Source organism: Ceratotherium simum, chromosome 11 (genome assembly GCF_057802395.1).
Source record: "Ceratotherium simum simum isolate JZ-2026a chromosome 11, ASM5780239v1, whole genome shotgun sequence".
NCBI lineage: Eukaryota > Metazoa > Chordata > Mammalia > Perissodactyla > Rhinocerotidae > Ceratotherium > Ceratotherium simum.
The window spans coordinates 48,838,630-49,415,345 of NC_141910.1; the positions used below are offsets into that span (position 1 = coordinate 48,838,630).

The following is a 576,716-nucleotide window of genomic DNA, read 5'->3' on the forward strand; positions in this document are numbered from 1 at the left end:
TCTGGAATAGACTGAGAGGCAAAGAGAGAACCAAACTGCTTTGCCTAAGGAATTCACAGCAATTTTGGGAGTGACACTAGAGGACAGGGGAGAAGGTCAAAGAGGAGACAAGTACTCAGCTACAAGGCTCTTTGTGGAGAGGCGGTCATGAGAAGGGAGTGGCTGAGGGACTTTTAAGAACCAGATCCAAGTTGAAGTTGTTTGTTGGGTCATAATGTGCTGCAATGTACGCCCTTGAGTAAAAGTGTGCTGCATGCAGCCTTGTGGTGGTGCTTTGGGATTTGAATGAATCAGGACGATGCACAGCTGTGACAGGATGGCAAAGGGACAACACCAAGTGGGAGGTAAAACAGCAGAGAAACAAGAGAAGTCAGCAGAAGCAAGAACTCAAAGACAGAGGCAACTAGGAAATATGTGGGCACCATAGGAATTTCCAGAGGTTTTGGAGGAATCGTGGGTTTCCCAGGATATTGTGCTTCTGGACTATTTTACTTAAAATTTATTTTATTTTACACTTTGTCTTTAAAAAATAATTTCTTCTCCCTCTCCCTCCCCCACCCTTTGTCTTCCATTTGCCTGGCTTTTCTCTCCCTCCACTAACAGTTAACCACTGTAGTTAGTTTTGTAAGTATAATTCTAGAAATTTTAAGCATTCATTTACAATCAAATATGAGTATATATTGTCCTTCTCTTTATTATTACATAATTAGAAGCACACTATACATAGTTATGTGCACTTTGCTTCTTTTGCTTAACAATGTTTCTAGATCTTTTCATATCAGTTTATGAAGAGCTTCCTCATTCTTTTACACAACTAACAGTAAGCCATTGACCCTATGTACCATAATGTTTTTTAACTAGACCCTATTGCTAGATATTATGGTGATTCTAGTGGAATTGCTGAGTGAAATGTACATGTATTATTTTTGCTGATAGATATTGCTATACTGTTCAACTAAGGGGAATTTTACTTACTTAATTTTGTTTAAATTTTAAAGTACAAATTGGTCATAGTAAATTGGAGCCTTTAGGGGCAAGCGGGCAAGTGAAACCTGGTCCTAATGAAAGGTTCACAAGGTCCTAATGAAAGTCCTAGAGGATCCACCATAGGGTGACCCAAATCTAAGCACTTTAGGATGACCTTCCTCTGCTGAACTATCTTAATGCTTCTGGGTCTTCCTCATCATTTCTAGTCCGTGTTTTTTTAAATAACGAAAATACCAGTAATTCCACATCTACGAATATCCTACGGATATGCCTGCAGACTTGTGAAATGGCATGTATACAAGATTACTTCTCAAAGCATTATTTGTAATAGCAAAAGAAGCAATGTAAACATTCATCAATAAGAGACTGGTTAAATAAATTGTGGTATATAATCATACAATGGAATACTATGCATCTATAAATAAGAATGGAGAGGCTCGGGCCGGCCCCGTGGCTTAGTGTTTAAGTGCGCGGGCTCCGCTACTGGCGGTCCGGGTTCGGATCCCAGGCGCACACCGACACACCGCTTCTCCGGCCATGCTGAGGCCGCGTCCCACATACAGCAACTAGAAGGATATACAACTACGACATACAAGTATCTACTGGGGCTTTGGGAAAGAAGAAAAGGAGGAGGATTGGCAGTAGATGTTAGCTCAGAGCTGGTGTTCCTCAGCAAAAAAAGGAGGATTAGCATGGATGCTAGCTCAGGGCTGATCTCCCTCATAAAAAAAAAAAAGAATGGAGAGGCTCTTTTGTGGTGATATGGACTAATCTCCAAGATCTATGGAAAGTAAAAAAGAAAATACAGTGCAGAGCAATGTGTATAAAAGCCATCATTGTGTAAAAATGGAGGGGAGAATATGATACACATATATACTTGTATATGCATAATATATCTCTGGAAGGATACATATAAAAAGATATGATTGTTTACTTCTAAAGAGAATAACTGAGTAGCTGAAGGACAGTTACTGTAAAGCCTTGTGAACATTTCAAATTTTGAACCATATGAATGCATTACCTATTCACAAAATAAGAGAAAATTGTCAAATAAGTTTTCTGAAAGGAGAAAAGATTGACCAACGAGGTACTAACTGTTAAAAGCAAATCAAGGCCATAGTGTCTGTAAACACCACAGAAAAATGTTTGATCTTGAATTCAGCACCCCTGCACAGCATCTAGCCTCTAGCTGACACCTCAGGTAGTCCTTCCTGTTCCCACTCTGTGTATTTATTTGCACTTTAAAATTAGTGTATCATTTTAGTGAATAATGTGGATTGGCTCACTCAACCTGCATTCTACCCTTCTCCAGGGTACCTTCCTTTGCTGGAGAGGCTAGAACACTAAAATCTATGGTTCTGGCTCCTTTGCAGGTACAGCTCTGGATATGAATTAGCTTCCACCAATTAGACACATTCGAGTGAGATTTGGAAGGCAGATGTGAGGTGGAAGCTATTTCCTGTTCCTCTTGCTTATTTTTCTGCTGCAGGTGAGGTCATGGAAATGTGAGGTTTTATTTTTTACAGCAGCACCATCAGTGTTCCTGCTACAGCTTCTGGGGAGTAGGGGTGCAGTTACTGTGGCAACAAGAGCCATGTTGGATTCCTGGAATGCATCCACAGTATTGTGGTCTTAAACTTAACCATTCCAAGCAGTGGCCTCAGAAGGGAGCCCCCCGGTGTGTCAGTTCCATATTGTTCTAGGAGTCATTCCTGAAGTACCATCCTAGAACCTGCTCCTTCAGCCCTGACAAAGATTTTCTAAGCACATAAAACTGTATCATAAATCCCTTCATGCTTAAAATACTTCCAGTGGTTTCTGTTTCCTTCACCAAACCCTGGCTGGTACAATCAGTAAGATTTCAGAGAATAATAATATACTGAAATGTTCCACCTGGACCTTCACATTCTAATCCAGGTTATTCTTTTTTTTTTTTTTTTAAGATTTTATTTATTTATTTTCACCCAAAGCCCCAGTAGATTGTTGTATGTCATAGCTGCACATCCTTCTAGTTGCTGTATGTGGGATGCGGCCTCAGCATGGCCAGAGAAGCGGTGCGTCAGTGCGCGCCCGGGATCCGAACCTAGGCTGCCAGCAGCGGAGCGCGCGCACTTAACCGCTAAGCCACGGGGCCGGCCCTAATCCAGGTTATTCTAATTATTCCCCTGCCACACACACAGTGGTCCTGGCCTGCCCTTCTCTGTGATTCCACCCCTGACCCCAGGCTGATAAGACATGCAGAGCTCAAATTCAGCAGCCCTCTGGCTTTGCTGCTTACCCTGACCTGACCTTTGTTCTAAGTTTCTCAGCATCTAGCATAAGCTCTCCTCTGGAGCTGATTTCTACATTTGTGACTCGGTTTCTGAAGAACTGGATTTTTGCCTAATACCTTGGAAGATGAGTTCCTGCATGGATGGTTAGAACATTATCTAGATCTCTGATCCCTGCAAGCGCTCCGGGCTGGAGACCAATTCAGAGAGCCAGAACTTACCAGCATGACCATATAGGTGGTTAAAATACTGAAACAGCCACTCTCGTGCACAACCCAGTGCTCCCTCATACTTTTCCTCCCACTCGGGGGCCACTGGAGCCTCCCTATAATGCATCCACTAAAAAGTTAATGCTCTGTCCAGCAGGGTCCTCCAGGCACCTGTTACAGAACCATGGTCAGCAGCAATTCTAATTAGTCCTTGACTGTTCTCTATTGGTTGTCAAATATTTTGAAAAGCAACTCTGCATACAAGCCTGTAGTGTCTTTGCTGGTTGGGTGATCCTCTTTACCTCTATTATTTGCAGCTGGGATATTTGCCTTCCATTTATTCCATGCATCTTCACCATTCAGCTGTGGGGACTATTATTATCCAACTCTTGGTTTTAGATTCTAATTTCTACTTATGTCCAAGACTTTTATATTACCTGTCACATGCTTCTGACAGATTTCTTAGGCTTGGTCAACCTCACTAGCTTGTGTCATATTGTAGAAAAGACTCCTGGGATTATGGATCCCTTTTCAAAGCCTCAATCTTTACCTGACTTTACCTCAACCTTTAGTCCCAGGCTCCCAAATCAATCCTATTCTAAAGTATATTTATAAGAAATAATTAACATTCTAAGAAACAGTATTTTAAAAACATGAAAATATGCACAAATTCTTCAGGCTAAATAAAAGCTTGTCTCATGTCCATTATTAAAAAAATAAAATTTGTGGTTATAATTTAGGTCTTCTCTTTGTATAGCTACAATGATTGTGTCTACACCCTTAAATTGAGTTAACTTATGTTATTGGAAAATACTGTTAAAATTAAGACAATTTGACAAAATCAGTAAAACTCACACTTCATCTCTATAAAAGCTGGCAAGTTTTATGCTGCAAAATATGTACTAGGTTTTTTCATATTATTTGGATTATTATTCCACCATACAGAGAACCAATAGTTGCTCCAAGTTGCAGAATTCATAATATGCCTACATTTTTTTGTGTGTGTGAGGAAGATTAGCCCTGAGCTAACGTCTGATGCCAATCCTCCTCTTTTTCGCTGAGGAAGATTGGCCCTGAGCTAACATCCATGCCCATCCTCCTCTACTTTATATGGGACGCCGCCACAGCATGGCTCAACAAGCAGTGCCTCGCTGCACGCCCGGGATCCGAACCGGCGAACCCCGGGCTGCCGCAGCAGAGTGCACGCACTTAACCGCTTGCGCCACTGGGCCAGCCCTATACCTACCTTTTAAAGAGGAATATTGGTGCTTCTCAGGCAAGGAATCTAAGAAGGAAGTTGGAGGATAAGTTCACAAGGGGAGAATACTTAGAGTAGAAGAAATTCAAATGTGTGCATACCACTTTTTTTTTTTCAGAAAGGAGAATCAAGGACATGTTCTAAACTAGAAAACAAGAAATCCTTGTGAAAATGTATTGATGTATGCCAGCAAAACAAGGGCAAAAATCAATAAAGATGATGGGGCCAGCCCAGTGGTACAGTGGTTAATTTCGCGCATGCCACTTCGGCGGCCCGGGGTTCACCAGTTCGGATCCTGGGCTGGACCTACTCACTGCGCATCAAGCCACATTGAGGCGGCATCCCACATAGAAGAGGTACAACTCTACAACTATGATACACAACTATGTACTGGGGCTTTGGAGAGAAAAAAGAAAAAAGAGGAAGATTGGCAACAGATGTTAGCGCAGGGCCAATCTTCCTCAAAAAAAAAAAAATTCAAGAAAGATGAAGACATGGGATACAAGAACACAGCAACCAACCAAATGTCCAGTGAAGAACAACGCCAAGATGCAGCAGAGCTGGGAGAAACCTGTCTCCCTAGGACATGAGTCAGTGGACTCCAAGGAGCGTGGATTCAAGAATAAGAAGGGAATGCATTTCATTACATGAATAGATGGATAAAGGAGGCACATATTTCTTCTTTTCAGTAGGGAAAAAGAAAGGCAATTGGAATGTGTAAGAAAAAAATCACAAAAAAGCTACGGTCCATATATGAAGCAAACTAAAATGTGGCTTGATCTTGAACAACCAACGGAATTTGAAGAAACGGACATTCACTCTTAGGTGGCAGAGGGGTCAAAAAGTGGACCCATCAAGGAGGAAATGTCCTGGCATAGCACCTTTCTCTGCACTGAATAATATTTACGTAATGATAATAAAGCAAATGTTGCACACTGCAGTTCAAAGTTCAGAATCAGTTATGGACAAAACATTGAATATCTATTTACAGTTACAGAACAGAGTGTATTTGTCATTAACCTTGGCGTTATAAAATTAATAGACAGAAAGCAAAAGTGAAGCTGACAGAGGTTGGGTGGAAGAGGAGGAGGAGGCAAGAGGATGTGGTAATGGCTTCATGTTACATATGGGAGAGACAAGAGCTACTGTAAAAAAAAAGCTGATGAACAAGAAACAGGAGTTTATCTTATTTTAAGTTATAAAGACTTCCAATAGAATAACTTAAGATAATATAACTACTAAAAATAGAGAGGAGGGAGAGTGGCTAAATTAAATCCTTACCTTTCCAAGGTAGGAGTAAATGTCTACGATTGATACATCAAGAAATATTAACAGAGGAATATTATTCAGAGTTATAAAGATGACTACCTGAAAAACAAAAAGGAAATGAGTTGCCCCACAGAAGCTGTACTAGGATGAGTGGGGAAGGAATGGCAGTGGGGGCTGGAGCATTTCATTATAAGTCCTTCAGACTGGCTAATTTTTTTTTTTTTTTTTTTTTACTAAATACTAATTTAATTTCTTTTTTGGGAGGAAAATCACCCCTGCACTAACATCTGCCAATCCTCCTCTGTTTTTGCTGAGGAAGACTCGCCCTGGGCTAACATCTGTGCCCATCTTCCTCCACTTTATATGGGATGCCACCACAGCATGGCCTGCCAAGCAGTGCGTTGGTGCGTGCCGGGGATCCAAACCGGTGAACCTAGGGCTGCCACAGCGGAGGGCGCACACTTAACCGCTTGCACCACCGGGCGGGCCCCTAATTTAATTTCTTAAAATAGCCAATAAAAATAAAAGAAATGGGCCGGCCCGTGGCTTAGCGGTTAAGTGCATGCACTCTGGTACTGGCGGCCTGGGTTCAGATCCCAGGCGCGCCCCAACGCACTGCTTCTCTGGCCATGCTGAGGCTGAGTCCCACATACAGCAACCAGAAGAATGTGCAACTATGACATACAACTATCTAGTGGGGCTTTGGGGGAAAAAAAAAAAAAAGGAGGAGGATTGGCAATAGATTTTAGCTCAGAGCCGGTCTTCCTCCGCAAAAAGAGGAGGATTAGCATGGATGTTAGCTCAGGGCTGATCTTCCTCACTAAAATAAAATAAAATAAAATAAAAGAACCAAGTTGGATTGAAAAGAGATATAATAATATTTGTCCTTAGCTTATCAAATGTGGGGAGAACTGCTGTTAGAGCTAGGATATTTTAGAATATAATAGACAATTAAAAATCATCTTAAATAAATACAAATAGATAAGAAATTTGATAATAGTTTCTAAAGAATATTAATACTTTTGTTTTTTCTCTAACCACTGTATTCCCTAAGTAATTATCACTTGTTTCTCACTTCAGAGATTTCTAGACACAAGAGGTAGTCATTGAATATAACACATTAACATGATTTTCAAACTAATCAGATGACCTGAGGTTTTGCCACAGATTGATGAAAGTTTTGTGGACAATTCCTTTCCTAGAGAGAAATAAAACCAAGCAATGTAGAGGAACTCTCAGCAGTTCATATCCTCTCCATTTTAACAGGGGCCACGGGTGCACCTTCAAGCTGACGCTCCCTGGGGAGTGGAGCCATGATAAGTAACTTCCTGCTACATGACTTTTCTCAAGCCCAAAATAAGCAAAGGAGGATGGGGCGAGATTTATCCTCCCTACAGTTTGTTTGACAAGTAGTTGTGGCCTGAATAGCTTTAGAGATTTGCACAGCATGCGAACTCTTGCAGGGCTGAATTCTTACCCATGTTTTGAATATCACTTGAATTTTTTGTTTTTAATGAGATTTCCTAATAAATGTCTTTATTACATTTAAAATTCTTTCATTATACTGGAAGCCACACAAATTGGTTCTCTTTCATATCCAATCGCTAATGAATATTGGCTTTTCTCCACTTTCCTGTGATCTAGTTCATCTATAATTTTGTATAAAAATCTCTCCCTTGCTATATTTTGAGATGAGGGTGGGATACTTAAGAGGCAGGTAGTAACGAAGTTCTGGTCCGGTTTCAGTGCATATATAAAAGAAGGGAAAACCATAAAAATACTCATAGAATAAGAGCAGCACACATTTTTGATTGATTAAACAAATATATATTTAGTACTTATTATGTGTCAGGCCCTAGGCTAGCTGATAATATTTTATATCATCTATATCTAAGATAGGACCGGAAGCATTATTCCATCCCTAGTAGCATTTTAACTGCTGGAAATTTTAGAAAATCTGTTCATTTAGTGCAGGATTTCTCAACTTTGGCACTATTGACATTTTGGACTAGATAATTCTTTGTTGTGGGGGGCTGTCCTGTGCATTGTAGGATACTTAGCAGCATCCCTGGTTTCTACCACTTATGCCAGCAACATGTCCCCCCCCCCCCGGCCCCGGAGTGACAACCAAACTCTGGCGGCAAAATTGTCCTTGATTGAGAATCATTGAGTGAGATCGTATTTTTATTTTAATTTTTTTTGTGAGGAAGACTAGCCCTGAGCTAACATCCGATGCCAGTCCTCCTCTTTTTGCTGAGGAAGATTGGCCCTGGGCTAACATCTGTGCCCATCCTCCTCTACTTCAAATGGGACGCCGCCACAGCATGGCTTGACAAGCAGCACGTCGGTGAGCACCCTGGATCCAAATGGGCGAATCACGGGCCGCCAAAGTGGAGCATGTGCACTTAACCGCTATGCCACCTGGCCGGCCCCTGAGAGATCGTATTTTTAAAGAACTAAAATTTATTTAATTTTATAGATACTAGTATTGTGCTAACCTTACCTATTTCTTATGTGACTAATTTGTCTTGCACACGGTTGAACATTTGAACTTGAGAAATATAAACCACAATGGACTCTGATTCTTAGATAAGATAGATGGGATCTTCAGCACTGCAGTTGAGTAGCATTTTCAACTAACTTTTGAGTAGTGGAACAAACATGATTTGATATTTTTAGCTTAGGGAGTTCTATCTTAAACCATACATGGCTGATAAAAATGTGAAATCTAAGCTCTTAGGCTTTCTCTTGAGTTAACCAGATGGTGTGCTTATGATCTGCCTACAAAATCTTTCCATTCTTTTCAAATAAAAAGCTATTTTTTACTTTCCACTTTAGATCATAAGCTTTTAGATTCTTTCCAAGTGAAAAAAAAATCCAGGCTACATTAGACACTAAAGTAAACTATCACAAGTCCTGAGATCCTGGAACTTGTGATAACCTAAGGAAAATGTCCCCTACCTTCATGTTCTTTACCCTAACCTTCTTATACCTTCATGTAACCTAGGCTCCTAATCTATCTCTATAGGAACAACCAACACACATACACTCCTTATTATGTGCCAGGCACCATTCTAAGCTCTTTTACATATATTTAAATTTAAAAATTTTTCCACTTTATTGAGGTATAATTAATATACAAAAAACTGCACATATTTAATGTATACAATTTGATGAGTTTGCATATATGCATACACCCATGAAACCATCACCACAATCAAGGAAATAAATATATCTATCAAAATAAAATTTTTATTTTGACTTAATTTCAGACAGAAAAGTTGCAAGAATAGTACAAAGAGCTCCTGGATACCTTTCACCCAGATCCACCAATTGTTAACATTTTCCTACATTTGCTTCTCCTCCCTCTTCTATATATGTGTATGTGTCTATAGTAAGTAATTTTTTTCTGAAGCATTTAAGTTCTGCTATGGCATTTTACTTCTAAATACCTCAGTAGTGTGTTTTTCCTTAAACCAAGGAAATTATCATTAATGTAATACTATTATCTAATCTACAGACATTCAGATTTCACCATTTGTCCCAAAAATGTCTTTTACATCAGAAGAAAAGCCAAAACTATGTGTGGATTCAATTGTCATGCCTCTTTAATGTCTTTTAGTCTGGCACAGTTTCTGAGTCTTTCTTTGTAGTAAATGACATGGACATTTTGGAAGAGTACAGGCCAGTTGTGTTGTAGACTATGTCTCAGTTCTGATGTGTCTGATAGCTCCTCATTAGATCCAGGCTATGCAATTTGGCAAGAATATCACAGATGTGATACTGAGTTCTTGTCAGTGCTTCAGGAGGCATATGATATTGGTTTGTCCCATTATTAGTGATATTATCTCTGACATCGATTGAAGTGGTATTAGCCAGATTTCTCCACTGTTAAGTTTTTAGTGTACCCTTTGTAGTTTGTACCCTTTTATCTTATAGAGAGATACTTTGAGACTCTGTAAATATTCTGTTATTCCTCAAACTTGCACTAGTTTTAGCAACCATAATTATTACTATGATGGTTGCTAAATGATGATTTTCTAATTCCATCATTTCTTCTACATGGCTTTCTACTTTAAAAATGAACTTTCGGGCCAGCCACATGGCGTTGCGGTTAAGTGCACGCGCTCCGCTGCTGGCAGCCCAGGTTCAGATGCGGGGCGCGCACTGACGCACCGCTTGTCAGGCCATGCTGTGGCGGTGTCCCATATAAAGTGGAGGAAGATGGGCACAGATGTTAGCCCAGGGCCAGTTTTCCTCAGCAAAAAAGAGGAGGATCGGCGTGGATGTTAGCTCAGGGCTGATCTTCCTCACACACACAGAAAAATAATTAAAAAAATAAAATAAAAAATAAAAATGAACTTCCTCTCTCTCTCTCTCTCATCTATCTATCTATTTCTGTAATTGTGGTCCTGTTCTTTACTCATAGGTTATATTCCTTTACTTCTGTTTTTTATTTTGATGTTCAAATTGTAACCGATTTGGTCAATGAGAGCTCCTTCAAACAGGTTCCGGTGACTTCCTGTGCACAAAAAGATGTCGTAGCCTCATCTTGTATTTTGCCTGCCCTAGTCCTGGAATCACCCATTTCTTCATAGAGGCTTGCTTCTTTTTAATGGAGAATGGGATTTGGAAGCCAACATCTGGATGCTGTGTGTGCTCACTGCTACTGGGTTCTATAAGCAAACAAATGCGAAATAGGTGTATTTATATACATTTATACCCACATTCTTGTGTGCATATACACATATGCATACATATACATATATTAACACAATCATTATTACAATTCTATGAAGTAGCTACTACTTTCATTATTTTCATTTTTACAGTTGAAGAAACTGAAGCACAAAAGAAGTTAAATAACTTGCCAAAGGTCTCCCAGTTAAGTGATATGGCTGAGATTGGAATCTAGGCTGTCTGGCTCCAGGCCCACCCTCTTAGCATAAAAATTTAAAGATAAAAGTATTTCCAAGGTTGAGAAGGAAGTTTATCCTATATGATCTAAAATTCATATTGAGTTCTTTGACTGTAAAGTCATATCCTGTTTTCTACCTGGGGAAGGGGGGCAGTAGGGAATGTACTGCAAACCTGGGAATCAAATCCAAGTAACAGACTTGACATAGAATTGCTTCTTCCTTCAGAGAACTAAAGGTTTGCAACTGCACCAAACTTGCTATGCCTAGTTCTGTCTTCCCTAAGGATGGGTCTAGTCCTTCAAGGACTTTCAGGCCCTCACTGAAATAGGCTTCTGGTGAACTTGCCCAGCAATCCAGTGGATGTGCTCAGGCTTCATCTCAGGCTAAGCTGAGGCTCCATCTGCTGCTTCTTATTCACAGTTCAAAGGACTTATGCAAAGCAAGAGAATTAGTATATTTTTTAAAGTAGAGGATGAAGAGGATTGTAGATTTTTAGACAAGGTCAAAGGAAATTTATTACTTTAAAATTAATCAAGAAATATTTCATGGTATTTGGAAAGTTGTTAATGCCTCTCCAGACAACACTTACTTGCCTTGCTCATGACTATGTTGCTCTGAATGGAGCAAAAATATTAAGAATGACTTATAAGCTAAATTTAATTCTTTTTTTTTGTTTTTATAATTCTATTTATTTATTTTTCCCCCAAAGCCCCAGTAGATAGCTGTATGTCATAGTTGCACATTCTTCTAGTTGCTGTATGTGGGACGCGGCCTCAGCGTGGCCGGAGAAGCAGTGCGTCAGTGTGCGCCCGGGATCCGAACCCGGGCCGCCAGCATCAGAGCGCACGCACTTAACTGCCAAGCCACGGGGCCGGCCCGCTAAATTTAATTCTGACCAGAAGGTAGAGTTATGGCATGACACCAGTGTGAATTTATCCTTGGAAGATTTCATAATAGAAAAAGAAGAATGTTGAACATAAAGTAGACATACAACCTTAACTTTGGGAGTGACATCATGAAAATAAAAAAATTCACGTGATAGCAAGGCCAGGGATTCTTAAAGGAAATACAAAGGGATAGGGGAGCTCCAAAATGATATTCTAACAATATGAATGCCAGTGATTCCATTGAGTAAGAAAGGGAGGTGTTCCAAGCAACCAGTGTGCTGTGAATGAAGCTCTCAGGTGAGCTCAGACAAACCCAAAAGGTCAAGGATGAACAAACAAATGTAACATACACTCCAAGGATAGTGTAATAGGGTCACTAGACTACAAATTATCTCTGTACACCCATACATAACTGGAAACTTGATACACTGCAGCTCATGGGGATATGTTGAATTATTTACTAAATGTTGCTTAGACAACTGTTTATCTATATGGAAAATAATAAAATTGGTTCCTATCTCACACCACAAACAAAAATAATTAACAGGAAGATTAAAGTCCTAAATATGAAAAGCAAAGATTTTAAACAAGGGAATGCTGAGGATAGGGAGAATATCCTTATCACTTAGGATAGAAAAAAGTTGTTTGTTGTTTTTTTTAAAACAAAATTAAAGCACACATGAAAGAAAATGATTGACATTTGACTATGTTAAAGTTTAAAAATTCTGTACATCCAAAAATACCATAAACAAAGTAAAAAGACAAGCTGCAGATTGGAAGAATATATTTGCAAATGCAAATGGATGACAAGAAATTAGTTTCTTGAGTACATAAAGAACTCCTATAAATCAATACAAAAAAGATAACCCAATATTGTAAAATAATAATAATAAGGACAGAGTGTATGAACGAGCACAAGAGCCCTTCACAGAAAAGGAAACTTGAGTAGCCAACAAACATATGAAGATGCTCCACTTCACTGGTAACCAGGGAGGTTAAAATCATGAGGTACAATTACATTGGCAAAAGTTAAGAATTCTAAGAAGGTGAAGCATTGGTAAAGATGTGAAGCAATGGGAAAGTTCTGGTAAGAGGCTATGTTGCTGTATCCACTTTGCAGAGCAATTTGGAAACTTAGATTGAGGTAGAAGATGTACATGCCCTAGGACCCAACAATTCTACTCCTAGGTAAATTTTCCCTTAGAGAAATGTTACTTGTGTGCACAAGGGCTATGAAAAAGAATGTTTATAGCTACATTGTATGTAACAGCAAATATTTTGTAACAATCTAAATGCCCCATCCACTGAAGAATGGATAAATAACGTGTGTATATATTAGTTCAAGGAAATCCTCTACAGCAGTGGAAATGAATAAATTTACAGCTATCTGTATCCCCACAGAAGAAGCAGGATGCAGAATAATGCATACATAAAGATAACACTGACATAAAATTTAAAACATACAAAACAATCCTACATATTTTGCTTAAGGCTATATACATATGTAGTAAAATTGTAACAAAATGGATGGAAATGAAAACCACCAAATTCAGGAGACTCATCTTTTTGGTTGGGGGGACAGCAAGAAAAATGTGATTATGGAGTACAAACTATTAATAACATTTTATTTCTTAACACAAGTGCTGGTTATATTAATCTGCATACTGAAATGTTTCATAGTATATTTAAAAGAAAAAGCACCTTGGTCTTATTTTCCTGACTGTAAGCTTATGATAGAAATGTATTTCCTTGTCATGATGGACAGTTATTACCCCTTTTCCAATCAAGCCTTTATGTTCTAGAATTTGGGTTCTTCTCCACCGGTGTGTGTGTAGGGAGGGTGGGGGGTGGGTTGTAGCTCCTTTGTACTTCAGTGGCTATCACAGAAAAAAATGCTTCCAAGCCTTTGTTGGAAAGGAATTAACCTGGTACTGAGGATGGAATAGTGATGTGGAAGATACCGGTGCTTGAGATTGAAAAAGGAGTAGCCTGATTAGGAAAAAAAGAGGGGTCCTGCGGACTGGGAAGGGAATTGGGTTGGGGGTTTTTCTTAAGAGGTTAAGATGTGTCTTTCTTATGTGGCTGTGTCCAAGGTGGTCAAGGCTGGCATAAGTGCAGAGGGCTTGAGAGCAAAGCAGAAGCCTCTGTGCTGTGCCAGCCTGTGGTCAGTGGGGAGATGGCAGTGAGGTCACCTTAGTGACCCTTACAGAGCCGCAGGGCCTACTAGATGGAGGAAAACCATCCCCCAGCAATAGCTTTCTCTAGAAGGAGCAATGGAAACAATGGAAAACTCAATGAACCATACCTCATCCTTGGCATCGAGTAAGGCCAGGTCTTCTCTTAGGATCCAATTTTCCATTTTTCTCTTAGAATTCGATTTTCCACCCATATTGGAAGTTCCTCGATTTCTCTTAGAATTCCATTTTCCACCCATATTGGAAGTTCCTTTAGCCAGGCCTGAAGCAGCTCAGGTTAGATTTAATTTACTTTAGAAAAACAGAGAAATGTGATGTTTCTTGCACCTGAATGATCATTCAATAAATTAAAGCTACCACACAGAATAAGCAAAGGCTCTAGAGACTATTAGGAATAGGTCCAAATCCAGAGGTGCTAGTACATTGTTAGCAGGTAACTGGAAGGAAACAGAGCTAGGAGTCTCTTTTTTCTATCTTCTCAAGGGAGGAAAATAACCTCCAAACTCAGGGGCCAGACCAATAGTAAAACAAGGAAACTTAGGTTCCCAAATAAGTGGCCTTGTACAAAAGGAGCATTAGATGAACCCATAAGGTGGGCCATCGGTGTGATTCAGCTTCCAAGAAAATAAACCTCATAGCAGACTGCAGTGACAGACTTACAGGGTCAGATCACCAGAGGGAGAGAAATCCCACTGTGTGCCAGTTAGACCACAGCCAGGTCTGAGGAATAGTGACAGCCAAAATGTACTCAGAAGTGAGTGAAGTTGAGCTTTCAGGTAACCATATTCTGTGACAAGCTGTTCAAGAGTATGCTGACTCACTTACAGAAAGCCTCGCATTCTCTGTGCTTTAAAAAGGTAAATATTATAACTCTAATTTCTCCTAGATTTCTGAAAATCAATGAGCACTAAGTATACTTAGAATAAAATTGTACAAAAGTTACTTATACAAAATGTCCATGTTTTAAGACTATGCATGGAAAAAAAGGATAGAAAATGTATTAGGGTTCTCCAGAGAAACAGAACCAATAGGGAGTATAGGTATGTATGTATATACTGTGTGTGTGTATGCAAAGAGATTTATTATAAGGAATTAGCTCACACAATTATAGAGGCTGACAAGTCCCAAGACGTGCAGGGTGAGTAGGCAAGCTGGAGACCCAGGAGAGCCAACGGTGTAGTTCCAGTCCAAAGGCCAGCTGGCTCAAGATCCAGGAAGAGTTTGAGTCAGAAGGCAGGAATAAACAGATGTCCTCCCAGCTCAAAGGCAGTTAGCCAAGAGGAATTCTCTCTTACTGCTGGGGAGAGGGGTGTAGGGGGTGGGGGAGTGGGGTCAACCTTTTTGTTCTTTCAGGCCTTCAGCTGATTGGTTGAGGTCCAGTCACCTTAGAGAGAGCAACCTGTTTTACTCAGTCTACCTATTTAAATTTTAATCTCATCCAACAACACTCCCAAAGAAACACCCAAAATAAGGTTTGGCCAAATATTTGGGCATCATGTGGCCCAGTCAAGTTTACACATAAAATTAACCATCACAGAAAGGAATATATCAAAATGTTATCAATTTATTAGATACTAATAGTTTCCCTTGAATTGGACCTATATTTTGTTTTATTTCAAATGGCATATTGTATTTCCACATTTTAAATAATTTCTGCTTCTTTTTTATGCTTTTAGTTTTATATGTTCAATCACTTTTAGTTCTTGTAAAATTAATTTATAAGGGCCGGCCCCCATGGCTTAGCGGTTAAGTGCACGTGCTCCGCCGCTGGCGGCCCGGGTTCGGATCCTGGGGGCGCACCAACGCACGGCTTCTCCGGCCATGCTGAGGCCGTGTCCCACATACAGCAACTAGAAGGATGTGCAGCTGTGACCTACAACTATCTGCTGGGGCTTTGGGGGAAAAAAGAAATAAATAAAATTAAAAAAAAAAAATCACGTTTGTCTTTAAAAAAAAAAAAATTAATTTATAAACCTTAATTACTAAAACATTGCTCTCTGGAAAACCTAAATAAAGAATTGACATCTTCACTAAATACTTTTAGTAAGGCCAAATTTCTAAAAATATTTTCATATTCTAAAGATTTTATTTATTTTATTTTTTCTCCCCAAAGCCCCAGTAGATAGTTGCATGTCATAGCTGCACACCCTTCTAGTTGCTGTATGTGGGACTCGGCCTCAGGATGGATGGAGAAGTGGTGCCTCGATGCGCACCCGGGATCCGAACCCGGGCCGCCAGCATTGCAGCGCGCGCACTTAACCACCAAGCCACAGGGCCGGCCTATTTTCATATTCTAAATGTTCGCTCTGATTTCAAAATTTCTAATGGGGAAAATATACAAGGCTTGATATGATTGCCAAATTACTTTTGTAGTTCCAGCACTATAGGCTGGAACTGAAATATAATTCCAAATATTATCACAATTCTGAGCTCTTCAGATACTATTTAATTTTCTCAGAAAATTTTTACCTTGATTTGCTATCACAAATTTATGGTAGCAAATATAGTTTATTGGGAAAACAGTTAAGTGATTCATTTATTTACATCTTTATTGCATCACTTGGAGATATTCTAATTTAGTGACTTTGTGCCAAATTAAAACATCTGGAAATCTAAAACTTCAGCTAAAATTCCAGATTTCTTCCCTAGCATTCCATAGTACTCTGTTCAAAACCCAATAAAGTTTCCATATAGTTTTTTGTGTGTGTGTGAGGAAGATCAGCCCTGAGCTAACATCCATGCTAATCCTCCTCTTTTTGCTGAGGAAGACCAGCTCTGAGCTAACATCTATTGCCAATCCTCCTTTTTTTCCCCCCAAAGCCCAAAGCCCCAGTAGATAGTTGTATGTCGTAGTTGCACATCCTTCTAGTTGTTGTATGTGGGACGCGGCCTCAGCATGGCTGGAGAAGCGGTGCGTCAGTGCGCGCCTGGGATCCGAACCCAGGCCGCCAGTGGCGGAGCACACGCACTTAACCGCTGAGCCATGGGGCTGGCCCCTTCCATATAGTTCTTATTGGAATTATTTTCCTTGACTGCCTGTAATAAAATTTACTATCTTCCCTCAGATGTTACTTTCAGCTCCACAGCATCAATGAAAGCCATTATTTTTAAAATTGTGATATTTTGCCTTTTAATTATTAAGATACTTTTATGTGTAACAATTGAAGTTTTCCAGTAATAACTGCATTTTTTTCTTGTTTTTATGAAATGTTTTATGAGACTATAAATCTAAATTGCAATAAGGCTGTATTAATTAGTTTTATTAAATATTTTATGCCTAAAAATCCTTGATTGTACTTAACATTGACAACACAGTAGATGGTGTTAACAATTTGAATATCCTCTTAAAATATTTCTTGTTTGATCAATGGAAATTCTTAGGTGAAATTTTTAGAAGTCATTATTTCACATTCTTCATTGTTATTTTTTAAAATTTTTTAAAATTTTATTTATTATTAGAGAACATACTTTTTTTTTTTTTTTGGTGAGGAAGATCAGCCCTAAGCTAACATCTGCCAATCCTCCTCTTTTTACTGAGGAAGACTGGCCCTGGGCTAACATCCGTGCCCATCTTCTTCCACTTTATACCGGACGCCACCACAGCATGGCTTGACAAGTGGTGCGTTGGTGTGCGCCCAGGATCCGAACTGGCAAACCCCAGGCCGCCGCAGCGGAGTGCACGCACTTAACCGCCTGCGCCACCGGGCAGGCCCTCAAATTCTTTATTGTTGAAAATGATTTATGATATCCTTTTAATTTTCTCACTGATGACCGCAAATCTGAATCATGAGTTTTAAGTGAACACGACTTCTTTTTGGGTGAAATGTGAGTTGAGCACTTTCAACACTAAAATTTTGATCACTGTTTGCACTCAACATTTACATCACTTGCAATAAGTCATGTTTTCATTTCAGAAATGAAAATCATTTATTTCATATTAATTCTTGTACAGTATCAAAAGACATTTCAGGATGTTTCAAGAAATGTTCCAAGTTATAGTTCATTATCATGTTCTTCCACAGTTTTAGAATATGAACATTTACGACATTTAAAAAGAATGTTAAGAAACCAATCAACACTTCGCTGACACTTCATTCTGGGTGGCTTTTTTTTTTCTTTTGGTGAGAAAGATTAGCCCTGTGCTAACATCCATTGCCAATCTTCCTCGTTTTTGCTGAGGAAGATTGACCCTGAGCTAACATCTGCGCCCATTTGTCTCTATTTTGTATATGGGATGTCGTCACAGCATGGCTTGATGAGTGGTGTGTAGTTCCACGTCCAGGATCCAAACCTGTGAACCCGGGGCCACTGAAGCAGAGTGCGAGAACTTAACCACTATGCCACCGGGCCAGCCCTAGGTGTTTTTTTTTTTTCTCTCCAATTTACAACTTTTAATTCAAACACAGTATCCTTACAGAATGTGTACTTGTTGCAAATGTACAGCTTGATAAATTTTCACAAACTGAACACACCCATATAATTGGCACTCAGATTAAGAAACAGAACACACCAGCATCCTAAAAGCCCCAATCCCTGTACCCTCTTTCAGGTACTTCCTTCCCAATCAAGCGTAACCAACATCCTGGTTTTGTACTTTACATATATAAAATCTTAAAGTATGTATTCTTTTGTGTCTGGCTTCTTATGCTCAACATTAGGTTCTTGAGGTCATCCATAATCTTATACGTAGTTATAGTCTTTCAATCTTATGTATTCTATTGTGTGACACCACCATAATTTGTCTATTTGGGTTGTTTCCAGTTTGGGATATTATTAATGGTGCTGTTAAGAACACTCACTGCTCTGACCAATACGGTAGCTACTAGCCGCATGTCGTTGAAAATCAGTTTCTCAGTTGCACAAATCACATTTCAAGCGCTCAATAGCCACAAGGCTAGTAGCTACTGTATGGACAGCACAGAATATAGAGTACTTCCACCATTGCAGAAAGTTCCATTGCACAGTGCTGAATTCATGTGTTGGTGAACATATGGAATTGCTGGGTCATAGGGTATGCATATGTCCTGCATTGATAGATAGCAGATAGTATCAAACAGTTTTTGGGTGTTCATCATTAATATTTTGCTATAAATGCTTCTATTTTAAAATATTAAAAAACTGTACTTACTTTTCACCTAAGAATTACAATGCACTATAAGTAAAACCAAATACAAAACTATTTAGAAGCAGTAACAAGTGTTAGAACATGGAATGCTTCATAGTTAATGCACAATGCAGACATTATTTACCATGACACAGGCCAAGCTAACAAGTTGCAAATGTTTCTCAGATGTCATTACAACAAAAGGTCCATTACTACCATATAATTTTTCACAATAGAACTAATGAATCTATATTAGAATTTACAGAATTAATTTTAGTGCTATTGCAGTTTCAGTAATACTACTTACCACTGATACAGACACATTTCAATATTTTAATAATTAAGACAGCCATGCTGGTGTCTTATCAGCTAAATACCAGATCTGCTCATAACTCCAACCAACACTGAATATTATCAGTCTTCTAAAGTTCTGGCAATCTGAAGAGGCAATGGTTGTTGTTGTTTAAACCTTATTTAATCATGAATGCATTTGTGCATCTGTGTGTGTATATATATATACATTTGTTGGTCTTTTCAAAATCACTTCTCCCCTCTTGAACCGCTCATTTATATCCCTCACCCATTTTTAATTATTGACTTATATTCTTTTACTATTATACATTATATACTCTATGATTGCCCATGTCTATCCTTTGCCCATTTTAAATTACTGATTTATAAATGTTCTTTTTATATTAAGGAAGCTAGTCCTTTGTCTACATAAGTCTTACAAATATTTACCCCCAATTTTAGTTGATCTTTTTCCCATTGAATTGTTTTAAATGGTATGTAGTCAAGTTTCTTAACTCCTCCTTTTTGGCTTTTGTGTTTTATGCCATGCTTTGAAAGCCCCATCTTCTCAGAGTATATGAAAAATTAATTCCTGTTTTTTTCTGGGCTTTGTTTTTAAAATTGATATATCTCTAATTTACTTCGGCATATGAAGTGAGGTACCTCCAGCTTTATATTTTTCTAAATGGCCTATCATGTCTGCTAGACACTGCTGGTTACCTACCTGGCATCCATTATTCCTTACTAACAGAACGGTGACTTTGTTGAGGGCAGTAATGTACCCAGCTTAAAATACTTTCCCAGACTCTCGTGCAGCAAGGGGTGGCAAAACGATTTAGTTCTGTCCCAAGATATAGGAGGAAGTCACTGAGTGCAGCTTCCAGATAGATTTTAAATAAGGGCAACTTTGATGGACATGCTCCATTTGGCCTCTTAACCTTCACTTCTCTTCCTGCTTGGAATCTAGATGTAATACCTAGAGGTGAAGCAGTTACCTTGAGACAATAAGGATGAAAGCCACCCACCAAAAATGGCAGAGTAAGAAAAGGAGCCTGAGTCCTTGATGACATTAAGCTCCCATATTAGTTCTGGGATTATATGCCCTTGGATTTATTATGGGAGAAAAATTAACTCCTCTTTAGTGAAGCCATCGATCACAGGGTTATTTCTTGCAACCAAATATGTTCCCATCTGATGTAGAATCCCCATATATTTAATAATATATCTTTTTATACCAATTTGACATGCTATGTTTATCACATAACTTCCCATATATAATTCAGTATATTTCTGGAAACCCTTCAGTTTCATTGATCTAAATGACTTCAGTTTAATAGCTAATATAATAGCCAACGTTTACTGAATACTAGGACAATTCTATGTGCTTTATATTAACTAGCTGATTTAATCCTCACAACAGCCCTTTGAGCCTTAATTATTTAATATTAATGTGTACTACTTGTAAGCCTAAAACTAATAGTAGATTTTAAAAAGCGGAATAGAAAGGACTAAAAAGGAAAGAGAAGGAAAGATGTTTCAATTATCTATATGATGGATTATGGTAGGAGGCAACTACCTATGTTGCTTTCTAACTGGCAATACCGCTTTTCCATGTTGTAATGGAAAGAGCACTAACTTAGGGTTTGAAGACTTAAGCTCTTATTCCAACTTTGCAGGTCAACAGTGTTAACTTGAGATAACCCTTCCCTCAGGCCTTAGTTTCCTATCTGTATAATGACGTATGATTACACTCATTAGATGATCTCTAAGGTTCTGCTTAACACTCTATGATAAAGACTAGTGATCAAGGCTACTGGTTTTGAAATTCACTGGATCTGGATTTGAATTCAGGATTCAATAACCATGTATTCATTCAACAAAAGTACTGGGGGTACACTGACGAACATATCAGAAAATATCCTTGCCCCAATGGAGCTTACACTATTGTGGAGCAATTTAAAAAAAAAATCTAGACACTTAGAGAGTAGTAGTGCTATGAATGAAATAAGCAATAATGTAATAAGAGATTAACGGGGGCACATGGTTGAATAGTTAAGAGGATTCAGAGAACAGTTGTCTGAAGAGGCGGTATGAAGTTTGTATAATATGAAAAGATGGCTATGGAATAATACATGAAAAGAGTAAGATGCAAAGTGGTAATTTAACTATGTTAAATGTGCAACCTGTCTAAAACAATTCAAAAAAATCCTTCAGGATGCACTGTTAACACATACACAAAGGTACATAAGACATACAGCTTAATGAATTATTAAAAACCAAACACCCACAAAAGAAATCCTTCTCATGACTCTTTCCAAATATAATGCTCCCTCCCCATTAAGGATAACCACTAACCTGACTTTTATGGTGGCCACTTTCTAACTTTTTATAAAAATGACTTTGCCGGGGCCGGCCCTGTGGTATGGCAGGTAAGTGTGCGCGCTCTGCTGCTGGCAGCCCAGGTTCGGATCCCCGGCGTGCACTAATGCACTGCTTGTCAGGCCATGCTGTGGCGGCGTCCCATATAAAGTGGAGGAAGATGGGCACAGATGTTAGCCCAGGGCCAGTCTTCCTCAGCAAAAGAAAGAGGAGGATTGGCATGGATATTAGCTCAGGGCTGTTCTTTCTCTCTCTCACACACACACATACACACACACACATAAATGACTTTGCCAACTGGATTGTGGTGATGGTTGTACAACTGTACAAATTTACTAAAAATCAAACTATACACTTATGATGGATGAATTTTGTGGTGTGTAAATACTACCTCATTAAAGCTGTTTAAAAAAGACTTGGCACCTCAACACGAATCCCTAAACACTACAGCTTGATTTTGCCTGTGTTTGATCTTTATATAAATGGAGCAATACAGTACAGTTCTTTGGTGCCCGCTTCTTTCATTCAACATTATGCTTGTGAAATTCTCCATGTTCCTGCATGAGGCTCTAGTCATTCATTTTCATTGCAGAAGATTCCACTGTATAATTATATTTATTTATCTAGTCTATGTTGATGGACACGCTGTCTCCTATTTTTGGCTATTATGAATCATGTTACTATGCACACCATCTCTCTTATGGTATATGTACATGCATTTCTGTTGGGTATATATCAAGAGTAGAATTGCATTATCTTGGCCTTTAGTATTAAAAGCACATGTTTCTGACACCGTATTTCTAATCAAAAGCTCTGACAAAATATGGCTTAGAATGTCAGGTATAGTGTGGTGTCAACTTACCTGTTCAATTTCATAAACTACTAAACTTCAGCCAAAAGGGTTTTCTACTCATCTGCTATTCCCTCTGTCAGTAAGTCTTCCCTCCCCTCTCTGCCTAATTAACTTTTACTTATCCCTAAAATTTCAGCTTAAGCATCATTGCCTCAGGGAAGGCTTTTCTCATCTAATTCCTCCATTATACACTCGCCCGCCACCACAGACCTCTCTTTCTCCATTTGTTGTAATTGTTTTACAATCTGTGAAACTAATTGGCTATCTCTCCAACAATACTGGCTCATTAAGGTTAGGGTGTTGCATATCATTGTATCCCTGCACCCAGCACAGTACCTGGCACATAGAAAGGCGTCAATAAATATTTGATGAATATGTATTCTCTCTTCACATTCAGGGTATCCAACTCAAATACTGTTTCTTCTGAATGTTTTATTCTTGGGGCCACCACCAGTACTATTCTTTGAAAATAAATTTGTATTAGGCAAAAGATTTTCCTAAATCTCATTTGGCAAAAAAGATTGAATATGAGTGACTTAGCACTTAGTCCCATCATCATGAATAAGAATATTTATACTGTTTTCTGTGGAGAGACTATAATTAACATAGAAAGTAATTTTGCATAAGGATTACAAAACATATGGGTTGTTTCATTATCAAATGGTGTACACTATTTAAGTGATACTTTATATAGCAACTGATTATTTCCACAAAAGCAAGTAACATCATTATAAAATTGAGCAAAAATGTAGAATTTCAATCATTTACTTTCAACGATGAGTGCTTATTATGTGAATAGCAGCAAGCAATTCACTTAATATTATCTTTTTCTCTTTATCACTAAATGATAGATTTCTCCCACAACCAGTCATTCTGTGTAATTTCACTTGATCCTGTGTAAATAGTTTGGTAAGCTTTCTTTTGCTTGTTTGTTTTTTAATAAAAATTGCTCAGTGGCAACAATTATAGAAAAACCAGGTTTCTATTCTCTACAAATCTAATTTACTTATATTCTAAGCGTTAATTTAACAAAATTATTACAGGTAGGAAAGCTTACTTTTCCCCCCCATAATTATTCATAACCTTTATATGCTCTAATTACAAGTTGAATTCAAAATATTTTATTTTTTTATAAATTTATTTATTTATTTTTTCCCCCAAAGCCCCAGGAGATCGTTGTATGTCATAGCTGCACATCCTTCTAGTTGCTGTATGTGGGACGCAGCCTCAGCACGGCCAGAGAAGCGGTGCGTCGGTGCGCGCCCGGGATCCGAACCCGGGCCGCCAGCAGCAGAGCGAGCGCACTTAACCGCTAAGCCATGGGGCCGGCCCCGAAATATTTTATAATAAAACAACATTTTTTCATATTAATTTCTAAAAAAACAATCTCAGTGAGAGCATTAATATACCACTGAACTGTTCAGAAGGGAGGTTTGAGGAATTTTTTTCAAGGACTTGTAAACTATAAAGATCTTCTAAGTAAAAGCCTGTGGATACCTTGCTGAAAATTAGAAAAGTTGAAACCAGAGTTAATACCAAAACAAAATGTACAGTAGGAAATTAGTAAAACACCATCTTAATTATCCCAAGGTTTTTCCCTAAATTAGCCTCCAAATTGCAACCTCAGCATATCAAAAGAATTTCAAATGAGAAACTTAACCCTAAGCTTCTTGTTTAATATATATATACACGCCTTGTACAGGGAATATTCTCTTAACTATCTCCTTTCAGATCACTACATCCCATAACGACATGGTAGAGTCTAAAATGCACACCTCTTTTATAAAGAAAATGTATTCACAAGTGGAACTTCCCTCAGAAAACATCATGATGCCAAGTGTAAAGATACAAGAACATCTAGTCTTGACTCATGTCACAACCATATTTTGGATTTAAAAAGTGGCAACAGATTCTCAAACACACAAACCACTGCCAGGAAATTATACAGATGAGGATTAGAGCACTTGTAATTCAGTTTCTAAAGGGAAATTAAAACATAATACAAGGTAAGGTATAACACAAGGATTCAATAAAAAAAATTTATGAAAGAGGATAATAAAACACTATTATTCTGTATATGTTGCTAAAATATCAGAGCAGAGAATTGCTGAGGGTGATTTTTAGCTCTATTAAGACTTATTTCAGACTGCCATGCCATGAAATTGGCAAGAATTGTATTAACACAAGCCTAAATCCTATAATAGGTCCTTTTTAAGATTCTGAGACACCCTATGGTTCCTCATGATGTGTGTTGTTCTCCTTTGTTGCAAAGAACAAAACGATAAACCAAATTTGTTCAACTACAAAAAAAAAAAAAAGAATTGTATGTAAGATATTTTAACAAAACTTAACAAACATGTCACAATTTCCTAAAGCCTAAAACTGGCTAAAATATGCACTAATAAAAATGTAAAAGATAAATAAATAACAATCATCTTAAAATATGCAGTTAGTTTTGCTGAATATGAAAAATATTCTGTTTTTATTAGTTTGTAGAAGCATTATTTTATTCAATGTTTTATTACATCAGAATTTTAAAAAATAAGCTGACTGAATTTTAAACAATACTTAAAAATATCTAACTCATATTTTAAGTCAATGCAAGTTTTCACTAATACTCTATATTAGTATCTTAATATTTGGGGAATTTTTGGAAACAGACACATTGTTTATAAAACTGTCTTATAGACCTTAGAAAGAAGCAAGTTTAATAATGGTTCATAAAACTTTACAAATCTTTCTAAACTGTTTTTTAATACAACGAAAATTATATATAGACTGATTTTTAATCAAAATTTCAATTATTTTACAATTTGAAACAGAAGTAAATATGTCTCATTCTTTTTCTGAGGATTAACATTCATCAGGATTACTACAACTGATAACACTTAAAACACATACACACACAGACACAATTAGAAGGGACTATCCGGCTAGTTCTGCTTTAAAAATACTAATGAACTAATAATTAGGTTGGAATCATGACAAAATCAATATTACTTAGAAAATATTATATAAAAATTCAAGGAGAGGACATTGTTAGGGTCAGCTTAACATTATTAGCTGTAGCAGTACTGTATCTTGTACACACTTACAAATCACGTTTTCAAACTGACAATCTGTTTTAACTGCTTTGCTCATTAGCACATGAAGATGTTGGTTGAGTCTGAAACATTATAAACTGTATTTATATATACCATAAACAGGGCAGTTCCCAAGATCAAATGCTATTATTTTTAAATATCTTCTTAGAATATAAATACTTCATTTTATCTTACATCATTAGGCATAAAAATGATCCATGTAAGTGAACTTTTCCTTCACATCTTAAAAAAAATGATAGCTTAAAAAAATGAAACCAGGGGCTGCCCTGGTGGCACAAGTGGTTGAGTGCGCATGCTCTGCTTTGGCGGCCCAGGGTTCACAGGTTTGGATCCCGGGCGCGCACCAATGCACTGCTTGTCAAGCCACGTTCTGGCAGTGTCCCCTATAACGTGGAGGGAGATGGGCACGGATGTTAGCTGAGGACCAATCTTCCTCAGCAAAAAAAAAAAAAAAAAAAGAAAAGAAAAAAAAGAGGAGGATTGGCATCGGATGTTAGCTCAGGGCTGATCTTCCTCACAAGAAAAAAAAAAAAGAAACCATTTTTTGATAGAGTTGGTTCTAAAATGCCTTGACTTACTGCTTAGTAAAATTCTACTCCCTGGTACGGACCCCTAAGCTTTCTGGGGAAAATTCCAGGGTCAACACTATGAACATCAAATACAACAATCCATTTTAACAAAGTATTGACATCAGGAACTCCTGAAATATGACAAATGTCTATTTTACAGTTGCTGCTTCTGTAGCTATAGATCCTTCCTGATTACTTCATATTATTTTAGGTTCTAGAAGTTCTATCCCTCTTGTGCTTCTAATCTGTTTTCCTAAGCCTGTTTAAAAAGTCAGCATATGTAATTTTCCATATTATTCTGGCTCAAAGGTAGCTCCACACTCTTCCTGCAGCTTAAAATAAGTTTTTTCTTTCTTTTTTTCGGGGGAAGAGGGAAAATGGAAGAGAGATGGGCTTGATATCTTGCTAATTTGTAGGCTGGCTTTAGAGTTGCTGGTTATTTCCTGATGGATAAGGTTGCTAAAGGAATACATACCAAGTGACGCCATGTTATCCTATTGAGGACAGCAGTTAACTCTCCAGCTGAGACCAAAAAGGATAATACAATAATTTGCTAATAGTTATTAGGCATTTGCTAGTTTACGGACATAAATAAAATATTTTATCTACTTTACAAAGTAATATTAATTAAAGGTACACCTAGAGTCTATGAAATCATTTGCAACAAAAATTTCACTAGTTAAAATTTCTTAATATTTCTCTTAGCCGATTTGTACACTTGTTAAAGAGTACCTGATACTTGTTTAAATATCAAGTAATATAGGACAGGATGTTATAAAACAAAACACAGAGCTGGGATGCATTTTATTTTTTTCTACTTCATATAACATTGTTCAGGACCACAAGATTTTAAAGGTGTCTTTCCAGCAACTTTTATGACTTAGGAGTACCACTTAAAAATATTTACTGATGCTATAAATATTACTGTTTTTCTACATACTGACAATTTTAATGAATGCTATATCCATTATACCTCTTGTTCCTTTGGTCAGAAAGATAAACAGAAACTTTAAATCAGATGTTTAGACACTCAAAAATGGTTTTTAAAAGCACACTCAGAGAAACAAAATCTACATCAGCAACTGTTAAAATTAGTTTTCGTTATTAAGAATTCTTAATAAGGACATACTGAAGCACGTATGCGATTTTAAAAATTATATACGATTTATAAAACAAATTTAAATTTATAAATAAAAAGATTAATGGCCAAATTAAAGAAAGTTTAAGCATCAGATTTAAAATATCTTAATTTTTAGGCTATTCAGAAATATATTTTATGAATAAGAATTATTTCATAAATATATATGTATAAATATAAATATATATCTACAGGATCTGTGATGCAGGAGAAAACCCTTTAAAGAAAAAAATTGCACTTTTAGATTATCAGGATGTTGTCATATTTACCCTTCAAGTGAAATATAATTACCATTCCAGGTGCTTTTGGCACAAGTTTTTAGGTGAATATTGACAGAATCTTAAAAAACACAATGCTTTTATATTTTATTCACTGGAATATGAAGAATCAAACAGAATTTAGAATTCTGACCAAAAAAAAATCCAGATAACTGCGATTGCTTAATTAAATACAAAAAATATTGTTTTAAAAAGACCTTAAACCTGCCTTTACATCTGGAGCATGTAAAATTTTACCAGCAACAGGTTTTCTTCAATCCCCTCAGCAAGAATTCCCAGCCTACACACAAATATAACATCGTCTTTTTCTACTCATATATGACTTAGATCACACCCCAGTATATAAGGACAAAAAATAAATGTATAATAAAAAGATTGGATAAATCAGGAGAGGCTTTTTGGTCTTGAATTCTTCACCCACTAACAATGAAGCAGCACTGTAGGCAGCCCAAAACACACCAAACAGCTTTAAAAAACAAACAAAAAAGACAAAAGGCAGCATATTAGCAAGTCAATTAATATTTTGGGTATCATAGAGTAAAAATAACATTTACAATATTTTTTTAAAACAAGCCTGACAACTAATTGCGGTAAACAAAAAAACTTATTGAGAATGTTTAAAACTTATGAAGAATGTTGGCCCTTACTCTGCTCCTTGACTTCTGCAACTGGTCTTTTGTTATCAAACTTGACTAATCATAAAAATCACCTCAGGGCCTATTAAAAAGAGAATCTGGAATTCACTCTAGATCTGTTGAATCAGAGTCTCTAAGGGAAGGATTTAGTTATCAGTCTTTAACAAGTGTCTCTGGTGACTTAAGATAAGGCAACTTTTAGAAAAACTATTATTGGGACAAATTGCTGAAAGAAATTTGATTGCTGAAAGAAAACTAACTGATTCTTACAAAGAAGAAATTTTTCTTTTTTTTTCTTCTAAGAAGTAGGAAAACAGATTAAGTAAAAACTTGACACAATGTTTATTAAGCATCACAGCACTTCCCCAGGGATAGGTAGAAGTATAGGATTAAATAAAAAGGAGGAAAAAATATAACATTTTGGTCAAGAGTTAAATAAAATATACTGTGGTTTTCTGATTATACACATAACTAATTTTAAATTATTTCCACTGGTAATTTATATAGTACCTATTGATGCAGTCACTGAAGGCATTTTATAGAATAAAATGAAAGGAAGAACTCGGAGGGTAGAAATAGGGAAAATATGATAGAAACAGACTTGACACAGAGCAGGGTTTCTCAACCTTGCACTATTGACATTTTTGGACTGGATAATTGTTGTAGGAAGCTGTCCTGTGCAGTGTAGGATGTTTAGCAGTAACCTTGGCCTCTACCCACTATATACTAGTAACATTCCACCTCCCACCCCATTTGTGACACCCAAAAATGCCTCCAGACACTGCCAAATGTGCTTGGGGGGCAAAATCATCCTCAGAAGTAAAAAATGGGTTAGGGTACAGAGGTGAAAAATTAATATTGGCAAACTGATTGAAAATGTATTTGAGATGGTCCAACTTTCCATTGTCCTTTTTAAACAAACAAAAAAACCCCCCAAAAACCTACTAAATATTTTAAACCTACAGAAAAGTATAGGGAAATATATGAAATAAAATTATGATCAAATTGCATTTGTATGTCATGATTAAATTTTTTGTTGTAAATAAATGGTTAAAGATTGGTAAGAGTTATAGAGATTTAATGTTAAAAAAAATTAGTGCTTGTAGATTAAACTGTATTCTAATGCTAGAGTTAAATGATGAGAGTTTTGAAACATATTTCTCAACAAACCTTGGACTGAAACCAGAAACGTACAACAGCTCACTACACACAGAAGATTAAGCAATTAGGAAAAAAAATTTGGCAAAGAAAAATCTGAAGTTTAAAAATAATTTTATCTTAAATTTTTAATGATAGAAAAAACTTTTCTGGGGCTGGCCCCATGGTGTAGCAGTTAAGTGTGCGTGCTCCGCTGCTGGCGGCCCGGGTTCGGATCCCGGGCACGCACCAAGGCACCACTTGTCAGGCCATGCTGTTGTGGCATCCCATATAAAAATCCCCCAGGCACAGATGTTAGCCTGGGGCCAGTCTTCCTCAGCGAAAAAGAGGAGGATTGGCATGGATGTTAGCTCAGGGCTGATCTTCCTCACAAAGAAAAAACTTTCCTGATTTATAAAAGTACATTCATATGTTGCATAAAGAATATTAAGGACCAATTTTCAGTTGAACTCGATGACTAAAATGACCAGAGGACACAGTTTAAGCAATTTTGGGAGTAGTCTCAGAAGGATTCCAACAAGCCTAAACCCAAGTAAAAACAACACAAAAGAAGGAAATGATCCTGAATGATTCAGTAAAGTGGTATGTTCACTAATGCTAGATAATTAAACGCCAGCATGGGGCTAGCTCCCACACTGCAAGACTTTTAAACTAAGTGCTAATAATACCAATTAAAAAAAAAAAAGATTTTAGGATTAGAATGTAGAGGAAGGAAAAGTCTTCTCTTTGGTCTCTAAATGTTCAAACAGTGCAAACATTCAAAGATGTTCTCAAAATATTCTTCTATAATATTTGTAATAATAACAGCTACCACTTGAGTGTCTACTCTGTGCCAAGCACCGTTCTAGGCATTATATAAACTTTAAAATTTTAATAACAAACTCTAAAAAGTAATTAAGATTCCCATTTTGCAGAGGAGGATAAGAAAAGATACCTCCCCCCAAGGCAGACAGCAAGTAAGTGGCAGAACCAGGATTTGAATTCAGAACTGACTGGTTCCAAAATCTATACTCTTCTCAATATGCAATGCTTATATAATGTCAGTATTAGCCTGTAGTTACCCAATTCTAAAAGGAATCATTTTTTTTATATTGGAATTAGTAATGAACTTTAAATAAAACCAAATGTCATAAAAATTAAGTGGCTCTACTTCAAAACGAATACTTTAGTGTGAAGGCTACATAATGGCAGCTCTGAAAGTGATGGTCTTAAAAAGCTATATTTTCCATACAGAAAAAAAAATTACATTCACTGTATAATATACACACATGTGCTAAAGCAGTCATTTATTTCCTAAAGTTGTTCACAATTTAAGTAAAATTTCTACTTATTATTAATACTTAATATTATCAGTGAATGTCTAAAATGGTTACACATGCTAATATAAATTTAACACAGCATAAAGAAGTCCTGATGTCTGCAATATAGAAAAGTCAACTTATTAAAACCATGTCTATCATATTTGATAAGGAAGTTACTATTCAAATAGAAGTAACAGTTATTAAATAAAATGTCCAGTGGAATTTTAAATAACTATCTCCCACAAAATCTAAGTCAGGTGAACTTGTATTACCAGCATAGAGAAGAAAAATTAAACATTAAAAAAATCCTCAGTGTACTATCCTGAGGCCTGATTTGTTCTTTGTTCTTTATTCCCCCCTAGACATACACTACAATACCTGGTCATTAAAAGTGGAAAATAAAAGAAATACAATTGGTAAAATCAGTGAGTAAGGTCCTTGTTCCAAAATATTGCCAATTGTTTGATAAACTGTTATAGATTACAATATTCTTAGCTATAGAACTAGTATAATTTTGTTATTGGAAAACAGTAAACTACTTTCTATAATACACACTACTTACTTTTATAAGTGTAGACACCACTTCAAATGATCCAACCACCAAAAGTATAGGGGCTATTACAATGAGAGGAAGTAATGAATACCCTATAACTCCAAGAACTTGGCCGTATGCAACCTGTGAATTTTCAAAATTTTAAATAAATATCATAGAAATCAAGATACTCATTTTAATCACCATTGATCATCATATAGTCTTTGTTGTACTTACATAAATGTGAGAATTAAGAAGAAATCATGAAGTATCACATGCATTATATTTCAAATTATCATATAGTCTCCTATGTTCCTGAATAGTCTCACCAACCCACCATGGTTTCAATTATCATCAATTTTCTGATGATATCCAAATCTACATTTACAGCCCTTCTCTCTCTTTTGAGCTTCAGACTTATATATACAATTATCTTCAGCATATCTCTATAGTATACTTTGTCAATACTTCCCTTAAGTTGTAGGAGGATTATTTAAAGGGACCACAACACCTTATTCAGATGAAAAATTCAAGGTCTAGAGAAGCTAGATGTGACAAATGTAGATTAGAAGGGAAGGGAGGGCAGACAGGAGAGACCGAAGAGAAAAATATTTTTTAGTGGCTACTGTGTGCCAAGCTCTGTGAGGAGGCTTCACATGTTGTGACGATCAAATGCAGGAACAACCCTGTGAAGTAGGTATTATCGTCCCCATTATGAAGAAACTGATTCTTAGAGAGACAAAGTGCTTTGTTCAGGAAAGCAAAGCTGGTAGGTGACAGAGATCAAATTAAGATCTAGGTCTCAACTCCTACATCAACAGTGCTAAATTACCAAAACATTTAATCTATAAGAATTATTTTAAACGTCCATGTGAAGAGTGAAAAAGTTTACACATAAACATTATTCTAAACTTATTCAAGAATTTTAGGTTAGGATGATGGATTAAGCACATATATCTAATATCACTGACTCTCCATTAAAAGGGAAGGGAAAAAAGAAACTCCTACTTATAAGAGGCATACTCAGGAGAAGAGAAGATGGGACAACAGCAACATAATTTTGGGATCTGGAAAGCAGAACAAGAGCTGGGGCCAAGTTAACAGACTTGACAGATCTTTCCACCAAGTGCGAGTAAAGCACTCAAGGTTTCTGCATTTAGCGTTAATGTTCATAGAGTCAGCCTGATAAGTCAGCACCCACATCATAACTCTCCCTGGCATCCCCTCTGCTTTACTCTCTCCACAGAATAAACTGCTAGAATTCCTAGGTTTATAGTAATTCATAAAGTCTTATTTAATGGAGTAGTGGTTATCAAGGTGTGGCCCATGGACCCCTGGGGGTCCCAGAGACTCTTCCAGAAGACTGGAAGGTCAAAACTATTTTTTATAATAGTAATAAAACATTATTTGCCTTTTTCATTGGGTTTATATTGGTACTAATAGGGCAAAAGCAATGGTGGCTAAAACATATCAAGATGGCATGAACTGTCCTGGTAGTTACTGTGTTCTCTACTACCACACACTCACAAAGAAAGAAGAAAAAAAGCCAGTTTCACTTAAGAACTTCCTTAATGAAGCAGTTAAAATGATTCATTTTATTAAACCTCAACCGTTGAGTATATGTCTTTTTAATATTCTGTATAACAAAATGCGAAGTACGCAGAAAGCATTTCTGCTGTATCCTGATTCAATGGTTATCTCAAGGAAGAGCACTTGTACAACTGTTTCAGTGAAGAGTTGAATTAGATGCTTTTTCCATGGAACATCATTTTTTATGTGAAAGAATAAATGAAAGACAAACTCTGGTTATTCAGAGTTGGGTACTGGCAGGCATGTTCTTGAAAATGAATGAAGTGAGCCTATTGCTTCAAAAAAACCAACAGACAGGGGCCGGCACCGTGGCGTAGCAGTTAAGTGTGCATGCTCTGTTGCTGGTGGCCCGGGTTCGGATCCCGGGAGCGCACCGACGCACTGCTCGTCAAGCCATGCTGTGGTGGCGTCCCATTTAAGTAGAGGAAGATGGGCACAGATGTTAGCCCAGGGCCAGTCTTCCTCAGCAAACAGAGGAGGATTGGCGTGGATGTTAGCTCAGAGCTGATCTTCCTCACAAAAAAAAAAAAAAAAAAAAATCCCGACAGTATTTGTTGCAAATGATAAAATCCTATCTTTCAAGCAAAAATTAGAATTTTGGAAAACTTGTACCCACCACTGTAAGCCTGACAGTTTTCCAATACATACAGGCTTTTCTGATGAGATGGGTGGTGACATTAATAAATGTTATTTTCTGATACTGTATATTAAAATGTGTCAACATTTGGAAGATCCACAAAACTCAGTAAACCAATGTTTTCCAAATGACCATGCATGGGTAAAAAGATCTGTCCAACGTAAATTTTAATGAAACAGAGAACGAAAAGTTCACTGATATGGTCTGAGATTCCTCATTGCAGCAAACCTTTAAGAAATGATTACTTGTTGAGTACTGGTGTAGTATCAGAGAAGAATATCCACAATCACCCAGAAAGGCTTTAAATACTCTCCCTTTTCCAATTACACATCTGTATGAGGGCTTATTGTTTTCATATACTTTAACCAAAACAATTTATCATAACAGACTGAATGCAGAAAGCAGATATTAGAATCCAGCTTCCAAGAAGCCAGAGGTTAAAGCTACTTGCAAAAATGCAAAATAATACAACGTCTCACTTACGTTTTTGTTTTGAAAGTTATTTTTCTTAAAAATGTATTATTTATGTTAAAATGTATTTGGTTTATTTTTAGATTAGTTTTTTTTGGTGAGGAAGATTCGCCCTGAGCTAACATCTGAGCCAACCTTCCTCTATTTTGTACATGGGTCACCACCACAGCAAGGCTGATGAGTGGTGTAGGTCTGTGCCCGGGATCCAAATCCACGAACCTGCGTCACCGAAGCAAAGCATGCCTAACTTGACCACCATGCCACAGGGTTGGCCCCTATTTTTAGTTTCAAATGAATAAATATATATTTAAAAAAATTTTTTTTTTTTTTTTTGAGGAAGATTAGCCCTGAGCTAACATCCGTTGCCAATCCTCCTCCTTTTGCTGAGGAAGATTGGCTCTGGGCTAACATCTGTCCCCGTCTTCCTCCACTTTATATGGGAGGCCGCCACAGCATGGCCTGACAAGTGGTGCATTGCTGTGCGCCCGGGATCCAAACCCGGGCCGCCAGCAGCGGAGCGTGCACTTAACCGCTACACCACGGTGCTGGGCCCTATATTTAAAATTTTTATTTTAATTTCTAACATGGTAAATATTGATGAATATAACCCACATGAAGAAATCTCTTTGGAGACCTGAGATCAAAAAATTTGAGAACTGTGTAACAGAGAATGAATTGTATGCTTCCCTAAAAAGCTGTAAATTACTTATGAGTGGGATAGAATCATTTCTTTCTTCTTCATTTTTTGTAATATTTATTGAATATGCACAATACTAATATGTTGATCATCTTAAAGGAAGTAGCATAACTTAAAAGCAATTCTGGGACAGGAAACTATTAGGATGAATATAGCTACTAATAGTATCTGCAGTATCAAAAATACAGCTTATCAAAAAGAAAAAGGCTATTTTCAAAATTAGCTACTTACTTCTCCACCAAGAACTCTGGCCAGTAAGAAAATTGTTAGTGAACCAAATATCCAAATGGTTATAATCCATGAAACCACCTTAAGGGAAAAAAAAATTGTGCAATTAATATCTTTGTACCAAACAAGCTGATAATTTCCCAGGAACTCAATTCTCTGCCATATAAGATAGTTTGGTAAACCCAACTTCAGGTCACAGACAGTTTGTTTGAGTTCCCAGTTAATTCTTTCCAAAACTTAATAAGAATACAATGTGTAATACAATTTTACATCCAAATTGAAAGTTTAGCAATGATCAATTTCCTAAGGAACCCTCAGTATTTCAAGATATGTGATTAATGATTACTGCAGAAAGAGAACAAAGTGTCTACTTCCAATCCCCTGGTTTACAGCATCTGCAAGGAAAATTTATCCCTGAAACAAGTTACCATCCTTCTCAGGAGGTCTTTAAAATTTACATTAATTACATATTTATCCAAGTAACAGAATACGGAAGACATTTCACACAATTTTAACTCCTGAGACTTAGTGTAATAATGATACATGCATATAATTCCAAGTTCTGTCTGCTTTGAGGGTCTAGAGATAATGACACCCCAGTAGGAACATAAGCACTCTTACTGTCCAAATCCTGGTTTCAAAATACCATTCTCCAATAAAAGGAACTGGGACTCCTTAGAGAAATGGTTGATTCCAGGGCTGGGGCAAGGAAAATAAAAGATAAGCCCAGAAAACTTTGTGGAGTCAGATGAAAGGAAGTGCTCAAAAAAGGATGGGAATATGTCAAAAGGAAACAGAAGCTACCCTGAAGGAGCTCCCAATGGCTAAAGCTAGACCAATCTAAGCAATGAAATAAGTGATGATAATATTGGATTAAAATCTAGAAAATAAAATAAATATCCATGAGTCCACACTAAAATAAATAAATAGCTTAATGATTAAGTAATAGCAAAGAAGAGGCAGCAGTTCCATAGAGAATACCAATTAATATATGTGGAAGGAATGAAGAAAATAGAAAATCACCATTCAGTAAACAATACAGAAATAACTGTTGCATGCAAGATCCATCAACAGATGCTAAAATTAGTGAGCTAAAGTTTGAGGAGAAACAGGATGTTTGCATTGTCACAAAGTATCTCCACAAGATATCTATTAATTAAAAAGAAAAAAATAGCAACTTTACAGTGGAGGAATTGGGCAGACACCACCCCATCACCTAACCAAATGATCAACGTTAACAGCACCAGTAATAAGACATATCAAAATCATGCACTCCCTGGGGCCGGCCCGGTTAAGTGTGCCAGCTCCACTTTGGCAGCCCAGGGTTTGCAGGTTCGGATCCCAGGTGCGCACCGATGCACCGCTTGTCAAGCCATGCTTTGGCGGTGTCCCATACAAAATAGAGGAAGATGGGCACAGATATTAGCCCAGGGCCAGTCTTCCTCACCAAAAAAAAAAAAGAGGAGCATTGGCATTGGATGTTAGCTCAGGGCTGATCTTCCTCACACACACACACACAAAAAAATCAGGTACTCCTCGATAGTATGCAGAGAAGGGCACAATGTCACTTCTGTGGTATTCTTGCCAAAAACGCATGAACTCAATCCAGTCACGAGAAAACACCAAGCAAAGCCAAATTGAGCGATATTCTATGGAGGTAATGATCATCTGTTTTTAGCCTTAGAACTTTTTGTTCAAATGAAAGATTATACAAAATAGATAAAATCAGAAATGTTCTGGATGAGGGATTGGTGGTGGGTAGGAGACCAGGGCCCCCATTCAACTTCTTCAATGGTCCTTAGACTTCCAACAGAATACTTTTTTTTTTTTTAAAGATTTTATTTATTTATTTATTTTCCCCCTAAAGCCCCAGTGGATAGTTGTATGTCATAGCTGCACATCCTTCTAGTTGCTGTACGTGGGACGTGGCCTCAGCATGGTCAGAGAAGCAGTGTGTTGGTGCGCGCCAGGGATCCGAACCCAGGCCGCCAGGAGCGGAGCGCGAGCACTTAACCGCTAAGCCACGGGGCCGACCCCCAACAGAATACTTGATATAAACTATTGATCTAAGGCAAATATTAATAGGACTAGTGTTATATTACGTTAAGGATCTTGTTACGGGGAGACAATTCTGGATTATCTGAGTGAGTACCAAACATAATCACAACTGTCCTTAAAAAAAAGGAGGCAGGGCCGGCCCCGTGGCTTAGGGGTTAAGTGCACGTGCTCCGCTACTGGTGGCCCGGGTTCGGATCCTGGGCACGTACCAACACACTGCTTCTCCGGCCATGCTGAGGCCGCATTCCCACATACAGCAACTAGAAGGATGTGCAACTACGACGTACAACTATCTACTGGGGCTTTGCGGGGGAAAAAAAAAGGAGGCAAAGAGAGATTTGACTACAGTAGAGAGGAAGGCAATGTAACCATGGAAACAGAGATTATAGCGATGCAGCCAGAAGCCAAGGAATGCTCGCAGCCTCTAGATGTGGGAAGAGGCAAGCAACAGATTCTGCTCTGGAGCCTCTAGAGGAACCAGCCCTGCTGATATTTTGATCTTAGCTCTTTAACACTGGTTTTGAATTTCCGACTTCCAGAACTGTAAAAGAATAAATTTGCATTGTTTTAAGGCACCAAACTTGTGGAAATTTGTTACAGCAGCAACGGGAAACTAATTCATTACCAAATCACTCTGTGGTAAAGAGTTATTTTTTCACTCCCCTCAAGCCTTAAACTAGGGATGAGGGAGTGATGTGTATCTGTTGTGTTCTGATGATAAAGACAAAGTGCCTGACAGTAGGAAAAAGTATTACATAAAAACAAATACTGATAGAATCCTTGTCACCATTTATTAAAATGTTTATTTTAAAAAACAGAACTAAAAATGAATAAAAGGTAAGAACACGATTACGAGTATTATGTTTCAAACTCTTCATCCCTTGGGGAAATCAGAAAGGGCATGGGCAGCCCTTTTGATCACTTCTAGTCATTGGGTCACTTCTGGTCAGTTCAGAGTAGTCCAATCCATTTATTCCAGTTGCCATACAAATATTAATACTTTCTACGTGAATGATGATGTGGAAAAGTTTAGAAAGCAATAATCTAACGTACTTCCCACTTATTTAATTGAGAAGAGTTCTAGAGATGAACAAGTGAGAAATAACAGGTAAAGGCAAAGCACTTCAACATAATGTAGCATTACAGTTAATATTTGGTTATTTTTAATTTTAAAACTCTTAAAATATTCAGAATTTGTATAAAGTTAAGATATACTTACCCTAAACTGTCCATATAATGATATCATGGAAAAGAACAGAACAACAGCCAGAGGACCCCAAAAGTCAGGATTGTCTCTCACCACTTGTCTATTAAAACCAAGCGATGGCAGTGGCATCAAAACACATCGAATTTTGTAGTAAATATCCTTTAGATCGATATCCAATTCCTCCCTATAATTTTGAAATAAAAATTCTTAAAAGGCAAACACTTCTGAATACTGAGACAGTTAAAGGACAATTTAAGAAAAGTTTAAATATGATGGTATAGTCTCCATAGGTCAACAAAACATTTGAAGTACCATATTTCACTGATTCCAAGGTGTACATTTTCTTTTATTTTAAAGATTTCATTTATTTATTTTTTCCCCCCAAAGCTCCAGTAGATAGCTGTGTGTCATAGCTGCACATCCTTCTAGTTGCTGTATGTGGGACGCAGCCTCAGCATGGCCGGAGAAGCAGCGCGTCGGTGCGCGCCCAGGATCTGAACCTGAGCCGCCAGCAGCGGAGCGCGCGCACTTAACCGCTAAGCCACGGGGCCGGCCCCAAGGTGTATATTTTCAACACCTCTAAAGTTGGGATGCATCTCACAATCAGTAGTGTCTTATAATTGTCAGTCTGGAGTGAAGTCAAGCGCTTCAAGGTCTGCCTTTCCTTTTGCCAGTCTCCTGGAGGCACTACCAATTTGGGACAGCTTTAAATAAAATTCTCTGCTTGAGACTTTTTTGGACCATACTGATAATTCAGACTGTAGTTCTAAATGTGAACTGGTGTAGGGTTTACATTCTTGGGGGAAATTTTTCTTCCAACACCCTACCCAGTGCCAAATTGAGACAAGCAAACTTCTTTGCTGTCTCTTTTTGTATGGTGGGTTATTTCTCATTTCTCCTTACACTAAAGAGATAGCTCTTTGATGTCCTAGCTTTAAGCTATCTTAGGCACTTTCTCTTTCTTACTGATAAATGTAAAATAACTGCATCTTATAATCCACAGCACCTTAGATCAGATAAAATATGGTATATTAACACCAAGAAAACAGGATGTTTTAGCACTTGATCTACCAATAATTACTACAAAGAATAACTTAGTAATGCCTCCATTTTACAAAGCTGTAGGTTCTTCTTTCCGAAATTGTTAAACTCTTTACTTTTGTTTCCAAGTGATACATAATTGCTCAAAAAATTTCAAGTACTATGAAGAAAGTGAAAGTCTCCCTATAGTCCTCCCAGTGGTATATGGGAGAGATTTGGGAGAGTAATCTTTTTGGAAGTCTTAATGTGTGAAACTAAATTTCCACAGTAAGCACCCTGCTTTTTTGGATTGCATGTTTACTTGACATAGCTATAGAACCAGGTAAGCTCTAACAATCTGGAGTATATTTGGGTGGGTATGATATAGGATTATGATTCTTTTAATTTTTGCTATTAAATAGGTTATAAATATTCTCTCATTATTTCAGTTCTTCTAATTACTAGTAAAACTGAAAATAGCTACAACTTTTGACCAAAAAGGTTAAAATTTTCCATACTTGTCTTTCAATAACATGAAAGAATATCATCATCCCTCAGACTAGCTCTAAAAACCCAAAAATACATATTACTATTTTTACATACAAGAGTGGCTTGTTATCTTCAGGATCATCATCTTCAACTTCCAAAAGCCAGCCATATCCTCTTTGTCTCAGAAATGTAGTAGCTGTAGATTCTTTGATAAAATCTCCACCAAGGTTTAATTTGACATCTGGGGATGCTATGGAACCACTGAGATCTTAGGAGAAAAGAAGAGAAAACTATAAACCAAGGTAAAATGTGTGCATCTTAACCAACATGAGCATATATGCAACAAAGATAATTACCATTTGAAGATCTCTAACTATGAACATCTGCTATTGCTGACAATCTTTACATTTTACAGTTGGTAGATATCTAAAAGCCATCTTTTATTTTACAAGAAAATGAAATATGAGAGAGGTGAAGACATATGAAAGCTTTCACAGGTAATCAGCTAGACTGGTACCAGAATCTAGACTTATAATAGTAACTGTAAAATTTAAATGGAAGATATATATAAAATATATTACATGATACCATTTTGGATTCCTTATGTGCTTCAGAACAAAGTGACTGTATAAATTCTTTTAAAAGTATTACACATGCATATATACAAATCATTAGACATAATTTATTTCCTAAGGGAAAACTGTAGATAATTTTTCTCTACTTTTTCATGTATTTATTCATACATTCTTTCATTTAAATCACCAAATAGTTATGCTAAGTATTTCATATATTAATGCTTAGTTCTGGACAAATCTGACTAGAAAGAGTTCCCTGCTATTTCAGCTAACTTTTTTTTTTCTTTATGTAAAACTGTATCAATCATCTTTAGTTTTGGCAAAAATGAAGGTTTTTTTTTTTTAGGTCAGCTCTAAAGGGATAGAGAAATTCAGTTATCCACATTACAAAATAAATTCCATTCACAGTCTGCACAGTACCTTAGAGGTTACAGATAATCACAATAGTACAAATGCTACATTTTCTGGTCAAAAAAAATTGGCAATAGTAAAGGACTTGCTTAAGGCCATACAGGAATTAAGAAGAAAAATCACATTTGTAGGACCAGACAGTATGCACCAGTAAACCACCACCAATATTGTTAACTAGCAGCCACATGATTGGAGTGGTACTTTAGAAAATAATTTTGGCAACAGCAAACCAGGACACTCTTAACACAGGCTCCTTCCCTGGAGATCATATACAGCATAAAGAAGAGCTTAATTTGCACATTACTCTAAATTCTAGGTTAGCTTTTGAGAAGCGCCATTAAAATTTTGGCTTAAACTTCAATCAGTGAGTGGCTCCATTATGAGTCACATCCCAGTGTGTTTGTGAGAACTCCTGCAATTAATTATAATAAAGTTTGCATTCTGAAGCTAAGTCCTAGCTTAGCTACTAATTAAGAGAGCAAATCATTTAATGTCTTCTGATCCCCAGTTTCCTATTCTAAGTTCTTTCCGGGTTTAACATTATATAATTCTAAAAAGATTTTATAAGGGAGTTTACTCAACTAGAGACAAAACACAAATACTTTTGAATTCACTGTCTTTTCCTACTTAAAGTTTAAAAATAGTTCCTGTAGATGCTGTTAAAGAATCCTATGATTAAAATATTCTCTCAAAATTACTTTTTGCTTCTTTGTCTTAATCTAAGTTGAAAATGAAGGAGTTGAAATTTAACTAAAATTCCATTTCCAATAGGTACAAAAATTGCTTTTCTTCCTTTTCTTACTTGTTTATTTACTTACTTTGTGAGGGAGATCAGCCCTGAGCTAACATCTGTGCTAATCCTCCTCTTTTTGCTGAGGAAGACCGGCTCTGAGCTAACATCTATTGCTAATCCTCCTCCTTTTTTTTCCCCCCAAAGTCCCAGTAGATAGTTGTTATGTCGTAGTTGCACATCCTTCTAGCTGCTGTATGTGGGACGCAGCCTCAGCACGGCCAGAGAAGCGGTGCATTGGTGTGCGCCTGGGATCTGAACCCGGGCCGCCAGTAGCGGAGCGCGCACACTTAACCGCTAAGCCACGGGGCCGGCCCTCTTCCTTTTGTTTTTTGTTCCCTGAGGAAGATTTGCCCTGACCTAACATCTGTTGCCAATCTTCCTCCTTTTGCTTGAGGAAGATTCACCCTGAGCTAACATCTGTGCCAATCTTCCTCTACTTTATATGTGGGTTGCCGACACAGCGTGGCCACCAATGAGTGGTCTAGGTTAGTGCCTGGGAATCAAACCCAGGCTGTGGAAGCGGAGCATGCCAAACTTAACCACTAGGCCACAGGGCCTGCCCCCCAAAATTGCTTTTCTTGATTTAACAAGAAGAAGATTTAGATCAAGAAGTCGTTAGTACAGCAATGACATTAAAGGTTTTGGAATTATGAGGCAGGAAGGGATCTTAACAACTGTTTCCTGGCTTCTAGAAAGGACTGCAGCTGAAGTCCTTAATCTAAACCAAAAAAGGATATATAAATTATGGTACTAAGCAATGCTGTGATAAAGAATTGTAAATGTTTAGCAGTTTGTCATAGCATGGATGCCAGAACCTCAAAAAGGCACGTTTAGCTTATGATTTCATAGTATTTTCCATTCCACACAAAGTAGGAAAGTATCCTGGACATATGTAGGAATGTCAGCAACAGCAGTTTGACACATCCGCCCAGTACGCTGAAGACACAATTAGGTGTGGGTAAGAAAATGCAATAGAAAAGTCCAAAAAACTGGTAGTTAGCTTAACACATTAGCAAGTTAACAAGTAAAGAATAACCTCAGAAAACAAGGAGAAACATTCCAAATCACTCTGGGAGCACAGCTGTCTTAAGTTAAACCACAGTAAACCAGCTAGCTTGGTTGTCAACTCTAGGATAGGTATCCAGAATTATGAAACACTAATTTTAAATTAATTCCTTCTTACTAAAATATTATTATTTTCTAAGTAAAAAACAATGTAAAGATAATAATAAAAATAAATGGATTTAAAAGGAAATAATCTATGGAAAAAATCTATTGTAAAAGGAAATCTTAAAAATGTTTCCACTGCTATTTGGGCTCAGAGTGAGGAAGAATACCAGTAAGTTTCAAGTTTTACTGAAAGCCACCTGTAAAAATTGCAGAACAAAATTTAACAATAATTTTTCCTCCATTTCAACTCAAGTGTACTATTGGGTGGGAAATCCCTTCTCTGAATCTTTTACTCAGCCTGAGAACTTCACTTTGAAACACAAGGAAGCACTCGGTCAGTGCAGTGTGATAGTATACTCAGGATGAGATTTACTGATCCGCCCCTAGACAAGTTCCAGATTTCTGTGAAAGAAGAGCATCCTGCAATGAACAATGAACATTTTGTTGGTATTTGCCAATTTCTTATATATGTGAAGAAGCTTTTTCTTATTTAACAAGCAACAAGAGGGGCTGGCCCAGTGGCGCAGCGGTTAAGTTCACGAGTTCTGCTTTAGCAGCCCGGGGTTTGCCAGTTCAGATCCCGGCTCGGACCTACTCACTGCTCATCAAGCCATGCTGAGGTGGCGTCCCACAAAGAAGAACTAGAAGGATCTACAACTAGGATATACAACTATGTCCTGGGGCTTTGGGGAGAAAAAGAAAAAGAGAAAGATTGGCAACAGATGTTAGCCTAGGGCCAATCTTCCTCAAAAAACAACAACAAAAAAAACAACCAACCAAGCAACAAGAGAAAGGACAAAAATCATCTCATTTGAAAATGAAATCCATATGTGCTTAATTCTAAACCAGAATTAAGTATCTGTGCAGCAAAACAAAACAAGCATGTCTCACAATGAAGTGATAAATCCCATTGTTCCATTTTAGTTATAAAAATATTTTAATGTAGGGGCCAGCCCGGTGGCGCAAGTGGTTAAGTGCACACGCTCTGCTGTGGTGGCCCGGGGTTCGTGGGTTCGTATCCCGGGCGTGCACTGACACACTGCTTGGCAAGCCGTGCTGTGGTGGCTCCCATATAAAGTGGAGGAAGATGGACACAGATGTTAGCCCAGGGCCAGTCTTCCTCAGCAGGAAAAAAAAAAAAAAAAGAGGAAGATTGGCAGATGTTGGCACAGGGCTGATCTTCCCCACAAAAAAAAAAAAGTTAATGCATATATAGACCAATGAAAGAGATCAAGAAACCAACCCAAGCACATAATGATTTTATAATTGCTAGACCTATACTGGAGCTTGATCATGTCATTCCATAAGAAAATATTTTTAAAAAGACTCCAGAGCTTCCTACTCCCTTCTGCCATATGAGGACACAAGGAGAAGTCTGCAGGCTGGAAGAGGGCCCTCACCTGGCCATGCTGGCACCCTAATCTTGGACTCTCAGCCTCCAGAAGTGTGAGGAATAAATTTTTATTGTTTATAAGCCACCCAGTCTATGGAATTTTGTTATAGCAGCCCAACAGACTAAGACGCTCCTATATAAAAATGATACTATCTACAATTCATAGTACATTATTGTGATCAGTAAGTTGAAGACATAATAATCTAATAATTACTGTCAATGCTCTTTTGAGTAAATGATAATTTTCTGTTAATTTGTTAAGGTGACCAAACATTTAGCCTACTCTTTCTGTGAAGTCTCTCCACAGAAAGGATATCACCTCTAATACAAGTTAGTAGTGTAGACAGAAGAATCTTCAGTTTTTCCTTTTTAAAAGTTTCCTACTTGATTTTTAAAAAATTGTATATCCATGTAGGTATTATCACAAATATCTTCTATACATTATACTAATTAAGTATGACATATGGTATAAAATAGGTGCAAGAATAGCTTTTCTTCCCTATTTGAAAATTGAAAATGACTTTTTAGCCAACCTTTCCGGGGGAGAAAAAAAGATAGTTAAGCAAGGTTTACCTTTTTAAAAAAATTAATCTATTTATTTCTTTTCATAAATTTTAAACTTATAAGGAATTACACAAATCTATAAATGTGATAAAGTTGCATAGAACTATACATACACACACAAATAAGTGCATGTAAAACTGGTAAAATCTGAATAAGGTCTGTGGACTGTACCAGTGTCAATGTCCTAGTTTTGATAGTTATGTAAGATGGTACCATTGGGGGAAACTGGGTGAAGTGTACATGTAACCTCTGTGTAGTATTTTTGCAACTTTCTGTGAATCCATAATTATTTCAAAATAAAAAGTTAAAAAACTCATAAGGTAAACAAAAGAAATTTCTGTTAAATAACTGGTTTATGCCAAAATGGAATTTAACTTTTTAAAGGTAGGCTCAGGAGATTTAACTGATTTTTTTTTTTTTTTTTTTTTTTTTTTTTGCTGAGGAAGATTTGCTCTGAGCTAACATCTGTGCCGATCATCCTCTACTTTGTATGTGGGTTGCTGCCACAGCATGGCTGACGAGTGGTATAGATCTGCACCCACGATCCAAACCTGGAAACCTGGGCCACCAAAGTGGAGAGTGCCACACTTAATCATGACGCCACAGGGCTGGCCCCAATTTAATTGATTTTTTTATGTACAATATGAAAATTTACTGACAGTGTTGAATAGTAAGGCTACTAAAACCATAAACCAAAACAATATAAATAAAAATATAACCTAAGACACAATTTTATACAAGTTGGCCAATCTTCCTCAAAAAAAAAAACCAAGCAATAAGAGAAAGGACAAAAATCATCTCATTTCATTTGAAAATGAAATCCATATGTGCTTAATTCTAAACCAGAATTAAGTATCTCTGCAGCAAAACAAAACAAACACGTCTCACACTGAAGGGATATAGTTCCTCTTGCCAGAGGCCAGAAACTAATCTCTAGTCTCTCTCATTCTCATATTCAGTTGGTCATCAGTTTATTTCAGAATAGCTATATAATCAATCTTTTCTTCCCTCTCTACTGACAATACCTTAGTTCGAGTCCTTACCATTCCTCAGCTATACTCTTTACTGTAGCCTCCTGACCATATTCTCTGCTCAGATCTCTTCCCTGTTGAATCAGTCCTCCATAGCGCAGCTAAGATTATGTTTCCAAAATACAGATCTAATTTTGTATATTTGCTTTTTAAAAGCCTTTAATGTCACTTCTTGATTTAAGGTATATGGAGCTATTTGCCCTTGCATTAATTCATTCGTGTAACCAACACACATTTGTTGCTTGCCTACTATGGGCCAGGCACTGTTATAAGTACTGGAGATTTATGTTAAAAACTAAACTATCGGGGCCGGCCCCGCTTAACTTAGTGGTTAAGTGCACACACTCCGCTTCTGGCGGCCCGGGTTTGGATCCCAGGCGTGCACCGATGCACCGCTTGTCCGGCCATGCTGGGGTGGCGTCCCACATACAGCAACTAGAAGGATGTGCAACTACGACATACAACTATCTACTGGGGCTTTGGGGAGAAAAAGGGAAAAAAAACAAAAAAGGAGGATTGGCAATAGATGTTAGCTCAGGGCCCATCTTCCTCAGCAAAAAGAGGAGGATTAGCATGGATGTTAGCTCAGGGCTTATCTTCCTCACGAAAAAAAAAAAAAACTAAACTGTCATGAAAACATTTAGTTCCTGCCATCAGAGAACTTATAGACTTTAACCAAATAATCACACAAATATGTTATTATAAACTGTGTAAATGCATGAAGGGAAAGTCCAGGGGACTATGGAAAAAACCTAATCTAGTCTGGGAGAGCAAGGAAAACTTCCTTAAGCAAGTATATCTGAGAACTGAAGAACAGGTGGCATTTAATTATCTGAAATTAGAAGAAACAGCCTGGTACAAAGTCCCTGAGGTAAAAGGGATCCTGGTTCATTCAAAGAATGGAGAGGCTTAGTGTGCCTACAGTATAGGGTCCAGATGGGGAGGGGGGACAGAAAATTGTTCTGGAGAAGTAGATAGGGCACATGGAGATTGTTGGACTTGAGCTGAAAAAGCAGTTGGAGGCCACTGAAGGATTTTAAGCTGGAAAGTGAAAAATTTGCATTTTAGACAGATTCTTTGGGCTGCAGTTATGAGTATGGAACAAGACAAGAATGACTAGGGAGAGAGCAGTTAGTAGACCATTATAGTCATGTGGACGGGAGATAATAGTTTGCACTAGCTTGATGCTGATGGTAGAAATGGAGAAAAGTGGACAGGTTAAAAAAATATTTAGAGGTAAAAGTGCCAGAATTTAGTGGTGGATTGGATGGAGCGGGAAGCATGCGAATGAAGGAAACTGTCACGGATAACCAGGCCTCTAGTCTGCTGGGTGGATAGTGCTACCATTCGCTGAAATAAGAAACTGGAGTAAGACCTTAGATATTAAGAATTGAAGTTTTGGAATACTGAGTTTTAGATGCTTTTGTCATAGCTACAAGGAAATGTTAAGCTGACAATTGACTATATAAGACCTTAGAAGAGGACTGGGCTCAATATATTGCTTTTTGAGCTCAGCCTTCCTCAATCTTCTTACCCCTTGTTATGGTCTGAATGTTTCTGTCTCCCCAAAATTCGTATGCTGAAATCTGAATGCCCCAAAGTGGTGTTATTAGGAGGTGGGGCCTTTGGGAGGTACTTAGATCATGAGGGTGGAAAATGGTTATTGGATGGCTTTGATCATCTTTCTTGTTTAGTGGTCTCTCCTCGTGCCCTTTCTAACTACGTGTTGAGTTTCTGTTGAATTAGGGTTAGCTTCAGTTCCAGCAGCACAACTTTATCTTAATAAAAAAAATATTATGGAGTCATTCATTCATCAAACATTCATTGAGTTCCTGCTATGTGCTAGGCTCTGTGCTAGGCAGTGAGTACAATACTGGCAGGCAGTAAAGCACAGCTTCTAACCCCAAGGAGCTCATGGTCCAAATCAGCACTGTTTTAGATTTTTGAAGATTGGGAAGTGTAAAATACAAGGACTGCCTCCACCAATTGTTATACTTGCATAGTTCTTAAGTGAATGCTCTTTCCCCTTTTCTGAAGAACTCTTATTTATCCTTCAAAATATACTTCATCTGTCACTGAAGACATCCTTGATCCCTTCCTGCACAGTTAACCACTTCCTCCTTTGAATCATACTTTTTATAGTATTTATTATGTACACTGAAATTTTTTTCTCTCTTTCTTATTAGACCATTTCTTGGTGTCAGGAACTTTCTCATATGCAGTCTCTTGCACATGGAGGTACTCCCTTCATCCTACATATATAAAACATTATCTATCCTCCAAAGTTTGCCAAAATATCACCTCCATTAAATTGTCCCTGATCTTCCAGATAGAAAAAATTTCCTCCTCTTCTGATCTTTCATAACATTCTAAATCAGTGCTTCTCAAGCTTTAAGGTGCATATGAATCATAGTGGAATTTTGCTAAAATGCAAATTATGCTCAAGGCAGATTCTGCACTACTATGCACCCAGCTAATGCCAATGCTGCTGATCTATGGACATAAACCAGGCCAAGAATTACTTATTTGTCTGACACAAAATAAAGCCAAAGGATTGCCCTAAAGACTTCTATACTACACTTTACATATATATAATGTGTATCACACCATAGACTTGAATCTCAGTCTAGATCTCACTATTCATTTATTTATTCATTTATTGGCTTATTCACACATTGCTCATATTCTTTTAACTTGTACTTATGGACCTTGCTTTTATACACATTATCTTAAATAATTCTCGCAATATTATTGTAAGTGTGCTTTTCATTTTATAGTTGACAAAATGGAAGCTTATAGAAGCTATACAACTTGCCCAATATCACATAGCTACCATAAGTGGAAGGACTTTAACTGAAGACTTCTGGCTCTAAATCCAGTAATTTTTTAGTTATACCATCCAAAATGTGCTAAGTTTTGTAGTCCCTAGTATCAATGTCACATAAGATAAAAGAAAGCAGAAACCATTTACTCCAACAAACAATTATTTTGTGATGTTTATATACTGGGTTCTGTGGTTGGTGCTGGGATATAGACAGGATTAAGGAAGTTTCTGGGGGCCATCCCCGTGGCTTAGCGGTTAAGCGCGCGCGCTCCGCTACTGGTGGCCTGGGTTCGGATCCTGGGCGCGCACCGATGCACCGCTTCTCCGGCCATGCTGAGGCTGCGTCCCACGTACAGCAACTAGAAGGATGTGCAACTATGACATACAACTATCTACTGGGGCTTTGGGGAAAAAAAAGGAGGAGGATTGGCAATAGATGTTAGCTCAGAGCCGGTCTTCCTCCGCAAAAAGAGGAGGATTAGCATGGATGTTAGCTCAGGGCTCAGGGCTGATCTTCCTCACAAAAAAAAAAAAGGAAGTTTCTGTTTCTGAGGCACAGTTAAGCAAGGTTTCACTAAGGAAGGAACATCTGAATTCAATCTTAAGTCTCAACTTGGGGTAAGGAGGAGAAAGGCTTTCTAAGCATGAGGACCAGGATATGCATAGATATGTGGAGATAAAACATCAAGGCACATTTTAGAATAAAGGATATGTGTGGCCCAATAGTAAGGATAGGTATCATTAAGAAAGAGAGACCTGAATAGAATCTAGAAGGAAGGTATACACTGAAAACATCTATAAGCCAAAAACATTCATGGTTAGAGAAACAACATAAAACAGGAGAAGTAAGAATTTATAATGACATGCTTAGGAACCAGAGAAAAGACGTGGAGTTGCAGAGCCAAATGTTCATGTTGGAGAACAATAAAAAATAAGCGTGGAGCCAAATAATACTGAAAGCCAAGGAGCATCATTGCTAACATGTATTGAGCACTTAACTCTGCCAGATATAGTACTAAGTACTTTGCATTTGCAAAATATTTGAGCAGTTTGGTATTATGATTCTGATTCTGTATAGAGGAAAACTCAAGTTAAGAGAGGCTAAGTAACTTGCCCAATATCACATAACCGTAACTGGTACAGCCAGGATCCAAACCTAGGACTCTTTTTGTTGTTGTTGTTGAGGAAGACTCACCCCAAGCTAACATGCGTTGCCAATCTTTCTCTTTTTGCTTGAAGAAGACTCTCCCTGAGCTAACATCCATGCCAATCTTCTATTTTGTATGCAGGTCACTGCCACAGCATGGCTGATGACTGGTGTAGGTCCGTGCCTGGGATCTGAACCAGTGAATGCCAGCTGCTAAAGCACAGTGTGCTGAACTTAACCACTACCCCACGGGGCCAGCCCCAAACCCAGGACTCTTAACACTACACTTCAGGTATGCTAGTCAATTTATAAAAATATAAGAAAGAGCCATCATGGTTTAGTGGAAAGAAACTTGAGGAGGCAGAACACTAGCTCTTAATTCCAGGTCCTTCACGTGTAGGTTACCGAACTTATGTTTAAGTATCAGTTTCATTATTAAATACTAAAGGAATAATAAAGCTCAGCAAGATTCTTATAAAGACCAAACAAGTCGTTTGCTTAAAATACTCCGTAAATTCCAACTATACAATGTTATACACATGAGGGTATTATTATACATAAATCTACTCTTGTGTATATATCCTTGGATATACAGGGAGTCTATATAGCCTTAGAGGCTATAGGGAGTAAGTCTGGATAAATCTTATGGATTTTACTTATTCCACGTTTCTTGGTTTAGCATATGGAGTCAATGGGTTACGTGTTATATCATTCTCTCAGATTTCTTAGGTGTATTTAAGAAAGGTAATTTCTGGGGGAAGGGAGGATATGAAAAATATATACATAGATAACATGAGTTTTGAACCAACATCAGGTTCTGATATTCAATGCTAAGTTTTTTTTTAAGTCTGCAAAATTAAAGTTGATATTCCTCCCTAAGCACCATGCTACCAAACGTAGATGAAACAGACTGAAATAGTCTGGGTTGCTCCATTTCATCAAATATTCATATTAAGCTTAAAAGAAATGTATCAGCTATGTTCTCTATGATAGATAAAAATCTCATTTTACATTTTAAATTATAACCAAAACTACAATACTATTTTTTTAAACAATGCTATTTTAAACTACTATTTTTTCAACACTCAAAAAGGAAAACAAAACAAAAAAAGAGAAAACAAACTATACTAACTGATGCACTATGAAACCAGACTTGAAAAAACGCAAGGTTATTCTTTAGACTGAAACTTCTGTAACTAAATATAATTTATTTTTTCATATCGGGCAGTGAGTCTGGTCACTGGAAAATAACTGGTGTACAAAGTCTTATAAAAGTAAAATTTGAAAATGACTAACAGAGAGAGATTCCGGTTACAAAGAGTCTGGTAAGGAACAGAGAAAAGGAGGAAAACAAATTTTTCCGTGCTGTAGAAAAGTCTCTCCAGCACAACTGCTTCCTCAAAACAGTACAAGGAAAATGGCAGAAGCTATTGGGAACACCGGCCGGATTACAAAAAGTTTCAAATACAACCCGGGTCCGTTTCTCTGAATGTTGAGGTCAAACTATAAAACAGGAGAAAAACTGGGACGTAGGCAAGATATCAGACTCCATAAAAAACCCGAACTCCTCGAGAGGAGTTTGTATTTGCAGCGCCAAATCGAATCTCAGCAAAAAGGTATCCTATTGATAAACAGCAGAGGAACACAGCGTCCTTTCTCGTTCTCGTCCTTTGACACCCACCCAGGCCAACTAACCATCCCTTTTCCGCGAAACGGCAAGTCATTTCAGCAATAAAACCTTAGGGTGCCGTGGGTCCATTTGGGTGGGCAAGTCACCCAGAACAAGCTGCCACCAGAAGGTGTGGGGAGAGCCAGCAGCTGACCGAGCTTGGAAAGCGCCCCACACCCCTCCCAGAAGGCCCGGCGGGCGCAGAGTGCTCGAGTCACCGGGCCGTCCCCACCCGGCCACAACCGGCCCGGCACCAGAAAGACTTCGCCGAGTCGGGCCCGGCGTCCTCGGGGGTGGCGGGCCCTCCGAGGACTCAGTCTCACCTTCCGCGTCTGCTGAGGAAACAAAGGTGAAGTCCCCGTTGGTGGGGGAATACGCCGGGGGCGGGCCCGGCGGCTGCATCTCGCGGGCCCTGCGAGCCGGCGGCGGGGGAGGAGGCTGCGGCTGGGCCCAGGCCCCAAGGCGGCCGCGGCGCCGACCCGCACGCGCGCCCTACGGTGCGGCGGGCGAGCCGGGAGGTGCAGGCTGGGAGCGAGGCCGGAGACGAGCGCAGGGATCCCCGCAACTGCCCCCGAGGGCGCCCCACCAAAGTCCGCTCGGTGGCGACCGCCCAAGCACCACGACGCCGGCGCCCTGACAGGACCATAATAGTGACAGCGCCGCTTGGATTGGCCCTTTGTAATGTGCTCTCCCATTGGCTCCCGGAGAAACGTCCTGATTGGATCTCCCCGTTGTTGATTCCGGAAGTTTACCCAGGACAGGAACTTCGCTTCCAATTCGTGGACCGCTCTGGTGTCTGCCTGCTTCTTGGTTGTTTTGTTTCCATTAAGTCTCATCTCTTCTGGCTTTTCTTTACTTATTTCCTGCCATTTTGGTAACTGGGTGGATGAGAGCATTTTAGAACTAGGAACGTTTCTGGAGGTCGGCTCCGGTCTAGGATCCCAAGATTCCGTTGCCTTTAGTCAGTAATTAATTGTATAGGATGTTGACTAAATAATCTTGTGTATCATCTCTGAGCCTCAGTTTTCTCATCTGCGAAATGAAGGGGGCTGGATTGGATAATAATAAAAAAGCAGATAAGCTGTAAATTACCACCCAGAGACTGGGGCTGTAGTCTAGCCACATTCCTTTAATGAGGGAGGCAATTGAGGCCAGAAAGGGTAAAAAGGAAACAGGATTAGGACAGTACCTAAATCTCCTGACTTCTATCTAGTCCAGTGCTGATATCACTACAAGATCTTGTCGGTTGATAAACTTACCAAAGTTTACAAACCCTCCTAGGTTTTTAAATGTTTACATAAATATACTTAAATTTAATATCCAAGCTACATAAATGTGGCTTCCAATTTGGAGAGAGAGAGTTTGAGAGTATATTATGAGACAGACTTGGAGAGATGCATGATGGATCAGCAGTACACCAATAGGAACTCATGACCATTAATATGTAAAAAGAAATATCGAAAATTTTCTCACAGGAGGTAACAAGTTGGTACTTAAAGGATGAGTAAAAATTTTGGGGCAAAGAAGTGTGGAGGGCTGGCAGCCTGGGTCATAACATTCCAGAGGTCATTCAATGGACTTGGGAAACTGAAAGTCATTTAGTTCACTTGGAGCTTAGGTTTCATGGGAGAGAATGGCTACAGATGGGATTGCATGAATAAGGAAAGGAGATCATGAACAATCTTGCATGCTATCCTAAGGATTAAAAAAAATTTTTTTCTGAAAATGTAGGGGGAACCATGAAAAGAATTAGAGCAAAGGAGTGACAAATCAAATACTCCTGTTAGAATTATTTCTTATTTGGATACTTAGTGGATATTTTGGCTTGGAGAGCAGAGACTTGTATGAGACTTTTACAGAAATATAAGTGAGTCTTGGACTAGGGTTGCAGCATTGGGGATGGGAAAGAGGAAACAGATATGAGATATATTAAGTTTAAGAATCCACAGGACTTACTGATCAATAGGAAGATACTGGGAGTGAAGAATAGGAAAGAGACTAGGGTGACTTCATGTTTGTTGCTTAAGTGGTTGGCAGTGTTATTCATCAAGTGAGTAAACAGAAGAGGAGCTGGTTTGGTGAGAGGGGAAGGTTTTAAGAACATGCAGCTTGAGCTGTCTAGGTATTCTTTGGGTAATAAGGACCCAGTGCACAGAGTAGAGGTCTGAACTGGAGGTATAACATTGTAGTCATCAGTACATGGTTGGTAATTGCATCTAGGAGTATGGGTGAGATTGCCCAGGAAGAGTGTGCTGAGTGAGAGAAGAGTGCCAAGAATGATACTCTCAGGAACACCGTCATTTAAGGGTCAATCTATGGAGGACTGGCCTGCAAAAGAGATGGGATGAGTTGCAATTTAAAAATAGGATGGTCTAGGGGCCGGCCTGGTGGCGCAAGCCCTTAAGTGCGCGCACTCCGCTGTGGCAGCCCGGGGTTCGTGGGTTCAGATCCCGGGCGTGCACCAACGCACTGCTTGGCAAGCCATGCTGTGGCGGCGTCCCATATAAAGTGGAGGAAGATGGGCATGGATGTTAGCCCAGGGCCAGTCTTCCTCAGCAAAAAAAGAGGAGGATTGACAGATGTTAGCACAGGGCTGATCTCCTCACACAAAATAAATAAAAATAGGATGATCAGGATAGGCAAAATTGAGGAGGTGACATTTGAGCAAAGACTCGAAGGATATGATCATTTATACTGGGTCAACTCAGTTAAGCTGGAACTATGATTCCTAGAATTCCTTTACCTGTATGCCTTCAGGTTAGAATTTCTCAAAAGAAGAGCCTGCACAAGATTTGTGAGGTGGAAGTGAAGCAGTTGCTATTATACTCTGAGCATCTTTTTAGTCAGATATAGTGATGGACACATGGTATGGATTCTTCGCTTATCCTAACACTCCTATGGTCTGCATTCAACTCTTCTTCCCAACTACAAATTGTGTTGAACAACAGATGCCACTAGACAGCTGTGGCCCCACAGAGGTGGTAGCTATGCAGATCAACTGATTTTCCTTGTCAGGCTCATCTCAGCAGTTGGATGTGCTTTGAAGGGGAGGAAAACTATCCTCTCCCCACTCTGGGTCCTTTCTGGTTGGGCTACAAATTAGATTGATGTGAGACTAAATAGCAGGAGAAAATCAACAAAGCTTTGTAACATGTATACATGGGAGAGACTAGGGAAACTCAGTTTCTTGACAAGACGGTGGAGGTTCCCACCTTAAATACTACCTTCAGCTAAAGACCAAGGAGGATTTTGGGGGTGGGCGGGAATCAGCTATAGGAGATTACAAGAAAGGCACAGTGAACAAGAGTATGCAGATTTAAGTCCTTGCTTTCTGCACTAAGAGTTTCTAGAGATACGGTCATCCCCCCTTCTTCCTGGCACAGAGAGGGAGATACCTTTACAAATGGGGATTTCCCTTATAAATGTAAATGTCTCTTACAAAGGATAACTTGTACTTTTACTTGGAACGGGCTTAGCAAGGACCCTCCCAGTCTATCCATACCCAGAGTTAAGTTCTTTTAAGCAGTTAGTGGTGTGGGGGGGAGGTCAAAGTTTCTTTCAGAGAAAATAATAAAGGTAAAGAGACATATTTTGAGGTGGCCAATTTTGATCTCCCACAGCTTAGCTTCTCAAATTGGTTGGTGACTACTTCTCTGGTCCTTCAACTCTGTCTTCCAGACCAGCACTTCCCCAGCCATTATTTCTTCAAATAATTTCTGTATCCCTTTCCCTCTCTCTTGTTTTTCTGGGATTTCCACAGTATATATATTGGTCCCCTTGATGGTATCCCACAGGTCCCTTAGGCTCTGGTCACCTTTCTTCATTCTTTTTTCCTTTCTGCTCCTCAGACTCAATAATTTCAATTGTCTTGTCTTCAAGTTCTCTGATTCTTTCTTCTGCCTGCTTAAATCTGCTGTTGAACCCTTCTAGTGAGTTTTTTTTTTAATAATTTTATTTATTTATTTTTTCCCCCAAAGCCCCAGTAGATAGTTGTATGTCATAGCTGCACATCCTTCTAGTTGCTGTATGTGGGACGCGGCCTCAGCATGGCTGGAGAAGCGGTGCGTTGGTGCACGCCCAGGATCCGAACCTGGGCCACCAGCAGCGGAGCGCATGCACTTAACCGCTAAGCCACGGGGCCGGCCCTGAATTTTTAAATTCAGTAATTATGTTTTTCAGCTCCAGAATTTTTGTGTGGGTCCTTTTTATAGTTTCTGTCTCTGTTGATATTCTCAGTTTGTTCATGTGTTGTTTTTATGATTTCCTTTCTTTGTGTTTTCCTTTAGCTCTTTGAACATATTTAAGACAGATGTTTTAAAGTCTTTGTCTAGTAAGTTCAATTTCTGTGCTTCTTCAGGGACTGCCAGCTTTTGTTGTTCTTTTAAATGGGCCATATTTCCTTTTCGTTGTATGCCTTATGATTTCTAGATAAAAATTAGGCATTTGAAAAAACACCCACCTCTCCCAGTCTATGAAGATTCACTCTGTGTCAGGGCAGTCCTTCACTTATTAGCTGGGTGTGCTCTGAGCCTAGGGATCAGCCCAAGGTGAAAGCTTAAGGTCTTTTCAGGTCATTTTTGAGCATGTGTCTTGTCTGGGCCTGCATGTGGCTTCTCCATTCTGCCTTATACATGGCTGCTTCTGAATGTCTTAATTTCCCATAAAGTCTCAGCTCAGCTTCTCTTTTGGGCCTTAGATGGTCTATTGTATATCTCCACCTCTGCTCTCTTGCTCCCAGTGTCTGCAGGTCTGCAGTCCCCCTGCAGGTTTCCCATGACCAGTGACTGCAGCTTTTCCCAGAGACTCAAATTAGGCCAGGCAGAGACCAGTCCTTCAGGTAGCCCCCAGACAGTTTAGAATGTTGCATGTGAGGTCTGCTCTGCTCCTTATAGTTCAAGGGAGGGAACTGGGAACTAGGCTGCCACCTTTTCCAGACCAAGCTGGCACCATGCCCAGGGAGGGGCTGGGGCAAAGGCAAGTGAAAATGCCACAAAATTTCCCACCATTTTGAAGGTGGCTTTTTCTTGATTGGGCGTTCACTTGGTTGCTGTAGACCTTTGACTTTCCCAGAGCTCCCATAAGGTTAGTTTGATCAGTTTCTGGTGGTTTTTTGCTGTTTCCTTGGAACAACAAGGGCTTGGAGCTTCCTAGTCTGCCATTTCGCTAACATGATTTTATTGTTAAACCTGGCTTCTTAGGAATTGCCACTGGGTCATAGTAGCTTATTGTTTAGTAAGGTTTTGGTCATAGCTTGTATTTAAGCCATTTATGCTAGGGAGGCTTCCATCCTGTGTAGATGGGTTTGTATATGGGTTGGGGACTGCTTTTGAGTCTGTTCCTTGTTCAGCTCTGATTGCACCTAAGTAGGTACAGACTAACATGTGTACATAGCTTTCCAGATCCCAGAAGGGCTCTTCTTGAATATCTCTTTCCCTAGTTTTTTCATTAAACTTCTGGCTCCTCTGCCTTGCTTATATCTTGATGGGAGTAGCCTCTTCTTATTGCTCTCCATCAAGATCTCTGTTGTTTCAACAATGGTCTTAGGCATTATTCTGAATAAAGTCAGTTCTTTCCCTGCAGAATTATAGAGCTCTTTGTCTTTATGGTCTGCCTTTCTGCCTAGGCAGAGTGTCTATGGGACTGCACCAGACCTGCAGGCAGAGACCTGCTCTTCCCAGAGTGACACCTCTGTTTTATGAGTGGGCACGGGGGGTGTGGCAGTCCCTGGTCTTTACAGCTTGCCCCCCTCAGCGTGGAATCTTCAGTATCACAATCTGTACCAAGATTTAATAGATTTTTCTCAAATGAATGTTTCTTCATTTGCTGTATGCCCTTAGAATAATTTTCAGAGACTTTAAATTATTGTTTTTTGGGGGCCGGCCCCATGGCGTAGTGGTTAAGTGCACGCGCTCCACTGCTGGTGGCCTGGGTTTGGATCCCGGGTGCACATCGATGCCCCACTTGTCAGGCCATGCTGTGGCGGCGTCCCATATAACGTAGAGGAAGATGGGCACAGATGTTAGCCCAGGGCCAGTCTTTCTCAGCAAAAAGAGGAGGATTGGCATGGATGTTAGCTCAGAGCTGATCTTCCTCTCACACACACAAAAATAATAAAATAAAACTAAAATTAATTAATTAATAATTGTTTTTTTAAAAAATAATTTTCACCAGTTAAATTATTGTTTTGTTGGGGAGAGTGTCTGCTGAGCTCCTTAATCCACTTTGCCAGAATCTGGTGCCCATCCTTTTGTTTTAACTTTTTTATATCATTACAGTCTAGACATACAGTCTAGAGATATTTGTCTTTTTGTGAATAGCATTTGTGTTCTAGTATAGCAACCTTTTAACTTGAGCATTGAGACCATTTACATGCATTGTAGTTGTTGGTACATTGGATTTATGTCTTTCATCTTATTTTGTACTTTCTATTTGTTCTGCCTTTTAAATTTAATTTTGTTTTATTTTGTTTTCTTTCTTTGCATTGATTATTTTCTCTCATTTTATATTTTTCCTTTTACTAGTTTAGAAGTTATACCCTCTATTTCTATTTTCTTATCAGTTACAATGAACTTCTAACATGTGTACTTGACTTATCACAGTCTAAAGTTAATAGATATCTTTACTGTCTGCCAGATGATACAAGAACCCTAGAGCCCTCTAACTTTGGTAAGCCCCCAAACAACTTAGAAACTATTGTTGTTATATATTTTAGTTCTGACTCTTGCTTCTTTTTTACCTGACAAAAATTGGTATTAGGTTTTATATAGTCCATATTTGTTTAGATTTTCCAAAAAATGTTAAACTCACATTGCTCATCATTTATTCTTTCATCTCCAGTTTTCTACTTCTTTCTGCTTGAAGCACAGACTTTAAGGTTTCCTTTAGTGAGGATATATTGGTAGAAATATTCTGTCAATTTTCTCTACAAATGTCTTTATTTTGATTCCATTTTAAAAAGATATTTGCGGGCTGGCCCCGTGGCATAAGCAGTTAAGTGCACATGCTCCGCTGCGGTGGCCCAGGGTTCACAGGTTCGGATCCCAGGTGTGCACCGACACACCGCTTGTCAAGCCATGCTGTGGCGGCATCCCATATAAAGTAGAGGAAGATGGGCACGGATGTTAGCCCTGGGCCAATCTTCCTCAACAACAAAAAAAAAAAAAAAGAGGAGGATTGGCATCAGATGTTAGCTCAGGGCTGATCTTCCTCACACACACACACACGCCAAAGATATGTGTACCAAGAATGTCATTATGAGTCAACAGTTACTATTTTCAGCACATTGAAGATATTCCACTGTCTTTTGTTTTCCAGTTGCTATTGAGAAATGAGCTTCATTTCTTTGAAGATAATTTCTCTATTTCATTAGGTTGCTTTTAATATGTCTTGGCCTTTCTATATGCAGAGAATGGATACTGAAATGAGTATGGTATGGATTTCTTTTTGTTTATACTGCTTGGAATTTATTAGGTAACTTGAACCTCAAGGTTGTTGTCTTTCTTCTGTTCTTGAAATTTTTAGTTATTATCTCTTCTAATATTACTGCTGCTCTATTCTCTCTCCTTTCCTTCTGAAACTCCAGTTAGATATATAACAGTAGTAGGTCACACCTACATTATTCTTATAGCTTACAGTTTCAAGGCATTTACTATGTGCCAGGTACTATTATAAATGCTTTACATTAAATCATTTAATCCTCTTTACAACCTCATGAAGTAGGTACTGTTATTTTCCCTACCTTACAAATAAGGAATATGAGGCAGAAACAAGTTAGTCACTTGCCAAAGATCACAGAGATACTAAGTGATAGAATCAGGACATGATCCCTAGTAATCTGACTCCAGAGTCCCAAGCACATTGTCCTGAAATCCCATTGTTTTTTGCAACACTTAAGAGTTCATTATTCCCCCTTTGATGCTTAAGTTTGTTGTTTTTTTGGCTTTGTCCAAGTTAATGGGTCACTTCATACAGTTTTGGTTGTCAACTGCATTTGACACCTTAGCAATTAACTTGCAGTAGTCAGAAAAAAATTTAAAAGAGCAGTTTTTGGTGTAGTTACACAGGTGCTCTGCACTCTCAGTAACCATTTTCTCCATGAGAATATAATCCTAATAAATTGTAGATATCCATTTTTCCAGTCCAGACATTGGGCAGCTGAGGTCAGGATATTTTCAGACTATGATTCTTGTTTCTGGAATCTTGTTTCAGAAATTCATGTCCTATTTTGGTTCTTTAAATAATGAGTTTGTTGACCTTCCAGGAGTGGTACAAATGATATGTTTAATTTACTAATCTGACTCTCATGTTTTAAATATTGTTTAAGAGGGCTAGTTTACTCAGACTAAGAGACTTCAACTATGATATTCATTGAAACTACCTCAAACCTAAGTGGGAAACCCATGGCTTGTTATTTTTTGTATGTTTTTAGGTTTTTTTCTTATCTTAAAATTAATGCATGCTTATCAGAGAAAATAGGAAAGAAAAATCACCCTATTATATTACCTATAGAAGTAACCACTGTTGGGGAAGAGAGAGAATCCCCCTCCGCCCTTTCTCTTAAGGTTCTTATGGCTGGCCAAATAATTAAAAGACAGGTTAGTAGGAAAAACTCAAAGTTTAATAGCAGATATACAAAGGGAGAAACCAGGGAAACTGAGTTTCTCTCCAAATGGTGGAGGTTTCTCACCTTAAATAGATTTAGATAAAGACAAAGGAGTATGTTGTGGGCGGGGGAGGAGACACCTTTGGGAGATTATCAAAAGCAAAGCAATCAAGGGTATGCAGATTTAAGTCCTCTCCTTCTGTACTGATAAGAGTTTCTAGGGTAAGGTCATCCTCCCTCTGCACAGTACAGAGAGGGAGATAACTTGACAAATGGAGATTTCCCTTATAAATGTAAATGTTTGGTAAACAGAACTTTGAAAAGAATGGGCTTAGCAAGAACCCTCCCAGTCTGTCACTTTTAGATGTAAGTTTGGGGGAAGTTAAAGTTTCTTTCAGAGAAAATAATCAAGGTAAAGAGATATATTTTCGGGTGGCCAAATTTTGATCTCCCACACAACTATTAACATCTTGGTGTAAATCCTTACAATCATTTTTCTAAGCATTTTATCTATAAAATATATTATTCCATACACATTGTTTTATAACATTAAGATTTTCCAATGATGGTGCTCAGGGCAGGCCACCCCAAGAAGCACAGCTCTGGTATGCGGATTATTTCGAGCTGAAGACAATAAAGACTCAGAAAACTCAGGAAGAACATTTGAGTTTCCCCTCTCAAACTGCCCAAAGAATTTAAAACAAAAGATCTCTTTCAGGAAGGAGTTATTGTCGTGATGGCTGTAATAATAATGTAAAATAGATGTTACAATAGGAAAGGCACCAAGCCCATCTTATCAAAAATTCTGTCTCTCCCTGTCCACATTCTCTATAGGTGGCCCTGAAAAGAGTTGTCTGACAAACATTTGCATTTCTATCTCCAAGTGAATTGTCTTCTTCCCCTCTGAAATCCCAAACCACTACCTACCCCCAACACCTTCCTTGCCTTTAGCTACAATACTTAAGCAAGCATCTTAGACAGAGGGACGAGCTGCTCATTTCTGAGTTTCTCCCATGTATACATGTTATTAAACTTGGTATTATTTTCTCCTGCTAACCTGTCTTGTTAATTATTTGGCCAGCCATAAGAACCTCAAGAGAAAGGGCAGAGGAGGATTCTCCCTCTCCCCCCACAGTTTTGGCATAGCCGGCGGGATCCCCACTGGCTGGCTAGTTGCCTTCTCTGGCTGGAAGAACTGCCTTCTCCCTGGACTACTGCAGATGATGAGATACAGGAACGCCTGATGAAAGCCAGCAAAAGGTAAGACTTCTTACCACGTCAGCCTCCTGGAATCTCTGTCTGCGGGGTACGGGGGAAGCAAGTGGTGAGAATTTTTTTCTCTTTCTAAATTTAGATTGGCAGGAGAAAATATTTGGGAAACTAGTTTCTTGTGCTTTTAGTGACTCTGGTAAATTTGGCAGAGTACTCTTAGTTTTGATCTTGATCCCTTTTCCTCCCAGAGATAGTCTCTGTTTTTCTCTTTTGTCTCTGTCTTTTGTGTCATGTGTCATCAGAAGGAAATACCATAGGGTAGGACGCAGGCATAGGCCCTATGAGCCTGCTGTGCGGGCTGGCCCCACAGACTGGTGAGTTTGCAGGTCTCACCAGACCGGCATCTCTTTAGACAAACTTTGCTGTGGGTTAATATGCACATGAAATGAAGGCCATTGCCAAGGGCATCTTGGAAGCCAAAAAGGCCACAAATTTGGTGGGCATGGGTTGAGCAGTTAAGAGCCATTAGAGCGCTCGCCACCTTCAGAAGACTTCCCATGAAAGGATAAGTTGGGTCACGGAGTGGGGTAGATGACACAGGGCCCCCACCAAGTGCAAGAAAATGTCCGTGCAATGATGAGGTACTCTGTAAAGCACACAGTCCCCAACCCCGCGGCACCTCCCCCCTAGGTATTATTCTGGCTCCAAGAGACCTAAGGCATGGCCAAAGCTGTCATTGTGCATATAAGAAAAAAACTGGATGAGGTTTTTCCTTCTGTCTTGTTCTGTGTCCTGAAAACTTGGCTTTGTGACCAGTGAGAATATTCTCCTTGGTCTCCACCATATGGAAGATGTATTTACCGGGGTGTACCTTGGTGGCCAAATAGACTGGGGTTCTGAACTGTCTCTTTGTCCTGCTGTGCCAAGCTCTCAGGGGAGTTTGTCATAAAGGGCCCAGCCCATAACAGCTTTTGTCGTCTTAACCTTTGTTGCTTGTTAGTGCTGGAAAAATCCCACTCCAGTAGCACCTGCCCGGTGTCACAGATTAGCGGATCTGTGATTGGAGGCATCCCACACTATTGTGGGAGACCGGAGACACCGTTTTCGCTACACCATCCTTACCGCCTGTGCAATGAAGGTCTTTACTTTCTCTGAATATCTTTGGGAGTGAATTCTGTGGATCATAGGGGCTACATCATCTGCATCCTCACCAGGGACGCCTCTTGCGTCCATGGTAAAGATTTATTCTAAGCGTGGAAAGTTACCTCCGAGTCTTTCCTTAAAAAGCCTTATTGGATTGAGTCACTATTGGAATAAATATACAAATGAAGATCTTATTTGTCAATGGCCAGACGATGGACCCTTTGAATTGGAAAAACTTCTATATTTGAAAAATATTTTAGAGAGCTCTCATCCCAAGCAGCTGCCTTATTGGTATTTATGGGAAGATCAAATTGAAAAGAAAACCCAGAAAAATATAACAGCTAGCCTTAGGGAAACTCTTAATAAAATGAAAGAACAAAAGTCGGATTTAGAACAAAGATTGAAAAGCAAATTTACTGAAAGTTCCCTTTCTCCTCCCTCCTATACTCCCTTGTATCCCCAACTCCCTGTCCCTGACTCCCCAGAAGATCCTTTAGATCTCTGGGCCCCTGGTCCAAACCCTCCGCCTCAAGACTTAGCTCTTCAGCCACCTCCTCAGCCAGTTCCCTTAGGTCCCAGAACTCCAACTTCTCCGAAGGGCATTCAGCTGCCTATTTTAACTTCTCTCACTGTTGAAGACTTACAGAGGGCGCTTAGGCCTGACATCCAAGCGAGGGGCATACAGGTTACTTGTGTAAATGCTGAAAACCAAGAAGTAAATTTAGTAGAAACACTCAGGAGGGGCAAGAAGGTTCGTTTTGCTGTGTCTTACAACTCCTTCTACTTTCCAGGGCTCTGTAATCAGGCTCTGTCAGCTTCAGACATTTCTATGCAGTGTCCGTTGTGGATGTATCCTGGACCTCCGCTGCAGAGAATTCATGTCCCCTTGACAGCAGCTGATCTATTAAATTATAAAACTCTCCTGCCTCCATTGTCAGAAGACCCTACTAAATTTAGAGAGGAATTAGAAAGATTAGTGGCTATTCATTACCCCACCCACAGAGAGCTTGACTGGCTGCTAAGGGGCGTTCTTCCAGCCCGTGACTACACTGTAGTTATCAGACAGGCCAGACGACCCCCTGGAGAAAACCCCCCTCATAGAGGAAATAGATGGCCAGACCCTCTCCGAGGCCCTCCTGCAAATGACCAGGAAGTGGCACAGCTAGAGGCTGATATTCAAGGTTTAATAGGAGCAATTCTAGAGGCGTTTCCTCCTAAAGTTAATTCGTCAAAAATTGAATTATGCACTCAGAACCAGGGGGAACATCCTAAAGCTTTTGTTGAGTGGTTTATTCAGACTTTCCAAAGACACACTGCATTGAATCCAGAAGCCCCAGAATATAAGAATCTCTTAATTTCTGCTTTACTTGGAAATTTTCTTCCTGATATAAAGAAACAAATTCAAAACAGGGTGGTTTGTTGGGCAGGGCAACCATTAAGTGTAATAATGGAGGCTGCTACACAATTCTTTGAAAATTGTCAGCAGGAAAGCAAAAGGAAAAGAGAATTAAAGACAACTCTTCTTGCTTTGCAAGTTGAATCTTTTGGAAAGCAAAAATTCAACCCTGAAAGTAAACTAAAGCCCACTCAGAGGTCTCCCTATTTGCCTTCGGACAGTTGCAGGTATTGCAAGAAACCAGGGCATTGGAAAAGGGGACGTCCCACTCTTAAGAGAAGAGAAAGTTTAAAAAATGTTCCCGCTTGGCGCCAGCACCCCCAAAAGGCTTGTTTTTCTCCACCTGAGGGGCACTTCTCCCTCAAATGATGGGGCCAGCCGATCCTCAGTCGCACCCCTGAGCCTATAGTTAAACTTAAAATAGAGGATCAGGAACTGGATTTCCTAATTGACACTGGTGTGACATTCTCTACTATCCGTTCAAAGGATTTATCTCTACCTGTTACCTCTGATTCTATTCAAGCTGTTGGAGTCTCTGGACAGCCTATTTCACTGCCCATCTCTAAGCCCACTCCAATATCTTTAGGCCCCCTTAACACTCATCATGCTTTTTTAGTCTCTGACTGTTCACCAGCAAACCTCTTTGGCAGAGATTTGTTATGTAAATTCGATGCCACTATAAATTGTAATGAAAAAGGTGTTTTTATCTCCTTGCCTTCTGACCAAGCCCCAAGTCTCCTACTTTCCATGATGGAAACTCGTCCTGATTTAAATCCTTCTGAGGAGGATGAGTCTTTAAAGGATGTCCCAAATAGTCTCTGGGCTGCACATGCAAATGAGGTAGGATTGTTGCTTAGTGCTGAACCCGTGCACGTTACTTGGAAAAAAAATAAACTGTTTCCATCAGTAGCCCAATACCCACTCTCCAGAGATGCCGAGCGAGGAATTGAACCTATAATAGACTCCCTTTTGCAACGGGGTGTACTAGTTTTTACTTCCTCACTCTGTAACACTCCAATCTTGCTGGTAAAATAGGAAGGCAAATTTGACTCAGACGGGAACCACATCTACAGATTTGTACAAGACCTCAGAGCCATAAACTCTTTTGTAATTCCTTGGCATCCTGTGGTCCCTAATCCAGCTGTCATCCTGACCTCAATACCTGCTGATGCAGTCTAGTTTACAGTAGTTGGCCTCTGCTCAGCTTTCTTTTCAATCCCTTTGCACCCTGACTCACAATTTCTTTTCGCATTTACATTTAAAGGGAGACAATTAACATGGACTTGCATACCTCGGGGATATAGTGAGTCCCCCTCAATATTTTCTCAAGTCCTTAAAGCTGACTTGGATTCTATAGTCTTTACTCAAGGCTCCACTCTTGTTCAATATGTTGATGAGCTTTTACTCTGTAATCCAACTAAGCAGGGGGCTCTTACAGATTCTCTCCTTCTCCCGAAAGCCCTAGCTGAACGAGGCCGTAAAGCCTCCAGATCTAAACTTCAGTGGGTGCAAATGACTGTTACCTACTTAGGGCATGAGATATCTCAAGGCATTCAAAAGCCAACCCCCAAACACCTTGAGTCAATTTTATCCATCCCTCTTCCCAAAACAAAGAAACAGCTACATAAATTTCTAGGAGCTGCTGGTTACTGCCGCCAATGGATTCCTAACTTTGCAGCCCTTGCTAAACCTCTGTATTCTCTTCTCCCAGATATCGCTCCAGAGCCTATTTCCTGGCCCTCAGAGGCATTAAACTCCTTTGAGCCCTTAAAAATGGCTTTGTCCACGCCTCCGGCTCTTGGCTTACCTAATTTTGACAAGCCTTTTCATCTATACTGTCATGAAAATAATGGAATTGCTACAGGCATTCTAGGACAATCTTTTGCCTCTCAAATACATCCTATAGCGTATTTCTCATGCCAACTAGACCCTGTGGCATAGGTATGCCCCCATGCTTACGTGTGGTGGCTGCAGCTGCCACCCTGATTGATAAAGCTAGTACTCTTACATTAGGCTCTCTCATTCACCTCTATGTTTCACATTCTGTGTCGGCTATTTTGCAAGTTCATAGGACACAACACCTCTCTACACGGCAACAGACCACCTATGAGCAGGCTCTTTTAACTAATCCTTCCATCATCTTACATGGTTGAAACACTTTAAATCCAGCTACTTTACTGCCCCTTCCTGATGATGGAGAGCCCCACTCCATTCCACATGATTGCCTTGCAACGATAGAAATGGTCTCGAAGCCATGAGAGGATCTCTCAGACATCCCTTTAGACAATTCAGACTTACTTCTGTTTTGTGACGGCTCCTGTAAACGACATTTTCAGGGAAGCATAATAACTGGTTATGCCATAGTTTCCCCACGTGAAACTCTTGAAGCTTATTCTTTGCCCACCATAAGATCAGCCCAAGCTGCTGAACTCATAGCTCTTACCAGGACCTGCACATTAGCAAAAGGAAAAACTGCCACTATTTACACAGACTCCAAATATGCTTTTGGAGTCTGCCAAGCTGCTGGCACAATTTGGAAATCTCGTGGATGCTTAACTTCTGCAGGAACTCCTATTGCTAATGGACACTTAATTGCAGCCTTATTACAAGCTATTCACCTTCCTTCTAAAATTGCCATTGTTCATTGTTCAGCCCATACTAAAGAGATCGATGTCATATCTTTAGGGAATGACAGGGCTGACAGAGCTGCTAAACATGCAGCTCACTATGGACCCCCTTATCTGTTTTCTACCGAATTTTTAAACCTGCCTTTATCCCTGACTGATATTATTAACTATCAGGCAAATGCCCCACAATCTGAAAAAGACAATTGGATACAAAATGGTGCCAAACAATTATCAGATGGATTATACATTGGGCCAAATGGACTTCCAGTAGCTCCCTTTCTTTTGACTTTTTGGCTGTCACTTATCTCCCACCAAATGGGACATACGTACAAACGGGGGATAGTTAAGGAACTAAAAGACAATTGGTTTTGCCCTGGCATCCATAAAATTTCTGACCAAATTACCTCCCAGTGCACAACTTGCAAATCTTACCAAGTTTCTAGGAGAAATCGGTGTGCCCCAGGAAGTCCTCCCAGGCCCAAGCTGCCCTTTGGGGCACTCCAAATGGATTTTATAGACTTGCTCTCAGCTTTAGGCTACTCTCACTATTTGGTTATTGTCTGCATGTTTAGTGGATGGACTGAATGCTATCCGACCAGACATGCAGATGCCACAACAGTGGTAAAGAAATTAATAACTGAAGTTATTCCTCGCTTTGGCATTCCTTTATGGATTGAATCAGACCAAGGAACTCATTTTACAGCAGAGATAAACCACTTGCTTGCAAAAACTCTGGGGTACTCATTAAAATATCATACCCCATATCACCCTCAGTCACCAGGGCAAGTGGAACATAAAAATCTAGATATAAAAAGAACTTCAGGAAAAGTGTGTCAATCAACTGGACTGAAATGGCCAGAAGCTCTGCCCTTAGCCCTTATAAAGATTGAAATACTCCAAATAGGAGACATGGAGTGACTCCTTTTGAAATAGTTTTTGGACGTCCGATGCCTACTGGTGTCTCTAAGCCTTCAATTCCTGGATTAAGTGAATATTATGGGAACTTAAGTGAACAATTTGATGCTATGACTAGTTATATACAAAAATTAACTGGTATACTTGAAGCATATCGTCAACAGGTAAAAGAGGCGTGGCCCCCACCTTCTGACAAGGCTTGCCATCCCTTTCGACCAGGAGATCGGGTGTACATCAAGGTCTTTAGAAGAAAACACGCCCTGTCACCTCGCTGGGAAGGACCCTATGAAGTCTCACCTGGACTGCCATCAAAATAAAGGAAAAATCTTCCTGGATCCATGCAAGCCACGCCAAAATAGACCCAGAACATTGCTCTCAAGACAACTGGGAGATAATCCCCACAGGTGACCTTAAACTAAGGATTTTGAGGGCCAAAACCCAGACCCCAGAAGCAGCCGACATCATGAAGTAGACAGCTTTTCCCAAGATCACAGATCAAGAAAACCTACTTTGACCCATTTTCTCCCCCTTGCTTTAAAACTCCCTGTACATACACACTCACACGCACACATAAACTATTAGTGGATATATATATATATATATATATATATATATATATATCTTTTTTTTTTTAAATCATATATTAGAAAGCTGACTGGAGAGTGCTGGTCTCTATCTGTCCCTCTTCCCCTCTCTAAGTCTCCGCTATGGGCTCTTTTCCAATCTGTGTCTTGCTTTTATTAACCCTCTCCTTTTCAACAGGTCGAGCACAAACCAAACACCCCCTTATGCCAGTTTAGCAAGCCCTGGCCACGCTAACTAATCAATCTGGCTGTTGGTTATGTCAACAGCTAGATAGCACAAAAGAACCTGAACTAGTCTTTGTTCCTACTGGTGTGAACACCTGGTAGACTAAGTACAGAAGATGGATGAATAACAGGGTCTGGTATCTGCAACAAGGTAAACTTCACTCTGCCTCTTCTCCTAGTGAGTCACTTGGGCCCCAGAAAGACTCCTTAGAAGCTCAAGGACTGTCCCTTGCCCAAGTACAGGCAATAGGTGAAAGTTTTTCCCTCTGCATTGAAAGTAAACACGGCACTGGACCTTTCCTGGGTGACATACTGGGACAATATTGCAATCAAACTCTGTGTTTTGATTCCACAGGTGGCGTCTTCAGACCTCTCAAGGGAATTGTAAGTGACTCTATCACTACTCCCTCTGGCACAAACATTTGCCAAATCACCAAGTGCTCTGGATGGCTTACGAGCCACCTGTGTACAACTTGGGGTATTGCAGCTGCCTGCATGGTTAAGCTGCCCAATGCCACAGACTATATATGGGTGGATCAAAAATCTGGACTCACCTGGTCAGGTGACAGGACCAGGCTTTATAGCTGCCAAAATCAGACTGCAGGCCTCCTGTACCAGCTATTCTGCAATCTGTTCTGTTCTCACAGACTGACAGGAGCTCATGGGAAATGGAGATGTTTAAGTACTAACAGTGCCAGTGGCAAAGATCATGAAATAGTCCAGATCCTGGGAACTACAGACTCAATTCTAACCTTGTCTTTAAACTACACTGGTGTTTTCATTTTATGTGGCAACAAAGTATATAAAGGATTCCCACCTAATTGGTCAGGATGATGTGGACTTGGATACCTGGCCCCTTCTGTCACCAAACACTTCACCTTAAATGCCAGCCAAGGGCCGGCCCTATGGCTTGGTGGTTAAGTGCGCGTGCTGCAATGCTGGTGGCCCGGGTTCGGATCCTGGGTGCACATCGAGGCACCACTTCTCCGTCCATCCTGAGGCCGAGTCCCACATACAGCAACTAGAAGGATGTGCAGCTATGACATACAACTATCTACTGGGGCTTTGGGGGGAAAAAATAAAAAATAAATAAAATCTTAAAAAAAAAAAAATGCCAGCCAAATTACAAACTTGGGTTCCTTTGTTCATAAGATTGTGCCACATAAACGTGCCAGTCGAGAAATCATGGAAAATCCACTTGTGTATCACAACTCCAAGTTCTTCTCAGCCTTGGGAGTCCTATTCCCCAGCTTTGGAGATTATGAGCTGGAAAAGGCGATCTTAAATCTCTCTATGGTAATGGAGCAAGAGTTCAACATCACCATGCAAACCTTGAGCATACTCTAGTCAGAAATTGACAGCCTAGCTCCAACGTGCTCTGGATGTACTCACTGCCCAGCAAGGAGGAGCGTGTGCAATCATTGGCAAAAAATGTTGCTTTTATGTGAATCAAACAGGGCAAACAGTATCTAACTTACATCTATTAGAAGATTGACATTTTCCATCAGATAAACGAAGCTCACACATTTTATTGGACTGACTTATTTGAAGGATTGGGGGACTGGTTTAATGGAGTGTGGGGAAATGTGCTCAGATTTGTTCTTTTCTGCCTGTTCATCCTCATTCTAATCTATGTTCTTTTCTCTCTTTGCAGATTTCTTTTCACTCGGATACTAACCCGATTTCTCTCTCCACAGTCACCAGCTCAGCTTTTAATATGTGGAGCTTTTAGGGATGTTTCAGAGGAGGGAACTGATGGTGCTCAGGGCAGGCCACCCCAAGAAGCACAGCTCTGGTATGTAGATTATTTCGAGCTGAAGACAATAAAGACTCAGAAAACTCGGGAAGAACATTTGAGTTTCCCCTCTCAAACTGCCCAAAGAATTTAAAACAAAAGATCTCTTTCAGGAAGGAGTTATTATCATGATGGCTGTAATAATAATGTAAAATAGATGTTACAATAGGAAAGGCACCAAGCCCATCTTATCAAAAATTCTGTCTCTCCCGGTCCACATTCTCTATAGGTGGCCCTGAAAAGAGTTGTCAGACAAACATTTGCATTTCTATCTCCATGTGAATTGTCTTCTTCCCCTCTGAAATCCCAAACCACTACCTACCCCCAGCACCTTCCTTGCCTTTAGCTACAATACTTAAGCAAGCATCTTAGACAGAGGGACGAGCTGCTCATTTCTGAGTTTCTCCCATGTATACATGTTATTAAACTTGGTATTATTTTCTCCTGCTAACCTGTCTTGTTAATTATTTGGCCAGCCATAAGAACCTTAAGGGAAAGGGCAGTTCTCCCTCTTCCCCCACACCAACATCACCATATGTTTTCTACAACATTTTTAATGTTGCCTTTTGATTCATTTAATGGATATATTATACTTTTTAGAGCTAACTCCCTATCTTTGGACATTGGATTTCTTTCCAAATTTTGATAATTATAAACAGTGCCATGATAAACAACCTTGTAGCTGTACCTTTGTACATATTCATGAATATTAGGATAAATTTTTAAAAGAAGAGTAACTGAGATCAAAGAGGGTACAAATGTCTAGAGTTTTTAAATACGTATTGCTAACTTGTCCTCCAAGAGGTAACAAGTTGTACCTCCACTGGCAAAGTGTAAGAGTACTTTTTTCCTACTCCTATCTCCATTATCAACACTGGATATAATCATTTTTTAAAACATTCCAATTTGATGGGTGATGCATGTTTTGTTGTTTCAATTTTCATTTCATTGATTTCAATTAATCCCGTCATTAAGGCCAGAAACTCGAATGAATGTCATTGTTGACTCCTACCTTTCACTCACCACTCAAGTCCCAGCCAGTCTTGCTTGTTCTACCTCTCAAATAGAGCTTGAAAGCACTTCTCTTCATCTTCACTGCTGCCACTCTTATTCAAGTTACTATTATCTCTCCTGTAAACACTGTAATCATTTCCTAGCTGGTTTAACAATGTAGTAGCTAAAGTGATCTTTTAAAACACAAACACCATCATGCCTCTTTCAATGTAGAAACTTTCAGTGGCTTCCTACTGTATTTAGGGTAAAATTCAATCTCCCTACCATCATCTCTTGCTTACCTACCCAGCCTGATCTTATTCCACTCTCCTGCTTGCAATCAATCATCGTGGCCTTTTTCAGTTCTTATAATTAGCCAAACTCTTTCTGACCTCTAAGCCTCTGTGCTTGCTCTTCTCTGACTAGAAAGTTCTTCCTTGGCACTTTCAGGGCTGGTTCCATCCATCCTTAGACCTCAGCTTAAATGTCACTTTCCTAGATTTTTTTTTTTTTAATTTTTTTTTATTTGTTTATTTATTTTTTCCCCCAAAGCCTCAGTAGATAGTTGTAGGTCATAGCTGCACATCCTTCTAGTTGCTGTATGTGGGATGCGGCCTCAGCATGGCTGGAGAAGCAGTGCCTCGGTGGGCACCTGGGATCCGAACCCGGGCCGCCAGTAGTGAGCGCACGCACTTAACCGCTAAGGCACGGGGCCGGCCCACTTCCTAGATTTCATAACTACCACATTAGTCTCTATTATGGTACCCTGGTTATTTCTTTCCTAACACTTATCATGAATATGTCATTATGCCATTTATCTGCTCACTTATTTATTTTTTGAAGGAGTGAATAAATGAAAGAATAAATCAATGCAGAAACCAAACGCGATACCACTTCACACCTACTAGGATGACTATAATAAAAAAGATGGGCCAGTCTGGTGGTGTAGTGGTTAAGTTCATGTGCTTCACTTCAGCAGCCCAGGGTTCGCAGGTTCAGATCCCAGGCACGGACCTACACACCACTCATCAAGCCATGCTGTCACGACATCACATACACAAAGCAGAGGAAGATGGGCACAGATGTTAGCTCAGGGCTAATCTTCCTCAGCAAAAAGAGTACGAGTGGCAACAGATTTTAGCTCAGGGCTGAGCTTCCTCACCAAAAAAGATAATAACAAGTGTTGGCAAGGATGTGGAGAAATTGGGACCATCGTACACTACTCTCATTAATGTAAAATGGTGCTAACACTTTGGAAAACAGTCTTTCAGTTCCTCAAATGGTTTTACTTCTAGATGTATACCCAAGAGAAATGAAAGCATATGTCCACACAAAAACTTGTACACTAATGTTCATAGCAGCATTATTCATAATAGCCAAAAAGTGGAAACAATCTAAATGTTTATCAACTGATGAATGGATAAATAAAATTTAGTATATCCATACAATAGATTATTATTTGGCAATAACACATAATGAAGTACTGATACGTACTACAACATGAATGAACCTTGAAAATAGCATGCTAAGTGATTATACTAATAATATGTGTAAAACACTTAGCAGAGGAGTGGGCACATAGTAGACACTCAGTATGTGTCATGATAAAAAACACTCAGCAAACTAGGAACAGGAGAGCGTTCTTCATTCTGATAATGGACATATGTGGTAGACAGAATAACGGTCCCCCAAAGATGTCCACATCCTAACACCCAGAACCTGTGAATATGCTATGTTACATGGCAAAGGAGAATTAAGATTGCAGAGGGAATCTTTGCTTCTTGGATTAACAAAAGTCTTAAATATGATACAAAAAATACAAATCATAAAAGATATGAATGCTGAATTGAACTTCATAAAAATTAAAACTGTTGAAGACATTAAGTCACTGAAAAGGCAAACCACAAACTGGGAGAAAATATTCACAATCCATATATCTGACAAATGATTTGACTCTAGAATACTTAAAGAATTCTTTTTTTTTTTGCTGAGGAAGATTTGCCCTGAGCTAACATCCTTTGCAAATCTTCCTCTTTTCTCGCTTGAGAAAGATTCGCCCTGAGCTAACATCGTTAGCCAATCTTCCTCTTTTTTTGCTTGAGGAAGATTAGCCCTGAACTAACATCTGTGCCAATCTTCCTCTATTTTATATGTGGGTCACCACCACAGCATGGCTGACAAGTGGTGTAGGTCTGCGTCTGGGATCCAAACCTGCAAACCTGGGCTGCTGAACCAGAGTGCACCAAACTTTAACCACTACTCCATGGGGCCAGCCCCACTTAGAGAATTCTTATCATTCATTATCATTAAAACATGGACAAAATATTTGAAAAGATATTTCACAAAAGAAGATATTCATTTGGCCAATAAGCACGTTAAAGTTGCCCAACATCATTAGTCACAATGGAAATGTAAATTATAACCACAATGAGATATTACTGCAAACTCATTAGAATAACTACAGTTAAAAAGACTGATAATACCAAGCATTGGAGAGGATGTGGACCAACTGGAACTCTATTACACAAAGACAACTGTTTGATAGTTTCTTATAAAGTTAAACATATATTTACCATGTGACCCATCAATGCCAATCCTAAGTATTTACCTAATGAAAACCTACATCTACACAAAGACTTATACAGAAATGTTTATAGCAGGTTTATTCATTACAGCCAAAAACTAGAAACAACCCAAATGTTTATCAACAGAATAATGGACAAATGAATAAATAAATTATGATATATCCATACAATGGAATAGTACTCAGCAATAAAAAGGAATGAACTATTGATATGTATAAGAACATGGGTGAATATCAAAAACCTTGTGCTGAGTGATAGAAGACAGCACAAAAAATATATATACTTTGTGATTCCATTCACGTATAATTCTAAAGAAGAGAAATTCTAATTTATAGTGACAAAAAGCAGATTAGTGGTTGTCTAGGACCAGAGCTGGTGGGCAGGGTAACTGCCTACTAGGAGGCTTGAAGGAACTTTTTAGGGTCATGGAAATGTTCTGTATTATGTTTATGGTGGTCTTTATCAAAACTCATCCAATTGTACAACATTAAATGGGTGCATTCTCATGTGTGGAAACTTCAATAATGTATGTATAATTCAATAAAGTTGGTTTATAAAAAAAGAAGAGGCAAAGGACTTGATCAGGCAATTCATAGAATAAGAACTCAGAATTGCCAGCAAAGAACTTAACTTGACTAATAATCTAAAGAAAAGCATATTCAAGTAACAGTGAGATATCATTTTATCTTTATTAGATTAGCAAAGATTTAAAAGAATAATAATACAAGTTTTGTTTCTCTTCAGATGGAATAATCATTTGGCTTTTAAAAGAATGATAACACAGTGCCCAAAGTTGCAAGGGTTTTTATCTTATGACACTGTTAATAGTAGTTTACATAGATATACCCTTATTCAAAAACAATTTGACAAATTATATAAATAATTTTTTAAAAGTACATTTTTGGGGTCTGCCTGGTGGCGTAGTGGTTAAGTTCACATGCTCCACTTTTGCGGCCTGGGGTTGGCAGGTTCGGATCCTGGGTGTGGACCTACGCACTGCTTATCAAGCCATGCTATGGCAGATGTCCCACATAAAATAGACGAAGATGGGCACAGATGTAAGCTCAGGGCCAATTTTCCTCAGCAAAAAGAGGAGGGTTGGTGACAGATGTTAGCTCAGGGCTAATCGTCCTCACACAAAAAAGTACATTTTCTTTGACACCAAATTTCCATTTTTTTAAAATTTCTTCTAAGGAAATATTCAGACAAGTGTGCACATATGTATGCATATGTGCATACCACAGAGTAAAAACTGGGTACAATTTAAATGTTCAGTAATAGGAGAATGGGTAAACAAATTGTGGTACATCCATTTAATGAAATGATGACCACAACTATTCATTAAGAATCATATTCTAGGGCCAGCCCCGTGGCTTAGCAGTTAAGTGCGTGCGCTCTGCTGCTGGCGGCCCAAGTTCGGATCCCGGGCGCACACCGACGCACCGCTTCTCCGGCCATGCTGAGGCCGCGTCCCACATACAGCAACTAGAAGGATGTGCAGCTATGACATACAACTATCTACTGGGGCTTTGGGGGAAAAAAATAAATAAATAAATAAAAATCTTTAAGAATCATATTCTAGAATATTTCATAATATGGAGAAAATATCAAAATTCTTTATGAAGTAAAGAAAATCTGTTTGTAAAACAGATTGTACTATGATCCCAATTTGCATATGATCCTAATATGCAATATATATCATATATAACTGAAAGAATAACATCTCAAAGTGTCAACAGAGATTTTTTTGGGGGTTGTGGTGTTACTGCACAAAGGGTGCAATCTGTTCCCCACAAGACAAAAGCCAATCTGTCAAGAGTCAAGATGGTGGCAGAGAAAGGGCATTTTATCAAGCGATGAGCTAGCTGATTGGAAGATGGTGGGCTAGCATTCTAAGGAACCGTCTTAAAGGGGTACAGAATCTTGAAGCAGTTATATAGGGTTAGTGGGCTACAGAGGAGAGGATCAGGAATGTTGACCCCCTGGCATTGCACACTGGGAGTTGCCACACCAGACCTTTCAGCAGTCATTGATAATCTCCATCCGGGGGGTCATTATATTCCTAGGGGACTTTAAAAATTATCATCTTATCACAGCTGGGAGGTACATATGCAAGCAGAAGCCATAAAATCTACAGAGCATGTATATCTCCTGGAGGGTGCAGATCCAGCTGGGTTAGTCAGGAGTCATTCAAATTTACAATATGGCTTCCTTTCTATACCATGGCCTCCCTTATGTCAACCTTATGTTGAGCCGGTATCAGTAGGATTGTGGGTGACTTTTATTTTCTGTATTAAGCTTTTCTGTGTTTTCCAAATTTTCTGAAATTAATATGTATTACTTTTTTAAATTAAAAAAAAACATTTTTAAAAGACAAATGCAGATTAATTTGTTTCCAATGGCATAGAAGTGCATCCCATCCAGTGCTTGCTATATTTTCTTCATTGCGCGAAGGTAATTATTTCATGAATTGCATACAAAAATGCTTTTGCAGAATCAGCTTTGTAGAGCCGGCCCCATGGCATAGTGGTTAAGTGTGCGCACTCCACTGCTGGCGGCCCAGGTTCAGATACCAGGCGCGCACCAACACACCGCTTGTCAGGCCATGCTGTGGAGGCGTCCCATATAAAGTGGAGGAAGATGGGCACAGATGTTAGCCCAGGGCCAGTCTTCCTCAGCAAAAAAAAAAGAGGAGGATTGGCGTGGATGTTAGCTCAGGGCTGATCTTCCTCACAAAAACAAAAGAATCCACTTTGTAAAAACTAGAAAACAGTATGTTTACTTTTCAAACATAAATTGGCTAATCCAGGACTATCCTCAATAAAATGTGGTTGATGAATTATTTTAGATATTAACTAGCAAGCCCTGCTCATTTTTTTCCCCCTCAAGATCATTCTCAATGGTCTTGCATCCAACGATCCAGAAACCTACAACATCAGTGGTTGGGAGGGGGAAGACCCACCTCCCTAGCTTCCAGAGGCTTCCTTGTAGCACTGAGGATGTCTGAAATTCCCAGGTCTTTATGTGGAAATGGGAGAAGCAGAGAGAGAGTCAGTGTGTCAGGCAGGGGTGGAAAACACATACCCAAAGGCTGAGACATAGACTGCTGACTTGGAACAGGAGGAGAAAATAGCCATATCTTAGCAGTCTGTGACATCAGGCAGCCAGATGGGATCCACATCAGGAAAGGGAACCTGAGCCCAGGGGAACACTCAGGTTGGGTACACCAGGGACAAGTTCCATCATAGGAACTAGGTTGAGAACAGGGTTCTGATCCTCCTCATTGCTGTTAGGGGCAGATCTCGCATAAGCCCCCAGAAACTTACAACACATCCAAGGAAGGAAAGACGAAAGAAAAAATATCGACAGGCGTTTTAAGTTGGAATGTGACTAAACTAGAGATCTGAATAGACTAAGGGGTCACTGAACTGGAGAAGTTTACCTCAAAATGAGTAGGTTAGTTTTCTACTATCAACTGAAATGGAGATTGTTTCAGAAAGCAACTTGATTTATAGAGAAATAAAGAAAGTTTGCATTTTTTCACACCTGAATTTGTTACCTTGAAATTCATACACTTAACCAAACAAAGGCAATAGAGCCGTCATAAGTTACTCTTTCCAAAATATTTGCATTGTAAGAAAGAACTGAGTGGATAGGGCTATGCTTTAGCTAAAGGAATTATTATGTAACTAATGGTGGAATATTAGTTAAGCCTTGGCCTAACCATCTCCTCTATACTCTTGCTTAAACTTTTAAATCACCCATAGTGGAAAAGTAATTGCAAATTGTTTGTAGGACACTAGTCAAATTTACTTACCCAGTTTCCTACATCCATCCCCATATCACTCTTACTCATAGAATCATAAATTCAAGAGAGACCTCAGAGCGAATTCCACTTCCCATATAAAGCAAACACTAACCTCCCAAAGAATGAATGCCAATTAGCTACTAAGGCAATACTTAACGTGACAAGGTACAACGAAACCCATACCAGCGAGTGTAAGCAGAAAAGAAATTTATCAAGGATATATCAGATAGCTCACAGAATCTTCAGGGAGGTCCAGAGAACCAGACTGGGGGACTATGCAGGCAAGAACAGGTCATTTCAGGGCTGGATCCCTCACTCGGAAACCCTACTGTTGCTACAGGCTCCGCAGGACACTAGGGCCAGAGCAGCTGTGCTGCTGCTTCCAAAAGTTGGATGTCTCCCTGATGTTTTCCCAGGATGGCTTTCACACTGGCACTCCCTTGGCTCCAAACTGCAGCCTCATGTCGGCTTCCAGTCAGCAGAACCCTGCGGAGATGTGCATACTAACTTCCAGGAAAGCTGTGAAAAAAGGTTTCTAGCTTCTACTTTGGAGCTGTGAGTTTCCAAATTTGGAAACTCCCCAGACATTGGAAGGGTGTTCAAAAAGGCAAACAAAGCAAAAAGCATGACTACCCTAAAGAAGCGCATGTTATCATTGGGCTTCTTTAGCATTTTGAATGAAATACTGGCTCCTTGTAAATGACATTTATTTGTCACAAACATCTGAAACATGCTTCCTCTTCCCTATGCCATACCTCTGGAAATATCCGAACACAGCTATCAAACTTTCTTAAAGTTTTTTCTTCTTCTTGTCAAATATCTCCAGTTCTTTCAAATGTTAATTTTAGGACAGGATTTCAGTCCCCTTGAAAATCAATAATCTGTCCTCCAGCCTTTAGTTTCTTCTACTGAAGCCTCTCTTAGATAGTGCATCTGAATTATTAGACAGTCCATTTGTAAGGGGTGAGCATGGGGAATTATAGATGTATTTATATATATTTTACATAAATATCATATATATGTAAAGCTGAGGATAAGGCGTACAATGTACCCCTACTTCCTAAAGGAATTAGTCAAGATGGTTTGACCCTCCTTTACGAAGGCATATTAGGAAGTTGCCAAGCATGACTTGGCCCAACAACCTTCCCTGTCACTGACTTAAGGGCAGAACACTAGCAAAATTCTAGAAAAATTATGAGAGTTATGAGTTACAGGCCTGCAGAGAGAAAAATATTATGACTTTTTCCCTCCTCCTCCGTTAAACTGGGAGTGAAAAGCATGAGTATCTATAAATGCTTAAAGCCACAGAATAGCACTCATGTGATGTTTTTGGATACAGTATCTAAGTTGATGTTCATAACAATCCTGAGTCAAGCCAGGTAGCCACCATTTTACTGCTCAGAAGCTTAAGTGACCTGTTTTAATTGCAAGATGAAATCACACTTGAACTCAGGTCTTTTGGCTCCAGAGCCCTGGCATTTCCACTATGCCACAGTCCCAGGATAAAAAGGGGTAGGAGAGACTGAGAGAAAGAGAAAAGGGCAAGGGACATGGCTCTTGGAACTTACTCAGGATGCCGAAATTTCTAGTAAATTACCTATTCTAAATGCATTGAAAACAGCTGACTGCAAATCCATTTGCAAAAGGAAGTGGCACAGTCACATGGAGGATGTGCTTGGATGAATGTGGATATAATTTTATTTATTTTTCCATGATAAACTATGGCATTAGTCTCCTATGACTGCTGTAACAAAACATCACACACTGGACAGCTTAAAACAACAGAAATTTATTACCTCACATTCTGGAGACCTAAAGTCCACAATCAGTATCACTGGGCTGATACCCAGTTGTCGGCAGCACTACACTCCCTCTGGAGGCTCTAGAAGAGAATCCAGTTTTTGCCTCTTCTAGCTTCAGGTGGCTACCTTGACTTATGGTCACATCAGTCCAATCTCTGCCTCCATGGTCACATTGTCTTCTATCTGTTTCAAATCTCCTTCTGCCTCTCTTTTATTGTGGACACTTTTGATTGCATTTAGGGTTTACCCAGATAATCCAGGATTATCGCCTCATCTCAAGATCCTTAATTTAATCCTATCTACAAAGATATAATATTTACAGTTTCCAAGGATTAACAGCTGATATATTTGGGTGGCCCACTATGAGCACATTTCTACATTTTCCCTTTCTATCCTGTGTTACGTCTTTTGTAATTACGAAAGTAATGGGTGTTGTTATAGAAAATCAGGATATACAGATATGCAAAAGAAGAAAACTTAAAATTAGCCATAATCTTACCCCCCTAGATACAAGCACTGTTAATATTTTGGTTCCTATCTTTACAGTTTTTTTTCCTGTGAATGTACATTTACACATAGGTTTCATTAAAATTTTAAAAATCCAGCTGATAGCACAGCCCTTGATCTCACTTCAGAAAAGCCTGCCTTACAAGTTGGGAAACATTGTTGTTACTCCCATAGAAAACCCAAAATGTAGAAATTTATTTAGGGGAAAACTTAGATATCCGTCTATGTAAAATAGGTTAATGTCACAATGCTCTTTTTGAAGGAAGTTAGGTAACATTAAAAGTTTGTGGTAGTTTGTGCAAAGATAGGGGAAACAGTATGCAAGAATGTCATTCTTAAGGGAAGTGTCAGAAGATTTCTCCATTCTCAGAGCTGAGAGTAAACTGACTTCCTGGAGTTGTGACCACAAGGTTTGAATGTGTGTGTGTCAGTGGGAGCCCGTGGCTATTTGTCTTCAGTGCCTCGTCAGTGGAGTGGACTGATAGTGATGATCCATTTGCTCTGTGTTAACCTCGCCCAGGACCCTGGTGACTGAGTGTACGCATTTGCTAGAAGTCTCCTGGGATCCAAGGTACAGATGGTAAGCATGACTTTGACTGCAGTAGCAATATAAGCTGGCTCATTTCATTTCTCTTTCTCTCTCTGTTAATCATAAAAATTAATATGTATTAAATGTTCAAAATACTTTGTTTCATTTTAAGCTACAGAATAAATAAACCAAAAGCAATAGGATTCATATGTTGTGAATAAACAGTGTCGATGCAAAATAACCAATAACCATTCTATAAATAAGAGAAATAAGGTGAGTTTTACTTGAGCCAGAGTGAGGATTATAACTGGGGAAGGCCTTTTCCAGAAAGGAAGAAAGCGTTCAAGAGAAGCATGGTTTTCAGTACAGTCTTATCTTTTTTTTTAGAGCAAAGAACATACATTAAACACACCAAGGATTCGTTTTTGTCAAAGTTTCAAAGAGGTATGTAGCTGCAAATTAGCAGAGCAACATGACTCTGATATTGGAGAAAAGGACTAATACGGATGTTACCAATAGGGTGTAGGGAGGGAATATGTATTCTTATCTTAAAGGAGTGCATTCTTTACTTTTAATGGTTAAAGCAGATGTACAATGTATGTTTTCTGGCCTTTTTTTTTTGGCGAGGAAGATTAGTCCTGAGCTAACATCTGTTGCTAATCCTCCTCTTTTTGCTGAGGAAGACTGGCCCTGGCCTAACGTCCGTGCCCATCTTCCTTTACTTTGTATGTGGGACACCTGCCGCAGCATGGCTTGATGAGCAGTGCATAGGTCCACACCTGGGATCCAAACCTGTGAACCCAGGCTGCCAAAGCAGAGTGTGTGAACTTAACCACTACTACGCCACCGGGCCAGCCCCTATAATGTGTGTTGGATAGGCCATAAGTCAGGCTTCTTTAGTTCAAGCCAAATCAGTTCTGAACCCGAATAGTTACCCTGTATACTTCAAAATGTGAAAATCTCTTGTCAGCAGGAAACAAATTAGTAATTTCTTTCCTGATGTGAATTTCCAGCTCTTGCATCTTTAAGCTGAAGTTTCACTTCTTTTCCTGGCTACTTCTACTTACACTAATCTTCTCTTTCTGAACTGGTAGTACTTGTGTCCAAACAATTCTCATTATGCTTTTAAAAAAAAAAAAGACCTTTTCTTACAATCCCCTGCCACATCTTCAGGAACAGCTAGGCTTCACTGTGAAATGGAAAGCAAATAAAAAGAAACTTTATTTCAAGAGTGTCTTTTGATCCAGCAAGAAGAGAGCAACTGGATTGTTCAACCAGGTACCACGGGGAAAGAGAATGGGATTTTTAAGTGGGTTTTGCAACCAAATATTAAAATTTGGATTTACATTCATTTAAACGTTTTGTCAGGTGGGTATAAAAGCCTTAACTCTGAAGATTGTGGTTTTACATGGCTGGCTGGATTTGTCTGCAGGGAAACTTTTAGGGGTGGTTAGTCTGATCTGCTGGGGTTTTATCAGTTCCTTGGAATTGATGTTTAAATGCTCATTAAGTCAGAGGGATGAATCTGTGTTTACTATGAGACAAAGTAAGGGGAAGGACTTTGAAAATACTTTTTGGCCTTATAGAAATGAAACCTACTCTAGTTCCTAAGAGTATTGTTAGAGTTGAAGAAGATCAGACCTGAAAAGACCTGGGGGTGTTACTGCACAAAGGGCACAATCAGCTAGCAGCAAGACAAAAGCCAGTTGTCAAGAGGCAAGATGGTGGCAGAGAAAGGGCAGTTTATTACACCTTGATAGCAAGGGGGAAGATGGCTGACTGATGTCTCAAAGAACCATCTCACAGAACAAAGACTACAGGCCAGTTATATAGAGGGCTGGTCTCTGGGTGGAAAAGGCATCTGGTCTCAGGGTGGGGGCATCCATTTTGTCTTAGTTCTTGACTGTCTTTTGTTTTACTTGATATGTATCAGAGATTGGAGCAACGCCCTATACCTGATCTTTCAGTTGTCTTTGATGATGGCTGTCAGCATAGATTCTCTGCCCCAGGGGGGTCATCACATCTCTAAGGAACTCAAAAGAACAAAGTTATGAACTTATAGCAGCTGGGAGGGGCCAGAAAATCCACAGAGTTAGTCAGAGATCATTCAAAGTTACAATATGGTTTCTTTTCTACAATATGTCTTCCCTCATGTCAACCTTGTGTTGAGCCGGTATCAGGCGGACTACTCAGTCCATCCATTCCCCTGAATTACTGATGAGAAACCTGATATCTGGGCAGAGAAGTAAAGGAAACTACTGTTTACAGGACACCTACTATTGATAGGATCTTTACATACTTTATTGCAGTGAATACTTACAACCCTGGTTTAGAGAGGTGGGAAATGTGGTGGAGAGAAGTTAAATGACTTGCTTCAGGTCACGCAGCTAATTTGTCTACAGAACTAGGATAGAACCCAGTCTCCTATTACTGTTCTCTTAACAGTTCAGGACACTTATGTAATACTAATTGTATTAGTCTGCCTGGGCTGCCATAACAAAATACCACAGACTGGGTGGCTTAAACAACAGGAAGTTATCTTCTCACAGTTCTAGAGACTAGAAGTCCAAGATCAAAGTGTCTACAGGTCTGATTTCTTCTGAGGCTGCACTCCTTGGCTTGCAGATGGTCTCTTTCTCCCTGTGTCATCACGTGGTCTCTCCTCTGGGCATGCATCCCTGGGGTCTCTCTTTGTGTGCCAAAATCTCCTCTTCTTATAAGGACACCAGTCTGGTTGGATTAAGGCCCACCCTAATGGCCTCAGTTTAACTTAATTACAGATCTTCCTTGACTTACGATGGGGGTTACATCCTGATAAACCCACTGTAAGTTGAAAATATCCTAAGTCAAAAATTCATTTAGTACACCTAATCTACCAAACACCATAGCTTAGCCTAGCCTACCTTAAACGTGCTCAGAACACTTCCATTAGTCTGCAGTTGGACAAAATCATCTAACACAAAGCCTATTTTACAGTAAAGTGTTGACTATCTCATGTAATTTATTGAATACTGTACTGAAAGTGGACAATAGAACGGTTGTGTGGGTATAGGATGGTTGTAAGTGTATCAGTTTACCCTCGTGATCGCATGGCTGACGGGGAGCTGTGGCTCCCTGCCACTGCCCAGCATCCTGAGAGAGTCCATACAGCATATCACTAGCCAGGGAAAAGATCAAAATTCAAAGTATGTTTTCTACTGAAGGCATATCGCTTTCACACCATCGTAAAGTCAAAAAATTCTAAGTCAAACATTGTGAGACAGGTACCATCTGTACATCTTTAAAGGCCTACCTTCAAATACAGTCACATTCTGAGGTACTGGGGGTTAGGACATCAACATATGGATTTTGAAGGAATGCAATTCAGCCCATAACACTAATGTTAATAATCATGTATGAGATTGCTGGAGTCTATTGGAGAACTAAGAACGTTCTATTCTAGAGCCTTTTTACTAGAAAGGAAGACAGATAATACCCACTGACTATCTCTGTTCCAACTGCTTTCCCATTTAATCTTCACAACGGTCCTAAGCAATGAGTTTTATTCATGTCAGTGTTTCAGATAAAGAAAGCAAGACTCAGTAAGGTAGGGGTACCCATCTAATAAACTGCAGAGTGAGGATTTGAATTCAGGACTGCAATGCCAAAGCTCACACACATTTTCCCCTTCTGTGTGCTGCCTCTCTGCTACTATTATAAATAACTTTTCTCTCATTTCATCCATATGTTGTGGGAATGACTCCGTAGATGTGGGTTATATGGGTCCTGAGGAACTTCAGTTCTCAAAGGAGCTCATGTAACCATTTGGAAGAAAATGTCCATTTTTAGAATTAGTTCTGAATATTATTTTCCAAAGCACAAATATAGGAAAAGGACTTCTTCCACGCAATTCAATTATTTACTGGACAGCTTGCTTGGGGTGGGAAGTGTTGGGAGCCATAGCCACCACCCAGGGGAGCAAACTGGTCATAGCCCTGTTTTTTATGCCAGTGGGTAACTGACAGTGGCCTATCTGACCTTCAGAGTATGGGTTGATTTTATTCTCGAGAGCAATTAATAACTAGTCAATTGTCACTGACTTGGTTACCTGATCTGGTCACAGACTTTCTCTCTGTGGGAAGGAAGAATACTTTCAGTATCCAGACTGAATGTGAATTTTTAACATCTTCAACATCAGCTGAGATTCCTGCCTGATGATCCAGACAGCAATTTTAATTAACTATTTTAGCAGACAAAGTGACTGGATGGTCAACTCTGGGACTAATTTAATCTGTTTACGTGTGACTATAAGGAACTTCTTGGCTCCTTCCTCTATCTTCTTCCTCTTTTCTCTGCTCTCACTTCAACTCTGACCAAGTCAGTGGAGGTCTGATTCCTTTCAAACCCACCCCTTGTTGACGGGGTAGAAAGGGAGGAAAGAAACTACAGTTGCTGCTACTTACTGAGTCCTTTCTGTGTGCCAGTCACTATTCCTTGATCAAGGACTCCCACCCTGTCAGTCGTAGAGCAGGAATTTGAACTCAATCCTGACGTCAAAATAGGCCCTTGCTCACACACATGTGCTGCCCAATCTTTGTTTTCAGGCTGTTTCCCCCATGGCTCTTTCCCTATACCACTTCCTCTGCCTAGAAATAGCCTTTCCCCTTTACTGCCTGGTGAACTTTGGTTTCCTTCAAGAACTACTCAAAAGTCACCTCTTCCAGGCAGAATTAAATATCCCTCTGCAGGAGTTCTCCTAGAACACTGACCTTCAAACTTTTATTGACCTCAACTCACAATGAGAAATACATCTTAACATCACTACCCAGTGCCAGGATACATAAATAATTGGAACAAAACTTTCATGAAAAAATACAATACATTCTGATTTCATTTTTAATTCTATTTCATTTTTAAAAATACACTAATTGTAACCCACTTGAACTGATATCATGGCCTGCTAATGAGTTGCCAGTTTGAAAAACTGCCCTAGAAGACACTCTTTCTTCCTTTGAGGGCTTTTCTTGCTTCTGTCATCTCTGAAAGCCTCAGATCCTCTGCCTCCTCACACAGATGCGCTGGGGCCCAGTTCTTTGGTGCCCTATCCATTAGCCGTCTAATATGAAGTTCCCTTTTGATCTTATTTGTTCAGTGATGGAAAGTTTGACCCTAAGAGTATGACTATTTGTATCTTGGCTGGGTGTACCTAGCATATTTGACAGTTAAGGAAATCATTTCGAACATCCTCCTCCTTCATGCAACATTATATTCAATAATAATCATATAAAAAATTAATGATAGTAATGGCCAGGAAAGAAACCCAGACAGTGACAATTTTCTTTTTTTTTTTTTCCCTTTGGTGAGGAAGGTCAGCCCTGAGCTAACATCTGATTCCAATCCTCCTCTTTTTTGCTGAGGAAGACTGGCCCTGGGCTAACATCCATGCCCATCTTCCTCCACTATATATGGGACACCGCCACAGCATGGCCTGACAAGCGGTGAATCAGTGAGCACCCGGATGCAAACCTGCGAACCTCAGGCCGCTGAAGCAGAGCACGTGCACTTAACCACGGCGCGACTGGCCAGCCCCTTCTCTTTTTTTTTGTGAGGAAGACTAGCCCTGAGCTAACATCCATGCCAATCCTCCTCTTTTTGCTGAGGAAGATTGGCCCTGGGCTAACATCCGTGCCCATCTCCCTCTACTTTATATGGGACGCCGCCACAGCATGGCTTGACAAGCGGTGCATCAGGTGCGCGCCTGGGATCCGAACCTGCGAACCCCGGGCCGCCGAAGCAGAGCGCGCGCACTTAACCGCTGCGCCACCAGGCCGGCGCCCCCCCCCCCTTTTTAATATTTAATTGTGGTAAAATATATGTAACATAAAACTTACCATCTTAACCATTTTTAAGAGGACAGTTCAGTAGTGTTACGCATATTCACATTGTTGTACAATCAATCTCCAGAACTTTTGCATCTTACAAAGTTGACACTCTGTATCCATTAAGCAACAACTCCCCATTTTTCCCTCCCCACAGCCCTTGACAACCACCATTCTACTTTTTGTTTCTATGAATTTGACTACTCAAGATATTTCTTATAAGTGGAAGCATACAGTATTCATCTTTTTGTGACTAGCTTATTTCATTTAGCATAATGTCCCCAAGTTTCATCCATATTTGTAGCTTGTGACAGGATTTACTTCCTTTTTAAGGCTGAATAATATCCCATTTTATGTATATACCACATTCTGTTTATTCATTCATCTGTCAATTAACACTTGGGTTGCTTCTACCCAGGTGGCTCTCATGAATAATGCTGCTACAAATATGGTTGTACAAATATCTCTTTGAGACTTTACTTTCAATTTTTTGGATATATACTCAGAAGTGGAATAGTTGGATCTTATGGAAATTCTATTTTTAATTTTTTGAAGAACTGCCATACTGTTTTCCATAATAGCGGCACCGTTTTACGTTCCTACCAAGAGTGTACAGGGTTCCAATTTCTCCACATCCTCGCCAATACTTGTTATTTTCTGTCTTTGTTTTGTTTTTAATAGTAGTCATTCTAATGGGTCTGAGGTGATATCTCATTGTGGTTTTGGTTTGCATTTCCCTTGTGATTCAGTGATGTTGAACATCTTTTCATATGCTTATTTGCCATTTGTTTATCTTCTTTGGAGAAATGCCTAAGTTCTTTGGCCATTTCTCAGTCTGGTTTTTCATTTGTTGTTGTTGTTTTGTAGTGACAATTTTCTCTTATTGAACTACATGTATACAATCATAGCAGTAAAAATAAATAAATAAACAAAGTAGAGTTTATAATGCAGTACAAAAAAAGGAAAAATTTATAGCTACATATTGGTCCAGCATAGTGATAAATAATAAAATCCCTTTTCACGCCTTACCTTCTGCAACTTTGTCAATGAATTTAGAAAACTGATCATCTTGCATATTTGTGTTCAATATAAAGTATTACCAGAATTGTCAATATATCTTTGTTCATAGTTGGATGAAGAACACTTTTTAAAAATTTTAATTTCAAAATATTTCTTTCAAATGAGGCAACAGATAAAAAAATAGTTATAAGGATAAGTTTAGCAGAAATCCATATTCTATTTCACATTATATTCCAGAACTTGAAATATTGTCCATGCCTTTGTTTCTTTGGAATTGATTGTAGTGACTTTTAAATGTCGCTATAGTAAAATTAATTAAAAATCCCCTGTATGTAAAGCTGAAGGAGGAGGCTGAAGCTGGGTATTTCCTTGTCCCCAGGTTGGGCTCTCATAAAATCCGAGTAGGTGAGGCTCTGGTAAAATTTCTCTTGAAAGCAGTCCTTGTTAAGAATAGAATGCTCTGAGTATATTTCAAAACGGCTACTTTTCCACTCCCCTTGCTGGAAGCACGAGAGGATTGTTCTCTGTTATGAAAATAACCAATAACCAATAACCATTCTACAGATAAGAGAGATAAGGTGAATTTTACTTGAGCCAGGCTGAGGACTATAATCTGGGAAGGCAGTCTCCACAAAGGAAGAACGTGTTCCAGAGAAGCATGGTTTTCAGTACAGTTTTATATCTTTTTAGAACAAAGATAAAGATTTTTTTTTAAACCTTTTTTAGAGGATACATATTCATCAAAGTTTCAAAGAGATATTTAGTTGCAGATTAGCAGGTCAACATCACCCTGATGTCCGGGAAAGGACACTTATCTTGAGGAGTACTGATACTGGCATTACTGATACTGGCACCGTAGGAAAGGAAGTATGCATCCTTATCTTCAAAGAGTGCATTCTTTTACTTGGAGATAATGTCTAATGAATTCTTTACTTTAATGTTTAAAGCAGATGTACAATGTGTGTTTGATGTACTTTAGTGGTTAAAGCAGATGTACAATGTAGGTCATAAGTCAGACTCTTTTAGTTCAGGCCAAATCAAGTTTAAACCAGAATAGCTACCCCACACACCTCAATGTTTGAAAATTCCTTACCACTCTGATCTTCACTGTGAGGACCTGGCAGGGCTCCTGGAGGTAAAACTCATAGAAGCCTGGGGTTCTTCCTAAGATTGGCCCCTTCTGCAGTTTTTAACTCTCAGACTTATCCACACTGAGCCTCTAGCAATTTGTCAATCACAGTTTAGGGTTTTCTACCAGGATACTGGTTCCTCAGAGGTTTCTGCTCCTGAGTTTCTGCTCCTAGTGGGTTTCTGCTCCAGTAAGTTGTGATTCTCTGTATCCACCTGACTGTCTCTCCAATTTTAGGGCAGCAATTTTCCCTGTGACTTCAATTCTCTGATATATCTAAAAAGAATTCTTGATCTTTCAGTTTATTCAGCTTTTTACTTGATGTTAGGTTGGAGTAACAACTTCCTTAAATGCCAGACCAGAGACCAGAAGTCAAAAAGGCTTCTTTCAAAAACAGAGATCAGGGGCCAGCTGGGTGGCATAGCAGTTAAGTTCGCGCGCTCCTCTTCAGCAGCCTGGGTTTCACAGGTTTGGATCCTGGGCATGGACTGACGCACCGCTTGTCGAGCCATGCTGTGGTGGCATCCCATATAAAGCAGAGGAAGATGGGCACGGGTGTTAGCCTGGGGCCAGTCTTCCTCAGTAAAAAGAGGAGGATTAGCAAAGCTTGTTAGCTCAGGGCTAATCTTCCTCACACACACACGAAAAATAGAAATCAGTAAACTAATTTTAAAATTTATATATTGGGGCCGGCCCGGTGGCGCAAGCGGTTAGGTGTGCGCGCTCTGCTGCAGCGGCCCGGGGTTCGCTGGTTCAGATCCCGGGCGCGCACTGACGCACTGCTTGGCAAGCCATGCTGTGGCGGCGTCCCATATAAAGTGGAGGAAGATGGGCACAGATGTTAGCCCAGGGCCGTCTTCCTCAGCAAAAAAAGAGGAGGATTGGCGGATGTTAGCACAGGGCTGATCTCCTCACAAAAAAAAATAAAAAAAAATAAAATAAAATAAAATTCATATAGAAATTCAAATGATTCTAAAAAAGAACAAAGGGGCTGGCCCGGTGGCGCAAGCGGTTAGGTGCGCGCACTCCGCTGCGGTGGCCCGGGGTTCGCTGGTTCGGATCCCGGGCACGCACCGACGCACTGCTTGGCAAGCCGTGCTGTGGCGGCGTCCCATATAAAGTGGAGGAAGATGGGCACAGATGTTAGCCCAGGGCCGTCTTCCTCAGCAAAAAAAGAGGAGGATTGTCGGATGTTAGCACAGGGCTGATCTCCTCACAAAAAAAAAAATAAATAAAATAAAATAAAATAAAATAAAATAAAATAAAATAAAAAAGAACAAAATTGAAAGATTTACACTACCTGATTTCAAGACTTATTTTAAGGATATAATAATCAAGACTGCGTGATATTGGCATAAGGACAGACATATAAATCAACAGAACAGAATAGAGTCAAGAAATAGCTTCACAAATTCAACGGGTAAAGGATATTCTTTTCAACCAATAATGCTGGAAAAACTGGATATCCCTATGGGAAAAAAAATGAACCCCAACTCTTTATCTCACCTCATAAACCAAAATTATCTCAAAATGGATCAATGACCTAAATGTAAAAGCTAAAATTATAAAACCTCTAGAAGAAAACTTACGTGAAAATCTTTGTGGCTCAGCTAATCATCAGGGAAATGCAAATTAAAACAGCACTAAGATACCACCTCACGCCTGTTAGAATGGCTATAATCACCAAGACAAAAAACAACAAATGTTGGAGAGGATGTGGAGAAACAGGAACCCTCATACACAGCTGGTGGGAATGCAAATTGGTGCAGCCTCTATGGAAAACGGTATGGAGATTCCTCAAAGAATTAAAAATAGAGATGGCCTATGATCCAGCCATCCCACTACTGGGAATCTATCCAACGCACCTGAAATCAACAATCCAAAGAGGCTAGGGCCGGCTCCGTGGCTTAGCGGTTAAGTGCGCGCGCTCTGATGCTGGCGGCCCGGGTTCGGATCCCGGGGGCGCCCCGAGGCACCACTTCTCCGTCCAACGCGAGGCCGAGTCCCACGTACAGCAACTAGAAGGATGTGAACCTATGACATACAACTCTCTACTGGGGCTTTGGGGGGAAAAAACTGAATAAATAAAATCTTTAAAAAAAAAAAAAAAAAAAAAAAAAAAAAACAAAGAGGCTTATGCACCCCTATGTTCATTGCAGCATTATTCACCATAGCCAAGAAGTGGAAGCAACCTAAGTGTCCCTCGATTGACGATTGGATTAAGAAAATGTGGTATATATATACAATGGAATACTACTCAGCCATAAAAAAAGACAAAATCGTCCCATTTGCAACAACATGGATGGGCCTGGAGCGTATTATGTTAAGTGAAATAAGCCAGAAAGAGAAAGACAAACACTGTATGATCTCACTCATATGTGGAATATAAACCAACACATGGACAGAGAAAACTGGACTGTGGTTACCAGGGCAGTGGGGGTGGGGAGTGGGCACAAGGGGTGAAGGGAGTCATATATGTGGTGACGGACAAACAAAAATGTACAACCCAAAATTTCACAATGCTAGAAACCATTAAAACATCAATAAAAAAAAAAAATCTTTGTGGCTCAGGATAACAATGATTTTGTAGCTAGAACACAAATAGCATAAGTCAAAGAAGAAAAAATTAGTAGTTGGACTTCATAAAAATGAAAATGTTTTGCTCTTCAAAAGATGTAAGAGAATGAAAGGCAAACCATTGTATTAATCATGTTTTTTATTTTCTATATTTTATGATGCTTTGCTATCCTGGGAGCTTTGCTGGCTGGGAGAGACTGCCCGGACCAGGGCTAGCAATTTCCTAGGGACAGCAAAAAAACTTGCCTGTGACTGTGCCTTTCAAATGCAAACCAAACAATCCAAAAACCATATCCCCAACCATCAACTTAACTAACTCTCGCACCCAAGCCAATATGTCCCCTGCCCTAAATTACTCCAGGGCTACCCTTAGAGCCCAGAGTCTGCTGAAATTATTCAAACTATCCAATCCTAAACTTGCTCAAACTTGCCTACCCTGCCTCACCCATTCTTTCCTGTGAAAACTGTGAGAGGCTCCGGGATAAGCTTTTTCCTTTGCTCCTTCTGCCTCCTGATCAACTCTGATACGTCCATGTGTGGCCCTGTGTGGCATGGCACGTCCTCCTTCTCTTGGGAATTGTAAGTAATAAAACTTCTCCCATTGGCATTGACTTTTCCATTCTGTCACTCAGTTACCTCTGTAAATTAAATCATGGGTACAATCAAAACAATGACAGATTGGAAGACAATATTCACAATACATATATTTGACAAAACCTTGTATCCGGAATCTGTGAAGAACTCTTAAAAGTCAATGATAAAAAGACAAACCACTTTGTAAAATGGGCAAAAGATTTGTACAGATACTTCACAAAAGATGTATGAATGAACAACAAAGTACATGTAAAGATGCTCAACATCATTAGTCATCGAGAAAATTAAAACTGGGGCTGGCCCAGTGGCGTAGTGGTTAAGTTCGTGCACTCCGCTTTGGTGGCCGGGGTTCTCAAGTTCGGATACTGGGCACAGACCTACGCACTGCTCATCAAGCCATGCTGTGGCGGTGTCCCACATATAAAATAGAGGAGGATGGACATGGATGTTAGCTCAGGGCCAATCTTCCTCAGCAAAAAAGAAAAGAAAAGAAAATTAAAACTACATAATGAGACACCACTACCTACTCATTAGAATGGCTAAAATTAAAAAGATGGATAATGGCAAGTGCTGGTAAGGATTTGGAACAGCTGGAACCATTGGTGTTACATGCTGGTGGGCATGTAAAATGATACAACCACTTTGAAAATGGTTTGAAAAACAGTTTGGCACCTCCTACAAAATTAACATACACTTACCACATGACCTAGAAATTCCACTTCTAGGTATTTACCCAAGAGAAATGAAAACGTATGTCCAAAAAGCTACTTGTACATGAATGTTCATAGTAGCTTGATTCATAAAAGTCAAAAACTAGAAATAAACCAAATGTCCATCCATAGGAGAATTGATAAGTAAACTAATCTGTTCATACAATGGAATACTGCTCAGCCAAAAAAAAGGACTGAACTACCAATACATGCAAACAATAAGGTGAATCTCAAAAACGTGATGGTAAGTAAAAGGAGCCAGACACAAGCATACATACTATGTTTTTTCATTTATATGAATTTCTAGAACAGGCAAAACTAATTTATAGTTAAAGGAATCAGATCAGTGGTTGCTTTGGTGGGGAATAGGAGGGATGGATTGTAAAGGGGCACAAGGGAACTTTCTGCAGTGATGGAAATATTCTAAATCTTGACTGGGGTATTACTGACTTAGGTGTATATGTTTGTGAAAGACTCTTTGCATTTTATTGCATGTAGATTACACCTCAATGAGGTTGATTTTAGAAATGAGGCAGTTTAATACTTAACTGTTATAGAAAGGTCTCAAAAAATATACTAAATGAAAAAAAAAAACGGATGTCAAACATTAAGTATATTGTCTCCTTATTTGGTGTGGGAAAAAAAAAGAATAAGTACAAAAGTGACAATGGTTGCTACCTGACAGTTTCTGGTTCTCTTGTGGTAGTTTTACAGAATGAGGAGCAGTTTTATAGAAAGAAGAGGACAATATTGGGATCATCTTTGACCTGTCCACTTGGAAATAATATCATCTACTGAGGTATAGAAAAGTGGAAAGCTTTTATTCAGAACAAGTAAGTGTACTAGAAATAAAATCTGCCTGATTATATAGTGTGCTACCAAATACTGATGATATTGAATAGAAAATCAATTCATGCCTTACCCTCACCAGTTATATGTGGAATTCCCAATAATATTCTTCTGTGGTTTTGAGAATTCAGTTACTAACACAGCAGCCCATGATAAAAGGCATAACCAAAAATAGGATAGGATTACACAAAAAGTGACTAGGTGTATATTTAAAAATATTGGTCCCCTGCCATCACAGCAGAAAGCTATACCTGTCAAGATCATTGTGAAGAAACATGGTGTATGTAGATCTAAGTGGCAACCAAAATGTAACACTTTGATGACTGGGTGTAGATCTGTATCATCCAACGTAATAGCCACTAGCCACATGTGTCTATTTAAATGTGGATTTAAATAAATAAAAATTAAATAAAATTTAAAATTCAGTTGCACAGTCACACTAGCCACATTTCAAGTGCTCAATAGCCACATGTGGCTAATAGCTACTCTATCAGACAGTGCAAATACAGAACATGTTCATCATCTCAGAAAATTCTACTGTACAGCGCTGGTCTAGACAGTGAGTCTTTTAAATAGTTAAAGTATCAGTGTCTTAATTTTACAGCTGAAGAAATGTAGCCTCAAAAAGGCTAGTTTTATGACCTTGTGGAGGTCTCTAGGACTTTCTGAGGCAACATTTCTTCAACTGTAAAATGAAGACTGTGACTAGACCCGGACTTAGAGGTCATGTCCACAGGGAGGATGTAGAAGCCAAGAGAACAGATGAGATCCCAGAGGGAGAGAGATGAGACTCGTTGATAAGGCATGTAGACGAGGATGTGGTAACATTCCAGCTGAGGTTAGTAGTAGAGATCTGTGACAGAGAGAAAGGGAAGCTGGGGTGGGATCCTGGGGGTCGGAGTGCCTGATGGTGCCTTTCAGACCAGAGAGGCCTTGGGGCCTTTGGGAGGAGCACATCTACTTAGATGAGTCAAGAAAGATTTGAAAACCAGCAGCAGCCTAGCCCAGCAAGAAAACTAGTACAGACAGCATCTGAGAGTGAAAAACCAGGGAGACATTTCCCGGAGCTGTCACAGACTGCCTGAGTACAGTGTGGTCTCTATTTGAGAGTTAGATCTTGGAGAGCCAGACACAGAAATGACACAGCCTCCCCAGGGACGATGAGAGGTGAGAGCTTACACAGGATACAAATAACTGTTTTGCAGTCATACTCTTCAGAAAAGACCAAATTCTATGGGCAATAAAAGGGGCTACTCCTTTTAGTGGTGACAGCAGAGTAATGGTTAAAAATAGTAGCTAACATGTATTGAACTATTACTTCGTATGAGATACTATACATGAATTCTCATAACAACTTCATAAGTTAAATACTGTTCTCAATCCCATTGTACAGATAAGCAACCAGTGGCATACTGGAGCTGCCTCTTACTGTTTTGTGAGACCTGATTGTTGATTTTTCATGATTTTTGCTAACCAGTAGTCATATGTTGTTAGCTTGAAATTGGCCATGGTGGCAATACTTATAACATGGAGATTGGTAAATGCTACGAATTAGGGCCTTTACCCACAGAGAGCCAGTGTGTTCAACATTTTGCAGCACAGCACTGAAATAGGCTCAAAGAGGTTTGGCAATTTGCCAAGGTTACACAGATAGAAGCAACGGAGACATCCTAAGCCAGTCTCATTACTCTAAAGCCCGCAGTCTTGACACCACGACCTCAATGGGGACCCTTTTATACTAGGGGACGAGATGGCTCTCTTACTTCATTACCAAAGAAAAACCATCTTGCTTACCAAGGACTCTGGGATTAGGGATGAGGGGCTTTGCAGAGCTTTTCTTGAGGGCCTGGAATTTAATCATTTGGTATCTCCATAACTCAAGATGGATCCAAAGGAAAAAAATGCGTGCTCCTAATGCTCTGGCAACATGATGCTGATATGCACAATTTATTTTTATTTATAAATAAATAAATATGTATATTTTTCTCCATCTCCTCAGTGAATTTCATAAAGGAGAATAGTCAAGCCCTCATTCAAAGGATGGGAATGACGGTTATAAAGCAAGTTGTGGATGAGCTATATGTATGGAATGTTGTGAATTACGAAGAAATAAACATCATTTGCTGCGAGAAGGTTGAGCAGGATGCTGCAAGACGGATCATTCACATGATTTTGAAGAAGGGTTCAGAAGCCTGTAACCTCTTTCTTAAAGCTCTTGAAAAGTGGAACTATCCTCTGTTTCAAGACTTGAATGGACAAAGTAAGTATCAATTTCCTTGTATCTGTTCTACAAACAGAATAAACCATGAAGATCCATAATCCCCATGATAGAGCCTCTGCTCTCCTCTCTCTTCATATCACTGGTAGTGAGCTTTGGTCATGCTAAGGAAAAGCTCAGACACTGTCAGAAAAAAGCTCCCATTAGATCATTTGATGGTGAAGCCAAATAAGTAACTCCAGGGTCCGGGAATAAATGATTTAGTATAGTCTCTTTTCAAAATCAAATTGGACAATGAAGGCACTTAGGAAGTCAAGGCAGTAGTGGTTCTCAACATCCCTTCCTCTGATGAGGACTATCTGCGAGTGCATGGCCCAGTTGACTACCTGCTCTACGATCCAAGCACTGTGGTAAAGAGAGCCTGACTGTCTAAAGGAGCATGATTCTGCATTTCATGAAATATTAATTTAGTTTTTATTCCTTTAAATTAGTAAATTATTTCATGACAGATTTTAATCAAGGTTAAGGCTTGATCTGGTGAAAGTTACCCCTAACCATCATTCTCAGCCATATCCCCACCATTCTCATGTACTTTCCTTAACCCAAACACAGGCTCTTCCCATTTCCAATCAGCTGCTATAGATTTGGTGGTGGAAAGGAGGAAACACAAGGCAAAAGAGGAAGAAGGGGTAAAAGGTGACAGGGAAAGGCAGGAGTAAATATTTGGAACCCTTTGTGCCAGCTCAGAACTGGGGAAGGTCAAGTCACCAAAGGAAGATTCTCAGCATTACTCACCCTTCAACCCGCTGAACTCTAGGTTCTGGGGAGACACAGAATTGGGTCCTCTTTAACCTCACCTCTTCTCTAACAGGTCTTTTTCATCAGATATCAGAAGATGACTTAGATGATTTGGCTCAGGATTTGAAAGATTTCTACCATACCCCATCTTTTCTGAACTTCTATCCCTTGGGTGAAGATATAGACATTATTTTTAATTTGAAAAGCACCTTCACAGAACCTGTTCTATGGAGGAAGGACCAACATCATCACCGTGTCGAGCAGTTGACCCTGAGTGGTCTGCTGGACACTCTTCAGAACCCCTGCATCATCGAAGGGGAATCAGGCAAAGGGAAGTCCACTCTGCTACAGCGAATCGCCATGCTCTGGGCCTCTGGAAAGTGCAGGGCTCTGACCAAGTTCAAATTAGTCTTCTTTCTCCGTCTGAGCAGGGCCCAAGGTGGACTCTTTGAAACCCTGTGTGATCAGCTCCTGGATATACCTGACACAATCAAGAAGCGGACTTTCATGGCCATGCTGCTGAAGCTACGGCAGAGGGTTCTTTTTCTCCTTGATGGCTACAATGAATTCAAGGCCCAGGAATGCCCAGAAATTGAAGCCCTGATAAAGGAAAACCACCACTTCAAGAATATGGTCATCGTCACGACCACCACAGAGTGTCTGAGGCACATCAGGCAGTTTGGTGCCCTGATTGCCGAGGTGGGGGATATGACGGAGGACAGTGCCCAAACTCTCATCCAGGAAGTGCTGATAAAGGAGCTCGCTGAAGGCTTGTCGCTCCAAATTCAGAAATCCAGGTCCTTGAGGAATCTGATGAAGACCCCTCTCTTTGTGGTCATAACTTGTGCAATCCAAATGGGGGAAAGTGAATTCCACTCTCATACACAAACAAAGCTGTTCAAGACCTTCTACAAACTGCTGATACAGAAAAATAAGCACAAATGTAAAGGGGTGACTGCAAGTGACTTCACTCGCAGCCTGGACCACTGTGGAGACCTAGCTCTGGAGGGTGTGTTCTCCCATAGGTTTGATTTCAAACCGGAGGACATGTCCAGCATGAACGAGGATGTCCTACTGACAGCTGGACTCCTCTGCAAATACACAGCTCAACGGTTCAAGCCACAGTATAAATTTTTTCATAAATCATTCCAGGAGTATGTAGCAGGACGCAGACTCAGCAGTTTATTGACTTCTCAAGAGCCAGAGGAGGTGACCAAGGGGAATGGTCATTTGCAAAAAATGGCTTTCATTTCAGACATTACATCCAAGTATAGCAACCTGCTCCTGTACACTTGTGGATCATCTGCCAAAGCCACCAGGACTGTTCTGAAGCACCTTGCAGCAGTGCATCAACACGGCAGCCTCCATGGGCTTTCCATCACCAAGAGGCCTCTCTGGAGGCAGGAATCTATGCAAAATGTGAAAAACTCCACTGTGCAAGAAACTCTGAAAGCCATAAACATCAATTCCTTTACAGAGTGTGGCATTAATTTATTCCATGAGAGTAGATTCGAATCAGCCCTGAGCGAAGAATTTGAAGACTTCTTTCGTGGTAAAAGCTTATATATCAACTCAGAGAACATTCCTGATTACTTATTTGACTTCTTTGAACTCTTGCCTAATTGTGCAAGTGCTCTGGACTTCATTAAACTGGACTTCTATGGGGGAGCTACAGCTTCACGGGGCAAGACCACAGAAGACGCAAGCAGGACCCACGTGGAAGAGTCCTCAGGCACCTACATTCCCAGCAGGGCTGTGTCTTTGTTGTTCAACTGGAAACAGGAATTCAAGACTCTAGAGGTCACACTCCGGGATTTCAGCAAGTTGAATAAGCAAGATATCAAATATCTGGGAAAGATATTCAGCTCTGCTACAAGCCTCAGATTGTACATTAAGAGATGTGCTGGCGTGGCTGGAAGTCTCAGTTCGATCCTCAGCACCTGTAAGAACATTCAATCCCTCATGTTGGAAGCCAATCCCCTCACCAAAGAAGACGAGCAGCACATCACATCTGTGACAAACCTGAAAACCTTGAGTATTCATGACCTACAGACTCAACGGCTGCCAGGTATTGTAAACATCAGCAGTTTAAGCTATAATCAAGCCTGGTTGGGTACTGTGGAAATATTAGATATCATATAGTTTTGCTTTAAATTTTCTATTAGTTTCTGCCAGGTGTCAGGACTTGGAAGGGAGGTGGGAGGGCTGGGAAGAGAGGTCCTTGTTGGCGGAAGGCTGTCAGATCCATCCTAGGGAGGATTCCCAGAGCTGAAGCTATATAGTCTGATTGAGTAGCTACAGAATTTGTATGGTAAAGTGTGTTTGTGTGTGTGTATAGCAGGTTAAGCTTGTCGTCAGCAAACCCTCCCCCTTGTTAGCATCTCCGTTTCCACCCAACACCCATTGCTTCCCTGCCAAGTGGCAGCCCTCCCCCTTCAAGTCTTGGAGGAAATCCAGCCTGTAAACTAATCACCCACAGGAGCTAGTTGCTACCTGTGTAACTAGATTCTCATCTAGGAAATTGCAGAACATACCCAGCCCCATTTCCACCCCAAGTATCGTTCATTTTGAAAGAAGATGTGGGGAACAGATTTTGTCTAGCACGAAGAAGTTTAAGGCTTCAGACAACAGACATGCTGGGGCGATCTTTCTGGGTTAAGGGGAGTTTTTCCCAAATTCAAAATAACACTAAAGGTGAGTGTCTCCCTTACCTGTGTAGACAGCCGTGTCGCCAGGAGCAGAAGCTACTATGTGGTGTGAAGCTATGGGCTGCAGGAGCCTTGCTCTACTTGACTGTAATCTGGGATTAATTTTCATCCACAAGCGATTCCCCATTCCGCTCTCTCTCACTTGTCACCCTGTAGAGGAAATTTTCTATCATTTTAAGAATCTAGAATCTTTTGCACAGATAATCTTTGCGACCTCCTACTCAATGCACGAATCCCTTCTAGAAGATTCTGGATAGTCACCCATCCTTTATTAGACTACCTTCTATGTCAGGAAGCTCACCATCTCCTCTTGATGTCTATTCCTTTGTGCTGATCTTGCAAACTGGACACCTATGTGCTGAATTTGGCCCACATACTGTTCAGAAGTTTTCTTTTTAATCTTTGCCAATATTTTGTTCTTAATTTTTTGAATCTAATTTATTTTTTGAGTCATATATTCACGTGGTCCAAATTATGAAACAATCCACAGTGAAAAGTCTCCTTCCCTTCCCCATTCCCTAGCCATGACTCTTCTCCCTGAAAGAGTTACCAGCTTTGAAATTGGAAGATATCGTGTGAAAATACAGGTTTCTCATTTCTCTTGAAAACTGCAGATTTGGCAACTGCGGGTCCACATCCTCACTTGGTAACAATTGGCTAGAGCTTCATGATCTGCTCCTATGACCTTTGGACAAGACACGTGATCTCCAGTTGAGCACAGAGCCCACCCGTTCTACGCCTTATAATCGCATTATCTCCCTGGTCCTTTCTGACATTTGAGTTTGAAATCAGTGCTTATTCTCTCTTATAGCTAAAATCCAGATCCCTGTCACGTATACCCAAGATTGTTTTCTATTTTTGCCCTCAGAATCCTCCTAGTTCATCCTTTTTTATTGCTGAATAGTATTCCATTGTATGGATGTACCACAGTTTATCTAAACACCATTGAAAGACATGTAGGTTATTTCTAGTTTGGGCAACTATGAGTAGAGCTACTATAAACATTCTTACACAGGTTTTTGTGTGAAAATAAGTTTTCAGTCCACTTGAGTAAATACCTAGGAGTGGGATTGCTGAGCCATATGACAAGTGCTTGTTTAACTTTTTAAGAAACTTCCAAGCTATTTTCCAGTTTGTACCATTTTACATTTCCAATAGTAATATATGAGAATTTTGGTTGCTCTGTATTCTCACTAGTGCTTAGTATTCTTTGTGTTTTTCTATTTTTGTCATTCTGCAATAAGAAAAAAAAAAGACAATACCAAGTGCTGACGAGGATGTAGAGCAACTAGAACTCTGTGTGTAGTGTTATCTCATCATAGTTGGCTGATAAAAGTTGAAAACTTTTCTTTTTTCTTGTTGGCTGGAGGAATATTCACCCTGAGCTAACATCTGTTGCCAATCTTCCTCTTTTTTTTTTTTTTGCTGGAGGAAGATTCACCCTGAGCTAATATCTGTGCCAATCTTCCTTTACTTTGTATGTGGGTTGCTGCCACAGCATGGCCACCAACTAGTGGTATAGGTCCATGCCTCGGAACCAAACCTGGGCCACTGAAGCAGAGAGCACTGAACTTAACCACTAAGCCATGGGGCCAGCCTGAAAACTTTACATGTATCTGTTTGCTAACTATATATCCTCTTTGGTGAATTGTCTGTTCACATTTTTACTCATTTTTAATTGGATTATTTGTTTTCTCAATGTTGAGTTTTGAGTGTTCTTTATATATTCTGGATACAAGCCCTTCAGATAAGTTATTTGAAAATATTTTCTCCCAATCTGTAGTTAGTCTTTTCATACTCTTAACAGTGTCTTTCATAGAACAAAAGTTTTAAATTTTGTTGCAGTTCATTTTTTCTTTTATAAACCATGCTTTTGGTGTCATGTCTAAGAACTTTTTGCCTAACTTCATGTCATAAAGATTTTTTCCTATTTTTTTCTTTTTAATGTTTTACATTTAGATATATGATCCATTTTGAATTAGCATTTGTATAAGGTGTGAACTTTAGATTAAAGTCAATTTTTCTTGCATATGGATATCCAGTTGTTCTATTTATTGAAATGGCTACTCTTTCATTTTTGAATTGCCTTTGTAGCTTTGTCAAAAAATCATTTGGCTAAAATTGTATGAGTGTATTTCTGGACTCTGTTTTCCTATTGATCTATCATTTGCCAATACCCTTGCCTATCCCTTGCCAATACCACGTTGTCTTAGTAACTGTAACTTTATGGTAAGTCATAAAATTGATTAGTATTATTTCTTCAACTTTACTCTTCTTTTTCAAATTTTTTTTATGTTCTAGTTTCTTTGTCTTTCCATATAAGTTTTAGATTCACATTGTTTATATTATCAAAAACTTCTGGGATCTTGGTTGGAATTACATTAAATCTATAGACCAATTTAGGGAGAATTGACATTTTTTTTTTTTTTTAAAGATTTTATTTATTCATTTTTTCCCCCCAAAGCCCCAGTAGATAGTTGTATGTCATAGGTTCACATCCTTCTAGTTGCTGTACGTGGGACTCGGCCTCGGGTTGGACGGAGAAGCGGTGCCTTGGGGCGCGCCCGGGATCCGAACCCGGGCCGCCAGCATCAGAGCGCACGCACTTAACCGCTAAGCCACGGAGCCGGCCCGGAATTGACATTTTTATCACGTTGAATCTGTCAATCCATGAGCATCGTTTCTCTTTCCATTTATTTAGATATTCTTTGATTTCTTTTATCACCATTTTGTAGTTTTTGTGTGTGTGTGTGAGGAAGACCAGCCATGAGCTGACATCCAATGCCAATCTTCCTTTTTTTTGCTGAGAAAGACTGGCCCTGGGCTAATATCCATGCCCATCTTCCTCTACTTTATATGGGACGCCACCACAGCATGGCTTGAAAAGCGTTGCATCCGTGCTTGCCTGGGATCCGAACCTGCAAATCCCAGGCCACCGCAGCAGAGAGAACGCACCTAACCGCTGCGCCACTGGGCTGGCCCCACCATTTTGTAGTTTTCATCATGTTGATCCAGTATATGTTTTATTAGATTTATATGTAACTTTGTAATTCTTTTGGAGCTGTTGTAAATGGTATTTTTTTAAAAAAGTTGTTGCCAATTATTTATTGCTACTATATAGAAATGCAATTGATTTTGGTGTGTTGATCTTGTGCTCTGCACCTTTGCTAAACTCCCTTTATTTCACCTCCAAAAAGAATAGTCTATTTCTCTCTTCCCAATTTATATTCCTTTTTCTTCATTTTCTTACCTTATTGCACTAATTACGACTTGCAGTACAATGTTGAATAGGAGAGGTGAGAGTGAACATCCTCCCTTGTTCCTGATCTTAGGGAGGAAGCATTCAGACTTTCACCATTAAGTATGATGTTTATAGTATTTTTGTATATACCTTTTATCAGGTTGAGGAAGTTTCCTTCTATTCCTAGGCTGCTGAGAATTTTTATCACGAATGGATGTTGGATTGTATCAAATGTTTTTTCTGCATCAATTTATACAGCTATGTAGTTTTTTTTCTTTAGACTTGTAATGTCGTGAATTACATGGATTGATTTCCAAATATCAAAACAGGCCTGCATTCCCTGTGTGAAGTACACTTGGTGATGTATAATATTCTTTTTATATATGGCTGGATTCCTTGATAATATTTTATTGAGGATTTTTGCTTCTATGGGCATGAGTGATATTGGTCTGAAGTTTTCATTTGTTTTATTCTCTTGGTCTAGGTTTCATATTGGTTAATTGTAGCTTCATAAAATGAGTTGGGAAGTGTTCCCACTACTTCTATTTTCTGGAAGTGATTGTGTAGAATTGATGCTATTTCTTCTTTGAATATTTGCTAGAATTTGCAAGTTAAATTATCTGTGTCTGCAGATTTCTTTTTTGGAAAATTTTAAACTACAAATTCAATTTCCTTAATAGTTATACAGGACTATTCAGGTTACTTATTTATGTCACGTTGGGTGAGTTTTAGTAGTTTGTGGCTTTCAAGGAATTGGGCAATTTTTTCTATGTTGTCAAATTTATGTGTGTAGATTTGTTCATATTATTCTTTAACCTTATATCATCCGTAGTTTCTGTAGTGATATCTTCTCTTTCATTTCTGACATTGGTAGTTTGTTTTTCCTCTTTTTTTCCTTCATCAGTCTTGCTAGAAATTTATGAATTTTATCAGTCTTTTCAAAGATACAGCTTTTTTAAAATTGATTTTTCCTATTGCTTATCTGTTTACAATTTTTTTTATTGATTTCTGCCCTTATCTTCATTATTTTCTTCCTTCTTCTTACATTGGGTTTATTTTACTCTTCTTTTTTTTTTTTCTTTTTGTGAGGAAGATCAGCCCTAAGCTAACATCCATGCCAATCCTCCTCTTTTTGCTGAGGAAGACCTGCCCTGAGCTAACATCTATTGCCAATCCTCCTCCTTTTTTTCCTTTTTCCTCCCCAAAGCCCAAGTAGATAGTTGTATGTCACAGTTGCACATCCTTCTAGTTGCTGTGTGTGGGACGCGGCCTCAGTATGGCCGGACAAGCGGTGTGTTGGTGCACGCCCAGGATCCAAACCTAGGCCACCAGTAGCGGAGCACGTGCACTTAACCGCTAAGCCACGGGGCCGGCCCCTACTCTTCTTTCTTTAGTTTCTTAAATAGTAAGCTTAGGTTATTGATTTGAGACTTTTCCTCATTTCTAATATAAGCATTCAATGCTATAAACTCCCTCTAAGCACTGTGTTAGCTGCAGATTTTGATATGTTTTATTTTTATTTCTGTATTTTTCAAAATATTGTCTAATTTTACTTGAGGCTTCCTATTTGATCTATGCTTATTTAGAAATTTGTTTAATTTCCAAGTGTTTGGAGATTTCCCTGTTATCTTTCTGTTAACATTTTCTAGTCTAATTCCATTATATTTGGAGAACATGCTTTTAGCTAAGGAAGATGCCCATCTCTGACCAAAAAATACATTTTTGTATCAATTTCATGAGCATTTCTTGCCTGTGGTGACAACTAAAATCTTTTGATTGGTAATAGAAATCTAGTAAACGACAACTGAACACAGTTTAATCTCTTTTCTTTTGGCAGGTGGTCTGACTGACAGCTTAGGTAATTTGAAGAACCTTATGAAGCTCGTACTGGATAACATTAAGATGAATGAGGAAGATGCTATACATCTAGGTCAGATTTTTGTTTTCTCTAACATTTTTATTAATACAAATATAACAATAAGAACAGTTAACTTAAGACTCTTTGACACTGGCTGTATCTATGCAAGGCAAAGATGCCTTTATGTACTTGTGACTATGCTGGTTTTCCTAGACATTTTTCTCCACTCCCATTCCAATCCTTCAGCACCATTTTATGTCAGTTGTACACCACTAGATTGTAATCCTTTTGCAGACAGAAGCCATGATACTTTTTTTATCTCCCTGGCTGATTGACTATGTTTGTATTTAAAGCATAGAAACAATGAAAAACTTTATAACGTGGTTTCATAATTAAATAAAACTTCATAAATGGAATGGAACACAAGAATGAATGTGGATCTAGAAAATTATAGGAACACAAGCACAACACATGGTTTATCACAGGGAGCCAGGTCCTCCAGGACAAGCTTCTTGTCGAAGCTATCTCCCCACCTCCCAATGTCCCTGTTTTTTTTTTTTTTTTTTTTGGCTTTTGTTTTCCCCTGTTTGAGCTCTCAGTTAAATGCTCCTCAGCTTTATTCTTTCCCTTCTGCTTCCTGCCTAAAGACAATGCTATCCTATAATTAAAACATGGCTGACCTTTTTTTTATTATATAGCTTACATGAGAATAATCAAATTAATTGAGTGTGCAATAAACAGTTATCGAATGCCTATGAGTTACACAGACTATCAGAGCTGGAAGGAGCCTGAGAGCATCTAATTTAACTCTCTCATTTTACTGCCGCTGGAACCTAGAACAGTTTGTTGACTTGCCCAAAGTCTCACCAATTGGTAGAAAGGGTTCAAAAATACCTATCTGAGACAGTCTGGTTCTACTATTAAGGAATCAAAGTCTGGGCTTGAATAAACCAGTGTAAATTTACTATTTATTAAAGAGTTACTGTGCAATAGGTTAGACACTATTCTAGGCACTTTTACATACTTCCTCTCATTGAATCCTCATAATAGTCCTAGTACATAGGTATAACTATCCCTAAAGCCATAATTAAAAGGTTGAATAACTTGCCCAAGTTTACACAGTTATTAAGTACGGGATCCAGGAATCAGAAAGACTGAAGCTTGTGTTCACAACCTTTAAGCTACGGGTACTCCCATAACAACAATTAATATTTGCTCACTATGTGCCAGGCACCATAATAAATACTTTACATACACTGCAACCTTCCCAAAGCTCTGCAAGGTAGGTATTATAAAGCAGTATATTCCCTTTTTATAGGTTAAAGTACCATAAAGATAAGGAAATATTTAAACAATACAAAAGTATGCCTGGGCCGGCCCTGTGGCTTGGTGGTTAAGTGCGCGCGCTGCGATGCTGGTGGCCCGGGTTCGGATCCCGGGTGCGCATCGAGGCACCACTTCTCCGTTCATCCTGAGGCCGAGTCCCACATACAGCAACTAGAAGGATGTGCAGCTACAACATACAACTACCCACTGGGGCTTTGGGGGGAAAAAATAAAATAAATAAAATCTTTAAAAAAAAAAAAAAAAGTATGCCTAATCAATCCTAAACTCCACATCAGCATTAGACCTAACAATGAGGGATGTTTTAGAATATTTTCAATTGTACTATTGATATAACATAAATCTTTCTCTTGGTTAAACACGCTGCATGGGATGCGGTCTTCATTGTAAAGCATCAGGCAGGCCCCACATCCTGCAGTCACAAGCAGGGCTTCTTCAAGGCTGGAAACAGTTATACTAGAAGCACACCCAGGAACTGAAGTCCCCAGGCTGCCCCTCTGAATTCAGCCTACACCCCTCCTAAGATTTTTGAGGGGATAAAAGGGAGAGTGCTCATTCAGAAAACTTCATTCTATGAGAAAAGTTATGGTAAAGGTACACGCCGATACTCATTAAAATACTACACATTTACTATAGTTTTTCTCATGCTATTAAGAGAATGACCTCCACATAAGTGACCTTTGTGTGGTCCAGGAGACTGGAAAGTGATAGTAGAAAGAAAAACAACTCTCTTTGGCTTTTTTTTAACTCAAGGTCTCTACAGAGAGAGCATGGCAAGCTCTCTGTGCAATTGTTCTTTGCCGTCTTTTCAGTCCATTAATCCATGGTTAAATCAAATTAACTTGGTGTCCTAATGCATTTCCTTCCCATCTTTTTGCAGCTGAAGGTCTGACAAACCTGAGGAAGATGTGTTTACTTCGTTTGACCCACTTGTCTGCCATTGGGGAGGGAATGGATTACATAGTCAAGTCTCTGTCAGCCGAACCCTGCGACCTTGAGGAAATCCAATTAGTCTCCTGCTGCCTGTCAGCAAATGCTGTGAAAACCCTAGGTAACTGTTGCCTGCATTAACTGAATGAGAACAGTGTAAGAGAACACGTGATACTTTTATACTAATGCATGCCAAGTCTCTCAAATGGAAATTTAATTTTTAGAGAAATTGGAAAAGGTAATAAAGACTTCTAGGTAATATCTCACCTGTTTTTAATGATTTTCTCCATAATTGGAATGAAAATTTATTATAGATAGATAAGAGGAGAGAATTTTAGAATAATTGAAGATGTTATAATTTTAAGAGAAGGTGAAGAGGAAGAAAATAAGAAATAGGTGATCAACAATGTAGTCTATACGGAAGTCGAAATATAATGATGTACATCTGAAATTTATATAATGTTATAAACCAATGTTACTTTAATAAAAAAAAGAAAAGAAATAGGTGACACTTGACACCTGACACTTGTCCTGTTAGATAATAACTGCCTAATAAATATTTGGATGAATGGATAAATAAATGATTGAGAAGCAGAGAGAAGGATTTCCTTAAATGTTCTCAGGCCTTCCAATTCTTACCCATTGCCGTGTTAAGATGGAGTTAATGTGCATTAATATGAGTTGAGTCCTTTGAGTTTCCAAAGGGTGTGCATGCCAAGTATGGAGAAACTTTTGCATATTTCTGAATGAACTGGATATGTTCAATTCAGATGTTTTTTAAATTTAGATTTTGGGAAAAAAGATGGTCTAGCCCTTTCAAAAACAAAATATAAAACTGCTGGGAGTCTGTAAAGATTACTAAGGAAACCATTTGTACGCTAAGGTAACCAAAAGCTAGAGAAATCCATGATTAGAAAAGGCTAGACAGGGCCGGCCCCGTGGCTTAGCCGTTAAGTGCTCACGCTCTGCTGCTGGTGGCCCGGGTTCGGATCCCGGGCGCGCACGAACACGCTGCTTCTCTGGCCATGCTGAGGCCGCGTCCCAGATACAGCAACTAGAAGGATGCCCAGCTATGACATACAGCTATCCACTGGGGCTTTGGGGGGAAAATAAATAAATAAATAAAATCTTTAAAAAAAAAAAAGAAAAGGCTAGACAAACACTAGGAGAATGAGAATGATGAACACACTCCTTCACTTCTCTATTTGCCATTGGGAAGAGACAGATTTAGAACTAACCTTCACTTCTCTATTTGCCATTGGGAAGAGACAGATTTAGAACTAACAATAGTAACCGTACCTTTTTTAAGAGGAGTTCCACAGGTTTTTTTTATTTTAAAACACCAAACCCCAGAAGATATTTTACTCTAAGAAAAGTGTTCATATGATTGATTAAAAATAATAATAACTAATATTATAGTGAGTATATATTCATGAAAAACTTGACTAATTTTTTTAAAGGAGATTTTTCTCATCAGTCTTTTTTTTTTTTTAAGATTTTATTTATTTATTTATTTATTTTCCCCCCAAAGCCCCAGTGGATAGTTGTATGTCATAGCTGCACATCCTTCCAGTTGCTGTATGTGGGATACGGCCTCAGCATGGCCGGAGAAGCAGTGCGTTGGGGCGCGCCTGGGATCCAAACCCAGGCCGCCAGCAGCGGAGCGCGAGCACCTAACTGCTAAGCCACGGGGCCAGCCCATCTAATCAGTCTTGATAGGAAAAACTTCCACTAGATTAAGTAACCATGATAAATATCTGAAGTGAAGAAAAGAACTTAGTTCTTAGCTAGAGTGATAGCATTTTATAATTAATGTTTGCACATAAAATAGTTTTCCATATTTTATACCTCAACATATTTTTGTCTTTGTCATTAAAATACATCTCTTGTAGCTAGCATAAAGTTGGGTATTACTTTTTTTTTTTTGTGAGGAAGATCAGCCCTGAGCTAACATCCATGCTAATCCTCCTCTTTTTGCTGAGGAAGACTGGCTCTGAGCTAATATCTATTGCCAATCCTACTCTTTTTTTTCGCCAAAGCCCCAGGAGATAGTTGTATGTCATAGTTGCACATCCTTCTAGTTGTTGTATGTGGGATGCGGCCTCAGCATGGCCGGAGAAGCAGTGCCTCAGTGCGCGCCCGGGATCCGAACCCGGGCCGCCAGTAGCGGAGTGCATGCATTTAACCACTAAGCCACGGGGCTGGCCCCGGGTATTACTTTAAAAAAAAAAAAAAATTCCAGTTTTTGGGGCCGGCCTGGTGGCGTAGTGGTTATTCGCACACTCTGCTTCGGCGCCCTGGGGTTCACAGGTTTGGATCCTGGGCACGGATCTACACACTGCTTATCAAGCCATGCTGTGGCAGGAGTCTCACACATAAAGTAGAGGAAGATGGGCACAGATGTTAGCCCAGGGCCAATCTTCCTCAGCAAAAAGAGGAGGATTGGCAACAGATGTTAGTTCTGGGTTAATCTTCCTCACCAAAAAAAAAAAAAAAAAAAAATTCCAGTTTTATGATCCCTGCCTTTTAATTGGAGTATTTAGTCCATTTACATTTAATGTAATTATTGATATGGCTAGATTTCCATCTGCCTTTTTGCTATTTGTTTTCTATTTTTCTCATCTCTCTTTTTTTTTTACTTTCTAAGTTTTTATTATTAACATCACAACTATGACATTAACAAAATCGACTAAACTGAGGTACACAAAGAACAGCTCAGCTCATCTGTTTTTTGTTCCTTTGTTTCTCCTGCATGATAAGGGCATTTTAGAATTGGCAGCAACCTCACAGTTTATCTAATTCAAATTCCTCATTCTAAAGATTAAAACGCTGAGGCTTAGAAAAATGGAGTGACTTTCCTATAGTGACATAACAACCATATTCCATGCTGCTTTAGGCTTTATGTGAATTGAAGTTTATGACCAGGAAATATCTGTCCATTTGGTCATAGTCATGGGAGTTGGGGGTTAAACCTATCCAAATACCTTTGAGAATAATTAAATTACTCAAACCAAATAATAGTTTGTATACTATCAACAAAGAAGATAAGCATTGACTCAGAATTCTTCTAAGGATATTTTTAAATGCATATATAGTTCCCTGAAAGTCTTTTTTACTTTGGATTAAAATTTTTTTCCAGCTCAGAATCTTCACAATTTGGCCAAACTGAGCATTCTTGATTTATCTGAAAATCACCTGGAAAAGGATGGAAATGAAGCTCTACATGAACTGAGTAAGAATGACAATCTAAAGCAGATACTCAGATATATGTACTGGATAGTCAGAAAAGCATGGCCTGAGCCCTGAGGTTTCTTTTACCCATGGTTGCCTTGCTAGATGTACCTTAAGGAAGTCATTTAGCCCTTTCTTAAACTGCCCTTGAGGAACACAGACCTATGACTTTTGAACCACAAGTTTTCATACGCTCATTGCATCTGAGGCTCCCATCTGCTTGCCTCCTTCTAGGGAGCTAGTGTCTGAGAGTAAGTGATGTTCAAGACAAATTTGCTTAAGGAGTTAGTGATAATATTTTTAAGGTGTGATAGTGATATTGTGATTATACTAAAACGAAAAAAAAAGAACTGATACTGTCTCAGATTTACTTCAAAATAATACAGAAGGGAAGGAATTCAGTGAGGATGAAGCAAGATTGTCCATGATTTGATGTTTGTTGAAAGTTGGCTTATTAGTACATACAGTTTCATTATACTATTCTGCATAATATTTGCATATTCTTGAACACTTTCCATAAAAATATTAACCAAAAAGCAAGTCGATTCTCATTGCACATTGAGTAGGCTGTAGAGATAAAGACCATTCCTTCTCCAACAATTTTGAGATGGATCCAATTCCTGAACTGCTCTCTGGTTCTTCAAGTTGACAGGCTGCATGTCCTGGAACAGCTAACTGTGCTGATGCTGCCCTGGTGGAGTGATGTACGAGTCAGCCTGGCCAGGCTGTTGGAGCAGCTGGAGAGGGCCCCACAACTCATCAAGCTTGGCCTGAAAAACTGGAGACTCACAGATGCAGAGATTAGGATTCTAGGTAGGTACACACACCCAGGGAGCCCAGGGAAAAGAAGTTGGCCCTAAAAAAGTTCTTAAGGTGGCTTTATTTATTTATTTAGTGCCTTCATTTATTTATTCATTTTGCCTCCTCTTTTTTTATACAAATATATTTAAAGAGAGTTCACACATGTTAAGGAGTAAAATGATTTCTTTTCTTTTCTTTTTTTTTTTTTTGTGAGGAAGATCAGCCCTGAGCTAACATCCACGCCAGTCCTCCTCTTTTTGCTGAGGAAGACCGGCCCTGAGCTAACATCTATTGCCAATCCTCCTCCTTTGTTTTTTTTTTTCCCCTTTTTCTCCCCAAAGCCCCAGTAGATAGTTGTCTGTCATAGTTGCACACCCTTCTAGTTGCTGTATGTGGGACGCCACCTCAGCATGGCTGGACAAGGCGTGCGTTGGTGCGCGCCCGGGATCCGAACCCAGGCCACCAGTAGCAGAGCGCGCACACTTAACTGCTAAGCCATGGGGCCGGCCCCTAAAATGATTTAGAACACTGGCCTGCCTTCAGGTTTTTAAGCATTTTACCTACACTATCAAAGGAAAAACATTCACATTATCTGACAAGGTATATTATGTTAGGAATTGCTCTTTGTAGCCTCAACTGTCTGAAATTCAGCAATGCCCCTCCAATCTTGGGAAATATTTTTAAGCCACCTGTTGGGTATTCAAAACATGTAAAGATAAGTGCAACTTTATCTAAATGAGGTCACAGAATATCTTTAAGTAGCTGTGATAAAATCTAGGAACAAACAGAGATACAGTCATGTGTCACTTAATGACGAGGATATGTTCTAAGAAACGTGTCATGAGGAGATTTCCTCCTTGTGTGAATATCATAGAGTGTACTTACACCAACCTAGATGGTATAGCCTACTACACACCTAGGCTACATACGGCAGTGATGATATGGGACCACCGTTGTATACGCAGTCCATCATTAACTGAAAGGTTGTTATGTGGCGCATGACTGTATATAAATGACTAAAGACACCACCAGCCTCAGGCAGTTGATGAAAGGGCCTCATGCTATCTGTATTAGTTATTAGTCCTGTGTAACAGATTACCCCAAAATTTTAGTGGCTTAAAACAACTATAAACGTTATCTCATTTTCTGTGGTCAGGAATTTGGGCGCACATTAGCTAGATAGTTCTGGCTTAGGCTCTGTCATGAGGTTGCAGTCCGGATGTCGACCAGGGCTGCTGAAGGATCTGTTTCCAAGGCAGCTCCTCACTTGGTTGGCAGGTTAATGCTGGCTGTTGGCTGGAGGCCTCAGTTTCTCATCCCTAGACCTCTCCATAGGCTGTTTAAGTGTCCTCACAACGTGGCAGCTCACTTGCCCTAGAGCAAGAGATCCAAGAAAGAACCAGTTGGAAGCTGCAATGTCTTTTACAACCTAGCCTTGGAAGATCATTCCTGGTCATTTCTGCTGTATCCTATTGGTTACCCAGGTCTGCCCTATCCAGTACGGGAGGGGACAATATAAAGGAGTGAATAGTAGGAAGTGCAGATTATTAGAGCCATCTTGAAGGCTGACTACCATACTATCCAAGGCAAAGGACTAACGGAAACAGCCTTGACTGCCTTCACTTCCCTCACAAATTGTCTAGAATATATTTGTAGTATACATATCATAAAACTTACCGTTTTAATCATTTTAAGTATACAGTTCTGTGGTATTAAGTACATTCATGCTCTTGCGCAACCACCATCACCATCTCTCTCCGGAACTTTTTCATTTTTCTCAACTGAAATTTTGTACGCATTAAACATTAACTCCCCACCTGCTCCTCTTTTTAAAACCTTCCTTCTTAGAGACACCTGTGTGTCTAAGGCCTTTGGCTGCCCTAATGGTTTTGTCTTCCCTAATGGTGCTTCAAGTTCTGGATCTTTCCTTCCCTTAATTCCTAACTCCATTTCCGTCTCCTCTACCCACTCCCTTAACACATCAGATCATATCATCCTGGGTGTTATTCTTTCAGGCCCCTCCTCTGTTCTGCGTGATATTGGAGGCAGGTGGCTTATGTGACAGACTAATTAGTTAGCTAATAAATAGTCTCTCTCAGGTAACCTCATACCTTAAGCGAGTTGGAAAGGATGTGTCTTTTCAAGGAGGCTGTTGGGGAGTGTGTAGAATTAGAATTGCATGTGGGGGAGGCATATTTAGGTAGAGACCTTTGAGCATCTTGCAAAACTTTAAGTCAGTAGCCACATAATTTGCCCACTTCTGAGGCTGGCCATTTAGACCAGAGAAGAAGATGGTGTGTTTAATGAAATAAGAACTGAGCTGGTAGTAATTTGCCATTTGACTTTAATTGCCTAGTGCCTTATAGCCTCCGTACATAAATGATAAAAATAAGCATAATAGAAGGCAACCGACTCTTGGAAATTTAGCTATAATGATGTACCCTAAGATGCAAGTAAAAAAAAAAGGACAAAATGAACAAATCAATATTAGTAACTAATTTATTCTCAAAGTCTTTTTTAAAAGAATTTGTGGGGGCTGGCCCCGTGGCTTAGCGCGCTCCGCTACTGGCGGCTGGAGTTCGGATCCCGGGTGCGCACCGACGCACCACTTCTCTGGCCATGCTGAGGCTGCGTCCCACATACAGCAACTAAGAAGGATATGCAACTATGACATACAACTATCTACTGGGGCTTTGGGGAAAAAAAAAAAAGGAGGAGGATTGGCAATAGATGTTAGCTCAGAGCCGGTCTTCCTCAGCAAAAAGAGGAGGATTAGCATGGATGTTAGCTCAGGGCTGATCTTCCTCACAAAAAAAAAAAAAATGAATTTGTGGAATTATCACTATGTCCCTAATAAAAGGTAACTATTATTATCCTTGTTTTATAAAGCAGCAGAGACATAAGGAGGTTGTCATACTAAAGCTGGGAAAAGGGTTGGAGTCAGAAAAGGAAGAGTTGATGAAAAAGGGGAGAGTGTAGGTGCTTTCACTGCTCCCCTCCAGCCACTTCCTCACCTCCCAGAGGCATAGAAGGCAGTCTGTTTGGGCTTGAGGCGAAAGCTGAAGAGTGAGAGCCAAGCGTTCTCTGCCCTTGCTCTCTAGCCAGGTGTAACGATTGCTTTCTGTCGGGCCCCTCTAGAGGCTCCAGCTTTAATGATATGGTTAGCTGCATTGGTGTGGAGTCAGACAGACATGCCCACCCCTTCCACTTGCTAGATGTATGACCTACAGCAACTTAGTTCAAGTCTCTGAGCCTCAGTTTGCTCATCTGTCAAATGAGGATAACTATCATACTTCCATATTAGTGGTTATTGTGCTAATCAGTAATTGAGCTAATGCATATAATGTAAGAAGTTCAACACTGACCCGTTGTATATGCTCAATAAATGATACTGTGATCATTATTCTCTGTAGGCTTCAAGGGGAGCCAGAAACTAGGGTTATCTTCCTTTTAAAAAAAAACTCCCTTAGCCTGCAAAATAAAGTACGACTTGCTCACTTGTGATGATAAGACCCTTTACAATGGGGCCTCAGTTCATCTTCCTCTCCACCTTCATCTTCTGCCACACTTCCCCACCTACGTAGATGCCATCCTCATGGACCTCTTGCGGGTCCATTTTGGAGAAATGCCTCCAAAAATGCCTTCGTACATGTACTCCTTCTAGAATGTCTTTCACCTTCTGCTACAGTTGCTTTAAGACCTACCTTGAATATCTCCTCCGTGGTGAAATATTCTCCTTATGCTCCCTCTTCTGCACCCCCACGTGGAAACTAGATGTTTGCTTTAAGCCTCTCGTCCAGAGTCTTTCAAACTGTTTTTGACTATGCCTCACAGTTAAAAACACATTTTATCTCATGACCTAATACACACATACATACACATTTAAAAAGTTTCACAAAAAGTAGTGATCTTTTGCTATGTGTGATACACTCTTATTTTCTATTCTTTCTATCCTATTGCACTTAAAACATGCTGATTGCACCCCATTAAATTTATTTTGTGTTCCTCTAAAGAAGGGGAGACCCTGAAACTTAGAAAAAAACACTGCCCTAATCCATATGCTGCCCAGGATGTCAACCTAGATCCAGGGCTTCTGTTTCCATGGTCACTTCTGGCTCTGAATTTCTGCTCCCATGTGTCTCTCGATCTGTCATCTTGCCTCCTGCAGTGGTTCCTTTGCCTATTCTCCAAGTGACTCAGATGGGGAGAAGAGTCACTTGTCTTTAATTCTTATAAGAAGGCCCCAGTACAATTATAGATGTAGCAGATTTACTGAGTGCTTACGAGTAATTGTGAGGGTGGGATTACATGATGGTTCTAAATAGCAGATTAATTAAATTTAATATTGGCACTTTCCAGTCTCAAAGATATGCTCAACCATTTCTGCCAATTCAGGAACCAGTTGCCTGTCAATTGCCTTGTCCTCTTCCCATTTCCCCAGGAATTCCAAAAAAATTCCTTCCATTTTATTATGAATAGTAATTAAATAATATCTAGTCCTCTGAACCCAAACTCAGCTCTGGACCTTCCTTTATATATCCAAAGAGTCATTAACGTGCTCTATAAATGGTGGGCTTCAGTTCCAGGTCTCACCTATTCCCCATCCACCACTGGGCTCTACAAACAGCAGGGAGAAAAATAGATTTATATCCTTCATTATGTGAATCACGTTAGAAGGCAGGAGCCAGAGTTAGGGTTCATTTTGTCTTTGTACTTTTTAATTGAAGTATAACATACTGACAGAAAAGTACACAAATCCCAAGTAGATAGTACAATGAATTTTCATAAGGCGAACATACCCGTGTAACTAGGACCCAGATCAAGAAACAGAAAATTAGCAGCTTTATAGCTCTCTTCTCTCCAAGGGTAACTGCTATCCTGACTTCTCACACCATAGATTAGTCTTGGCTGTTTTTGAATTTTACATAAATGGAATCATACAGTATGTATTCTTTTGTGTCTTCTTTTGCTCAGCATTATATGTGTGAGATTCATCCACATTATTGGGTGTAGTTGTGGTTGGTTTATTCTCATTGTAAAATCTTCTATCATGTGATGATACCTCAACTGATTTTCCCATTCTACTATTGATAGGCATTTGAGTAATTTTTAGTTTTGAGCACTATTTCTTTTTTTTTTTTTTTGGTGAGGAAGTTTTGCCCTGAGCTAACATTAATTGCCAATCTTCCTCTGGTTTTTTTTTTTTTTGGTTGAGGAAAATTAGCCCTGAGCTAACATCTGTGCCAGTCTTCCTCTATTTTGTATGTGGGATGCCTCCACAGCATGGCTGATGAGTGGAGTAGGTCCGCACCTGGGATCCACACCAGGGATCTGAACCTGGGCTGCCAGAGCAGAGTGCATGGAAATTTAACCACTTGGCCACGGGGCTGGCTCATAGTTTTGAATACTATTAATAGTGCTGCTATGAACATTTTTGTACATATCTTTTCGTGAACAAAGAGACACATTTTTGCTGGGTATATACCTAGGAGTGGATTTGGATTGTAGCTAAAGATAATAGGTAAGCATATGTTCAGCTTTAGTAGATATGCCAGTTTTCCAATGTTCTTGTATCCAATCCCAGTTTTAAAAAACAGTGGTTTTCTTTATTACACACAGACAGTGCTTTATTTTTATTAGAGCACTTACTACTTGAATTTAGAGAATGTGTTCATATGTCTATCTGCCCTACTAAACTGTGAGCTCTTTGAGGACAGGGCCCATGCCATTGGACATGGTATTGAGTGTATATCCCACAGTGGATGCTCAACAAATATTTGTTGTATGAATGAACAAATGAACTTACAGGAGTTCCACAATTTGCCCTGAGGTAAAAGCTAGCTTGTGTTCTTAGAACCTCAAGCTTTGTTATAGTAAGTTCTGTTTTGTTATAAATAAAATCATCCAAAAATTCTAAAATACACTTGTATGATTTCACAAGCTCTTTATAATATCCCAACCAACCAAATGTTCAAACTGAAATCCTCTAGCTTAAGTTTTCTGGCTGTGGTCCACAATACCTCTCCTGGATCAGACCTGGCTTTGGGATTCTCATCCCCATTTAGTGATGGTATACGTGATGGATGAGATGCAATATGCCTTGAGATGGGATAATAAAATGCAGACTGGTAATAAGAAATGCGGAGTCTAATGAAATAAAGGCTACAGAGGAAGAAGTAGGGAAGAAATATGTCATGAGATGTGCAGTGCATAATGAGATACAGGGTGGGTGAGATGCACTGGAGACATCGGGGGTATTTTGAGAAAAGTATCTTTTTACCAAAGGTTTTAGACACTTCCTGGCCCTAACTGAAACCTGGCTCTCCCCTACAGCTCTCTTAAATAGTCACCTTTTATTCTCCTAATTTTTATGCCTCTCAGAGTCAAAAAGCAAGGTCAGGTTCCCCTTGATTCTCACTGCCCTTCCAGGACACTCCTTCTCCAACCTCATTAAGCATTCCTACTAGCGCGAAGGTTAGGCCACTTGATTGGACTACATTCTGTGCCTTTTTGTTGCTGTGAACTATGAATTTCTTGTCACTTTTTCTTCTTCACTGAAGACTTTGGCAACTATCTTACAGAACTCCTTACCCTCTAACTCTGGTCATCAACCTAGAAGACTTCACTTATGTGAAACTACTGAACCAAAACACTGACCTTCCTCTTCAATGACCTTCCCTTCCACTCTCCTTCAGCCATGTGAGCATGGACTTATCAGATTATGATAATTCACTTAAAATTGTTCTACCTCCAAGATATTAAATTCAGATAATTCATTCTCAAGCTACAACCTTCTACATTTCCATCTCAGTTACTCAATGATTCCTTATCAGCAGTTCGTTTTACTTCATTGGGACTTCCAGTCCATTGAGCCCACTAGTATCTACTTATTCAATAGCCTCCATTTATCTTGACTTCCCTTCCTACCTAGTTTAGATCCCATCCTCCACACTTGCAAACATTCTTGTCACAATAGCTGAAACTCTCATGGCCCACAGTATCACCAGTCAATTTAGGCAATGACATTTAGTGATGGATATTTGTGATAGATGCAATAGTAAAATGAAGAAAGTGTAATGAGAAATGGAGTGTCTAATTAAAGAAAGACTACCTAATGAGATGCAGGGAGAAAATGAGATGTGGATGTGAGCTATGAAATTAGATACAGTGGTTGGGATGTACTTTCCTGGCAAAACTCCAAGCCTGGATTGTCCTTAACTTCCCACTTTTTCTGTACCTACACTCAGGCTACTGGAGAAAGTCACACAATTTGGCAGGTAAGTACCCTACAAGTTTATAGTGACAAATTTCAACAAAAATATTTAGAACCGAATGGTAAGAAAACATTATATATCAACGCTTGTGGCAAGTGGCAAAAGCGGGCCTTGAATAAAATTCTCATACCCTTAAATACTTACGTCAGAAAAGAAGAAAGGCTGAAAATGAATGTTTCTAATTTAAGAAGCCAGAAAAACAACAGAGTAAACCCCACGCTAATAAACATGAGTATAAATAAATGAAATAGAAAACAAAATATAATAAAAAGGATTAATAATGCTTAAAGTTGGTTCTTTAAAAAGAGTAACAAAACAGATAAAAGTCAAGCAAGACTGATCAAGAAAAAATAGAGTGACATAAATAATTTCATTAATCAAAATGGAGACAAACACACGAATGTTTGTGGTAGCTTTATTCATTATTGTCAAAAGCTGGAAGCAACTGAAATGTCCTTCAATAGGTGAACGGATAAACAAACTTTGGTAGAGCCATATAATAGTATAATATTCAGTGGCAAAAAGAAATGAGCTATCAAGCCATGAAAAGACATACAGGAAACTTAAATACATATTGCTAAGTGAAAAAAGCAAATCTGAAAAGGCTACATAATTTATGATTCCAATTATATAACATTCTGGAAAGGGCAAAACTATTGAGACATTAAAAAACTCAGTGGTTGGGGCTGGCCCCGTGGCGTAGCAGTTAAGAGCGCGCGCTCCGCTTCGGGGGCCCCGGGGTTCGGATCCCGAGTGCGCACCAACGCACCGCTTGTCAAGCCATGCTGTGGTGGCGTCCCATATAAAGTGGAGGAAGATGGGCACGGATGTTAGCCCAGAGCGAGTCTTCATCAGCAAAAAGAGGAAGATTGGCAAATGTTAGCTCAGGGCTGATCTGCCTCACAAAAAACAGAACCTCAGTGGTTGTCAGGGGCTCAGGAGGAGAGGAGGGAGGGGATTTTTTAGAGCAGTGGAACTATTCTGTATGATACTGTAATTGTGCATACATGACACTATGCATTTGTTGAAACCCATAGAATTTTACAGCACAAAGAGTGAACCTTAACGTATGCAAACTAAAAAATCATTTAGGAGGTCTAGGAAACCTGAGGATGGAATGCAGAATGCAAAACAATCTAACTGTATTACAAACAATAAAATAACCTCACTGAAGAGGATGAAGGGAAAAGTGTTGACCTAAATAACTTTGGAAATGAGTGGTCTATAAAACTAAAGGCAGAATAAACTACATTAGCACTGTACTGCAACTGATGAAGTTATATGCCAGGGGGGTACAGGTTAGCAATTCTGATACTGCTATACATATACACTGGAATTGAATAGTTCAGTAAATGGATGGCAGATGGTGGGAGCCAGGTTTCTCATTGTTGGGGTGGGAATTTAGAGCAAGATGAGGAGGCTAGAATGATCAATGTGGTAATGGATTAGAGTTGGAGACATCAGTATGAACTCATCTTATGTTTAGCTTAATAAAGATATAGATGGTTACATATAGAAATACGTACATATAGTATTTATACTTTTAAGTATATAAATATACAGTATATTTAAGTATATACTATATATAGTATACTATGTATACACTAATATATATGGAGATATACATGGATATACTAGTGTATACATAGTATACTATGAGATAATAGAAAATATATATTGGTCTCTACCCCCGGTTCCTGGAACAGAGTTCCTGAAACCCTTTTAATTTCCTAAGTGATAAGAGAATTAGGAGCATCTCTTGTTCTAATATTTGGTCTTTGACCCCATCCCTGACACAGGGCTCCTAACACCCTTGTAAATTCCTAAGTGATAAGAGCACTAGGAGCACATTTTGCTCTATTGAGACAACTCTGGGTGGGCTCCTAAATAGGAACTGGTCACCAGAAAGACCAAGACATGATTAGAAGCCTGGAAGTTTCAGCTCCACTCCCATCCTCCAGAGAAGGGAGGGGCTGGAAATGGAGTTAATAATTAATCATGCCTATGGAACGAAGCCTCCATAAAACCTCAATAGTAGGGGGTTCAGAGAGCTTCCAGGTTGGCAAACACATCCACAACAGGAGGGTGATGCACCCCAACTCCCCATGGACAGAAACTGCTGTGTTCAGGACCCTCCCAGACCTCACCCCATGTATCTCTTCATCTAGCTGTTCACCTATATCCATTATCATATCCTTTAATAAACTGGTAAACATAAGTAAGTGCTTCCCTGAGTTCTGTGAGATGCTCTAGCAAATTAACTGAGGAGGGGTCATGGGAACCTCTGATTTGTAGCCAAAGCAGACAGAAGTTGTGAGTAACCTTAGGACCTACTACTTGTGATTGGCATCTGAAGTAGGCTGGGAGCAGTCTTGTGGACCTGAGCCCTTTGTCTGTGCGATTTGACACTATCTTCAGTTAGTGTTAGAAATGAGTTCAATTGCATGACACCCCGCTGGTATTGCAGAGAATTGCTTGGTGTGGGGAAAAACCTCCACATATTTGGTGACCAGAAGTGTCTAAAGTGTTTTGTATGAGTAGTAAAGGAGACACACAGGAGACACACAGGAGAAACACAGGAGGTAGAATGAACTGAGTTTTTCTTACACATATACATACACATATTCTTTGCTCTGTCAGCTGAGAGGGCCTAGAAGCAATGACACCTCAGAAGCAATGAGCACTCATAGTACCCAGATCTTAGTTTCTAATACCATTCTCCAATAAATGGAACGAGAGTGCTTTGACAAAATGGATAATTCTAGGACTGGGGAAATATATAAGATAAGATAAGGCTATATAAAATATAAATATATAAGTAAATACAAATATAAGTAAAGATAAATATATAAGGTAAGCCTAGAGCATCTTGTAGTACCAGAAAAGTAAGGAAGTGCTCAAAACAAACAAAAGACAAACAAACAAAGAAACACCTACAATGATGGGAGTATGTCAAAATGACATAAGAGCCAACTGAAACAGCTCACAGTGGCTAGCTGGAACAATTTGAGCAACAAAATAAATAAAGTAGTATTAGGTTATATCCCAAAGCATAAAATAAATATCGATGAGTCCATACTGATATAAATAAATTATTGAATAAATAAATAAATGGTGAAGGAGACAAATCTCCTATGCGAAAAATTCCAAATAATTACATAGATACTTTGCCCACAAGGAATGGAGCATAATTCCTGCTACTTAAGTGTAGACTGCACATAGTGACTGCCTTAGTGGTAGTACAGAAAGGGGAGAAAAGAGCAGCTTTACAGTGGATAAACTTGACAAACACTACCTTAGCCAGGTGATTAAGGTTAACATTAGCAGTGATAAGTCGTGTTGATAGTATCTACCCTGGACATGATGTGATGAAAATGGTACTTTATCTCTGTGATCTTCCTCCCCCAAATCCATAATTCCAGTCTAATCATGAGAAGAACATCAGACAAGTTCTAAGTGAGGGGACTTCTACAAAATATCTGACCAATATACCTCAAAACTGTCAAGATAATAAAAAACAAGGAGAGTCTGAGAAACTGTCACAAGACAAGAGGTTCCATAAGGAGCCTAAGGAGACACGATGATTAAATGTAATATGATATCCTGGATGGGATCCTGGAACAGAAAAAGGACATTAGTAAAAACTAAGGAAATATTAATAAATTAGGGACTTAAGTTAGTAAAGTATCAATATTGGTTCACTACTCTGAACAAATATGCTATCCTAATGTAAGATGTTAATAATAGGGGAAGTTGGGTGTGGAGTGTATGGGAACTCTGTTCTATGTGTGCAATATTTTTGTAAATCTAAAACTATTCTAAAAAATACAGTTTATTAAAAAAATCAAAGGCCAAAAAGGAGTTATAATTATAGGTAAATCAGAGATTTAAAAGATGTAGAAATCCATCAACTGTGATACCAACAAATTTGAAAACTTAGACAAAGAAGACATGTTTTTAGAAAAATATAATTTACCAAACTGATTCAAGAATTATGGGGCTGGCCTAGTGGCATAGTGATTGAGTTTGTGCGCTCCACTTTGGGGGCCCAGGGTTTCCCAGGTTCGGACCCCGGGCACGGACCTATGCATCGCTTATCAAGCCATGCTGTGGCAGGCATCCCACATATAAAGCAGAGGAGGATGAGCACAGATGTTAGCCCAGCGCCAATCTTCCTCAGCAAAAAGAGGATTGGCAACAGATGTTAGCTCAGGGCCAATCTTCCTCACCAAAAAAAAAAAAAAATGGAATTAGGAGAAAATCTAAATAACCCATAACTATCTTATAAATTGAAGAATTGAATTTTTTTCCATAAAGAAAAAACTAAACTGAGATACATTTTTGGCAAGTTTCACCATTAAGCAAACCTTGTAGTAACAATTGTTACAGGCTAGATTAACTGGTGGAGGCTAAAATCAGTGGGCAAAACTTTCAGGATATTAGTATCTTACCCAAGAGATTTATCAATTAAAAAAGGAAAAATAGCAACTTTATAATAGAAACCCTTAAACAAGAAATTGACAGAAAGATATCTTGTGTTTATGGATTGGAAGACTTAATATTGTTAAGATGGCACTACTCCCCAAATTGATCTACAGATTCAGAGCAATCGCTATCAAAATCCCAGCTGGCTTCTTTGCAGAAATTGACAAGCTAATCCTAAAATTCACGTGGAAATTCAAGGAACCCAGAAGAGCTAAAACAATCTTGAAAAAGTAGAACAAAGCTAAGGACATACACATTCCAATTTCAAAACTTACTACAAAGCTACAGTAATCAAGACAGTGTGGTACTGGAATAAGGATAGATATACAGATCACTGAATATCCACATCCACAAGAATGAATTTGGACCCCTACCTCACACCATATATAAAAAATTAACTCAAAATGCATCAAAGATGTAAATTTAAGGGCTAAAACTATTTAAAAAGTTGAAGAAAATCTGGGAGTAAATTTTCATGACTTCAGGTTAGGCAAAGTCTTGGATATGACAACCAAACACAAGTAAGAAAAGAAAAAAATAGATAAATTGGACTTCATCAAGATGACAAACAGTTGTGCTTCAAAGGACACCATCAAGAAAGTGAAAATGCAACCCACAGAATTGGAGAAAATTTTTGCAAATCATATAACTGATAAGAGACTACTCTCTAGAATACATAAAGATTTCTTACAACTCATTGATAAAAAGACAAATAACTCAATTTTTAAAATAGACAAAGGACCTGAATAGACGCTGTCCAAAAAAGATATACAAATGGCCAATAAACACCAAAAAAGATGCTCAACATCATTAGGATCAGGGAAATGCAAATCAAAGCCACAATGAAATGCCTCTTTCCACCCACGAGGATGATTATAATAAAAAACACAGAAAATAACAAGTATTGGCAAGGACATGGAGAAATTGGAACCCTCGTATGCTGGTGATTGGAATGTAAAATGATGCAGCCGCTTAGGGAAATATTCTGGCAGTTCTTAAAAGGTTAAACATAGAGTTACCAATTCCAAGCCAAGACAAATGAAAATATATGTCCACACAAAATCTTGTTAATAACATGTTTAATAGCACCAAAGTGGAAATAACCCACATGTCCATCACTAGTGAATGGATGAACAAAATGTTGTATACCCCTACAAGAGTATCATTCAGCCATAAAAAGGAATAAAGTATTGGACCATGCTATAACATGGATGAACCTTGAAAATATACTAAGTGAAAGAAACCAGTCACAAAAAACTACATATTGTATAATCCTATTTATATGAAATGTCCAAAATAGACAAATCTATAGTGACAGCAAGTAGATTAGTGGTTGCCAGGGTCTGTGGGGGGATGAGAGTGATTGCTAATGACTACAGTGTTTCTTTTTGGGGGGTGACTAAAATGTTCTGGAATTAAATAGTGACAACTTTGTGAATATACTAAAAATCACTGTAGTGTATACTTTGAAAGGGTGAATTTTATGGTATGTGGATTATATATCAAAAAATGATAAAAGTATAACCTAAGCAATATATTTTTTATACATACCGTCTTTGTCAAAATCATATTTTTTAAAATACAAAAGATTGCTAAACTCCACATCTGGAATAATAGTTCCTTTGGGTCAGGAAGGAGGCAGATGTGTAGAATAGGGGGATATCACATAGTAGGTCCAAGTTTTTGTTCTTGGGTGATAGATTCATGAGTGACTGAGTAGGTTAGTGGGTAAATTAGTGAGTGATCCAATTCTGAATACCTGAAGCCCATTAAAACAATAAACAAACACAATCTCTCTCAATATTTCCTGGCAGTCTTACTGTGCTTCTGCATGCAGCACGCCACATAAACTATCTCAAACTTTATTCTCCTTAATCCACCAGTCTTTACTATTTCACAGTGGATGTGATTTTTTTTCTTTCTCTCTCCTCCTATCTAAGGGCAGTCTCTCTGCTCTAGCTGTGCAGGAGATCCCAGCCCTGCCCTCATTCCTATTCAGGGACATCATTTCATCAATTATGCCCCTGCTTACTGGCTCTTTCCTATCAGTTTTTTTTTTTTTTTTTTTTTTTGCTGAGGAAGATTCCCCCTGAGCTAACATCTGTGCCAATCTTCCTCTTTTTTGTATGTGGGTTGCTGCCACAGCATGGCCATTGACGAGTGGTGTAGGTCCATGCCAGGGATCTGAACCCAGGCTGCCAAAGCGGACTGTGCCAAACTTAACCACTAGGCCACAGGGCCAACCCCCTCCTCTCAGTTTTTAAAGATGCTCAAATCGCTCCCATTTTAAATAAAACTCTTCCTGAATCCTATCTTCCTCCTGTGGTTATCATTCTCTCTCACCTCCCCTTCAAGGTAACAATAAAAAAAAATTCATTTATTGTTGACAAAAACAATAACAAAAATTTATGTACCCCCCGTACATCTCCATTTCCTGATCATCTGTTACTTTCTACTCATTCCAGCTCACTCTCCACACACCTGCACATGGCTTAATTCAGTGGACACTTTTTCAAAATGTTTAACTTGAGCTTCTACTCAAGTAGGAGTAGGACATTTGACACTAAACACTCCCTCCTTTTCAAAATGTTCTCTTGATTTCCAAGCCACCTTGGCTACTTCTCCGTTTCCTTTGCAATGGCAATTCCTCCACCCAGATATTAAATCCTCCCAATTTTCCTTAGAGCTTGGTCCTAGGATCTCTGCTCTTCATCAGAGATTGCATTTGACATTAAATCTTTAATTGCCATTTTTTGATTATGACTCCCGAAATTTTGTTTCTAGCCCACCAGCAATCTGGGACACCCAAATTAAAATTGTTGCTAGCTCAAGAATCTGTTTCACCTCTTCTAACAAAATCCTTCTTTAAATGGCATCTTTCAATTTAAATGTTTGAGGCTGAACTCATCCAGCCTGTTCTCAAAAAGAGAGCCATCACAACTGAACTCCATTATCCAGTTTGTTCTAAAAAAAAAAAGAGAACCATCATAGACCCTACTCATGGTCTAGAAGCTCTTTTGTAAATCCTGGGCCCAATCATTCTGGCACATGGATCCTGATATCATATTTTTATTTTCCAAGCACTATTTCTTGTTCTCCAAATGTACTTAAAAAAATAGCATCTTGGGGCCAGCCCGGTGGTGTAGCGGTTAAGTGCACATGCTCCGCTGTGGCGGCCTGGGGTTCGTGGGTTCAGATCCTGGGTGTGCACCGACACACCCCTTGTCAAGCCATGCTGTGGCGGCATCTCATATAAAGTAGAGGAAGATGGACACGGGTGTTAGCCCAGGGCCAATCTTCCTTACCAAAAAAAAGAGGAGGATTGGCAATGGATGTTAGCTCAGGGCTAATCTTCCTCACAAAAAAAAAAAAAAAGCATCTTATTTTTGTTGGGTAGATGCAGTAACTTTTTAGGATCTCCGAAAAGAACTAAGTTTTTCAAATTTGTTTTTCCCATTCCCTATGTTGCCTCATTTCTTGAGAGTTTTTTTTTTTGGCTTTTAGTCTGTCTTCCTTGTTGGAGGCTGTTCTCGAATCTCGGGTATTCCTGTACTGTTCTCTTCACATTTTAGAGTGAGGCACAAGTTGATAGGAAGCTCCGTGTGCCTGAGGGAAGGGGTGAATTTTCAACTGTTTAGCTTCACTGTGGGTGATCAGGAAAACAAAATTGCTCTTTCTTTTATAGGGCCTTTTCTTGGAGGCAGTTCAATTTCTCCTGAGGAAAATCCTTTAGTCTTCCTCCTGGGGCATATAAGCCCAATGGCCAGTGTTCTGGGAGCAAAATGAGGTTGGAAGGCCTATTGCCTTTGTGTGCTCCCAGGGCACCCTGATCTACCACAGCACCCATCACCCATATATAATGTACGTTTTCACACCAATGAGACAGGGACCATGTCTGTCCTTTTCACATGTCCCCAGCACCTAGCACAATCCATAGTACACAGTAGGCATTTGGAAATGTTTGCTGAATGAATAAATGGTAAGAGCTCTGGCTCAGGTGAACTACAGGGTGGTCTCTGCCAATACTAGAGTTTTGTTTAGGACGCAGGAACCCTTCAAGGATCAGAATCCTTCTACCCAGAGCACTTGAGATTTTGCCTGGAATTTGGATCAAGCCACTTGTATTCTTCACATCCCACGTATAGCCTAAGGCTCTAAATGTCAGATTCCTTTTCTCTCAGACTTAGTCTGCTCCTCGTGATGGCAAAAGCACTGCAAATTAACAAAATGCATGCGCTTGGATTACGGATTATGTTGCTTGTTCTTGGTTCCTGTGCTTGCATACATTCTAATAATTATCCAAGAAGCTCTCTTATTAAGTGGACACCATTCTTAAACCTTAGCAGAAAGCCTGTATAAATAGCTTGCCCTCTAAGGGTAGAATGGGCTTTAAATTCTTCTTTGTTCAGTTCCTCTTAGGTGGTGAAATCTGTTCTGCTAGTCGAGAAGGAGAAAAGAAGTTGCTCTTTGAGGAAGGAGCCTTATATACAGACACTCCTGGCAAGCAGCATTTTGACTGAGTGCTTACCATGCTGGGAAGCACATGGAAAAGAGGCAGAGGCAGAAAGGACACAAACATGAGCTATAAGAGAGAGCAGAGAGAAAGCCACCCTACAAAGAATAAAGAAGGGCTCCTTATGGGAAGGAGGAAGAGGGAAGAAAGTGAGGCCCTATCTGAGCTAGGCTGGGCACAGGCTAAGCTGGTATAACAAGAGACCCAACTACACCACGGCTTACAGAAGGGAGCGCTTTATTTCCCTCTCGTGTAACAGTTCAGAGGTAAGCAGTCCAGGCAGGTGGGGTGACTTTGCTCCGTGCCTTCTTTCAGAAATCTCCTTTTTTAACTCTTCCATTCCTTAGGGTGTTAACTTTGACTTCATGGTCATGGCTAGGACATCCACTTGACCTTTGGAGGACGTAGTTTAGAGTGCCCTGTTCTGTAAGGAATGGAAGTTCCTGAAGAGTCTAGGGAGGGTTGGGAAAAAAACTAAAAAACCCAAATCTTGAGATACTGAAGGAGGCTCACTTACTGAAGTTTACAGTTAGGAACATTCCATACCTAATGAAATAATAGTTACATGGTGTTTACTTCTCCAGGAGAGGAAATGACCTAATATTGTCAAAGTTTGAATCCAATTTTGAAAACAAGAACTAAATATTTAATAGCATCTCTCACACCTCAATTTTTAAGCAATCTTCTATTTCCTGGAAGAGTCAGGAAAAGGGAAAATATATAATTTATATTGGTTTGCTATACTAACTACTATTTATGAGATTCCCTTACACTTGAGGAAAAATATAATTTTTAAATACAATGGACCAGATTCACAGTCACTGCCTTATCTATAGAGAATTGTAACTTCTTTCTGAAGTAAAACACTGGTCCAAATATGGCCATTTCTCCTAAAAAACTGTTTTGCTTCCAACTAACATACTTATTTCTATTTTTTTACTCAGGTGCATTTTTCAATAAGAACTCTCTGAAAAACCTCCAGCAGCTGGATTTGGCGGGAAATTGTGTGAGCAGTGATGGATGGCTTGCCTTCATGGGTGGTTTTGAGAATCTCAAGCAATTAGTGTTTTTTGACTTCAGTACCAAAAGATTTTTACCCGATGCAGCATTAGTCAGAAAACTTGGCCATGTGTTATCCAAGTTAACTTTTTTGCAAGAAGCTAGGCTTGTTGGGTGGCAACTTGATGATGATGATGTGAGTGTTATTAAAGGTGATTTTAAACTAGTAACTGCTTAAATAAAGGGCACCCTAAGCCCATGAGTGCTCTGGGAATCTCATTACTTTCAGCCTGGTGATTTAAAAACCTTTGCTCATATAGTCCAAGAGTCTGCAAGTATATGGCAATCCATTATACACCTAAAAATTATCCTTCTCAACTATGTCTGCCTAATTTGCTCCTTCTAAACTTTCTCTTTCTTTACTGATATCAGGATGATGTGTGGCACCACTACCTCCTTAGCTGGCATCTTCCATGAAAATCTACTTTCTTAGTTTCACCATTTAGGAAAAAAGGAGGAAAAGAGGAGGATGCCAGGAACATGAAGCCAAAGAAGTGTAGGAAGTGGGAGGGAGTTTAATTTAATTACATGTGCAACAGTTCTGTGTCTCATCTCTCCTACTAGGATTATCCTACTTGAAGGGGACCCTTGTTCATCTTTGTGTTCCCCCTGTTCTCAAGAATAGCAAGTCCCCAAAATTGGAATATTGCACACACATTTACTTAGTACAGTGCCTGGCATGTACTGGACTCTCAACAAATATTTGCTAAATATGAGATATTTAAATTATCAATAAACAGCTATCGAATAAAGAAACAAGCAAAAATTATTTAAAACCAGAGAGAAAACTCCATGTACATTCTTTATTCAAACAGTTTAATTCAAACAATTTGGAATGTAAAAAGCATTTTCTTATATAAGAAGCAGATCAGACCCCCAAATAAGATCAGCATTCTCTAGTCAAGCAAAAAATTGGCAGTTTATGAGCAGCTAAATCAGAGGCTTGAAATTCAGGTCCTCTCCAGTTGCTGATAACATGTTTGTAATTCCAACTGTGACTTCAGAGATTAACGAAGAAAGAAAAAGTGTACCCCATTCTTTGTACCCTATGAAAACGAAGGGTACCCTGTCTTAATCTTTTCTCCAACACCCCAAAAAATAATCCTTCCCCACAAAGAAAGAAGTCTAAGATAAATCTGTTTAATTTAAACAGATTTAAGTCAAGGCAAGTCTGAAATAAACAAAAACTTAAATGGTGTTAGCCTGCGGTTTACCTTCTATTCTCGTGGCACCTCAAATTAATGGCTTGGGTGTTAGTGTAGGTAACACTTGGCCTGTATGTTGAGGTAGTCACTAGAAAGAAATTCGGGGCACAATAGTCTGTTTAGCAAGTGGGCATATACTCTGCAGATTAGTCATAAAATTTTAGAGCTGACAGTTTACAGATCAACTAATTCATTCCCCACCCTAACTTTACAGATGAGAAAGCTCAGAGCAGTTCAATGACTTGTCCACGGTTTCAAAACTACTTACGTAGTGGCAGCATCAGGATTGGAATCCAAAGCTCTTGCCTTCCAGTCCAGTGTTTTTTCCGTTACAATACAGTGATTTCTCAAACAGGGTTAATCACACTCCATGGAGCTTGTTCTTAATCACAAACAATGGGCCAAGGATTTAATTCAAATTCCCTTCTCAGTCTAGCTTCAAGTGACTCTGTGGCAAGATTTCCTAGTAAGGCTGCTGACTATAGGCCTATGCTGGCCAAGTTTCTTGTTTCCATATCCAGAAGCTGGCCAGAGCTTGGCAAATAAGGCTTCTCTATCCAATACTACATGGACCAATGTCACCTGCACCTGCTGGCATTACAGAATTTCAGCAAGTAGAGCCAATTCCTTCAGAACCCACAGGCAACTTCTCAAATAGTGTAGGTGGGTATCAAAGCACCTTTGGTGGGACAACTGCACAGATGCTGCCTCGGAATAGGTGTTGAGGAAGTAGGCGTTTAATCTCACACACAACTGTGTTTAGTACCTGGACAGTTTAAAAATCTCCGTGGAAATGGAGAAGACATGCATAGGGTGGCAGCACATACCTCTGAATCACCACTCAGTACATGGCAGTTCTTCAGATTTCACACATGACCCAAATTCACATTTAGATGAGGTCAATGGAGGAAAAACCAACCTGTAATAGTAGACCAATAATACATATAGTAATAGTTGGAGAACATAAGACAAGGAATAAGGAACAGGTTGCCTTATTGCATTCTACAAAGTTTCCTTTTCCCCAGCAGTCAAGGTAGTATGGGCTCTATTTCTTCAGCAGGTCAAATGCCTGAACAGAGCTGCAGATGTCAAAGACAGTGACCAACTCCTCACTGGGCAAAAGTTATCTGGAACACGGTCACTTATTAGCACAGGATGACTACAATTCTGCTTGACAGAGATGGCTTCTTGGATGTTTGTTATTCCACTGTGAAGAAATAGGATTTGGAAGTGTTGCTCATATTTAAAAGAGGATAAGTTGATTCAAGAAACTTGCAAATTCTACAAAAATGAAAATCGTCTCTAGATAGCTGGCTGATGGTGGAAAAGTCATAAATCTCCAGGAGTAATGGATTCTAGGAGAGTTGAATCCACTCTCAGAAACCCCTTCTAAAACTCTAGTTATAAAACTCATGATAGGGGCCGGCCCGGTGGCACAAGCGGTTAAGTGCGCGCGCTCCGCTGCGGCGGCCCGGGGTTCGCTGGTTCAGATCCCAGGCGTACACCGACGCACTGCTTGGCAAGCCATGCTGTGGCGGCGTCCCATATAAAGTGGAGGAAGATGGGCACAGATGTTAGCCCAGGGCCGTCTTCCTCAGCAAAAAATGAGGAGGATTGGCGGATGTTAGCACAGGGCTGATCTCCTCACACACAAAAAAAAAAAAACAAAAAACTCATGATAAAATGAAAGAAACCTTATAGGTAATTTGTGACTGCTGCTTGTTATACTTTTTATAAGTCATACTGGCCATGTTGGAAAGTCCTGAACATTTGCATTTGGAAAATACTCAAAAAATAAAATAATCTACATGATTCTCACACTTCATCACAGTTAACAATTCACTATTTTGACAAAGCAAAACAAAATAAGTTAGAAACTGTCTGCTGCAGATCTAAGAATACTGTATTCTATAACCTAAGATACATTATGTTTTGGTAAAGTTATATAACGTAAACTCAAATTGTGAAACTTTGAAAAGATATCAAATTCCATATTATGTAGGAAATTCCATATATTTTGGTAATATATTTGATACATTTTGTTAATAAAATGAGATATTAACAAGGCAACCGATGAATAGGTGACAAAAAAGATAAATTCACCATTATGTCATATTTGATTAAATGTAAGTCAGAAAACGGGGATTCTTTCATTGTACGTCACCAATGAATTTGGTACTCATATAACCAAAAGAAAACACTTTGAGAACCATGAACTATTTACAAAGGTATTGAAATTTTCTAATGAGAAAAACTATTAAAAAATTGATAACTAAAATTTTTAAATTATGCTAGATAGTACAATATGTTCTAAAATTTCTGATAAAATTTTGCTTTTACTTGGCAAGACATAATTCAGGAGGACTTCAAAGAAAAATGAGAAAAGCTATAAAAGAGACTTTTACTTTTAGAATGGATACTTTTTTCCTTTCCTAAAATATGTATCATCATTCAAGAAGCATGTTTATAAATTTCACTGAAGAAAATATTATATTTTTAATGTGACAGGCCTACTCTATCAAGTGGCTCTCTTACAAAGGTAATGTCATATCACACTGCAGTCAACTACAAAACCAAAGATAGCAATATTCAAATTTAGAGAAACACACTTTCTAAAGGAAGCCTATTTAAAGCCTATAACATTTAGAAGGTTCTCACTGCCCCAAATACATTTTACAAAAATATAGTTTCATTGGTTTCATGAAATGTGAACAAGGCTACTATTCTCCAACAGTTAGAGTAAATGATTGAACAGTCAATGCAAAGTTGGATTACTAAATAAATTGGAAGTCAAGGAGTCAATATTCCTGATAAAAATAAATTAAATTAGAGCATATCATGGTCTTGGTTGTCCAATTCTATTGTTAGTTCCATATCTACTTGGTATATTTGTAAAACCAGTCCTGAATCCTTGAGTTGCTCCAATTCCTGGAACTCCAAGTCCTTGATTAAACATGCTGCTATAAGGTGTGTGTCCATGATTAAGACCCAAACCATAAGGTCTTGTTTGTGTGTTTAGAAGAATAACCGGGCTCACATTTTTTCCAGGGGTGTTAAATGAAAATTCTGGAGGTGGACTACTAGGTTTAGCTGGAGTTGATGTGACAGGGTTCAAATCATCAGTACCCTTTAAAGGAGGCATTGGGATTATGTGATGATCTGAAAAGTTTAGAACATTGGCTGCAACAGGCCCAGACAGTAAGGCAGGTCTAATCCAATCATCCTTGAAAATTTGAACAGTCAGAGTAGACACTAGAGTGTACAGCCTGTTGGTCACATGAGCAAGAACCATTTGTTCGTTTGCATCTCGTCGAATTCTTACATGCACTGATCCAGCCTAAAAGGGGCAGAATCATAAGAAAGAGACTGCTTAGAATTATACCTCTGAAAATTCCAATAGAAATGAACATTTTATTTATGATTTGGTTGTAACAGTACTTGGTATTTTCTTTAAAACAAGAGAAAGCTTAATGTCTTGACATCCTTTAAAGACTACTTAGCAATGATTATTAATGTAAAGAGTTAATGAAATAATTTGTGACTCTTTAAATAAAATGTAACTTTTTAAAAATACAGTCATGTGCTGCATAATGATGTTTCGGTCAATGATGGACTGCATATACAACAGTGGTCCCATAAGATTAGTACTGTATAGTCTAGGTGTGTAGTAGGCTATATCATCTACGTTTGTGTAAGTACACTCTATGATGTTTGCACAACAAGAAAATCGCCTAACGACACATTTCTCAGAATCCATCCCTGTCATTAAGTGACACGACTGTATTAAAAAAAAAGAGAGAAATCCATGTAGGAGGAAGACAAGCATGTAAAATACAAGGTACAATATAATTGAAGCACATGAAAAATGCTCTGGAAGGGCAGAAAAGGTGGGTATTAATTCCAATCGAGGAAGACTTCAAAAGAAGATGGCATTTGATCTAGGGTTGATGGTTCAATGAAATTTCAAAAGGTGGAGACAGGCATTCTAAGCTGAAGGAATAGCAATTAAAATGCATGGCATGTTTGGGGAAGAATAAGCAATATTACTAATATATAAAGAAGTGCAAATATTTCAGGGGCTAGAAAAAGAATGAGAGAGAGAGAGAGAAAAGAAAGGAAAGAATGAAGGAAGGTAGGAGGATGGGGGAAACAGAAGGAAAAAAAATGGAAAGAAGAAAAAAAAATAGGTTGGTAATAATGTTAAAAAGAAAGGCTAGCAGAGGGCTCTAAAAATCATGACAAGGAGTTTTAACAGCAGCAATCACACAGAAGTAAAATACTCAGAGTTCAGAAAAACTATAGGTATGGCTGATGGGTAAACCGGTAGGAAATGAGTGCAACAATCTAGGTTAGAAATAAGGAGGGCTAAGATAGGACAAATACAGTGTGACCAGAGAGGCACAGATGGATTCATGATATTCTATGGGTTAGAAGTAGGAGGACCTGATACCCAACTGGATGCAATGGACGCGGGAGATGGATCAAAGATGATCTCAAGGTTTCTAACCTAGGTTACTAGTAAGACAGAGAGCACTAGGCATTATCATGATGGTTAAAGTACGCTTATTAACTTGAAAAGACGTTTATCACACATTACGTTTTTAATGTAGATAACAAAATAGTAGGTGCAACAATGATGCTATTTTGGTTAAAACACACACACAGAAAAATACCAAGAATAACAGCAATTATCTCTAGGTTTTTATTCTCTTCTTTTTTACTTAGTTATAAATTTTAGTCTATCTAACAATCAGGTACTATTTATATAATAAAAACTTAAATAAAATATCCAGCAGATATTCCATGTTATTTTTTAGAGAAACTCAGATTTTCAAAAAAGAAAAAATTATAACAAAGCATAAACTGCACATAAATTAGCCAAACAGTTGCTTTGGTTACAATGTGTCTGAAGCTACAACTTGAGCAGAAATAAGAGAGCTATTGTCAATCATGAGATAGAGAAAATGTCTATATTGCTTGAATTTGACTTCTAGTTTATCACTTTTAGGTAAGACAAGCCATGTCTAGAAATCAAGTCATCTTTGATTTCTCCTTTTTTTTGCCAGTACCATCTCACAGTCGTGACTATAAAAAACTATATAATATAAAAGATACTGTATCCTCTTTCAGTCTGATATGGAAATCAAAGTAATTAAAATAAGTGAAAACCATTTCCCAGTACGAGCTTGAACAGAGTCTCCTATGATTGTGGTGTTTGCATTTATCTATGGCTTCTGTGACAACTTTTCTTGGCAGCTCAAAAGCTTGTTTTATTCATTTCCTTGGTCTTAATCAGGAGCTACACTGGTGCGGTTGTTAGATGGCCAAGTTCTGAATAGCTGAGATGATTGTATTTTTTGTGTTTATAAGCCACCCAGCTAAATAAACAGCTGTCTGCTGACTTATTAATATCTGTGCAATTAACAGAATGATTAAAAATGAACCACAGGGGCTGGCCTGGTGGCATAGTGGTTAAGTTCGCGTGCTCTGCTCCGGCAGCCTGGGGTTCACGGGTTCGGATCCTGGGTGCAGAACGCATTGCTGATCATCAAGCCATGCTGTGGCAGGTGTCCCACATATAAAGCAGAGGAAGATGGGCATGCACGGATGTTAGCCCAGGGCCAATCTTCCTCAGCAAAAAGAGGAGGATTGGCAACAGATGTTAGCTCAGGGCTGATCTTCCTCACCAAAAAAATAAATAAATAAATAAAAATGAATTACATTACTGGGAGAATGTAAATTGGTATAGCCATTTTTGGAAAGTGATTTGGCAATTTGCATCAAAAGCCATAAAAAATGTGAATATCCTTTGACTCACAAAAATGAATCTTAAGGAATAATCATGGGCATGTGAGAAGATTATTCCACAAAAATGTTTATCTCAGCCTTGCTTATATGGGAAAAATGGAAAACAACTTGTTGATTAGGGGACTGATTAAATAAATTATGGCATATTCATATAATATAAAACTCTACAGCTATTAAAAATTATGTTGAGATTCCTGGAAGATAGCAGCAGTGGTGGTAATTTTTGAAACACCCTAATTATCCCCATAAAAACAGAGACGCTAAGACAGCAAATCCAAAACCTACTATGGACAACATTTACAAAAAACTAGATAACATGGTACCTCTAAGAAACCCAAAGAAATACAAGCTATAAGACCTGGAAGGTATCAGCCTCTGTGGAGGAGGAAGCAATAGGGCATCTGACTGACCTAAAAACCCCAAAGCAGCCAACTGGTACTTAATGGCAATCTAGGACAGCAAATTTGAGAAAGGCAGGTGGGAAACTGGGAGAGGTTTTGCACATTTCAATAGTGGGTGAGTACACTGGGTCTGCAATAAGATATGAAGAGCTGGGGTAGTCTGAGCCCTATGAGCTCTCAAAAGCAACCACGCAAAGCTCCCTTCCAGTACAAAGCCCCACATTAAGAAGAAACAACTGAGAAGAGAATCCAAATTGAGCAGCACAGTAGAGACAAAGGATAGAGAAGGTTCAGATACAAATGGGAGAGGAGCAGAGCCAGAAGAAAGAAAGAACTTGCTCTTCATAGACTCACTGAAGAGGAAGCTCTAAAATCAGGAATTTAGATATACTACCCTAAACTCCTCCTTATTATAAAGTTCAGGAAAACTAGTATCACATAAAAAGGAGCAACAAAAGGACTGAATCCAAATCCCAAACAAATTTATTTAAAAAAAAAGAGAATTCAGAACAGACTATAAAAGATCTCCAGAAAAATTTACCTACAAAACTGATGAAAACTAGTGAGCATGATGCAGTCTATATAGAAACTGATATATAATAATGTACATGGAAATTACACAATATTATAAACCAACATGACCTCAATAAAATAATTTTTTAAAAAACTGATGAAAGCTATAACCTACTTTTCCAAACAAGCCAAAAAACATGAAACAAGAACAGTATAAGTCAGAATTAGAAAACCTCAGACTGAGATGACAGAAATACAAGAAAAAAAGCACTTCAGAAATGAAGACTAAACTAGAAGGAATACAAAAGCAAATAAATACACAGGTATACTCTAAGAGAAATAAAAGGTGAAAAGAAGGAAAGTTTTAAAAATCAAAAGGAAATTGAGATAAGATAAATTGAGATAATAAGGAAACTAAGATAATAATTGAAAGAAAATAACACAAAAGAAAGGCAAAGATCCAACATGCTTACAATAGGAGTTCCCAAAGAAGGAAATCAAAGCAAGAGAACAGAATAAATATTAAGAACTATAATTAAAGAAAACTTTCCTGAAAGTTAAAAAAAAAATGTTTTTGACATAACATTATTGAGAGTATACTGCATACCTGAAATAATTGACCCAGCATGATCAACACCAAGACATATTCTAGTAAAACTACAGGACTTAAAAAAACATTGAGGGGCTGGCCCAGTGGCATAGTGGGTAACTTTGCACGTTCTGCTCCGGCAGTCTGGGCATCGCCATTTCGGCAGCCTAGGTTTGCCGCTTCAGATCCTGGGTCCAGACCTACTCACCGCTCCTCAGGCCATGCTGAGGTGGTGTCCCACAGAGAAGAGCTACAACTCTACAACTATGATACACAACTATGTACTGGGGCTTTAGGGAGCAAAAAAAGAAACAGAGGAAGATTGGGAACAGATGTTAGCGCAGGGCCAATCTTCCAATAAACAAACAAACAAACAAATAAATAAACAAACAGACATAGAAAGCTGTTCATGATACACTAAGTGAAGAGAACAAATTATAAAGCAGCATGATCTCATTTTCTAAGCAGAGTAAATGTATTAAAATCCAAAATATCTACAGCAGTTTTCTCTATATGATAAGATTTTGGTGATTAATTATTTTTTTTCCTGGGTACTTTCCTGGATTTTCCTCATCATTCCTGACATAGGAATGAAACTATTGCATAATAAAGTCTCTCTGGTAATGAAGTCCAAATTGGATTAGAAAACATGGAATTTTATGCTGAAGCAAGTTGTGTCATTATAACTCTTCAACATATTCAGCAAAATCTCCAAAATTAGAACTGCAATTAAAAAGAAAATAATTGCACCTTTTACTTTTGCAACATTTTCATATTTAGCAATGTGTGACTATGGATTTGTCTTATCTGGACAGCCCAGTAGATCATTAACAGTAGTTTGAAAGGAAAAGAAAAGAAAAACATTCCTCAATTAATCTCAATTAGGTTACTGAATCCATCTACATTTTAGACTCTATTGAACAGAAATGGGAATCAAAGACTCTATAAAAATTTTAAAGAAACAATTCTTTCAGGGTCGGCTCTGTAGCATAGCGATTAGGTGCACGTGCTCCGCTGCTGGCGGCCCAGGTTCAGATCCCGGGTGTGCACCGATGCACCACTTGTCAGGCCATGCTGTGGAGGCGTCCCATATAAAGTGGAGGAAGATGGGCAGAGATGTTAGCCCAGGGCCAGTCATCCTCAGCAAAAAGAGGAGGATTGGCATCGGATGTTAGCTCAGGGCTGATCTTCCTCACAAAAAAAAAAAAAAAAGAAAAGAAAAGAAACACTTCTTTCAGTTTTAAAAATTATAAACTATGGGGGCTGGCCCGGTGGCGCAAGCGGTTAAGTGCACACGCTCTGCTGCGGCGGCCCGGGGTTCGCTGGTTCGGATCCCGGGCGCGCAGTGACGCACTGCTTGTCAAGCCATGCTGTGGCGGCGTCCCATATAAAGTGGAGGAAGATGGGCACGGATGTTAGCCCAGGGCCAGTCTTCCTCAGCAAAAAAAAAAAAAAAAAAGAGGAGGATTGGCAGATGTTAGCACAGGGCTGATCTCCTTACAAAAAAAAAAAAAAAAATTATAAACTATGTTTTAAACTATAACTGAAGTAATATGTCAAAAACATACCAGTGAGCCAAAACCTAGGGTCCAAAAATGCTCATTTCGGACTTCCAAAACTCCATCCAAGGTAGACACCTAATCAAAAACAAAGAAATAGAGTTGTTTGTATTTGACAAGCCCAACACAGTTCAGTTACACTATGGACTTGCTCTATGCCTAGAAATGACATGGCCAAACCCTGCACGAGGACACTCATTAGCAGAGAAGTCCAAGACCACTCACTCAAGATACCATTTCTGCTTGTTCAGTACTGAGTCAAGGCCTTATTTTCCCAGTTTCTTGTCTGCACCAATCCTTCTAGAATTAGGTTTTTACTCCTCCCACCTCCACTTTGTTCAACAATGTATGGTTCTTTTCATTTTATCAATATGGCATACATTTATATCCAGCACTTGTGGTATCAGATTTTGTTTTGTTTTGTTTTCTCCATCACTTCTTTCTCTGGATTCCTTCTAATAAATTTCTGCACAACACAAGATGCTATTTGGATGTTGGCCAAAAGGAAATTCCGAGGCCAGATATATAGTGTGTGGCCCATTTGTACAGTGGCACAGGCTCTACTACCTAAGACAAGTAGCCAGCCCTACTGGTAAAAGTGGCCTTTGTGATACTGACAAGCAATAGTTTAAAATACTCTCAACATCCAAATAATTCAATTATCTTATTCCTTCATTAGTTAACAGATAGAAATTTATAACAATACAAAGTCTAAACCCACAGATCAAGATGCTAGTTGGTAAAGCAATCAACATATAAAAGTGGCCCTTTAACTTAATCAAAATCCTAGGTTTGAATATAGAATCATAAAAATCACAGCATTTATATTGCTAATAGGGCAGTCTTTAGACCATTACCTTCCACATTTATTTCAAGTGAATTTGGCTTCCAGACTGAGCAATTCCTCAAATTTTTATACTTTTGTCACTATGTTATATCTCTTACTGTGTTATTACAAAGAATACAAACGCTTCTAAAATAAAATTGGAGATAGAGTTGAATAAAGTATTATTTGTACCCACTCTTTGCATTCTCTAATTATAAATGATTTTATTTACTATTCTGTCTTACCTCTCTGATAAGTTTGTCCAACTGACCAATAACATGGGGTGGTGTGGTCTGGAGAAAAAATAAAATAAAATAAGAATCTAGGCAGATAAATTTTTTCAACAGTGGTCCTGAAACAAAAAAACATGGGGTTTTATACCAGCCTTTGCTTTGTTTGACATGTGCCCTATCATGGTGTAGGGAAGCAAGGTTTCAATTGGCCCCACTAGTGGGGCAACATAAGGAATCAGCCCATGCTTATTTTTTATCTCACAAAGAAGATGCTATCTCTAGAACCAAATAAGCCTTAAAGAACCAACCAACGAAAAAAAAAATCTTTAAGAAAGTACCATTTTGTATAGGGCATAGCTCTATACAACTATGACCTTACTGTTATCACTGCTTTTGGAGATGGAGATTCTACTCGTAAGTTTTAGAAAAGGCATGAGAGTAAACAAAAGGAAAAGCAGTGCTCGCATACACATTCAGTCCTGGGAAACTACCTTTCTATTCAGGTGCTTGTTTCAACAAGTAGTCATTTGTCATTCTTAATTTTAAGTTTGAAATTTAAAAGTCTCACTGATTCAAGGGCAGGAAATAAGAAAACGATCATAACGAGATTATACAAAAGCCAAAGCACATTTATTAGGGGAAAATAAATATCTAAAAAAATCTTTAAGTAACATTGTTTTTACTTGAAACATTATTAGAGGCAAAATTGTTTTAATTTATAATTTTGTCTTATAAATACAGGAAGATTTGTGTCTATTTCATGGGCCAATATAATTTCATCTGGTTCTTACTAAATAAATTTTAGAGATTATTGTTTGGCTTCATTTCCAAGAGGGCTAAAAATTTCACTATCTAGTAGAAGAATGCACACAATTTTATATCTGGTAGAAGAAGATGGCTGATATTAAGCACGAGCATTGAAAGACCCTTACCTGCAGTAATACTTTCCCACTGTACACGCTCATGGGATACATAGTGCCAAACGTCATCAGAGCAATGGCTATGGCAGAGGCAGTGTCTACAGCAAAATAATTACTAAAAGGAAAAAAAGAATTTTAAATCTTAAATGTATGCATCACTGGGCTTCTTACAATTCAATCTACCAAACATTAATTATCTAAAGCAACAAGACCATTTTATCACAATTGGCCACTATCAGCAATAGGAGCATTTCAAAGGAAAATAAGTTTTCAGAATCCTTTTTCACCAAAGTTTACTGGAAAATAACAAATAATTATGTCAGTGTGAAGAGCGATGATGAAGGAAAAAAAATGTGAGCATTTCCCCACTATGTATTTTCAGTCAATCTACTTTTCAACTAGAAAGATTTCACATATATTCATTTGTTGTGACAAATAAAAACATTCAACTAGTAATTTCTGATACAGAGAGACTAATGGACTTCATCAGTGATTCTATAAATTTTCCTGTAAACAATACGTTTCCAATAATTACTATAAAAAAATTTCAAATTCCCTAGGAATTTTTCACAAAGTGAGATTCTCCAGGAATTTGTTCTAGCAACACTGTGACTGAGTGCAACATCTCATCCGTGGTTCAGATTGTTCTATTAACAAGACAGACCAAAATGCCAATGGTTACAAGCTGATAGAGCACTCTTTTTCACTTATCCCCCACATGCTGGGAATAGAAACATGAGTTAAGACACAGTGGTTGCCTTTGAAATGGCAGGAGATACACATGTGAAAAACATAATAAAGCACTGTGGGTACAAAGGAGAAGTCCCTACAGGGTATCATGGATGCACAAAGGAGTAAGTGACAAGCTTACGGGGGTAGGGATAATCCAGAAAGCCTAAATATAAAAAGAGGTGACATTTGAGCTGAGTCTTCAAAGATGAGATGACGGGAGAAAGATTTTGTAGACAGTGAAAGCACGTGCAAGGGCATGAAAATCCTGATGCAGCAACAAAACTATAAACAGTTAAGCACAGATAGATAGATGGCTAGTAAGGTTGGTAGGAGCTTTATCATGCTAATAACTCTTCATTTTTTAAATATGCAAAGGGGAGAATTTTAAAACAGGAAAAATTATGTCCAGGCTTGCAATTTTTAGTAATCACATTAGTAGCAAAACAGAAGATAACTAGAGATGTGTGAGAATGAAAATTAGAAAACCAGAAGACTATTTTAATTAGGCCAAGGAAATGGTGATAAAGGCCTCAATTTGGGCAGCAGCAATGAGAATGGGAAAGAGGGACAGATAAATAAATATTACAAGGAAACATTAAACGAGACTAGGTGACAAGACTATTATTTACAATAGCCAAGACATGGAAAAAGCTACGTGTCCATAGACAGATGAATGGATAAAGAAAATGCGGTATGTATACACAATGGAATATTATTTAGAAGGAAATAATGCCATTTGCGACAACATGGATAGACCTTGAGGGCATTATGCTAAGTGAACTAAGTCAGACAGAGAAAGACAAATACTGTATGATCTCACCTATACGTGGAATCTAAAAAATCGAACTCATAAGAAACAGAGAACAGATTGGTGGTTGCCAGAAGCGGGGTTGGCAGGGGTAGGGGAAACGGGTGAGGGTGGTCAAAAGGTACAAACTTCCATTTATAAGATATGTACGTTCTGGGGATGTAACATACAGCACGCTGACTATAAAAAACTAAAAAACAAAAACCCCACAAACCTAGGTGACCAATTAGAACGGGCTTGGGGAGAAGCAAGAGGGGACCAGGGAGGGGGCCGGCCCAGTGGCGCAAGTGGTTAAGTGCTCGCACTCCATGCAGCGGCCCGGGGTTCGCCGGTTCGGATCCTGGGCATGCACCGACACACCACTTGTCAAGCCATGCTGTGGTGGTGTCCCATATACAGTAGAGGAAGATGGGCATGGATGTTAGCCCAGGGCCAGTCTTCCTCAGCAAAAAAAAGAGAGGATTGGCAGATGTTAGCTTAGGGCCGATCTTCCTCACAAAAAAAAACAAAAAAAAAAGTGGTGAGTAGGGAGGAGAAGTAGGTATTTAAGAATGCATTGGAGTTCCTCAAAAAATTAAACAGTGAATTATCATATGATCCAGCAATTCCACTTCAGGGTATATATACCCACAAGAATTGAAAGCAAGGATGCAGAGATTTGTACACCCATGTTCATAGTGGCATTATTCACAATAGCCAAAGGGGGAAACAACTAAAAGTCTATTGATGAATGAATCAGCAAACAATATGTGGGATGTACATACAATGGAATATTATTCAGCTTTAAAAAGGAAGGAAATTCTAACACATGCCTATAATGGAATATTATTCAGCTTTAAAAAGGAAGGAAATTCTGACACATGCCTCAACATGGATGAATCTTAAAAACATCACGCTAAGTGAAATAAGCCAGACGCAAAAGGACAAATATTATACGATTTCACTTATATGAAATACCTAGAATAGTCAAATTCATAGAGACAGAAAGTAGAATAGTGGTTGCCAGGGGCTGGGGGTGGGGGGATAATGAGAAGTTATTGTTTAACAGGTACAGAGTTTAGTTAGAGAAAATGAAGAAATTCTGGAGATGGATGGTGATGATGGTTGCACAACAATGTAAATGTACTAAATGTCACTGAACTGTATTCTTAAAAATGGTTAAAATGGTAAATTTTATGTTTTGTATGTTTTAATTTTTAAAAAGAATGTAATGGAATAGATGGTAGTAGCACTCACTGAGATGGGAAATATAAGAAAAAACAGTTTTGGGGATGGGGAAAATAGGTTCAGTCGCCGTAGACATGAATAGAAATCAGTAAGATACGCCCTTTGGAATTCAACAGAGATCGGGACTAGAAATAAAGGCCTGGGAATCACATAGAGGTAGTAAATAAAAAACAAATAGGGGCCGGCCCGGTGGCGTAGCAGTTAAGTGCGCGTGCTCCGCTGCAGCGGCCCAGGGTTCGGTTCCCGGGTGTGCACCAACACACGGCTTGTCAGGCCATGATGTGGCGGCGTCCCGTATACAGTGGAGGAAGATGGGCACAGATGTTAGCCCAGGGCCAGTCTTCCTCAGCAAAATAGGAGGATTGGCAACAGATGTTAGCTCAGGGCTAATCTTCCTCACAAAAAAACAAACAAAAAACAAATAATTGTATGTGATCTCCCAGGAGAGTATACAAAACAGGAAAAATAATTAAGGACATATTCTAGTAAACACTAATATTTAAAGAGTAGGGAGTCAAAAAGTCATATGTCAAAATGTTAAGCTTAAAGCAGCTGTCAAGTCTATTTCCTAACAGGCTTGAGGTTTTTTGTTTTTTAATTGCTTCACATCTACTTCCTCTTCTCATCCCTCTCTCAGCAAAGCAGCTGTGGCTTATCTCTCTTTTACTGTCCTCTTCTCAGTTTCATTCATCAGGTCAGCAGCAGGGAATTTTAAATAGTTTTCCAGTCTGCATTATAGACTGTGGTGAAAAATACTTATTGAATCCAACCCTCTTAATTTTTCAGAAGAAGACCCTTGAGGACAAGACTTCACCAAAGTTACACAGGTCATAAGCAAGCATGCCACAAGCTTAATCCTATCTATCCTACTATACCCTTAAAAGTCTGGCCCAGGAATGGAAACACACTTGACAGCAATAAAAAATACTTACTTAATTTCAATTAGCATATACGTAATACAAAGAGCAAATGCTCCAGCAAGATCAATCAAAACAAATGGATTCATTCGGGGAAGAAAGATACTGCTAAGTCCTGGGATAATTCCACACAAGCTATGAAAAAACAAAAAAGAGTATTCATTAGCAGAACTCATGTAATACTGAAGAAAATGTTGTAAAAGATACTCATATTTTAGTATCATATATCTTTTAAAGAAAGCAAAGAGGATTTAGGAACAAAGCTCTCTAAAAAGTAAGAAAAAGTAAAGGGAGGATAAGATCCTGATTCATGTAGTACCCTCAGCAATGAATAATGTAAGTTCCCATGACAGATGCATTTCTGGTGCATTCCTTTAAAATTACGTACATCATGAAACCCCATAACATCTTACCTTCGACTAAGATCTGCAACATGCTCTTGAAGCCAACTCGTACTAGCAGCTTAAAGAAGAAAATACTTAAATTATCTATATAGAAGAATAAACCACTACCACAAATACTTGATTTCTTTAATTTAAAAAATAAATTTGGCAATGACCGTACAATATTGCAAAAGGACATGTTACTCCTCAAATCTAGAACTTTTTCCTCTTTTAAGCCTTTAAGATACTAAATCAAAAACAGTTTCAACTACAACATACAGCTGACCTGAGGGAATTAGTGAACATTGTTACTATGAATTTGACGTTTTAAAGGCTCTTTATATTGTAAAGCAGAGCTTCCTAACCAGCGTGCTGAGGATGGGTTATAGGTATACCTATTAATTCCTTCAGCTCTCAGAAAGGCCAAGTGGGGACCTGGCTACATGCAGATGCCTGCCAGTCACTGTCCCTGGACAAGTAGCCTCCAGGCTCAAGCATTACATTTATCCCAGGGTGCTAAATAAATATTCATTTCTTTATGTGTACCATGATGTAAAAAAGATTGGCAAGCCTTACAGAAAAGCAGTATAATAGGGCAGTTAAGAGCCGACTCTGATGCCCAAATACCTGGCTTCAACCCCACCTCTGCCCTTAACTAAATGTGTGGCCTTGGGCAAGTGATTTAATCTCTTAGTGCCTCAGTGTAAAATGGGGATAACAAAATTATTTACCCTATATGGTTATAGGGAGAATTAAATGAGTTATCCTATGTAAAGCATTTAGCACAGTGCCTGGCAGACAGAAAGTTCTCAATACTATTTTTCACTCAAATTTCAACTGATGTCACAAATCTCGATGTTTCTGGGAACTTGCATTTCCAGCTACTGAAAATACAAACTAGATAACTTTTCTGGAAATAAATTTGGCAATATATATCAAAGACTTAAAAATATTGTATTTTTAACTCATTTATAATTTCTTCTCTGGGAATTTATCCTAAGAAGAATCAGAAATGCATACAAGAAATTTGATACAAAAAAGCTGATTATAATGGAAAAGTTGGAAACATATAAGAATAGACTAATGTTAAAAAATATTCATGACAGAATGTTATACAAGCATTCAAAAATCATTTTTTTAGAGTATGTAATGAGAGGCAATACTCAAGACATAATGTTAACTGAAGAAAGCCAGGCATAAAATTGTCAATATTACAATTTTAAGTATGTAAAAAGATACATAAATATGCAGAAAAAAAAAATGAAAGGAATAAAAATGTTAACAGATGTTATCTCTAGGTTGTGAGATTATCAGCATTCTTTTCTTCCTGTATCTTTCTGATCTTTACAGAGAGATATCATCTCTAAATCTTTGTATCTTTTTAAAATTTCTAGAGTGAGCATTATACTATTTTAATAATTTATGAAGTTTTGTCAAAATAATTCTGGTCATCACAAATACCATTATTTAATTTTCTAGTTCATGCAGTAATTCTGAAACTCTAATTCTTTATTTTTTTTGTGAGGAAGATCAGCCCTGAGCTAACATCCACGCTAATCCTCCTCTTTTTGCTGAGGAAGATAGCTCTAACATCTATTGCCAATCCTCCTCCTTTTTTTTTTTTCCCCCAAAACCCCAGTAGATTGTTGTATGTCATAGTTGCACATCATTCTTAGTTGCTGTATGTGGGACGTGGCCTCAGCATGGCCGGAGAAGTGGTGCGTGGGTGTGCGCCCGGGATCCAAACCCGGGCCGCCAGTAGCAGAGTGCGCGCACTTAACCGCTAAGCCATGGGGCCGGCCCCTTAAACTCTAATTCATACAAATACAATTTATATTTCATAACACTCATGAGGCTGTTTAAACTTGAATAGGCATTTCAGAAAGCTTTCTTCTTTCCACTGTCCTGGTGCTCAAGTCAGTGAGACCAAAAAAGACCCTCAGCTATCTTGGCTTCAAAGTGCGGGTTTGTGCACACAGTACACTTCTGTTTTTACCTCACTTCCCCATCAATCAGTGGTTAACCCTTTGTGGGTACTGGGATTCCAAAACACTGAAATTATGAAAAATGCCAATAATTTAGACCACTGAAGTGAAAAATCAGCCTGAATTTGTAAAGATTTGAAAATGTAAGACTATTTCAAAAGAATTAAGTTTTGCTACTTTCAAATACATGCCCACCCACCACTGACAGAGAAGATCCTGGGAACGTATTTAATTAACAGAATACACTTATTTCCAGTGAGCACATCAACTATTCTAAGTATACTGATGCTTCTAAAATGCTTGCAATAGATTTTACATGGGTAGGTTACATATCTAAAATCTCATTCACGTTATTTGGTAAAGGTGATTTTTTTTATCATATATAATTTAATATATAAGTCAGTTCTGCCTTTTTTTAAGTAATACGTTATTTTGAAGCTTGAACTAATTAGATTTTGTTTTATAATTCTCTGCTTAGAGAAGACTTGAGAACCTTTAGGGTAGTTCTCTCTTCTCTTGAGGATACACTTTCTCGTTGATTTATGAGTTAATGAAACAAACAAAAGACTTGTTTTTCTAGATAGATTAATTGGATTTTTTATTAATTATAAATAAAATACATACCTTCAGAGACATAAGCAAAAGGTTTATTCCGAATAGAAAGCATCGTGAACAGGTTGAAAGAAAGAGCCACAAGAGTACCAACTAATAATCTTCCCCTAAAAAGAACGGTAACATTCATCATTATTTTTTTCTTGGTAACATCAATACGTAATTTCAGCATGTAGAGAGACTTAAGAGATGGGAAGGCAGAGTGGTCTGCTTCAATGGTTTAGTATTTGCAGAGGGAGAATCTGAACTTGGTTTCTAGCCCCATAACCCAAGTACTGTCTAACATTGCTCCATCTTGCACAGAATAAAAACAGATTCTCAGCATTAACAGTATCTTCTGCTGTTACAAACTTGTATAAATGCTAATGGTATTTGGTTTACAGTACACTGGACAGGTCAGACTGCCCTGAATTGAAGTGAACAGAATAGGTAAAGTCCACGTAGTTGGCAACTATGTGGTAGATAATAACAATTCCATCTTTTCTACTAAATGATTTTGGAGATCAAATTTTAAATTACAGAAGACCAGACAGGGCTGGCTTAGTATGCTGACCTGGCCCTAGAAATAATGAGGGACATGAAGGCAGAGTAGAAAAGCCTTCCTATGCAGTATAAAAACATAAGAGCTTGGGAACAGTTAGGGTGAAGAGAAGGAGTCTTGGGATTTGGGCATTTTGCTTGTGAAATATCAGTGAAATGTATAGTGCCACCCTCTGAATTCTGATATTGGCCAAAGTGACCGTTATTTAATAATACACCAATTAATAACTGGGAATCAAACTTAGTAGTAAATTATATGTTATGTCAAAAGCAAAATCTCACGTGTGTATCTCAGGCTGCTCCAAAAAGCGTTCTGCACTAAAAGAAAGAAATAACGTATTAAATAAGTCCTATAAATTATAAAATTAAAAACCTTTATTAAATATATAATTAATCCAATAAGTTCACAAAATCTTTTATTATGACAACCAACTGTTGATTATTAGCAGTGATGAGGCAAGGAGACTCATAATTATCCTCAATATGTAATGTCAATCTTTCTCTACCAAACCTGTTTTAATTAAAACACATCTGACTCAATCCCTTTCTTTCATTCACACCTATCTATGACTGGATTTAGCAGCATCAAAGAAGGTAATAAAAGAAGGGTGAGGGGTCGGCCCTGTGGCTTAGCAGTTAAGTGCGCACGCTCTGCTACTGGCGGCCCAGGTTTGGATCCCGGGCGCGAACTGACGCACTGCTTGTCTGGCCATGCTGAGGTGGCGTCCCACATATAGCAACTAGAAGGATGTGCAACTATGACATGCAACTACCTACTGGGGGCTTTGGGGAGAAAAAGGGAAAAAAGGAGGAGGACTGGCAATAGATGTTAGCTCAGGGCCAGTCTTCCTCAGCAAAAAAGAGGAGGATTGGCACGGATGTTAGCTCAGGGCTGATCTTCCTCACGAAAAAAAAAAAAAAAAAAGAAGGGTGAAAAGAAGGGAGAAAAGTCTGAAACATAAAAAAATTGTACTATCAAAACTCCAGCACTGCTCATCTTAATTTGTATACCCTTCAAACCACATGTCTCACTGGATTCTTTCATGAGCCCAAAGGTGGCATAGGTGGACTTTACAACAACAGTAACATCATACACAAGTGTACCTTTCTTTTAATATAAAGAGAGCTCCCAACTGTGCCAAGACTGTGGAGGCAAATACAGCTAGGACTTCTAATCTTTCAAATCTGAAATCAGAAAATTAATTAGAACAGTATAATTCCCTCAATTCACAAACCAGTATTTCTAGAATACATTTACATGCATTTTTTTACTCACTCACTCAATATACATACGTGCCTACTATAAACCAAACACTATTAGAACAGACTACAGAGTTTCTAGAATGATAAAAAATAATGCACACCACAGATTTTTTAAAAAGTGCCTATCTGTACAACATATATTCCCAGTACCCACTTATAGTTTTCATTTTTCTAGAAATAATAATTATCATAATAACATCTAACACTTAATTGACCCATCCTGTGTTAGACACTGGTCAGAGTGGTTAATATAGTACTTCATCAAAATCCCCCCTTTATGAGGGTTACTTTATCCACTTTTTTAAAAAATAGAGATAAGGAACTTGAAACACAAAGAGGAAAACTAAGTGTTCACAGTCATTGAGATAGCAAATGGAGAAGTCAGATTTTCAAACTCAGGCACTCTGGCTCCACAGTTCATAATTTTAACCACTTATTATACTGCATCTCACTTCTACACATAAGTGCAGTTAATTATGAGCATGTCTTATAATCCCTACACTATCAGCTGGAGGCCAGCAGCTGTTGTCTTATTCATCCTAGTTTTTCCCACAACATGTAGTTTAATGGCATTCCATACTTGTGGTAAGTATAAATGCTTAAAAATTCTCAAGGAAAGAATTATCTTCAGAAAAGATAATAAAATAATTAAGGATCTTCATCACATTGTTGTTTGTAAAGGAAAAATGTTGAAATCAACAATAGAACATTATGCATTATTAAAAATATAACAGAAATGTATTATTGACATGGAAAGATGTAAGTGAAAAAAGTGGGTTATAAAAAAGGACGAAGAAAGTATGTAAATATGGCAATGCTATTTGTGAAAACTGATAAGCTGATATTAAAGTACATAAGGAAATACAAAAGGTGAAGTAAAGCAAAGATAACCTGAAAAAGAACAAAGCTGGATGATTTATACTACCAGATATCAAGATTTACTTCAAAACTACAGTAATTAACATAGTACAGTACTAACGGAAGGAGAGATAAGTATACCAAACTGAACAGAAAAGAGAATCCAGAAACAGACCTACACATATATAGTCATCTGATTTATAAAAAAAAGACAGCACATAAAAGCAGTAGAAAAAGGATGACTTTTTTTCCAATAAATGATGTTTTTTATGAATTGACTAGCTATATAGAAACAAATGTGCCTTGACCTGTACCTCAACCCATATACAAAAATCAATTCTAGTTTGACTGTAGGCTTAAATGTGAAAGGTCAGAGTGATGTCAGCATCATGGCGGACTGAGTTGCTCCCTTTGTCTCTCCCTTCTAAGTTACAACTAAACGGACATTCATTTACCAGCAGAGGATTCCCTGCACAGCACAAGGGGACGTCTGAGAGACCCACGCAGCCGTGCATCTGAAGGTGCGTGGATTGGATCCCTGGGAGGCAGTGGAACTAGGTGAGTGCACCCTTCCCCCTCCCCAGAGGCAGCCATCTAGGTCGCAGGTCCTCACACAGCAGCTAGTGTGACTGTAAGAGAGGTGGGGGCAGCTCAGTCTGAATGAATGCTTCCAGAATTGTAGCTAGGCCCATGGGAGCATCTACTGCGCCATGGTGGCTCCACCTGTGGGAACACTCCCCACCAAGTGACATGGCTCAGTCCCCGCAAAGGAACCCCCACCAAGCGCAGCAGCTCAGCAGATGGGGCGGGATCAGAAAACACAGCTCCCGCCTCCCCCAGCCCCAGCAGTGGCAGGTGGAATCTGTGACCTGATACTACCACAAATGAGCCAGCAAAGGATCAATTCATCAAACACCGTAAATAACTACATTAACACTTCAGAGCAGAAGGAAAATGACAAGCCTCCAGAACCCAATCCTGAACTCACAGAAATTTACAATCTAAATGACAGAGAATTCAACATAGTTGTCATAAAGAAACTCAACAAGTTATAAGAAAACTCAGAAAGACAATTCAGGAAGCTCAGGAATAATATTAATGAGCAGAAGGAATATTTCACCAAAGAGACTGAAACTCTAAAAAAAAATACCAAACAAAAATTCTGGATATGAAGAACACAAGGAATGATATAAAAAATAACCTAAAATCAGGCCAGCCCCATGGCTTAGCACTTAAGTGTGTGCGTTCCGCTACTGGCGGCCCGGGTTCGGATCCTGGGTGCGCACCGACGCACCGCTTCTCCGGCCATGCTGAGGCCGCGTCCCACATACAGCAACTAGAAGGATGTGCAACTATGACATACAACTATCTACTGGGGCTTTGGGGGGGAAAAAAAAAAGGAGGAGGATTGGCAATAGATGTTGGCTCAGAGCCAGTCTTCCTCAGCAAAAAGAGGAGGATTGGCATGGATGTTAGCTCAGGGCTGATCTTCCTCACAAAAAAAAAAAAAACAATCCAAAATTCATAAAAGATAGAGCTGACATTATGGAGGAAAGAATTAGTGATCTAGAGGATATAAATATAGAAATGTTTTAGGTGGAGTAGGAGAGAGAACTAAGATTGTTAAAAAATGAAGAAATTCTTCGAGAAATATCTGACTCAATTAGGAAAAGCAACACAAGGATTATAGGTATTCCAGAGGGAGAAGAGAGAGAGAAAGGAGCAGAGAGCTTGTTCAAAGAAATAATGGCTGAGAACTTCTCAAACCGGGGGACGTTACCGGACTTACAAGTACATGAAGCCAACAGAACTCCTAATTACATCAATGCAAAAAGACCTTCTCCAAGGCATATACTATTAAAACTGACAAAAGTCAACAACAAAGTAAAAGTACTAAAGGCAGCAAGGCAGAAGAAAATAACCTACAAAGGAAACCCTATCAGACTTTGAGCAGATTTATCAGCAGAAACCTTACAGGCTAGGAAAGAATGGAACAATATATTCAAAATACTAAAAGACAAAAACTTTCAACCAAGAATACTATATCCAGTGAAACTATCCTTCAGATATGATGGAGAAATCAAAGCTCTCCCAGACAAACAAAAGCGGAGGGAGTTCATCACCAACAGGCCTGCATTATGACAAACATTGACAGGAGCGCTCCCATCTGAAACCAAAAAGCAAAAGTTTACAAAACCTTGAGCGAGGAGATAAAGAGAATCAGAAAATTGCAGCTCTATATCAGAATAGGTTAGTACACAATTATAACATAAAAGACAAAGGGAAGGAAAGCATCAAAAATAACTATAAATGCTTCAATTTAGTCACAAACTCACAACATAGAAAAGAAAAATTTGTGACAACAATAACTCAGAAGGGGAAGCGGAAAGTGTTGGAACATGCTTAGGCTAATGGAAATAAGAGGTTATCAGCAAATGGACTAGCTCATCCATGAGATCTTTTATACAAACCTCATGGTAACCACTACACAAAAAAATCAGAGCAGAGCCACAAATCATAAATAATGAGAAAACTATCACAGAAAACCACCAAACTGAAATGGCAGTCAGAAATACAAGGGAGGGCCAGCCCTGGTGGCCTAGTGGTTAAGTTCAGAACACTCTGCTTCAGCAGCCCAGGTTCAGTTCCCAGGCATGGACCTACACCACTCGTCTGTCAGTGGCCATGCTGTGGCAGTGGCTCACATACAAAATAGAGGAAGATTGGCAACAGATGTTAGCTCATGGTGAATCTTCCTCAGCAAAAAAAAAGAGGAAAATTGGGAACTGATGTTACCTCAGGACGAATCTTTCTCAGCAAAAAAAAAGAAAGAAAGAAAAAAAGAAATATGAGGGAAAAGAAACAATGGAAATACAAAACAACCAGAAAACAAGAAATAATATTGAGCCCTCATATACCAATAATCAGTCTAAATGTAAATGGATTGAATTCTCCAATCAAAAGACACAGATTGGTCAAATGGATTAAAAAACAAAACCCAGGGCCGGCCATGTGGCCTAGTGGTTAAGTTCGGGGTGCTCCGCTTCAGCAGCCCAGGATTGGTTCCCAGGTGCGTACCTATACCACTTGTTGGTGGCCATGCTGTGGCAGCAACCCACATGCAAAATGGAAGAACACTGGCACAGATGTTACCTCAGGGCGAATCTTCCTCCAGCAAAAAGAGGAAGATTGGCAACAGATGTTAGCTCTGGGCAAATCTTACTCAGCTCAAAAAACAAAAAAACAAGCCCCAACAATGTGCTGCCTCTAGGAAACACATCTCAGCTTTAAAGACAAACAGGCTCAGAATGAAGGGATGAAAGACAATACTCCAAGCAAATGACAAGCAAAAGAAAGCAGGTGTTGCCATACTTATATCAGACAAAGCAGACTTCAAGATAAAAAAGGAAGTGAGAGACAAAGAGGGGCAGTATATAATGATAAAATGGACATTCCACCAAGAGGACGTAACACTTATGAATATATATGCACCTAACACAGAAGCACCAAAGTATGTAAAGCAACTATTAACAGACCTAAAGGGAGCAATTAACAGCAACATAATAATAGTAGGGGACCTCAACACCCCACTTACATCAATGGATACATCATCCAGACAGAAAGTCAACAAGGAAACAGTGGCCTTAAATGAAATACCAGACCAGATGGACTTAATAGATATATAGAGAACATTCCATCCAAAAACAGCAGAATACACATTCTTCTCAAGTGCACATGGAACATTCCCACAGACAGACCATATGTTGGGCAACAAGGCAAGCCTCAATAAATCTAAAAAGATTGAAATCATATCAAGCATCTTTTCTGACTCCAATGCAATGAAACTAGAAATCAACTACAAGAAGAAGGATGGGAAAGTCACAAATATGTGGAGACTAAACAAAATGCTGCTGAACAACCACTGGATCAATGAAGAAATCAAAGGAGAAATCAAAAATACCTAGATACAAATGAAAATGAAAACACAACACACCAACTCTTATGAGAGCAGCAAAAGCAGTGCTAAGAGGGCAACTGATAGCAATACACGCCTACCTCAACAAAGAAAAAAAAATAAGTAATCTTAACTACACCTAAAAGAACTAGAAAAAGAAGAACAAACAAAGCCCAAAGTCAGCAGAAGGAGGGAAAAAACAAAAATTAGAGGAGAAATAAATGAAATAGAGACTAAAAAGACAATAGAAATATTCAATGAAACTAAGAGCTGGTTCTTTGAGAAGACAAACAAAATTGACAAACCCTTAGCCAGACTCACTAAGAAAAAAAAGAGAAGGTTCAAATAAATAAAATCAGAAATGAAAGAGGACAAATTATAATGGATACCACAGAAACACAAAGGAACATAAGAGAATACTATGAAAAACTATATGCCAACAAATTGGATAACCTAGAAGAAATGGATAAATTCTTAAACTCATACAACCTCCCAAAACCAAATCAAGAAGAAACAGAGAGGGGCTGGCCCCATGGTATAGCGGTTAAGTGCAGGTACTCCGCTGCTAGCGGCCCAGGTTCGGATCCCGGGTGTGCACAGATGCACCGCTTGTCAGGCCATGCTGTGGCGGCGTCTCACATAAAGTGGAGAAAGATCAGCATGGATGTTAGCTCAGGGCCAGTCTACCTCAGCAAAAAGAGGAGCATTAGCGTGGATGTTAGCTCAGAGCTGATCTTCCTCACAAAAAAAAAAAAAGAAGAAGAAACAGAGAATCTGAATAGACCAATCATAATGAAACAGATTGAAATAGTAATCAAAAACCTCCCAAAAAACAGAAGTCCAGGACCAGATGGCTTCTCTGGAGAATTCTACCAAACATTCAAAGATTTAATACCTATCCTTCTCAAACTTTTCCAAAAAATTAAAGAAGACAGAACGCTTCCTAACTCATTCTATGAGGCCAAGATCACCCTGATACCAAAAGCAGACAAAGACAGCAAAAAGAAGCAAAATTACAGGCCAAAATTGCTGATAAACATAGATGCAAAAATCCTCAACAAAATATTGCCAACAAAATACACCAATACATTATTTTTTTTTTTTTTTTTTTTTTAGATTTTATTTATTCATTTTTTCCCCCCAAAGCCCCAGTAGATAGTTGTATGTCATAGGTTCACATCCTTCTAGTTGCTGTACGTGGGACTCGGCCTCGGGTTGGACGGAGAAGTGGTGCCTTGGGGCGTGCCCGGGATCCGAACCCCGGCCGCCAGCATCAGAGCGCGCGCACTTAACAGCTAAGCCACGGAGCCGGCCCTACACCAATACATTAAAAAGATCATACACAATGATCAAGTGGGATTTATACCAGGGACACAGGCATGGTTCAACATCTGCAAATCAATCAATGTGATACACCACATTAACAAAATGAGGAAGAAAAACCATATGATCATCTCAATAGATGCAAAGAAAATATCTGGCAAGACCCAACATCCATTTATGATAAAAACTCTCAATAAAATGGGTATAGAAGGAAAGTACCTCAACATAATAAAGATCATATATGACAAACTCACAGCCAACATCATACTTAACAGTGAGAAACTGAAAGCCATTCTTCTGAGAACAGCAACAACATAAGGGTGCCCACTCTCGCCACTGCTATGGAAGTTTTGCCCAGAGAAATTAGGCAAAAAAAAAAAAAAAGAAAGAAAGAAAACGTATCCAAATTGTAAAGGAAGAAGTAAAACTCTCACTGTTTGTGGATGACATCATTCTATATATAGAAAACCCTAAAGAATCCATCCGAAAACTATTAGAAACAATCAACGACTACAGCAAAATTGCAGGGTACAAAATCAACTAACAAAATTCAGTTGCATTTCTATACACTACTAAGCGAACTAGCAGAATGAGCAGAACTCAAGAATACAATCCCATTTACAAGTGCAACAAAAAGAATAAAATATCTAGAAATAAATTTAACCAAGAAGGTGAAAGACCGATACAATGAAAACTATGACATTATTGAAAGAAACTGAAGAAGACATAAAGAAATAGAAAGATATTCCATGCTCATGAATTGGAAGAATAAACATAGTTAAAATGTCCATATTACCTAAAGCAATCTACAGATTCAATGCAATCCCAATCAGAATCCCAATGACATTGTTCACGAAAATAGAACAGAATCCTAAAATTTATATGTAACAACAAAAGACCCCAAACAGCCAAAGCAATCCTGAGAAAAAAGAACAAAGCTGGAGGCATCACACTCCCTGACTTCAAAATATACTACAAAGCTACAGTAATCAAAACAGCATGGAACTAGCACAAAAAACAGACACACAGATCAATGGAACAGAACTGACAGCCCAAAAATAAAACCACACATCTACAGACAGTTAATCTTCGACAAAGGAGCCAAGAACATACATGGAGGAAAGAAAGTCTCTTCAACAAATGGTGCTGGGAAAACTGGACAGCCACATGCAAAAAACTGAAAGTAGACCATTACCTTACACCATACACAAAAATTAACTTAAAATGGATTAACGACTTGAATGTAAGAACTGAAACTGTGAAACTTCTAGAAGAAAACATAGGCGGTACGCTCTTCGACATCAGTCTTAGCAACATATTTTCAAGCACCATGTCTGACTGGGCAAGAGAAACAATAGAAAAAATAAACAAATGGGACTACATCAAACTAAAAAGCTTCTGCACAGCAAAGGAAACCATCAATAAAACAAAAAGACAACCTAACAATTGGGAGAAGATATTTGCAAACCATACATCTGATAAGGGGTTAATTTCCAAAATATATAAAGAACTGATGTATTTCAACAACAAAAAATCTAACAACCCAATTCAAAAATGGGCAAAAGACCTGAACAGACATTTCTCCAAAGAAGATATACAGATGGCCAACAGGCACATGAAAAATGTTCAACATCATTAACTATCAGGGAAATGCAAATCAAAACTACAATGAGATATCACCTCATGCCCATCAAAATGGCTATAATTAACAAGGCAGGAAACAACATGTGTTTGAGAGGATGTGGAGAGAAGGGAACTCTCATACACTGCTGGTGGGAATGCAAACTGGTGCAGCCACTATGGAAAACAGTATGGAGATTCCTCAAAAAATTAAGGATAGAACTACCATATGATCCAGCTATTCCACTGTGGGGTATTTATCCAAAGAACTTGAAAAAAACAATGCGTAAAGATACATGCACCCCTGTGTTCATTGCAGTGTTATTCACAATAGCCAAGACTTGGAAGCAACCTAGGTGCCCATCAAGGGATGAATGGATAAAGAAGATGTGGTATATATACACAATGGAATACTACTTAGCCATAAAAACGGATGAAATCTTGCCTTTTGTGACAAGATGGATGGACCTTGAGGGTATTATGCAAAGTGAAATAAGTCAGAGGGAGAAGGTCAAATACCATATGATCTCACTCATTAAGTAGTAGATAATAACAACAACAAATAAACACATAGAGACAAAGATTGGATTGGTGATTACCAGAGGGGAAGGGGGGAGGGAGGAGGGCGAAAGGGATAATTAGGCACATGTGTGTGGTGATGGACTGTAATTAGTATTTGGGTGGTGAACATGAGAACATGATGTAATCCATGCAGAAATAGAAATATAATGATGTACACCTGAAATTTATACAATGTTATAAACCAATGTTACTGCAATAAACAAAAAATTTAAAATAAATAAAGAAATAAATAAATCCACCTCTTCCCCCAAACACACACACACACACACAAAATTAACTCAAAATGGATTAAAGACTTAAATGCAAGACCTGAAACCATAAAACTTCTAGAAGAAAATATAGACAATACACTCTTTGACACTGGTGTTGGTAGCATCTTTTCAAATATCATGTCCTCTCAGGCAAGGGAAACAAAAGAAAAAATTAAAAAATGGGACTACATCAGACTAAAAATCTTCTGCAAGGCAAAGGAAACCATGAACAAAACAAAAAGACAACCCAGCAACTGGGAGAAAACATTTGCAAATCATATATCTGACAAGGGGTTAATCTTCAAAATATTTAAAGAACTCATACAACTCAACAACAAAAAGACAAACAACACGATTAAAAAACTGGCAGAGGAGGGGCTGGCCTGAGGCCTAGTGGTTAAGTTCAGCGTGACCTGCTTTGGTGGCCTGGGTTTGGTTCCTGCGTGTGGACCTACACCACTCATTGGTAGCCATGCTGTGGCAGCGACCCACATACAAACTGGAGGAAGACTGGCACGGATGTTAGCTCAGGGTGAATCTTCCTCAAGCAAAAAGAGGAAGATTGGCAACAGATGTTAGCTCAGGGCGAGTCTTCCTCAAAAAAAAAAAAAAAAAATGGGCAGAGGATATGAATGGACATTGTTCCAAAAAAGATATACAGATAGCCAACAGGCACATGAAAAGATGTTCAATGTCACTAATTATTAGGGAAATGCAAATCAAAACTACAATGAGATATCACCTCACACCCGTCAGAATGGCTATAATTAACAAGACGAGAAATAACAAGTGCTGGAGAGGATGTGGAAGAAAGGGAAAGCTCATACACTTCTGGTGGGAATGTAAAGTGGTACTGCCGCTATGGAAAACAGTATGGAGATTTCTCAAAAAATTAAAAATAAAAATACCATACAATCCAGCTATCCCACTACTGGGTATTTATCCAAAGAACAAGAAATCAACAATACAAAGAGATCTATGCACCTCTATGCTCACTGAAGCATTATTCATAATAGCCAAGACGTGGAAGCAACCCAAGTGCCCATCAACAGATGAATGGATAAAGAAGATGTGGTATACATAGACAATGGAATACTACTCAGCCATAAAAAAAGACAAAATTGTCCCATTTGCAACAACATGGATGGAACTTGAGGGTATTGTGTTAAGCAAAATAAGCCAGACAGAGAAAGACAAACACTGTATGGTTTCACTCATATGTGGAAGATAAACAAACACATGGATAAGGACAACAGATTAGTGGTTACCAGAGGGGAAGCAAGTGGGCGAATGGGGTAAAAGGTCACATACATATGGTGACGGATAATAACTAGACTATTGGTGGTGAGCATGCGGCAGGCTATGTAGAAACTGATATATAATAATGTACACCTGAAATTACACAATGTTATAAACCATTATGACCTCAATAAAAAAAAAAAGCAAGGTCAAACGATAAGACTTCTAGCTAATAACGGAGCAGAATAACTTCATGACCTTGGGGCCTGCCAAGATTTCTCTTTTTTTCTTTTGTGAGGAAGATCAGCCCTGAGCTAACATCCACGCCAATCGTCCTCTTTTTATTTGCTGAAGAAGACTGGCCCTGGGCTAACATCCGTGCTCATCTTCCTCCACTTTTATATGGGACGCCGCCACAGTGTGGCTTGACAAGTGGTGTGTCGGTGCACGCCCCGGATCCGAACCCTGGGCCACCACAGCAGAGCATGCGCACTTAACCGCTATGCCACTGAGCCAGCCCCTACCAAGATTTCTTGACAAGTACACAAAAAGTATTAACATTAGGAAGATGGGCACAGATGTTAGCTCAGGGCCAATCTTCCTCAGCAAAAAAAAGAGGAGGATTGGCATCAGATGTTAGCTCAGGGCTGATCTTCCTCACCAAAAAAAAGTATTAACAATAAAGGACAAGACTGATCAATTGAATTTATCATTGAAATTAAAATTTTTTCATTCATCAGAAGAAACTATTAAGAGAATGAAAGGCAACTGAGAGTGAGAGAAGATATTTACTTATAAAGAACTCCTATAGGTCAATAAGAAAAAAACAGGCAACCTAATTTAAAAATGAGTGAAACACTTTAACAAGCATTTCACAAAAGAGGTAATCTGAATGGCTAATAAACACACAAAAAGTGCTCAATTAGTCATCAGGAAAATAAGTTAAAACTATAATGAGATACCACTGCATACCCCGGAATGGCTTAAAAGGAAAAAAAAAAAGACAATACTAACTGTTGGTAAGGATATGAAGCAGCTAGAACTCTCACATCCTGCCACTGGGAGTGTAAACTAGTAAAATCACTCTGAAAAACTGCTTGGTATTATCTTATCTTCTAATGATGAACACATGCAAATCCTACGACTAATTTCACTCAAAGACATATACCCAACATAAAGTCTTGTACACCAAAAGACATATACAAGAATGCTCAAAGAACTTGAAAACACCAATTTGCAAAGTTACATGCACCCCTGTGTTTATTGCAGCCTTATTCACGATAGCCAAGACTTGGAAGCAACCTAAGTGCCCATCAAGGGACGAATGGATAAAAAAGCTGTGGTATATATACACAATGGAATACTACTCAGCCATAAGAAACGATGAAATCCAGCCATTTGTGACAACATGGATGGACATTGAGGGCATGATGCAAAGTGAAATAAGTCAGAGGGAGAAGGTCAAATACCGTATGATTTCCTTCATTAAGTAGTAGATAATAACAACAATAAACAAACACATAGGGACAGAGATTGGATTGGTGGTTACCAGAGGGGAAGGGGAGGGAGGAGGGTGAAAGGGATAATTGGGTACATGTGTGTGGTGATGGGTTGTAATTAGTATTTTGGTGGTGAACATGATGTAATCTATGCAGAAATAGAAGTACAATGATGTACACCTGAAATTTTTACAATGTTATAAACCAATGTTACTGCAATAAACAAAAAAAAAAAAAAAAAAAAAAAGAAAAAAGAATGCTCATAACTAGTTTTATTTATTATAGCTAACAGCTGAAAATCACCTAAATGCCTTTCAATAGTTTAACATACAAACAAATTGTGGTATATTCCTAACGGAATATTAGGACAATGAACAAGAATGAACTACTGGTATATAAGAGTATATGCTGTAATCCCATTTATATGACTTAAAAAACAGGCAGCAATAATCGGCAATGAGAGCAGTCAGAATACTGGTTACTTTCGTCAAGGTTTGACTCTGACATGAAGGGAGGCTTTTGGGGGACTTGTAATGTTTTATATCATGGTCAAGATAGTAGTTATACAGGTATATTCATTTTTAAAATTCAAGATTTTAAAATCTCAAGATGGTAGTTATACAGGTATATTCATTTTTAAAATTCATCAAACTGCACAAGGATGTAAAGGCCCTATGGCGGGAAGAAGTGAGAGTTGTGTTCAAATTACAGAAAGAAAGACAGTGTGGTATAGAGGGCATGAGACTGGTTAACGAAGAGAAGCAGGCACGGGCCAGCTCACATAAGGACTTTGTGAATTAGGAAAAGGAGTCAGGATTTTATTCTATATATGATAGAAAACAACTGGATGGTTTTCAGGAGGAGAGTGATAGTATGATTTAGGTTATAAAAGGAAAACACTCTGGCTGCTATATGGAGAATGGATGGGGAAGAACAGAGGCATGGGGACCCGTTAGGATGCTGGACCTTGGTTAAGGCAAGAAATGAAGGTAGCTTGGTTAGGATGGTAGTAGAGATAGAAATGAGGATGGGAGCAGATTCTGGATGTGTTTGCAGGTTACCTTGACATAATCTGCTGATAGAGAAATGTGGGTAATGAGACAATAATCAAGGATTTTTCTTGAGCAACCGAGTGGTGGTGTACTTACTGAGATGGGAAAAACTGCAGAGGAACAGGTTTTGGGGGAAGAAAACAAGAATTCTAGCCTAAATTTAAGACACCAACTAGACATCCATGTCAATCAGTCAAGAAGGCAGCCTAAATAGATTTCAAGGCTAGAGAACTGAATTTTGGAATTACTAAATATAGATGATATTTCAAGCTATATGATTGACTGCAATTATATTTGAATGTTTAATTTTCTTTAATTGCTCCCTCCTTTCCTGTTCACTTGAAGCAAGTGGGCCAAAATGGGAGCTGTCATGTCCTTACTTGACCTTGTCTCCTGGACACAGTAACTGATCTCAACACTAACATCTGCTCCAAGCTGGACCAATCAATAGTTCTTTCTCACGATTTTCTGAACTAGAGCTGGGAAAGAGTCCTTTCCTCACGAGGATGAAGGTGAGAAGGTTCAAGTTAAGGTCTTACTAGAAGTTATCACTCCAGGATGGTGGAGAAAAGTGGTCTGAGAAACTAAACCTGACATGCAGAGAAACACAGTCCTGAGAGGAAAGAAAAAGACAACGCCCTGAGTGTTCTAGTCCCTATGCCAGTTACCTCAGTCTTCCCACATTCTGGTTACATAAATTACCAGTCTTCATTTTTTTTCCCCACAGTCTGAGTTGGATTTCTGTCATTTACAACCAAAAGCCTTGACTCAGTCACAGATTTTCATATATAGATGTCTATACTTTACAACTGATGATCATAGTAATAGTTCAACTCTATCAAATTTCAGTGACACTTATAAATATCTTCATTGTGCATTAAAATTTCATGTTTACTTTGTCCCATTGTTGAAGTAAATAAAACCTGATTTTGTGTAAAAGAATATAATCCCAATGAATGGTATGGTGGAGAAGAAGGGTAAGTTGGGTCCAAGAATTTCTTTACCAAAGTTAAATTCTCCTTATAAGTTGTTTTCTTGAATCTGAAAGGAATTCATTTTTTTTCTAATATATTAAAAAACCTCTAATACAAAAGATTATCTTCCAACTTCCAATTTTCAGGAATTCTAAAACTATAGAAACAGAAATCTCAAATTCTTTGTTAGTCTACTGCTATCACAGATCCAGTCTTAAGATAAAAATACATCTCTACCACTGCATTAATGTTAAAATATATCACATTTACTTTAACATCTACAAGATACTCTTCCATGAAAATCCTTTCTCTAACTAAAAAAAAGATTACCAAAATTAAAGAATTGAATGTGAACATTTTATATTAATGTTTGTTTTATAAAACAGAAAAGAACCTAATGTAAACATTTTATTTAACATGATTTAAATTTAAATATTCATGTTTCTTATCTAGACTCCTTTTAGAAGATGCTGTTCTATCTACTTTCACTATTTGATCACCATTCCACTGAGTAGGCAGCATTTATTTTCCAGAAATACTCTAGCTAGTTCTTTACTGTTTAATATAACTACTATTTTAATAGCAGTAAGTTAGCATAAAATAAAATAATTTGAACTTACCCAAATGAATAGACAGGGCTAGGTTTCCTCATCATTACCCAGTAACTTATTAAACATGTCACTAAACTAAGTAAAAATGAAAATAAATTTAGCATTAGAACTAGAGCTACAGGAGAACACACAGAAAGAAATTAAGCTTTCAGAATTCCTAAGTTGGCTAAATTACTAAATTAATAAGTGATTAAATTAATAATTTATCATATAATCACAACGAGCATCCTAATATGTGAAAGTTTTAACATGTGGAGAAACTGGAAGAGGTTACAATACATCATTAAGTTAGTTAAATAGAACCTAAACCCATTCTTACTCTACTCAGTAATTTATCCACCCTGAATGGTTTTCATAACCGAGCATACAAAAAATGGCACAGTAATAATAATAGTAATATATTTTATTTTAGGCATATACAATAAGTTTTAACATTGATAAACTTTATTTAATCTTTGTTCAAAGTTAAACTAAATATTAATAACACCTTGACAACATTCTGGATGGGATAAAATTATGTCCATTTTCCAAGTATAATGAAGATTCACTCTGAAACAACTTACTACAGTGTGAAATGCAGGTAACAACTACTCGTTTTAGACCAATCAAGTAGATTTAGTTACATGATTGATGAAAAGACATCCTTATAACATACTTCCATGGCATGGAAATTGAGGACATCAAGGTCTAAGTATATTGCAACCCTAATATGGAAATACGAAAGGCACCGTGAAGCAGGGAGCCATCAGGTTGTCTCCCTAGCTCACAATTACTCATTCTCAGTTATTAACGTCCCTCATTTCTTTTCTCATCTACAGGGTTAGAGTGGGAACAGGTGTGTTTTTATGTGACCCTGTTCCCTGGCCACAGTTGACTCATCTACAGGCAGGCACCTGAAACACTTGACCTGAGGCCCAGCTATTATCTTTTCTGTTGTTATATAAATAGGATATTTTCTTCCGGTATATCTTTTAATTGTTACTATTTGTATATGTTCTATGCCGACAATTTTACGTATTTCACAGATTACTTTCCTTTTTAAGCAAAGAAACTTCATATATTCGGGGCAACAAATAACTTACCAGCCTCAAAACATTAAGGAGATTTTTTAAAACTTACCTAAAAAGATCAAAAATGGTCAGGTAAGTATAGGCAGTTAAAGCTGCAAAACAACAAAAAGATTGTTAAAATATTACTGAATCCATTGTTAGGAAATATAGTGAATCACCAAAATTGTTCATATCAGGGTATCCATTACCAAAAAAAATTATGAGTCACTGATTAACCTAATTTGCTGGCAACTATCTAGTAAACTTGGTTAATATATGTAGCCAAAGTTGGTTAGTACAAAAGCTTACTTTAGAATCTGATTTCTCCATCAAGAAAAATGAAGCAGCATATGCTCAAAAGCCTTGTGATCTTTTTTTTTTTGCCTTCTTCTGTCATCTGAGTACTATTTTAAATGTATTCTTTAAATAGCAAGATGAAAATAATGGTACATAAAAATATAAGAGGTCACTCAAGACACAAGAAAAATATTAAAGATTTCCCTTTTCAAGGAAAATCTAATAAATCTCAAAATCTTACTCATATTCTGCATAAATCAAAGTATTAATCTATCACATTAAACAGGAATCTCAGTTTTTCACATAGATTTCAAGTTTTTTAAAAAAATAACAGGTCATTTAAAATGACAATGCCTAACAATTCAACCAAACTTTACAGTTTACAAGGCACTTTTCAAATAGATTCTCTCATTTAAACCTTTTGAGTTATATTTCAGAATAATATATTCTATGTAAAGGAAGATATACCTTTATTTAAAATCAGAACAATAAAAGTGAAACTAATAACTTCATAAAAATAAGAATGGTGACATACCTATACTGTTAGTGGAACTGCACCACATAAGCAGGAAGCCAGTACATGTTAAGTTTATTGCACCAAAGAGCAATATCTTCCAGGACTGTGAAAAAGAAAATCATTCTTATTTTTATAGTGCTGATAAATTTCACTGGGTCTGGTCAAGTTGCTGTAATACTCAATACTCTGATATTTAAAGGAATAAGCAATTTCCTTCAAAAAGTCAAGTGTCACATCTTCTAAATCTACCACAATTATCATCAACCAAGTTATTACGATAATATATAAATTTAAAAGAATAATTCTAGAAGGGGAATTATTCAAAAGAAAATAAGTCTGACACACGAACTCTGAAATGGTTGAAAAAAATACACGTATATTTGAATATCATTTTGTCTGACAAATATGAATAGAGAGACAACGATAAAGCAAATGGGGCAAAATGTAAAGCAACTGGTGAATCTGAGTAAAGGGTATGAGAGAGTTTTTTATACTAATTTGGTAATTTTTCTCTAAGTTTGAAATTATATCAGAATAAAGCTGCCCTCCCCCAAAAGGCAGTACTTGGTTATTTACCAAACCAGTCGTATGAAATAGGACTACAAAAGAAGGAAAGATTATCATAGTTTAGACGTTCATAGAAGACGGAGGACCTGGGATACACTTTGAGAACAGCTAAGATTTAGTCAGAGGAAGGAGGAAGAGCATTCTAAAAATGAAGGAAGGGATCAAGTGAAGTGTGTTTTAGTTTTGTTCTGCTCCACTACTTACAAAGAAGGGAGACCTATGCTTGTTTGAAAGTAGATGTGAAAGAAATTAGGAAAACTCTAGTTATCTGGAGGTGTTAAAATTAAACAGATATAATTGCAAAGGCCAAGTGTGGTACAGGATAGCACGGTTTTAGAACACAGATGGAGGTGTAGGTTTAGAAAGACAGAACCACACCTTTGAGAAAGGTGAGAAGAATAAGAAGGTGACTGAAGGGACAGAGAATTTGTCAGGTAGAAAGAAGTAAAGTAGCACAGTTAATAGCCTATAAATCTCTAGAAAAGAAAAATCAAGGCCATTTTCTAAAATTAAGCGATATGGTAAAGTAAGACTGGAAACTTAAATCCACAGGAAAATCTGCATCTGCAGAAGAGCTGTTATGGTGGGTATACTACTGCATCCTCAAAGAAGGGAACAAGAATTACCAGCATGAATTTATGGTAGACACCATTCTGGAACTTCCTCTATACCAGGAGCAAAACCAGAGAAGCAGGTGAGGTAGGGATATTAGAGATTTGAGAGCTGATATGGGACAAGGGACTCTAATACTAGTGAGGACATTAATGAAATGATTAGACATGGGTCTAGTCAGGACAGGGATTCAAGAATAGTCAGAAAAAGAGGATAAAGCATGTAATTTGAAAATGACACTCTCCAAAGCTCTACTGCTGAATCAAATTATTCATCAAAAAATATTTGATAGGACTGGCCCCGTGGCCTAGTGGTTAAGTTCAGTGTGCTCCACTTGGGTGGCCGAGGTCAGTTACTGGGCACAGACCTACACCACTTGTTGTCGGTCATGTGGTGGCGACGACCCACATACAAAATAGAGGAAGGTTGGCACAGATGTTAGCTCAGGGAGAATCTTCCTCAAGCAAAAAGAGGAAGATTGGCAACAGATGTTAGCTCAAGGCGAATCTTCCTCAGGAAAAAACAAAAAAATTTTGAGCATCTATTTTGTAACGGATACTATTCTAGGCACTGGAGATAGAGTAGTGAACAAAACATGGACCTTATAATCCATGGTGACAGACAATATGCAAACACAGTTACGTGCCGCATAACAACGTTTCGGTCAATGACAGACCACATATGCAATGGTGGTCCCGTAAAATTAGTACCATACAGCTAAGTGTGTAGCAGGCTATACCATCTAGGTTTGTGTAAGTACACTCTATGATGTTCACACAATGATGAAATCGTCTAATGATGCATCTTTCAGAATGTATCCCCGTCATTAAGCGATGCATGACTGTATAAAGTCAGGTGGTGACAAGTGCTAGGAAGAAAAAATAAAGTATGATAAGAACACAGTAATAGGAGATATGGAAGAGTTACTCTTCTAGAAAGGGTGGTCAGAAAAGACCTCTTTGGTAAGGTGACATGTGACCAGAAATCTGAAAGCGGCAAAGATGCTAAGCATGCAGATATCTGGGAGAGAAAATGGGGACCACAGTGCAAATGACCTGAGGTAGAAGAGTACCTGGCTAAGGACAGCTAGATGAGAGAGGGGAGAGGGAGTCTGGGGCTACATCAAGTAGCGTCTTGTACGCCAGGAAAAGAACTGTGATTTAGAATTGCGATTTATTCCAAATGAAACAAAAGTAACTTAGCTTTCATTTTTAAAAGACCATTCACCCTCTCTATGTACAATATACTACATAGGGGCAACGACAGAAGTAGGAAGATCATTTAGAATGTGATCGCAACAACCTATGTGGGAAATGATGATGGCTTTGAAGGTGGTAAGAAGGTGTTAGAAGAGTCAGATTCTGGTATTATATTGATGATAGAGCTAGCCAGATTTACTTACAAAATGGACGTGAGGAGGGAAAGACAAGGCTAAGAATGACTCCAAGGTGTCTGGCCAGAGCATCTGGAAGAAGAGAGTGGCTGATTACTGAAGAAGTGATAGAAAATCAAAGTTCCATTTGACCGTATGAAATTTGAGATGCCAGAGCCAGCTCTGATGGCCTAGTGGTTAAAGTCGAGGGCGCGCTCCGCTGTGGTGACCCAGGTTCAGTTCCCAGGCGCAGAATCACATCACTCATCTGTCAGTAGCCATGCTGTGGCGGTGGCTCACACAGAAGAACTAGAAGGACTTACAACTAGGATATACAAACATGCACTGGGGTTTTGAGGAGGGGGAAAAAAAACAACAGAGGAAGATTGGTAACAGATATTAGCTCAGGGTGAATCTTTCCCAGCAAAAAAAGAAAAAAAAAAAAAAAAAGAATGTGTTTTCAAGCTGATTCAAGAGAGCTTAAAAAAAAAAAAAATGGAGGGGCTGGCCCAGTGGCGCAAGCGGTTAAGCGCAGGCGCTCTGCCGCTGCGGCCCAGGGTTCACCAGTTCGGATCCCAGGCGCACATTGACACACCGCTTGGCAAGCCATGCTGTGGCGGCGTCCCATATAAAGTGGAGGAAGATGGGCACGGATGTTAGCCCAGGGCCAGTCTTCCTCAGCAAATAGAGGAGGATTGGCAGATGTTAGCACAGGGCTGATCTTCTTCACAAAAAAAAAAAATTGAGATGGCTATTAGATATCCAAATGGAAATGTTGAGAAGGCCATGATATAGAGGAATCTGGAGGTCGGGGAAAAGTTAGGGATTAAAATATAAATACAGATGGGGCCGGCCCCGCGGTGTAGCGGTTAAGTGTGCATGCTCTGCTGCTGGCAGCCAGGTTCAGATCCTGGGTGTGCACCAACGCACTGCTTGTCAGGCCATGCTGTGGTGGTGTCCCATATAAAGTGGAAGAAGATGGGCCCGGATGTTAGCTCAGGGCCAGTCTTCCTCAGCAAAAAGAGGAGGATTGGCATGGATGTTAGCTCAGGGCTGATCTTCCTCACACACACACACACACAAAATATATATATATAAATACAGGATCATCAGCATATAGATGGTAGTGAAAGTGTTACCTAGACGTAATAAATATAAACAAGAGAGGCTGGAGCTCTAAGCCTCAGGACACTCCAAAACTTAGAGGTCAGAAAGGTGAAAGGAAAGTGACAAAGTAGACCAAAAAATACTGGCAAATAAGCAGGAAGAAAACCAAGAATGGTATTTCAGAATCCAAATGAATAATGTGTTTTAAGGAGAAAGTGACCAATTTTTGTCTAATACTGTTGAAGGTCAAGTAAGATGAAAATCGAGGATGACCATCGATTTTGACAACAGAGAGGTTATTAGTTACCTTGTAAAAGCTGTTTCTGTGGATTATAGGGGACTAGAGCCAGACTAGTATGTGTTTAATAAAGAAACGGAGGAGAGGGGCCAGCCCAGTGGCATAGTGGTTAAGTTGTGCACTTTGCTGTGGCAGCCCGGGGTTCACGGGTTCGGATCCCTGGTGCGCACCAACACACTGCTTGTCAAGCCATGCTGTGCCAGCATCCCATATAAAGTAGAGGAAGATGGGCACGAATGTTAGCCCAGGGCAGTCTTCCTCAGCAAAAAGAGGAGGATTGGCATTGGATGTTAGCTCAGAGCTGATCTTCCTCACACACACAAAAAAAATACGAAACGGAGAAGAGAAAGTGAGCAAAGAGAGTAAAGACGGGGCTGGCCCAGGGGCATAGTGGTTAAGTTTGCACTCTCTGTTTTGGTGGCCCAGGGACTGCAGGTTCAGATCCTGGACGCAGACCTACGTACCACTTATCAAGCCATGGTGTGGCAGGCGTCCCACATATAAAGTGGAGCAAGATGGCCATGGATGTTAGCCCAGGGCAAATCTTCCTCAGCAAAAAAGAGGAGGATTGGTAACAGATGTTAGCTCAGGGCTAAATCTTCCTGACAAAAAAAAAAAGAGAGAGAGTAAAGACAATTCTTGAAAGTAGTTTTGCTATAAAAGGAAGCAGAGAGGGGCTGGCCCAGTGGCACAAGCAGTTAAGTGTGCACGCTCCGCTGCAGCGGCCTGGGGTTTGTCGGTTCGGATCCCAGGCGCACACCAACGCATCGCTTGGCAAGCCATGCTGTGGCGGCATCCCATATAAAGTAGAGGAAGATGGGCACAGATGTTAGCCCAGGACCAGTCTTCCTCAGCAAAAAAACAACAAAAAAAAGAAGATTGGCAGATGTTAGCCCAGGGCCGATCTTCCTCATACAAAAAAAAAAAACGAAGCAGAGAAATGAAGCAGTAGATGAGAGTGGCATATACAGCATGTAATTATGATACAAGAAACAGAAGGAGGATGATGCAAAAAGGAATAATTATAGGAACGTTGACTTTGAGTAGGCAACAAGTGGAGGGACTGGCCTTATATAGCAGACGAAATAGTTCATTCACAGAAATAAGAGGGTAGGCAGAGCGTTGGCAGATGTACTAACGATAGGATGTGGAAGTTTTCTTCTCATTACTTCTTTTCCCTTAGTGAAACAGGAAGCAAGATCAACAGGTTACAGTGAGAATGGACAAGGTTTTGAAAGCTTGAGGATAGAAGTGAAAGAAAATGGTATGAAATAGCCATCTAGGAAAGCAGGGAACGTAATGAGCTAAGAAACTATAGGATGGGCAGCACTAATGGCACACTTGATCACGAATTTAAGGTGAGACCAGGCAGCATGGTTTTGCGTTTCTCTTAGGCTACATTCAGTTGCTTGGGTGTAGGCAAAGAAAGAAAGTGGACTTAATAAGGTTAAGGATTTGCTAGGGAAGTATGATAGGAAATATGGTAGACAGAAGGGGGGCACAAAGGAGTTGAAGGCATATGCAAGAAAATGATAATGATGGCCACAGAATATATATTGGATTAAGTAAGCAAATGAGGATAAGGGAAATGAAAATATGGCAGAGTCAACAGATTGGAGGTCCTAGTAAAACTAAAGAATTACTAGAGTTGGGGTAATAGAAGAAGTAATCTGGAAAGACAGGAGATGGTGACTGATGAGTAAAATGCTTGAAACTGAGACAATGGGAGGATATAGTTATTATAAAAGATGAGGCCTATGGTATGACCATAGGAGTGGATAGCTGGGAGGGATGGAGGACAAGTTTATCTATGGTGAGCTGGAAGTAAGGAACTGAGAGGAAAGGATCTTCCACATGAAATATGAAATCATCAAGAACCAAGACAGGAGTACTACTGAAGAGAGATGAGCCGATACCTCTCAAGATTTAAATTATGATAGAGATTATTTGCACAATTCAGGCGTTCCTAAATTAGTTTTGTTCCTATTACTTATTCTGTGGTATACTGTGCTTCAATAAAATGTACCGTTTAAAGAATTTCCCGTTTACTTCTGCAATATAGTTGTTTTCCATCAACATCACAGAGGTATATCTCTCTGTTCTCAAGAGATCATTCTCAATGGACTAGGTACACAAGAAGCAGATGAATTCCTTCCCCTTGGCTCTTGAAGTTTAACATTCAGGGCATGATAATATGTCCAAATACTAGAATTATTGAATTCTGACTATATTCCAAGGGTTTAAAAACAGAAAATATAGTGGTAAAGAACAAAGAAAAGAAGCCTCTAGTCTAGTATCATAATACATGGCCAATATCATTGGTACTGCTTATTATGTTCCATTGAGGATAGCTTTACTTAAAATTCATCAAATATGCATTGGGTTCTTATTTTGTACTTTTATTAAAAAAGTGAGCAAAACAGCATAGTCACCGCCCTCAGGAAGCTTATGGTATATTTAAGACAATAGTGACAACAATGAAAATAGAACAATAACTAGAAGGTCTACATTGGTGACCAAAAAGAGGACCCATTACATCTTTTGCTTTACAGTCTCAAAGCATACTTTCCTGCCTTACATTAAAAATAAGAAAATATGGCTTCAGACTATACCCATTTAATTAAAAATAAATAAATATGGCCAGCCCTGTGGCCTGGTGGTTAAGTTTGGCACGCTCCACTTCGGTGGCCTGGGTTCAGTTCCCAGGTGTGGACCTACACCACTTACCAGCAGCCATGCTGTGGCAGTGACCCACATACAAAGTATAGGAAGACTGGCACAGATGTTAGCTCAGGGCGAATCTTCCTCAGCAAAAAATAAAAATAAAAAATAAAGAAAAATAAGGCAGTCACAAAACAATTTTTCTTTAAAACTATCTAGAATTAGAAAATTTAACTGAAGCCCAGCTTCCTCCCAAGCAAAACGACTATATACCAAAGTACTGTAGTTGTACATTAAAACATTATCCAACACAAAAAAAATGAAAACAGCGCTGTGGGATTGAGAGTGATTTCTAATTGCCTTAAAAATTACCTTTTTTGATGTTATAATGTTGTTTGTGAAATAATTAAAATTAGGGTTAAGGAATAAAAATAACTTACCCTTCGGTCAGCTGCTACAAGTCTAAATTCCTGTAATATCTTGCCAAAAAAAGATCTTTGTGGTTTTCGAAAGAGATGAATTGTCCCCTTCAAAACAAACAAAATATATATGAAACAGCATTTAAGTATCTAATCTTCATAGGTACTGTGATGTGATACAGTAATAACAACATTTATCGAATGCTCAGTAACATGCCAAGCACTTACTCTAGACACTTTACATGTATTTATCTAATACTCACAATAATCCTATGAGGTGGAAACAATTTTTAGCAAGTTTTTCCAAGGGCACACTGCTAGTAAATAGCTGAGCAGGAATTCAAACCCAGGCATTTTAGCTCCAGACCACATTCTTTATTATTTAACGGATAAGATAATTTTGAAGCAGAAAAGCAAACAGTTTGTCAAATAGCTCTACTGGAAAGAAAGTATTACAATTTACCTAATCAAAGCTTTATATATTGAAAGGTTTGGCAACGATTATCATAGTAAAACCTCTAGGTTCTCTCTTAGGCATTCAAAGTATCTGACATCCTAGCTAGCCTCTGTGACTCCTGCCAGTACATAGTAGGGGGCTAGCAGAGAAAGGGCCTGGCAGTGGAGTTATCAATGAGAGAAGAGACTGAGTGGCAACTAGAGTGCGATTTACTATTCAGGTTCAGGAAGCCATGTAGGAAAGCCATAGCACAAAGGAGAGTACAAACACATATGAGAAATGAGCTTATAGGGGCCGACCTGCTGGTGTAGTGGTTAAGTTCACGGCTCTGCTTCGGCAGCCCTGGGTTAGCCAGTTTGGATCCAGGGCATGGACCTAGACACCACTTATCAAGCTATGCTCTGGCAGGCGTCCCACATATAAAGTAGAGGAAGATGGGCACAGATGTTAGCCCAGAGCCAATCTTCCTCACCAAAAAGAGGAGGATTGGCAATGGATGTTAGCTCAGGGCTGATCTTCCTCACCATAAAAAAAAAAAGAAAGAAAAAGAAATCAGCTTATGATTACAGCAGTATCCAACATCAGAGGGAGAAAATATGAGTTATTCAATAAATGGTGTTTGGAAAAAGGTAAAGTTGGATCCTCACTATACTGTTTACTCCAATTTTTTATTATTTTAAAATTAAAATATAAAACTATAGAGTACTTGAAGAATCTATGGATGCATAATTTTATAATCTTGGTGTTGGAGAAGACTTTTTGTAATAGGACATAAAACCAAGAGGCTATAAGGGAAAAAACTACTCAATTTTATTATATACTTTCACATTGGGAATGCAATACCCTAAAAAAAAAAAAAAAAAAATCCCTGGAAAGATAAACCGTGAAAAAAATTTTGTTATTTCAAAAGCAGGGTAATTGAAAAAAAATACTTCACAATTTTCAATGGTCATACATAATAATTTGATTGCTAAGTGCCATGTACTTAAATATTTGGATTTTAATTTTAACAAAATACTTTCCTAGATGGTAAAAGCCACAATTACCATAACAACCATATTACATTTCTACCTCACTAAAGTTGGCCAATTTTACTCAAACACTGAAGCTCCATAGAAAACAGTGGAACTGAGTGTTAGACTAAAAATGTGAAAAACTTTCAGATCCAATTCAAGCAGAGGTATGATTTTCCTACAGTTAGCATCTAGGAACATCTCAGTAGTTATAAAAAGATAAAAAGGTATAGCCCACTTCTTTAAAGCTTAGACATGTCATTAGTTGCAGTGAAACTCAGGAAAGGCAGAAAATAAGTCTGAGCACTAGAAATCTGGCATAACAGCAGAATATTGATAATTGTTGAGGCCAAGTGATGGCTACATGACGGCTCATTATATAATATTCACTCTACTTTTGTGTATGCTTGAAATTTTCCATAATAAAAAAGCACTAAAGTAAAAAATACTTTAAAATGTAAAAATAAAGCATAAGAAAAAGTGTTGCTAATTTTGGTATCCAAATAAAGACCAGTGTATGTGTATAACCCGAAGGCTCTGCTAAGCCCATTGTTGAAAAGGAATAATATACTATTTTCCTTTGAGATGTTAATAAATGCTAATGTTAACGAGTATATTCTATTCTTAAAGAATTGGGTGGGATATTTTGGTCCCAAAGATAAATTTTGCTTGATACTATAATTCTTGGACATCTCCTAACTTCAGCTCATTTTAACTTTTTAAGTTACTTTAAGTTTTAAGTTAATACAATCAATAAGGAGTTTCTAAAAGGCAGAGGGCCATTTCTTTTTTTTTTTTAATAATTTTATTTATTTATTTATTTTTTCCCCCAAAGCCCCAGTAGATAGTTGTATGTCATAGCTGCACATCCTTCTAGGTGCTGTATATGGGACACGGCCTCAGTATGGCCGGAGAAGCGGTGCGTCGGTGTGCGCCTGGGATCCGAACCCCGGGTGGCCAGCAGCGGAGCGCTCGTACTTAACGGCTAAGCCACGGGGCCGGCCCCAGAGGGCCATTTCTGATGCCACTCTGATACTGAAAAAACAAAATCCTAATGTTCATGTCACTCTTTCCAAAATTATATTGGCTCTCTACTGCTATCAGGATAAACACCAAATTTTACAATCTGGAATTCAAAGCTTTTAGTGACTTTGCCTCAGTTTCCTTCCAGTTTTATCTCTTGCTCCAGAGATCCTCAACTCCAACTAGAGTGGTGTACTCCATGTCTCATGATCATACCACTCCAGAGCAAAAAGGCCAGATTTGTCTAACCTAAGCTCTAACAGCCCTGTAACGCTCAGCAAATTACCTGACCTCTCTCTGTTTTCTCACCTAAATGAGAGTAATGAATAGAAGATTACGAGTATTAGAGTAAGGCATGGAGTACTCAGTTGCATGTTTCATCTCCTACGTGAAGTCTTAGATTATTCCAAACTATAGTGTTTTTCATGCCACTTACTTTGTACTCAACCATGGGATAGCCGTCATCTTGCATCATACGTTAATTTTTTAGTAACGTCTCTAATGACAAGGGCTATATTTCCTTTACACTTTCTTTCTGTTTTTTTTTTTTTTAGGAAGATCAGCTCTGAGCTAACACCCAGGCCAATCCTCCTCTTTTTTGCTGAGGAAGACTGGCCCTGAGCTAACATCTATTGCCAATCCTCCTCCTTTTTTTCTTTCCCTTTTTCTCCCCAAAGCCCCAGTAGATAGTTGCACCTCCTTCTTAGTTGCTGTATGTGGGACGCTGCCTCAGCATGGCCGGACAAGCGGTACGTCAGTGCGTGCCTGGGATCCGAACCCAGGCCGCCAGTAGTGGAACGCGTGCACTTAACTGCTATGCCATGGGGCCAGCCCCATCCTTTACATTTTCTAAGATAGCACTGCGCTTTGCAAACAACATGCTCTTTAGCACGTTCTTTATTTATTTATTATTATTTTTTGTGTGTGTGAGGAAGATCAGCCCTGAGCTAACATCCATGCTAATCCTCCTCTTTTTGCTGAGGAAGACCTGCTCTGAGCTAACATCTATTGTCAATCCTCCTCCTTTTTTTTTTTTTTTCCCCAAAGCCCCAGTAGATAGTTGTATGTCACAGTTGCACATCCTTCTAGTTGCTGTATGTGGGACGCGGCCTCAGCATGGCCAGAGAAGCGGTGCGTCGGTGCGCGCCCGGGATCCGAACCTGGGCCGCCAGTAGCGGAGCGCAAGCACTTAACTGCTAAGCCACGGGGCTGGCCATAGCACGTTCTTTATAAATAATACATAATGGGTGACTCATAAAACATTTCTTCCCAAAAACTTTTAAAATAAACCTTAGCAGCCGGCGCCATGGCGTAGTGGTTAAGTGGGCACGCTCACCTGCTGGATCCCGGGCGCGCACCTAGGCACCGCCTGTCAGGCCATGCTGTGGCAGCGTCCCATATAAAGTGGAGGAAGACAGGCACGGATGTTAGCCCAGGACCAGTCTTCCTCAGCAAACAGAGGAGGACTGGCATGGGTGTTAGCTCAGAGCTGATCTTCCTCACACACACACACACACACAAAACAAAATAAATAAAAAAATAAAAAATAAAATAAATCTTAAATGCTACTATTTCCCTGCATCACTAATGTTTCAAGCATAAAAATTTAGTGCCATAGTTATTTATTCAGTGTTTTATAAAACAGATATTTATTGAAAACTTCCTCTGGGCCAGGTACGTACAAGGCTCTGGGAACACCAGAGTGAATACACAGGTCCTGCTCTCAAAGAGCTTACAATCTAGGAAGTGACAAAGACAAGTAAGTAACTACACAATTTTAATATAGTCTGGAAAGGGCTACAGATGTTACTGGTAAAAAGCACCGAGTTATCATGAGAGCACAAAGGAGGAACCTAAGAGCATCTTGGGACATGGCAGAAAGGCTCACGAAAGACACTAAAGGGTGTGTAAGTGTTATACTGATAACAGGGGGTACAAGGGGGAAAATGGTTCAGGCAGATAGAACAGAGTGTACAAATTAGGTGCAAAGGCTTAATTCTTAGAGATCTACAAGCTGTTTACTGTGGCTGGAATCTGGACGTGTATATGTGTAAAAAGAGGCTATAAAGGTAAGAAGCCTGATTATGGATGGCTTTGTACATCATGCCATCTTGAGGGATATAGAAAAAAAAAATTAAAAGATTTTAAGCGAGGGAGTGGCATGGTCAAATTTTAGAAATTAACTGACACAGTGGTGAATGTTTTGAAGAATGTAGCTAGAGGGGGTTTGGTCATTAGTCAAAAAAAGTAAACTTTTACCCACTTTCTGTATGTATAAGTGGGATTACAGAAAATTTACAAAAGATTAAAAAAGTATGTGAATAAGACATTTTTCAACCTTATCCCCTCAAGGAAAAAGCTTAACAGTGACTATGGCTTAGGCACAGAAACGTGGTCCTTTTCTCCTTTGTAGGCTATCAATAAGAGATCCATGAATATTCTGATACGGTGATGTGTACCTTTTTGACACTGAAATCAGAATCAACTGCTTATCTTTAGATAAAATTCAGAGAGATATACATTCGATTTGTAAAGGCATAAAATGACTAATTCCTCTAACACTATAGCCCAAAACCAAAGGTATAGTGGCATCTACAAAAGAAGAAAAAAAGGTGCACGAAGATGCTCTACCAACACGTTGACTTTCTCCAGTCATCGGCCTTCTGAAAGCTGCTGCCCTATCAGGCTATCTGGCACTCAATAAAGCCAAGTTGCAGAGTGGGGCATGCGCCTCAACACCCTGCTCCCAACCCTCTCTATTTACGCCAGCGTTATCGTCACTGCTGTAGGCATCACCATTACGGATGTTGTTGCTATGGACTTGTGTTCAGATCTTTTGCTGGGTTGTAGTCGCTGACGCCGACTAAGACTTCTATCTCTATATCAAGGAAATCTCGGCAGGGGGAAGTCACAAACTCGCCAGGAGCTGAAAGCTCGCCCTGGAGCGGGGCCGGGATCCCTAGAGGCAAAAGAACCGGGTGAGGGAGCCAGGGGATCAGGACTCTGGGGGAAATCTTTCGGAAGCCAGCAGCCTCTCCTGAGGGGCCCGACCACAAATCCGACAACCTCTCCTCTGGGCAGCTGAGGCATTTCAAGGCCGCTTCAGGACGAGAGAAGATAAGAGGAATCACCAACGACAGAAAATCGCATGCCCCCAGCCAACTCACCATGGTAAAGAGCGGCACAGCGCCTGCCGGAAGACGCTCTGGAAGCTGTTTTTCCCTGGAGCGGAAGGGGTGGGGCCTCAGGGGCCGATTGGCTGCGAGCGACGCGGGGGCGGAAGTGCGTGCACTGGCCTCCTGTTCCCGCCCCCGCATCCCGGCTGCCCCTACGTTCTATGGAGGTGAAAGTGGCGGCTAGACCTCCTCCTCCGAGCCTTTGGAGGGGTGGGTGGAGACCTGAGAGCTGAGGCACTTGTCAGGCAACGAGTAATTAGGGTTTATTTGTGATGTTAGGAACATTTCGTGGAGTGCTGAAGTGCTTTTAACTATGTGGTGTGATTTAATTTTTGCAGTACCTTATGAAATAGATGATATTACCATTATACAAGTCAGGAAATGGGAAGAATAAGAAACTTGGCCAGGGCTGGCCCTGTGGCTTAGAGGTTAAGTGCGCGCGCTCCGCTGCTGGCGGCCCGGGTTCAGATCCCGGGCACGCACGGAGGCAGCGCTTCTCCAGCCATGCTGAGGCGGTGTCCCACATCCAGCAACTAGAAGGATGTGCAACTATGATGTACAACTATCTACTGGGGCTTTGGGGAAAAAAAGGAGAAGGATTGGCAATAGATGTTAGCTCAGAGCTGGTCTTCCTCAGCAAAAAGAGGAGGATTAGCATGGATGTTAGCTCGGGGCCAGTCTTCCTCAGCAAAAAGAGGGGGATTAGCATGGATGTTAGCTCAGGGCTGATCTTCCTCACACGCGGAAAAAAAAAAAAAACAACTTGCCCAGAGACACATTTAGTTTGCTGTAGTACCTGTTGTTGAATTTGAACTCAGACCAATTATAGTGTTCTATTTTCTAAGATACTGTTGATATTCTCTTTAAATTAATTTTATTATAGAAGTAATGTTAATTATAGAAAACTTGGAAAATAAATAGAATTTATTTAATAAAGATTGAATATGGAGCACGTGTCTGTCACGTACTGGTCTCATGAAAATTATATTCTAGTAAGAGACAGAAAAAAGCAGGAAGAAAGAAAAATTTTAAAGATATAAGTAGTGTAGTATAGAAAATAGGGTAATGCTATAGAGAGTAACTAGGTTGATAATTTAGAGTGGTAGAGAAAGCTTCTCTAAGGGAGATGAAATTTGACTTCTGAAGGACAAAAGCCTTTTTGTGGAATTTTTTCCAGGCATAATAAACAGTACAAATATATAAGTCAAAAACAAGCAGGGGTTTTTTAAGTGTGGAAAGAAGGTGGTATGTCTGGAGCTTTGTGCTTGAGGGGAAGAAATGAGAATATCTAAGTGGTAGACAGGGGCCAGATCAAACAGGAGTTTCTGATTTAGGGGTGAAGAGCTGGATTTTTTTTCTAAGTGAGACAGGAGGCCAGTGGACGGTTTTAATAAGGGAGTGACCTTTACATGTTTAAAAGATCACTGTGGCTGTGGTATGGAGAATGGATGTAGATGGATGATAATAGCTAACATTTCTTAAGCATTAATGGGGTAGGCACAACATGTATTAGTTCATTTAATCCTCATCACAACCCTTTGATATAGGTGCTATTATTAGCCCTTGCTTGGAAAATCATGTGCCAAGGTCACACACCTAGTCAATGGCAGAACTGCAATTCTGTACCACACAACCTGATTCTAAAGCCTTACTTGCTATTCTGTATTTACTACTCCTGGACAAGATTAGAAACAGGAAGACAAGTTAGAGCACTATTGCCTCATTCACCCAAAGCAAATCATTCTTGGTTTTTGAAGTTTCTTTCCAGTCTTTTTTATTTTAACAAAATTGGAATCATACAGTATATATTATTTATAGTCTCCCTACCTCATGTAAGGATATATTGTGACATTTTCCCCCTGTATCTTAATTTTTCCAGAATATTAATATTTCAATGGCCTTAGAGAAGTCAATCATAGGCGTGTGTCTTAATATATTTAACTAATTCCTTATTGATGAATGTAACAGTCTGGGTTTATATGTAGCAAAAATAAATCTCTCAAGCTATTTTAAGAAAAAAAAGAATCTAATACATAGAACTGGGTAATTGAGTATAAAATCTTGGGCAGCAAGTAGACACAAGAACAATAATGAAATAGAAGATTTGAACAACACTATATACCTATTAGACCTAACATATCTCTAGAATATACCATCTAACAACAGCAGAATACACATTCTTCTCAGATGCACATGGAGAATTCTCCAGGATAGAACATATGTTAGGCCATAAAACAATTTTCAATAAAACTGAAGGATTAAAATCATAGACATTATGGTCTCCAAGCATACTGGAATGAAATTAGAAATCCATAACAAGGAAATTTGGGATATTCACATCTTGTGGAAATTAAAATAATATACTCAAATAATCAAGTGATCAAAGAAGAAATCACAAGAGAACTTGGAAAATACATCGAGATAAATGAAAACTCAACATACCAAAACTTATGGGATGCAGCAAAAGCATTGCTTAGAGGGACATTTATAGCTGTAAATGCCTGTATTGAAAAAAGAACAAAGATCTCAAATCAATAACCTAACTTTCCGCCTTCAGAAACTAGAAAAAGAAGAGCAAACCAAACTTAAAGCAAGTCAAAGGAAGGAAATAATAAAGCTTGGAGAGGAAATTAATGAAGTAGAGAATAGAAAAATAATACAGTCAACAAAACTAATAATTGGTTCTTTGAAAAGATCAACAAAATTGACAAAGCTTTACCTAGCCTGACCAAGAAAAAGAGGAGACTCAAATTATTAAAATCAGGAAAGAAAGAATGAGATGTTACTATTGATCTTATAGAAATAAGGATAATAAAGAAATATTACAAATAATTGTATGCCAACAAATTAGGTAACCTAGATGAAATGGACTAATTTCTAAAAAGACACAAACTACTGAAACTAACTCAAGAAGAAATAGAAAATCTAATTAGACATATAACAAGAGATTGAATTTGTAAAACAACAACAACAACAACAAAAAAAACTTTCCACAAAGAAAAGCCCAGGCAAAGATGGCTTTGCTGGTCAATTCTACCAAACATTTAAAAAAGAATTAGCACCAATCATTTGCAAACTCCTCCAAAAAAAATAGAAGAGGAGAAAACATTTCCCAACTCATTCTATGAAACCAGAATTACCCTAATACCAAAACTAAACACAGACACCCCAAGAAAACTACAGACCAACATCCCGTATGAATATAGATGCAAAAAACCTCAACAAAATATAGTCAACTCTTGGTATATGAGTGCGCTTTGTTCCAGGACCTCTAAGGATACCAAAATCCACAGATGCTCAAGTCCCTTAGTTGGCCCACCGTATTATCCACAGGTTCCACAGCTGTGGATCCAACTGACTGCAGATTGTAACATAGTACTCCATCTGGGGTTGGTTGAATCCATGGATATAGAACCTGTGGATAGGGAGGGCCAACTGCAATAGCAAAACAAATCCACCAACATATTTAAAAAAATCATACACCGTGAATGAGTGGGAATTATCACAGGAATGTTTTTATTATAACAAACCAAGGTTGGTTTAACATATGAAGATCAAACAATGTAATACATCATATTAATAAAAGGCAAAAACCATATAATCATCACAATAGAAGCAGCAAAAGTATTTCACAAATCCAATACCCCTACCTGAAAAAACACTCAACAATCTACGAATAGAACCATAGATACAGGTTCTTGCGTTGAGTGATTAGACCTTTTAGTTTGGAGGTGTACTATTTTGTAAATAGACCTAGATCTTTGTATAAAGTCATTAGACTTTTTATTTTGTTTTGAAAATATTTTTACCATTAACCTACTTATTCTCCTTCTGGTTGCTTTTGGTTTTGCTATTGTTTATGTATATTACAAAGTCTTGTTTCATGTTTTGTTTATATTGTATTATTTTACGTCTGTTTACTGTATAAGGGAAGGTTCCATAGGAAACAGGTGGAAGAAAAACCCGATGTCTTCAATCCAATCCAAGCCAGGTTAGGCCCTAAGGCCTAACAATTGGAAGTCTCGTTAGACTGGTGATCAATTGTTGAAAAGTGATTGATCAAACTTTGCCTTAGGTATTCTGCAGAACCCATAAGGACACTCACATTCTTGTCAATTTGTGAAGAAAAGCACTTTGATTAGTCCATATTCTGGGGTCAATGATCTGTTGGGTCTGTGATTGTTCATTATACAGACTCTGCCTGCTTCTTTGGAGAATCTGAAACACTAACAAAATACACACAGTCAATTGACCAATTGACCATCTTTTTTGTGTGTCACGGGATTATCTATGTCAAAGTCTTAACTCCTCCTAGAAGAACTTCTGCTTCTTACATAAAATCACTTATAATCCAAAGTCTTGCATTTTCCTTTATAAACGGGGGAAAAATCAACATAGAATATTAATAATTGGGAACTTCTTACACAAAATCAATTTTAAAAATGAGAAGACAAAACACCAGTTGACAGCTTCTTTAGTTGATATGCTGAGACTTCAAAATATAATTCTAACTCCACAACTGTCTCTCTCAAAGATTTTGCAACTTTCTGAAACCTACCCTCCTTGCATTTTTCTCTTTTTTCATTGAGCTGTACCTGACCTTCTAAGTGAGATAACCTTTTCTTCAGGGTTTTCTCAGGGAAAGCAAAGTCACATTGCAAACTTCCTAGACCAGAAGTCAGATTTACAAAGGTTAAATAAAAGCTCTAATCTAGAATCAAAACCCGGGAGTTTATGAAAATTAAAGATTTTCCTAAACTTTAGGGAGACAGGCAAAAAAATTGCTACAGAAATCAGGATTTGTTAGACACTTAATGTCCTGGACTACAGATCTGTACCAAATAATTCAATTAATTGTTTGCTCCTCAGATGGGGAAAAATGCTTTACATCAGCAGGGAAGAAAAGAGAAGATTTAAATAACTCAGCTGTGTAAAAGTTTAAAAATAAAAGTAGAAAATACACTACCTAAGACATTTTCAGAATCTTTTAAAGGAAAATTGACACAAAGATTAAAAATTGTAATCTAAATAAAAATGAAAAAAAGACCTGAGGAAACTTCCAAACATTATTTGAAAAGACTTCACAACAATGAGAACGTTGCAGAGAAGCTGGAACTACAGTGCAAAGAACTTTGTTTTCCTTGAAATATTAAGGTTAAGTTGCTGACCTGCTGCTCCATCACCCCCAAACATGTTAGTGAGTATTCCCTACAAACAAGGACATATTTCTACAGAAAATTAACAGTGATACATTACTGTCATCTAATCCTCAGACCCCATTCAAATTTTATCAGTTGTTCCAATAATGTATATTAAAGCAGAAGGAACCGGTTCTACCTCACAAGTTGCATTTACTTGTCATTCTATTTAATTTCCTTCAGTCTGGAACAATTTCTTAGTTTTTACCTGACTTTCATGACTTTGCAAGTTTTGAAGATTACACACCAGTTATTTTGTAGAATGTTCCTGGAGTAGATTCAGGTTATGCCTCTTTGACAGGAATACTGTAGAAGTGATACTGCATTTTTCTCATTGACCGTATTATGTGAAATTTGGCTCACTAATGATGATAACTTTCACCACTAGATTAAGGTGGCATCTGCTGGGTTTTTCCACTATAAAGTAACTCTTTCTCGCTTTCTAATTAGTAATATTTTGTGAGGATGTACTTTGAAACCATGTAAACACCTTACTCTTCGTCACATTTTCAATTTGTTCTTGTATTTATTTATATATCCACATTAGCTCATGATTTCTCATTTTATCTGGTGCGTTATAACCCATTACTATAATTACTTATTTTGAAGCTCAAATTTGTCCAGCGAGAGCCCCTCAAATCAATGTTTCATCCTCATCATTCTTTGAGTGCTTCCTTCTGTTCTGGCACAAGATATTCCAGGTTCATGTATTTTCTCTGCCCCAATCCTGGAATTGGCAATTTCACCAAGGAGCCCTGGTTCCTCTAGTGAATGTTATGGATAGAATATTTGTCCTAAAATTCATATGTTGGCGGCCCGCTCTGTGGCTTATCGGTTAGGTGCACGTGCTCCACTGCTGGCGGCCCAGGTTCGGATCCCGGGCGCGCACCGACGCACCGCTTCTCCGGCCACGCTGAGGCCACATCCCACATACAGCAACTAGAAGGATGTGCAGCTATGACATACAACTATCTACTGGGGCTTTGGGGGGGGGAAAATAAATAAATAAAATTTAAAAAAATTCATATGTTGAAGCCCTACTCCCCAACATGGTGGTATTTGGACAAGGGGCCTTTGGGAGATAATTAGGATTAGATGAGGTCGTGAGAGTGGGACCCTCATGGCAGGATTAGTGCCCTTATCAGAAGAAACACCAGAGAGCTTGCTCTTTCTCTTCCAAGTGAGAACACAGTGAGAAGGTGGCCATTTGCAAGCCAGTGAGAGCTCTCACCAGAAATCAAATTGGCTGGCACCTTGATCTTGGATTTTCCACCCTCCAGAACTGTGAAAATAAATTTTTGTTGTTTAAGCCACCCAATCTATGTTATTTTTGTTATGACAGCCCAAGCAGACTAAGACATATTTTGATACCAATAAGTGGGGTGCTGCTTTAAAAAACACCGAAAAATGTGGCAGCTTGAGCAGACTAAGACAGTGGAGAATTTGGAAGCCATGACATAGGTGTTATGTATGTTCATTGCTTTTGGGGTGTAACTGCTCCAAGGCCACCTCAATGGAGAGAACCAGGGAATATATGTATGTACATACACATATATGTATAGTCATGTATTTACATCCACATTTATCTATATTTATGTATCTTAAATCATGAATTTGTACTCTTAAATTCAATTACAACCCAACCCAACAGGTTTCATTCTAGTTTTCTCCCTTCCTGTATTCATAACTACTTTCTCTGACAGTGAGAAACGCCACTCCACTATGCTTAATATATTGACTTATTTGATCAAGTCTCCCGTATGTAACCAATCTGCCATCTTTGCTGACACATTTCCTCCATACAGACACTCTCGTCTCTATGCTTGAGCACTTATTCCTCATTCCAGGTTGCCTCTACCCACCATGTGAATAACTTCTTCACTGTTTGTCCCCAACACCCCATACCAAGGTGCCCATCATTGTAGACACCCTACTTACCCCACTTGGTCTCTGACACCCAATTTTGGACCACCATATGTCCCTTTTCCCCACCGCGAACTTTGTTCTGAACCACTGTGCAGAAAAGAGTTAAAATAGCAGGCCCAAGACTGCTAATCCTTAGAAAGTCCTGCTTGCAAGGTTGGCCCTTGGGAACTTAGGTTCCCAGATGGCTGGCATCTGGGAACTTGAATTTGGGGGACGGTTCCCACCATTCCCTAACTGATAGAGTGGCTCACTGTGCCTAACATAGTTAGGTGTGACACTTTAACACATGTGGTCATAACTTGTGGCTGGAGGAATTAAGTGCATCCTGTATGACTCCATTGGGAGAAGACTCTTGGAAGCTGGTGCCTGGTTTCCTCTGTCCTTTTTCCGTTTGCTGATTTTGCCTCGTATCCTTTGGCTGTAATAAATCATAGCTGCAAGTGTAACTTTATGCTGAGTCCTGTGAGTGCTCCTAGTGAAACATCAAATCTACGGATACTCCTGAAGACCCAATCACTTAATGGCTTTAAAACTGAGTAGTTCAGGAGGGAAGAGGTTAAGAGAACAATTCATCTAAGTTTCACTTAATTATTGACAATGCTGTGTTTCAGCTCTACCATTCTGTTGTTTTCTATTTATCTCATCTATTCTTTTTTCTCCTTCCTTGATTTCATTTGAATCAATCAAGTAATTTTTAGTAATCTACTTTACCTTTTCCAATGGCTTTTTAGATCTACTATACTATTTTTTCAGTGGCTGGGTGAAAGATCACAATATGCACCCTTATCAGTCTACCTTACTTTAATACTATACCCCTTTGTGTACAATATAATAACCTTATTTCAATATAATTCCATTCACTGCCCTCTTCCATCCTTTGTGCTATTTTTGTCCCACATTTTACTTTTACATATATTATAAATACCACACACAGTAAACCTTTTAAATAGCCAATATTTAGAGAAATTAAGAAAAAAATCTTTTATATTTACTGACATAGTTATCATTTCCAAAGTTCTTAATTCCTCCTTAGAGATACAGGTTCCTACTGAAGATCATTTTCCTATAGCCTAAAGAATTTCTTAAAGCATTTCCTATGTGAGCCTGCTAGCAACAAATTCTCTTAGTTTTTGTTCATCTGGAACAGCTTTTATTTTGCCTTAATATTTTGAACATTTTAAGTATAGAATTTTGTTACCTTTTGTTAATTTTTGCACTTTAAAAGATGTCATTCCATCATTTTCTGGATTCATCATTTCTGATGAAGTTAGCCATCACTTCACTGTTTATTTGAATAGAAGGTCATTTCCCCTCCCTGGCTGCTTATAAGATTTTTTTCGTGGCAATATGATGTACCGAGATGTAATCTTTGTTGTATTTATTCTGCTTGAGTTTACTGAACTTCATGGATCTCTAAGTTGATGTCTTTCAACAATTTGGGAAAATTTTCAGGCATTACTGCTTCAAATATTTCTTTTGCCCCTTTCTCTTCCTTTTCTCTGCTTCTGGACCTCAAATTACTGGTACATTAGACTGATACTGTCCACAGGTCTCAAACCACTGCTGTTTCTTTTCTTTCTGTGCTTCAGGATGATAACTGTACTGGCTGTCTTCCAGTTGTCTTTCCTCTATGTACAGTTTACTGTTAAGCCCATCCAGTGAAATTTTTTATTTCAGACACTGTTTCATTTATTTTTGTTTTTCATCACCAGACTTTCCATTTGGCTCTAGTTTCTATTTTTCTGCTGAGAATCCCAATCTGTTCATCTATCATCTTTTTTTCCCGTAAATTCTTTAACATATTTTAAAGCTGTTTTAAAATAACTTTCTGTTAATGCCAACATATAGATCATCTGTGCTTCTGCTTCTATATATTTTCTATTGATTATGGCTCAGATAATTTTTCTTTGTAAGCTTGTTTATTGTGTACTGGAGTTTGTGGATGGTATGTTGTGAAGACTCTGGATTCTGTTTTCTTCTAAAGAATGTGTGCTTTTGTTCTGGCTAACTGTTAAATTACTAATGGATAACTTTGACGCTGTGAAAGCTTGATTTTAAGCTTTGTTACAATTTCTTCCCATTTTGCCCATTGTCCTAAGGTGTAGCCCTTAGTTCTAGGATGTTGTCCTTCCTCCTTAGGAAGGGTTCCCATCAAAGCCCAAATTAGAGGCTAGACCAGTGATGTAGAGGTTAAGTTTGCACGCTCCACTTCAGCAGCCCCAGATTTGCAGGTTCCAATCTTGGGCACGGACTTCACCACCACTTATCAAGCCAGGCTGTGGCAGGTGTCCCACATATAAAGCAGAGGAAGATGGGCACGGATGTTAGCCCAGGGCCAATCTTCCTCACCAAGAAGAGGAGGATTGGCAACGGATGTTAGCTCAGGGCTAATCTTCCTCCCAAGAAAAAAAAGAAAGAAACCCAAACTAAACCCCTCCTAGTGGAATTTGAATTCAAACTCTGTATTCCCCCAGCAGCTGCTACCTCTGCTCAGTTCCTTAGACTTCAATTATTGTTTCTGCTGCGTTCCTTTGCATATCACACTGCACAGGTACGAATTTGGAATCCACCAAAGATTTAAAGGGAACTTGTAGGCAGATTTAGGAGCGTACAAATCTCTGAAGCTCTCTTCTTTCCAAGATTTTCCTTCTAACTTCCACTTGTTTTAGAAGCCCCAAATGACTCCTCAGCCCAGCACAACTGTCAGATTCTGCTTGTATTCTATTTCCAAGCACACTGCTGGAACTGGAAATTGCTCTCAGGGTAAAAGCTAGTTTATGTGGATCTCTTCTAGTATACAATGTTGTGTAGTTTCTGCCTGTGTTTCTGATTGCTCTCTAGAGTCTTCTATCATGGCTTTTAAAATTTGTTCAGTTTACCGTTGTTACTGGCACGACAGTCCAATATGAGCTACTCCTTCATTACCAGACTGCAACCTCTGAAATCTCAAAAAGTTTTAAATAAAAAAATTAAAGGCAAAATAAAGTTTATAATTTATTTCCAATCCATTAGGATAAAAACCCACTTTATGCAGCTGAACCTTTTAATTCATTTCTTCTGAAGAAAAGTACAAAAGACCAGATTAAAATTGAGACAAGCATTTAAAGGAAAATCCTTTCACTCAGAGTCCAAAAACAAACTGTAAATGGTTCATTCTACCAAAAGAATTAGTTTTTGTACAAAATATAGACAATTTTACACTATAAACAAAGACTGCTATATATTTACTTAAATTAGAATTCTAGTATCTGCTGTTCTTCCAATTTTTCCCGAGCACAAAGCATATTTGCAAGTCAGAAATCTAATAACCTCAATGGGCAGACTGTCTTAGAATAAACTGTTACCCTTAAAATACCTGGAGAGAGAGTATTGATTCTTTCCCTTGGCTCAAAGTCCAGTACATCAGTAAGTTTTAATTTAGTTTACAAAACTCTGCCATATTAACATGAAGAGCACACTAATGTTTAATGTTTAAGCATTACCTTTTAGGAAGTAATATGACACAGAGCTCAATGCAAAATCTACAAGGTCACAATCTAAGTCTAACACTAATTTGGAAAACCTCAGCAACTCCTATTTTAATTGAAAAAGACCAGACCAATCCCTTACACCTCCTACTATATCATTATCCTATTTTCATGGCCCCTCTATGAAAGACACACAGCTTGAAATAAAACTTGGTCATAGTAAGTCATAGAAAATAGTTTTCTAGCACTAAGCTCAACTTCAGACTTGATCAGGAAAGTAACTTCTGTACATGAATGGGTATTCATACAGTAATATAATTCTCTGCCTCAATGTTTATGACTATTAACTTGACTTTTATATCTTTTAACATTTGAAATCTTTATCTAAAAATTTTCCCAATAAAAATAGCTAGCTACATTAAATTATTTAAGATAGAATCATGACAATTTTAAATATTATATTTTAAAAGTTGAGCTTGAAGCACGTAGACCTTTAATATGACTGACTAGTTATCCAGGCATCAATGATAATCCTTTTCTAAATGAAAATACAAAATGAAATTCTATGAGCTTTATTGAAAATGTTTTGATTTGGGATGTTCCCAGTTCGTGTTGTCAAGTATATTTCATCATCTTTCATTATCAGTATTTTACAACTGATGCTTTAATGTTTGAGACTTTTAAAAGGTATTACTTATGACCTAAATATGCACGGTTCTGGCTTAAAAAATTATTTTTCTGTTTATCTCAACCGTCATTTTTATTATCCAGGGAGTTCTAAAGTCATGATTAGAAGAGACATGATTTAAGTTACGGCTACAAACAGCATATGATCTTAAATCATACATCTTCTATATTTAGATAAATCTTTAATGAAAGCAAGAGTAAAATTAAGAAGAATGTATGTCTTCATTATAAAATTATTATCTAGTAGGGGCAAGTTTTTAATTTTAATGTATTCTCTCAAAACCAAAGATATTTTTCCTAAATGAAAAATCTTTGTTACTATTACAAAATTTTTCTTTCCACACATGACATTTTACATGAAAGCACCAAAGAAAATTTCTGTAAACAAACTTTTAACCAGTAAACTAAGGGCAAATAACCATTTGCCTTTATTACAATATTTAAAAGGCCATGTTATGAGTCTCTACTTCCTACAATGACATTTTTATAATAAAAATCCAGGCATATTTATACAAACAAGCAGAATTACTGTACATTTTTGGGAAACAAAAGACAGATTAACAGACTAAAACTTTTTAGTTAACAAAGTGAGCACAAGAAATTTATAAAATGTATGCAATATATAAAAATTCAGTAAATTTTTAAAATTTCATTGAAGGGATTAATAATTATTAAGAATAAAAGATCATAGATTCACTGGCTTATAATTATCCTGTAAACAGTAAGAAAGTAATAAGCAATAAATTAGAAATGTGTTAGCTCCCAGTACTTCCCTTCTCTTGTAGGCGAACCACTTTTACAGTAGTTAAAATTGGCTTTCTTAAATATTAGAATAATTCTAGCGGAAAATAAATTCCATTAGGAATAAGTTAACAGTCTACAATAGATTTCTGACAAATGTATTAGAAAAAAAAATTTTTGCAGGCCACATGAGGATTGATCTACATGTTGTATGACAGAGTGACTCAAACCTTCACAGCTCCTTTTCTATTTTACTAGATTTGCATTGTTCCTATCAACAAATTGCTTTCTAAATTGTTTGGTAGCAAGGTAACAGAAAAGTAAAAAGTGAAAAGAACACAATTGTTTAATGTCTGTAGATTTATGCAGAAGAAAAAACCTTCAAAATACTTTTTCCTATTACTATTACATAGGAAAAAGTTTCATTTGGCACACTGGATTTGTAAAAAGAAAAACAAACAAACAAAAAGAAACTTAAGAGTGTTTGGCATTCCATTCACCCATAGTAAAGACAACAGTAGGAAAGGAAAGCGGGAAAAATTACTATTTTAAGACAAGACGTCAGAAGACAACCAACCAACGGCTCTTGTGTCTTCTACCATTCATGGTCTCTAGAATACTTTCGTCTCTAGAATACTTTCATCTGCAACACAATATACAAATTATTATTTACATTATGATTAGATTTGTAAAGAAGACCGGAATCAGTTTTTGTTGTGCTGTAACTTAGAGTGCCCATTGGGATAACCATGACCATCAGGCAAGAAGGTCTTAAACAAAATATTCCATTTGCATTGTATATTTTATTCAAATTTGTTTTATGGTTCATCTTCTGGGGTACACAAATAATTGTAAGACTCTGGAAAGTCCTGTAAACTTAGGCTGAGTTTTTGTAACACATAACTATTCACTGAAGATGGTGTTTCTCTCTCTTGGAAAGTAAGCTGTTCTGCAGGCTTACAAAGCTATTTCCTTAAACAGTGGTATCTCCAAATTCCTTGTTCCAACGTATGTATGCTTCCAAGGTTTGAGGGCTCACGCTGCGTTTTATCTTTTTCAACGATTCAGTGAAGTCAGATAATCGAATATTTCTCATCTAGATTTCAAAAAAACACACAACAATATAAATGATGAACACACATACAGTAGTTAACCCAATGATGGATTACAGTAATGATGCTGTTGCTTATTAATGTTATAAATACAAATAGATGTATCTTAGAAAATCATGCCAATTATCTTATTTTACATATTTTTATATATGAGGCAAGTTTGCTATATAAGAAATCTTACAAAAATGATATACTAGTATACTTTTATTACGTGTGTTTAGTTTCCTAGGTATTAACCTTTTAAATCATAATATTTTCCCATTATAAAATCACACTCACTATAGAAAATTTGACAAATACAGACAAGCAGGAAAAAAGAATCACTCATAATTCCACCATTCAGATACAATACCACTATTTGGCTTATCTCCTTCAAATTTTTTTTCTGTGGATAGTTTCATGGAATTTTGCATTCTCATTCTCACTCGCCACATACATACTCTAGCTAAATTCATGCTAGGTCCATTAGAAAGGAAAGTGTGGGTTTACAAGAAGCACACAGGACTTTTAAGGAAATATTGCTCTTTAACTACAATATGTAGGATGCTTGCATTTGAAATTTTCTTTCTTTTTTTTTTTTTTTGTGAGGAAGATCAGCCCTGAGCTAACATCTGTGCTAATCCTCCTCTTTTTGCTGAGGAAGACCGGCACTGAGCTAACATCTATTGCCAATCCTCCTCCTTTTTTTTTTTCCCCAAAGCCCCAGTAGATAGTTGTATGTCATAGTTGCACATCCTTCTAGTTGCTGTATGTGGGACACGGCCTCAGCATGGCCAGACAAGCAGTGTGTTGGTGTGCGCCCGGGATCCAAACCTGGGCCGCCAGTAGCGGAGTGTATGCGCTTAACCACTAAGCCACGGGGCCGGCCCAGAAATTTTCTAATATTAATATTACTTATAACACATTTTTATATTAATTTTGTCATATTTTCTGACATTTTTAATTGGCTTTGAGAATGTAGATTAATAAAACAATGCTGAGTTAAAGAATGTCTATTTACTTAAGGATTTTAAAGCGGCAAAACAGAGTTTGGCACAAAATGACCAGTATTAAAAATTGTCACTAGTATATACATGTATCTTTTGCCCCAAAATAAGAAGTTAAAGGAGAATCTGAAACAAAACTTAACTTCAACATCTGATATTTATTATCTATATTCTTCTTTTTATAACTCTTATAAAACCCAATCTATTTCACATCCTCTCTGATATCTCCACGACAAAATAAGAAAATTACCCAGACTTGTAACTTGTAGCCCAGTCTGAAAAATCTTAGTCAAAAAGAAAAAAGATATATTATTACCGCATAATCACCATATGAGCCTTATGTGTTTCTTATTTAACTATAAAACACACACTGGCTCTTCCTAAAGCTCAAAGTGTAGAAGAATGATGAATGTAGTATGGGTATTATCCATGATATTCCTGAATAAAATTTATTTGTTATAGAAATTAAGGTTTTAGAAGCTTTTGATGAAATTCTAATTTAAGTACATAGTTTGTGTATGTATATATTGAAATTTATACATGATATTTTAAAGTTAGTATGAGACTAATATATACAACAGGAAAAAGCAACTGGTAGCTAGTTCAGTAAAGAGGGAAAGATAAATAGCAAAGATGTCTTATCAAAAGATGCCTTAAGGGCCGGCCCCATGGCTTAGCGGTTAAGTGCTCGCACTCCGCTGCTGGCGGCCCGGGTTCAGATCCTGGGCGCGCATTGAAGCACCGCTTCTCCAGCCATGTTGAGGCCACGTCCCACATACAGCAACTAGAAGGATGTGCAGCTATGACATACAACTATCTACTGGGGCTTTGGGGGAAAAAAAAATAAATAAAATTATTAAAAAAAAAAAAAGATGCCTTAAAAAAATTAAACTGGATACAAACTGTGTGCTTTAAAAACTAAGTACATTATACCCTAAATTTATAACCAACAATTTTCAGTACTACCTCTTAAAAACACAGAATTCCAAAACAATTATTTTTCTATTCTTATAAAATATAAAAGACAAATTGGGTTTATCTCACCTAAATTTGTGTACATACACCAGTACCTGATAATACACTTATTTATTAAAGTTGTACCAAATAATGGCCGAATAAAATTCTAGTATATGATTTTAGAAACCAAAATACTTGTCTTTCCCCTCATCTTACAAATGAGACTGACAGAATGGATTTCCTTAATCTCTATAATAAAATGCCATTATTGAGTATTTATGTATTTTAAAATTATTTAATGGACACTGATACATGTTCACTATTGCCAGACTATTTTAAGTGCTTTATAAATGTTAAGTCATAAATCAGGACTAACAGCTAAAATTATTACCAAATTATTAATACTAAAACCATCAGCCTAAAAGTAAACTGGATAAAAGTATACAGTAGAACCAAAAATTATAACAATGTAACCTGACTATACAGAATCACTGGGAGGGTCACAAAACGCACCAGTAATGTTACTTCCTATAATTCATTCAGTAGTTTTATTAAGCTTTAAGTATTTCTATCTAAAATTTAGTTTAAAATAATGTTATGGTTTATACATACTTAAAATAATGGATACAATTATATTTTTAGGTGTGGGATTAAAAAATTCAAGTAGATTTGTTACACTGTAATATTAAAATAAATGTACTCTATCAGAATGACTTCATGGTATTTTTAAGATATGTGTATTTTCAGGCTCTTGTCGTTGGAGTGGACTAACATAATACCAGTACTAATAAAAAAACAAAGTAGGGGGCTGGCCCACTGGCACAGTGGTTAAGTTCACATGCTCCGCTTCAGTGGCCTGCGGTTCGCAGGTTCGGATCCTGGGCATGGACCTACACACCACTCATCAAGCCATGCTGTGAAGGAATCCCATATACAAAATAGAGGAAGATGGGCACAGATGTTAGCTCAGGGCTAATCACCCTCAGCAAAAACAGGAAGATTGGCAATGGATGTTAGCTCAAGGCCAATCTTCCTCACCAAAAAAAAAAGAAGAAGAAAAAAAAAACCAACAATAAAGTAGTATGCATTTCTACACCTAAGAGTCTTAATATTATTCTCCATTAGAATGAACCAGAGTTCCTACAGAGTTACTGATTCCATGTCTTGGGATAGGTAAATTCAAGATGTGTCTTACTCCCAGGAAGCAAAGGTGCTTTTCAAAGGTTTGAAGTAGTGTTGAGAAGGCTCATCTTAATACAAAAGCAGATTTCACTAAGTGTGACCCTTTAAACATAAAAAAAAATTAGAAATGATTTACAGATGTGGTGGGCATCTTCTGACATGTCTCCGAATGATTCCTGCCTCTTGTTATATATGCCCTTCTGTAATCTCTTCTCTCTGAGTGTGGACTGGACCTAAGCACAGAATACAGCAAAAGTGATGGATGTCACTTCCATTAGGTTATACAATACCATGACTTCCATCTTGATGGTGCTCTCTCATCTTCCTGGCTTGCTTGCTTTGATGAAGCAAAGTACTATGTTGGAGAGGCCAATGCAGCAAGGCACTGAAAGCAGCCAATAGCCAGAGGAAACTGAGGCTCTCAGCCCAGCAACCCATTAGGAAATGTATCTGGCAAAGAACCATGTGAGTGAGCTTGGAAGCAGATCTTTCCCCAGTTGAGCCTTGCAATGACTACAGTCCCAGCCAACATCTTGATTACAGCTTTGTAAGAGACCCTAGGCCAACACTTTGATTGCAGCCCTTTGGGAGCACTTGAAGCAGAGGACTCAGCTAAGTGGTGCCCCTACTTCTGACTCTGTGAAAATGTGAGATAATAAATGTGTGTCAGCTGCTAAGTGTTTGGGCAATTTGTTATATGGCAAGAGACACCTATTGCAACAGAATTACCTTGTTTTAAAGTCATGAGTCTATAAGAGTCACTTGAAAAAGAAAATAGACTCAAAATTTCTTTATTCTTCAAATATAACAGGAATTACATTTAGGTTGACTTTGTTCAGCGAAGAAAAATGTTAAATTTGACTGCATGTATATTCTCAGGTTGGGTGAAATATACACAAAGGTTAACAGAGCCACTATCAATGGAAAACACGTCTCTTCTCATGAAATAATGATGGACAGATTTGTAAGAATTTCTACTATTCCCTAAGCAGCCCCACCTACTTGCTTTCATAAAATTATTATAAGATATTAATGAAAGTGTACCAAAGCATTCCATTTTTAGGTACAAGTGGCCTTCCCAATGGCTCTTAAAAGGAAATGCCATGGCCCTGGAGCTTGAGACAGAGTGAAGAATACTTGCAGATATGGAGCTGAGTGAATTTTGCCTAAGTCGATTGAGAATTTGTAGACCGATTCTTACTGAAATTTATTTGCCAGTTGGTGATTTGAGCTCATTACTGCCTTGATCAGTCCCTTTATTCCATATGGTCTTTCCAAGAGACAAGCACAGAGACCTAAAATGTCACACAATGAACCTTTCCTCAACTTCAATCAATGGGGCCAGAGTACATGAGATATCAAGTTTACCTGTCCTGGGTCCAAGGCAGGGGGAGTGGTGTGTGGAGAAGAAATAATTCATACATGATGCTTACTTTTCGGGTAGAAAGTAGTATTAGTTTTATGAATATAAGAACATTTAAGAAAGAATGTATTTATGGGATATTGTCAATAAATTATACTTAAACTATTTTTAAAAAACCCACAAGACACTTTGGGAACAAAAATTGTACAGTAATTATATATTTTTTAAAAATTAGAAAAATGTGGAATTAAAACTATGAATCCAATCAAAGGGACTTGGAACTTAGAATTTAAATGTAAATTTTTAAGGTAATAGTAGCTAAACACCAAAGTGGGTATGTGGAATTCTCTATTTCTAAGCTTCATTCATGTCAAAAACACTCTGGGTAAACCAGACTGTTAAAATGGAAGGGTGGTTGCAAGAAGTGTGAGGACTTTCTTAGTAATGTAGTTGATTAACTGCACTGAAGACAACCTCAAGTTTACTTAGAAGCTTGAAGGAAAAAAACTGTCAAAATGTACTCAAATACATACACTCATTCTCTATGTTAAGAGTTCACTGTCTCTTCAATAGGTGTTGAAACTTAGGCAGTAAAAAAAATATTCGACAGATAAGTTACAAATATAATTCAAGTCTGATTTTAAAAGTTTGTTCACATAGTTATGATCAGTCTGCATATTCAATTTTATATTTTTCAGGCAATTTTTTTTCAAAAGAAATGCTTCAGCATCTCATAAGAGGGCCTACCATATTAAGAAAATGTAATAAATTATATTACAATGGTAATTGTATTGCTTTTATAAGAAGGAAAACAAACACTGAAAAACTAACAAAATAGAACATCAAGGGGTTAACCTGTTACAAGTTACTTTCATAATGTATAAAATCCTCAAGTTTCCTATAATTTTCTTCTGTTTAGCATTTACATAATATAATTTGATAGAAAATGACAATGACTATGTACACTACTTTTTGTCCATTACCAAAGAACACCATAAGAGATTGTAATTTGATAGGTCTCCATATTTTGAAATGAAGCTAAGTTAATTTTTTCTAGTCTATAATCAAATAAACCAGAAAAATCCAGACAAAAGATTTGTCGTACACTACAGAGAACCAGAACAAAGAAAAAATAATTGTAAAATAGTTTACCTCACTGGCAGACATATTCTTCACTTGTTCTGGTTTCAGTTCTGTAAAACAGAAAAGATAGTCACTTAAAACAAAAAAAATATATTTCTAAGTTTAAATTGCTGAAGAGTAAAACCAAGTACAATGATCTAAAAGTACATCTTCAATATAAGTCATTTTTATTAAAAGAAATAGATGTACATTAATATTAAGAGTACATATAATTTATAAATGCTTAGAATAATATTCCTTCTTAGGAGTAACTGGGAGGCATTCAATTTCTTTGTTTATTGCCCAAGGATAATAGATTTTACAAATCTGAGAGTGAATTTAAAAGACTGCAACTTGGTCTTTACAAAAGGCATTAGTTTTTTTTTTTAACTCAACAACTTTTGTCTGCTTCAGAATAATAGCTAAAATATTCTAAGAAATATAAATGATTTATACCTCAGCTACTGTTTCTGAGTCCACTATCTGAACAAGATTTCATGCCTCTGGCAGAAAGAAAGTTTGACTAAAATGCTTTACCTAGAGTTTCAAAATATACTCTCAAGGTTAGATTTATTATCCTCCAAAGCAGTAGTTATATTAATCAGTACAGATTCTGCAGTGTCACCAAAGGAGATGTGTTCCGGAAGTTGCATGTTGCATGATCTATTTTATCATCAGAGCCAGTAATCTGAACACATACCTAAGAGCTTAGCCCATCCAATGCCCATCTTGCCTGTGGAAAAGTAGCTGAGAATATGTACTCTAAAGTGATATCACAGTGAGTTTAATCTAACCTAAAAATGATCACTTGTAGTATTTCAGAACCAACAAATTACCTTGAATTAAAACACATCAATGAATGATATATTTTAGTGCAATTCCTCAAAAGATAATATATAATAAAAAAAGTAAAAACTTCCCTTAGACATACTAATTTCAAGTGATAGAATACTGGAATGAAAGGAGCCAAAAAACAGATAAGAACATTTTCCCTTTATTATTATTTTTTGCTTGCTTTAAAAAGTTTTCTTTTTCTTTGAGTTTTCTGCTGGTTACCTACTATCAAGAAGTGAAACCTGTTGTCTTGAACAAGGGTCATGGTCCACTGATCCACAGACTGTCTTTCTATGGTCTATGAGTTAATAGGACTGGTTTCACATTTTTGTTTTTTTGTTAAAAAAAAAAAAAAAGAATATGCAACAGAGAGCATATGTGGCCCATGAGCCTAAAGTATTTACTATCAGGCCCTTTACCGAAAAGTTTGCTGACCCTAAGTCTAGCAACTACTTTGTACCAAGTTTTCCAGTGATACAGCTTTGCTACTAATAAGGAAAGATCTCTCAATATAGACTTCTTAAACTTCTAAAGTGGTCTACTAAATAGTTCTAAATGTTTCCAGCTCTTGTACACCTACCTCGGATAGGACCTAGTGCTGCATCTTTTGCCAAAGCTGTTAGATCACTTCCTGAGTACCCATCGGTCATTCTGAGAATGGGAAAGAAGAAAGAACAAATTACTTTCATCTTTGCAGATTTAAAATCTCCATTTAATAAGAGGTAAAACCTAGTTTGCCTCTGTCATCAAGCAGACAGCTATGTGACTTGCTTTTAAGGGCACAGAAAGTCCCACTTGCTAAGAACAAACAAAACAGTCTACTGCTGGCTCCTTAAAATGCCTGAAATTTTCATCATTAGAACCATTCCTTTATATTAAGGCATACTATATCTCCAGGAGGCTCCCTTAAATTGCAAACATGTCCCCTGGAAAGGTAACATCTATAAGCCACTGCTTACCAACTGACACATAACCATAATTACTTCTCCATAAGTTAATAATTCTTTATGTTGACACAGAGCGCTGCCTTGCTGGAATGAGGGCCAGTCAAAGTAGATTTCTTTAAATGTAGGACAGACAGGGTGAAGGAAGGGTCTAGGGTAGAAGACATTGGCAAAAAAAGGCACACCTGAATGGGATGCCACAGTGGAGAATCCTGGGCAGCCAAGAGCTTATCAAAGGGAATTAAGAACTAGGGAGGCAAAGGGGAGGAGGAAAATAAAACAGGGAAAAAAAGCATTTACTTATCATGTACTATGTTAAATAACTATAGAGATCAAACATTATTAGCTGAATTCTTTACTGGAATGACAAAGAAGCACCACAATATTTCCAAGTATTGAATTTGTTCTTTTTTCGTAGGTGTCTGGGAACTCAGTTTTTACTAAAATTAGTAGCTACTCACATACTTGTTGAATATTTTAAATTAGTTTATGAGATTTTTCAGTGATTAAAATTCACAAGTGCATCTCCTATATTCAGTTTCTACTTAAGTACACTGCTAATAAAAAAAGTTGAAGATGTATAAGTTTTAAAAAACTATGTGTAATGCAAAAGAACAAGTGTATATGAAAATATCTGCATTGATATGGGCAGGTATGTTTTAAATTTTTAAAATTAATATCACTTATAAGTTTTAATAAATTTATAAAAAGAATATGGTACTATCATTAAATATTTCAGTCATGTCTTGTAGAGGATCTAGAAATTAAAATTTAGGTGTCATATATATGAATGAGAGACAAGAAAGAAGGTAAAGGAAGTAGAAAATGAGACAACAGGAAGTCTTCTTTTTTTTTTTTTATTTTTATTTATTTATTTTTTCCCCCAAAGCCCCAGTAGATAGTTGTATGTCATAGCTGCACATCCTTCTAGTTGCTGTATGTGGGACGCGGCCTCAGCATGGCCAGAGAAGTGGTGCGTCGGTGCGTGCCCGGGATCCGAACCCGGGCCGCCAGCAGCGGAGCGCACACACTTAACCTCTAAACCACGGGGCCGGCCCAACAGGAAGTCTTCTAATAAATGAATAACTCATTTCATACTTGAGCTTACTTTAAATAAAACAGAAAAAGAATTCTTTAAAAAAAAAAGCCGTAAGATAGACCAAATCAAATTACTCACCTAGCAAGTTGTGCTAGCTCTTTTTGGGTCAATGGGCTTCCTTGTTTACATAATAGATTTTTAAGTAAAAGTAGCCGTGTCTGAAAAGAAATAGTAAAGGATTATCATTCCTAAGAATTAGCTTAATAAAGTATCCAGGAATCAGGTTCAAATCCTGACTCTCATTTATGAGCTGAACGATCTTACACAAATCACTCTACCTCTTACAGCCTCATTCACATCTGTTCAATGGAGCTAAAACTACCATTTTTAGAGTTCCCGAGAGAGTTAAAAATGATCGAAATAAAGCACTAAGGAAATAGCTGCCATCACTACCAAGGATGTTAAGGGCCTGAGCTAGACAACCATAATTTTTTAGAAACAATTTTACAGACGTATGAATTCATATAACATGAATCTCACCCACTCTAGGTGTATAACTCAATAGATTTTAATAAATTTAGAGTTATGCAACTATCACCATAATCCAGTTTTAGAATATTTCTATCACCCCAAAAAGTTCACTCATGCCTGTTTGCAGTTAATCCCACTCCTGCTCCTAGCCTTAGCAAACCAGGATCTGCTTTGTTTCTAGAAATTTGTCTTTTCTGGACATTTTATATAAATGGAATCATATGATATGTTATCTTGTGCATCTGGTGTCTTTCATTTAGCATAATGTTTTTGACGTTTTTCCATATTATAGCGTAAGTACCTCATTTCTTTTATTGCTGAATAGTATTCCATTAAATGGATATACCATATTTTGTTTACCCATTCACTAATTGATGAACATTTTAGATTCTTTGCAGTTCTTGGCTATTATGTTGGGTCTTACAGTAAATTTATGTTTATCTTTTTAAGAAATTGCCAAACTGTTTTCCAATGTGTCTGTACCATAGATTGCAAGACTCAATATTGTCAAGATGGTAATACTTGTTTTTGCTTAAAAAAAAAAAAATTCAAACATAGATACATACCTCCTCATTTGGCAAAGATACATATACCCGTTTGATGAAACGCCTAAAAGAAAGGATTCAAGCAATTTCAGAAATATAGTTTTGAATTTAAAGGTAACTCAGTTCAAGTAGCAAATGACAAGAAAAAAGCTTTAAGTATAATGCTCCAGGCATTTGAATGCATTTTAGTAGTCATCAATGTGAAATTTTTAGAGTTACTCTTTTAAAACTTTCTAGTTAATATTTAAAAACCCTTAATTCAATATTGTCAGAATTAAATTAACCATTTATGTATGTTGTGAATAGCAACAATGCTTTAAAACAAAACATCTGATACAGAAGTGAAATAAAGAGACCTCTGCTGTCTTCTTAAAACTGAAAATAACTAAAACAAACAAGGATAACAGAAACAGAAAAGTAAACGTCATCATCAACAAACTAGGTAACATTTATGGAACTCAAATGTATGAAGAAGGGCTTCCTAGGGCAGTAAAATTACACTGACAACGGAGGATACAGAGGACCTACCACTGCAGATTCCAGACGTGGCTGTCAGAGCATAGAGTTTTCAAAAGAAACTGAGAAAGCACATTCTGATGGATGATAAAACGAACCTCCCCATATTTAACCAAGCATGTGAGGACTGGCTCTGCAGATCACGTGAACCCTCGTCAGTAGCAAGGAAATGGCAGGGAAAGGAAGGAGAGGCTGAACAACAAACTCAAAGACACATCATCTTTGTAAGAAGACATCAATCAGTCTGGCAAGATGAGAAGCTGTCTTGCAGTGATCAATCCTTTTTAGTTGAAGAAGACTAAATCAACCCTATCTCTTACAGATACATAGACCTCTTTATCAGATAAGGCTTTACTGTGCGTCAGGTTAGTCCACTCCAGGGTATTCATAGGACAACTCAAGATACTTGCTCGGTATCTTACTTTTCTAGCTCTTATCCTACAATATCCTTCTAAAACTAGGTTCTCCAAGCAAATTCCCCTTATTCAAATAAAAACAATAAGCAAAACAGGCAAAAGCACAGGGCTGATTTAAAAAATAGTGCCAAAAAAAGAGGGAAAAGACTACAATAAATATAAAATAAAATGAAGTACACAAGACAATTTTGCCAGAGAGCAAATTAAAATTGTGACTATATATCTTTCCATGAAATAAAATAATTTAACGAAAAAAAAGTCTTCTATGAAACAAGAGCTCAATGAGATATATAGGCTCAGGCTCAAGGCAATGACATACAAAGGCTCAAGGAAATAAGACAATTGAAGAAGATGAAAAATGGGATTGCAGAGATCAGGAAAGCAATGAAAAAGAAAAAGAAAACCACCAGACACACAAAGGTTACAAAAGTAATAGCAGAAAGGAGATTAGACACTAACCCAGTAAGAAATAAAAGAAACAAACTTGGGAAAACAGACAAAACAAAACAAAAAAGACCTAAGAGTTAAAAAAGATTAGAAAGAGGGGTGGCCCAGTGGCGTAGTGGTTAAGTTCAGCACCCTCCGCTTCAGCGGCCTGGGGTTTGCAAGTTCAGTTTCCAGGTGCAGACCTACACCACTCATCAAGCCATGTTGTGGTGGGGACCCACATACAAAATAGAGAAAGATTAGCACAGATGTTAGCTCAGCACCAATCTTCCTCACCAAAAAAAAAAAGGGGGGGGGATTAGAAAGAAAATTTTACAGATATGAAAGACAAAAAGATGCAACATAATGCATAAACTGTATGTAGAAGAAAAAGCAGAAAAACGAAGTAGAAAAAAAATTCAAAGATAGTATTCAAAATAAATTTCCCAAAACAACGGAAGTTCCAAACTATCAAACAAACATCAAATCTCAGGAAAAATAAACACAGATGGATCAACATATTTTTCAAACAACCAGATTTCAATGGTTAAAAACTGTATCTAGTAAAGAGAAAAAAAATCAAGTTAATTCATAAATGTGAATAAAAGCAGGCTGGCTTCAGACTTTTATGCTGCAACATCTAATCTTCAAAACAATGAAGCAATGTTATCAATTCCTCAGGAAAAGAAAGGGAGGCCCAAGAATTTTATGCTGAGTCAAGCTGTCATCCCAGGAGGAAGAGAACAAATTTGCTCAAACACACAAGAACAGAAAACATGTTCCCGTGAATCCTGCTTTTATCGGCTTCTCATGAATCCCAATGAAGAGGGTAAAAATCAATTTTGGAGTTTTAAGATAATGTAATCCAACTCAGAAGAAATAAGCAATTTGCCTAAAACCGTAAAGTGAAGACTGGTTCTCCTGATATCATGCTGGTCCTGTCCTCAAATCTTTAGTTGATAACAAGAGGCCAGAGGACGGATATAGGGTAGAAAATAACGAATTTAGTCTTCGAATTGAGGGTGAAGGAAATAAGAAATATGTGAGATGAACAGATGAGTAAATATATCTGTAATGAATGTGTGTGCTTCTACGTAAATCGCCCTACCTGAGAACAGCCTCATCAAGCTCTTGTGGCCTGTTAGTTGCACCCATTACAAGTACTCTGTCATCTCCAGCAGATTGTACCTGTAAGCCAAAAAATTTTTTCAATACTTTTAGATAAAGTAATAACAAAGAAAAACAATAAAGATATCTCTATTTCTAATTTGGGTTATTTAACAGGAAAATATATACACTAAAAGGCTACCACATCAAAAATATCACAATCAACACTTACACCATCAAATTCTATTAGAAATTCAGTTTTTAGACGTCTACTAGCATCGTGTTCTCCTTCTCTTCTTTCACACAAAAGGCTATCAACTTCATCTAGAGGAAATACAAGGATAAAACCTTAATTAAAAGCCAACTACAGGAGTTATCTGAGATTAGTCTAGTTTACAACTTAATTTACTAATATAATGGGTCCTACTCTCTAATTCTGTGCTTCTTTAAAACTTTTTCCTTCTGAATAATCCTTCCTATCATATCTCTCATATTTTGACAGGGAAATTTCACAAATGTTCAACTAACTTAGCTGGAAAACATATTCTTACCTATAAAAATTATAGAAGGTTGAAGTTCTCGAGCCACAGCAAAAAGAGCTCTCACCAATTTCTCCCCTTCTCCCACCTAAAACAAGGCATTATACATTGTTATACACATAAAATGCAAGACTATTCCATCCTTTAAAAATTCATGATTGAAAGTCTAGAACCTAGGAATTTAATTTCGTTTCTTTGCAACAACCAAAGATTTGGTTTAAGGCATGGGGGTGGCGGGCAGCAAGGCAGGGGAAGGTACTGAATTGTCCCTTATAATTTTAGTATATGTGCTCCCGAAATGAGCACACCTCATAATTGTAGAAAACAGACTATTTATTATTTAATACAGTCTGGTAAGTACTTTAAAAAATAAAATATATCTCTGTTTTGCTTTGCCCTGCATTCCTAAGACTTGAGAATGGAACAGCTACTAGTCAGGGGTATATAACTAGTGAAAAGAGGGAAGACTAGGGGAGAGAAAGAGACAGCACATATTCCTTAAGCCCTAGGCTGCAAGGTATATTTATAGAAGCAGATAAGTTGGAAAGTGAAATCTCATTCTCACAATATCATTGCCAATAAAATATCAAAATTTTGCTAGGGAGTCCAGAAGTCTATGAACATCCCCTGAGATATTCCCAGGGGCTGAGACACTATACTAAAACCATTCTATGCTCCAAAGCATCTAATAAATAAGAGTCATGAGGTTTGGGGTAATCTACTGTCAAAACTTTTCTGTCCTCTAGGTGGCATCTATTCTTTTACTGAAAATTTAATTAAAAAAAAAAGGAATGGCCTCAGATTTAGAATCATCAAAACAATATTCTCAGAGCTGGAAGGAACTGCAAGAAATCACCTCATATGACATCAACACTTTATAGATGAAGTTAAGGCCTAAAGTGATACTTTTTAAGGCCAGCTCAGTATGTAAAAGTTGGGTTGGAATCCCTCTCTCCTAACTTCCAAGACAGTATTTTCCATTATATTATGTGCACAATGTGGGTAAACCTACTCTAATAACAATTTTACTTATAAAATTTCACATAGGAAGCAAAATGTGACTAGGAAAAGGGTATCATATAATTACTCTCAATTACTTCACCAAGTTGATCTTGGACTTTTAGCCTCCAAAACTGTGAGACAATAAATTTCTGTTGTTTGAGCCAGTTTCTGGTACTTTGTTACACAGCCCTAGCAAACTAATACAGTCTTCGACAGCACAATTTTAATTTTTAAAGAGCCTAACAAATGCACATAACTTTCTACTTTGAAGAATGATATTCATCATATTTAAATAGATATAAAACTCATAGAGGGGCCGGCCCCATGGCTTAGCAGTTAAGTATGCGTGCTCCGCTGCTGGTGGCCTGGGTTCGGATCCCAGGCGAGCACTGACACACCACTTGTCCGGCCATGCGGGGGTGGTGTCCCACATACAGCAACTAGAGGGATGTGCAACTATGATGTACAACTATCTACTGGGGCTTTGGGGAGAAAAGGGGAAAAAGGGGAGGAGGATTGACAACAGATGTTAGCTCAGGGCTGGTCTTCCTCAGCAAAAAGAGGATTGGCATGGATGTTAGCTCAGGGCTGATCTTCCTCACAAAAAAAATAAATAAATAAAATAAAACTCATAGAAACACATTTTTGTGTGATGTAAATAACATTTATACTTAACACAGTAACATTTACACAGTAACCTTAAAATATGACAATACTGGAAAAGGAACACTCACATATTTTGAAGTTAAACTTGCAGCACTTATATTAAAGAAGGTTGCATTAGATTCTGCAGCTACAGCTTTAGCCTTTAAAAAACAAGGGCAAATATTATATTAGTTCAATATCCTGCTTTAAAAATATAACTGCATTTCATCAATTTAAGTACTAGAAAAGATTTTCAAAAAATATAAGATATGACACAATTCGCAGTATGTGGCAATCAATGTGTTTCCTTCTCAACAATGAGGAAAAGTTCTAGGAAAAGCTGTGCTTCTTTCCACTCTCTTTTTTCCTAAGGGAGAATGGATAGGGAGAGGTTAAAAAAAAAGAAGAGGGTTACTCTTCTCCTAGTTGTAGAAAGATAACTGGTTAGAGAAAGATAAAGAGCTAAGGGCAAAAGTCACTCTGTCCCTATTTACTTTTTCCCTCCAGAAGAGCCATGCAGGAGAAAGAGGTATCCAGATCCTGGTAAAAACTTCAGGCAAAAAGATATGGGAAAAAAAATCTGTCTCGTGCTGATTACTTAAATAAGGCTGTTAAGACAGTAAAAAAATAAAGGTTTAGGAAGATACTCAATATAGCAAGGTAAGCTCTTTTAAGGTAAAAATTTTATTATTTAACTGAGGAAAATAATAAAAATTACACTGTTAAATTTAACCAACCCAAAACATACTACTGAGGATAACATATATGATTTTCCATCTACTTCGTCATTGAAAAGTAGTTTAAAAGCTTCAGAGAAGTATATTATAGCAAAAAGCAAACCATGAATAATAAACTCAGGGACGAGGTAAAGTTTCTTTTTTTCATATTATTATCTCTAATATCTCAGGAGAACATTCAAATTTAAAAAGAATTCTTACCAGCATTGTTTTTCCATTTCCAGGTGGACCAAAGAGTAACAATCCTCTGGCGGGAGCTCTAAGTCCTGTGAACAACTTAAAAATATATACCTTAGTTCACAATTGTGATTCTAGAGACAATTGTTTTCCAGACATTTTAAGCATTATTTGTCATCTAAAAAGCACCATTTTTCAGCAGCATCCTCCCAAATAGTGCTGCCCAGAGCACTAAAGAGAATACATAATCAATAAATTAGCATAATTATTAAAAACAGAAGAAAACACAACGAAACAAAACTAAATCGTCATAGATCAAAATGAAAGCAGACTAGTTAAACAAGACACATTGAACATAGGTAGGCCTCTCTACTTTCTTTAGAAATCTCACCAAAATAAGAGTAAATGAATTTTTGCAGATGGAGAACAGTAAATTTTTGCAGATGGAGAACTGATAAAGTGTAGTAAATTATTTAGCAGAGCTGAGGGAGCTAAAACCTAAGTGTCTACTTGTGAAGGGACACTCAGATACCAGGAGCAAGGTGATGTGAACAAAAAAAACCTGGAAAAATGAGCCGGCCCCGTGGCATAGTTCATAGTGGTTAAGTTCAGCATGTTCTGCTTCAGGAGCCTGGGTTTATGGCGGCAACCAATATGTAGAGGAAGACTGGCACAGATGTTACCAGAGCTAATCTTCCTCAAGCCAAAAAAAAATGAGGAAGATTGGCAACAGATGTTAGCTCAGGGCTAATCTTCCTCAGGGGGAAAAAAAAAAAAAGAACCTGGAAAAGCTCAGGAATTGGAGCATCAGGTACCAGAGGAAGCAGCAGTAAGGTAGGCAGCCAAAAACAGAGGAACTGATTGAAAGAGTGCATAGTAGTCCTCCCCTTATCTGAGGTTTCGCTTTCCATGGTTTCAGCTGCCCAAGATCAACTGTGGTCCAAAAATATTAAATGGAAAATTCCAGAAATAAACAATTCATAAGTTTTTAATTGCGCGCTGTTCTGAGTAGCATGATGAAATCTCGAGCCACCCCACTCTGTCCTACTCGGGATGTGAATCATCCCTTTGTCCAGTGTATCCACACTGTATATGCTACCCGCCCATTAGTCACTTAGTAGTCCTCTCGGTTATCAGATCAACTGCCTCTGTTGTTGTGCTTATGTTCAAGAAACCTTTCTTTTACTTAATAATAGCCCCAAAGCACACAAGTAGTGATGCTGGCCATTCGGATAGGCCAAAGAGAAACTATAAAGTGCTTCCTTTAAGTGAAAAGGTGAAAGTTCTTGACTTGATAGGGAAAGAAAAAAATCAGGGGTCGGCGCAGTGGCGCAAGTAGTTAAGTGCACGTGCTCCGCTGTGGCGGCCCAGAGGTCGTCGGTTTGGATCCTGGGCACACACCGATGCACTGCTTGTTGGGCCATGCTGTGGTGGCATCCCATATGAAAAAAAGTGGAGGAAGATAAGCATGGATGTTGGCCCAGGGCCAGTCTTCCTTAGCAAAAAGAGGAGGATTGGCAGATGTTGGCTCAGGGCAGATCTTCCTCACAAAAAAAAAAAAAAAGAATCATATCCTGAGATTGCTAAGATCTATGGTAACTTTTATTACAGTATATTGTTATAATTGTTCTATTTTATTATTATTGTTGTTAATCTCTTACTGTGCCTAATTTATAAATTAAACTTTATCATAGGTATGTATGTATAGGAAAAAATATAGTATATATAGGGTTTGGTTCTATCCACAGTTTCAGGCACCCACTGGGGGTCTTGGAACGTATTCCCCACAGATAAGGGGGGACGACTGTATGAGAAACAACTGAACCCATGTTCCTGCCCCGGCTAAGAGCACTCAGGCAAGTACTCCTCTTCCACAACCAAAGGAGGCAGACATTTTATTCCCTAAAGAAATTAAACCAGGGGCCAGCCCAGTGGCGCAGGCAGTTAAGTGTGCACGCTCCACTGCGGCGGCCCAGGGTTCGCTGGTTTGGAGCCCGGGCATGCACCGATGCACCGCTTGTCAGGCCATGCTGTGGCAGGCGTCCCATATAAAGTGGAGGAAGATGGCTATGGATGTTAGCCCAGGGCAAGTCTTCCTCAGCAAAAAGAGGAGGATTGGCAGATGTTAGCTCAGGGCAGATCTTCCTCAGGAAAAAAAAAAAAAAGAAATTAAACCAGATTCTCCAGACTCAGGGACACCAGGCATGGCAGGAATCAAGGGAGAAGCACCAGAACGGTAACACTTTACTTAACAGTGAAAGTGTATGTATTTTTAGGCTGAACCATATAAAGTGGTTGATATCCAACTTTAAAAAAAAATACTTTATTTTTTTGAGTGGTTTTAGGTTTATAGAAAATTGAATGGAAAGTACAGACAGTTCCCATATAACTCTTCACTTCCCCAAGTTCCCCTATTATTAACATCTTGCATTAGTGTGGCACATTTATTCAATTGATGAACCTATATTGATACGTTATTATTACCTGAAGTCTATAGTTTATGTTCCGGTTCACTATTTGTGTCATATATCTACCATTACAGTATCATACAGAATAGTTTCACTGCCCTAAAAAAATCCCTTGTGCTCTATCTATTCAACCCTCCCTCCCTTCCCATGCACCCCTGACAACCATTATCTTTTTACTGTCTCCATAGTTTTGCCATTCCAGAATGTCATACAGTTAGAATCATACGGTATTAGCCTTTTAGATTGGCTTCTTTGATTTAGCAATATGCACTTAAGGTTCCTCTGTGTATTTTCGGGGCTTGATAGCTCATTTCTTTTTAGTGCTAAATAGTATTTCATTATATGGATATACCACAGTCTGTTTATTTGTTGTCTATCTATTGTTTATCTATATCAATCTCTATTAAAAAACATCTTGGTTGCTTTCAAGTTTTGGCAATTACAAATAAAGCCACTATAAACATTCATGTGTGGGTTTTTGCGTGGATATTAAGTTTTTGATTCACTTGGGTAAATGTTATAGAGACAACTGCTGGATAGCATGGTAAGAGTATGTTTAGTTTTGTAAGAAAGTGTCAAAATGTCTTCTGGAGTGGTTGTACCATTTTGCCTTCCCAACCAGCAATGAATGAGAGTTCCTGCTGCTTCACTTCACAGCCTTGTCAGCATTTGGTGTTGTCAGTGTTCTGAATTTTAGCCTTTCTAATAAGTGTGTAGGGATATCTTACTGTTGTTTAACTTGCAATTCCCTAATGACGAATGACGTTGAGCATTTCTTCATATGCCTGTTTGTCATCTGGATCTCTTCTTTGGTGAGGTGTCTGTTCAGAACTTTTGCCCATTTTTCAATTGGGTTATTTGTTTTCTTATTGTTGAGTTTTAAGAGTTTTTTGTATATTTTAGATATCAGTCCTTTATCATAAGTTTTACTAAGATTTTGTCCCAGTGTGTGGCTTATCTTTTCATTCTCTTAACAATGTCTTTCACAGAGAAGTTTTGAATTTTAACGACCTTCAACTTAGCAATTTTTTCCTTTCAAGGATCATGCTTTTGGTGTTATATCCAGTAAGTCATCGTCAAACCAAAGATCACCTAGACTTTCTCCTAGGTTATCTTCTAGGAGTTTTACAGTTTAGTTTGCCTTTTACATTTAGGTCTGTGACCAATTTTGAATTAATTTTTATGAAAGGTATAAAGTACATGTCTAGATTCATTTTTTTGCATGTGGATGTCCAGTTGTTCCAGCACCATTTGTGGAAAAGGCTATCCTTTCTCCATCAAATTGCCTTTGCTCCTTTACCAAAGATCAGTTGATTATATGTGCAAGGGTCTATTTCTTGGCTCTCTGTTCTACTGATCTATTTGTCTGTTCTTTTGCCAATGACATGCTGTCTTAATTACTGTAGCACTTTTTCTGTTTTTTATATTTTTCCAGCTTTATTGAGAGATATACTTGACATAGCACTGTGTAAGTTTGAGATGTACAATGTGATGACCGACACACATGTATACCGCAAAATGCTTATCACAATAAGGTTAGTTAACGCATCCTTCACCTCACACAATTACCACTTTGTTGTTGTTATGGTGAGAACATTAAAGCTCTACTCTCATAGCAACTTCCAAGTATACAATACAGTATTGTTAACTATAGTCACCATGCTGTACATTAGATCTCCAGAACTCATTCAACTTAAAACTGAAAGTTTGTACCCTTTGACCAACATCTTATTTCCCCTACCCCTCAGTCCTTGGCAATCACCATTCTACTTTCTGTTTCTATGAGTTCAATGTTTTTAGATTCCACATGTAAATGAGATCATACAGTATTTGTCTTTCTCTGTCTGACCTATTTCACTTAGCTTAATACCCTCAACGTCCATCCATGTCGTCACAAATGGCAGGATTTCCTTCTTTTTTACAACTAAATAATATTCCATTATATTTAGCTATTCATTTTCTTTATCTATTCATCTATCAATGGACACGAAAGGTGTCTGCATGTCTTGGCTGCTTATTATGAATAATGCTACATGATTACTGCAGCTTTACAGTAAGTCTTAAAGTCAGGTAGTGTCAGCTCTCCTACTTTGTTCTTCTCCTGCCTTGGCTCATCTGGGTCTTTTGCCTCTCCATATAAACTTTAGAATCACTTTGCCAATATCCACAAGATAACTTACTGGAGTCTTGACTGAGATTGTGTTAAAACTATATATCAACTTCAGAAGAACTGACATCTTGATAATATTGAGTCTTCCTACCCATTTATATGAAGTATCTCTCCATTTACTGAGATCTTTGATTTCTTTCATCAGAGTTTTATGGTTTTCCTTATGTAGATGTCATATATTTTGTTAGATTTATACCTAAGTATTTAATTTTTTTTGGTGTTAATGTAAATGATATTGTGTTTTTTATTTCAAATTCCAATTGTTCATTGCTGGTATTTAAGAAAGCAATTAACTTTTATGTATTAACTTTGTATCCTGCAACTCTGCTACAATCACTTATTAGTTCTAGGAGATTTTCTGTTAAATCTTTGGGATTTTTCTACATTGACAACCATGTCACCTGCAAACAAAGATACTCAACTATTTTTGACCTATTAAAACAGTAATTTCAGGGCTGGCCCTGTGGCATAGTGGTTAAGTGCGTGTGCTCCGCTGCTGGCGGCCCGGGTTTGGGATCCTGGGCACGCACCGATGCACCGCTCGTCAGGCCATGCTGTGGCGGCATCCCACATAAAGTGGAGGAAGATCAGCACAGATGTTAGCTCAGGGCCAGTCTTCCTCAGCAAAGAGAGGTAGATTGGCACGGATGTTAGCTCAGGGTTGATCTTCCTCACACACACAAAAAAACAAACAGTAATTTCATTGGCTTGATCTAATAGAAAACTAAGTCATCTTCTCCCACCCAGTTTCTACAACACCAACAGTCAAGGGTCAAGACTATATTACTATATTCTCCAAACAAGTGACTAGAAAATCCTTTTCTAAAGAATCTGAATAATTCAACTCCAAAAACAAAGACCTACAGCTACAGATATTTGGAGAAACCAAATAAATAAATACCAGGCTTACTGCTTGATCATTCTGTGATCAAGAAGCTCCTACTAGTCAACAAGCTCTACTTACCTGTATAGTGTTGCTAATCAACATTTTTATTGTTTGTCTCTAGTGTGAATGAAAAACCATGATAACCAGATATTTGTGAGAAGCTTCCAACATGAAAAAGTTCAAAGAAAAAAGAAAAAAAAAAAAAGGAAGAAACAAAGAATGCGGTGAACAAAACTTCACAAAAGCTATAATTCTCAGAAACATAAAAGAAGATACTGCATCTGTGAAACAAGAATAGGGAGCTATAAAAAAGGATCGATCAGAGGATAAGGAAGAGTTTAGATATGTTATCTGAAATTTTGGGGAAATAGTTGGAAAATTTAATTTGATGAAATCTCCCAGCAAGTACAACAAAGGACAAAGAAATGAAGACTAAAGAGGAAAGAAAAAAACCCAGAAGACCAATTCAGCAGGGTTTAAGAACTATCTTAAAAAACTTTCAGAAAGATGAAACAAAGACAGTAAAGGGAAATAATTAAAGAATTCTAGAACCTTTTTCAGAACTGAAGGACGAATATCTAGAAAGGCGCCCACTAAGAAAAAAAATGAGAAAAATAAAATGCAACAAGCAAATAGTAAAATATCAGAACAGCACGGAAAAAGAGAAGATCCCAAATGCTTTGAGAAATAACAATGAGAAGTCCATTGCTATTCTGATTCCTGATCCTTTGTATCTAATTCAAAGCAACACTAGACGCTAGAATACAATGGACAGTGCGCTTTTAAAATGATAAGGGAAAATAATTTCCAACCTAAATGACATCCAATGAAATTATCAACAAGGGAAGATGGTAAAATACATATATTTTCAGATACGTGAAATCTCAAAAAATTGCCTCACATGACCCCTTTTCAGGAACTTATTGGAGGATGTACGCCATCAAAATGAGAAAATAAACCATGAAAGTAGAAAATATGGAATCCAAAAACACCCAACAGATCCAACATAATAAAAAGACAAAGGAAAGTCCCACAAAGATGGTGAAGAGAGCTTATAAAATAGCTTCGAAATAAGCATAGAGAACAACTGGTCTTGAATGGAACAGAAGAAGGTGGTTCCAGGAAAAGGGGTTCCAAGAAAAAAAAAAGAGCTAAACAGATTTTTGGATTGGTTTCACCATGGGGAAAATTGGATTGAAACGGCGTAGGAAAAATTATCATTTAGTAAGTTGAAAACTAAGCAAATAAAAAAATATAACACACTTATTTACTCTAGGGGGGAAAAAAAGATATACAAGAAAAAAATAACATAATACTCTACTTGACTTTGTACTGAATAATATTTATAAGCACTGAATATTGATTTAACTTATAGCTGTGATATAACTATACTGGGAGGAGAGGGGTAGGGAATGTGTGGTATAATGGAGCTAAAGGTTCATCGTTAATATACTATAAATGAAAAAAAATAAAGAATTACTTAAAAATAAATAAGTTCTTGGGCCGGCCCCGGGGCTTAGTGGTTAAGTGTGCGTGCTCCGCTGCTGGCGGCCCAGGTTCGGATCCTGGGCGCGCACCGATGCACCGCTTCTCCGGCCATGCTGAGGCCGCGTCCCACATACAGCAACTAGAAGGATATGCAACTATGACATACAACTATCTACTGGGGCTTTGGGGGAAAAAATAAATAAATAAAATTAAAAAAAAAAAAAAAAGTTCTAAAGTGACAGGTGGAAAACTGTGTTCTCTAAAGGTATGGGTAAAGCAGAAGCTGAATGACTTTTCTAGCACAGTCTATTTCCTTAGTACTACCTTCACAATTTTAGATATTTTTCTACCCTAAAAAGCAAGGCACTTAATAAATACTAAAACCCACATTTAATTATTACGTGGCAGCTATAGCATTGAGGAAGCAGTTCTTTTTTTTTTTGGTGAGGAAGATCAGCCCTGAGTTAACATCCATGCTAATCCTCCTCTTTTTGCTGAGGCAGACCGGCTCTGAGCTAACATCTATTGCCAATCCTCCTCCTTTTTTTCCCCAAAGCCCAGTAGATAGTTGTATGTCACATTTGCACATCCTTCTAGCTGCTGTATGTGGGACGCGGCTTCAGCACGGCCGGAGAAATGGTGCGTTGGTGCGCGCCGAGGATCCGAAGCCCGGGCCGCCAGTAGCGAAGCGTGCGCACTTAACCGCTAAGCCACGGGGCCGGCCCAGAGGAAGCAGTTCTAATCTTAGGAATCTTATTTTTATTTCATTTCCGAGGTCCACTACTTACCTACAATCTTGAGCAAGTAATTTTAGCTCTTGGGACTAGTTTCTTTACCAATGGACTAGATGCCTGCTAAGATCCTTTTTAGGTCTACAATTACATGAATCCTTTCAACAAGCATTTTTTTGTCAATATTCAATCCACTGCATTTACCACTCTTATATAAATCCAGCAAAAAGTTAGCCCACTATATAAGCTACAATATGTCTCCTGAAGTGTGGCCTCAGGTGGTACAAGAGATAGATCCGGTTCACATAAGGACAAATGCTTTCTATTTTAATAATTCCCTGGTTATTTTATTGTGTACTGGCAAAATTTCAATTACTATATCAAACCAGTGATTTCACGTACATAGCTACTTAGAATGAGTAAGAAGTAAAATAAAGGGGCCGGCCCCGTGGCGTAGCAGTTAAGTGCGCGTGCTCCGCTGCTGGCAGCCTGGGGTTCGGATCCCGGGCGGGCACTGACGCGCCGCTTGTCAGGCTATGCTGTGGTGGCGTCCCACATAAAGTGGAAGAAGATGGGCATGGATGTTAGCTCAGGGCCAGTCTTCCTCAGCAAAAAGAGGAGGATTGGCGTAGATGTTAGCTCAGGGCTGATCTTCCTCACAAAAAAAGAAGTAAAATAAAGAAAGCAGACCTAAAAGATATTCAGTAAGTTTCACTACCATTGGTACTCACAAATGAAAAACACCACGAAGGTAGTATGAGAATGACTGAGACCATGGAAAAACAGAGCCACGCAACCTTTATGCATTCATTCAAAAGTGTATTCATCAGAATGTGCCATAGAACATCTATTTTCACTAGATGTTGTAAATGGGTCCATAAGACTTGAAGGTTCAAGAAGAGAAATAAGTGATCCAGAAGTGGATCCTCAGATTTATTTTTTGCAACATTATCGAACAGCATCAAATATGCAATCTGTGAATTGTGAAAATCCAAAATGTGCTAAGTATGGAAAATCAAGTACTTATTATCAATTGCAAGATTACCTAACTTCCTTAGTGAGTCTAAAAATATGGGATGGAAAGTTAGGCCCCTACCTATCATTTACTGGCTCTCTACTTACTTTGATGACTTAATATCCTTGAAAATAATTCTTTTAGAAATTGTTCTTCAAACTTAAACTTGAATAATTTTATCGTAATTTCCCTTTTCTCCAGTATGATTTATGTCTCTTAATTTTAAATCCTTCTTACTTTGATATAAAAATTATTTCCTGTTACCTACTTTTCCTCTAAATGTTAGAAATGGATTGGGAATTAGTAACACTCACAGTTATTCTCCTCTCCTATAATAACTAGTCAACACCAGTTGCTAATGTCTTTTCTTTTTAAAAACATTAAATCTACTGTTATATGAATTAATCATTCTAGCATAGCTCAAACATTTCTTTACTGCTACTATGGATTCAGTAATAGATGACATTATAGGAAAATGATAATATAAGTCCTTACCTCAGGCCTCAAAGAAGGAAGAATAACAATTTCTTGTAACGCTTGTTTTGCCAACTCTTGACCAGCTATATCATCAAATTTAACAGCCGTTCCACTAAGAGAGAGAATTTCAGTTAGCTCCACGATAGAAATATGCTTCAGTTATTATAATATGAATTCTAAGCTCTATGAAACATAGCCATTTTTATGTTAACTGTGAAACTATTGTTAAATCAGTGAAGCAATTGTTTTTTACAAATTTACAGTAATTGAAAACCAATATAAAAATTAAACATGTAAATTAAACAAGGTATTTATTTTCTCTTATTCATGATATATTTTATAAATTAAATTAAAAAATAAAAACTGTAAAACAAAACACTTTAGATGGCAAAACTTACTTGTCCACAATTTCGTTCATTATAAGGTTAGCAAGGTTGCTGTCTACATTCCTAAAATTCTTCATGTCTTTCTTTTTACGAGCAGCAGTTGTAGGGGTAGACGGTTTATTTGTTCTATTTGCTTTTGGAGTACTCTTAAAGGACACAAAATTTTAATGTGAAAACACAATCTAACATTTACACTTTTCACAAGCAAATTAATCTTAAAGTTCACAGAATTAAAGGTTTAAAAATCAGAAAAAGAGTATAAAAATCCAAAAATTGTATATTCATTCCAAGGTAACATGGTATTCATTACAGAACTACATTTGGCATGAAGTAGGTTTATACAGGATTTTATCCAAAGAGATTTAGCTACTATAAAATAAAAAGGCTCTATGACAATGCAGTAATATAATTTTGATCCTTGTTAGAATTATAAGGAGACTCTAGGTATGTTTAATGTTATAAAATATTTACATAGATTTAAATAAAAGATCAAATTTAAAATTAACTACATAGCATTATGTGAAACAGACTGGATAAGCAAACTTACTATGAGAAGCCTAAATAGGTCCAAAAGGAGTTAAAATAAGATTTGCTTTTTAATAGCAAGTTGCCCTTGTAGATTTATAAAAAGAAAAATTATATGCAACTTGGTGGAAACTTACCAATTCCCTAAGGCATTATAAAGTACTTGTAATAAACTTAAGCAAGAATAACATGTTCAAAATTTTCTATTTGCAAAGGCATAGCAGTTAAAGTTACTGTCTCTAAATACCTTATGAGTGGCAGTTCCAGGACCAGGTCCCTGTCTCACTCCAGATACCATGGATAAACCACTGCAACTAGGTGCTCTGTGGTGGCCTGAAAGACCTGTGGATCCAGTTTTCATAACTGTTTTTGAACGGGGCAGTGAATTACTAGTGTGTGTTAAGGGATCTTTTCTTTTTGGAACAGCTCCACTTTCTATCAAGGAAAAAGTAAAACCATCGTGGTTAGAAAACTATGGCTAAAACATCATAAAAAGTAATATTACAGACCAGTACAAATGTGCAAAACCAAGCTAATTTTTTTTTTTTTACTTCAGCAATATTTCAAAATAAGATTTCCATCAGAATATATATTAGGGTGTCCACAAAGGTTGTCACTGGGTGGACGAGATTGTGGTTAAGTTTTTCTTTTTCCTGACGTACATTCTAATTTCCTTATAAAGAATATGTATTTGTAATAAGAAGAAACAACTTTATTTGTGGGGACAAGAGAAGGATATAAAAAGGATATGGAGCAAATAAAGCTGCCCAATATTGAAGAAACAAAATGCAGTAAAAGCATCAGGGATAGGTTGTACAGAGGAAAAAACGGCGCAGCGCTACCTTGGTCCCAAACTTTTAAGACTATAAAACATGAAAGCTCACACTCCGTGCCCACCAAAAGAGTTTTTTAGTCAATTTAAATTTCAAGGGTATAAAGAAGTGCTGTATATACGTCAACAGACATGTATACAACACCTTCAACTAAGTCTTAAAGGTTACTTGACCTACCTACCTACAGTGCTCTTTTACATAGATTACAGGCTTTTAAATGTTCAAAGCTCACTGCTTCTAAATAATATTTTTATATACTACTTAACAAACACAGTTTATTAATAACAATGTTTACTGTGAAGGCAAATGTTAAATCAGTCAGCAAATTAGAGTAGCCAAGAGACAAGACAAAAGCCTTATTCTTGCTATTGTCATCAAATCCTTAATATGGTTTAAGGAAACAAAGGACTCTAAATTGGTATAAGAAATCAGCTTATTTATTTAGAGAACCAAATAGTTTACCTCAGGTAAATTGTTGCAAAATCAGAAAGAGTAAATAAAATTGAAGTAAACAGAAAAACCAACATTCAGGATACCTTAAAATAAAATTCTGAACATGGAGACTGAATTTTTAATTGACAGTGTGGGACAAAAATCAGGACCTCTAAAACAAGTGGAAGACTATATAGCACTGAGAAAGACACAGTTTTGACCATGTAACCACTCAACCAACTTTGAGGCATTCACTTAGATTACGATAATCAAATTTATGATAATCATGAAGATTATTGTAGACTCACTCTAGACTATCTCGGATTGTTGTTCTAGGGCATAAATGAATAGGTCTTCCAGAATTATTTCAGTCACTTTTAGGAGCTGAAACTATCCCTATCTCCCCAAGGGTCTTAGAGTTGAAGAACCATTTAATTAAACAAACAAGTGTATCAAATGTCCAATATGCACCGTATACTAGAAGATGAAAAACAATAACAAAAAAGGAAATATGGTCCTTTTCCTCAAGAACAGATTCAATGTATAGAAGACAAATAGAGGGCCGGCCTGGCGGCTTGGCGGTTAAGTGTGTGCGCTCTGATACTGGCGGCCCGGGTTCGGATCCCGGGCGTGCACCGACGCACGACTTGTCTGGCTATGCTGAGGCGGCGTTTCACATACAGCAACTAGAAGGATGTGCAACTATGACACACAACTATCTACTGGGGCTTTGGGGAGAACAAAGGGAAAAAAAAAGAAGAAAAATAGAGAACAAATATATGATAATTAGTAAAGGTATATCCAAATGATAAGAAACCTCAGAATAGAGTAAGGTGATCAAGGTTTTTTTCTTTTTCTTTTTTTGGTGAGGAAGATTAGCCCTGAGCTAACATCTGTGCCTATCTCCCTCTACTTTATATGTGGGACGCCTGCAACAGCATGGCTTGATGAACAGTGCATAGGTCCGTGCCTGGGATCCGAACCTGTGAAGCCTGGGCCGCTGAAGCAGAGCAAGCGAACTTAATCACTATGCCATTGGGCTGGCCTGATCAAGGGTTTTTTCCAGTAGATAAACATAAAGTTCCAAATCATATGTTCAAGGAACTAATGGATAGTGACCCTAAAGGAAGAAGCAGGAAAGCAATCCAATGTGACAATAAGCAAAGCAAAGATGTGAAGGCAAGCAAGATCTCTCTGGGGTGATGATAAATATCACTTATTTCAGAGGAAAAAAAAGGAGCCTGGAGAAGAATTTCTTCAGACAGAAAATATACAGTCCTGAGACTATAAATGGATAGAAATTTCCACAAGGAACTATGAGAATGACAGCAGACTTTTCATACAAAATAACAAAGGTCAGTAGGCAATGGTGTATGTTCAAAATGATGAAGGAAAAAGTGTTAACCCATATCAATTCTTCATCCAGGTAACTTGTCACATAAGAATGAGGATATTTTCAGTCATTAGAGAAACTAAAGAGAGTTTACTATCTACAAACCCTCATTAAAAGAACTACGAAAGGAGGTCTTTTAGTTAAAAGGCAAATTAAACACAGAAAGGAGTAAAAAGGGGCCAGCCCCATGGCGTAGTGGTTAAGTGCACACGCTCCGCTGCTGGCGGCCCGGGTTCGGATCCTGGGCGCACACCAACGCACTGCTTGTCAGGCCATGCAGTGGCAGCATCCCATATAAGGGGGAGGAAGACGGGCACAGATGTTAGCCCAGGGCCAGTCTTCCTCAGCAAAAACAAGGAGGATTGGCGTGGATGTTAGCTCAGGGCTGATATTCCTCACAAAAAAAAAAAAAAAAAAAAAAAAAGAGTAAAAAACTCTAATACGAAGTTGGAGAATGAGAAAAATCTGATAATCTATGCAGAGGAAAAACTCAAAAAAGGAAATATAATTAGAATATACTATTTGGGTAAACAATATTTACTAAGTCATAATAATATGTTAAATATGACTTTTCAATATAACTAAAAATAGTGATACACACACATATATATAGGGAGTAATGCTGGCATAAGAGAATTAAGCCTTCTTCCACCCAAATAAGTCAATATTTACCAAAAACTGATAAATCAGAAATCATAATATAAGAACAATATTTGAAAATATAGTAGGAAGCATGAGAAAAAATAGCAAAAAGTTAAACATAGGGGTGAAGGTAAGTAGCAACGAAGGAAGAGGCGGGAAGGGAGCCAGCCCAGTGGCGCAAGTGGTTAAGTGTGCGCGCTCCGCTGCGGCAGCCCAGGGTTCACCGGTTTGGATCCCGGGGCACACCAACACACTGCTTGGCGAGCCATGCTGTGGTGGCATCCCACATAAAGTGGAAGAAGATGGGCACAGATGTTAGCCCAGGGCCAGTCTTCCTCAGCAAAAAAAAGAGGAGGATTGGCAGATGTTAGCACAGGGCTGATCTCCTCACAAAAAAAAAAAAAAAAAAAAGGAAGAGGTAGGAAGGGGAATATTATTTTTCCCTTTATAAACTTTTCAGCATTTATTTTTTAATCAACCTTCTTGAGTTATAATCTACAAATAATAAATTGCATCCATTTAAAATGTACAATTTCATGAGTCTATAAAGATAAATATAACTGTGAAATATCCACTAAAATCAAGACACAAAATGTTTCCATCATAGCCTAAAGTCTCCTTGTATCCATTTGCACTCCATCCCTCTTATTGCCCCTGGCCCTAGGCAATCACTAATCTGCTTTCTGACGATACAGGAGTCATCTGATTTAGCAATTTCTATTGATCTAAGTTCAAGGTCACTAAATCTTTCATTTAACATCTTCAATCTGCTGTTGAGGTGATCTAGTAAATTTTTTATTTCTGCAACTGTACTTATCAACTTTAGAATTTCTATTATTTTTATTGTGCAGTTTATATTACCTGTGAAGATTGCAGGTTTGTTAACTGATGCCATATTTTCTTTTAATTCTTTGAACATATTTATAATAGCTGCTTTAATAATTTTATTTATTTATTTTTCCCCCAAAGCCCCAGTAGATAGTTGTATGTCATAGCTGCACATCCTTCTAGGTGCTGTATTTGGGACTCGGCCTCAGCATGGCTGGAGAAGCGGTGCGTCGGTGCGCGCCTGGGATCCAAACCCGGGCCGCCAGCAGCAGAGCACACGCACTTAACCGCTAAGCCACGGGGCCGGCCTATAATAGCTGCTTTAAAGTTTTTGCTAAATTAAACATCTGGGCCCACTCTAGAGTCAGTTTCTAGTGACTGATTTTTTTTCTTAAGTAAGCATCACACTTTCCTATTTCTTTGCATGTCTAGTAATTTTGAGCTGAAAATTGTACATTGTAGATAATACACTGTAGACTTTGGTATCACTATTTCCTAAGAGTGATGAAGTAACTCTCTAAGTGAAACATCACAGGATGTTCCAGAAGTGGGTGACACTAATAAACTGGACCTGAGTGAGCCACCTCATTCATTAGGGCTCAACAGGTATCAAACACCAGTGCCATAGAAATGAGCTGTGAAATCAATATGTCCTCCTAACCAGAAAACAGAATTAATAGAGCAGACAGATTACTAGGGATCTGAAATAAGATAGTTTGATTTTTTTTTTTTAATGGGTCCCAGGAAGAGAAGGTGAAAAAGTCACCAATAAAACCAACTGATGTCAGAGATCCTAGCAGATGAAGATTCCTCCCACCCAAACAAAACAAAACAAAACAGCATTTAATCTTCTGTAGGAGTTGATACCCAAAAGTTCACGGAAAACAAATATAACCCACAGTAAGTAACAGTATTCTAATGTTTCTCCTCACTATGTCAACTCAGCTTCGAAGTTTTTCTAACAGGTACTATGATAAAGCATTCATGTATAATATACATGAAAACTGATGTGCAATGAAAATTGATATATAATGAAGAAAAATTAAAATCTATTCTAAAAAACTACTTCACAAAAATTTGTTACAGCTATCCATGAGAAAAACACAAAAGCTAAAAACACAAAAGAAACAAAAGGATATTTTAATAATTTAGGAAAATGAACCTTCATATTATATAATCTCAAAAACCGGAGGCTGCAAAGTACACAAAGCATGTTGAGAATGGTTATATCTTGTTACACTTTTCTACACCATGAATGATGATAGGGATACTGTATTTTCAACATAGCCCTGTGGAAACAAAAACCAATCAAATCTAGCATTATAAAATTAAACCAATATTAGCAGGTTAAGGAGGACTCTACTTTCACGCAAGCTTTATTACTTTACGTGTTAGTTAACCTAAACCCACCTGACTGGAGATGTCCATTGCGGCATGTCAAGTTAGTACTGTCGTTATAGACGTCCGTTCGTGACTTGGAAAATTGCAAAACTGGTTGCAGCTTCTCTATGCAACAGAGGGGGGGTAAAAAGAACAAAATAAACAAAAAGAAAAAACTATGTAATGAACACATAAAATGTGAAAATGAAAAATGATTCAAGGTGTTACACGGTTGTTATATGATGGGTTTTTGCATTTATATAGAAGTCTCTTAGTATAATTAGTAAAAACTCAGACATTAAAATAGCAACCAAAATTAACAAGGGAATGGCTATGTTCAAAATATGCCTTATTCAGGTTTGGTAACCTGGAGGCAGTTCCATCTCACTACTATCACCAGGAAATATTTACTAAATATCTAATATGTCCAGATCACTGCATAGGGAGAGTAGCATGGAGATAAAAAGATGACTATGGTCTCTACCATCCAGATACTTATTAAATATAGTTGTCAACTTACAACACAAATATACATATATTTTTCAAAAAGATTGTATAGTACAAGAGAAAGAGAACACTAAAAAGGCTTTACAGAGGAAATGGGCTGTGAATTGGCTAGGATTTGAAAAGATAAAAAGAAAGGACATTTCAGGAAAGGAGAACAGCACTTAAAATGACACAGAAGGAAACTATAAAGAGTGTCTAGGAAATGACATATTCAGCAACATATGTCAGGCAAAAAATAAAGGCAATAAAGCAGAATGGAATAAACATGCTGCAGAATTGTGACTATAGTACTCTACCATTTATTTAAACACACAACACGTGCACATTTGTATGCACGAAGATTATCCCTAAAAAGGACCCAAAGAAACTGGTAATAGTAGCTGCCTTTGGGGAGGGGAAATGAGTGGCTGGGGCATAGTATGGGATGGATGCTTTTCATACTTAAACTTTTAAAATTTTGTGGCATATGTCTATATTACCTATTTTAAAAATTAACCAATTAAAGATCTAAAAGGATTATTTTAACCCTACCTCCGCTTCAAATAACAACAACAAATCCTTCCAAGATCTGGGTCTCTACATCTACCTGAAGGTAGCAGTCTGAGCTTCCTTGCCAGCCTCCGTCATGTCTGCACTCTCTTTCACCATTCAAGTCAATGCATATTGCTAGCTGACAAACACTGTGCTCCACCACTTACTCACTAGTATGAACTTGCTGTAGCCTCAGTTTTTTGAGGGTATCAAGGATTAAATAAAATAATATACATAAAGTACCTACTCTGTGCTTCATTTGTAATAGGGGCTCAATTTTTACCACATTTATTTTGTTAAAATACTCCAAGTTGCCACAACTGATTCTTTTCTTCTGCACTAGGAAGTCAATGAATACAGGCAAAAATGCAGCACATATATACTAACCCTCTTAAACTTTCATTTCTAAGGTCAGACAAGCAGGCACCATGGTTGGTTTATGGTAGAACCACACACGCCTTTGGGACAGGTTAAATAGCAGCTATCCTTTCTGCAGAAAGCACAAAGTACTACACAGCTTTTGTATCCTAGAACTGGCTGACATAATATACCTTGGAGCTTTTTTGTTGTTGTTAGTTAACAGGTAGGTCATCTGATTTTTCTCAATGATAATACTCCTCAAATCACCATACTGAGAAAGGAACCATTTGTGTTGGTAAAAGACATAAATTAGAAAAAAACACTGATTTGTAAATGTCTCCGTTACCAATTAATACTCTCTTCAATGAAATGCAACAAAAAGTTCAATTAAACATTCATTATATAGTAAAAATAAACAGAAATTAAACCCTTTCTTTCAATAACTAGGAACAAAAAGCCATAGAACTTGTTTTTAGGTGTGTAGGGTTTAGATCCATATAGATAGAAACTTACATATATACACAATTGCAGTACACTGCTAATGTGAACCTGCTCCAATTCATTTTTGTTAGGAAAGTAAACTTAATTTATTGCTTCCTTTTAGAAGGACTAAAGGTTGTGTAGATTAATCAATGATTTAAAAGTCACCTTGCTTCTTGATCCCCTCACGTGCAATGCCCAATCATCTGAGTGATCTACTAAAAGGAAAATCTTACCACATAACTCTTCTGCTTAAAACCCTTTAGCAGCTTCCCACTGCCCACAGATTACCACTTAAGCTCTGTTCTATGACCAACAAGGCCCTCCATGATGTACCTACGTTTCTTATGCCTGAACAATCTTATGCCACACATCTACCAGCACCCTTCCTCCTCATCATGCTGTTTCTTGCCCTTGAGCCTTTGTTCATGTTACTTCTTCCTGAAAGGTGTTTGAGCCCAAACATTCTTTAATAACTTCTACTTATCTTTTTTAAGTCTTCTTAAGGTTTTGCATCAGCTCTTACTTCTCTCTGGACCATTCTTCTCCCAGATACCTGCATGGCTAACTCATGTCAACTTTTCAAAGAGGCGTACCCTGACCATCCAAATTAAAACTAAAAACCCAAACAACCTCCTGTCCACTCCTAATCCCCCTTTACTGTGTTCTCATTTTTCTTTTTTCCATATATTTATCACCTTCTAACATGCTGTATAATTTATTTTTTTTATGTTTATTGCTTACTTTCAGTCTTTCCCCTGCTGGAATATAAATTCTATGAAGGAGGGATTCTCTCTGTAACCTGAAGTGCCTAGAACAGTACCTAGCACATGGTAATCACCAATAAACATTTGCTGAGTTAATAAATACATTCAGTTTATATCCCTTGGCACCGTACCTGGTACAGAGTGAAGACTTAATAAAAGGGTGTTGCATGAAGCTAGATTAAAAAAAAAAAAGTTTAACCTCCAGGTATACCAAGATGCCGACACCAAAATGATCTATCTATAGCAGGTTTTACAGTTAAGCTTTGCTCTAAGGCTCATTATCACTAAATTGAAGATATACAACATAAATGAACTCTTCCCATCTTTATCAGAGAGTCTGCATCCTCTCAAACAAGTCTGTATGGAGAACTCTCCATCTTAATTAGATAACTATTGGGCATCCCTCCTCTGAAAACTTCCATTTCTCAACCAGCACATAATACAGAAATATGCTCTACTACGCATTGGTGCACAGCTCTTTTTCACTGTCTTTGGTAATACATACTGCCAGACTTTCTGAATTCCTAGAAAACAGGAATATGTTGATGTCCCCATCCCACTCCCTCCTTTTTAAAGTCACATCTTCCATGAATGGGCACACAGTACTTTTGAGGATGACAGCAGACAACAACATCCAAAATATTCTTTTAATGCCTAGTTTCATGTTATATTATATACCCTCTTTTTGTCCCCTCCTCTAATAACACAAGAAATACAAAGTCCCATTTAAAGACAAGTCTATAATTGATGAGATGCTTCCAATGTTTTATCATTTCACAACTTCAAATAAAAGATAAAAACCAATTCTTAATTATTTAATTTGAAACATGTTACAAAATGTCCCATAATCAAACAATCTGAATCATATATATGATGTCCTTTGTACATATACTGAAAGGCATTATAGCTAAAACATTGGAAGTACCAATTAGAACAATTAGATAATTATTTTACTATAATAACCTTTGATATAATATTTAATTATATTTGATACAGTAATAATCTTCACTTAAGAAGTACGAAGGCAAATTCTGTCAGCCACAGGAGCCAGAGGAACATTGCCTTATTAGCTATCTGAAAATAGTACAGGTTTCTCTTCCAATGATGTGGGGCAAAAAACTTACAAACACAATGGACCATACAAGAACGAATGAATGAACGAAATATAGATGTATGTGTATGTAAATATATATTTCCACAAAAGCAGGGGTGGTGATTGCAGACAAGGAAGGACATGAACAAAACCCAACATTTTTGTGTACTTACTACGGGTGAGGTTTGTTCAATAATTCAATGGTCACAAATATGGTGAGATAAATATCATCTATTAGCCTCATATTACAAATGAGGTAAAGAAGGCTCAGACGTACTAAATAACTTACCACAAATCACAGAGCAATGAATAAATAAGGTCTGCCTGTTTACCAAATATATAGTATTTCTATCACATCAAGCTATGTTAAAACCACCCAAGAAGGGTATGGAATAGTTCCACTCTGTTTTAGGGGTAGATTTATCTTAGGAATATATTTTTAAAACCTATACATCAAATAGAAGATGAGACTTATTATAGACCTATTCCAGCTGATGAATGCAGAAAGAATGACAGAATTATAATGTCACTAGACATCAGTCATCAACTGCTGCTAACATCACAAGATGTCAGAACTACTGATGGATGAATGCAGAACTACCTATCAAGTAGTCATATCATTAAAAAATAAAAATCAACTTTAATCCAATCAAGGCTCTACTTCCAACTATCAATTTATAGGGAAGACAGAAAAACACATTAAAAGATACCATGGAGATGCATGCAGCAAAAATTAAGACTATAGGAAACGATATGTGGCAAAGGTCTGGTTCATCAACAAATAAATTGCAAGAAAAAGAAAAACAGATTAACCTGTACATTAAGAGAGACATACTGTATGGATCTTCTTGAGATCCTGATTCAAACAATTAAATTAAAAAAAATAGTAAAAGTCACTAAATTATGAGATACTGACTGAAGTTGTTATATATTTTATATTACATATAAATTATATATGGACACTGACAATTTTTGGCCATTATTTTTTTGTTACTATTAAAAGAAATTATTGGTTATTTTTTAGGTATCATGAAGGTATTTTGGTGATTTTATTTTTAAAGCTTTTTTTTTTTTTTGGCAGAGGAAGATTAGCCCTGAGCTAACATCTGTCGCCAATCTTCCTCTTTTTTTGCTTGAAGATCAGCCCTGAGCTAACATCTGTGCCAATCTTCCTCTATTTTGTATGTGGGTCATTGCCACAGCATAGCTGACGAGTGGTGTAGGTCCGCATCCGCGATCTGAACCCACAAACCGACAAACCCGGGCCGCTGAAGTGGAGTGTGCTGAACTTAACCACTATGCCATGGCGCCACCCCTTTTAAAACATCTTTATCTTTTAGATATATAATATGAAATTCTTACAAATGAAATTTTAAAATGTCAAGAATTTGTTTCAAAATAATATGAAGCGGGGGAAAGTGGGTAGGGATATAAACGAGGGCTGGCAAACTTTTCCTGTAAAGAGCCAGATAGTAAGCATTAAAATATTTTAAAAAGCTGTATTTTAAAAAGCTTTGAGGGCTGTATGATCTCTGTATCAACTACTTGACCCTATCATTGTAGCACGAAAGCAGCCAGACAATATACAGAAGAATGCGAGTAGCTGTGTGCCAGTAACACTTTACTTATAAAAATAGGCAGTGAACTGGCTTTAGCCCATGGGCAGTAGAGTTTGCCATCCCTTGGTATGGATAAATCAAGACTGACCATGAGTTGATAATTATTAAAGCTGAGTGATGAATCATTAGTAGTTCATTATACTCTTCTATTTTGTATATGTTAGAAACTTTCTGGGGCTGGCCCCGTGGCTTGGCGGTTAAGTGCTCGCACTCCGCTGCTGGCGACCCGGGTTCGGATCCCAGGCGCGAACCGACGCACTGCTTCTCTGGCCGTGCTGAGGCTGCATCCCACATACAGCAACTAGAAGGATGTGCAGCTGTGACATACAACTATCTACTGGGGCTTTGGGGGGAAAAATAAATAAATAAATAAATAAATAAATAAAAATTAAAAAAAAAAAAAGAAACTTTCTAAGTCAAAAAAAAGCCTAGACTACATTTTGAAGATCACTGATCTATTTCCATCTACATTTAAAGTTTCATTGAACACACATTTCAAATACATCTCATTCCAATTATACAATTCCTTAATTGATACCTAAAAGTTGTAAACGGTCCTTGGCCATAACTAAATTAGTCATCATTTTAGCTTGAAGGCGTCTGGCTCTTTCACATTGTTCACCTGAAAGAAAAAAACAGATAACAAAGAATTAAAATATCCATGTTTTCCTACTAACATTGCTCCAAGGTAAAATATATCACCCCAATTAATCTCATATGGAGTCAAAGTCTTTCTAAAGAAATTAAGAAAATATTATTTTCAAATAATATATAAAAAAAATCAGTTACAGTTCCTTATGATGGTTTCAGACCTACTAGGATATTTCATGTGCATTTCATGGATCCTGAGACATATTTTTTCCCCTACATTTTAAAACCTTTGAAATTGGGATTAGAACCAGTGCCAATTTACTAATGCTATCAGCCAAGCTTGAGTTATAACATAGCTTATCATCACCTATGCATGCACAGATCTGGTCATAGACATTAATTTATTTATTTATTTATTTTTTTCCCCCAAAGCCCCAGTAGATAGCCGTATGTCACAGCTGCACATCCTTCTAGTTGCTGTATGTGGGACGCGGCCTCAGCATGGCCGGAGAAGCGGTGCGTCGGTGCGCGCCTGGGATCCGAACCCGGGCCGCCAGCAGCGGAGCGTGCGCACTTAACTGCTAAGCCACGGGGCCGGCCCTGGTCATAGACATTAATACTGCGGTTATGGCTATGTCTAATAGGATTAAGACAGCACATTCAACAAGGTTAAAATTCAAATTCTAAGTGATAAGAGAATGTGTCATAGTTTAATTGACAGTTTTTTCTCTTAGTGGTACAATCGAAGGCATTTCTGATTCAGTGAAATACTGTTCTTCTTATAACCAACTCATTTTCTTCTAACTCTTCTTCTATCCAATTGCCAAAGAACAGCAAATATATTTTGCATGTAATTCAAAAACTCATGAAAGTCTCAAAGGGTCAAACTCTCATATCTACTTGTTCTATTCTGCTCTCTTTTATACAGGTGACCAGGAGCTAGAGAAGTAGTCAAAATAAAAAGGGGAGAGAAAGGGGCTGGCCCTGTGGCGTAGCAGTTAAGTGCGCGCACTCCACTGCTGGTGGCCCGGGTTCGGGTCTTGGGCACACACTGATGCACCGCTTGTCAGGCCATGCTGTGGCAGCGTCCCATAAAAAAGTGGAGGAAGAGGGGCACAGATGTTAGCCCAGGGCCAGTCTTCCTCAGCAAAAAGAGGAGGATTGGCATGGATGTTAGCTCAAGGCTGATCTTCCTCACACACAAAAAAAGGGGGGGGAGGAGCATGGTAAATACTGGACACATTGTAATTATTGGAGATTAGCTGATATAAGTAGTACAGTCAGCCAGACAGAAAACAAACATCCACTGGGTAAACTGATCCATAAGGCTGCGATTCTTAGCCTACATGTTATAATTTTTGTTTCCAAATTTATTTTAGCTACCATAACCTAAAGTACTTCACTCATTTAATAGTGGTACTCATGTACTATACACAATATTCACAGCATAGTATTTAAGAATTCAGGCTTTGAAGTCAAACTGGGTTCAAATCCTGACTCTACCACTTGCTAGCTATAAGACCTTAGGCAAGTTACTTCACTTCTTTGTACTTAAAGCTATTCATCTGAAAAATAAGGATAACATCAGCAGCCTCAGAGGGTGGGGTTGTGGTGAAAATTAAGAGAGACAATACAAACGAAGCACTTACAATGATGCTTGGGCATGTAGTAAGTATGGGATAAATGTTATCTATATATTTAAAGATAATGGTAGACTCTAATGTTTAATTTGAGGTAATAGGAAAGTAAAGATGAGAAATAACTGCTTGGTTTTAAAAAGCCAAGTGTGAATCAAAGTAAGACATTTGCAGGTTATATTTTATTTTATTTATTTATTTATTTATTTTTGTGAGGAGATCAGCCCTGTGCTAACATCTGCCAATCTTCCTTTTTTTTTTTGCTAAGGAAGACTGGCCCTGGGCTAGCATCTGTGCCCATCTTCCCCCACTTTATATGGGATGCCACCACAGCATGGCTTGCCAAGCAGTGTCTCGGTGCACGCCTGGGATCCGAACCAGCGAACCCCGGGCCGCCACAGTGGAGCGCACACACTTAACCACTTGTGCCACCAGGCCGGCCCCCTACAGCTTATATTTTAACATGCAGTCAAGCATTACCCATAAGTACAAAGGGGAGTCTGGATTAACCACTCCTTCCCTGTCTTGACAATGATGAAAGGACTAGTTTTCAAAAATAGGGCTAAGGGGCCAGTCCAGTGGCATAGTGGTTAAGTTCACACGCTCCACTTTGGCGGCCCAGGGGTCGCGGGTTTGGATCACAGGCACAGACCTACACACCGTTCATCAAGCCATTCTGTGGCAGCGTCCCACATATAAAACAGAGGAAGATTTGCACAGATATTAGCTCAGGGACAATCTTCCTCAAGCAACAAGAGGAAAACTGGTGGCAGATGTTAGCTCAGGGCCAATCTTCCTCACCAAAAAAAAGGGGGGGGCTAAAAATAGAACTAAAACACCACAAACAGTGGGTCCAAGGAGGACACAAGTAATATAATGATTATTGTTTGACTGCTACAGATAATCAAGTTTGAGCATATCTGGTTATAACTTCATTTTTAGCATAGGTAATAAAGCATTAACCAGAAATCTACAAAGATTAACAATAACATTTAAAAATCTGCTAAATATCTTTATTAAGATAAATGGATCTAAAATCAGGGCAATCATGTGAATATAATTTGGAATGGCTACTAAACAAATGTAAATATAATCTTACCTTGTCCTGTAACTATGACAGCTATTCCTTTTTCCAGTTCTTCAATACCTTTCTTATACCATTCCACAGCTTGTTCCTTTTGTCCTGCTTTAAAATAGAAATATTTGTATATATCACGAGTATGAAGAAAACACTAGACATTTCCCAAAGCATGCTGTTAACAGGTGATACATGAAAAAGACAGTTGTGATCAAAGAAGTCTGAAAAATATTACTATATGACTTCTTAGTACCGTTAGCATCTTAATGTCTATGTGAACCTCCAAGAAAAAGATATAGCCTTTGATTTTTTCAAAATTTTAGAGCGGTGAGTCCTTTATTTACTTATCATCTCACTGTATTGATGCTTATAACCACTGAAATGCTGTACTAGGGAAAGAAATTTTATTTTTTTAAATTTTTTATTATTTATTTATTTTTCCCCCCAAAGCCCCAGGAGATAGTTGTATGTCATAGTTGCACATCCTTCTAGTTGCTGTATGTGGGACTCGGCCTCAGCATGGCCGGAGAAGCAGTGCGTCGGTGCGTGCCCAGGGTTCGAACCCGGGCCGCCAGCAGCGGAGCGTGCGCGCTTAACCGCTAAGCCACGGGGCCGGCCCGGGAAAGAAATTTTATTTAGGGAGAATTTATTTTAAATAAATGGTTTTTTAAACATATATTTTTAGAAAATATAAAAATGATTTCAATAATAGTGAGGAAAAAAGCACTATTTAATCTAAGCATTCAAATTTGATGTAATATGTTCATTGTTGGGTGCCTCCTTTCTAGAATTAGTTTTTATTTAATAAATGATTGCATCATGAGAACTGGTACATGAGATTACAAGTGTGGCATTTAGTAACATTTCTACTTTCTTTGAAACATATGACTGGTTTACAACATTAATTCTTGATCCAAGTTAAGCTTCAAAAGGATCTAAAACTTCAGCATAATCAAGATGTGTGTAGGATATTTCTGTAAAGTAATAACAATTATATGAAAATCTGATTGTTTCTAAAAATTAATTTCTTAGTTCTTAGAATCTGCAAAGCCTCAAAGGTGGCTAACGCAAAGATACAGTAAAGCAAAGGTAGAAATCATCAATTAGAAGTATACTTTTCATTTTTTCTCAACTCATGTCCCTATTTAACCAGACAAAAATTCTCATGTCATTCTTTAATATTATTTGAAATTTTAAAATCAATAAAATATCATAACTCTCTTGATAAAACAGAATAAAGTCTTATAAACACCACATACAACTAAGAAATGGTGTCCCCTTATAAGTGTGTACCACCTAACCCTTCCTCCATTTCTACGTCCCCAAAATAAATCACAAACTAGATTCAGCCTCTTGGAGGGGGTAATTTCTCACTTATTACTGTACCATTAGTATTTTACACAGTGTCTGATCCAGAGTAAATGCTCAATAAGTACCTGATAATGACACATGAGGAAATTATTAAGAGTTTGTTGTAAACCAATTGAAACTATCTGATGCTTACCTTCCTGCATTTTATAAAGAAAATATCTGTTTACACGTATTTTTGTGTTTTTTTATTTGAAAAAAAGGGGAAAATTACAGAAAATACTAAAATAGCATTTGCATTCTGAGTGGTGGGAATATTGATAACAATGTCACATTTGCTTAAACATTTTTAAAATAAAGCACAATCTAACAGATACAACAGAAGTTCCTCTTCCCATTCTCATCCTCCTTTTCTTCCCAGAAAACACTATAATGAATTCTGTGCATTTATTTCCAGCACGTTTTTCTATTGTTCCTATTCTATTTGTATTATTTTAAAAATTTACATTACTTTTGAGATCTATGTTGCTATATAGAGATCTATTTCATCCATTTTGACTTCTGTGTAGTATCCTATAATTTATTCAACTATTTTCCTATTAAAAGATATTTAGGTTGTTTCCAGTTTTTCAATATTTCAAACAATGCTGCAGTAAACATTCTTGTACCTGTCCCCTTGTGTACATGTGCCAGTTTCTCTAGGTTATATGCTTAAGAAGTAGAATTGATGAGTCATACATTACCACAGGCAAATGAAATGACTGATTACAAATAAATTGACATGCTCAATAATTACTCACTTACTTAACATTCTTTGGTAACAGGTAGTTGATTTACTGCATTACAGATCTTCTTTGACTTATGATGGAGTTATATCCTGATAAACCCATCGTAAGTTGAAAATACTGTAAATTTAAAATGCATTTTTTTTTTAAAAGGAAGATTGCCCTTGTGCTAACATCTGTTGCCAATCTTCCTCTTTTTTTTTTCCTCCCCAAAGCCCCAGTGCATAGTTGTGTATCATAGTTGTAGAGTTGTAGCTATTCTTGATGGGACACTGCCTCAGCATGGCTTGATGAGCGGTGAGGTCTCTGCCCAGTATCTGAACCAGCGAACCCCGGGCCGCCGAAGTGGAACGTGCAAACTTAACCGCTACGCCACCAGGCCGGTGAAAATGCATTTAATACACCTAACCTATCGAACATCATAGCTTAGCCTAGCCTACCTTAAACGTGCTCAGAACACTTACATTAGCCTACAGTGGGGCGAAATCATCTAAAACAAAGCCTATTTTATAACAAAGTGTTGAATATCTCATGTAATTTATTGAATACTATACTGAAAGTGAAAAACAGAATGGCTGTATGGGTACAGAATGGTTGTAAGTGTATCGGCTATTTACGCTGGTGATCACACGGCTGACTAGGAGCTGGGGCTCAGTGCCACTGTCCAGCATCATAAGAGAGTCCGTACTGCATATGGCTAGCCTGGGAAAAGATCAAAACTCAAAATTCAAAGTATGGTTTCTACTGACTATGTATCGCTTTCGCACCATTGTAAAGCTGAAAAACGGTAAGTCAAACCATCATAAGTCAGGGACTGTCTGTATTTAAACCTCATAAGTCAGTATGATAGTAGAAAACACATAGATATTTCTTACCTAAAAGTACAAGACTACTGGAGAAATGATAAACATATAGGTCAATGGAACAGAAGAGAAAGTCCAGAAATAGACCTACACATGTATCACTGTCTGTCTTTGACAAAGATGACAAGGTAATTCAATGGAGAAAGAACAGCCTTTTCAAAAAACCATGCTACAATAACAGACATCCATATGCAAAAAAAAAAAAAACTCCACATCACATACAAAAATTAACTTGGGAGGGCTGGCCTGGTGGTGTAGCGCTTAAGTTTGCACGTTCTGTCTCGGCGGCCTGGGGTTTGCCGGTTCAGATCCTGGGCGTGGACATACTCACCGCTCATCAGGCCATGCTGAGGTGGCATCCCACACAGAAGAACTACAACTCTACAACTGTGATACACAACTATGTACCAGGCCTTTGGGGAGAAAAAAGAAAAAGGAAGATTGGCAACAGATGCTAGAGCAGGGCCAAATCTTCCTCAAAAAAAAAAAAAAAAAAGATGAATGGCATCTTAAAAAAAACTTAACTTGAAATGGATCACACACGTAAATGTAAAACCTAAGAAGATATAATTTATAGAAGAAAATATAGACAAAATTCTTTGTGATCCTGGCTTAGGCAGAGACTTCTTAGAACATTAAAATCACAAACCTTAAGAGAAAAAAATTGATAAACTAGACTTCATTAAAATTAAAAGCTGTTCTTCAAGAGACAGAGTTAAGACAATGAAAACAAAAGCCACAGAATGATTGGGAGAAAATATTTGTAAAACAACAGGCCTAATGAAGGACTTGTAACCAGAATATATAAAGAACTCCTATAATACAATGATAAAAAAAACCAAATAACTCATTAAAAAATAGCAAAAGATAGAAACATATAGTTTACCAAACAAGAGCCATAAGTGGCAAATAAGCACATGAAAAGATGCTCAACATCATTAGTTGTTAGGGAACTACAAATTAAATCCACAAGATACTACTACACATCTAACTTAGAATGGAAAAAGAAATTATAAGACAAAGTGTAAAGGAACCCCTCATATGTTTGCTGGTGTGAATACAAAATGGTACAGCCACTTTGAAAAACAATTCGGTAGTTTCTTATGACATTAACATATACTTACACATGACCCAGCAGTCCCTTCTTCTACATATTTACCCAAAGAAATGAAGCCATCAAAGACCTGTACATGAATGTTTATAGCAGTTTTATTTGTAAGAGCTAAAAACTGGAAACAACCCAGATGTCCATCATTTAGTAAATGGATTAACAAATTGTGGTACAGCCACACACGGAATACTACGGAGCAACAAAAAGGAACAAACTACTGACATATGTGGGAACATGGATGAATCTCAAAAACATGCCAAGGGAAAGAAGCCAGACACAAAAGGCTACATGCTTTATGATTCCATTTATATGACACTCAGTAAAGACAAAACTATAGAGACAGATCAGATCAGCGATTCCCAGGGGCTGAGGGAAAGGTGAGGGAACTGACTACAAAGAGGCACAAGGGAGCTTTTGGGGTGATAAAACATTCAATATATTAATTGTAGTGATGGTTATCCAACTCTTTGTTAAAACTCATTGAACTACATACCCCTAAAAACAGTAAATTTTACTATATATAAATTATACCTCTTTTAAAAAGTATAATACAAGCCAGCCCTGATGACCTAGCAGTTAAAGTTTGGCCCGGGTTTGGTTCCCAAGCACAGAACCGCACCACTCATCTGTCAGTAGTTATGCTGTGGCGGTAGCTCACATAGAAGAACTAGACGAACTTACAACTATACACAACTATCTACTGGGGCTTTTGGGGGGAAAGAAAAAAGGAAGAAGATTGGCACAAATGTTAGCAAAGGGCGAATCTTCCCCTGGGGAAAAAAAAGTATAATACTCCAACATTTACGTATAAGTTACGTATAAGCCATTCACTGTAGCTTGCATTCTAATACCAGAACTAAAATTCTGATTACAAGAATAAGATTAGATTAGTAGAGAAAAACTAGAAAAAATATTTTTAAAAACATTCATTTGAAGAGATCAGAGAGTTTTCAAAACAGTGAAAATTACCAAAATTTGGAAAGGAAGGACCACTTCACACCCATTAGGATGGCTATTTTCAAAAATTACCAAAATATGGAAAGGAGGAAAGTCAACAGAGATGAGCGTGGCATTTGGGGCACTTTTCTGCTTGAAGCAATTGCCAATTCTGAACGCAAAAGTGGCCAAGAAATTAAGCAGAGCTTTCAGCAGGTTCATGGAACTAAGTTGACAAAAAAATGAATTTCAAGGCATGCTCAGGAGGAGTGGCAAAGATCCCAGGATTTCAGCTGGGACCCTGCGTCACTGAAGACTTAAGAACTAGGCCAGCCCATACAAGGACTGAAACCCATACTGAAATCACTTCAATTCCTTAAGATAGGGGTCGGCCCATGATCTCCACTGATCACCCCTTTCACTAAATTATGGCAGAAAAATCAAACCTTCGAATGGTCTCCAGCACACAAAAGGCATTCAAGATACTTTAACAGTTCCTAGTTTCCCTTACACATTTCCATCTTACCTCTATGACCCCAAACAACACTCAAACACATTTCCATCTTACCTCTATGACCCCAAACAACACTCAAACTCAACCAACCGGACTACATCAAATCAAGATTGGGGTGGCAGAAACTTACAATCATTTGTTCTAGTTGAAATTATTAGCCAAAAAAAAAGAAATTATTAGCCAATAATTTGAACCACAAGTGAACTATATAATCTAGGGTAAACAATGGCCCAAGGGTAAAATACACTTAGCTGCCTGTTTTTGTACATAAAGCTTTACTGGATCACACCTACCATATGAGTGTTGAGAGGCTGTGACAGAGCTTAAAATATTTACTAAATGGCTCAAAAAAAATCAAATCCAATGCAAAAATGGGCAAAGGACTTGAACAGACATTTTTCCAAAGAAGATATACAAATGGCCAATAAGCACATGAAAGATGCTCAACATCATAAGTTATTAGGGAAATGTAATGCACAACCATGATGAGATACTACTTCACATCCATTAGGACAGCTACTATTAAAAAAAAACACCTTAAGGTAACAGATGTGGAGAAACTGGAAGCCCAGGCACTGCTGGTGGGAATGTAAAAATGGTACAGCTGCTTGGAAATCAGTTTGGCAGTCCCTCAAAAAATTAAACAAGATTACCATATGATCCAGCAATTTTACTCCTAGGTATATACTCAAAAATACTGAAAGCAGGGACTCAAACAGATACTTGTACATCAACATTCATAGCAGCATTATTCACACTAAATGTAAACAACTCAAATGTCCATAAAAAGATGAATGGGGCCAGCCCCAGTGGCCTAGTGGTTAAGTTCGGTGTACTCCACTTCAGAGGCCCGGGTTTGATTCCTGGGCGTGGACCTACACCACTCATCTATTAGTGGCCATGCTGTGGCGGCGGCTCACATACAAAATAGAGGAAGACTGGCAACAGATGTTAGCTCAGGGCGAATCTTCCTCAGGGGAAGAAAAAAAAAAGATGAACGGATAAACAAAATGTGATATATACATACAATGGAATATTATTCAGCCTTAAAAACGAATGAAATCTGGGGCTGGCCCCGTGGCTTAGTGGTTAAGTGTGCGCACTCTGCCACCGGCGGCCTGGGTTCGGATCCCGGATGCGCACCGACGCACCGCTTGTCCAGCCATGCTGAGGCGGCATCCCACATACAGCAACTAGAAGGATGTGCAACTATGACATAACAACTATCTACTGGGGCTTTGGGGAGAAAAAGGGGAACAAAAAAAAGGAGGAGGATTGGCAATAGATGTTAGCTCAGGTCCAGTCTTCCTCAGCAAAAAGAGGAGGATTGCATGAATGTTAGCTCAGGGCTGATATTACACACACACACACACACACACAAAATAAATAAAATAAATCTTTAAAAAAAAAAAGGAATGAAATCTAATTTGTCCTACAATATGGCAAAAACCTTGAAAATATTATGCTAAGTGAAATAAATCAGACACAAAAGAGCAAATATTGTATGATTCCACTTATATGAAGTACCTAGGATACACAAATTCATAGAGAGAGAAACTATAATGGAGGTTATCAGGGACTGGAGGGAGGAGAGAATTGAGAAGCAGCATTGGGGAGTTATTGTTTAACGGATAGTTTCTGTTTGGGATCATGAAAAGTTCTAGAAATAAATAGTGGTGATGGCTGCACAACACTGTGAATGTATTTAATGCCACTGAATTGTACACTTAAATGATAAAAACGGCAAATTTTATGTTATCTATGTTTTACCACAATAAAAAAAATTACTAAATGGTCCATTACAGGCAGTTTGCTGACCCCTGGTACACAGCAATGAAAACGAACAAACTACTGCCACATGCAACATCATGGATTAACCCGATAAGCATAATGTTGAGCAAAAGAAGCTATACACAGGGCCGGTCCCGTGGCTTAGCGGTTAAGTGCTCGCGCTCCGCTGCTGGCGGCCCGGGTTCAGATCCTGAGCGCGCACTGACGCACCGCTTCTCCGGCCATCTGAGGCCGCGTTCTACATACAGCAACTAGAAGGATCTGCAGCTATGACATACAACTCTCTACTGGGGCTTTGGGGGAAAAAATAAATAAATAAATAAAATTATAAAAAAAAATTAAAAAAAAAAAAAAGCTATACACAAAAAGAACACATACTGTAGGATTTCATTTATAAAGCTCCAGATCAGGCAAAATTGATCTATGGTGTTAGAAGTTAGGATTTGCAGATACCTCAGTGAAGGATGGTGAAAGGTAATGAGTGGAAGGGAGCAAGAGAATGGCAGGCTTCTGGAGTAATACTCTATTTCTTGACCTGGGTGGGGTTTCATACTGCTGTGTTCAGTTTGAAAATTCATTAAGCAATACACTAATTGTGCACTGTATGTATATTTCAATAAAAGTGTACTTATGGGCTGGCCCCGTGGCTTAGTGGTTACGTGTGTGCACTCCGCTACTGGCGGCCAGGGTTTGGATCCTGGGCGCGCACCAACGCACTGCTTCTCCAGCCATGCTGAGGCCGCGTCCCACATACAGCAACTAGAAGGATGTGCAACTATGACATACAACTATCTACTAGGGCTTTGGGGAGGGAAAAAAAAAAAGGAGGATTGGCAATAGATGTTAGCTCAAAGCGGGTCTTCCTCAGCAAAAAAAAAAAAAAAATAGGAGGATTAGCACAGATGTTAGCTCAGGGTTGATCTTCCTCAAAAATAAATAAATAAATAAAAGTGTACTTAAAAACTGACAAAATAGAGGAAGAAGATCAAATAAATTGAAATGGAAAGTCCCAATACATTAAGTGAAAAAGGTTACAAGTTAGTTTGTATACAACATGTTTTTTTTCCTCTAATGAATAAATATTTATGTTTACATAAGTAGACAAAGTCAGAACTTTTCAGTAATCATCTCCCTAAGAGTAAGATTACAGAGATTTTCATTTTGTATATTTGCGCATTAATTTTTGAGTATGTGTTACTTGTACAAGCAACAGAAATACTGATGATATCCATCTTTAGAGATAAGTAGACTAGACTAATTTATGAATTATCTACTGTATCTTTTCATTCACATATTAGTGATACCCAGATTGCCACAAGAAGAGTCAAAACAAGCGTAGTCTGGGGTAGAGAGAGAGGATGTGTGTTTCCAAGTATGTGAGTCAGAAGACACGAGATTTAAGTCCTTGCTCCACCATTTAATAGCCGTATGACTTTGTGAAAGCCAGTTAATCTTTCTGAGCTTCAGTCTCCTTACCTAAAATAAAACATCATGACATTTCTTTTACCTAACTCTGAGTTGTGGCAAAGATCAAATTAATAGAGTATGCAACAATACTTAAAATAATAAAGAGGTATGTAAACACTACTTTTATTATCTTTACTATACTTAGTAAATTAGTTGATTGACTAATTTAAATCCTTCTACCCTTGAACTGTATGCATAGTGTATGTTCCTGATTTTTGCCCATTTTAGTTACAAAAAGCTTTACTTATGTATTTAGTCCTTAAGTATCCGTCTACAAACAATTCCAAGAAACAAATCCATCCATTTTTCTACACAATTTTCTGCTAGCAACTTGCAAGTCACAATTAATAGAGAAACAGGTATCTTTAAAAGATCTTACAGTTGATTTTAATGTGCGCTATCCCCAAGAAACAGAGGGACCATGAAGCATCAGACCAACAGCCCCCTGACTAATTCTCTCATAGTTCACTATTACAGAAAGTATGCTTTCTAATGTTTTAATTCAGCAAAAAGGTCACATTTGCTTTCATTTGCAAATTTCAAGGTTTATTTCTGAAGTAAAGACTTATTTTCCCATTATTTAGAAGGTTTTGGATCCCATGTAAATAAATTATTTCAGTTTGGGCCATTTTCTTTAAACCTTAAGAATGTCAATTTATCTTCTTTAAAGTCTTTGGTATTTACCATGGGTGATGGGCAATTTTAATTTTCTTCTGTGCAGTTTCTGTATCTTCCAAATTCTCCACCAAGAGCTTACATTATGTTCATAGTTGAGTAAAAAAAAATCATTTTCTCTCTTTTGTAATAAACAGCTAGGATACTAAGTAAGGACCGAGGTTAGGGGAAGACTTCCATCTGCTTTTTTGTGAACTGTCTAAGGGTCACAGCAAAAGTATTTTTCTATCACTCGTTAGATAATTCTCCTTCTTCCCCCAATCTCATTTATACTGCTGCTGTGTCCTAAAAAAGGGTAACAGAAAGTAGGTATCAAGGTTTAACAATGTTCTAACATAACCTCTAGAGGCTGTAATTTTAAAAGGATTGTTGAATTAATAATAACAGTTCCCATTTTCTGAGGACCTACTATGCACAGGCACTAAGCATTTTACAGACATTACCTCAGTATGGTAACTAACTTGGCCAAGATCTCGTATAGTCAGAATTCAAATGTCAATTTGGATAAGAGGCACTGCAATTTAAAAAGGATAAAATTATGGAACCGGCCCTGTGGCATAGTGGTTAAGTTCAGCACGCTCCGTTTCGGCGGCCCAGGTTCGAAGGTTTGGATCCTGGGCACAGACCTACACCACTCATCAGCCATCCTGTGGTGGCAATCCACATACAAAATTGAGGAAGACTGGCACAGATGTTAGCTCAAGGCTAATCTTCTTCAAGCAAAAAAAGAGGAAGATTGGCAACAGATGTTAGCCCAGGGCCAATCTTCGTCAGCAAAAAATAAATAAATAAAACTAAAAAGGATAAAATTAGACTCTCAAAGCCAAGAAATAGCAAAGCAGCCCCTGACATCCGGGAGCTGGCCTAGTACTATCAGGTAGGCCATGCTGTAACTAGGAGCTGACCTGGCTCTACAGCTAGGCTTTGGTGTTCTGTTGAACATAATTTCAAAGAACATCAACATAAGACAAGGCCAGTCTGTGATCATGATGGATCAAGACAAAAGCAAGATCACTCTATAATCATTTCTAAACACAGACAAAACATGAACATTGTCCAAGCCATGAAATACCAAACATCTCCCTCTTTAGGCCAATGAGTGCTTCTTAACCAATTACAGCTTTAGCCTCACTCTAGCCTTCCCTCTTTCTAGATCAGATTTATTTAGATACTTAATCACAGAATTACTCCCAGGTCCTGGCAGCATCCAATCCAGAGCAAAACCCTGCTTCCTTAAATCCCCCTCAAAATCACCTAATACAAACCCAAGTCCTATAATAATTTTTTTCTAGCACCCTTTTCCTAAGATGCACCGTGGTTCCCCATGGTGTGTGTTCTCCCTGGTTACAATAAGTAATAAATCCCACTGGCTCAACCACAGGTGTGTGTTCCTAGTGACGGCTGACTGAAGGGCACTGACAAAGCCCACTTAAGAAAAACAGTTAATTCTCTCCCTCTCTACTTTAGCACAAAATATCTGCAGAAGAGCAAAAATGAATAAATACAGCAAGTCTATGCTATACCTATATAGCTGTACAACATTTAACAGTCTCCAAGAAAATCACAGATAGATTTTGACATTTTTCTTTCCTCATTTACCAGAATGAACAACGGCTAAGATATGAGTGTGCTCAAAGATGTTTTATTCCATAGGATGTTTAGTGTGAGCAGTTGTTAATAATTCACAAAGCAAGAGAAAAAAACGCTACATCAGCATATTAATACCTTTACTGGTATTATATAGGTGAAGGAGTATCATAGGAGTATTATAGGTCAAGAGAGAGAAAAACTAATAGAAAAGCAGAGAATCTATACTTTGCCAGAAGTCAAAAATCCAGCTACACTTGAAGTAGCTGTGAAGTAGTAGTGAAGGTCCGGTGTTCACGTGTGTGTGTGCGCGTGCATGTAAAGGTCCAGCAAACATAATCACAGTTGAGGAGCAAGTTCTCCTACTGCTCTAACTTCACCTGTTGGTGGAGCACAGGGAATAAGATGGGAAAAGAGGCAGGAAGGATTAGGGAAGATGCTTCTTAAATAATTTAATATCCATTTATTGTCATCAGGATGACTAACAATAATCTTAGGAATCTAGTTACCAGGTGAGTTTATAGGGTTTAACTATATTCTACATTAGGAAAAATATAAACTGCAATAAAAAACAGCTATAAATAAAACAAGGGATAAAGTTCCTAACACTGGCTGCCTTTTTGTCTCTTTAGTACAAATGCCACTAAATATTCTTGAAGAGAAATGTGAAATGTTTATTGTGTATTTAATAAAGGTAATGTTATTCTTTGGGAAAAGTATGATATTATCTGAATGTGCATCCATCAGAATAATTCTTTCCTTGTTCTAATCTGGAAACTTTAAAGCAGAATGATTACGCCCAAGGAAATTGTCTGAAATCAATCTTTTCAAAATGACATCTAGTAGTTCTTAGGAGTAAAAGACAGTATACCAAATCTGCACTTCTGATTTCTACTCCCTATCCTCACCGTCTGAAAATAGATGTGGATAGGCAATATTTTGTGTGTGTTTTAAATAAAGTACAAGGTTGGATTACATGGAATTACAAAATTATATGGCAATTAATTTTTTTTAAAACCAGCTGTTTTAAATATTAACTGACTAGAAATAAATAGAAAAGGATTTTATTTAGACAATTTCTGTCCTTGATGCAGGATTCTTCAGCCATACAATAGCCTGAGAAACTGGCTCTCTCTCTTGCATACAACCTACTGGGCCCTTACAGTCAAGGCCCTACATACTTGAGGTAATGGAACCACACCTCAAGAACCTGCACCACTGTATTACCTAGGAGATCTCAGGCTTGTCTACCTGCAGGAGCCACATAAAACACGTTAGGTCACATTCTGGTTAATCCAAAGAATCACCATTACAGTCTCCTCTTTTCCCCCAAGTATTCCAAGGGGCTCACTACTAGCATTACAAAACAGAGAATCTGCTTAGTATAAAACAAAAAGTATAAAAGTATGAGTCTGTTCACCTAGTCTCTGTTCCTGGTCCTGCTACTGTGAGTTCACTCTTCAAATTTCAGTTTCTCCATTTTTATAATGGCTATCTTAGGTTATCAGTTTTCCAAGGGTGTTCAACAATTAAAGAAAATATCCACAAAATTATTTAACTCCTTGAAAAAAATATATATTTTTCATGTATATAATATACATGAAAATACACACACATTTAATCACATAACAAATGTTGTCTGGGGGCCAGCCTGGTGGTGTAGCAGTTAAGTGCATGTGCTCTGCTGCAGCGGCCCAGGGTTCCAATCTAGGGTGTGCACCGATACACCGCTTGTCAGCCATGCTGTGGTGGCGTCCCATATAAAGTGGAGGAAGATGGGCACAGATTTTAGCCCAGGGCTAGTCTTCCTCAGCAAAAAGAGGAGGATTGGCAACAGATGTTAGCTCAGAGCTAATCTTCCTCACAAAACAAAACAAAACAAAACAAACAAATGTTGGCCCAGGGCCGGCCCAGTGGCTCCGCTTCAGCCACCCAGGGTTTGTGGGTTCGGATCCCGGGCACAGACCTACATACCACTTATCAAGCCATGCTGTGCCAGGTGTCCCACATATAAAGTAGAGGAAGATGGGCACAGATGTTAGCCCACGGCCTATCTTCCACAGCAAAAAGAGGAGGATCAGCAACGGATGTTAGCTCAGGGCTAATCTTCCTCACCAAAAAAAAAAACAAAAAACAAATGTTGTCTAACACATCTCACTGGAGTAATTGAGTTTTTCTCAAGTAACATCTACAATGCAGAGCTGTGCAAATTAACTGGTATCCAATAAATGTTTGCTTTAATGAATAAACCTCACATATCTTACATGAGGTAAAAAGAATTTGCTGTGCTATTCTTCCCCATTTAAAATAGTTTGGTTTCAGATAAATTTAGACCTTCGTGAAAAATTCAATGTCAAAGTTGAGTATGCCATAAGAAAGAATGAATTTCAAAAAAAACATAGTTATGATAGAAACCACATTTATACACTACTTTATTAACATAAGATTTGACTTTTATTATTTCAAGGCACCAAATGTTTCAATTAATTAACACCACTACAGTCTGAAATAGCCCACTTCACCTGATGAAATAAACTGGCTTTCAGTACATTTAGAAGCTAAGTCAAGTCGCTAAGGGAATGGCAGTGCATATTACTAGCCCATTAACAGTTTATCACAGGAAACCTTTGAAGGTTCCTATTCTATTCACTGCTATTTGTTTATTTATATTTTGATGCCATGGGAAAGAGTGAGAATGAAAATCTCTTGGAATTAAGTTCTATATTGTCAAGGACGGCTGAGAGGCAAAGAGACTTCAAATGTAGACTCTCTTGCAACTACTGGATTAAGACTAAAATAAAAAAATTTCAATATGCTAAAGGAAAAATTTGAGGTAGAAGAGAATCATGACAATATAAACTCAGTTTTACTTCACTTTAAAAGGAAATGAATATATAACCAATTTGTTTCATTTTGAACTGATTTATTTTGGCATATAACGCATCAGTTGTAGGACTCAAACTAAACAGCTATCATAGCCCATTGTGATGTCCACTTTAGAAACTAAGGTATAAATAAAGCAAAAATTTTGAATGGAAACATTATCAGCAGAAAGGGTGAAATATGTGGTACATAAATCGCTGAAAATACTAATACTTAAAAAATATTTTAAGAGGATTTAAATATAACAGATATATGCATATATGGGATATTCAAAGATAAGTTACCAGCATGAAACTGAAGGTCTGAATTCTACTTCTGTCACTTATCCTCACATGGAACTGATTTCTCTTTATTTTTTTATTTATTTATTTTTTTTAAAGATTTTATTTATTTATTTTCCCCCCAAAGCCCCAGTAGATAGTTGTCTGTCATAGCTGCACATCCTTCTAGTTGCTGTATGTGGGACGCGGCCTCAGCAGCGATGCATCAGTGCAGTCCCGGGATCCAAACCCCGGCCGCCAGCAGCGGAACGTGCGCACTTAACCGCTAAGCCACGGGGCCGGCCCCTGATTTCTCTTTAAATCTAAGAGCCTAGGGTTGTTTTTTTTTTTTAAGTAGGTTTTCCTTGACCTCTCTTCCTATCCTACCTCCCAACTCCCATCATGTAGTGTTAACTAAAATTTCCTTGTATTTTCTGGCATTCTCTTCTTAAATACAATAATTAATCTACCTTTAAACTTATTCCCTCTATTCTAAAACATCTTTTGACCTAAATTAGAAAACTCTAGAGGACCCTATTGTAATAGGATACTGCAATAAAACAGTGCTTCTCTAGGAAGGGATGATGATACCCTTCTTCATCCTCTCCCAAGAGATTCCTGGATATTCCTAAGAGGTGGTAAAGACTGAAGCAATTATCAAAAGACTTCCTTCCACAAACACATGGTATTCCTTCCTTAAATGTGTCTTCTTCTTTGAACTCTCTTAACCTCCACTCTGTCATTTCACTCCAAAACCATGAATACCTGTCTCTTTCCTTAAATCCTACTTCTCACTCCTAGGCTGCAGAAAGGAAATAGAGTTCAACAAAACTGAAATTCTAGAATAGTTTCTGCAGTGGGTGGTGGAGAGAAACACTACAAATGAACTGCAGATTGCTTTTTTTTTTTTTTTTTTTTAACTAATGGACGATGCAAGTGAGTACCTAATTGAGGTGTGGTAGAAAAGTGTTCTTTGGTAGTTAAAGGGAATAGAAGACCTCAGCATATTGGAGTTAGGGACAAAAGGAGGGATTTTCAAAATGTCATAAGACTCCTTCTAACTTCATTTATAATCTTCCACAAAAAAATTTTCATTAGCAATTAGCCAAGGTTTGGAATGAATGCTTTAATCTTTTGAGCCTCTGTTTGTTCATCTGTAAAATGCTGATACTAACAGTACCTTCACCTCATAGGGTACTTGCCAGGGTTAAAGAGACAACACATGCAAAGCTAAGAGCACGGTGCCTGGTACACAGAAAGACTAAAAAACGTTAACTTAAAAGAAATCTCAAGTATGCAGTATCCTTGCTTTCATTCAGAAATATAAATCTTTGTTTTAAGTTTTATTGTAAAATGACATGTATAAGTTTATCCTAGTCATTCATTTAACATTTCAATTTAGAAACTTAGAGACTACCTTGGAACACTGATGTAGATGAAATCAAATCAACCAGACCCAAAAATTTTATGTGAAAATAGAATTTTACTGAAAAATACTTAGGAGTCATTACATTGATAAAATGACTGTCATGAAACTTAAAAAAAAATAATGCCGATTCAGCTGCAATCACATGCTGCTGTTCCTTTCAAAATTAAGTCACCACTTGTTCTTTTTGTCTGACACTACAGTACTCTGCTTTCATTAAAAGCCTCTAACAAGGCACAGCTTCTTCGATATCAAAACCTTTGGAAACCTGGCTCAGAGGAAGCCACACACTATTTACAGTGCTAGAAAGGAGCCGTGTGGTCACTCTAGGACAACTGTCACTGTCACCAGCAAGTCTGGGTGTCTCACAGGGACTTGGGTCATGCAGAAGTGTACGGGAAGGCTGGTGTCTGAAACAAAGTCAACTCCTAGGGTGCTCTAAAAGATTTTAACCGAGAATCGCAGAGGACAAGGATCTAACTGCAGGGCAGATCAATTCCGGGGCTGCAGCGCCCGCTCCTGCAGGAAAGGGACGCAGGTGTTGCCCTCCGTCGGCGACCCCACTGCTTTCTCCCCGGCGCCGCCGCCCCCTCCCCCAGCCCCCCAGTTACCTTTCTCGTCCTCATCGATGCGCAGGGCAATGGAGATGTACTCGAAGGCCTGTTTGTGGAAGGCTCGGACGCGCTCGGCCTCCCCGCCCGGCACGGGCGCCGGGGGCGAGGCCGAGGCCGACGCTGGCGTGGCCCGGGAGCTCCTCTTGGCGGCCATGAGGGCGCGGGAGAAGCGCTGGCAGAGCCACACGAAGAGGAGCCCCAGGTGGAAGGCGACCAAACGCAGCAGCGCGAAGCCTACGAACAGCGGGTAGGAGAAGTAGTACAGGTTCCGCTTATGCGGCGAGTCGGGCGGAGGGGCCGGCTTGGGGGCGGGACGGGCGGAGGCCAGGCAGGGGGGCGGAGGCCTGGGAGGCACCGGGCTGCTGGGGCCGCCGGAGCCTTTCTTCTTCCCTCGTCCACCCGGAGAATTCATTCACAGCTCCCACTGCCGCCGCCGCCATAACCTGCCTCCCCGCAGACCGACGGCGACCAAGCGACGGCGGCGGCCACTGGGACGGCGAGGGCCACAGACCCCCGCGCGCCCGCCGGTCCCAGGAGCTCGGCACCTCCACGCGCTGCTCGCCGGCCCCGCCTCTTTCTCCTCGCTAGGCCAAGAGCACAACCCCTTCTCCTCCTCCTGCGGTCGGTGGCTCCTGCCCCTCCCTCTCTCAGTCCTCTCAGCCGCCTGGTAGCTCAGAGCTGCGGCCACGCGCACGCCCTCTCGTATCTTTCTCCGGCGCGCGCGCGCGCCCGGCGCCGTCTTTGTTGACCTGAGATCCTCCTGCGCGTGTGCAGCGCCCGCCAGTGGGTCCTGTCCCCGCAGAACTACAATTCCCAATGTGCAGTTCGGCCGACGTCGTCCCCAGGGACCCGTCGCTCTGCGGGCTTCGCTGCCCCTGGGAGCTCTTTAGCAGGGAAGCTTGGTTATTAATTCACGGAAGGGACAGCTGCGTGTTGGGTTCGCTCGGCTTGTTCGCAGAGGTCCTATCTCGCAGTGTCATCGTTTTGTTATATTTCTTTCAGCATTTTCTGCCAATCTTCCGCAAAGGATGATTGATCTGAGTTCCATCACGGAAGTAATGGGTACCAATCTGGGAATTATTGTCTGAGAAGGGAGCAATTGTAGAGATGTACAAACTTAAGGTCACCCAAAACGAAAATGTTAGCTCGATGGAATGTAGTCACGATTCCAGAGATTTAATTAAATTTGTACCTGTTGAGACGTCTAATCTGAAGAATTAATCTGTTTCAATAAGGGAATCCTTGGGGCCGGCCCTGTGGCTTAGTGGTTAAGTGCGTGCGCTCCGATGCTGGCGGCCGGGGCTCGGATCCCGGGCTCGCACCGACGCACCGCTTCTCCAGCCATGCTGCGGCCGCATCCCACATACAGAAACTAGAAGGATGTGCAACTATGACATACAACTATCTACTGGGGCTTTGGGGGAAAAAAAAAAAAAAATAAGGGAATCCTTGGGTTTTGCACAGTGGTCATCGCATGGTTTACTGAGAAATCCAGACTGGACCTTATTTTTTCCCAACTACTCAACATCCCTTACTTTGGGGAACTACCTACTCACCTCTGCTGCTTGAATTCTAAAGAGCTGCTGATCCTCGCCTCCCAGATCACAGAGGTGGAAATGCTAGGTTAATCATACTCACCTTGGAACTGGAATCTTGGATGGAGACACACTAGGAGAGAAGATAGTAGGAACAGACACCGAACCAAGTGGGCTCGCCTCCTGGTGAGTTAAATAAGACTTTACACCAGTGGAATTGTCTCACAAAGTGTGTTTGCAGCAAATAGGAGGCCATGAGGAATCATTTCCAAAGTCATGGCATCCCCAAACAAAGGGAAGCAGGAACTTTTATTTCCCTTGGGGAATGAATATTCAAAAGGGAGCAGGTATTAGCTTGCACAGGCTCAGTTGGAAAACATGCTTCCGCATACACTGCAGATTACAGTAATGAGGCTTAATCTCCTCCTGAAGAGATCTTCGTATTAAAATTAAGGCAAGGGGCCAGCCCCGTGGCATAGTGGTTAAGTGCATGCGCTCCGCTCCTGGCGGCCAGGGTTCAGACCCCGGGCGTGTACCAATGCACTGCTTGTCAGGCCAGGCTGTGGCGGCATCCCACATAAAGTGGAGGAAGATCAGCACAGATGTTAGACCAGGGCCAGTCTTCCTCAGCAATAAGAGGAGGATTGGCATGGATGTTAGCTCAGGGCTGATCTTCCTCACAAAAAAGATAAATAAAATAAAAATAAAATTAAGGCAAGGTCATGGGCATAGCTCTTGTAAGGAGGCTTGGTTAGCTTCAGGGTTGTTGCTGATTGTGTCTCTTTAACATAAAAACAGTTAAATGATTCCAAACCCACCCCTGAGTTCCTCAGGGCGCTAGTTGGTGACAGAACTGAGTGCTCTAAAGAGCTGATCTATCAGTTCATCTTATTTGAGATCACCAGAGTGGCCAGGTTCCTGGACTTGATAATGTAACCTACCTGATAAACTATTCAGTCTATTTCTCTGTTTCTCCCTCTTCCTTTCTTGTTCCCTTCTCTCTCTCTCTCCATCTAACTCTGCCTTTTTTTCTCTCTTCTCTTTCTCTTTTTACTTGGGTTAGCCATAATTGTTTCTTGTTGCCTAAAACTGAGAAATCCTAAATGATATAAAGTCCCCATTGTTTACAGTGTGAGGTTTACAAATGCTTCTGCCAGCTTCGAAGAATCTCCACATTCTGGCCACCACTTTATTTTTTCCCCACCACTACTTCCCCACAAACACAGGCTACTGCAAAAATGACGTACTCCCTGTTTCTATCCTACTACTCCTCACTCCTTTTCCTGCCTCTGTGCTTCTGCCAGTTTCTCATTTTGAAATGCCCTCTTTTTTATGTCTGATTCATTTCAATTCCTGACTTCTCTCTTTTGAACCCCATAGTACTTTTTTTTTGTTGCTGTGTGAAATCTGTTATACATGTATCATGTAAACAAGATGTATATAACATATGCATAATTGAAAGAAAAAGAATAAAGCAAACAGCATCCAGTTTAAGAATAACTAATGTCACTGGTTTCTTGAAGCACTCTCTGAGCCCCTCCCTAATCTCAATCTCTTTTCTCCCCCTCTGGAGGAAGCCACTATCCTGAATTTTGTACTCATCATTCCTTTGCCTTTCATTTTGGTTTTGCAATGTATGTATGGATCTCTAAACAATATATGGTATAGTTTTGCCTGGTTTTGACCTTATACGAATGTAATCATACAGCATGTGTCACCGACTAATGGCCCCAAGGAACACAAGGGAGGTTTCAGAAGCATTTAACTGTTTCTCCAAGTTGTTTTTTTCTTGTTGTTATATTAAGAGATGCAATCACCAACCACCCTGAATGAGACCAAGCCCCACCACAAGAGCACGCCTATGACTTTTGAGTCGTTTTTAACGCTAAGTTCTCTCTGGGAGGAGTTTAGGCCTTATTACCTTTACGTGCAGTGTGTTTGGAAGCATGTTTTCCAACTGAGCCTGCGCAAGCAAATAGCCATCTCTCCCTCTTGAGTATTCATTACCCATCTGAAATAAAAGGCCCCTGCTGTCCCCTGCTGGGGAGAGCCATGACGCTGGAAATGATTCCACATAGTATCCTATTTGCTGTAAATATACTTTATGTTGTGTGACTACTTCTGGTGGAGAGACTGATTTTAACTCACCAGGGAGTGAACTCACTTTGGTTCGATAACACTTGTATTCTTCTTAATTAGCTTCTTCTGCTCAATATTTAAGTGTTTGAGATTCTTCCTTGTTGATTTGTATAGCTATAGTACATTTATTTTCACTGTTATATAGTATTCCATTATATGAATTTACCACAATTTATTTTACCATTCAACTGGTAAAATGGATATTTAGTTTGGTGCCAGTTTTGTTTTTTTTTTATTAAGTAACTAACTTTTTAACTTGGCCAAGACATGACCCAATAGTAGAGTGGTTCTGGAGTCAGACTGGTTGCATTCAGATTCCTGCTCCACCACTTGCCGAGATCTTGGACTAGTGACAGCTTCCACGTTTATGGTTCAGCTGTCACATCTATTACATAATAACAGAGTAGTAGGCAGTGCCCGGAATGAAGCTGCTGCTTGATATTTGTTGAATGGTTCTCCCACATCTTCACATATACTATAATCCAACTAAAATGAACTACTGGCAAGTTTCTGAGCATTTTTACCTCTTTCCCACAATTATCTCAACCCATTCTTCTTTCCCTTAGAATTACTTGTCTTCCTACTTCCACTGTCAAAATCCTTCAAGGCTTAACTCTGATGTTATCTTCTTGATAAATCTTTCCCTTATCACCTCCAGCAGAAATGATCCTATTTTTAAATTCTTATGACAATGTGGTTGTGTTACTGTATGGTTCTTCTAATATATTGCCTTGTGTGATAGTTATTTAAATACCTTATCACGGCCGGCCCCGTGGCTTAGCGGTTAAGCGTGCGCGCTCCGCTGCTGGCGGCCCGGGTTCGGATCCCGGGCGCGCACCGATGCACCGCTTGTCCGGCCATGGTGAGGCCGCGTCCCACATACAGCAACTAGAAGGATGTGCAGCTATGACATACAACTATCTACTGGTGCTTTGGGGGAAAAAATAAATAAATAAATAAAATTATAAATACTTTATCACCTCCTGATATAGATTATAAACTTATTTCAAGGCAGTAGCCAAACTTGACACATTTTAGCTTGCTTTCTGCACCTAGCCTGATGCCTCACTTATGGTACTCGTTTAATAAACATTAATAATTTGAAAAACAATTCAAACATAGTGATTGTTGTAGATGTCTGTTGCTACGTAATAAACCACTCTCAAACTTACTGGCTTAAGATGACAGTCATTTGGTTACTCATAATTCTATGAGTCAGCAATGTGGGCTGGGTGCAGCTGGGTGGTTCTGCTGGCCTTGCCTAGAGTCATTCATGTGGATGCAGTCATCTGATGGCTTGATTGGGGCTGAGTTGCCTAGCTATCCTTACTCACACGTCCAGATGCTGGTGTGGCTATTGACTGGGGTGTGTGTCTCCAGCAAGATATTTCAGCCTTCTTTACACAGCAATCTGGCTTCCAAGAGAGTGAGTGGAAGCTGCAAGGCCTTTTGAAGTCTAAACTCGAAAGCTGCACAAGGTCATTTCTGCAGCATTCTGTTGTTGAAGCAAGTCACAAGGTGAACTCCAATGTAAGAGCTGGGAAAATAAATTCTACATCTTGATGGAGGAGTGGCAAAGTCACATTGCAAAGGGGCATGTATATATAGGGATGGAAGGAATTGTTGTGGGCATTGTCAACACAAATAACCAATAACCATTCTATAGATAAGAGAAATAAGGTAAGTTTTACTCGAGCCAGAGTGAGGATTATAGCCTGGGAACACCTTAGAAAGCATTCCGGAGAAGCATGGTTTTCAGTACAGTCTTATATCTTTTTAGAACTGAGAACATACATTAAACACACCCAAGATACATTTTTATCCAAGTTTCAAAGGGGTATTTAGTTGCAAATTGGCAGGTCAACATGACCCTGATGTCAGGAAAGGGACTAATCCCGGAGTTACCAATAGGGCTTTACCAATAGGGTGTTACCAATAGGGCTATAAGGCGAAGTATGCATTCTTATCTTAAGAGACTGCATTCTTTACTTTAATAGTTAAAGCAGATGTACAATGTATGTTTGATAGGCCATAAGTCAGGCTTCTTTAGTTCAAGCCAAATCAGTTTTGAACCTGAATAGTTAGCCCATATGCCTCAATGTGTGAAAATCTCTTGTCACGACTTCAGGGTCTTAAGGTAAAAATCTAAGCTTCTAAAGAAAATCACTTTTTACATTGTCTGTTTGTATTTTATTAATTATGAAATAAATATATCTCTAGCCCCTGGGACAGGAGTGATCTTTCATTCCTTGGCATCCAGGTGTTGAATTTCTGGCCTCTGGCCTCCACTTGCTAAGTCTCAGCTATCCAGTTGTGCTTAATATTGACTGTGCTATTCTGTAACTTTGTCAATTTTTTGTATAGTAAAAATATGGGATTAAGAGTCAGAAAGACTGGGGTTGGTATTCTGGTTCTGCCACTTATTAGTTGTGTGATATGGAACAAGTTCTTTAACTAGTTAACTCTTCTGTAAAATGAGTGGAATAAGAATTAAATTAGAAAACGAAAGAGTACATCTAAAACCTCCAGCATAATATCAGCAACGTAAGAGGCCTCAAATAAATTTTGTTTTTGTCTCTTAAACCTGCAATGCCATTCCAGAATTCAGACTCTACTGGGATCTCAATTTTTAGTAGTCTCAATCCACATGTCCTGTCTCTTGGAATTATATCCCAGTCAAATCCATTTTCTGAATTAATATCTTCCTAAATTTTTCTCAAGAAAAATAGTGCCTGGATGTTACCCTGTCCTTATAATCTGCCTGAACTGTGTATCCTAACCTTCTCAGCCATATAATTTACAGTGTGACAGCCTCCCAGGTTTCAGATGGTAAGAACTTGCAGGACACTTAATCCTGGATGGAATCTGGGCCAGTTTCACCAGGACAAAAAGGAGGAGCTGAGTACTGTGCTAACTAATCCAGGACATTCAGTCACTTTATCACTTTAACCCATTAATTTATTTACAAAGTGACTATCACCAAATAGTGTTTTGGATATTTCAGCTCTACTTTTCTTCTAAAGAATTCCCCAGGGCCTGCCCGGTGGCATCCCGGACGCACACTGACGCGCTTTTGGGGGGAAAAAAATAAATAAAATAAAATCTTTAAAAAAAAAAAAAGAATTCCCCAAACCTTCAGCTTGCGAGATGCTGGATTATTGGGAGCAGGGGCCAATGACAGATATTAAGGACCTCTTTTATTTTTATTTATTTTTTTTTAATTTTTTAAATTAATTTATTTTTTCCCCCAAAGCCCCAGTAGATAGTTGTATGTCACAGCTGCACATCCTTCTAGTTGCTGTATGTGGGATGGCCGGAGAAGCAGTGCGTCAGTGCGCGCCCGGGGTTCTGAACCCCGGGCCGCCAGCAGCGGAGCACGCACACTTAAACCGCTCAGCCACGGGACCGGCCCCTAAGGAGCTCTTTTAAATTAAAAAAATAAAATAAAATAAAATGGCACACCTAGAACCAAGAGAAGAAATGACTGATTGTGAAGAAGGCAGAAAACTTAAAAGAGAGAAACAAATTAAAAGGCATGGTTGGGGGCCGGCTCCGTGGCTTAGCGGTTAAGTGCGCGCGCTCTGATGCTGGCGGCCCGGGTTCGGATCCCGGGAGCGCCCCGAGGCACCACTTCTCCGTCCAACGCGAGGCCGAGTCGAGTCCCATGTACAGCAACTAGAAGGATGTGAACCTATGACATACAACTATCTACTGGGGCTTTGGGGGGAAAAAAAACTGAATAAATAAAAAAAAATCTAAAAAAAAAAAAAGGCATGGTTGGAAGTGAGGGATAGGAGGAGTACAGCAACAATTAGAGGATTATTACCCTATACCTGTGTTAATAAGCAAAAACATAATTGTGGACAAAATCATTTCCCTGTATTGAGTCCACATTGTGGCACATATTATTCATTCATTTGTTCAACAAGTAGCTATTAAGCACAGACAACATGCCAGGCAATGAGTAAGGTGCCAGGATTATAGTAGGGAGTAAGATCAAGTTTATAGCCTAATGCAGTGGCCAACAAACTCAAATAGCGACTAGCAACAGTGGTCAGACATATAAGATATATGAGTTCCAAGTGTGGCTGTGGAATTCAAAAATGCATGTATGATGTGCATGATGGAGACCATGAGAAGCTGGAGAGTGGCATCCCCTTATTAAATGGGACAGCTGTTACTCAGCTCCAGCTGATTTTTGCCTTTCAGAAATGTGGCCTACTGTTGTCAGGTTTTTAAAACATTTCAAGAGAAATGAGAATTCTGAATTTTTACGTGAAATCTATTGCTTACGCGATATTGGCTCAAAATTTAAAAACAAACAGACAAATCAAAAAAACTGAGATGTCAGTATGAGATTCTCTAGTTGACGGAGGATTTGTTACCAGTGAAAGTGTGAACGAGCTCATGTTTTTGAAATAGGCGGTGTAAGAGTAGTAGGTGTAAGAGTAGAAATTGTTACCCAACCTGCTTAACTTGAATTTTAAAGCTGTGATGCTGTGGAAGCATAAGCAGAGTCAGTTAATGTAGAATTTTAAATGAATACCCTAGAACGGCAGTCTAGGTTATCAGAGGGTGTATTCAATCAACACTCTCAAAGTACTTGGTTATATAAATATAATATTACATTTCTATACTTATGGTAGGCAGGGTGTGTTTACTCTAGCATGAAAAGCAGAATAATGGGGGGCCGGCACCGTGGCATAGCGGTTAAGTGTGTGTGCTCCACTGCTGGTGGCCCGGGTGCGGATCCCAGGCGCACACCGAGGCACCGCTTGTCAGGCCATGCTGTGGAGGCGTCCCACATAAAGCTGAGGAAGATGAGCACAGATGTTAGCCCAGGGCCAGTCTTCCTCAGCAAAAAGAGGAGGATTGGCATGGACATTAGCTCAGGGCTGATCTTCCTCACAAAAAAAAAAAAAAAAAGCAGAGTAATGGGAACTGTTAGCACTGGGTAGATGTTGGGGCACGTAAAAGGAGTTGTCTGTTTTCAAGGGTGGTTTCTACCAACTGCAGTGGTTTCAGAAAGTCTTCTTTATCCTTGAGACCCTCCTTCCCATCTTGTCAGACAGGCTCAATTCCTATATTCTGGAAGTATACCTCAGTTTCTCCATTTACTCTCTTTGTTAGTGTTTCAGTCTGTATTACGTCCCCTTCGTCCCTCCCAGCTTTGTTTAAATACTTACTCTTTGTTCAATACTGCTCCAAAGATACCTACTTATATTTATCTGAACTCCTTTCAGAATTTATGGTCTATATCATTCATCTGAACCTTTAATTAGTTATTATCTTATATTATCATTTAAATGTATCACATATATATGTCTGATCTAGCTAAATTAGAATACAAGTTTATGAGGGCAGGCACTGTAATGTCTATTTATCTTAAAGTCCCTGCAAGTTGAAGATCCCCAAGGTGACCTCCAGGTGTGGTGATTTGCTAAGTGCACTCACAGGACTCAGCATATATATAGTCACACTCACAGCTGTGATTTATTACAGCAAAAGGATACAAAGCAAAATCAGCAAAGGGAAAAGGTGCGTGGGGCTAAGGCTGGAGGAAACCAGGCACCAGCTTCCAAGAGTCTTCTCTCAGTGGAGTCAACACAGGATGCACTTAATTCCTCCAGTAATGAGTTTTTTTTTAAATAATTTTATTTATTTATTTATTTTTCCCCCAAAGCCCCAGTAGATAGTTGTATGTCATAGTCGCACATCCTTCTAGTTGTTGTATGTGGGACGCGGCCTTAGCATGGCCAGAGAAGCGGTACGTCGGTGCGCGCCCGGGATCCGAACCCCGGGCCGCCAGCATCAGAGCGCGCACACTTAACTGCTAAGCCACCAGGCCGGCCCAAGTAATGAGTTCTGACAACATGTGTGAAATGTCTACCAGGGACACTCACCAAAAACTCAGTACTTGGGTTTTTATTGGGGCTGATCATGTAGGTAGTCTCTGCCTAACACATACCAAAATTCCAGACTACCAGAAGGAAAGCAGGTGCTTAACATAAACCGTATTGTTTGCGCAAACGGTTTAGGCACAGTGAGCCACTCTCATCATTTAGGGGAAGTTTTATATCAATGTAGGAAACTGTTTATCATTCGAATTCTCAGACACCAGCCATTCTTGCAGACTCAGGCCTGCTGTGTTAACTCTTTTCTGCACACTCCCCACAAATACTTGGGTGAAGGGGAGAATGAACTGGAAGATTTTTCTTTTAATACTATCATACAACCGATTAGACTCATTACTCACGTAAATTTCTTCCCCATTATTGCATGTATTACATATAATTAAAAAACGACATTTTCCAATTAAGGAAATTTATGTGAATATTTTTACCCTTTTAATTTTAAAACAAATTTATGCTTTTGGTAAAAACAAAGTTCAAGTGATGTAAAAGTTTATGTGGCCAGCCTAGTGGCACAGTGGTAAGTTCGTGCATTCTGCTTCGGCAGCCTGGGGTTCACTGGTTTGGATCCTGAGGGCAGACCTACTCACTGCTCATCAAGCCGTGCTGAGGCAGCGTCCCACATAGAAGAAATAGAAGGACCTACAACTAGGATATACAACTATGTACTGGGGCTTTGGGGAGAAAAAAGAAAAAAGAGGAAGATTGGCAACAGATGTTAGCTCAGGGCCAATCTTCCTAAAAAAAAAAAAACATATAAAAGTTTGTAAAAAGCGAAGACTTCCCCTCCCCATTTTCTCTCTCCACAGGAAACCACTATTAATAGTTTGTTGTGTCTCTCTCCAGGCTTTTCCCTATACATATACAAATATATATGTGCAAAAATAGAATCTCATTACAGATTTTCCTACAACATGCATTTTTCACATAAAATTATGTTGTGAGTCTTTTCATGCCAGCACCTATAGATCTATCTCATTCTTTTCAACAGCTATTGAGATAGTATCTTTCCATTGTATTGAGCTATCATAATTTAACCTATTTCCAATCTTTTCCTATTAAAAACTATGATACAATAAGTATCTTTATATCTCTGTACATTTTTGTATTTCTATGGGATAAAATACTAGAAGTAGAATTGCTGTGTGAAAGTGAAAATTCATTTTAGTTTATCCCTTTTATGGTAAGCTCATACTGAGTATGAACTCTTTACATAATATGCGGTAATGAATATTTTTTGGCTATCTACTCAGACTCCATTCCCTTTCTTCCCCCTTCCTGGCCATTCTAAGGTTTTCCCTTGTGGAACCAATCCTTGCCCATTGCATAGCAGTCATGCAATTTAGGTGGGATTAACTACCACCAGGTCACATCCTTGTCATTGTTCAGGGAAGGGAAGAAATTCAGATCTGTGCCAGTCAGCACAGGCATCCACCTAATCAAAATAATTCGTTCAAGTTGGACAGATCAGAGCAAAGTTCAGACTTTTGGTCCATGGGTAGACCTGTGAGAAGTGATGTTTTCTCTCCTTGAATGTGAAAAAGAAAGCCTGTAGCCCTGAGTACTTCCAGCAATTGTGTCTTACTCATGAGAAAATCAGCCTAAGGATAAAGCTGATATATAAAGGAGAGATGAAGGTGAGAAAATCGCAGAGAAACAGGATAGGAGCCATGACTAAACCTTACCTGATGCCCACCTTACTACTGGGCTAATCAGTTGTTAGCCAAAAGTCTCCTTTATTATTTAACAAATTTGAGTTGGGATTTCTATTACTGAAAACCCAAAGCATACTAATGAATACATTTGTCTTCTATTTATGCACAGCCAGACGCACAACCTTTGGAATCAGATGGATCTGGGTTGAAATTTCAACTAGCTGTATAATTACTTATGTAACATTGTGTGGCAATTTTTTTGAATCTATCTTATCATCTTATTTCACAGGGATGATCATATTTACCTTGCAAGGGTATTAAAGTATTATGTGATAGAGTAAGTAAATCACTTCACAGGGTACCTGAACATAGTTGGACTTCTAATTCAATTTTTTTCTGTGCTTTCCCATATATGAATACATTATTAATGCATTTTGATAATGATATTATAGAGAAAAACATTTTAAAAAATAATCTTGTATTAAATCAGGTGGCATAACTGTTAATTTCTATTTTACTGCCCAAGTTTGTCTTTAAGAAGAGAAATGGTTTCAACATAAATTAACATGGAATGGCTCTAGGTATCTTAAAATAAAAAAATACCAGTTATATATTGTACCTATTATGTAATAACCCATGACTTATTTATAAACATAAATTTAAGTTATTTGGATCCTAAAAAGAAAACATAAAGCATAAAATCACTTCTAAAAATTGAAAATCATTTAGGAAATTTTAGAAAAAAATCTAAATATAACCTTTTATGAGACATGGCAGAAATGACTGACAAGTTAGGGATTGGAAATGATAGTAAGATTAGCTTTTTCTTCATTTTTTTATCATTCTCATTGCCGAGATCATGTTGGTATCGTAAAAATCAGAACACACTGTATTCATGCCTTTAAAAAGCCCATTTGGTATTTTCCTTGATATACCAACATTTCTGACATGGGGATAGTGGTAAGGGTGCCTGGGCAAGGGGTTTGGTAGTGGAGACAAGGGAGCTATGGGTAGAGTAGTTTTCTTCCTGTATTAGCCACCAAAAGATACTTCCTTGGAAAGAGATTTACCAAATCTAGAATATATATTTCTAGGTCTCCTTGAGATGTGGTTGGTGTCCCTCCCCACAACCTGTGTTCAGAGGGCCCATTTATACTCAATAAATTCTATGTATTTCTCTGCAGACACATTTGTGTGTATGCATGCTGATCATGTTCTTTATTTCTCTGAACACTTTCTTTCCCACAAATTACTTAAAAAAAAGAATAGAAACAACAACAACAAAAAAGATAGAACATTATTATAATAACAAAGTAGTTAGGTGTAGATGAAATAGAATGTTTCACTAACATTTATATAACTTCACAGTTTACAAAGCACTTTCATCTATCTTATCTCATTTCATCTTCTCCATGAAGTAAGAATTGTTATCCTAATTTTATATGTGAAAAAACATGGAGTTCAAAAGAGTTAAACCTATTTTCTTAATTCCACATGGCAAACAAATGAAGGAACCAGGTTTTAATATTCCTCTAATTGCAAATCAAGTGTTTCTCTACTACACATACTGTATTATTCCTAAATAGGTAGTGGCTGTCTAATAGGTTAATGTTTTATAAATGGAATTTGCACCAAGTCTGTAGAAGGGGGGGGGGTCAAGCACAGTTTTTCTTTATTATTCTAGATTCTAGGAATCTAATTCTAGAATCTATAACTACTATCTCCCTAAAACCCCAAGAAAGACAGTAAGTCTAGAGAGTAGTACTTTGGTGCAAGTGCTTCCTTTCCCTGTAAATTCACGTCTTTTGAAAAAATATTTATCAAGTATAAGAGACAAACAAATACAAAGATGTATATAATAAGATCTTCACCTTTGAAGAACTCAAAAATCTGTTTAACCATAAACAAAATATAAGACAGAATGAGGTACATCCCAAAATAGAAGGACATCATAGAAGCAGATGAGGAGTCCTGAACAGAGTTTGATACTGGAAGTCCAAAAAGAGTTAATGTTCTTCTCATTCTTTTAATTTATCCCTCTCTAGACAGTACATATTATGTATTGCAAATTTCTGTCATAATCTTGTTTCCCAGAGCCATCCTCTTCAGAATCTTTAATTTCATATCAAAACTCAGCATTCTGCAGTATCTTCAATTAACTTTATACTTCTATTACTTTCTTGCTAATTCATTTACATTATTTCTAGCTGTTACTTTTTTCTGCCCATTTCTATGCTGCTACGGCTTCTTCTCTGAATCTTTTCATTAATTGTAAATGTAAAAACTTTAGTGAAGCTTTTTGTAAAACACACTAATAATTGAGAGGAAACTGGCTGATAGTTAATTGTTCTCTGCTGCTCCCATCAGTAATCATTTTTATATTTTCTTTTTTTGTCTTCAGAAGTGTCAAGTGTATATATTAATACCCAATTTTCACTATGGATCAACTCAACTTAATACATGGTTGTGTACCTATGATGTCCCAGGCACTGTATGAAGTACAAAGACATGTAAGACAAGGTCCCTGCCCTGAAGGAGCTCACATTCTAGCTTCCTACTCTACTAAAACTCAGTACTTAGAAAATGTAAATTAGCAACTCTGTTACTTCCTGGAATTTGGAAATATTTATTGAGTGCCTACTATGTATTGGGAAATGTATGGATATATGATAATATAACAATGCACATAACTATTCTCTTAAGTTTCCCCAATTATTCTCTGGTCTTACTTGATGTTATTTCCCACTCCTGAAAAGCATTTATTCTTAATTTGAGTTAATATACATCCTAGAAAATTTCTATATCCTGTACATATGCATCCACATCTTTGCATCAGTCTTATATGAAAAATCCTCAAAGTGCCCTATGGTAGCTGCCACCAATCACAATACTAATCAAGTACACATTATAAAATAAAACTTTAAAAATGTACACACACGTGCTCCGCTGCTGGCGGCCCGGGGTTCAGATCCCGGGCGCGCACCAAGCACCGCTTCTCCAGCCATGAGGCCGTGTCCCACATACAGCAACTAGAAGGATGTGCAACTGTGACATACAACTATCTACTGGGGCTTTGGGGGAATAAATAAATAAATAAAATTATAAAACATAAAAAAATAAAAAAAATAAAAACGTACGCACAAGTCTAGCTCCTAAACAAATTTTATTTACTTTAGATCTTTATCCATGCAGTTTTTATAGAGCAGCAAAATGAAATTGTATTTACCTTTTTTTAAAAACAAGTTATAATCACAAATATTTCCGTATTTCTAGAGTCATGACTTTTAATGGCTTATATCCTATCATACTGATATGCCATAATTTACTCTCCAAATATTTGATATTAAGTTTTCAAATTTTCATATTATAAAGTGCAACTACAAAAGGGATTACTGAATCAAAAACAGAAACTTTGTATCATTTATATTTACATTAAAATAAATAGAATTTATCGGAATTAAAACAATTCGATTTACTAGATCCTGTTTGCTATTTACAAATTGTGCGTAGGAGGCAAATTATCTTTTGTATTTTTCACAAATACAATAGTATCAATAGTATCACGGTTTGGAAAGCCAGTTGCATATTGCTAATCTTGATACAAATGTAAGGTATCATTAACACCGCATATTCTCAGATTTAAAGACTTGAATAAAAGCTTATTACGGAACTCCCAAACACTGCTTCTTGCCCCACCTTTGGCTTTAGTGTAAAAGACTGACATTCTTTCGTAGATAGTTGAGCTTGGGTCTGTGATTTTCTAGTAGGAACCACCCAGTAAGTGGTTTCGGTTCCGCGAGGAAGAGCCTGGGCAAGAAGCTTTCAGGCAGCACCGAGGGCAGGCCGGGCAGAACCCCTGCCGGCTGGGCTAGTCACTGGATCTGCAGCTGGGGTGCCACTAGCTGTGGGTGAGCAGGTCGACGAACGATTCTCTCGCAGCCTGGGGAGCCAAACCTTGCCCAGGTCACCCCGCAGAGCGCCTACAGCAACGTAGACTCTTGACCGCTCTCAGTCCACCGCCCCCGCCCCAGGCCAGCTGGGGAGTTCTGCGCAGGCGCAGCAGTCGTGCGACATCCGTCACTTTACGGCGGAAGCGGTTTGTGCTGGGAGTTGGTGGCGCGGTTCAGGGCACTTAGGAACGAACGGCTTGGGCGCGGGTAATCAGCTCCCTTTCCCCCTTTCCTCGCTTCCTCTAGGTTCTTGGGACTACCGCGGAGCTTCCGGACCTGATGCGGGCGCCCGGTCGTGGACTGTCCCACCCCTGCTCCTCTACTGCTCGGGGTGCTCCCGCGCCCAGGTGGGGGTGAGGGGCGGGGTCGGGGGCTGGGCTGGGCTCGATTCTGGCGTCTTCGTGCCGAAATCTCCCGGGTAACTGACGGTTCTTCTTGTTTTCCAAGACTGGTGACCGGGGACTGTGACCTGCAGGGTCCGCCATGGAGTCAGAGCAGATGATGGAGGGACAGACGCAGGTACCAGGAGGCCTTGGATTCAGGGTGGCGGCGTGCAGCGAGAAAGGGTGGCTGATGTTTCTGTGACCTGTGTTTTGTTTTCTAGGTTGCAGAAAATCCTCACTCTGAGTATGGTCTCACAGATAACGTCGAGGTAACTCGCCCAGTTATGTGCTGTTTCTTTGCGTCTCTTATGAGCTGGAGGAAACTTGGGATTCACTTTTACTAGGGTGCTTTGCACGAGGGAAAACTTTATCATGAACCAAATAGCATCGGATTATAGGTAGCTTGTTTTATTAGCAGTACTAATACTTCGTGGTATACAGACGTAAAAGTTAGTTTTGAATCAAGAGGTTGAACTTCTGAAAGTGATATAAAGAAACAAACGTAGGTTACTAATGGAGACTGTCAGAATCATTTTGCTTTGTGGCTATTAACGCGTTTGTTGGGATATTGCTTTGGAAAAACTGCACATTGAAATTAAGAAAACTATTGTCTTTGTAGCAGAATAGTGTGCTGGTGGAGTCAACATTTAATAAATGTTGATTTCTTTTAGGTGCCATTGGAAGCTATAACACACATAGTAGACACTGTTTTTGCCTTACATGGTTAAGTCTGAATTCAGAGAGTACATGTGAAAAACATACAAAAGAAGGTATACTTTTATAGAGCTTTTTCATATAAGTGCTAAGAGGTTGTTGTCTAAAAGTAGAAGTTACTTTGTAAATGAGTGAATGAATGCTGGAACAAACGAATTAACCCCAGCTGGGTGGGATTGGTTAGGAAAATAGAGGCTTCTGGAGGAGATGTGTGTGTTTTATTAAAAAGAAAAATTACCAGTGATTAAGTTTGAGTAATGAGGGCAGGGGCATTTCCAAGCAGAGTAATAATAGTAACAGCTGCTAATATTTCTTTAGCCTTTTTACTATGTGCTAGGCACACTCCTAAGTAATTTGCATGTATCTTCAGCCTTTTAAGGCTCAGAGAAGTTGAGTAACTTGTCTAAGGTCACCAGGAAGTGTGTTACTTACACAGGAGAGTTGTGTTAAACCTAGCCAGGTTGACATTTTTGAGGTAATATTAAATTGTATTGCTGATCTTGACCAACCCCTAGAGTTTGCTGACATGTGGAATGATTACTCTGTGCTTATAAAATTGCTAGGAATGTTCATTGGTTTGATAGCAGTATTTTTTTTTTTTTTTTTTGGTGAGGAAGATTAGCGCTGAGCTAACATCTGATGCCAATCCTCCTCTTTTTTTGCTGAGGAAGATTGGCCCTGGGCTAACATCCATGCCCATCTTCCTCTATCTTATATGACACGCCTCCACAGCATGGCTTGACAGGCGGTGCTCGGTGTGCGCCCAGGATCCCAACCTGCGAACCCTGGGCCGCCGAAGTTGAGTGTGTGCACTTAACTGCTGTGCCACTGGGCGGTCCCCTGATGTCAGTATTAAGAGAATCTGTCTCTTTTCATAATGCAGTTTTTATTTGAACTGCTATGCTGAATCAGGTGAAGATTGTCTACACCACTTTGTGTTTTAGTCATTTTGGGCATCAGCCCAAAGTCTTTTCTTGATGGTGCTTATATATGAAGGCAGAGCCATGATACAGTAGAGCAATGATACCCAAATGCTTTTTCTCAAACCCTCAGACCAATTTCCATGGTACAGTGAGAAAAAAACGAGAGTGGACTGAGTGAGTGATAATGATATATTGTTTAGTGATTGGTCTTCCTGCTTCTATAATTTTAAACTGCCCATTCTTTTATGAATTAATAGTGATAGTAAAATAATAATTATGTTTGTTTGTAACTTTTTACTTGGCAAAATAGAGTTAACAACCCTATGTCAGTCCCTTCATGCATTGTATTATTTTATTTCTAATTTACTTGTTTGTGATAGCTGAAGGTCTGGAAACCACAATTTTACAGCTGCTGCTCCTGCTGCTTATTCTCTTATGATTCCATTTTATTTCCTTTATTGGCTTATTATATATTTTTTTAGGTGGGTGCTTTAGGGCTTATAATATGCAAGTTTAACTTACCAAAATTTACCTTCAAGTGGTATTATTTCTTTTTGCCTGTAATATAAGAACCTTAGAACAGTATTCTTCCATTTCCTCTCTCCTGGCCTTTGTACTATTGTTATCATATATTTTACTTCTACATATGTTATCAACTCTGCAATTCATTATTTTTGTATTTTCTTTAAAAAGTCAGTTATCTTTTTTTTTTGAGAAAGATTGGCCCTGAGCTAACATCTGTTGCCAGTCTTCCTCCTTTTTTCCTTTTTTCTCCCCACAGCCCCAGTAAATAGTTCTATGTCATAGTTGTACATCCTTCTAGTTGCTCTGTGTGGTACGCCGCCTCAGCATGGCTTGACGAGCTGTGCGTAGGTCAGCACCCAGGATCCAAACCGGCGAACCCCAGGCCGCTGACGCGGAGTGTGCGAACTTAACTGCTACACCACCGGGCTGACCCCAAAACTCAGTTATCTTTAAAGATATTTAAACAATAAGAGAGAGGAGTATTTCACATTTACCCACGTATTTACCATTTCTGGGTTCTTCACTCTTTTGTGTAGATACAGATTTCCATCTGGTATTATTTTCCTTTTGCTTGAAGGGCATCCTTTAAAATTTCTTATAGTGGAGGTCGGCTGGTAAGGAATTCTTTCACCTTCTGAATATCTGAAAAGGTCATTATTTTGCCTTTGTGTTTTTGTGGGTTTTTTTGGTGAGGGAGATTGGCCATGAGCTGACATCCATTGCCAGTCTTCCTCTTTTTTTTTTTATTGATGTTTTAATAGTTTTTAGCATTGTGAAATTTTGGGTTGTACATTTTTGTTTGTGCATTACGATATATATGACTCCCTTCACCCCTTGTGCCCACCCCCCACCCCCCTTGCCCCTGGTCACCACAATACCGTTTTCTCTGTCCATCTGTTCGTTTATATTCCACATATGAGTGAGATCCTACAGTGTTTGTCTTTCTCTTTCTGGCTTATTTCGCTTAACATAATACGCTCCAGGCCCATCCATGTTGTTGCAAATGGGACGATTTTGGTTTTTTTTATGGCTGAGTAGTATTCCATTGTATATATATACCACATTTTCTTGATCCAGTCATCAGTCGAGGGACACTTAGGTTGCTTCCACTTCTTGGCTATGGTAAATAATGCTGCAGTGAACATAGGGGTGCATAAGCCTCTTTGGATTGTTGATTTCAGGTTCGTTGGATAGATTCCCAGTAGTGCGATGGCTGGGTCATAGGGTATCTCTATTTTTAATTCTTTGAGGAATCTCCATACCCTTTTCCATAGAGGCTGCACCAGTTTGCATTCCTACCAGCTGTGTATAAGGGTTCCTGTTTCTCCACATCCTCTCCAACACTTGTTGGTTTTTGTCTTGGTGATTATAGCCATTCTAACGGGCATGAGGTGATACCTTAGTGTTGTTTTGATTTGCATTTCCCTGATGATTAGTGATGTTGAACATCTTTTCATGTGCCTATTGGCCATGTGTATATCTTCTTTGGAGAATTGTCTGTTCATTTCCTCTGCCCATTTTTTGATCGCGTTGTTTGTTTTTTTGTTGTTCAGTTGTGTGAGTTCTTTATATATTATGGAGATCAACCCCTTGTCAGATGTATGTTTTGCAAATATTCTCTCCCAGCTGGTGGGTTGTCTGTTCATCTTGATTCTGGTTTCGTTTGTCTTATAGAAGCTCTTTAATCTGACAAAGTCCCACTTGTTTATTTTTTCTTTAGTTTCCCTAGTGCCAGTCTTCCTCTTTTTGCTTGAGGAAGATTGGCCCTGAGCTAACATCTGTACCTATCTTCCTCCTATTTTGTATGTGGGGTGCCGCCACAGCATGGCTTGATGAGCAGTACGTAGGTCTGCGCCCGGGATCTGAACCTGCGAAACCTGGGCTGCCGAAGCAGAGCACGCAAACTTAACCACTGTGCCACTGGGCCGGCTGCTGCCTTTGTTTTTGAGATACTCCTGCTGGGTATAGATTTGCTGCACTGTGTTCTGGCTGATGTTGTTTCTTTTTCTTTTTTTCTTTTCTTTTTTTTTTTTTTGAGGAAGATCAGCCCTGAGCTAACATCCATGCCAATCCTCCTTGTTTTGCTGAGGAAGACCGGCCCTGAGCTAACATCTATTGCCAGTCCTCCTCCTTTTTTCCCCAAAGCCCTGGTAGATAGTTGTATGTCATAGTTGCACATCCTTCTAGATGCTGTATGTGGGATCCTGCCTCAGCATGGCTGGACAAGCGGTGCATCGGTGCGCACCCAGGATCCGAACCCAGGTGGCTGACATTGTTTCTGATGAGAAGTCTGCTGTCATTCCTGTCTTCACTTCTCCATCCTTAATGTCTTTTCTCTTTGTGCTTTTAAGATTCTTATTACAGGTTTTTTTTTATTTTATAATTTTTTTTCCCCCCAAAGCCCCATTAGATAGTTGTGCCCCATTAGATAGTTGTATGTCATAGCTGCACATCCTTCTTGTTGCTGTACGTGGGACGCGGCCTCAGCATGGCCAGAGAAGTGGTGCGTCGGTGCGCACCCGGATCAGAACCCAGGCCGCCAGCAGCGGAGCGCACTCACTTAATTGCTAAGCCACAGGGCCGGCCCTACAGGTTTTAAATAAACTGATTATGATGTGTCTTGGTGTACTTCAAAAAAATTTTTTACATTTCTTGTGCTTAGGCTTCTTTGAGTTTCTGAGACCTGTGGGTTTGGAGTTTTTATAAACTTCTTGAACATATGGAATATATTATAATTGGTTTAATGGCATTGCCTATTCTATCATCTATATCATTTCTGGATCTGTTTCTGTGGATTGATTTTTCCCCTCATTATGGGTAGTGTTTTCCTGCTTCTTTGCCTGCCTGTTAATTTTTTATTGGAGGCTGGCATTGTGAAGTTTACTTCATTGGGTACTGGTTATTTTTGTATTCCTTCAAACATTCTTGAGCTTTGTTCTAAGACACATTTAAGTTACTTGGAAACAATTTGATCCTTTTGAGGTTTGTTTTTACGTTTCGTTAGGTGAGACCAGACCAACCTTTAATTTAGGCCTAATTTCTTCCTCTTGTCTATTCTACCCAATGCTTCATGTATTATGAGGTTTTCCCATTCTGGGTCTAAGGAAGATGAACTACTGGTGGCCTTGTGTGAGTTCCAGGGATTGGGCCTCCTGCTCCTTCCCCGTGTTTTACCCTGGCGTTGGAGTTTGCTCACACCCTTGCACTGATAAGTACTCACCTGAGGACTAGAAGGCAATCTCTTTAGTCTCTTTCTGTGCAGCTCTCCTCTCCAGGCAACTCTCTCCTCTTCAGTATTCTGCCCTGCAAATTGTAGTTGTTTTGGTCTTCCTGAATTTTGTACTCTGTCTTCTCAACTCTGGGAGAGGCTTTTCTTGGGTTCATTCTCCCTGCATTGCATCATATTAGTTCTTCAGTCAGGAAGCGGTAAGCTGGGGCCATCATAGGGCTCACCTCATTTTTTTTCCACTTTTGTGATCACCATTCTACACTGTTAACAGCTTATTCTGTTTTTTTGTGGTAGTTTGGATATATATTTTTTTAGATTAATTCAGGATTTTGACTTAACTAAATTAAGCATATCAATTGGTGCATAGTGGATATTCAGTAAATGTTTGAATGAAATGAGAGGATTTGGTCAAGGAATTTATTATAGGATCTATAGGGGTTGCTTAGGCATTGCTGTTTCTTATTGAAGGCATTGAAATGTCGTTTTTGTCTGTTTTTGTCATATGTAGGTATTATCTATTGAAATTTACCGATGAACAATAAGTTTCTTAATCCATTGGGAAATAAATAGCTATTTTATTTTATTTTATTTTATTTATTTTTTTTGTGTGTGTGAGGAAGGTCAGCCCTGTGCTAACATCTGCCAATCCTCTTTTTTTGCTGAGAAAGACTGGCCCTGGGCTAACATCTGTGCCCATCTTCCTCCACTTTATATGGGACGCTGCCACAGCATGGCTTGCCAAGCAATTGCGTCGGTGCATGCCCGGGATCCGAACCGGCGAACCCCGGGCCCCCGCAGTGGAGCGCGTGCACTTAACTGCTTGTGCCACCGGGCCAGCCCCTAAATAGCTATTTTATACATTAATTAAGTATAGAAAATGATTTTCTTACTGAGTCCCAAAATTAGATTGAAAAATCATAAGCAAAACTAGAAGAGTTGCCTGACATAGTTCTGGGAAGTGTCTTTGGAAACTATGGTGTATGTTGTAGGTATGTGATTAAAGTTTTTTCTCACTTTTTACAAAATAAAATTAAGTCTAGAAGAATGTTTTTTTGTTCTTGTTGACTCATGCATATCCAGTTCGAGTGTGATTGGAGCTAAACTTCATTTAAATGAAAGTGCTTTTAATAGTGTTTTGTCTTTTATTTTTATTTTTATTTTTTTTTAATTTTTTGTTTATTGCAGTAACATTGGTTTATAACATTGTAAAAATTTCAGGTGTACATCATTGTACCTCTATTTCTGCATAGATTACATCATGTTCACCACCAAAATACTAATTACAACCCATCACCACACACATGTACCCAATTATCCCTTTCACCCTCCTCCCTCCCCCCTTCCCCTCTGGTAACCACCAATCCAATCTCTGTCCCTATGTGTTTGTTTATTGTTGTTATTATCTACTACTTACTGAAGGAAATCATACGGTATTTGACCTTCTCCCTCTGACTTATTTCACTTTGCATCATGCCCTCAATGTCCATCCATGTTGTCACAAATGGCTGGATTTCATCATTTCTTATGGCTGAGTAGTATTCCATTGTGTATATATACCACAGCTTTTTATCCATTCGTCCCTTGATGGGCACTTAGGTTGCTTCAAGTCTTGGCTATTGTGAATAAGGCTGCAATGAACACAGGGGTGCATGTACCTTTGCAAATTGGTGTTTTCAAGTTCTTTGGATAAATACCCAACAGTGGAATAGCTGGATCATATGGTAGTTCTATCGTTGATTTTTGAGGAATCTCCATACTGTTTTCCATAGTGGCTGCACCAGTTTGCACTCCCACCAGCAGTGTATGAGAGTTCCCTTCTCTCCACAACCTCTCCAACACATGTTGTTTCCTGTCTTGTTAATTATAGCCATTCTGACGGGCGTGAGGTGATATCTCATTGTAGTTTTGATTTGCATTTCCCTGATAGTTAGTGATTTTGAACATCTTTTCATGTGTCTGTTGGCCATCAGTATATCTTCTTTGGAGAAATGTCTGTTCAGGTCTTTTGCCCATTTTTTAATTGGGTTGGTAGTTTTTTTGTTGTTGAGATGCATGAGTTCTTTATATATTTTGGAGATTAAGCCCTTATCAGATGTATGGTTTGCAAATATCTTCTCCCAATTGTTAGGTTGTCTTGTGTTTTGTCTTTTAGATAGCTACTTATTCTAAATTTTTAAATTGGTAGATTTCCAAAAGAAGGCAAAGTTTTTCAATAAAGTAGTTTTTGATGCCCTGGATGTCAAATGAATCTGCGTGAAAAGCCCCAGATTTGGGCGTCCTTACCTTAGGAGTAGAAAGTATAAGTCATTGTTTCCTAAACATTTAAATATCACATTAATGATCTTTTCCTTATTACTAATTTCCCTTGTTTTTTGGCTATTATTTACTTAATATTTTTTTCTTAAATCTATTCACTTTTAAAAATCATAGATGCATTTCTTAAAAAAAAGAAACATAAATGGAAAAGCATTCTCATTGTGATAGAGGGTAACCATAAAAATGAAAATAGAGACTACAAAACTGGTAATAAATTTTAGCTGGATTCTATTGCCAGTGGAAGGCTCTGAGCCTGAAGCCTGTTGTCTCTGTTAAGAAGGGCGTTTAGCAAGTGTTACAGAAGTGTTAAAGACATATTAGTACCAAATGAGTCTTTGTCCTTGATATTATCTGTGATGAAAGAATTGAAACAGGACTAGCTTTCTCATTGTGATTCATTGCTACTTATTGTCATGTTTAGATTCTTTGAAGCACACCATAAGAAGGTATTCTCATGAAAAAAAGAAAAATAACTTGTATTTACTTCTAAAATGCAGAAGGAAAGGGAGAAAGAGTAGGATCTGGAGATATGACATTAAGAGAATGAGATGTTATGGCTCTTTCAGAGAGAAGAAGCTTGAATGAAATTTAGAGATGGGTCTGGTTTTATTTTCAACAGAGACTTGCAGTTCCATGCCAGTTTTCTGGTCATTAATTTGCCTTTTCTATTAGTGTCATATTTCCATTAATGTTTGTTTAGCACTCAGAATAATCTAGTTATTTGTAATATTTGTGCATGTTTTTTGAATTCACTAGAGGATAGTAGAAAATGAGAAGATTAACGCAGAAAAGTCATCAAAACAGAAAGTGGATCTCCAGTCTTTGCCAACTCGTGCCTACCTGGATCAGACAGTTGTGCCTATCTTATTACAAGGACTTGCTGTGCTTGCAAAGGAAAGGTAAGATAATAGTGTCTGCAAATGGAGTTACCAGAGAAAGCAAAATAAAGACTTCCCTAATTGAAATATCATTAGTTATGTATAGTTATTTTTCACTATAGAAAGTATTTATGAATATTAAAGATTTTTTTAAAGTAGTCAGCCCATAATCTCAATTCAGACACTTTAATTTTCTTCTACTTGTCATAGAGCATATGCATATTTGTAAAGATTTATAATCATGGTATACATGTAAATTTGTATCTCCTTTTTACTAATATTACAACCTAAAACTTTTTCTGTATCTGTGCATAGCCTTTGTGATTATAATTTAAATTATAATAATACCACAGTTAACTTAGCCATTTTCTCATTGTTGAACATTTAGGTCCAATTTCCTTTGTTATTGTAGGTCACCAGGCAGTTTATCTGTTTTCATGCCTCTTTTGCTTTTGTTTAATTACTTTAATTACTTTCTTATGATAAATTCCCAAGAGCTGGTTTGCTAGTTCAAAGGACATGACTATTTTTATGGTGTTTGACACATAATATCATATTTCTGTCCAAAAGTTAATCTTTAAAATTCTTCCAGTGTCATCATAGCTCAACAGCATTAATGTTATAAACTTCTTTTGCCAAGTGGTTTTAATTTATATTTCTTTATTAGCAAGATTACAGTTTTTCTCTTTTCTGTGCATGTTTTTCCCGAGTAATTCTACCTAAATTCTTTTTGTATAAGCAAATATAATAAGAAAAATATATTTTTTAGTTACATTAGTCAACGTTTATTAGGTATAAATTATATTTTATTCAAAGAATAATAATGAACACTGTAGCAAACTGATGTAACTTGATAAGGAACTTGATGGAAATATGTCTCCTCTTACACTAAGAATTAGTTGTTGATTTAGAATAGGTATATTAATTAGTTTATTTAAAAATTATATGAATTAACATTAAGTATTTGTCTTGGATTGTTATATTTATAAAATAGGATTTATTTATGAGTGCAAGATATGTCTTGGCTTTACTACTGACAGTTAAAATATAGGCATCTTTTATATTTTTTTGTTCTTTCTCTAAAGAAGGCCAATATATTAGAAATTTAAATATTTCTTTAAATGCTAGAAGAAAAAATTTGAAGAAGTTTCTAAGTAACATGCTATTAGTAAATACAAATTTTAAGTAAGGAGTTCTGGCAAACTAAATCATCAAATTATCCATAAATATGTGAAAAGTGTTGTCTATGTATAATCAGTCCAAAAGGCTGTCTAAAGTGCTAAGGGAATGTTTTGAGATCATTATGGTTCATAATATATATTCTAAATATGCATTTTTCATAATAGGGTTTAATAGATGTTTTCCCCAACTTTTCATGTTTGGACTTCTTTCTCTGCAAGATTGATTTATGTAAAAATGATAAATATGAAATAACAACTCTTAATCTAATTTAATTTTAATTTTTTTCCAGTTTTATTGAGAAATAATTGATTTACATCACTATATAAGTTTAAGGTGTACAGCATGATGGTTTGATTTACACATAGTGTGAAATGATTACCATAGTAGGTTTAGTTAACGTCTATCATCTCATATAGATATAATAAAAAGAAAAAATAAAAGAAAAAAAATTTCTCCATGTGATGAGAACTCTTAGGATCTACTCTCTTTTTTTTTTTTTAAAGATTTTTTATTTATTTTATTTTTTCCCCCCAAAGCCCCAGTAGATAGTTGTATGTCATAGCTGCACATCCTTCTAGTTGCTGTATGTGGGACTCGGCCTCAGGATGGACGGAGAAGTGGTGCCTCGATGCGCACCCGGGATCCGAACCCGGGCCACCAGCATTGCAGCGCGCGCACTTAACCACCAAGCCACAGGGCCGGCCCAGGATCTACTCTCTTAACAACTTTCCTTTATATCATACAGCAGTGTTAACTATAGTCATCATGTTGTACATTACATCCCTAGTACTTACAGATAACGGGAAGTTTGTAACATTTGACCACCTTCCTCCAATCTCCCCTCCCCCCACCTCTTAATGTTAAAATATGTTTAACTTCTCAGGTGTGCTGTGTGGTGGCAGTATTAGAATTATTATTGATTTAAATATTTGAAGAAAAAGTCATTTGAAGTGACTTTTTAAAAAGAAACATAACAGAACTTACTTGTCCAAATGAGTATTGTTCCCTTTGATTAGTCACTTGGAGAGTTCATTTGCATGTCTCAGTGATGCCACAGCCATTTTCCTATATTGTTTTTGTCTTTTTTTTTTTTTTTTTAACTTTATTTATTTATTTTTCCCCCCAAAGCCCCAGTAGATAGTTGTATGTCATAGTTGCACATCCTTCTGGTTGCTGTATGTGGAACTTGGCCTCAGCATGGCCGGAGAACCGGTGCGTCGGTGCGCGCCTGGGATCCGAACCCGGGCCACCAGCAGCGGAGCGCGCGCACTTAACCGCTAAGCCACAGGGCCGGCCTGTTTTTGTCTTTTATTGAAGGATAATACTTACACAGAAAATTACGCATATCATAGATGTACAGCTTGATGAATTTTCAGAAACCAAACATACTCATGTAACTTGTACTCACATCAAAAACTGACTATTGCCAGCACCCTAGAAGCCTTCCTTGTGACCCCTTCAAGTCATTATTCCTCCCGGGTATCATCATCCCATTGTTAGTACATTTTTGAAACTTGTGTTTTAGAATTGAGTTCATAAGCAGATTTAAGCCCTATAAAAATTTTAGTCTGTTTAAACTATATTGTTGGCTAACCTGCTTACCTGTATCATTTACCATATTTACTATAGATGGCCTTTGAATGTAAAATGAAAATAAAACTTAAAAATGATGTGTTTTCATTATGGAGCAATACATTTAAATTAACCTATCTAGAATATAAATTTCTAAATTTTGGATTTCTTTTCCCTTACAGACCACCAAATCCCATTGAATTTCTAGCATCATATCTTTTAAAAAACAAGGCACAGTTTGAAGATCGAAACTGACTTATTGGGAAGAACAGAAAAATTTGGTTTCTACTGTAGATTTACATGATTAAGAGGCAGCTTAAATTGCCATGATTTTCTCCCCTTTTTGCAAGTATAAGAACCTTCAGGACAACAGAACTTATTTCCAGAGTTGCAGAAGAAAACATATTTCCCTTATTTTGATTTAGTCACCATACTTATTTAATGAGTGTATTCTGTGCAATTCTTTTCTGATTGTCTTTAACTTTGTTTTTAAAATGACCTTCAAAATAAACTATTAAAACATCATTATTTTAAAGTAGTTTTTTCTTCTACATTCTATATTGTTCAGTTGTTTTCATGAATTGCTTCTTTCTTGTGTCTTAGAATGCTGCAGAGTTTTACAACAGTATGAAAATATATTATACCAAGTATAATATAAAAAAATCTCAGCCTGTTTTTCTCAGCATTATCCCTGGACCTCTCAGAGGGTGGGAACTGGGCATCTTGAATTTTTAACAAACATCAGAGGTGATTCTAATGCACAATAAAGTTGGAATACTCTAAGTATTGCAGAGGGTGTACAATATGCTCTAATGCTGTCAACCTTTATGGTAATAATATAATAATAGCATCATTTATTGCAATTTTATGTGTCAGGCACAGTACTGTTTTACTAAATTATCTCGAATATAGCAACTGTGCAAAGTACTTAAATTATCTCTAATACAGCAACTCTGCAAAGTACATATTGTTATTCCCATTTTGCAGATGAGGAAACAGATTTGGAGAAGTTAGTGGTTTTGCTCAAGACCACACTGCTGGTAAGTGCTTGAATGGGCATTCAAACCCAGTTCTACCAATGTGTTGCTGATAGCTAAGTGAGAAGTACTCGTGCTAGTTAATATCATTGCTTTTTTGTGTGTGTGTGTGTGAGGAAGATCCAGCCCTGTGCTAACATCTGCCAGTCCTCCTCTTTTTTTTGCTGAGGAAGACTGGCCCTAGGCCAACATCCATGGCCATCTTCCTCCACTTTATATATGGGATGCTGCCACAGCATGGCTTGCCAAGCGGTGCGTCGGTGTGCGCCTGGGATCTGAACCGGCGAACCCTGGGCCGCCGCAGTGCAGCGCACGTACCTAACCGCTTGTGCCACCGGGCTGGCCCCATCATTGCTTCTTTCTGTAATAAAAACACTAGCCAGTTCTTTTTTTGGGTTTGCTCACTTTGGCCTGTATGAAGAATTGAGATAACTCACTAGCTCAGAAAAGAGAAAGTTGTCTGAAGAGAACCAGGAAGGAAAAACATTCATTAGAGCAGTGGTTCTCAACTCGAAGTGATTTTGCTCCCGTCTCCCCAGAGGATATTGGTGATGTCCAGAAACATTTTGGTTGTCACAAATAGAGTAAGGTGGGGTTCTATTGGCATCTAGTGGGTAATGGCCAGGGATGCTGCTAAATATCTTACAATGCACAAGACAGCCTGCGTGCCCCACCCCTCGAGTTATCCAGCTCAAAATGTCAAGAGTACTAAGACTGAGAAACCCTGCTTTGGAAGCATATTAAAGACTTGTGTCTCTAAGGCAAACATGTGAGGGCAAAGTTAGAAATTTAATGCTGATGAGGTTTGTCTTAGAGTTCTCTTTAATGCAGGAAAAACTTATTTCAGGAGGAGTGACACTTGCAGGGAGGTGATATGGCTTTGATTTACGTCTGTAGCTCCAAATATCTGAACAGGAAAAACCTGGAATTACTGGGATCTCATGCTTATATAGTAGTTTTCACAAGTATTAATTCCATCAAATTTATTTTGGTTATTTGGCTAACTCATATGTTAATCTGCCCAAGTCTTTTTAGTGATATTTTAACATTTGAGTAAGTACTAATTGGGTAATCTTTTATTAAAGCATCAATAATTTTATCTTAAGAGTAGTTCTTCACCAGTGACTCACATCAGAGCCACTTGGGGAACTCTTCAGATATAGATATAAATATATATGTAAAGTATATATATAAATTAAAGAAAACATGTATATATTCCTGAGCCCTCGAGAGCCTGATTCAATTCAGATAGAGCCTAGGCTTCTGAATTTGACAAAAACTCTTTAAGGCATTCTGATATACACCTCTGGTTAATGACCACTTAGAGGTAATGCGGTACCCTGCCTAATCCTGCATTACTTCTAGTGTTCTATTGAATTATCTTCCAGATAGGGCTTCAATTAATCTTGAAATTGATACTTTTTTTAGTGAAGGCTGAGAATAGGCCTGTCTTTTGCTGGCAGTGCACCTCTACTTACTGAGCACTTACCATGTGCCAGGCACCATGCTAAACGCTTTACATGAATTGTCATTTAATCCTCAAAACCTATGAGATGTTTCATTTTAATACCTCAGTTTTAGATGAAGAAAGTGAAATCTGGTTAACTTGTTCAAGGTTACAGAGGAAGTTAAGTTTGGGGCAGGGATTTGAACCCAGTTTAATACTATATTACCTCCCCTTAATGCTATATGACCCTCTGCTATAATGCTCTCAGGTGTGCTTAAAATTTTTCTTTGGGGGAAAAATCCATCTGTTGTTATGTGTGTACAGTAGAAGCCCTCTTATCTGGCTGCTCGATGAAAAAGTGAGTCATAGTAGAGAATCATAAACGACACTGAACAGTTTTTTTTGTTTTCTTTTGTGAGGAGTATGGGCCCTGAGGTAACATCTGTTGCCAGTCTTCCTCTTTTTTGCCTGAGGAATACTGTCCCTGAGCTAACAGATGTGCCAGTCTTCCTCTACTTTGTATGTGGGACACCGCCACAGCATGGCTTGATGAGCGGTATGTAGGTCCGTGCCCAGGATCCGAACCTGCGAACCCCAGGCTGCTGAAGTGGCGTGCACGAACTTAACCACTATGCCACCGGGGTGCCCCTGAACAGTTTTTTTAAACTTAAAAATATTTATATTAACTTGGTAATATTTTGATTTCAGTCTTTTCTCTGGGTATGTGTTCTTTGATTGGAATTCTGTATTGTCTGTCTTCCACAAACCACTCCTATAACGTATTGTCTACATATTTCAGATTTTTTGAGAGTACAGTAAGATTTTAGACATTTAAGAAGTAATTTGTAGAATCCTACACCTTTTTCATGGTTTTTTGCTTTTTAGCCTTCAGTCATCTTATCTTCCTCTAATTTGACAGTTTTTATTGAGTCTTTCCAAAGCATTCCATCTAATATTTGTACAAACACCTTTTATATTAGATGTTTGTATTTTATTGGTTTATGTAATATTTAATTAAAATATGTAATGGCAGTACAACTGGTATAAATAGGTTGAAGAACATGATTGACCCTTGTTAGTTCTGCACACAAACCTGGGAGGAGAGTGCAAAAGTGTGAGAGTTTCCTAACAAGTGTGGTCTACCAGCTTCAAACATTCAGCTTGTGATGGGCATTGTTCAGTGTATTTTACTATGGGAATGGAGAGCATCACTCACACCAGTAAGTTGGTTAAACAGAAATCAGCTAAGAAAGCTTCTACTATACTTTGATGAGGTATTTTATGTGTAAGTGGCAATTATATTATAGAAACAATTGCTACTCTTTGAATGCTTAACTTAATGAGGAAGATATTGCTTCGTAAACAAATATAGAAATAGAAAAAAGTACTGTATCTATTGAGTGAATTCTCTTTTTTTTTTATGAGGAGATCAGCCCTGTGCTAACAACTGCCAGTCCTCCTCTTTTTGCTGAGGAAGACTGGCCCTGGGCTAACATCCGTGCCCATCTTCCTCCACTTTACATGGGACGCCACCACAGCATGGCTTGCCAAGCAGTGCGTCGGTGTGCGCCCGGGATCTGAACCTGTGAACCCCAGGCCACCGCAGCGGAACACGCGCGCTTAACTGCTTGTGCCACCGGGCTGGCCCTATTGAGTGAATTCTTGAATTATATTGGTAGGAGATTAGTAGGAAGACCAGTAGAGTAAATCAGGAATAGATTCCTAAAGGAAATAGAAATCTTGAATTGAAAAAAAGAAAAATAGTTTGGATAGAAGAAGATGTTCTACCTAATTCTGATGAGCCCATAGGAAGAATACTGAACCTTTGTTTAAATCTCATTTAGGAGAAAGTAGAGTGAGATTTTAAGAATGATAACTTCCCATTATAAACATGATAGAATGGTTTTAGGGATAGCATAAAATATTGTAGCCAGATATTTTCCTGGACTGGATTCCAAAAAGGCATTAACAAATCGGAGGCCTGGTACATATCATCAAACTATAGAAACAAAGGACAAAAGATGAAAGCTGTAAATAGGTATCACTGAGAATCCACTTGTTTAAAAATCTCTGGATTTAAATTAGGAAAGTAGTATAGTGGAAAATAGGTCACTAGAGATAAAAGAGGTAGTCAGTAATGAATAGGAATTTTCTTTAAAAAAAACCTTGTCAGTTATTTAATTTCTGGGAATCCTAAATAATAAATTTGAAAAAAGCTTTAGGTACAAAATTTATTCCAAAAAAAATTGGAAATGAACATATTTTCATCTTATAAGAATCATTAAATATGTACTTAGCCTAGTGTCAGGTACATAGTAAGTGTTTAATAAATGTTACATATTAAGTTTGGTTTCTAAAGAAGAAAGGGGCAAAGTCTACTGATATTAGTTTAGAGTGTCACTTTTAATTGAAATCAAAAGAGCATCTTTATGCTAAACCCTTCTCTCAACCTTGATTTCTTCAAAACACTGTGGTATTCTAGAATATTTTTCTGATATAAGGCTTTCAGTAATTAAGGGGCTCCTCAAGCTGTCAGCAGTGGATAAGTAAAATCTAAAAATGGTCAATCTAATATTGCCATGTAGATTGCAAAAAATCAAGCCTAAAGATGTAAATAAGTATTTTTTTGTATGGGTAGTATATGTATATGGCACAAAATTCAAAAGATACACAAAGATGTACATTGAAAAGGTTAATCTTTTGTCCATTCTTGCACCTCAGCTATCCAAACAGTTACTGTTACCAGTTTGTGGTGTTTCCTAGAAGTATTCCATGTATATACAAGTGTATGAGAATATAAGTATTCATTTTACACAAAGAGTAGCACACTTTACACATTATTCAACAATTTGCTTTTTTCATATTTTTGGAGCTTTTACCATACCAGTATATAGCACCACCTCATTCTTTTTAATGGGTGCATGTGTATGGATACATCCTAGTTTAACACGTCTCATATTGAGGACATTGTGGTTGTTTCTAGGCATTTGCCAGTACAGACTGATGCAGTTAATGTCTGATATAGTATTTCAGAAAATATGTGGGTTATAAATGTTGGGTTCTGGGACTAATGGTGCCTTATTTATTGATGTCTGTGCTCCATAAGGACTCTTTATTAATGAAGATTTCCTCCTTGCCCTTTACTATGAATTATGTTTATGGAGTGTCAAACTCAAATCCCTGGTGGATATAATGGAAATTAATAATAACATAGGAATTGCACAGTTTTGCCAAACAGGCTTCTCCTGGGATATGAAATGAGTATTTTGTATTATGTGGTTTTTCCTTAGTTTAGGGGAAGTAAGTGAATAGTTTCAATTTATTTCTTTCAAGAATCTATCCTTGAATAAGTAGAATAAGATGTATAGGAGTAATGGTGGGATATATATTGAGAGGGTTCTAGAGATTAAAAAAGATCTTCTAACCTTTCACTTCACTTGGCATTGTGGTCTTTGCTCAGTTTGACAAGTAAGAAAAATCCTTTGGGGAAAGCAGCCTCCAACTGAGCATTTTAATAGGGAGGAAGCTTAATTTTAAATTAGATTACTAGTTCAGAATGAGATTTAGGATTGTTGCTAGGAGCAGAGGATAATGGTAGGAACATTTACAAAGAACAGTTACAAATTGTTTTCACATACCTTACTTAATGATTCTCACAACAAGCCTGCTATTACTGCTGTTTGCATTTGACAGATGAGAAAACTGAGGCTTGAAAAGGTTAAATTACTAGATGCCCATGATCACTCAGCTGATGATTGACAGAGCCAGGACTCAAATCTGATTTTCTGATTTGACTGCCCTAAATATGAAGCTTTCTTAGTTCACTGTATCCAGTGTCCCTCCCCTCCTTTTTTGTATATAGAAACAAATCAGCAGTAATTAACTTCAAGAGTTATTACCGTTATCAACACCATTTCAACCATATCAAGTTTCCTTTTCTTGAAATTTATAACAAAAAGTTTACTATTTCATCAGTTATCACTGAGTTTTGGTACTCCAGGAAGAGTACCATGGAATCAGAGCTTCAGCCCTCCTTTTTCTATCATCCCCAAATTGACTGCTTGGCACATTAATTTTTTTTTTTGTTTTGCTGCATAATATTTTAATATTTGGGCCAAGTTAGTGGTAAAGTGAGAAGGTTAAAAATTAAGTAAAGAAATATATAAGTTTTGGAGATTTTTTTTAGCCTAACAACAGTGTAGAAAAAGGTGTAAAAGTCACAAGTATTCCAGTAACTGACCAGGCTTTGGGACTGGGATCTCACACAAGATCCTAGGGCCTTAAAATTGAACAATGTGGGAGGAGGGGTAGGAACAGGATTGTATTTTTTTTTTTTTTTCAAATGTATATTATTATGGCACTAGGGAAACTTGAATATTAGGCAGCCAGTTGCCTGCTTTGGACTCTACCAGGGATCTGTTCAGTGTGAAATTCAGATAAAACAATTTTATGGTTTTAACCCCAAATCTTTCATTGAAGATATGCAATTTTCTCTTACTTTCTTTCCGGTTTTGGAATGGTCTACTTCATAACGACGCTTCCTCCGAGGTCCAAGATATTCTACTTTGCTGTGATTCTTCTATAATTTTAAAGGAATTATTTCTTCCTGACACTTAGGTGGAATACTGGGATTTATAAAATAATGGAGGGTTGGAAATAATGTTTGTTGTATGCCTACTCTATCAGGCTCTTTACATTTGGTTAACTCCTAATCCTAGGGACACCCTTTGAGTATTGTTATCCCCATTTTATAGATGAGAATAACTGAGGCTAGCTCTGTCACACTTAGGGAGTTAAGACACGCACCTACATAAATATAACATGAAACAAGATAAATGTTTATAGTGTCAAAGCCACGGTTAGGTGGTAAGAGTGGCTCTGTGAAGCAAAAACTAGCATTTGCAGGACAACAAGGCACACTACCATGTGCCTGCTTCTAAAAATGAACTTCCCAACGTGGCCACAGACTTGCGTCCCTAGGAGTGAAACCTTGTGTGTGCGAATCCACTAAAGATTCTTGTGTATGATGGGGGTACAAAGTGGACTTTCTTCGTGGACAGCGCATCTGCGCGCCCTGGGTGCTCTTCGTTTAAGGAAGTTGGCTGGGGGAGGGGGCTTGCCCTGCGGCTGCGTCCTGCTCCCAGCGCCCTCCCCCTCCCAGCCTCTGCTGCCGCTAAACCCCGGAGAGCGGAGCGTGCACGTTGAGATTCCTCGGCGGGCCTGGCAGCGGCTGCTGGGCATGCTCAGTGGGCAGGACCCGTTAGAGTGGCGAGTAAGGAAGCGTTGGCTCTTCTCCGGGTCTGCCTTTCCCCGGTTCAGGCCCCGGCCCTGGGCTTTTGTGTGCGCGGAGCCGCAGCCGCCGCTGCCTCCTCGCGGGGCCGCCCGACCCCAGATGCCGTCTGGCCTGTCCGGCTTCCGCCGTTAACCTCACCGCGCGGCCGGAGGAGGAGCGGGGCGGGGCGGGGCCGGCGGGCCGGCGGCCGGGCGGGCAGGAGGGCCCTGCCCGGGGTGGGGGTGGGTGCGGGGAGTCCCGCGGGGGGTGGGGGGAGGGGGCGAGCGCGGAGTCACGGGGGTGGGGTCACCGGCGGTGGCTCAGGGAGGCCGACGGGGCGGGGAGGGGGCCGTGGGGGCGGCTCGGCGGAACCAGCCCCGGCTGGGGAGCAGCGGCGACGCCGGGGGCCGGGGCCAGGGCTTTCCGGGCTTCAGTGAAGCCGCCGCGGGCCCCATCTTCCGGCGGTCGCCGGAGTTTGTGGTGATTGTTGCTGCCGCCGCCACCGCCCCGGCTGCCATCTCCTCCTCCTGGGCCGCCGCCGCCTCCTCTTCCTCCTCCTCCTGGGCCGGGCTGATCCCCTCCCCGCTGCCGCCTCCTCCTGGGCTGGGCCCGCGGTGTCTCGTCCCCTCGCGGAGCCGCTCCTGCCGCCGCCGCCGCCGCCTCCTCATTCATCCTCGTGCACCATAGGCGGCACAGGCACCAAGATGTCCAACCGAGTGGTCTGCCGGGAAGCCAGTCACGCCGGGAGCTGGTACACAGCCTCAGGTAGGGCCCCAGGCCGGCCGGCCCGCCCGCCGCCGCCGCCGCCTGGCCCCGCGCCCGGCCGGCCGAGGTCGGCGGCCCGGCCCCGCGCGGCGGCGGGAGGGACGAGGGCGCGGACGGCCCGGCCGCGGACCGCGTGGGGAGGGAGCGGGCCGGAGGCCGCCTCGCCGCCTCCCCCACCCGGGCGGCATCCCGCCGGGCAGCCCGGGCCGGCCGCCCTCACACTCACCCCGGAGTTGGGCGAGAGGGAGAGTTGCCGCCTCGGCCGCCTGCGCCTTCCCTCGGGACCGGGCTGGAGGAAGGAATGTGCTCCCGGACCCGGGGCCACTTGTCGCCTCCTCTGGCGCCCGGGAAGCGGGCGGCCGACCGCTGCCACCCCTGGGAGGACGGTTTGCCCGGCGCCCGAGCCCCGCTTCCCCCCGCATGTTACCGCGCGACCCTCCGCCCTGTCGCCGAGGGTGGGACGCGCTCTCCTGCACTCCCCGCCGGCGGTCCGAGGGGCGCCCGCGACTCGGGGACTTGTCGGTGTGCACACCCGATTCTGCTCACCGTCTCCGGAGAGGAAGTCTTCTCCCTCTTCCTCTGGCGGTTTAGAGAGAGGCAGCGTTTCCCCCGCACCTTGAAGGTGCTGGGCTGTCTCGGAGGGAGTGAAGGGTAGTACTTTTTCACGTTGCCAGACGGGAGGCAAGGTCTGCGCCTGTGACATGTGTAAGAGGAGGGCCTTTTCTGGGATTCGCAGCTCTGTATGTTGGGGGTAGGGTAGAAGTATTGCCAAGCAGAGGCTTGGGGTGGCCTCCCAGCTCTTTTGTCAGTGTGTTCATTGTTACTGTCATTCACGAAAGGGGCAGCTGGAGATGGCATCAGCACTTTTCCCGAGCAGCCTCACCGGCCTCCGGTCGCTCAGCATCAAGCAGGTGCTGGAACTACCTAACGAGTTAGACTGGGTTTCGAGCGATTTCAGTCTTCTGTCTCCTGTCTAAAAACGTTTTAGAGCTCTTTATGGAAGAAAGTGTAGGGACTTTCCCTTTAATAAAGCTCTTGGTAGAACGACTGTTTTCTGGGATTACTTTCAGGAGTCACATTTCTGGTAAGTTGACAAAGTTGCACTGTGATTCCTAATAGTTTTCAGTCGTTTGATGTTGGCTTATCAATAACTAGACCTAACTTTCAAGTGAATTGGATCATGTTTCCCTTTGCAAATAGTTGGCTTGGAGAGTGACATGGTTTGTGAGAAAACAAAGATTTGGAAGAAAATTTCTTTCTCTGAGGTTGCTAAACTAGCTCATTAAATACATGCAGTTTACTGACTCACTGAAGATTTGCTTTGTTTTGAAGACACAAAAAGAATCGTGATGATTGGGTTTACAAGCCTAACAGGTATCTATAGTTTTGTATTAAGCAAATGACATTTAGGGGTTACTGTGGCTTCCCTTCATGGTCCTAAAGTACTTCATAAACATTTAATCAGTTCTCATAACCTGAGAATGTCAGTTAAGGTTTTCTTGTTCAACATTTGGGGATGTGTCCAAGACTGTACTAAGCCAGTGGCAGAACGGGAATTGGGAAATGGGAGTCCCTGGTTCCTGGGTTTGTCCTTCAATCAGTGTGTTATTGATATTAAATTTATTAGGGAATAATAGTTTTTCAGAGTTGTAAATCACTAAGCTTTTTTCTTCAATGTGTTTTGAAGAATTAAAAAGTCTCGGTTTTCACTTTTATGGCCATCTTTTGGTTAATTTCTTTTGCTTTTGTTTTCTATACCTTTCTATAAGTGTTTTAAACTTTTTTTTTGTAGTTTGCATTGAAAAGTGGGCAAATGATTCTGGAGGAATTTTTATAGATTCTAACGTTCTTTGCATGGTAAAATAAGGCATAGTTTACACTTTGGACTTGAAAAGACTTCTTCAGTAATCTCACATATAAAAGAATCCTTTAATCCGGCTCAAAACATTCTGTGATTATAGCTGTTTATCAATAGTGGATTAAAATAGACTATTTTCTTAAAAATTTTAAATATATTCTTACTTCCCTAAATTCTGAATGAAATCAATAATGCCATTTTGGTAATGCGAATTGTCATAGAGAACCATATTGTTAAAAAAAATTCAGAGTGTGTGTGGCTTTTGTATGTGTATGTATGTGTGACTTTAAACTTGAGTAATAATTAAGGGTGAATTTAAAGCAATTTAGTTGTAAAAACTTATTTTGTATTTTAAAAATAAGTAAAAATATAGGTAAATAGACTTTGACTTGGTCTAGTAATTTCTATATTTAATATTATCCCAGGGCCAGCCCCGTGGCTTAGCGGTTAAGTGCACGCGCTCCGCTGCTGGCGGCCCGCGTTTGGATCCCGGGCGCGCACCAACGCACCACTTCTCCGGCCATGCTGAGGCCGCGTCCCACAGACAGCAACTAGAAGGATGTGCAACTATGACGTACAACTATCTACTGGGGCTTTGGGAGGGGGGGAAAGGAGGAGGATTGGCAATAGATGTTAGCTTAGAGCCGGTCTTCCTCAGCAAAAAGAGGATTAGCGTGGATGTTAGCTCAGGGCTGATCTTCCTCACAAAAAAAAAAAAAAATTATCCCAGTGTACTTATATTAATAACATTGACCGTTGGAAAAATTCTACTTGTGTTATTATTGTGTCCCTAGCAAACAAGTCCAAACAACGTGTAATAGGAAAGAGACACGTGCTTGTGGATTGCCATTCTGTGGTTCCTACATAATTCAGATCGTGTCCATAGAATTAAAGTGTTCAGTTACTGATATAAGTAAGGGTGAAATCACATTTGCTTCAGTTATGTACCTAGTTCAGAAAAAAAAATGTTTACATATGTATATGTACACACATATAGCTTCATTTTTATTTACCCCTTGTTATATCCTAGATCCATTGATAGAGAGAAGTATGAATTGCTCCCTGCCCTCAAGGAATTTACAGTTTATTTGAAGTAAGTAATAATTCAAGACAGCAAATAATCAGATAAATTGAGACAATGCTTTTAGGAGTTTTGAGGAGGATGGAATCACTTCAGGGTAGGATTTAAATTGTGCTTTGAAGGAAGGTATTTGGGTAGCTTTGGAAAGGAGGAAAGAACATTGGGGAACACCACAAAGATTCTGAGGCAGGTAAATGTAAGTAGGTCAATTTAATAAGAATGGAAGGTTCATACAAGGGTGTAGTTCATAAGCCTGGTTGGAGCTAGAGTGTAGATGTCTACGAATGCTATGCATCACGGGGATTTGACTTACTCAGTAGGCAGTCAGGACCAAGGAGAAGTTTCTGAGTAGGAGTCTAATATGCGAGTAGCATTTTAGGAAAATTAATCTCCTAGGAAGGTTAATCCTCATTCCTTTACGGGTGTACAGCAGGGATCAGCAAACTGCCCACAGCCCAAATCCAGCCTTCTGCCTTTTTTCTTTGTAAAGTCCGTTAGCTAAGAATGGTTTTTAATTTTTAAGGGTTAGAAAACAAACAAAAATCGAATGCAGTAGAGACAACATGTGACCTGTAAAGCCTAAAATGTTTACTGTTTGGCCTTTTACAGAAAAAAATTGCAAAAATTTGCCGACCCCTAGTGTAGGTTAGTGGTTCTCAAAGTGTGATTTCTAGACCAGCAGCATAATGTGTCTATACTCTGTATTTTGTCCATATTTGTTACAGCTTTCATTTCATTATTTCAGGTCCTTATCATTTTTGTCAGGACAGTTATAACTGCCTCTTAACTGGCCGCCTCTTTGCAAGCCTTATCCTCCTGCAGTCCATCCTCTACATTGCTACTTTAATAACCTATCTGACCACACAATTTCTTTGCATAAAGCTCACTGACCCATCTTGCCTGTTGGATAAAGTCCCTTCATGACTTGGCATCTTCCTATCTCTTTGGCCACTCCTCCTCACCCCACCCCAGTTCTTGCTTTTACTACCTTTTAGCAACATCTAGCAACTGTTCATTGTTTATTTAAATACACTGTGCTGTTTCTTTTTTTTTCCAGGAAGATTGGCTTTGTGCTAACATCTGTTGCCAATCTTTGTCTTTTTTTTTCTTTTAATAATTTTATTTATTTATTTATTTTTTCCCCCACAGCCCCAGTAGATAGTTGTATGTCAAAGCTGCACATCCTTCTAGTTGCTGTATGTGGGACGTGGCCTCAGCATGGCCGGAGAAGCGGTGCGTCGGTGCGCGCCCGGGGTCCGAACCTGGGCCGCCAGCAGCAGAGCGCACACACTTAACCACTAAACCACAGGGCCGGCCCCAATCTTTGTCTTTTCTCTTTTTTTTTTTTTCCCTCCCCAAAGCCCGAGTACATAGTTGTATATATCATAGTTGTAGAGTTGTAGCTCTTCTATGTGGGATGCCGCCTCAACATGGCTTGATGAGCTATGAGTAGGTCCGCGCCCAGGATCCAAACTGGGTGAACCCCGGGTGGCCAAAGCAGAATGCGGGAACTTAACCCCTAGGCCGAGGGGCTGGCCCCTGTGCTGTTTCTTATCACTGTGCGCTTTTCCTCAAGCTATTCCCTCTGTTGGAATGCACTTTACTAGGATAACCTCCTACTCATCTTTTTTTTTTTTTGTGGGGAAGATCAGTCCTGAGCTAACATCCATGCCAATCCTCCTCTTTTTGCTGAGGAAGGCAGGCCCTGAGCTATTGCCAATCCTCCTCCTGTTTTTTTTTTTCCCTTTTTCTCCTCAAAGCTCGAGTAGATAGTTGTATGTCATAGTTGCACATCCTTCTTAGTTGCTGTATGTGGGACGCCGCCTCAGCATGGCTGCAGAAGCGGTGCATTGTGCACCCCCTGGATCTGAACCTGGGCCAGCAGCAGCAGAGCGCACTCACTTAACCGCTAAGCCATGGGGCGGCCCCCTCCTACTCACCTTTTAAAGACTCAGGTGTTACACCTCCAAGAAGCCTGCCCTGATGCTTTGCCTCCCCCAGGCTGTTTTTCGTGTTCTTCTGTGTATGTGGTCTTCTATCAGCTTATGAACTTCTTGAAACCAGGGACCATATCTTACTCATTTTTTTATACCCTAAGTACTCAGCACAGGTTTTGAACGTCGTAGATATTCAATAAGTATTTAAAGTAAATGAATGTTAAAGTGCTTGGCATATAGTAGATACGGACGGAGATATTTATGTTTAAATCCTGAAGAACAGTGGAGGTTATAAAGGACCATTACCAGTAAAGTCTCTGAGCATAGTATGGGTGAAGAATCTTGGTAGGAAAGGATTAGAAATTCTGATCCATCAGTTGGGGACCCCATTTAATGTGCGATTTTAAAGTATGACATACATATAGAATAAAGTGTACAGCTAGATGATTTTCACAACATAAGCACATTCATGTAATCAGCACCCAGCTCAAGAAACATATCAGTACTGGAATCCCCTGCCCCGCCTTGTGTTCTTTGTATTCTGACCCTGTAGCAAAGTTTTGTTTTTTAACTCAGTGTAAGTGGAATCATATAGTATGTCTTCTTTGAGTTTCTTTTGCTCAACATTACAATTATGAGATTAATCCATGTTGTACTGTAGTTGGTTCATTCTCATTGCTGTATTTTGTTGTGTGAGTATACCACAGTTTATCCATTCTATTGTTGATGGGCATTTGGGTTGCTTACAATTTTGTTGCTGTGAACATTTTTGTACTTTTTTTTTTTTTCTGGTGAACATATATATGCATTTTTGTTGGGTATATACCTTAGAGTGGAATTATTAGGCCATGGTTATGGTTATGGTATGTTTATTTTTAGTAGATTCTGCTAAAGGTTTGCAAAGTAGTTTTACAAATTTACGCTCCCACCAGTGGTGTATGAGAGTTCCAGTTGTTCCACATCTTTTCGAACACTCGATATTGTCAGTCTTTTTATTTTTAGTTATTCTGGAAGGATGTATAGTGATATTGCATTGTAGTTTTAATTTCATTTTCTTGATGACTAATCAAGTTAACACCTTTTCACATTAGGGACCCCATATTTATTGGCCATTTGGATTTCTGCTTTTGTGAAGTGCCTGTTAAGTCTTTTGCCTTTTTTCTACTAGGCTGTTTACTTTTTTCATATTGATTTGTAGTTCTTTATATATTCCATGTAAAGTCTTGTTAGATATACGTATTGCAGATATCTCCTACTCTGTAGCTGGCCCTTTCAGAATCTTGGTGTCTTGGTGAATCAAAGTTCTTAATTTTCAAGAAGTCCAGTTTATCAATTGGTTAGTACTCTTTTGTTTCCTTTCGTAAAATCTCTACCTACCTCAATGTCATGAAATAAAGTACTTTCCTATGTTTTCTTTTAAAAGCTTTATCTTTTTACCTTTCATATTTAGATCAATAATTCATCTGGTCAATAGCTGTATATGTATGAAGTAGTGATACATTACATAAATTTTTTGTTGAAGTAAACATACATACAGAAAAAGTATACAAATCAAGTGTACACTTTGATGAATATTCACGAATTTAACATATTCTATGTTACCAGCCTCTAGATCAAGAAATAGAGCATTTTCAGCATCCCAGAGGGATACATTACACTTTAATGTTTTCTGAAATTAGTATGTTTTATATGTAAGTGTATATTTAACGTGGAAGGGTTTGTTCCCCCTGGAAAATGCTTGTATATTGGTGGTATGTCTTATTATTACTGGTGTCATAGAATTGAAATATATCAAAGTCCAGTGATGTCAAAAAGCATTCTTGGGGGGCCAGCCCGGTGGCGCAAGCGGTTAAGTGCGCGCGCTCCGCTGCCGCGGCCCGGAGTTCGCTGGTTCGGATCCCGGGCACGCACCGACGTACTGCTTGGCAAGCCATGCTGTGGTGGCATCCCATATAATGTGGAGGAAGATGGGCATGGATGTTAGCCCAGAGCCAGTTTTCCTCAGCAAAAAAAAAAAAGGAGGAGGATTGGCAGATGTTAGCACAGGGCTGATCTCCTCACAAAAAAAAAAAAAGCATTCTTATTTAATTTTTTTCTTTTTAATTTATCTTTTTCCCCCAAAGCCCCAGTAGATAGTTGTATGTCATAGTTGCATATCCTTCTAGTTGCTGTATGTGGGACTTGGCCTCAGCATGGCGGGAGAAGCAGTGCGTCGGTGCGCGCCCGGGATCCGAACCCCGGGCCGCCAGCAGTGGAGCTCGCGCACTTAACCGCTAAGCCATGGGGCCGGCCCAAAAAAAGCATTCTTGAAGTGTCTGTATGATATATATCTTACTTGCAGTTTTACTTTTCCAGTTGTTTTCATTCATTTTGTCACATTTGCAAGAATTTAATAAAATTATATCAGAGTTCTATAGTTGCAAACCCACAACTGTTGAATTTTTTTGGCATGGACCTTGAGTTCCAGAGTGTCAGAGTGTATCTTGGTGTGTGAGAAATTGAAAAACTGACTAATAAAATTATTCTCCTTTGAGGAGAAAAGACTATATAATATTTAGTTGTATTATTTATTTATTTATTTATTTATTTTTTGTGAGGGAGATCAGCACTGAGCTAACATCCATGCTAATCCTCCTCTTTTTGCTGAGGAAGACCGGCTCTGAGCTAACGTCTATTGCCAATCCTCCTCCTTTTTTTCTTCCCCAAAGCCCCAGTAGATAGTTGTATGTCATAGTTGCACATCCTTCTAGTTGCTGTATGTGGGACGTGGCCTCAGCATGGCCGGAGAAGTGGTGCGTCGGTGCGCGCCCGGGATCCGAACCCCGGGCCGCCGGTAACGGAGCGTGCGCACTTAACTGCTAAGCCACCAGACCGGCCCTATATAATATTTAGTTTTAAAATAAACTTTTTTAGGTTACTAAATATGGTTTTTTTTTTTTTTTCTTTTTTTTTTTTTTTTTTATAAACAGGAATTTTTTCTTTTTTTTTTTTAAAGATTTTATTTATTTATTTTTCCCCCAAAGCCCCAGTAGATAGTTGTATGTCGTAGTTGCACATCCTTCTAGTTGCTGTATGTGGGACGCGGCCTCAGCATGGCCGGAGAAGCGGTGTGTCGGTGCTCGCCAGGGATCCGAACCCGGGCCGCCAACAGCAGAGCGCGCGCACTTAACCGCTAAGCCACGGGGCCGGCCCTAAATATGGTTTTCTGTATGCAGATTTTTTTTTGCATCTTATCCTTTTATTTTATGTTGGAGAAAGGCAAGAAGGAAAGAACAAATTTAATAGGCAAACTGTTGATATATTGCTCGATTACCTCTAGCTCTCTCTCACTTTCCTTCTTGTCCTTTCACATGCAATTTCCAAGTCACAGTCATCTTCCCTACCTCCAGGGTGTAGTTTGTATTATCTGCTTTTGGGCTTTTGTCCGTTTGAAAGAAGAACAAGACACAACAAATAAGTGTAGTCCATAGGTGCATTACATATATGTGTATATAATCTCTGATCTTCAAAAGGATGCTACAAGTTGGTATTATCTCCATTTATGGATGTGGAAACAGTGACTCAGAGAGGTTGAGTAACTTGTTTAAGGCACAGTAAGTAAGTGGAAGAGCCAGTCTGACTCCAAAACTGAAGTTTAGTGTTAGGGCCGGAGAGGTATGGTGAGATAGACTGCCCCAAACACTGAACTTTTCCATTCCATTTCAGATTTTGCCCAAACTACAGTATGGACATTGAACTCACACTTGTATATCGTTTATGGTTTATAAAGCATTTTCACATACATTTTTGATTTTCACAGTAATCTTTGATTAGGATAGGTAAGGCAGCCAGGTCTGTAATCCACCCCCACCTTGCTATTTTGTTGATAGAAACTAAGACTTGGAGGAGGCTAAATTGCCTGAGTCATACTAGTAGGAAATGGTGGAGGTAGGATTTGAACCTAGGACTTCTGGCTGAAGCCTACTATTCTTTCTATTTATGGTAATGCCAGAGTAAGTAAGAAGTTGAACTATTTTGAATCAGTAAGCACCTCTATATTGTCAGGTAAATGTCTTAGATTATAAAATAATAAAAGCATAACTAAAAACACTTGTGAATATTGAATATTATTCATATAAATACTGAGAAAGGAATTGGTATATTTCCGTTAGGCTAGTCCCAGAATTTGAATTGGGCCTGACAAATCTTGGCAGTTCTGGAGAGGCTTTATTTAACATTCAGTGATTCAATATTGAACAAACTGAGTTCTGTGTGAAAAGTCCTGCTCTAGGGACTAGGTGTACAGCAGGAGATGAAACAGACAAAAATCTCTGGAGTTTATGTTCTAGTTGGAGGAGACCAACAATAAAGAAGGTAAATAAGTAAAATATGTTAGATACAGAAAAGTGCTACAGAGAATTATAAAGCTAAGCAGAGCTGGCATGTAAGGAATGTTAAAGGATGGGAGAGAAGTTTACAATTTTATGTAGTGTGGAAAGGGAAAACGTCACTGAGATGATTTGATTGAAGTCTTGAAGTAAGTGAAAGAACAAGGCTTGCATTCTAGATAATTTTAGGGGAAGATAATTTTAGGTGGAGAGTACAGCATGTTCAAAGGTCCTGAGGTTAGAGTAGGCCTGGGGTATTTGAGGAATAGCAAGGAAGCTATTGCAACTGGAATGAAGTGACCTAAGACAGAGTAGTTTCATTTGAGGTTAAATAAATGGCTGGAGCAGAGGCACAAAGGTGTTTGGTCAGATGACATTAGGTCTTGAAAACGATTGTAAGGACTTTTACTTGAGTGAGATAGCCATTGGAAGGTTCTGAACAGTTGATGACATGATCTAATTTAGATTTCCTGAAATCATTTGACTGCTCTGTTGAGAGTAAACTACAGTTGGGGAGTGGTGAAGAAAGGCAGTGGCAAGGGCAGAACCGGGGAGACAGTTAAGAGGAGAGCAGTAATCCAAGTAAGAGATGATGATGGCTTGGATTGAGTAATAGTAGTAGAGGTGGTTAAGAAGTGGTTGGTTACTGAACATAGTTTGAAGGTAGAGCTGAAAGGTTTTGCTGACATACTTGAAGTGAGCGTGAGAGAAAGAGAGGAGTCATGGATATCTCTTAAGGTTTATCCCTGAGCAATTGCAATGATGGAGTTGCTATTATCTGAGATAGGGAAGACTTAAGAGAAACAAGTTTGGAGGGGGAAGGTTAGGAGCTCAATTTTGATTTGTTAAGTTTGGGATGTTTACTGTATCATCTAATGGATACGTGAGTCTGGAGTTTAGGGGAGAGGCCTAGACTGGAGATGTAAAATTGGGAATTATCATTATATAGGTGATACTTAAAACCAAGTGTCTGGATGAAATCACCATAGGAATGAGAGTAGCTAGAAAAAAGAGGTTCAATGACTGAGCCTTAGAACATTTCCAACTTGAAGAGGCTGGGAAGATGAGGGAAATCATGTAAGGAAGACAAATTAAACATCTCCTGAGGAGGAGAATGAGATGTCCTGGGAGCCAAGTAAAGATAATGCTTTAAGGCATCTCAACACAATTTATATAGATTTGCCTGGGCATTTGTTCTTGGACAAACACATTTGTCTGGTCTAAGCCACTCTGGTCTTAGCCATCTCTTATGCTACTGCCAGAGCTTCCTAACGGGTTGTCTAGTTTCCATTCTGTTCTTTACACAGCAGCCTGAGACAGCTTTTAAAAATGTGAATAAGATAATTTTCTTTTCTCAAAACCCTCGCGTGATACATAGAATCACATTCAAACTCCTTACCAAGGCTTAGAAGGTCTTATGTGCTGTGACCTCTGCTTGACTTTCTGACTTCATCTCCTACCACTTATCTTTTGCCTTATGCTGTTCCAGCCGTTCTGGCCTCTTTGCTGTTCCCCAAATATGTGAAGCTTATTCCTGCCTTAGGACTTTTGCACATACTTCATAAGATTGATTAATCCTGGCTGGGTAGTCAAGGAAAGGGTGTTTTTATTGATTATCTATTTTGTTAGTCACAGTTAGGAGGAGAAATAGGAAGAGGTGTTGAAAATGGGTGGGATAGTTTTTCCTAAGTATTCTGAGAAACAGTGGTCCCTGGAGATGCCTTTGCAGAAAGGGTTTATGGTCAAATGAGTTTAGGAAATGTTGCATCTGTTTTTCTCCCTTGGGCCCAGACAACTAACAGACTTGTTTTATGACTCTATGTATGGCCTGTCTTGGTGAGTGTTCTGTGTACATTTGAAAATAATGTATGTTTTCTGTAGTTGTGGGGTGGAATGCTCTTTACATGTTAATTAGATCAAGTTGCGTTATTGTTTTTAAAGATTTTTTATTTATTTATTTTTCCCCCCAAAGCCCCAGTAGATAGTTGTGTGTCATAGCTGCACATGCTTCCAGTTGCTGTATGTGGGACGCGGCCTCAGCATGGCCGGAGAAGCAGCGCGCCGGTGGGAGCCCGGGATCCGAACTCGGGTCGCCAGCAGTGGAGCGCGCTCACTTAACCACCAAGCCACGGGGCCGGCCCTGCGTTATTGTATTTAAATCTTCTACATTCGTATTGATTTTCCTTTTATTATTTCTGTCAATTTCTGAGAGCAGTGTTGAAATTTCCAACTATAATTCTGGATTTGTCTATTTTTTTCTTTTAGTTTTGTTGATCTGTTGTTTCATTTATTTTGTATAATTTTATTTATTTATTTTTTTTCCCCCAAAGCCCCAGTAGATAGTTGTACGTCATAGCTGCACGTCCTTCTTGTTGCGGTATGTGGGATGCGGCCTCAGCATGGCCGGAGAAGCGGTGCGTCGGTGCGCGCCCGGGGTCCGAACCCGGGCCGCCAGCAGCGGAGCGCGCTCACTTAACCGCTAAGCCATGGGGCTGGCCCTGTTTCATTTGTTTTGAGTCTATTATTTGATGTATATGTTTGGGATTATGTTTTTTTGATGAATTGACTCTATCATCTCTAATAATATTTCTTGTTCTTAAGTGTTCCTTGTTTGATATTAATAAAGCCAATCCAGGGCCGGCCCGTGGCTTAGTGGTTAAGTGCGCGCGCTCCGCTGCTGGCGGCCCGGCTTCGGACCCGGGGCGTGCACCAATGCACCGCTTCTCCGGCCATGCTGAGGCCACGTCCCACATACGACAACTAGAGGGATGTGCAACTATGACATACAACTATCTACTGGGGCTTTGGGGGGAAAAAAAAATAAATAAATAAAAATTATAAAAAAAAAGAAAATTATAAAGCCAATCCAACTTTCTCATGGTTAATACTTACATGGTATATGCTTTTCCATTGGTGTCGGGGTCACCAATACCACCTTCAGGTTTGATGATTCCTTGGAAGGACTCACAGAACTCAGAAAAGCTGTTGTATAGTTACAAGTATGGTTTATTACAGAGAAAGGATACAGATTAAAATCAGGAAGAGAAAAAAGTGCATACAGTGGAGTCCGTGAGTAACCAGGTGCGAGCGTCGAGCTGTCCTCCCTCAGTGGAATTGCTCAGACAACACTTAATTCTTCCGTCAATGATGTGTGACAACAAGTATGAAGAATTGCCAACCAGAGAAACTCACCTAGGCCTTGGTATTGAGGGTCAGTCAAGTAGACGTGGAGAGCTCTTGTGACTGACTTTAGCTACTCAGTTTCCAGCCTTCCTCTCTCCTACAGAGGTCACTGATACAGTGTGGCCCAGGGGTACCAGGAGAACAAAAACGGGAGTTCACTGTAAATCACAGCCTTAGCATAAACTATCTGGCAAGGCCCCAGGTGTACAAAGACACTTTTTTTTTTAAATTGTGGTAAAATATACATAACATAAAATTTACTGTTTTACCAGTTTCTAAGTGTACACTTCTCTGGCATTAAGTACATTCATATTATTTGCAACCGTCACCAACATCCATCTCTAGAATTTTTTCATCTTCCTCAACTGAAAAGCTGTACCCATTAAACACTAACTCCTCCCCGCAGCCCCTGGCAAGCACCATTCTACTTTCTTTATCTATGATTTTGCCTATCCTAGGTGCCTCATTTAAGTGGACTCATACAATATTTGACCTTTTATGTCTGGCTTATTTCACTTAGCATGTTTTCGGGGTTCATCCGTGTTGTAGCAAGTATCAGAATTTCATTCCTTTTTAAGGCTGAATAATATCCATTGTATGTATATACTATATTTTGTTTATTCATTCTTCCATTGATGGGCATTTGGGTTGTTTCAGACCTTTTGGCTTTTGTGAAGAATACTGCTATGAACGTTGGTGTACAAGTATCTGCTTTGAGTTCCTGCTTTCAGTTCTTTTGGGTATCTATCTAGAGTGGAATTGCTGGGTCATATGGTAGTTCTATGTTTAACTTTTTGAGAAACTACCAAACTGATTTCCGCAGCAGCTGCACCATTTTACATTCTTAGCAGCAATGCACAAGGGTTCGACTTTCTTCACATCTTTGCCAATACTAATTTTCCTTTTTTTTGATAACCATCCTAATGAATGTGAAGTTGTGTCATTATGGTTTTCATTTGCATTTCTCTAATGGCTGATAATGTTGAACACCTTTTCATGTGCTTATTGGCCATTTGTATATCATCTTTGGAGAAATGTCTATTTAGGTCCTTTGCTCATTTTTGAATTGGTTTTTGTTGTTATTGAGTTGTAGCAGTTCCTTATATATTCTGGAAATTAATCCCTTATCAGATATATGATTTGTAAGTATTTTCTTCCATTCTATAGATTGTCTTTTTAGTTTCTTGGTAATATCTTTTCATGCAGAAAAGCTTTTAATTTAGATGAAATTCAGTTTTATCTGTTTTTTCTTTTGTTGCTCACACTTTGGTGTTATAGCTGAGAAACTATTGGCAAATCCAAGATCACGAAGATTTGCCCCTGTGTTTTTTTCTGAGAGTTTTGTAGTTTTAGCTTTTATTTATTTATTTATTTTATTTTATTTTTTTTGTGAGGAAGATCAGCCCTGAGCTAACATCCATGCTAATCCTCCTCTTTTTGCTGAGGAAGACCGGCTCTGAGCTAACGTCTATTGCCAATCCTCCTCCTCTTTTTTTTCCCCTAAGCCCCAGTAGATGGTTGTATGTCATACTTGTACATCTTTCTAGTTGCTGTATGTGGGATGCGGCCTCAGCATGGCTGGACAAGCGGTGTGTTGGTGTGCGCCCGGGATCTGAACCTGGGCCGCCAGTAGCAGAGCACGCGCACTTAACTGCTAAGCCATGGAGACTGCCCAGTTTTAGCTTTTACATTTAGCTTGTTTATCCATTTTGAGTTAAGTTCTGTATATGAGGTGGGTTGGGGTCAACTTCATTCTTTTGCATGTGGATATCTAGTTGTCTCAGCACCATTTGTTGAAGAGACTATTCTTTTCCCATTGAATGTTCAAATTAATTGGCCATAGATGTTTGGGTTTATTTCTGGACGATCATTTCTATTGCATTGGTCTGTATGTCTGTCTAGCCTTTGCCAGTACCACACTGTTTTGATTACTATAGCTTTTTTACCTCGTTTTTGAAAGGTAGTTTGGTAGGTATTGAATTCAGTGGGTATTTTGACGTTACTTCTTTTAGCAATTTATAAATGTTCTGTTATATTTTGGCTTGTTCAGCTTCGAGAATTCTGTGATGTTTTTTATGTTTGTTCCTCTGAGTACAGTGTCTTTTTTCCTTTGGTTGCATTAAGACTTTTTAAAATTATTACCATTTTCCTGCTATTTTATTATCATGTACCTTTGAATAATTTTCTTTGAGTTTATCCTGTTTGGAATTTGTTAGTTTTCTTGGATCTGTGGGTTACAGTTTGCAGCAAATTTGGAAAAATATTCATCATTATCATTATTACCTCAAATATTTTTTCTCCCCCCTCTTTGTTTTCTAGACTCCAATTAAAAGTATATTAGATAGCTTAATATTGTCCCACAGTTCACTGAGAATTATTTTGCTTTTTTTTTCTCTGTGCTTCCTTTTGGGTAATCTTTTGCTTTGTCTTCAAGTTCACTGATTTTTGTTTTCTTCTGCAATATCTAATTTTGCTTTTAATTCCATCAGTGACATCTTTTAGTATAAAAGAGTTAATAGAATAACTGCTGGTTTCACTTGAATATTTTCTCATTAATTACTTTATTCATTACTGTTTTGGTGATTTCAGATGATGGATGGATTTATTTATAGGTTTAAAAAAACACTCCCCTCTTGTGTCCTAGAAATCAGATTGACCAATGCTTGTTCTTCTGACATCAGTATTTAGTTGCTAGCAATTACTGTTTTGCCTCAGAGCTGATAAAAAGAATAAGATTTTAAAAATTTTTCTGAGATCAGAACAACTTAGAAATTGAAAATACATTTGAATTATGGCTTAATATTGGTTTAGGATTAGTTTCTTTTAAATTAAGTTATAAATTAAAAACATTTTGAATGCATTCATATGTTTTAAAAATTAAAGATATTCCTTGAGAAGTCTCATTCCTATATCATTCTTGTGTGTTCCATATTTCCTTTCCTTACAGGTAGTTGCTTTTATCAATTTCTTGAGTGTCTGTCCAGTATTTCTTTATGCATACACAAGCACATATGAATACGTCATCATTTCCTCTCCCTTTTCAGCAAATGGTAGCATATTGTATAATTGTCTTATACTTTGCGTCTTTGTACTTAACAAATTTAATAATTGAAAATCTTTTCTTTTTTTTTTTTTTTTATAATTTTATTTATTTATTTTTTCCCCCAAAGCCCCAGTAGATAGTTGTATGTCATAGCTGCACATCCTTCTAGTTGCTGAATGTGGGACGCGGCCTCAGCATGGCGGGAGAAGTGGTGTGTTGGTGCGCAACCGGGATCTGAACCTGGGCCGCCAGAAGCGGAGCGCACGCACTTGACTGCTAAGCCACGGGGCCGGCCCTGAAAATCTTTTCATATTATAACAGAGAGAGTCATTTTTCTACCTATCCTAACTCCTTTTTTGGTTATTGCTTATTCTGGTTCTTCGAAGGAAGATAGTTATGCATTCAGTAAGGTGATCCAGAGTTGAATAGCTAAATAAAATGTCATTAGATCTCCAGCACTTGTTTTCAAACTTTTCAATCTCAATTGCTTTACACTCTTCAAAAATGGTAATTTTTTAAAACCAAAGAGCTTTGGTTTATGTGGTTTATATCTATCAATATCTATCAAATTAGAAACTAAAACTGAGAAACTTTAAAAGTATTTACTTTTTTTAAAAAATTTTTTGTTTATTGCAGTAACGTTGGTTTATAACATTGTAAAAATTTCAGGTGTACATCATTATACTTCTATTTCTGCATAGAAGTATTTACTTTTAATTAATTTAAAAATAACAATAATAAACTCATTACATGTTAACATGAATAGCACTTTTTTTTTTTTTAAATTTTATTTATTTATTTTTTACCCCAAAGCCCCAGTAGATAGTTGTATGTCATAGATGCACATCCTTCTAGTTGCTGTACGTGGGACGCGACCTCAGCATGGCCGGAGAAACGGTGCGTCAATGCGCGCCCAGGATCTGAACCTGGGCCGCCAGGAGCGGAGCGCGTGCACTCAACTGCCAAGCCACGGGGCCGGCCCCATGAATAGCACTTTTAATGAAAATAACTATCTTCCAAAACAAGGAAAATACGAGATTGGTATTTATAACATTTTTGCAAATATCTTTAATGTCTAGCTTAATAGAAAACAACTGGATTCTCATATCTATTACTGCATTCACTCTGATGTGGTATGTTGTTTTACTTGAAGCATATGAAGAAAATCTGACCTCATACAGATATGTAATTGGAAAAGGGCAGAGTATTTTAATAGGCTTTTCAGATAATTGTGAATATCCTTCTTTGATGCTATACCAAAACTCAACTGGTAGTTCCTTTTTTAAAAAACTTTTCTTGAAATACAGTTGACATACAATAAGTCACACATATTTAATATATCTATGAAACTGTCAGCACAGTCAAGATATGGTGTACTCCTAAAGGCAGTTTCGGAAAGATTAATTGCAGTATGGAATTTGAAATCATAGCAATGAAGTTTTCATACTCTATTTTCATTAAGATCAGTTGGTCTATCCTCCACTTTGAATGGATCTTTCATCCATGCGGGATTTTTTAACACCATGCATTAGTCATTTGGAAAATATTTCTTCCTTGCGTTATGCAGATCTTGCAAATGTTTACACATTTCATTATTCATTGTCAAAGAATCACGTTTGTTAATATCACCATTCTCATCAAAAAAGTCTTTTTGACTTGGGAAGCTTTTAAGCCCACAATGGTAGAAACAAATTTCGCAAGATTCTAATTGCCTCAAAGCTTGAATTTTATAGTTAGCAATAGATATTGACAGTTGTTTTCCTTGATGTGGTAGGCTCACTGTTGATTTTCAAGGAACTATCTGCTGAATACCCAAGAGTAAATAACCATCATTTTTGTCTGTCAGTTGTTCTTTCAAGAAAAATGATGTTCCATAAAAAAGTGGCTAGTTCAGCTCGCAACTGAGTCACATAAGTGCTTTTTGTTGAGACAGCCATCATACTTTCTATTTCAGCATACAGAATATCAAAAAGTGTGCACTCAAGGGTTGAGCTTTAGTAAAATGTGTAATATTTACAGCTACATCAAAGACATTCCTAAATGAAACTGACTTTTTCTTTCTTTTTCTTTTTTAGAGTTTGCTGAGTGTGTGATGGTGAAGAATGTAATGACTTCTAGTATAGTTTGGTGCTACTGGTAATAAGATACCAGCAGTTTTACCTACCGTTACTTTTGAACCATCAAGGCAAATGCCAATACAGTGAAAGAAGCAAATAGTGTTTTTAGTATTATTATGAAAATAGTTTTGACCTGGTCAACCTTCTGAAAGGGTCTTGGTGATCCCCAGGACTCTGCACATGTTACTTTGAGAACTGCTGGTTTGTAGAAATCCTTACTTCTTCCTTGGCAATTATAAAACAAAAAGCAAAAAACCCAAGAACTCTCCGTTGTAGTGGTTATCAATCTTAATGTCTCTTCCTGTATATACACCCACCCTCCCAGCACACCCTGTGCCATATTACATACTCCTTCCATTAATTTCAGTGGCTCATTTTGGCATGATTCTCAAGAGGACAATGGGGAGATATAATTTATAAATCATAAGTGATTTTGATATGCTTTCTCCCTCACCTCTGTTTCTCCAAGTGTGGTGAGGGACTGTCGGAAACCTGTTGAATTAGAATTGCTAATAGGTGGGACCTAGATATCTGCATTTTTACCATACACCAAGGGTAGATTGAGAACCACTACTTTGAGCCTTTAGGAAGAAAACTGGGTTGCTCAGAGTAGAAGATAACATCACCATTATCAGTTTTCTCTTTACTGCTCAGAGTAGAAGATGACATCACCAATATCAGTTTTGTGTTTACTGCTCAGAGTGGAAAGTGACATCACCACTGTTCTCTTTGTATTTCTAGCACCCAAAGTAGTGTCTGGCAGAGCATGGGCTCACTGAATGCTTTATGAATGATTGAATGACTGATCTCACTAGATTATTATGTTATTTATTTGACACCAACTTGCCAAACATATGATGACAAAGTTAGCCTTAAATTATGTATTTAATTATATTTTTTAGGTGTGTACTTTACCAGTGTATGTTTTAGAACTTAAAAAATATGTAAATCAGATAATGTGACTACTGCATAATGATTACTGCTGCAATAATTTTCTTTCTTTCTTTTTTTTTCTTTTTGATGAGGAACATTGGCCCTGAGCTAACATCTATTGCCAATCTTCCTCTTTTTTCTGCTTGAGGAAGATTGTCCCTGAGCTAACCTCTATGCCAGTCTTGCTCTATTTTGTATATGGCCTGCCACCACAGCATGGTTTGATGAGGAGTGTGTAGGTCTGCACCCGGGATCCGAACCCACAAACCCCGAGCCGCCAAAGTGGAGCATGTGAACTTAACCACTAGGCCACTGGGCCAGCCCCTGGAGTGATTTTGTCTTGTGTTTAAGCTTCTGGTTATAGATAGCCTATGTGGTTTGGCTTATGGCAGCTTATCCTACCTCATCTTTTGTCATTCTTCCACTTGTTCACTATATTTTAGGATTTATGAAACTGGTCATTTTTCCTCCTGGTTCTTTTAACATGCTAAGCTCCTTACCTCAAGGCCATTGTACTTGCTATTCTCTTTTCCTAGAAATCTCTTTTCTCTAACTCTTTTCTTGCCTCTTTCTTCTTCTTCTTCAGGTTTCAATTCAGTTATCGCATGCTTGAGGTGCCTTTCTTGTCTTTTCTTTTTACTCCCTCTTCCTCTACTGCACATAGAGTGGCCATGAAATGAATAGTTCTGTTTATTTCTTTCATGGCATTTATAACATTTTGAAGTTACTTTATTTATTTACTTATTTATTATCTGTCTCCCTCCTCTAGAATATATGCTCCATGAGAACATAGACCTGCTTGTCTTGTTTATTGTCTCCTCAGTACCAGAAACAGTCTTGGCATGTAAAAGGCATTTTGTAAAATTTATTAAATAAATGGATGAATGAATGAGTGGAAAGAATGTATGGAAGAAAATTATTTTGGTTACTCAATAAATATCTTAAACTTAATGAATAAAGGTAACAATTCTATTTATTAATAATTAAGGACTGTACATGAATGACTTTGTTCTACTAGATTATTAAATTAAACATCACATACAGATTTGGGTTTCTGGTTTATAAAATTGCCTGTGGAGTAGACATTTTTCTATTTATAAATGAATAAGTGTGATTCTAAATAGTTGTTAAAACCAATATAAGAGGGAACAACAGTAATTTCTGGTGGAAAATAAGTATGTAAATAAATAAGATAAAACCTTAGCTATTTATAAGCATCCAAGAAGAAGTCATTTTGGATTAAGTATTTTAAATAAATTACCACTTTCATCATTATAGCTTTTATTTAGGGATTTAGAAATACATGACATATCTTCTGTTTTCAAAAATACATGACGTATCTCCTTTTTTCAGCTTTATTGAGATATAATTGACATATAATATTGTATAAACTTAAGATGTTCAACATGGTGATTTGATACCCTTATATATTGTGAAATGATTACCACAGAAGGGTTAGTTAATACTTCCATCACCTCACATAATTACCATTTCCTTTTTGTGGTGAGAACATTTAAGATCTACCCTCTTAGCAACTTCAAGTATGCAATAGAATATTGTTAACTATAGTCACCATTGCTGTACATTAGATCCGCAAAACATATTCATCTTTTTTTTTTTTTAAGATTTTTATTTATTTATTCTTTTCCCCCCAAAGCCCCAGTAGATAGTTGTATGTCATAGTTGCACATCCTTCTAGTTGCTGTATGTGGGACACGGCCTCAGCATGGCCGGAGAAGCGGTGCGTCGGTGTGCACCCGGGATCCGAACCCGGGCCACCAGCAGCGGAGCGCGCGCACTTAACTGCTTAGCCATGGAGCCGGCCCAAAACATATTCATCTTATAACTGGAAGTTTGTACCCTTTGACCAGCCTCTCCTCATTTCCCCCACCCCCCAGCTCCTGGCAACCACTATTCTATTCTCTTTCTCTCAGTTCGATGTCTTTAGATTTCACATATAAGAGAGATCATACAGTATTTGTTTCTCTCTCTAACTTGTTTCACTTAGTATAATGACCTCAGGGTCCATCCATGTTTTCACAAATGGCAAGATTTCCTTCTTTCTCATGGCTGAATAATATTCCATTGTATATATGTACCACATTTTTTTTAATCCATTCATTCAGTGATGGACACTTGGGTTGTTTCTGTGTCTTGGCTATTGTGAAATAATAATGCATTGGAGAAATGGGCTTCTCTGGCAGTATCCTGCCCTGCTGGGGAAGCTGGATGCTCACATATATCTTCTCATTTTCTCTTGTGGGAGAAATCACAGGCCAAGAAGGTTCTCTTGGCACCAAGCTGTGCTGCGTTGGGATACAATGACATGGTAAAATGAAACTTTATCTCTTACCATCTGTAGTGCATCCAAATTCGTATTTTGTTGCTCCAGCAATATGCTGGAACTTCTCTGCCGGACTCCTCGACTTCCACAAAGGCTCTCTTATCCATGGGTAGTTGTCTAAGATGGTGTTCTCCAGGGGCTCCCATGTTGTGGCTGAGAGAAGCTGGAGCCGGTTCGAGGGCCACTACAGGGTCTGCAGCTGGGACCGAAGTCTCTCTGCCTATTACCATACGTGGGTGAGACTTCTCCCAGGTCTCTTGGCATATAGTGCTGGATCCCAGAACTCCCACAAAGGAACTTCTGTTCATGGATGCGTGCCAAATTGTTGTTATCCCAGGTGAGGGATGTCTTTTTTCAACCATCTTGCTGACGTCACTGCTCTCCTGTTGTCTTAACCAGTGACACTCTCAGAGTTTAGTTAGGAGTTTGGTAATATTTGTCCCTACTCTCAGTGACCCCAGATTTCTGTCCTATTAGTGTTTATTTATTATTATTATTAATAACCTTTTTACTTTGGGATAATTTTAGATTTTCTGCAAAGGTGCAAAAATAATACAGAGTTTTTGTATATCCCTCACTCCGCTTCCTTTAATATTAACATCTATTACCATGGTATGTTTGTTAAAACTAAGAACAGTAATTGGTCAGTACTGTTAACTAAACTCCAGGCTTTATTTATTTATTTTTTTTTTATTTTTTTTTCCCAGGCTTTATTTGATTTCACCAGTTTTTACACTAGTGTCCTTTTTTTTTGTTCCAAGATCCAATCCAAGATACCACATTGCATTTATTCATCATGTCTTCGGTCTGCTCTGGTCTATGACAGGTTCTTAGTCTTCCTTTGTTTTGACAGTTTTGAGGACTACTGTCAGGATTTTGTAGAATGTTCTTCAATTTGGGTTTGTCAGATTTTTTTTTTCCCCTCATGATTAGACAGGAGTTATAGGTTTTGGGGAAGAATACTACAGAGGTAAAATAATCTCCTCATCTTATTATATCAGGAGTACATGATATTAACCTTGGTTAAGGTAGTATTTGGCAGGTTTCTCCACTGTAAAGTTACTATCTTCCCCTTTTCGTATTTTATTCTTTGGATCTGAGTCGGTCAAGTCCAGCCATGCTTTGGAGGGGGAAGTAATTATTTGGAGTTCTTCTCTAAGGAAGATTAGTCCCTTTTCCCCCACTTATTTATTCAACCATTTGTATCAGTATGGACACTTGGGTATGTATTTATTTCATACTTTGGAAGGTAATCCAATCCCATATTATTTTTTTTTTTGTGAGGAAGATCAGCCCTGAGCTAACATCCATGCCAATCCTCCTCTTTTTGCTGAGGAAGACTGGCCCTGGGCTAACATCTGTGCCTATCTTCCTCCACTTTATATGGGATGCAGCCACAGCATGGCCCGACAAGTGGTGCCTCGGTGCGTGCCTGGGATCCAAACTTGGGCTGCCAGCAGCAGAGCATGCACACTTAACGGCTACGCCACGGGGCTGGCCCCCACATTATTTTTTTGTTGCTCAAATTTTTCCAGCTTTGGTCATTCGGAGCACTTTCAAGTTGGCTCCTGTATCCCCTTGACGTGCCCCCTTCTTTTGATTTTTGAGCACTTCCTTGCTTTCTAAAAGATACTCCATGCTTACTTTGTATTTTCCTTGCCCCAGCCACAGACTGTGCCGTTTCTCCAAGGATTCTCGCTTTCCTTTACTGTATTGGGAAGTGGTATTTAGGAGCTAAGATCTGGGTGCTGGATGTGTTTATTGCTCCTGGGTGTCACTGCTTCTAGGCCCTATTTTTGGGTAGAAAGAGGAAATATGTGTATTTTTACCAACTCGTCTACATACTACTCGTCTATCTCTAATTATTCCTTCATCTATCCATCTCTCTCTCTATATTAAGATAACCATGAGTTCACATTCATTTCTCCAATTCTGATCCATCATTTTACCCTTTTCCCCTTGTTTATCTGTAACTTCCTTCTTCAGTAGTGAGAAACCTGGCTCCCATCCACCATCCATTTACTCAGTTGTTCAACCCTAGTATATGTGTAAAGCAGGCTTAGAATTGTTAACCCATACCTCTGTGTAAAACAGATTTACCAACTAGGGTGTATATGTACAATTCCTTGTGTCTTTAGCCTTGCAATTTCTAATCAGAGCATCATTTTCCCAAGTTAAGTAACTTTGGTAAGTTACTTAATTTTACAGCTGCTTTTTTTCCCCACCCCCTTGGGTGAGGTGGTGTCATACATTTGTAATACCATTAGATTCATTTGTCATCATCTCTATTCCATCCTGGGGTTTCCTGACATACTGGTAAATTTTTTTTTGTGTGTGTAACTTACATACATTTGAGTTCACTCTTTGTGATTTCAGTTCTGTGGGTTTGACAAATGCATAAAATCTGTTTATTTAAAAAAACGTGTTTGTGTCATTTCTTGTGGATGTCATTGTGCGTATTCGTAGTAGTTGGTCTCTTTCTCCCTTCTGAGTTGTTGCTTCTCATCTATTGGGTGTTTGGTATTAACATACCTTTATTAGAATTGAGTGAAATATGTAGACTTAGATACCGGTTTTGTCAATGCAGATGCTTTGTCCTTGGTTCTTGTTTGTGGTTTCAGTTGTTAAAAATATTTGAAGTTTGAGTACAAGATTGATAGTATCACAGTGTTTATAAAATTAGATCAAATGTGGCAAGGAAGAACATCTATCTGATGATTATTCTTAACATCTGGATTATATGGCTTTTAGAGGGCAAGTGAGATACTGTATTGTTTAGGTTATAAGCCAGAGAGATAGGTTTAGATTACCTTAAGTAATGGAGGTTTATTAGGGGTAAGTAAAAGGACACAGAAATCTCAACTGCTGCATAGCAAGGTGTCAGAAAGACAGAGTGGTTGAGGAAATGAGCAGTCATTTAGGAAATCAGGGAGCTCTGACTACTGGATTATCTTGTTGCCCTCCTAGCAGCAAGTGTTCTTTGCTCAGTCCCTAATACAGCACTTCTCAACCTGAGGCTGTATGTAAGAATTGTCCGTGGGGCCCTATGCCAGATCTGTTGAGTCACACTCTTCTAGGAATGGAGATTCAGGCCTTATAGTTTTTTAAGCTCTACAGGTGATTCTGATTAATACTTTTGCTCTGTGCTTTGCCATTAGGTGATTCAGGGTCTGCTTCTTCTGAATTGGCACTGTTGACTAATTTAAACTGTGAGAAGTAGAAGAGAGGGAGCCAACTGTTTAGTTGGACACCACCCCATTAGTTTATCTAGTCTCCATCTCTATCTATAATTCTTTGGCTCCTGAGGCTACCTTATTGGCTGTTGACCAGCCTATAAATGACCAGCCTATAAATGGTCTTTTCTTGGTTCAGACCCCCATTCCTGATCTAGTCAGCTGTGAACAGTTTGGAAGGGTCATATGGTGTTATGCCTTAGATTACCATACTTGGTACTAGTTGTCTCTGCATTAGACTATGGCAAAGAGGTAATATAGAAGTGACTAGGGGAGAAATTACTATAGGTAGGGATTAGAGGGGGCCTTTCTGTGGAGATAAAAATTAAATTAAAATTCCGAATGCTGTGAAGTTCTTGGAGAGAGATTTCCAGCTAGAGGGAATATGTGGCTGAAATATAGTGAAGAATGCTGGAGAAGGAGGCTAGGACTACATCATATAGAATCTTATAGGGCTGGTAAAATGGTTTGGGTTTTATAATGGGAATCGATGTGAAATAGAGCTGAAAGAAAAAAATTTGATTTGGCATGTAACATTTATATAATGTTATAAACCAGTGTTACCTCAATAAAATAAATAAAGAAAACAGACGTTGAAGAGTAGTGATTTAAAAATCAAAAAAGTTCTTCAAATATTTTAAAATTCCATTGTTAACACAAATTTTAACATTAATATAATTTAATCATCAGTTTTCATTGCTTTTTACATTTTAAAGTGTTGTTTTTAATTTTTTTTTAATTTATTTATTTTTTCCCGCCAAAGCCCCAGTAGATAGTTGTGTGTCATAGCTGCACATCCTTCTAGTTGCTGTATGTGGGACACGGCCTCAGCATGGCCGGAGAAGCGGCGTGTCGGTGCGCATCCGGGATCTGAACCCGGGCCGTCAGGAGTGGAGCACGCGCACTTAACTGCTAAGCCATGGGGCCGGCCCCTAAAGTATTGTTTTTAAATAACTGAGTTTAAGACATTGTGTGTTTTGGACGTGGATACAGTCTGTCTACCCATGTGTCCATCATCTGGTACAGTAGTACCCTCTTATCTTTGGGGGATATGTTCCAAGACCCTCATTGGCTGCCTGAAACCATGGATAGTGTCAAACCCTAAATATTCTGTTTTTTCCTCTACATACATACCTATGATAAAGTTTAATTTGTAAATTGGGCACAGAAAGAGATTAAGAGCAATAACTAATAATAAAATATAACAATTATAACAGTATACTCTAATAAAAATTACTGTAGATCTTAGCAACCTCAGCATATGATTTTTTTCTTTCCTTATTAAGTCGAGAGCTTTTACCTTTTCACTTGAAGGAAGCACTTTACATTTTCTCTTTGGCATATCCGAATTGCCAGCATCACTACTCTTGCGCCTTGGGGCCATTATTAAGTAAAATAAGGGTTACTTGAACACAAGCACTACAATATTGCGACAGTCATCTGATAACCCGGCTGGCTACTAAGTGACTAACAGGCAGGTAGCGAGTACAGCATGAGTACACTGGACAAAAGGATGATTCACGTCCTGGGCAGGAAGGAATGGGATGGCTCGAGATTTCGTCATGCTACTCAGAATGGTGCACAATTTAAAACTTAGGAATTGTTTATTTCTGGAATTTTCCATTTAATATTTTCAGACTGCAGTTGACCACGGGTAACTGAACCTGCAGAAAGTGAAACCGTGGATAAGGGGATAAATGGTTGGTTTCTACATATCAGTTTATCTGGAAGTATTTACTAAATACATGGTAGCGTTTCACTAAGAATTTTGAGAAGTAGAGAATAAGTACAAATGAACCTTTACCAAAGTTCAGATGGGCCAACAACTAATGTTGGGGCTTCTGGATTCTATTTAATGATTATAGCCAACATTTATTGAGTCCTTACCATATATGTTAAGTTGTGCTTGCATTTCTCTTTTAATACAACAACCACATGGAAAAGCCAAGGCTTAGGTTGTTCAAGGTCACAAAGTTTGTGCTGGTGTTCCAACCAGCTGGCTCCATAGTTGGAGCTCTTAACTACCATTCCATGTTGCTTCCCATACAAGGCTTTTAAGAAGTTAATATCCTAGGTTATTAAACATATGTGTTCATTTGAAAATAAAATGTTAGGAAATCATTTAACTTGCAAAACATTTTATTTTGTGGAGTTTATAGTATAAGATCAATAAAAGCAAGATAATCATTGAAAAATCACAAATATGTCAAGTTAGTTTTTAGCCATGCATGTTGCATAAACTATACAGCACATGTTTCAATAGGTTACTCTTGCATAAGAACTTTCAGTAGCTCCCCATTATCTATGTGGAAAACAAGTAAACTCCTTAATGTAGGCTTTAAGGGGTCACTTATTCTCGCTTTCCTCAACTATGCAAGCTTTTGTTTCATGCAACTGGAATTATCATTTCCATTTCTGTGCTTTTGTTCATAGCTTCTTTCTGTTTGGAAATACCCCGCCATCTTCTGCTTCTCTGGTTCTACTTTAAGACCTAATTTAGGGCCGGCCCCGTGGCTTGGTGGTTAAGTGCACGCGCTCCGATGCTGGTGGCCCGGGTTCGGATCCCAGGCGCGCACCGAGGCACCACTTCTCCGTCCATCCTGAGGCCGAGTCCCACATACAGCAACTAGAAGGATGTGCAGCTATGACATACAACTATCTACTGGGGCTTTGGGGGGAAAAAATAAATAAATAAAATCTTTAAAAAAAAAAAAAAAAAAGACCTAATTTAATATGTCTGTTTTCCTTCCCAGCATTTTTCCTTCTTCTGAACTCTTAAATCCGTCGTTAGGCACTGTGTATATATCCTACCTTGTTTTATTTAGCTGTTTCCCCAACTAGATAAGCCTCTTGATGGAAATGATTGTCACTGATACCTTTTTGTAGTTAGTGTCTTATACACACAAGGAGCTCAATAATTGCTTGCTAGTGAAAAAGAAGATACAAAGCCACATATGCAATATCAGTAATGTTTTTCAGTAAACATCTTCATTTTGTTCATCCCGTCTCATTATAAATCTTGTTTATAATGTGAAATTTTATATTCTTGTAAAGATTTTTGTGTTTAATTTCATCAAGAAATGAAAGGTTGGAACTCTAAAAGGAAAAAAAGGTGTAATGTGTTGATCTGTATAAATAGCAAGAATGTGATCATAATAATTAATATTGTGTTTTTAGAAGTGGATATTCTCTCTCTCTTTTTTTTTTTTGTGAGGACAATCAGCCCTGAGCTAACATCCATGCCAATCCTCCTCTTTTTTGCTGAGGAAGAGGGCTAACATCTGTGCCTATCTTCCTCCACTTTATATGGGACGCTGCCACAGCATGGCCTGGCAAGTGGTGCCTCAGTGCGCGCCCGGGATCCGAACCCCGGCCGCCAGAAGTGGAGCGCGAGCGCTTAATGGCTGCGCCCCAGGGCCAGGCCCCAGAAGTGGATATTCTCTTGACATTTGGTATATTTGATTATCCACCCTTCAAAGCAGTTTTTTTGAATATTGTATATTGATTTTGAAAATATATTCTTTATAGGTTTGACTTATATTTCTTTCTAAATTTGGAATGTACATGGGGAAAGCTTTTAAGTTCAGCTTCTTTGCACTGTTCATTAGTGTTTTTCTACTTTCAACTCTATTTACAAATTTTAAACTGTTTGTGAAAATTTGCTTCCTCTTTTGCCACTTTATCTTTCTCCTATTTAGTGTTTAGTTGAGGAGCACTAATTTCAGGAGAAACATTTTTTTTTTTAAATTTTTTTTCCCCCTTTTTCTCCCCAAAGCCCCAATAGATAGTTGTATGTCATAGTTGCACATCCTTCTAGTTGCTGTATGTGGGACGCGGCCTCAGCATGGCGGGACACGCGGTGCGGCGGTGCGCGCCTGAGATCCGAACCCGGGTCGCCAGTAGCGGAGCACGCGCACTTTAACCGCTAAGCCCCGGGGCCGGCCCCAGGAGAAATATTTGTTAAAAGTGATTGAAATTAGTTATATTAAGAGTCTAGATGGAAGTTAAACTTACCTCGTTCACAATTTAGGAGCCACTTGAAGAGAGAGTGGTTCGTACAACTTTCTGGACATTGTGGGTTCTTTTTTTTTATTGTCTCTTTATATTTTTAATATATGATTATATATTTTTAGCAATTTTTAGAAATGTTAGTGACCACTAATGGTAGGTCATTGTAATGTATATATTGTGACATTATTTTCAGCATTTTTTATTTTTGCCATGTTTAATTAGAGTCTAGACTCCTCTCAGCTCATCATTTCAGCATTTTTTATTTTTGCCATGTTCAATTAGAGTCTAGACTCTTCTCAGCTCATCATTGACGTGTACTTGCCTCCTTTCTCTCCTTTCCTTTGGTCCCTGTCTAGAGACAGTTTCCTTCTACGGACAGTTTGTTTCTAGGCAAAGACACTTTGTTTTTTAGTGCTCAGCTCACATGGAAGAAATGAAACTAGGACACTACTGCTTTTTTCTAGATACCTACTAAAGGATGTGTGAGATGTGTGAGCTAAGTATTCTTTACATCTGGGTGGCATCTCCCATGTGTCTCGGTGGTAGGGCATGGATTGAGGAGGAGTGTAGGCTTTCACTTAACTGGGCCCAATAAGACCCTATTGTATATACATTGCCTGCTGACTCCTCTCTCTGTCACACAGATCTGGAGATGAAAATTTTCCTCAAACCCTAGCTTTGTCTAGTTAAAGGAGCATTGTCCCAGGAGAATGCATAATTTAGGTGTCATTATACTTGCCAAACTGGTATTTATTTATTTTTAACATTTTAATGTTTTAAAAATTAGTTTTACTTTCCTACTGCAGACTGTTTAAATGAGACAAGTCTTTATTTTTTATGGTACTCCTGTTCTGGTTTAAGAAAAATCAATGTACCCCTTAGAATTTGTATGATTTCACTACCTATTTCTATTACTCATGACCATTGTTTTATTTTTCTGTGTGGCATGTAGTTTTAAACACATGATTGAGTTGATTTAGATTTTGGTGCTCTATTTCTGTTCATAGATGTTTCATAAGTTTATTGGTGTTTTGTAGTTTGAAATGCTGGATTTCTAATGATGTTGAAGCCATGAGAAACAAATTGTATGCATGTGCATATGTTTTAATTTTTACTTAGAAGCCAATTAGAAAAGTGTATAACACCCAAGTATCCATTACATAAATCCTCTGTTAGATATATGTAATATAGTTTAGTTTTTTTTTTTGAGGAGATCAGCCCTGTGCTAACATCTGCCAATCCTCCTCTTTTTTTGCTGAGGAAGACTGGCCCTGGGCTAACATCCATGCCCATCTTCCTCCACTTTAAAGATTTTATTTATTCATTTTTTCCCCCCCAAAGCCCCAGCAGATAGTTGTATGTCATAGGTTCACATCCTTCTAGTTGCTGTACGTGGGACTCGGCCTCGCGCTGGACGGAGAAGTGGTGCCTCGGGGCGCTCCCGGGATCCGAACCCAGGCCGCCAGCATCAGAGCGCGCTCACTTAACCGCTAAGCCACAGAGCCGGCCCGTCTTCCTCCACTTTATATGGGACACCGCCACAGCATGGCTTGACAAGTGGTGCATCGGTGCGCACCGGGATCCAAACCGGCTAACCCCAGGCCACCACAGTGGATCGCGTGTGCTTAACCACTTGTGCCACCGGGCCGGCCCCCCCTTTTTTTTTTTTTTTTAACAATCATGTTTTGTATGATTTTCAAAGTATGATTTTCCAACCAATATTATGTTAATTGAAATTAATTTTTGCATACTTAAATTGTTAACTGCAAATGATGTGAAATGTAGTGAGTAAATAAAGTGCCCTTTAGTATTACAGAGTTATGTTAGTATATTCTATGGATGTTCATGATATTAAGCAGGTACAAAAGATTGGAGGGAGAAAGAGAATAATGAGCAGTTTCTAATTTACTGATTTTTCATTTTTATCATACTTATGAACTTCCATAAACTGAAGATTTGTCTAAATTTTTGTTTATTTTATTGAGGTGAAATTCAGATAATATAAAATTAGCCATTTTAAAGTGTACATTTCATTGGCATTTAATAAATTCACAGTGTTGTGCAGCCACTGCCTATATCAAGTTCCAAAACATTCTCATAGCCCCAAAAGAAAACCCCATACCTATACTTCCTATTCCCATCTGCCTCCGGCCGCTGTCAGCCACCAATCTGCTTTCTATCTCTATGGATTTACCTATTAAGGATATTTCATATAAATGGAACCATACGTGACCTTTTGTCACGGCTTCTTTCACTTAGTATGATGTTTTCGAGAGTCATCCATGTGGTAGCATGTATCGGTACTTCATTCCTTTTTATGGCTGAGTAATATTCTATTATATATATATACACCACATTTTTTTATCCGTTCATTTGAATTGTTTCCATCTTTTGGCTTTTGTGAATAGAGCTGCTATGAACATTTGTGTACAAGTATTTGAATACCTGTTTTCAGTTCTTTTGGGTATTTACCAAGAAATGGAATTGCTGGGTAATTCTGTGTTTAATTTCTTTCATTTATTAGAAGAGATAATTAAGTTAAAATTCTGTTTAATTGTGGTTCTTTTGGGTATTTACCAAGGAGTGGAATTGCTGGTAATTCTATGTTTAATTTCTTTAGGAACTGCCAAAGTGGTTTCTATAGCAGCTGCACCATTTTACAGTCCCACCAGCAACATATGAGGATTCTAGTTTCTCCATATCCTCTCTATCACTTATTCTTTTCTTTCCTTTTTTTTAAAATAGCCATCGTAATGAGCGTGAATTGGTATCTCATTGTGGTTTGATTTGCATTTCTTTTTCTTTTTTCTTTTTATAATTTTTATTTATTTATTTTTCCCCAAAGCCCCAGTAGATAGTTGTATGTCATGGTTGCACATCTTTCTAGTTGCTGTATGTGGGACACGGCCTCAGCATGGCCAGAGAAGCGGTGTGTCGGTGCACGCCCGGGATCCGAACCCTGGGCCACCAGCAGCGGAGCGCGTGCACTTAACTGCTAAGCCACGGGGCCAGCCCTGATTTGCGTTTCTTAATCACTAATGATGTTGAGCATCTTTTCTTGTGCTTATTGGCCATTTGTATATCTTACTTGGAGAAATGTTTACTCAGGTCTTTTGCACATTTTTAAACTGAGTTATTTGTCTTTTTGTTGATTTGTAAGAGTTCTGTGTATTTTCTAGGTATTAATTCTTTATTAGATATATGATTTGCAAATATTTTCTCCCATTCTGCAGGTTATCTTTTCATTTTCTTGACAGTATACTTTCATGTATAAGTTTTTAATTTTGATGAAGTCCAATTTTATCTATTTTTTCTTTTGTTGCTCATGTTTTTGGTGTTATGTCTAAGAAACCATTGGCAAATCCAAGGTCATGAAGATTTGCCCTTGTATTTTCTTGTGAGAGTTTTATAGTTTTAGTACTTACATTGAGGTTATTGATCCATTTTGAGTTTTGTATATGGGGTGAGGTAGCGGTCCAACTTCATTCTTTTGCTTATAGATATCCAGTTGTATCAACACCATTTATTGAAGAGACTATTCTTTCCTCATTGAATTGGCCATACATGTTTGAGTTTATTTCTGGACTGTCAATTCTGTTCCATTGCTCTGTATGTCTTTCCTTATGTCAATACCGCACTGTTTTGATCACTGTAGTTTTGTAGTAAGTTTTGATATCAGGAAATGTGAATCCTCCACCTTTGTTCTTTTTCAAGATTATTTTGGCTATTGAGGGTCTTTTGAAATTCCATATGAATTTCCATGGACTTATTCAGGGTCCATGAAATTCTGTTCCAAATTCCATATGAAGCTTCAAGATCAACTTTTCCATTTCTGCAGAAAAGGCCTTTGAGATTTTCATAGGAATTGTATTGGATCTGTAGATTGCTTTGAGGAGTGTTGCCATTTTAATAATATTAAGATTTTCAATCCATATACACAGAATGTCTTTTCATTTATTTAGATCTTTATTTTAGTAATGTTTATAGTTTTTAGTGTACATGTCTTTCACATTTTTGGTTAAATTTATTGCTAAGTATTCTTTTTTAAAATTTTAATTATTTTATTGAGGTCATATTGGCTTATAACAATGTGTAAATTTCAGGTGTATATCACTATATTTCAGTTTCTGTATAGACTGCATTGTGCTCACCACCAGTAGTCTAGTTTTTATCTGTCACCATACATATGTGTTCCTTTACCTCTTTTGACCTCCCCCCACTCTCATCCCCTCTGATAACCACTAATCTGTTGTCCTTATCCATGTGTCTGTTCATCTTCCACATATGAGTGAAATCATATGGTGTTTGTCATTCTCTGTCTGGCTTATTTTGCTTAGCATAATACCTTCAAGGTCTGTCCGTGTTGTTGCAAATGGCATGATTTTGTCCTTTTTTATGGCTGAGTAGTATTCCATAGTGTATATATACACACATACACACCCCCCCCCACACACACCCACCACATCTTCTTTATCTGTTCATCAATTGGTGGGCACTTGGGTTGCTTCCACGTCTTGGCTATTGTGAATAATGCTGCTATGAACATAGGGGTGCATAGATCTCTTTGAATTGTTGATTTCATATTCTTTGGGTAAATACCCAGTAGTGGGATAGCTGGATCATATGGTATTTCTATTTTTAGTTTTTTGAGAAATCTCCATACTGTTTTCCATAGTGGCTGCACCAGTTTGCATTTGCACCAGCAGTGTGTGAAGGTTCCCTTTTCTCCACATCTTCTCCAACACTTGTTATTTCTTGTCTTGTTAATTATAGCCATTTTGACGGGTGTGAGGTGATATGTCATTGTAGTTTTGATTTGTATTGCTAAGTATTCTTTTTGATTCTATCATAAACGGAATTGTTTTTGTAATTTCCTTTTTGGATTGTTCCTTGCTAGTGAATAGAAATACAACTGATTTTTTTGTTGTTGATTTTGTATCCTGCAACGCTGCTGAATTCCTTTATTAGCTATAATAGTTTTAATTTGGATTTCTTAGGATTTTTTTTTTGAAGAACAAGATTGGCCCTGCGCTAACATCTGTTGCCAATCCTCCTCTTTTTCTTTTTTCTCCCCAAAGCCCCAGTACATAGTTGTATATCATAGTCGTGGAGTTGTAGCTCTTTTATATAGGCCGCCGCCACAGCATAGCTTGATGAGTGGTGAGTAGGTCCGTGCCCAGGATCCGAACGTGCGAACTTAACCTCTATGCCACCGGGCTGGCCGCAGCATCTTTTAGTATATAAGATCATGTCATCTGTCAGTACAGATAGTTTTACATCTTCGTTTCCAATTTGGATGTCTTTTATTTATTTTTCTTGCCTAATTTCTCTGGCTAGAATTTCCAGTGCAGTATTGAACAGAAGTGGCTAAAATGGGCATTCTTGTCTTGTTCCTGATTTTAGGGGGAATGCTTTCTGTTTTTTTGCCATTGAGTATGATGTTAGCTGTGGGTTTTCTCATAAATGCCCCTTTATTAGGTCAAGGAAGCTTCCTTCTGTTCCGTCTGTTTTTATCAGGAAAGAGTGTTGGATTTTGTGAAATGCTTTTTCTGCATCATTTGAGTTGATCATCTGCTTTTTCTTTCATTTTATTAATGTGGTCTATTACATTGTTTGATTTTCATGTAGTGAACTACTCTTGCATTCTTGGGATAAATCCCACTTGGTTGTGGTGTATAATCCTTTTAATATGTTGCTGGATTTGGTTTGCTAGTATTTTGTTGAGGACTTTTCCACCTATATTCACAGGGAATATTAATTTGTAGTTTTCTTGTGATGTTTTTGTCTGGCTTTGTTTTCAGGGTAGTGCTGACCTCATAGAATGAGTTGGGAAGTGTTTCCTACTGTTCAGTTTTTTGGAAGAGTTTGAGAAGGATTGGCATTAAGTCTTATTTAAATGTTTGGTGGAATTCACCAGTTAAGCCATTTAGTCCTGGGCTTTTCTTTCTTGGGAGGTTTTGATTACTGACTCAATCTATTTACTTGTAATGCATATGTTCGGATTTTCTATTCTTGAGTAAATCCTGATAGTTTGTGTGTTTCTAGGAATTTATCCATTTTATCTAGGTTGTCTAATTGGCATGGTTCATAGTAATCTCTTATAATCCTTTTCATTTCTATAATGTTGTTAGTATTGTCTCTTATAATTGTTTTTTAATTAGAGCTTTAAATTTTTTTCTTGTTAGATTATTTCTTGATTTGGTATGTTTCTAACACAGCCCCATTTGTTTCACATGCTTCAAAGGATGGAGGAATAGGAAACGAATGAGAAGTACAACATGTAGTAGTGGGTGTGTACTGGCTTTACTGTATACATCAATTCAAATAGAGTTGGGTTCACCAGACTCCCAGACTATATCCTAGCTACCTCAGTTAGAGAAACATTTGAGTGAAAGATTATTAACAAAAAAAAGTATCACACATCTAATTTTGTATAGTGCTATTCTAGTATGTACCTTTCTGAATCTTGTGGTGTAAGACTTATTTGATGCAATTTTACGTTACTGAATCTTCCCTGTGCTTGTTTTTAGTTGTACTTCAAAGTAAAATGTTTAGGGGCCGGCCCGGTGGCGCAAGCGGTTGGGTGCACGCGCTCCGCTGCGGCGGCCCGGGGTTCGCTGGTTCGGATCCCGGGCGCGCACCCAGGCACTGCTTGTCAGGCCATGCTGTGGCGGCGACCCATATAAAGTGGAGGAGGATGGGCACGGATGTTAGCCCAGGGCCGTCTTCCTCGGCCAAAAAAAAAAAGAGGAGGATTGGCGGATGTTAGCACAGGGCTGATCTCCTCACAAAAAAAAAAAAAAAATGTTTATACTTTCTTACATTTTTTTTTTGCATAAATGTGCCTGTCTTATGTTTATACCCAGGAAAGAAGGGTCTGCAATCTTTATAATTTAACAGAGTACTCTTAGCATTTGCAGAATGTGTTATTAGCATCCATATGAACGTATCATTATGTAAATTAAGAATCTGAAAATGTAAAAAAGGCAAAAGTTTTTTTGTTTTTTTTTTTAATAGCCCCCCACCCAGATCTGTCCTGGCCTTCTGTGTCCATTCGTAAGTCGGCGAGTGGTTTAAAACTCAACATGAATTTTCTATTTTTGTTGTTGTTGTTGTTGTACATCAACATGCATTTTCCTACAAACACTACAAAATCGTTTGTCCCTCAGACACATCTATAAAAGCAAGTGGCAGCATTTTTTTTTTTCGTACTAGCCACATTTTTTTTTATTGAGGTCATATTGGTTTATAACATTGTGTAATTTCAGGTGTACATTATTATATATCAGTTTCTGTGTAGACTGCATCGTGCTCACCGCTAATAGTCTAGTTTTTATCCATCACCATACATATGTGTCCCTTTCTCCCTTTTGCGCATCTCCCCACCCCCTTCTCCTCTGGTAACCACTAGTCTGTTCTCTTTATCCATGTGTTTTTTTATCTTCCACATATGAGTGAAATCATACAGTGTTTGTCTTTCTCTGTCTGGCTTGTTTCGCTTAACATAATACCCTCAAGGTCCATCCATGTTATTGCAAGGGGACGATTTTGTCTTTTTTTTAATGACTGAGTAGTATTCCATCATGTATATATATATATACACCACATCTTTATCCGTTCAACAGTGATGGGCACTTGGGTTGCTTCTACGTTTTGGCTATTGTGAATAATGCTGCAGTGAACATAGGAATGATCTCTTTGTATTGTTGATTTCATGTTCTTTGGATAAATACCCAGTAGTAAGATAGCTGGATTGTATGGTATTTCTATTTTTAATTTTTTGAGCAATCGCCATACTGTTTTCCATAGTGGCTGCACCAGTTGCATTCCCAGCAGCAGTGTATGAGAGTTCCCTTTTCTCCACATCCTCTCCAACACTTGTTATTTCTCATCTTGTTAGTTATAGCCATTTTGATGGGTGTGAGGTGATAGCTCACTGTAGTTTTGATTTGCATTTCCCTGATAATTAGTGACGTTGAACACCTTTTCATGTGCCTGTTGGCCATTTGTATATCTTCTTTGGAAAAATGTCTGTTCAGATCCTCTGCCCATTTTTTGGTCAGGTTGGTTGTCTTTTCATTGTTGAGTTGTATGAGTTCTTGATATATTTTGGAAGTTAACCCCTTGTCGGATTTATGATTTGCAAATATTTTCTCCCAGTTGGTGGGTTATCTTTTTGTTTTGTTCATGGTTTCCTTTCTTGCAGAAGCTTTTTAGTCTGATGTAGTCCCATTTGTTTATTTTTAATTTTGTTCCCCTTGCCCGAGTAGACATGGTATTTGAAAAGGTACTGCTAAGACGGATGTCAAAGAGTGTACTGCCTGTATTTTCTTCTAGGAGTTCTGTGGTTTCATGTCTTACCTTCAAGTTTTTCGTCCATTTTGAGTTAATTTTTGTGTATGGTGTAAAATAGTGGTCTATTTTCATTCTTTTGCATGTGGCTGTCCAGGTTTCCAGCACCATTTATTGAAGAGACTTTCCTTTCTCCGTTGTGTGTTCTTAGCTCCTTTGTTGAAGATTAGCTGTCTGTAGATGTGTGGTGTATCAAACAATATTTCTTAAACTTTTTTTTAGTTTAAAATTTAAAATGTTATTATAAATGTATTGTAAACTGAAGCAGGACTCTCGTATCTTCTATATTATGAGAAAGGGTTAAAAACTTGGAATGGAAATGTCTTGTTCAGAGAGAGAATGTATTTATTATCTAAAATTGTATCTATGATGGACAGCACTGACAGTAAAATTTGGATGAAAACAAACATAAATAGACATTGAATTGTGAAACAAAGAAGTTTTTATGTTAGGAATTTGGGGGGGAGTGTGAAGTTTGGAATGCAAGGATACGAAGTGGAGGATAGTTTTGTAATCAAGGAGATAAAAAGTGAAAGAGAAGGAGACCTTCTTTGTAATTAATCTGAGGCACTTCTTGAAGGATTTATCACTCTACAGTTTGGTTATTAACAGAACAGAGGCTAATAACTAAAAGGTTTGCTACCAGGAGAAGGAAATCTGCTAATACTCTTAGGGTAGAAGGCGGTGCAAGATTCAGAGACTTCCAGGTCAGGAGATCAGCATGAGAGTTCCTGAGCCGAGTTGGTGATCCCAGGGTAGAAGGTGTTTGTAGTCAGCCCTGCCTGGGTGTAGTAGGCAGCCTTGGGCCCCCTGGTGTTAACTGAAGCCAGAAGGAACTCAAGCCTGCAGATGCATCCTCTTGCCAAGTGAGGCAGAATCAGATACTAAGATTACTTCACAAGATGAGATACCTGGAACTGTTTAAATGATGTGAGATGGTTTTGTGGGTTGGCTTTGTTGTTAGTGTCATTGAATCGATTCTGACTCCTAGCAACCCTGTGTACAGCAGAACGGAACCCTGCCCTGTCTTTTTGCCCCATCCTCTCACCTGTTGGCGCTATATCAGCCTGCTCTGCTGCTATTCACAGGGTTTTCAGGACCAGTTTTCGGAAGTGGGTGGCCAGATCCTTCTTCCTAATCTGTCTTAGTTTGGAAACTTCGCTGAAACCTATCTGCCATGGGTGGTGACCCTGCGGGCCATCTTTAATACTGGTGGCATAGCTTTCAGCATCACATCAACATGCAGCCGTCACACTATGACAACAGACAGATGGGTGGTGTGGTTCTCTGTCTGGGAAAGGAACCTGGGCCTGGGCGGTAAGAGTGCTAATCTTAACCACTGGACCATCAGGGCTGGCTATGGGTTGGCTGGGGGAAGATATTTAAGGCTTATAGGAAGAAATAAAATAATCTTCGATGAAGTGCTGTTATTTGCCAAGTCCTGGTTTGATACTTTTGTATATACTCTGATTCAGTCGTCTTGGTTAGGCTTTGCAGGGTCTGAATTTTTATTAAGCATGCCAGCTGATTCTCTTGAATGTGGCTCTTGAACCAGAAATTGAGACACATAGGCAGGACTCTTGACTCTTGGTTGGCTAGTGTGAGTTTTGATTCCTATTGTCTAAGCATTCTGGTCAATCCCTCATTCTTTTTTTTTTTTTTTTTTTTTAAAGATTTTATTTATTTATTTATTTTTCCCCCCAAAGCCCCAGCAGATTGTTGTATGTCATAGCTGCACATCCTTCTAGTTGCTGTATGTGGGATGCGGCCTCAGCATGGCCAGAGAAGCAGTGCGTCAGTGCGCGCCCGGGATCCGAACCCGGGCCGCCAGCAGCGGAGCGCGCGCACTTAACCGCTAAGCCACGGGGCCGGCCCCAGAGATTGAGTTGGGTTAATTTTTTTTTTTTTTTTTTGTGAGGGAGATCAGCCATGAGCTAACATCCATGCCAATTCTCCACTTGTTTGCTAAGGAAGACTGGCGCTGGGCTAACATCTGTGCCCCTCTTCCTCCACTTTATATGGGCTGCCGCCACAGCATGGCTTGACAAGCCATTGGTGCATGCCCGGGATCCGAACCTGGGCAGCCAGCAGCGGAGCACATGCACTTAACCGCTACGCCACGGGGCCAGCCCCTCAATCCCTCATTCTTTTGAGGCCTCAGATGCTTCTCCAAAATGATATTTGAGAACAGAAGAGTAATTTCATAATAACTACTTTTGAAACTCTTTACATAAATATCAAATCAAAATTTTAAAATCATACACTAAACACTAACACATACTAAAAAACATCTGTCAAGTTTTATTTAGGTATTATTTCTATTAAAAATAGTTACTGTTGATTGACTGCCAAATGATTGGGACCTATTAACATCTCTTTCACAGGAATTTACATTTGATGAAATTATGTCAATAACTGCAAAAGAATTTAGTATTCGTTATGGTTTCCATCTTCCTTTATAGAATGAAGTCTTATTGTGTATTTATACAAAATTTTTTCCCATCATAAAAATACTTGGTTATTATAGAAAAAAATTAGAATGTATAGAAATGACCAAAATAACTATCCATAATTTGGCACCCCAAAATAACCACTGACAGAGTATTGGTTTTATAACCATTTACAAATGTGGCAGCATCTCCTAAGTTAAGTTGTTTTGCCTAAATACAATTTCTTTCCAAAGATTTTTAACTTAAATTATTTTATTTTATTTTACTGAGGTCATAATAGTTTATAACATTATGAAATTTCAGTTGTACATTATTATTTGTAGTCCCCATATATATGTGTTCCTTTACCCCTTATGCCCACTCCCCAACCCGCTTCCGCTCTGGTAACCACTGATCTGTTCTCTTTGTCCACGTGTTTGTTTATCTTCCACATATGAGTAAAATCGTATGGTGTTGGTCTTTCTCTGTCTGGCTTATTTTGCTTAATATAATACCTTCAAGGTCCATCCATTGTTCCAATGGGGATGATTTTGTCTTTTCTTATGGCTGAGAAGTATTCTATTGTGTATATATATATACCACATCTTCTTTATCCATTCATCAGTCAGTGGGCTCTTGAGTTGCTTCCACTTCTTGGCTATTGTGAATAATGCTGCAGTGAACATAGGGGTGCATAAATCTCTCTGAATTATTGATTTCAAGTTCTTTGGATAAATACCCAGTAGTGAGATAGATGGATCGTATGGTATTTCTCTTTTTAATTCTTCTTCTTCTTCTTTTTTTTTGGTGAGGAAGATTGGCCCTGAGCTAACATTGCCAATCCTCCTCTTTTTGCTTGAGGAAGATTGTCCCTGAGCTAATGTCTGTGCCAGTGTTCCTCTATGTTTTGTATGTGAGTTGCCACCACAGCATGGCATGAGGAGTGGGGTAGGTCTGTGCCCGGGATCTGAACCTGTTAACGCCAGGCTACTGAAGCAAAGCGTGAGAACTTAACCATTATGCCACTAGGCTGGCCCCCCTCTATTTTTAAGTTTTTGAGAAATCTCCATACTGTTTTCCCTAGAGGCTACACCAGTTTGCATTCTCACCAGAAGTGTATGAGGGTTCCGGTTTCTCCACAACCTCTCCAACATTTGTTATTTTTTGTCTTGGTGATTATAGCCATTCTAACGGGTCTAAGGTGATATCTTAGTGTAGTTTTTTTGTTTTTTGAGGAAGATTGGCCCTGGGCTAACATCTGTTGCCAATCTTCCTCCTTTTTTCTTTTTTTTTCCCTCCGCAAAGCCCCAGTAGATAGTTGTATGTCATAGTTGTGCGTCCTTCTAGTTGCTCTATGGGGGACGCTGCTTCAGCATGGCATGATGAGCGGGTGCATAGGTCTGTGCCCAGGATCTGAACCGGCGAACCCCGGGCCACCAAAGTGGAGTATGTGAACTTAACTGCTATGCCACTGGGCCGACCCCTCTTAGTGTAGTTTTGATGTGCATTTCCCTGATGATTAGTGATGTTGAACATCTTTTCATATACCTGTTGGCCATCTGTATATCTTCCTTGGAAAGTATCTATTCATATCCTCTGCCCATTTTTTGATAGGGTTGTTTGTTTTTTTTGTGTTTCAGTTGTGTGAGTTCTTTATATATTACGGAGATTAACCCCTTGTCGGGTATATGATTTGCTCCCAGCTGGTGGGTTGTCTTTTCATTTTGATCCTGGTTTCCTTTGCCTTGCAGAAGTCCTTTAGTCTGATGAAGTCCCACTTGTTTATTTTTTCTTTTGTTTCGGTTGTCCAAATAGACATGGAATTCGAAAAGATCCCTTTATGACCGATGTCAAAGAGTGTACTGCCTATGTTTTCTTCCAGGAGTTTTATAGTTTCAGGTCTTACTGTCAAGTCTTTGATCCATTTTGATTTAATTTTTGTGTATGGCTAAAGAAGATGGTCTACTTTCATTCTTTTGCACGTGGCTGTCCAGTTTTCTCAGCACCATTTATTGAAGAGACTTTCCTTTCTCCATTGTATGTTCTTAGCTCCTTTGTCGAAGATTAGCTGTCCGTAGATGTGTGGTTTTATTTCTGGGCTTTCAGTTCTGTTCCATTGATCTGTGTGTCTGTTTTTGTACCAGTACCATGCTGTTGTGATTACTATAGCTTTGTAGTGTATTTTGAAGTCAGGGATTGTGATGCCTTCAGCTATGTTTTTTTTCCTCAGGATTGCTTTAGTTGTTCAGGGTCTTTTGTTGCCCCATATGAATTTTAGTGTTCTTTGTTCTATTTCTGTGAAGAATGTCATTGGGATTCTGATTGAGATTGCATTGAATCTGTAGATTGCTTTAGGTAATATGGACATTTCAACTATGTTTATTCTTCCAGTCCATGTGCATGGGATATCTTTCCATTCGTTTATGTCATCATCGATTTCTTTCAATAATGTCTTATAGTTTTCATTGTATAGGTCTTTCACCTCCTTGGTTAAATTTATTCCTAGATATTTCATTCTTTTTGTTGCGATTGTAAATGGGATTGTCTTCTTGAGTTCAAAGAGAAGACAATATACTCTAGTTTGTTATTAGAGTATGGAAATGCAACTGATTTTTGTAAGTTGATTTTGTACCCTGCAACTTTGCTGTAGTTGTTGATTATTGCTAATAGTTTTCCAGTGGATTCTTGAGGGTTTTCTATATATAAAATCATGTCATCTGCAAACAGTGAGAGTTTCATTTCTTCGTTGCCTATTTGGATTCCTTTTATTCCTTTTTCTTGGCAAATTGCTCTGGCCAAAACCTCCAGTACTATGTTGAATAAGAGTGGTGAGAGTCGGCACCCTTGTCTTGTTCCTGTTCTCAGCGGAATGGCTGTCAGCTTTTCCCTATTGAGTATGATGTTGACTGTGGGTTTGTTGTATATGGCCTTTATTATGTTGAGGTACTTTCCTTCTATACCCATTTTATTGAGAGTTTTTATCATAAATGGATGTTGGATCTTGTCAAATGCTTTCTCTGCAACTATCGAGATGGTCATGTGGTTTTTATTCCTTGTTCTGTGGTGTATCACAGTGATTGATTTGCAGGTGTTGAACCATCCCTGTGTCCCTGGTATAAATCCCCGTTGATCATGGTGTATGATCTTTTTAATGTATTGCTGTATTTGGTTTGCCAATATTTTGTTGAGGATTTTTGCATCTATGTTCATCAGCGATATTGGCCTGTAATTTTCCTTCTTTGTATTGTCTTTGTCTGGCTTTGGTATCAGCGTGATGTTGGCCTCACAGAATGTGTTAGGAAGTGTTCCATCTTCCTCTGTTTTTTGGTATAGTTTGAGAAGGATAGGTATTAAATCTTCTTTGAATGTTTGGAAAAATTCTAATTAGGAGTTCTATTAGCTTCTTTTACTTTTAATTCCACTTTCTTCCCCAGCTTTGGGAAGTTCTCAGCTGTTATTTCTTTGTACAAGCTCTGTGCTCCTTTGTTCCTCTCTTCTCCCTCTGGAATAGCTATAATTCTTCTGTTGCATTTCCTAATTGAGTTGGATATTTTTCAGAGAATTTCTTCATTTTTAGTCTCAGTTTTCTCTCCCCCTCCATCTGAAGCATTTCTATATTTCTATCCTCTAAATTACTAATTCTGTACTCCATAAGATCAGGTCTGTTATTTAAGGACTCCAGATTTTTCTTTATTTCATTCATTGCGTTTTTCATCTCCAACATTTCTGATTGATTTTTCTTTGTAATTCCAATCTCTTTTGTGAAGAATTCCCTCTTTTCATTAACTGTATTCCTGATTTCCTTGAACTGTCTTTCTGAGTTTTCTTGTAACTCGTTGAAAGTTTTTTTTTTTTTTTTTTTTTTTCGTGAGGAAGATTACCCCTGAGCTAACATCCGTTGCCAGTCCTCCTCTTTTTTCTCGGGAAGATCGGCCCTGGGCTAACATCTGTGCCCATCTTCCTCTGCTTTATATTGGACACTGCCACAGCATGGCTTGACAAGCGGTGCGTCGGTCCATGCCCAGGATCCGAACCTGCGAACCCCAGGCCGCCGAAGTGGAGTGTGCGAACTTAACTGCTGTGACACTGGGCCAGCCCCTGAAAATTTTTTTTGAATTCTCTGTTGTTTAGATTGTAAATTTCTCTGCCTTCAGGATTGATTTCTGGGTGCTTGTCATTTTCCTTCTGGTTTGCAGTATTAATATACCTCTTCATACTACTTGATTGGATGGTTTTGTGCCTTCGCATAGTTGTAGTATCTGGTTGCAGATTCCACCTGCCTCCACTGGGGGCAGGCCTGAGGTGTGTATTCTGAGCCCACCTCGGTCTCCAGAAGTTCTGCATATCTTTTGGAATCTATGCTGACAGGGCCCATCTGCATTTGCCCGCTTGCTGCTGTTCCTTTGCAATTGTATGTGCAGGTGCTCTGGCGGTGATCCCCTGCTCAGGCCATTAGGACAGGGTGGTGCACCAGGAGGGGGTGGAGAGGCGCTTTCTTTCATGTGGGTGATCCTGAGATCCCTGGCTCTGTACTCACTTTCTGCCTTGGTTTCTTTTTTTTAAGATTTTATTTATTTATTTATTTTCCCCCCAAAGCCCCAGTAGATAGTTGTCATAGCTGCACATCCTTCTAGTTGCCGTATGTGGGACGCGGCCTCAGCATGGCCAGAGAAGCGGTGCGTTGCGGCGGTGTGCGCCCGGGATCCAAACCCGGGCCGCCAGCAGCGGAGCGCGTGCACTTAACCACTAAGCCACGGGGCCGGCCCTCTGCCCTGGTTTCATATGGATGTCCCTCTGATGGCTTAGCTGCCCCAGTGTCGGGTGTTTCCACAGGCTAGGAGGTAACTCCGAGGGTGAAAGCTTTCCCGCAGAGGGCTGCCTTTTCTCCCTTCTCCTCTCAGGGTCACGCACCAACCGTCGCGAGGTCCCACCCCTATGTCGCTGCTGCATGGGAGGGAGAGGCGATCCCCCTCCCTCCTTCCACTGCCTCCTAGGGGGGTCCAGCATCCCAACCTTCAGATGTGTGGCTGCGTGGATTTCTCAGACATCTATTGCGTTGTGTGAATGTCCTCTGTTGTTTCATGAATGTCCTTTACATTGTATCTACAGGGGAGAGACTAAAGTAAGAGCTCACTCTGCCATGATGCTGACATCACTCCCTTAACTTAAATTTTTTTTCTATTAAAATTTTTTTATTGATGTCATAATAGTTTATAACATTGTGAGATTCCAGTTGAACATTGTTATTTGTCAATCACCATATAAATGCACCCCTTCACTCGTTGTGCCCACTCCCCAACTCCCTTCCCCCTGGTAAGCACCAAATTGTTCTCTCTATCTGTGTGTTAGTTTTTGTTCCATGTATGAGTGAGGTCATACAGTGTTTGTCTTTCTCTGTCTGGCTTATTTCACTTAACATAGTACCCTCAAGGTCCGTCCATGTTGTTGCAAATGGGACGATTTGTCTTTTTTTATGGCTGAGTAGTATTCCATTGTATATATATACCACATCTTCTTTGTCCAATAGTCTGTTGATGGACACTTGGGTTGCTTCCGTGTCTTGGCTATAGTGAATAATGCTGCAATGAACATAGCGGTGCATAAGCCTCTTTGGTTTGTTGATTTCAAGTTATTTGGATAAATACCCAGAAGTAGGATAGCTGGATCATAAGATATTTCTAGTTTTAATTTTTTTTAAATTTATTTATTCATTTATTTATTTTTTTGTGAGAAAGATCAGCCGTCAGCTAACATCTGTGCCAATCCTCCTCCTTTTGCTGAGGAAGACTGGCTCTGAGCTAACATCTATTGCCAATCCTCCTCCTTTTTTTCCCCCAAAGCCCCAGTAGATAGTTGTATGTCACAGCTGCACATCCTTCTAGTTGCTGTATGTGGGACGTGGCCTCAGCATGGCCGGACTAGTGGTGCGTTGGTGTGTGCCCGGGATCCGAACCCAGGCTGCCAGTAGTGGAGCGTGTGCACTTAACCGCTAAGCCACGGGGCTGGCCCTCTAATTTTAATTTTTTGAGGAATCTCCATACTGTTTTCTGTAGAGGCTGTACCACCTTAACTTAAATTTTTAATAAATCTTAGCTAAAACAGTATATGTGAGATCCTTGAAATGCATTTAGAGCTATGCATGCATTGAATTGCACGTAGATGGTTTAGAGAAAGCTAAACATCACGTTGTTCAGCTTTCCCTGGGATATGGATACGAAGTCTAGTTTCAAGCTCTTATGAGAGAAAAAGGTCAGAAGTACCATTCATTATTCAAAAGAAGGGTGTATGTTTGGAACTCTAATGATAAATCACGAAGCAACTGGCAGTAGTAATTAACACCGGTTGGTGACTGGCAAGTTTGTAAAATTCTTGAAAGAAGTGTCCATTTAAGCATGGGGAGTACACAGAGCATACTCTGTATAAATTGGGAATTTTAGCATATAAACTGGGAAAGAGGGATGGTATTAGTAAAGAAGCTAACTGCCTGTAGACTTTTGAGGATTTGCTTTAGTTTTCTCACTTTTCAAATGAGATTGAGCCAGTTGAGCTAGTGTTTGTTTAGTACTTTAGGAAAGAGTGAAAAGAGTTGGCTTTTAGGAAATGTGTTTTTATTTTTACTTTTTAAATTTTTTGTGGGGAAGATCAGCCCTGAGCTAACATTTGATGCCAATCCTCCTCTTTTTGCCGAGGAAGATTGGCCCTGGGCTAACATCCGTGCCCATCTTCCTCTACTTGATATGGGATGCCACCACAGCATGGCTTGACAAGTGGTGCATCAGTGCGCGCCCGGGATCCAAATCTGCGAACCCTGGGCCGCTGAAGTGGAGTGCGCGCACTTAACCGCTACGCCATGGGGCTGGCCCCAGGAAATGTGTTTTTATATGTGTTATTTCATTTACTGCTAAACTTTCCCATGTAAGGTAAGTGTTTTATCCTCATCTTTTTCTTTTTTTGGTGAGGAAGATCAGCCCTGAGCTAACATCTGTTGGCAATCTTCCTCTTTTTACTGAGGAAGATTGGCCCTAGGCTAACATCCGTGCCCATCTTCCTCTACTTTATATGTGGGATGCGTGCCACAGTGTGGCTTGATAAGCGGTGTGTAGGTTGCTGCCTGGGATCCAAACCTGTGAAGCCTGGGCAGCTGAAGCTGAGTGCGCGAACTTAACTGCTACGCCACCTCACGTTTATAGAAGAGGAAGCTGAAACTCAAAGTTTTTTGTTCAGGTCACACACTCAGGTATTTCTGCCTTTTTCTCCATTTCTTTCCCTTATATTTACTGTGCTCTGATTTCTAAAGTTCTTTCCAACTCTAAAATTCTATGATTTTACAGAAGTGGAGAGAATAGTATACAATCATATGCTGCATAACAATGTTTTTGTCAATGACAGACCACATATGTAATGGTGGGTCCTGTAAGATTAGTACCATGTAGCCTAGGTTTGTAGTAGCCTATACCGTCTAGGTTTGTGGAAGTACACTCCATGATGTTCGCACAATGATGAAATCGCCTAACAATGCATTTCTCAGAACATATACCTGTCGTTAAGTGACGTGTGACTGTAATGAATTCCCATTTGCCCATCATGGAACTACAAAATTATTAGCCCATTGCCAGCTTTTTTCATCTGTATGCTGTAACAGTTGCCCCCCACATTATTTTTTCTCCTACATTACTTTGACATAGATCCCAACATATCATTTCATCTGTAAACATTTCAGTATATAGCTTTAGAAGACAGAAACTTTTTTAAAAATTTAAAACATAACCATGCTAATATTATCACTGTAAAAAAACTGTTAGTTCCTTCATATCCAGTTAATGCTCACATTTTCCTGATTGTCATAATTTCTTTTAAAATTGTTTTTAAGTCAGGATTCAAATAAGTCCATACTTTGCAATTGGTTGGTAAGTTCTTAAGTATTTTTATAAATTTATTTTATTATTATTTTAAAAATCTATTTTATTTTTTTTTTAGAGCACTTTTAGGTTCACAGCAAAATTGAACAGAAAGTACAGAGATTTACCATATAACCCCTGGATGTCCAGTTATTCTGCCACCGGTTGTTGAAAAGACTGTCTTGGGCAGGCCCCGTGGCTTAGTGGTTAAGTGCGTGCGCTCCGCTACTGGTGGCCCGGGTTCGGATCAGGGGTGCGCACCTGCGCACCACTTCTCCGGCCACGCTGAGGCCGCGTCCCACATACAGCAACTAGGAGGATGTGCAAATACGATATACAACTATCTACTGGGGCTTTGCGGGGAAGAAAAACGGAGGAGGATTGGCAATAGATGTTAGCTCAGAGCTGGTCTTCCTCAGCAAAAAAAGAGGAGGAGGATGAGCATGGATGTTAGCTCAGGGCTGATCTTCCTCACAAAAAAAAAAAAATAAAATAAAAAAAAAAAGACTGTCTTTTCTCCATTGTATTGCTTTTGCTCTTTTCTCAAAGATAGGTGACTATATTTATGTGGGACCCCTTCTGGATTCTCTGTTCTAGTCCATTACTCTATTTGTCTTTTCTTTTACCAATATCACACTGCCTTGATTACTGTAGCTTTATAGTAAGTCTTGAAGTCAGGTAGTGTCAGCCCTTAGTCCTCCTACTTTATTCTTCTCCTTCAATATCATGTTGGCTCTTCTGGGTCTTTCACCTCTTCATATCATCTTCAGTATCAGTTTGTTGACATTCACAAAATAACTCGCTGGGATTTTGATTGGGATTGCATTGAATCTATAAATCAAGTTGGGAAGAACTGACATGTTGACAGTATTGAGTCTTCCTATCCATGAACATGCAATATCTCTCCATTTGTTTAGTTCTTCTTTGATTTTCTTTGTCAGAGTTTTGTAGTTTTTCCTCATGTAGATCTTATACATATTTTGTTAGATTTATCCCTCAGTATTTCATTGTTTTGGGTGGAAATGTAAATGGTATTGTGTTTTTTTTTTTTTTAAAAGATTTTATTTATTTATTTATTTTCCCCCCAAAGCCCCAGTAGATAGTTGTATGTCATAGGTGCACATCCTTCTAGTTGCTGTATATGGGACGCAGCCTCAGCATGGCTGGAGAAGCGGTGGGTCGGTGCGCCCCCGGGATCCGAAGCCGGGCCGCCAGCAGCGGAGAGCGTCACTTAACCGCTAAGCCACGGGGCCGGCCCCAGTATTGTGTTTTAATTTCAAATTCCACTTGTTCATTGGTGGTATATAGAAAAGCAATTGACTTTTGTGTTCTAACCTTGTATCTTGCAACCTTGCTATAATCGCTTATTAATTTCCAGAGTTTTTTTTGTCGATTCTTTTGGATTTTCTATGTGGATGATCATTTTTTACTGGAAGGACAGTTTTTATTCTTATTTTCAATCTGTATACCTTTTATTTCCTTTTCTTGTCTTACTGTATTAGCTAAGATTTCCAGTATGATGTTGAAAAGCAGTCATGAGAGAGGGGACATCCTTGTTCCTGATGTTAAGTCTTTTTAAATCTACACATTCTCTCTCTATTTCACTTACTCTCTCTTTTTTTTCCTTGTAATTTTGTTATTATTGTTGTTGAAGAAACCGGGTATTTTGATTTTTAGTGATTTCCCATAGCCTGGATTTTGGTAATTGCATCTCTGTGGTGATGTTCAACATGTTTTTCTGTCTGGTATATTTTGTAAAAATTGACAGTTAAGTCTAGAGCAGCACTATGTAATATAAATATAGATCTTCCTTGACTTACAATGGGGTTACATCTTGATAAACCCATTGTAAGTTGAAAATGCATTTAATACAGCTAACCTACCGAACATCATACCTTGTGCAGCCTACCTTAAATGTGCTCAGAACACTTACATGAGCCTACAGTTGGGCAAAATCACCTAACACAAAGCCTATTTTATAATAAAGTGTTGAATATCTCATGTAATTTGTTGAATACTTTACTGAAAGTGAAAAACAGAATGGTTGTGAGTGTATCAGTTATTTACCCTTCTGATCACATGGCTGACTGGGAACTGCATGTCTCTGCTGATGTCCAGCATCACGAGAGTATTGTACTGCATATTGGTAGCCCAGGTAAGGATCAAAATTCAAAGTATGGTTTCTACTGAATGTTTTTCACTTTCGCACCATCAAAAAGTTGAGAAATTTTAAGTTGAGGACTGTCTGTATAATGAAAGCCATACATTTGAGCCACATATTGGTTATTTGCATTTTTTATGGTATCCACCTTAAAAAAGTAAAGAGAGGGCCGGCCCCGTGGCTTAGTGGTTAAGTGCGTGCGCTCTGCTACTGGCGGCCCGGGTTCGGATCCTGGGCTCGCACCAAGGCACCGCTTGTCTGGCCATGCTGAGGCCACGTCCCACATATAGCAACTAGAAGGATGTGCAACTATGACATACAACTATCTACTGGGGCTTTGGGGAGAAAAAAGGAGGAGGATTGGCAATAGATGCTCAGAGCCGGTCTTCCTCAGCAAAAAAAAAGAGGAGGATTGGCAATAGATGTTAGCTCAGAGCCGGTCTTCCTCAGCAAAAAAAAAGAGGAGGATTAGCATGGATATTAGCTCAGGGCTGATCCTCCTCACACACACACACACACACACACACACACACACACACACACACAAAAGTAAAGAGAAACAGGTGAAATTAGTTTTAATATATTTTATTTAATCCATTATATCCAATATATTATTTCAACATGTAACCAATATAATTATTGAGATATTTTTTATGTTTTCTGTACTAAATCTTAGAAATGTTATTTTACACTTACATTACATATCAATGAGGATTAGCCACATTACTAGTGCCCAATAGCCACATGTGGCTAGTGACTCCTGTATTGAACAGCACACATTTAGAGACTTGATCAGATTCAGGCTTTTTGTGTTTGTTTTTTTGTCAGGAAGTAGGGAATGCCTGGTTGTCTCTTTTTGGTGATGTTGCTAGCCGTTTATATCATTGTTTAGATCTATTCATTAGGGCTTGCAAAGTGGTGATATTTTTATCATTCTACCTTCATTTATTATCTGTAATACTTCTCTGAAGGGATACTTCTCATCCTCAATTATTCGGTTACCCGAAGGAACAGTTCATATAGAAAATGTAGGATAAGTAATGCTTGATTCTTTTCCTTTATTTCCCAGTTATCAAAATAATAAGTTGGTTCCCTAGCATTATCCAAAGGTAACCAGCAAAATTTTTTTTTCAAGTGTTATTGTGAACTCATGGGTTTAAAAGATACTCAGATTGTCTCATCTTTAGCTAGTGGGAGCCTTTTTAAGCTGGCTCTTGAGTCCTTTTGACATGGCTTTAATAGTCTTTGATAGCTTTCTTGCTTTCTGGTATATTAGTCTGTGTTCTTTAGAGAAACACAACCAATAGGACATATACATATATATAGAAAGAGATTTATTATAACGAATTTGTTCATGCAGTTTGAGGGGCTGACAAGTCCCAGGGTCTGCATTCAGCAACCTGGAGGCCCAGGAGAGCTGATGGTGTAGTTCCAGTTCAGAGTCCGGTAAGCTTGAGACCCAGGAAGAGCCAGTGTTTCAGTCTGAGTCTGAAGGGAGGAAAAACCAATGTCCCAGCTTGAAGGCTGTCAGGCAGGAGGAATTCCCTCTTACTTGTTGGAGGGTCAGCCTTTTTGTTCTATTTAGGCCTTTGACTGATTGGCTAGGGCTCACCTATCCTGTTAGAGAGGGCAGTCTGCTTTACTTAGTCTGCAAATTCAAATGTTAATCTCATCCCAAAACACCCTCATAGACACACCCAGAATAATGTTTGACCAAATATCTGGACACCTCGTGACGTGGTCAAGGTGACATATGAAATTAACCATTGCATCTGGTATAAGCTGTTTCAGGCTCATTTTACATTTCCTGCCCCAGATGTGGAATCCACAGTTTTTCCAAGGAGCCCTGGTCTTTACTCTCTTAAACAAAATCAGAGTGTCAAAGTCTTCTAAATAATGTTGGCATTTAATAAATACCCTCTGATGTTTCTTTTAATGATGAAGATAACATTGATTCATAATTTTTTTTTTAAAGATTTTATTTATTTATTTATTTTCCCCCCAAAGCCCCAGTAGATTGTTGTATGTCATAGCTGCACGTCCTTCTAGTTGCTGTATGTGGGACGCGGCCTCAGCATGGCCGGAGAAGCAGTGCGTCGGTGCGCGCCCGGGATCTGAACCCGGGCCGCCAGCAGTGGAGCGCGTGCACTTAACCGCTAAGCCACAGGGCCGGCCTGAGATTCATAATTTTAAAAGTTTTATTTTAAAAGGCTTTGTTTCAGGATTTTTATCAAGAAAGGGTAATTTCTTTTTTTATTTTTTTTAATTTTTTTGAGGCAGCTTGGCTCCCAGCTAACATCTGTTGCCAATCTTCCTCTGTTTTTCTTTTTTCTCCTCAAAGCCCCCAGTACATAGTTGTATATCCTGGTTGTACGTCCTTCTAGTTGCTCTATGGGGGATGCCACCTCAGCATGGCTTGATGAGTGGTGCGTGGGTCTGCGCCCAGGATCTGAACTGGCGAACCCTGGGTCGCTGAAGCGGGATGCGCGAACTTTGCTGCGGCACTGGGCCGGCCCCCAAGAAAGGATAATTTCTTAGGAGTCATTAAATTGTCTTATATCATACTTAATTTTCTTCTTTTCTTACTTCTGGGAGAGAGGTTCTTGGTGTCTGCTCTGTCACTGCTACGTTGATCTTTCTGATATAATTCTTGGGGAAAGCATAGAATGAAAGCTGATGGCACAGAGTCATACCTAGTAAAATGCATACAAATGATTGCTAATTAACTTCTTTAAGTGTCATCCTAGACAATTCTACCTCTTAGTATATTTTAGTAACCTAGAATTACAGACGTAATGAAGTTTATCCTCTTCATTTTACAGAAAAGGAAATTGAGGCCCAGATCTGTAGGAAAGCTAGGACTATATAACCGGATCACTTGCCTGTAGGTAGTGTGCTGTGTAGTAGGACAACCCCACGGGTTCAGAGAGAGACCGACATGGCTCAGCATATTGGCATTGCCATTTATTAGCCGTATGAACTTGAGGAAACTTTGTTTTTTTTTAATTTGTAAGCTAGAGATAATAATAACTGTGTCATATGATTACTATGATAGAAATAACCAAGAATAACATTTTAAGGAACCCAGTACTGTGCCTCTCACATTATAGGTATACTGTAAATTCTGTGGGTTTTTTTGTTCTCCCAGTTTGCAGTTCTTTCTGCCATCGTATTGCCTTCTTTTTGAATTGAACATCAAGTATATATCTAAAGTAGCTGAAAACAGTACACTTTTGTTGCATTTGTTACCTTGTTCATAGTATTTGCTTGACAAATTTTTAGTAGAATAAGAAAATTTGGTCTGGTTCTTTTATGAATTTTTCTGGATGATAGTTACTGAAGTTCAAATTGGAAGATTTTACTTTTCATTCTGAAGTACTTTATCCAAAAAAACTTTCGTTGCTATATCCCCATATATCATAATTATTGAATATTAATCACAAATGTTTTAAATTATATTTTATGTTTCATCAGGGTGGAATGTAATCATGTTCATGCTTGTATTCTGTTGCAGCAAACAGGATAGTTTAGAAAGGCCATAATTAATAGATGTTTAAAAGTTGCTTTGATGTCCTTAGATGAAAGCTATGCTACCAATATCAAATGCTAGTATTTTTAATTATCACTGTCCTTTTTAACATGAAATATTGGCATGAGTTCTATAGAGCTAGCTGTATACAGGATTGTTACCTTGTAATACATGTTTAATGTGAATGTGTAGAGAAAATCTTAGAAACTGTTTATTATCCAAAAAATGTACACTCAGATTCAGGTTGTTTGCTATCTATTTGGATAAAATTCTAAAAGCATACACGAATGTTGACTTTCCCATGACATTAGTGGATGGCTTTCTTTGTTGGGAGGTATGAAAATATGATTGCTAGTGCCTAAGGTTATATTTCTTAAAGTGAATGAATTGATGTATTTGATATTTGAGGATTGGAGGCTTCAAACTGGGAGACCTAGAGACGATGAAAAAAGAGGCATTGATAGTTGCTTTCAGTTCTTCTTGGCATGGTTTTCGTTTGCTGTTTCCATTTTCTTGTAAGTCATCTGTTCTGTAACTGCTTATAAACTCAATTTTTACCCCCAACCACTGAAAACTAATCACTCTAAGGTTGCTGACTTCTTTGTAATCACCAAATACATTGATTGGCATTTTCTCTGTTCTCATCGTGCTCATTCCTTGCAGAGCATCGGATTCTGTTACTCTTGAAGATCTCATCTCTTTGCCCTCTTTGTACTGTATTTTCCGCCTGTCTCTTGTGCTGCACCTCTTTTCCCTCCTTCATGGGCACAACTTCTTACTTGTATGCCCAACTGTCTGTATGCTAAGATTCAAATTTTTAACATTTGTGGTCATCATCAATCTATATACACTCAGATGGCTCTTATCCATTCTCTTGTCTTTCACCACTTTAATTAAATGACTGAAATCTATATTTCTATACATGACCCCTTTTTCTGCACTTATGGCTCTTATTCTTTACCAACTGGACATCTTTACCTGATTGCCTTATTGTCTCCTAAAATTTTCAGTGTGTCCAAGTGGAAGTCGTCTCTTAGAACAAACTTCATGGTCTTCCTTAATTCTGTCCTTGATGCTGGAACTATCATTCATCTAGCCTCCAAGTTTAGTCGTCATTAACTCTTTCACTCACCCCCCTCTAATTTGTTTAGGCACAAAGTTTTATTAATTCTGTTTTTGCTTAACACAGTTTGGGAAATGCTGGCTTATAGAATTAAGGTTGGTCGAGTGGTTATCTGTCTGTCTACCTATATGTATCAAATTGGCCTAAGTGTAGAGGGGTTTGGGAGGGAGTTTTTATTTCTTTAGTAGAATTTTTGTGATGGCTCTGGTTTAAAAGAAGGTGCCCGTGACATTGTCTAAGGCCTCTTAAAGGTGCTAGTGCCTGAACATGGCTGAGACTCTCAAGACTTCTAATATGATCTTCTGGGAATTAGAGAGGTCCCACTTGATTTCAAACTCAAGTATTCTTCAACCTGGGCAGCTTTTACATTAACACATTTGCTTCAGTGTTAGGCAGTTCAGTGAAAAGAGTTCAAAGGAATATGGAAAGGGTTTGGCAGAGTTGATGCACACATACGTCTCCACTTTCATGTTAACTGTCTCCCTTAGTTTCCAAACTTAGTTTTCCCCCTACATTAGCAATCTCAGAACTCCTTGGAAAGCCTTTTATCTTGATGGCTGTTATGCCTGACTGCCCTTTTCTTTTCTGCATAGCTGATACCTGGCATGTCCATCTCTCCGTCCACATTAGGCATGTTTTCTTGGTTAGTTATCAAGGAAGAACTTGCTGTTTTTTTTTTTTTTGTTTGCGTCTTATGGTTGCAAAGTCAGAAACATAATTCTTTAGATGGATGGGCTGGCACATCAAGTACCACTGCTTAGTGAAAGAAGAAAACAGGCCTCAAACATGCCACAACAAAAGTTACAAAAACAAAAATTGCATTAGATTATGCTTAATTACTTCAAAAAGCAATTTGACTTCTCTAGATTATCTGGTAAATGATTACTGAAGAAGTTAGAATGGAGAATAACTCAAGCCCTTGTTAGACAAATAAACTGTTGAAACTATTAAATTTTCTTCACTGGAGAAGAATAATAAAGAAAGATATTAATAAGGTGTTTAATGTTATCTTTTCTAGAATGTTTCTGTGTTCTCTGATTCTATCTACCAGAAATTCGATGATGGATGTCACACTTAGGGAAGTGAAGTAAAAGGGGGAAAATCCGTTCTTGCTAATAGGGAAGTCTTGTCAGATTGGTCCATAGATATCCTAACAGTTAATGTATATTTTATTGATCAAATAGCAATTCTCAGCAGTTTGGTTTTATTTATTTTAACCTAGATTATTAATGTAGGTATTGTCTTAGATGTAACAATGATTTGTTGTTGGGTTTACAGTTTATAGGCTTTTTTCTGTGTCAGTAAACATATGTCTAGCATCATTGTTTATGACCTCATGGTATTTTGTTATGACTGCACCATCTTTTTTTATACTTAATTTTTGGATATGTAGTACATGTACACAGTGCAAAATACAAAAGATACAAAAGAGTATACAGTGAAAAGTAAAGTTTCCCTCTAGTCTTAGTTCCCTTGTCAGGATGCAGTCACTGTTATCCATTTCTTTTGTGTTCTTCCAGAGAGATTCTACATAAATAAAAACCAGTACATAATCATGTATGATATATATGCACATATAAAAATGGCAACATATTGTACCTTCGGTTCTGTACCATGCTTTCTTTTTTCCCTCAATTAAGAGATTTTCCATAGGGCAGGCCCCGTGGCTTAGCGGTTAAGTGCGCGCGCTCCGCTACTGGCGGCCCGGGTTCGGATCCTGGGCGCGCACCGACGCACCGCTTCTCCGGCCTTGCTGAGGCCGTGTCCCACATACAGCAACTAGAAGGATGTGCAACTATGACATACAACTATCTACTGGGGCTTTGGGGAAAAATACAAAGGAGGAGGATTGGCAATAGATGTTAGCTCAGAGCCGGTCTTCCTCAGCAAAAAGAGGAGGATTAGCATGGATATTAGCTCAGGGCTGATCTTCCTCACAAAAAAAAAAAAAAGAGATCTTCCATAGAGGTTCATAAAATTTTGCCTCATTGTTTTCCCGTTGTTGAATATTCTACTTTATGGATCTACCATAATTTATTTAAGCAATTTCTTTTTTGATGGATGCTTAGATTGTTTCAGATCTTTTGTTCTGAAACAATATGCAGTTATGTTACATGCTTCATTTGGTGTAGTTCACTAGGCCTGATCCACTTTTTTTTTTTTTTTTTTTTTTGTGGTAAGGAAGATTGTCCCTGAGCTAACATCTGTTGCCAGTCTTCCTCTTTTTGCTTGAGGAAGATTGTCCCTGAGCTAACATCTGTGCCAGTCTTCCCTTATTTTGTATGTGGGATGCCACCGCAGCATGGCTTGATGAGCGGTGCATAGGTCCGCGCCTGGGATCCGAACCTTTGAACCCCGGGCTGCTGAAGTGGAGCCTGTGAACTTAACTTCTATGCCACCAGCCAGCCCCTGATCCACTTTTTCTTTTCTTTTTTTTTTTTTTTTGTGAGGAAGACCGGCTCTGAGCTAACATCTATTGCCAATCCCCCTCCTTTTTTTTCCCCAAAGCCCCAGTAGATAGTTGCATGTCATAGTTGCACATTCTTCTAGTTGCTGTATGTGGGACGCCGCCTCAGCACGGCCGGACAAGTGGCGTGTCGGTGTGCTCCCAGGATCCGAACCCAGGCTGCCAGTAGTGGAGCGCGCGCACTTAACTGCTAAGGCATGGGGCCGGCCCCTGATCCACTTTTTCTGATCAAGCTCTGTAAGTGAAAACTCTTAGAGAATAAAATCTCTATTACACAGAAAAGGGTGAGAAAGTGGTAATGTCTACAAATTTGTTTTGTGGTGGAAATGTATGAAAAATGAAAATTCTATCTTTTCCTTTTATCTTGAGAAACTTTTATTTTTAAGCAGTTGCCTGAGAAGTGTTACCTTGTGTGGGAAGTGTTATCCTAGTCCAGACTCTTTCCAATAAGACAGACTTGTTTTATTTTTCCACAGATTATGTTTTTGGATTTGGTACTAAATTATCCAGATTCACTAGTATCAACTGGCTGTTTGTAACCCAAAGGAAAAAAAAAAAAAAAAACACAACAAAGAGAAAACGTGCTAGCTACAATTGGAAGAAAATAATGATTCCTGGTTAGATATGCATTAAGGAAGTATTGTGGACCCAACTTTAAGTATTTTTGTATTACTTTAGGTGGTTGCCCTTTATGAGCCGGGTTCATATTTTCCTCACTAGAGTACTTGCCCCATGTTAGATGATAAACATGGTGTATCTTTTTGAAGCCACCATTTAAATTGCAAATAGCGCATGGGAGTTTTGAAATTACTATGGATATTGTGTTGTCACTTAGTCTACTACATTCTCATGAATTTTTGGACTAAAACAGAAGACTTAAAAGAGAATTTGAGTTTGTGTATCAGTTTCCATGAATCTGAGTTCATTTTCCTTTGTCATCAGGATTGAGTGGAAAAACTAGGAAGGCATTGATCGAAGTGAGAGGCTAGAACCAGTATAAAAAATAAACAGGTAAATTTTAAGTAAAAACAGTGGAGGTCACTTATGGCTTCAAAGTAGTTTGGAGGTAAAAATTCATGCATTTATATATTGCTAACTTACGGATTATATGATCTATTTATTGTAATGAAAAATCTCAGTTATAAATGTTCCAAGAGTCTGGTAGCTGCATTCATTCACATAGCATGTGCAAATAAACTCCTTTATAGCAGTGGGCCTCACATTTTAATGTGTATCAGAGTCATGGAAAGCCTGTTAAAAACTCCTGGTCACCATCCCCAGAGATTGTGATGACAAAGCTCTGGAGTAAGACCTAGAGGTTTTTATTTTTTAGCCTTTGGGATCTAGCTAAGAGATTTCTTTCTTTCTCTTCTTTTTTTTTTTTTTTTTTTTTTGGTGAGGAAGATTAGCCCTGAGCTAACGTCTGTTGGCAACCCTCCTCATTTTACTGAGGAACATTGGCCCTGGGCTAACATCCGTGCCCATCTTCCTCTACTTGTATGTGGGATGCCTGCCACAGTGTGGCTTGATAAGCGGTGCATCGGTCCATGCCCGGGACCTGAACCTCTGAACCCTGGGCCACCAAAGTGGAGTGTGCGAACTTAACCACTACACTACCGGGCCAGCCCCGAGATTTCTTTCCTAAATAAACACATCAGATGATTCTGGTCTATAGATTTTATTTTATTTATTTATTTATTTTTGCTGAGGAAGATTTGCCCTGAGCTAACATCTGTGCCAATCTTCCTCTATTTTTTTTTTTTTTGAGGAAGATTGGCCCTGAGCTAACATCTGTTGCCAGTCTTCCTCTTTTTCTTTTCTCCCCAAAGCCCCATTACATAATTGTATATCCTAGTTGTAGGTCCTTCTATGTGGGATGCCACCTCAGCATGGCTTGATGAGTGGTGAGTATGTCTGCGCCCAGGATCTGAACTGGTGAACCCCGGGCCGCTGAAGCGGAGCATGCGAACTTAACTGCTGTGCTACCTGTCGTGCCCCCATCTTCCTCTATTTTGTATGTGGGTCGCCACCACAGTGTGGCTGACAAGTGGTGTATGACCGCACCTGGGATCTGAACCCGTGATCCTGGGCCGCCCAAGCAGAGTGTGCTGAACTTAACCACTACCCCACAGGGCTGGCCCCCAATATAGACCACTTTTTGACTAGAATAGGAGAACGAGTTATGGATTCTAAAAGGATGAAAAAAATCGTACTCCATTAGTTAAAAAGATTTAATGGCAGGATCAAAAATCTTCAGGGTTGTGAGTAATTTAAAAAGCAGTATAATGGAACATAATAGGGTTGGTTTTGAATTGGACTTGTCTTCTCTAAAGGCCAATATTGTAGTAATTGTTTGCTAGACGTTAATAATGGATAACTTGTGGCTGGCAAGAAGACTCAACAATCATGTTGCTTTTTTATGGTCCAAGTAGAAAATATTCATCTTAGGAGTCAAAGTACATTTTTCTTTGGTTAGAGAAATAGAATATTTAGTTTATTTTGAAATGCCAAATATAATTGAGGTAGGGCACTGGATTTTAATTTTTATCGAATGAGGCATGGGTTGAATGACTTAATCTTTTAAAATATTATTTTGAGGAGAGTGGTGACGTTATAGTGAAACAGGCATTGTTGTGCATGGTGCATGATTATGAATGGATGCAATTTTGGGTAACATTTTGAATTTGTGTATTGAAATCTTAAAAAGGCTCATACTAATTTGCATAGTAATTCAGTTTCTGAGAATCTGAAAAGAAAATAATGTTAAATATGGAGTTGAGATACATATTATAGAACTGTTTATAATAGTACAAAAAATTAGAAACAACCTAACAATCTTATATTATGAGTGATGTTTAAGAGAGCAGTGATCCATTCACACAAAGCGATATTATTTAACCATAAAATATCTTTAAATAGAGTTCATAATATAGGAAAATGCCTATGCTATAATGTTATGTACATAAAAGCAGGTTACAGAATTGTATATCGTTTTAAAGACTAAAAGGAAATTTGGAAAATATGAATTTTGGTGATTTTTATAATTGTGGGATTATTGCTTTTTTCCTCTTCTTAATATGTATTCTCCAAATTTTCTATGCCGAATGTATTTTCTTTTATAGTGAGAAAATAGCAAACAAAAATCAATACCTTGATCTTAAAAAAGATTTTAGATAAGATACTATAACCAGGCACTGTTAAGGGATTTAGGGGCATCATTTGATAGAGATAAGGAATTTGTGTATAAATAGAGAATAGGAGTAGGAATAGAGAATTCAAATTAATAGACTGTTAAAGAGATCAATGTACTAACCCTTATTTTCAGATTACAGTTTTATAAATGATGTGGAAGGAGAAGTCCACTGTGATCCTCCAAATTTGCATCTCTTTTAGGTGTAAAATGCTAATGGAATTGACACTAATTCTAGAAATTTTGAGAAACTCTATATGAGTGGGCAGAAAACTGATAAGTGATTTCCAGTTGACTAAATGTGAGAGTTGGTGGGTACACACTAAAGATTGTTCATTTGGGTGGTTAGTTGCCCCTATGCAATTGTATTATGAACTACAGAGTTTAGCTAAAAGTGTAAATACATTCTTGTAATGTTTAAATAAATTAGTGGATAATAAGGAATCCAAGATATTTAGATTTGGCCTAATCTTTAAGATTTATATCAAGGAGAACAATCAGTGTTCTGGACAGCGAGGGCTTTTTGGTTTGATACAGTATGGCTTTTGGGTCAGATTCAGTGTGATAATTCTTGTGTTCTTGTGTTCACAGGGGTATTTATTTTCTGAGTGAGGAGTCCTCTCATAGATACATAAAAACAACAGTATCCCTTGAGATGTATCTAAAAATAAGATACTAAGTTTTGTAAACATTATAGCAATAAATTCTTAAGTATGTGGTCACAGTAGGGTATCAATAATGAGAGAAAAGATTTGGGGAGAACTACTGAAATGTTACTTATTTTTAAAATTAAATGAGATTATTATCATCATTGGTAAGGCTTCTCAGAAACTACTTTCATTGTAGTGAGAAGAGGTGGTTCCCAAATGCTGGCCTTAGATGAATTTTTTGCTGTTCTGCATTGAGCTAAAAAATATCAGAACATTGTAGTGAGTGTGGTTTTCGTAGTGCTACTATGGTTCATTGATTTTAAGATGTACATTTTCCCACATTTTAACATTTCTGAAATTGAGATGTGTTTTAGAATCAATGGCATCTTAAAATCATTGTCAGTAATGAAATAGTTGTCACTGCCTACACGTACGTGAACTCAGTAATTAATCCTGCTAGTATGACTAGACAATTGCAACCCATTGATGTTTCTGTTAACATACCATTTAAGGACTATTTATAGAAGAGATTACCATTCCTGGGTAGTCTTCTGAAACCTTCTGTTAATTACATCTTCTGGTGATACCTTTGGTAACATCAAGAAGGGTATGGCATCAAGACTTAGACAGTGTGTGTCAGTTGCTTGGACGAGAGCCCCAGAGGCAATAGAGGAACACTTTTAAAAGAAATATTGCATCACTAATTCTTTCAATGATATAGATGATAATATTATGGAAAACCAAAGATTACCAATGACTCGGAGTTAAAAAGCAATTTAGATGTCAGATTGTGAATGTGAAGAAAATTTTAAGAATACCTTGAATTTATTTTGCTTTTTTTTATACATTAACACAATAGTGTTATATGAAAATTCATGTTCAGAGAGCTTTTCTAATAAATATAAAAAGTTCTAAGTGATAAGAAGCCATATGCCCTAGTTTAATTGGAAAGTTTTTTTTTTCTTTCTTAGTGGTACATACGTAAAATAATGGTGCACCTTAATATTGGTGCTATCTTGGAGTCAATGAAATATGGTTAATTTATTCAGTTTAAAGGACTGAGATTATCTTAAAATTGTGCTCTTCTTACTTTTTGGTGTTATATTTATTTTATGAAGTCATGGTGATCATAGACAAACAGTTGATATGATTTAAATGGCTTTTCTTGGTAAAATAAAAAATTGGCAACCCTATGTTGGTCTCCCCAATTTTGAAATTTTATTGGCTTGTGAAATTCAGAGATCTAGGAACCACTGTTATAACAAGTCTAACATATTAATTTTATGATTTGTAGATTTTCAACCACAGGTCAGAGTTTATTTCATAGTTTGGTTTGAACAGATTTCACTGAATGATTAATAGCAAAATACTAGGTGGTGACAGCCTATTTGGCTTTGTAATTTTTGCTTCAGCTTTTTCTGTTGTTACTTTGCCTTAACCAGTTCTATGGAATTGAGTTTACTGTGCTGATAGGCAGGTACCACTTAAGAAAGAATGGTAAAAAAGGTGTGGCAATTGGTCATTCTTTACCTTATATATGTGGAATAGTTTGAGCAACACTGGAAAGCTCCTCCCCTAACCAAAAATGTTTCTCCTACTAGCTTCTCCTGGTGTCTGAAATTTTCGTCTTTCAGCATTCTTTGAATTTAAGACATTGACAGTTATAAGCTCCATGAAGGCAGGCATCACATCTGTCATTTTTATTGTTATAGCTCCAGCATCCATCTGCTTCCTGGCACATAAATAGCTGTTCCATAAATATTTATTCAATTAACAAATGAAGGCAAATGTGATTTGTGACATTAAAACATTATAGGTCATAATTAACCTTATCGTGTAATAATTTATTAAATAGCTAGTAGAAAATAAAGCTGTTAGGTAATTGAAACACAGTTCAGATAAATTCTAGGAAAGGTAAGTGATAGGTCTGGAGTGTTTCTCAGGCTTTTCAAAGTATATATCCTCTTTCCCTGACTTTTAGGAACCCTCTTCATGTCAGAAAATACAGATTTTCCTACAAGACAGTAGTTCTTGTTTATTATCTGTTGCTTGAGAAAATATATGATTAAAAAAGGGTAAATTTTTTAACCCTTTTAAATGTCCATGTATTTCTTAATCCATGATTCATAGATCTTGCGTTTATCTAGACATTTATTTTATCTCTAGATAAAACTTGGTATGTGTATAGATTTGTGGAGTCCTTGGGGTCCAAGGCCCTTTTTTGGTTGGCAACCATTGACCTAGACTTGGTACTGGAGTGTGGTCTATAGGCCAGCAAACATTGCTGTCATTTGGGGAGCATGTTAGAAATGCAGAATCTGAGGCCCTACTCCAGACCTATAGATTCAGAATTAGCATTTTATTTATTTACTTTTTATTATTTATTTTTGTGAGGAAGATCAGCCCTGAGCTAACATCCATGCCAGTCCTCCTCTTTTTGCTGAGGAAGACCGGCCCTGAGCTAACATCTATTGCCAATCCTCCTCCCTTTTTTCCCTTTTTCTCCCCAAAGCCCCAGTAGATAGTTGTATGTCATAGTTGCACATCCTTCTAGTTGCTGTATGTGGGACGCGGCCTCAGCATGGCCGGAGAAGCGGTGCGTTGGTGTGCGCCCAGGATCCGAACCTGGGCTACCAGTAGTGGAGCACGTGCACTTAACCGCTAAGCCACGGGGCCGGCCCCCAGAATTAGCATTTTAACAAGATCCTCAGGTGGTTTGTTGCACATTGTTGGAGAAGAGTTTATAGAACACATGACTTTTGTTCAGAGTAAGTGGACTGAAATTTTTTTTTTTCTTGCAAAGAGGAATAGGAGGAACTGGCCAAACAGAGATAGAAAAGTGTAGAAAACCATTTTGGCTTACTTCTAAAATATGGAAATTAATTAGTTGCATAGAATTCCTAAAAAAACAGGTGCATGTGTAATATCTCTGTGGTTTTGTTCTATGTGAATAAACTTGTGAAATATTGTTCGGATGCAAGTGGGATTCAAACAGAATTGTTAATTGAATTGCCTATAGCACATTATTTTTTATTTTTTTTTTGAGGAAGATCAGCCCTGAGCTAACATCCATGCCAATCCTCCTCTTTTTGCTGAGGAAGACCGGCTCTGAGCTAACATATATTGCCAGGCCTCCTTTTTTTTCCCCAAAGCCCCAGTAGATAGCTGTATGCCATAGTTGCACATCCTTCTAGTTGCTATATGTGGGCCGCGGCCTCAGCATGGCCGGACAAGCGGTGCATTGGTGCGTGCCCGGGATCCAAACCCGGGCCGCCAGTAGCGAAGCGGGCACACTTAACCGCTAAGCCACAGGGCCGGTCCTATAGCACAGTATTTATTGTCTATTTTTTAAGGAAATACTTTAGCATTTGTCCTTTGGGAACTTATTTTTTACTCTTTTGTCCAAAGAAGTAAATGCCCATTTATCCCTCTCAGGACAAGGTGACACAACCATGAAGTAGTTTTGCTAGGATTTAACAATGCTTTTGATTTTTCCATTCATCAGTGTACCTTCAAATCCAATGGTGTTTGGATAACGAGCAGATATTTACATCATCTTCATATATTAAGGATGCCATGCCAAGTATATCAGCCACTGTGGAAGAACTCAAATTCACTTTTTTACTTGATACTTTATAGATCAGTTAAGCAACCATATTAATAAACAGATACTCAGATTAATAAACAGATATTAATAAAACAGATACAATTATCTTTAAATAAGATAATTGAGGGGGCCGGCCCGGTGGCACAAGCGGTTAAATGCGCGTGCTCCGATGTGGCGGCCTGGGGTTCGCTGGTTCAGATCCCGGGTGCGCGCCGACGCACTGCTTGGCAAGCCATGCTGTGGCGGCGTCCCATATAAAGTGGAGGAAGATGGGCCCGGATGTTAGCCCAGGGCCAGTCTTCCTCAACAAAAAAAGAGGAGGATTGGCAGATGTTAGCATAGGGCTGATCTCCTCCCAATAAATAAATAAATAAATAAATAAATAAATAAATAAATAAATAAATAAAATTGAGAAACTTAGAGTTTGGCTTTTACCTTAGGATCCTTCTGAAGAAATTGGTCCTTTTACAGAAGGACTGATAAGAAAGCTTGGTTTAGTGCTTAAAATCAGTGAAGTTGGTGGCAGTAAGGTGGCCGAATTGGGAGATATTATTTTCTTTGCTTTTCTCTGTTTTTCCATTTCTGTTTTGTAAACTTCCTGTAATGTGAAAATATTTGGAGCAATACTTAAGTTAATATAAAATTTATTAGGCAGCTAAAAGTTTAATTTACTTTGAAAATAGAAACTACTTTTTCTTGAGTTAACAATGACATTATTTAATATAAGTTTTTTGGTAGTTATTCTTAAATTTAAGTTTTAAAAATAAACTACCTCATTGCTGAATCAGACCTTTTCTGTGCTATGGCAGTCTACATATGGGCTGTCTGTTATAAGCTTGACTTGTTTATATATATAGTCCTGAACATATACAGAAGGATTTGCAAATTGTAGATGCTTAATCTCAATGGATGTTTGGGAAATAAACATTAGAAGAAACAAAGGGATGCCATTTCTTACCCATCAAATTTGGCAAAAATTAAAAATTCTGACAGTATCAAGTATTGGTAAGGATGTAAGGAAATGGGATTTAAAAAAAATTGATATCATAATACTTTATAACATTGTGGAATTTTAGTTGTACGTTATTGTTTGTCAGTCATATAACTGCTTCCCTTCACCCCTTGTGCCCACCCCATAAATCCCTTCCCCCTGGTCACCACCAAACTGTTCTGTCTGTGTGCTAGTTTATTTTCCACATATGAGTGAAATCATATGGTGTTTGTCTTTCTCTGTCTGGCTTATTTCACTTAACATAATAGCCTCCAGGTCCATCAGTGTTGTTGCAAATGGGATGATTTGGTCTTTTTTTATGGCTGAGTAGTATTCCATTGTATATAGGTATACTGCCTCTTCTTTACCTAATCATCAGTCGAGGGACGCTTGGGTTGCTTCCACTTCTTGGCTATAGTGAATAGTGCTGCAATGAACATAGCAGTGCATAAGACTCTTTGGATTGTTGATTTCAGAATCTTTGGATAAATACCCAGCAGCAGGATAGCTGGATCATAAGGTATTTCTATTTTTAATTTTTTGGGGAATCTCCATACCATTTTCCATAGAGGCTGCACCAGTTTGCATTCCCACCAGCTGTGTATGAGGGTTCCTGTTTCTCCACATCCTCTCCAACACTTGTTGTTTTTTGTCTTGGTGATTATAGCCATTCTAACGGGCGTGAGGTGATATCTTAGTGTTGTTTTGATTTGCATTTCCCTGATGATTAGTGATGTTGAACATCTTTTCATGTGCCTATTGGCCATGTGTATATCTTCTTTGGAGAAGTGTCTGTTCATTTCCTCTGCCCATTTTTTGATCGCGTTTTTTGTTTTTTTGTTGTTCAGTTGTGTGAGTTCTTTATATATTATGGAGATCAACCCCTTGTCAGGTGTATGTTTTGCAAATATTCTCTCCCAGCTGGTGGGTTGTCTGTTCATCTTGATTCTGGTTTCGTTTGTCTTATAGAAGCTCTTTCATCTGATAATATCCCACTTGTTTATTTTCTCTTTAGTTTCCCTAGTCTGAGTAGGCATGTCATCCGAAAAGATTCCTTTATGACCAATGTCAAATAGTGTGTTGCCTATATTTTCTTCTATGAGTTTTATAGTTTCAGGTCTCACCTTCAGGTCTTGGATCCATTTTGAGTTAATTTTTGTGAATGGTGATAGCAGATGGTCCACTTTCATTCTTTTGCATGTGGCTGTCCAGTTTTCCCAGCACCATGTATTGAAGAGACTTTCCTTTCTCCATTGTCGAAAATTAGCTGTCCGTATATGTGTGGTTTTATTTCTGGGCTTTCAATTCTGTTCCATTGATCTGTGTGTCGGTTTTTGCACCAGTACCATGCTGTTTTGATTACTATTGCTTTGTAGTATGTTTTGAAGTCAGGGATTGTGATGCCTCCTGCTTTGTTCTTTTTTCTTAGGATTGCTTTAGCTATTCGGGGTCTTTTGTGGCCCCATATAAATTTTAGTATTCTTTTTTCTATTTCTGTGAAGAATGTCATTGGGATTCTGATTGGGATTGCATTGAATCTGTAGATTGCTTTAGGTAATATAGACATTTTAACTATGTTTATTCTTCCAATCCACATGCATGGGACATCTTTCCATTTCTTTATGTCATCATGGATTTCTTTCAATAATGTGTTGTAATTCTCATTGTATAGGTCCTTCACCTCCTTGGTAAGATGTATTCCTAGGTATTTTATTCTTTTTGATGTAATTGTAAATGGTGTCATCTTTTTGAGCTCTCTTTCTGTTAGTTCATTATTAGCATACAGAAATGCAACTGATTTTTGTAGATTGACTTTGTACCCTGCAACTTTGCTGTAGTTGTTGATTATTTGTAATAGTTTTCCAACAGATTCTTTAGGGTTTTCTATATATAAAATCATGTCATCTGCAAATAGTGAGAGTTTCACTTCTTCGTTACCTGTTTGGATTCTGAAGGATATTTTTTATTTATTTATTTTTTTAATTTTTTTCCCCCCAAAGCCCCAGTAGATAGTTGTATGTCATAGATGCACATCCTTCTAGTTGCTGTATGTGGGACGTGACCACAGCATGGCCGGAGAAGCGGTGCGTCAGTGCGCCCCCCAGATCCGAACCCCGGGCTGCCAGCAGCGGAGTGCCTGCACCCAACCGCCAAGCCACGGGGCTGGCCCTGAAGGATATTTTTTTTTTTTTTTTTTTTTTTTGTTTGTGAGGAGGACCAGCCCTGAGCTAACATCCAATGCCAATCCTCCGCTTTTTAGCTGAGGAAGACTGGCCCTGGGCCAACATCCATGCCCATCTTCCTCTATTTTATATGGGACGCCGCCACAGCATGGCTTAACAAGCGGTGCGCTGGTGTGCACCCGGGATCCGAACCGGCGAACCCCGGGCCGCCGCAGCGGAACGTGCGTACCTAACCCCTTGCGCCACCGGGCCGGCCCCTGAAGGATATTTTTGATGGATAGAGTATTCTTGGCTGAAAGTTTTTGTCTTTCAGAATTTTGAATATATCATTCTACTCTCTTCTAGCCTGTAAAGTTTCTGCTGACAAATCGGCTGAGAGCCTGATAGGAATTCCTTTGTATGTTATTTATTTATTGATTGATTTAAAATTTTTTGTTTATTGCTATAACATTAGTTTATAACATTGTATAAATTTCAGGTGTACATCACTATACTTCTGTTTCTGCATGGATTACATCATGTTCTCATGTTCACCACCCAAATACTAATTGCAATCCATCACCACACACATGTGCCCAATCCCCCTTTCCCCCTCCTCTCTCCCCCCTTCCCCTCTGGTAACCACCAATCCAATCTCTGTCTCTATGTATGTTATTATCTACTACTTAATGAGTGGGATTATACGGTATTTGACCTTCTCCCTCTGACCCATCTGTGCCCGTCTTCCTCCACTTTATACAGGATGCCACCACAGCATGGCTTGCCAAGCGGTGCGTCGCTGTGCGCCCGGAATCTGAACCGGCGAACACCGGGCTGCTGCATTGGAGCGCGCGCAGTTAACTGCTTGCGCCACCGGGCCAGCCCCTTCCATTTCTTTGTTGACGTTCTCACTGAGTTCATCCATTCTTCTCCCTAGATCATTGAGCATCCTTAACACTCTGTTTGAACTCTCTGTCGGGTAGGTTGCTCTTTTCTGTTTCACTTAGTTCCTTTTCATGGGTTTTGTCCTGTTCCCTTACTTGGAGCATATTCCTTTGCCTCCTCATTTTGCCTCTTTCCCTGTGCTTATGTCTATGTATTAGGTAGGTCAGCTTCATCTCCCGCTGTTGGAGAGGTGACCTTAAATAAGTGATGCCTTATGAGGCCCTTCAGTGTGCTTCCCTGAGTTCTGAATGTTCCAGGAGTGACCCCTATGTGGGCTACGTGTGTCCTTCTGTTGTGGCGTGGTTGCTCTCCCTGTAGGTGCCCAGGGAGGCTGAACTATGCCCCTGGGCAGCTGTTATAATGCTAAGCTGCTTGTAGTTGTTGGGGGCTCTTCAGTCTCTCTGTCAGGTGTGGGGAGCCCCAGCACAGTTGGCTGCAAGTTCTAATAGCACATTTGTTTTTTTTTTTTAATTTTTTAATTTATTTTATTTTATTTTTTCCCCCCAAAGCCCCAGTAGATAGTTGTATGTCATAGCTGCACATCCTTCTAGTTGCTGTATCTGGGACGCGGCCTCAGCATGGCTGGACAAGCGGTGCGTTGGTGTGCGCCTGGGATCCGAACCTGGGCCGCCAGCAGCGGAGCGCGCGCACTTAACCACTAATCCACAGGGCCGGCCCTAATAGCACATTTGTGTTGCAGTATTTCTTTTAAGTGAGTAGGCCCCCAGCGTAGCAGGTTGTTAGGCTCAGGGGCTTACAATTGCTATAAGCCTCCAGCCTTTAGGTCTCTTGTCAGCTCTCTGAGGATTGCAACTGGGTGGGGCTGTCCTCAGGGCCGGGAGCACCCAATTGTTTCAGGCTTTGGAAGGTGGGGAAAACCCCCTAGGTGGTCTTTGAGAAGCACAAATCTTCTGCAGCTGACAAGCCCCACTGCCCACTTGTACACACACACAGTTAACACAGTCCTGCCCTATGTGCATGCACTGATCTCCTGAAATGGACCCAGTCTCTCCAAGATGGGAGCCCCACACACTCTACCCCTGCCCCACACTCTCCTCTCGCTCCTTGAACACACCTACCCCACTGAAGTGAGCCCAGTTGCCAGGTTGCAGAGAATCCAGTCACCAATCTGTGGAGGCCAACAAGTTGCCCAAGGGCTTGTTGTTGGTGGGGCCAGTCCCTAGGGTGGGCTGCCTGCCCTGGGTGAGCTGGACTAAATCGGTGCTCTAGTGGGTGGGGCAGACCCTGGGCTAGCAGGCCCCAGGAAGAACTCCAGTGGCGTTTGCCAGTGTCTGTGTCAGCACGCCCACACCAGGCCACAACAATGTCCCAGTCCCTGGAGAGGTCTCACCTCTCACTGAGATGCACTCAGAGCCTATTATGTGAGTCTCGTTTCCCCAAATGGCTGTGCACCTTTCTTTCTGGTGATTTTAGGTTGCTTTCTGAAACGGGTGAATTTGTGCATGGACCCTTTAAGAGCCAGTTGTAATTTCTTTGTGAGCCACCTTTTCTGTGAGTACTCCGCAATGTTTTAGTAGCAAGCAAACTGAGATATTATGGCACTCGTCTCGATTGTGCTGGGTCCACAAAATGCCTACAGTGGGGGCGCTCCCTGGCTCAGGGCCCCGCTCCTCCAGTGAGGGCTGTGCACTTTTGGGCTGCTCGCAGGCGGCCGTGAGCTGCTGGGGCATCCGAAGGTGGCGTTTTTTTCTCTCCATAAGGGAATTTCTGCCTCTTCCACCTCAATTAGGATTGTCCTTTGTTGCAGGAGTTCCTCTTATCCTGTTTTCAGTTCTCTCTCAGGGGTAATTTTTCCACGAGTGGTTGTAAATTGGCTGTGTCCGTCAGAGGAGGTGAATTCAGAGTCTGCCTATGCCGCCATCTTTTTTTTTTATAATTTTATTTATTTATTTTTTTCCCCCAAAGCCCCAGTAGATAGTTGTATGTCATAGCTGCACGTCCTTCTAGTTGCTGTATGTGGGACTCGGCCTCAGCATGGCCGGAGAAGCAGTGCGTCGGTGCACGCCCAGGATCCGAACCCAGGCCGCCAGCAGCCAAGCGCACTCACTTAACCGCTAAGCCACAGGGCCGGCCCTATGCCGCCATCTTGACTTCTCTCTCCTGTACGTTATTTTTTTTTGTCTGGCTGCCCTTAATATTTTTTCTTTGTCGTTGACTTTTGCCGGCTTTACTCTACTGTATGCCTTGGAGAGGGTCTTTTCATGTTGATATTTTTAGGAGATCTGTTGACTTCATTCACTTGTATTTCCAGCTCCTTCCCCAGGTTTGGGAAGTTCTCAGCTATTATTTCTTTGAACAAGCTCTCTGCTCCTTTTTCCCTTTCTTCTCCCTCTGGAATACCTATAATCCTTATGTTGCATTTCCTAGTTGAGTTGGAGATTTCTTGGAGAATTTCTTCATTTCTTTTTAGTCTTAGTTCTCTCTCCTCCTCCATCTGGAGCATTTCTGCATTCCTATCCTCTAAATTGCTAATTCTTTCCTCCATATTGTCAATTCTGTTCTTTAAAGTTTCCAGATTTTTATCTCCTCTATTGTGGTTTTCATCTCCAACATTTCTGATTGGTTTTTCTTCGTAGTTTCAGTTTCTTTTGTGAAAAAGTTCCTGATTTCATTGAATTGTCTTTGTTTTCTTGTAATTTGTTGAGCTTTTTTATGATAGCTGTTTTGAATTCTCTATCGTTTAGGTTATAAATTTCTGTGCCTTTAGGATTGACTTCTGGGTGCTTGTCATTTTCCTTCTGGTCTGGAGATGTAATATATTTTTGCATAGTGCTTGAGGGCGTTGGCTTATTTTTCCTCATTTTGAAGATATCTTGTTGCAGCTTCCACCTGCCGCCACGGTGTAGGGGTCAAGAACTGTGTATTCTGAGCTCTCCACAGTCCATAGGCGCTCTTGCTGACCAGCTGTGCTGGTTCTCCGGGCCTGTGGAGGGGCTTTTTCTTTCGCCTGCCCGATCCCGGGTGCTTCTCCTTCTTCCCTTGCTATCTGCTCTCCTGGGGTGCTAGCTTGATGACGATACCCCTGCAACAGTTCAGTCCCCTCCATATGGGAATTTCCTAGAGGCTGCAAGAGAACTTGGAGAGTGATGGTGTTCTCCATGGGGAGCTGTCCCTTCCCTTTCTTTCTGAGAGCTGTGCAGTTCTGGAGGGGAGGGGCTCTTTCTTTTGCCTGCCTGATCCCGGGGCTTCTTGTTCTGCCCTTGCCATCTGCTTTCCTGGGGTGCTAGCTTGACGAAGACACCCCTGCAACAGTTCAGTCCTCTCCATATGGGAGTTTCCCACAGGCTGTGAGAGAACTTGGAGAGCGATGGTTTTCCCATGGAGGGCGACCCCTCTCCCCTCTCTCTCAGAGAGCCGAGTGGTCCTGGTCCCAGGGTCACTGTCATTGGGGAAGGAGAGGGGTTCTCCTTACCTTCTTCCACTTCCTCTGGGGGTACCAGCACCTCCACTTTCACATGTAAGGCTACATGGGTCTCTCAGACTTCTTTTGTGTTGTGTGAATGTCCTTGGTTGGTATTTGAATGTCCTTTTTGTTGTATCTTAGTGGGGGAGAGTGTAAGAGGGAAAGCTCACTCCGCCATGATGCTGACGTTACTCCTCAAGGATCGGAAATGGGAATTTTTAACCATTGCTGATGTCGGAGAAATGTAATTTAAACCAAAACCTCCTGCCATCTCAGAAACCCTCTCTTCAAAGATAGAAGAATAAGCATTAAGCTAGAATGTGATGCACATCATAGGCAATCTGCTAAGAGACGGAAAAGACCTAAAGAGAGTTCACCCTTTTATATAGCTAAGCAGATACAACCTATTACACGTTCTCAAGATAAATTATAAGTCGTGCTCAAGTAAGAGGACTTGATAGCAACATTTGTCACACATAGTTCATCTTAAATTCACATGGTAATTGGGGTGACCATATGTATTAGCTAATTGGCTTTATCCAAAGGAAAAATAAACTCATATCTTTATGACAGGAGGTAATTTTGCAACTTGGAGCTAGGTGGCCCACCAAAATTAGTCTCCTATCCTGCTATAGAAACTGGCAGAAAGGGGTGCTTTCTCCCTTGATGATCACATTTCAAAGAGATGACTATTAGGTCATTGAGAAAGATAGTCCTGGGTTGCTGGTTAGAGGCTTATTTAGCTTTTAGAAAGATTTAAATACATTTCAAAGGGGCAGAGAAAGAATTTACAATTACAAGTTTTCTAAGGAAAATGCTCTAAGAAAAGTATGTTTGGAGTGTCTCTTCTCTTATTATTAACAGGGAGAGTTAAACCATTTATTTTTATTTGCCCTTATACCGGTGGGTAACTTGATCCGGCTGCTTTGGTGGGCAATTTAGCAATGTTCCAGCAGAGTTGAAGATGGGCATACCCTATGATCCTGTACTTTTACTCCCAAATAAATCCCAGAGAAACTCTTAACACACACTCACAAGAGATTTGTAGCATTGTATATTAACAATGAAGCAATAGAAACAACCAAAATGTCTGTGAACAGGAGAATGAATAGATAAATTTGGGTATATCCATACGTTACAATACTATGCAGCACTGAAAATGAATGAATTAAAGCTACATATATAAACATGAATAATTTTTAAAAATAATGTTGAAGGACTAAAACAAGTTGTAGAAGGACATATACAGTATACTTATATAACATTTAAAAACATGTAGAACAAAATAATACACATATTATGGAGACATATATTAGTAAAAGTATAATGCAACAATAAACACCAAAATCAGAAAGTGGTTACCTCTAAGGAGGGAGGTGTAATAATGTGATCAGCAAGGGATTCAACTGTCTTTATTATTTTGTTTCTTAATAAAGGAAGATCTTAAGTAAATAAGATAGACTGTTAAAATTCAGTTTATTTGGGAAGTGGTTCCATGGGTGTTTGTTATATTATCATCTAGATTCTTTTGTAATGTTTAAAAGTTTTTTACGATTAAAAATTTATGATTAAGGGCCGGCCCTGTGGCTTGGTGGTTAAGTGCGCGCGCTGCGATGCTGGCGGCCCGGGTTCGGATCCCGGGTGCGCATCGAGGCACCACTTCTCTGTCCAGCCTGAGGCCGAGTCCCACATACAGCAACTAGAAGGGTGTGCAGCTGTGACATACAACTATCTACTGGGGCTTTGGGGGCAAAAAATAAATAAAATCTTAAAAAAAAAAAAAAAATTTATGATTAAAAGTTTAAGAGTTTATGGTTAAAAGTTTAGGAAGAGAGAGCCGGAGAAAAAAGGAGCCAGAGAAATGGGGTGGTAGTTGGGGGAAAATCAAATCTGCTAGTATCATGTATTTGCATGCTAATAGTAATGATTTAGTGAAAAGGGACAAGTGGATGCAGGAGACTCAGACAGTTGTAAGAGCCGAGTCCTGGAGTAAGAAAAACACATTTGGCCGACAGTTTGGTTCCAGTGCACAAGTAATTTGTTTGGCTTTTGATAGGAACAGGGACAGTTTGTTGAAACAGGAGGGAAAGCTGAATAAGTGGTAGGAAGAGGAAGTAGTTCTCTTCTGAATTTAGGGTGAGTAACGTCCAGGTTTGCTTGGGACTGAGAGGTTTCCCAGGATGCAGGACTTTCGGTGCTAAAACTGGGAAAGTCCTGGGCAAACCAGGATGGTTGGCCACCCTACTTCTGATTGATGAAATGAAAAGCAGCATCATCTGCTGGGAGTGAGAAGGGGATGAGGTTTAAGGTAAAGGAGAAGCTATATGAGATAATTCTCTATCTTAAAGATGGGAGAGCAGATTCACTAGGTTAACGTGGTATGATTTCTGAGCTTTGCTAACGGTCTGCTGAAATTTATGGGTATAATTTCAAAGTTCAAATGGTTGTATTTCTTTTCAGTCTCATTCAGCTGTTCAGGTGGAGGTACTGTGTTAAGTGAAAAGTTGGTTTCAACTATCGTTTCACTATGATGAAAGAAGAAAGGAGCAATGGAGTGAGGCCGTAGGCAAGGGGATGATTATAGTGATGGATCGTCAGGTCTCATGCTGGGTAAGAAGTTAAGAAAAGAGAGGATGAAGGACGTGGGAAAAGTGACTCCAAATCTGTTGAAGTCAACAGATTTCTAGGAGTGAACTGGAAAGATGGGAAGTAAAGAGAGTGGGATGCTTGAAATTGAGATTTTTGAGGTGGTGTAGTTACTGGTTATTGATATGATCATGGGAGTAGGGGGCTGGAGTGGATGGAAGGGAAAGGTCATTGGGTGTGGGAGTGATCACTCCGTGGATGTGATTTTAGTGATTAAGGCAGGTTTTGGTACTCATTTCTTTCTTTCTTTTTTTTTTGTGAGGAAGGTCAGCTCTGAACTAACATCTATGCCAACCCTCCTCTTTTTGCTGAGGAAGACTGGCCCTGCGCTAACATCCGTGCCCATCTTCCTCTACTTTATATGGGACGCCGCCACAGCATGGCCTGACAGGCAGTGCATCGGTGCGCTCCCGGGATCCGAACCCCGGGCCGCCAGCAGCGGAGCGTGCGCACTTAACTGCTATGCCACAGGGCCGGCCCCCTTGGCACTCATTTCTTTTTTTTTTTTTATAATTTTGTTTATTTATTTTTTCCCCCAAATCCCCAGTAGATAGTCGTATGTCATAGCTGCACATCCTTCTAGTTGCTGTATGTGGGACACGGCCTCAGCATGGCCGGAGAAGCGGTGCGTTGGTGCGTGCCTGGGATCCGAACCCGGGCCGCCAGCAGTGGAGTGTACGCACTTAACCGCTAAGCCACCGGGCCGGCCCTGTACTCATTTCTGATTACAAAAATATTCACTCATTTTCTTTTCATGTACTAACAGTTTTCTGTTTCTTGTTTTATTTTGTTTAACACTGCCTCAAATTTTGGATTGTATTGTTGTTGTTGTTCTAGAATGAAGAAGGTTGTGAATAAATAAGTAAATGGATGCAAATTTTGTTTAATCAGTACTTGGCCTTATCATCTGGCTTGCTAGAGACTTTGTAGTTGGTTAAGTTTCAAACATTAACATCTAAACTGATGATCCCACTGCCCATTAAACTATTTTAGTCCCAGCTAGGTTCAGTGAGGGCTTTGTGTCATGTATGGTTATCTATAGTACATTGCTTTGCTGACTCCAATTTTCCTCTTTCTGTTTTTATAGGACCGCAGCTGAATGCACAGCTAGAAGGTTGGCTTTCACAAGTACAGTCTACAAAAAGACCGGCTAGAGCCATTATTGCACCGTGAGTTTTAAGGATCTTTACCTAGAATCTTTCATATATTGACTATTAACGAAGAATGAGTATGTACAAGGTGAACTAAAAATTAAAAACTGATGCTATGTTGTGCTGAATAAATTATATTCAGTAATTTTCATGAATCCTGTTGCTTTCACATTAGCTCAAGGATAAAGGAATTGACTACTTTATTTTCTCAGGTGCAATATGTAATTTCAAAATTTATTTTTGGTAATAAAACTGACTTTTAAAGCAGAGGGTTGTTTACATTAGGTAAACTTGGTGATTTCAGTAGTAATTGGTATAAATGAATAAGTTCTATTTTAAACATTAAAAAGATCTATTTTAATCCAGATAATTTTTAATTTATAATGAAAAAGATTCATTAAGTATAATATGATGGCATATGGAGTAGCAACCAGTTTTTTGGGGGAGGCGTAGATTTTTTTTTTGTTTTGTTTTGTTTTGGTGAGGAAGATTAGCCCTGAGCTAACATCTGATGCCAATCCTCCTCTTTTTTGCTGAGGAAGATTGGCCCTGGGCTAACATCTGTGCCTGTCTTCCTTTACTTTATATGGGACGCCACCACAGCATGGCTTGACAAGCGGTGCATTTTTGCGCGCCAGGGATCCAAACCTGCCACCCTGGGCCGCGGAAGCGGAGTGCACACACTTAACTGCTACGCCACTGGGCCGGCCCCAGATTTTTTTTTAATGAAGAAAATCTGTGACTCTTTGTCTTTGAATGTTAGGGGGCTTTTTAGAACTGCAAGCTAGCAAATACACAGTTAATGATGTGTCTGTGTATGCTATGAATTCAGTTAACTTTGATTTGGTTTCTGGTGCTAACCTTCAGAATATGTTGTTTTAAGCACCTGTTAACATTTTTCTGAGAAGAGTAAAGGTTGGTGTTTGTGCCATTTCTCTCACAACAGTGTCTTTTATGTGACTTTTATTGAGTTAAGCTTGGTACCTTGGTAAATAGTAAATAGTGAAAATAATAATTACAACCACTTATTAAACAATATGAGAATTAAATGAGTGAATATACATAAAGAGCCTACATTAATGTTGGCACACAATAAGTATTCCATAAATGTTAAGTATTTTATGTGCCAAAAATTTGTTAAATACTCCATTTGTATGATCTAACTTGATCTCATTTAATAGATACAGGAGGCTGACTGTACCCCTTAGAAGTTGTGTGACATACAAGTTATTTGATGTCTTGTGCCTTTGTCTCATTGGTAAAATTGAAATAATAATAGTACTTCCATGTAGTTTTTTGATGATTAAATGAGCTAATCTTTATAAAACTTTTAGCATAATGACTTGCTATTATTTTTTTTAGTCATTCAGCAAATATGTACCAGACTAAATGCCAGGTACTCTTCTTTGTGCTGCTTTTTGAATAAATCAAAATTGCTACTCTCATGGTGCTTGAGCATTTTAGTACTTGGGGAAGACAGACAGTAAGCAATGAAATGATTATATTCTGTGTCAGGTGCTGATGGGTGCTAAGAAGAAAAGTAAAGCAAATCATAAGATTGAGAGTGACAGTATGAGTAGGGAGTTGCTAGTTTATATAGGATAGTAAGAGAATGTCTCTATGATAAGGTAACATTTGAACCTAAAAGATATGGGAGAGAAGTTATGCAGATACCCAGGGAAGGAGAGTTTCAGGTTGAGGAACAGCAAGCACAAAGGCTCTGGGGTGGGATATGCTTACTGTGTTTGAGGAAAAGCAGGGAGGCCAGTGTGGCTGGAGTGGCATGTGCGAGGGAAAGAGTAGAGGATGAGAGAGGCAGCAGGGGCTAGACATGGAGCACAGCTCTGTAGGCTGTCTTAAAAGCTTTGGTTTTTATTCCAAGTGACATGGTACATCATGAGAAATTTTGAGCAGAAAAGTGACATGAACTGACTTAGGTTTGAAAAAGATTACTCTTGCTGCTATATGGATGTTCTATGTTGTGGGAACAGGGAGTCCAGTTTAGGAGGCTTATTTCAACAGTACAGAAAAGAGATGACATAGTGGCTTTGAGTGGGGGCTAGTGGTGGAGGTAATGAGAAGCAGTGTGTTCCGGATATATTTTGAGGGTAGGACCAATAAAATAGAAGAGTCAAGGATGACTCTTAAGTTCTGGCCTGTGAAACTGGAAGGATGGCATTGCTTTTATACTGATAAGGGGCAGTTGGGGTGGAGATGGGGAGTAGATTTTGAAGTGCTTGTGTAGAATCTAGGATTTGATTTTGACTGTGTTAATGTTGAGATGCCTATTAGGTGTCTAAGTGGAGATTTCAAATGGGCACCTAGATTATTGAATCTAGAATACAGGGAAGAAGGGCCAGCTGTGTTGGTGTGTTTATCACACTTAAAATCTAAATAGGCTGTGGTTGCCTTTGGGAGTGAAATAAGATAGAGAAGAGGTTCAAGGAGTAAGCCCTTAGGCAAGCCAACTTTATATAGAGGTCAGGATGAAGATGAGCATTTGCAAAGGATATACTGAAGGAGGACCAGTGAGGAAGGAGGAAAACCAAGAGTGAGTGATGTCTTTGGCAGGCAAAAGGATGAAAAATGTGTCAGGGAGGAGAAAATGATCAGCTGTGTCAAATTCTGCCAATAGGTCAAATGAGATGGGGGCTAAGAATTGATAATTGGGGTTTGCGGTCTGAAGACTGCTGGTTACCTTGATAAGAGCACTTTCTGTGGAGTGGTGGAGATGAAAGCACGTTTGGAGGAGGTTCAAGAAGGAATTGGAGAGGAAATGAAGACAGTGAGTACAGATAGTTGTTTGAGGAATTTGCTATAAAATGTCAAGGAAATAGAGCAATGGGAATATGGTGTCAGGGAAAAATTTTTGTTTAAGGTGGGAGATATTAAAGTGTTTATAATGTTATGAAATGATCCAGTAGAGAAAGAGAAATTGATGCAGGGATAAGAGGAGAAGTTCGCATAAATGAGATCCTTGATTGGGTGAGAAACGGTGGATTAATAGTCATCTCTTTATGGTAACTCATGAGATAGATTCTATTGTCATTCCCATTACTTTGCTGGTATTTGACTAGTATTATGGTATGCTACCTTCCTACTTAAAACTTGTTGTAAATGTGGGAGCTGAGCTGAATCAACATATAATTAAGTTGAGGTTAGTTATTCGTGAAAAAGTAGTTAGACTTGTTTCCTTAGTTTTAAATTGAAATCATTGGCAGTGGCCTGGGAAATGAAATGTTTGAGCCTACGTTACAGCAAATACATTGATTTGTAAAAGATTTCCAAGTTACCTTAGGTTTCAAAATGGATGTTTGAAAATAGTTTTGTCTTTGGTGTATGTGTTTCTGTTATATAGTGACTTTGTAGTTATGTTTATGCATATATAGGCAATTTCTATTTTGTTAACATATGAAAACTTAAAATCTAGTCAAGTTTATCTTATTATGTGGTTTCCGGAAGTAATTATTTTTCTTTACAGAGTTACTCTTCTTTTTCCTGAGGCAGAAAAGCAACAACAAATATTTTATTGTAATATAGGCACAAAGGGTCTTTGTGAGAATATAGTTATATAGTAATTAGGAAACTTAAGATTTTAAGATTTCTGCTTTTATTTCAAATCAAGTGTATCAAAAACATACTTTAAATTTTATAAATTCTAGGTCTCTGGGACCAACTTTTCTTAGATTTTGCCTTCGTGGGCATAAATCATATAAGGGGAACCTTAAAAAACAAACTCAGAACCTAGATAGCACGCTTTTGAAAGTGCTTATACAGATTGCTCATTTTTATATTGATGTAGATTATATAGAATAATGTCATTATAGAGTAAATATTGACCCATAAACCAACTGTTGATTAATCTTAATGAATTCTAATCTATATGACAAATAGGCAGGCACATTTGGGGGATTCAAAAGAATTTAATTTGGTTAAAAATTATCCATTGATTAAATTTAGAACTACTTTACTGGGGCCGGCCCCGTGGCTTAGCGGTTAAGTGCACCCACTCCGCTACTGGCGGCCCGGCCCGGATCCCGGGCGCGCACCGATGCACCGCTTCTCTGGCCGTGCTGAGGCTGCGTCCCACATACAGCAACTAGAAGGATGTGCAACTATGACATACAACTATCTACTGGGGCTTTGGGGGAAAAAAAGGAGGAGGATTGGCAATAGATGTTAGCTCAGAGCCGGTCTTCTTCAGCAAAAAAAAAAAAAAGAGGAGGATTAGCATAGATGTTAGCTCAGGGCTGATCTTCCTTGCAAAAAAAAAAAAAAAAAAGAACTACTTTACTTATCTGGAGGCACAGGAGACAGTATGTGGCCCAGGGGTATATATTGAAATGATCTCATGAACTAGGGGTTCCAAAAGCTTTCCTACTATGACTGCCAGAAACCTTGATGACAAAATTGTTGTTTGTCTTGTAGTATGCAAGAATATCTCAGCAGCCCTTAGAATGGAGCAGTATGGATATGCATCACTTAAGAAATCTCTTATTGAATATAAAAATATAATCAGATAATTGGGGAGGAGGCTTATTTATATGATGAAATTGTTTTTTACTGTGAAGCAGATACAGTGAATATTGAAGCCCCCTTCATACATTTAAAATACAGTTCGATTTGTTAGTGGTTAACCTAGTAGGAGTAGGGTGGAGTAAAGGATACTTTCACTTTTCCTTGTATACCCTTCTTTATTGTTTGACTTTTTACTGTGTGCATGTATTACTTTTAATATAAAAACTAGTTGAAAAATTTTAAAAGCTAAGAAGCATTTACATAGAAGACCAGTTGGTATATAGTGAAGCATACCTGTAGAGTGCTACCAGTGAGACAATGCATCTTCATAAATTATATAGTTAATTTAAAGTTACTGGAGAGGCACAACTTCTTTATTTCTCATCCTTGTTTATATTAAGCAGTAGGTTATTCCTTGCAATATCTTAAATCCTGTGTATTCTAGCAGTATAAAAATCTCTATTTGAAACATTGTGGTTAGTTTATTCTTATTTGACTTGTATAACTTTAATAACTTTCCTTAGCTCGTAGTATTGTTTACTTAATATTTTGATAATTTCATTTATTTATTTTTTTCCCCCCAAAGCCCCAGTAGATAGTTGTATGTCATAGCTGCACATCCTTCTAGTTGCTGTATGTGGGATGCGGCCTCAGCATGGCCAGAGAAGCGGTGTGTCGGTGCGTGCCCGGGATCCGAACCCGGGCCGCCAGCAGCGGAGCGCGCGCACTTAACCGCTAAGCCACGGGGCCGGCCCTACTTAATATTTTGAGATTCTGTTTTGTAAAAGTAAAATATTCTGAACAATGACTATCTAACCTGTACATTTTTTTGATATAATCGTCTACTAATATTTTTTATTGAAGCCAGGAATCTTGAGGGCCATTGAGTAGTGCCTATGAAAGAAAAGAATAAAAGGCTAGGTGCAGCAAAATAAAATTGAGAGAGGCAATGTGGAGGCTGCTGCTTCTGCTGACTGTTTAGGGCCAGTTGTTGTTAAGCTTGATCCCAAATGTTCACAGATGTTTTTAAATTTAGTTTCTAGGTCATACCTTAGCTTAAATAGATCTTAGAGACTTTTCTTATTGCTGAAGGAGATCTTCTCGTTTCATCTGGTCCAATCTTATCATTTCATCTAGTCCAATCTATTTATTTTGCGTTTTTGCTGCTATTAAGTAGCACTAGGACTACGAGAACTTGACTTTGTTGAATCCAAGTAAGGCTCCTTTTATTATTCCCTATATCCTCTTTGATGAAAAGCCTCTCATAGATAGACTGTTGGCATTCACAGTTTATACTGTTCACATATAACTTTGAGGTTCTCAGAATGAACAAGTGAAAGTCCATGTCACGTAGTAATTGGTAATTTTCCGGATGTAGGAGTTTAAATTATACCACAGGGCAAGGTTGCTGTGTGGGAAACTGTGACTTAACCAGTAAATGATCATGGATAGTGGCCTTGCATCCTCACTTGATTGTAGCTCTGTGGGGGGCACAGAAATTCTGGAGGGTTAGGAACTGGTCTTGTTGATGTAAAGGGTCTGCTGTGTAGGAGTAAAGGGAGAAGCAAAAGTACTCCCTGTTAAAAGAAGGATCCATTTTTAGAGGTATGGTTTTAGCCTAATGACAAATTATAGGTATTAAAAGTATAATTTGCTATTTGCCTTCATGAAAAGTTACACTGGGAACCAGAGTAACCAGGAAAAGCTAGGGATGACTTTGTATTAAGGATTTTAAGAGCTTTTAAAAGACTGACTGGGACACACTTTAATGATGCATAGTCACATATCTGTAGAGCTCAAATGTTGATTGCTCTTCTGGCTATTATGCACGAAAGAAAAAACCTTAGATGTTCCCTTAGTGAAGGCTTCTTTTTTTTGAGTGATTCCTTAATGAAACCTTGTTTCCACATACAAGTAGAATCATAGATTCTATTAGCAAGAGAAGGGTAAAGGAACAGAGGATCAGTGGTGAGATTTGATAATTATTACTATGGTTTTCTTCATATCATATATCTGGGCCAGGATAAAGTAAAGTATTAGAAATTCTCTTCTTTGTCTATGATCTTGGTCCCTTCATGAAGTGGAGTTCCTTATGATGGGGGTTAAGAGGGTTGATATACTTAATGATTTAAAAAAAAAAATACTCTGCAATGTATTCTCTATCAAAGTTAAGACTCTCCTTCTCTTTTTGCAACTATTTTGTCTTGCTTCAAGTAGACTTTTTATGCCTCCAACTTCAGAAAGGACTAAAATCATGAAATCTGAGTTCTACTATAAAACATATTTACCTCAGTTAATCGTGTTTTCAAAACTATCATCCTCCCCTGTAGTCTTATAGGATATATGATTCTGTGAGTATTCTTCTAGGTTTTAGGCTTGTTGCTTTTGCTACTCCGTGGACTCCTTCCCTTCTTCCTTCAAATATGTAAAGGTCTCTTTTGGTGGTTAGTAATGGGTTTTGGAGCCTCTACTGGGGCTCCAAATAAGTCCTGGGGTGGCTAATTACTATCTCTGTGACCTTGAGCAAGTTTCTTAACCTTTCTCCTTTCATTTCTTCACCTGTAAAATGAGAAAAATAATAATTCCTATCTTATAGGGTTGGTGTGAGGATTAAATGAGTTAATGCTTTGAGTTACATAGAAGAGTGTTTGACACTTAGTAAGTCCTCAGTAAACGTTAGTTATTACCATTGTCTTAACTACCTTCCTCCTCCTCCTCATCCCCCTACATCTGCTTGGTCACTAAGATATGTCAGTTTTTCTTTTTAGACTCTAGAGCATTCATTTCTCATTTCCCACTGGCACTGACACCGTTCTAGACCATGATATTGCTACCTCGTGCCACAATTTCCAAGAGAGCTTCACTTCACTTAACCTCCTGCCTCTAATCTGTGCTTATGTTTTTCATTACTGGACTAATAACAGTTTCGTATTGTCACTCCCCTGTCAAGAGCATACAGCAGTTTTTCAGTAACTTGTTTCATCAAGCCCAGATTCCTCTGTCTCACTCTTGCTAAGCATTACTCTCTTGTTCCACTCAGGCCAGTCTCATACTTTCTCATCTACATCACACACTTGGACATCTGCTCATGTTCTTCCTTTGGCCTTTATGCCTTTCCTTTGGGCCCTTACCCTTCTACTCTTACTATTTCTGTCCTACCCATACTTCAAGAATCCAACGTTTCTAAGAAGCCTTTCTGGCTTTTAAGAACTGATCTTGGGTAGCAACAGGATTGGTAAAACTGGGAGAGACTCAGACAGGAATGACAGGTTGATTTAGAGATAAGAGTATGGATTGGGGGTCAGGGCCTTTAAATTCAAAAATGGCAAATAGGAACTAAAGTCTGCAAAGCAGGTCTAAGAGGGAAGGACTAGTTTAAGGTATAAGAATTGGTAGTGGAGAGATGGGATGTGAGTAACAACTGAGAGCAAAGCATTGTTGAAAATCTGAGATGGCATTCAGGTTTGAGACAGACCAGGGCAGATCCAGATGGATCAGATGGTTTTTAAGGTCCACATGGCCAGGCAAGATAGCATATTTCTGAATTGACAAGAGGAGCCAGTAATGTTAAGATCAGAAACAGGAGTTAGAAATCTGAAGCAGTCAGTATTAGGGTCTCGGGCACTGGAAGATTGGGGACATAACCAATAAAATAGAGCCCCTGGTTAGGTTAGAGTATCACGATCAGTACAGGATGACAGCAAAACTGAATTTGCTGAGTCATAGAACAACTTACATTTCCTTCTGGCTAAGATTAGAACTGGGTTGTGAGAATAATGCTATATTGAGACAACTTGATAGGCTCCCTTGCCAGAGGTATAAGGATAGAGTGACTACATTAATCCGACCAATAAAGCCTTCAGAGATTTCAGTGTGCTTAGTGTACATCCCATATTACTTAACTCTTGATTGAGCACACTACTGTCTTGTGTTGCTGTGACTGACTTAAGTAAATCTCTCTTTCTCCATTCATATCTTAACCTAGTTCAAATGAGGACCATTTTAAAAACAGAGCTTTATTGTGGTATGATTAACATATAGCTGCATATATTTAAAGTGTACAATTTGATAAGTTTGAAATACGTATACACCTGTGAAACCATCACCACAATTAAGATAATGAACATATTCATCATCCTCAAAAGTTTTGTTGTGCCCTTTTGTAATTCTTCTTTTCTGCATTTCTCTGCTCCTTCTCCCCTCCCACATTCACTGATTTACTTGCTGTCACTATACATTAGTTTTTATCTTCTAGAGTTATTAAATAGAGTAATACAGTATAAACTCCTTCTGTCTGGCTTCTCTCACTCAGCATATTTCTTTATTTATTTTTACCTTTTTTTTTTAGCATAATTATTTTGAGTGTGTCAATAGTTGATTACTTTCTGTTGCCAAAGAGTATTTCATTGTATGGTTATACCTCCATTTGTTTATCCATTCACCTTTTTAGGGACATTTTGTTGATTCTAGTTTTTGGCTATTGCAAATGCAACTGGGATGAACATTTGTGTACAAATCTTTGTGTGGACATAATGCTTGCTTTCTTTTTTTTTTTTTTTGTGAGGAGGACACTAGCCCTGAGCTAACATCCAATGCCAATCCTTCCCTTTTTTCTTGAGGAATATTGGCCCTGGGCTAACATCTGTGCCCATCTTCCTCTACTTTATATAGGACGCCACCACAGCATGGCCTAACAAGCGGTGCGTTGGTGCGTGCCCAGGATCTGAACCTGTGAACCCTCGGCCGCTGCAGCGGAGCGCGTGCACTTAACCGCTGCGCCACCGGGCGGGCCCCAATGCTTTCATTTTTTTAGGAGTGAAATAGCTGAGTCAGATGGTAGGAGCATGTTTAACTTTTTAAGAAATTGCTAAACTGTTTTTCAAAGTAGTTATACCGTTTTACATTTCCACAAGTACGGGCTGAGTTTCAGTTCTACATCCTTGCCGCACTTGGTATGGTCACTCTTTTTAATTTTAGCTATTCTGGTGTGTGTTTAGTGGTAGCTCCTTGTAGTTTCAGTTTGCCTTTCCTTAATGACTAAATGATGTTGAGCATTCTTTTGTGTGCTTATGTGCCATCCCAATGTATTCTTTGATCAAGTATCCATTCACATCTTATTTAAAAAAATGTTTTTAATTGTGGTTAAATACACATAACATAAAATTTACCATCTTAACTATTCTAACTATATAAACAGTTAGTAGTGTCAAGTATATTTACACTATTGTTCAACCAGTCTTCAGAGCTCTTTTCATCTTGCAAAAGTCACCTATTTTTTAAAAATATTAGGTTGTTTGTTTTGAAATTTCTTTGTATATTTAGATACAAATTTCTTTTATCCGATACATGCTTTACAAATATTTCCTCCCAGTTTGTGTCTTGTCTTTTCAGTTTACTGCACATCTTGAAATCAGCGATGGTGGGACAGATCTACTCCATATAAATTGGCAAAATGCTGCAAATCAGGGCTTTATTTTTTGTTGATTGTCTATACTTAAGAAAGTAATGGGGAAAAGTTAATAATGCAGATTAAACTTAAAATTATGTTGTATCTGTAGCCTTTACATTGTGAATAGCACAAAAAAGTGAGGAAGGAAATATTCTTTCTAGTATTTGAAAGCTATTATCTAATCAGAAAAGAAGTCATTCAAGTCATTGTCGAATGAGGGCAGTTCAGGCATGTGTTGATGCACTCTTGTCAGTTGCAATCATTGGTTGGCTATGGATAAGAGAGTTCAGCTAAAATCAGTGAAAGCATTCTGTGACAATCAATTGACTGTGGAATTTGCAATAAAGAGTATATTTTTTTCATTATTTGTAAATTGTGTGATATATATCTTTTTATTTCAGTAAAATTTGTAATAAGCTTATGTACCTATGTATATGTATACATTTTTTTTTCTGCAGAGCCAATTGTTAAACATTTGTCAGCATACCGTGGGCCACACACTAATAAGTAAGCACTAAGGGAAGTGTTTCTAGACTCATGTAACTGGAATGAGTCAAGAAAGAAAAACGAGGTCTGGGAACAAGTCATTCTATAGATGTTAAGAGAACCAATCTAATGCTAAGACCAGAGGATGAAAAGGCTGAATAGATAGCGAGAGAAAATGAAAGACATAATATACAGAAGGCCGAGTCAATTCTCTTACCACTAAAGACACAGAGGGAAAGGAATTGATAGTTGTGGGATATTTGCTTTGGTCTGATTTGACTTGCTCTTGGTCCTACCATTGTTATGTAATAAGTCTGCTAAAGGTATTGAAGAGCAATATTAAAAACTCATTAGTGTTACATTAGTACCTTCAAGTAATCTTTGAGTATCTCCAAATCTAATTTTCTTTCAGACCAAAAAAATTACAGAATACTTTTAAAATTTAAAATTGGAACACAGAACCATTATGTGTCCCCTATTCTAGAAATTGCATCGTTAGCTCCATTACTTTTTAATCTATATGCTCAATTCTGTTGTGTTTACTATAGTTATTATATTTCTTTCAAAAGTTCTTTTTTTCAGAATATCTTGATTTTGAATCTGATGATTAAGTTTAAAAATATTTTGTTTTGTAGCCATGCAGGATATACATACTGTGGGTCTTGTGCTGCTCATGCTTACAAACAAGTGGATCCATCTATTACGTAAGTAATATAGTTAGATACCATTTTGTTTAAGTGGGAGAAGATTGGGACTTATAATTGCTTTGTCACTGAAGTAATTTGTTTTGCATACTTATTGTTGTTATAATCTCAATTTCATTAGGAATTTGACTTTTTATAAATTTAGTTAAACCTTTTATAGGTTATGAGTAAAGCTTTTATAGGTTATGAAAAGCTTTAATACTGTTTTTTGTCTGAACATTTAGTTTTTATCTTCCCTTTGGTAAAATGTTTAGTTTTGGAAATGTTAGAAGGTTAACGTGATATTGTGATTTATAAGAAATATATATTTGGTCATTCAGGTGACCAAAATACATTTCTCATATGTATTTGGTCTTCATCCACAGTTCCTGGCTCACAGCTCCCAAAACCCTTCGAATTTCCTAAGTGTTGTTATGCCAGTGAGGTGACTTTTGGACCCCACCTAAGGATGGGGGTTGGTTGCCAGGAGAACCAACCATGTGATTAGAGGATCAGAACTTTCAGTCCCACTCCTAGACTTCCAGGGAGGGGAGAGAGTCTGGAGGTTGAATCAGCTGCCAATGGCCAGTTATTTAATCAATCATGACAATGTAACTGGAAGTCAGACTTCCAGTTATAAAATTAATAAGTCATGAGGATGTAATGTACAGCATAGGGAATATAGTCAATAATATTGTAATAATTTTGTATGGTGACAATAACTAGACTTGTTGTGGTAATCATTTCATAATGTATATAAATATTAAATCATTCTGATGTATACCTGAAATTAATAGGATATTGTATGTCAATTATACTTAAACTAAAAAACAAAAGTAATGGAGGAATGCTTAATGTGAAAAAAATCATGACTATGTAATGCAGCCTCTATAAAAACCTAAAAGGACAGGGTTTGGAGAGCTTCCAGGTTGGTGAACACATGGAGATCTGAGGGAGAGTGGTGCACATGGAGAGGGCATGGAAGCTCCATGCCCTTTCCCCATATCTTGCCCTATGCATCTCTTCCAACTGCCTGTTCCTGAGTTATATCTTTTTATAATAAACTGGTGATCTAGTAAGTAAAACGTTTCTGTGAGTTTTATGAGCCACTCTAGCAATTAATCAAACCCAAGGAGTGAGTCATGGGAACCTCCAGTGTGTAGCAGGTGGGTCAGAAGCACAGGTAACAACTTGGCCTTGTGACTGACATCTGAAGTGGGGGTCGGAGGTGAGCAGTCTTATGGGACTGAGCCCTCAACCTGTGGAGTCCGATGCTCTCTCTGGGTAGATAGTGTCAGAACTGAGTTGACTTGTTAGATGTCCTGCTGATGTCCGAGAATTGCTTGTTGGAGGTGTGGGGGACTCCTCGCTCCCCACATTGGCATTGGTCCAGGAACACTAGCAGTTAAATATTTTGGTTTTTAATTTTTCTTTGGAAATCTGGAGATGAGCATTTTTAAGAAAAATGCAAAGCCTTTTTGTTCAATTTTAATCACTTTATAATTTAGAATTCTTTATTATACTTGTTAAGTTGTGGTTAATGAAAGAAGAATAATTTCTCATTGACAGGATAAGGTACCTGAATTATTTCAGAATTCAACAGTGAATTTAATATGGTGTTTGAAGCATATTAACTCTTAATAATTCACTGACAGCTCTGAAATTAGCTATAAGTATAGAGAAATAATCTTCCTGGCAAATTGAGACTGATTGAGTAGTATATACTACTTTCTAAAGTCAGAAACTTGTGAACTCTTAAAAGCTTAGTATACTACTCTAGAGAGTAGTAATAAGAAATAAGTAAGTAATAAGTAATATTACTCTAGAGAGTAATAAGAAACTTGTGAACTTTCAAAAGCTTCTGTTGGAAATAGCCACCGAAATTACTTAATTGGCTGACCGGCATTTTATTTAAATGGTTTATTCACTGTATGTGAACTAGTGTCAGGGTCCAGTCTGTATTGCCAGTTGTACACAGAGTATGAATAGATAAATCGATCATCTTAGTTTTGTCAAATGTTGATTGTTAGGTTAGACCTGTACTCTTAGAGATGAAGCATAATCATTTCAAAAGAGGTAACTCACAGCAGCCATGAGTTTAAAAAGAAAATCTCACCATGCTCTTTTGCCTTTGGGCAATTTGTTCAAATTTTTAAAACAAAAGAGCTGCTCTGCCTGTCACAGCACGGCTTGATGAGTGGTGTGTAGGTCCGCGCCTGGGATCTGAACCTGTGCCACCAGAGCAGAGCACGGCGAACTTAACCAATACGCCACTGGGCCGGCCCCAAGAGCTGCTCTTTTTTGTTTTTATGTAGTATGTCTGCACATTGTATCATATCTTTGGTGAAAATTATTTTTAGTAACTTTTTAATAGTAAATAAAATGATAGTGTTGCCAAATTTTGAGGTTTTTAGCCCTGCCTCATTTATGATGTTTTGAGGGGTGTCTTTAACAAATATTTCTTGTTACATATTAAATATACAATTTTAAATATTTTTTTCATGAATAAGAGCAAATAGATATTAGATTGGAAAGATTTTCAGAAGCTTCTTGTATTTGATCCTGGGCCCATCAACCAGCTATAATCAAAGTTAGTTTATATAGCAGCCTTTTCCAAACCTTTTTTATTTGGCAGAATTTTTGTTGATGATGTTAGGTGCCGGAAGGGTACTTTGAATTAAATTTAGCCTAAGAATACATAGAGAGGTATAGAGCCTATATAGGTAGAAATGGAAAGCGTGTATTAAATAAATTGATGGAAAGAAGGGAAGAGAGCAAAGGACTAAGAAAAAGTGATAAAGGAGATTAGTAAAAAGAGAGGCAAATGATGGATGATGATGTGATCAACTTATTTTTGTAATTAATATATAATAATTGGATTCTGAATAAATAAATTTGAAGGTCTGTGTTAAAAATAACAATTGACAGTTATAGTTGTATTGTCTTGAAAGTGGCCCTCCATGACATTTGCAGTGTCTTCAGAGTGCTTTGAGAAAATAGAGAAAGAACATCCTTTTGGAAACTATAAGTATAGAGAAAAAATAACAGTCCAAGAGAGAAGGTTAAATTCTATACTACCAGCTTCCATTCTTACCTTCCACACTAATCCATTCTCTACATGTTAACCAGGATCATCTTTTGTACTGTCTTGCACTTTGAATGGATCTTTTACCTTTGCGTGATTTTGTGATATCTTGTGTGGAACATATGGAACGTATTTGTTCATTGAGTTATGCAGATCTTTCAAATGTTGACATTTCATCATACAATATCAAAAAATCACATTTGTTAATATCACCACCAATTTCATCAGAAAAATCTTTAATTATTGGCAAGCTGTCAATCTCACAGTGTTAGAAGTTTTGCAAAAATCTAATTTTCACTTAAAAGCTTTGATTTTATCATTGGCAACAAATATGTCAAATGTTTTCTCTGAAGTGGCAGGCTCATTTTGTTCATTTTCTAGAAAATTTCTGCCAGATACCTAAATTGGAATAACCATAATTTGTCTACAGTCATTTTTTGAAGTAAAAATTGTGTTCCATGAAAAAAATGTCTAGTTTAGCTCACAACTAAAGTCACGCAAGTGCTTTTCCCTGAGACATACTTCTGTGTGCAGTGAAAGTGCTTTACGCGTTTATCACAACAAATTGAATGCATTTTGTCATATAGAATATTTTTATAAAACTGTACTCAAAGTTCAAGATTTAATGAAATTAGGTGAAACTGGCCTTTTAAGAAAAAACATGGTGTGAGTGAAGGTGAAGAATACATGACCACTGGTACGTTTTGATTTAATTACCTTCAAATTTACCCAGCTTCACTTTTGTACCGTAAGTGCAAATGTCAACAGTGAAAAAGGTACATAACTTCTTTGTATTATTATGAAGATAGTTTTGATTTTGTGCACTGCTTGAAAGGTTCTTGAGGAATCCACAGTTCACACTGAGAACTGATATAGGGTGATTGGATTTAGATTGTGGATAAGGTGTTGGGAAAGGAATCTGAGGAAATGATTTTTAAGCCAAGCAAAAGGAACAATAGCATGTGTGAAAGCTTTGAAGTAGGCAAAGTGTCATCAAGGAACTATAAGACGACCAGTATACATAAAGTATTGTGATCGAGGGAGGAAGCGTAATACAAGAGGGGGCCAGTTCATTTGAGACTTTAGAACCCGTTTTAGTGATTTTGGAATTTATCCTCTGACCGTGAAAAGCCCTTGATAGACTTTTAAGCAAGGGAGTGTTGTGATCTGTTGTATGTTTCAAAAAAGAGCACTCTGGCTGTTTAAGGAATTTAAAAAATGATACATTAAATTCTTTTCCATATTTATAGTTGCAAAGTCTTTTCCTATTATTAAAACTGTAATTAAGAACCAGAACTCAAGATGTACTTAGTAACTTGATTTTAATTCATATCTTTCAGAAAGCTTTGCAGGGCAGAAAAAGAGAGCAAAAAGGAATCTTCTTTGGGGCCACATGACATTTTTATTCTTGAGTTAAAATATCTCCGCTTGCTATGAAACACTTAAAAAATTGCTTGTGTTCTATTACTTAGAATAAGTAATTGAATATTTATGAGGGCAGATACTCAGGTAACTTAATGTGTTGGGTGCATAGACTACACTCATCACAGTAAGTAACTCCACAAATGCGAATTCTCTGGAGATATATGTGAACTATGTTTATTTCTAAAAGAATGCCTACTGATTTTTTTCCATTTTTTCATATTAAAGGCTTGTTTTATATGTATGGCAACAGTAATGATATGCTAATATTTCAAAGTTACTCCTTTAAAGACAAAGCACCTTGCAATTAATTAAAGGGAGAGAAAGTGGCATTGTTTCCAATGCCTATGTTACTCATTTCTCTCTAAAATATTCCTATGCCTTGGTGTTTATGGATCTAGCAAACTAGCAAAGAAAGAAAATGCATTATCTTTTATTTATACAGTTTTCTTTTTGTTAGCATATAGCTAACAAAGAGACCCATTTTGAGATTACTGCTGGTTTAATATGCACTTTTTTTTTTTTCTTTTCAACAAACCTAGCCTTTTTTGGTTTGTTTTTGGATACATCACATTTAAGGGTTTTATGTGGATGGGACCTAAACCTCTTTTTTCTTGTTATCTCTTTTAACCAAATGTGGAACTTCGCTGTGTTGCCTTTGGATGAGTTACTGCCAAACTGGAAAGAATCTGTTTGGTACACAGTTGGATAATTCAGACTGCTGGGAGCTCTTTTCCCCATCAGTCTTCATCTTTTCATCTAGGTTGGGTCTGACAAAAAGGCAAGCAAGGTAAATAGTCAGGTATTAAAGGAGGCAATTAGGCTGTCCAAGACAACCTCGGGTGTTTATTTCTGTAGTAGTGCTCATCTTTTGGCCACTGTTAGAACCTTGTTACACTTACCTATGAAATGTATCTATGCCTTGAATTTAGATTGATATTTTAAAAGTTATTTCATATTTTAATTATGTATTGTGGATTTCCCAGGAGTGTTGTGACTTTAAATATTCTGTCCCTTTCTCTTTTCATAGAAATGCATTCCTCAGTCGTAAAAATGCCTTTTTTTCATACTTGATTCTTGGTTCATATAATACCTGTCCTCAGGCAAATCACTTAAACACTCAGAGTTATTATTATATATGTCCCACATTAGACTTCAATTTAAAAAATTGTGATGATATTTATGTGCTGTTAAGATAGGAGAACTTAGTGGTATCTCTTTTGTTCATTTAGGAATCTATAGATTTGATCTTTTTTTATGAAATGTTTATTGAGTTGTTCATAGAGGTGATGACAAGAAGTGAGTAATTGGAGGGGGAGGAGGAGGAAAAGAGATTATGTGTCTGACTAGAAATGGTGTGTGGATGAAGTGTTATATGTTTGCTATGTGTGATAACTTGAGGAGGTTTGGGGACTCTAAACGGGTAATTGCTTTTTCTTTATCACATCTTTCTTACCCCTCAACCCCCCATATAGCAAGTACCATGTAGCAGACAAAAGTTTGATTTTCCTAGATGTAATAGAATTTTATCAAAATAAGTATATTGCTAAATCACACATTCCTTGGCCTGCAAGTTTTTGATATGAAAGAACTAGCTCATGTGTCAGTCTTTGTCCATTAATTGAGCAATGAGTAGTACTTAATTTTCTAGGTACATAGCCTATCATAATATATCATATATTCCCTTCTTTCTCATAGTTTTGGTTTTTTTGGGTCTGTAAGTTTGTGTGTGTGTGTGTGTGTCATGGGGAATGTTTCATTTATATGAATCTAGGAAAACAGAAAATGGATAGTTTTGGAATTTAGATTGTAGGGATGTTTGAGATAGAATGAGAGGAAGTTAATTTTACTCTTGATGTCAAGATAAAGAGATTGTAAAGATTTAAGCTACAGTTTAGCTCAGTTCTTTTCTTTAGCCTACAGTGCAAATAACACATACTCAAGTTTCTTTGTTTTTGAGCATGACTTCTACTTGAAAGGGAACAGAGAAAGCTTATTACACAGAATTCTTCTCAACAAGATGTCTTTTTTCTCTGCCATGGAAGAAATGTGGAAATAGCTTTATCAAAATGCTTCTTTGTAATGATATTTCGTATGGATTTTTAGAATTTGTACTATTATATATCTTTACTAAAGTTGTAGTAGATCTTAGAGGTGAGTTTAGAATTTGTTAGAATTTTGAGATTTTATTTAATAGCCGAAATGTTTAAAATTCAGTTAATATAGCTATTGAAAAACTTCTGTATCCCAGCCATTGTGAATACAGAGATGATTTTAAGCATAGCAGGTTGGTTTACTGTAGATAATCAGTAAGTGGTATTTCCAGATGTTGAACGTGATTCGTTTAAAGGCCTTCCAACACAAAGACAGAGATAAGGAATTGAACTTAATTAACTGAGGAGCAAATCATTAGTTACGTATATTAGTTTGCTAGTGCTACCATAACAAAATACCACAAACTAGGTGGCTGACACAATAGAAATTTATTTTGTCAGTTCTGAAGGCTGGAAGTCCAAGATCAAGGTGCTGGCAGGTTTGGTTTCTCCTGTGACCTCTCTCCTTGGCTTGCAGATGGCTGTCCTCTTGATGCCGCTTCAGATGGGGGTACCGTTTCTGTGCATGTGCACCCCTGGTGTCTCTTCCTCTTCTTGTAAGGACACCAGTCATATTGGATTCAGGCTTCATTTTAATTTAATCACCTCTTTGAAGATCTTATCTCCAAATATGGTTACATTCCGAGGTACTAGGGGTAGGACTTCAACATGTGAATTTTAGGGGAACACAGTTAGCTCGTAACAGTAGGTAATGAAATCAAAGAAGGAAAACAGTACTACGTGTAATTTTTTTTTAAGTTACTTATTTTTTTTTCTTTTTATTTAATAAGGTTTGTGTAGAAGTACAATTGTTCTGTGTTTTTTGTTGTATATCTCCTAGCCGGAGAATTTTCATCCTTGGGCCTTCTCATCATGTGCCCCTCTCTCGATGTGCACTTTCCAGTGTGGATATATATAGGACACCTCTGTATGACCTTCGTATTGACCAAAAGAGTAAGTATATAGAAATCTTGCAGCTTTTAAACAGCTAAAGGTTTTTTTAATAGGGATTATGTTAATTAAAAATTAAAAATATGAATATTATAAGCAATATTTTAATTAAAAAAATAAAATTTATTGTAACTAACATGCAAAAAATAAAAACAAAGAGAGAAAATATTCCATCTACCTAAAAGATAACTGTGGTTTTTCTGCCAGCCACAAAAATCTGTCAGATCCGCTAGTCTCCAGACTGTAGTGGTTTCATTTATATTCAGGGAAGTACCATGTACTCATTGTACCATGAAATAAGAAATTGGTACCCACATCAACTTGATGAAAGATTCTGGGCATGTTAGTCTACCACTGTGTATATCACTTTCCTCACTGGAAATAGATAGTGGTGATAATGCCTTTATTTCCTCTCAGAAGATTTTTATGGGAAATAATGAGACTGTAGTTGAGAAATTCTGGAAGAAGAGTGCTAAGTAAATCTTATGTGTATTTTATTTTTAAAATGTCTATTATTTTGATTTTTTTTTCCACAGGATTCCAGAAATCACATTTTTTATTTAGTTGTGTCTCATACATTAAATGTGTAAAGTAAAACCTTTTAACTTTATAGTAGTATCTTTGGAGGAGTGAGGGGAGCATAATTTTAAAAATACGGAACAGTGCAGAGAATAGTGCAAACACTGGTGTACTCATCATCCACAATTGACTCAGAATTTCCTTCTCATCTGAAGTCAATTTACAGTCTCAAAAGTAACCACCTTCATGAACTTGGTGTGTGTCCTTCTAGTTCATTAAGTTATATTTTAAGTATGTTGGGTGCTTATTGTTTCAAGAAATTTTGCAACAAATTCTTCCTTAAAATGAAAGAAGACATTTGCAAAGGAGATGGTCACCTCTTTTTCTTTATTTTTTGGGCCTAAATTTTCATAATTTGGGGTTTTAAGTATCATAGAATGTTAACAATTTGTTGTAAGAATATATCTTATTAGTGAAGCTGGAGTGTTACTAGCCTTACTCTCTAGAGTGGTTTTAGGGAACACACTTTATTTTTAAAACCTTGTTGGGGCATTCAGAAAATTTTGGTTTTTGATAACCTACCAATGGAGGAATAGAAGATTTTTAATCAGGTATAATTTTGTAGGAAAAAAGTCGTAACAATTTGTTTCTTTCTTTGATGCTAAACCCATTTAAGGATGTAGTTATAAAAATGTTGGTTCTGGGGCCAGCCCGGTGGCGCAAGCGGTTAAGTGCGCGCGCTCCGCTGCGGCGGCCCGGGGTTCGCTGGTTCGGATCCCCGGCGCTCACCGACGCACTGCTTGGCAAGCCATGCTGTGGCGGCGTCCCATATAAAGTGGAGGAAGATGGGCACAGATGTTAGCCCAGGGCCGTCTTCCTCAGCAAAAAATGAGGAGGATTGGCGGATGTTAGCACAGGGCTGATCTCCTCACAAAAAAAAAAAAAAAAAAAAAAATGTTGGTTCTGTTCTATGATAAAAGAAAAATATTCTTATATCATCTTTTTTTATATATTAAATTTCATCATTTTCTTGCCATACAATATCCAGTTTTAAGTGTGATTCATCAGATGGGTCTGAATTACTAGATCATTTTAAGATCCTTTATGGCATGGTATTGTGGTGAATTTATGTTCTGGTCTATCCCATAAGCTTAATTGTTAATTTTGAGGAAAATAACTTTCATAGTGGGAATTTTCCGTGCTTAGTATGGCAGGTACCTGAGGTGTGAAATAATAATCCCATACATTTTATTAAAAAACAAAACAAAACTCCAAAACTATATTATTGGCCTCATGAGTAAGAAGACCAGTGGTTTTTCCATATTTCAGGAGGAGTTCTAATCAACTATCTGCTTGTTAGCATGTGCTGATTAAAGTCAAGGAAAAGCTTAGACCCAGAGGTGACTTGAGATATAATGAAAGGAACTGATGAAAAATTTAAATTACTATTTTTTATATAACTATGTAACATAGGAAAACGCTGAGTAAGTCATTACATGTGTTATTGTTTTGTCTGGTATGTAAAGCTGGTTTCTTTTTTTAAAATAAAAATGAAGGAAAATATTATGTGGTGCTTCTGTTCCTTGCCAAAGCATGTAGTTTCGTGGTACTGGGGGAGTCTAGGATAAGGCTATACATTAATATGTTTGTTTTACTCTATTTTGAAATCTCTTTAGTTTACGGAGAACTATGGAAGACAGGAATGTTTGAACGCATGTCTCTGCAGACAGATGAAGATGAACACAGTATTGAAATGCATTTGCCTTATACAGCTAAAGCCATGGAAAGGTATATTGATTAATGTAAGAAATCCCAGAGAAATCATAGATAATTAATTTCTTTGGAATTATTTTAACTAGGGTAAGATAATCATTAGGGTAAAGAGATTTAAAAAAATTTTTGGTATTTGAAATGAAGTAAAAGTATGAGATTGGGTTTTCTTAATGTGGATTGAAGTTGGTTTTGAGTAGTTTGCCTATGAAGGCTGACCATATGAATTGACATGGTTGTTTTATTAGGTGGAAATATAAAAAAAACCCACGTGTGTGTGTGTATGTGTTTGTGGATATTGGTTTGCATGTTATTTTATTCATTAGACATTTATCTCAGAATAACAATTACATTCTTTTATTGTATAGTGCTATAAGTAAGTAATAATAAAATTTTAGATTTGGAAGTAACATTGGAGGTCATTTATTTTAGGCTTATACAAAGTACATGAATCTCTTTTATAATATGCTTGACAGATTATTATTTGGTACCTGCTAAATATCTTCCAGTGATAAGGGTACTCACTAGACGATAAGGAGAGGAGGAAGGGACGATATCTGTTTTGTTCTTCATTTATACCCCAGTGCCTAGCACAAGACCCATCACATAGTAGTCATTAATTTATTTTGGTAAAATGAAATAATTGTTTTAAGAGCTTTCTTTCTTCTTTTAGGGCAGTATTCAAATTAGAAAGTCTTCCTTTTGTAGATCACATTTCTCTAATTTTTTCAACCATTCCCTTTATTTAGACTTACTATTCCATATACAGTTTGACTAGTTCTGAATATGGTGAGATTATTCTATCTCTAGATCTTGTCACTGCATTCTCTTAGTAAAGTATGTGATGCGTTGTAGGTTCTCAGTAAATATTTGTTGATTAAATGTGTTAATGAGGTCCAAGATTACATTAACATTTTTTATTTGGATATGGCGTACTTACTATTGGTTAATGTACTTGTGGTCAGCTAAAGCCCAAGCCTTTTTCATACTGTTAAGCTGGATTATTTTCTCCTCTTGTACTTTTGTGGTTGATTTCTTTTTAACTGTAAATGTGTATGTCTCCTCAATTACTTCTGTTTAATTTTTTTCTTGTTGATTTTAGTCCATTATTCTAGTCTTTTTGTATCATTTCCACTCTTAATTCTGTTATCAAAGTATAATTTACTTCTCTCAGTCTTATGTTATCGGCACCTGTTCACAATGATACCTTTGAGGAATTACATAAACCTGCAGAAGTTTCCAAAAATCGCTGATATTAAATTATAAGCAATATAATTTGTTTATAATGTGTTTTTAATATATTCTAATTCTTCAGAAATTGTTAAACCAATATATGCTGTTTATTTCTTGTAATGTTAGCGTAATCAGAACATTCCATTCTTCAACTACACATGATAATAGAAACTTTCATTATTTGCTAAAATGTTTGCGTATTTTGTCATGAGAAAATATATTTTAGACTTAATAAATTTCAATACAACAGAAGCAATAAGCTGCCAACCATATCCTTAGGGAGGTTTTAATAAAATAACATTTTGTTGTTATATTAAAAGTAGAACATGTGCAATGTGGAAAATTTAGGAAAATAGAAACTTAAAATTGCTGTTCATAATTCTCCCTCTATTAAATACAGTCATGCGTCCGTTAACAATGGGGATATGTTCTGAGAAATGTGTCATTGTGTGAACATGATGGAGTGTACTTAGACAAACCTAGAAGGTATAGCTTGCTATACACCTATGCTGTATGGTACTGATCTTATGGGACCGCCATTGTATATGTGGCCCATCGTCAAATGAAATGTCGTTAGGCACTGTGTTTTTGGTGTTAAATATCACTTCTCAAAAAAGCCTTTCTTATCTCCCAGATTACGTTAGGATCCCTAATACTGACTCTTAGAAACTACCCAGTACTTTTCCTTTGTAGCCTTTGCTGTACTTGCTACGTGTATCAGTTATCCAGTACTGAGTAACAAATTGCCCCAAAACTTAGTGGCTTAAAATCACAACTATTTTATTGCTCACAATTTTGGGGTCAGGAGGTAGGCCAAGGAACACCTGGCTCTCTGGTCCACAAGATGTTGACTAAGGTAGCTCGAATGGGGCTAGAGGATCCAAGATGGTCTTAGTGCTGGCTTTTAGTTGAGACACTTCATTTGTTCCCTAGGTGGCCTATTTGTTTGTCAGCCAGGGCTTTTCTGTCTTCTTGGCCTCTCTCTAGAAGGATAGCTTGGATTTCTTTACATGGTGTTTTAGGGTAGCAAGAGAACACAAACAGAAGTTTCTTGGCCTATTAAGGCCCAAGCCTGAAACTACATAGCATCATTTCCACTGCATTCCGGTTTTCAAAGCAGAACACAATGTCAGCCAAGATCTAAGGGAAAGAGAAATAGATCCCACCTCTTGATGGGAGGAGTACCATATGTGTACAAGAATAGGAGGCGTTGTTGGCAGCCATCTTTGCAGATGGACTACCACAGTTCTTCCTGTGATGGACAATTCACATCTCTCCAACATGCAGTACGTACTCACCCCTCCTAAGATGCCCAGAAATCTTATCCAGTTATGACCTCATGTTCAAAGTCCATTATCTTATGATTTGCATTAGGTTGAGATATGGATGAGGCTCGTTGGGTAAAGCTCCTTTTGATTTGGATGCCTGTGAACTAAGAAGACAAGTTACTAATCCCAGTTACTAATCCTCCCCCCGCCCCCACACCAAAACCATCAATATACAATTTTGAGACAGTTAACCACAATAGATACTCCCATTGGAGAGTGAAAGAATGGGAAGCATATAGCAGTCTCTGGTCAAAAGCAATTTTGAAATCTAACCAGAGAACAGAGAGTGTCCTTGATAATGGCTTGGTTCTATCTTCTGGTAGTGGCTTCATAATTATTTTTCTCAGCTCTTGGCTAGGTCGTTTGGGCCCTTGGCTGTACTTGCTGAGTCATTTCTACTTTGCCTTAAGAAATGGACCTTATTTACACCTGAGTAGCAGTTTCAGTCTGCTTCATGTATGTCACATTTTAAGAGCCTAAAGGTCTCTTTTCATTTGGAACAGTGTTTTTTTTTAGTCTAAACTGATAGAACTCCATTAAACACTTTGTAGGTTTTCCATATATCAGATTATAAGTGCCCTCCATTAGACAGAAGTCACATCCACCATTCTTTCTGAGGCAGGACGCTTTCTATTTTGGATCCCAAGTTAGAGTCCTGTAAGTTTCTTAGAAGCTCTTTTGCCTACCTGACAGAGTATGCAAGCATTGTCTTAAATCTTTCTGAGGTCTTAACAAAGGATCTATGGATGCTTTTCTTTCTTTCTTTCTTTTTTTTTTTTTTTTCCTTTGATGAAGATTGGCTCTAAGCTAACATCTTTTGCTAATCCTCCTCTTTTTGCTTGTGGAAGATTACCTCTGAGCTAGCATCTGTGCCTGTCTTCCTCTATTTCGTACGTGGGACGCTGCCACACATGGCTTGATGAGCGGTGCATAGGTCTGTGCCTGGGATTTGAACCTGCAAACCCGGGGCTGCCGATGCAGAGCATTTGAACTTAACCACTACACCACTGGGCCGGCCCCTGTGGATGCATTTTTGATTTGATGATTGTGAGTGCATGTTTTATTGGCAGCACTCTGGATATGATCTTCGTCTTCATGCTGTTTCTTTGACAATCTTTGGCTATCTGTAGAGGCTAGTGATGAGCAACAGTTATTTTCCAATGAAGCAACTCCTGGTTAGAAATATTTCCTTTAAATTTTGCTTGCAATTGTTTTTTTTTGGCCCTGAGCTAACATATGTGTCCATCTTCCTCTATTTTGTATGTGGGACGCCGCCACAGCGTGGTTTGATGAACAGCGCATAGGTCCACGCCTGGGATCTGAACCTGCGGACCCTGGGCCGCCAAAGCAGGGTGCGTGAACTTAACCACTATGCTACCAGGCCAGCCCCATCTGCTTGTAGTTCTTTAGCTCATGTTTTTCTTCTTGTACCTTCTCATACTTGGTTATAAAGAAACCATTGTCGTTTTGAATATTTTGCCTGGAAATCTTCTTAGCTAGATCTACAAGTTCACTAGGTATATTTTTAAACTTCTGAGTTACTGCAGGTGACAGTTATGCTAATTGTTCTGCCAGTATATAATATGGGTCACCCGTCTTCTAGCCTTCTATAGCAGTTTCCTTACTGCTGTTCCAGTTTCCAGTCTCCTTCTTGCCCTTTCAGCTTCTGCTTGCCTCTGTGTCCCAAAAGCCAATATTGTATGTTTTAGGTTTCAATCACAGTAATACCCTTTCCAAGTACCACTTTTTGTCTCAGTTTCTATTGCAGCATGACAAATCACTTCAAAATGCCTTTGTTTTTGCTTATGATTCTGTGGGCTAGAAATTTGGTCAGAGGTGAGTGGCAACAACTCGTCTCTATTTTATCTTCTGCCAGTTGACTTAGGCTGGAGGCTTCAAGATGCCTTTGTTTCTTTTCTGAGACTGTGGTGTTGGTTGTCTACTGAGGCACCTTAGTTCTCATCTTGGTGCTGTCTCTCCTAGTTGTCACTCATTCTTCAGGGCCTGTCTCTGCACCTGATTGTCCCTCTCCAGCAGGATAGCCTTGGACTATCAAGAAGTACCGGGCAGTTCAGGGTAGCAAGAAAGCAAAAGTAGAAACTTCCAGGCCTGTTAATATCTAGGCTTGGAACTGGCATTGTATCACTTATGCCACAATCTACTCGTCAAAGCAAGTCATAAAGCTAAGTTCAAGGGAAGGGAGAAATAGACTCTACTTTTGATGGGAGGAGTGGCATGAGCATTCAGAGGTGGGGGGAATTTTTGGTGATTGCATTTGCAGACAGCCTACTATAGTACCACTGCAGTTAAGTAGCTTTTTGGGTGATTATGTATGTATAAGTCTGTTTCCTTTCTCTGATAGTTCCCTAATTTGTTCCCTGCCTGAGGGCAGCTGCTCTACTCTGTATCTTCTTTACCCAGTACACAAAGGGATTTCAATAATTAATTGTTGAATGACTTAATAATGACCTTCTCATTTTCAATACTTTTATTAAATATTTTTCCAAAAATGAGGTCAAATGTTCTTTTTTATTAACTGCTTTTCATATCATTAACATATTTCTATGTCATTTTTACACTCCTTTTCATTGGGTATATATAGGACTTTCTAGTATGTGTCTATGTATTACTTTAATCAATTGAACATTTAATTTTTAAACTTTTCCCTCATTTTTTGCTGTTATAAATAATAATTATAGGTTTTTTAAAAAAATTAAAGGTATCATTTATAATTCTATGTGTTATTTTAAACAGATTTAAAAAATTATATTCATTAGAGCTTTTTAAAAAAATGAGTAGTATAAAGGAGAAAACATAAAATGACCCATAATCCCATTGTCTAGTTCACCCTATTGACATTAAAAAAGTACATGTACATGGTTTGAAAGTGTAAACAGCATCAAGAAGTACAAAACAGACAGTGAAAGCCTGCTTCCCCTCAACCGGTGTTTACTGACAATAAAAATTATTATGCATATAATAACATATGTATGCATGTATGCTTGTGTGTATACATATGATTTATACATACACGTTTATTTGTGTAAATTAAAACATGTAAACAAGAGATCATATGTATTCTGATCCTTTTTCCATATATTTAATATCGAAATTCATAATTTTTACTGTTGCATATAATTGCATTTGAGAGTTGTTAGGATATGTAGAAACCATCTATCTTGAAAAAACTAGTTAACTCTTAAAATTAATAACATTGGATCCCAACTCTTCTTTTTCTTTGCATTTTACTCTGTTTAGTTTACCTTTCCCCCCTTTACTCCTTTCTCTATATCATCCCCATTCACTGTTTGTTTTCAGTTTAAAATTTTATACGTTTTTTTTGGTAATTTACATACAGTAAAAGTACTCTTTAGGACATAGAGTTCTGTAAGTATTGACAAATGCGGAGTCGTATATATCCACCACAGTCAAGATACAGAGTGGTTCCTTTGCCCCAATTTCACTGCTTTTTGTTCAGAAGAATGTGCAGAGTAAATAGGATGCTTTAGTAACTTTGAAAGTGTTCAATTGAGAAATACGGCACTGTACAACTATTCATGTTCACTGTAAAAATATCATCATCTTCTTAGCCGTATAATACTTTTTGTTACTGCCAGTATTTTGGAACATTGGACAACTTGAAAGCACAATACAATGTATTTAAATCTGTTTCATCTTCTGCTTTAGGTTCTAGCCAATGGTATAAATTCAGCTTGGTTAGGATTTGATAACTCTTGGAGTACTTAGACTGTTATAAAGAAAATATTGATTTTGCATAGTTTACCCAGATAGTTAAACCTAAGTCTTGTAATTCTTATGTTTATCCGTAATGATTATATTTTTGAGTTCCCTGAGTGAGAACACTACTGTCAGATAGTCATATAGTTTCATATAGTCCATAGTCATATAGTTTCTGGAATGTTATATAATTGGAATCATGTAGTATGTAGCCTTCAGGTTGGCTTCTTTAACTTAGTAATATACTTTCAAGATTCCTCGGTGTCTTTTTATGGCTTGATAGCTTATTTCTCTTTGTTTTTGAGTGATACTCCATTTTATGGATGTATCATAGTTTATTCATTCACCTATTAAAGGATTATTGATATAGGTGGATTAATATCTACCATATTTGTTACTGTTTTCTATTCATTGCCCTTATTCTTTATTTCTTTTTTATCTTCCCATCTTTTTCTTCCTTCTCTGGTTTTAATTGAGCATTTTATATAATTCCATTTTTTTTTTCCTCTCCTAGCATATCAATTATACTTCTTTGTTTTTAACTTTTTTTAGTGGTTGCTCTAAAATTTGCAACATACATTTGCGACTACTGCAAGTGTACTTTCAAATAACACTATACTGCTTCACAGGTAGTGCAAGTACCTTTTAACAGAGTATTCCAGTTTCTCTTTCCTGTCCCTTATAACATTACTGTCATTCATAAGCTATATTTACCAAACACATCATTGCTATTATTATTGTGAACAAATCGTTCTCTGTTAGGTCAGTTAAGAATAAGAAAAATAAAATGAAATAAACTAAAGATGTTATTTTACCTTCATTTATTCCTTCTCTAACTTATAACCTTTTCTAACAGATCTTCTTTATGTAGATCTGAGTTTCTAACCTTTAACATTTTCCTTCTCTCTGAAGGACTTTTTACCAGGTTATAGCTCTGATTTTATTATTTAAAACTTACTATTTTGGGTTAGAAAAGGGATTTCCTTTCTTTCTTTCTTTCTTTTTTTTTTTTTTGAGGTTAATAGGCTTATAATGGGGCCATGATACTACTAATAATATGAAAATAAAAAACCGTTCATTTATACACAGTATTCCTGTATGGTGCAATATGAAATGGGATCATGGAATCAATGTACATATATGAATTATCACCAAGAGTTCATAAATTAAGCTCACTTTAAGAAAACTCATTCTATTCTTTTTTGGAGCAGGGGTTGCAAAGTTGTGATGTATAACAAAAATACTGTGTTTAAAAGCTCCAAAACCAAGTATTAGCCTAAATTGAAAATAACTGCAACTTAAATTAAAAGCTAAACCCAACTAGATCTTTACTGTGGCTATGCAGATTTTTGTTTTGTGGCCTGCAGGTTTTACTGAGGTAACAAACTCTTATCTCTTACTTCTCTTTCTAGCACTTCCCCACCCTTGCCCCCAGCTTCCTTTTTCATGGCTGTCTTTGGCAATGTTTCCAAATCTGGAAAGCAAAAGAACCTGCTAAAGTAAATGAGGAAGATGAAAAACAACACTATGTACATTGTATGAAAACCAATCTAAGAGTATGAACTGAGAAAGAAAATACTAGAAGGAAGGCTGAGCAGCAGTCTACCCTCAAGGGAAAAAGAAAATAAAAAAATAAAGAGGCTGTTACTCCTCGCCCTTCTTCCACATTATCTTCTGATTAGAAGAGTGTGGAACCAAAATTTCAAACTCTGAAAAGGCAATGACTTTGAAGGACAAGCTAGAGAAGTGAATAAATGATAAAAAAGCACAGCAGTAGCTTTAGCTGTCAGTGAGTTTCTTTGCTCTGGCATTGGCGTTGTCAATACGATCCTTGTTGGTGTCAGCCTTTTTTGAGATGTGCTCTGTTTGTCGATTTTGAGCCTCAATCTCGTTGCCCATGTCCAGGGCCATGTTTTTTAGATGTCCTAGGATACTGCCTGCTTGAGTCAGGTTCTCTTCCGTTTCTTCTTCTCTGGCATCATTAGTTATACGTTTAATGTATCCGCTGCTGGCTGCTCCTATGGTTGCTTGCTGAGGCTGACCGTTTGTCACGTGGCCTGGCTGCTTAGATAGAACGTTGCTAGGATAGTTGTCTCCACCATCTCCCCATGTTGCCTTATAGGCCTTACTAGACTCAAAGTTCTTTGTCCTGTTAGATGGGCAGACACAAAGGCCACAGCACTTGTTGAGTTCTGTTAAAGTCTTCTCTGCCTCTCTCATGTCTTTATTTGGTCCATGCCTTCTTCTGTGCGGTTTAGTTGTTCCCCTTGTTCATTCAGCATAGTGATAGTCTTGATTCCTGCATCCTGAGACTCAATAGCTAAACCCAGGATTCTCCTTGTATTTTCCAGAGACTCATCAGTAACCTGGTGAGCCCTCAGCTGAATTTCTTCTGATGACAGATTATCCATGATGAATTAAAATTCTTGATAGGCACAGAAACTGAAATGTGGATATTAGTTCTGGAAACTGGAAGTCCTAGATCAAGGTGCCAGCATTGGTCACGTTCTCATGAGGGCCCTCCTTCCTGTTCAAAGCTGGTACTTTCTCACTGAATCCTTACATGGTGGAAGGGGAGGATTTCTTTTCTTTTACCTTTACCACCTCTTCAGGAATACACAAGAGACTCCTTTTCTGGTGTTTCTTTTAATCATGAATTAAGAATAAAGTATTTTGTTTATAGGGAAAATTAAGTAGGCTAGTAAACAAAACTCATTTTAGCCCCAAAAGGTAATTTCCCCTGTCGGGGGAAGAGGTAGAAGAATCTCCCTCTGCCCTTTCCCTTAAGGTTCTTCTGGCTGGCCAAATAATCAACAAGACAGGTTAGCAGGAGAAAATAATACCAAGTTTAATAACATGTATACATGGGAGAAAGCAGGGACACTGCGTTTCTCAACACAATAGCAGAAATTCTCGTCTTAAATATCATTTTCAGCCAATGACAAAGGAGGATTTGGGGGTGGGGGGAGTCAGTTACAGGAGATTACCACTAAAGCACAGTAAACAAGAGTAAGGTTTATTATACAGCCCCAAGGCCTCATCTTCCACATTGATAAGTTACTAGAAATGAGCTCACCCCCCCCCCCCCTTTTTCTCAGTACAGAGAGGGAGATACCTTTACAAATGGAGACTTCCCTTGTAAATGATTGTCTGACAACTCCTCGCAGGGCCATCCAAAGAATGTGGCCAGAGAGACAGAACTCCCGATAAGATGGGCTTGTTGGTGCCTTTTCTATTGTAACCTCTATCCTAAATTATCTTTTATAGCAGTCATGATAATAACCCCTTCCTAAAACAGATTTTTTTTGGTTTTAAATTCTTTAGGCAGTTTGGGAGGGGAAACTCAAATATTTTTCCTGAGCTCTCTGAGTCCTTATTGTCTTCAGCTCAAAATAATCCGCATACCAGAGTGGTGCTTCCTGGGGCAGCTTGCCCTGAGCACCATCAGTTCCCTCCTCTGAAACCTCCCTAGAAGTTTCACATATTAAAAGCTGAGCTGGTGACTGTGGAGAGAGAAATCGTGTTAGTACCCGGGTGATAAGAAGTCTGCAAAGAGAGAAAAGAACGTAGATTAGAATGAGGATGAACAAGCAGAAAAGAACAAATCGGAGCACATTTCCCCACACTCCATTAAACCAGTCCCCCAATCCTGGAAATAAGTCAGTCCAATAAAATGTGTGAGCTTCGTTTATCTGATGAAAAATGTCAATCTTCTCTTTTAATAGATTTAAGTTAGATATTACTTGACCTGTTTGATTCACATAAAAGCAACATTTTTCTCCAATGATTGCGCATGCTCCTCCTTGCTGGGCAGTGAGTACGTCCAGAGCACGTCGATTTTGGAGCACCACAGATGCTAGGCTGTTAATCTCTGACTGGAGTATGTTTAAGGTTTGCATGGTGGTGTTGAACTCTTGTTCCATTACCATAGAGAGATTTAATATTGCTTTCTCCAACTCATAATCTCCAAAGCCGGGGAATAGGACTCTCAAGGCTGAAAAGAACTTGGAGTTGTGATACACAAGTGGATTTTCCACGATTTCTCGACTGGCACGTTTATGTGGCACAATCTTATGAACAAACGAACCCAAGTTTGTAATTTGGCTAGCATTTAAGGTGGCATGTTTGGTGACAGAAGGAGCCAGGTATCCAAGTCCGCATCGTCCTGACCAATTAGGTGGGAATCCTTTATACACTTTGTTGCCGCATAAAATGAAAAGACCAGTGTAGTTTAAAGACAGGGTTAGAATTGAGTCTGTAGTTCCCAAGATCTGGACTATTTCATGATCTGTGCCACTTGCACTGTTACTACCTAAACATCTCCATTTCCCATGAACTCCTGTCAGTCTGCGAGAACAGAACAGATTGCGGAATAGCTGGTACAGGAGGCCTGCAGTCTGATTCTGACAGCTATAAAGTCAGGTCTTGTCACCTGACCAGGTGAGTCCAGATTTTTGATCCACCCATATATAGTCTGTGGCATTGGGCAGCTTAACCATGCGGATAGCTGCTATACCCCAAGTTGCACACGGGTGGCTCGTAAGCCATCCAGAGCACTTTGTGATTTGGCAAATGTTTGTGCCAGAGGGAGTAGTGATAGAGTCACTTACAATTCCCTTGAGAGTTCTGAAGATGCCACCTGCGGAATCAAACCACAGAGTTTGACGGCAATATTGTCTCGGTATATCACCCAGGAAAGGTCCAGTGCCATGTTTACTTTTAATGCAGAGGGAAAAACTTTCACTTATTGTTTGTGCTTGGGCAAGGGACAGTCCTTGACCTTCTAAGTAATCTTTCTGGGGCCCAAGTGACTCACCAGGAGAAGAAGGCAGAGTGAAGTTTCCCTTGTTGCGGATACCATACTCTGTTACTCGTCCATTTTCCGTACTTAGTCCACCAGGTGTTCACATCAGCAGGAACAAAGACGAGTTCAGGTTCTTTTGCACTATCTAGCTGTTGACATAACCAACAGTCAGATTGATTAGTTAACGTGGCTAGGGCTTGGTAAACTGGCACGAGGGGGTGTTTGGTCTGTGCCCGACCTGTTGAAAAGGAGAGGGTTAGTAAAAGCAAGACACAGATCGGAAAAGAGCCCATAGCGGAGACTTAGAGAGGGGAAGAGGGACAGATAGAGACCAGCACTCTCCAGTCAGCTTTCTAATAAATGATTAAAATATATATATATATCCACTAATGGATTGTGTGTGTGAGTGTGTATATATATATATATATAGGGAATTTTAAAGCAACGGGGGGGAAATGGGTCAAAGTAGGTTTTCTTGATCCGTGATCTTGGGAAAAGCTGTCTACTTCGTGATGTCGGCTGCTTCTGGGGCCTGTGTTTTGGCCCTCGAAATCCTTAATTTAAGGTCACCTGTGGGGATTATCTCCCAGTTGTCTTGAGAGCGATGTTCTGGGTCTATTTTGGCGTGGCTCGCATGGATCCAGGAAGATTTTTCCTTTATTTTGATGGCAGTGCAGGTCGTCAGTAAGACTTCATAAGGTCCTTCCCAGCGAGGTGACAGTGCGTGTTTTCTTCTAAAGACCTTGATGTACACCCGGTCTCCTGGTCGAAAGGGATGGCAAGGCTTGTCAGAAGGTGGTGGCCATGCCTCTTTTACCTGTTGACGATATGCTTCAAGTATACTAGTTAATTTTTGTATATAACAAGTCATAGCATCAAATTGTTCACTTAAGTTCCCATAATATTCATTTAATCCAGGAATTGAAGGTTTAGAGACACCAGTAGGCATTGGACGTCCAAAAACTATTTCAAAAGGAGTCAATCCATGCCTTCTATTTGGAGTATTTTGAATCTTCATAAGGGCCAAGGGCAGAGCTTCTGGCCATTTAAGTCCAGTTTCTTGACAGATTTTTCCTAGAGCTCTTTTTATATCTAGATTTTTACGTTCCACTTGCCCTGATGACTGAGGGTGATATGGGGTATGAAATTTTAATGAATACCCCAGAGTTTTTGCAAGCAAGTGGTTTATCTCTGCTGTAAAATGAGTTCCTTGGTCTGATTCAATCCATAAAGGAATGCCAAAACGAGGAATAACTTCAGTTATTAATTTTTTTACCACTGTTGTGGCATCTGCATGTCTGGTCGGATAGCATTCAGTCCACCCCCTAAACATGCAGACGATAACCAAACAGTGAGAGTAACCTAAAGCTGAAGGCAAGTCTATAAAATCCATTTGGAGTGCCGCAAAAGGCAGCATGGGCCTGGGAGGACTTCCTGGATCACACTGATTTCTCCCAGAGACTTGGTAAGATTTGCAAGTTGTGCACTGGGAGGTGATTTGGTCAGAAATTTTATGGATGCCAGGGCAAAACCAATTGTCTTTCAGTTCCTTAACTATCCCCCGTTTGCACATATGTCCCATTTGGTGGGAGATAAGTGCAAGCCAAAAAGTCAAAAGAAAAGGAGCTACTGGAAGTCCATTTGGTCCAATGTATAATCTATCTGATAATTGTTTGGCACCCTTTTGTATCCAATTGTCTTTTTCAGATTGTGGGGCATTTGCCTGATAGTTAATAACATCAGTCAGGGATAAAGGCAGGTTTAAGAATTGGGTGGAAAACGGATAAGGGGGTCCATAGTGAGCTGCATGTTTAGCAGCTCTGTCAGCCCTGTCATTCCCTAAAGATATGACATCAGTCTCCTTAGTATGGGCTGAACAATGAACAATGGCAATTTTTGAAGGAAGGTGAATAGCTTGTAATAAGGCTGCAATTAAGTGTCCATTAGCAATAGGAGTTCCTGCAGAAGTTAAGAATCTACGGGATTTCCAAATTGTGCCAACAGCATGGCAGACTCCAAAAGCATATTTGTGTAAACGAAAGAAAAACAAGGTTAATGGTTAGAGCAAATTGTAAACCAGTTTTTGAGTTCAGAGGACAGCCAGTGAAGAAGAATTTTAGATGTCAGCGTCAAAGTATCTTTTGCAGTTTAAAATGTCTCTGATGGAACTGATGGTATCGTCAGGTCATCTCTTAAGTTTATATTAAGTTCATCAGCTTCAGTTTGTAAGGCTTCAGGAAAAAAGGCAGGTTCAGTTCTCAGTGATTTCAAATGAAAATGATGGAAAAAATCAAAAACATTAGTTTGGACATCTGTAGCCAGATATTTCAGGAGACTAGAAGAAATCAGGATCCAGTCCAGTCAACAGATATAAAACAAAAACCTCAAAAGACAACAAAACTAGGATCTAATATCCGCAAACTTATACTGAAATAGTTTTTACTGAAATATAATTTTTTTTCTCTAAAATCACCCTCATTTTTATTAAGATAGCAAAATTAAAACTAGTTTGCAAAATAAGTCTAGTTCTAATAGAGTTGGCTCAATTATTTACATAAGTACAGCAAGAATAGCAGTTGATCACATAGGCTCTTTTAAATCTGCTTTGTTGGAACTTTTTATAAGGAATCTCAGATTGAACTTTAAAGGTCTCTCGAGGCCAGGAAAGCCAAGCCAAGGATTTTGTCATCAGACTTTGCCTGCAATACCTATAGATTTGGGTGAATTTTTCTCTTCTGAGGTTTTTCCAAAATATTTCGAGGTTCCTTGTACCTGCCAGATAAGTGACATTCTTTACCTATCCTGGTAAGTGCTGCTTGGAACATAAGGTACCAGGCCAATTTCCACGTGACTTTATTCCATAAAGTCCGATCTTCATTCTTTAAAAGCTGTATGGTTATATTGCAAATATGATGTTCCAGTCACAACCTTGGTAATAGAACCAGTGTTTCCAATTGTGTCCTGTTATAAGGAGAACAGATTCTTATTGAACTTATGCAAATAACTATATTGCCATGAAAACAACAATATTCACTTACTAAGAGTTTCTAAATTCGAGGGATCAGGTAGAGAGAAAAAGATAAATATTTCAATTTTACTTACAAAAATATCATTTACCAAATTGCTATAAGTCATAGCTAGCTCAGGAGAAAAGAAAAAGTTTTCCTTAAATCTGAAAAAACAAAACATTAAAAATTTAGCAGTACTTCAAATGAAAAATCATAAAAATTATAATCATCTTTATCAGTTCATTCAGTCCTGTGTAATCCATTCTCGATCCCAGTCTTTTTGTTAGCAGCTTCATGAAGTCAGTTTCTCCATCAGATTTCTGTAATTTCTTACCAAGTTCAGTTTTATGATCAGAAAGTTTGTCAGAAACCTGTATTCCAGTGTAAATATCAGAGTCCTTTCCATGAATTTTTCTGAAGTTGAAACATATTTTGCAAAAGCATTAGAGCAAAGAAATGTTTGTAAACAAAAAGACCTCAAAATGGCAATTGCCAAAGAAATTTGGTTAATTTTGTGACATACAACACTTTAAAATAATAATAACCAGAATTATGACTGATAATCAGGACAGATCAGAATTTCAGTAATGTTATATAATTTTAAAACACCTATGTCAATAACATTTGCCCACATAATAGCACCTAAGCAGGCTTATCATCACTGTTCTGACAATGCTTTCCATGTAATTGAACATATGGAATAAGCCTAATAAGTTTAGTATCTTTCCCCTTATAGGAAGAGAGCAAATTTCTTTGAGAAGTTCCAGGGCCCTTTGAAAATTCTCAAAGAAATAAAAGTTAAAAAAAGACTTTAAGATATGAATTTTGGGGGAGCTTGTCAAAAATATAAACAATCAAAGCAAACAGAGCATTAACAGTCTAAAAGCCTTAATAGAGAGACCTCAGTCTTTTGAACGTAGGAAATTATTTTAACAGTTTTTTTTTTTTTTTTTCTGTCTTTTAGGTAGACTTACTCAAAGGTAAAGAAAAATCTTTTGTAACCTCTTTATCAAGTTTAAGCAAATTATCCTTTTAAGAGACAGAAGACCAAATTTTAATTTTGCACCAGCTTATTTCTGCTATTAAAACTCATTTACTTAATTAAATTCATTTCAATCTTAGCCAACTTGACCATGCATAAAACTCCTTTTCCAGAATTCCTCTTCCACAAACCTTCTATAACTTTCCTTTTACATTCAGAATTTGTCCCATGTCTTTCTTTTCCCTCCTAGTACTTGAGGACAAATTTGTCTTTCTTAACCAAACAAAATATTTCCATTCTTTGTACCTTTATACATCTTACTTTCCTTGTACACAGACATATTTTTCTTAATTTTTAGTAGCTTCAATCACATATATTAATTAGGAATTTTACCCCTTAGAAACCTTAATTTGTAAGTAAAAACTAAATAAACAATTATAAACTTTTTTTTACATTAGTATCTTGTGGCTTGGAAAATTTATAAACACTTCATAACTTCTAGAAACACATTACTTTATAGTACAGTCTTTTAATAAAACACATGTTTACCAATAGACCCAAAATATCTTTTAGTTTTCCTGTAATGAAAAGCCAAAAGTAGACAAATGTACATTTAGCAATCAATGTCTAATATCTTATCTTATTTGGAAATGATGATACTCAGAGAATTTTTATCATAAAACTTAGCAAAACTCTCAAGTTTTAAGTCACCAAAAAGAGTTTGGAAGCTGTAACCACCATAACACATAATTATTGTTTAAAGTTCATCCAACATTCATCCTTTTCACAACTATTTAGTTATTTATTCCCAATAATTATTTAGATTGCCTATAAGACTTCATAAGACTTCAGATAAAATTAGCCATCATTTAAATTACTATTTTTGTTAACCAGTTCTGTAATAGAAATAACATCCGTTTTTCTCTACAAAATTTTATGTAAATTTCATCACCTCTTATACCTTTAAACATAATTATCATTAAGATTTTTATCAATAGGTCTTGGTCTTCTAATTTTGGACAAGAGAAGCATTCCCAGTCAGACATTTTAAAACATATTCAGGCAAAGTTGATGTAACCTCTTTGTATAAAATTAGCTCAAACATTCCAACCTTTATAATCTTATCAACACTTACACTTTTACATGTTCTCAATTCAATTGTAACCTGAGTCAAGGTCTTAAGACTAGTCAAATTTTTCCCTTCCTTTTTTTTTTTTTGGCCTTAATTCTTAGGTACCAATTAAGCAATTATGTGAGAGCTCTCAAAACATTTTTTTTCCCCCAATTTAGAAGTTTTTCCAATTCAAAGGATCCGTCGTCTGGCCATTGACAGTAGGATCTTCACTTGTATATTTATTCCAATAGTGACTCGAACCAATAAGCCTTTTTAAGGAAAGACCCGGAGGTAACTTTCCACGCTTAGAATAAATCTTCACCATGGACGCAAGAGGCGTCCCTGGGTGGGTGCAGATGATGTAGCCCCCATGATCCACAGAATTCACTCCCAAAGATATTCAGAGACAGTAAAGACCTTCGTTGCACAGGCGGTAAGGATGGTGTAGTGAAAACGGTGTCTCCGGTCTCCCACAATAGTGTGGGACGCCTCCAGTCACAGACCCGCTAATCTGTGACACCGGGCGGGCGATACTGGAATGGGATTTTTCCAGCACTAACAAGCAACGAAGGTAAAGATGACAAAAGCCCTTATGGACTGGGCCTTTTATGACAAACTCCCCTGAGAACTTGGCACAGCCGGACAAAGAGACAGTTCGGAACCCCAGTCTACTCGACTGGCCACCAAGGGGCACCCCGGTAAATGCACCTTCCGTATGGTGGAGACCAAGGAGAATATTCTCACTGGTCACAAAGCCAAGTTTTCTCAGGACACAGAACAAGACAGAAGGAAAAACCTCATCCGGTTTTTTTTTTTTTTCTGTGCACAATGACAGCTTTTTTTTTTTTTTTTAAAGATTTTATTTATTTTATTTTTCCCCCCAAAGCCCCAGTGGATAGTTGTGTGTCGTAGCTGCACATCCTTCTAGTTGCTGTATGTGGGACTCGGCCTCAGGATGAACGGAGAAGTGGTGCCTCGATGCGCACCCGGGATCCGAACCCGGGCCACCAGCATCGCAGCGCGCACACTTAACCACCAAGCCACAGGGCCGGCCCCACAATGACAGCTTTAGCCACGCCTTAGGTCTCCTGGAGCCAGAATAATACCTAGAGGGGGAGGTGCCGCGGGGTTGGGGACTGTGTGCTTTACAGAGTACCTCGTCGTTGCACGGACATTTTCTTGCAGTTGGCGGGGGACCTGTGTCATCTACCCCGTTCCGTGACCCAACTTATCCTGACACGGGAGTCTTCTGAAAGTGGCGAGCGCCCTAATGGCTCTTAACTGCTCGACCCGCGCCCACTTAAATTTGCGGCCTTTTTGGCTTCCAAGATGCCCTTGGCAATGACCTTCACTTCATGTGCCTAATAACCCACAGCAAAGTTTGTAGACGCTGGTCTGGTGAGACCCGCAAACTCACCAGTCTGTGGGGCCGGCCCGGACAGCAGGCTTATAGGGCCTATGCCTGCGTCCTACCCTATGGTATTTCCTTCTTATGACAAAAGACACAGACAAAAGAGAAAAACAGAGACTACCTCTGGGAGGAAAAGGGATCAAGATCAAAACCAAGAGTACTCTACCAAATTTAAACCAAGAGTCACTAAAAGCCCAAGAAACTAGTTTCCCAAATATTGTCTCCTGCCAATCTAAATTTAGAAAGAGAAAAAAATTCTCACCACTTCCTTCCACCAGACTCCGCAGATAGAGATTCCGGGAGGCTGACGTGGTAAGAAGTCTTACCTTTTGCCGGCTTTCGTCAGGCGTTCCCGTATCTCATCATCTGCAGTAGTCCAGGGAGAAGGCAGGTCTTCCAGCCAGAGAAGGCAACTTACCAGCCAGTGCTTCTCCTGCCTGGCTCGCCAAAACTGTCGGGGGAAGAGGTAGAATCTCCCTCTGCCCTTTCCCTTAAGGTTCTTCTGGCTGGCCAAATAATCAACAAGACAAGTTAGCAGGAGAAAATAATACCAAGTTTAATAACATGTATACATGGGAGAAAGCAGGGACACTGCGTTTCTCAACACAATAGCAGAAATTCTCGTCTTAAATATCATTTTCAGCCAATGACAAAGGAGGATTTGGGGGTGGGGGGAGTCAGTTACAGGAGATTACCACTAAAGCACAGTAAACAAGAGTAAGGTTTATTATACAGCCCCAAGGCCTCATCTTCCACATTGATAAGTTACTAGAAATGAGCTCACCCCCCCTTTTTCTCAATACAGAGAGGGAGATACCTTTACAAATGGAGACTTCCCTTGTAAATGATTGTCTGACAACTCCTCGCAGGGCCATCCAAAGAATGTGGCCAGAGAGACAGAACTCCCGATAAGATGGGCTTGTTGGTGCCTTTTCTATTGTAACCTCTATCCTAAATTATCTTTTATAGCAGTCATGATAATAACCCCTTCCTAAAACAGATTTTTTTTGGTTTTAAATTCTTTAGGCAGTTTGGGAGGGGAAACTCAAATATTTTTCCTGAGCTCTCTGAGTCCTTATTGTCTTCAGCTCAAAATAATCCGCATACCAGAGTGGTGCTTCCTGGGGCAGCTTGCCCTGAGCACCATCACCCCCCTTTAAGTTTTATTAGTTAATTTGCATAAAAATTTGGTTGTTTTTAAGATGACATTTACTCTCAAAATTTAAAAATTTTGGTTAACCTGATTTTTTTTTGGTGAGGAAGATTGACCCTGAGCTAACATTCATTGCCATCTTGCTCTTTTTTTTTTTGGCTTGAGAGAGATTGTCACTGAATTAACATCTGTGCCAATCTTCCTCTATTTTGTATGTGGGACCCCACCACCACATGGCTTGATAAGCGGTATGTAGGTCCACGCCCGGGGTCTGAACCCACAAACCCTGAGTCGCTGAAGTGGAGTGTGCAAACTTAAGCCACTGGGCCCACCTGGTTAATCTGAATTTTTCAAATGTTTCAGAGCTACCTAATTGTACTAATCTAGGTGCAAGGAATGATGGCAAATATAAAAATAAGCAAACATTGTGTGTTTTCTTAGCATATAGCTTGGGAGGAGAGGTAAGAAATGTGTATAAATAAATGTAATATAATTCAAAATGTAATAAGTGCAATTGAAGAGTTTATGAGAACAGAAAAAAGGGATGTGGGAGCAAAAAGATAATAGCTGAGTTAGGGGAGCACAGAGAAGGCTTCATGAAGGAGGTGGCATTTGAGTGGACTTTGAAGATGCCTGTAATTTTCACAGAATGGGGCAGAATGTTTTTGTGGGAAAGAGAGTATTGTAAATACAAAATATATATAGGAGTAGGAAGGCCCAGGGCTTTTTAAAGAACAAAAACTATTTGACTTTAGCTTGTGGGAGTTGCAGAAGGCTTGGCTAGTTCTTGAGGTCTGTCTGTAGATGTTTTTTGTTTAGCCTGTGTAGTTAGAAAAAGTGTTTTCATATATACACATGTTTTTAGTTTGATATTGATCCTACCACTTCCTGTTATCTTATACCTTATCCACCTTTTCACACATATATGGTACCAACTGGGACTGGAGGCATTTGAATAGGTGACCTGTAGAGACATAGAGTAAGAGGGGCAAGATTAGAAAGTTGGAACAGTAGGCTGGGACCGTATTATGGAGGGTATTGTATTTAAAGATATTTGTATTTTATTTTGTGATTGGCATAGAGCTAGTAAAAGTTCCTCAGCAAAGGAGGGAGATGATTAGAACTTGACTATAAGAATTTACTTCTTGATGATGTGATGATATACTGTTGGAAGAGATTGATAGAAATAGATTAGTAAAGAAATCATGGGGGGGCTGGCCCCGTGGCTTAGCGGTTAAGCGCGCGCGCTCTGCTACTGGTGGCGCCGGGTTCGGATCCTGGGCACGCACCGATGCACCGCTTCTCCGGCCATGCTGAGGCCGCGTCCCACATACAGCAACTAGAAGGATGTGCAACTATGACATACAACTATCTACTGGGGCTTTGGGGAGGAAAAAAGGAGGAGGATTGGCAATAGATGTTAGCTCAGAGCCGGTCTTCCTCAGCAAAAAGAGGAGGATTAGCATGGATGTTAGCTCAGGGCTGATCTTCCTCAAAAAAAAAAAAAGAAATCATGGGGGCTTTGAACTAAGGTAGTGGTGGAGATGGGGTGGCAGACTGAGCTGATTATGGGAGACATTTAAAGGTTAGAATCAACAGAACTTGTTACTGTTTCTATGTTGCAGGGAGTAAGAGTATTTTAAGAGAATCCAAAAGTTTAGTTGCCATTATCAGCGATGGTAAAGCCAGAAATAGGTATAAGTTTAAGAGAACATAGGGCATGGAAACATTGGCTTGTTTTTAACAAAATAGTGGAATTTCTCTATAATTCTGACAGCAAACTTGGCCAATTCATGTTAGGATTGTTTTGCTTCAAATGGTTGAGTTTCCAAAATAGAATTTAGTAGGCTCTTTAGTACCTGAAATATACCTGCCCTTGTAAAACCTTTCTTATCAGTATTCCTACTCGAATGGAAATTTAGAAAGATATAACCTTTGAAATAATTTTGATAATCTCATTAGATTCCCTTAACTGATGAAACAATAGAGCTTTATAATGACATAAATGTTAATTTTAGTTGTCATTGACAGGTAGCTTACCTTCCCCCTTTTCCCTCTCTTCTCCCCCTTCCCCAGTTCTTTGGCTCTGCTTGATGTTTTCTGGATCTTTTTAGTTTGTTCTTTCTCACAGTGAGTCACAGTATTCTGCATAAAGTCTGTATTTATGTCCGTGTAGTCTGAAGGTGAATTTGATCAAGAGGAAAAGATGAGAGAAATTCTTCCTTATAGGGCTCCCTAAAACTCTGCAGTTATGATTCCTTTATGTCATTTTGCTTTTAACACCTATTTCGAGGGTTCCACAACCAGCCTCACATTTGAAGACTCACTACAAGGACTCATAGTTGTATTTCTGACTATGATTTATTGGAAAAGATATGATACACAGCAGGACTAGCAAGGGAAAAAGACACATCAGGCAGAATCTGGAGAAATCCAGGTGCAGGCTTCCAACATTCTTCTTCCCGTAGGGGTGGGTTGAATAGAATGTGCTTCCTCCAGCAGTGTAACACGTGTACAGTGTTTCTGGCCAGGGAAGCCTGCTTTAAGATTCAAAATTCAGGATTTTTATTGGAGGCTGGTCATGTAGGCAGTGTCTGCCCTTGTAGCCACAGCTACTGGAATTCCAGAAGGAAAGCAGGTGTTCTCCAGAATCACATTGTTTATAAACAATCTAGGCAAGCTGGTACAGTGTCCCAAGTGGGTAACAGCCTTAATCAACATAAGGAACATTGTAAAAGCCAAGTTCCCAGATGTCAGCCAAGGGCCAGTCTTTACAAGCAGGCCCTTCTAAAGATTGCAGCAACAGACCTGCTATGTTAACTCTCCTGCAAAGTTCCCATTCCTCTTTCCGAGTTCCAGGCTGCCATATTGCCATTCCAAGTTTCTGCATTTTTGACTCACTTAAATGCCATTCTTACCCTTATTATAGCTTAGGTTTGTATTAGATCTTAAGATTATACTTTCCTTTCTGATTGTGGCCTTAAATCAAGGTCTTCAGATATTAGAAATGGTCAGAGAAAGGTAAGATCTGCTTTTCTACAGTTAGTCTTGACCAGAGTGGGATGGCTAATTAATTATCTTTGGACGTAGAAAGTAGCCTGAGATTTTCTGCCTCTGTCTAACTTAAATGACAGTCATAAGAGCAGTGCCATTTTCAAGTGTGTTCTTATTCTGTGTTCTTTTATACTCATGATTATTTGTGTATTTCTGCATACGTCTTACAGTTAAATCTCTCTTGTTATTTATTGAGATTTTACAGCATACATAGTTTTTCTTTATATGTTTCTGAGTTTCCCTTTTTCATGAATGTTGATTGCCTTTGAGTATTACCTCTGCATCAGGAAGAGAGCATTTTTTAGAATTACAGAACATGGAGGATCTCTGGAAGAATAAGTAAAAATATTTTTTTGGTTGAAATGGAATAATTTCAGTTTCTATGACCATGAAACTGAATAATTTCAGTTTCTATGACCATGAAAGTTCTGCGCGCTCCGCTTTGGTGCCCCGGGTTCACGGGTTCACGGGTTTGTGGGTTCAGATCCCGGGTGCGCACCTACTCCACTCATTAGCCATGCTGTGGAGGCATTCCGGTACACAATAGAGGAAGATTGGCACAGATGTTAGCTCAGGGCTAATCTTCCTCAAGCGAAAAATGAGGAAGATTGCCAACAGATGTTAGCACAGGGTGACTCTTCCTCACCAAAATAAATAAAGATAAAAGTAAAAGAAGAGAGGAGAATAAATCATATAGTAGTATTATTGTGGTGACAGTCTCAGCACTTTAGCAATAAGGATACTTTTCCTTGTGACTGGCTTAGTTATGATTTGTTTCATTCTCACCTTGAGAAGCTCTGGACTGCTTCTGAAATATTTGGGAAATTAGAAGTATTTGTATAGGGCCGGCCCCGTGGCTTAGCGGTTAAGTGCCCACGCTCCGCTGCTGGTGACCCGGTTAAGTGCCCACGCTCCGCTGCTGGTGACCCGGGGTTCGGATCCCGGGTGCACGCCGACGCACCGCTTCTCTGGCCATGCTGAGGCCGCGTCCCACATACAGCAACTAGAAGGATGTGCAGCTGTGACATACAACTATCTACTGGGGCTTTGGGGGAAAATAAATAAATAAATTATAAAAAAAAAAAAGAAGTATTTGTATAGAGGAGAAAATTCTCATATTTGTCAATGTTCAGGGGAGAAATATCAAATTAATGCTAGAGGAAGAATAAGCAAATAACTATTTGTATGCAGTATTTCATCTAGTTTAAAATGTCATCAGTTTTAAGATTTCAATTGTTCGTGTACCGCCAAGTAAAAACATTGCCAATTTAATTATATTTTCTTATTACTTAGAATATTTATATTAGAATTCACATTTTTTTTCTTGTGATGAAGACTTTTAAGATCTCTTAGCAACTTTCAAATATGCGATACAGTATTATTAGCTCTGGAATTAACTGGAACTATACTAACTGTAGAATTCACATTTTTATATTAGAATTTTTATGTTAGAATTTAAACTTTTCATGCTCTGTACCAGTAAGAGCATTGGTGATATAGTGATATTGTTTGTTTTTAAAGAGAGTGCTCCACTGTTGGTTCTGGGATTTCAATTCTTTTTAGTCTGTTACACATTTGGATATATTAATTTTCTGCAGCATGGTTTAAGGTATAGGACAGAAAAAGAAGGGATAAAACTTTCCTCTACATTACTAAAGTGCTCACAAGCGCCTTGTAAGGTAAGTATTATTAACTCTATTTTTACTGATGACAAAATTGAGGCTTAGGATAGTTGTAAATAACCTGCTGCAGGTAGCACAGCTTGCAACTGGCAAAGATGTGTTTACTGAAGTATGATATACATCGTATAAAATTCACCCATGTAAGAGTACAACTCAGTGATTTTTAGTAAATTTATAGAGTTGTGCAACCATTCTCACAATCTGGTTTTAGAACATTTTCATTACCCAAAAAAGAAACCTTGTGTCCATGTGAGGACAAGTCTTGCTCCCACTCTCAACCTCAGGCAACTGTTTATCTGCTTTCTGTCTCTGTAGATTTGCATTTCTGGAAATTTCATATAAATGGAATCATATAAAATGTAGTCTTTTGTGTCTGTCCTTTTTCACTTAGCATACTGTGTTTGAGGTTCATCCATGTTACAGCATGTATCAGTAATTCATTCCTTTTTATTGCCAAATAGTTATTCCATTATATGAATATAGCACATTTTATTTATCCATTCACCGGTTGATGGACATTTGGATCATTTCCATTTTCGGCTATTAGGAATAATATTATAAACGATTCTTGTATAAGTCTTTATGTGAACATATGTTTTTGTTTCTCTTGAATAGGTACTTAGGAATGGAATTGCTTGGTCATATGATAAGTCTATGTTTTAACTCTTTCAGAAACTGCCAAACTGTTTTGACGGCACCATTTTATATTGCAGGAGCAATGCATGAGGGTTCCAGTTTCTCCAGGCTCTGGCCAATACCTATTATTGTCAATCTTTTTGATTACAACCCTTCTCATAGATGTGTAGTTTAACCTCATTATGGTATTAATTTGGATTGCTCCAGTGACTCATGATGTCATGATTAGTCGTTTGTGTATCTTCTTTTGTGAAATGTCTGTTCATATATTTTGTCCAAATTTTGTTTTAATTTGATAATTTTTCTTTTTCTGAGTTGTAAGAGATTTTATAATTTCTGGATATAAGTTCTTTATTCATATATATGATTTGCAAAGATTTTTCTCCCGTTGTATGACTTGTCTTTTCATTTTCTTAATGGTGCCTGTTGAAGAGCAAACATTTTTGATAAATTTCGGTTATCATTTTTCTTTCTTATGTGGATTCTGCTTTTGATATCATATTTAAGAAATCTTTGCCTAATCCAAGGTCACAGAGATTTTCTCTTCGGGAACGGGAATCAGCAAACTACAGCCTGCAGACCACATCAGGCCCTCAACTTGTTATTGTAAATGTTTTATTGGAACATAGCCACACCCATTTATTTATGTATTGTCTATGGCTACTTTCGCTTTACAGTGACAGTTGAGGCGTTGCTACAGAGATTGTATGGCCCAGAAAACCTAATATATTAATTTATGGCCCCCTTCGAAAGATGTTTTCTGACCCCTATTCTAGAAGTGTTACAATTTTAGCTCTTATAGTTATTCTGTGATCCAGTTTGAGATATATTTTGTGTATGGTATGAGGTAAAAGTCCAAGTTCACTTGTTTTCATATGGATATGCAGTTATCCCAGTACCATTTGTTGAAAAGACTATTCTGTAAGTAATGAGTCATTTTTCTTTTGCTACATTTAAGATTTTCTCCTTATCTTTGGTTTTCCTCAGTTTTGTTGTGATGTATCTAGGTGGGGATCTCTTTGTGCTTATCCTACTTTGGGTTGTTGAGTTTCTTGGATCTTTAGATTAATGTTTCTGATGAAATTTGAAAAGTTTTCAGCCATTATTTCTCCTAATATTTTTACTATACCTTTTCTGAGACCCTTGTTGTATGCATTCTGGTTTGTTTGATGTTGTCTACACAGTACTCTGTTCACTTTTTCAGTCTTTTTTCCCCTCTGTTCTTTAGATGCGATAATTTATTTTATCTTTAATTTCACTGATTCTTTATGTAATACCGAATCTGCTCTTCAGACCATCTAGTGAATTTTTCATTTTAGTTATACTTTTCAACTCTAAAATTTCCATTTGGTTCTTTTTAATACTTTGCATTTCTTTGTTGGTATTTACTAGTTGTTTAGTCATTGTCATCATATATATATGTAGAGAGAGAGACAAACATGTATATATGTTTTTTAACTTTTTTAAGCATAGTTTCCTTTATTTCTTTGAACATATTTATAATAACTATTTTCAAGTCTTTGTCTGCTACATTCACTATCTGGTCCCACTTGGATACAGCTTCTACTGGCTGTTCTTTTTTTTCCCCTAAGAATGGGTCCCAGTTTCCTGTTTCTTTGGCTCGTAATTTTTTCTTGAAACTGGGCTTTTTACATAGTATATTGTAGCAACTCAATTCTGATTTTATTAATTTCTTCTGGTGGTGGTGGTGGTGGTGGTTGTTTCATTCATTCATACATTCATTTTTTTTAAAGTAACTTTCATGGACTCTATCTGCAGAATCTCTCTCTCTCACAATGTGTGGCTACTGATGTATCTCCTCAGCTTTTAAGAAATTCTTGTTTATACTGTTCACCTCAGCTTTCTAGAGATCGCCCCTGGGGCCGACCCTGTGGTGTAGTGGTTAAGTGCGCGGGCTCCACTGCTGGTGGCCCGGGTTCGGATCCCAGGCGGGGACCGAGGCACCACTTGTCAGGCCGTGCTGTGGCAGTGTCCCATATAAAGTGGAGGAAGATAGGCACAGATGTTAGCCCAGGGCCAGTCTTCCTCAGCAAAAAGGGGAGGATTGGCATGGATGTTAGCTCAGGGCTGATCTTCCTCACAAAAAGAAAAAAAATAGAGTTTGCCCCTGTGTCTGCATTGTTTAGTGCTTAGGTAATGATTAGTTGGAGATTGTACTTGAACACCTTGAGCCCGTAAGGCTTTCAACCTCTGTTGGTGGATTCTGTGTGTTTTGGGAAGCACATTGGAAGTTCAGGCCATTTTCAAGTTTGCCTCCTTTACTTTCTGTTGGGTCTTCTCCTGTCTCTTGTGCATGCATACAGATTTCCAGTTAGCCAGGGATGCCTGAGACTTGATCTCTCTCAGGTCTCTACTTTCCCTTGTGCTTGCTCTCACCCTCCCAATTAGCTGGCATTTTGAGGAAGCTTGGGACCTTTTGGGTTTCCCCTGCAAGTATGTGCTATCTCCTAGTCAGCCAGTGTTGTGTGGAGGGCATCAATCCTCTCCTCAGAATATGTGAATTTACCAAGTCCCTCTATGGCTCTCTCCTTTCCAGGATCGCCCTGTTAAATACTCCCTGAGGTAGTCCTCAGGCTTGTGGTTTACCTCATACAGTAATCTCAGGCTACAAGAGCTGCAGGCTTTTCTGCTTCCTGATGGGTGTGGTTTTCTGTTCTTTGCTCGAAATCAAAGTCAAGTCTCTTCAGCAGTGAAGCTGCTGGTTTTCACAGCCACCCTCACCTTGCTGGAACTACCATGTTTGTGGAGCAGGGGAGAGGGATGGAGGCGGCTCCTGGTAAGATGCCATACTTCCACTGTTCTTTCCAAGAAGTTCAGTTATTTTTCATGAATAAACTCTTCTCATTGTGTTTTTTGCCTTTGGTTGATTTCTAGAGCACAAATGGGTGTTTTTTTACAGTTTTAGCCAGTTTTATATTGTTTTTTGAGGGCGAGATTTTGTACTCCTTCACTAGGGAGGACCAACTTTGCAACTTGGGTTCTAAAACCTAGAAATATTACATTTCAAAGCCAAAGGCTCTTTTGTCTAATTCATGCTTTGTGAGGATAGAGAACAATAGGTAATTTTTTAAGAGAAATGACAAAGAAAGGTGGATGGATGAATCTTGATCCAAAGCTTAGATTTCTAAGTAGTATGACGCTTTTACCTCTGTATAGGTAGATTTGCAAGCTCAAACTAAAGTTCATCAAATGATTTGGTGGCTCTTGTGGGAGGCAGACATGTGTTGTTTCTTCAGAGTGAGCCAACCATTGTTGACCAAGTACTTTCCTTATAGTGTTTGCTTGGTAACAGTTTTGTGAAATAGGTATTGTAATTAGGATCATTTTACAGATAAGGAAATAAACTTTTAGGTTAGTTAGTGACTTACCCATGCCTTCAACATTTGTATGTGAGAGAGATAGTACTTGAACCCATTTCTTCTGACTTCGTTTTTTGTATTCTATATAACTGCTTTCCTACCATGTTGTAATTACTTGCAGACTCTTTGATGATCTTAGTGTATTTATTTATGTAGGTAGTACTTGAAGTTAGAACAGTTCATAACAATCTTCTTAAATTTTTACTAGAGCTCAAATTCTTTTCTTTCAAATGGTAATCATTCTTAGCTTATCGAAGAGCCCCTATTCATTCATGCAGTTGTGAAACAAACTGGTAAGAGTCAGAGAAAGAGATATCCCATGGCAGCTTCCTCTGCCAGCTTCCTCTTTTTTTCTTACTCCATAGATGCAGATTCTGCCCAAGAAGCCCCTGCATTGCAGAGGGACTGGAGATCTGTATGATCTGTTTATTTCGCAATTGACAAGGGTAAGGGGGCCTTAATGGGGGAGGCGCTTGGGTGCCCTAAATTTAGCTTTTATGAAGCTGGGCTAACATTTGTTTTGGAAATACTTAAACTTAGTATTTTTAAAAACCCTTTTATGAATTCCATTTGTCCTACATCAGTTAAGTGTCAGGTTATCATCTTAAAAAACATTTATTATAATGGTGATTTTTTTTTTTTAAAGTCCTGTTCAGAGCAAGTCAGACAAACATGATTCACATTTCTAAAATTCCAAATCTGGGATCATTTAGAATATAAATAATATTGAATATATGTAAGTAAAATTTCACTACAATGAAATTTTAAGAGGTTTTAGATAAATGTCTATTTCTGTAGCCCGTCATAGTTATTCTTTATTAATCTGCTCTGTTCCTTTTCCATAAATCTGTCAATCTAGAGTGAAAAAGGGACTTGTGGTTATACCATAAACATTGTGGGTGGATGTGGTGTCGTCTTCTTACTACTAGAAATTAATACCTACTTCCTTGAATTCTATGTCCAACCTAGATACCAGTGAAATTTGAGTTGTATCTTCAGACTGTCCTGTATCTGTTTATTAGTATAGGTGTAAGGTGCAGTTGGTGAATCTCATGAGAGCCAAGATTAAGTTTTATAGGTCTCACTTGGCAAGTTTGTAGAACAAGTGCCAGAAATGGTGGTATTCATAGTAGGATAGGGTTAAAATAGGTGAGGAAGAGTTTAATGCTCTTTTAAAATTGCAGAAGGTCCAGGCAGATGATTGTAGCTTTGATGAATAGTTGAGAAGACTCGACTTGGTCATGGTCTGATGGGCTTATTTTTGTTTTTGAGGATATTGTTATACCTGGTAGTGAAATAGCTTTGTTTACCTAAAGAAGTATTGTACATTTCTGTAATTTAAATAGATATTTTTAGTATTCTGTACCTCTTGTATTTTTAAATGGTCTTCTTTAAACATTTAATTTATAGGTTTTAAGAATTCAACAATATTATGTATATTATCCTTACCAGTATTAATAAATGTTCCACTTTTTAGTGCCAACACATTGGAAAACTATTTTTATTCTTAAACTTCTTAAATGACTTTTTTTTTCTGTTTTCTTTAAGCCATAAGGATGAGTTTACCATTATTCCTGTACTGGTTGGAGCTCTGAGTGAGTCAAAAGAACAGGAATTCGGAAAACTCTTCAGTAAATATCTAGCGGATCCTAGTAATCTCTTTGTGGTTTCTTCTGATTTCTGCCATTGGGGTAAGTTCTAGATTTTAACATATCATGGTAGATATTATATACTTGTGGTTAAAGGTATCTTTTCATTCTAAGCTCAGATTTTCAGTTCTTGATCGCTTTCCTTAGAAAGTTTTACTTTTAGCAGCAATGTTTAAAAGTGAATAAAAGTCTTTTGGTCATTTAAAAAGGATCAGATTATAATAGTGGATTATGGATACATTTCCAAAGGCGACTGGTATAATTGGATTCACACTGTGAGGGCATCCTTGCTTAGACACTTAACATTAGTGGAAGTTAAGATCTTGTAACCCCATTTCCAGGTAGAGTTGTATGGTAGATTCTGTGAAGTTAGTTTTTGGTGGATAAAATAAGTGTTCTTCTTTAGAACGTAGAAGAGCATGGTCTGCTATGCCAGTGCTTTTCCACATTTCTTCTTTTGTAATTAGTCTTTTTTTCTTTCTTTTTTTTCCTTCAGTACTTAATTTTTGCCCATAGTTGTCTTCAGTTTAGAGCTTCCCTCCAAAGATTGTAACATGTTGGCTGTTAGCACTGTGGTCTTCATTGGTAATGGTTTATAAGGATAAGAACTCTTACGTGATTTTTTTTATTATTATGAACTAAAAGAATAAGGAAGCTTCACAGTGAATAGATCATAAAGGAAGTGAGACATTTGTGGATGCCTCTTTTAGTAAATTTTGTTTTTTAAATTCTTTGAATACAGTTTGCTCTCATTTATCCATTACTGTTCTAGAATATTTCTGAATCCTGTTCCTTTTAGGACATCTCTTTGACTCATTTATTCATTGGTTTAAGGATGCCAATATCTATTCATTCCCCAGTTATTTCTTTGGTTATAGAGAAAACATAAGGCACAAGACCAGAATTTTAAGATAAGAGTGCTAGAATGGCCAGGAAAACATCCTCAATGAGGATAGGGAGCCCTGGCTTTTACACGTCTTACCCATTGATTGCCCGAGTTGATTCAATATTTATCTGGCCTGGTTAGGCTGGTATCTTCTTCTCTTACCTCATGCTTGAGATTTCAGTTCAACAGAACCATTCTCTCTAATGGCATAGATAAGTCTTTTTGTTTAAGGCACTAATTTCTCAACTGGGGCTTATTGTCTTCCCAGGAGGATTTGGAAATGCTGGAGACATTTTTGGTCATCACAACTGGGATGGGGGTGGAAGGTGGGGATGCTGTTGGCATTTAGTGAGTAGAGTCCAGAGAAGCTGCTAAATAAACAGCCTACAATGCACAGGACAGCCCCCACATCAAAGAATTATCCTGCCCAAAATGTCAATAGTGCTGAAGTTGGGAAGCCCTGGTTTAGGGTGTGCAGGTGGCTGTGCAACCTTGCCAAACTCCTTAAGAGGTTCTCAGGGTTCTTTAGTAACAAATTCTGTTGGCTAGTTGGTTTGTTCCCTTTGGCAGAACTTGTGTTTTATGGATATAAATATATTACTTAGATCTGAGGGCTAGGTAGATGCTTAAAAAGAGTTCTTTTCTTGGGAATTCTGAAGTTTAATAGTAGTTGATCTTAAAAACTAAGGAATATCATTATTGAAAAAAGGGCTGTGTTTCTTAGTATTGTGAATTTGCATTGGTAATAAAGCATATCCATATGTTTTAGAAATTAAAAATTCTTGAAGCATGTGCCCCCTCCCTCTTCATTTTTAAGGCTGTTATGAATCACTATAAATCACTATGATTTCAATAATTAGTTCCCCTGATATTGTTCTTCAGAGTCTAAGCTCTCCCTCTAGGTTGGCACTATGTGCAACCACAACATAAATCGAAATAAAACATCAGTAGATGTCTTAATAGTGCTCTTTTCTGTAGAATCATCCTTTTTACCTCATTAATGAATTCTAAAGCAACCAAACCCTAGTCTACTACTATATTTAAGTACAATGTTGAGAGAGAAAAATGAAAAATGTTTTACATTGTTCCTAGATTCTCAGAAAATTATTTTAGGCCATTTGCTCTCCTGATTTCTGGAAAATTTCGGTATTTAAATTATAAGATAGAATCTCCTGCTAATAATTACAAAAAAGGACTCAAAATTTCCAAATGTTGATAAATGTTAGCTATGGGAATTATCCAGAGACTGAAACATATTTATGTTTACGTTTGGCGGTTGAATAATAGAACTTTTCCAAATGTTTATTTTTTTTAGTATCGCTATCACTAACAGTACTCACTGAGTGCTTCCTTTGTGCTTATGGAAAGCACTGTACTTATTCTTATTAGGAAATTTGATGGAGGTTTGGGGGTAAGTGGAAGGTGTTGCGTGGATACTATTCCAAAATCGGTAGTCTCCTTTCCGTAAGAGTAATAATAACTGTCATTCTTGTAAAGTAAGATTCATTTTCTATTTTACATGCCTATTGAAGTACTATGAATCATTGGCTAGTTATTGGTTAAACTGTCTTTACTTAGAAATTAAGTTTCATATTTCTTGAATTCATTCTCTAGTGGCATTGATCATCTTTTCTAAATTAATGAGTGCTATATTCCCATCTCAAAAATCTAGCTTTTTCTTATAAACATAATGCTTAGTGGTTTCTTCTTTTTCTTTTTTTAACGATACTATACAGATTGATTTTGCCATACCAGCGTAATGATAACACTGAATTCTAAATCATTTCACAGGAAGTATTCCATTCCACAAGTACTCAGAGACCTTAAAAGTTTCATTGAGTTAGGCTCTTAACACACTCCACATTTCTAAATAGCTGATTTTTGAAGAAAAATCACTTAATTGATTATGGTACAGTTGACAAATCACCCAGATACATACAGTGGAATTTTTTTGTTCTTTTTGTTGAATAATATGTTAGAGTACTGGCAGTGATGACATTTTTCACTTCTAGTTGTTGTTTCTCTTTATATTTTTCTCCAGCTTCTGTGAAGAATAAAGAGAGAAACTTGGTGATAGAGACAGTTGGGGAGGCCTATATGTAATTGGAAGGATTTTGCCTTGTTGATGTTATTTGTTAGCCAATGTCCATTACAAGAATGACTTTTTTTTTTTTTTAATTTTATTTATTTATTTTTCCCCCAAAGCGCCAGTAGATACTTGTATGTCATAGCTGCACATCCCTCTAGTTGCTGTATGTGGGACACGGCCTCAGCATGGCCGGACAAGCGGTGCGTTGGTGCGTGCCCGGGATCTGAACCTGGGCCGCCAGTAGCGGAGCGCGTGCGCTTAACCGCTAAGCCACGGGGCCGGCCCTAAGAATGACTTTTTTTTTAAGTGTATTTTGCTTTAAAGATATTCATCTTTCAGATCCCGTTTAACTTTTATTTAGACTTGAAAGAGACATTAGGGAGATAAAAAATAGAAAGTTTTCTTTTTGGGTGAGACAAGCCAAGGGATAGTTGGGAGCACAGATTCTGTTATTCCCCTTCTTTCTATCCTCTCATTTGACTTCTCCCCAAAAAATCTGCATTTCAGTTCCTGCCTTGTATCTTATCGTTAGTCTCGATGCATATGAAAATGCATTAGTCGGCTCAATAGGATAGTGTTTCCCTGGTAACACTTACAATGATCCTGCCTCATTTCACCTGTCCTGCTACTATCAGGAACAGTGGCATAAGTAAAAGGACATTGGCTGCTAGTATTTGATTTTTACTATGGTTAAGTAATGTTGTGTACTTAAGTTCCACATCCTGTAGGATGGTTCCATATAAGAGAATTTTGTCTGGACCTGTTTAGTTTTTCTAATTAGTAGAATTTTCATTCTATTTTCCTAAGTTTCATTTTTACTCTTCTCTATATTTACTGTTAATATTTGTGTTTTCCTGACCTCCCTGAAATCTATATTTCCAAATTTAGGTTATTGACAGCTTTCATTAACATAATTTTTAGTTAACTTCTAAAAAGTTTCTAAATGAAACTGGATCTAACAGAACTTGATTCTTTAAAAGTGGATTCATGCATCTATTTAATTTTCCTTTTATGGTAGTTTTAAGTGCAAATCAATTTCAATAAATTTACTTGGTAAATGATAATGGTAAATTATATTATTTTCTTAAAATATGAATAAATTTCACTACAGTCACTTTAGCAGTTTTGAATTTTATCTACAAACATATTTGTCTAGGTTTACATAATTGTTTTTTCATAAATATGTGCCACTTATTAAAAGTGATGTTCCCCTAAATATTTATGATATTTATGTCTTTAGTCAGATTTATAGTTTAATATATATTAAAAAATACGTTTTCATGCATACTCTTCTTCCTTTCTTTTGTTAGTCTCCTGGGTATGAGGGTATTACTATTTTCTAAATATTTAAGTTGGTTTGAGTGTAAGTTAGCTAATTCCTGAAATATATCTTAATCCAAGCTTTCATATTTGTCTTCTCAAATATTTGTACATACTGAATTCACATATTTAGGTTTTTGATCTTTTGTAAGTTTGAGAGAAGGCTAATACTTTTACATTATAACTAAGACTTCAGAATGAAAGGACTATAGTATTTTGCTTATAAAAATGATTATTTGATGCTACTTAGATAATATTTCCTTTATGAAATACATTTTTTCTTTGGTAGAGATTTCAATTATGAATGTCCTCAGTGTAGGTCCTTAGTATAGAATAGCCTGTTACTCTTATCTCCCAGGTTGTTGTGAGGTTTATCTCAAATATTTGAAAACATTTCAACATATAAACGTAAAATGATTAAGTGAATGTATAACAGTACAATTTTCACTGGACATACAACTGAAAGTCTGTCTTATTGACTGATCTTTTGGGGCTTTATAGATCAACTTTCCAAGCTTATTCATTGTTTATTTCTGCAATCCAGTGTTTAGCTTAATGTTGAGGTAATTAATACTTTTTTACTTTTTGTTTTGAGGTACTTAAAAGTAGTATTGGTTCTTGTACCATTCATTGTTATGTTTGTCCTCATTAGTTGATTGTTGTGTGTTAAACAGACATCCCTGGAGCTTATTCTCCACACTCTGTGAATCCACTCATTAAAATCACCAGTCACCTTTGGAGATGGGAAAATTACTTACCTGTATTTCTTTTTCTCAGAAAGCGTGCTCTGGAATGGATTCACAAATGAGCTACCCTCCTTCCCTCAAAGAGTAAGGTTTCTGCTTTACAGGATTTTTTTCTTGGGTTATTTTTCCTCTCATCTTTTGAATTTGAAAAGAACTGAGGGAAGGCACCTGAAGAAACTACTGACATACTCACTAGGGGAGTTCCAAAGCTTGTGCTGCCCCTAGGGGCAGTGTCAATGGCTCTTAAAGCTAGAAAGCTCATACTTGGAGTTGAAACAGGGGCTCAAAGAATCCATTTTCCCAGTGTACCTTCTGAAAGGATAAGTTTCAGGTAAGTAATTTTCTCTTACTACGTGATATGCTTTATTCATACTTGTAGAAGTACACAAGTCCAGTTCTCCAGGTACATAGGCAACTGTATTTGTTCAGTTTAGATGCATAAGCTCTACTGAATGTTAGAAATGTTGTAAAACAAAATATATCTGCTCATGAGGTACATGAAATCATAATATATTTTAAATAAACAATAAATATTTAATTAAAGGTGCATTTATGGTCAGTGTATGTGGTAGTGTTGCCATTTATTTTATTTCTTATAAATAAAATCTTGATCAACTTAATTTTTTAGGAATTAGAAACAAAAAAAGATCTTTTGAACTCAAATTCCAAGTGGTGTTTAATTAAAGTTAGTTACCTACATACATACATACATACATACATACAGGCTAAGGTGATGGCAACTATTTATTTCAAATTAGATGCTTTCTGTAAGTATATTGACCAGAATGAATTACTCAAGTAATTTTTAAATATTGGTACAATTTTTAAAAATTATCGTGAGACAGTTTGAGCTGTTGTGAGATATTGTCTTAGTGTAGTAGCTATATGTAGTGTGGATTTAGCTTCTTAACTGATATATTCTTTAGAGCTCATCAGATATTTCTACTCAATTCTTCAGCTACTAAATGTGATGTGGCTATTAAAGAGTAGCAAAAAGTTGATAGCAAAATATTAAACATTTGCTCGTTGATTTTCTGTGCACTTTATCATTCTTATTAAATCACATGTTGATTTAGTATCTTAAAGTATTTCAAAAATTCTGTGTACTTTTCTCTTACTTTAGAAGTAGTTTTTAAGTGAAAGTTACATTGTAAATGGTCCATATGAACAAGACAACATTTTAAAATATGGTTACACTTTTCACTTACGATTAGGGCAAGTTAGACCAACTTCAACCGTTTGAAACAGCAGCTCTGAACTTAGGAATAAACAGAAAGGGGTTTTGAGTAGCAAATGACTGTCACAAAGTACATGCATTTTTCTCTGCACCTGAGAGTAGCAGTCTTCAGATAAGACAATTATGTCCCAGTCACAAGGATTGTTGAAGCTAAAGCTACCAGCTATCTCCAGAAGCAAGAAAAAGAGAATACATTAGTATAAACTTGAAGCAGTTCAGATTCAAAGAATACTCATCTTGATTTCTTCCAAGGATATTACTCTTACTACAGTGACAGTGACAGAATTTTCTTATCTAAGATTATTCATTTAATTGTTCATTCATTTCACAGAAGATTTTGGGCAGCTTTATCAGAAGAACTTTGAAATAGTAGAAATTTAGTACCAATGATTTGAATCAATAAATTATTGTGACAGACTTTAGATTTGGCTTTGAGCCTTCTGACAGCCACCTAGCAAATAGGAAAAATAGGGTCTATATATAGTTCTCATTATTAGGTAGGAGAAATACATACATTCTTTAAAGAAAAACAAAGCTATACCTAACTCTAAATTTTGAGGGAAATGTCTGATGAATTATTTAATGTAGGGGCATTGAGTGATGTATTGTCACTAAGAATTTTTTTAGTGCAAGGACTGTAATGGATCTCATAGTTACGGCAATATGCAGTAATCTTCAATGTTAATGAAAAAAGGTTGTTATATTCGGAAAGCAGATAATTGTCTCAGAACTCTGTTGCTTGATTCTAGGATATCATGAATTTTAGGATGCCATATTGATTTAATAATGGCTCTTGGGGGAAAATAAGAACTGCCGCATTGAGTAATTGTACATATTAATGTATGTGAAAAGTTAAGGAAATATGATATATTGTAGAAAGGTGACCATCAAAAGTGCTCAGCATCAACAAGTAAATAAAAGGTTAAGAAATGTGATGTGTGGTTTTTCCAAAATTGGACGTTAAAAGGGTTTTATAATTTTGCATTGCTCATTATTTATAAGATGATATTTTTTAGTAAAATAAACAGAAAACTTAAAAATCATAATTATACAAAGAAACCCATCTCCTCAGATGTGAGGATAATAATTGGGCATGTGAACATTGCTCTAAAAATGAAGCACAAGGCACAGTGTGTGCATACATGATTGGTGTACTCTAATACCTTTAGAAATGCATTTTGGTGAATCTTTAAAAATAAGGAAGTAAACAAGTAATGAGTTCTTAGAAATAAAGGCATCATTGAAATATAGGTTTAGATGTATCTGAAATACAGCATAATCAGTTGAAGAACAATCTACAATTAGTTATGAATCTGTTTAACGTTTGGTTTTCATATGACTATAGTAGGAAGCAAAATTTATTTCCTGAGCCTTTGTTTTCTGTCTTCTTTTTACTCTTCTTCCATTTTACTCTCTCTGTTCTTTGGAGAACAGCTAAACATTGAATGTTCTGTGCTTGTGCCCTTATTTTGATTTTATTGTTAGAATAGGACTATTTAATTATATTTGTCCTTTTGTTCACCCTATTTTAAGGCACTTGTATTGATCTTTTTCCAAGTAGAAAGTTTTGCAAAAATAAGATAAATTTTTAAATTGAGGTCATAAAAATCACACAGGCCACTTGTATCTCTGGCCTACACTTGTTTTCTGTAATAGAAATCAAATCTTTGCATTTGTACAGCAAAAGCTAAGCTTTCATTGATTTGTTACATTGAGATAGTTTCCTTAAACCAAATTTTCTTGAATCGTATTCTTTGGGTTTACTTTCCATTGTAGACTGATATAATATGTTTAACAATGCTTCTAACTTTAAAGCTGTTTTGTTTCCTTAGTCTTTTGTATTGCTTGTGACTTTAAGGTTCTACAATGAAATAGTTTTTAACATCATAAAACACTGGTGATATATCATTTCTTTACTACCTTCCCAAATATGCCTTTTATTTTTATGTACAAGGGCTCTTGGGAATGATTCTCTCAGAGGCTTAAGCTGTGCTTTGCCTTCCGTGAGAACTGAAAGTATTTGGTAAGCGCTTGCTTTCTTTTTAGCTTCTAATTTTTCCCTATTTTATTTTGTACATGATATTTGTTTCAAGGTCAAAGGTTCCGTTACAGTTACTATGATGAATCCCAGGGGGAGATTTATAGATCCATTGAACATCTAGATAAAATGGTAAGTCTTTCAGGTGTGGGGTTTTAATGCTCTAAGGTTTTTTCTTTAATTTCAGATTAGTGATTCAAGACAATATGTTGAAATATACAATGGACTAATAATTCTTTCCCTATCTTTAACTAAATGTGCAAAATATAGTTTGTAATCATATGAATATTATAATAAAAATAATCCCTGTTCTATTAGTAGAAATTTTCCTTCATCTTAATTTTATTTGATTAATGAGACTATTTAAGAATAATTAGATAGGATTTTAGATACTATTTGGGGGAGTGTCGTAGTTTTAGGGACTACAGGTTACTAATGCCATTACTTACTGTTAAGCAGAAACAACTATAGCAAATTCTTAGTTCATTTTATTATTTAATTCTATTTTTTGGCCATTTGGATTTTTCTTAAATGGAATTTCAATTTGTGGTTTTAAATATAGAATTTTAAATATGATTGTATTCTTACCTAGCCCAGGAGTACAGTAGACATTGATCCTGCTCTCATTTTCCTTGAAGTAGTATGGTAGTCATAGTACTTGTTATAATATTTAAAAAGTCATATAAATCGTTTTGGTATCTACTCATAAGCAGAATATCAAATCTAGCAGATATGTCTCTAACTTGCTCTGACCTTCAACAGATCATTTCAGTTCTCCAGTCCTCAATTCGTCATCTCTAAGATGAGAGACTTGGAGTGGATGGTCTCTAAATTGTTTTTAAACTCTGTCAGCCTTTAAGCTTCTATATGTTATCTGTTAAAATCAGCTTTACCACTGTATGAAAAGCTTTATGCATATGATTTAAGATATGATATGATTTAATATATTTACAAGAATATTTAAAGTAGATAAAACATTTTAGTAAGGAATCTGGATCTAAACTATAGGTAGATTATATCTCGTAGTATATTTTATTAAAAGCCAAATGGAATGAATGCAAATTTGGTTACTTAGGAGATTTTATCATATTTAAATTTATCTTCTTATTCTAAATCCATATTATGACCTAATACTTTTACCTTCGGAATTTTGTTTGGATTTTAATCTACTGACTTTTCTTGGACTTTATGATATTGTCATTTCAGTCATTAATTCTTTTCTGACTTTTACTTCTTATTTTTGTGAGGTTTAGTTCTCAATTGCCTCAGAAAATTTTTCTGATTCTATCATCATTTATCTTCTTCATGTTGCAAATGGTTACTGGGTGTCTACTGTGTGTCTGGTACTGTGTGAAGTATTGAAGATATTAAGAAGCGAAAACATGGTCTCTGAGTTAATGAAACTTACAGTCTAGTTATCCAACAGACTTAGAAAGAAGCTATGACAATATAGAGATGTAAGAGAGATTTAGGAGGTAGTGTGGACACACTGGTCTCCTTACAGTTCCGCGATAATGCCACATATATGCCTAGCTTATGGCTTTTGCCCTTTTTGCACTTGACTGTCTCACTTACCTTATGACTTTGCTCAGTTTTCACCTTCCCGACGAGGCCTACTGACCATTCTGTTTAATTTTGCATCCTACCTGCCACCCTTTCAGCATTCCCAATCCACCTTCCCCTGCTCCACTTTTTCTTCTAACAAACTAAATATTTACTTATTTGTTACAGTTTTGTTAGTCAGGGTTTGTTTTGTTCACTGATGTATCCAAAGTGCTTGGAATAGTGATTAGAACGTAAGTAGGTGCTCAATAAATATTTTTCAAATGAATGAATTAGTGAGTATACTCTTCCTATATACATAATTAAATGAAAACTTTAACTGTGATATCTGAAAGAAAGAAAAGGAAAGTAATTTATAATAAATTAATATATATTTAATAATGTAAATGCCCAGGCACAACTATTTTATTTTATTTTATTTTATTTTATTTTATTTTATTTTATTTTATTTATTTTATTTTATTTTATTTTATTTTATTTTATTTATTTATTTTTTTAAAGATTTTATTTATTTATTTATTTTTCCCCCCAAAGCCCCAGTAGATTGTTGTATGTCATAGCTGCACATCCTTCTAGTTGCTGTATGTGGGACGTGGCCTCAGCATGGCTGGAGAAGCGGTGCGTCGGTGCGTGCCCGGGATATGAACCCGGGCCGCCAGCAGCGGAGCACGCACACTTAACCGCTAAGCCACGGGGCCGGCCCCAGGCACAACTATTTTAGAAGACACGATGAAGTAGTTAGGTGCTTACACATTTTATCATTAATATAACAGCTACAAATACAAACTTAAACAGTTATTTTATATTTGTGACTCACATTAAGAAGTTGCATTGCTGGGTGACTTAATTTTCCAAAAGGTGAACAATTCTTAGTTAAACTGTAAATTAAACAGTCTTCCTTCACTTTATGTGATAGTTCCAGTGATAGGAGATCTACTGTATATTAAAATCATGCAAAACTTCTTTGTTTTTGTATATAAAACGGAGGTCGGGTATAGATAATTATAAGCAGATTTTTCACCTACACGGACATGTGAAGGTATTATGGGATGAGAACAATTCTTTGTGTGTGAGACTGTTCTGTATTACAGCACAGTTAGCATCTTTGGACTTCATTCACTAAATCCCCCAATAGCATCTTATAATTATTGGGACAGCCCAAAAAAGTGCTCACAATTTTCCATTATGCTCCTATGGTGAACGATTGTTCTATGACCTTACTTTACTTTGTTTATCTTCTTATTACTATGTGACTTATTGTTTGTTGATTTGTTTGGTGATAATCTCACTTATTAGATTATGAGCTTCATGAGATCAGGATCTTTGTCCATTTTGTATCTGCCTGTCAGTGGGTACTCAATGTATATATTTGTTGAAGGAATCAATGGATGAATGGATGGGATGGGGGAAGTGGTGAGAAATGAAGCTAGGGAATCTAGAACAAGCTATTCAAAGGATATTAAATAGGAAAGTGATAAAATTAGATTGTATTTGAACAGATCGTATAGCTAGAGTGTAGCAAATGGGTTTGAGGGAGGCCAGAGGAGAAATGAGTAGACTAGTTTGGTAGTCCAGGTGCAAAATGGTAATTTAGACAATGGATGGGGTGGTGATGGTCGAAGAGAGGGACAGAGTGAATGTATTCAGTATATTTAAGAGACAAATTGATGATAGGACCTGGAGATCTGTTGAACTTGTGGGGGAAGGAAGTATCAAGGATAACTCCTAAAGATCTGGCTTATGCTGCTGGTTGGGTGTTCGCACTATTCACTTAGGTCAGAAGCACAAGAGGATAGGACCATGGAGGGAGATCATAAATCCTATTAGGGATATATTTTATTTGCTGTTGCCTTTAAGACATCCAAGTGGATATGTCAATCAAGTAGGCATTTGGATTTTCATTTCACCAATTATTTTTGAGTGCATTTATAGTCCTAGGCACTGGTGGAGATATAATAGTAAACAGGCATACCTCCTGTCACAGAAATTTTACTTTAATGGGAGGAGATACACTTTTTTTTTTAAAAGGTAAGGATATATATGTTTGTTTCCAGTAGTGATGTGTGCTATACAGAAAATATTAAAAGGGTTTTGAAATAGTAAATGATTCAAGGCTGCCTTAGATTGAGTGATTGGAGAAAGACTTTCCTGAGGAGGAACATTAAACTGAGATGCAAATGATAAGAAGGAACAAACCAAGTAAAGATCAGAGGGAAGAGCATTCTAGACAGAAGGAACTGCCAGTGCAAACACCTTAAGATGGGAAAGAGGCTGGTGAGTTAGAAAAAAAGAAAAAAGGCCAGTGCTGCAGGAGTATAGTAGCTAAGGGTAAGAGTGGAAGAAGCTGTGGTAAGAGAAGTAGGCAGGGATCAGATAATGGAGGGCTTTTTATTTCAGGGTAAGACATTTATGTAAGTACAGTGGGAAGTGAAATGATGTAATTTACATTATTTTAAAGGTCACTCTGGCAGTTGTGTAGAGAATGGATTCTACAGAAGGTCAGGAGTAGTAGCAATGTGCATTGGCAGTAGTTTAGGGGAGAGATTATAGTAACTGGGACTGGGATGGTATTAGTGGAAATGGAAAGAATTTGATAGATTTGAGATCTCTTTCAGAATAGTTAACAGGGCTTTGTTAATGGATTGACCGTATTGGTTTGGAGCTCAGAGAAGAGGTCTCGAGCAAGTTTGGGAGTTCTCAACATGTAGATGGTAATTAAAGCCAGGGCAGAGACGAGATTGTCTACTGTAGTAATCCTCAACCCTGCCTTTACAACTGAAATCACCTGTGGAATTTTTCAAAATAGACTTGACCATACTCGCCCCTAGAGATCCCCTTTCAGTGGTGTGGAAAGAGTCCCAACACTGTTATTCCTAAATTAGCTTTATAGGTGAATTTGAACTGGCCTACACTGGCATCTGATCTGTTGAAGTAGAACAAAATTCCCTGTTTATCTTCTCTCTCCTTGTTTTCTATTCAGCTCTTTAAATCATTTGTGAACGTTTATCAGGCAATATTTAATTTTGCAAATGTAAGAATTTGTAAATCAGTGAATTGATGCTTTTAGCACAAAGGAGATATTTCCCCCCAAACATTGGTTTACCTGATGCTCTGAAGTCACTGAACATAATAGCATCCTTTGGAATTCTCTAGAATTGTGTTCATATTTAAATACTTCAATATTATTTGTTATTCTGTATATATGTTATGTATAAACATACTTAACAATTCTTTTAGCCTTTCTTCTAACTCTATGTTGATTGTTAGTGTATATTAAGACTAGCTTTATTTATTTTTCTTTATGTATCTGATCAGTCAAATAGATAGACCTTGGTTTCTTACTTTGAGGCTGAGTAAAAAGAGTAACATTTACCTATTGACATGATTCTCATAACTTCTGAAATTGTTACCTTTTCTGCTAGCTTTTAAGTCTTTGAAACTAGAAATTTTTGTTCATAAATATAAGTAAAACTAGTAAGGTTTAGGTTGATTTTTAAATCTGCATCTCATTTACCTTTAGATGTCCAAAATTTCTGGAGAGTAACTTGAAAAATTTTGTTTAAATAGCCTGGAATACAATCTTTGAATAAATATTGAGTATTTTCTTCATATTAATATGCTTGAATTTACCATTTGATAATAACATTTGACTTGGAGTTGATTTTTTTGGTCCATTTATTGAAACATTTCTATTTATTTATTTATTTATTTTGTGAGGAAGACCAGCCCTGAGCTAACATCCTATGCCAATCCTCTTCTTTTTTGCTGAGGAAGACCGGCCCTGGGCTAACATCTGTGCCCATCTTCCTCTACTTTATATGGGATGCCGCCACAGCATGGCTTAACAAGCGGTGCGTCGGTGCTCGCATGGGATCCGAACCGGTGAACCCCTGGCCGCCGCAGCGGAGCGCACGCACTTAACTGCTTGTGCCACTGGGCTGGCCCCGAAGCATTTCTATTTATATATAGAATTTTTAAATGGCTCATAAGTATTCTGTTCTATTATTAGCATACTGTTAATTCAAGTTATGAGTCAACTCTGGGAATTAGAATAAATGGGTTAAAATAATAATAATAATGGTTAGCTCTATACGTATACTCATGTATGTTTTTATACATATATGAACATATATACACTCACTGTTAGGCAGACTCATATAATGTGTTTACTTAATTGATTTATATAACTAAATGGTGAATATCCCTCTGTATATTCCTTTTCTAAAGTGTCATTTTATGTTATAAATAACTTCATTCGAGAACCAATATCTTAGTTTCTATATGCAGTCTTTTCAGAGCAAATATAATTGGATGGTTCTCTATATAAACATTACAAAAATGTTAGAAATTTTGAATTGTAATATATAATTATACATTTTGAAAGTTTGATAGAGTGAAAGAAATTTTTTTGAAGTATAAAATTTTAGATTTAAAAATTAGTGTGTTAATTAAGTTTTTGGTCCTTTTTTTGTTATTAGAAAAGTCTTATTAAATGCGATTATTAAAATGCTAGAAAATAAATAGAAGTGTTTCTACGTTCCAAAAGAAAAGAAAAATAGCTATTCTTCTTATTGCAAAATGTTTATATATGTAGCATTTGAATATCCTGGACATCAATTATGTGGAAAAAATACATAAAGAAAGAAAAATATATAGGAAAACAAACTGGATCTTCCAAATGTATAGTTGGGGAAAAGATAAGTAACTAGTTGTAGACGTAGATTCTGGAATTCTTATAATATTATTGGCTGCTATGTTTTTTGGTAGTTAGTACTTTGCAATTTCAGTAATTACAGTGACCAAAGCAGAACATATTTTAAGACATTGATTTTTGTGAACTATTTAGATTACATACTTGAAACATTGGTCATACTTATACATAGTTTATATATATATACATGATCACGTTATTTTTTCTGTTCCACTTTTGATGTAGACCAGTGTTTCATTATAGACATTGGCAAATTATTTATGATTTGGCAGAGAGAATCTGAAAATGTCACTATAGTCATCCTTATAACTTCTTTTCCTTCCAAATTTATTAGTAGTCACTTCATTTGATTTAAACTTCAGCTACATTTCTTCCTTTCTTCCTACTCTTTTGAAAGTGAAATTGTTCACGTTTGTCTACTCATACTTTTTTCTCTTGAACTTAGGCCATTAGTTTCTTTAGTAGGTTTTATAACATCATCTTTAAGATAGTTATGTATTAGTATATTGCTTCTTAGCACTGCTATTTTTAGGGTGTTTTTTTTTCTATAAAATTTCTTTCATTATAAGATTCTATCTTGCTACCTCTTAAAGAAACCAGAATATTTTCTTTTCTGACTTCACTTTCCTAAATTTGTACCCATCTCTCCAATATAAATATATGTCCTTACTTTAAAAAATGAGGCCACAGTCCTAATGATTTGATAATATGGTGATTAATTATGTGTTCAAAATTAAAAGACATGATTCTAGTTCTTCTTTCCTTTTTTTTTTTTTGTGAGGAAGCTCAGCCCTGAGCTAACATCCATGCCAATCCTTCCTCTTTTTGCTGAAGAAGACTGGCCCTGGGCTAACATCCGTGCCCATCTTCCTCTGTTTTATGCGGGATGCCGCCACAGCATGGCCTGACAAGCGGTGCGTCGGTGGGCGGCCAGGATCCGAACCCGGGCCACCAGCAGTGGAGCACGTGCACTTAACCGCTACGCCACTGGGCCAGCCTCTAGTTCTTATTTCTTAAAGGTCTCTAAAAAAATTCTGCTACTTTTTTGTTTGTTACTTTAGAGGTAGATTACTTCTGGGTGATAGTATTTAAAATGAAATAAAATTTCAATTAAATATTTTATTATATATAGATAAACTATTTTAAAAGGGAACATCTTTGTTGTCTTATCAGAGTCCTGAATTTGCAGATCTGTCCGTTAAAACTGTGTACTCAGTTTAGGATTGCCTCTTTGGATTTGACATTAGAAGCTTTTACCCGTTACTTGGAGAGTCAGCACGATGATAGATTTCCTCTCTCCTTGTCCCCATTAAGGTAGGCAGTTAGCTTTCAATCTGAGGATTTCTTGCTGAAGCTGCTAAATTCCTCAGAAACCCAAATCCTGATGGATACGCTTTTGGTATCTGTGATGTCTGCTCTGTATCTTAGAGCTGAATGGGTAGTGACCCACTTCACCGCTTCATATTAGATTGAGTTCATATGAACAAATTCCCAATGTACTAGGCCCCAGGCATGCTTCCCATCCCCTGGACTTCAGATTCACCAATCATATCTTCCAGTATTTTAAGGAATAGAAAATTTAATTAGGCATATTTGAGAAGCACTTCATTTTTCATCTTCTTGAAATTTTGGCAATAGTATCAAACTTACGTTTTCATCTTCTTGCAGTTTTGGTTATAGTAATTTCAAAATTGTTAACATCAAAACATAAATATGTACAAAAGCATATTTGCCAGTGTTCTGTATTAGTTAATGGATGTCCCATTTCACAATTTTATTATCATTATTATTGTTTGCATACTTCGTGAATTTTCCACTTGAAGGGGTTCATTTATGAGAAAAGCCTTCATTTTTCTCTGTCCCTCCTTTATGAAAAGTCATACTTCTTAACTGTCATATTTGTCAAAGAATTGAGTGTAATGGAATTGATTCTTGCCCTGGTAGGTATATAACACTCATTTAATCCCTTAACTTCCATCATCTCAATTTTTTATTTTCCCTGTTGTAATTTAACTGTTACATCTTCATATTGAATACTTTATTTAAGAGTGTCTTTACGTTTATAACTTTATATCTTTCTATGTGAAGTTTCTTGGCCAGTTACTTTGAATTCTTTGTCTTCTACAAATGTCATCATTAGTTTTCTTCACTTTGAATTCCTTACGTTGCTATATAGCTATGATGTTTGTTCAAAAAGTGCTTTGAGATTTTAGTATTAAAAAATACATTGGAGCCTCTGTGTCACATAATTTGTTAATGACTGGAATTCTGTTTAAGGTAAGCTGTGCTAGACTTCATCCAGGAACATTAAAAGTTCTCTTACAATATGTCTGTATACCAGTTGTAGCTATGTGAGTATTTAAAGAATTGTATGTTTCTTGTTATACTGTGTGAAGCAGAGTAGTCATTGAGAAAGAACTTAGGATTAGAAATTTAGAAGCAAGCTTTTAACTGTTTTTATGCCTCAGTTTCGTCATCTTTAGGGAGTTATTTCTTGATTATCCATGATTATGGAAGATATTTGTAACTCCATCTCTGTATTACTACTTGTTTTAGGAATATATCGTATGATTTTTTTTGTACCATAATTATGATGATAATTGTTTTTCTTGGGTTTAACTTTTAAGTTAGTTCATATTTCTCTGAGCTTGCACCAAATGTCAGTGGAGATTGTTGACCTACCAAGAAGCCTCTTAGTTTGCAGGGAAAAACCAGCTTTTATCAATCTTTTATGAGCTTTAAATTAATTAAAAACGTTAACTTTAGCATTAAACACTGGTTGTGGATAAATCTGAGAGTGACTAATTGATGTGCAAGCAATTGAAAGTTGATTATACATGCATATGCCTATTGTCAGATATTTTGTAGAAAAATGTGATAATGTTTATGAAGGACTTGAATATTCTGAAAAAGTTTCCTTATAAAATTAAATTTTGATGCTGCCATTGCAATATTTGTATGTCACCTACTCATCATTTTTCAGTTGAGTGTTCATCTGATTATTCTAGGTGCTTTTACATTGTGCTTGTTTTCTTAAAACATGTTGAAATATAATTTAAAAAACCACACAAAATATATCAAGTAATTCCCTAGTTAAACCACATTTCTCTCAGAGGATATTAATCCAGTTTATTGAACACAAATATAAAGTATTTTACCTGACAAGAAAACAAGGTAAGGTAGTTGGTGAAGGAATAAGTTAGAATCATTGATTTATTTGCCTTATTCAGATGAGTTAAAATTGCTCTATATTAATGTATTATGAACACAGTACTTTTTTTTTTTTTTGTGAGGAAGATGAGCCCTGAACTAATATCCGTGCTAATCCTCCTCTTTTTGCTGAGGAAGACTGGCTCTGAGCTAACATCTATTGCCAGTCCTCCTCCTTTTTTTTTCCCCAAAGCCCCAGTAGATAGTTGTATGTCATAGTTGCACATCCTTCTAGTTGCGGTATGTGGGACGCAGCCTCAGCATGGCTGGAGAAGCAGTGCATCGGTGCGGGCCTGGGATCTGAACCTGGGCCGCCAGTAGCGGAGCGCGCGCAATTAACCGCTAAGCCACGGGGCCGGCCCCTGAACACAGTATTTGAATGCATTTGCGGAGTACGGAATTTACTATAAACAAGCTTCCAAGTCATAGTGGTTGTTTTAATAGTAGTCTAAAAATTTTGATTCTGAATTAAAATCACGAAAATAAAGCATTCTAGTTTAAAGTTTAAAGAGTTAAAAAGCTTTTTTTTAACTTGTTCATCAAAGACCTATTTTGCTTAAGCTTTTATCAATCTTTTATGAGCTTTAAATTAATTAAAAATGTTAACTTTTTTCTTAGTTTGTGGTATCTTCTTTTTATCACATACCTAGATAATTACTGATAATTCAAAATGCCTTGCACACTGTTGATGTTTAACTATATGTTATGGAAATAGTTAAATTACAATCAACTCTTGATTTTATACCAATGGTAAGAGAAATATAATGGATATAGTGAAAAACAGCCACATCTGTTTTAATTTTAGATTCCATATGAAAATGTTCACGATGGATTTACTTTCATCAATATATTTATATAAGAAAAATATCAAATTGTGAAATGTTTGAGCATTGTGAGCTAAGTGAAACTGATGAAGGTGGTGTAGAAACATACTGGGATGCCAGAGAAAACTAAACTGGGATTAAAAGTTTTTTGTTAATAAAGTGTTTATATTATGGAGAGTTGACTGTAATGAGATTACCTTTGATGAATGAGTTTGATATTTCATAAGGTTTATTTAATGTATTTTATATACTTCTCCTTAATTGAAAAATTATGGTGTTTAGCTCTAAGTAACAGTTTTAAAATGTAATTAGGAAATAATAAATTGTGTCCTTCTTTATTTTTCTTTCATTGTCTTTTTCTCTTTTTTTTTTTAGGGTATGAGTATTATAGAACAATTAGACCCTGTATCTTTTAGCAATTACTTGAAGAAGTATCATAATACTATATGTGGAAGACATCCCATTGGGGTGTTATTAAATGTGAGTATCCTTGGGAAGCCTTGATTTTTAACATGTGATCCTGTGATGTTTCAAAATATCTTAATTGTTAGCCTCTGTGATACCTTATTACCATTAGTTTTAGGTACATATAGTCAATTTTCTTTCTAGTACCTTTAAGATAATTTGGATTTCCATTGTTTTGGTTACTTGAATAAAGTTATTTATCACTGGAAGACAGGCCCAATACTTTCTTTTAAATACAGAAAGTTATTTGGAATAGAAACCCATATTTTCTCTTGACTCTCAACCATGTCCAATATGCTCTTTACAAATATAAACAAAAGTAACCTTTCAAGCTAGAAGATTTTATTGATTTTTTGGTTTTATTTAGTGTTCTAGATGCTATAAAAAATAAATGGAGGGCCGGCCCCGTGGCTTAGCGGTTAAGTGCGCGCGCTCCGCTGCTGGCGGCCCGGGTTCGGATCCCGGGCGCGCACCGACGCACCGCTTCTCCGGCCATGCTGAGGCCGCGTCCCACATATAGCAACTAGAAGGTTGTGCAGCTATGACATACAACTATCTGCTGGGGCTTTGGGGGGAAAAATAAATAAAAATAAAATCTTTAAAAATAAATAAATAAATAAATAAATAAATGGAGTATTCTTCTCTTGAACTTTAGATATTCATAATTTAATAAAGCAAGACAGATGACATGTATGTGTTTTTCTCTTTACAACAAAAACAATATTTATTTAAAGAATTCTAAGAGGTAGAAGTTTTGGTTAGCTGGATTTTCAAAAGAGATAATAACATTAATTTTTCCCCAATAAATAAAACAGTATGGGTTTTCTGAAAGAAAATACGAGACTCTTTAAGAAAGAAGAAAGTATATACTCAGGAATGGGAGGAGGAAGTAATAATGGGCTTATTGTTTAGAAAGGCAGAGAAATAATGGAGAAGGTAATGTAGTCTAGAATGATCTAGGGTAGGAACTTGAAGTCCGATGTGATTTTGATGTGATTTGAAAGATAGTACGTTATGGATTTTTAGGAAGGGTTTTCTCTTAAACGGTATTGATTGGTTGGAAGAAAAGCCTGTGAAGGGCTTAAACAGATTTCTGAAATTTAAACCAGAATAAGCTATACTAATTTCCTGAAGTCTGAATTGGACAAAATAAAATTTTAATAAAATAAATGATAAACCAATCTACAATTAAAGTAAAAATCCCACTATACCTCTTAGATCTGGAACTTAATTTATATACTTTTCAAATTTGGTCCAAGTCCGACAAAGACAAGACTCCAACATTTCAAGACAGAAGTGGCCACAATTTGGTTTAGAGAATAGAGAGAAAGGTACTATGTTGTTGTTTTTTAAAGTCACCTTGTTAAATACAGGGAGCGGTAGGGTGGAAGATGACTAATATTTCTCCAGAAGCTAGATAAGGAGAAGTTCTTTGAGAGAATGAAATAAGGAATTCTCTCTTTTTCCTATTTAATATGAGGCGATGAGAAATTCAAGAAACAAATGAAGAGTAGAGTGAAAGAGAGAGCTTGGCTTCAGCTGTGAAGTCACAAAGTTAAGTTCATTCAAAGAGTGCTCATTTTTTAATATGATGTCTGTCATAACCAAGTTTTTCTTTTTCTAGGCTATCACAGAGCTCCAGAAGAATGGAATGAATATGAGCTTTTCCTTTTTGAATTATGCCCAGTCAAGCCAGTGTAGAAACTGGCAAGACAGTTCAGTGAGTTATGCAGCTGGAGCACTCACAGTCCACTGAAGCTCTGAATCCTCAGGGATGCCGCCTGCACATACTCATATTCTATCCGGGGTCCCAGCCTAGCCCTTACCAAGATACCGGTCCTGGTTTGGGGCGATTCTGAAACCTCAAACTAATAGAACTTTCTTCTCTTCTTTTCTAGTAGGTGTAGTCCTTCCTTAATTTCAACTCATTAAAAAATGCTTTATAGTTTAGGGCAGTGAAAGGAAGGCTGGCATCAAAATATATTGATCAAAAAAGATGGCAACGTAAGGCCCAGTTGTGGCAGATAGTTTTTTGAAAGTAACTTGTAAAGCATTTACCATATCCTAAATTTGCACTCTTTGCAGACTTGTGCACATATATTCCGCTTTCAGAATAGTTTTGCAAATTGTACACAAACAAACAAAAAAGGGTGGAAGCTTTTTAATAAAGAAATTGCATTTATAAATGATCTGTATTAGAATATGATAAATCTCCAGTTACAGTCAATTACTACCCGTGTTGTACAACAGATACCTTCTATTTTAGTTGCTAATAAAGGGCTACACAACTCAAAATAGTCTGATTTAAACTTATTGCTCTGTGGTACATATGAAAATTGTTTTTTATTAATTCCATTTCAGAATTTTATGTTAAAAGTGGTAAACTTCAGCTTTTATTTAAAAATATGTTAGGATGTATTTTTATATTTTACATATTTATGTGATTTTTTTATCACAGATATTAGAATTGTATTTTAAAGTCAGCTTTTAAAATTACATACAGTTTGCTTTTTTGTGTGTGACATCACTTTGTGTCATTACTACATTGTAATGGAATATAAATTCAAGATTGGTAAAAGAGTATAGATGTAGTCCTTTACTTCAAAGATCGTGTTTGAAGGCAGTAGTCTGCAGTGAGGAAACGTTGAAGAGTGTTCCTAGTGTTTTCACGTCATTGCAGACCATACACTGCTGCTGTGCTTTTTTAGTGCTTTAAGTGATGTGATTCTCTTACTTGAAGTTTTAGCAGGAAATCATTAACAATAACAGCAACAACAACAAAAACCACTAGATTTTCTTATAGTTCTACAATTTTTTTTGTTATGATTTTTGGTGCGGCTCTTCCAACTAAAATAATGGTATGGTGTTGTATTTCTTTCGTTAGCATAGACCAATTCTAGTCACTTTGGCAAAAAAAGAAAGGAAAAGTAATTCAGTTAGTTAATTACTGGCTACCATGCATGTACTAGATTGTGTCTGTTTTAATCTAACACCAGGTATCTACATTACATTGGAGAGCATTTATATCTTCAGTGTTATGGCAGAATAGTACAATTTTTAGATGCCTTGCACCAATTTTATTTACAGATTTGCATTTCAGATATCAACTTTCTATACTCGAATTGAGATAAACTAATGTTATCTTTTGGATTCAAAATTACCCACCTATACATGTGTGGAAATTATACTCTTACATATTAGTGATTTATTTTCCATTATTTAGATATACTTTTGAGTACTATAAATATTTATTCCTTATTTATTATAAAGCCTATAGAAATTTCAAAATTGACTACAGAGTAAATTTGTAATGTTTTCTGAATATAAAATTAATATATGATTATTATATAAAATTTAGAAAATATTGAAAAATATAAAGAAGAGAAAAAAATTATCCACAATCTCACTATACAGAGATAACACTGTTAATATTTTTTGTATTTCCTTTCAGTCTTTGTCTATGCTATTTATATGTATGAGTGTGTATATATGTTTGGGTGTGTGTGTAATAACAAAATTGAGATTATACTGACCATATAGTTGTATACTCTACTTTTTATAACTTAACATCATATCATAAATACTTCCCTATGTCATTGAAAATGTGATTTTTTTTAAATGGCTGCCTAATATTCTGTTGTATGAATATACCATAATTGAACCAGTTCTCTCTTTGGATATTAGATTGTTTCTAATATTTCACAATTATAAATAATAGTGAGATGGACATTTGTATGTGAAATTTGAACTCTATATTAGACTAATTCTTTAGGATATATTCATGGGAATGGGATAATTTGTTTAGATAGAACATTTTAAGGCTCTTTAAAATATGGCCAAATTACCCTTCAGAAAGATTGTACCAAATTAGCAATATATGAGTACCCATCATACTGCCCCTTTTCCTCTATTGATCATTATTTTTTCTAATCTTTGATAGTTTATTAAGCAAATAATTGGTTGTTCGTTTGATCATTCTAATAAGAGTGGCTTCACAATGAATTATTTTTTTAATCTGTAATTTTATAGTTGATTGATTAATAAAAAACACAAGAGGGTTGCTTAGGTTGAATGGGCTATAACTCTATGAGTATGTTTACCGTACATTTAAAACTCAAGAATATTTCAGCATCACTCCACCTTTTCCTAGAATATGAGCATATCTTTCAAACTCAGTCATAAAGTAGCAAGAGTTCCAAACTGATAGTTGAGTGTTGGGTTTTAGTTCTGCCTCTGGCACTAATTAGTTCCCTCACCATAAATATTTCATGTTGTCTCGAAACTTTCTCATCTGTAAAATGTGGAGGTGATCTGTCTCTTAAGCACTTTCCAGTTTCAAAGTACTTTAATGTTGTGACTTTACTCTTTAGAGATTCTGGTGTCACTTACTTATGTTAAAAAGATAAGTGATTGAATTAGATTATAAGTATTATCTTTTGATTTCAACTCTACAGATATGAAAATGAAAGTTTCTTTAATACAAAAGGGAAATTAATTTGCATTATTTAATGCTGTTAATATTACCTAAATTGTTGAACTTAAACTTTCCTACTTTAAGTGCCTTTAAAAGTGTTTTGTATTTGAAATCTAAAATGTAAAGGAAATTACTATGTAGTTCTATACAGTTTCTTCTTTATTAAATACTTTTGAGTTATTTGCAGCAACTTTCTTTTTAACCTTAGATTGCACAGAGCAGTACATTCATGAATTATTCATTATTCCACTAGTAAATATTTGAGAAATGTATGTTAAAGATTAGCTTAGTGAGCAGGTAAGTAAAGGCTCTGTCTTGGGTGGGTAACAGATCTTTATAGAGAGCAGGTTTATTCTGGACTATTCAGATATTCCAGTGTTTATATTTAGATATTCCAATATGGATGGTAGGTGTCCTGAATTAGTTAATTGTTATTGTTGCAGATCTCAAATTTTTCTTTGGTGGCAAATAGTTCATTACCCTAGATTAGAGGTTGGTAAATGTTTTGTGTAAAGGGCCAGATAGTAAATATATTGGGTTATGCAGGCCATGTGGTCTCTGTCCCAACTGTTCACCTTTGCCATTGTAGCACAAAAGCAGCCGTAGACAATGTGTAAACGAGTGAGTATGGCTGTGCTTCACTCAAACTTTATTTGCACAAAAAGATGGTGACCTGGGTTTGGTCCAGAGGCTGTAGTTGGCTGTGCCCTGTCCTAGGTGCTGTAGTTCACTTGTAGTTCATATTATTGGCTGGTAATTTAAACTACAACAAACAGTTGTAAGTTTCTACCATCCCAGCCCTATCTTAATTTGATGTAGTCTAGTTGGCTGCGTTTGAGTGTTATTTAGGATTATAAAGGTAAGTGGGAAGTGGGTAAGGGAAACGGAGAACTCTTAGGAACTAGTGTTAAAGCACTTTGAAGCCCTTTTATGTGCTGGAGCCCATTGAGAGGTTTGCTTTGCTGCCATAAATTATTCAAAAGAGTGATGAGTGGAGGTTGTTATTGGTTGTTGCAAATTATATAAATTATTCTAAGCACTTGGCTACCTAGATGATAGTAGAGGATGGATCAGATGAACCTTTTTACCTGAGTATTCTAGGACACTAGACCAATAATTTAAGATTGTGAAACGTGAGACTTCATTTTGCCAAGTAAAGACGTTAAGAAAAATAACTACCATCTTCCATCACCATCACTTTATTTACCCCTGCCTCCTAATATTTAGGAAGGACATAAACTCAGAATAAAAGAGAGTTATTTAATTTGAGTAACTTTAAGTTGATGGAAAAATGACTACATTGTTCTTTTCTCATTTTCTCTGGGTCACTGAAAACTTCGTCAAGGAGTAGTATCAGTCCATAGACTGGCAGTTGGGAAGTGTTGTACAGTTGCTGAAAGCCCTAAGGTAGTTATAAAACTATTATTGATTAGAAGATGATATTCTGATATTCAGACTAAAACTTATTAAATTGTAAGTGCCACATATTAAGAGGGACATTATGAGCTAGAGTGTTCATAGGGAGCCAACCAGAATGATGAAAGGCGTGAGTGCTGTGGACCGTGGGATGTAGTCAGAGAAATTTGTGATATTTATTTTGGAGAAGATAAGTTTAAAGAGAGGGTATTTTCTTCAATATTTGAGTGACTTCCATGTATAAGAAGGAATAGAATTGTTCTGTGTTTTTCTAGATGGAAAAATTAATTGTAAGAAATGGAAGTTTCTGGTTCTACATTTAATATTCTTTATGAGAATTACTAAATGAAAACTGGCTGTGTCTGCATAAAATCATTGGAAGTATTCAAACAAAAGCTAGATCAGTGGTTCTCAAAGTAAGATCCCTATACTATCAGCATCAGCATCACCTGGGTATATTATTGTTGTAGAACTAAAATTATGGCTCACTGAGCTCAAAAAAAGCTAATGGAATTAGTACAAATAAAATGGAACTTATTTCATTTGTATAGAACTATTAAGGGAAATCATTTTTAAATAAAATTGATTTTGGTCATTTAACACTAACTTTCAACACAGATTATAAATTGTTAAGATGATTGTTACTTAATTGTTAGTGGTGGAACACTGGACCCTTAGAATAATTAATATACTTTTTTTGTTTTAGTTAAAATTTATGAATATAAGGTAAAGTTCTACCATTTACTAAACTAAATTTAAGTTGGTGTTTGAATTAGTGACTTAGCTTTCTTAAACAGAGGTGCTTCTTGAATCTAAAACAGAGCCACATCAGTAGCAGAAAAGGGTATTGAGGGAGCTTGCTCTTTTTATACCTGTTAATATCAAAATATTAGCAGGGGAACCAGGAGCAGCTGGCCGATAAGTTTTCTCTGCCTCCTTTCTTTTCTCCTACCCTGTAAATACAACCGAGTGGTATGTCACACTATCATCATTGACCGTGCTATACATTTGGTAAAAGTACACTCAAGTAATGCTGGTAACTGGGACCTCTGCCTTTTTAAAGTCACTGTTGTGGATGGATTTTGTTTGCCTATCGTGAGTTCATTGATATATTCTGCTTGTTGGGTGCTATGTAAAGAACTTTAGAGTTTTAAATTTGTCATTTATTCAAGGGTTCTCCAGTGATCCCAAAGTGGTTTGTACCCAGGATGTATCACATTTACTGTGTGTATGTATTTAATTCTAATAGAGCAAGGTTTTGGTCATCGCCCTATAAAAATAATGGAAAAAAGTTTAAAAGCAAGTTCTCTTGATTTTGAAAACCATAATGTAATGCAATTGGTCTTTGCATAAATTGTAAATTATGTTCAAATGCATATTTCATACTGTAAAGTGAAGTTTGTAACTTCACTAGATGTCGTCATATTTTTTTCCTGTCATCCCAGTAACGAAACCAAAGAGAACGTTGAAGACCAAATGTGTTCGGCTATGAGAAAGACCTGAGTTCTGGTTTTTAAATCTGCCAATGTAAACTTTTGGAAAGTATTTTAATTTTTCTGACCTCGACATTCTCTGAATTACTTACTCAATGTGATGTTATATACATTTAAGTAAAAAATATTAGAAAAGATGAAAACTAAAAAAACTAGAATGGTACATGAATGACATCATATGAAAGAAAGAATTTTGTGAATTTTTTAAATTAAATACTTAGACTGTTGAACTAGATTTAATAAAAGTATTTTAACTTAATTTTATAAATGGAAATTTTTTTCTAATTTTTCCATTTAAAATTTATCCTATTGAACCTAGCACATAATAGACATTCAGTTGGTGTTCAATTTTGATGAATTGAATTTTAAAGCAAGGAGAACAAAAAGCAATCTTCATATGAAGTGTTTTCTGAAGGACAGGAAAGCATAAACTTTTTAATTGGAAGTACTTTTTAAATTGGCTTTTTCCATTTTCAGTTTTTAATTGTGGAAAGCAGTTTCCATACTAATTTTAAAAGACAGTAGAATTTAATATTCCTAGGCTGTACGTAATGCCAAATGAAATGAATGGTAATGTAAATGATCTGGTAAATTTGAAACCATTGGCCCACAGTTCTCAGCTCATATTTTGCAATATCCTATGGTGTTTATAGTTATTTAAAAGTGTTGCAAAGTTTTTAAAAACTATTGATTAAAATGTACTTGAGCTACTTGCCCAATGACCTCTCCAATCAACTCTCCAGTAGTAAGATACTAGGGAATGCTAGAAGCTTTGCATTGGAACCCATTTTCAACTTTGTCAGTGAGTTGCTACTGATTTGCCGGAACAAATCACTGCTCTTTTCTAGAACAGAGTTTATTTCTTTATTAAAGTGAGAATTGAATAATATGACTCCTAAGGGCCTTTCCACCTTTGATTTTTTGTGACAATAATAAAAATATCTTATTATTTAATATATTGTACTTATAATTTTTGAAATGTTTCACAACTTTTTCTTTCCTCTAATCTCAACAATAAGTAGGCCAGACATTGTGACCTTATTTTTGCTGATAGAAAACCTGTGGCCCATACAAATAACATATGTAAGTTTGCGTGGCTAGTTAGTATCAGAGCTAAGATAAGAATTCAGCTTTTCTGATTTTCAGTTCTGTATGTTACAGATACTATGCCATATTATTAGTCTATGTTTTGTTTTTGGTGCTGGCTGTTTGAGATACCATATTGAATTCAAATATTAATGGGGTTTTGCTTCTTCAATAAAAATGGGAATCGTTAATGTAAACGTCTATTTTGATTAATTCAGGCAAAAATAGGTTTCTTCTGGTGGATTAAAATACTACTAATAACTCTGCACACTTCTATTTTCTTTGCTGGGGGGTTTACTTTAAAATCTCAAAATTCTATTCTTTTGCTTGCATCATTAAAATGCACTGCTTCTTTGTAATGGGACAGTGAGGAAAATGAAATTTCAGTTATTTGGTAAGTGACTTTTCTGATGGTGAGACTTGGCAACAGACACTTGACTCACCATTGCAGTCCATAAAGTGTCCTGCAAGCATCTGCGACTCTGCCTTGGATTTTCTTGCCTGCACACAGGGCAGATGGGAAGTGCTAGGAAGATAATGCCCTGGGAGCAGCCCTCAGCCAGCGATGGATGCGAGTTGGAGGATGATTATTCCAACTTCCTTGCCCTTCTAGTGGCACTCTGAGGCATGTTTCACATTGTCTCCTAGAGTTTCCAGTGGGACTGGACTTCATTGCCCACAGCAGGAAACTGTTAAATATGTGTTCTTTATTTTCTTCTTCTTCTTCTGTTACACTTCCCATTCCTTTATCAGTGTTTCCTTGAGGTTACCTCCCAAATAAGATTCTTATCTTTGAATTCTTGTCTCAGAGTCTGTTTCTGGGACAAACTAAAACACACTTGATTTGAGAAATAAGTCATTACTAATGTTCTTGTTTATTGAAAATTTTTTTTAAAAGTGATTTTGGACAAGATCTAAAACAAGTATTTTAATATTCTGTTTTAGTTTGTCTCATAGTCATGTCCATGTTTAACTTAATTTCCTTACCTTCATTTCATAACAAAGGAAATATTCAAAGTAAAAATCTTAGGTAGAAATTCAAGGTAGGGCCGGCCCTGTGGCTTAGCGGTTAAGTGCACGCGCTTTGCTGCTGGCGGCCCGGGTTCGGATCCCGGGCGCGCACCGAGGAACCGCTTCTCTGGCCATGCTGAGACCGTGTCCCACATACAGCAACTAGAAGGATGTGTAACCATGACATACAACTATCTACTGGGGCTTTGGGGGGAAAATAAATTAATTAATTAAAAAAAAATTCAAGGTAAATACCGTATGTGGAAATCTTGCTGCCAGATCTATTTGTTCTTATATATATATCTATGTGTGTGTGTGTGTGTGTATATATATATATATAGGCTGATTATCCAAATGACTTAAGAAGGACACAATGGGTTACCTATTTTGGTAGAAATTGAATTAAAGCAATTTGGTTCAACCAAAATTATAGATTATTTTTTACTTGGATCCAACTTTCTCATTTCTTACCAGGGCCTGCCTATTCAGAATTAGAAACCAGGATTAGCCTTGCCTAACATTGATTGTGAGCATAAATTTAGTTCCTGGATAATTTCCCCGAGGATTGTTCTATGATCCTTATTAAATCAAAATTTTTTGTGATCTTATTAAGGATTAAGGAATATGGAGTTTATAAATTGAATAAATTCTACGTTAAATTTAGTCCATTGTAAGTGCATCTTTTATATAGTTCTTTTGTTTTTTTTGAATTATAAATGCTGGTTTTTATAAAATGTTTTTAAAAATTGATGTGGGAAATTTGTGTTCATTTTAGGCACATGTTAGTTATCAGTCCTCTCTTTTCCCATGTAAAAATTGTGATTTACGTGTCGAAATGTATGCTCTATTGACTTGGTTTATGAGATGGAACATAGATGAATTTAAGCAAGTTTATAGTTCTATTAATAGGGCCGTCCTAAGATTAGAATGCACAAATATTTTCTCATAGGAAAAACAAAACATTTAAAGAATATATTTTAATTAGTTGTCCTGATTATAAAGTAACAGCTTTAAACATTTATGTATTTTTTTAAACAAAAGTACCAGAGAGTATATACAGAGTGGTTTCCCTCAATGTAGTTGTGTTTTGGTACCTTCATGTTCTTCCATGTTTTTTTGAATATATGGCAGGACATTTCTTGACCTTTGAGGTTGTATTTGTTAGAAATGGTCAAAGCTTAGCTGAGTGCTTAGGTTGGATATTATGGTTTAGGGGAAAAAATATGTTAGTTATAAAGGAGTAAGTCTGCCTTTCTCCTGGGACATATCAAACTGCTCTGAAGTAGAAACTCTCTCCCCCAAATCTCCACAGTGGCATATTGGAATAAGCTTACAGTCTATTAAAGTAACTATTCGTTTGTACATATAAGTTCAAAAAAATTAATCTTATTACTTTTTAGACATGTTACATCCAAACAACTACCTAATTTATTACTAAATCCAGTCAAGGGTTTTGGCATTTCAAATATCTCAGTATGGTAAATTGAAAATCTCTTGTAAGAAGCAGAGGTGATTCTCAGTGTGTGTCAAGAAAGCTGGCCCATTTTCTGAACACTAAATACTTTCTATAAGGAGTATTAGATAAAGTGATTAAAAATGGGGAATATCTTTTTAAAGTCTTTACTGGAAGCTGAATTCTTGTGTTAAATGTCAACAGTCTCATCATAACTTGATGTAAAACAATCTTGAAAAATTGTCTTTTTCAAAAGTTTACATGTTTTCCATCACCAGTGGGCCACTTATGCAATACTTCTGTGCTAAGTATTGAAGTACAACCTGGCTTTTTTTAAGGTTTAAATGGTGTTCCCTGCCTTTTATTAATGTTAAGTACTTGTATTTGACGATGTTGTGTTTCTGGATGTTTGTTCATTTGATGAATCTTACAGGGTTAGTCCGTTCCTGAAAATTCTACTTGGTACACCTTTCAGAGAAAATTAACTTGGATGAAACAATGATGCATGTTTTAACAGTTAAAATATTTTTAAAATTTCTGTTTAAAAAGCAGATCTCCATAATTGCCACAGATAACTTTATAATTTCTGGTTCTCATAATTGTTTTTGTGTTAGGAAAATATTGTTCGTTGCAGTCCCTGATTTGCATTTTTTGCTGTTTTAAACATCTTTACATTTCTTTTCTCTTAACAAAAGTAATCTTTAGCTAAATGTTAACATTATTGAATGAGGAAAGTTGAACTAATTATTAGTACTGAAATAGGCTGAAATTTAGGTCTGGTGTTTTGCATGGAGTTTGTAATTGAATGTCTAAAGGATATCAGTTTCCACTAAGGTATTTACAGTAGAGTTAACATTAGATTCAAAATTGCTTGACTGTAATTTACATTTTAAGTGTAATGTGGAGATTTTTCCATTAACAAGTGTTTTTTAAAATTTCCATGTTCATTTATGCTCATTTTTAAAGTGAAGATTTAAATTTTTTAGACAATAGAAATATAGGTAAATATGTAGTACTCAAGTCTAGTTTATTACTTGAAAGAAACCTTGGTTCAATGCATGATAACAGCTTTATATGGTACAACTACATGTTCCTTTGTTTTTCCTTGAAATTTTACCTGTTTAACTGAAGAGATGTCTGTCCATAATAGTTTCAGGTTTCTGTGAACTACTCATATGGCTAAAGATACTCCTGCTATAAAATAGCTTAGAAAAATATTTTTTAGCAGAAATTTTATAGTAATTTCAATACTACATGGTAACGAAAAACTTTCTGGTTAGAATCTTTAGCTTTTCTTGCTAGTTTCTACCCTATTATTCTCTCCCTCCCCCATTTTTTTAGTGTCTATATTGCTGGCTACCTTCTCTACAATTTTAGGAAAACTAGACATTTGAGAGTGGAGTTATTTTCACTGAATTTTAGTCTTTCTGCCTAAGATGAGCAGTGCTGTGACAATGAGACATACTTTACTTCCCTCTCTCATAACAGAGCTTACAGCACTTAATATTCTTTAACAATAAACCTTTACGAAGTTTTGTACTCCTTTGCAGATGGGCCTAGAAACACCCTCAAGAAAGTAATAGATGGATTATGATAGCAAAACAGAAATACTGAGATTTTTCAGTCTGGGGATTTTGTCATTTTCAATGAAGAATAATGTTCTTTCAAATGAAGATAATGAGGTTTTCAAATGGAAATATAAGCCAAAAATTAAATAGTCAAAATATATTTTTAAAAAATCTAAACCCTATTGAAGACAAATTGGTTATTCCTAGGAAAAATATACTGTATGTTTTAATTCTATGTATTTGGGAAGTAAAGCAGTAAATGCCAAGATTTGTTTGTTTCTCTCTCCTCCCCTCTGTTTGTTAATTGACACAGGTAATTGTAGTATTACTGGTTTAATTCTGTGAGGCTTATTATCTCCTAGACATTTCCTCTAAGATAAAAGATAACTGATATGAAGAGAAGAGACACTGATTTGTGCCCATCCTCCTTTCCTCTTTGTTACATTTTTTCCCTGTATATTAAAAATAACAACAAAAGCTTCCTTTATAGTTCTGAGGAGCCTGCTTTTACCTGGGAGAAACTTTTTCAAGGTAGTTCTAAACCTGTAGCTTCTGGTAGTAGGTAATCTAATCATTCTCTGGTATCCTTAGCCATGCCTTTTTTTAATGGAGACTGGAATTCAGGAGATTTATTATCCTTCATACAGCAGCCCCATGTTTGTGCGCAGGAGTGGTGGTGGGTACATTTTCTCCTTGTAGTGGTTGTCTAGGATGCTTTATGGCCCCCACAAAAACAACCCTCCAACCTCCCAAAAAAGAAAACCAACCTCTTTGCCCTTTCTTCTGCCTCTCTCCTTTTCTGTTTCTCCCTTCTCCTTCATTGAAACACATCAGGGAAAATAAGACCCTGTAAGTAGGCAATTAATGTATTTCGTATTCTTAATTAGCACTCATAACTTTAACATTATAACAGAGCAGTCCTACCACTAATCATACGACTTTAGTTCATTGTCTTTCTAAATGTCACTGTTAATTTAGGGAGCCTTGAAGTGTATCAAATATAAGGAAAAGGGTGAAGGGAATGACCATTTATAAAGATATTGGGTTTCATTGCTTATGGTAAAGAATGTTTTAATCTTTTGCCAAATGATGGAAAAAACACTTTTAAAAGAAAAAAAAGTTTTATGCAAATGTTTGTACACATGTATGTAAATATGTTGTTTTATTTACCTCAAAAAATCATTAATAAAAATGGATTTTTAGTTTTTTCTTGAAATGGGATTCCTTTGTGTATAGTAGGGTAGATTTTGCAAGCACAAAGCAACACTTCAATCTGAGTTTCTTTTATCACATGACATCAGAAGGAATACAGCCCTTTCTATTTTGTTATTTTTTTCCCCCCTTTAAGAAAGAATGTCATTGATTTTTTTCTTTTTTTTTTCCTTGAGGTATAATTGACATATAACATTAGTTTCAGGTGTACAATATAATGATTAGATATTTCTATATATTGCAAAATGATCACCAGAATAAGTCTAGTTAACATCTATCACCATACATAGTTATGAAAAAATTTCTTTTCTTGTGATGAGGACTTTTAAGACTCCCTTAGCAACTTTCAAATATGCAATATAGTATTATTAACTAGTCACTATGCTGTACATTACATCCTCATGATAACTGGAAGCTTGTACCTTTTGACTTCTTTCACCCATTTCGCCCACCCATCACTCCCTACCTCTGGAAACCATCAATCTGTTCTATGAGCTTGGTGGTGGGTTGGTAGTATTTAGATTCCACATGTAAGTGAGATCATACAGTATTTGTCTTTCTCTGTCTGACTTATTTCACTTAGCATAATGCCCTCAAGGTCCATCCATGTTGTCACAAATGGCAAGGTTTCATTCTTTTTTATGGCTAATAATGTTCCATTGTATACATATATACCATGTTTTCTTTATCCATTCATCCATCAATGGACACACATTGTTTCCATATCTTGACTATTAAATAATGCTGTAACGAACATTGGGGTGTGTATATCCTTTTGAGTTAGTGTTTTCGTTTTCTTTGGATAAATACCCAGAAGTGGAAGTGCTGAATCATATGGTGGTTCTATTTTTAATTTTTTAAGGAACTTCCATACTGTTTTCCATAGTGTCTGCACCAAGTTACATTCCCACCAACAGTGCACAAGTGTTCCCTTTTCTCCACATTCTTTCAAACACTTGTCATTTCTTGTCTTTTTGATAATAGCCATTCTAATAGATGTGAAGTGATATCTCATTGTGGTTTTGATTTGCATTTCCCTGATGGTTGGTGATGTTGAGCATCTTTTCAAGTACCCCTTGGCCATGTGCATGTCTTTTTTGGAAAAATGTCTGTTCAGATCTTCTGCCCATTTTTGAATTGGATTGTGTTTTTTCTGTTGAGTTGTGTGAGTTCTTTATATATTTTGGGTATTAACCCATTATCTCATAGATGACTTGTAAAAATGTTTTCTCCCATCCAGTAGGTTGCGTTTTCATTTTGTTGATGATTTCCTCTGCTGTGCAGAAACTTTTTGGTTTGATATAGTCTCACTTGTTTATTTTTTGCTTTTGTAGCCTTTGCTTTTTGGAGTCAGATCCAAAAAGTCATCGCCAAGACCAATGTCAAAGAGCTTACTGCCTATGTTTTCTTTTAGGAGTTTTATGGTTTCAGGTCTTACATTCAAGTCTTTAACCCATGTTGAGTTAATTTTTGTATATGGTATAAGATAGTGATCCAGTTTCATCTCTGTGTTGGTTTCTATACATTAGATGAAACAACCACCTGTCCCGGTCTTGATGGAGTAGGCTTGTTTAGAAGATGAACCTTCTTGTTCAACCCTGCCCTAGCTTTTGGTTGTGTCTCAAACCTTTGTGATTGTCCAAGCAGCCTATTTTATTTTTAATAGGTCCCAGTAGTCGAAGGTGTGCCAAGATCTGTCGGTGTCCCAGAGGGGAGAATCTCAGACCTAGATTCAGGCTGATTGCAAGCCAGACCCTCAGGCCTCAGCTTTTAAAGTATGTAATGTATACAGTCCTGTGGGACTGCGAGCATAAGGCCTGCTGGCCACCATAGCCAGGCAATTTGGAGGTGTCCCCCAGGCAACAGTCACAGAAATCAGAGCTCCAGATGACTGTATAAGCTCCTTTCTGGGGGACCCCTGCGAGCTGTAGTGAGGATAGGGCAAGTGCAAAGATGGCATCCCCTGGCCTACAATCCCCGAGAGTAGGTCCTTCCCTGAGAGCATTTCCATAGGCCTCTAGATGTGTGCCAAACCTGAAGGCTGCCCCTCACGCCAAAGTTTCAGGATAAGCAAATACAGTCATATGTCGCTTAACGATAGGGATACTAGGTGATTTCGTCCTTGTGTGAACATCATAGAGTGTACTTACACAAACCTGGATGGTATAGCCTACTACACACCTAGGCTAGATCATACTAATCTTATGGAACCATAACCATTGTCATATGGGCAGTCTGTCATTGACTGAAGTGTCATGTGGTGCATGACTGCAGGCCTCTTAGAAAGACTGGGAGTGTTTCAGTCTGCTGTCCTTGCAGTGCCTTGGGGGTGGTAGTCTGCCAAGAGCTGTCTTCGATTGTTACAATCCCATGGGACCTGGGAATGCAAACCCCTCTGTCTCCCAGAGCCGGGAGATCAAGGGGCATCCCCTGGGCAGCAGCTGCAAAAACTGGGGCACCCAATGCGTGTTAAAGCTCCCCTTCAGAGATACTGGCGCTCTGGAGTGCAGCAAAGGGAGAGTGTGAAGGGAAAAAAAAATGATGGTGCTCACTAGCTTTAGCAAGGGTGGCACCCACCAGCCTCTGCCCTGGAGAGTATCCCAGTAGGCACCTGTGCCTCCCCCTGACACTTTAAGATTAGCAAATTAATCTCTTACATGTAAAGTCTGGGCACTTTTCAACCAGCTGTTTCTTCACTGGGCCCTTGGGTGAGTGACTCCATGCTCGGGCCCTTTAAGCGCCCTTCTCAGTTTTCTACAACCCTTTGGGTCCCGTTAACGTGAGCCCTGCTGGTTTTCAAAGCCGGATGTTTCTGGGGGCTCGTCTCTCAGGTGCAGGTCTTAAAAGTTGGGGTGCCCAACATGAGGTATGAACCCTTCACTCCTCCAGGAGAAGATCCGGTTTTGTGAGTTCCCTCCCGATTATGAGTCTCTGTGCCGGGGCTGGGCTTTATGGTGAGATTGGGTCTCAGCCTCTTCTACCAGCTTCCATGTGGCCTTGTTCTCGTCTGCCCAATGTGAAGGAGTTGCTCAGCTAGTTTTTAGGTCTTTTTCAGAGGAAATTGGTCTATATGTAGCTATGGTTTTGGTGTGTCTTTGGGAGGAAATGAGTTCAGGATCTTCCTACCTCGCTTTCTTGAACCGCCTCTCATTGATTTTTAAATTATTTTTAGATGAATTAGGTCTCCAGTCTTGTTGTCCAACAACATTTACTAAACCATTGAAAAACTAATGAGTGGTTGGTAATCTCTGTCTATGATATACAGTCATTCATGAAAACCAATGAGTTTTCAAAAAGAAAAAATAACTCTTTTGGAAATAGGAACTTTGCTTATTGCCATCCACTCATAATATGGCATCATATGTACAATGGGAGAAAAATGGCCATCCTAAGGTAGTGTTTTGCAGAGTCTTCACATATTTTATAAACACTGTATGTTTATGCTTGATTTTGGACTCCACACATGGAAAGAGGAGAAAAAGATTCAGAGGTAAGTAGCACACATGAATGATGATCTGAGGAAATAGGATTTCAAGGAAGAATTAAGAAAAAATGTTTGAATAATAAAGTGCACAGGTCAGGATTGAGTATATATTTAGATATGAGAAGGAATGTGTTCTGGATGATGAGGAAGAGCTGCTTTTTGTTTTAGTTAATATAAACAGTCATAAATGAGACTGGACCCTGGGAAAAACTCATGGAGCTTCAGGAGCATAACGGAACACACAGTCATGGGAAGATTTGGTGAAGAAAATGGGAGATAACTTTATCAAAAATGGTTTAGATGAGGTTCTGCCCAGGAAAAGTTTTAAAGATTAAGTGACCTTTAGAAATTTATTTTAGCTCAAGGTGAGATTGTAGAATTCATTAATAAGGGTGATGCCACAAGCCCTTTTGTGTGGTGTATGTTGTGGGTGTGGAATGGGAAAGAACACAAAAGTTTTAGAATCACTGATTTATCTTAAATTCAAATCTGTAGTGGGATGATCATGTTTTTAACTTGATGGATGGCCTTTAGGCCATGTAACATAAAATAATACAAATTGTTTGAATACTTAGAGATTATGTATGTGAAACTCCTAGACATTTCAGTGAAAATTGAGAAGTGATGTAAAAGGACTGTTTTTGAAAATGCAAGTCTAAAGTTTTTGTTTTAACAACTAGGATCCCTTAGAACCACTATGAAATTTGGGGGTATCTGATTTAGTGATTTTGATATAGAAAAATTTTAACTTTTACTTCATTAAAATTTAGAAGGGATGTTTGAATTGAAATCCTTCATTTTTATTTTTTGGTAATGAATTGATGTTCTTTAATCTGGTGCAGAAATCAAGGCATCTGCAGCTCTGATTCTTAGGGAAGCAATGTCATTTTAAAACTTTGTGCTTTTTAAATAGCAGTATACTTAAATAGTTTTTGTTTTTTGGCAATACTCTTACAATTTCTTTTAAAATGTCACATAACATTTAAAAGTTTTTTTTTTTTTTGCAAAAGCATTTAATGAGCTTATGAGTATATTATATGCCTAGTAATTGAAAATGATACATAACACTGTAATATTCAGCCAACTTGTAGGCTGTATTACAGGTCAAATCTCATCATACAAAGTACTATTTAAAATAAAATGTGTATAACAGCACAATTCAAACAGCAAATGAGAATTTGGATGCTTTGTGATGATCCCCTTGAATAATCAAATAAAGAGACCTTTGTTATCTACTCACCAGAATTCCTGTACACAGACAGCTGCTGTCCTTGTGGCAATACCTTTGGGTAGCTGACCACCTATTCAGCACTTTGGCACTTTCTGTAACTGTCTTCACAGCTTGCAGGATATTCTTTTGATTGTTCTCAATGATCACAAATCTTAAGAATGACATGAAATATGTTGGGATATTTAAGAAATTAGTTTTAGCTTTTGTCAAATCACCTGTACCTATGAAATCTAATTTTTAATTTAATTTTTAAAAATAGACTTTTTAAGAGCAGTTTTAGGTTCACAGAAAAGTTGAGCAGAATATATCCCTTTCCCCCACACTGCACAGCCTGTCCTACTATTGGTGGCCCTAACCAGAGTGGTACATTTGTTCAAATCTATGAAAACCTACATTGACACATTATTATCACCCGAAGTCCTCAGTTTGCCTTAGGGTTCACTCATAGTTTTAACATTCTATGGGTTTTGACAAATGTGTAATGACATGTATCCACCATTACAGTATCATGTGGAATAGTTTCACTGCTCTAAAACTCTGTGCTCTGCCTATTCATCCCTCCCTCCTCTGTACTCCTGGCAACCACTGACCTTTGTACTATCTTCATAGTTTTGCCTTTTCCAGAATGTCATATAATTGGAATTATACAGTATGTAGCCTTTTCAGATTGGCTTCTTTCATTTAGTAATATGCATTTAAGTTTCCTCCATGTCATTGTATGGCTTGATAGCTCATTTCTTTTTAGCACTAAATAATATTCCGTTGTCTGGATGTACTACAGTTCATTTATCCATTCACCTACTGAAGGACATCTTGGTTGTTTCCGAGTTTTGGCAATTATGAATAAAGCTGCTATAAACATCTTTGTACAGGTTTTTGTGTGGATGTAAGTTTTCAGCTCATTTGGGTAAATACCAAGTAGTGCAGTTGCTGGATCATATGGTAAGAATGGTTTTGTAAAAATTGCCAAACTATGTTCCAAAGTGGCTGTACTATTTTGCATTTTCAGCAACAGTGAATGAGAGTTCCCTGTTGCTCCATATCCTCCCCAGCATTTGATGTTGTCAGTGTTTTAGATGTTGGCCTTTAACTAGTTTCTGGATTTTTCGTTAAGGAAATTTATCCATGAATTTTGTTGAATTGGTGTGTTCATTAGGGGAAGGAGAGTCCAGCGCTTCCTATTCTGTCATCTTGCTGACACCACTCCCATAGGGCATTTTAAATCATGACCTCAACCAAAGGAACAACTGGCCAGGAAAAAAAAAGATTTAAAAAACCTTGAAAAGTTATTTTCTTTATTTACTCAGAACTCTGAAGAGGTAAAGTCCTTTGTGTGAGACATACCTGGAATCAAACTATGTAAAAAACTAAACCCCACTTCACTATAGTATTTGTTTCCATATCGCCTTTTTCTGTTCTTAAGGCCTCTCCTACTCCTGTTCAAAAACTGAAACAAGTTTTGGTTCTGCAAACTCCGGTTGCAGTGGCTTGATTGAGAAAAGCTCAGTCTTTTAAAGTTACCTGGGGGATGATTTAGTGCAGTTACGTGGTAATGCATCTGTTGGTATCTTAACACAGTATATTTCATACCACTTTGAAGTAATACATTGAAGAGTTGAATAGTGACCATTTATTCAAAAGTTTCCTTTAGTTCCTTTCTGGCAGAGTTTAACTGGAGGGTGAAAAGAAAGATTTTATTTTGATATTTAAATTCATATTAAATCTATATACAGTGTTTGTAAAGTTTTCTAAGATACTTATAGCTCTCCAGACAACCAAAGATTACAGCAGCAGTAATAAAAGTAGTAGTTATACTCCTGTGGATAGACATAACTGTATTTGCTAATTCATAATCTATCTACATTAGTAACAGGACATGTGGCTGTACTTCTTCAGTGCTGCTTCCCATATTTTTGCCAAGTCAGAGAATTCAAACTTGTGATGTCATTGTTTTGTGATGTTTTGAAATGATGTGTAGATTCTGGAAGCATAGATCTTGACTGGGTTATGGAGAATATGATTCAGAAGTACTCTAACCATGTTCTAATATGTGAGGGAAAACAGTAAGATATTAAAACAGTTGCTGTGGTCTGATTATTTTCTTGTTACTTTGATGGCAATATCTTTAAAGGTGTATTGTTACCTCAATTCCAAGTTTTAAGAAATACATGAAATTCTGGTATTCATTGTTATTCCCACTTCTTTCAGGTCTTTCAATCGCGTAGTATCACTTACTGTTGGAGAAGTATTGGAGAATAAATATTAATGTGTCTCAAAGATTTCCTCATTGCAGAACAGAATATAATAGTCAATACCTTTCAAGTGGGGACGTATAAAGTGTTCTATAAACATAGATTGACTGCCGAGGTCATCTAAATTGTGCACAGTCTTCAGAATGGTAGGGAATTCTCTGATGACCATCACAACGTTTCTCGGTAGAAGAATCTAGACTTTAAGAGGTCAACTTGCTTATTGCTTTGGCTTTAAAGCAGGAATGATCTCAGACCCACTGTTCTTTCTTTAAAATCTCTAGAAGAAACCTCATAATTTTACCAAATGATATTCATGTGTTCATTTTTCCCTTATGTACTTGAAAACATTTTCGACTTCCTTACCTAACAACCCAGACTACATTTCCCTGGCCTAATTCATCCTTGTCTTTGAATCTTTCTTGAGTGTCTACTTCCATTTAATCATCTTCAATGCTCTTTTCCGGGCTGTTTCTTTATCATCTTTTTATAATTGGAACATAGTGTTATAATGAAGTCCTGGGCCAGGCTGCTTTCATCTTTTACCTCCTACCTCCTAAAATAAGCCACTTTATCGGGTTGCAATGACTGTACAGTAACGCTTGTCTTATCAAGAGAATGCTAGAGTATCCTTGCTTATAGTCAGTTACTGTTTGTTGGGAAAGCATTGGATCAATTGTATGTTCTAGAGCCATTGTGTTTGCAAGGTAATCCTACTAGTATGTGTTAGTTACCTATTGCTGTATAACAAACTACAATAAAAGTAGTGATTTGAAACCACACATATTTGTTATCTCACAATTTCTGTCGGTCAGGAATCCTGGCACAGCTTAGCTGGTCATCTGCCTCATGGGTGTCTCATAGGGCTTCAAAGTGTCAACCAGGGCTAGAGTCTCATCTGAATGCTTGACTGAAGAAGGTTTTGCTTCCAAGCTCACTTATGTGGTTGTTGGAAGGATTGAGTTCTTTTTGGGTTGTTGGACTAAGGCCTCAGGTCTGTAGCTGGCTGCAGGCTGGAAGTTTCCCTCAGTTCCTTGCCCTCTGGGCTTCCCCAACATGGCAACTTCATCAAAGCCAGCAAGGGAGAGTCTGCAAGCAAGACAGAAATTAGTATCTTTTGTAGTCTAATCATGGAACTGACATCCCTCAATGTTGGTTAGAACCAAGTTACTCACAGGGAAGAGATGACACAACTTCGTAAGTACCAAGAAGCAGAGATCATTGAGGGTTATCTTAGAGACTACCACACAGCATTTAAGGTGCATCCTTTTATAACCTCTGAATAAACTAAGGTTTATTCACAGTGGGCTGTGGGAACTTGGACCATCCCTTGTGTTGGCCCTGAATGTCTTAAAAAATATAGAGATGCTTCTTGGTAGGAATGAGGTTTGAGGTCAGGTTTGCCAGGCTTAAATATCTGGAAATGCACATTTTCTACTTTTGAAAAATTGAAGAATTTACCAATTTCTTCTCTTTTGTCATCTCTTCTGCTTTCTATGTTTCTTTAGAAATAGTACCAATTCTCAGATCTTATGCATAGTTGGTTTACTTTCTGTATATAATAACCATTTTTTTAATACTTAAATGTTTTCAAAACACTTTCACATATATTCTCATTTGATAATCTCACAATCCCCTAAGTGAAATAGGTAAGGCAGATATCATTGTCTAATATTTTATAGATTAAAACTTTTGTAATAGCTGCCTCAGGTCTCTTTGTATCTCCAATCTCTCATTCACACCAGCACCAGAGTTATTTAATAGGAAAATCTGATTGTCCTTCTCCTCTGTTTAAATTCTTTAATGCCTTTTCATTATCCATGGGATAAAATCTAAATTCCTTTACAGGGCTCTTAAAGAGCTTTCTTGTTTAGTCTTATCTCTGACCTCTTCCATCCTCTTCTCTAACCATCCAAAATTATGCTTCAGCACTTCTTTGACTTTACCTTTGCTGTTCATGTTGCCTTGAAAATCCTCTCAGCACCTGTCTACATGTTCCTTGTCTTGTCAATCTCAGCTCAAAGGCATTCTAGAGGATGAATGGTGTTGCAGGGCCAGGGTCCGATAGCATGTCATTTTTCTTTTCACCACAGCTATCCACACTACACAGTGCCTTTTCTATAATGTTTGGTGTATCCTTTAGTTTGAATAGCATTCTTTTGAGAAAAAGAGTCCCTGGCACTTAGAAAGGAGATAGAAAGATAGATAGATGGATAGATAGATAGATAGATAGATAGATAGATAGATAGAGATAGGGGTGTGTGTGTGTTTGTGTCTGTATATATATATTGCCTGCACTCTCTAAATTAAATAGTACACACATAACAATACATCTAAATATAAAAAATCATAACTATATATATGACTTTACATTATGTATGCTAAATATAAACCATCTCTTTCAAAAGTGAGGTCTATGCCTGTTTTGTTTTTCTTCTTCCTGTGTTCATAGCCATGAGAACCCATTTTGTTGGCCTCTGCATTTTCTCAGGTTTTAGCTTAGAATAGGTTTCACCTTCTTGATTCTCTTCTCACTGGCTTGTGTCATATACCCCTTAAAAATCTTAATACTAGCTACAATCTACTGATAACCTACTCTGTACCAGAGTGTTTTAATCCTCAAAATAATCATAAAAAGTAGATAAGTATCCTCATTTAACACACTTTAGAAAAATAACTAATTTGAGGTCACTCAGCTAATAAGTCATTGAGCTAGGACATGAATTCAGACCTTTAAATGCTGTGCAGGAAGCATATTGTCCTCTGGTTAGATTCTTCTTGTTTTAACGAAGTTTGTTTTCTTCAGAATGGCAGTGTAGTTCAGCAAATTTATTGAGTACCTACCACATGAAAGACACTATAGGTTCTTTATCAATCATGTGAAATTCCTGATATTCAACTATATTTTACTTACAAAAACCACAATTTCATGTGATTCAGCCTGACGTCTTGTATTACTTAATTTTCACAATAATCCCATCTTAAGGTAGATGTTTTCCCAGGTAGGAAAACAGTTTCAGGGGGAGTAAGCTTATTCAAGGTCACTCATCTATAGGCAGCAGAGCTGGGATTTGAGCCTAGGCCTATCTTGCTCCAAAGCCAATGCTCTTTTAGATCATATCTGTCTTTCCCTGAGCTTTTTGGAGTTTGTTTTTTTGAATCTGGTGTAAATTTCCTGTTCAATATTTTCTCATTTTGTTATCCAGGAAGATGTCACTTTTCTCTCCCTATGTTCCGTCTCTACTGTCTTACCTTTCTTGAAACATATTGTTTATTTGCCAATCAGTTCTGTTGCTCTCTCTACGTTCCTTTAATTGACATTCCTCTCTGAATTTCTGTAGCCTGTTTGCTAAGCAATTTTAGCACTTGTTTGCTTTCTTTTTGTGTGTTATTTTCTCAGCTAGATTATAAACTTTCCAAACACAGAAAGTTTAATGCTTTTATACTACACACAATTCTTTGCCTTGCATTCAACATAGTAGAATCAATCATTTTTTTTTTTTTTTCCTGAGGAAGATTTTCCCTGAGCTAACATCTGTGCCAGTCTTCCTCTAATTTGTATATGGGTAGCCACCACAGCATGGCTGTCGACGAGTGGTGTAGATCTGCACTTGGGAACCGAACCCAGGCCAGTGAAGTGGAGTGTGCTGAACTTAACCACTAGGCCATGGGGTTGGCCCTAGAATCAATATTTTTGTGCTTTTTTCCAGGACGTGGATTGGGCACAGAAATCATCAACAGGACTTCCTCTGGAAGCTTTTAGCCAGGATGAGTGTGATCTGGTACTGGGTACTCTGAAATAGTGACCCATCCAAATCCTTCCATACTCCTTTCCTTCTTGAGAGTGTAAACATCTGGCCATTTAATTCTGTACATTAACTTCAGCAAGAGTTCTAAGACAGTAAGAAACTGCTTCCTTCCCCACCAATCAGGCAAATGTTAGCTGGTGCTGCAAGCCTATAATTTCCCCTTATCCACACCCTGGATATAACCTAACCCGTAAATTAAAAAAAAAATTGTGGGCCGCCCCGTGGCTTAGCGGTTAAGTGCGTGCGCTCTGCTACTGGCGGCCCGGGTTCTGATCCCGGGCGCGCACCGACGCACCACTTCTCCGGCCATGCTGAGGCCACGTCCCACATACAGCAACTAGAAGGATGTGCAACTATGACATACAACTATCTACTGGGGCCCTGGGGAAAAAAAAAGGAGGAGGATTGGCAATAGATGTTAGCTCAGAGCCGGTCTTCCTCAGCAAAAAGAGGAGGATTAGCACAGATGTTAGCTCAGGGCTGATCTTCCTCACACACACACAAAAAAACAAAAACACACACCCAAACAAAAATTGTTTGCAGGGAGAAATCAAATACATATTTATTTTTAAAAGTGAGCATGCAAATAAAAGGATAGAAAAAAAGAACTCAGAGTGTCATGCTCCATAGATTATCACTGTTAATATTCTTTGAGCATGCATGTTTGAGTTTGCATTTCTGTCTACTATGTATTTTTTTTTTAAAGTGGAATCATACTATTTATACTATTTGATATTCTGCTTTTTTTCACTTAAAATCCTGGAAAATTTTCCAATTTGTTAAAATTCTTCCAAAATGTGTTTGTGGCTGCATAATATTCCACTGAATATATAAGGAGGAGGATACCATGTTACAAGTCACACAGAAATATAACCATTTTTTGACTCAGTTTTTATCTGGAGTTTCTTGATGTCAGCTTATGATAGAAAAAATGATATAGTGAATTCCAAGTTTTCTCAATCAACTTAAGAAAATCTTCTGTCAACTCAGAGTTTTTCCTTTTATTCTTGCCTCCTATGTGGTGTTTGGGTACAAAAGTGACTTACATGACAGCTTAGGCATTATAAGTATATCTGGTCCTTGTTTGCCCCCAGCTGGATGTTGGATATCATCACCCCTCTCTGCAGACATCTACTGAGATATTTGTGTTTCCATCTGCTTCATTTAGATTGTGTTTTATACCCCTTATGTGTTCCTCCATACCTTGTATTGGACCCTGGAGTAACTGCCAGCTCTAAGTCAACTTCTGCTTGTGCATCACTGTGTTGAGCCGAGTGAGATTCTGTATCTGGACCCCTAGACCATCTCTCTGGCACTATGCTGGGCCTGGGGCTTCTCACCATAGCTTACTTGTATTGGGGGAAAACAAGCTAATGCCTACTCTGTTCTAGGAACCCCAAACTTATAAGAGGATTTTATAGTTTCCCCCAGGGTTAGGTCAGAGGGAGTGGAGGGTAGTGTTGCATGGGACTGGCCTGCCTTCCTCATGTCTGTGTCTGACCCACCTGCTTTGTTTCCCATTTACAACTCTGCCACTCTTCCCTTCCCCAACTTGAAGGAATTTATCTAGCCTGTGGATTAGTGACATAGGTTCTACCTGATGATATCTTCTAGATATTTCCTCTTTTGTACCTAAATTATGGCTTTTTAATTAAATAGCCAAGAGGTTTATGATCATACTCTTGTTGTGTTTTAGTTCTGCCAGGAGAGTAACAGAGGAAGAAAATACACCAGATAATATTTTGTCATCATGGAACATATGAAGTATCATAATTTAACAGTTTTCCTATTGTTGGATATTTAGGTGGTTTCCTTCTTTCAGTCTCTTAAACAGTGCTCTGATCCCTTTACATAGCAATATGCATCTCTGTTTTATTCCTTAGGACAAGTTTTTATTTTTATTTATATATTTAATTTTTTTTCATTGCAGTAACATTGGTTTATAACATTGTATAAATTTCAGGTGTACATCATTATACTTCTATTTCTGCATAGATTACATCATGTTCACCACCCAAATACTAATTACAACCCATCACCACACACATGTGCTGAATTATCCCTTTCGCCCTCCTCCCTCCCCTCTTCCCCTCTGGTAACCACCAATCCAATCTCTGTCTCTATGTGTTTGTTTATTGTTGTTATTATCTACTGCTTAATGAAGGAAATCATATGGTATTTGACCTTCTCCCTCTGACTTATTTCACTTTGCATAATACCCTCAATGTCCATCCATGTTGTCACAAATGGCTGGATTTCATCGTTTCTTATGGCTGAGTAGTATTCCATTGTGTATATATACCACAGCTTCTTTATCCATTCGTCCCTTGATGGGCACTTAGGTTGCTTCCAAGTCTTGGCTATTGTGAATAACGCTGCAATGAACACAGGGGTGCATGTATCTTTATACATTGGTGTTTTCAAGTTCTTTGGAGAAATACCCAACAGTGGAATAGCTGGATCATATGGTAGTTCTATCCTTGATTTTTTGAGGAATCTCCACACTGTTTTCCATAGTGGCTGCACCAGTTTGCACTCCCACCAGCAGTGTATGAGAGTTCCCTTCTCTCCACACCCTCTCCAACACTTCTTGTTTCCTGTCTTGTTAATTATAGCCATTCTGACAGGCGTGAGGTGATATCTCATTGTAGTTTTGATTTGCATTTCCCTGATAGTTAATGATGCTGAACATCTTTTCATGTGTCTGTTGGCTATCTGTATATCTTCTCTGGAGAAATGTCTCTTCAGGTCTTTTGCCCATTTTTTAATTGGGTTGTTAGTTTTTTTGTTGTTGAGATGCATGAGTTCTTTATATATTTTGGAGATTAAGCCCTTATCAGATGTATGGTTTGCAAATATGTTCTCCCAATTGTTAGGTTGTCTTTTCGTTTTGTGGATGGTTTCCTTTGCTGTGCAGAAGCTTTTTAGTTTGATGTAGTCCCATTTGTTTATTTTTTCTATTGTTTTTCTTGCCCGGTCAGACATGGTGCTTGAAAATATGTTGCAAAGACCGATGTTGAAGAGCGTACTGCCTATGTTTTCTTCTAGAAGTTTCACAGTTTCAGGTCTTACATTCAAGTCTTTAATCCATTTGGAGTTAATTTTTGTGTATGGTGTAAGGTAAGGGTCTACTTTCATTTTTTTGCACGTGGCTATCCAGTTTTCCCAACACCATTTGTTGAAGAGACTTTCTTTTCTCCATTGTATGTTCTTGGCTCCTTTGTCAAAGATTAGCTGTCCATAGATGTGTTGGTTTATTTCTGGGCTTTTGATTCTATTCCATTGATCTGTGTGTCTGTTTTTGTGCCAGTACCATGCTGTTTGGTTACTATAGCTTTGTAGTATGTTTTGAAATCAGGGAGTGTGATACCTCCAGCTTTGTTCTTTTTTCTCAGGATTCTTTTAGCTATTCGGGGTCTTTTGTTGTTCCATATAAATTTTAGGATTCTTTGTTCTATTTATGTGAAAAATGTTGTTGGAACTTTGATAGGGATTGCATTGAATCTATAGATGGCTTTAGGAAGTATGGACATCTTAACTATGTTACTTCTTCCAATCCAAGAGCACGGAATATCTTTCCATTTCTTTGTGTCTTCTTCAATTTCTTTCAGCAATGTTTTATAGTTTTCGGTGTACAGATCTTTCACCTCTTTGGTTAAGTTTATTCCTAGGTATTTTATTCTTTTTGTTGCAATTGTAAATGGGATGGTATTCTTGTTTTGTCTTTCTGCTACTTCATTGTTCGTGTATAGAAATGCAACTGATTTTTGTATGTTGATTTTGTATCCTGCAACGTTACCATATTCGTTTATTACTTCTAAAAGTTTTCTGGTGGAATCTTTAGGGTTTTCTATATATAAAATCACGTCATCTGCAAATAGTCACAGTTTCACTTTTTTGTGGCTTTTCTGATTTTCTTCCTATAGTTGATTTCTAGTTTCATACCGTTGTGGTCTGAAAAGATGCTTGGTATTATTTCAGTCTTCTTAAATTTATCAAGACTTTTTTTGTGGCCTAATAGGTGATCAATCCTGGAGAATGTTCCGTGTGCATTTGAAAAGATCGTGTATTCTTCGGTTTTTGGATGGAATGCTCTGTATATATCTACCAGGTCCATCTGTTCTAGTGTGTCATTTAAGGCCAATGTTTCCTTATTGATCTTCTGTTTGGATGATCTATCTGTTGGTGTAAGTGGAGTGTTAAAGTTCCCTACTACTATTGTGTTACTGTCTATTTCTGTTTTTATGTCTGTTAATAGTTGCTTTATATATTTAGGTGCACCTACATTGGGTGCGTAGATATTTACATGTGTTATATTCTCTTGTTGTCTTGTTCCCCTGATCATTATGTAATGCCCTTCTTTGTCTCTTTTTACAGATTTTGTTTTAAAGTCTATTTTGTCTGATATGAGTACTGCTATCCCAGCTTTCTTTTCATTGCCATTTGCGTGGAGTATCTTTTTCCATCCCTTCACTTTCAGTTTGTGAGTGTCTTTAGGTCTGAAGTGTGTCTCTTGTATACTGCGTATATATGGGTCTTGTTTTTTTATCCAATCAGCCACCCTATGCCTTTTAATTGGAGCATTTAGTCCATTGACATTTAAAGTAGCTATTGATAAGTATGTACTTACTGCCATTTTTTAACTTTTGTTTTTCTCAGTTTTTGGTAGCCCTTCTCTGTTCCTTTCTTCTTCTATACAGAATTGATGGTCTCTTTAGTTTGACCTCTGTCTGAAAGCTCTACTCTTTAATTCCCCTCCTCCATCCTTTTATGTTTTTGATATCATATCTAACCTCTTTTTTGTGCATTTGTATCCATTACTCTCTAATCATGGAAATAGATAATTTTTCCTATTTGTGGTCTTCTCTTTTCCCCTTAAATCAGTCCCTTTAACAGTTCTTGTAGCACTAGTTTCTTGGTGACAAACTCCTTTAATTTTTGCTTGTCTGGGAAATTTTTTCATCTCTCCTTCCATTTTGAATGATAACCTTGCTGGGTAGAGTATTCTTGGCTGTAAGTTTTCTTTTTAGCACTTTAAGTATATCATGCCATTCTCTTCTAGCCTATAAGATTTCTGCTGAGAAGTCAGCTGATAGCCTTATGGGGTTTCCTTTGTATGTAACTTGACTTTCTCTTGTGGCTTTTAGGATTCTCTCTTTATCTTTAATTCTGGACATTTTGATTATGATGTGTCTTGGTGTGGGCCTCTTTGGGTTTATCTTGTTTGGGGTTCTCTGTGCTTCTCGTACCTGGATGTCTGTTTGCTTCCTTATGTTAGGGAAGTTTTCATCTATTATTTATTCAAATAGATTCTCTGCCCCTTTGTCTTGCTCTTCTCCTTCCGGGACACCTATAACACGGATGTTAGTGTGCTTGATGTTGTCCCAGATGTCCCTTAGACTGTCCTCAGTCTTTTTAATTCTTTTCTCTTTTACCTGTTCAGCTTGGGTAATTTCTTCTAGTCTTTCGTCCAGCTCACAGATCCGTTCTTCTGTATCCTCTACTCTGCTTTTGAGTCCCTCTAGTGAATTTTTCATTTCCAGCATTGTATTCTTCATTTCTGATTGGTTCTTTTTTATATCTTCCATTTCTTTGTTGACATTCTCACTGACTTCATCTATTCTTCTCCCCACATCAGTGAGCATCCTTAACACTCTTAGTTTGAACTCCCTGTCGAGTAGGTTGCTCATTTCTGTTTCACTTAGTTCCTTTTCTGGGGTTTTGTCCTGTTCCCTTACTTGGAATGTATTCCTTTGCCTCCTCATTTTGCCTCTTTCCCTGTGCTTGTGTCTATGTGTTAGGTAGGTCAGCTATGTCTCCTGCTCCATGATAGGTCACCTTATGTAAGTGATGGCTTAGGAGGCCTGCACTGTGCTTCTCTGAGTTCTCATTGTTCCAGGGGTGACCCCTATGTGGGCTACGTGTGTCCTTCTGTTGTGGCCTGTTTGCTCTCCCTGTAGGTGCCCAGGGAGGCCTAGTTATGCTCCTGGCCAGCTGTGGTAATGCTCAGCTGCTTGTAGTTGTTGTGGGCCCTTCAGTCTCTTTATCAGGTGTGGGGAGCCCCAGCACAGTTGGCTGCAAGTTCTAATACCACATTTGTGTTACAGTATTTCTTTTAAGTGAGTAGGCCCCCAGCGTGGCAGGTTGTTAGGTTCAGAGCCTTACAATTGCTATAAGCCTCCAGGCTTTAGGTCTCTTGTCAGCTCTCTGAGGATTGCAGCTGGGTGGGGCTGGCCTCAGGCATGGAAGCACCCAATTGTTTCAGGCTTTGGAAGGTGGGGCAAATCCAGGTATAAATCCCACTTGATCATGGTGTATGATCTTTTTAATGTATTGTTGTATTCGGTTTGCCAGTATTTTGTTGAGGATTTTTGCATCAATGTTCATCAGCGATATTGGCCTGTAATTTTCTTTCTTTGTATTGTCTTTGTCTGGTTTTGGTATCGGGGTGATGTTGGCCTCGTAGAATGATTTAGGAAGTGTTCCATCTTCCTCTATTTTTTGGAATAGTTTGAGAAGGATGGATATTAAATCTTCTTTGAATGTTTGGTAAAATTCACTGGAGAAGCCATCTGGTCCTGGACTTTTATTTTTGGGGAGGTTTTTGATTACTATTTCAATCTCTTTACTTGTTATTGGTCTATTCAGATTCTCCATTTCTTCTTGGTTCAATTTTGGGAGGTTGTATAAGTCTAAGAATTTATCCATTTCTTCTAGATTGTCCAATTTGTTGGCATATAATTTCTCATAGTATTCTCTTATAATCCTCTGTATTTCCATGGTATCCATTGTAATTTCTCCTCTTTCATTTCTAATTTTATTTACTTGAGCCTTTTCTCTTTTTTCTTAGTAAGCCTGGCTAAGGGTTTGTCGATTTTGTTTATCTTCTCGAAGAACCAACTCTTTGTTTCATTAATCCTTTCTACTGTTTTTTTGGTCTCAATTTCATTCATTTCTGCTCTGATTTTTCTTATTTCTCTCCTTCTGCTGGCTTTGGGCTTTGTTTGTTCTTCTTTTTCTAGTTCTGTTAGGTGTAATTTAAGGTTGCCTATTAGGGCTTTTTCTTGTTTGTTAAGGTGGGCTTGTATCGCTATGAGTTTCCCTCTCAGGACCGCTTTTGCTGCATCCCATATGGTTTGATATGGCATGTTATCATTTTCGTTTGTTTCCAGATAGTTTTTTTTTTCTTATAATTTTTTTTTAATTTATTTTTCCCCCAAAGCCCCAGTAGATAGTTGTATGTCACAGTTGCACATCCTTCTAGTTGCTGTATGTGGGACGCGGCCTCAGCATGGCCAGAGAAGCGGTGCGTCGGTGTGCGCCCGGGATCCGAACCCGGGCCGCCAGCAGCGGAGCGCGCGCACTCAACCACTAAGCCACGGGCCGGCCCTCCAGATAGTTTTTGATTTCTCCTTTAATTTCATCAATGATCCATTGGTTGTTCAGTAGCATGTTGTTTAATCTCCGCATTTTTGTCACTTTCCCAGTTTTTTTTTCATGGTTCATTTCCAGTTTCATAGCCTTATGGTCTGAAAAGATGCTTGTTATGATTTCAATCTTCTTAAATTTATTGAGGCTTGATTTGTTTCCCAACATATGGTCTATCCTAGAGAATGTTCCATGCGCGCTTGAGAAGAATGTGTAGTCAGCTGTTTTTGGATGGAGTGCTCTGTATATGTCTACTAGGTCCATCTCGTCCAGTTTTTCATTTAAGTCTACTATTTCTTTATTAACTTTTTGTCTGGATGATCTATCCATTGATGTAAGTGGGGTGTTAAGATCCCCTACTATTACTGTGTTGTTGTTGATTTCTCCTTTTAGGTTTGTTAATAGTTGCTTTATGTACATTGGTGCTCCTATGTTGGGTGCATATATATTTATAAGTGATATGTCTTCTTGATGTAGTGTTCCTTTTATCATTATATATTTCCCTTCTTTGTCTTTCTTAACCTGTTTTATCTTGAAGTCTACTTTGTCTGATATGAGTATGGCAACCCCTACTTTCTTTTGTTTGCCATTAACTTGGAGTATTGTCTTCCTTCCTTTCACTCTGAGCCTGTGCTTGTCTTTAGTGCTAAGATGTGTTTCCTGAAGGCAGCATATTGTTGGGTCTTGCTTTTTAATCCATCCTGCCACTCTGTATCTTTTGATTGGAGAGTTCAATCCATTTACATTTAGGGTAATTATTGATATATGAGGGCTTAATGTTGCTGTTTTGTCACTTATTTTCTGGTTCTTTTGCATTTCCTTTGTTTCTTGTCCCATTTGTTTTGGACTGCCAATTCAGTTTGGTTGTTCTGTCTTATGAGTCTTCTAGTTTTCTCTTTGTTTATCATATGTGGTTTTGCTTTGATTATTTGTTTAGTGGTTACCTTGAGGTTTGGGCAAAAAATCTTGTGTATGAGATAGTCCATTATCTGATGGCCTCCTATTTCCTTATACTAAGTCAATTCAGTCACTTTCCTCTTCCCCTTCTAAGTTGTTCTTGTTATACCTTATTCTATCTTGTGTTGTGGCTGTGTGTTTACAGTGATGAGGTTAAATTTATTTTTGGTGAATTTCTTCCTTTGATCTTTGAATTTAGTATTTAAGTGGTTGCTAACCTATTCCGGTAAAGATCTACTATTTCTCTGAGTTTGTCTACCTACTTTTCTCCTTCCTCCAAGCTTTGTGTTCCCTTTCTCTTCTTTTTTTCAGGCCTGAGGGCCTTCTTGAGTATTTCTTGTAGTGGGGGTCTCGTGGCCATGAACTCCCTTAGCTTTTGTTTATCTGGGAGAGTTACTATTTCTCCATCATATTTGAAGGATATTCTTGCTGGATAGAGTATTCTTGGCTGAAAGATTTGTCTTTCAGCATTTTGAATATATCATTCCAGTCTCTTCTAGCCTGAAAAGTTTCTGTTGAGAAATCCGCTGAGAGCCTGATGGGAGTTCCTTTGTACATTATTTTTTGTTTTTGTCTAGCTGCCCTTAATATTGTTTCTTTGTCATTGACCCTGGCTAGCCTTACCACTAGGTGTCGTGGTGAAGGCCTTTGTCTATTAATATATATAGGTGTCCTGTTGGCTTCGCTTACTGGTATTTCCTGCTCCTTCCCCAGATTTGGGAAATTCTCAGCTATTATTTCCTTGAATAGGCTCTCTGTTCCTCTTTCCCTCTCCTCTCCCTCAGGAATACCTACAATTCTTATGTTACATTTTCTAATAGAGTCAGATATTTCTCGGAGTCTTTCTTCATTTCTTTTTAGTCTTAGTTCTCTCTCCTCTTCCATCTGGAGTATATCTGTATTCCTATCCTCTAAAGTACTAATTCTTTCCTCCATATTGTCAGCTCTGTTCTTTAAAGATTCCAGATTTTCCTTTATCTCCTCCATTGTGTTCTTCATCTCCATCAGCACTGATTGGTTTTTCTTTATGATTTCAATCTCTTTTGTGAAGAAACTCCTAATCTCATTGAATTGTTTGTCTGTGTTGTCTCGTATTTCATTGAGTGTTTTTATGATAACTATTTTGAAATCTCTGTCATTTAGTTTATGGATTCTGTGTCTTCAGGGTTGATTTCTGGGTGCTTGTCATTTTGTTTCTGGTCTGGTGATTTCATATATTTTTGCATTGTGGTTCCTGTGTTGGTTTTGTTTTTCCTCATCCTGGAAATCTCTGGTTGCAATTTCCACCTGCCGCCACTGTCTGGTGGTAAAGGGCTGTGTAGTCTAAGCCCCCTGCACTCTGCCCCGGTTTTTCTGCTGCGATCCGCAGTTGTTGTTGTTTTTTTTTTTTCCCGCTGCGATCCACAGGTCCAGTCATTTGATCAGGTCTGCCGCGGATCGCTAGGTCTGGTCTGGTCGGTTGAGCTGCAGAGTCCGGTTTGCGGGGAGGGGGGAGCTCTCTCTTTTGCCCTCTGGGTCCCTGACATGGGAGGCTTCTCGTTTGCCCCTCTTTATCCGCTCTCTGGGGTGCTCAGATGTTGATGGTAGCCCTGTGGCTCCTCTGAATCCTCTGTGTGGGAGTTTCCACTGGCTGAGAGAGTCCGAAGAGCCACGGTTTCCCCGCCGAGGGCCGCCCCTCCCCCCTCTCTGGGAGCCGCGCAGACCGGGATCACTGATCTGATGGGGAGAGAGAGGAGTTCTCCTTACCTCTCCCCACTTCCTCCGGGGGCCCAGCACGTTCCGCTCTCAGATGTGCGGCAGTGTGGATCCCTCCGCTCTAGCTTTTCACTGTCTGGGATTCCGTTGTTGGTCTGTGACTGTTGCTTTTGTTGTATCTTGTCGGGGGAAGAGTTCACGGGAAAGCTCACTCCGCCATGATGCTGAGAATGCCAATCAGCAGCGGCTTTCTGGAGGGCAAACCTCCTGAAACCTGGAACCTGCAGGCCACTGGCCCAGCAGCTCTGTTGTACGGAATCTCAGCGCCGCTCCTGCCCAGCTCTCCTCCACACTGCAGAAAGGAGAGCTCCCCAGCACTGAAAATCCTGGAGGAAGGATCCAGAAACTGCTCAAGCCCCCTCCACAAACCCCAGTGGCCACCACTTCCACATCAGGGACTGGGGCAAATCCACTATGTGGGTCTTTGAGAAGCACAAGTCTTCTGCAGCTGACAAGCCCTGCCGCCCACAGGTCCACACACACAGTCAACACAGTCCTGCCCTGTGTGTGCACCCCGACCTCCCGAAGCAGACCCAGTCTCTCCACAGCGGGAGCCCCACACACTCCACCACCGCCCCACACTCTCCACCCGTTCCTTGTGCATGCCCTGCGCCACTGAAGTGGCTCAGTTGCCATGCTGCAGAGAATCCAGTCACCAATCTATGCAGGCCCACAAGTTGTCTGAGGGCTTGTTGTTGGGTGGGGCCAGTCTCGAGGGTGGGCTGCCTGTCCTGGCTGAGCTGGATTAAATCGGTGCTTAGTGGGTGGGGCAGACCCTGGGCTAGCAGGCCTCATGGAGAACTCCAATGGTGTCTGTGTCAGCACGCCCACACCAGGCCACAACAATGGCTGCTGCCAATGTCCCAGTCCCTGGAGAGGTCTCACCTCTCACCGAGATGCACTTAGGGCCTATTAGGTGAGTCTCTTTTCACCAAAGCACCGTGCAGCTTTCCTTCTGGTGATTTTAGGTTGCTTTCTGAAACGGGTGAGTTTGCGTGTGTGCCCTTTAAGAGCCGGTTTTAATTTCTTTGTGAACCAGCTTTTCTGGGGGTATTCCTCAATGTTCTAGCAGCAGGCAAAGTCAGATATTATGCCACTCGTCTCGATTGTGCTGGGTCCACAAAATGCCCACAGCAGGGGCGCTCCCCGGCTCAGGGCCCTGCTCCTCCAGGGAGGGCTGCATACCTTTGGGCTGCTCCCGGGCGGCCGTGAGGCACTGCGGCTTGTGAAGGAGGTGTTTTTCCTCTCCAGAAGAGAGTTTCTGCCTCTTCTACCTCAGTTAGGATTGTCCGTTGTTGCAGGAGTTCCTCTTATCCAGTTTTCTGTTCTGTCTCAGGGGTAATTTTTCCATGAGTAGTTGTAAATTGGCTGTGTCCATGGGAGGAGGTGAGTTCAGAGTCTGCCTACACCACCATCTTGACTTCCTCCCTCTGTACCTGTCCTTGAAAAGCTTAAAAGCAAGGTTCAAAGAGTACAACTGACCCCAAATAACCATGCCAGAATAAAATCCCACCATATTTAAAGGAATTTAACAGAAATCCAGTGTTTAACAATGCAAGATTCAGAATGTCCACCATCCAGTAAAACAATCAGGTAGGCAAAGAGGCAGAAAAATATCATTTACAACCAGGCAGGGAAATCAATCAATAGGAGACACAGAAATACCAGAGATGCTAGAACTAGCTGACAAGGACTTTAAAACTGGTCATAAATACTGCTCCATGTGGTCAAGAAGTCAGAAGAAAACAGCACAATGAGAGAAGTGGGAGATATAAAAAAGATCAAACTGGAACTTCTGGAAATGAAAAATATAGTATCTGAAATGAAAATATTAAATGGGATTAACATCAAATTAGACATCAAATTAAATTAAAGACAGGACTATCTAGAATGAAACAAAAACAGAAAAGAATCAGGGAGGGGCTGGCCTGGTGGCGCAGGTGGTTAAGTGTGCGTGCTCTGCTGTGGTGGCCCAGGGTTCACCGGTTTGGATCCCAGGCACACATGGATGCACCACTTGTCCAACCATGCTGTGGTGGCGTCCCATATAAAGTAGAGGAAGATGGGCATGGATGTTAGCCCAGGGCCAGTCTTCCTCAGCAAAAAGAGGAGGATTGGCAGATGTTAGCTCAGGGCCAATCTTCCTCACAAAAAAAAAAAAAAGAATCAAGGAAAAGACGGTTAAACAATGCATCAGTGATCCTTGGGATAATATTACGCAGCTTAACAGGTGTAATAGCAATCCCAGAAAAACGGAGAGGAGGGGGAAGGGACAGAAAAAGTATTGGGAAAAACAACATCCAAAATTTCCCCAAGTTTCATGAAAACTAGAAACTCACAGATCCAAGAAGCAAATTGAACAAAGACTAAACATTAGGAAACCACAGCAAGGTATATTATAATCAAATTGCTGAAAACCATTGATGTGAAGAAAATATTAACCAGAGGAAAAAAGACACAGTAAGTAAAGAGAAACAAAGAAAAGAATGACAATTGACTTACCAGGAACTATGCAGGCTACAACACAATGGAAGTATGTTTTTAAAGTACTGAAAGAGAAAAAAAAAATTATAAACCAAAAATTTTTGACCCAAGAAAACACTTTTAAAAATTGAAGCTGAAATAAATACTTTTCTAGACAAAAGATGAGATAATCTATTGTGAGTACACCAGTATGACAAGAAAAATAAGTTTTCCCAGCATGAAAAAGAAAACACAAAACCCCCCCACAAAAACAAACAAACAAACAAACCATATGGCAATTTGGATCCACACAAAGAAAAGAATGTTGGAAATGGTAAATATGTGGGTAAATAAAAAAGATATTTTTTCTCATTGTTAAATTTCCTTAAAAAATAATGTATTGTTTAGAGAAAAAATATTAATAATGCTTTTGGGTTTTATAGCATATGTAGAAGTAAAATGTCTGAAAATAATATTACAAAGTATGGGAGTGGGGAATGGGAAATATGCATTTGTAAGGTTCTTACGGTATACATGAAGTGGCATAATGTTATTTGAAGATCGTCTATTATAAACTCTAGTGATTACTAAGACAAAATAAGAAAACAAAGAGGTATAGCTAATTAGCCAATAGTGGAAATAAAATGGAATTATAAAAAAATAAAAGCTAAGTGAACCCAAAAGAAGTCAGGAAAAGAAGAAAGGAACAAAGAGCACACGAGACGAATAGAAACAACTATGAAAAAGATAGATTTAAAGCCAACCATATGAATAATTATATTATATGAAATTGGTCTAAACACCATAATTAAAAGGTAGATGTTGTCAGATTGAATAAAAAAAATCAAGACCCAATTATATGCAAACAGTAATGAAGGCTGGAATGGCTGTGTGAGTCATGTAAAGTATACAGGTATACCTTGGTTTATTGCACTTTGCTTTATTGCACTTTGCAGATATTGCATTTTTTATAAGACCCTCCACCAGCAAAGAGATTATGACTCACTGAAGGCTCAGATGACGGTTAGCGTTGTTTTAGCAATAAAGAATTTTTTAATTAAGGATGTACATTGTTTTTAGGCATAATGCTATTGCACACTTAATAGACTACAGTATAGTGTAAACATAACTTTTATATGCACTGGGAAACCAAAAAATTTGAGTGGCTTGCTTTATTGTGATATTCACTTTTTGCAGTGGTCTGGAACCAAACCTGCAATATCTCTGATGTATGCCTGTATTTCAGATCAACAAATATTACCATGGATAATGAGGGACATTTTGTTATGACAACCAGGTTAATTCATCAAGTGGAAATAAGAATGTCAACTCTGGAATGTGGAGCAAAGGGAACTCTCATACACTGCTAGGGGGAGTGCAAACTGGTGCAGCCGCTATGGAAAACAGTATGGAAATTCCTCAAAAAATTAAGAATAGAACTACCATATAATCCAGCTATTCCACTGCTGAGTATTTACCCAAAGAACATGAAAACACAAATATGTAAAGATATATGCACTGCTCTGTTCATTGCAGCATTATTCACAATAGACAAGACTTGGAAGCAACCTAGGTGCCCATCAAGGGATGAATGGATAAAGAAGATGTGGTATATATACACAATGGAATACTACTTAGCCATAAAAACGGATGAAATCTTGCCTTTTGTGACAACATGGATGGACCTTGAGGGTATTATGCTAAGCAAAATAAGTCGGAGGGAGAAAGTCAAATACCATATGATCTTACTCATAAATAGAAGGTGATAACAACAACCCAAACAAACACATAGAGACAGAGATTGGATTGGTGGTTACCAGAGGTGAAGGGGGGAGGGAGGAGGGCAAAAGGGATGACTATGCATATGTGTGTAGTGATGGATTGTAATTAGTCTTTGGGTGGTGAACATGATGTAATCTACACAGAAATTGAAATATAATGATGTACACCTGAAATTTATATAATGGTATGAACAAATGTTACTGGAATAAAAAAAAGAAAAACAAAACAAACAAAAAGAAAAAAAAAACAGAATCTCAACTCTGATGCACCTAACAACAAAGCTTCAAAATACATGAATCAAAAGCTGATAGAATGGAAAGTGGAACTACACAAATCCACAGTCTTAATTGGGTATTTCAGAAGACCTTTCTCATAATTGGTAGAATGAGCTGAAAGAAAATCAGTAAGAGTAGAGAAGACTTGAACAATACTATTAACCAACTTAACCTAATTGACATTTATAGATCACTCCACCTAACAATAGCAAAATTTGCTTTCTTTTAAGCTCATGGGGGACATTCACCAAGATACACCATATGCTGGGCCATAAAACAAATCTCATTAAATTTAAGAAGGTTGAAATCATTCAAAGTATTTTCTCTGACCACAGCAGAATTAAACTAAAATTAATAACAAAATTGTCTGTACCAACCTCAAAGATTTGGAAATTAAACAACATACTTTTAAATAATCAGTGGGTCAAAGAAGAAACATTTTGGACTGAAGGAAAATGAAAACAAAATTTATGGGATTTAGCTAAGGCAATGCTTAGAGAAAAATTTAAACGCTCATTTTGGAAAATAGAAAATATTTCAAATTAATAATCTAACCTTCCATTTTCAGAAACTAGAAAAAGAAGAGCAAAGTAACTCAAAATATAAAGATGGAAAGCAAAGATAAAATCAGAAATCAATAATATAGAAAACAAAGAAAATAAATGGAACCAAAACTGATTTTGTGAAAGATCAATACAACTGATAAATTTCTAGCCAGGTAGACCAGAAAAAAAGAGAGTGAAGACACAACTAATAACAAGAATGAAAGAGGAGACATCACTACAGATCCTATAGACATCAAAATAATAAGGAAATATTATGAGTAGTTTCGTGCCAATAAATTTGACAACTTAGGTGAAATGGACAGTTCTTTGAAAGACACAACTGCCAAAGCTCGCTCAAGAAACTGGATAACTGGAAAGGAGTCTTATATCTTTTAAAGGAATTAAAGTTAAATACCTCCCCACAAGGAAGATTCCTGGCTTAGAAGACCTCACCAGCAAATTCTACCAAACATTTAAGAAAGAAAAAATACAAATTTTACACAAACTCATAAAAAATAGAACAGGAGGGAACATTTCCCAAGTTATGAGTCCAGCATTACTCTGATACCAAACCAAACCAAAACAGAACAAAACCAAATAAAAACTCAGAAAAACTCATTACAAGAAAAACTATAGCCCAATATTCCTCATGAACACTGATATAAAAATTCTTAAGAAAATTTTAGCAAATTGAATTCAACAACATATCGAAAGGATAATAACATCCTGGTGACCAAGTCCATTTTATCTTGTGAATGAAAACTTAGTTAACATTTAAGAATCAGTCAATGTAATTCACTAGTTAATAGAATAAAGAAGAAAAATCATATGAACATCTCAATACATGTGGGAAACCCATTTGACATTGATTTAAGATAAAAATCCTCTGTGAACTAGGAATAGAAGAGAACTTCCTCAGCCTGATAACGGATGCATACAGTAAACCTAAAACTAATGTCATACTTATGGTGAAAGACTGAATGCTTTGTCCCCAAGATTGGGAATAAGGCAAGGATGTCTGCTCTAATTACTTTTATTCGTCTTCATACTGGAGGCTTTCAACAGTGCAGTAGGCATAAAAAAACAAATAAAAATCATATAGATTTCAAAGCAAAGAATGAAATTGTCTTTCTATGTAAATGGCATGATTGTCTAGAAAATTCTTAAAAATCTTGAAAAAAATACCACTGGAAATAATAAGTAAATTTAGCAAGCTTACAGGATTCAATGTTCAATTTTATTATTTAATTTTATTTCTATGTACTTGTAGTTAATGATTGGAAATTGAAATTAATAATACTATTTATTTATTTTTTTTAAAGATTTTATTTATTTATTTTTCCCCCAAAGCCCCAGTAGATAGTTGTATGTCATAGCTGCACATCCTTCTAGTTGCTGTATGTGGGACGCGGCCCCAGCATGGCGGGAGAAGCGGTGTGTCGGTGCGCGCCCAGGATCCGAACCCAGGCTGCCAGCAGCGGAGCGCGCGCACTTAACCCCTAAGCCACCGGGCCGGCCCAATAATACTATTTCAAGTTGAATTAAATATAAAATACTTAGGAGTAAACTTAACAAAATACTTCACTAGCAGTACACTGAAAACTCCAAAATATTGCTGAGTGACACTAAGTCAGAAACCAATGGAGATATATACCATGTTACTGAATTAGAAGTCTCAATATTATTAAGATATTAATCATAACCAAATTTATGTATTGAGTCAATGAATTTTCAATCAACATTGGAGCAGAGTTTGTTTTTTTCTAACTTTCTCTCTATATGTGACATATAACATTGTGTAAGTTTAAGGTGTACAATATGATGATTTGATACATGTATATATTGCAAAATGATACCATAATAAGGTTAGTTAGTACATACATCGCCTTATATCATTACCTTTTTTTCATTTGTGGTGAGAACATTTAGGATCTAACTCCTTAGCAACTTTCGACTATACAATACAGTATTGTTAACTATAGTCACTATGCTGTACATTAGATCCCTGGACTTTATTCATCTTATAACAGGAAGTTTTACCATTTGACCAATATGTTACTTATACATAATTAGTCCAACGTTTCTGTCAAGCTTTTGGGAACATACAAACTCTTGGCTATCTGGCTGGGTAAAAAAAATAGACAAGTCTTTGAAAGACTGAACATGGTGACAAAAAGCCTCCATCGCAGAGGGCAGTGATGTACCTAGTTTTCCTAAATATTTACATCTTCTTGACCATATTCTTTCACTTATTAGTGTGGAATATTTTTCAAATATTTACTTGGATTTTTAATTTCAAATTGAAATTTTTGAAATGTGGTTCAAGCACAATTTGCGTTAGAATTACTTTGGGTATTTATTAAAACTGTATGTTCCTAGACTCCATATCAGAGCCATTGAATCAGAATTCTTTGAGAGTGGTCTGGGAATCCCACTTCTTAGCAATCTTCCCATCTGAATTTGCACATTGAAATGATTACAAAATGTGTACAGTTGGGAGTGTGATGAAGTTACTGTTACTCTATTAGATATTAGATATCTTTAATATCAGTAGTTTTCAGACAAAGGAGTTTACTTTCCTGGAACAGACAGTAAGTCAGTGATGTTATTGAATCTGATTTTTTGTAAAAGGAGGCCATGTTGCTGACTATGGACTTGTCCAACTTTTGTAGAAATAATGTGATATTAAATGAACTCTAAATTTCTTTCTGCTTGACTTAAAAGGCCCTTAAATCAAGAAAACAACAGTGATTAATTGTATAAAGTTTTTTTAAAAACTTTTATTTATTTATTTTTCCCCCCAAAGCCCCAGTAGATAGTAGTATGTCATAGCTGCACATCCTTCTAGTTGCTGTATGTGGGACTCGGCCTCAGCATGGCCGGAGAAGTGGTGCGTCGGTGCGTGCCCGGGATCCGAACCCTGGCCGCCAGCAACGGAGCGCGTGCACCCAACCGCTAAGCCACGGGGCCGGCCCTAATTGTATAAATTTTAATTTTAATTGATTTATTTCTTATCACAGAAAAGGGGTTGCAGGACGCTCCAGAGTAGAGGATATTTTTGAGTAGATATTTTTGAGTAGAGTCTAAAAGGGCAACACTACCAGTTTCTCTAACCATGTGGATGTTTAGAGAACAGTTTCAAACTGATGGCCAGGCCTGACTCTTAGGAAAAACTTGCTTCTTTCATCTAAAAGGGGTAAAAGAAAGCTTAGTTTTGGACTGGGGATTCATAGTTGTAAGGTGTTGGTATTAGAGTCAAATATTAATCTGGAGCCTGACCTTGAGTGAATTACTTAATTTCTCTGATTCCCTTTCCTAATCTGTGAAATGGAAACAACAATAGTTTTCTTTTAGTATTTTGAAATGAGATCATGTGCGTGCTGTGTTAAGCAAGGAACTTGCATACGCCAAGTATTTGATCAATGTTAGCTTTTATTTTCTCTAATGTTAAACTCTCGTTGAGAAGCTGTTATATGCTAGACACTGGAAATGGGGAGTAAAAACTAGTCCAGAAGAATTAGTCTAAAATTCTAAGGTTCTTTTCAAGTTTAATTACAAAGATTTATTTATTTATTTATTTATTTTTTGTGAGGAGATCAGCCCTGTGCTAACATCTGCCAATCCTCCTCTTTTTTTTTTTTGCTGAGGAAGACAGCCCTGGGCTAACGTCTGTGCCCATCTCCCTCCACTTTATATGGGAGGCCGCCACAGCATGGCTTGCCAAGCAGTGCGTCGGTGCGCGCCCGGGATCTGAACCAGTGAACCCCAGGCCGCCGCAGGAGCGCGCGCACTTAACCGCTTGCGCCACCAGGCCGGCCCCTAATTACAAAGATTTAAATACAAAGGTTTAACTACAGGCTGATCCAAGAAAGTTCAAGGGGAAGCCTGGAAGCAACCAGGTTATGCTTGATCAAACTAGCTGAAAAGCGTGATGCTTAGCTTGTTTACCTCGCTAACAATTTTATTCCACTGTATTAAACGAGTTGATGCATCTTAATATCAGATTTGAAACAGTGGAACTGTGAGGGAAGGAGAAGAGAAAGGGAAATAAAAGTTCCCCTGGAAAGAGCCCTTGGATGGAGAGACTGTCACGCTCTGGGGACTGTGTTTTCTCACGGAGAGAAGCCAGGCAGCTCACTGTGGATCGTACTCATAACCACAGTCTTAGCACAAGTCGCTAAGCAACTGAACTCAAATACTGGCATATTCTAAATAAAAGGTGCAAAGAAAATAATTTTAGAAAAGAAATAGATTCTCAGCCTTTCATTCATGTATTTAGTACGTTATTGAGTACCCACTATATGCCAAGAGTTTTGTCTTCAAAAATGAGAAAGGCACATAATATGGCTTTTTGGAGCAGTCAGGCTAGAAGAAGAAACAAAATAAGTTGAAGAACGGTAGGCTCACCCCACAAAGAACTACTCTATATTGTATTGCTCCGGGATAAGTATGCTCCTTTTGAAACACCCAGAGGTCACCAGAACCTACCAAGAAGACTCTGTGCAAGGCTGCTTTGCCCTCATAGGGAGAATGAGAGAGCAGAGGACTTGGATAACTCTAGGGTTGACATCCTGCCATAGGAAGAGACATTAACTCAAGAGGAGGGCTGGCTCAAGGTTGCAGACCTCAGATTTGTCATATTATCTACCTTAATTCTTATGAATAGTCTTGAATGAAGTCAGTGTAAGCATGTACTCCAAGTGAATACATATAAACTAACTTAACCATCCAATAAAACACTTGATTCCTTTAAAAATAGTGATTGAGTGCTCCCGCTCCAAAGTCAGGTATCACATTTGAATCCTAACTTTTGCAATAATAAAATTTGATTAAACTCTTTAAGCCTCTTTCCCCTTTTTTTGGTGAAATAGAGATGATGATAAAGAATTGTTTGTAGTTGATGAAGATAATTACGTTTAAAGTGCTTAGCACAATGCTACACGTGTTGTAAGTTCTCAGTAAATGTTTGCTATTATTTAACTATATCCTAACAGCCATTCTAGGAAGGGAGGGAGGGAAGGAGGGAGGAAGGAAGGAAGGAAGGAAAGGAAAATAAATAGAAAGAAAGAAAAAATCAGTCAATACACTAGGTGTCAGCACTGTGCTTCAAATAGTCGTGTACACAAAATTCTTACTCTGATTTTATTTAGAAGGTATCCAAGTTGAACTGGCTTGGAATAGAAAGATACTTAAGCAGATCTGGGAAATTCAGATCTAAAACTGTAAAAGAAAGATAAAACAAGGTACTGGCTTAGGCCACTATGCACCAATTATCTTTCAAACTGGCAAGCTGTGGAAAGTAAGAAAGCTGTCTATCGCATTTGACTCCTGCTATCTCCATAAACTCAGGATATCAGAAATTAAGAACAATCTCATCTTTGTCTAGGATGCTAGCATTCTCTCATCTCTAGGCTTTAAGTCTTGGAGTCATTTTCAAGGGGGAAATGTTTTTGAATCCTGCCTTTACTACTTATGTGCCACATTGATAATGATACTATTTGTCTTACCTACAGCACAGGGTCATCAGAATGACATTTGAAACATAAATATTTATAAAAGAGCCTTACTGAAATATAAGACATTCTTATCATTCTGTACATTTAGCAAATATTAAGAGACAAATGAAAGTAGAGATGGGGGAAGACTTGACCCAGAATTCTTTTTTTTAATTGAGATATAGTTGACATGTAACGTGTAAGTTTAAGGTGTAAAATGTGTTGATTTGATACATTTCTATATTGCAATATGATTACCACCGTAGTGTTAACTAACACCTCCATCACATCACATAATTATTTCTTTTTTTTTGTGGTGAGAACATTTAAGATCCAGTCTCTTAGCAACTTTAAAGTGTATAATGCAGTGTTATTGACTGTGATCACAGTGCTGTGCATTAGATCTTCAGAACTTATTCATCTTCTAATTGCAAGTTTGTACCTTTTGGCCAACATCTCCCCAATTCCCCCACCTCCCCAGGCACTGTCAATCACCAATTTACTCTCTATTTCTACTAATTTGGCTTTTTTACATTCCACATATAAGTGATATCATACACTATTTGTCTTTGTCTATCTGGCATATTTCACTTAGCATAATACCCTCAAGGTCCATCCATATTGTTGTAAATGGCAAGATTTCCTTTATTTCTCATGGCTAAGTAATATTCCATTGTGTATACATACCACATCTTCTTTATGCATTCATCTGTTGATGGAAACTTAGGTTGTTTCCATGTCTTGGCTCTTGTGAATAAGGCTGCAATTAACGTAGGAGTCCAGATATCTTTTTGATATCATGTTTTCATTTCTTTTAGTTTTATACCCAGAAGTGGGATTTCTGGATCATATGATTGTTCTATTTTTTTTTAATAAATTTTTTTTAATCTTTTTTTTTTTTCTTTGTGAGGAGATCAGCCCTATGCTAACATCTGCCAATCCTCCTCTTTTTTTTTGCTGAGGAAGACTGGCCTTGGGCTAACATCCATGCCCATCTTCCTCCACTTTATATGGGATGCCACCACAGCATAGCTTGCCAAGCAGTGTGTCAGTGCGTGCCAGGATCTGAATCCACGAACCCCGGGCTGCTGCAGCAGAGTGCACACACTTAACCACTTGCGCCACCGGGCCGGCCCCTCTATTTTTTTTGTTGTTGTTCTATTTTTAATTTCTTGAGGAACTGCCATACTGTTTTCCATAATGGCTGAAACAATTTACATTCCCACCAACAGTGCACAAAGATTCCCTTTTTCTACCTCCTTACCCATGCTTATTTCTTTTGTTTTTGATAATATCCATTCTAACAGGTGTGAGGTGATACATCATTGTGGTTTTGATTTGCATTTCCTTAATTATTAGTAATGTTGAGCATCTTTTCATGTATCTATTGGCCATTTATTTGTCTTTTTGGGGGAAATGTCTATTCAGTTCCTCTGCTCATTTTTAATTGAATTTTTGTTGTTATTGAGTTGTATGAGTTCTTTATATATTTTAGATATTAACCCCTTATCTGATGTATGCTTTGCAAATATTTTCTCCCATTCTGTAGATTGCCTGTTCATTTTGTTGATTGTTTCTTTTGCTGTGCAGAAGCTTTTTGGTTTGATGTAGTTCCACGTGTTGATTTTTACCTCTGTAGCTTGTACTTTTGGTGTCATATCCAAAAAATCATTGCCAAGAGCAATGTCAAGGAACTTTTTCCCTATGTTTTTTTCCTAGGAGTTTTTTTGTTTGTTTCAGGTCTTATTTTAACACTTTAGTCCATTCTGAGTTGATTTTTGTGAATAGTATAAGATAGGGGTCCTTCATTTTTCTCACGTGGCTGTCCAGTTTTCCCAGCACCATTTATTGAAGAGACTATTCTTTCCCTATTGAATATTTTTGGCTCACTTGTCAAATATTAGTTTCACTTATATGCAGGAGTTTATTTCTGGACTCTCTATTCTGTTCCATTGGTCTAATGTGTCTATTTTTTTTTGCCAATACCATGCTGTTTTGATTACTATAGCTTTGTAGTGTAGTTTGAAAGCAGGAAGTGTGATTCTTTCTCAGGACTGTTTTGGCTATTCAGGGTCTTTTGTGGTTCCATATGAGTTTTAGGATTGTTTTTTCTATTTCTGTGAAAAATGCCATTGGAATATTGATAGAGATTGCATTGAATCTATTGATAGCTCTGGGTAGTGTGAACATTTTAACGATACTAACTCTTCTGATCCATGAACATGGGATATCTTTTTTTTCCCCCCTAGGTGACTTTGGGAGCACTAGCCTCCTGGTCTTTGGCAGAAAAAACTGCTCCTGGGCACAAAGTGTGATTGTACTTTACCTCCTGTCCATTTTCGATGAAGTCCATATAGGAAGAGCTCTTAGAATTTAGTGGCAGAGGTGGTTGAGAAAAGTCTCTTTTTATTTTGTCCTCTGTATGGTTCCGGGAATTTTTCTCCAACTTAGGGGAACTATCTCCTGCCCCTTCACATCTGAATGCCTCTCTCCTCCCCCAGTGTTTGGTGAGCAAAATGAGCTTTTCCTGGGGGTCCGTGTGGGAATAATAAGTAGGATCAGGATGGAGAAGACTAGGGCTAACACACCGCCTAGTTTGTTGGGGATGGATCGTAAGATTGCGTAGGCAAATAAGAAGTATCATTCTGGTTTGATATGTGGAGGGGTGCTGAGAGGGTTAGCGGGGGTGTAGTTATCTGGGTCTCCTAGGATATCGGGTGAGAATAGGACTAGGGTGAGTAGTGTTAGTATTAGGAGTAGGATACCTAAGATATCCTTGATTGTGTAGTATGGATGGAATGGGATTTTATCTATATTGGATGGAATTCCTGATGGGTTGTTAGATCCTGTTTCGTGTAGGAATAGTAGGTGAGTAACTGCTAGGGCTGAGATGATGAAGGGAAGGATGAAGTGGAAAGCGAAGAATCGGGTAAGGGTAGCTTTGTCAATGGAAAACCCTCCTCAGATTCACTCTACAAGATTGGTGCCGATGTAGGGGATGGCTGAGAGGAGGTTTGTAATAACTGTAGCTCCTCAGAAGGATATTTGGCCTCATGGTAGGACGTAGCCTATAAATGCTGTGGCTATTAGGGTGAATAGCAGGATGATTCCAATGTTTCAAGTCTCTAGGAAGGTATAGGATCCATAGTAGAGGCCGCGTCCTACGTGAATAAACAGGCAGATAAAGAATATGGATGCTCCGTTGGCATGAAGGTAACGGATTACCCAACCATAGTTCACATCTCGACAAATGTGGGCGACGGATGAGAAGGCAGTTGTTGTGTCTGGTGTGGGAATAATAGTAGGATCAGGGATGGAGTGTGGGATTGCAGGTGGAGCTGAGGGCTACTCTCTGGCATCTCTTTCTGGAGGTGTGTCTGCCCCAACCCATACATCTCCTGCTTTCTAAATCGCAACCAAAATCTATAACAGTCATCTGCCTTTGAAATAGAGTTATTTTTATGAGAACTCATAACTCTCACTGTTTTTGTCTGTGTGTGAGTTTAGTATTTTATTTTATCCTTTCAAAACCTATCCATCTTGAGATCAGCCTGACTGTCTTATCTGACTCTCATCAGCCGAGTCTCACAATTTAGGATGCAAGTCCCAGCCGTGGACAGGGTTGCACCTTGGAGTGTCCTCACTTCAGAACATTTTGTAGCATCTACAAAACTCAGCAAAAAGAGCTTGAGTTCACTGTAAAATGCATTGAAACCCAAATGCCATTTTTACGGTAGTTGGGCCCCAAAAAAGTTGAGAAAGGTCATGATTGAGGCAGCATCGTGCTCCAGAAAAAAGCACAGGGAGGTAGAAGGCTGGAGTTTGAGTCCTAATTATGCCACTGGCTCTCTGGGTGACCTTGGCCATTCCTTTCCATGGGCATAGATCTCTGGAAAATAGAAAGGTTGCTCAGATGAACTTTGGAAACTTTTTAGCAGTGACTCTTTATGTTCTATGAATCTAACTCCAAAGTTGGTCACCTTGAGCCCCTCTTGCCAAGTCAGGATCTTTTTTGGAAGAAATGTCACCACATGGAATTAGCAGAGGGCATCTCTCCTCTGGGGCATTTCTTCCTCTCATTCTTTAGGTATGGTAGTGGTGATGATCACCTCCACAGATATCTGTGGTTTTCAAATGGAAACCTAGCCACCCTGAGCCCAAACACACACTGTCCGTTCTCAGGGGCTAAGTGTGGCACCAGTAGCCCACTGATAAGTGGTGCTTCCTCAGACCTTGGCAGTTGACTCTTTCTTTGATGTGCCACATTCTCTCTCTGGTAAAATTGAACCTAGGGAGAGGGAAGTAAAACTGTTTTACCTCCTACTAAAGTGAGGCCAGGCTGTGAAAAGTAAAAACAAAAACAGTACGATACTTAAATATCCCCTTTCCTCTTCCTGGAGGGTCTAGATTTAAATCTTGTCTCCATTTTATTACAGATTTCAGGAGGCAAAACAGTCCTTTTGCTGGCCCTTTATCTTCCTTTCCCCAGCCAGTCTCCATCTCCTGGGCTGCCTGTGCCTGCTGGCCCATTGGCTTTCCAGTCGTTGTCTGCTGGGCCAGGATCAGCCTTGTCACTGCTCTGGGCTGTGTGTGTTTCTGCCTTGCAAGTCACAGGAGGCCTGTGGTCTTGGAAGATGCCCTGGGATATATTTTCATTTGTTTGTGTCGTCTTCAGTTTCTTTCATCGAAGTCTTATAGTTTTCATTGTACAGATATTTCACTTCCTTGGTTAAATTTGTTCCTAAATATCCTATATCCTGCAGCTTTACTGTATTTGTTGATTAGTTCCAGCATTGTTGAGTCTTTAGGATTTTCTATATGGTCATGCATTTCTTAATGATGGGGATATGTTCTGAGAAATGTGTCATTAGGTGATTTCATCGTTGTGCAAACATTGTAGAGTGAACTTACACAAACCTAGGTGGTATACCCTAGTATAAGCCTAGGCTATATGCTACTATTCATGTGGAACCACTGTGGTATATGAAGTTCATCACGGACCAAAACGTCGTCATGTGGCGCATGATGGTATATAATATCATGTCATCTGCAAATAGTGGCAGTTTTAGTTCTTCCTTTCCAATTTGGCTGTCTTTTATTTCTTTTTCTTTCCTAATTGCTCTGGCGGACTTCCAATACTATGTTGAATAAAAGTAGTGAGTGTGGGCATTTTCATTTTGTTCCTGATCTTAGAAGAAAAGCTTTCAGCTTTTTACTGTTAAGTATGATATTAGCTGTGGGCTTGTCATATATGGCCTTTATTGTGTTGAGGTACTTTCCCTCTGTACCCACCTGTTGTGTGTTTTTCATAAATGAATGTTGAATTTTGTCAAATGCTTTTTCTGCATCTATTGAAATTATCACATGATTTTTATCCTTCATTTTGTTAATATGGTGTATCACATTGATTGATTTGCCGATGTTGAACCATCCTCGTGTCCCTGGAATAAATTCCACTTTATTGTGGTGTATGATCCTTTTTGTGTATTGTTGAATTAGGTTTGGTAATATTTTGATGAGGATTTTTGTACTTATGTTCATCAGGGATATTGGCCTGTAATATTCTTTTCATGTGGTGTCCTTGTCTGGTTTTGGTATCAGGGTAATGCTGGCCTTGTAAAATGAGTTTGGAAGTGTCTCCTCCTCTTCTGCTTTTTGGAAGAGCTTGAGAATGATGGATATTAATTCTTGTTTAAATGTTTGGTAGAATTCACTGGTGAATCTGTCTGTTCCTTGGACTTTTCTTCTTGGGAGGTTTTTGATTACCATTTCAATCTCCTTGCTAGTAATCAGTCTGTTCAGAATTTGTATTTCTTCATGATTCAGTCTTTGTATGTTATATGTTTCTAGGAATTTATCCATTTCTCCTAGGTTGTCAGGTTTGTTGGCATGTAATTGTTAATAGAAGACTCTTATGATCCTTTGTATTTCTGTGGTATCAGTTGTAATGTCTCCTCTTTCATTTCTGATTTTAATTATTTGAGTTCTCTCTCTTTTTTTTTCTTGGTAAGTCTAGCTAAAGATTTGTCAATTTTGTCTATCTTTTCAAAGAACTAGCTCTTAATTTCATTGATCTTTTCTATCATCTCTTCAGTCTCTATTTCATTTATTTCTGCTCTGATCTTTGCTATTTCCTTTCTCCTACTAACTTTGGGCTTCGTTTGTTATTTTTCTAGTTCCTTGAGGTGTAAAGTTAGGTTGTTTTTTGAGATTTTTCTTGTTTCTTAATGTAGGCATTTATTTCTATGAACTTCTCATTTAGAATTGCTTTTGCTGCATCCTGTAAGTTTTGGTATGTTGTGTTTCCATTTTCACTTGTCTTGAGAAATTTTTAATTTCTCTTTTGATTTCTTCATTGACCCAGTTATTGTTCAGTAGCATGTTGTTTAATCTCTACATATTTGTGAATTTTCTAGTTTTCTTCTTGCAATTGATTTTCAGTTTTATACCATTGTGGCTGGAAAAGATGCTTGATATGATTTAAATCTCCTTAAATTTATTAAGACTTGTTTTGTGGCCTAACATATGATCTTTCTTGAAAAATGTTCCATGTGCACTTGAGAAGAATTTGTATTCTGTTTCTTTTGGATGGAATGTTCTGTATATATCTGTTAAGTCCATCTGGTCTAATGTGTTGTTTAAGGCAAATGTTTCCTTATTGATTTTCTGTCTGAATACTCTATCCATTGATGAAAGTGGTGTATTAAAGTCCCCTACTATTGTATTGCTGTCTACTTCTCCCTTAAGGTCTGTTAATATTTGTTTTATATATTTAAGTGCTCCTAATATATTTGGGTGCAACATTTTGGGTGCATAAATATTTACAAATATATCCTCTTGTTGGATTGACTCCTTTATCATTGTATAATGACTTTCTTTGCCTCTGATTACAGTCTTTATTTTAAAGTCTATTTTGTCTGATGTAAGTATAGCTACCCTGGCTTTCTTTTGGTTTCCTGTTGCATGGAATGTCTTTTTCTGTCCCTTCACTTTCAGTCTGTGTGTGTCTTCACATATTAAGTGAGTCTTTTGTAGGAAGAATATAGATGGGTCTTGGTTTTTTATCCATTCAGCCACTCTATGTCTTTTGATTGGTGAATTTAGTCCATTTACATTTAAAGTAGCTATTGATAGGTATGCACTTATTGCCATTTTGTTAATTGTTTTCTGGCTGTTTTATAGTTCTTATGTTCCTTTTTTCTTCTCTTGCTCTCTTCCTTTGTGATTTGATGATTTTCTTTAGTGATATGCTTACATTCCTTTCTTTTTATCTTTTGTGTATCTACTAAAGGTTTTTGCTTTGTGATTACCATGAGACTTACATATGATAACGTATAACAGTCTATTTTAAGTTGATAACTTAAGTTTGAATGCATTCTAAAGCTCTACATTTTTACTCTTACCCCACCATGTTTTATGTTTTGATGTCAGATTTTACACTTTTTATCTTGTGTATCCCTTAACTAATTATTGTAGTTATAACTATTTTTACTACTTTTGTCTTTTAACCTTCATACTACCTTTATGAGTGATTAATCCACAACCTTTACAACATTAGGTTATTCTAAATTTTACTATATATTTACCTTTACCAGTGAGATTTATACTTTCATATGTTTTCCTATTAGTAATTGGCACCCTTTCTTTTCAGCTTAGAGAAGTCCCTTTAATATTTCTTGTATGGCCAGTTTAGTGATGATGAACTCTTTTAGCTTTTGCTTCTCTGGAAAAATCTGTTATCTGTCCTTCAATTCTGAATGTCAACTTTCCTGGGTAGAGTATTCCTGCTTGGAAGTTATTTTCTTTCAGCACTTTGAACATATCATGTCAGTCTCTTCCAGTCTGTGATGCTTCTGCTGAAAAATTTGCTGATAATCTTATGGAGATTCCTTTGTATGCCACAAATTATTTTTCTCCTGCTGATTTTAAGATTCTCTCATTTTCTTTAACTTTTTACATTTCAATTATAATGTGTCTTGATGTGGCTCTTTTTGGGTTCATCTTATTTGGAACTCTCTAGTCTTGATGGATCTGGATGTCTGTTTGCTTCCCCAAGTTAGGAAAGTTTTCAGCCATTATTTCTTCAAATGTTTTCTGCCCTTCTCTCTTCTCCTTTGGGACCCCTAGAATGTGAATGTTGGCCCACTTGATGTTGTTTCATAAATCCCTTAAGCTATCTTCACTTTTTTTTTTACTCTTTTTTATTTTTGCTGCTGTGATTGGGTGAGATCCAGTGCCCCGTCTTTGAGTTCATGGATCCTTTCTTCTGCTTCATCTAGTCTGTTGTTGAACACCTTTAGTGTATTTTTCAGTTCGGTTATTGTATTCTTCAGCTCTGTGACTTCTATTTGGTACTTATACTTTCAGTCTCTTTGTTGAAGTTCTCACCTTGTTGATCATTCTCGAGTTTGGTTAGCATCTTTATGACCATTATTTTGTACTCTATCAGGTACAGCACTTAGCTGCATTTCATTAATGATATATTTTTTGAGATTTTTGTCTTGTTCTTTTGTTTGGAACATAGTCCTTTATTTCTTCATTTTGCTTGACTCTCTGTGTTAGTTTCTATGCATTAGATAAAACAGCCACCTCTTCCAGTCTTGATGTAGTGGCCTCATGTAGGAGATGAACTTTATCATTCAACCCTTGCCTAGCTCTCAGTTATCTCTCAAACCTTTGTGATTGTCCAAGCAGCGTTTTTATTCTTAGTGCCTCCCAGTAGTTGAGGATATGCCAAGAACTGTCAGTGTTGCAAAGGGGAGGATCTCACCTCGGTTCAGGCTGATTGGAATCTAGGCCTCAGGTAGCAGCTTTTAAAGTATGCAAATATATACAGTCTTTTGGGACTGCAAGCATAAGTCCTTCTGGCTACCAGAGCCAGGCTGTATAGACGTGTCTCTTGGCCAGCAGTCACAAAAATCAGGGCTCCAGCTGAGTTTACTCACCTCCTCCCATGCTCAGCTAGTTTTTAAATATTTTTCAGAGGAAATTCTTCCTTATCTAGGTGTAGATTAGGTATGTCCATGGGAGGAGGTGAGTTCAAAATCTCCCTACATTGCCATCTTGAACCAAAACTGCCTATAATCATTTTTCTTTTTCTTTTTTTGGTGAGGAAGATTCACCCTGAGGTAACATCTGTTGCCAATCTTCCCCTTCCTTCTCTTGAGGAAGATAAGCCCTGAGCTAACATCCATGCCAACCTTCTTCTATTTTGTATGTGGAATGCCTCCACTGCATGGCTCATGAGTGGAGTAGGTCCATACCTGGGATCTGAAGTGGAGCATGTGGAGCTTTAACCACTCAGCCATGGGGCCAGCTCCGTAATCATTTTTATTGCTGTAGAATTGGTAATAATGTCCCTACTTTCGTTTGATTTTAGTAATTGGGATCTTCTCTTTTTTTATCTCTGTCCATGCAGCCCTAGGTTTGTCAGTTTTGTTGATCTTTTCAAAGAACTAACTTCAGTTTCATTGATTTTCTCTATTGTTTTTCTATGCTCAATTTTCTTTATCTTTGCTCCAATCTTTATTATTTCCTTCCTCCTGCTAGCTTTGGATTTAGTTTCCTCTTCTTGTATCTTAAATTGTAAAGTTAGGGCCGGCCCCGTGGCTTAGCAGTTAAGTGCGCGCACTCCGCTACTGGCAGCCCAGGTTCAGATCCCGGGTGTGCACTGATGCACCGCTTGTCCGGCCATGCTGAGGCCACGTCCCACATACAGACACTAGAAGGATGTGCAACTATAACATACAACTATCTACTGGGGCTTTGGGGGAAAAAAAAAAAGGAGGAGGATGGGCAATAGATGTTAGTTCAGAGCCTGTCTTCCTCAGCAAAAAGAGGAGGGTTAGCATGGATGTTAGCTCAGGGCTGACCTTCCTCACACACACACAAAAAAAATTGTAAAGTTAGTTTGTTGTTGATTAGACATCTTTGTTTTTTTTAATGTAAGTGGTTATAGCTTTAGATTTTTCCCTTAGCTCCAATGTTGATGTCTTCCATAAGTTTTGATATATTGTGTTTTTATTTTCATTTGTCTCTGATTATTTTTATATTTCCCTTGTGATTTGTTCTTTGATCTATTGGTTGTTTAAAAGCATTTTAATTTCCATAATTTTGTGAATTTTTTAGTTTTCTTGTTGTTAATGATTTCTAACTTCATCCCATTGTGGTCAGAGAAGACACTTTATGTGATACTATCTTTTAAAGTCTACTGAGACTTAATATGTGGCCTAACATATTTTCTATCCTGGAAAATGTTTCATGTGTAATTGAGAAGAAAGTGTATTCTGTTGTTGGGTAGTGTATTCTGTATATGTCTGTAATGTCTAGTTGGTTTATTGTGTTAAGTCCTCTGTTTCTTTACCTACCTTCTGTTTGGTTGTTTTGTCTATTATTTGAGAAGGGTATTGAAGTCTCCAACTATTATTGTAGATATAGTTATTTTTCCCTTCAGTTCTGTCAGCTTTTGCTTCATTTGTCTATATATTTGGATTAAACAACATAAATTTATTTCTCACAATTCTGGAGGCTGGAAGTCCGAGATCAGGATGCCAGCATGGTTGGGTTTTGGTGAGAGCACTCTTCGTGGCTTGCAGACAGCTGCCTTCTCCATTGTCTTTTCTTATAAGTGCATTAATCCCATCATAAGGACCTCACACTCATGACCACATCTAACCTTCGTTACTTTCCAAAGGCCCTGCCTCCAAATACCATCACTTGGGGGTGGGGTTTAAGGCTTCAATATATGAATTTGGGAGGCAGGAACACCAACATTCAGTCCCTAACAGTTCTGCCTTCTGATACTTGGAATGCCACCATTGGATGCTCAACCCTTTGGTTAAATGTTGCTTCTTCCTATATCCCTAAAGTGCCTAGATGGGAACATTAATTTTTAAATCTTTTTTTATTGAGGTAACATTAATTTATAACATTATGTAAATTTCAAGTGTACATCATTATATTTCAACTTTTGTATAGACTACATTGTGTTCACCACCAAAAGTCTAGTTGCCATCTGCCACTGTACACATGAACCCCTTGATATATTATGATAGTCTCTTATTAGGTACATAAATGTTTTTAATTCCTATATCTTTTGTCTCTTGTAATCTTTTTTGATTTAAAGTCTATTATGTCTAATATACTATTTGCATTGAATGTCCTTTTCTATTCCTTCACTTTCAACTTGTTTGTGTCTTGGATCTCAAGTGAGTCTCCTATGGACAGCGTATAGTTAGATCATATATTTTTATCCATTTTACATTCTCTGTTTTTTATTGGAGAATTTATTCTATTTACACTTAAAGTAGTTACTGATAAGGAGGAACTTACTTCTGTCATTGTGTTATTTGTTTTCTATATGCCTTATGACTTTTGTCCCTCATTTCCTGCATTATTGTTGATCTTTTGTAGTGAAATGTTTAAATATCTTTCTCATTTCCTTTTGTGTATATTCTATAGCTATTTTTTGTGGTTACCATGGGATTATATTTAACATCCTAAGTTATAATACTCTGATTTGAATTTATACTAGCTTAGCTTCAATAACATACAAAATTCTGATCCTTTACAGCTCTGTTCCCACTCTTTTCAATTGTTGGTGTTAAAATTACGTATTCAGGGGGCCAACCTGGTGGTGTAGTGGTTAAGTACATGCGCTCCGCTTTGACGGCCCAGGGTGTGTGGGTTCCGATCCTGGGTGCGCACTGATGCACCGCTTGTCAAGTCATGCTGTGGCGGTGTCCCATATAAGTAGAGGAAGATGGGAACAGATGTTAGCCCAGGGCCAATCTTCCTCAGCAAAAAAAGGAGGATTGGCAACAGATGTTAGCTCAGGACTAATCTTCCTCACACACACACACACACACACACACAAATTATATATTTATACATTTTTGGGCCGCAAAACATAAACCAAAAATTCTTTTAAATACATTAGTCTTTTAAATTATGTAGGAAACAAAATATGGAGTTACAAACCAATGTTAAAATAATATTAGCTTTTATTATTGCCTGTGTATTTACTTTTATTGAGATCTTTATTTCTCCATATGGCTTTGGGTTACTGTCTAATGTCCTTTCATTTCACCTTGCAGGACCCTCTTGAGTATTTCTGCAGGCAGATCTAGTGGTCATATACTCCTTCAGCTTTTGCTTATCTAGGAACGTCTTAATTTACCCCTCAGTTTTGAAGGACAGTTTTGCCCAATATAGGATTCTTGGTTGACAAGTTTTTTCTTTTATCATTTTGAATAAATCAGCTACTGTTTTCTGGTCTCTGAAGTTTCTGATGAGAAATCTGCTGATAGTCTTATTGAAGATCCCTTGTATCTGATTATTCATGTCTTTCTTGCTGCTTTTAAGTTTCACTCTTTGTCTTTGTTTTTGAATGTTTGATTATAATGTGTCTAGGTGTAGGTCTCTTTGAGTTCAGTTTATTTGGAGTTTATTGAGCTCCTTTGATGTTTATATTCGTATCTTTCATCAAATTCAGGAAGTTCAGCCATTATTTCTTCAAATATTCTGTCCATCCCTTTCTCTGTCTCTCTCCTTCTGGGATTCCCATGATGCATATGTTGGTTGGTTTGCTTGATGGTGTCCCATACACCTCTTATGTTCTGTTCACTTTTCTTCAATCTTTTTTCTTTCTGTTGCTCAGACTAAATAATTTCCATTGTCCTATGTTAAAGTTCACAGATTCTTTTGTCTTTTCAAATGTGCCTTTACATCATTCTAGTGAATTTTTCATTTCAGTTATTGTACTTTTCAGCTCCAGAATTTATTTTTGGTTTCTTTTCAGATTTCCTTTCTCTTTATAGATATTTCCATTTTGTTTACACATCATTTTCTTGACTTTTCTCACATCTTCTTTTAGTTCTTTGAGCATCTTTAAGACAGTTCCTTAAAATCTTTGTCTAGTAGATCTGCTATTAGGTCTTTTTCAGGGACATTTTCTATTGGTTTATATTTTTATTTGAATGGGCCACATTTTCCTGTTTCTTTGTATGACTTGTGATTTTTTTGTTGTAATCTGGCCATTTGAATCTAATAATATGGTAACTCTGGAAATCAGATTCTCCCCCTCCTTCAAAGTTTGCTGTTCTTGTTATTGTTTTTGTTTATTCATTTATATATTTTTGGGCTGTCTCTGTGCCTAGGGTCAGCCTCAGGTGTTAACTTCAGGTCTTCTCAGATCTTTTCTGGGCCTTTTCCTGGGCAAGTATGGTTATTTTCTAATTTTTCCTCTATATGCAGTTGTTTTTGAATGTCCTTGTTCTTAATGGCTGGCTCCTGAAAAGGGAAATAATGACAAATCAGGAAGGAAAAAAGGGTGCTTCTTTTAAAAATCCCCTCGAAGTTACTTCAACTGGAAGGGGAGGGTCTTGAAACAATGAAGAGGTGCAACAACAACCTTCTGTCTGTCTCTTTGTCTGTACCTTTGTGACCATAAGCAGCAATCAGTGATCAGAGCACAGATCTCCAATATTTGTAGAATAGGGTCCTCTTTGCCCACAGTGGCACCCACATGCTTGTCTGCAAGCTGCTCCAGGAATATGTGGACAGCTACCTGCCATGTGACTGGAGGTGGGGCATTGGTTGCTACTACTGTGCTGAGAGCTAAAATCGACAGAAATTAGCCACAATTTATCATCCAAGTCTTCCCTGGAATTTGAAAGTCTTAAACTGACTCCAGAGTTCCAAAATATTTACATCACACTGATTTTGCCATTGCAATTATTGTCTAGGAGGGAAGACAGATTCCGGTTGCTTCCTATGCCCTCATCTTCCCAGAATCTTCTTCTTGACAGATTCTTTTAAAGTTTAATTACAAAGATTTAATTATAGGCCATCTAAGAAAGTTAAAAGATAAATTTTAGTTTTATTTCAATGACATACCAATAGTAGTAGCAGCTCTATGAATACCTGTTGAGTAGATTCAGTACATCTAGGGAATTGAAGACGAGTATCAGAAAGATCACCTACTATGGACTGAGTGTTTATGTCCCCCCTCCACCTGCCCAATTCATATGTTAAAATTCTAACTCCCAATGTGATGGTATTGGGAGGTGGGGCATTTGGGAGTTGCTTAAGTCCTCATGAACTGGATTAGTGCCCTTGTAAGAAGAGACATGAGAGCTTTCTTCCTCTCTCTGCTCTCCATCACATAAGGATACAACAAGAAGACAGCCATCTGCAAATAAGGAAGCAAGGCCTCACCAGACAGCAGATCTTATGGCACCTTGACCTTGGATTTCCCAGCCTCCAGAACTGTGAGAAATAAATCTTTGTTTTTTAAGCTACCTAGTTTATGTTATTCTTGTTATAGCAGCCTGAACTGACTAAGACGTGATCTTAAGTTGCATGATCTCTTTTGGACTGCCATAATTTGGTTGCATTTATGAAAATCTCTTGGGCAAGGACAAGACCATACTTCTAAAGGCAACTAAGACTACTTCCACTACTTCTCTCCTAGTTTAAAATTTCTCCCTTGGAAGGCTTCACTAAAAATAGGAATGATGATTTAGGAACTTTATATTTCAGGGCTGAAATTGGAAGGCTGTTCCAGCTTTTCTTGCAGGATAAGTAAGATTCTAGAGCTCCCTCACTGTGTTATTATTTCTGCCTTTTCAATATTCTCTCCCTCTTCTTTCAGCTCAGCATTATACATATTCTGGCATTTTTTAAAAAATGTGCAATACAAAGAGAGATTTCCCTGACCTCCATTGGTACCACAGGGCTGGAAGCAGAACTCAATTGATAAGTATTTAACATTTCACCATTAGTTTTATTTAGTTTATTTCTAACTTTTTCAAGTTACTCATATTCACCTAACTTTACAGATTGTACAAGAACATATAGTTGGAGATATATATATATCCATATATAACTATATATATATAACAAAATAATTATATATATACTTACAAACTCATGATTGTCTTCTATTAATAAAAAAATGTGTTAAAATTTTTCATAGACTTATAAACTTACAAGTGTTACCTTTTAGCCTTAATAATCCCAGAACCATTGTTTTATTCAAATTAGAAGGTTACTCTTCGTATTCACTTCGCTAGTCTTATTTTCTTTTCAACACAAATGATGCAAGAATATACTCTTGCTGGCAATTTCTCTAAGACTAAGTTGTCAGACAAAACCAAAATCTAACAGCTAGAAATTTATGGACACAGAACAATGTTTCCATGTGCCTCACTGGAATATTTTATAAGAAGATTTCGCTTTATGCTTCAGCTGTTTCGTTCCCTTTGTTCTGAAATAAATTAATTTTAAAAGCTCAGGAAAGAAGGAAGGGAGAGAGGAAGGAATAGAGGAGTGAGGGAGCAAGGAAGGAAAGAGGGAAGGCAGGACTTCACTCAGCTGTCCTTAACTTTTAATATTCAGATAAGTTCTGGCAGCATAGGAAATGGGAAGGACTTCTGTCTTATTATCAATTCTTTTCCTTTCCCAGTCAATGATCTCAAAGCTGCAGAGGAAATGAAAAATAGTTCCTATTCTCAAAAAGGCAAAGTATACTTAGATCATCCAATTACTTGGCACAAGGCTGGAATCAATAAGTAGCTGAAATAAATCAAAAGGTAAGGTTTAAAGTTATTAACACTCCTAATAGAAAATTATGTTGTCCAGAACTTTCATTGCTTCTATAAATCTTTTAAAGTAAGAGTAGGAGTGGTGGAGATTACACAATATAAAAAATTAAATTGGCATGTGTTTTGGCTCGTCAAATCTAGTAATTAGTTAAACAACTTTGCTCTCAATATTTTGAGTTATAATTGACTTAAGATGTTATTTTGATTTGTAGTTGCTCTGGAATAGGAAACAGTTTTGAAACATTTACTTTCTAAAGACCTAAAAACTAGCTAGCTAACTAAATAACTAGTTCTTGGTACAAGAAATAAAAAAATGTTCTCAAGATATTCAGGTGTGATTGGCTTTTACGTTTCCTAATCAGTGCTTCTATATTAGGGCTTAAACATGAGAGCTAATTCTTCTTGATCTTTTGAGTTGGCATTCTTTATTTGGCTTTGTGAAAACAACTCACAGCTATGTAAATATCATTTAATAATCTCTTCACTGTAGGAAGAGCATCTCATTTGTGTAGCACTGTACAAAGTGCTTTCACATCATCATTTGATTTTTATGACTATGAACTAGATAGGAAAGGTATTGTTATTCACGAATTCAGTATGTTCATTCAATAACAAATGACAGGCGATGGGGGTACGTAGTGAACCAGACAAGGCCCTATTCTCATGGAGCTTGTGTACTAGTGGGGAGAGACAGAGAAAAAAACAAATAAATATAGATTTATGTCAATTCTTCTCAGAAAAGTTAAGCAGCGTAAAAGGGACAGGGAATATGGGAAATTCCCATTTATGCTACTTTGTTTAGAGTCATCAGGAAAAACCTCTCTGATGAGATGACGTTTGGGCAAAGGATTCCAGAGGAAGACTATTCCAGGCAGAGGAAACAGTAAATATAAAGGCCTGGAGAAGGGAATGCTTCTTGGTGTATTCAATTCTATAATAAAAGGAATTATAGGAGAGGAGATGTGACTGGAGTGAAGTGAGCAATGGAAGAATGGTAAAAGACAAAGCCTGTTTCAGAGGAAATAAGTAAACAGGCTATGAGTAAGATTAGCCAAGTTGCTCTTGATCATTCAGTAAGTGACGGAATTGAATTCAAACCCAGGTCCCCTGACTCCAAATCCTGTTTGTGAAACATTTTACTTCAATGACATGACAGTAGTAGTTGCTCTATTAGTGCTTGTTGGGTGGATTTGGTGCATCTAGGGAACTTAAGAGGAGTATCAGGTAATATGCTGATACAGTATATTATCAGTATATTGTAGACACCAATATACAGTAAAAGATAATGTTAATTTGCCTGACCTCTTTTGGAGCTGTTATAATTTGGAGCATTTATGAAAATCTCTTGGTCAAGGACAAGACCAGAATGCAAATGGTCAACTAAATAGGCAACGAAGTCCTCCCACTACTTCTTTCCTAGTTTAAAATTTCCCCCTTAAAAGATTTCATTCAGCTGTCCTTAACCTTTAATATTGAGACAACAATTTCTGACGGCAAAGTAAATGGGAAATAGAGTAAATATTAAAATTTGAAAGAAACTCTATGAGATTATTGGACTGTGTGTATGTGTGTGGTGTGCATGTGTATATATATATATATATATATATACACACACAGAGAAAAATATGTGTATATACGGTTACATACACATACATACATATGTGTATAGATATACATAAACATACACCACCCCCTCGTGGGAAACTTTAATTGCTAATGTTAGTGGTAGTAGTAGATATAAATGATGATATAGATATCAACATCAAAAGGTATCCATTCCAATAAAATCTACTCACTGAGTTCATACTATAATCATGGGTTAAATCAGACTAATATGAATTATAAATGTACATTTTCAATAATAATATAATACCATAACAATATGCAAACATTAAAGATAAGAGTATTATAATAACAATAGAATTAGGTAAGCAAGAGTTCACTTCCCTTGGAAACATAATATTATTGCCTATGAAGTGACGAATTAATACATGATTTGGACTGAGCACTGAGCTAGCTCTCTCTTAGCATACTTCTAAAAGATCTAACATTACCTAATCAGTTTTTATAGGAAATTATCACTTATTTTGCTTTGGAGATTGCCATATAGTATCCAACACAATGGCTTAAACATTGATTGGGAGACAGCATGGAGTGGTGGTTGAGAGAACACAGCCTCTGGATTCAGGTTGAGTTGAAACCCAGCTCCACACTTACTAGCCGTGTGAGCTTAGACATGTCTTAAGTGTCCTCATCTGTAAACTAGTTTAATAATAATATCCACCTTACAGGATTAGTGAGGCTTAATGTTAGTTAATACACATGTAAAGTGCTTAGAACAATCCTTACACATAGTAAGAACTAAAGAGGTGTTAACACTATTTTTATTAACATGAAAGATGTTTGTTGAATTTAATTAATTTCTTGCAGATAAGATTAGTTGATTTAAAAATAGTTCAAATGTGTACTAATAAATGTTATTTCTATACTATTATGGTGAGCTTGAGGTTTAGGGAATTGTTTCTCCATGTCTGACTTGCAGGCATATTTACTCACTAACACCATTCAAGAATAATTTCTCCATCTCTTTTCTCTCCCAAGTGTGATAGATATAATAACTGTTCCCATGAGGCAGAAACTTGGAGCTTTCTCCTTTTTACTCAATGATCAGTTATGCTTGTCTTTGAAGTTAGCTTCCTTCTTTTCTAAAAGGAAAATCTAAAAAGGAAATTTAGCCTGCTTAGTTTGGCAGTGTTTTTCAAATGTTTTAAAAATGTGGGTTGTAAATCAATTTAGTGATTTGCAGTCAATTTAAAAAAATTTTTTAAAAAATGAGAGTGCATCACATGAGGTAAAGTTAAGTATTATTTCACGAAGCATTACACACACTTATGTGCGTTTATAAATATGTTTCTACATGTGTAACACTTATGAAAGACAACATGTGTCGTGATTAAGGGCATGGACTCTGGAGCCATGCTGCCTGTATTCAAATCCCAGCTTGGCTACTTGTCTTTGCACAAGTTTCTATGTGCCTCACTTTACTCAAAATGAAGAAAATAAAAGTACCTACTTCACAGGTCTGTTGGGAGGATTAAGTGAGTTAACATATGTAAACACCTTAAACTTTGTAAGGCTCTATCTATCTATCTATCTATCTATCTATCTATCTATCTATCTATCTATCGATCTACGTATCTATCTATCTACCTACCTATCTACCTATCTATCCTCACACATATACAGATGTACACACAGGTATTTTTCTATCTATATATCTATATCTGTATCTTTACAAATATACCCACACACATATATTTGCAACATACAGAGTAAGATCCATATAAATGTTAGTTATTATTAATTATATATGTGTGTGTGTATACTGTGTTCTAACGTAAAATATGTTTCTTACTGTGAGTTGCAGCCAAAAGAGTTTGAAAGCTGCTGGTTTATCAAGTGGAAGCTGATATTGTTAGTGGATTTGGAGTGAAGAGACTCTGATCTTGGTCAATACCCTGTCAATCCCTGTGTTACCTGGAGTGTGTCATTTGACCTCTCTGTCATTATCTTTCTCTTAAAGGTGATTGGGCACTACATTATACTAAATGTGCCAACAGACAGTATAATTCTATGTTTCCATTAACCTTTCTGGCTCTTCCCTTTCTTTTCTCTCCTACATGAGCAAAATGGGAAGTTCTGTATAGATTGCAGCATTATGAGTTTTATCCTTGGCCAGGATGATTGAATGAGGATTAAGTACTTGAGGAAAAAACATGCAATACGGACTCTCCAAATGGGATAGTGACCAACTGACCTCATCTGATCTTTCTTCTGAGGGAAAGTTGAATGTGAGAAGACAGGCAACATTATGGATGCATAGAGAGAGACATCAGAATGGAAGAGGATCAGAGCAGTATTGCTATAGTACCCTTCAAATTGTAACAGGGGAAAAATGGACTGTAGAATCAGGTGCTGGTGGCATAGTTGTGCTTGGGGAGAGAACCAGCACAAACTGCCTTTGATTAGCTATTATGGTTGTGGAAAGACCGATCCTCAGGACATGCCCTGGGTGGGTTATAAGTGAGATAGAGAGAGAGAGTTGAGATTGGGGTGAGCCGGGAAAGGAGATGAATCAAAGAAGAGACAAAGGGGCCCCAGGAACATGAGAAGGTAGAGCTTAAATATAAGAGACAACCACTGAAACTTTCCTGGAAGCAGGTTGAGAACTTTTAAAATAACAGGGATGTCTAATCTTCAGTTTTTTGTTGCTGTGCCACACTGAGGTGCAACCCCTCTCTATTGCCCCAGACCCTCAGCCTTGAGTCAGTAGTGTTCCAGAAGGAAAGGTGATTAAGAAGGGTCCATCAGCTTGATATAAGGAAGAAAGTGAAATACAGAAGATTTAGTGGAAACAGGAACTCAGAGTTGAAATATAACCCCCATCAGGCACCCAGAGATATTAGAAGGGATGCCAGGTTTCCCAATGCGGAACAGAAGTTTGAGCCAATTTACTTAAATCTTGGAAGATGAGATGAGTCAAGCAAGTGCAAGACTTGGGGGCTTTCAAGTGGCTGATACAAGATATGATACCATAACTCTCTGTCACTTAGAATGGTGTTTTCCAAGGAATGTCTCTGAGCACTAGCTTTGTAAGTTTCTCCTCCCCAGTAAGGGTTTTGTGATGGAATAAGTTTGGGAAGCGATGGATACTCTACCGCTCAACTTCCCTTGAACTTCCCTGAAGTTCGCATTAGCACATTATAACTCTGGGAAGTCTAGCTGTGAAGATTAAGATTACCAAGTTGCCTTCCTTCAAGCCTAAAAGAAGCAGAGAAACACACTGTAGTTTCTAACTACTTGCTAGATTTTTCTATCTTGAGTTCAAAGAGGCGTTACCAAATCAATATGTACAAAACTAAATTTATTGTCTTCCCTATGAAGAGCGTTTATCTTCTTATTTTAACCATTTTGGTTAACAAGATCACCACCACCTAAGTCATCCCACTTAGAAATCTCAGTCATCATTTATTTTTGACACTTTGCTCTCCCTCACACCTGCCACATGCATATGATCCATTTAATTCATTATCAGATATTCTTGATGCTTGTAAAACACTTGTATATCCCTTGCTACATGCCAGACTCTTTAAAATTTTAATATATGTTGAATATTTAAGATACATTGAATCCTCACAGCAGGAAATTGTATTTCCATATACCAAGCAGCAAACAATTAGAAATTGAAATTAAAACAAAATACCATTTACAATAGCATCAAAAAATACAAAATTCTTAAGGAGAAATCTGACCAAATATGTGAAAAACCTATACACTGGAAACTACTAAATATTGTTGACAGAAATAATGGAAATGTCAATAAATGGAGAGGTCTACCTTGTGCATAGTCTGGAAGGTAGACTGGAATGGAAGACTCAACATTGTTAAGATGTCAGTTCTCCCCATATTGATCTATAGATTCAACACAATCCCAATCAAAATCTCAGCAGACTAATTTGGGTAGAAATTGGCAAGCTGAGTCTAACATTCATATGGGAATGTCACGGACCTAGAATAACTAAAAAAACTTTAAAATAATAAGAAGAAAGCTATAGGGCTACACTACATGATTTTAAACACTATTATTATGTTATAGTAATCAAAACAATGTGGTATTGGCCTGAAGATAGACAATTACATCAAAGGAACAAACTAGAGAGTTCTGAAATAGACTCACATATATACGGACAATTGATTTTTTTTTTTTTTTTAAGATTTTTTTATTTATTTATTTTTTCCCCCCAAAGCCCCAGTAGACAGCTGCGTGTCACAGCTGCACATCCCTCCAGCCGCTGCATGTGGGACACGGCCCCAGCACGGCCAGAGAAGCAGCGCGTCGGTGCGTGCCCGGGATCCGAACCCGGGTCGCCAGCAGCGGAGCGCGCTCACTCAACCACTAAGCCACGGGGCCGGCCCCCAATTGATTTTTTTTACATCAGCGCAAAGGCAATACAATAGAGAAAGGATAGCTTTTTTTTTATTGATGTCAAATTAGTTTATAACATTGTGAGATTCCAGTTGTACATTATTATTTGTCAGCCACCATATAAATGTGCCCCTTCACCCCTTGTGTCCCCCACCACCAAACTGTTCTCTCTGTCTGTGTGTTAGTTTATATTCCATATATGAGTGGAATCATGCACTGTTTGTCTTTCTCCTTCTGGCTTATTTCACTTAACTTAATACCCTCCAGGTCCATCAATGTTGTTGCAAATGGGACGATTTTGTCTTTTTTATGGCTGAGTAGTATTCCATGGTATATATATACCACATCTTCTTTATCCAATCATCAGTCGAGGGACACTTTGGTTGCTTCCATGTCTTGGCTATAGTGAATAATGCTGCGATGAACATAGGGGTGCATAAGCCTCTTTGGATTGTTGATTTCAGGTTCGTTGGGTAGATACCCAGTAGTGGGATAGCTGGATCATAAGGTATTTCTATTTTTAATTTTTTGAGGAATCTCCATACTGTTTTCCATAGTGGCTGCACCAGTTTGCATTCCCACCAGCAGTGGATTAGGGTTCCCATTTCTCCACAGCCTCCCCAGCATTTGTTGTTTTATGTCTTGGTGATTATAGCCTTTCTAATGAGTGTAAGATGATATCTTAGTGTGGTTTTGATTTGCATTTCCCTGACGATTAGTGATGTTGAGCATCTTTTCACGTGCCTATTGGCCATCTGTATATCTTCTTTGGAGAAGTGCCTGTTCATTTCCTCTGCCCATTTTTTGATCAGGTTGTTTGTTTTTTTGTTATTCAGTTGTGTGAGTTCTTTATATATTGTGGAGATTAATCCCTTGTCAGATATGTGGCTTGCAAATATTTTTTCCCACCAGGTGGGTTCCCTATTCCTTTTGATCCTGGTTTCACTTGCCTTGTAGATGCTCTTTAATCTGATGAAGTCCCACTTGTTTATTTTTTCTTTTGTTTCCCTTGTCTGACTAGACATGGAATTCAAAAAGATCCCTTTATGGCTGATGACGAGAAGTGTACTACCTATATTTTCCTCCATGAATTTTATAGTTTCAGGTCTCACCTTCAGGTCTTTGATCCATTTTGAGTTAATTTTTGTGTATGGTGAAAGAGTATGGTCTACTTTCATTCTTTTGCAAATGGCTGTCCAGTTTTCCCAGCACCATTTATTGAAGAGAATTTCCTTTCTCCACTGTATGTCCTTAGCTCCTTTGTCAAAGATTAGCTGCCTGTAGATATGAGGTTTTATTTCTGGACTTTCAATTCTGTTCCATTGATCTGTGTGTCTGTTTTTTTACCAGTACCATGCTGTTTTAATTACTATCGCTTTGTAGTATGTTTTGAAGTCAGGGATTGTCATGCCTCCAGCCTCATTCTTCTTTTTCAGGATTGCTTTAGCTATTTGGGGCCTTTTGTTGCCCCATATGAATGTTAGTATTCTTTGTTCTATTTCTGTGAAGAATGTCCTTGGGATTCTGATTGGGGTTGCATTGAATCTGTAGATTGCTTTAGGTAGTATGGACATTTTAACTATGTTTATTCTTTCAATCCAAGTGCATGGAATATTTTTCCATTTCTTTATGTCATTATTGATTTCACTCAATAATGTCTTACAGTTTTCATTGTATAGGTCTTTCACTTCCTTGGTTAAATTTACTCCTAGATATTTTATTCTTTCTGTTGCAATTGTAAGTGGGATTTTCTTCTTGAGTTCTCTTTCTGTTAGTTTGTTGTTGGTATATAGAAATGCAACTGATTTTTGTCAGTTGATTTTGTATTCTGCCACTTGGCTGTAGTTGTTGATTATTTCTAATAGTTTTCTGATGGATTCTTTAGGGTTTTCTATATATAAGATCATGTCATCTGCAAACAGCGAGAGTTTCACTTCTTTGTTGCCTATTTGGGTTCCTTTTATTCCTTTTTCTTGCCTGATTGCTCTGGCCAGAACCTCCAGTACTGTGTTGAATAGGAGTGGCAAGAGTGGGCACCCTTGTCTTGTCCCTGTTTTCAGAGGGATGGCTTTCAGTTTTTCCCCATTGAGTATGATGTTGGCTGTGGGTTTGTCATACATGGCCTTTATTATGTTAAGGTACTTTCCTTCTATACCCATTTTGTTGAGAGTTTTTATCATACATGGATGTTGGATCTTGTCAAAAGCCTTCTCTGCATCTATTGAGATGATCATATGGTCTTTATTTCTTGTTTTGTTAATGTGGTGTATCACATTGATTGATTTGCTGATGTTGAACCATCCCTGTGTCCCTGGTATAAATCCCACTTCATCATGGTGTATGATCTTTTTAATGTATTACTGTATTTGGTTTGCCAATATTTTGTTGAGGAGTTTTGCATCTGGGTTCATCAGGGATATTGGTCTGTAGTTTTCCTTCTTAGTACTGTCTTTGTCTGGCTTTGGTATCAGGGTAATGTTGGCCTTGTAGTATGTGTTAGGAAGTGTTCCATCTTCCTCTATTTTTTGGAATAGTTTGAGAAGGATAGGTATTAAATCTTCTTTGAATGTTTGGTAAAACTCTCCAGAGAAGCCATCTGGTCCTGGACTTTTATTTTTTGGGAGGTTTTTGATTACTGTTTCAACCTCTTTACTTGTGATTGGTCTATTCAGGTTCTCTATTTCTTCTTGATTCAGTTTTGGGAGGTTGTACGAGTCTAAGAATTTATCCATTTCTTGTTGATTGTCCAATTTGTTGGAATATAGTTTTTCATAGTATTCTCTTATAAGCCTTTGTATTTCTGTGGTATCCATTGTGATTTCTCCTCTTTCATTTCTAATTTTATTTATTTGAGCCTTCTCTCTTTTTTTCTTGGTGAGTCTGGCTAACGGTTTGTCAATTTTATTTATCTTCTCAAAGAATCAACTTTTTGTTTCATCGATCCTTTCTACTGTTTTTTTGGTTTCAATTTTGTTTATTTCTGCTCTAATTTTTATTATTTCCCTCCTTCTCCTGACTTTGGGCTTTGTTTGTTCTTCTTTTTCTAATTCTCTTAAGTGTAGTTTAAGATTGCTTATTTGGGATTTTTCTTGTTTGTTAAGGTGGCCTGTATTGCTATGAATTTCCTTCTCAGGACTGCTTTTGCTGCATCCCATATGAGTTGGTATGGTGTATTTTCATTTTCATTTGTTGCCAGATATTCTTTGATTTCTCCTTTAATTTCCTCAATGATCCATTTGTTGTTCAGTAGCATGTTGTTTAGTCTCCATATCTTTGTCACTTTCCCAGCTTTTTTCTTGTAGTTGATTTCTAGTTTCATAGCATTATGGTCAGAAAAGATGCTTGTTATAATTTCAATCTTCTTAAATTTATAGAGGTTTGCCTTGTTTCCCAACATATGGTCTATCCTTGAGAATGTTCCATGCATGTTTGAGAAGAATGTGTAATCTGTTCTTTTTGGATGGAGTGTTCTCTATATATCTATTAAGTCTATCTGGTTTAGTTTTTCATTTAAGTCCACTATTTCCTTATTGACTTTCTGTCTGGATGATCTATCCATTGATGTAAGTGGGGTGTTAAGGTCCCCTACTATTATTGTGTTGTTGTTAATATCTCCTTTTAGGTTTGTTAATAGTTGCTTTACGTACTTTGGTGCTCCTGTGTTGGGTGCATATATATTTATAAGTGTTATGTCTTCTTGGTGGAGTGTCCCTTTTATCATTATATATTGCCCCTCTTTGTCTCTCATTACCATTTTTATCTTGAAGTCTACTTTGTCTGATATAAGTATGGCAATACCTGCTTTCTTTTGTTTGCCATTAGCTTGGAGTAATCATCTTCCATCCCTTCACTCTGAGCCTGTGTTTATCTTTAGAGCTGAGATGTGTTTCCTGGAGGCAGCAAATTGTTGGGTCTTGTTTTCTAATCCATCCAGCCACTCTGTGTCTTTTGATTGGGGAATTCAATCCATTTACATTTAGAGTGATTATTGATATATGAGGGCTTAATGCTGCCATTTTATCTCTTGTTTTTCAGTTGTTATGTATTTCCCTTGTTTCTTGTCCTATGTATTTTGGACTGCTAATTCAGTTGGTGGTTCTCTATAATGGCTTTCTCAGTTTTCTCTTTATTTATCATTTGTGCCTTTGATCTAATTTTTTGTTTAGTGGTTACCATGCAGTTTGTATAAAAGATCTTGTAGATGAGATAGTCCATTCCCTGATAGCCTCTTGTTCCCTTAGTCTAAGCAGGTTTCATCTCTTTCCTCTTCCCCTTCTAAGTTGTTGTTGTCACAACTCATTCCATTATGTGTTGTGAATTTGTGGTTAAAATGAAGTGATAATATTATTTTTGATGTTTTCTTTTCCTTTATCTTTAGAGTTATAATTAAGTGTTTGCTAATCTGTTCTGATAGAGAGTTGCAATTTCTGATTTTGCCTCCCTATTTAGGATAGCCTTTTCAACAAATGGTGCTGGAATAATTGGATACCTATCTAAAAAAAAGAACTTGGGTCCATACCATGCACCATATACAAAAACTAACTCAAAACGGATCATGTACCTAAATGTAAAACCTAAAACTATAAAACTTCTAGAAGAAAACATGGAAGAAAATCTTTGTGATCTTGAGTTAGGTGATATTTCTTTTTTTTTTTTTTTTTAAAGATTTTATTTATTTTATTTTTTCCCCCCAAAGCCCCAGTGGATAGTTGTGTGTCGTAGCTGCACATCCTTCTAGTTGCTGTATGTGGGACTCGGCCTCAGGATGAACGGAGAAGTGGTGCCTTGATGCGCACCCGGGATCCGAACCCGGGCTGCCAGCATCGCAGCGCGCGCACTTAACCACCAAGCCACAGGGCCGGCCCTGGGTGATATTTCTTAGACAGACACCAAAATCACAATCAATAAAAGGACAAATTGATAAATTAGACTTCATCAAAATTTAAAACTTCTGTTCTTCAGAAGACACTGTTAGGAGAGAATGAAAAGACAAACCACAGACTGGGTAAAACTCTTTGGAAAACATATATTTGATAAAGGACTTGATTCCAGAATATATAAAGAACCCTCAAAACTCAACAATAAGAAAACAACCCAACAAAAAAATGGGTAAAAAATTTGAATAGATACTTCACCAAAAAGATATGTAGATGGCTAATAATTACATGAAAAGATGCCTAAAATCATTACTTATGAGGAAAATGTGAATTAAAAACTGCAATGAGATACCATTACATACCTATCAGAATGACTAAAATTAAAAAGATTGATCATACCAAGTGGATGTGGAAGAAGTAGAACTCTCAAATACTACTGGTGAGAATGTCAAATGGTACAATCACTTTGGAAAACAGTTTGGCAGTTACTTAAAATGTTAAATATACATCTACTACATGATCCAGCCATTCCACTCCAAGATATTTATTTACCCAAGAGAAAAGGAAATATATGCCCATTCAAAGATTTGTACACAAATGTTCATAACAGCTTTATTTATAGCCCAACCGGTAAGCAATCCAAATTTCCATCAACAGGTGAATGGTTATACAAATGATAGTGTATCTATACAGTACAATTCTACTCAGCAATAAAAAAGGAATGAACTGTGGATATAATCAACAACAAGGATGACTCCCGAATTATGTTGAGTGAAAGAAGCCAGTCTAAAAAGAATATATACTATATGGTTCTATTCATATAAAACTCTAGAAAATGCAAACAAGTCTGTAGTGACAGAAAGCAGATCAGCTTGTTTCAAAATGGGAGGAGCAGACAGGTGTGAAGGAGCAGAGAAGAATGGGGAAAGAGGGGATTACAAAGGGACATGAAGAAACTTGATCCATATGTTTACTATCTTGGTTATAGCGATGGTTTCATAGGTGTGTGCAGATGTCAAAACTTATATTGTACACTTAAAATATATGCAGTTTATTTTATATCAATTATATCTCAATAAAAATCTTTTGAAAAAAGCTGGTTCCAACATCTGTTTGAGTGTTTGAGGTGTGGGTGGGATATTCAGGTGGGCATGTCCAGCTTGGTGTTGGAAAAGGGGGTCTGGAACTTGAGGGAGAAGCTGGGGCAAAAAATTTTAGGAGTAAATTGTCCCTCCTTCTCTCTCCCTCCTTCTTTTCTTACTTTTCTCCTTCCTCCCTTCATCTGTCCACCATAAAGATTTGAGATGGTAAATACTATTTGTATAGAGTTGATAGTTGAAGGTATAGGAAAGGCTGGTTGCATCAACGAATGGATACAAAGAAAGGTCATTGAGGAAAGAAGAATTATTGAAGAATCAGCGAAACCAGTATGATCAGAAGAATGGTAGGCACATAGGAAAAGAATTAGTAGAAGGGAATGGATGGACTACATTGTGTTTTTGCTTAGCACTGTCTATTTCTGTGAATGTTGATCTATCTTTCCAGGGCTCAAGAACATCTCCACTGGGATAAAGAACAAACAAACCAACCACAGGGATTATGCTAGTTAATGTCCTATTGTTTCTGGTAGAGCAATATGTTGTTAAAAAAACAGAAAGCAGAAAAGTAAACCTCAATAAAACCGATATCCTTAGCAGATGGGAATTGTTTCACATGTAACCCTTCAGCTAGCTCAACAAAGCAAACAATACTTGCTTGGAACCTGCATCTTCTGTTTTTATAATTCAGACCACACGAAATGCTGAGAGCCTTTAAAGAGGCATAGTAATTTATCCTCTGATGTTTGGCATAAAGTGGGTGAAAAAATTTTAATTTCATAGAACAAGGGTAGAAAAAAAAGTGAATTACATAGAAACTATGTGAGGTCTTTAAGCAAGTGTCCTGGCTGCAGACTCTTCAAGATGCTTTTTGGCCTTTCCTGCTACCCCTGCCTGAGAAGGCCAGATGATAGTTTCCAAAAACTGCTCAGTTCTTGGATTCGTATTATACGAACGTATCAAGGAGAAATTAGTCAATTATTTCAGAGAAACAACAGGCACTTGTGGAAAAGAACCCAACAGGGTTAGAATTTCTACTTTGTTATAGTCTTTAAATTTCCTACAGTAATAAAGTGATTATTGAAACATGAAGATTCCAGGAAAGATTTAATATTAGATATTAATGTATCTTATCCAGAGTCTTCAGAAAGAAGTGGGTTGGATTTTATACCTGTGGCTAAGTTAACAGTGTTCAGGGGAGAGCAAGAACCAAAGAAAAAATAATGAACTGACCAAACTCACAAAAATAAAATGACGCTATATACCAAACACAGCATTCTATGCTGACCGGGTTGTGAGATGTCAGACAGGCCTGTGTTCCAGTCTCTGTTCTGACTCTGATTAGCTGTGTGACTTTGGACAGATTGCCAGTCTCTCTGAGCCTCTGTTCCTCTGCAAGAGGGCCCATAGTACCTACCTTTACCAATAGAGACGTGGGGAGGAGCGAGAGAAGGGATCTGTGGCAGAGTGCCTGGCCCAGATTCTCCGTAAGTGGTCATTTAGTTCCCTCCCCTTTTCCTCAGAGAAGACGCAGGGCTGACAGTGCAGCGCACAGGCGGCAAGTTGACTGCATGGTGTAAACCAATTCTGGCCTCTGCTTCTGTGCCGCTTCTGGTCCTGTACCCTCTTTTGGCGTGTGAAGGAGAAAGGTTGATGTACAGGTTTGGGTAGGGGTAGCCAGGAAAGCGACCTGTCTGGCTTTTTTCCTGCTGCCCTATGTCTTTGGCCGTGTTTCCAGCAGGCTGTGGCCTCAGTGCTCTGGCCAAGCCAGGCTCGCGTGTTGAGTCCTCATGGCTGAGTGAGGAGCAGGTGAGGTGGAAGCTACGTGGGGAGCTCAGAGCCGGTATTTCCAAGTTCTTGGGAACTGCCCCGGAGAGGGCCCCAGACTTGGTTCAGTCCGGCTTTCTCTCCACAGCAGTCAGGCTTCTCCCTGAACCTACACGCTGTCGAGGGAAGGAGCGGTCTGTGGCTTCATTACGAATGGAGACGAGAAGTCGTGTTCGGAAGAGGAGGTACTCTGTGCTGGCTTGCAGTTTTTATTTTGTCTTTAAACTTCAGGTTTTCTTTTTCATGAGGGATTTAAATTGGCTTACAGTAACAATCACAACTTGTTACATGCCACATGCTTTATATCCATTAACTCACGTAATTCTCACAACCACCTTGGAAGATACATATTAGTCCCATTGAACGGAAGAGAAAATCGAGGCTTAAACAGGTATTAGGACTTGCACAAAGCAACGTAGTGACCATAGTATTAGAGCCTAGATGTATTTCATTTAAGAGCTGTTAAACATTTTGTCTCTCAATCATATTTACCTGCATCTCCACTCCCCTCACCTCACCTCTGACCCCCCAAAAGACATCCTGGCCTGGGGCAAGTACTAATTTAAGACTTACTTGCTGTACAAATACTGTGATGTGATCTCTTTCTAATTGTCTCATCCCCAGGATGTCATTAGAGGGAGTTTGCCAGCTGGGAAAAGATGCAAAGGACCCCATAGCATCAATGAGTACAGTGTGTCCTCATAAAACTGGTGCTTTAAAAACAGCTGCATTTTACTGAGAGAATTAAATAACCAAAAATTGAGGCTAATTTTTGCAACTGAACAAATGGAGCTGCATTAATTATCTATGAACCTTATTCTGAAGTGCTCCTCAGTTCTAAAATTCCGAAGGAAGTGAGTAGAGCACAGCATGCAATGTTCTCTGTGGCGGATGATCCAGTCTTCTCAAGTGAGGAGGTCTCATTGGGAGCAGTCATGGTACTGAATTATTTTATGGTCTTATTCTTTAAAAGGCTCTTGTAGGCCCACAGAGCAGAACAAGCTGGCCCATCTCAGAGCACCAGGGCTAATTCCAAAGTGAATCAACTTTTTTTCTAGAAAAACGAAAACAAACATAAACAACATTTCCTCTAAAATTGAAAAATAAAATTCAATAAGGAATAATCTGACAAACGGTAAAAAGCACAATTTTGGATTTTGTAAGAATTGAACGTTCATTCAGAATTTGAACTCAGTGTGAATTGAATCCGTTTTAACCTTCATTCTCGTAAAGGCCTAAGCCCAGTTCTAGAAGAGTTACTATAACATTCCGTGAAAGACTTTCCTTTGTTATCCACATTTAAATTGAGTGATTGGTGCTATAGGATTCTCTATCTAGTCTGAATGGAGTAGAAACATGGATGGACATGCAATGTATACAAAGCTGTTAGCATCACTCAGAAATAAGCTTAGATCTCATGGCAACAAATATCAATCTTATATAACAAAGACTTGGGGCTTAAAGTGGTTTTAAAATTTCAGACGGTGTTCAATAGGACAAACTTTTATTGCCTTAGAATTTATTTGTTGTTCTAGGCCTTCAAAGCACCTTATTTATTCTGAGAGGCAGGATCAGTTTTTATGATGGTAATTAACTCTTCAACAGATGAGAAAATTGATGCCTGATGTTCCGACATGAACTCTTCTACTCAGCTAGAGCTATGAATTTAATCTCTGACTATCAGGTGACTTGACTCTGTTGCAGCTGCAGAGCAAGGAGCACAGGCTTTGGAGTAGGTTCTGCTATTTATATATTTTGACCTTGGGAAAATCACTAGTGATTCTTAAAATTTAACGTGCATACAAATCACCTGTGAGTTTTGCTAAAATGGAGATTCTGCATCAGAGGGTCTGGGGTGAAGCCTGAGGTTCTGCATGTCTAACAAGCTCCCGGTTGATGCTGATGCTGCTGGTCTGACAATGATGCTTTGAGTTGCAGAAAACTATTCCAACCTTAGTTTTCTCATAAATAGGAATGGAAATTACTACTTGGGAATATTGTTAGGAACATTAAATGAGTCAATGAGGTGAAGCATCTGACACATAGGAGGGTTACCACAAATATAAATGTCCTACTCTTTCTTTTTCCCTATTTTGTTCCTACCCAGCTCAACAGCTTGTTCAACTCTTTATTTAAGTTTCCTCAGCCCCAGTTTTCACTGGGTTCGCTTCCATATTTGTGTGGCATAATCACGTTCATGGCAGAAACGCGTGTATGAACAATTAAGAGTCCACTTGTATCATCTTTTCCCAAATCAGTGTTTTATGTGACATCCACTGTTACATGGAAAATCTATGCCAAATGAGAATGCTGAAAATTGAATCGGCAAGTAACTTGTTCAAAATGTCTCTAAACCTTTACTTAATCGTTAACAAAAAAATGATTATTTGGGACCCCAAAACAAAACCTAATTATATTATAAGACAGTTTAAAAATAAATTGTTTCAAAATGGTTAGAAATAAAAGAATGGGCAAAAGTATGCCAGGGAATTCAACCATAAACAAGATGAGGGTTCTAATTTTAATATCAGACAAGTTAGAATTCAATTCACAAACTGCTCCAGAAAGTAGAAGAGGAGGGAACACTTCCCACCCCATCCTCTGAGGCCAGTTTTACCCTGATACCAAAACCAAAGACATGGCGAGAAAGGAAAACTACAGGCCAATCCTTTATGAATGTAGATGCAAAATCATTCTCAATAAAATACTAGCAAACTCGATCTATCGACACATAAAAAGAATGATACATCCCAAGTGGGATTTATCCCATGAATGTAAGAGTGGTTTACATTTGAAAATCAGTTAATGTAATATAACACCTTAATCAGAAAAAGGGCAAAAATCATTTGATCGTTGCAGAAAAAGATGCAGAAAAAGCATTTGATAAAGTCTAATTTCTCTCAGAATAAAAATACTTAAACTGGATAGAAGGGAAATTCTGCAACCTAATAAAGAGTGTCTTTGGAAAGCTAGAGCTAATACATTGTACTTAATGGTGAAGGGGTGAATGCTTTCACTCTAAGATCAGGAACAAGACAAAGATGTCACTCTCACCATTTCTAGTCAAAACTGTACTGGAGGTTCTAGCTAGGGACAATGTCAGTTCATTCAGGCTACTGTTGCAGAGTACCATAGACTAGGTGGCTTATAAACAACAGCAATTTATTTCTCATAGCTCTGGAATCTGAGTCCAAGATCAAGGCACTGGCAGTTCGGTGTCTGGTGAGGGCAATGAGTAGCAATGAGCATTCCTAGAGCCATGTTATGGTCTCTAAAGATCATTTTCCATGTAAAGTATCCAGAGCTCCATATAAAAATGGCTGATTCCAGATCTGAGGCATCTTGTTATAAAACCAGGGAGGCAATTAGAGACTGCTGAAGTCTTGTCAAAAGGATGATAAAGTCAAGAGCTGCCTTGAGAAGACTCCCAGTGGCCAAATATGGGACAGTATGAGTGTTGATAAGAATAATTACCTCAACGGATTGAAACACATTAAATATATTAAAATTTATGAATTTATAATGATACAACAAGTAAAAAAAATCAACTAACTGGTAACCTTGGCAAGATACTAGGGAATAAACTTTTTTATTTATTTCGGAAAAATTTTAAACAGAGGGGAAAATTTCAAGTATTTACCTTGTTTTTCCTTTAGGAATTGTTCCATCAGGAGACCAAATTTTGGCAAAGAAGAATTTTTCTCACTGGAAGCATCCTGCTAATTAATGAAAAAGGTATGATAGAATTAAAATATTACATTTTCAATCCCTAATGAAATAACAGGTCCAGGAAATGATTTTCAATGACCGCTAACAACACACACACACAAAAGAAAATTAGACAATGTTGGCTTCGTAATGCGAGTTCACAGTACTACTGATGAAGTATTCTTGCAAAAAAACAAAAAACAAAAAACAAAAAAATCAAGCCTGTATCAAGAAACTCTGGACCTAATTACCTATTTACAGGAAATGTGGTGATCAGAAACATGTTAAAGGACACCATAGGGATGCAATCAGCAAATTCCAGAATGTGGGAAACTGTTAACGTTGATTCTTCAGCAAATAAATTGCAAGAAAAAAAAAGGGAGGGATGCCTAAGGCTTAAGAGATATTTAAGAGACTTGTTAACCAAATGAAATGATTTGACCTTGTTTAGATCATGATTCAACATAAATTGTAAAGGTATACTTTATGAGGCAACAAGGGAAGTTTGATTACTGATTTAACTATATGATAATGTTAAGGAATTACTAATTTGTTTTCAAAAGAGCAAGTACTTATCTTTTAGTGATACATACTAAAATTCTGATGGATGAAACTATATGATGTTTGGTATTTGCTATGCCATACTCCAGTGGTAGGAGTAAGGGGTTAGTATAGATGATAAAACAATAGCCATGAATTGATGATTATTGTAACTAAATGTGGCAGATGAGTTACAAAAATAGCCTCAATTCTCTATTCCTCTCCCTGTACCCATTCTCTTGCAGCTGCTCCCATCAAGTGATGGAATCTACTTTCCTACTCCTTGAATCTGCTTTGACCATTAAAATGCAGCAAAAGTAACTGTGTGCCAGCTCTAAGCCTAGGCTTTAAGAGCTGTCACTCTCTCAGAACCCTGCCACACCCATGAAAACAAGCCTACGCTAGCCTACAGGAAGATAAGAGACCATGTAGAGGAGAGCTGGGACACATCAGTGAACAGTCTGCCAGCCTCATTGGCGGAGCTCTCTAGTTAACCTGCAACTGACGGCAGATGCATGAGGGAGCAGATGCTCCCAGTGGAGACCAGATGAATTGTCCAGCTGATCTCAGCCTAAATCGCAACCTGCAGAATCATGAGCTAAATAAATGGTTGTTGTTTTAAGCCACTAACTTTTGGGGTGGCTTGTTATACAGCAATAGCTTATTGATACACTGGGTGTTGGGCACATGGTAGTTTATTATATTATATTCTCTAATTTTATGTATGTTTGCAACTTTATAAAATAAAATATTTTTTAAAAATCCAGGGTATTGGGGGGCTGGCCCAGTGGCACAAGCAGTTGAGTGCTTGCGCTTCGCTGCAGCGGCCCGGGGTTCACTGGTTTGGAGCCCGGGCATGCACCGGCGCACCGCTTGTCAAGCCATGCTGTGGCGGCGTCCCATATAAAGTGGAGAAAGATGGGCATGGATGTTAGCTCAGGGCCAGTCTTCCTCAGCAGAAAGAGGAGGATTGGCAGATGTTAGCACAGGGCTGATCTTCCTCACACACACACAAAAAAATCCAGGGTATTGGAAGGGAAGCTTGGCAGTTACTTGTAGCTGCCTATTCTCTTCCTCCTAACTCATCAGACCTTTATTTTATTTGGGGTGGCGACAGTAGCTAAGAATGCTCACCTCTGTGGACATCCTTGCAGCTAGTGATGGCCATGTATCCCAGTTCTGACAATGAAAAAATATATGCAGAAGTTTACCAAGTGCAAAATCTAGGAAGTCTAGTATTTTTCTAATAAAAAGGAGTAGACACATCTGGCATACAAGTTTTCCCTTCACTCTACCCACTCCTTCTTGCTTGGAATGTCAATGTGATGTTTGGAAATATAGCAGTTTTTTTAGATTTTAGTTTTCCAGACCATAAGGAGCTTCCTGCAGATTTGATGGAGAAGATTGCATATCACTTGCAAGTGCTGGATTTGGAGCTGGATATAATGACTGGATGTCACTTCAGAATGTCTCCCTTGAGGAGGGAACTGAGTGTGTTCTATGAATGGATGGGAATGTGAAACAGATCTCTAATGACCAGAAGGGGATATGATGGCAGAAATGAACTAGGTTCTCACCAAATATGTTTCTTCTTTCTGGACACAAGCAAAACTGTATTTCCCAGCCTCCTTGTATTTAAGGTGGGGCCATTAGACTAGTTCTTTTCAACAGAGAGTAGGAATGATGTGTCTCTTCTGGTCTCAGGCAGTTAAGAGTGAATGCCTTCTATGCACTCTGCCTCTCATCCTCCATCTGCCAAGTGGATGCTGAAGACTACCTTGTAACTATGTGTTGAAGATGGTGGAGCCAGAGCTTGGAGTGAAGCCTGGACCCTGAGGCACCACCTGGAGGAGAACAGTCCAACTCAATGACCCAAGAAGGAAATAAGCCTTTATTGTGTTAAGACATGGAGATTGGGTTTATTTATTATTGCAGCATAGCTCAGCCTACCTTGACTAATACAATACCTACTCATCCTGTGTCTGATATACCCAAGGTGGCAGGTGAACATATGTATTTTTAAAATTTACTCACATGATTCTGATTCCTCTCTTTCCACCCCTTAACTTCCATTCTCCTCTCTGACTTCTATATCCCCTCTCTCAAATCATTGGCTCAGCTTAAGAAGCTTATTAGAAATTAGATACATTCTAGAGGTCAGTTTAGGAGGGAAATATATCAGTTGAGAGGAGGATATTTGCTGAGGGTTAAAGGCTAGTTTAGCTGGCAAGTTCAAAGAAAGGAGACTACTCTAAAATGGAGAGATTTCTCTCTTTCTCTCTTTCTTTTCTTCTTCACTCCCTCCTTGCTTCCGTCCTCCTTCTCCTGTTCCTCCCGTCCTTCTTTCCTCCTTTCTTCCTATTATATTAGAAAAAGTTCATGGTTATTTTGAAATCCTGACAGGAAACTGATTTGATGGTGATGGTTAGGGGAGGGCAGGATAATTCTAATGATGACTCCTAATCAGTCAATTAATACTGTAACTATTTTTAATTGGCTGTTAATAAGCCATTGCCTTGCTCATAATATGAATAAATGAATGAATAAATATTTTTGCCTATATTATGGTAATTTGTTTGCAGATTTGATCTCTTTCACTATATTTTATTATCTTGAGTGTTGTTGCCATGTTTTAATCAGTGTTGTGTTCCAGTGTATTTAGAACAGTGTCTGACATTGCAAACTCATAAAAAATATTGGTTGAACAAATTGTGAAATTGAGAGATGGGATTAAAATAAAATTGCAAAGGAAGGAGAAAACAGTTCATTCAAGAATTATTTATTGACTGCATATTATGTACCAGGAACTGGTCTAGGCATTGGTGATACAGGAGTCACAAAACAAAGATTTGTATCCCCATGAAGCTCATCTTCCAGCAGCAGGAGAGAAAATAAAAAATTAAACTTAACAAATCGGTTCATTATATAGTATATTAGAAGGTGAGAGCCAGCCCTGATGGCCTAGTGGTTAAAGTTTGGTGTGCTTGCTTTTGGCGTCCTAGGTTTGGTTCCTGGGCACAGAACCATACTACTCATCAGTCAGTAGCCATGCTGTGGCAGCAGCTTGCATTGAAGAACCAGAAGGACTTAACAACTATAATATACAACTATGTTCTGGAAAAAAAAAAAAAAGAGAGGAAGATTGGCAACAGATTTTAGCTCATGGTGAATCTTTACCAGAAAAAAAAAAAAAAAAGAAGATGATAAGTGCTAAGGACAATAGAAAAAGTAGAGCAGTAAAAGGAGGATTGGGAATGTTGGAGTTGATAGGATGGAGTTGCTATATTAATTAGGATGCCTAGATTAGGCTTTTTAAGAAGGTAAGATTTGATCATTCAAAGTAGAAGGAACAACTACTACAAAGGTCTTGGGGCAGGATCATGCCTGGAATGTTTGAGGAACAGCAAGGAGGCCTGTGTGGCTGGAGAAGAGTTAGTGAGAGCGAGTGGACATAGATGAGACTAGGGAGGCAAGAGAGGCCAGATTATGTAGATCATTCTAAGAATAGTATGTCAGCAGATTCTGAAGAGAGTCCACTAAGATGGTGATGTAGGAGGCTCCCGAGCTCCCCTCTCCCACAGACACACTGAGTGTACCAGATACACATGGAGTAATTCCCTCTGAAAGAGATCCAGAAACTAGCTGAGTGACTCCTACATACCCAATGAATGAGAAAATATCCACATCAAAACGGGTAGGAAAGGCTGAAACACACTCTTGCTATAAACCCCACCCAACACAGTGCCATACAATTGGGAAGGAACCTCCAACTCCCGCCTTCTCCCTGAGAAGCAAAGGGTTTGAAACCCACATCTGCCACCTAACTTTTAAGACTCCCACCAGAGGAATGGGTTCCCAAAGCCCCCGTCTCTGAAAGCCAACAAGGCAGGTGTCCATGAGACCCAGAAGACTACAGCAAACAAAGAAGCAGTTCTTAAGGAGCATTCAAGCACTTGCTGTGGCTATCCTCTCAGGGCTCAGCGCAGAGGAAGCAGAACAATCTGCCATTCCCAGGCTTTCTCTGAAAGAGGATTATCTGCATACTTTAAAAGCTGACCAGAGGGCCAGTCTTCTAATTTGGCAGGCACTAGAGGCTGCCTGTGATCCTCCCTAGAGACTGAGGAAGCTGGACGACACCTCCCCCACCTTCTCCCTCTAGTCTGCTCCAAGTTGCCAGCATCGTTCTGGAAGGAACTTGTACACACATCTGCACCCCATCTTTAATGGCTGCTGCCTGAGGGGTGGGTCTCTGGATTGCCTGGCTCTGATAGCCAAAGGGGCTTCTGTTCTGGAGTCCCATGGGACTGTATCAAACAAAGAAGCAATTTTTAACTGGCTATCCCCCAGGGCTCAATGCACAGAGAGCAGGCACAATTGCTCATCTCCTAGTATTTTCCTGAAAGAGGTTTATCTTCATACTTTAAAAGATGCTGCCTGGAGGTGACATCAGCATCATGGCAGAGTGAGCTTTCCCCCTTAGACTCTCCCCTCCTAAGATACAACAGAAAGGACATTCACATACCAACAGAGGACATTCACACAACACAAAAGACGTCTGAGAGACCCACGTAGCCTTACATCTGAAGGTTGAGGTGCTGGTGACCCCAGAGGAAGTGGTAGTAGGTAAGGAAAACTCCTCTCCTTCCCCAACGATGGTGACCTTGGGACCAGGACCACATGGTTCTCTGAGAGAGAGTGGGGAGAGATGGCCCTCCGTGGGAAAACCATCGCTCTCCAAGTTCTCCCACAGCCTGTGGGAAATTCTCATATGGAGGGGACTGAACTGTTATGGGGGTGTCTTCATCAAGCTAGCACCTTAGGAGAGCAGATAGTGAGGGAAGAATGAGAAGCCCCTGGGATTGGGCAGGTGAAAGGAAGAGCCCCTTCCGTCCGAGACTGCATCGCTGTCAGAGAAGGGGAAGGGCAGCCCTCCGTGGGAAAACTGCCTTTCTCCAAGTTCTCCCACAGCCTGTGGGAAATTCCAACATGGAGGGGACTGAACTGTTATGGAGGTGCCTTCATCAAGCTAGCACCCCAGGAGAGCAAATAGCAAGGGAAGAACGAGAAGCCCCTGGGGTTAAGGTAGGTGAAAGAAAGACCCCTTGCCCAGAGCACCAGCACAGCTGGTCGGCTGGAGCACCTGTGGATCATGGAGGGCCCAGAATACAAAGCTCTTGAGCCCCACCCAGTGGTGACAGGTGGAAACTGTGACCAGATATTTTCAGAATGAGGAAAAATAAGCCTACACCCTCAAGCACTATGCAAAGATATTTTAAATTTCCAGACCAGAAGGAAAATGACAAGTCCCCAGAAATCAACCCTGAAGGCACAGAAATTTATAACCTAAATGACAGAGAATTCAAAATAGCTATTGTAAAAAAGCTCAATGAACTACAAGAAAATGCAGATAGACAATTCAATGAAATCAGGAACTTCTTCACAAAAGAGATTGAAACTATAAAGAAAAACCAATCAGAAATGTTGGAGATGAAAAACACAGTGGAGGAGATAAAGAAAAATCTACAATCTTTAAAGAACAGAGCTGATAATATGGAGGAAAGAATTAACAATATAGAGGATAGGAATGCAGAAATGCTCCAGATGGAGGAGGAGAGAGAACTAAGACTAAAAAGAAATGAAGAAATTCTCGTAGAAATATCCAACTCAATTAGGAAATGCAACATAAGTTGACAAAAAAAGTGAATGACAGAGAGAATAGTTTGGTGGTTACCACTCTCTTCTAGCCTATAGCGTTTCTGCTGAGAAATCTGCTGAGATCCTGATTGGAATTCCTTTGTATGTTATTTATTTATTTATTTGTCTTGCTGCCCTTAATATTTTTTCTTTGTCATTGTCTTTTACCAACTTTACTACCATATGCCTTGGAGAGGGTCTTTTTTTGTTGATATATTTAGGAGATTATTGACTTCATGCAGCATTTCTGCATTCCTATCCTCAATATTGTTAATTCGTTCCTCCATATTATCAGCTCTGTCCTTTAAAGATTGTAGATTTTTCTTTATCTCCTCCACTGTGTTTTTCATCTCCAACATTTCTGATTGGTTTTTCTTTATAGTTTCAATCTCTTTTGTGAAGAAGTTCCTGATTTCGTTGAATTGTCTATCTGCGTATTCTTGTAGCTCGTTGAAGTTTTTTACGATAGCTATTTTGAATTCTCTGTCATTTAGGTTATAAATTTCTGTGCCTTCAGGGTTGATTTCTGGGTGCTTGTCATTTTCCTTCTGGTCTGGAGATATAAAATATCTTTGCAAAGTGCTTGAGGGTGAAGCCTTATTTTTCTCATTCTGAAAATATCTGGTGGCAGTTTCCACCTGTCGCCACTGGGTGGGGCTCAAGAGCTGTGTATTCTGAGCCCATTGTGATCCGCGGGTGCTCTCACCAACCAGCTGAGCTGAAGCGTGGCTGAGCTCAAGCACAGCTGAGCTGAAGCTGATGCACTGCTGAGCTAAAGCACCACTGAGCTGAAACTGAAGTGTGGCTGAGCTGAATCTGAAGCCGGCTGAGCTGAAGCTGCAGCGCTGCTGAGTTGAAGTGCGGGGGGCAGGGGGAGGGGCGCTTACTTTCACCTCCCCCATCCCAGGGGCTTCTTGCTGTTCCCTAGCTATTTGCTCTCCTAGGGTGCTAGCTTGATGAAGGCACTCCCACAAGAGTTCCATTCCCTCTGTAACGGTGTTCCCTTATGGGAACTGGCTGTGAGGGCACTTGGAGAGTGGTGGTTTGCCTGTGGAGGGCTGCCCCTACCCCTGGATGAGAGCCACGCGGTCTCGGTCTCAGGGTCACTGTCACTGGGGAAGGAGGGGAGTTCTCCTTACCTCCTTCCACTTCCTCTGGGGGTTCCAGCACCTCCACCTTTGGATGTAAGGCTGTGTGTGTCTCTCAGACGTCTTTTGTGTTGTGTAAATGTCCTCTGCTGGTTAATGAATGTCTTTTTTGTTGTATCTTAGGGGAGAAGAGCCTAAGGGGGAAGGCTCACTTTGCCATGATGCTGATGTCACTCTCTTTCTCGTTTTTTTTTTTTTTTGGTTTATTGTGGTAACATTGGTTTATAACATTGTATATATTTCAGGTGTACATCATTATACTTCTATTTCTGCATGTATTACATCATGTTCTCATGTTCTACCCAAATACTAATTACAATCCATAACCACACACGTGTGCCTAATTATCCCTTTCGCCCTCCTCCCTCTGCCCATCCCTTCTGGTAACCACCAATCCAATCTTTGTCTCTATGTGTTTGTTGTTATTATCTACTACTTAATGAGTGAGATCATATGGTATTTGACCTTCTCCCTCTGACTTATTTCACTTTGCATTATACCCTCAATGTCCATCCATGTTGTCACAAATGACTGGATTTCATCATTTCTTATGGCTGAGTAGTATTCCATTGTGTATATATACCACATCTTCTTTATCCATTCTTCCCTTGATGGGCACTTAGGTTGCTTCCATGTCATGGCTATTGTGAATAATGCTGCAATGAACAGAGGGGTGCATGTATCTTTACGCATTGGTGTTTTCACGTTCTTTGGATAAATACCCAGCAGTGGAATAGCTGGATCGTATGGTAGTTCTATCCTTAATTTTTTGAGGAATCTCCATACCGTTTTCCATAGTGGCTGCACCAGTTTGCACTCCCACCAGGAGTGTATGAGAGTTCCCTTCTCTCCACACCCTCTCCAACACATGTTGTTTCCTGTCTTGTTAATTATAGCCATTCTGATGGGCATGAGGTGATATCTCATTGTGGTTTTGATTTGCATTTCCCTGATATTTAATGATGCTGAACATCTTTTCATGTGTCTGTAGGCCATCTGTATATCTTCTTTGGAGAAATATCTGTTCAGGTCTTTTGCCCATTTTTTAATTGGATTGGTAGTTTTTTTGTTGTTGAGATGCATCAGTTCTTTATATGTTTTTGAGATTAACCCTTTATCAGATGTATGGTTTGCAAATATCTTCTCCCAATTGTTAGGTTGGCTTTTCATTTTGTTGATGGTTTCCTTTGCTGTGCAGAAGCTTTTTAGTTTGATGTAGTCCCATTTGTTTATTTTTTCTATTGTTTCTCTTGCCCGGTCAGACACGGGGCTTGAAAATATGTTGCTAAGACTGATGTCGAAGAGCATACTGCCTATGTTTTCTTCTAGAAGTTTCACAGTTTCAGGTCTTACATTCAAGTCTTTAATCCATTTGGAGTTAATTTTTGTGTATGGTGTAAGGTAATGGTCTATTTTCATTTTTTTGCATGTGGCTGTCCAGTTTTCCCAACACCATTTGTTGAAGAGACTTTCCTTTCTCCATTGTATGTTCTTGGCTCCTTTGTTGAAGATTAGCTGTCCATAGATGTATGGGTTTATTTCTGGGTTTTTGATTCTATTCCATTGATCTGTCTCTCTGTTTTTGTGCCAGTACCATGCTGTTTTGGTTACTATAGCTTTGTAGTATATTTTGAAATCAGGGAGTGTGATACCTCCAGCTTTGTTCTTTTTTCTCAGGCTTCCTTTAGCCATTTGGGGGTTTGGTTGTGCCATATAAATTTTAGGATTCTTTGTTCTATTTCTGTGAAAAATGTTCTTGGAAGTTTGATAGGGATGACATTGAATCTATAGATGGCTTTAGGAAGTATGGACATCTTAATTATGTTAATTCTTCCAATCCAAGAGCACAGAATATCTTTCCATTTCTTTGTGTCTTCTTCAATTTCTTTCAGCAATGTTTTATAGTTTTCAGTGTACAAATCTTTCACCTCTTTGGTTAAGTTTATTCCTAAGTTTGTTGCAATTGTAAATGGGATTGTATTCTTAATTTCTCTTTCTGCTTCTTTGTTGTTAGTGTATAGAAATGCAACTGATTTTTGTATGTTGATTTTGTATCCTGCAACTTTGCCTTATTTGTTTATTACTTCTAAAGGTTTTTGGAGGACTCTTTAGAGTTTTCTGTATATAATATCATGTCATCTGCAAATAGTGACAGTTTCACTTCTTCCTTTCCAAGTTTGACCCTTTTTATTTCTTTTTCTTGCCTGATTGCTCTGGCTAGGACTTTCAATACTATGTTAAATAGGTGTGGTGAGAGTGGGCATCCTTGTCTGGTTCCTGTTCTTAGAAGGATAGCTTGCAGTTTTTCACCATTGAGGATGATATTAGCTGTGGGTTTGTCATATATGGCCTTTATTATGTCGAGGTACTTTCCTTCTATACCCATTTTATTCAGAGTTTTTATCAGAAATGGATGCTGTGTCTTATCAAATGCTTTCTCTGCATCTATTGAGATGATCTTGTGATTTTTATTCTTCATTTTATTAATGTGGTTTATCATGTTGATTGATTTGCAAATGTTGCACAATCCCTGCATCCCTGGAATAAATCCCACCTGATCATGGTGTATAATCTTTTTAATATATTGTTGTATGCAATTTGCTAGTATTTTGTTGAAGATTTTTGCATCGATGTTCATCAGTGGTATTGGCCTGTAATTTTCTTTTTTTGTGTTGTCCTTGTCTGGTTTTGGTATCAGGGTAATGTCAGCTTCGTAGAATGAATTAGGGAGTTTCCCCCCCTCCTCAATTTTTTGGAAGAGTTTGAGAAGGATAGGTATTAAGTCTTCTTTGAATGTTTGGTAGAATTCACCAGGGAAGCCGTCTAGTCCTGGACTTTTATTTTTGGGGAAGTTTTTGATTACAGTTTCGATCTCCTTACTGGTGATTGGTCTATTCAAATTCTCTATTTGTTCTTAATCCAGTTTTGGAAGGTTGTATGATTCTAAGGATTTATCCGTTTCTTCTAGATTGTCCAATTTGTTGGCATATAGCTTTTCATAGTATTCTCTTATAATCTTCTGTATTTCTGAGGTGTCTGTTGTAATTTCTCCTCTTTCATTTCTGATTTTACTTATTTGAGCCTTCTCTCTTTTTTTCTTGGTGAATCTAGCTAAAGGTTTGTCAATTTTATTTATCTTTCAAAGAACCAGCTCTTGGTTTTATTAATTTTTTCTATTGGTTTTTAGTTTCTATTTCATTTATTTCTGCTCTGATTTTTATTATTTCCCTTCTTCTACTGATTGGGGTTTGTTTGTTCTTCTTTTTCCAGGTCCTTTAGGTGCATTTTTAGATTATTTATTTGAGTTTTTTCTTGTTTGTTGAGATAGGCCTGTATTGCTATAAACTTCCCTCCTAGAACCGCTTTTGCTGTATCCCATAAATTCTGGCATGTCATATTTTCATTTTCACTTGTCTCCTGGTATTTTTTGATTTCTCCTTTGATTTCTTCGTTGACCCAATTGTTGTTCAGTAGCATTTTGTTTAATCTCCACGTATTTGTGGCTTTTCTGATTTTCTTCCTATAGCTGATTTCTAGTTTCATACTATTGTGTTCAGAAAAGATGCTTGGTATTATTTCAATCTTCTTAAATTTATGGAGACTTGTTTTGTGGCCTAATATGTGATCAATCCTGGAGAATGTTCCATGTGCCTTTGAAAAGAATGTGTATTCTTCAGTTTTTGGATGGAATGGTCTGTATATATCTACCAGGTCCATCTGTTCTCGTGTGTCATTTAAGGCCAATGTTTCCTTATTGATCTTCTGTTTGGATGATCTATCTGTTGGTATAAGTGGAGTGTTAAAGTCCCCTACTATTACTGTGTTATTGTCTATTTCTCTTTTTATGTCTGTTAATAATTGCTTTATATATTTAGGACCTCCTGCATTGGGTGCATAGAGATTTACAAGTGTTATGTCCTCTTGCTGGATTGTTCCGTTGGTCATCATGTAATGCCCTTCTTTGTCTCTTTTTACAGTTTTTGTTTTAAAGTCTATTTTGTCTGATATGAGTATTGCTACCCCAGCTTTATTTTCATTGCCATTATCATGCAGTATCTTTTTCCATCCCTCTACTTTCTGTTTGTGAGTGTCTTTAGGTCTGAAATATGTCTCTTGTATGCAGCATATATATGAGACTTGTTTTTATTATCCAGTCAGCCACCCTATGCCTTTTAATTGGAGCATTTAGTCCATTAACGTTTAAAGTAGCAATTGATAAGTATGTACTTACCGCCATTTTTTAACTTTTTTTTTTCTGGTGTTTTAGTAGTTCTTCTCTGTTCCTTTCTTCTTCTCTTGCTCTCTTCCCTTGTGGTTTGATGGCTTTCTTTAGTATTATGTTTGGGTTCCTTTCTCTTAGTGTTTTGTGTATGTATTATAGGTTTCTGGTTTGTGATTACCATGGGGTGCATATATAGTAACTTGCATATATAGCAGTCTATATTATGTTGATAGTCTCTTTAATTTGACCTCTGTCTCAAAGCTCTACTCTTTAACTCCTCTCCTCCCAAATTTTATGTTTTTGATACCATGTCTAACCTATTTTTTGTGCATTTTATCCATTACCCTCTTATCACAGAAATAGATAATTTTTCCTATTTGTGGTCGTCTCTTTTTCCCTTAAATAAGTCCCGTTAGTATTTCTTGTAGTACTGGTTTCTTGGTGACAAACTCCTTTAATTTTTGTTTGTGTGGGAAACTTTTTATCTCTCCTTCCATTTTGAATGTTAACCTTGCTATGTAGAGTATTCTTGGCTGTAGGTTTTTTCCTTTCAGCACTTTAAATATATCATGCCACTCCCTTCTAGCCTGTACTGTTTCTGCTGAGAAGTCAGCTGATAGCCTATGGAGTTTCCTTTGTAGGTAACTTGTCTTTCTCTTGCGGCTTTTAGGATTCTCTCTTTATCTTTAATTCTGGACATTTTAATTATGATGTGTCTTGATGTGGGCCTCTTTGGGTTTATCTTGTTTAGTGCTCTCTGTGCTTCCTGTACCTGGATGTCTGTTTTCTTCCTTATGTTAGGGAAGTTTTCAGCAATTATTTCTTCAAATAGATTCTCTGCCCCTTTCTCTCCCTCTTCTCCTTCTGGGACACCTATAACACAGGTGTTAGTGCACTTGATGTTGTCCCAGAGGTCCCTTAGACTGTCTTCACTCATTTTAATTCTTTTTTCTTTTGTCTTTTCAGCTTAGTTGATTTCTTCTAGTCTTTTGTCCAGCTCGCAGATCCGTACTTCTGTATCCTCTACTCTGCCTTTGAGTCCCTCCAGTGAATTTTTCATTTCCAGTATTGTATTCTTCATTTCTGATTGGTTCTTTTTTATATCTTCTACTTCTTTGTTGACATTCTCACTGAGTTCATCTATTCTTCTCCAAGATCAGTGAGCATCCTTAACACTCTTGGTTTGAACTCTCTGTCGGGTAGGTTGCTCATTTCTCTTTCGCTTAGTTCCTTTTCTGGGGTTTTGTCCTGTTCCCTTACTTGGAATGTATTCCTTTGCCTCCTCATTTTGCCTCTTTCCCTGTGCTTGTGTCTGTGTATTAGGTAGGTCAGCTACGTCTCCTGCTCTCAGAGAGGTGACCTTATATAAATGATGCCTTAGGAGGCCTCCCAGTGTGCTTCCCTCTCCTCTCCCATTGCAAATGTTCCAGGTGTGACCCCTTTGTGGGCTACATGTGTCCTTCTGTTGTGGCAGGATTGTTCTTTCCGTAGGTGCTGAGGGAGGCTGAGCTATGCCCCTGGCCAGCTGTTGTAATGCTCAGTTGCGTGTAGTTGTTATGGGCACTTCAGTCTCTTTATTGTGTGTGGGGTGTCCCACACAGTGGGCTGCAAGGTCTAATAGCACATTCCTGTTGTTGTATTTCTATTAAGTGAGTAGGTCCTCAGCGTGGCAGGTTGTGAGGTTCAGGGGCTTACACTTGCTATAAGCCTCTAGCCTTTAGGTCCTTTGTCAACTCTTTGAGAATTGCAGCCTGGTGGGGCTGGCCTCAGTCATGGGAGCACCCAATTGTTTCAGGCTTTGGAAGGTGGGGCTAACCCCCTATGTCACTCTTTGAGAAGCACAAGTCTTCTGCAGCTGACAAGACCCACCGCCTACAGGTCCACACACACCGTCAACACAGTCCTGCCCTGTGAGCGTGCCCCGACCTCCTGAAGTAGACCTAGTCTCTCCAAAGCAGGAGCCCCACACTTTCCACCACAGTCTCACACTCTCCACCCACACCTTGCACACACCCTGCCCTACAGAAGCAGACCCAGTCACCAGGCTGTGGAGAATCCAGGCAGCTCCCTTAGCAGGCCCACAAGTTGCCCAAGGGCTTGTTGTTGGGTGGGGTCAGTCCCTAGGGTGGGCTTCCTGCCCTGGTTGAGCTGGATTAAATCGGTGCTCTAGTGGGTGGGTCAGACCCTGGGCTAGCAGGCCCCAGGGAGAACTCCAATGGCATCTGCCGGTGTCTGTGTCAGCACGCCCACACCAGGCCACAACAATGGCCGCCGCCAGTGTCCCAGTCCCTAGAGAGGTCTCATCTCTCACTGCAATACACTCAGAGCCTATCAGGTGAGTCTCTTTTCCCCAAAAGGCGGTGCACCTTTCTTTCTGCTGATTTTAGGTTGCTTTCTGAAACGGGTGAGTTTGCGCGTGGGCCGTTTAAGAGCCAGTTTTAATTTCTTTGTGAACCAGCTTTTCTGGGGGTACTCCCCAATGTTTTAGTAGCAGGCAAAGTCAGATATTATGCCACTCGTCTCGATTGTGCTGGATCCAAAAAATGCCTACAGCAGGGGTGCTCCCTGTCTCAGGGCCCTGCTCCTCCAGGGAGGGCTGCGTACCTTTGGGCTGCTCCCGGGCGGCTGTGAGGTGCTGCACCTTGTGAAGGCAGAGTTTTTCCTTTCCAGAAGGAAATTTCTGCCTCTTCCACCTCAATTAGGATTGTCATTTGTTGTAGGAGTTCCTCTTATCCAGTTTTCAGTTCTGTCTCAGGGGTAATTTTTCCAAGAGTAGTTGTGAATTGGCTGTGTCCACCGGAGGAAGTGAGTTCAGAGTCTGCTTGCACTGCCATCTTGACTCCTCTCCTCTTTCTTGTTTTTTAATGCAAGTATTTATAGCTATAAATTTTCCCCTTAGCTGCACTTTTGATGCATCCCATGAGTTTTGGTATGTTGTGTATTCATTTTCATTAGTCTCCAATTATTTTTTTATTTCCCTTCTTATTTCTTCTTTGATCCATTAGTGTGGATCAAATTAAAAGTGTGTTGTTTAATTTCCACAATTTTGTGATTTTTCCAGTTTTCCTTTTGTTAATGCTTTCTAACTTTATTCCATTTTGCTCAGAGAACTTTGTATGATAGCTACCTTTATTTTTTATTTTTGGTGAGGAAGATTGGCCCTGATTTAACACCTGTTGCCAATCTTCCTCTTTTTGCTTGAGGGACAGTGGCCCTGAGCTAACATCTGTGCCCATCTTCCTCCATTTTGTGTGTGAGATGCCTCCACAGCATGGCTTGATGAGTGGTGTGGAGGTCAGTGCTCAGGATCCAAACTTGCAAACCTGGGCTGCTGAAGCAGAGTGCACTGTACTTAACCACTATGCCACCAGGCTGGCCCCTGATAGCTACCTTTTAAAATCAATTGAGACTTAATTTGTGGCCTAACATATGCTCTATTCTGGAAAATGTATCATGTTTACTTGAGAAGAAGATATTTCCTGTTGTTGTTGAGTACCATGTTCTGTATACGTCTGTTAGATCTAGTTGGTTTATTGTGTTGTTTAAGTTCTCTATTTCCTTACTTATCTTCTGACTGATTGTTCTATTCATTTGTGTAAGTAGGGTATTGAAGTCGCCGAGTAGTATTGTAGAACTATCTATTTCTTCCTTCAATTCTGTCAGTTTTTGCTTCATATATTTTGATGGTTTGTTATTAGGTATGTAAATGTTTATAATTCTTATATCTTCCTGCTATATTGAACCTTTTAGTAATGTAGTGCCCTTCTTTGTCTCTTGTAAACTTTTTTGACTTAAAGTCTATCTTGTCTAATATTAGTATAGCCACCTCTGTTCTCTTTTGTTTACTTTTTGCATGGAATATCTTTTCCATCCTTTCACTTTCAACCTATTTGTGTCTTTGGATCTAAAGTGAGTCTCTTGTAGACAAGCATATAGTTGGATCATGTGTTTTTATCCATTCCGTCTTTTTTTTTTTTTTGTGCGGAGGATCAGTCCTGAGCTAACATCTGATGTCAATCCTCCTCTTTTTTCTGAGGAAGAGTGGCCCTGAGCTAACATCCGTGCCCATCTTCCTCTACTTTATATGGGAGCTGCCACAGCATGGCTCGACAAGCAGTGTGTCAGTGCGTGCCCGGGATCCGAACCAGCGAATGCCGGGCCGCCACAGCAGAGTGCATGCACTTAACCGCTTGTGCCACCGGGCCGGCCCCCATTCTGTCTTTTGATCAGTGAGTTTAATCCATTTATATTTAAAGTAATTACTGAGAAGGAAGGACCTACTTCTGTAATTATGCTATTTGGCTATTTGTTTTCTATATGCTTTATAGTTTTTTTGTCCCTCATTTCCTGCATTACTATCTTCTTTTCTGTTTAAGTGATTTTTTTTGGAGTGAAATGTTTAAATTCCTTTCTCATTTCCTTTTGTGTATATTCTATAGTTATTTTCCTTGCAGTTACTGTGGGGGATTATATTTAACACTCTAGAGTTATAACATTCTAAGGTGATTTTATACCAGTTTAACTTCAAAAACATACAAAAACTGCTCCTTTACAGGTCCATCCCCACCCCTTTTGGTTGTTGATGTCACAAAATTACATCCTTATACAGTGTGTGCCCAAAACATAAACTAATAGCTCTTTTATTGCGTTAATCTCTTAAATTATGTAGAAAAGAAAATGTAGAGTTACAAGCCAAAATGATAATAACACTAGCTTTTAGACTAATATTATTTTTTGTGTATTGATGTCTTAAATCATGTAGAAAACAAAAGGTGGAGTTATAAATTGTTGTTACAGTAATTTTAGCTTTTATTATTGTTCTTATATTTACTTTTATGAGATTTTTATTTCTTCATATAGCTTTGAGTTACTGTGTAGTGTTCTTTCATTTCCTCTTGCAGGACTCTCTTGAGTGTTTCTTGTGGGGATGTCTTAGTGGTAACGAACTCCCTCAGTTTTTGTTTATCTGAGAATGTCTTAATTTCTCCCTTACCTTTGAAGGACAATTTCACCCATATAGGATTCTTGGTTCAGAGATTTTTCTTTTAGCACTTTGATTGTATCAGCCTAGTGTTTTTCTGGCTTCCAAAGTTTCTGATGAGAAATCTGCTGATAATCTTATTGAGGATCCCTTGTTTGTGACAAGTTTCTTTTCTTGCTGCTTTCAAGATTCTTTTTTTGTCTTTGACTTTTGAAAGTTTGATTACAATGTCTCTCAGTATAAGTCTTGTTAAGCTCATCTTGGAGTTTGTTGAGTTTCTTGGATGTTTATATTCATAGTTTTCATCAAATTTTGGAAGTTGAGCCATTATTTCTTCAAATTTTCTGTCTCTTTTTCTCTCTTCTCTTTCTGGAACTCCCAGGATGTATATGTTGTTCTGCTTGGTGGTGTCCCACAGGTCCCTTAGGCTCTGTTCACTTTTCTTCAATGGATCCAATAATTTCCATTGTTGGAAGATTTGACATCTTAACAATATTGAGTTGTCTAACCCAGAAACAAAGTGTATTTCTCCATTAATTTGGGTCTTCTTTAGTTTCTCACGGTTATGTTGTTTATTTTTTTAGTGTACAATTCTTTCACGTCTTTGGTCAGAATTATCCCTAAATATTTCATATTTTTGAATTTTGAATTTTAATTTCAATTGTTTGTTGCTATGTATAGAAATAGTTTATTTTGTATATTGCTCTTGTATACTATAACCTTGTTAAACTCACTTGTTAGTTCTAGTCGCTTTTTTGTAGATTCCCTTGGATTTTCTACATAGATGATCACATCATCTCAAATAGAGACAGTTTGAATTTTTCCTTTCTAATTGTATGCCTTTAATTACTTTTTTTTTGCCTGGTTCTACTGAGTAGGAACTTTAGTACCATGTTGAACAAAAGTTGTGATAGCAGATTTCCTTGTTTTGTTCCTGATCTTAGGGGGAACACATTCAGTCTTTCAACATTGAATATGCTGTTAGCTGTAGGTTTTTTGGTACATATTCTTTATTAGGTGAGGAAATTTTCCTCTTTATCCTAGTTTGCTGAGAGTTTTTTTTAAAAATAGGAATGAATGTTGCATTTTGTCAAAAGCTTTTTCTGAGTCTATTGAGATGATCATATTTTAGATTTTTAGATCACATTTAGATTATCTTTTAAATTTTAGTATGGTGAATTATTTGATTGATTTTTGAATCAATTTCTTTCCTGAAAGAAGCCCCACTTGGTCATGGCACATTACTGTTTTTATATGTAGTTGGATTGTATTTGCCAAATTTTGTTTAGAATTTTTGCATGTATATTTATGAGAGATATTGAGCTGTAGTTTTCTTTTCTTGTAATGTCTGGTTTTGATGTCAAGGTAATACAGGCTTCATAGAATGAGTTTGGGGAAGTATTCATTCATGTTAAATTTTCTGGAAGAGTTTGTGTAGAATTGGTATTGGCATTATTTCTTCCTAAACTTTGTGAAGAAATCACTAGATGCAGTGAAGACTTCTGCATCTAGAAATTTTTGGTGAGTAGGTTTTAACTACAAATTCTGTTTCTTTAATAGATATACGGCTATCAGGTTATCTTTTTATTCTTGTGCAAACTCGGTAAATTGACAAACAAGGAATTTGTCCATTTCACCTAAGTTGTAAATTTTTTTGACATTCAGTTCTTCATAATATTTACTTTTACTCTTTTAATTCTATAGACTCTGTGGTGATGTCACATGTTTCATTACTGGAATTAGTAATTAGTATCTTCTCTCTTTTTTTTCCTGATTAGTATAACTAAAGGTTTATCAATTTTATTGAACTTCTCAAAGAATCAGCTTTTAGTTTCATTGGTTTTCTCTTTTCTCTATAGTTCTGTTTTCTATTTCTTTGATTTCTACTTTGGGTTTTATTATTTCATTACATCTGATTGTTTAATTTGCTCTTCTTTTCTAGTTTATTATGGTGGAAGCCGAGGTCACTGATTTGAGGACTTTCTTTTTTTCTAGTATATACATTTAATGCTATAAAATTTTCCCTAAGTACTATGTTAGCAGCATCTCACAAATTCTGATATGCTGGGTTTTAATTTTCATTTAGTTCAAAATACTTTCTTTTTACCTCTTTGTTTTTTTGCTTTGACTTATGGGTTATTTATAAGTTGTTTTTAGTTTTCAAATATTTGAATATTTTCCAGATAACTTTTTGTTATTGGTTTCTGTTTTGATTCCATGTGATCACAAAACATAATTTTGTGTGACTCGAATCATTTTAAATTTATTGAGACTTGTCTCATGGTCTCAAACATGGTCTTTTTTGGTAAGTGTTATGTGTATAATTGAATATAATGTGTATTTTGCTGTTTTGGGGGGGGAATGTTCTATAAATGTCAATCAGTTCAATTTGGTTGATAGTGTTGTTCAGATCTACTTGTATGCTCACTGGTTTTCTTTCTACCTGTTTTTCCAACTATTGAAAAATGGGTATTGAAATAACTGACCATAATTGTGTATTTGTCTATTTCTCTTTGCAGTTTTTTCAGTTTTTGTTTAACATATTTTAAAGCTCTCTTATTAAGTATGTAAACATATAGATTGCTACGCCCTCTTGAAAAATCTACACCTTTATTATTAGGAAATGTCTTTCTTTATTCATGACAGTATTCTTTGCTCTGAAATCTACTTTGTCTGTTATTAACATAGCCATTCCAACTTTCTTTGACTTGTGTTGACGTGGTATATCTGTTTCCATCTGTGATGGTTAATTTTATGTGTCAACTTGGCTAGGCTATAGTGCCCAGTTGTTTGTTCAAACACTAGTCTAGATGTTTCTGTGAAGGTATTTGGTAGATGTGATTAACATATACAATCAGTTGACTTGAAGTAAAGTGGATTACTCTTCATAATATGAGTGGGCCTCAGCTAATTAGCTGAAAATCTTAAGACCAAAAACTGAGGTTTCCCAGAGAAGAAGGAATTCCGGTATGAGACTGTAACAGAAATCCTGTCTGAATTTCAAGACTGCTGGCCTGCCCTATGAATTTCCAACTGAAGACGGCGACATTAACTCTTACCTGAATTTCCAGCCTGTTGGTCTGCCCTGTGGATCCTGGACTTGCCATCCCCCATATACATATGAGCCAATTCCCTAACATAATATCTCTGTCTCTGTGTCTCTCTTTTCCTATCTATCTATTTATCTTTGGATGGTATCTCTCTCTCTCCATTTCTCTTTCTCACTCTATCTAGATAGAAAAAGAGGGAAAATGGAACAAAGAATGAATGCAACAAATAGAAAATAAGCAGCAATAAGAAAATGACAAACTTAAGCCCAACCATACCAATATCAACATTAAATGTAAATGTTCTAAACACCCCAATTGAAAGATGAGATTACCAAATTGGATAAAAAAGCAAGACTCAATTATATGCTGACTCAAGTAATGCATCTGAAATATAAAGACACAAATAGCTTGAAAGTAAAAGGATCAGTCTGGGCTCTCCAGAAAAAAACATAACCAATAGGATCTCTCTCTCTCTCTCTGACTTTAAAATGAATGTTTCTACTGTTTCACCTCATTTCTGGTAGGTAGCCTTTATTAATTTAATGTTTTAAAAAAATCAATAATAATTATAGAATTTAGTTAAATGATTTAAAAAAAATCTATTGAGATGATCACATGGCATTCTCCTTTGCATCTATATTTTGAGTAAAAGTAGTGTATTGTTTTCTCTGTACTCTGTATTGGTATAAAAATTATCCTAGCTTCTTAGAAAGAGATGGGACACTTTCTGCTTTTATATGCTCTGTAAATCTTTCTGGGCTCAGTGGCTTGTTTTAGTAGCAAATATTTTTACTACTTTTACATGTTTTTATATGGTTATTATTCTATTAACTTTTCAAAAAAATTCAAGAAGATTGTTTTATTATATCTTTCTTTTAAACATCTTTATTGAGATATAATTCACATACCATAAAATTCACCCATTTAAAGAATACAATGTAATGGTTTTAGTATATTCAGAGTTGCATAATGTAGTGGGTTGAATGGTGTCCTCCCTAAAGATAGATCCACCCAGAACCTCAGAATATGACCTTATTTGGAATAAGCGCCTTGCAGATATAAGTGCAAGGAAAGGATCTCAAGATAAGATCACCCTGGATAGGGTGGGCCCTAAATCTAATGATGAGTGTCCTTAGAAGAGACAGGGAAGGAAAAACACAGGGATACACAAGAGGAAAGCCATGTGACAATGGAGGTAGAAATTGGGGTGATGCATCTGCAAGCCAAGGAATGTCAAGGAAATGTAGAGCCACCAGAAAGCAGGAGAGAAGCATGGAATTAATTCTCCTTCATACTCCAGAAGGAACTATGCTGCTGAGGCCTTGATTTCAGACTTCTGGATTTCAGAGCTGTAAGAGAATACATTTCTATTGTTTTAAGCCATCGAATTAGTGGTAATTTGTTTTGGCGGCCTTAGGAAACTAATACAGATTTTGATACTAGGAAGTGGGATGCTGCTATAAAAAATTCCTAAAAATGTGGAGTTGGCTTTGGAATTGAGTAATGGGTAGAGGCTGGAAGAATTTTAAGATGTGTGATAGAAAAAGCCTAGATTGCCCAGAAATGTGTATGTTAAAGGTAATTTGGTTGAGAATTCAAAAGAAAGTGAAGAGCATGGTAGAGAAAGCTTCTTTCATCTTAGAGAATACTTATATCATCATGAATGCAATGTTAGTAGAAATATGAATGTTAAAGGTGCTTCTGGTGAGATCTCAGAAGAAAATGAGGAACATGCTATTGGAAACTGGAGGAAAAACAGTCCTTGTTATAAAGTGGTAGAAAATTTGGCTGAATTGTGTTCTACTATTGGGTGGAAGGCAAATCTTATAAGCAATAAACTTAGATATTTAGCTGAGGAGGTTTTAGCAAAGTATTGAAGTTGCAGCCTTGTTTTTCCTTTCTGTTTCTAGTAAAATGTGAGAGGAATGAAATAAATTGAGGAAGGATTACTTAAACGAAGTGGAACTAGCACTTGATTTGAGATGTTCTTGGCCTATCTAGATTGCAAAGGATGCTAAAATTAGGAAATTTACTGTTGGAAAAGCATGCTCTGGAGACAAAGGCCAAGATGTGACTGGGCAATATTTTGTTGGAGATAATAAGTGTGTGACTCATGGATCCAATCATCTCAGCAGAAATGAAGACTAGACATAAGGTTATCCAGGAAGAATCTGTACAGACCCTCTTATCTAATGGTGTGGATCCCCATCACATACAAAGGAGGCCCACAAAGCTTTTGAGAATGTTGTCTTGGCCAAAACACTGCCATCTTGGACTGAAGGAGACAGAGACAGGATGAAATGAGAGAAGGCTGTTAGTCTTCCAGAATTCTACTGGCAGGAAACAGGCTGATAGAAGTACTCAACTGCAAACATGTGTTATTCATCAAGAAAAAGGAAGAATGACTCTGAAGCTGCTGGGGTCACTGAAGGTTTCACAGAGGCCAGCAGGGCTGTTGCTCTGGGTCCACAGGTCAACAAAGCCAGAGCTGTGGGCCTAGAAAGTGGAGCTGTGGGCCCAGACATTAGGTTATTGATTTGAGATCTTTATTCTTTTTTAATATAGGTATTTGCAGCTATAAATTTCCCTCTGAGCACTGCCTTAGCTGCATCTCATCAGTTTGGGTATGTTATTTTTTCATTTTCATTCATCTCAAGGTGTTTTCTAATTTCCTTTGTGATATCTTCTTTGATTTATTGGTTATTTTGGAGTGTGCTATTTAATTTCCACATATTTGTCAGTTTCCCAAATTTCCTGGTATGTTGATTTCTAATTTAATTCCATTGTGGTCAGAGAATATACTTTGTATAATTTCAATCCCTTTAAACTTTTGAGGCTTGTTTTGTGACACACATATATTCTATGTGAATGTTTCATGTGCACTTGGGAGAATGTGTGTTTTGCTGTTGTCGAGTAGAATGTTCTACAGATGCCTGTTATGTTTAGTTGGCTTATGGTGTTATTTGAATTTGTTTGTTTTATTTTCCTGTTGATGTTCTGACTAGTTTGACATATCCTACCTGTCTTTGTTTATCTGGGGTCTAAAGCCACACTAGATAGTTTATACTAAAAATGTGATTTATGGTGGGTACTTTGGGCCATGTGGTATCAGTTTGACATCCGAAGTGGCTGGAGACTGAGTAACCAAGTTCAGCCATATGACCTTTGCTATTTTAATCTCTATCTTTTAGCTCTAACAAACTGTAATCATGAGTATAATATTCTAGAGATAAAGTTCCAATGAACATGAGCTCTCATGCACACAAATTGCTAAACACACAAGAAAACCAGTCACTGTGTATGAGTCAGCAAAAACAACAAAATGTAAAACCAACAGATATTGAAATAATCAGATGCATAATATGAAAAGAAGAATGTTTAATATCTTTAAAGAAATGGAAGAAGAATTTAGAAATATAAATAATAAAAAAGAGACTATAAAAAATGACCAGATTTGAAGAGGAATCAAATTACATTTTTTTCTTTAAATAAGAAGATGCAATTAAAATAGAATGTTAAGTGTAAATGTTAAAAAGATTAGATAAAAATACAGAGAATTACTGAACTGGAAGAAATACCTAAAGAAATTACTCAGAAAACTGCAAAGAGAGATGACGAGACGGGCAACATGAAAGAGAGGTTAAGATGAAAGGAATGAGCAAGTATAGCATGCATCTAATTGGAATGCTAGACAAAGAAAAGAGAGAAAGTAGAAGAGAAGCTATATTCAAAGAGAGCGTGGTTGAGAATTTTCCAGAAGTAATTAAAGATATAAATTCACAGATTCAGGAATTATAACTAATCCTAAACAGAATAAGTAAAATGAAGTTTACACCTAGACACATTCTAGGAAAACTGAGAATACCAACCACAAAGTAAAGATCTTAAAAACAGCCAGAAATAAAAGACAAATTACATACAAAGACATGACAGTTAGATTGTAACCTGATAATTATGGAAGCCAGAGATGATAGAATAATATCTTCAAAGTGCTGAAAGCAAATAACTGTCCACTTTGAATTGTATACCCAGGAAAACAGTCTTTCAAAATTAAAGGTGAAATAAAAGAAATTTTTAGATACACAAAAACTGAGAACTTATCATCAATAGGCTTTCACTAAAGAAACTTCAGGAAGTTTCTCAGGAAGAACTTCAGGAAGTACTCAGGAAGAAGGAAAATAATCTGAAAAGGAGGACCTGAACTGTAAGAAGGAATAGTGAGCGAAGAAAGTCATGTAGTTACTTCAAAATGAACAGCAATTATACAAAACAATAAAATAAAATCTTTAATTTTTGGAGTTAAAGAAATGCAATAATAAAAGTGCCAGACTATAATAGCAATTAGACTGGAAGGAGTGTTTGGAATTAAAGCATTCTTATGTCCTGTTATTGTTCAGAAAGAGCGCAGAGATATTGAATTTGTTAAGTATGCATATAAAAATTTTAAATGTAACTACTAAAGAAAAGAAATAGAATACATAATTTCAAAACCAGTAGAGGGAAAAAATGAAACGAGGAAAAAAATACCCTCAAACAAATGAAACATACAGAAAGCGGAACAAAATAAATACACAGAATAAAATAGTGCAATTAATTTCAAACACATTAGAATTTTCAACAAATTTAAATAGTGGTGCATTTAGTTGAAATATCAATAGGTGTCCAGAAAGGTACCTAAATAGGATGTCTCCAGCTGCAGATCTCAGACAAAGTCTGTTTTCCAAAATAGCTTGGAGACGTGAAAGACAAAGCCAACCATGCTTAGTTTGGAACAACCAAATAGGGTGCCTCAGCTGGAGAAAGGTACCTCCCAGGATCTCGCTGGCACCACAGCGTGAGTGTATAAGTCATGGAGGGAAGGAGAGGAGAGGAGATGGGACTGAATAGGGAACATATAGGCAGTGTATCCTAGTGGGAAACATCCTATGATTGAGGCAACATGGAGAAGAGAGATTCTGTTTTGTGAACAGCCCTTTAGCTGTTTAGCTCTGCTGTCTAAAGAGAAGTAAAAGCTAAGGCAACTTTCATACACATACTGAGACACACACACACACACACACATTGTGTTATAAGAAGCTACACTAAGGTTTAGGGCAAATATCTGTTAGCTCAGAACTACCTTGGTACCTTCCCAACTAAAAGTACCTGAAAGTTAATGGTCCAGAAAGAACTTATGTCATTCAAAAAGAATAATCCTAAAAGAGGGACAAGTACACAACCTACATTACAACAAAAAAATGAGGAAAAGAACAGGAAAAGCAGATGAAAGATGAAGACCCTCCCAAGAGAAATGTTGACCCTAACCAGATAAAAGTAACATCTAAACATATCACCAAGATTTCAAAGAACTAATTCAGGTACTCACAATGCTCAAAGAAAATAGAAGTATTTAGAGCATATGATGTAGAGCTTATAGAATGATAGAACTGATAAACAAAAGTTGAAGAGAAAGAAGGCGCTACTGTAAATATAATGACTTCTTATCTTTTATAGCCAGGGGTCAAAGATATATTAAAATCCAGTAAAAGCTGTCTAAGTACTTGTAAAGGCATATGTATTAGGTAACTATTTCTGTGTAACATATTACCATACAACTTCGAGATTTAAAACAACCATTTATTATTTCTCATGAATCTGTACTTTGGTTAGGTTGTTCTGCTGATCTGGGCTGGGCTCTTTCATGTGTCTCTGGTCAGCTGGCTAGTTGGCTGGAGGCTGGCTGGTCTACAATGGCTTTGGCTGGGATGACTCAATTCACCTCTTTGTGCCTTCACATTCCTCTTGCAGGCTAGCTGGTCATGTTCTTGTGGCAAATAAATAGAAACAAGAAAGAGTGCAGAAACAGACAAGTACTTTTTTAAGCTTCTACTTGTATCAAGTCTGCTAACATTCTATTGGCTAAAGTAAGTCACATGGCCAAGCCCAGATTCAAGGGGAGGGGACTCTACCTACTGTGTAGAAGGAACTGCAAAGTCCTAGGGCAAAGGGAATGATTGTAGAGAGAGATGAAGGATGGGTGCCATAGTAACAATTTACCATAGTATAAAAGTAAATACTAGAAGAGCTAAGCAAATAATATGATCTACTAAAATTTGGTAGTGGAAAAAAGGGAAAGGGGGCTAGAAAATGGAGGAAAGTAGAAGCAGGAGTGATAGTAATAATATTATTTAATAACCAATAATGCACGGGCACCCACCAATCAGAATGGACATTGGCCATTATAGGAGTAGGATTCTCGGGGTCATCTGCTGTGCCAGACATTGATCCCTTTGTTGCATAGGGAGTTCTGGGGATCGAGAAAAGTGGTAGGGAGGGCATATTGAAGCCTATTATGAAAGTATATCAGTATTTGAGCCACCATTACAGCTGTAGCAGTGAGAGACTGAATATAAAAACACATAATGGCAAGATGGTATATAAAAATAGAACTATGACCCATAACCTGCAACAACCATCCCAGGAAACTAACCCATTATCTATAGTAACACCACTTTAGACAGCCAGAGAAAGCCAAATTTGTACCCCTAACCAATCACATAATTTTCCCTGCTTCTAATTAGTCCACCTACAACTTCCCCACCAATAGCCTCCAATTAGGGCATACTTGAAGCCTTCCATTTTTCCCTTATAAAGCTTCCGCATTCCTCTGCCTGCTTTTGAGTCTCTGTCAAAACATAAGTGATGGTGACTGATTCCCTTGCTGTAGGGAGCTCTGACTAAATAGCCTTTGCCCGTTTTCATTTGCTTGATCTTCATTTATTTCCACAGCAGTGTGTATGTTACCAAACCTGGTTCATTTTGCCCATCGCATGAAAAGCTCATCACTGAGATGATGAGTTTGCAGCAGAGAAAGGGTTTATTCACAAGGCAGCCAAGCAAGGAGATGGAAGAACAAATCTCAGATCTGCATCCCTGAAAATGGAGACTAGGGATATTGATAGGGTAGAGGGGCAGGGTGGTCTGAAGTGTGGGGATAGACAATTGGAGGCAAGGAGAAGTGAGGTAATTAGTGATCTGCACAAGCATAGTCAAGCTTCGTGGCTCTTCATAGGAGGCATGTTCACAAAATTGTGGTATTAACATCATCCGAGAGTGGAGTTTTTGGCTCCCTGACATCAAGAGTTCATCTATTGTATACTTGCGCAGGCCCAATTGGTGGGTTGGTGGTCTTGACCAGTCTGAACTAGACAAAGGTTGACTCTTAGTTCCTGAAAAATAACTCAAGCATCTGTTACCATGGTGACCCAAGCGTCAGGGAGATGTTATCTATGAGGAACCTAGCAGGTATCAGATAATATATTGCCTATCTACATGCTTCAAAAAATAAGCAACATAACTAACGATGAGCAGGTGAACAACTAAAGATTACAATTAATAATAATGGCAAAAAACTTTCTTACTAGCTACCTAATCATTGATGGCTAACTGTCCACCAGTTTCATGTATGTCTGAATACCATTCCCGAATAGAAATGTACTAATGTCATCATTCCTCATTATGGAGAGCTTATAGATTCTGTCTAAAGACATAAAGGATTAACTGTAGAAAAACAGATAAAGGATTGGGTATATTACATACAATCATAGTTATTTTATCAGACAAGATATTTTCAGCTGCATGTTACAGAAAAAACCCCTCAATTTATTAAAAAAAAGGAGGTTTTTTTTCCCCCTCACAGGAGGGTCTGCTTCTTTCCATGTGCCTTTTTCAGATCAATGAGATCAATGAGGATAACTCTTCTCCTCATATCTTCTTCTCATGTGTTGGTTGACCAGAAGAGTATGGACTGAGAAGAGAAATGGGACCATCCTGCTTGGCTTAAACCAATTATGAATCACACTTCTGGGGCTGGAAGAAAAAGTCCTGTTTACAGTAGTAGCAAATACAATAAAATACTCAGAAATAAACTTAACAAGCAGGTAGAATCCCCATAAAAAGAAAATTTTACATGCTATTGATGGGCACAAAAGAAGACTTGAATAAATGAAAATGCATACTTTGTTTTTGGACATTAAAACTCAATTTCATAAAGATATCATTTTGTCAACTAATCTATAAATTTAATGCAACTCCAGTGAAAATGCCAAAAGGATTTTTTTAGACCAGACAAGCTAATTCTAATATTTAGATGGAAAGGGAGATATGCAAGAATAGCCAGAAAAAATTTAAAAATTTTATATGTCAATTATACCTCAATAAAACAATTCTAAAATTTGAAAACTGGGTTTTTCTACAAGGGGAGGTAGTGCTGAGAATCAGTTGCCCCTCCACTAGACATAATTTGCCTGACTATGGAAAAGTATCATTTCCATTGCTATTAGTTATCCACAATGTACAGAGTTGTAAAACAGCTCAAAGACATGGAAAGGCTGAGATAATCTGGTGAACTAGGCAAAACACCTACTAATCTTTTTCTGTTCATTTCCAAGCTTTCACGATTTTTTCTGATAGTTTCCCCACCTTGTGATCATAATAATCTTGAGAAAAGAGAGACAAAATGATCACAAAATAAATCTGACTCATTAGATTTGGCTTGATTATTATAGGTGAAGCAAGGGTGTTAATTTACTATACAGGCCTCCTTAAATTTGCTTTGTCAAATCAAGAGCCATACAGTATTAAAGAGTTACAAAATTAATTTTTATTTGGAAATTTTCAAAAGGAATCTTAGATTGGACTTTTAAAAGCTTCTGTTATTTGGAATCTTAAAGCTAGGAAGCCAAAACCAATAAACTCCACCAGATTTCACCTGCAATATCTACAAATTTGGGTGAATTCCTCTTCTTGAGTTCCCCCAAATAGCCTAAGTTTCCTGGCCTTATTTATCTCTTGTGTAAATTAATCAGAACAGAGCTCCTTTAACATAAGATACTTCATGATCTAATTTATTAATACCCTTGGAAGATAGGAAAACATAATACACTGACAAAACCAAAACAGCATGGTACTGGCACAAAAACAGACACACAGATCAATGGAATAGAATCGAAAGCCCAGAAATAAACCCACACATCTATGGACAGCTAATCTTTGACAAAGGAGCCAAGTACATACAATGGGGAAAAGAAAGTCTCTTCAACAAATGGTGTTGGGAAAACTGGATAGCCATATGCAAAAAAATGAAAGTAGATCCTTACCTTACACCATACACAAAAATTAACTCCAAATGGATTAAAGACTTGAATGTAAGACCTGAAACTGTGAAAGTTCTAGAAGAAAACATAGGCAGTACGCTCTTCGACATCGGTCTTAGCAACATCTTTTCAAACACCACATCTGACCGGGCAAGAGAAACAATAGAAAAAATAAACAAATGGGACTACATCAAACTAAAAAGCTTCTGCACAGCAAAGGAAACCATCAACAAAACGAAAAGACAACCTAACAATTGGGAGAAGATATTTGCAAACCATACATCTGATAAGGGCTTAATCTCCAAAATATATAAAGAACTCATGCATCTCAACAACAAAAAAACTACCAACCCAATTAAAAAATGGGCAAAAGACCTGAACAGACATTTCTCCAAAGAAGATATACAGATGGCCAACAGACACATGAAAAGATGTTCAAAATCACTAATTATTAGGGAAATGCAAATCAAAACTACAATGAGATATCACCTCACGCCCGTCAGAATGGCTATAATTAACAAAACAGGAAACAACATGTGTTGGAGAGGATGTGGAGAGAAGGGAACTCTCATACACTCCTGGTGGGAGTGCGAACTGGTGCAGCCACTATGGAAAACAGTATGGAGATTCCTCAAAAAATCAATGATAGAACTACCATATGATCCAGCTATTCCACTGTTGGGTATTTATCCAAAGAACTTGAAAACACCAATTTGCAAAGGTACATGCACCCCTGTGTTCATTGCAGCCTTATTCACGATAGCCAAGACTTGGAAGCAACCTAAGTGCCCATCAAGGGACGAATGGATAAAGAAGCTGTGGTATATATACACAATGGAATACTACTCAACCATAAGAAATTTAAATCCAGCCATTTGTGACAACATGGATGGACATTGAGGGTATAATGCAAAGTGAAATAAGTCAGAGGGAGAAGGTCAAATACCGTATGATTTCCTTCATTAAGTAGTAGATAATAACAACAATAAACAAATACATAGGGACAGAGATTGGATTGGTGGTTACCAGAGGGGAAGGGGGGAGGGAGGAGGGTGAAAGGGATAATTCGGTACATGTGTGTGGTGATGGGTTGTAATTAGTATTTTGGTGGTGAACATGATGTAGTCCATGCAGAAATAGAAGTACAATGATGTACACCTGAAATTTTTACAATGTTATAAACCAATGTTACTGCAATAAACAAAAAATTAAAAAAAAAAAATAAAAGCTTCTGTTATTTGGAATCTTAAAGCTAGGAAGCCAAAACCAATAAACTCCACCAGATTTCACCTGCAATATCTACAAATTTGGGTGAATTCCTCTTCTTGAGTTCCCCCAAATAGCCTAAGTTTCCTGGCCTTATTTATCTCTTGTGTAAATTAATCAGAACAGAGCTCCTTTAACATAAGATACTTCATGATCTAATTTATTAATACCCTTGGAAGATAGGAAAACATAATACACTGACAAAGAGAGGTAGAAGCATTTCTGAATTACAGACCCATAGACATACAGACAGAGAACTTAGAGCTTCAGTTCTATAAATTCAGCCACAGGTCAAGACTTGATACAGGAACACCAAAACACTTTGGTCTAGATATCAAAGAGCTGTTCTCCTTCCCAGTGAGCACAAAATTCTTGACTGGTTTGAGCTCAAAATATACAAACAAACAAAAAAACAAACAAAAAATGGACCAAATTCTCTGTCTTCTTTCACTCAAGAAAGGTAGACCTCTATAATCTATTAATGCAGTTTTGGAGATCACCAAATTCCTAAACTTTGTGACACCAGTGGGGAATAATTTATCAGCCATAAATGAAACACACATACATATACACACACAATTAGTAGAAAGAAAAAAAAACAAACCAGAGAAATAGAGAGTCAGCAAAGTTTAGGTTCTATTGTTACTTGGCATTCATCTCTGAGAACAAAGAAAATATGTGCCTGGGCTTAAGCCACCCACTGGGTGCACTTTCCTGGCAATACAGTATACTTGGCACTGTCAGGAGAATTCGTTGGGCATCTTGGTGGAGGACTTCCAGAAAGATAATTAAAAAAAAAAAAAAAAGGTAAAATCATGACTCCAATACAAATGTAAAATAAACATGTGTCAAGATTTTATTTAACCCATTTATTAATGGGGAAACCAGTAAGATATCACAACTAGTTTCTTGTTCCCAGTAATTAAAAAAAACAACCCAAAACTCAGAATGGAGTCTCATTGGTCTACCTTAGTCGCTTATGTGCATATTTGGACTGATCGCTATGGCCAGGTAAATGGAATGGTCTGGTTGTTCACGTTTGGGTCTATGCCCACAGATGGACCAAGAATGGGGGAGGGGTGGCTCTTCAGCAAAAAACTGAGGTCGTGTTTTTGACAAAAAAGAGGGAGGATGGATGCTGGACAGTCAAAAACAACAACTGTCCATTCTGTCAATATTTGGCTGGGTAAGAGAGCAGAAAGACTAGAGACTGGGAACCTGATTTGTTTACTATAATAGGTCATCTAAAAATGGAGGGTCTGATAAGAGATATTGTGGATGTAGACTTGACCAAACTCCGCAAAAGGATTAATATGGGAGTAAAAGATGTCAAGTCTTGTAGCCTGTGAGTCTGGGATGATTATGGAAGTTGTAATAAAAATGAAGAACACAAAAAAAGAGGAAATATGGGGAATAACATGAAGAGTGCAGTCTAAACACCTTCGGGTGTATTGGGACTTTGGTTTATTTCCAGGATTAGTCAAAGAAGCTAACAGAGCAGGAAAGGATGAGATAAAAAAGAAGGGATAATCGATGGGGCAAGAGCTCGGTAGAGATGGGATTAATGGAAGGGTTGGTGTTGCAGAGAGGTTGGTATGCTTTTTCTCCAGAAACAAAAGGGAATGGTCAGAGGATGGCTAAAGATATAGAAACATTTTGAAATAGAAGGGAGAGGAATTGAGGAAGTTCATGTAGAACAGATTCAAATCCCTTAGAGGAGGAGACAGAGGTGCATTTACCATGAACCTAATGAAACTTAAAGCTTCAGAAGCCCTTACTTTCATAGGCCCCTCCCTTTCTAGCAATGTGTTCATATATTTTTATAAAATTTGCAAAAGTACGACATTTAAACTGCAGTTGGTTAAGCCTTCTGTCTCTTTCCACTCCAGCTTCCTCGTTGTTGTACTTTTCCCTCACATGGATTGGCAATGGAGTGGTGAGGGCATTTTTGGGGTCTGCTAAGGGGAAGTTGAGTTGAGGATATATTTAATTTGGGTTTAGTGTATATATTTATTTTATTCTCAGTTACTTCTGTGTACAGTTAAGTTTTTTCTAGCAGTCTTGATATAAGAATGGCTTCCAGGAATACTCTACTGCCCACTGAGCTGACTGAACCTGGCATCATGACATGAAGGTATAGGGCCAAAGGTCATAACCCAACATGAAACTTTTCTACAGTTCTTGGTATCAGAAGTGTGTGGATAGTGGAGGAGAAACAAAGTTTGAAAAATAAGGAGTCATAAGCTAATCTGTGGGAATTTCTTCCATATCTTATGGCTTATATAAAGAAACTTAATACAGGTTTTCCTAAATTTGACAATGATCCTAAAAATTTATGTGACATCACCAATAACAGAACTGGAAAATTGAATAACTTTTCTAAAATATCAGTGTAAAAAACCCACCGATTTTGACTCCCAATGCTAAAGGAAAGACAGAATTATCTTTCTGTTGTCTCTATAGGAAATGATATAAAGCCATTGTCATATGAATAGATGATCAAAGAATATGCAGGCAAAAAATTGTAAGAAAAAATATTATAGAGATATGTCAGGCAACTAATTACTAAAAACGTAATTTTTCTGTATTTTATGACACTATGGTATTTTCCTGCTTTAAAAAACTTGTGCTTTGTGTTATTTCCTGTGAATACAAAATATTATACTCATAGTATAGTATTCTTTTCCTTAAAGAACTTGTCTCCCCAAACTGCATAAGCTTCAGGCTTCACAAAAACCTTCTAGTAGGAGGCTAGGTCATCTGTGCATTTGGAGGTGGAGGTGTAGGACCATGTGATGTGAATTTCTATTTGAGGGCTTAAAGAGAGTGGAAAAAGTCTGAAGTGATGATTGTAGAACTGGGCTGGAGAGTCAACCAAGGAAGAGAGTGAGGGAGCAGGAGAGCTGCCCTGGGGGTCCACGTGAGGCTAGGTAGCATATCTTCATTTTTGATATGGAGACTGTATAGGAATCCCTTGTTAAACAGCATGGTACCATTATAGATTTTGAGTGAGCAGTGAAGATTGGTGTCAGATTTAAGATTTTAAAAATGGATCTGACAGCTGATAGAATGATTATATGTAACTCCTCTGCCAGAATTTCATGAATCCTTTGATGATTCAGTAACTTGTGATCCTGAGATGATCTTACTTTTCATTGACTTTTGTCTTGTCCATCACTGATTTATCTCTTGTTGACACACCTGCCCTTACAGCATTGGGATTCACAGTTTGTGAGCCATTCACCCTTGTGGTTCCTCTGACACACATCTGTGAATAGGCTCCTCCATGGAGACAGGTCTCTTTTATCTCTTGGGATGATCTGAAGGCAGACGTAGTGTCTGACCTCAATTAGTGTTCTTGAAGCAATCTTGATATCTGAGGCAACTTCTCTCTGCTTGGACAGTATCTTATCAAATGTTTGGGCCCAGACCTGAAGCGCTGATGCTGGTGAGTAGAGAGGAAACAGAGTGTAGCCTGGCCTTGCTTCTAGGCAGTCCTTCCCAATATCTAGGATACTAACCCAGTGGATGGCCAAGTGGATAAGTGGTCTTTGAAATACAAGGGGGAGCTACTGCTTCAACAGTGCACCAAATGAAGACTGATGACTGAACTTGCAATCCATCCCTATTACTGATATATATCTCTTGATAAGGTAAATCCAGCTAAGTTAGGATGGTTGAGTTGTAGCAGAAATTATATAAATGTTGCTTAATTTGATTAGGCTCCCATTCTAATTTTGTTTATAATATCTTACTATTTTCTTTACCAGAGAGTTCGGAACATAAGCTACTCTCCACAGTGAACACAGGCCCATGAAAACCTTTCAGAAAAGGAGAGTGGAGGAAATGGATTGACGGATTTGACAGATACGGAATAAAGTAATAAAAATATAGTTAAGATTTACTCGTTGGTTAATGTGTGCCAGACATTGTGATAACTTGCATACACAATTAATATCTGCCTATCTATCTATCTATCTATCTATCTATCTATCTATCTATCTATCTATCTTTCTCTACTAAATTTTCATAATAGCATATGAGGCAAATACTCTTATTATCTCCTTTTTACAAATAAGAAAACCAAGTCTTAGAGAAACTTAGTGGCCTGTTAAGGTCACACAGTTAGTAAGTGTTAGAGGCAGGATGCAAATCCAAGTGTGTCTGACTCCAAATCCCATGCTCTTAACCCCCATGAGATGCTGAGAGGTTGGTAGATGAAGGTGAGTGTGGGTAGGAAACAGTGGTAGGTACAAAAGAGAATAAGTGGTCATGACAGGGATGGAGCAACAGGTATCACTTCTGGTGACAGTTTGAAACTGTACTGCGAATACTTTGTGCTACTAATAATTTATTATTACTAATAATGGAATATTTGTGTATGACTTACATGAAAATAAATTAGATTTTAATATCACTCTTAATGTCACTCTTACCAGGATTCTGCTATGCTTCTCTTTAAGTGAGCGAGAAAGGAGTGGAGTTACAGATGGGTGTTCCTACACTGGTGAAGTGATCCCAGGTGTGCATCAACTATCATGGGACTGAGGTGGATACGAGGTAAGAACCACTAGACTGAAGATGCTATATGCAGAAGGATGTTGCACCTCTTGTGCATATTGATCTCAAATCTCTTCTACTTTGGTTCCCAGGGTCTTTGAATGGGGGGAGGGTGGGGAGAGATGTTTAAATCAGGGAGTAAACCTCTATGCAGAAGGTAGTTTGGCCCATGCACAGGGCAGGAACCAAAGTAGACACGGAAGTCAGAGGTCAAAGCTGCTGTCCACTGAACTCTATGGCCCTGAGCAAATCACTTAGCTTTTCCCAGCTTTAGTTCCCCTGTCTGTAAAGTGGGTTATAATATGTGGTATACCTACTTCACAGGCTTATTGTGAGAACCAAAGGAGATTGTGAGTTTAGCTATGATTACTATTTTGAGAGAGCTGGTAGTAAGCAAGACCTTTAGTTTCGGTGGGCTAAAGGCCCTGGAAAATGGCATCATAATAGCGTATGGGGATGCATTTAACTCCTAAGTCTTTTCCTCCATCCCTCCCACACACAGACACACATACTCTCACTGACCCCTCCACAGCCTAAGCCTCTGCTTCCCAAGTGCTCAAACACACCACTTTCCAAACAAAAACTATTAGGAAAACCTTTAGAGGAGTTGAGACCCCTCATAGGGCTGGGCCCCACTTTTGGTAACATGTTGATAGGATCTTTGAGAATTAGTTCTGAAAGTCATTACTTTTCCCCTAAATGGAATTTTTCCTGGAAGGCCATAAAAATAGAAAGGATTAAAATTTTTACTGGGTTGATCAGGTTACACACATCCTCTGGGCCGATACATCACAAACAAGAAAATACTAAAAGGCATTTAAACAGAGACTTTTTGCCAGGGGTCCTTTCAACACGTCATAAAACATTAGGACATGACAAGCGAGAGATTGGAATCAGCCGTGCCTATAAACTAGCGCTCACAGCCTGTGCATTCAGGGTGGGAGAGAACTTTAAAGGCAGGAGGGGTTGCATAAACAGCCTTGTGAGCCAGCGAGAATGTACTCTGGGCCCAGCTGCTCCCCTCAGCCTGTTTGGCTATTGCAGTGGCCTCAACCAACGAAAATTGGAGCCTAGGTTGCCCATGACTGCTCTGACTAGCAGCTTCAGGCTCCATCTCTTCCTGATGCTAAGGGCATCCAAAATGCTGGGCATTACATTTTGCCCAGTGCCTAAAGCCCTTTAAATTCAGTCTTTGAGAAGACAAAGCTGGCAGATCAGTAAAAATGGTGATTTCCTTTGGAGCAAGTTGAAAAGTTCAGATTGTGACAATATTTCATACATCATTCAGTTTACATTTGTTGACTCTTATTCACAGTCCATCCCCTGAAAGTGGTTGGGGAGCTAGGGTAGAGAGGGATCCTGCCTCTCTCCCTGGCTCTGCTTTGCCCATATTTTATCACAGCATTTGCCACTGACTTGTCACCCCCATATAGACTATAAATCTTTTGAGTGCCTGATATAGTAGGGCTCAATGTATGTTTGCCTTTATATTCTCCACAAGACTAGGCTTATTAATTCCTCTAGATTTAAAAATTATCTTTTCATTGGTATAATTTCATCCCAAATTGTATGATCTCTCCTTGACAATTATCTACTTGATATATCCATGGATCTGTTGTAGAAATCTCAAAGTCAAAATGTAAAAAATGTCAACAGAAGTCTATTCTCCACCTTCCTGCCCTTTCCAACATCCATCCTAAGTTTTCTCCATCGCAGTAATTGACACCACATCTACCCAGTTATTCAAACTGAAAACTGAGAAGTCACCTTTGGTTCCTCCCTTTGCCTAACCCAGACATTCAATTTGCCATCAAGGCCGTCTCCCAAATATGTCTCAAATTCTTCTACTTTGCTTCATTGCCTTAGTCTGAGTCATCATCTCCTCTCACCCGGACACAACAATAGGCTCCCAAATGGTCTCCTTGTCTGCATTCTTGTTCCCAGCAACTCGTTCTCCCACTCTCCAGACAATAGTCTTTTTTTTCTGCATCCACACCCCCTTCCACTTCTTACCTTCCTGTTAGTTTTATGCAAATCTCAGACATCTTAATATTTTCACTCATAACTGTTATACTATATATATATGTGTGCATATGTACAGATAATATACATATATTATATATGTACACATGTATGTATACATGTACCTACGTATGTATGTACATATACATACTCCTTTTTGGAAAATGTAAGCACAATGGTATTATTGCACTTAAAAATGTAATAATATTTAAAAATATCACCAAATACTTTTGAGTCAGTATTCAAATTCTCAATTGTGTCATAAATTTCATAGTTTTAAGAGTTTTTAAAATATCGGGATCCAAATAAGATCTGTGCATTGTGTTTCTTTGATGTGTCTCATAAATTTATTTTAATCTCTAGGTCCTCCCAACCCTCTTTTTTTCCCTTGCAATTTCTTTGTTAAAGAAATCAAGTTGTTTCTCATTAGTGTCTCACCATCTGGATTTTGTTTATTGCATCTTTATGATATATTTTAACATATCCCTTTTTCTTAGTATTTCTTATAGATTGGTAGATGGATTTAGAGGCTTGATTAGATTCAGGTTTGATGTTTTTGAGATGACTACTTCATGGTGGCATTATGTTTTTCTATTAGGAGGCTTGTGATGTCTGGTTGTTCCTCTTTTTGTGATAATAGCAGCTATTAACTCAATGCTTAGATTTATCACTTCATTAGGTATTATAAAACAATGATATTCAAATGTTGTCATTCTTTCTTCATTAATTAGATGGGCTACATCTTTAAAAAGAAATATCCTCTTATCTACTATTTGAAGAGCAACGTTACTAAAATAAAAAGGAATCTTCTGGCTTTGGTAATAATCCTCCTTCTGAAGACCATTAAAAAAGCTGGACAGAAAAAAAGTCTTAAAAGTAACAGTGAGGAAAAATGATAGTGAATAATTATGAGGTTGTGATCAGCTTGAGAAAGATGGTTCAGAGAGATGAGCCCCAGCTGCTTCTGCCCTGGAGGTGTTCAATGATTGGGACAGAGCTCCACTTTTGGCAGGTTAGTGTGGGAAGGAGACAAGAGTTGGAGTCAGGAGGTTGGGACTCTGAAGAGCTGCACCATTCAAAAATGTTTTTGCCCCGGGGACATACGCCCATTCTAGGGAAAAGGGTGAAAGGTAGAACTATACTCCACCTTGGCAGAGACAAGGATTGGAGTTCAGCACAGTCCAAGGCAGGAAAAACTGTTGAAGCTCTCCCTGCTCAGGACTGAGACCTCAACAGTATGTGCCTTGGGGGTGGGGTTATGACTGTACTTTGGTAGGTCATCTTGCTAACTCAGAAAACCTTGGTTCCCAATATCTAAGTCCCTCAGATTCCTAGTAGAAGGGGAAAAAAAAATCCCCTTCGAAGGAAGACAACACTGTCTAAGCCCTCAAATTAATTCTAGAAGTAATTAAAAGAAAATGGTCTGGAAACTATCAGAAACAATGAGATACTGAGAAATAAAACAATGTAAGCCAGAGTTAGTAGAAAAAGTAGGTCCACAGAGACATCAAATATTCAAATTATCAGATATGTATGGTAGAACAACTTGCTAGATTAGAACTGCTTACTAAGTTCATGGAGCTTAATTTGGAGCTTAAAAATTTCAGCAGGGAACCAGATACTATAAAGAGTGACAGTGAATGTTTTCCCCTTAACATCAGGAGCAAGAAAGGGATATTTGCTCTTGTCACTTCTATTTATCATTGTATTGAAAGTTCTAGCAAGGGCAATTAGGAAAAATAAATAAGTAAATAAAAGGCATCCAGATTGGAAAGGAAAGGGTAAAACCATCTCTATTCACAAATGACATGATCTTGTATATAGAGAATCCTAAAGAATCCACTAAAAAACTATTAGGACTAATAAATTCAGCAAGGTTGTAGATGTCAAAATCCCAGCTGACTTTTTTTCCAGAAATGGACAAGTTGATCTTAAAATTCATATGAGAATGCAAGCGACTCGGAATAGCCGAAACAATCTTGAAAAATAACCGAGTTGTGAGACTCACACTTTCTGATTTCAAAACTTACTACAAATTACAGTAATCAAGACAGTGTGTTACTGGCACAAGGATGGACATACAGCTCAATGGAATAGAATTGAAAATTGAGAAATAATATACTACATTATGGTAAATTGATTTTTGATAAGAATGTCAAGATAATTCAACGATAAAAGAATAGTCTTTTCAAAAAACCTTGCTGGGACAATAGGATATCCACTTGCAAAAGAGTGAATTTGAACTCTTACCTTACACCATACACAAAAACTAACTCAAAATGGATCATTAACCTCAAGATAAGAGCTAAAACTATAAAACTCTTAGACAAAATAGGAGTAAATCTTCATGGTCTTGGATTAAGCATGATTTCTGATTTGTGGCACCAAAAGCACAAAGAACAAAACAAAAAATAGATAAATCGGACTTCATCAAAATTAAAACCTTTTGTGCTAAAAACCGTCTCGTCATGAAAGTGAAAAGATAATCCACAGAATGGGAGAAAATATTTGCAGTTTATGTATTTGATAAGGGATTAATATCCAGAATATGTCAAGAACTCTTACAACTCCATAATAAAAGGACAAATAATCAAATTTAAAAACGGGCAAAGGATTTGAGTAGACATTTCTCCAAAGAAGATTTACATGTGACCAGTAAACACACAAAAAGACGCTCACCAACATTAGTTATTAGGGAAATGCAAATCAAAAGCACAATGAGATTATACTTCATACTTACTAGGACAGTTATAATAAAAAAGATGCACAGAAAGTGTTGGTGAGGATGCGGAGAAATTGGAACCCTCATATACTGCTGATGGGAATGTGAAATTACTTCCAACAGACCCACACTAAAGAACAATTTAAAGGACGTTGTTCATTAAGAAAGAAAATGATGCCAGATGGAAGCTCTGAGATGTAGCAAGGAAAGGAGAGCAAAGAAGGTGGTAAATGTAAGTCAATCTCAGTGACCATCAACCATATAAAGCAACAATAATAATAATATCTTGTGGGGTTTTAAGACTATATGCAATCAAAATACATGACAATGTTACATATAATTTGGAGGGGGAGGGGGAGGAGGTAGTTAAAGTACTCCAAGGTTCGTGCATTTTCCAGGGGGAAGGTAAAAGTAAAGATTATCTTCAGACTTTGAGGTGTCAAGAATGCACTAGGATAATCAATAGGAGAGTGGAAAAAGTGTATGCGACTTCCAAACTAATAGGTAAAAACAAAGAATGATAAAAAAAACAATCAATCCAAAGGAAGGCATAAAAGGATAGGAAAAGGAACGTAGAACAGGTGGCTTAAATAGAAGGAAATAATCAGATGATAGATTTAAATCCAAATATATTAGTAATTTCATTAAATGTAAATGGACCAAGTGCTCCAGTTACAAGAGAAAGATTTTTTGGATAGAAATTAAGAAATACCCATTAGGCTGTTTCCAAGAGAGAGATTAAAAACATAAAGTTTCAAAAAGGTTGAAAGTAAAAGAATGAAAAAAGATACTATGGAAAAAACTAACTAAAAGAAAACTGGTGTAGTTATTATCAGACAAGTAGACTTTAAGATAGAAAGCATTATTAGAGTGGGTCACTTCATAATGATAAAAGGTTCAGACCACTAGAAAGATTTAATAATTCTAAAATTTTCATTCCTGTGAGCTTTTACAAATTTGTAGTTTGTGTGATTTCTTTTCTCATTCTAAATAAACTTACTTTTGCACCTAATATTGTATTAAAAATTCTGTATTATTTTTCTTGAAGATTTCTCCTCACCACCTGGTTCCTTGGCTGTGTAGGTCTCCCCCTTCCTGGCTGTACTTCAGACTCTCTGGCCTCCTTTCAATTCCTTGAATGCATAAAGTCTCAGGGCTTTTGCGTTTAGCTGGAATGCTGGCTCCTCCTCATTCTATAGGTCTCAACTCAAGTGACACCTCCCCAGAGCACCTTCTCTGACTACTCTATGATTCCCTACATAGATTGCAAGCCCCTATTGTTTTCTATCTCAGCCCTTTTTTTCTTGCTAGCACTTGTCATGATTTTAAATTATTATGTTCTAAGTATCTGTTTCCTTTTTGAAAGGTTAGGGGGAAGGGCCTGCCTTCAATTCTAGAGTGTAAGCCCTATGAAGGCAGTAACCATATCTTGCTTAACATTGTATTTCCAGGACTTATAAAAATGTTGAATGAGTGAGAATGGAAGAAGGGAGGTTCTGGACCTAGCATGCATCTATGCAGGGCAGGTTTAAGCAGAGGTGATGAGTCTGAGCCCAGAGCAAAAGGCCTGGACTTAGCTAAGAGGAGACTCCAGGCAGGGGAACCAGGAAGCCATGGAGATCCAGTGGAGGAAGATGATCCCATGTCCAGGGCAGATCCTGGGCAGCACAGAGGGAGAAGAGAAGCAGGAAGAGACCCACCCAGGGGCCAGATGTGACTCTGCTTAGGACTGGTGCTGTTCTCCCTCAGTGGGTATTTTCATTCCTGGCCTTTAAAGTGATGAGAGCCATGTTCTAAGAACTCTGACTAAAAGCACTGTCCACCTGTTTTCTCCAGCATCAGTTTTTGCCTGGAGCCATCATCTGTAGAACACACTACTTGGACAAGATAATTTGTGAGGAATTTCCCTTTTTTCTCAGACCCTCAGCCTCTCAGTCACTGGTCTGACTGGTCTGTTTCCAGTAAGCTGGAAACAGTTAAGTCATTCTTGATGTTTCCCTCTCTCCTCTCACCCTTCTCAAGTTTTAATGATGAATCATCTGTTTCCTCTTTTTGATTTCTTTTGTATTCTCCCTTGTCCAGATGTCATCATACCCCACTTTCTAACTAGTCTATCTGGTTCCAGTGCAGTTCCCTCACCTTCCTGGTATCTGGTTCATCTTTCAAAATCACCATCTTGTTCAAGTTATCCTGGTACTAAAACGCTTTTTAAGGGTATCCTAATGTCTCAGGGTAGAATCTGAACTCTGTTGATCCTTAAGGGCTCCCAGATTTTGACCCCAACCTACCTTTCCAGTCTTATCTCCCACTACTTCCCTGAAAGAAACTTCAGCTCTCTCCAAACTGGCTTGGTTATTGTTTTCCCCAACACGTCATGTTCCTTTTGATTGCCATATTTTTCCTGCTTCTCTCCTTCCTCCTTGGAATGCCCTATTCATACGCTTCTATTAGAGATCCAGTTAACTCCTAGCTTCTCAAATAGTCAACTGCTCAGACAGGTAAAGAAACACATGTCTGGGGCCGGCCCCGTGGCTTAGTGGTTAAGTGTGCGTGCTCCGCTATTGGCGGCCCGGGTTCAGATCCCAGGCGCGCACCAATGCACTGCTTGTCCGGCCATGCTGAGGCGGCGTCCCACATACAGCAACTAGAAGGATGTGCAACTATGACATACAACTATCTACTGGGGCTTTGGAGAGAAAAAGGGAAAAAAAGGAGGAGGATTGGCAATAGATGTTAGCTCAGGGCCGGTCTTCCCCAGCAAAAAGAGGAGGATCGGCATGGATGTTAGTTCAGGGCTAATCTTCCTCACAAAAAATAAATAAATAGAAATACATGTCTGCATTTGCAAGTTACTAAGATAAAGTGCCCCAAAGAAAGAAACAGTTTAGCGAGGTTCTTTTTATCCTTATTTTTCATATGAAAAATTGGTAATGTGATTAATACAAACAGAAATCTTCTAGCCTCTTAAAGAAGAGCGTGCTGTGTTGCAGAAATGTCTGTCACATGGGCTTGTTGGTTACCCATGCTATGTTAAAACATCATTTCAACCCTCATACTTCTTGAAACTGACTCCTCTTTCCCATCCTGACTTTCACTGCCCTGTGTTGAGTCCTCATTATCTCTCACCTGGATTAATACAATAGATCTCTAACTATTCTCTGTCTCCACCCTGCTGTTGAATGCTGTGTCTATGGTGCAAATTGGTCTATGTCACACCCATGCCTAAAGTTCTCTGATGACTTCCCCAACACCCTTGGAATGAAGCTTCATCTCCTTAACGAGGCCCTAGAGCCCTCCAAGGGCTGGCTCTGCCCGTCTCTGACTTTATCTCCTCCCACAGGCCACCTCATGCTCTCTTCTTTGGCTTCATTACATTTCTTGCAGCTCTCCGTACTCACTGACTATGTTCCTGCTCGCTCTGCATTTTGCTTCTGTTGACTGCTCTGCCCCAATGCCCTCCTAGGCCCCTTGCTAGCACTTTTTAACTTATCCCTTTACTCCAGACTCTGTTCAGGCTTCAGTTCCTCCAGGAGTCCAGACTGGGTTTGGCAGCTTACCTCCAGGGTCCCTTAGCATCCTTTCTTTTAGCACTTGCCACTTTAAAGGGATCTCCTTGTGTCTGTTTTCTCCACTAGCCTGTGAGTGCTTCTCCTTCTCTTAAATGCCCACATGCGCTAATGTGTAGAGAGACAGTGTGTTGTAGTGGATAGAGCACTGATCTAGGAGTCAGAAGCTTTGAGTCGTAATCTTGAGTACCAGTTATGAGTCTTTAGGCAGCATTCTCTATGACTTCTAGGGTTGTTGTGATAACCATGAGAGATAACACATGGAAAATCCTTTAAAGAGCAAAGTATTAAGCAGATAGACAACCACTAGTTACTTCCTAAGTCTTACATTTAATAGCCTTTCCTCATTTGCCATCATATAGGAGCTTTCTGCATTTGGCAGGCTTATAATCACAATCTTCTCTTTTGTCTTTTATGTATTCCTATTATGTTCCTATCTCTTGGATGATTTTTATCAATTCCCTGGTTCTTGTTTTTCTGCTCACGTCCTAAGAGTTCTGCCATTAGCTTCATCTCTTCCTGCTTCAAACTTTTCCTGGTGGCCTCCATGGCTTCAATTTCTATTTACAGACTGATGAACCCTAGATCTTTATCTTCAGCTTTGACTTCTCTCCTAAGCTTCACACCCTCCTTTCCAACTGCGTGCTCAGCATCTCCACCTGTGATTTGTCCCTTAGGTACTTTGAAACTAAGATATCTCAAAAACAATTCCTCATATCCCCTACATCTGTGCCTTCTCCTCCATGTTTCCATGAATGGCACCATCCACTCTATGGGTCAAGCTAGAAACTTTGGATACATCTTTAGCTTTTTGTTTTTCTTAACACTGTGGCAATGTGTTGGAAAAGAAGGTGGGGGGAATAGAGATGGGGAGTTTGGGAGGCAAATCCTTGAGCCGAGACAAAGAATGCAAAGGGAAGCAGAGAGGTGCTGAGTGGTGAGAGAAGATAGGCAGGGACCAGATCTCAAAGGGCCACATAAGTCATCCTAAGGAATTTGGACTTGATTCTGGAAGCAACAGAGATCCATCCATTGGAGGGCTTTAAGGAGGGGGCATATGTGATGAGCTTTGGGCATTAGAAGGCTTAATCTGATTGCAGTGTGAAGAATGGATGGTAGCGGCTCAGATTCGAGTAGGAAGAATGTCAAGACTTGAATGCAGAAGGGGAAATGATGAGATGACAATGAGGAGAAGATGAGGTCCTGAACAAAGGCAAGGTATGGGGGCAGCAAGATAAAGGTGGATTTTTAGGTGAAGAAGAATCCTTGGAGGATGGCTACTTGGAGGGCCACTCTTAGCTCAGCTAGGGAGGCAGTGAAGGGAACGGAGAGGAGAAGGCTGTGTGAGCTTGAGAACACTCGGGAACAAATAAACTAGCCCATGAGAGTGAGGACGGGTGTGGCTCTGATGCATCTTTTCCCTGTGTCATGGTTGGAGTTTATTTTGCCTGCTGAGAATATGAGAGAAATAATCAGGAGATGATGAGTAAAATAATTTTGGAATAAATCACAAAGGACAGAACTTAATATTAAAAATTGGTGCACAGCAATTGAAATAGGAACTGAAAGGAAAGCCAGGCTTATCTTCTTACAAACTATAGTTGTTGATTATTCACAAGCTGTTAATGTCTTCTTCAAGAAAGTGGATCCATTTTGATTTTCAGCTGTGGTTCATGGCCCCAATAACACTAGTGAATGGTTACAAGGGAAAGTATAGAAAATAGCAGGTTGTTTTCTATTGTTCAAAATCCTGTCTATGAATCATTCCACGAAGATAAATGATTCTTCCAAAGAGGTACTGTTTATAAATTTGCAGCGCTCCTATGCTTATAAAAAAATGAAAGCAGAAACTGAAAAGTCAAGAAAGAGGAATTACTCATGTATAGTGCCTTTGCTAACAGAGACTTGGAATTGCAGCAATCAGGCAACATTTGTCATTTTTGTTGGGAATAATTAGAATAGGGGAGGAGAGAGGCCGGCCTGGTGGCTCAAGCGGTTAAGTGTGCCCGCTCCGCTGCGGTGGCCCAGGGTTTGCCGGTTCAGATCCCAGGCACGCAGTGACGCACCGCTTGGCAAGCCATGCTGTGGTGGTGTCCCATATAAAGTGGAAAAAAAAAAGAATAAGGGAGGAGAGAAAAGTCAATTTCTTTTTCAATGTGACCTTGGGACTGATAAAGGGAGGTGTGATGTGGCCGAGGGTGCTAAGGGTCAGGTCAGTTTCCACTAGGTGCTTTTATGTTCTGGAAAAAGTTACTATGGGTGAAACTTAGGTTACTGGGGAAGAAACTGGAGAATCCACCCTCCCACCCATGTAGTAAAGTGGAGGCTTTCCCATTAGCTTGGTTAAGCAACTTTATAAGTCTTTCCATAAAAAGTCAATAAAAACTTAGTAACCTTTTTCCCTCATAAAAAACTCAATGAAGCTTAAACTTCATATACAAACTCTTCAAATTCACATATGATCCTTGTTAGTGTATATTCAGACACGTTTGTATTGTTGCATAGTTTCACGCACTGGACTTAAGAATCATTCAGTCACTGAACTCTTTATTGCCTCATCTGCTTTGCAGGTGACTGCAAGAAATGGATCCTCAGTGTTAGGTGGTCAAGCCATTTAAGCAGCTGAGAATTTGCTGCTTAAATCACCCAAACCTATAAGCATTCAAAGGCAGCATTTTCTTTTCATATACTTGATGCAATTGTTCAGAACAAATCTTCTTATTGAGCAACCAAACTTTCTGTTTATTGACATGCCCTCCATAAATGCATTTAAGCAAACATAGAGAAATAGATCTCAAAATTGTTAAGTCAGATGCTCTAGGGTAAGAAAAGAACACAAAGATTTCCTAAGAGGCAGAGGCCCTAGGCTGTACTAAGTTTTAAGAGAGGATGGAATATCATTTAAAATGGGATTTTGATAGCCTTGTTGAAGTACATAATGATGCTCACTTTTAAGTGAAGATTCATTTTATAGTATTAATATTGCAGGTGTGGACAAAGTGTTCCAAAGATCTAGCCATCAAGAATGGCAAAGATCTAAATCCTAATGACTTTATCTCTGAAATTCATTTAAAAAAAATCAATGATTGTCGTTAACTATGGGAGAGTAGGCCCTCAAATGTGTCTTCTCTGTAGCTTCTACATTCTATTGCTGAATAGTCTAAATTCTATTGATGTCTCATCCTGACATCAGAATTGCAGTTCATACTTTTTTATTCCTTCCCTTCCTAGTATACTAAAATTAGCGAAAGAAGAAAAATGAAAGAACTGACACTGAGTCAACAGGCCTGCTAGATCTTGTTACTTTGTTAATTGAGAATCCAGCAGCTGGTGCTATTGCCTTTCATGAGAATATTAGTTTGCTCAGGTGCAAATTTATATTTCAAATATGATTTCCTGAAATGAAAGTGTGATATTGACCGCTGATCAATACTTTAAATCATGCCAGTACTATGAAAAAGCCATAGAAATGATTTGAAGATAACCAAATTTTAATTGATGGTTTATTCCTGTAAGAATGGAAATTACTGCTTGTGTTGCTGAAATAAAGGAAAAAAGAAATGCCCTTCCTACCCTTGGAAGATGTGGTGGCTCCCACCAGTTGCGGGTAGTGTAGACTGTCTGGTGGATGTCGTGTGCCATTGGTTTGTTCCAGATGCTTGGAGTGTTGTTCAGACGTGTCAGAAGGTCAGACACAGGAAATCCTTTTGGTCATTGTATTATTTCTGTATTGTCACAGTAAGAAATTACCACAAACTTGGTGGCTTAAAACAATACACATTTGTTCTCGTACATTTCTGGAGGCCAGAAGTCTGAAATCAGTTTCACTGGCTCCAAACCAAGGTGTTGGCAGGGCTGCACTTTCTCTAGAGGCTCATAGAATCGGATTCCTTGACTTTTCCAGTTTTCAGAGTGGCATTGCTTGCATTCCTTGGCTCATGGTCCTTTCCTCTATCTTCAATGCTTACAGTGTAGCATCTTCAGATCTCTCTCTCTCTCTGCTAAGGTCGTCACATTTGCCTTCTCTCTTCTGCGGTAGAATCTCCATCTGCCCGTCTCTTATAAGGATACATATGATTATATTTAGAACCCACCTGGATAATCTGGGATAATCTCCCATCTCAAGATTCTTAACTTAATCATATCTGCAAAATCCCTGTTAGAATATAAAATAACATTCATAGGTTCAAGGGATTAGGACCCAGATATCTTTGGGGCCATTAGTCAGCCTACTACAGTCGTGAATCCTCCTTTTGTCCTCCCTTTCCTTGAGTGCCTATAACGTGTCCAATGCTGTAATGGTCCCTAAAGACATATAGATCAATGAGAGTTTACCTCTACCCTCAGGAAACTCAGTTTACATGGGGAGACACATATCCATATAATAATAATATAGTAATGTGTAGGCACCACCAGAGAGGTTTCCAAATAGAGTTTTCACAGTTTTGAGGAGGGATGGTTAATTCTCAGTGAGAAACTGGGAAAGCCTTAGAAGATTATCCTATGAGAATATTTTAAGTGGAACATTAGCATTGCAACCCAGAGAAGGGTGATGAGGATGGTAAGGAGTCTGAAAACCGCTATCTGAGGAACAACTAAATAACCTAGAGAGAAGAAAGTTTGGTAGAGGAAATTTATGGAGGAAGAATTGTTCTTACTTTCAGTTGCATAAGAGACAAGAACTAGGATTAATGGGAAGAAATAATAGGTAAGCAGCTTCAGCTCCACACAAGAAGGTACTTTGCAATACTTCCTCATAAGATAGTGCAGCCACTGAGAATGGATAGGCAGGACAGGATGGTTGTCTGTTGGGATTGTTGAAGAACACATAGGAATACTAAATCAGTTATGATATGCTATGGTCACAAAACCCCCACAAAATAGGTTTCTTTGTTGCTCATGCTCATGAAATGTAACCCTTATCCATTTCAGGCTGATAAGGGGCTCTGACTTATATTGTTCCCAAGCTGACAGAGGCTCCATTTAGAATGTTGTCAGTTGCAAAGCAGGGAAGGGGGTTCTACAGTGTCCTACTTGGACAAGCAATTAAATCCTCCAGCCCCCAAATCATTGCCCTATATTATATACGCCCCCAAATTATTGCCCAGAACCAGTTATGTGGTCAATCCTATCATGTATATTGAAGGAGGAGAACTAGAAATATAGGTGAATAAAACTAATGTCCTCTACAGCCCACTTTCTGGACACTATTTATTTGGTTCACTCTCCTTCTCACACAAAGAATGCCTTCATCTCCTCCAGAGGGGAGATGATCTCAAAAGCAAGGATCTCTGGGTGAAGATTAGAATCTCTACATGTAGTCCACGTGTGGCTCTTGATTGTGACATTTATGAACTAAAAAGACAAGTTATCTGCCCCCTACCCCCTGCAACTCAACCTGTGTCCAATGGTGGAACAGGATAGGATAACCACAATAAGTATTTCCATTCTGAAAGGAAAACATGGAAACAGTAGATATTGATCTGTAGAAATTCTGAAATCCATCTAAGTAGATATTTTTGAGAGCCCTTTACTCAGTGGTGGTCCCTAAAGACACACAGATGAATGAGAGTTTTCACCTACCTTCAAGAAACCCAGTTTAGATGGGGGCATGCATGCATATAGATGACTATAGATGACTGTAATGCAAGAGAGGTTTAAAAGTAGTGTTTTCACAACATCAAGGAGATATGGTTAATTCTCAATAAGAAACTTGGGAAAGCCTTAAAGATCTGTCTTATGAGACTATTTTCAGTGGAACATTCCTAGATTAGGCCCAAGTTAGGCTCTCTGAGATGGCTCTATAGTCCAGTCACTGTAGCCGTTGGCCCCACCCTCAGAGAAGATTCTTCCCTTGACATTAGTCACATTATCCACAAATGAAATGAGCATTGGGAAAGGGTGTAAACAGCCTTCTTGGACCACTTGCTGTCCATAGATATTTGGAGTCCAAGGATTATTTTAAGTTTTGAACAGTCAGAGACTCTTAGTCCAAGCCTGTGCTTCCTTTGGTAGTTCATATATCTCAAAAATTTAGTAATCTCTTTATCAATTTGATTAAAATCAAATTCCATGTGCCAAATAGTCACATCTGCAGTTCTTTTTAAGATGTAGTTCTCAGATTTTCTATATTTGCTTTCTCATCTTTGTCTCTCTTGACTTAATTGCAATTACGTATAGGTCGAGTTTATTGGACTTCAGTGCGAGAACCACACTTGTAGCACATTTTCCATGATTTATTTTGTCTAATTGAAAGAATTTCCTTGGTGAAACACCTGTAATATGATTTTTTTTTTGTTTGAGATGCCTTAATCCATTCACAGGTGTTAACTCTCAGTATAATGGCTTTCAATGTGATTCTTTCTTTGAAGCCTGATTTTAAGTTTTTGTTTTGTTTTGTTTCTCAAATTTATCTTTATTGTTGGAGTTGAGAAGCAGTTGCCTCTTCCAATCCTGCTAGACCCTATATTTGGTTTTGTTCCAGTTTGCAAAAATAAAAAAAGCCAATTCTTTTGAGCTCACTGCTTTTTTGCAATTCTTTGCCAAATGCAGCAATAAACACATGCAACTCTTGCTCTGTTTTCAAACTTTATATACAAGTTTATTGAGTACATAATTTCTATCTCTCAAGTTACTGTTAGCTACAGTTTTACCGAATGTCTTGCAACTAGGTAACTTAAATTGCCATCTTTCCGGCCTCCAATATCAGTTTCCTCACTTCCCATTGCATGATCTTTTAGCGAAGGCCACAGATTTTAGATTATTGTTTAGTGATCTGCATTACCACTTCTGTTATCAATATCTATATCAGTCAGAATGGGTTAGATTATGTTACAGCAATAAACAACCCCCAAATCTCTGTAACTTAAATCGATAAAGATTTATTTCTTGCTCTAGTAAAGTCCATTTTGGGTTGGGAAACTCTCCAGAACATCTGTCTTCCATATGATGGTTCAGCATCTCCCCTCCATATCAACATTTGCTTCTACAATTACTCCAACAGTGGAAAAATAGAGTGGAGAGTTGAGCAATTAATTTAAATTTAATTCCACTTCCATGTGGAATTAAAATGTGTGACTTCTATTCTAATTTCTTTCACTAAAGTAGACCACATCTCACCTGAAGGACTCCAGGAAAGTCACTTCTCCAATAGGCCTGAAAGAAAAAGAATTAGACAGCCCTGGTATCCACCACAGATGTCAACTTTTTATTTTTCCAAGTAAGAACATTAAACACACACACACACACACTCACACACTATCCAACCCTCTAAAATCACCATTTCCTTAAAGAAATTGCTTTTTAACATTATGTAAAAAATCATCTGTTGGAAACTCAGCAGCATTTTTTCTTTTCTGTTTTCTTCCCTGTATCTCAAGGGCTGGAACCACATTTTTTAGAATCTCTGACAGTAAGATTCTTGGTTATATTCTTTCAATGAATGGCATTCTTATGTGATTTGGAAGGCAGAAGAGAAGCAAAAGCCATTATTGCTCCTGGGACAGTGGTGAGCAAAGGGTGGGCTTTGATGAACAGCAGATATGTTCTCAGTGGCCTCCTGAAAATCACTCGCTTAGTGCTGTAGGCACCTGAGACTACTAGTGATAGCTTCCTGGGATTCCTGCACTTTTAGGACCCTGGCCCTTTCTATATTTTTTGAAAGGCTCTAACTCTGAGATGTATCCCTTCTTGCTTGAAATATCTAGAGGGGCTTTTCTGACTGAAGTATATGGCACTAAGACACACACCCTCAGATATGAGCATCAGACCTGGTTAGATTTGAAGCAATAATGAACTCATCTGTTGCAGAAAACAGATATCGATAGGCCATGGCATATAGTGGCAAAACAGCTACTTAAGTTACTGCCTATAGTTGCCCATAATAAAGTGCCTGTTGAAGGTAAGGCTTTGGGGGACCAAGTTCTGCTTCAACAGAGTATTGTAACAGATATGAGGACCACAAGGACTATGGGGTGGGATAACTGCTGCTGACTGCATTGGAGAACATTCAAAAAGAAAATAAGACAAACTCAAGACAAATTTCTTGGCCCAAAGCCTAGTAAGAAAACCAGACAGCTTTTATGACTGCCTTAAAAGAAGCTTTTATCTCTTGTAGTCATAGCCATAGTTGATGTATCAAAAAGATCAGACCCAAAATTTGATGCTGTGGATTGCAGAATTAGAGCAAATTTGGATTCATGGCTCACTAGATCTTTTTGTAAAAGTTGGGGCATTGATTGGAAAGAATGGGATCCTAAGAACTGGAATAGAGATTTCGAGGTGGATTCCAGTGATCTGGATTCTTGTAATAACATCCCTTGCTTGACGTCTCTGTAATCACCTCAACTAAGGTCATTCCAAAGGGATGGTTATTTACCTCAAGACTCATCCTAACATCTTTTATTTCCTCCAGACCCATAACCAGAGTTAGATCCTCAAAGACCCCAGGGGACAGGTAAAAAAGTCTGACATTGGAGTAGAATTACAAAGTTTTGTCAATTTATATCAGCCTACAGAAAGGACGCAGTCCTGCTGAAACCTTGATTGTAGCCCGGTAAAACCCATTTTCAGACTTCTGACCACCAGAAGTGTAATATAATAAATTTGTGTTGTTTTAAGCCACTAAGTTTGTGGTAATTTGTTACAGCAGCAATAGGAAACTAATAAAAAGACCTACTACAGTTTTACTTAATATGTATAATCAAGAAAATTATAGGCCTGGTGAACAGAGAAATGGCTTGAGTAGTCACATTATATCATCTAATTCCGAGATCTAATCCAGCTCTCATGAAGGAGCCACTTGAATGAAGGGAAGGACACGTCCTTTTGAGGAAGGATCCTGCAACACACCCAGAAGAATGCACTGAAAATCTTTCTCCTAGTCTTTCCTAAAGGATTTATAAACTGGGAAATGGAAAATACCTATACTTTTCTGGGAGTATTGTATAGTGACACTAAACCAACATTCTGTAGATCAGCAGCCTGTGCAGACTTGGCTGGGATCTCTGCTTAGGGTCTTCCAAGGCCAAAGTCAAAGTGTATGGTGGGCTGGACTCTTATCTGGAGGCTTTAGGGATGCATCCACTTTCAAGCTCATTCAGGTTGTGGCAGAATTCAGTTCCTTGTAGTTGTAGGACTGAGGTCCCAATTTCCTTGCTGACTGTTGGCTGGGGAGGTTCTCCTCTGTTCTTAGAGGTCAGCCACATTCCTTTGCACGTGACCCCTCCTTCATATTTAAAGCCAGGAATGGCACAAGTTCTTCTGCATTGGATCACTCTGACTTTCCCTTATGCTAGCAGCGGATATGGAGCAAGCACTAAAGGTATAAATAAGTTGTGCAAGTAGCTCAGACTCCCGGGCGTTTCTCTTTGACCAATTAATGAAGGAGAAAAAACTGGCCTAAAGAATGTTCTGCATGATATGCTGGCACCAGTTACAGCATCATAGCCCAACTCATAGGTGGCCCTTAAAGACAGAAGGGAAAGAAAGATCTATTGTTTACTCAGTTATATGCCCACTGGAAGACAACACCCAGTAGGTTAGGGTGCTGTGCTACAAGATGTGGTGTATGTTCTGAGCCAGCATGTTATGTGAGGTGGTGTTTCTTCCATTTTCTCCCATTATCCCATAGTCCACATAGAGGAGGAAGTGACCTGGCTCCTCTCTGTATTGTACTTAATAATGCATTCACATACATTTTGATTCCCATTTCTGCAACTTTCGGTGATGTTGAATTAGAAGTCTTAGTTTCCATTGGAAGTTAACTTCCACTGGTGGATACAAAATGGTTCAATTATCCTGGAAGTTGACAATGCCATTTGGTCACTGTATTCCCCATATAACTGAAACAAGAGGCAAAGAAGGGTATTTCTGTACTGTATGCAGTTGTTGATCCTGGGTTTTAAGGGGAAATAGGGTTGTTGCTACACAATGTGGGTAAGGAAGAGTATGTCAGGAACCTAGGAGATTCCCTAGGGTATCTCCTAGTGCCTCCATGCCCAGTGGGAAAAGTTAACGGCAGACTATAACAACCATATGCAGGCTAGTGACTCAGACTCTTCAGGAATAAAATTTTGAATTATCCTATTAGATCAAGAAACATTTCTACCTGACGGGCTGGCTGAGGGAGGTGGGAACATGACATGGATAGTGGAAGAAGGAAGTTATAGACACCTATGATGGACCAGTTGTAGAAACAAGGATTGTAGTAGCTATGGATATTTTCTTCTGAAGATCCTCCAAAGTAGCTTCCTTATCAGTTTCATTTCACAGATAAGGAAACCAAGGTAAACAGAAGTTAAGTAACTTGCCTAAATTCACACGGCTGTCAAATGGCAGGGCCAAGCTCAAACCAGATCTAGCAGACTCCAAAGTCCGTGTTTCTTCACTTATACTCCAAAGAACGCAAAGAAGGAATGTCATTTAATAGAAGGTAGGTAAATGATTGATATGAGGAAATGATGGTATAAGGAAAATGGTTCATGTAGAGTTGCAGTTACCTGGAAAAATCGAAACAAAACTCAGTAGGATAATTTTGCCATAATTTCAAATCCTGTGGGAGGGAGCACAGAAGGAATGCATGGAAGGAGACTTTTAGCCAAGGAGCCTTCACGGCACCACCCTCCCCTCCCCAGCAAACCATTTCTGTGCATGTGTTTGTTAGGGGCGTAATGCCAGCATGGAGCTCAGAACTAATTCCACAGAACAGCAAAGCCATGTGTCTTTCATGCACTTTGTAATTCTCAAGTGCCATGCCACTGCTAAGTGAGTAGGAGGCTAAGTGCTTACTTAGGACATTGTAGGGCAAGACTTCAAGGGGATCTGTTAGGCACAATTTTGAATTCTCTTCAATCTGGGATGGTGCTCAAAAGGATCCAAGGCCACAAAGAGCATTTTTGGGCCTCAGCCTGCTATTGTTTGGCATCCGGGGCTGCCCCTGGTGTTCTGGAGGAGCTGGACGGCACATCTGGAGGGTTGCCTAGCTGCTCAAGGCGCCCAAGGAAGCTCTGCCATTTCATCTTCTCAATGTGCTGCAAAAGAATTTCCCAAGCTTGTGAATGGAGTGTCAATTCCAAACTTTGTTCCTTTGGGACAGCAGAAATCTTCGAGTTCTCTTTAAAAGCATTCAGAGTGGAGGAACAGAAAGGTTTTAAAATGAGGGAGAAGTCCTCACAAAAAGCCTCTCTCAGAATGGGAGATGCTGGATGTTAATAGTACTGAGGTGACCTCGTGAAACTCCTGTTGCTCTGTGCAAGGCCATGTTTGGTAGGTGCTCGGAGAACTGGGCAGAGGTAAGTCAAGTGTGAAAGGGAATGCTCCGGGCTGGAAGATGGCTGCATCATGGCGTCTCCAGCTCTCTTCCTTCTGGGATTTGCCCTTACAAAATGCCCCTGGATTCCAGTTGGGCTGGGGAGTTGCCACCACTGCATGTAGCCTTCAAGGCAGGGTTCCATACAGGATACTCTTGGACCATCCGCCTCAGTGTCACTTGGAGTGATACTGAAAACGCAAATTCCTCGTGTCTAATCCAGACTCCCCTGACATCTGTATTTAGAGAAGCTTCCCTGTTGATTATTACACATTAAAGTTGAGGCTCACTTCTGCAGGGGTTTCTCCTTGTTACCCAAAGTAACAGTTAATATCTATTGAATGCCTATTATGTACCAGACATTCTTATAAGAGCTTTATCTATGTTATTTCATTTAATGTTGACACTATTCCTCAAGGTAAGTGCTATTATTATCTCCAGAATTAAAAAAAAAATTTTTTTTATTTGATTATTTATTTTTCCCCCAAAGCCCCAGTAGATAGTTGTAGGTCATAACCGCACATCCCTCCAGTTGCTGTATGTGGAACGTGGCCTCAGCATGGCCGGAGAAGCAGCGCGTCGGTGCGCGCCCGGGATCCGAACCCGGGTCGCCAGCAGCACAGTGCACGCACCCAACCGCTAAGCCACGGGGCCAGCCCTATCTCCAGAATTTTTACAGAAGCCAAATCTGAGGCACAGGGAAAATAAATAACTTGTTCCAGGTCACGTAGTAATTACTGGAGTCAGGATCTGAACCCAGGTAGTCTAACTACAGAAAGCACGTTCTTGGTCACTATGCTATACCCTGTGAATTTATCTTTCTTTTCCTTACTTTGACCAAGACAAATTGGATTTTTTTAAAGATGAATTTTTCTAAGAGATGAAGGGAAATTGTGTTTTCAGGGGAGAATTTCTTTATCCCTACATTAGAAGACTGCCTGGGCATGGTTAGTTGGTTGGCATAGCTTCCCGTGCACAAAGTCCCCATTCGCTTCCTGTCCTTAACTCGTGATGAGACACGTTGCCCCCACTCTGCTCTAGCCCGCATTCCAACCTTATTTCCTGCTCCTCTGCAGGGACCCGGCTCCAGGTTGGCAGGTCTATGTACTTCCTCATACCTGCGTCTTGGCCCATGTGGTTGCTTTGGTCTTCCCACCTAGTGAAGGGCAAATTTATCCTCATACAGCCTTTAGAGACCAGCCGGCATAAATCCTCCTTTCTCAGAGAATCTACCAGGAAACCCACAAAGGGCCTTTCCCCTGCAAGGTCTCAGGGTCACTTTTCAGCTCTGGATCAGCTTTCTGGGTTCTTCTTTTCTTTTTCTGTAGCAGGTGGCAGCACTTAGCTACCTCTCCTCTTAGAGCTTCTCTAACTGGAGGGGCTCTGTTCTCTTTATGACAAGGGGAGTGAGGGACCCAGTGTCCTCATCGTCCTGTAGATAGACACACAGCCCTTTTCATTTGAAGGGTTTTAGAGCCATTTGTTACACAAGCATGACAAATCGTGCAGTTTAAGGAATCTTACTCTATTTTTTTTGTTGTGCCTGGTACACAGCTCTCAGTTCTCTTCCTGAGATGGACTTTCTGCTCCCTATGTTTCCCCTGAGGGTGAAGTGTCACCAGCCTCCTCTTGTCAACACCAATAAGTGAACATAGTGCAGACCCCTTGCCAGTGCAGTGATCTGTGTCCCAAGTGGGGTGTTTGTGTTCCAACTGCTTTAATGCATGTCACCGAGCCTGTGTCCTGCTCAGGAAGGGCTGCTTTGGGACATTGCCTCTCAAAAGTCTTCCCTGCCCATTTCTTCCTGAGGTGACCTCCTCAACTCTTAGGTCTTGTATGAGAGAACTGCCCTACTCTTACTTTATAACCACTGTGACTTTAAGTATAAGAGCTCCACTTTATATTGTGATACATAATAATTAAAATTCTATAAAATAAAGTAAAAATTTAATTAAAATAATTAATTTAATAAGTTTAATTAAAAATAAAATAAAATAAATTCTGTAAAATTAAAATCCTGACTATTCCCCTGAAAGGAAGCCAAGAGCAGTAGAGGAGAGGGTTGATTAGGCCACATTGGGGCTCATGATCTAGCCGTCGTCTGTTCTTTGACCACAAGGGAGGAACTTAATATGCATTTTTTAAGACAGGACAAAGAGGAAATCTGCTACCATTCTGGCTTTGGAGGTTAGTTGGTGATGTGAGGCAGAGAAATCCTAGGGAAGATGCTGTGGGCCTTGGGTGCCACTATAGTATAGGGGCCAAAGAAGGGACTCTGGAGTCAAACAGGCTAGGTTTGAATCTGCCTGTCTTGCTTGCCAGCTGTGGAAACTTAACGTGGACAAGTTAATGAATTGCTGTGTCTCAGTGTACTTATCAGTCGAAAGATAATAGTCATACCTACTTTGTAGGATTGTTGTGAAGACTAATGAGTTAATACATGTGAAGTGCAAAAGGCAGTGCTTGGCACATAGGAAGTGGTATATAGGTGTTAGGTACCTGAAGGCCATATAATGATAGAGAGAGAGGGGGGAGAGTGAGAGAGAGAGAGAGAGAGAGATAAAGACAGGGAGAGATAGAGACAGAGGGAGACAGACGCAGAGAGAGACAGAAAGAGAAGGAGAGAAAGGAAAGGAGGGGGAGAAAGAGAGGAGGGGAGGGAGAGAAGGGGAGACAGAGAGACAGACAGACAGAGAGAGAGACAGAGAGAAGGAGAGAGGAAGAGACGGGGAGAGAGAGAGGGAGAGAGAGAAAGAGATGAATGTGTCTGGGAAAGAAGACGGGACTTCAAAGGTGGAGAGACTTTCAGGGAGATCAGAGGAAGCATCTGCTTAGCTGCTGGTGCAGAAAGTCAGGAAAGGGTGCTTGGAATCAGGGAGGGAAATATCTACCTGGAGGAAGCCAGGGGCCAGGGACTCTCATGATAGGAATAATTTACAGAGAAGCCAAGAGGTACACCTCCCTGGTCCTGGAGGCATATTAGGAAGCCCAATGAAGAGAGAACAGAGGTGTTGAGGATCACCCCAGGTCTCGAAGTGGGGCCCGGCCAGAGCCCCTTCAGCTTGGATATACAGAAACTTGGCCTAGGGTGCAACTGAGACATGGGTGATGGAGCCTTTGGTGCCCAGAACGTTGCTCCAGCTAAGCCAAGTTTCAACCATATTTCTGTTACTACTGTTACTTTAAGATGAAGAAATTATGTTCCATAACGTCCTTAGCATTTAGGAAGATATTTAAAATTTCCTCTTTTCTTTGGCAAATAAAAAAATTACAGTCTGATCTCAGCCAAAGTTAAAATTGGAAGGAGAAGCCATTTGAGCAGTGTTTCTTAAATTTTGATAGGCCTCAGAATCACCACCTGGTCTGGGGTGGAGCCCAGCAGCTGCGTGTTTAAAGGCCTCACATGATTTTGGCATTTACCAAAAAGTTTGGGAAACACTTCTCTCTCAATTCTTCTCATTCTTTAGTGGAAGCATAAATCACCCAAAGATCTTGTAAAAGTGCAGATTCTGAAGGCCCGAGGTGGGGCCTGAGATTCTGCGTTTCTAACAAGCTCCCAGGTGAGGCTGCCACTGAGGTCTGCTGGTCTGAGGACCACATTTTGAACAGCAAGACTGAGAGCAGGCACCAAAGTCCAGGGGAAAATGCAGGGGAATCCTGGAATGGTTGCAAGAGGAAATGAGAAGTGGGAGTGTTGGAAAGAGTGGTGTCTGCTGTTTTCCTCTGTCTTATGTGTAGGCAACTTAGCTCAATGCAGAATCACTTAAGTCAAGGCAGTTACAGATTCCTGGGTCCCACCCTAGACTTACTGGATTAGAATCTCCATGGGAGGGTTTTGGGGATGGCTTTTTTAATAAACATCCCAAGTTGTCTGTATCATTAGACAAATTTAGGAAACACTGACAAGAGTGTTGAGGAGAAAGACAATTAAAAACTACTAAACTAGACTAAGACTTTGACCTTACAATGGAAAACTGAAAGTTATGTGTGATATCAGGGAGGTTTTCCAAGTCATCCGCAATTGTTTCACACATTGCTTGAAGAAAATTCCCATTTTACTGAATATTTGTTTAATGGTTTATAAGCAAAATTCACAATATTGTGTTTTATGGCTTTTAAGTGCAGAAGACAATAGGAAAAGTTTGGAGACGAGAGAAAGTGGCAATAAAAAATTGGAACAAGAGAGCTGAAAAAATGTGAGTTCCTGAAAAATGTGAATTCCCAGAAAGAATAGTGCCATTAGCAAATGAAACTCTAAATGCCTACTACATGTTGAATTATGAAGTCATTGAAAACCTGGTAAGCTCTGGATTTTAGTTGTGGTCTTTGAAAATCTGCATTAAACTTTAAATACAAGTATTAAACACCAGAAAAATGTCTCCAGGCATGCTTTGTAAATTGAAAATCTTCATTAATGGGATAGCCAGCTTCATCGTGTTAGGGGTCACAGAGACGTTTTTAAATGTGATCCTGAGAACAAAAGTGAGGTGAAGTGAGGTTCTACCTCAGAGAAGCTCCTCTCCAAGCTCAGAATGGAGAGTTGCTCTCATGAGGATGCTTGAATTTGGATCTTCTGAAGATATTTGGGTTAGCTCAGCTAGTGGGGTAGACTAGACCTCAAAGTTTCCAAGCATCATTATCATCTTCGACTTTTTTTTTATTGCAGTAAAATATATATAACAAAGTTTACTATTAACCATTTTAAATGGATAGTTCAGTGGTATTAAGTACACTCACATTGTTGTGCAACCATTACCACCATCCATCTCCAGAACTCTTTTCATCTTGCAAAACTGAAACTCTAGACCTGTTACACAATAACTCACCATTCCCTGCTCATCCCAGCCCCTGGCAACCACCATTCTGCTTTGTGTCTCCATGATTTTGACTGCTCTAAGTACCTCCTCTAAGTGGAATCACCCAGTATTTGCCTTTGAGTGTCATCTTCCACTTTTAAAGCAGGGAAAATTTGTCTTATACACTGGTTTCTATCTCTTGTGCTTTTCCCCTCATGTATATGCATCATGCCCTCAAGTACCCTTTGTCTTACCACTCTGTTCTCTCCCCACATGTGAAACTTTTCAGAATGTTGTTTCAAAAGACAGATTAAACACATTTTTGTTCTCACTAAACTGTCAAAGATGGCAAATATTACTGGATATTTTCTCAGTGGGGTGTTAATATGTTAGCAGAAGCAAATTCTTAGCGAAGAAATAAATCTCAGACATCAGTGAGTAAATGAAAGATATTTATATTGGGTGGGGAAGTATGGGTAGGGGTAAAAATTCCAATGCCCAGGTCACAGCCCAGACCAATTAAACCAGCATCTCAGGGGTGGGTTCCAGGCATCGGTATTTTTTTACAGCTTCTCCAGTGACTCCAATGTGCAGCTGATGTTGAGAGTCGCTGTCCAGAGTAGGCACTAAGACACTGGCTCTCAGTCATACTTGCACGTTAGAATCAACTGGGGAGCTTTTAAAAAAAAAAAAGCCCAGTGCCTGAGCCCTGACTCAGATCAATTAAATCAGAATCTTTGGGGAACAGAGGCTTGGCAACGGTGTCCTTTTTAAAACCTCCCATGTGATTCTAAAGTATAGCCAGGGTTGAGAACCACTGAATTAAAAGATGGACACTCTGAGAAATTAACAATAAATTCATCATTGTGTTCTTTTTTTTTTATTTATTTTTTTCCCCCAAAGCCCCAGTAGATAGTTGTATGTCATAGCTGCACATCCTTCCAGCTGCTGTATGTGGGACGCGGCCTCAGCATGGCCGGAGAAGCGGTGCGTCGGTGCGCACCCGGGATCCGAACCCGGGCCTCCAGCATCGGAGCACACACACTTAACCCCTAAGCCACGGGGCCGGCCCCATCATTGTGTTCTAAAGCAAGCCTCATAGTTGAGTTTATGGATGAATGTTTTCAACCTGAAAACAAAAAATAATTTTGGTGCTTCATATATAGTTTCTGCTTATGGAAAAAAATGAAATGCTACTATTAGGCAAAGTGGTGAAAATAGTATGATATTGGATTATAAATGAAATATAGACAAGTAGCAGAGACTAGAAAACTCAGAAATAGGCCATAATTTATGTTAGAATTTTAGAAGTTCTTATTACAAAAGTAATTTGCATTTAGTGCTGATCATTTAAAAAATAGAAATAAGCAAATGATAATAAAAGTGACCAAATATAATCACTCTGAACTTTTTGATGTTTATCATTTATCTTTTTTTCTCTTTTTCTCTTCCGTATTTAAATTCATTCATATTGTACATAGCTAAAAAGAACTTTATTGTGGGGAATTTTGAACATGTATAAAAGCAGCTTGAATAGTATAATGATCTTCCATTTCCCAATCACTTCACTTCTATAACTATCAGCTCGTGGTCCATCTTGTTTTAGCTAAACCCTCTTCTACTTCTTCCTCTCCTGAATTATTTTGAAGCAAATCCAAGACATATTATTTTATCCGTAAATAGTTCATTTTTTCAGTTACTATATTGTGAATATTTTTCCATGTCACTCAATATTTTCCTATTACTTCATTTTTAATGGTTGTGTAGTATTTCATCATATGACTGTATCATTATTTATTTACAAGCCCACATTTTTGGACATTAAAGTTGTTTCTAATATTTTATTATTAAACACAAACCTTTAATGAATATCCTAGTCAGTGAATCTTAGTCTACATTCTTGATTATTTAACAAAATCCATTCTTAGAAGGAAAACTGGATGCTCAAAAGTTTTGCATGTTTTAAATATTTCTTGACACATTTCATCAAAATGCCCTCCAGTAAGTTGGTACCAATGTATAGTCCTAGTGGCACTCTACGAAGATCTTCTTTGTTTCACATCTTTGCCAACACTGAGTATTATTTCAAGAAACCTTTGCCAATTTGGTAAGTAAAAATAGTATTTTATTATTGCTTTAATTTGCATTCATATTTCTAGTGATAATACTTTTGGTAGAAAAAATTAAAAATGTTATTAGAGTAATATATGCATATAGTTACAAGTGACAGTCCCCATGCCTGAGTCCTTCCCACCAACAGGCTCCCAGAGGCAACCAATTCTTTTAGATATTTCTTCTGGTGGTTACATCTGTATCTCTAAATGATTGACCCCCTATTACTGATTTATTAATTATAGACATTTTCCATTGGCTTTCTGTTAGGCTAGTTGAGGATTTACATTTCAGTCTCCATCTTGAGTATTTATTTCACTCTTTTTTCTCTAGTTTCTCAATCAATTACATATTGACCTTTTAATTTCTCATCCTATTAACCAGAGACTATTCACTTCATATTTGCTTGGTTATAGAATTCGAGATTAGAAATCATTTTCCCTCAGAACTTTATATACATTGCTCCATTTCGGCATTTAATGTTGCTGATGAGAAATCTAATATCATTTAAATTTTTGTCCCCTTTTTGGTGACCTGTTTTGTTTTCTTTTTACTCTCACTCTGGAAACTTTTAGCATAATTTCTTTATCATTAGTGTCTTTTTTTTTTTTTTGATGAAGTGCCCTGAAGTTGATTTTTTTCTTTCTTACTGCTGTGCACTTAGTGGCCCTAAGAGTTCTGTGGAGTATACAGGTTACAGTCCCTCTTTAACTTTACCTAAGGTTTCTCACTTTTTCCCCTCTTGGCCATCATTCCCTAATACCTTCTTTACCCTTTACCATTAGCCTAAGATAGGCACAAGAGTCAAGCAATTAAGCACTACTTGTAAATTGCCTACCATGGGGGATATAAAACAGGTGGGCTACATAATCTCTATCTAAGAAACTTACACATTGTAATTCTATTATTTGGAGAGATGCTCTAACGTCCTTAAGTGACCACGATAAAGCAGAAAATTTCTTTTCCTCAGGATCAGTTTGCACATCATGAGAAGGTGGAATTTGAGGTGGAGTAGTAGTGTTAGGACATATTACTACTAGTAGCAGGATGAGTAGTATTTGGGACATGCATTTTCACTGGCTCCAGCAGGTAATTCCTGTGTTAATAAAGGAAAGGCCAAGGGTTAATCATAACTAAGTAAATTAAATTTTCAGAGGGACTGAGGAAATGTTATTTTTGTATTATTTCCCAATGGTCTGGCTTAATCTGGAACAGAACTTCATGAGGGTGGTTGAAAATGCGAGTGAACTTTCTCAAATGTTAGATGTCTTAAATGAACTTTGCAAGTGGCTTCTTCTTACTCTATTTAAAATTAGCCAAAGCCTTCTGGCTGCACACAGTATGTTCTGATTTGCTAAAAGTAACAAAGGACATAACCAGCAGTCCCAAGGCTATCATAAAACATAACTTGCCAAACTCAAGCCTCTGCAGAGAAAGAAGAGATAGGATCTGAATGCAAATGAAATAACACAAGATAAACTGAATCTTTGTCCACTACTTTTAAAATTTTTAAAATAACTATAATGATGTTTATTTTTATTATAAAATGTTTGATACACAGAAGAATCTGTGTAACATGTATGTAAGTTATAAAGCATGATAATAAAGTGAGTAGCAATGAAACCATCACCCAATTTAAGAACTAACTAGAAATTTACCAATACATTGAAGTTTCCCATGTCCTTTTCCCTCTTGTCCCATGTCCTGCCTCTCCCCTCAAAAGTGCAAATTGTTCTAGATTTTGATTTATTGTGTTAGTTTTTTTAATGTGGAAAATAACACTCATACAGAAATATGCATATATTGTAAATGTACAGCTTAACAAATTATTATAAAGTAAATGTCCATGTGATCACCACATGAGTCAAGAATAGAATATTTGAAGAACCTCAGAAGCATTCCTGGGCTCCTTCTTGGTCATAAACTCCTCTATCTCCTCTAAAGATAACCATTAACTCTTATGGTAATCACCTATTTGCTTTTCTTGTTAGTTTTACCACCAAGATATGCATCCCTAAACACGGTACTGTAATTTTGTCTGTTTATAAACTTTATGAAAAGGAATAGTAAAGTATGTACTTTTTGATCTGCCTTTATTTTTGCCATAGATTGTTTTCCTTGCTGTATAACATTGTATATAATTGTTGATGGACATTTGGTTTGTGTCTCATTTTTGGATATTACATAAAATATGGCTAAGAGGCACATGACACACATGCGTATGTACTTCTGTAGAGTATATAATCAAGAGTGGAATTGCTCAGTCATAGGGTGGGCATATCTTCAATTTGAATAAAAAATGATAAATCTGGAGAGTGGCATCAGCATCATGGTGGAGTGAGAGGTTCCCTTTGTCTCTCTCCTCTAAATTACAACCAACCGACATCCATTGATCAAAAGAAGATTCCCTATATAGCACAATAGGATGCCTAAGAGGTCTAGGCAGCTATACATCTGAAGGTGGGTGGACTATACCCCCAGGAAGCAGTGGAACTAGGGGAGCACCCCCTTCCCAACTCCTGGTAGCAGTGAACAAGGACATGGATCCTCATGCAGTGGCCTACACGACTGTGAGTGGAGGTGAGGGCAGCCCAGCCCGTTGCACCTGAATGTATGTGGGGCAGCAGCAGCCCCGCACATAAGCATGCGAATACTCAAGGTGCAGTGGAAGCAGCGTGATGGAGGCCCTGCCATGTGACAGTCAGTGGAGTGGTAGCAGAGGCAGTGACCAAAACTGCACAACTATGAGCAGACAGGGTGGGAGCACCCAGCCTCCAGTAGCAGCAGCCTGACACCAACTCCGCTAGCAGTTGGGGCTGCACACAAGTCCCTGGGCCTCCACCAGTGACAACCACACCTGTGAACCCAGCACCTCAGCAGCAGTACAACCAGTGCCCTGAGACAAATGGGGAACAGCAACATAGGGGGTGCATGGGACAATAGCATCCAAGCCCTCAGAGAGCCAGTGGGGGAAAATGAGACCCACATGACCAGAACTAAAGTAACCAAAGCCATAACCAAATAAGAGAAGGTAATTACTACCACAAATGCACCAACAGAGGATCAGTTCATCAAACACCATGAAGAACTACAGTAACACTGTAGAACAGAAGGAAAATGACAACTCTCCAGAAACCATATCTGAAGTCACAGAAGATTACAATCTAACTGACAGAGAATTCAAAATAGCTGTCATAAAGAAACTCAATGAGTTACAAAAACACTCAGAAACTGACAGTCCAATGAGCTAAGCAATAAAATTAATGAACAGAAGAAATACTTCACCAAAGATATTGAATCTCTAAAAAAAAAAAAAAAAAAGCAGAAGTCCTGGAGATGAAGAACACAATTAATGAGGTAAAAAATAATGTAGAAAGCATAAAAAACAGAGCAGACCTTATGGAGGAAAGAATTAGTGACCTCAAAGATAGAAATATAGAAATGATTCAGGTGGAGGAGGAGAGAGAAATAAGATTTAAAAAAATGAAGAAATTCTTTGAGAAATATCATACTCAATTAGGAAAAGTAAAATAAGGATTATAGGTATCCCAGAGGGAGAAGAGAAGGAAAAAGGAGCAGAGAGCATATTCAAAGAAATAATAGCTGAGAACTTCCCAAACCTGGTGAAGGAACTGGACATACAGGCACATGAAGCAATTAGAACTCCTAATTACATCAATGCAAAAAGATCTTCTTCAAGGATATAACGTTAAAACTGTCAAAAGTCAATGACAAAGAAAAAATACTAAGGGCAGCAAGGCTGAAGAAAATGACCTACAAAGGCGCCCCCATCAGATTTTTAGCAGATTTCTCAGCAGAAAACTTACAGGCTAGGAGAGAGAGAGAGACAGACAGAGAGAGAGAGATTCAGAATACTGAAAGTCAAAAACTATCAGTTAAAAATACTCTACCCAGTGAAATTATACTTCAGATAGATATAATGGAGAAATAAAAGCTTTCCTAGACAAACAAAAGATGAGGAAGCTCATTGCCATTAGACATGCCCTACAAGAAATGTTGAAGGGAGCCCTCCTACCTGAAACAAAAAGGCAAATATTTAGAAAACTTTGAGTAGGGAGATAAATAGAAAGACAAAATAAGAGAATTTCAGCTGTCTATCAGAATAGGTTGGTAAACACTTAATTATAACATAAATTATAAAGGGAAAGAAAGCATCAAAAATAAATATAACTACTACAATTTGGTCACAACTCCCAACACAAATAAGAATAATTTCTGATGACAAAAACATAGAAGGGGAAGGGGAAGGGGATCAAACCTGCATAGGCTAATGGAGATAGTAGGCTATTAGAAAACAGACTATCTCTTCTATGAGATATTTTATACAAACCTCGTGGTAACCACAAGATAAAAAATTAGAGCAGAGTTACAAATCACAAATAAGGAGAAAACTGAGAAAACCATCACAGAAAACCACCAAATGGAAATGGCAGACAGAAATACAAGGAAAAAGAAACAATGGAAATATAGAACAACTGGAAAACAAGAGATAAAATGGCAGTATTAAGGCCTCATTATCAATAATCACTACAAATGCAAATGGATTGAACTCACCTATCAAAAGACACAGACTGGCTGGATGGATTAAAAAACAAGACCCAACAACATGCTGCGTCCAGGAAACACATCTCAGCTCTAAAGACAAACACAGGCTCAGAGTGAAGAGGTAGAAGACGATACTCCAAGCAGATGGCAAACAAAAGAAAGCAGGTGTAGCCATACTTATATCGGATGAAGCAGACTTCAAGATAAAAAAGACAATGAGAGATAAAGATGGGCACTATAAAATGGTAAAAGGGACATTCCACTAAGAGGACATAACACTTATTAATATATATGCACCTAACACAGGAACACCAAAGTATATAAAGCAACTATTAACAGACCTAAAGGGAGAAATTGACACCAACACGATAACAGTAGGGGACCTTAACACCCCATTTACATCAATGGATAGATCATTCAGACAGAAAGTCAACAAGGAAACAGTGACCATAAATGAATGCTAGACCAGATGAACTTAAAATATATATATATAGAACATTCTATCTGAAAATAGCAGAGTACACATTCTTCTCAAGTGCACATGGACCATTCTCAAAGGTAGACCATATGTTGGGAAACAAGACAAGCCTCAGTAAATTTAAAAAGATTGAAATCATATCAAGCACCTTTTCTGATGACAATGCTATGAAACTAGAAATTAACTACAAGAAAAAAACTGGGAAAGTCACAAATATGTGGAGAATAAACAACATGCTACTAAACAACCATTGGATCAATGAAGAAGTCAAGGAGGAATCAAAAAATACCTGGAGACAAATGAAAATGAAAACGCAATGTACCAACTCTTATGGGATGCAGCAAAAGTGGTGCTAAGAGGGAAATTTATAGCAATACCGGCATACCTCAACAAACAAGAAAAATCTCAAATAAGTAATCTTAAACTACACCTAACACAACTAGAAAAAGAAGGACAAACAAAGCCCAAAGGCAGTAGAAGGAGAGAAATAAGAAAAATCAGAGCAGAAAAAAATGAAATAGAGACTAAAAAAACAATAGAAAGGATCAATGAAAGTAAGAGCTCGTTCTTTGAGAAGCTAAACAAATTGACAAACACTTAGCCAGATCACTAAAAAAAAAGAGAGAAGACTCAAATAAATAAAATCAGAAACAAAAGAGGAGAAATTACAACAGATACCACAGAAACACCAAGGATTATAAGAGAATACTATGAAAAACTATATGCCAGCAAATTGGATAACCTAGAAGAAATGGATAAAATCTTAGAATTGTAAAACCTCCCAAGACTGAATCAAGAAGAAATAGAGAATCTGAATAGACCAATCACAAGTAAAAAGATTGAAGCAGTAATAAAAAACTTCCAAAAAACAAAAGTCCGGGATGAGATGGCTTCTCTGGGGAATTCTACCAAACATTCAAAGAAGATTTAATACCTATCTTTTTCAAACTATTCCAAAATATTGAAGAGGATGGGACACTTCCTAACTCATTCTATGAGGCCAACATTAGCCTGATACCAAAAACAGACAAGAACAACACAAAAAAGGAAAATACAGGCCAATATCACTGATGAACATAGATGCAAAAATCCTTAACAAAATATTAGCAAGTCAAATACAACAATACATTAAAAGGATCATATACAGTGATCAAGTGAGATTTATTCCAGGGATGCAGAGATGGTTCAACATCTGCAAATCAATCAATGTGATACACCACATTAACAAAATGAGGAAGAAAAATCACATGATCATCTCAACAGATGCAGAGAAAGCATTTGACAGTATCCAACATCCATTTATGATAAAAACTCTCAACAAAGTTGAGAAGTAAAGAAGGAAAGTACCTCAACATAATAAAAGGCCATATATGACCAATTCACAGCCAACATCATACTTAATGGTGAAAAACTGAAAGCCATTCCTCTGAGAACAGGAAGAAGACAAGGGTGCCCACTCTCACCACTCTTATTCAACATTGTACTGGAAGTTTTGGCTAGAGCAATTAGGCAAGAAAAGGAACTAAAAGGGATCTAAATTGGAAAGCAAGAAGTAAAACTCTCACTGTTTGTGGATGACATGATTCTATATATGGAAAACCCTAAAGATTCCACCAGAAAACTATTAGAAATAATCAAAAACCACAGCAAAGGTGAAGGTACAAAGTCAACATACAAAAATCAGTTGCATTTCCGTACACTAATAATGAGTGATCAGAAAGAGAAGTCAAGAATATAATCCCATTTACAATCACAACAAAAAGAATAAAATACCTAGGAATGAATTTAACCATGGGAGTGAAAACCTATGCACTGAAAACTATAAGACATTATTGAAGAAGAAATAAATAAATGGAAAGATATTCCATGCACATGAATTGGAAGAATAAACATAGTTAAAATGTCCATATTACCTAAAGCAAGGTACAGAATCAGTGCAATCCCAATCAGAATCCCAATAACATTCTTCATGGAAATAGAACAAAGAATCCTAAAATTTATAGGAACAACAAAAGACTGGAAATAACCAAAGCAATCCTGAGAAAAAGGAATAAAGCTGGAGGCATCACAACCCCGACTTCAAAATATACTACAAAGCTATAGTAATCAAAACAACAGGGGAGGAGAGATGTCAAGATGGTGGTGTAAGCAGACTCTGAAGTCACCTCCTCCCGTGGACACAGCCAATTTACAACTACTTGTGGAAAAATTACCGCTGAGACAGAACTGAAAACTGGATAAGAGGAACTCCTGCAAGAAAGGACAATCCTAATTGAGGTGGAAGAGGCAGAAACTCCCTTCTGGAGAGGAAAAATGCCACCTTCACAAGCCGCAGTGCTTCACAGCCGCCGGGGAGCAGCCCAAAGGTACGCAGCCCTCCCTGGAGGAGCGGGGGCCCTGAGACAGGGAGCGCCTCAGTAGGCACTTTGTGGACCCAGCACAATCGAGATGAGTGGCATAATATCTGATTTTGCCTGCTACTAAAACATTGGAGAGTACCCCCAGAAAAGCTGGTTCGCAAAAAAATTAAAACCAGCTCTTCAAGGGCCCAAGTGCAAACTCACCCGTTTCAGAAAGCAACCTAAAATCACCAGAAAGAAAGGTGCTCAGTGCTTTGGTGAAAAGAGACTCACCTGATAGGCTCTGAGTGCATTGCAGTGAGAGGTGAGACCTCTCCAGGGACTGGGACATTGGCAGCAGCCATTGTTGTGGCCTGGTGTGGGCGTGCTGACACAGACGCCATTGGAGTTCTCCCTGGGGCCTGCTAGCCCAGGGCCTGCCCCACCCACTAGAGTACTAATTTAATCCAGTTTAGCCAGGGCAGGCAGCCCACCCTAGGGACTGGCCCCACCCAACAACAATCCCTCAGGCAACTTGTGGGCCTGCATAGATTGGTGACTGGATTTTCTGCAGCCTGGTGACTGACCCCACTTCAGTGGGGCAGGGTGTGCACAAGGAGTGGGTGGAGAGTGTGGGGCGGTGGTGGAGTGTGTGGGTCTCCCACTGTGGAGAGACTGGGTCCACTTCAGGAGGTCGGGGCATTCACACGGGGCAGGACTGTGTTGACTGTGTGTGTGGACCTGTGGGCGGCGGGTCTCCTCAGCTGCAGAAGACTTGTGCTTCTCAAAGACCCACATAGAGGGTTAGCCCCACCTTCCAAAGCCTGAAACAATTGGATGCTCCTGTGCCTGAGGCCAGCCCCACCCAGCTGCAATCCTCAGAGAGCTGACAAGAGACATAAAGGCTGGAGGCTTATAGCAATTGTAAGCCCATGAGCCTAACAACCTGCCACACTGGGGGCCTACTCACATAAAGAAACACTGCAACACAAGTGTGGTATTAGCACTTGCAGCCAACTGTGCTGGGGCTTCCCACACCTGATAAAGAGACTGAAGGGCCCACAACAACTACAAGCAGCTGAGCATTACAACAGCTGGCCAGGAGCATAACTCAGCCTGCCTGGGCACCTACAGTGAAAGCAAACAAGCCCCAACAGAAGGACACATGTAGCCCAGATAGGGGTCACTCCTGGAAGATTGAGAACTGAGGGAAGCACACTGCAGGCCTCCTAAGTCATCACTTATATAAGGTCACCTATCCAAGAGCAGGAGACATAGCTGACCTACCTAATACACAGACACAAGCACAGGGAAAGAGGCAAATGAGAAGGCAAAGGAAGACATTCCAAGTAAGGGAACAGGACAAAACCCCAGAAAAAGAAATAAGTGAAATAGAAATGAGCAACCTACCTGACAGAGAGTTCAAACAAAGAGTGTTAAGGATGCTCACTGATCTTGGGAGAAGAATAGATGAAGTCAGTGAGAATGTCAACAAAGAAATGGAAGATATAAAAAAGAACCAATCAGAAATGAAGAATAATACAATACTGGAAATGAAAAATTCACTAGAGGGACTCAAAAGCAGAGTAGAGGATACAGAAGAACGGATCTGTGAGCTTGACGAAAGACTAGAAGAAATTACCCAAGCTGAACAGGTAAAAGAAAAAAGAATTAAAAAGAGTGAGGACAGTCTAAGGGACCTCTGGGACAACGTCAAGTGTACTAACATCCGTGTTACTGGTGTCCCAGAAGGAGAAGAGTGAGACAAAGGGGGAGAGAATCTATTTGATGAAATAATAGATGAAAACTTCCCTAACCTAAGGAAGGAAACAGACATCCAGGTACAGGAAGCACAGCGAGCACCAAGCAAGATAAACCCAAACAACAAGACCCATATATATGCTGCATACAAGAGACACACTTCAGATCTAAAGACACTCACAAACTGAAAGTGAAGGGATGAAAAAGATACTCCACGCAAATGGCAATGAAAAGAAAGCAGGGGTAGCAATACTCATATGAGACAAAATAGGCTTTAAAACAAAAACTGTGAAAAGAGACAAAGAAGGGCATTACATAATAATCAAGGGGAACAATCCAACAGGAGGTTATAACACTTGTAAATATCTTCGCACCCAATGTAGGTGCACCTAAATATATAAAGCAATTATTAACAGACATAAAAACAGAAATAGACAGTAACACAATAATAGTAGGGGACTTTAACACTCCACTTATACCAACAGATAGATCATCCAAACAGAAGATCAATAAGGAAACATTGTCCTTAAATGATACACTAGAACAGATGGACCTAGTAGATATATACAGAGCATTCCATCCAAAAACCAAAGAATACACGTTCTTTTCAAAAGCACAAGGAACATTCTCCAGGATTGATCACATATTAGGCCACAAAACAAGTCTCCATAAATTTAAGAAGATTGAAATAATACCAAGCATTTTTTCTGACCACAACGGTTTGAATCTAGAAATCAACTATAGGAAGAAAATCAGAAAAGCCACAAATACGTGGAGATTAAACAAAATGCTACTGAACAACAACTGGGTCATTGAAGAAATCAAAGGAGAAATCAAAAAATACCTGGAGACAAAGGAAAATGAAAATACGACATGCCAGAATTTATGGGATACAGCAAAAGTGGTTCTATGAGGGAAGTTTATAGCAATACAGGCCTATCTCAACAAACAAGGAACATCTCAAATAAACAATCTAACAATGCACCTAAAGGAACTGGAAAAAGAAGAACAAACAAAGCCCAAAATCAGTAGAAGAAGGGAAATAATAAAAATCAGAGCAGAAATCAATGAAATAGAGACTAAAAAAACAAAAGAAAACATTAATAAAACCAAGAGCTGGTTCTTTGAAAAGATAAACAAAATTGACAAGCCTTTAGCTAGACTCACCAAGAAAAAAAGAGAGAAGGCATAAATAAGTAAAATCAGAAATGAAAGAGAAGAAATTACAGCAGACACCTCAGAAATACAAAAGATTATAAGAGACTACTATGAAAAGCTATATGCCAACAAATTCGACAACCTGGAAGAAATGGATAAATTCTTAGAATCATACAACCTTCCAAAACTGGATCAAGAAGAAATAGAGTATTTGAATAGACAAACCACCAGTAAGGAGATCGAAACAGTAATCAAAAACCTCCCCCAAAATAAAAGTCCAGGACCAGACGGCTTCCCTGGTGAATTCTACCAAACATTCAAAGAAGACTAATACTTATACTTCTCAAACTCTTCCAAAAAATTGAGGAGGGGGGAGGAGCTCCCTAACTCATGCTATGAAGCCAACATTACCCTGATACCAAAACCAGACAGGGACACATAAAAAAAGAAAATTATAGGCCAGTATCACTGATGAAGATCAATGCAAAAATCCTCAAAAAAATACTAGCAAATCGCATACAACAATACATTAAAAACATTATACACCATAATTCAGTGGGATTTATTCCAGCTATGCAGGGGAGGTTCAACATTCGCAGATCAATCAACATGGTACACCACATTAATAAAATGAAGAATAAAAATCACATGATCATCTCAATAGATGCAGAAAAAGCATTTGACAAGATACAGCATCCATTTATGATAAAAACTTGAATAAAATGGGTATAGAAGGAAAGTACCTCGACATAATAAAGGCCACATATGACAAACCCACAGCTAATATCATCCTCAATGGTGAAAAACTGAGAACTATCCCTGTAAGAACAGGAACCAGACAAGGATGCCCACTCTCACCACTCCTATTTAACATAGTACTGGAAGTCCTAGCCAGAGCAATCAGGCAAGAAAAAGAAATAAAAGGAATCCAAACTGGAAAAGAAGAAGTGAAACTGTCACTATTTGCAGATGACATGATTTTATATGTAGAAAACCCTAAAGAATCCACCAAAAACTTTTAGAAGTAATAAACGAATACAGTAAAGTTGCAGGATACAAAATCAGCATACAAAAATCAGTTGCATTTCTATCCACTAACAACGAAGTAGCAGAAAGAGAAATTAAGAATACAATCCCATTTACAATTGCAACAAAAAGAATCAAATACCTAGGAATAAACTTAACCAAAGAGGTGAAAGATATGTACACTGAAAACTATAAAACATTGCTGAAAGAAATTGAAGAAGACACAGAGAAATGGAAAGATATTCCGTGCTCTTGGATTGGAAGAATTATCATAATTAAGATGTCAATACTTCCTAAAGCAATCTATAGATTCAATGCAATCCCTATCAAAAAGTTCCAACAACATTTTTCACAGAAATAGAACAAAGAATCCTGAACTTTATATGGAACAAAAAAGACTCCGAATTGCTAAAGGAATCCTGAGAACAGAGAACAAAGCTAGAGGTATCCTACTCCCTGATTTCAAAATATACCACAAGGCTATAGTAACCAAAACAGCATGGTACTGGCACAAAAACAGACACACAGATCAATGGAATAGAACAAAAGCCCAGAAATAAACCCACACATCTATGTGCATCTAATCTTTGACAAAGGAGCCAAGAACATACAATGGAGAAAAGAAAGTCTCTTCAACAAATGGTGTTGGGAAAACTGGACAGCCACATGCAAAAAAATAAAAATAGACCATTACCTTACACCATACACAAAAATTAACTCAAAATGGATTAAATACTTGAATGTAAGACCTGAAACCATGAAACTTCTAGGAGAAAACATGGGCAGTACGCTCTTCGACATTGGTCTTAGCAACATATTTTCAAGCACCATGTGTTACCGGGCAAGAGAAACCATAGAAAAAATAAACAAATGGGACTACATCAAACTAAAAAGCTTCTGCACAGCAAAGGAAACCATCAACAAAACGAAAAGACAACTTAAGGATTAGGAGAAGATATTTGCAAACCATACATCTGATAAGGGGTTAATATCCAAAATATATAAAAAAATCATGCATCTCAACAACAAAAAAACTACCAACCCAATTAAAAAATGGGCAAAAGACCTGAATAGACATTTCTCCAAAGAAGATATACAGATGGCCAACAGGCACATGAAAAGATGTTCAACATCATTAACTATCAGGGAAATGCAAATCAAAACTACAATGGGATATCACCTCACACCCATCAGAATGGCTATAATTAACAAGACAGGAAACAAGAAGTGTTGGGGAGGATGTGGAGAGAAGGGAACTCTCATACACTGCTGGTGGGAGTGCAAACTGGTGCAGCCACTATGGAAAACAGTATGGAGATTCCTCAAAAAATTAAGGATAGAACTACTATATGATGCAGTTTTCCACTGCTGGTTATTTATCTAAAGAATATGAAAACACCAATGCTTAAAGATACATGCACCCCTGTGTTCATTGCAGCATTATTCACAATAGCCAAGA

The 576,716-nt window shown here is 38.2% G+C and overlaps 6 protein-coding genes, 1 long non-coding RNA gene and 1 pseudogene across 17 annotated transcripts; 3 read left to right on the forward strand and 5 right to left on the reverse strand.

The window, feature by feature from the left end:
- Positions 1 to 9,227: 9,227 nt before the first annotated feature.
- On the reverse strand, positions 9,228 to 15,741 carry LOC147915996 (uncharacterized). The gene is made up of 2 exons (XR_015553671.1): positions 14,105 to 15,741; positions 9,228 to 10,669 (listed from the first exon to the last, which is right to left on the reverse strand). It is a non-coding gene; the product is annotated as an uncharacterized LOC147915996 (long non-coding RNA).
- An 11,323-nt stretch (positions 15,742 to 27,064) lies between these two features.
- On the reverse strand, positions 27,065 to 51,943 carry YIPF4 (Yip1 domain family member 4). Its single transcript, XM_004418157.3, has 6 exons — positions 51,634 to 51,943; positions 39,848 to 40,001; positions 38,237 to 38,408; positions 34,963 to 35,040; positions 31,367 to 31,480; positions 27,065 to 28,176 (listed from the first exon to the last, which is right to left on the reverse strand). Exons 1-6 carry the CDS (start codon positions 51,710 to 51,712, stop codon positions 28,039 to 28,041), a joined length of 735 nt encoding a protein of 244 aa, XP_004418214.1. The 5' UTR covers positions 51,713 to 51,943; the 3' UTR covers positions 27,065 to 28,038.
- Positions 51,944 to 79,863: 27,920 nt separating this feature from the next.
- Positions 79,864 to 127,449, forward strand: NLRC4 (NLR family CARD domain containing 4). Of its 2 annotated transcripts, none has more exons than XM_014781275.2 (9): positions 79,864 to 80,084; positions 92,628 to 92,754; positions 94,770 to 95,030; positions 95,860 to 97,854; positions 103,573 to 103,665; positions 105,818 to 105,988; positions 109,007 to 109,099; positions 109,744 to 109,911; positions 127,116 to 127,449. In XM_014781275.2, coding segments are annotated over exons 2-9 (3,075 nt in total). In that variant the 5' UTR covers positions 79,864 to 80,084; positions 92,628 to 92,753; the 3' UTR covers positions 127,409 to 127,449. The 2 variants fall into 2 exon arrangements, with proteins under 2 accessions (XP_014636761.1, XP_087293070.1); XM_087436944.1 differs by having other exon boundaries at positions 79,864 to 80,075.
- A 570-nt stretch (positions 127,450 to 128,019) lies between these two features.
- SLC30A6 (solute carrier family 30 member 6) lies at positions 128,020 to 176,324 on the reverse strand. 2 transcript variants are annotated; one of them, XM_087436945.1, is made up of 15 exons: positions 176,275 to 176,324; positions 170,636 to 170,722; positions 166,160 to 166,222; positions 163,597 to 163,681; positions 162,835 to 162,877; positions 161,725 to 161,790; positions 147,593 to 147,673; positions 146,771 to 146,806; positions 145,961 to 146,055; positions 143,382 to 143,430; positions 142,984 to 143,103; positions 139,297 to 139,399; positions 138,377 to 138,424; positions 137,315 to 137,383; positions 128,020 to 131,772 (listed from the first exon to the last, which is right to left on the reverse strand). In XM_087436945.1, exons 1-15 carry the CDS (start codon positions 176,275 to 176,277, stop codon positions 131,272 to 131,274), a joined length of 1,449 nt encoding a protein of 482 aa, XP_087293071.1. In that variant the 5' UTR covers positions 176,278 to 176,324; the 3' UTR covers positions 128,020 to 131,271. The 2 variants fall into 2 exon arrangements, with proteins under 2 accessions (XP_087293071.1, XP_004418217.3); XM_004418160.3 differs by lacking the exon at positions 166,160 to 166,222.
- Positions 176,325 to 186,388: 10,064 nt separating this feature from the next.
- Positions 186,389 to 245,723, reverse strand: SPAST (spastin). 4 transcript variants are annotated; one of them, XM_014781289.2, is made up of 17 exons: positions 245,017 to 245,718; positions 228,821 to 228,904; positions 226,032 to 226,115; positions 220,167 to 220,262; positions 214,876 to 215,063; positions 214,116 to 214,249; positions 213,736 to 213,829; positions 204,507 to 204,581; positions 203,658 to 203,729; positions 201,934 to 202,009; positions 201,615 to 201,706; positions 201,384 to 201,463; positions 198,939 to 198,981; positions 197,980 to 198,059; positions 196,439 to 196,509; positions 195,055 to 195,095; positions 186,389 to 189,398 (listed from the first exon to the last, which is right to left on the reverse strand). In XM_014781289.2, the coding sequence occupies exons 1-17, from the start codon at positions 245,429 to 245,431 to the stop codon at positions 189,276 to 189,278; spliced, it is 1,848 nt and encodes a 615-aa protein (XP_014636775.2). In that variant the 5' UTR covers positions 245,432 to 245,718; the 3' UTR covers positions 186,389 to 189,275. The 4 variants fall into 4 exon arrangements, with proteins under 4 accessions (XP_014636775.2, XP_004418219.2, XP_087293073.1 ...); XM_004418162.3 differs by having other exon boundaries at positions 228,821 to 228,907; positions 245,017 to 245,717; XM_087436947.1 differs by lacking the exon at positions 186,389 to 189,398 and adding an exon at positions 192,476 to 192,772 and having other exon boundaries at positions 245,017 to 245,723.
- Positions 245,724 to 260,329: 14,606 nt separating this feature from the next.
- On the forward strand, positions 260,330 to 272,457 carry DPY30 (dpy-30 histone methyltransferase complex regulatory subunit). 2 transcript variants are annotated; one of them, XM_004418164.3, is made up of 5 exons: positions 260,330 to 260,417; positions 260,658 to 260,729; positions 260,815 to 260,862; positions 269,057 to 269,199; positions 272,115 to 272,457. In XM_004418164.3, the coding sequence occupies exons 2-5, from the start codon at positions 260,694 to 260,696 to the stop codon at positions 272,185 to 272,187; spliced, it is 300 nt and encodes a 99-aa protein (XP_004418221.1). In that variant the 5' UTR covers positions 260,330 to 260,417; positions 260,658 to 260,693; the 3' UTR covers positions 272,188 to 272,457. The 2 variants fall into 2 exon arrangements, with proteins under 2 accessions (XP_004418221.1, XP_004418222.1); XM_004418165.3 differs by lacking the exon at positions 260,330 to 260,417 and adding an exon at positions 260,427 to 260,557.
- Positions 272,458 to 279,663: 7,206 nt separating this feature from the next.
- Positions 279,664 to 430,076, forward strand: MEMO1 (mediator of cell motility 1). Of its 5 annotated transcripts, none has more exons than XM_004418167.3 (9): positions 280,311 to 280,453; positions 355,222 to 355,303; positions 366,374 to 366,442; positions 373,863 to 373,975; positions 376,168 to 376,279; positions 405,333 to 405,475; positions 413,805 to 413,881; positions 424,433 to 424,537; positions 426,147 to 430,076. In XM_004418167.3, the coding sequence occupies exons 1-9, from the start codon at positions 280,393 to 280,395 to the stop codon at positions 426,276 to 426,278; spliced, it is 894 nt and encodes a 297-aa protein (XP_004418224.1). In that variant the 5' UTR covers positions 280,311 to 280,392; the 3' UTR covers positions 426,279 to 430,076. The 5 variants fall into 5 exon arrangements, with proteins under 5 accessions (XP_087293078.1, XP_004418224.1, XP_087293076.1 ...); XM_087436949.1 differs by lacking the exon at positions 280,311 to 280,453 and adding an exon at positions 353,968 to 354,098; XM_087436952.1 differs by lacking the exons at positions 280,311 to 280,453; positions 405,333 to 405,475 and adding an exon at positions 279,664 to 279,688.
- LOC106800600 (synaptosomal-associated protein 23 pseudogene) lies at positions 381,907 to 385,639 on the reverse strand (annotated as a pseudogene).
- Positions 430,077 to 576,716: the final 146,640 nt, after the last annotated feature.

Bases quoted from the DNA above. Each gene is read 5' to 3' on its own strand.
- SPAST (XM_087436946.1), bottom strand. From the start codon at position 245,431: ATGAATTCTCCGGGTGGACGAGGGAAGAAGAAAGGCTCCGGCGGCCCC. The intron at 195,096-196,438 runs GTAGGTGTACAA...TCTGTTTTACAG, and splicing joins AGCACTAGGTCCTATCCGAG to AACTGAAACCAGAACAAGTG. The intron at 192,773-195,054 runs GTAAACTATTTT...TTCTGTGCTTAG, and splicing joins AGAATATGTCTGCCAGTGAG to GTCCAGTCCACACTCAGAGA.
- DPY30 (XM_004418164.3), top strand. From the start codon at position 260,694: ATGGAGTCAGAGCAGATGATGGAGGGACAGACGCAG. The intron at 260,730-260,814 runs GTACCAGGAGGC...TTTGTTTTCTAG, and splicing joins TGATGGAGGGACAGACGCAG to GTTGCAGAAAATCCTCACTC. The intron at 260,863-269,056 runs GTAACTCGCCCA...TGAATTCACTAG, and splicing joins GTCTCACAGATAACGTCGAG to AGGATAGTAGAAAATGAGAA.
- SLC30A6 (XM_087436945.1), bottom strand. The intron at 139,400-142,983 runs GTAAGTATTTTT...TTTTCCTTTTAG, and splicing joins TATATGCTAATTGAAATTAA to TAATTATTTTGCTGTAGACA. The intron at 138,425-139,296 runs GTAAGGGTCTTT...TTTTTTCTCCAG, and splicing joins GTGGGAAAGTATTACTGCAG to ACCACACCACCCCATGTTAT.
- MEMO1 (XM_004418167.3), top strand. From the start codon at position 280,393: ATGTCCAACCGAGTGGTCTGCCGGGAAGCCAGTCACGCCGGGAGCTGG. The intron at 280,454-355,221 runs GTAGGGCCCCAG...CTGTTTTTATAG, and splicing joins GAGCTGGTACACAGCCTCAG to GACCGCAGCTGAATGCACAG. The intron at 355,304-366,373 runs GTGAGTTTTAAG...TTTGTTTTGTAG, and splicing joins GCTAGAGCCATTATTGCACC to CCATGCAGGATATACATACT.
- NLRC4 (XM_014781275.2), top strand. The intron at 97,855-103,572 runs GTATTGTAAACA...TTCTTTTGGCAG, and splicing joins ACAGACTCAACGGCTGCCAG to GTGGTCTGACTGACAGCTTA. The intron at 109,100-109,743 runs GTAAGAATGACA...TGGTTCTTCAAG, and splicing joins TGAAGCTCTACATGAACTGA to TTGACAGGCTGCATGTCCTG.
- YIPF4 (XM_004418157.3), bottom strand. From the start codon at position 51,712: ATGCAGCCGCCGGGCCCGCCCCCGGCGTATTCCCCCACCAACGGGGAC. The intron at 40,002-51,633 runs GTGAGACTGAGT...TTTTCTCCTAAG, and splicing joins TTCCTCAGCAGACGCGGAAG to ATCTCAGTGGTTCCATAGCA. The intron at 28,177-31,366 runs GTAAGTAGTGTG...TGTTTTTTAAAG, and splicing joins TGGTGTCTACACTTATAAAA to CTGTTTGGTGTGTTTTGGGC.